This window comes from Oryctolagus cuniculus, chromosome 6 (assembly GCF_051225735.1).
Source record: "Oryctolagus cuniculus isolate XC-2025 breed Fujian yellow rabbit chromosome 6, ASM5122573v1, whole genome shotgun sequence".
NCBI classification, from domain to species: domain Eukaryota; kingdom Metazoa; phylum Chordata; class Mammalia; order Lagomorpha; family Leporidae; genus Oryctolagus; species Oryctolagus cuniculus.
This window is the reverse complement of record NC_142872.1, coordinates 40,048,130-40,624,845: the sequence shown is the minus strand read 5'-3', so window position 1 is coordinate 40,624,845 and position 576,716 is coordinate 40,048,130. Positions and strand designations below refer to the sequence as shown.

General features: G+C 43.5%; 2 protein-coding genes, 1 long non-coding RNA gene and 1 pseudogene across 32 annotated transcripts; 2 read left to right on the top strand and 2 right to left on the bottom strand.

The window, feature by feature from the left end:
- Positions 1 to 123,298: 123,298 nt before the first annotated feature.
- Positions 123,299 to 482,574, bottom strand: LOC138850198 (uncharacterized). 20 transcript variants are annotated; one of them, XR_016235376.1, is made up of 6 exons: positions 482,435 to 482,574; positions 392,645 to 392,743; positions 336,708 to 336,755; positions 304,795 to 305,037; positions 246,161 to 246,270; positions 199,220 to 199,446 (listed from the first exon to the last, which is right to left on the bottom strand). It is a non-coding gene; the product is annotated as an uncharacterized LOC138850198 (long non-coding RNA). The 20 variants fall into 20 exon arrangements; XR_016235385.1 differs by lacking the exon at positions 482,435 to 482,574 and adding an exon at positions 393,628 to 393,817; XR_016235392.1 differs by lacking the exons at positions 199,220 to 199,446; positions 304,795 to 305,037; positions 482,435 to 482,574 and adding exons at positions 123,299 to 127,356; positions 143,517 to 143,596 and having other exon boundaries at positions 392,645 to 393,106.
- On the top strand, positions 396,433 to 397,706 carry LOC100344808 (heterogeneous nuclear ribonucleoprotein A1-like; annotated as a pseudogene).
- Positions 410,737 to 510,169, top strand: GLRA1 (glycine receptor alpha 1). 3 transcript variants are annotated; one of them, XM_008255290.5, is made up of 9 exons: positions 410,737 to 411,700; positions 448,208 to 448,335; positions 453,910 to 453,977; positions 479,615 to 479,838; positions 483,191 to 483,273; positions 484,220 to 484,357; positions 487,158 to 487,372; positions 503,001 to 503,147; positions 509,668 to 510,169. In XM_008255290.5, exons 1-9 carry the CDS (start codon positions 411,645 to 411,647, stop codon positions 509,953 to 509,955), a joined length of 1,347 nt encoding a protein of 448 aa, XP_008253512.1. In that variant the 5' UTR covers positions 410,737 to 411,644; the 3' UTR covers positions 509,956 to 510,169. The 3 variants fall into 3 exon arrangements, with proteins under 3 accessions (XP_008253512.1, XP_089191103.1, XP_089191104.1); XM_089334977.1 differs by lacking the exons at positions 410,737 to 411,700; positions 448,208 to 448,335; positions 453,910 to 453,977; positions 479,615 to 479,838 and adding an exon at positions 482,716 to 482,810 and having other exon boundaries at positions 509,644 to 510,169; XM_089334978.1 differs by lacking the exons at positions 410,737 to 411,700; positions 448,208 to 448,335; positions 453,910 to 453,977; positions 479,615 to 479,838 and adding an exon at positions 482,821 to 482,940 and having other exon boundaries at positions 509,644 to 510,169.
- An 18,694-nt stretch (positions 510,170 to 528,863) lies between these two features.
- On the bottom strand, positions 528,864 to 566,029 carry G3BP1 (G3BP stress granule assembly factor 1). 9 transcript variants are annotated; one of them, XM_089334974.1, is made up of 14 exons: positions 565,947 to 566,029; positions 557,389 to 557,628; positions 551,825 to 551,929; positions 544,451 to 544,589; positions 541,527 to 541,608; positions 540,619 to 540,792; positions 538,254 to 538,344; positions 537,314 to 537,407; positions 535,115 to 535,316; positions 532,563 to 532,664; positions 532,243 to 532,354; positions 531,911 to 532,039; positions 531,217 to 531,326; positions 528,864 to 530,353 (listed from the first exon to the last, which is right to left on the bottom strand). In XM_089334974.1, the coding sequence occupies exons 4-14, from the start codon at positions 544,543 to 544,545 to the stop codon at positions 530,147 to 530,149; spliced, it is 1,398 nt and encodes a 465-aa protein (XP_089191100.1). In that variant the 5' UTR covers positions 544,546 to 544,589; positions 551,825 to 551,929; positions 557,389 to 557,628; positions 565,947 to 566,029; the 3' UTR covers positions 528,864 to 530,146. The 9 variants fall into 9 exon arrangements, with proteins under 9 accessions (XP_089191100.1, XP_089191099.1, XP_089191096.1 ...); XM_089334973.1 differs by having other exon boundaries at positions 557,389 to 557,528; XM_089334970.1 differs by lacking the exons at positions 551,825 to 551,929; positions 557,389 to 557,628 and adding an exon at positions 561,980 to 562,109.
- Between the last annotated feature and the right edge of the window lie 10,687 nt (positions 566,030 to 576,716).

Here is a 576,716-nt window from a genome sequence, read left to right as displayed (position 1 = left end):
CTGTAAAATGGAAATGTCAGAACAGACTTTTTTTTTTTTAAAAGACCTTTTATTATCTCTTATCTTTCTACCATTTTTCACTCTAAAAACTATGCACATATTTTATGACTTCAATAAGAGAGGTATGGTATCAGTTGGTGGCTGAGGACCTTACCTACCATTAGAAGAAAAAATGGGCTTCCTGGCTGGCACCACGGCTCACTAGGCTAATCCTCCGCCTGCAGCACCAGCACCCCTGGGTTCTAGTCCCGGTTGGGGCGCCAGATTCTGTCCAGGTTGCTCCTCTTCCAGTCTAGCTCTCTGCTGTGGCCCAGGAGTGCAGTGGAGGATGGCCCAAGTGCTTGGGCCCTGCACCCGCATGGGAGACCAGGAGAAGCACCTGGCTCCTGGCTTCAGATCAGCGCTGGGCGCCAGCCGCAGTGCGCCAGCCGCAGCAGCCATTTGGGGGTGAACCAACAGTAAAGGAAGACCTTTCTCTCTCGCTCTCTCACTGTCCACTCTGCCTGTCCAAAAAAAAGGGGGGGGGGTTCCTTTGTCTTTTTTTTTTCTGTTGCCATTGAAAAGGCAAATATAACTGAAGGAGATGGCTTCTTTGCCACTATCTGATATGAACTAGCTCCATCCTCAGCGATTCCTGCTGTTTGTTCTATCGGGCTCAATCCAATCAACACTCTGACCTTCTCTCACCTGCCTGGTTGGACCAGCTCCTGACATTTGTGCAGTGCCTTGTTCTTACAAAGGCTATCTCATCCATTATAAAGAAACCAAGGCTGAAAACCTTAATTGAATTCCTAAAGTTATCCATCAATTAAATGATAGTTCAGGCTCAGACTTGACTCTTGCAAACATTTTATTAATTACACTATACTTCAAGCATATTACAGCTCTCTACTTAGATAAAAACAAAGATATCCCCAAACTTATATTCTAACAGTGTAAGATGGTGAAATGGGGATATTAATTTTAAAATCACTATGAATGCAGGCTTAAAAGGCCAGGTAAGTAAGGAAAGGAAACTTTTTTTTCCCCCTCACAAAAGAAAATGACACCAGCTGTAATGGAGCTGGATCATTTTCTTGGCAATAGGAAAAAATATTGCAAACACAGCTTTGAGATTAAATTTTTTAGAAAGAGCAACGTAAGGATTTTTTTCCTCCTCTTTTAGCTTTTTATTTTCTCTTTTATTAATATTTTGTATTTCAGAGTTACAAAAAAAAACTTCTACTGCATGGTGAAAATAAATCAGTAATGTCAGCACTTTCTCTTCTCAGCTGGGTCCCAGGCTGATAATGTTTGTTTCCCATAAAACCATAATCCCATAAAATTTAAGGTTATTAAGTTGCAGGTGAATAATTCATGAAGCAATTATGAAACATTTATAATGGAATATTATGAACTTCCAAATAAAGGAGAATATTTAGGGCCCCCAAATTGACAAAGCTTGGTATCTGCACTTAGCTCTCTCTTGAGGGGTCTAGATGAGCCTTGTCTGCTCTTTGCTTCCTTGGACAAGCAGAGTTGGGTTGAAGTCCCTACAAGAGATGGCAAAATACAACTCAGCCTCTCAGCCAAATGGTATCAGCTGTCATCTGCAAGAAATGTAAGTACTGCCTGAGAACAACAGTTGGTTCTCGGTTACAAGTCAACTCTATTCTATTAGATTTTCAACATGATGTAACTGTGCTTCAGGGCCCATATCCGATGGCACTCTTCCTGTTGTTTTAGCAATCCACCTACTCATCAGGATTCAGAGGGATAGTAAACATAGCATATACAACATCTTCAAGTTATAGGAAAGAGGAAAAGCACTTATCCATTGAATGCTAAGGATAAGACACAAGCCCAGTTCCCATGGCTCCAGCTCCATCTCTACACATTGGAATCTCAGAGATCCTGTGATCTGATGCTTCATTTATAGTTGACCAAACTGGGGCACAAAGAGTAGGGGTCTCTTCAGAGTAAGGGCAAAATCCAGATTTTATTATCCATTATTATCTGAGAAAAAAAAGGAAATACTATCTTGGGCATTTCTGTGCTTGATGAGGGCATCCAGCCCATAACACTGATGGTAACACCCTTGCTGTTTGACTTAGTCTTTCAGCACCACAGACATTCTGCCATGAAAGTCGGACCTCATCTTCACCATGACCTGACCTCTACGTGTTCCCCAATTAAAACCAATACACTTTCTGCTCAATTGGTAAATTAAAAAACAGAGTTTAAAAAGCGATTATTGAATCTGTTATTCGTTATATGTATATACATAATGTATGTCTACATGGGAAAATTTATTAAGAACTCTTTTAATTGGCTTGTAGATTTCCCATAATTTTTTTTTTTTTTTTGACAGGCAGAGTTAGAGAGAGGGAGAGAGAGAGACAAGGGTCTTCCTTCTGTTGGTTCATCCCCCAAATGGCTGCTATGGCTGGCACGCTGCGCCGGTCTGAAGCCAGGAGCCAGGTGCTTCCTCTTGGTCTCCCATGCGGGTGCAGGGCCCAAGCACTTGGGCTGTCCTCCACAGCCTTCCCAGGCCACAGCAGAGAGCTGGACTGGAGGGGGAGCGGCTGGGACGGGGTCCGGCGCCCCGACTGGGACTAGAGCCCGGTGTGCTGGTGCCGCAGGCAGAGGGTTAGCCTAGTGATCCGCGGCGCCAGCCGATTCCCCATAAATTTAAAAGATTTAAAGATTCTCCATAAATTTAAACAGCTAAAATTAATCAAAGATACATTTTGTTTCATGTGACCTGAGTTTCTATCAGATGTTTTAAATTTTGTTGGTAGAAAGAAACTAGAAACATTTTATATGCTTGTGCTTGAATTTGCTGGTTAAACAAGCTACAACATGTTAGATATTTAAGAGATGTTTCCAAATACATGTATTATTAAAATTTATAGAAGGCAAAAAAAAAAAAAACAAAAACAATACACTCGCTTCTGTCACCATGGCCTCATTCAATGAGGACTCTAGAGGGCAGAATTTCAACTTAAGGTGAAAATGACAGGGAAATCTAAATGCCTAAGGCAGCAACTTCTGTCTGCCCATCAATGATGTTTACCAAAGCATTCGTTCAAGTAAAATTTCCACATTGAAAGCCTGAGGATGAGAAATCTCTAAACAACTGTATCACAAAAGCCACTCTACGATCACTTGACTGTCAATATTCCGTAAATAACACTCAGGTGCCAATATTTTTCAAGTAAAATTATATTGCCCATTCTCTGCAGATAACACTCTGTTACCCACCTTCTATCATAGATACTCCTATTTCTACCTATTTTATGCCTGAATGTGAGAACGATCAGTATCTACTCAGAGAATTGCATTCCCAAGCTGAAGAGGTAGCCTCAGGGTGCTGGTGAAAAGCAAAAGGGATGATCAGGTGTCAGTGGGGGAAAATCCACCAGGAGCAAATTTGTGTGGTAAACTGCACAGATCTGTGTGTCAGGCTAAACTCTTCTCATCTAGGTTGTGCACGACTAATGTTTTTAATAGCAAAGTTTTAAAAATAATGATTTTTCTTCACATCTTAAGGTTGATGCAATATCTTCATTTATATAAAAAAGTTGTACTATTTTAATTTGCCATGACATGATCAATTTTGATGGGATTACAAGGGATAGTAGCTCACCTGCACCTCCCTCATCATCATTGTCTCATTGTCAAGTGTAGACAATGAAGACAAGGAAAAACACCAAAATAAATAAATAACAGTTTTCAGTTCTGTTATTGAGCTAGCCTCCTGTACCATACAGAGATATTAAAATTCCCTCCACACAGCCAACAAGAGGTGATGTGTGGATTCCAAACAGGTGAGCTAGTCCCAGAGCACCTTGGCAGTTAAGCTGGGGTTAACCAAAGCCACCTGCAGCCCGCAGCCTGCAGCACGAGGTTTTCATTCCCCAGGAAAGACCTATGAAGAAGCATTAGGAGTGCTGTATCGTGGGGATAGCAGAATCTTAATTGAAATCCAAGGTGCGACATGGGTGTCTCTAGAGACAATCTGGGGCCTCCAAGTTTCCCAGATGGTGAGCTACTATCATGTTAATGCAGCTCTTCCCAATAGTTCTGAGCACAGGAGTGTGGTGCGCCCATCTTCCTCCCTGCATGCCCCTCCTCTTACGCCTAATAGGGGGGTCAAGAGAGTGGAATTTCCTATTAGTGTAGAAGTTACAGCACACTCCCCTCATTTGCTTCTGATTTTCAATTACATTGGTATAATGTACTTAAAATCTGTCTTTCATTTGGAGAGATAAACACAGCAGTTTGGTAATTTCATTGCTATGTCAATTTGCAAGGAAAATTCTATTTAAACTCAATGACTGGCCCACTGCCACCTTCTCAGGCAGCAGCAAGCTGCTGTCTAAAGGGACAAGAGGGGTGCCAGCTGAGTCTCTCGAGCAGATTAGACAGCTGGCAGGAAACCTCCCCTCACGCCTCCAACTGTCCCCTGAGATGCTCCAGGGGTCTGCTCAGTATCTACAGCCCAAACTTAGAAACAAACAACTTTCTTTCCTTATTTTTAAATGGTTTGCGTTCAGCTAGTATTAATTAGTTGTTGATGATGTGTCCAGCACTAACTCATTGGATCTTCACAAACATTCTTTGAAAAGGTGGTTTTACCCAAGTTGATTGCTGACAAAATGGAAACCTAGTGAAATTAAGTGATGGAATCCAATTCACATTTTGGAATCTGGATTCAATCCCAGGGCTGTCTGTCCACAGCTAACATGTTTAACTACAATTGAAATGGACTTTCACTCCAGTCTCCTGGTCCTCCCTACCCTACCTGGTACTTAGTAGGAATTTTACAAATATTTTATAAAGAAATTGATTGAGGGGCAGGTGCTGTGGCATAGTACGTAAAGCCACCGCTCGCCATGCAAGCATCCCATCCAGGTGCTTGTTCGAGTCCTGGCTGCTCCACTTTCCATTCAACTCCCAGCTGATGGCCTGGGAAAGCAGTAGAAGATTGCCTAAGTGCTTGCACCCCTGCACCTAAATGGGAGACCTGGAAGAAACTCCTGACTCCTCGCTTCAGACACGCTCAGCTCTAGCTGTTGCAGCCATTTGGGGAGTGAACCCACCGATGGAAGACCTTTCTATCACTTTGCTTCTCAAATAAGTAATTAATTACCACCAAAAGGAACTGATTGAATGGTTTCAAACTGCCTCTAATGCTGGCCAAGCTCTGAGCTTAGCAGAGCACTGATTAAATCCTAATCCATAGGACATACTTAGCCAAAATCCCAGCTTCAAACTGAGCCTCCTACTCATGTTCTTATATAGCGCCCAGTAAATTCCAGTCGAAGACTTATTCTCCACCACACTGCACACAATCTCTCTTGTGATCCTGCCCAGCTGAAAACCCTTCTCAGCTCCTTCAATTTTGGGGGCACATTCCTTCCACATGGCCTTTGCCAATACTATACATTCTGCCTCAAGCATGGAACCCCATCTCTGCTGCTCATCCCACAAGCAGCTTCCATTTCTCTTTCTCATGTCCGTTTAGTCATCAATCATGGGGATGCTACGCTTAGCCTCTGGCAAGAGCCACATTTCTCTCCTTAACACAGTCACAAGCCACAGTCTGTAACACACTCGCCTCCATCTATAGTTGTGTCAGCACTCAGGTGTTGGTTTGATTGACTCCTATGTGTCCTGCCATTCTGTACATTCCAGGGTACTCTTTCAGACAACACGAATCCCAGCACCCAGTATGTCACTTGACTTATCACAAATAACTTACTTTTTTTTTTTTTAAAGATTTATTTATTTATTTGAAAGTCAGAGTTAGAGGAGAGGCAGAGAGAGAGAGAGGTCTTCCATCTGCTGGTTCACTCCCCAGATGGCTGCAACGGCCAGAACTGCACCGATCTGAAGCCAAGAGCTTCTTCCTGGCCTCCCATGTGGGTGCAGGGGCCCAAGGACCTGGGCCATCCTCTACTGCCAGGCCAGGGCGTTAACCCACTGCGCCACAGCGCCGGCCCCACACATAACTTTCAGTGAATACCTGACCCTTACCTTCTGCACAGCCAATGACTTTTAACTATGGTCATCAACTGAAGTTGGTATGGTTCAGAAATTATCCATTAATCCTGTTGGTAGAGCAAGAGGTAAGCAAACCATGAAAGTCTATGCCAGATACAAAATTATATCTCCAAATCAAAGATAACACATCACTGTTAAACTATCTAGAACTTCAAATCATGTGTAGATAAAACACCAAGGAGATGCTTCCATTGGAATAACATATTTCCCATCCTTTACATTTCTTTCCCACTCTTCCTACAGAGTTGTAAGGATTTATTTAGAGTGGATAAATGCATAATTAACTGTCTAGAAGAAACTCCATTGGGGCCAGCGCTATAGCACACCGGGTAAAGCCGCCATCTGCAACACCAACAACCCATGTGGGCACTGGTTCAAGTCCTGGCTGCTCCACTTCAATCCAGCTCCTTGCTAACCTGCCTGAGACAGCAGCAAACAATGGCCCAAGTGCTTACATCCCTGCACCCAAGTGAGAGACCTGGCTGAAGCTCCTGGCTCTTGACTTCAGCCTGGCCCAGCCCAGGTCATTGCAGCCATTAGTAGAGTGAACCAGTGGATGGAAAATCTGTGTGTTTCCCTTTCTCATTGTAACTCTTTCAAATAAATAAATCAAAATCGTTTTTAAAAAAATAAGAAAAAATTCCCTAAATCAAATTCTAATGGATGGTTCAAGTTATTTTGTTCACTAAAATTTTATTGTGGAAGATAGGTGGTAGATATCATTAAGCCATTTACTAGACTGGAAAAACAAACATTATACAGAAATTTTCCCTGCAAGCAAATCTTTTCAAACAGATTTAAGGTGTAAATCATTTTGAGAGAAGATGAGTGAGGTCAATGTACTGCTCAATTATTTCATCAAGTATTTACCAGTTGTCTGCTGTATGCCTGGCAGTAGGCTATTGTATTGAAAAACAATGCCTTTCTCAGCAAAGCACTTCGGTTTCATCATGTGCACTCTTTGTCAGGGGAGGAAGTGGTAGGCCAGGGAGGTTTCGTTTCCTGTTCAGAAGCATGTGCTTGGCTAATGCCAGAGCTACAAGAATGCTTTCCCAGGAAGCTTTCTACACTTCCAAGAGGCCTCAGGAAATGTGGGGTAGAGTGAGGGTGAATTGATAGTATGGGCTGGGCTTCATGTTATAGCTTGAATCAGAGGTCGGTGGCTGGAGTCACTGTCCACCTTGGGAGAACAGGAACATTCTCTGGCTCAAAAGAAAATTGTCTGCAACTTCTTCCCTTAGAGGCAAAATAGAACACAAGGGAGCAGGCATTGTCACTGGTTCAACAAAAACAAACAAGCAAATGGCAGAAGCAACACCAATTTAGCAGTAAGAAATCCGAGTTCCTATCCTGCCTAGGCCACTGATTCTCCTGGGCTTTTACTATCTCTAGAAAAGGGTACATTGCCAGTCACAAACCCAACGGACTGGATTGCAGCAGTGAGTCCCAACTTTTCTGTTGGAATCAGTGGAGAGCTATATAAAATCAGGGTTGGCCTGGTCCCAACCCCAAATATTCCGATTACATTTGTGTGGCTCCCCAGATAATCTATTGTGCAGCCAAGGAGGACAGCTACTGGGCTAGGAGGTCTCCAGAGCGGATTTTGGCCCTGACAGTCCGTAATTTACAACGTAAAACAGTCATTTTCAAATTTCAATATGCATCAGCATCACTTGGAAGGCCTAATCTTTTAAAAGAAAGCATTTATGGGATCTGTTTCTAGAAATTCCATTCAGGGTGTTTAAGACAGGACTCAGGGATGTGCACTTTTAAAGTTGTTCAGGACTTAGGAGGGCTGTGAGATCGCTCATCTAAGGATTAGCTGACAGCCAGGACTCCATTTCTCATCATGATTATCATTACCAAATGGGCTTTCAGACTCAAAACTCGCAGCAAGGAGGGGTGGCGGCAAGGCAGAGCTACCCAACCACTAGAATCTGGCTCATTGCTTGGCCTATTGTGGGGCTGACAGATGGCAGAGCGAGGGCCCCTTGGTTTTCAGGAAAAAATACCATGGTGCTGCAGTATGCCACTGCAGAGGCAGAGACAAGCTCAGATTGATAGCCCACAAGGCTGCTGAAATCCCCCATCAGCCGAGCGTCTTGTGACATCAGCAGCGAGGCCGCTGGCCGTTATCAAATCACCCAGGGTATCCAAGATTGATTTCCAGCTGGACAAATGACGCCTAGCGTCTCTAGGTGCATAAGCAGCAAACGAGCTCCAAACCTGACTGTAATTTAGCATTCATTAGCATTTTTAAATTAGTTAGGCTGTGGACCGTTGCAAAGCAATGACAGAGAATTTTTATAATAATTAGCCTTGTGGGATAGGGGGAGGGGAAGCAGGGAATGGCTCTGCTTCACAATTTCGCTGGAAGGAAAACGGCAACTCAGCATCTCAGGTCACCAGACGTGATTAGGATTTCCTGGTCCCCGCTGGCCTTGTGGACCATGGCGGCTGCTCTAAAATCCTGGCTGAACACTCAGGTCTGTGCCCTCCTTTTCTAAGGCTAAGTCCACCCTCCCTCTTCTCTCCCCTGTGCAGCCCAACTAGCATTTCCTTGTGTTGGCTCAATGCCACTATATTCCCTTTTGTTCATGTTCTTATGGCTGCACTCAGCTCCACTCTGTACAAATACTCACTCCGTGTGTGTCAACACCAGGATGAGTCTCCTAAAAATAACTGACATTGATAGAGCTCTCCACAGTCTGCAAACAACAACCCCATCCATCACCTCCAATGAGTCTTCCACCATCCACTGGGGGCAGGGGTTGGGACCAGGGTAGGAGTCGTGATCCCATATTCTACTGATAAGAAAACTGACGTGGCAAGATCTAGTGACTTGTCCAAGGTCACACAGCTAGTCAATGGCTCTGCTGAGAGCAGAATGAACTCTTGACCTCCAAAATCTTTACCAAGCTGCTTCAATCTTCAATCTCCAGATGCTTAAAAAGGTGTAGGGATCACAATGAAGAAGGGCAAAGTTGCACTACACAGTTCCAACCATTCACAGAAAGCTTTTCAACACAATTGTGACTCTGAGTACTGTGCTAGGAGAGGAAATTTGAGCAGGAAACTGCTAACAGAAAGAGCAAATGATTTTTTTTTTCATTCATTTGAGAAAGCAAGCACTCCATCCCCAGGTTCACTTTTCTAATACCCTCAAGAGCTGGGACTAGGGCAGCCTGAAGCCAAGAGCTGGGAACACACTCCTAGTTTCATGGGTGGCAGTGACCCAACCACTCACCCCATTCATTACCTGCTGCCTCCCAGGGTGTACGTCGGCAGGAAGCTGGAATTAGGAGCACAGCTGGGACTCAATCCCAGGCATGCTGATCTGAGATGCAGTTGTCCCCAGTGGTGTCCTAACTGCTAGGCCAAATGCCTGCCCCAACCAATGAAGAAATTTTTATGCCTTGTTCCACAAGGAAAGACAGAAACTAGCAACACGTAGTCTGCAGGAAACTCAGAAGGCTGATAAAAGCTATCTTTAAACAAGTAAAAGGCTTTCATGGGAAAAGGAAAGCATATAGGGGTACTTCAAAGAGTTTTTAGAAAAATGGAATTAAAAGATAAATTTATTTTGGTGCAACAAAATTGAGATGCAATGCTTTTCATAATATGTATTTCCACAAACTTTCTGAAACTGCTTTGTGTAGACACAAAGGTATTAGAAGGCGAGTTCCTGCTTTGTAGGAATCAATACCGCCCAGTGGTTAAGGACTCTAGAGCCAAACTGCCTGGGTTCAAAACTCAGCTTTCTTACTTCCAACTGATTGATCTGGGGCAAGCCTGTAATTTAAAATCCCCATGCTACTTATTTGCACAAGTCATTAATGACATCTTCTATGATTACTGGTACCATTAAAGGAATGTAAGCGAAGTCAAAATTCAATAGATTACAATATCTATATTTTGTATACCAATGATAGGGTTTTACATTCACTTATCCCAGAAAATTTAAGTAGATTTTGATCCTTCATATTCAAGAGTACTTCAAAAACCTCAGAGAAAATGAATTAAAAATATGTTCATTTGGGTATAATCTTTTTCTTGAAATCCATGAGTAGTTATTTCATAATACATACTTGTCACAAACTTTTTGAAGTACCCTTGTACAGTTGGAGAATAATGCCAAGATTGAGAAAGGAGGAAGGGAGCAACAAATAATTCCTTTCTAAAATTTTTATTTATTCATTTTTATTTTATTGAAAGCCAAAAGAGAGAGAGACAAAGATCTTTTTTTTTTTTTTTTTTTGGACAGGCAGAGTTAGACAGTGAGAGAGAGAGGGAGAGAGAGAGAAAGGTCTTCCTTCCATTGGTTCACCCCCCAAATGGCTGCTATGCCGATCTGAAGCCTGGAGCCAGGTACTTCCTCCCGGTCTCCCACGCAGGTGCAGGGCCCAAGCACTTGGGCCATCCTCCACTGACTTCCCGGGCCACCGCAGAGAGCTGGACTGGAAGAGGAGCAACTGGGACAGAATCCGGTGCCTCAACTAGGAATAGAACCCGGAGTGCCGGCACCATAGGCAGAGGATTAGCCTAGTGAGCTGAGGCACCAGCCGAGACAAAGATCTTTCATCTACTGGTTCATTCTCCAAGTGCCATCAGTATCTAGGGCTGGGCCACACTGAAACAAGGAGCCTGTATCTCAACCTGGATCTCCCACATGGGTGGCAGGGAGCAGAGTACTTGAGCCATTGCCTGCTGCCTGCCAGGGTTCACATCAGCAGGAAACTGATCAGGTGAAGAGACAGGACCTGAACCCAGGCACTTTAAAAAGGGATGCAGGCATCCCAAGTGGTGTCCCAGCCACAGTGCTTGGTGCTCACTCCTGCAACAAGTCATTCTTCCAAACCTAAGGGATCGTTACAACAGTCACCTGTCCATTCATTCTTTTCATTCATGTGGTTTCTGGAGATCAAATCATGGAATAAATCGTGCTGCACTGACTTGGCGCCTGCCCCAGCTGGAGAACATCTGGCTACCGGTTATCGCCACGAACACTGCATTTCTCCTAGCCAGTGTAATAAAGCAAGGAAGGAAATAAAAGAATAAGAATATAAAAAGGTAGAGCTGTCATTTTAATAAATAACCTGAGGATATACTTAAAATCCAAGAGAATCCAAATACACTATTTTAATTAGTAAGTAAATTAAGGCACATTACTACATATGAGGTCAATCTACAAAAATTATTGTATTTCCATATTAGTGACAATTAGAAACAAAGACTCTACCACTTACAATGGCATGAAAACACACCAAATCCCTAGGAATAAATATTTCAAAAAATACGTAAACCTCTACTTTAAAAATATAAAATATCACTGATAAAAATAGAAGAACTAAACAAATGAATCATATGCTTTTGGACTAGAGATAAATGGCATATAACAAATATTAATTCTACCCAGACTCACAAATAAAATTCAACGTAACCCCATTTAAAATGTCACTAGATTTTTCTATACACACTCACTATCTAATCTTAAAATATATCTGAGAATGCAAAGTGTCAAGACTAGCCAAGAAAACCTTGAGGAATACAGGTTACCAAACTTTAAGACCTATTACACAGCTCTGGCAAGTTACACATACACACACAAATACATACACATATTCCCATACACACTGATGCACACACAAATCCATATATACACACTGATACAAATATACACATACACATAAATACAGACACACACAGAAAAAAATAAGGATATATACAAACACATACACACATATGCACGCAGACACACAAATACACACTGATGCACAAATACACACATGCATATATACACTGACACAAAGATGAACAATTACACACAAATGCACAAATACACATGCACACAGCTGGCCCTTTGTATCCATGGGTTCTGCATCCTTGAGTTCAACCAATTATGGATCAATATATTCAGAAAAATAATTGTGTCTGTAGTGAACATGTGCAATTTGCCATTATTCCCTAAGCAATACAGCAAAACAACTATTTATATAGCATTTATATCATATTAAGCATTATAAGTAATTGAAAGGTAGTGTAAACTACTTGGGAGGATACACACAGGTCAGATGCAAACAGCACAGCATGTTATAGAAGGCCCTTGAGTATGTACAGAGTTTGTTATCTGCAGCATGTGCTGGGGCCAATCCCCCAAGCATACCATGGGATCACTGTATATGTGCACACACAGACACTGCCACTCTGTTCATCTTTTCTTTCTCAATGATGTTTTATAGTTTTTTGTGTAGAGTGTTATACATCTCTTTTTTTACATTTATTCCTTTTAAAATGGTGTTTCCATGCTATGTTAAGTGAGAAATCATTTTAATATAAAGAGTGGCTTTCTCACAATATTTATGCAAGAAAATACATTGACAGATAAAAATGGCAATATGGCAGTTCAATAGGTAAGGGACTTCTGTATAACTGAAAATAAATGTGTGTCTATAGGATATTCATGTAGAAAAATTTGTGACCCTCCCCTACTTACCTTATATGTATGCATTATGCAAATAATTTCCCAAAAGATTAAAAATATAAAGCAAAAAGTTAAAACTTGAAAAAAAGCTGTGAAAATATCTTCCTCATTTTGAAGACAGCAAAATTTGTTAAATAAGATTCAAAAGTGCTAACTATGAAGAAAAAATAATAACTCCTATAAAGTTTGGAAACTTATGTTCATGAAACCTGAAGTGAAAAGCAACCCAGCAATTGAGAGATAATATTTATAATTTACACACTGGAGAAAGATACATAGCCAAATAGACAGAGATTTACACAAATAATCAAATACAGATAACCTGATGGGGAAAAAAGCAGACTGAAACATGCACATCACAAGACTACATCCAAATGACCACTAAATTTATGAAATGGTGCTCCACCTCTTAAGGAAATGCAAATTCAAACCAGAATGTGCTTGCACCATATGCCCACCAGAATTGCTAAAAGGAAAAAAAAAATCAGCTTCAACTGAAACCCAAGTGTTAGCAAGGATATTAAGCAGAAGCCCGAATTCCCAAGCACTCCTCATAGAAACATACATAGCATACATTAGTATAAATACATTGGAAAATGGTGTTGCAGCTCCTCTGCTGTGATTCAACATCTCGCCATTAATCCATTAGAAATGCACACAGATGTTAACCAAAACATGTCAGTAATGGTTAAGAAAGCATTGTGGCCAGTGCCGTGGCTCACTAGGCTAATCCTCCACCTAGCAGCGCCGGCACACGGGATTCTAGTCCCGGTCGGGGCGCCAGATTCTGTCCCAGTTGCCCCTCTTCCAGGCCAGCTCTCTGCTGTGGCCCGGAAAGGCAGTGGAGGATGGCCCAAGTGCTTGGGCCCTGCACCCCATGGGAGACCAGGAGAAGTACCTGGCTCCTGCCTTCGGATCAGCACAGTGCGCCGGCCGTGGCGGCCAATGGAGGGTGAACCAACAGCAAAAGGAAGACCTTTCTCTCTGTCTCTCTCTCTCACTATCCACTCTGCCTGTCAGAAAAAAAAAAAAGAAAGAAAGAAAGAAAGAAAGAAAGCATTGTTCACTACAAAATAGAGGCTTTCCAAATGGCTATTAACAGTGGCTTTCACACATTGTAATCTAAGCAAATAACCAAAATGGATAGTGAATAACAACTACATGTGATGGCATGGGTGAATTTCACAAACGTTGAACAGTAAAAGCCAAACAAAAGGCATACATGGGGCTGGCGCTGTGGAATAGCGGGAAAAGCCACCGCCTGCAGTGCCGGCAGCCCCTAAGGGCAATATTTCGAGTCCTGGCTGCTCCACTTCCAAACCAGCTCTCTGCTATGGCCTGGGAAATCAGTACAAGATGGTGTAAGTCCTTGGGCCCCTGCACATGAGACACCTGGAAAAAGCCCTGGATCCCAGCTTCAGATTGGCACGGCTCCAGCCTTTACAGCCAACTGGGGAGTGAACCAGCAGATTCAAGACCTCTCTCTCTTTCTCTCTCTCCCTTCTCTCCTTCCTTATCTAACTCTGACTTTCAAATAAATAAATGAATCTTAAAAAAAAAAAAAATAGCATATGGGACCAGCACTGTGGTGTAGTGTGTAAAGCCGCCGCCGGCAGTGCCAGCATCCCATATCGGCACCAGTTCAATTCCCGGCTGCTCCACTTCCAGTCCTGGCTGCCCCACTTCCAATCCAGCTCTCTGCTGTGGCCTGGGAAAGCAGCAGAAGATGGCCCAAGTTCTTGGGTCCCTGCCTCCATGTGGGAGATCCAGAAGAAGCTCCTGGCTTCAGATTGATGTAGCTCCAGCCATTGTGGCCTGCTGGGGATTAATCCAGCAGATGGAAAACCTCTCTCTACCTCTACCTCTACCTCTACCTCTCCTTCTCTCTGTGTGTAACTGACTTGCAGTAAATAAATAAATCTTTAAAAATAAAATAGTATTTAAAGTAATGCAGGTTCATTTGCAATTTAAAACAAAGGGATGTATACTTTTGTATTTATATTGAATTCAAGAAGAACTAAAATTAATAGTACTAGCTATCAGGACAGAAGAGAGCACAAACAGTTTCTGGGGTACTGATCATTAGTATTCTGTTTCTTGATTTGGTTATAAGTCATAAGGATATATGATATTAAAATTCATCAAGCTATACATTCACAATACTCATACTTTTTTTAAAAAAGTATTTATTTTATTATTTATTTGAAAGCAAAAGTAAAAATAGAGAAAGAAAGACAGAGAAAGGTTTTCTATCCACTGGTTCACTCCCAAAATGGCTGCAATGACCAGAGCTAGGCTGACCCAAAGCCAGGAGCCAGGAGCTTCCTAAGGTCTCCAACGTGGGTGCAGAGGCCCCAGCAGTTAAGCCTTCTTCCACTACTTTCTCAAGCACATTAGCAGTGAACTGGATTGGAAGTATAACAGCCAGGACTGGAACTGGTGCCCATATGAGATGCTGACGTTGCAGACAGAGGCTCAACCTGCTATGCTATAGTGCCAGAACAACTAAAAATACAAAGCATGGGGTTCCCTTTTGCCTGGGTAAGAGATATTTGAAGGGCAGCAGCAGCAGCGGATAAGACAAGAAAAATTAGCTGGTGCCGGATGGACAAAAACCTCAAATTTCAAAAGCAGACATTTAGACATCTTAAAAACAGGATTTATAATTATTTCAGGTTTGTGAGCCATGCATTCCCTGTCACTGTTTGTGGCATGAGAGCAACTAAAGCTACTTTATAAGTGAATGAGCATTACTGTGTTCCAATAAAACTTTATTTATAAAAACAGGAAATGGTTCAATTTCCTACCCCTGTTCTAGACAGTGTGAACCATGGATGGTTTGTGAGCATTTAGTGCTGTGATGAAAACTGGTCTTTAGGAAAATGACTCTGGTAGCAAATATAGAATAGAGCAATTAAAGAGAATATTACATTAATCCAGAAAGACAGAACTGGGGCAGAAGACTATGAAGACGCACAGAGGCGGGAGACAAAGATGACAGGGAATGTCGGTAGCTTGTTCCTTTCAGGCTCTTGGAACCAATGATCTCAACAACTCCGGACTCCTTCTCAAGGATGGAACTCATGAGCCACACTGCACCTGTTCTCCCTTACACAAACACACATACACACACACACACACACACACAGAGAGAGAGAGAGAGAGAGAGAGAGAGAGAGAGAGAGATGAGTAGTGCTCATTCAGTTGTTCAGAGTCCACAGCACTGGTGGGCACCTTTTCTAATTGGTGGCGTCTTCAGGAAGACACGGGCTGGACAGCACTTCCGTGGAGGGGAGGACCTGGCTCCAGCCATGTCTTCATGGTTACATACTTTCTCTTCCTGCAGTAGAGCAGCCAGGCCTGAGCTTTCTCTAGCCTGGAATAGCTCAAAGAGACAGTGAGAGCAGGATGCTATCTTTTCATGTGTCTCCTTCACTGTTCCTCTCTCTTTGGATCAGCAGGTGTAAGTTCCCAGAGTGTTGAGCTGGAAGGTACCTAAATTTGGAGGGAAAGTAGGCCATTTGGACTCCCTTCACATTCTCCCTCTACTGCCTCTGACCTCAGCAAAAAGAAACAAACCCTTGATTCAGTCCATCCTACTTCGGGGTTTAAAGTCAAAAATGAGCTAATAACAGTGTTGTTTCTATACAACTTTTTTTTTCAGGAAGCTCATGGAGAAAGGAAAAACTGGGTGAAGAGAGTTAGTATCTACCTGGGCCATCTGGTCATACATGTGCAGTTGCTGTAACTCCCCAACTCAGTGCCACCCAGTGTTCCCTAACCACTATCATTCCACCTGCTAGATCAGACAGCCCTACAGGTGGATACTAGGGACAAAAATTGGACCTCAACTTTTAGACAGTGGATAAAAAGGATTAAGCAAATGCATTTCTTGGGTTTTTTTTTTCTCCCTCTTCTTGTGTCCTAACTTCTCCCATGCCAACATGCAAATAAATGTCTATGTTGAACAGTTAGCATGAAAGCAAGAGAAGAGAGAAAAAAGCACTCTTTGCCTCTAAGTTCAGTTGAGATTTTTATAGCTCCTGAGAATGAAAGAGAGAAGGCACCTGGCCTCCCACTCAGCCATTTTCCCATGGGCAGTTCCCATCCACCCCTTTTCCCTCCAGGCAGATACATTCACCTTGTTAATCATTCTACCTGCATCAGAAAACATTACCTTCATGGCCAAAAAATAGCAGCCTCATTATTGGAACCACAGCCTGCAGTCAGACGGATTTCCCCAAAGGCCCCCAAACCTTTCCGTTTTATTACCATGTCACTCTTCATTTTAACACATATTAATCACAAAGATACATTTTTCTTGGGCTATGGATTTAAGTGGCCCTTTCTGAGCACTTGGAAAAGGTTGGTTCAGAGAAGGAAGAAAGAGAAAGGAATGATTAAATTTGTCAAGTCAGGTCTGTATCCCTATTTGTATATGCACCAAGAAGGAACTATTTGGCTTCAAAACTGTTTGGTTTCAAAAACATAATGGGGATGCACTCCTTTTGTGTTTAGGAAGCTGTAACGCATACTGGATAAGGATCTGGGCTTTAAATCACCCTGCATTGAAGTAGCTCCCCCACTACTTAGTAGATGTGCAACCTTGGACGAATGGACTCAACTCACTGACCCTTGCTTTCTGCATCTATAAAGTGGAAATATTTCCTGTGCCCCACTTGAAAAAACAAATCCTAGCTCATTTCTGTTGAACAAAGCCTAGGCTCTTTGCTTTCCTCCTTTCTGTTGCTTACAAGAAGGAATGTGCTTGCCCTTATGCACTGTTGTTTTGTGTTGCTTTATAATTTTCTAGCATCTATAAAGGCGAAAACAAATTGCTTTATCATTTGTAGTATTTAAGGGATTTCTTTCCCAATTTTCTGCTGTTTCAGAAGTGGAACCATTTGTACCTTTCTAGGGAAAGAGAACTTATTGGATACCATGAGAATATCCATGGGGAAGACAAAAAATAAAATGTGGTTCTCTTGTGCAATGACTGCTTTGATAGGCACTTGGGTCTGCCTCTCATGCAGCTACACAAATTCAACTCCACTTTCTCATTTCAGCCCCCATGCCCTCTCTCAACAAATGGCCTGAAATGCCAGAGACCTGATCAAGGGTACAGATACAGACTATTATGAAAGGGAGAGAAGGCTTATTAGTTCTCATAAGGAAAAATTATCATCATAGCCTTACAGGGACTGAGCTCAAAGCATTAAGTGCATAAGCATAAGTGAGGGATAGCAAGAGACAGGACAGCACTGGGCATAGTGCAGGGGATCCTAGTTCTAAACTCAGGTCTACCACTAAGTGACTGGGGGACAACCACCACATCACAACTGATTTCTAACCTCAGTTTTCTCGGGTAGTAAACAAAGACTTTAGACCATATGCCTGCAGTGGCAAATCTCGGTTCAAAGGTTTCTGTCTCTACCTTAGTAGATTCAACACTTTGGGGCTGGCGCTGTGGCACAGCAGGTTAACACCTTGGCCTAAAGCGCCGGTATCCCACATGGGCACCGGTTCAAGTCCTGGCTGCTCCACTTCCGATCCAGTTCTCTGCTGTGGCCTGGGAAAGCAGTGGAAGATGGCCCAAGTCCTTGGGCCCCTGCACCCATATGGGAAGACCCAGAGAAAGCTCCTGGCTCCTGACTTCAGATTGGCACAGCTCTGGCCGGCCATTGCGGTGAACTGGGGAGTAAACCAGTGGATGGAAGATCTCTCTCTTTCTTGCTCTTTTTCTGCCTCTCCTTTTCTCTCTGTGTAACTCTGACTTTAAATAAATAAATATTTTTTTAAAAAAACAAAGTTATTAACTTTTGCTCCTCAAGGTAAACTAATTAATAAGTGTAATCATGTTATATAATAAAATGGAGACCCCAGTCCATGGTGGGAAACTTCTATCACTCATCAGTTAGACTCTCTGCCAGCAACAGATAGTACTCTAAATCTCTCCTGGGAAATGAGAGCCACATGGGACACTGGGTAGTGATCACAATTAACACAGGAAGAATATGAACAATGTCATGGCTGCGTGAAGTCAGGAAGGAAAGATGATCTAGAATTCTCATGAGAACCTAGCTCCAGCTTCTTGCCTTGCCTACTTGTTCCTGTCAAAAGTCAAGTGCTAAGAGGCTGGTGTTATGGTGCAACTAGCTAAGCTTCTACCACCAGCAATAAGTCATCTCATATCATAGCACTGACTCAAGACCCAGCTTCAGGGCTGGCGCTGTGGTGCAATGGCTGTGGCTGCTGCCTTTGGTGCCAGCATCCCATGTGGGCACTAGTTCGAGTCTGTTCCTCTCCTGACCCAGCTCTCCACTATGGCCTGAGAAAGCAGAAGAAGATGGTCCAAGTGTTTGGGCCCCTGCACCCACGTGGGAGACAGAAGAAGCTCTTAGCTCGAGACTGGTCCAGCTCCAGCCATTGTGGCCATTTGGGGAGTGAACCAGAAGCTGCAGGACCTTTCTGAGAAGTCTTTCTGTGTAACTCTGCCTTTTAAATAATTGAATGAAGGAATTCATGAATGAATGAATAAATTTAAAAGACCTAGCTTCTCCAATTCCAATCTAGCTCCCTGCTAATGCACCAGGGAAAAGCAGCAAAGAATGACCTAAGTAGCTGGGCTCCTGCCACCCATGTGTGAGACCAGCAAAGAGTTCCTGGCTCCTTGCTTCAGCCTCAGCAATCGTGGTCATTTGAGAAGTGAACCGGTAGATGGTAGATCAATCTCTGTGTGTGTGTGTGTGTGTGTGTCTCCCTCTGTCTTTCAAATAAATCTTTTGAAAAAAAAAGAAAAAAGTCAAGTGCTAAGGAAAGGGAATCCTATTGGTCTGATTTGAGCCACCTGTCTTCTCCTGCATTATGATTGAAACGCCACCAAAGCCACATGAAGTGAGAGAGCAATTCTTCAGAGGCTGACAAAATTGAGTTTCTACATAGAATGTTGTCAGCTCTGGAAATTTTCCTTCTACCCAGAAGATTTAGCCACTGTGGACTTTGTCTTCCTTTTCCATTAGCTAGAGGGAAAAAATCAGCCTCTGCCCTATTAAGTCTCAAACAGGTTATCACTGTCAAGGAGGGAGAAGTTCACCTGTGTAGATTCTCCCAGAGAGCATCTATCCAAGGCCCTTGACTGTCGAAATTCCAAGAGACAGGAATTATTAGCTCTTTTTTGCCATATGGAAGCCAAGGCTCAGATAGGCTGAGCTGGATAAGGCTACACAACAAGGACAGCATAAGCAGAGCTGAGATTTGAACCCACATTTGTCCGACTCCAGGTCTACTGCTTCACTGCAATCTGTGCTGACAGGAAGAAGAGCCAAGGTGCTTTCTGGCCCCTAACGTGGCAAGGCCACATCCTGAGGAATGGGATATACATCTGTGCCTGGGTCTTTCCCAGGCAGCAACGTCTCCTCCAAAGAGCCTGGAAGCCAAGAAGGAATCTCCAAGAGGAACAGGGAGATTTTAGACAGCACTTTTTATTAAGTACACTTTATACCTCCTTGGTTGCTTTTAACAATGCTTTAAAAGTGCACAGCTTTGAAAAATAGAGAAGAATACAATTTTTAAGCTCCACACTGTAGGAAGAAAATGCAATCGTATTTCAATCTTCAGCAATGCTTCTAATCCTTGGGGTTAATTTTATGTTCCACAAAGAAACTAGGCTGAATAAGAAAAAAAAATCTAAAATGCAAATAAAAAATCCAGACATTCCATGTCCTTTTTTTTGAAAGTAAGCTTCTATTTCTGATTCATTTCTATGAGGTGATAATGAATGGCCTCAAGATGTTCTTTTCTTAAATATTGAGTCTTCTTCCCAGGGTGGCTTTTGACTGAACGTGGTTCGTGTCTCACAGATTTGAACTCCTTAAAACACAGCTATAGTAGGAGGGCTCTTGTGTTTTTCCAATTAGTAGCCTAAATAACCAAAATTTCCTATTGCTAATCAAAAAACTTAATACCAGAGTTCAGAGATAATTTTTTCCAAGTCAAAATACCACATAATGTAAAAACAAATTCACCCTTCCATACACAAAGATGTGTTTGTATACATGTATAAGCATACACACACACATACAGTTTCTTTAGAGTTATGATAAATAGATGGCTTCCTGCCAACTCAGATTCTTAATAGTACAGTGACTACCAGGGTCACTAAGTAATGAGAACTTCTGAGGCCAAAGAAAACAACACCTATGATGGATTGCTAATGTCTGCTGTGGTCATAGGAGAGGGAGTAATAGAATACCTTTTGAGTATTTGTTGACTAATACAGCAAGTTTCTGATTCATCTCCAACTAAATGGAGATGGGGAGCAAACGGTATAACAATAGACTTGCTACAAACTCATCACTGGACAAGGCTCCGCTTCCTATAATAATAGCTTCCTTACTCTATGACTCTACTGTTCCTGGCTTAGAATCTTTAGGGCTCCTAGGAACTTCTACAAATGCTGAGAAGTGAGGGATTGTTTAAGTTCTTTCTGTTAGGTTAATGTTTATCAGCACACATCTTAATTATCAGCTACTACTCAATTATCTGCTAACACAGTGGTTCTCAAACTTGGCAACATATTACAATCATCTGGAGAGCTGCTAGAAATTTTTATGCCAAGGTCATATTTCAATGAGATCAGAATGCCTGGGGATGAGGGCCAGATAGATGTGGGTGATTTTTAAAGATCCTCAGGTGATTCCAATGAACAGATAAGTTTAGGAAACCCTCAGCAAACATTGCAGCAAGTACGAGTAGAGATGTTGCCTAGAAACACAGAAGTAATAAGTAGGTGGAGCAGCAGAGGCCAAGATCTGGTTCATAACTCTGCAGAGCTTACTCAGCTCCAACAGGGTTAACTCTACGTGAAGACTTTCAAAGATTGCTTAGTCCATATTAAAGGAAGCAACACTTACATAGTAGGAAGTCACTGGCTGATAAGATTTGGAAATTATTTCAAATATAAACAGATTTGTTCAACTTTAGACAGGATCATGTATAATACACTATTAGATACAGGAAATACCAAAGCCAGACAAGTACAAGATACATCTAATCCAACTCATCCATATCACATTTGGAGAAAATGGGACTCAGAGAGAAAAACATTTGTGACCACTCTCTAAATTATTGGTCATTCCAGAACTTTGTACAAGGTCTTCAAAGCCTTGACTCAACTATTGATTTCACTGTCTCTCACTGTCACTCTGCCACGGTCACACTGTCACTCTTTCTTCAGGATCTAACATGTTCAAGATGGAAGCAGTTGCTCCCACACAATGTTCTCTTTTCCAACTCAGAAGGGCCTTGCCCAAAATTATAGCAGCTATCTTTGATTTCTCCATGCTCTTCCCTAGAGCTAACCCATCAGTAGGTCTTCCAGAATCTACGTCCAGAATACACCGTCAACCTGTCCCCACCTTGCCAACCCCACTGCTATCATCCCCAGTCTAAGCCATTCAACTCTTGTGTGACTCATTGCTACATTCTCTTGGCTTTCCTCTCTGGCCCGTTCTCAGCAAAGCAGCTTGTTTGTTTAGACAACATTCAAAAGGATTCCTATTCCTTAAAATTCAAACAAACTCTTTACTGCAGTCTACAGGCTCTAAATGTTCTGGGCTCCGTCCCTCTCCAACTGCAGCTCAGGCCTCTTTCCACTCCCTAAGATACAGTCATAGTTTTCTTGCCACCCCAAAATGCTCTGAATGCTCTCCAGGCCTAGCATGATCCCTGCACCTTTCACTTAGCTGGCTCTATCCCAATCTTGACAACTCAGCACTCGGGGCCCTTTTGTTCCTTCCCTGAATACCCTAAGTTAGATCTCTTCCTGTTGTGTCCCATCTTGACCACTTTGTACTTCCTTTCTAACATTTACTACCGCTGTATTTCAGTTATGTATTGGTTTTCTTTTTCAGTCTTTCCCTTCTGCTAAAATATGAACTCCATATGGTAAAAGCAAAACCCTCATCTGCCTCATTCATTATTGTGTACATTGTTAATATCCAGCAGAACACCCATTCTTTAAAAAACTTGTAGGGCCAGCGTTGTGGCATAGTGGGTTAGCTGCTACCAGCATCCTATAGGGATGCTGGTTTGAGTCCCAGCTGCTCCACTTCTATCCAGCTCCCTACTGATGTGCTTACAAAAGCACTGGAGGATGGCCCAAGCACTTGGGCCCCTGTGCCTAAGTTGAAGACCTGGAAGAAGCTCCAGGCTCCCAGCTTCGAACAGGCCCATATCTGGCCATTGCAGCCATCTGGGGAGTGAACCAGCAGATTGAGGATCAATTCTCTCTCTCTCTCTCTCTCTCTCACACACACACACACACACACACTCACACACACACACCCACACACACACCCTGAATTTCAAATAATAAATCTTTTAAAAAGATAATACAAACTAAAAACTTCTGAAATACAGAGAGAGAGGATGACATTACCATGACTTCTGCTCTCTTCTTGGAGGATTCAGGACAAGGCTAGATTAATAATCAAGGCAGCACTCAAACCCAGGCCTCCCGACAACAGTGCCAGTGACCTGCATTCATCACATGCCATCGCAATAGGGGATTAGAGCAGTATTTCACGCCCACAGAATCTCTCGGCATGTCCATGGAGAGAGACTACCAGCATGACAAAGCCCTTTTATTATATTATTATCATCATCCTCTTCATTATTTATTAAAAAGTTAGAGAGACATAGAGCTCAGGAGCTGTGAACTCAACACAGATCTCCTAGATGGGTAGCGGGGATCCAAGGACTTCAACCATCGCTGCTGCCTCCTGGGGTGAGCATTAGCAAGAAGCTAGAATCTGTAGAGCTGGGATTCAAAAGCAGCATTCCAATATGTCACGCGGGCATCCCAAGCTCCGTCTTAATTGCTGCCTCCAGTGTACACTCCAGCATACTCTTCTTTATGAAAGACATTATGAACAGTTTCAGCAGCTCCAACTGCAGCCTCAGCCAGTGAAGCAGCGCCCTCTAAATGGACAGAGGCTCTTCTTTCAGTGTTGGCACTGCCATTTCTTACGGGATTTCCTATGCCTGAGCCTCAAGGGTGTAGCGACCTCACCTTCCAGTCTGTAGACCTCAGAACAATACTGTTGCTATTACTATCAAGTCTGTGATTTACAAAACAGCCCTCTCTCTCGATTCTCTCTGTTCTAGCAATTTTTATAGAAAAAGGGGAGGAGAAGAGGGAGGAGGAGAGAGGAAAGGAGGGACATGAGGAGAGAGAGGAGGAAAGGAGAGAAAAGGACAGCCACCATTCACTGAAGCCCTTCTATATGCTGGTCTCTTTGTAGACAGAATTCTAATCATCACCAACTCCTTGTTAGGTATTATAATTCCCATTTATACGTGAGAAAAGCAAGGATCAAAAGCTCCTCAAACCCCTCAGCACAATCAGTGTATCACAAGACTCCAATGTCCCTACTTCATCGACCACACCACGCTATCTCCCTGGAATCGCAGGAAAAGAGACCAGGCAGGAACAGAAAGTCATTAAAGTACACCAACGTGCATTCTCAGCTCTGTTCACAGCTGACCTTTCTTTGCTGTATTTTTCTACAAAGTGACTGTAAGAAATCATCTTAGACGTAGAGAAATGTGGGAGGACTGCACTTGTCGCAAATGGTCCACAAATCTGGGCCACATGTTTATGCAAACTTTTTTTAATGTGGTAAAATACAAATAGAACAAAACTTACCATTTTAACCACTTTCAATTACACAATTCTTTGGCATTCGTATATTCACAATATTCTGCAATCATCACCACTATCTAGTTCTAGAACACTTTTATCACCCAAAAGGAGATCCCAAAGGCCCCATTAAATGGCCACTTAGCATCCCCACCCCACTCCCTGGCAACCTCTAATCTTCCTTCCATCATCACTGACTTATGCAAACTCTTAGCTCCTTCTTCCTTAATGTACTAGGACAAGACCATGAAAGATTACTGTTTCACAGAACAGCAGTTCATTCCTGCTCAAGGTCCAGCTACAGCATTTTCACCTGACTCCCAGGGAGTCACCTGCTAATTACTTCATTAAAGGGCACAAGAGCTGGTGAACAGGCAGCTCCTTCCCCCAGGGGAGCCATATCACCAGCAATTCCAAGTGCCTGAGAACATTAATACCCATTAGGCACCGTTCTGGAGACAAGCTGGACTTTTCATGAAGGGACTTTAGGGGTGGAGGACTTCAGGGTGGTACACCAGGACAAATAGAGTTTGAACAGAGCTTAAGGTGAATTCTGGCTCTTCCACCATCAGTTATTTGATCTTGATCAAGTCACTCTACTTTCTGAGCCTGCTTCCAATACTCAAATACTTCCAATACTGCTTCCAATACAATGCAAAACTGAGAAAGTAAAACCTAGCATGCTGGGGTTCGAGGAAAGGTGAAAGGTAGATCAAAGGAGGTACTGGCCATGTGTTTACCATTACCTTAATGACTTCTGGATACTTGTCAGCTCAGGAAGTTCTATCTATGTACATGATCTGAAAACTAAGAAACAAAAAGGACCTGTATTTACCATGTTGGAAAAAAAAATCATGTTGCCTCTGCTGAAATGAAAAGCAAATCTGGAAATTCTTAGGTCAGATCTCGGTTTCACACTTTTGTGTGGTCATCAATCCAGGGTCAGAAATGAGGGCCTCCTGGATCAATGCAATTTTTTTTAACTCCTAAAAGACTTCCATTTGCCTTTCCTTATACTGGTGAACACTAGAACTTCAACTGTTAGAGAATATGACCTATTTCAACATGCTTTTTTTAAGGTGGAGAAAATGAGTTGCTGGAAATAAAGCAGGAATGTATACATTCTGTCAGATTTAGTTCAAGTGGTTTTTTTCTTATATGCCATGCATTATTAAATTCAGATTTTAAGATCAATAACAAAAGAACCAAAGAAATGTATAACCAGACAGCATTCATTGTGAACCCCAACTATGTCAACTGCATGATGTAGAACAAGCCACTTCAAGGCTCCTCCCATTCCTCTATCAAACCGAGATGTTGATAGTACTCACGTCATCAGGTTACTTTTGAGGATTAAATGAGATAATCCATACAAAGTATTTAGCACTACTCAACAAAGAAGCACTCAACAAATATGAGCTATTAAAGATATAGCATGTGTTTTAATAACACGCAAATACAATAATACAAGGAGATGGGTTCTGCTGAACAGAATCTCTGGAGGCAAGCACAGGGTTGTATTCTGCAAGTGGCACTGTCTTACAGGATGAAGAGGAATTAGTGATACATTGAGTGCAAGGCCAGCCCAAGGAAACAAGCTACGTCAGCTCAGGGGGGCAAGGACCAGTGCTGCGGGACAGGAGCCCTAATTCACAGGTGAGGGCATGGGAGGCAGGAGAAGCCTGCCGATGAGAACAGCTGCTGGGGACCAATCTAGGATCTGGCCTGTGCCCTGAGGGCAGGGAGCCACTGAAAGGTTTGAGGCAGAAGAGTGACATGATCTGCTCCACACTGCAGCAAGATCCCTCTAGCAGTTGCATATGGAATGAATCTGAGCTAGAATTCAGGAAGCAGGGAGACCAATTAGGAAGCTGTGCAAAGATTCAGATGAGAGACGCGGGCAAACAACAAAGGCAATGGTAGCAGAGACAAAGAGGAAAATAGAGAAATAAAAGTATTTAAAGGTCAATCTCAAAGTCTGAGACTGAGGGGAAGTTCACTGCAGGTTCGCAGCTGGGGGACTAAGTGCAGGGCAGGGCCCTTCACTCTAACAGCAAACAGTAGATGTGCACGTGCTCTGGTGAGGACGAGGACTTCCCTTTGTTTGCGGCCTATGTATCTTCATCTTTGTGGGGAGCAACTCGGACTAGACTGTTACTGGAATTAAGACTTATTCTATACATCTGCTCTCCCACAATATGGCGCTGAGAAGGGAGAAACAGCTTCTACACAGCTGCCTCCAGTTCAACCAATAAACTGTAGGACCTGCTCCTGATTGGAGGAGAGCAGTGTACTCGGCATGTGGGCAGCCGAGTTGGGATTGGTGGAAGAGGACTATAAAGGAGGAGAGAGACAACATGCACCAGGAACATCTATCTGAAGGAACACCTGTGCAGCCCCCGAGAGAGCCGGCCGGCGGTGTGCCGCTCCCCCGCGGAAGTGGGGAAAGTGGCAGGGGGAACCGCCCTTCCACGGAGGTGGAAGGGACGGTAGCCAACCCGGGAAGAACCAGCAGCAAACCCGGGGAGGGCCGAGCAGACAAAAGAACAGCGCAGGGTCCTGTGTCGTTCCTCCGTGAAGAGGGGGAGCGACAATCTTCATTCCAGGTTCTTGCCCCACAGAAACAAGAACTCAGAGCACAGGACTAAACAGAGTGCACAAGAGCAGGATTTATTTGAAAGAGTGAACACACATTCGCATGTGAGATGGGCCACCCTGTATGGAGAGAAACCTGCCATGAGGGGGCCCGACAGCTGCTATGGGCAGAGAGAGGAAGGCCAGGGAAGGATCCATACATGTGGTCCCCAGAGCCAAGAGAAGAGGAAGGGCCCTCCCACGTTATCAGGGTCTTTCATGAACCAGGAGGGGTTCCCTAATCGAATATACAAAAGGCATAGAATTCAGCATGTGTGAGGCTTTCGGAGGGTTTCATGGTTCCTCCAGGTACAGTGTAACTTTCACATGGCTATCATGGCATCTCTTCCTTCCTGACCCTGGCTGAGACACAGGTGCACCATGGGAAAGTGGTCATACTAGACTAACAGGTGAGAGGTAGTTACAATGCCTAAGTGGCAGACATTCTAGCTCACATATTCCTACCTAAGCCCCTGCCTAGTCTCCCCATATCACCTTTGTTTATCCAAGAAAGGGTGGCGAATATTGGGGTGGGGGAGGGCAAGGACTTACCTGTGATGTTCCACTCAGATCCCCTGCCAAGGAGAATATGGCTCAGCCGTCTGTCCTCCACTAAAGAGATGTGCTGGCCTCCATCCAGTGGCTGCTGGGAACAAAGGCTGCCTGACTCAGGCCAGCTTCTATCCCTTCTGGAGGGACACCGCTAGGGCAGAGCTTACTGGAGGGCCTGCCTGTCCCCTTGGTGCCCTGCTTCCACTCCTTTCCTTTCCAAGGTGTGTTTCGTACAAGCATGCCCTCCTTAATGAACTTCCTGCCTGGAAAACTCCACCCCAGACTCTGCTGCAGGGGGGTGGGGACGACACAACCACACCTCTGTTTCTTTTGTGTCTGCACACAGTTGTGGGGACAGCGGAAGCTGAAGAGGGTGATCCATTTCACACAGCAACACTGAGGACGGATCAGTTGGGAAACAGAGCTCAAGAACACTGGGGCCGTCAAAGATAAAGTGGACCTGAGGCTCCTTCATGCTCTGCTCTATTGAGCTCCCTGTTTCCTCTTCATTATATGTTTAAGCATGGTCCTTGACCTACCAACTGCTGAAACTTGCTTAAGGAGCCTTTAAAGACCAATGTCTGAAAGCCAGCACCTGACATTCTGATTGAGCAGGTCTCAGGTGGGAACCCTGTAACTTACCAGAAGCCTCTTGGTTGCAAGTGATAGAACTGAGATCAATCTTAGCAACCATGAAAGTGATTACAGGACTAACTTGCAAGGACCATGTGAGGTCTCATTAGGGTAAAAATAAAATGCACCTGAGCCTCAGCAGTAAAGGAACCAAAGATCCAAGTGCCTCCAGAATGCGTATGCTGATTGTCCTGTGCACCTGCTTCCGCTGTCCACACTCCTTTATAGCATCAGAGCATGCACGGCTAATCACAGCAGCTTCCAAGCTCACACACATCCAAAGAGAGTCTGGCTTTTCTATTTCAAGGCTAGAATCAAACTCCCCAGAATGCACTCTGATTAGTCCAACATCAGCCACATGCCTGGCTGAGTCAACCAACAGTGTGCCAGAGATGAGGTCAAATCAATAATCCTTCTATAATGGTTTTGATCAGGACAAAGGATAACTTCTTGGAAAGAGTTGCTGACAGTTCCAAAGTAGCCCACTGCAACATCTCACCTCATCCTTGAGCCTCCCCCAAATCCGTATTTCCATGTTGCTAAGCCTGATGGACCTGACTTAACATTGTTCCTACTAGTGGTTTAAACTTTTGTGTGTTCTTAACCTTGGAGAAGGTAAAGAGGAGAAGAAGCCAATGAGAATCAAGAACCTAATAGCAGAGAAGCCTATGATATTCACCATAGAGGAAAAGGCTCTCTAAAACCATCTTGGTCAAACCTCTCCATTTTTCTTCTGATTTGGAAAAGCTAAGGAGAAAAGAGGCTCAAGATATTCCCAGAATCATCCTGTGAGTTGTTGGGATCAGTAATTGCCTTTTCAGATTCTCAGTCTACTGTTCCTTTCCTTGTGCTGGGGGAGGGGAGAGCTTGAAGCTATTAATAAATGTGAAAATATCAAAAATTAAGAGACAACACCTGTGAGATAAAGTAAATCAATCGTAAAGTGGAATTTGGCTTGTACAAATTTGATTTGCATCATTTTCCTCAACATCTAGCTATCTCATACATCAAGGACAATCTGCAACACTCACACCATGTCTAATAATCACATAATTTCAAGATCGCTACCATGGTAAGCAATCATGAGGCAAATACATTACTTTCATCCTTGAATGGAAGCAATGGGAGATTTAATATTTGTCAGACAGACCCCTAATTAGCAGATCAATTGCTTAGGACTTAAGGAGGATTATTAGAGGAGGATTAGGGAGGCAGCCTGGGCAGATGGAAAACTCATTGGCTGGGAAGTGGGAGACTTGTGTTCTAGCCCAGCTACACCCCTGGTTCTAATTCACTGAGCAAGTAATTTCTCTTCTCTGGATGCAAGTCACCTTCACTCGTTTGAACTAGAAATGCTTTTGCTCAAGTTGAGCTGTCCCATTTTGTCATTTCTTCAATAACTGCAGGCCAGCTGTGTGTCATCATTTCTCTAATACTCTTCCTTTACATCAACTCACTTTGTAGTGCATAAACTTTGAGAAGACATTCTCATTAAATGTTACAAATGTAAGGCCAGTATCACTTACATTAATGGAAAATAACGACCTAAGTGCAGATGCAATTATTTAAATTTAAACATGTTCACTTGGGTCCCACAACAAATATCCTTTTGCTGCCACCAGGGACATGTGTACCTCATGTTGGAGGACACCAGGCAAAATGATTTTGAGGGGCTTCCAGCTCCAACTCAGGACAACCTTAGGGACAGGCAGTGGCTGAGTAAGGCAGAAGTCGAGGGACCTCAGATGTGAGAGAATCTTCTGAAGCCCCCAAGTCCCTGCTGCAGGACCCTGTACTCTGCTGCAATCCCTTCCCCATCTTCCCACCTCTGCCACCCAGGCCCTTGACCTTGACCTGCTTGCTTGTCTTTTCAGTAAGCTCCTGCTGACTTCCATCCCCCTGGATTCAAACGCTGCTGTCAGGCTGAGTCTGAGAAGGACTGGCCTAATAGTAGCTTCCTATTATTTTGTACCTCCCCAGGAAGCTCTGGAGTTTGATCGATAACTGCCTTCACACATACACACACACACACACACATTCTAATTCCAGTGTGAAAATTCAGGCAGTGCTGGGAAAGGGCATGGAAGACACCAAAACGCCATCCTCAAATTTCATCTACATCTCCCGTTTTAACACCTCCCACATCCACCTTCTATTTGCCGTTCCCTCCCTTGACTCCCATTAACTTTCTGTCTACTCCCTTATTTTTGTTTCTCGCCAGCCTAACCCACCACAGCCTCCTCTTTCTCTTCCATCTAATTTTCTCTTTTCCAATTTCAGTGAACATTCGTGTGGCAAATATTCAGTGCCTTCTCAGTGCTGAATGCCCCACACTGTCCTCCACCACTCATCTATCTGTGTAGTGACACCACCTACCCCACCATCCACCTCCCCAGTATTTATTCAGCACCCTCTCTGGGCTCCTGCTTCTTTTCCATCTCCTTTTCTGGCCCATAGCAGTGGCTGACTGCAGACACTACACCCCTCAGAGGATCTCAGTCAAGGAAGCAGAGCAGTGAGTCTAGCAACACTTTTGGCAAATGTCCCAGATGGGGCTGAGGCTTGGGAGAGTACAGGGCACAACACCAGCCTCCTGGACCAACTTGGATGGGAGCTGGGCTTATATCTTTTGTTGAATAGAGCCATGAGCTCCTTGCCCTAGCAGGTGACAGACAGATCCAGCAGATCCTAGCCTGATGTCCGGCACAGGCCTGGTCAGACAGCTCAGCTCCACAGGTCTCCAGACTGCAGAGGCTGAAGAATGTATTCAGAGTAGATTCTAGTAGTGGAAGCCTGGGGAAGAAGAGCTGAGACTGCTTAGCCAAGCCTACTCCATACATTGATCAGTGAAAGAAAAGAGAGGGGCTGGCACTGGAGCGTAGCTGGTAAAGCCATCAACTGCCATGCCAGCATCCAATATGGGTGCTGGTTCGAGTCCTGACTGCTCCACTTCTGATCCAGCTCTCTGCTATAGCCTGGGAAAGCAGTGGAAGATGGCCCAAGTCCTTGGGCCCCTGCACCTGCGTAGGAGACCTGGAAGAAGCTCCTGGCTCCTGGCTTCGGATTGGCACAGCTCCGACCATTGTGGCCATTTGGGGAGTGAACCAGCAGATGGAAGACCTCTCTCTCTCACTCTTGCTCTCTCTCTGCCTCTGCCTCTCTGTAACTCTGCCTTTCAAATAAATAAATCTTTCAAAAATTTTTTTTAAAAATTAAAAAAATAAGGTGGACATGTTTGTCACATTTTGAGACTTTCTTCTCTCCTGGGGGGGCAGCTTATTTTCATGAAAATAGAACAGGGGCATAGTGAAAAGAGGATCAGGATGTCTTTCTCTTCACTTATCTGGAGCAAACTTGAATGTGTTTCTGCAAGAGGAAAACCCTCTGAAGCCTGACAAGGAGCACAGGTAGTACAGGCACTGAGCGGCTCAAGGGAGCTCATGAGATAATAAGAACCCTTTCCACTCATGCTGGGATTTAAAGTTCTCAAAACTTTTCATTTAGATCACCTCGTTTGATCCTCTTGCAGTCCTCCGAACAAGGCAGAACAGGAAGCTTTATTCTCGGCCAGGTAAATTGAGTCAGAGGGGAGCTATGTAGGTCAAATAACATCAAAGCCATTTCTGCATTTGCATATTCACTCAGCAGATGTTTACTGGGTGCCTACTGGGTGCTAAGCCAGCTTCAGGCATGGGGAGATGTACAAGACACTGCCCCTAGCCTCAGGGAACATGCACTGGATCGGGAGACCAGTCCAAGCACATACGTAAGAAATGAAAATATAGAACAGTTAGCACAAAGATTTACATATATAAAGGAATTGAAGAAGGGTGAAAGGAAACAGGCAAAAGAAAGCTTAGCCTTAACAGAAGTGGTAATCAGAGAAGGCTTTCTGTAGGAGGTGGCACCTATGCGTAGAAGGCTGAGGTCGAGTAATCCAGACAGAGATGAAGAGACGTCACATGCAGAGGGATGGCCTGGAGCAATAGCTGGAGAATGATAACAGCAATGAGAAGTGGAGAGCAGGATGGAATTTGGGTCTTGAAATCCCTGATGCCTGGCTAAGCTAGCCTGTGGTAAGTGGGCTTGGGCAGGGAGTCCTGAAGGTTTTAGGTGAGGGGATAAGACACCTACTTTCTTCATCTGGGTTGGAATCAGAACTTTGATGATATGGTGAAACACTCTGGTATTCAGACACGACTCTTCACGGCTGGGTTCATTTGTCATCATTAGACTAAGCCTAGCTCAGGCCCCCGAGACTAGCAGCTTCCACTCAAGGCCACCGAGGACTCGGTGTGTCCAGCACAGGTGACAAAGGCTGTGAGGCCATCGAGCCTTTCTCTGAGCAGGTGCCTTTGTCTCGTCTGTTGGGCTGTTATCAAGACCCAACCTCTGCTCGCTCTCAGCCCTTGGCAGAGCCCCCCTGCCTGTCAGCCCTCTCCCTCAAACTGGCTCCCAGCACCCTACCACGGGAGCAGCCTTGGTGCTGTGAACGCCTGCTTGGCACCGCCCTTTCCTTTAGTTTAGAAAGCTTGCATCCCACCAGTGTGGACTCTACTTCTCAGGTTCCCCCTTCACTGACCTTGTAGTCAATACAAAGCCTCCGCCTCCTCTGACAGGTGTCTCCAATGTCCTCACTCTGCTCCACGCCCCTTTGCTTTCGCTTGCACTGCTCCACACCCACACCCCCAGCTCCACCGTGGCCTGACAGTACCTTCCTTTTCCATTTCCACAAGAAGAGAAGACTCTGGGGAGACCCAAGCAGAGAGCAGGACCCAGAGCAATCATCTCTCCCCGTATTACTCAGGAAGCACTTTAGACAGCTGCTGGGATAGGGAGAAAGGGTGGTTTGGTTTCTGGGGAACAGAAATAAGGAAACTGAACCCTAAGGATAGTTACAAACTCTTACACTCAAACTGGGCTTGAGAAAGATTTGCCCAGGGATAAAGATTTTTAAGGACAATGACCTCATGACCACCACCTGCTCTCTGATGCCTGAAAGGCCGCCATTGCTTGTAATGACCATCTTCATGGTGACAAAGAACTTTTGCTTTCCAAACCTAACTCAGCTTCCTGAATCCTCTTCCAGGCCCATCTGTGTACTTCATATAGTATCCAGTTCTAAGAAAGAGCTGCTAAGGCACTTTAACAAGAATCCGATAGCCTGGATATCTGGTCACCCTTGAGATCCGCTAGGTGCCTCAGGCTCCACCTTCTCCCTGGAGATGTCTGGTCTCCTGGCCATCCTTTGGGGGAATCCTCTTAGGTAGGCTTAGCCAGAATCTCCAGAGCCCCTGATGTGTCCTCTTAGTAATTTTCCCAGCCACTGATCACCAGACTGCTCCTTAACTATAAGTCAGCTGTATTAACCCAGAAAACTGTGCTTTATCAGGGTTGAACCCAATCTGTCTTCCCCACCTCAATACCCCACTACAGTGGACCCTATACCTGATGCAGTAGTCCTGGATAAAGTTTTTCTTACTGTGTTTGCTCAATGAGTATCACTCACTAATTTTTTGATCCCATGATTCTTCCAGGAGGTAAAGAAATTGAGCTCCTCCCCAGCATCCAGCCTGTCTAGGTTTTCCCCCGAGAGCACAGCTGGGGAGAAGGGTGGCACGGTGCCAAAGGATAGCACCTGTCTCCTGGAGTTAGAGAACAGCACAGGTTGAGGCTGCAGAACACTTAGAACCTCAGAGGAGACGGATCAAGAGCGAAGCGGAATGGAAGAGCTAAGCACCGAGAGGAAATGGGTTAGAGGAATCCTGGTCAAGTTTCTGGGCTGCCACCCTGTGCTATTTCAGCTGGGTGTGTGACTGCTCATTCCGAGACTCCCTTTCCCCATCTGGCAACCAAGGGGCACAGGCATCACGAGTGCTCATCTGACTCCAGCACTCTCTGCAGGTCTGCGTCTCCCTCTCTGGATGTGTTGTCCTTGCTTCCCCAGAGAGAATGCATCAAGTCAGCAGGTAATATGCTGTGAGACCCGGTGCCCGGTGATTTACTGCGAGCCTGCTTGGATACCCAACGACACCTCTGGAACAAACTCGCCATCCACAATCTTGAGTGTCAGCATTATTGGCCTTGCGGGAGAAGTTTGCTTCTTGCCTGCCCTTCAAATCTCAGCCCAAGGTGAAAGTCTCCCGCTACTTCCCCTGGGCTCTGTGAGATCTCCATTTCAGCATGCAGGGACAAATTGCAGCAGAGGAGATATGGCCAGCCCCTGACACATTATCAGTGGGATATTGCTCATTCACCCCACAGATCTGTTTTGAGATCTCCTCTATGCCCTTTCTGGCCTGAGCCCCAGAATCCACTGTCCAGCTGGCCTCCCTTTACCCAGAATGCCTCTTCCCTTCGTAGTCTCTGAAATGTCTCTTAGCATTCAAGTTCAATACATAGCACCTTCTCTGGGAAGACTTCCCTGATGTGCCCGCCTAAGTGACTGCCCTTCCCCATCCTCTGCTCCAGGACCTGCTACTTGGCACTTCCGGCTTGTTTCAGTCCACCCTGTCCTGCCCTGAGACTTGCACATTTCTCCTTCATCTGACAACTGCAAGCCCATTGAGCTGCAGGAACATAGCATCTCTCCAGTTGACCCCAAACAGCTTCTTGAATCGGGGCCTGTGTATGTTTTCTCAATTGGAGGAAGACAAGAGGGAAAATCTGAATGGCACATTTGCCAAATCATTGCCTATGGTCAGCAATTATCTACAAAGAGACATTTTACTAAAGCACACTGTTGCCACTCTCTCCAGCTCTGTGGTTTTTAATACCAATCCCAGGCTGCTAACTCTCATCATCTGTATGTTTACCTCTGACTTGTACACAGAGCTACAGCACCTTCTATCCCCTTAGATGTCTAGCAGGCATATCTAATGCCATATATCCAGCAAGAGGAGAGAGAGACACAAAGAGAGTATCTTGCCTCCCCAACCCAAAATGACAGCTGGGGACAAAGGTCAGCTGAGAAATGAAAGCTGCTGGGACATTCTGCCTCCTTTCCCAGTCAACCAGCATCCACGTTCTGGCCTGAGAGCTTCATGCTCAGTTAAGGAAAAAACAAGGACCCAATCGATCCATAATCTTTATAAGAAATGGTAGAAAAAATCCCTTGCATAATTGCTATATAAATCATTTCAGATATGAGTCACGATGCCCACATGGGCAATTTATTTAAATACTGGAGACTTTGTAAGTCTAGTTTAGTTGTATTTAAAATTCTCTCTGAAACTGAAATGAGTTCTCGAGTACCAGCAGTATTGAACCTCAGCCCAGCTGGGCTGCCTGGCAGGGAGGGGGAGGAGTAAGTCAGCAGGCCGAGGTTAGGCTGGATACGCTCCAAGGACCATGCGGAGGTTTGATCTCCACTTGCCAACAGCAGCAAGAATGGTGATGAAGATGCTAATGATGATGGGGGTGAAGATTCCGTTGCAGCCTTGCCACTGTAACTATGATGACTGCAGTGATGGCTGGCACTTACTGGGCTCTATCCAAGCATGATGATGAGAAGTTTCAAATTCTTTGTTGCCTTACGACAATTATCTCTGCTAATTCTCAGAAGAAGCGTAACAAGTATTACTACCTTTATTTAGCAAATGAGAACACTGGGCATAGAGAATGCTAAAAATCATTCTGAAACTCACACAGCTATGAATGAAGCAGCAGGGCGGGTATTTCTATGCTGTCTATGACACACTTTAAACCATAACCCCATGCAACCAATGTCATGGGAAGAACCGTGGACCATACCAGGTTTTTCTTTGGCCACTGGGATATAGTAAAGAATATATTTCTAGCAGACATCTTGAATACAAGGTATGTGGGATGCATACAGAGGGACACCAATACTGGGGTGAACCAGAGCATCCAACCACAATTTGGAAGATCGGAATTCTAGCGGGACATGTGCCACTGCCTTGCTGTGTGACCCAGGTACACTGTTTTCTCTCTTCTGTACGACCTCAGCGTACAATGAACAAGAGAAATGAGAGAATCTCTAAAGCCAGTTTTCAAAGTGCATGGGCATTCATGGAATCTAAATCCTATCCGTCTACTCAAGTAGATTTAGAAGTGAATAGCAGATAGAGCATTTATCTGAATGAAAACACAATACAGACTCCAAAATCCTCACATATTGCTTCAACAATACGAGGAAGCATCAAGAAAGTACTACTGAGGCTCTGCCAGCTTCCGGCTACTGACTGTGGGAGAGTTCCTCCCATCCCCAGACCCAGCTTAGTCCTTCAGGGGAATTTCATTGCTGAAGAAAATGGACCAGTATGGCCCAGCGTGGCTCACTTGGTTAATCCTCTACTTGTGGCACCAGCATCCCATGTGGGCGCAGGGTTCTAGTCCCAGTTACTCCTCTTCCAGTCCAGCTCTCTGCTGTGGCCCAGGAGGGCAGTAGAGGATGGCCCAGGTGCTTGGATCCCTGCACCCGCACGGCCATTAGGGTAGTGAACCAATGGAAGGAAGATCTTTCTCTCTGTCTCTCTCACTGTTCATAACTCTACCTGTCAAATAAATAAATAAAAATCTAAAAAAAAAAAAATGGACCAGTGTGCAGAGCAACCACTTTAAGAGAAAACACTACAACTGTGCTAACCAGTAGAAGAAATGCACTTGAAACAAACTTAAAAATAAAACCAACATCTTTGAAAATAAGTGTACTGTTAACTCCATGGTAATTATACACAGCAACAAGGAGTAAATCAAGTCTGATTACCTTTTTTCGGCATCCTTTAAAAAAAAAACAGTAAAAAGCAGGATATCACCATCTTTTCTTCACGTTTGATTTTCACACGTGATAATTAACAAGGTAGTAGGGTTTTAGACATTTAAGAATAAGACTTTCCCAAAGGTCTCTCACAGTCCTTCAACTAAACATTTTCTTGGGAAGAGATTTTTGTCCTTAATCCTCACTGATTCTTTCTCCTTCAATTATTAACTGAAAACCCAACAGACCCTGATTTACTTAAAACCCAAGTACTTCTCCAATATAACTTTCAAAGGCTTCATTAAATCATCACCTTCCCTATAATCGGTATTCTCACTTTACAATTACTGTGAATTACTTTTCTTGTATCATTTCATGTCTACAGTACCTATTATCATCAGACTATCCAACAAAAATATTGATGTAATATTTTTAAGAGAGGAGAAATGCTTCCGTGGGGCTGTGTTACCAGTGGCCCATTCATCAGTGAGTATTTTCTCTTAAAGGCAATTTTTGCTCCACTGCGCAACCTCAGAATTATACAGCTTCAGGTGACCTGTCATTCTCACCTGATCTCTCAATCTAAGGTTTTCCCACACATGTCACCCCACAAAGCCCTCAGTGACAATCTTATTTAAAATGGCAGTCCGGGACTGGGCATTCAGCCTGGTAGTTAAGATGCCTGAATCCCCTATCAGAATGCCAGTTTTGATACCCAGCTTCTGACTCCGGCTTACTGCTAATGTGGGCCATAGGAAACAGCAGCGATGGCTCACGTAACTGAGTTGCTGGCCCCCAGTGGGAGACCAGCATTGTGACCCCAGATTTGACCCAACCCAGTCCCAGCCAGTGCAGGCATCGGAGAAGCGAGGTAGGAGACCGGATCTCTCTCCCTTCTCCCCCCTCCCCACTCTCTGCCTCTCACATACTTAAATGCATTTTGAGTTCCCCAGGTCAACACAAAGGAGCTCATCCCTAGCAAGGGGCCTCGGAGTCCAGTCCTCACTGGTCTGGTCTGGTCTGGTCTGGTTTCGTCAGAATAAGAGCAGGCGCAATGCTCACTAATCACAAATCCCTCTCATGTGTTCCTCAGATGGCTCAGATGTTTCAGGAACAGCTTCCCTTGAAACGGGGTTCCCTTCCTCTGGCCTCAGGCTTTAGCCCTTCTCTCAGACAATGGTCTTATTCCCTCTGGCTCCCCAAGAGAATTGTTCCTCCCCACTCAAGTGAAGACTTGCTCCTGACGAATCTCTATTCTCCAGAAACCCCTAGCTGAAAACGACAACAGAGCTTTCTCGTACAAATGCTACTGCTTACCGCGAACCCATACTCCGAGAAGCCGATGGCGCTTTCTCTCTGCCTTCCTTCCAAGGGAGCTGGGAGGCTGCCTTCTGGCCATCTGTGGAACTTGCAGTAGCACGTGGGGCGCCTGGGAGGGCAGCGAGGTGGTGAGTCACATCCAACACCACCATCAGCCCCACGGTCGCCTCCCTCCACGCTCGCTTTCAGGCCTTGCTCATGGAGAGCTTCCAGAGCTGAGCTAGGGGAGAGAGATCTTTATTAGAAGTCATCCCAGGGGCCGCAAGGCCCTCAGTACACAGCAAAGCTTGTTCGGCCAATGCGGGGTCACCGAGAGCCTGAAATAAACAGACGCATGCTGAGGTCTCAGTGACCCAGAAAGCTCAAAAGCCTATGATTTTACAGAGGAGAAAAACAGAGATATTTTCCACCTGAAATTGAAAATGCTGTTCTCTCCCCTGCCAAAGGAGCAAAACAATACCTTGAGGAAGACGGTAAATGGGGCTCTTTGCAATTCCCCAAGCAGTTCTTGGGGAATGAGGAGTCTGGGGGTGTAGGGGGGGTGGGTGGGGCGAGAATCGTGAGACCCACGCCAAGCAAGGAGGAAGCGCAGCCACGTGCATTGCCAGCTGCTCCCGGGCTCCTTGACAATTCTCTGATGGCCAGGCGGTCCTCCTTCAGCACAGCGACCCCAGCCCCTCCCAGATGACTCAGTCCGCCACACGTGACGTGGAACTCCCTGCTGAGCAAGCCCGTGAGCCTGCACCCCAGCACAGCTTACTTTTTAAAAGCACACGAAAAAGTGGCACTGTAAGTATTTTGTGGTCAAACACTTGAAAATCCACAAATAATGATTCCATAATATGTCTTTTTCATGAACTTTTAAAAAGACCTCTATCGAGAACGATCCATCATGGGAAGCTGGATACACAGTAGACTCATAGAATGGCAGATGTCCTAAATAGCACTCTGGCCTCAGAATCAGCCATTAAGGCATTCAGATCTGGCTGAAGAGCTCATGAGAGTATTTTAGGCATGGAAAGCCAAGACACCCTGGAAAAAGAAAAAAAAAAAAAAAGAAGACCTAAATGGAATATCTCTACGAGTGAGATCCCAGTGGAAAGAATTGGCATCAAAGAAGGAGGTACCTTTCTCTGAAGGGAGAAGAGAACTTCCACTTTTGACTATGACCCTGTCGGATTAAGATCAAAGTCGGTGAACTCAAAAGGCTTCCATAGCCTTGGCAACTCATGCCTAGAGCCTAGGGAGATTACTGATGCCATAAACAAGAGTGTCAAATTGTTAAGTCAACAACAGGAGTAACTGTGTACTTACTTCTCATGTGCGATCTGTCCTTAGTGTGTTGTCCAATGTGAAGCAATGTTGTAACTAGTACTCGAACAGTATTTTACACTTTGTGTTTCTGTGTGGGTGAAAACTGATTAAATCTTTACTTAATATGTACTGAATCGATCTTCTGTATATAAAGATAATTGAAAATGAATCTTGATGTGAATGGAATGGGAGAGGGAGCGGGAGATGGGAGGGGTGTGAGTGGGAGGGAAATTATAGGGGGGGATGCCATTGTAATCCATTAACTGTACTTCGGAAATTTATGTTTACTAAATAAAAAATAAATAAAATAAAATAAAATAATAAAATAAAAAGACCTCTATCTCTAATATGTGCAAATTTAAAAACTTTTTACACCAAAACAAACATGTCTTTGAATTGCATTTTCCACGTACTTCTTAGAATGCATTGCTGAATGCTACAGGCCTTGACAAGCAATACTTCTCTCTGTTCTGTTGCCTGATATAGTCATCTAACTTTTCAAAATTATTTATTGATTTGAAAGGCAGAGAGCAGAGAGGGACAGAGAGACAGACAGAGATCTCCCACCCACTGGTTCTCTCGCCAAAGGCCTACAACATCAGACCAGGCCAGGCCAAAGCCCAAATCCAGGAACTCATTCAGGGTCTCCTGTGTGGGTGGCAAGGACACAAGTACTCGAACCTCTCACTCCCCGGGTGTGCATGAACAGGAAGCTGTGAAAGCAAGTGCATCCACATGCAAACCCAGGCCCTCCAATGATGGATGCCGGCATCCCGAGCAACAGCAGAAATGCCCACCGGCAACTTGTACTGAGGGCTACATGGCAACACTGTGAAAGGGGCTGTTTCCAACGCCGCATCTGTTCACCTGCAGAGTCTACTCATGATCCGGGTACTAGCATTTTTACCTCTTATTTCTTTTCTTTTTTTGACAGGCAGAGTTAGACAGTGAGAGAGAGAGAGAGACAGAGAGAAAGGTCTTCCTTCCATTGGTTCACCCCCGAAATGGCCACTGTGCTGACCCGAAGCCAGGAGCCAGGTGCTTCTTCCTGGTTTCCCATGCGGGTGCAAGGCCCAAGCACCTGGGCCATCCTCTACTGCTTTCCTGGGCCACAGCAGAGAGCTGGCCTGGAAGAGGAGCAACCGGGACAGAACCAGTGCCCCAACTGGAACTAGAACCTGGAGTGCCAGCGCCACAGGCAGAGGATTAGCCTAGTGAGCCACGGTACCAGCTTTATCTCCTATTTCATAGAGGAGGAAACCGTTACTCAGAGATGCTAAAAAAAACTTTCCTAAGGTCACACCCCAACTGAGACTCAGACTAATCCTATGTACTTAAGCCCTGTTCCCATGGTTCGTTAATGATAGAGTCAGCGATTTCCACAGTCTCTAAGACAGTGCTTCCTGAACTGCTGTTCACACAAGTCATTGGAAGGTCTGGGCTACAGTCAGTGTCCTTGCATTTCCAACAAGTTCCAATGTGGTTTGCAGACTGCACTTTGGCTGTCGTGTTGTTTAAGGAAACTCTTATTCCCAACGGCCTCCATTTCCAATGTGCTTTGTGGTACTATGCAGCTTCCGGGAATGTTCTTGGGAGCTTGGAGGGAACACGCAGGTTTGGGGACAGAAATGTGAGATGATCCTACTGGCACTTTAGAAGCAGTGGGTGGTCTAGGGAGGAGCAAGATGGAAAGCGGGAGATCCAGTGAGGAGGCTACTGTCCAGGTGCGAGATGATGGTGGCTTGGAGAGGCTCACTCTGCCTCTGTCATAGCTCATCTTGTGCTGCTACAACAGAATCCCGCAGGCTGGGTCATTTATAATGTACAAAAGCCTATTAATTCACACTTCAGGAGTCGGCAAAGTCCAAGATTGTGGGACTACATTTTGTGAGCGTCCTCTTGCTGCATTTTCCTATGGCTAAAGGGCAAAGAGTGGGCCACAGCGCAAGAGCTCAGACTTAAGCCTCGAGTCCTGTTACAACCAGCGATACGCCATTCGTGAGTGTGGCAACATGGTGACCTTCAGGCCCTGGCTAGTTAAGCCTCACCTCCTTACACTGTGGCATGGGGAATTAAATTTCCAACACATGTTTCTTTGTAGGACACATCCAAACTCCCCATGGCAGCTTGTTTGGGTCTAATTTTAATTCTGCCACAACAATGCAATAATTAGAATCAAAGGAGCTACAGCAAATGCCAACAAGCATTAACATAATCATGTAATTTTAGAGAGAAATACTGAGTTCAGAGGGAAATTTCTAATTCCATACAGCTTATCTTTAGAGTATTGTTCAAAGTACTCTTTACAATGTGTTAACTGGCACTACACACAAAACAAAAAGTGAAAAGAATTCAGTACTCAGATGTGTTTAAGAGACATTCAACTAAACAGTGTTAAGCAGGCTTGTTTATCATAGAACTTGTCAGAGCGCTTAATAAGCTCAGCACTTATAATGTTCCTTGTGAATCTCCCAGAATGAGAGAGTAAATATACTTCCCCACCACGGCCAGAGAATTTACTTTAGGGCTGTGTTTCTTGAAGAATATTCTGAGAAACGCATGTCTGGCATCCGTCCCCAGGGGCAGCCAGCCTGCTAGGTGGTGCTTCTTCCTGGTGAAGACACAGCCCTCCATCCCCCAGGCCCAGAGCCCTCTGCACAGCCCTCACTGTGCCTATATGACTATTTTCCCTTTAATTTCTCCCCTGTCGATTTCCTGCAGTTCAAGAAGTGTGAGTGAACTTGGTGGGTCAGTACCATGTGAGCCCCTAGTGGGGAAAGTTATTTCCAAATCAAGAAAAGCAGAGTCAGAAGAGGGAGTGCAAACTCTGCTTTTGCCAATAGCTTTGTATATAATCAGACAAGATATAATCGCACTGGAGATTAATTGTTTTCCCCCTTTTCAGATGATACAGCATAACCAAATTCTCTCTCCTGCCATTCCTAAGACCATATAGGCAATGCCATGGTTAAAGTTTCTTTGCTCTCTCTTAGCAAGATTAGAAACTGTCTAATGGCCAGAGACATCAAACATCCCTACTGTATGGCCATGTCCTCCCCTTGTAGCCTCCACTACCGTCCCCTAGAAGAACACTAGCGCCATTCCCATCTCCCATTTCTCCATAAAGCTACACCTTTCTGAGCCACCTTCTATCCAGAGATGCAGGTAAGGGTTGGCCCTCCAAGGCTGGATCATTGTCACTTGTAAAGGAGGAAACAGACTGGCCTCATCCCTACTACACAGGCCTCCTGGTTCCTTGCCGAACACTCTTTCCTAGGCACCACCACCCTTGGAAAGTGCTGGGCAACTATTCAGTCGCAAGTGCCTCGGTAATCACCAAAGCCGCCACCCTTCAGAGGCAACATAAATTCCTATCAGGTACGTGCTCTGTCATTACGCGTCTCAGGGCTGACCGTCCAGGCTGCCACAGCCAATGCATACTACTTTGGTCACGATGCAACAGCCTCAAGGAAAATCCCTGGTTCATTCAGCTTTGCTGCCGCTGCAAGCGAAACCTGCCAGACCTCATTGTCCTCCTCGCTTTCTACCCTCTTCCTTCTCCTGGTCCACCGGCTTTCAGGCAGGCTTCCCGGGGGAGCGTGGTGTCTCTCGTGGTTGGACTCTGTGCATATAGAAATGCTATCTGCATAATTTATCATTCGCAATGCATTATTCTTCCCTTGACCAAAGGGGAATGGATCTATATCTGTATCAGGGGAGACAGACATTTTTACATATCGAATGTTCCTATGCATAAAAATATGCTACTTTCCAGTCACCACATAGCCCTATGTTTTAACACTTCCAGGTCATTGTCCAAGCTAGTCCCTTGGTTTCCAGATGACATCCTACCCACCCAGGGAGTTCTATTTACCTGCTCCACAACCCCTCCACCTTGGTAACAAAGACACAACTGCATTTTCCCCTTCAGAGCTACCCTTCTCACGTGATTCAGTTCATATGGTTTGTGTGGGGATGCTCTCATGCCCTGGTTTTGGGGTGGGTGCATGATCCACAATTGCAGCCAGAGACTATACTCCCCTAGCCACAGTGATAAGGTCAAGGACATCCAGGTGACCCAAGTGGGCCAGTGGCAGTGAGCTGAGGATTTTACTAACTCTCGTTCTACTGAGGAGGTCGGAGAGCAGAAAGTATGGCTGCAGTTACAGTAGCTTTCTCTGCCCCAACCTGAGAGCATGAATAAACAGAACAAGAGAAAACAGAGTCCAGAGTAGCAGACCTATTATTACTGACATTGAACTTCAGAATCCAGTCATTCTTGTTCCTGGCTCTATCTACTCACTTTTCAGTCCTGGGAGCTAATAAATGATGATGATGGTGGTGGTGGTGGTGGTGATGTTGTTGGTGGTGATATCACAATTGTCTAAGTCAACCAAAGCTAGTAGAATGGATGCCCTAGTGTGCTACCCTGATTCTCCTTTAGGACTGAAGCACTTACACCCCCAGTGGCCAGGACTGCTATCTGGTGACGGTCCAGCGATGCACTTCACCAAATGAAACTGTTTCACCCAAGGCGGTGTTCCTCCCCAGAAGCAGCTCATATCTGACGACTGATCAATGGTGGCAATCCAAAGGCCTGGAACTCTTAACTCCATTTCAAGCATTTTTGAAGAGCCATTCAAGCTCCAGACTTCTCTGTGGGATACGCTGAGGTCTCTGCTACAGATAAATTGCATTAAACACTTCTCTGTCTCACTCCGCCTCCCTTACTGCCACACAGCTGTTGTCCCCAAAAACATACCCAAGAAGCTACCGTATGCAAATCTTCACTGTGCAGTCTACTTCCTGGGGAACTAATCAAAGACTGTAGGGTTTCTACAGGGCCACCCTATAGGACTCAACCCAAATGCTACCTCTTCCACAAAATCTTCAATAAAATCATGTGCTAAATTCTCACAGCTTGTTACTTGAGCTCATTTAGACTTATCCATTCCTCCTGACATTACGCATGTGCACCTGTCTTTACACCCAAGCATGAAACTGCAAGCTCTCAAAGATGTTTCTGACCATTTTGCACATATGTTGTACTCATCAGAAACTGAGCACCTCCTGGGGGTCACCATGGGGAGGTTTGCAGGGTTGTATTCATTGTCTACTCCTATGTAATAGACTGTCCAAAAACCTAGAAACTTAAAGCAACAAAAATGTATCTTACTAGTGACTGGAGGTAAGAAACCCAGCAGCAGATGACTTACTTGGGTGTTAACAGGCGTCATCAATCACTCAACCCAAGGGCCTCTTCATAAAACTGCATGAGGGTCTTTACAATGTGGCAGCAGGTTTCTCCCCAAGTAAGTGATTCTAGAGAGAAAAAGAGAAAGAAGGAGGGGAGGGGGGGAAAGAAAGAGAGAGAGACAGAGAGAGAGAGAGAGAGACTAGAAGCCACAAGCCTTTTTTGCCCTAATGCCTAATGTTAGGCACCCTACACATAAGAGAAGAATTAGCATAACACCACCCCTACCTTTGAAGGGAGGAATCTCACAAAAATCTGTATATTTTAAAACCATCACAAGAATATTGTTTGTAACATGGCATAGCTGCCTCTCTGAGCTATAGTAAAATTCTCTCTAATCCCAGTACGAAGAATCCTAACATTCGTCCTAACCAGCTTGGCTGTTTTTACCTACTGCACACTATAAATTGAGTAAATGTGCTTATTCTGATGTTTGCTCTTAGAAACTTTAAGCCAGATTTGTAGCACACATCCATTAAAAGTGAAATATTTCGTGGCATGTATTTTTTATACTATCCTCATTTCTAAGTTTTGCTCTTCTCTGATTTTTCTTTTGCTGCCTATTTCCTATTTTAAAATTTACTTTATTTTGCTATATGCTGTGCTTAATAAGATGTCTTAAATCCTTTTTAGGACACAGCAAGGTATAAATAAGTAAGTATAAGCACACAACTGTATAATATACATACCTAAAATAGGTCTCTTGATTTACTAGTATATATCCCTCGAGTCAAAGCACCCAATCACTTATACAAATCCAGGTCATTTTGCCTGACAGATCCTGGGGCAAGAAGAATAACAGCACCACTTATAATAACCACTAACATCTATTTCTGCATTAACGATGTGTCAGGCGCTATGCTCAAACATTTCATCCTTTCATTTAACCTTCATGATGTCCCTTGAAGGTAGGTACTATCTATCAGGATCCCCATTTTACAGACAAGGTTTAGAGAAGTGCAGAGAATTTCTCAAGGTCACAGTTCTAGAATGTGGTAGTTCCAAGATTCAAATATCAAAATACTAGCTGAACCTGGAGCCAAACCATGTGCTACACCTGCATTTTTAGGGCAAATGGAAAATACATTTTAACATGACATCAATGAGAAACCTAAATAAAACCTGTAGAAGGGACCTAAAAATCATCAAGTAGTTATTCAGCATTTCCAGGTGCCCAATTAAATTTGCAGTATACAGGAGCACGTGTTTCACCCCACAGTTAAATGCCCACATCCCATTTCAGAGTGCCAGGTTCAATCCCCAGTTTCAGCTCCTGACTCTACCTTCCTACCAATGCACACCCTGGGAGGCAGCACTGATGGCTCAAGGAATTGGGTTCCCGCAACCCACTTGGGAGAGCTGGATTGTGTTCTTGGTCCTGGCTTTGGCCCTGGCCTAGCTGGAGCCATTGCAAGCATTTGGGATGTAAACCAATGGATGGGAGCTCCCTCCCCTTCCCCACCCTCACTTTCCATCTCTCCCTGAAAGTAAATAATTACTTTCTTAAAAAGAAATTTGGATCTAAATCTGTATATATGAAATATGTGAAACTTTTATAACTTAAATAAAGTTTAGAAAGGAAAATTTGGAATATACAAAGGAAGAAGAATTTATAATACTAAGAATTTATATTCAAAGCTGGCACATGAAACTGACACATGGAAAGCAGTGATAAAATAACAATAAAATTTTCATAGGTCAAATAAATAAGATACACAAATGCTACGGGTGATCAAAGACCACATGGCCTAAGAAGGTCACGGAAGGCTTCTAGGGAGCAGGGCAGTCTGGGCTGGATCTGGAAGGATGGACTCAAATCAGACAAGCAAGACATGGGAGTAACAGCACTGAAGGAAATACAAAGTTGAAAATCCCCACACATCATATAAAACTTTTCATACATTTGGCCTCTTAAGAACGACTTGTTAGGCTAACTAGTTAACGTATCTGGTACTTTCGGAGACAAAATACATTAAACATATGCCTGAAGACACACTTAAGGATTTCAGATGTGGAAAGGAAAAGTCAAACATCAGCAAGGCTCACATAAGCATTAGAATAGCAAACTTAGAAACATTGGAATAAAAAATCTGAAATGGAACAACATTGATTCTCTGAAACAAAAGGGAAAAAAACAAGTATATATAGGGCACAAATGATGTTTCACACACCATTGTGTCCTCTGTGTGTTTAAAGGATGATCAGCAAGCATGTTTAAACCTCACAGAAAGGGAGATGTTGCTGTGGTCATAAGCCAGACATCATGATTCCAGTTTGGACGGGGATGATGGGAACATTGCAGTCTGTTTGACAATCTGTAAAATGGGAATTGTGCTGATATTTCCTTTGTGAAAATCAAAATCGTATAATTTACATGGAAATACTTTCTAGACCATCAACCAGAGTTAATGATCACAAAAGTCATCATGAGATATAGAGGTAAGATTTGGAGATACTGGAGACAGCTGTTAGAAACGTCTTTCTTATGTTTGGATGGCCATGAAAACCTCTGTGACGTCTGCTTGACTTTTTCCAGCCGGGGGAATATTCCACCACCCAAGAACATCTATCCCATTTGGGTACAACTTAAACTGAACAAAGAGCTGCCTCTTGGAATTGTCACAAGTCCTTGTTTTATCATCTTGAATTCAGAAAAAAAAAAAAAAACATTCACTTTTGTGCTTATTGGCTCTTTAGTGTTTACAGCCAACAGTTAGATTAATTGCCTACCTCCCAATCCAATTTGTAGACTTTTCCACAAAACAATTCTATGTTCTTCAAAAGCTTTAGCCTCCATCAGACACTTGTAGTCTGCCAACGTGATATCCAGCAGGGGACACTATACAGAGTTTCATGTAAAAGTATGAGATCAACTCCTGGCTACATCAGTCTACACTCCATGCATCTGGAATGTGCTGGTAGGCTGCCTCCAGCGACCTGGTTAAAGAGATACATGCTGGATATTTTAACATTCATTAAACACACTTGAATAAATGAGCACACACCTCCAACAAGTGTACCACAAAGACACTAACCCAAGTAGATATTGAATAAAGCAGGTTAACTAATCTTTATGGAATACAAGCTATGCTCCCATAAGACAGGCTATATAAGGAAGACATTATTTATTTGTTACTTGTATCTTGTCTCTCTCCATAACCTCAAAACAAGCTCTATGAAAAGAGCAAATTTGTTAATTTGTGTATTTCCAATTCTAAAAACAGTGCGTGACAAACAGAAGGTGCTTGTTACATATTTAATGAATGAATTAATTAATTAATGGGAGGCTGCTCTACAGATAGACTGGAGGAAAAAAGATCATGAAAGTAACAATTAGAAATAAAAAAAGAGAGGCAGACAATGTGTGCTAAATGCAGGAGTCTAGGGGCCCACTTGGTGGATTAGCAGGTTAAGCCACCACCTGCATCCCATATGGTACAGATTCTGGTCCAGGCTGCTCCACTTCTGATCCAGCTCCCTGATAATGTGCCTGAGAAGGCACCTCACACAGACACCATGGCAGCCCATTTAGGGAATGAACCAGTGGAAGGAAGAGTCTGTCTCTGTCTCTCTCTCTCTCTCCCCCTCCCCCTCCCCCTCCCCTTCTCCCTCCCCCTCTCCCTCTCTGACAAATAAAAAATAAGTCTTAAGAAAAATGAAGAGCTGGTGCCATGGCTCACTTGGCTAATCCTCTGCCTTGTGGCGCCGGCACACCGGGTTCTAGTCCCGGTTGGGGCGCCAGATTCTGTCCCGGTTGCCCCTCTTCCAGGCCAGCTCTCTGCTGTGGCCAGGGAGTGCAGTGGAGGATGGCTCAGGTGCTTGGGCCCTGCACCCCATGGGAGACCAGGATAAGTACCTGGCTCCTGCCATCGGATCAGCACCGGTGCGCTGGCCGCAGCGCGCCGGCTGTGGTGGCCATTGGAGGGTGAACCAACGGCAAAGGAAGACCTTTCTCTCTCTCTGTCTCACTGTCCACTCTGCCTGTCCAAAAAAAAAAAAAAGAAAAGAAAGAAAAAGAAAAAGAAAAATGAAGGCCTCAAGGAGAAAAGGAACTTCTCTGAGCCCCTCCCTCACCGTTGCTTTTACTGTTTAAATTCACTTGTTTTTATTTCATTTGAAAGGCAGAGTGATGGGGCAGTAGAGAAGGATAGAGAGAGATAAATAGAAAGAGAGAAAGAGAGAGACAGAAAGAGAGAGAGCTTCTATCTGTTGGTTCTATCTGCAAATGTCTGCAACAGCCAGTGGTATGCCAGGCCAAAGCAAAGAGCCCAGGACTCCATCTGTGTCTCCCGTATGAGCATCAGAGACCTAAGTACTTGAGGAATTACCTGCTGCCTCTCAAGGTGTGCATTAGCAGAAAGATGAATGGGAAATGGAGTAGAGACTGGAACCCAGACATTCTGACATGAGATGCAGGCATCCCAAGCACTGCCTTAACCACTATGCCAAACACCCATCCCCCATTGTCCCTTTTTCTTCTACCTCGAGCTAATGGGACTTCACTATACTGGTCTCCAGACTCTGGGATATCAATTGGGCTGGTTTGCAAGGACAAAGTATCACATTCACATTAAGAGATTGGCTCCTAAATGTGCCTTGCTCTTTTCTAGTGGGCCAGGGCTGTTGACGTCTAGGGCAGTATTGACCAGAGGTTACTTTCCCATCATTAAAACATCTAAAGTTCTAATGAGTGAAAGCTTTGCACCATAAGTATTAGACTTCTTAGGGGGAAGAAGATGAACAGGATTGAAACATTCCAGTTTCAGAGAGGCTGAAAGTTTTGACCTAAGTTTTAGAGGAGAAATGTAGGTCAGTTGAATGGAGAAAGCTAAAGCAATTGCGTGGTAATGCAGTTTGATTTAAGCTGAGTTGAGGATGTGGACAACACAGAACAATTTGCTGAGATGTTTAGCTTTTATTTCACTGGGAGAGAGAAGCTAAAAGGATGCTGAGCATGGGAGTGGTGCGTTGACAAAATATTTTTTGGAAAGAAGAATCTTTACCCACCTTCATGATACTTCTCAGGGGTGGGGAGCATTCAGACAACCAGCCATATAAGGCCCACCGAAACATTTGATCTGTCCCTGCCAAGGTAACCACAGTTGCAAATTGAAATCCAATTACTCTATAGCAAATTTTAAGTTGATTATTTTGTATGGCCTTCAATAATGTTACAAATATCCAAATGGCCCTTGACAGAAAAAAGATTCCCCATGCCTGAGAAGAAATTCCTGGGGGCTGGCGCTGTAGCACAGCAGGATAAAGCCCTGGCCTGCAGTGCCAGCATCCCATATGAGTACCTGTTCAAGTCTTGACTGCTCCACTTGTGATCCAACTCCTTGCTAATGTGCCTGGGAAAGCAGTGGAGGATGGCCTAAGGCTTTGGACCCCTGTACCCATGTGGGAGACCCAGAAGAAGCTCTTAGCTCCTGGCTTTGGATCTGCTCAGCTCCAGCCATTGCAGCCATTTGAGGAGTGAACCAGTGGATGGAAGACTCCTCTCTGTTTTTGTCTCTACCTTTCTTTGTAACTCTTTCAAATAAATAAAATAAATCTTAAAAAAAAGAGAATTTCTGAAGAGACTTAAATCAAGAGCAAAAGATTCTAACCTAAGCTCTGCCATTAATATACAGGTTTTAAATTCCTTTATTTTCATGAGCCTAACTTTCCTTGTATATCAAAAAAGAAGAAATGAGGATAGTCAGTGTGTCTCATTATGACTCCACACACTCAGCACTGAATCCCTGGAGTGCTATGTTTAGAAGAATTTCGAGGTTCTAAGTGCAAAATAAGAGTGCTGCTATCACCTAGTAATGTCTGCAATGGGTACGTAAAGGAGTGGAAGCAGACACAACACACATTTGGCATATGGTGGTTGATTGAGAGGCAAATTTAACAGCTTTGAAGCCATTTTCTCAGGATCAACATCACTCAATATCATTCTCTTCTCACCAGCCCTAGCTGTTTCCTGTACCTTATCAATCTTAAGTCTAGTATAGGAATTTTCACTGTTTTCTGTGACACAGTAGAGCGCAGAAATGGCCCATAAATTGTCCCCAGCATGACATTCTGTGTTCCCATGAGCTGCCAGTTGGAAGCATGCCTCAGTGACCTCCTGCTCACCACCCCCTAACCTGCCCGAAGCCTGACAAATGGCCGGCCATGGGGAGATCTGCCTCAGGAACAAAGGTGAGCAAGCCTCTTAATTTCATGCAAATGTCCCCTTCATAGGCAATGAGGTAAACTGCAGCCAGATCTGCTGTGTAAAGCTAAAATGCCTTTAAATAGAATATGGTTCCAAGTTGTCCACGGGCACCTGCATCAGCAAGTCTGTAAGAAAGTCACCAAGGGAAAGCAGCTTTCTCTCGAAGCCTTTGCCTTTAGCAAATCACAGCTGTGCAAAGAGAAGGTGTCAAGGAAGGAGATCGGGCCACAGCCTGGGAGGTGCAAAAAGAAGAAAAAGGACGTAAGCATGACACTGGCCTCATCTCGCATGGCTTATTCCCCCAAATTTTCTTCTAGACATACTGCGTGCCTTGCATGCTATCTCTCTTGTCCATGGTTTGAGCATACTGTCCCCTCCCTCTGGAATGTTCTGTACTTGTTTAACATGGCTAACCCAAGCTCACCCTTCAGTTACTTACTGGGATGCCTCTTCCTTCAGGGGTAAAGGTCTCCTACATCTTCTCTATCATAGCATTGATAGCACTATATTCTAATTATCTTTTTATTTGTCCCTTACTTAGAGTAATACCCAACATTTGTTGAGCACTTATTATGGGTTAGGCACTGTACTAAGCAACTATTATTTCATGAACAGAACAATAATTCCATAAGGTAACATCCTCATTTTACAAAAGCAGAGAGAGCCTTCAGAGGTTAAGAATCTGGACAAAAGTAACACAGGTTATGCACCTGCGAAGTTGTGTTTAGAACCCAGATTGTCTCACATGCTCTTAACCATCTTGCTACACCACATCCATTTCTGTGTATGTACTGAACTCTATGGGGCAAAAACCTTGTCTTAACCATACCAATTATCATTTGATCAACATATATTAGGTCATTGGTTAAGGGTACAGATAAACACAGCAATCAATGAATAGACTTACTACATATAAGAAATAAAAGACCCCAGAGAGTCAGTTCCTTTCTGAAGAAACAGGGCTAATTGGAGGGAACTGCCCTCATGAAAGAGTGTGTTTCTCAGGGAAGCCAGGAAAAAAAATCACCCTAACTGGCAAGGGAAGCCAGGAGTCAGAACCAGAGACACCAGAGACCGTGCCCACACTCAAGCCGAAGAAGAGGCCATGAATGGGAGATGAGGCAAGGGTGAAGGGGCTGTGGCAGACAGGAACACACAAGGAGTCAAGTTCTAGGAGGGTCAAAAAAGGGCGGGGCAGAAAAGATGGCTACCCAAGGAAGAGGTGGCAAGCAGGGCTGTTATTATCCTATTGCTTGCCTTAAAGAAAGAGGCAGACACACAGAGATCTATAATCCACAGAGATCCAACCGCTGGGATCAGAAGCTCACACCCAACCTACACCCTCTGCACTACCAAATGCTACTCCCTAGCTAAGAGCTGATGCTCACTATTTCTCCCTTTATCTGCAAAAACAGATTCTCTGAACTATTCATTTTTTCACAACTGTTCTGACAGAAGAAGTTTTGAATTGCTCCAGTCCAAGACACAATAAGTAAAGAAACATGGGGAGGGCCGAAGCCGCGGCTCATTAGGCTAATCCTCCACCTGCAGCGCTGGCACCCCAGGTTCTAGTCCCGGTTAGGGCACCAGATTCTGTCCCGGTTGCCCCTCTTCCAGTCCAGCTCTCTGCTGTGGCCTGGGAAGGCAGTGGAGGATGGCCCAAGTGCTTGGGCTCTGCACCTGCATGGGAGACCAGGAGGAAGCACCTGGCTCCTGGCTTCAGATCGGCGCAGTGTGCCAGCTGCAACACGCTGGCTGTAGCGGCCACTTAGGGGGTGAACCAACGGAAAAAGGAAGACCTCTCACTCTCTCTCTCTCTCTCTCTCTCACTGTCTAACTCTGTAAAAAAAAATTTAAAAAATTACAAAAAAAGAAACATGGGCAGGAGTTGGTATTGTGTCTTAGTGGTTAAGGCCACTTCCTGCGATACCAGGATCCCATATGGGCCCTGGCTCACATCCTGGCTGTTCTACTTCTGATTCAGCTCTTTGCTAATTGCCTGAAAAAACCAGGCTGTAGTTTTCAAGCCCCTGCCACCTACATGGGAGATCCAGATGAAGCTCCTGGCTCTCAGCCCTGGCTGTTGCAGCCAACGGGGTAGTGAAACAGTGAATGGAAGTTTTCTTTCTCTGTCTGTCTTTTGAATAAAGAAATAAACCAAAAAGAGAGAGAGAAACATGGTCAAGAATAAGCTTTTAGAGAAATCTGGGATGAATGAATGGGGCTCATTTAAAAGTAGTCTTATTTTAGTACACTGGGACTATTAAGCTCCATTCCTGCAAAGTTCATTTATTATCTATAACTACTGAGAACTTACTTTAGAACCACAAATGCCTATTTGGTGCCTTTTCACGTGTGACACACTAACGTGAAAGATACAAGAATGAGTAACAAGAAGCTACCTTCTACAAGTGCAGCGAAGGACCCCAGGATAGGCAAAGAAGAGCTAGAGCAGAGTCTGAAATCAGACCAACTGTGCCCAGGGGCAGGTCCTGGGCCAGGTCTTTTGGTTCTTGATAATGATCCCTCAGTAATTCCGGGATCTCAGGCAACTTCAACAAGTTCCATGTATCCTGTATTCTTCATCTGCAAATTGTAAATTATTACCGCTTCACCTCATAGGGTTGTCAAAAAAAATTAAATAAACGAGGACAAAAGAAAGCATTCTGCAACAGTTGCAAAGCATCAGGCATATTCAACTGTCATTGCTAGAAATTCCTCTGTCTCTCTACAGTACCACCTCATTTACTAATCAGGCTTAGCCAGAAGTCTAGGACAGAGATTCAAATCCCTTGAACATGGACGTTGATAAATAAAAGAACTATCAGTTGAGTCCAACTGATCTAAACCAATGTGTCCTGAGGACCCGTGGCACATAAAGTGCATAATAATTAAGTCTCAGCACAGCTGTATCAGACAGGTTCCGTTTTCCTATTGTAGAGAAAGCTCAGAGAGACGAAGTAGCTTGCCCGAGGTTACAGGACAAGTAAATCGAGCTTGATTCGTGCACGGGTCAGCCGGTCTTCCCTATATCGTGCAGCCTTTGTGGGGGCATAGGGAGGGGAGAGAAGGGGGCGATTGCTTTGTCCGTAATGCTGCCACCTCCAGTCCTAAATAAGTAAGCCCCAGAGAGTCCATCACAACGGACGGACGTCTGAACCGCTAACCCAATGACCTAACTCTTCTCCTCACCTCACAATTACATTATTCTGCAAGAAACCCATGAGGGACAAGCGTATCAGCAGCAAAAGGAAAGGCATACAGAAGCCGGTTTCTCTATCAGCTTCGCCCATGCTTGTGATTTCAGGCTGCGCAGGGGGAAAGGGAGCTGTAAGCAATGCTAATCGCATCATCCAAGGAGCACCAGACCCTAGCTCCCACAGTCCCGGGGAGGAACCGCTTTTGTGCTGTCTGGGTTTTTGTGACTGTACCAGCTAAAGGAGGAGATTCAGAGAAATCATATGTGATGGGCTTACAAACCCCACTAACCCATGTCAGGCCTAAAACTCACCCTAAGAGGTACAGAGCAACATAAGGGTTCATCCTGGTATTATCTGAGCAGGCACTTTGTATTTCCTTGCAAAGAAAGGAAGATAAACCACCAGCAAAGAGAATCAGCAAGTACTGAGTGGGAAGGAGGGAAAGCAGGGAGGACAAACCCCACACTGCTTCCCTGGGGGACAGGAACTGGCCCCTTCTGAGAGAGGACTGAAGAGACTGAACTTGAGGGAGAAGCTCCAGGGAGGCAGACTGTATATCAGTTTGAGAGGAAATCTGTAGACCCGGATGGAGTCGGTTTACTCAAGGGGTCACTCTACCACTACAGTGTTTGAGAAGCTGGGAAAACTTGAGAAAGACTGTCACAGAGCCTAGCTATGATGGGAAGATGATCCGATGACAGTCAATTCTGTTCCAAAACCTCTAGGTACAGTACAAGGATCAGGGTCATAGATTCTACAGCCAGAATTCCTTGTTCTCAACTTCTCAGCCAGGTAAACCTGTACAAGTTACTTATACTCTCTGGGCCTCATTTTTCTATGAAACAGGAATCATAACAGCAGTGACCTTACAGAGTTGTTGTGAGAATTAAATGAGTGCCTGTGCAGTACTTAGAGGAATATTTTCCAGGTAGTAAATACTCAGTAGACATGTACTAAGCACCTACCACGGGCCAGGCTCACTTCTAGGCTACAACATTGGATAACCATAAACAAGAGAGACAGGTCCCTACCTTCATGAATAAATAAGTACATATAATTTCAGATGCTAGGAGCTATGAAGAAAATAATAGACTATAAAACAGTCGCACGTCCTTGAGGAAGGGGCAAGGGAAAGCAGGGAGGGGCTTTCTGGGCTGAGTCGGGGACATGAAGGCAGAGCGGACGGCGAACACAGAGACCTCGCTGTAGATCAAAGCTCAGTATGTTCAAAGCAGGAGGGGGAAAAAAGTCTGCCTGTGTGGCTTGGAGCAGAATGAGGGAGAAAGGAGAAAACAATGGGAAATGCGATCAAAAAGACAGGCGAGATTCAATCACACGGGGCTCTGTAGACCGTGGGGAGGAGTCTGCGGTTGTATTCTATGGCAAGTTGTATTCTATGGCAAGGTTTTAAGCAGTGTGAGACATGGCACAATTTACATTTTACAGTAATTTACAGCACTTGCCATAGAAAAGCCTGCCACGCAATCAGTCCCTTCCTGTTCTTTCTTCATTTGCAGAAGTCTCAGAGGCCCGGGAAGATCTCCGAGCTGTAAGATAAAAGGTGTCCTCCGAGTCCCTGGATGATCACATGGACAGCCTCCTGCTGGCCAGCAACACTGATGTTAGGTTGCTAGGGAGTGAAAAGCACTTTGTTGTGCTAAACCAAAGGAGGAGGAAAGAAGTGGAAGAGATGGCAAAAGAGGGAGAGGGGGAGAGGGAGGAATATTTTGGCTGCCATAGAAAGCATGCACATGTAAAGTCTGGAAGTAACAGAGGAAGCAGACTGAGACTCTGTTTCCCTTACAACACCTTGACTAGGGGATGTGCTTCAGTTAGGTACTCTAAAAAAATAAGTGCACTTGTCAGGAACCAATTAATCTGTAGCATAGAGCAGTAGCCAATTGCTTGCCTTGTACATGCTGCCTAGCAGAGAAAGTAGCAAAAAAACAAAGGTAGTAGACCGGGTTAACCTGAGACAGTCCCGTAGGTGTCCACTTCCTTCTCCAGAAGCCAGGTTTGAAGCAATTTCCCTCCATCAGACTACAGACTATGTTTTTCAGTGCTTGTCAAATATGCAATATTAGCTTTTACAGCTATAGACTACAAAAAGAACGAGGCATACATGGTTGAGTTTTGGGCTATAATCAAGCAATTGCTAAGCTTAGGTATTCTTTGCTGGATACTGCAACTCCCTAAGCACTTCTATGTGCACAGTTTGTGTAGCCATGTCCATGGTCACTCATCAAAGTGTTTATAGAGCTCACACTTGGAACCAAGCACAGTTCCATGGTACTGGCAACATCGTAGTGAACTGAACAGACAGAAGCTCTGCTCTTTTCTTGCTAAATTAGTCAGCAACCATGTACAAGACAGATCAGGTCCTCAGTGTCATAGACAAACAAATAAACATCATTTCAGAAGCTAAGAGCAATGAAGAAAATAATAGAGTGTAATAAAATAGAAAAGAACAGGAGGCCATAAACTGGGGCAGGCATGAAAGCCAACATTCCGCCTGCGAGGAAAGAAACAATAAATAAGCAAGTAAAATGTGTCAGATGCTGACAAGGCTATAGCAAAGAAATAAAGCAGGAAGGATGGGGAGGGTCTTAAAAAGTACAGTAACATAAAGGATATCTAGGAGGTTGTGTATTCAAACCGGTGAAGTTTTAGGTAAAGAGATGAGCAAAAGGAGAGTTGAGGCCAGCATTGTGGCAAAAGAGGTTAAACTGCCAACTGCAACACCAGCATCCCATATGGGTGCCTATAGCTCCACTTCCAATCCAGCTCCCTGCTAATGAGCCTGGAAAAGCAGAAGATAGCCCAAGTTCTTGGGCCCCTGCATCCACATGGCACACCCAGAAGAAGCTCCTGGCTCCTGGTTTTGGACCTGCCAAGCTCTGGCCATTAAGGCTATTTGGGGAATGAACCAGTGGATGGAAGATATCTCTCTCTCTCTCTCTCTCTCTTTCTCTTTCTCTCTTTCTCTCTTTCTCTAACTCTGCCTTTCAAATAAATAATTTTTCTTAAAAAGGAAAATTCTCTTTTTAAAAAAATTAATAAAAGGAAAAAAAAAAAGGAAGGAGTCAAGGATGCCTGCTCCACTCTGTTTGGGGCAAAGGAAGTGGTGTCATTTACTGAGAAAGACCAAAGAGTAAGGAACCACATTTGTGGATGGAAGACCCTGAGTTTGGTTCTGAATATTTCTCTGAGATGTTCAAACAGCACAACCAAGTAGATAAATGACAAATGTCCACGACTTGTATGGCTACTGAAGTTTCAGGTATGGCTGATAGTTCATAAAAATCTGAGGGTCTACCCTCCCCGGTGGTATAGCACCTCCATGAATTTGTTCATTACCCAGATGCCTTCCGTCTTTATGCTCCACCCCCTTTGTCATGTGGTCCAAGAGGGCTGCTAGAACACCAGCCAGTTAAGACTGCTCAGAGAGGAAGCACACTAATGTCAATGTCTATTCTTGGCTGTTATTTTCCTCCAAGACCTTGGGAAACCCATTTCCCTTCCTGTGATGTGTTTTCCCATCTGACGGTCAAGTTCCTTGTTGCTCCAGCACACCCTGATGCTGTCAGAGCGGGGGTTGTGTGGCTTCCATCCCAATAGGGAGCCTGCCTGCTTGTGACATCATTATACATAGTATTGATTTGACTGGGAAACTGACCATGAAATATTCCATTTTCTTATTGGTGCTTCAGATAGAAACTCCCCAGGGAACTCAGAGAGTAATTGCTTTTGCTTCTACTTTGGAAGGGGCTGACTTTGATGCAATGCTGTTATCGTCTGCAGGTTTAATTTAGCTCTTTTGTCTGCAAGAAACTCCCGGGGAAAGATCCTTTATGCAGTGCCAAACGCATCACATGGCTGGCTGTTTCTGGCTGAATTTAGACTTGCCCTTTCCGCTCACAATCCTGGGATGCTCTGCCTGCACAGGGTCAGACAAGCTCACTTCCATCTCCCTGGGGATTTTTCTTCCAGAGCAATGGGTAATCTGGACCAGCCACTGGGTGTCAGCATTGCTTTGTCCAATTAAAGGGAAAATAGCTATTTGTTGGTTTGAGAGTTGTTTATGAAGCTATGTTTGAGCTCTAAAGTGACCAAGGCCCCCTGGACATTCACATTTCACACAATTCACATTTTTATTGTGCTTGGAGCTCTCCTCTCTGTCCTTCCACACAGAGACTTCCCACTCATTCCAGCTCTTCCAGGTCCCTCTCCTGGATCACAGCAACAATCGCCATGTCCAGTTGTGTCCCTCAAGTCTAGCTTTTTGATTTACTTACAATCAGGACTGCAAGAGGCTCATCTGTAGATTAACGAGCCTCCTGTCACAAGCGGTTTGCAAACAGAAGTTACAAAATCACCTGGCTGGAATTATTATAGAGGAAATATATATAAAAACAGAGCTTACAAATAGAACACATTATATGCCTATGTGTGTGCCTGTGTGTGTCTGTGAGAGAGAGAAAGATTGTGTATTTACGCATGTATGGCTAAATATGAACAGATCTGATATGATGTGGCTTTGGAGGCAGCGGTGAGTGGGCAAGTTCACACATCTAGCCAGATCTTCTCTCTGCATGAGAACCTTGAGTGACTCCCTTTCATCTACAATCAGGTCAACTCTATTTACCTTGGCAAACAGAGCTGTCTATATCTGGCTGCTGCAGTCTCCTCTTCTGTCTCGTCAGGCTTTGAACGAACCTTGCTGAAGAGCACAGCACACTCCCCACGCCTTTGCAGAGTCTCCTCCCCTTTCTAACTAGGCAACGCCTCCTTCCAGAGCCTCCTCCTGTGAGCTTGCTGGAAGCCCTCTGCCAGTGCCTAGTGCTCAGCCTACATTCAGAGCCCTTTCTGTTGACACCCAGGGCACTCTGGCTGGTGCACCGTCAGCCTCATGTGTCAGTGACCTGTTACACAGCTCTTATCCACTGGATTACAACCTGCCTGAGAAGGGACTTGGAGCTTTTCATTTTTATATCTCTGCCTCCTGCTGCTGCGTCAGGCCCATGCTTGATGTGTAACAAATGTTTGTTTACGCATTTCACCTGAACCCTTGAGGCTTTCAAGTTTATTTTGCTGAGTCTGCAACATGCCTGCCCACAGTCCGAACTGTAGTCATCCTGATGCAGTTTCCCAACCTGTCACTTCCTTAGGCTGATGGCTCTTATCATACCTGTGTATACAGGGCTACTTAAAAAAAAAAAGATTTTCTCTGAATACCCAGTTATATTTGTCTCAAATATTTACTTTCAAAGGAAACTTGGTATCACTGCCATAATTAAAAACCTATGTCACTTGCCACAAGACGACAATAAAAAAAAATTACTGTGGGAGATAGGCTATTAAATTCTAGCTAGACAATTTCACCTGCTAAAGCAGATATACCAAAACCATTAATGAATCATTCAGTCCTTCTTGTATTATGCCTCTTTGCCACACGACTGTGCATTCTTGTCACTAAATAGGCAAAATCCATGACTCCTTCGCTTGATTCTGAATTCAGCCATTACATCTGCTCTGCCCAGTGTTGTGTGAGTGTTTTTTAGAAATATAGAGAGGCATGAAAATCTCCTGCGTGACTAAGGCCATTCTTCTGTATTGAGAACATGCTCAGGTAGCTTTTGGAAGAATGTGAGAAATACAGAGCAGATCCCAGGTACCCCAGATCAAGACCAAAGGAAGCACTGACCTCAAGGGCTGACACGCAGACCCTGGCTAATTCAACTTTTGCTACTGAAAGGCACTGAGATTTTGTTTCATTTTGTTTGCTTTGCTTTGTTTTTAAAACTGAGACCGTGAGACAGACAAATAGAGCTCCCACCCACTGGTTCACTTCCAATAGCCAGGACTGGCTGGTGCCTGAGCTAGGAGCCAAGACCTTAACCTCGGCTCCACATGGGTGTCAAGAGACCAAGCACTGGGGCCATCCCCACTGTTTCCCAGGGTCTGTGTTAGCCAAACACTGGAGTCATGAGCCACAGCCAGGAATCAAACCCAGGTACTGCAAAGTGGGAAAACGCACCTTCTCCTACACCGAGCTCTGTTTAAAATGTTTCTGTGACAATAGACAAGTAATAGACCAGTTAAGACCCTGATCTCCCTGAGCCTATTGTCTCTGGTAAAAAGGACATAGATCGGAAGTGTTAGGGAAGTGCTAAAACACTAGCACCCAGTTGAAAATGTCTCCCTGAGAAATGCGAAACAAACCGCAATGAGACATCACCTCAGCCCTGTGAGAATGGCTAAACTCTCAAACACAGAGAGTAATGAATGCTGGCAAGGATGTGGAAAAGAGAAACACTTCTGCCCTGCTGCTGGGAACGGAAGCCAGTACAGCCACTGTGGGAAACAGGGTGGCGATTTCTTAAAAAACCAAAAGTGGACCAGCCATGTGACCCAGCAGTCCCACTACTGGCTAAATACCCAAAGACTTGAATGCAGTGTACCAAAGAGAAGCCTGCACCACCATGGTTACAGCAGCACTGGTCACAACAGCCAAAATCTGCAACCAACCAAGCTGTCCATCATCAGAAGAATGTATCAAGAAAATGTGGTCTATTTCAACAATGGAATATTATTCACTATCAGAAAGAATGAAATTCTACCATTTGCAGCAAATCGGACACAATTAGAGAACATCTTCCATGCTCATGGATTGGAAGAATCAATATCATCAAAATGTCCATTCTCAGAATTTGGGAGGATTCCCTCTTTTTCAATTGTTCGGAATAGTTTGAGAAGAATTGGAGTTAGTTCTTTAAATGTCTGGTAGAATTCAGCAGCGAATCCATCTGGTCCTGGGCTTTTCTTTGTTGGGAGGGCCTTTATTACTGTTTCAATTTCTGTCTCAGTTATGGGTCTGTTTAGGTTTTCTATGTCTTCCTGGTTCAATTTAGGTAGATTGCATGTGTCCAGGAATCTATCCATTTCTGATAGATTTTCCTGTTTGCTGGCATACAAGTCCTTGTAGTAATTTCTGATGATTCTTTTTATTTCTGTGGTGTCTGTTGTTACGTTTCCTTTTTCATCTCTGATTTTATTGATTTGGGTCTTTTCTCTTCTTTTTTTAGTTAGTTGGGCCAATGGGGTGTCAATTTTGTTTATTTTTTCAAAAAACCAGCTCCTCGTTTGGCTGATTTTTTGGAATTTTTTTTATTCAATCCTGTTAATTTCTTCTCTGATTTTAATTATTTCTCTTCTCCTACTAGATTTGGATCTGGTTTGCTGCAGATTTTCTAAATCCTTGAGATGCAGTGAAAGCTCATCTATTTTGTGCCTTTCCAATTTCTTGATATAGGCACCTATTGATATAAACTTTCCTCTTAACACTGCTTTTGCTGTATCCCATATGTTTTGGTATGTTGTGCTGTTATCCTTATTTACTTCCAGAAAATTTTTGATTTCTCTTTTAATTTCTTCTATGACCCATTGTTCATTCAGGAGCATGTTGTTCAATCTCCATGTGTTTGCATATGCTCTAGGGATTCCTGAGTTGCTAATTTCCAGCTTCATTCTGCTGTGGTCTGAGAAGCTGCATGGTATGATTCCAATTCTTTTGAATTTGCTGAGACTTGCTTTATGGCCTAGTATGTGGTCAATCCTAGAGAAGGTTCCATGTACTGCTGAGAAGAATGTAAATGCTTTCTGTGTAGGATGAAAAGTTCTGTAGATATCTGTTAGATCCATTTGGGCTATAGTGTCATTTAAATCTACTGTCTCCTTGTTGATCTTCTGTCCTGTTGATCTGTCTATTTCTTAGAGTGGAGTATTGAAGTCCCCCATTACTATTGTATTTGGGTCTAAGTCTCCCTTTATGTCCCTTAGTGAATCTTTTAAATAAACTGGTGCCCTGTAATTAGGTGCATATACATTGATAATCGCTATATCTTCCTGTTGAATTGATCCCTTAATCATTATATAGTGCCCCTCTTTGTCTCTCTTAACAGTTTTTGTGTTAAAGTTTATGTTGTCCGATATTAAGATGGCTACGCCCGCTCTTTTTTCATTTCTGTTGGCATGGTATATCTTTTTCCAGCCTTTCACTTTCAGTCTGTATGGATCTTTATTGGAAAGATGTGTTTCTTGTAAGCAGCAAATAGATGGGTTTTGTTCTTTAACCCAATCAGCCAATCTGTGTCTTTTAACTGGACAGTTCAGGCCATTAACGTTCAATGTGACTATTGATAAGTGGTAACTTTGCCCTGCCATTTGCCAAAGATATTTTCTAATATATGCTTTGAATTCACTGTGATCTTTTGCTGTGAGGTTTCCTTCCTTTACCTTCTTTCATAATGATGACCGTGTTTCTGTGTTTCTGTGTGCAACACATCTTTAAGCATCTTTTGTAGGGCTGGACGAGTGGCGACAAATTCTTTCAATTTCTGTTTGTTATGAAAGGTCTTTATTTCACCTTCATTCACAAATGATAGCTTTGCAGGATATAATATTCTGGGCTGGCAGTTTTTCTCTCTTAGTACCTGGGCTATGTCTCACCATTCCCTTCTAGCTTGTAGGGTTTCTGATGAGAAGTCTGCTGTGAGTCTAATTGGAGATCCTCTGAGAGTAGTCTGACATTTCTCTGTTGCACATTTTAGAATCTTTTCTTTATGTTTCACTGTGGTGAGTTTGACTACAACCTGTCATGGTGCCTGACTCATAGAATGACAGATATGACTCATAGAATGACAGCAGACTCATAGAATGACAGATGTCCTAAACAGCACTCTGGCCTCAGAATCAGCCCTTAAGGCATTCGGATCTGGCTGAAGAACCCATGAAAGTATTTTAGGCATGGAAAACCAAGACACTCTGGGGAATAAAAAAGACCTAAATGAAAGATCTCTACGAGTGAGATCCCAGTGGAGAGAACGGGGCCATCAAAGAAGGAGGTACCTTTCTCTGAAGGGAGGAGAGAACTTCCACTTTGACTAAGACCCTGTCTGAATAAGATCGAAGTCAGCGAACTCAAAAGGCTTCCATAGCCTTGGCAACTCATGCCTAGAGCCTAGGGAGATTACTGACGACATAAACAAGAGTGTCAAATTGTTAAGTCAACAACAGGAGTAACTGTGTACTTACTCCTCATGTGGGATCTGTCCTTAATGTGTTGTCCAATGTGAAGTAATGCTATAACTAATACTGAAACAGTATTTTACACTTTGTGTTTCTGTATGGGTGCAAACTGATGAAATCTTTACTTAATATATACTGAATCGATCTTCTGTATAAAAAGAGAATTGAAAATGAATCTTGATGTGAATGGAATGGGAGAGGGAGCGGGAGATGGGAGGGGTGCAAGTGGGAGGGAAGTTCTGGGGGGGGGAGCCATTGTAATCCATAAACTGTACTTTGGAAATTTATATTTACTAAATCAAAGTTAATAAATAAATAAATAAATAAATACCTTCGTGTATCAATACTGCTGCAAATATCATTTTATAAAACTGTGTTCTATACCTTTCTCAAAACAGTGGTTAAGAATGTTACACTTGGGCCAGTGCCGTGGCATAGCAGGTAAAGCCGCAGCCTGCAATGCCAGCATCCCATATGGGTGCCAGTTCAAGTCCCAGCTGCTCCACTCCCAACCCAGCTCTCTGTAGTGGCCTGGGACAGCAGTGGAGGATGGCCCAAGTGCTTGGGCCCCTGCACCCACATGGGAAACCCAGAAAAAGCTCCTGGCTCCTGGCTCCAGATCAGTGCAGCTCCAGCCATTGTGGCCAACCAGGGAGTGAACCAGTGGAAGGAAGACCTGTCTCTCTCTGCCTCTCCTCTTTCTGTGTAACTCTGACTTTGAAATGAATAAATAGATCTAAAAAAAAAAGCAATGTTGTACTGCTATAGTTTTTTTTATTTATTTATTTTGACAGGCAGAGTGGACAGTGAGAGAGAGAGAGAGACAGAGAGAAAGGTCTTCCTCTGCCGTTAGTTCACCCTCCAATGGCTGCCACAGCTGGCGCGCTGCGGCTGGCGCACCGCGCTGATCTGATGGCGAGAGCCAGATACTTATCCTGGTCCCCCATGGGGTGCAGGGCCCAAGTACTTGGGCCATCCTCCACTGCACTCCCGGGCCACAGCAGAGAGCTGGCCTGGAAGAGGGGCAACCAGGACAGAATCCAGTGCCCCGACCGGGACTAGAACCCGGTGTGCCGGTGCCGCAAGGCGGAGGATTAGCCTAGTGAGCTGCGGCACCGGCCCTCTGCTATAGTTTTAATGATCTCTGATTACTTTAAAATTTACTATATGTGGCTGAAACTGTCATCTTTCCATTAAATTATTGTTTATAGATGCTGTTTATATTCTCACCAAACTAGGGTCCTCTTGCTTTGTACTTGTTAAACTTCTTATTTTGTGAAGTATTAATCCTTTTTACTGCATTGTAATTTTTTTTTGACATGCAGAGTTAGAGAGTGAGAGAGAGACAGAGAGAAAGGTCTTCCTTTGCCGTTGGTTCACCCCCCAAGTGGCCACCATGGTTGGCGCACTGCGGCCGGTGCACTGCACTGATCCGAAGCCAGGAGCCAGGTGCCTCCTCCTGGTCTCCCATGCTGGTGCAGGGCCCAAGGACCTAGGCCACCCTCCACTACCTTCCCGGACCACAGCAGAGAGCTGGACTGGAGGAGGAGCAACCGGGGCAGAACCGGCGCCCCAACTGGGACTAGAACCTGGGGAGCCGGCGCTGCAGGCGGATGATTAGCCTAGTGAGCCGCGGCGCCTGCCTCTTGTACTGTAATTTTAAAATATGTTATCTCAAAAACTAAAAAAGACAGGAAGAAAGAGGGAATGAAGGAGTGTGGGGAGGACAGAAGAGTGAGGAAGAGAGGGAGGGAGCATCATTTTGTTCTCAGAATTCTATCTGCAAACCACATTGAATTTGTTAAAAAATGATTAAGAATTAAAATTTAAAAATTAAATAAGAACACATCTCCTTGAAATAATCAGACAGAATAAAATGGGGCCGGCGCCGCGGCTCACTAGGCTAATCCTCCGCCTAGCGGCGCCGGCACACCGGGTTCTAGTCCCGGTCGGGGCACTGGATTCTGTCCCGGTTGCCCCCCTTCCAGGCCAGCCCTCTGCTGTGGCCAGGGAGTGCAGTGGAGGATGGCCCAGGTGCTTGGGCCCTGCACCCCATGGGAGACCAGGAAAAGCACCTGGCTCCTGGCTCCTGCCATCGGATCAGCGCGGCGCGCCGGCCGCAGCGCGCTGGCCGCGGCGACCATTGGAGGGTGAACCAATGGCAAAAGGAAGACCTTTCTCTCTGTCTCTCTCTCTCTCTCACTGTCCACTCTGCCTGTCAAAAAAAAAAAAAAGAATAAAATGGAAGTGAAAAAGGAATAACTGCATCACTTCATAATTCCATATGATTTGTCAGAGTTTGCACCTAAAATTTTCTCTATACCTTTCCCACATTGTGACAGACTGCCCTAATGGTCTTATGCTCACTGACTAAAATCTAAAACTCAAACTTGATTCAAATCTGAGGTGCCCCACCATCTGGTTCTAGTCCTGTCCACTTCGAGATGGCACCCTCTGCTCCCCTCTCTGCATAACTGACCCAACAACTCGCGTTACTCAGTGTTCACTGAGCACTTACTGTAGCTACTCGGAGCCAGCCGATCTTGGGGATCGAGGGAGATGATTAAGACGCAGACTTCAGGAGCTGGCACTGTGGCATAGTGGGTAAAGCCCCCACCTGCAGCACTGGCATCCCACATGGGCACAGGTTCAGGTCCCGGCTGCTCCACTTCCAATCCTGCTCTCTGCTATGGCCTGGGAAAACAGTAAAGGATGGCTCAAGTCCTTGGGCCCCTGCACCCACATAAGAGACCCAAAAGGAGCTCCTGAATCCTAGCTTCAGATCGGCCTAGCTCTGGCCATTGTGGCTGTTTGGGGAATGAACCAGCGGATGGAAGACTTTGCTCTCTCTCTCTTCTGCCTCTCTGTAACGATGCCTTTCAAATACATAAACAAATCTTTCAAAAAAAAAAAAAGATGCAGACTTCACTTCCAGCAAATTGCAATGAAAAAAAAAAAAAAAGCAACCATAAAATTCTAATGTAGTGTGAGAAAAGCAGGTCCAGAAAGCTTTGGAAACCCACAGGACTGGAAGGTGATATAAACAGCCAGGAACAGGAGAAGCCTGAAGGGAGATGGTGCTCTTGGATATAATGAAAACTCTCCTGTTCTTCCGTTACAATCTGGAATAATTGTGTACATTTCTGTACTTCTATACCACTTCATAACACATCATATATTATTTGTACTCAATTTATCCATTCTCTTAGAGCATTGGTCATTCATCTTTGTAACAGCCACAGCAATAGTAGGACATGAGCCAAACACTGGACACTAAAATATGTGTGGTTGATGGATCGGTGGACAAATGCATAAATGAATGGAAAAATGGAAGGGCACCAGAAAGGTAAATTAAATTATTAAAAAAAAAACCTTTTGGTATTAAGTCATCCCATTTAAGTGATTCCTTAATCCAGTGGTTTCCAAATCTAGTCACCCATAAGGTATACCTAGGGAGTTTTAAACATGTATCCCTGGCATCTGTTTCTCTGTTTCCTTAGGCTCTTATGTACCAACATACACAGATGGATCCTAGTAACCCACCTTTTTACATGCTCCCCAGAACATTCTGATTCAGCGAGTCCAGACTTACACTTGAATCATTAATTCTAACTCACCTGAGAGTCATGTTTGCTCCATATGCTCAGGTGAGAATTTTTGAGATGCTCAACCTCTTTTTCATTGATGCCTCATCCTATTTAGTAATCTGCCAGAAGAAAATGCCTTTATAACTTAGAACATTCCATAAGAAGCTATAGCAATAGAAATTATACACTGTCATAGATAAAATTATGGGTGTCAGGCCTATGCTAAGTGCTTTTATAAATACTTGCTCTTTTAATCCTATCAGCATAAGGTACATGCTATCTGTTAATGCCAGATTACAAATGAAGAAATGCAGGCACAGGGAAGCTAAGAAACCTTGATGTAGTAAAGTTGGAACTCAAATCCAGTCCTCTTGGACCTCAGAGCCCCGTGATCATACTGTGTGAAGATCATATCTCTAAGGATTGTATATGTATCCAGTCTGAGAAGAAAATAAGTAGCTATGGGTCAAGTTAGAACAGAGCAAACCTCAGATAGATTTAAAAAAACCATACCTTGATGGAAGAGAATGTCAGGAAATGAACAGAACACTAGATATAGAGTTAAGCTATCTGGACATTTGGACTCAGATACCAGTACTGTAAACATGGAGAAGATAAAGGGTAAATACTTACATACAGCTGACCACACACAGCCGCTTCTCCAAGGGTTTTACACATAGCAACTGACTTAATCTTCATTACAGCCCAGCAGGTAAATACCATTAGTGCCACCCTTTTACAGGGGAGGTAGCAAGAGGTTAAGAAACTTTGCCATTGTCATGGTCAGGACACAGCAGAGCTGGGATTGAAATCTAGGGGGCTGGAGCCCACACTCATGGCCACCACCCTACATAGTAGTTAATCAAGGTTGCCATGCAGACTTCAAGTACAAAATGAATGAGCTGGTTTAAATAACCCTCACAATCTCTTCCAACTTTGATATTTTTAGTGTAATTTTATTCAAAGGTCATAGAGAGTGTGGAGTCCCCTTTTCTCTAAGATGTTCTAAAAATACATGACTGAAATTAAGAGACCTCTTGAGACACGTGCAACCCACGTCAGAGCGGCTGGTTTGGGATTCAGATTCACCTCCAATTTCAGCTGCCTACTATTGCACATCTTATGAGGCAGTGAGTAATTACTTTAGAACTTGGGAACCTGCCACCCACAGAGGAGACCTAGACTGAGTTCTAGTTCCTGGTTCCAGCTTGCTCCAGCCCTGACTGCTGTAGGCACTGGGGTAATGAACCAGCAGATGGAAGTGATCTCTCTCTCTCGCTCTCTCTCTCTCTCAAATAAAATAACAATTAAATACAAAAAAGTAGATGCTTTCTTGAGGAAGGATTAGATAAAGTCTTACTTGATATCAGGAAGTGAGGAAGACACTCTCTCAAGGGCATTACTTGACAGTATCACAACCCATAGGTAATTCCTAGGGGCCAAAAAAATGAACCTTACTAAGACATGTTACAGTCAAGAACCTTATAGCTCACTGCCCATCACCCAACATTTGACAGGCCCAATTATCCCAATTGCTTTGAGAGACACAAGCTGTGAGATTTCAACTCAAGCAAACAAGAATTTCAAAAGAGCCAAGGTTGCTGTTTTAAATTTCAGCTTGATTATGCATACGCTACGTGACACTGGAGAAGTTACTTAACCTCTCTTAGTCTTGAATTCTGCGTTAGCAGTAGGAGAAAATAACAATGCCTTTTCACAGGATTGTCATGAAATTTAAGAAAGGTAATGTAAGTACAAACAGGTGCAGTATTTTTTTTCAATTTCCTCTCCCAATTTTTTTTAACTTTCATTTAATAAATATAAATTTCCAAAGTACAGCTTTTGGATTACAGTGGCTTTTTCTCCCCATAACTTCCCTCCTACCCACAACCCTCCCATCTCCCGCTCCCTCTCCCATTCCATTCACATCAAGATTCATTTTCAATTATTTTTACATACAGAAGACCAATTTAGTATATATTAAGTAAAAATTTCAACAGTTTGCACTCACACAGAAACACAAAGTGTAAAGTTCTTTCCACTGGGATCTCACTCGCAGAGATCTTTCATTCAGATTTTTTTTTTTTTTTTTTGCTACAGTGTCTTGGCTTTCTATGCTATGTATCCCGTAGAAGCAGTATTAATAAGAAAAACTGACAATAATGTTATAATTAAGCTATTACAAATTGAGTATGTGATATCAGTATTGTTCTAAGCAGTTTTCAAACTCCCAAAAACAAACTTAAGACATCTTTGAAAAATACATGACATCTTTGGTCTTGAACCTACAATGACAAGTAACTCAGTAATCCCCGGCATATCTCTCTGGAATGTGGTCTTTCTAAGAGCAGAAATCAATCCTTCACATGTGGTGCTTTATCTCCAGTTCCTAGACATCCTTTCCCCAATAGTTTCTCAAAAACCATGAGAATGAGCTATACAAAGGACTAACCATTCTGTAGGTTCCTTATTGTTATTAATGAAAATAGTTCCTATCGACTGAGTATAACATTAACAATTACTAGCCATAATAGCCAACACTAACTGAACACACAACAGAAATGATCTCACTTACACATCATAGTAACTCAATAAGGTATGTACTATTTATTAGCCCTTTTATTATATTATAGAAATATACACTGTGGCGAGAGAGACTAAATAACCTGTCCCAATGCCCCAGACCTGTACATGGTAGAGGAGCGACTCAGCCAGGCAGTCTGGCTCCAGCATACATGCTCTCACAATGCCATATTATCTCCAGGGGGCACAACCCAGGAAGGAACACAGCGGTGCCATCCTTCACTTTGTAGTATTCTGCTTCTCATCAAAAAATGTTTTGACCTCCACCACAGTAAAGTGCACACAGCCAGAACTTTAAAGACCTCAATGTCTTGTTGCCCGTCATATATTTTCATTGAGCTTCCCGGATCCTAACTTAAATAACGGATGATGCCCTCTGGTTCAGGTTCTGCACGAAGTTGCCGATGATGGGTTGCTGGTTAGCACGTCAGCTGAAGGACAATATATTTTAATGCAAATGCAATGAGCTGGAACGACAGTATTTTCTCCAAGAGCTTTAACTAGGTTAGCATGACCTCCAAAGGGGCCAGAATTCTAACAGCAAAATTGGAATAGAAAGGCTTATGGAGATTTCTATGCTAATCAGCCGTGTTTTACTGGAATGATTATGTTTAGCACAATGGCTATTTGCCAGCTTCAGCCAGGGCATCTTTTGATCAGGTGACCAACAAAAAGTGATGACTATGACTCAGAAAGTGCTAGGGAGACCACAGGAAGGCAATGGTGCCCTGAAAGTGACGGCAGAGGTGCAATAAAGAGATAGGGCCCCAAAGAAAGATGATTTCCAAAAGGAATTCTAGCATGCACCTTTCCGACTTTGCAGTTTGCTGCTGCAGTAAAAATCCTGCTGGAGCACGGATAAGAGCAATGCACCCCTGGGATCTGAAAATGGGGTTCAGGAAGGAAAAACAGAACAAACCAAAAAAAAGTCCTAACTAGACTGAGGGTTTCCACCTCACATCTAATCCATGCTCTTGGTTTGGAGACTGTAATCTACTGAAGTCAAGGAGAGGTGCCATTTTCTTTAAATTGAACCAACAAAAAGCTCATCATTCCTTGTGTTTGCTTTGTTTTTGAATTAGGGAATTGGCAGCAGTTGAGCCTGTTAGACACAGCACTTTGCATGCAGAAAAAACAAAGACCAACCAAGTCTGACTTCTCTGGTCTACCCGCAGGTGTGTCTGTGAGAGCCCACGACAGAAGGAAAGAAACAACTGAAGATGCTACACAGCGCCGACCCAACAGAAGTTTCTAATGGCTTCCAAAAGATGCCTTGGCACCTCCCCAGAAATAATGAATCATACTCACAAGGGGAAACAGAGGAGAAATAATCCATCTTCTTAAGCAAGCTGCCCAGATGATCTGGATGCAAGACCAGGTTTCAGAATCTCCGCACTGAATGAACCATCCTCATTTAATCACTCCGGAAAAGCAGAGATGCTATTCTGGGTACATCTTGCCCAATATTTAGATTTTAATTCTACTACCAAGAGTTGTGATCTAAGGCAATAGTTGTCATCTTTCCTGACATTGACCCCAAGCAACATTAAAATAATTAATATTCACCTATCACCTAATATGTGCCAGGAACTTTACATATATTATCTTGCTTCAGTCAAAGGTTAATGCTGCTTAAATATTGAAACCATCCAATATTTAGATGTCTTACCTTCAGTCAGAAGTGTTTACAGTATCATATGTAATTGAGTCACATAATTTTGTTCATACTTCTGCCTAAAGATGGAACATGAATTTATTTTGCCTCTAACTGAACTTTCTATAATCCTTATCTGATAGGTGGTAGAAAAATGAACTAAGTGACCAAACTAATATAAATTTGGTCTGTCCTATAATCTGAATGACCACTTTAGGTACTGTCAGTCTCCCTTAATCGAATATTTTTTGGACAGGTAGAGATAGATAGTGAGAGAGACAGAGAGACAGGGAGAAAGGTCTTCCTTCCATTGGTTCACCCCCCAGATGGCTGCTATGGATGGCGTGCTGTGCCGATCCGAAGCCAGGAGCCAGGTACTTCCTCCTGGTCTCCCATGTGGGTGCAGGGCCCAAGGACCTGGGCCATCCTCCACTGCCTTCCCAGGCCACAGCAGAGAGCTGGACTGGAAGAGGAGCAACCAGGACTAGACCCCGGCACCCATATGGGATGCCAGCACTGCAGGCGGAGGATTAATCAAGTGTGCCACGGCACAGGCCCTTGATAGAACATTTTTAATTGCAGATAACTTCTCCCTACTTCTCCACCAACACGAACCCTGAGTATAATAATGAAAACAGACAGGTGTGGTTGACAAGTGTTCATGCTCCAAGGACAACCTCCCTTGTCCACCTGGTTGCTGCTGGCCTCTCCAGCCTGACAGAAACTGAACTCCTTCTGGTATCTACTACCATTTGTTCCCTTGTCTTAAAAAGAGTGCACAACTTGGGTGACTCTGAGATAGCAGGGCTTCACCTTTCCTATTGCTTGCACTAGGATGTCTCTAAGGTTAGGCTGAAACTCCATTCACCCCATCTACGCCAGTGGGTCTTTCTTGTAGCTTTTAAGGCAGGCAGAGCAATTTGCCCCAGCTACTGTAACTCACTCTGGCAAGATCGCCAAAACGCTTTCAGGTTACTTTTTTTTTTTAAAGATTTGATTATTGATTTGAAAGGCAGAGTGACAGAGAGAGAGAAAGAGAGAAAGAGAGAAAGAGAGAGAGATCCTCCAACCACCATCCACAAGAGCCAGAGCTGGGCCAGGCTGAAGCTAGAGTAGAGGCAGGAACCCCATCCAGGTCTCCTACACCCATTGCAGGAACCCAAGAACTTGGGGCATCACCTGCTACTTCACAGGCACATTAGCAGGAAGCTGAACTGGAAGTGGTGCAACCATAATAACTCAAACAGCACTTCCATTGATACGGTGTGCAGGCTTCCCAAGTGGTGGTTTGACCTGCTGCACCATAACACCCACTCCTCAAGTTACTGCTGGGTCCATCTGCACCATGCAAGACCTGCAGATTCATCTTGTGCTCTAGCCCGATGAAGCTGCAAATCTCCTTGCAGAGTTGTCCCAATTTGTCTAATGAGCGCCCAGCTTCCTGTGCCAAAGCCAATAGAGGGATGAGAAAATTAAGACCATTTCTCCTTATTCTGTTTTCCTGCTCTCTTCTCTCCCCTGATTTCCAATACTAGTGAAGCCAGAAGGGGCAGGCCCTTCTACTTGGCCTTCCTGTGGAGACCTTGCTTAAAGCAAGCATGCCCTTGATATGCTACACAGGCAGATAAAGGAATTTAGGCAATCCCCTCACAAGACTGCAGCCAGGTTATTTCCAGCTGTTCCTTTGGATCCATACCCTTTGTCTGACATTCCTAATCTCTCCCTTTTCTCCAGTCAGCTAGGGCAGGTTACCCATGGGATTAGGAAGACAAATAAATACATAAATGATTTTTAAAACAATTTACTTCATTTTATGTCTATTATTTCTTTATGATTTCCAAAATGAGCTTTATTTTGTAAGGAAGGCAAAACAGAGATTATTATCTATATTTTCCAGATCAGTACATGGAGGCACAAATTGTCATGTGATCAGTAAATGGCCCAGGGTATCACCATTTGTTTATTCCTAGAGCTGTCTTCTTTGCATGGTACAGGCAGACAAATAGGATCAAATTGATTAGGTTTGTAAGCTGGAGATCACAACTCTTTGGTCCTGCCCCCTGTGTGATCTCATATCCCTACCTGACCCCACCTGTATGCCCACCTGCCAATCAGACCATATAACCACTACCCTTTGGAAGTGGATAAAAGGCCTACAGCATGGTGCCCTGCCCCCCAATTTTGTTGTACTGTGCCTACGGGCATGTGCCCTTCTGACCGTCCTCTCTCTACCTTTGTTTTGCTGCCCACGCTAAGCTACCTGTACCTGCTCCATAATCAGCTGCTTGCTCCATGTGGCTCCTGGCTTGTTCTCTGCCTGGTATGGATCAAACTTAGCTATTAGACTTCTTTCTCCCCTAATGAAAGCCCTCACTTTCCCGTGCATTTCTTTCACTGAATAAAACGCTTAAAAACCATCATGTCACCTGGTCTATTTGAGTTGGTATTCAGAATTCTTCTCTGAAATGACTGCAAAAACCCACAAAATTATTAAATATTAAAATTATTAATAAGGCTGGACAATATCAACACTTCTTTTCTTCATTAGTGAGCATTTTTAGCCAATGCTTCTTTCTCAAGTAATGAAGCCAAGCAGGTAGGGACAGGTACCGCATCAGTCCTATAATTTTTCTTACCTATTCAAACCCCCACTCCATAAAAGACCTGTAAGATGACAGCTCACCCACCTCATTTCCACTACCTTGCTCTACTTTGAAATTTGTTGGAATGTGTAGTCCAGACAGCATCATTTGACACACAGTTCAGTGTGGTGCTATCTTACATTGCTTCTCAGTTATCTATTGCCTGTGAATCTCCTTTTTCAACTAGTCTCTAAGTTGTGCTACAAGCCATTTGCATCTTTTATAACACTCTATTCTAGTGATTAAGACAAGAGATTCTCAATCTAGACTGGCTTAGGTTCAAATCCTGCTTCTGCTTCTTACGGCCTCTGAGATCCTGGTCATGTCACTGGATCGCCCTGAGCCCTGTCTTCTCACGCTCCTCCTACACATGGAGACAATACTATGTCTACTCACAGGTTGGTTGTTAAGATTTAATAAATTAATATACTTAAAGCACTTAGAATATTAACAGGCACTCAGTAAATTCTGTATCCATATTTGATACCTTTATTTTATTTTCTTTAGCACACAACACCAATACTTGTTAATGTTTTTGAGTTGAATTTTTTAATTAGCAACAGATTTTGATTTTAGTAACTTAATTTAAAATGTATACTTGCTGAGATGCAAAAAGTTAAAGTATCATCATTGAAATTTTTTTTTTTTTTGACAAGCAGAGTTAGACAGTGAGAGAGAGAGAGAAACAGAGAGAAAGGTCTTCCTTTTTCTGTTGGTTCACCCCCGCAAGTGACCGCTTCAGCTGGCACACTGCACTGATCTGAAGCCAGGAGCCAGGTGCTTCCTCCTGGTCTCCCATGTGGGTGTAGGGCCCAAGGACCTGGGCCATCCTCCACTGTACTCCTGGGCCACAGCAGAGAGCTGGACTGGAAGAGGAGCCACCGGGACAGAACCGGCACCACAACTGGGACTAGAACCTGGTATGCCGGCACTGCAGGTGGAGGATTAGCCTAGTGAGCCACAGCGCTGGCCCATCATTGAAATTTTTAATCCTTCAGATACACGAGTGTACAAAAACCTATGCAACAATTTTATCACCAAAAGCACAGTCCTAAATGCTGCACATATACATGTCTACATTTCTCAGAGAAATCAGTTTCTTAATCTTATCCCCTTTAAGCATCCCAATACCTCTGAGAGGTAAGTAAGTCCAGTGAGGGATTGAAAGTCAAATTGTTGGACCATGTTATTGAGGTTTTCCTGGAAGGCAGGAACAAAACCCAGAACCCTTATACTCCCAGATGCCTATCTCTGCTCTTGGCCAGTCAATTACAAAGCACTTCAATGCCTGTGGTCTCACTGGATCCTCACAGTGAGTGAACTTCTCAAGATAAGCATCACAAGCTCCGTTGGGCAGGTAAGGACTGCAGAGGCTAAGGAATGGCCAAGCCTAGACTAACGCCCAAGTCCTCTGACCCAGAACTCCATGTTCCGTAACGTTCTCACAGCAACCCAACAACAATGTGCAGTACACAGAGGAGGCTACAGCCAGGTGCCTATGAGGTAGTTTCCTGTCTCATCTATGCCTGGCCCTAGATCCGCTCTTACCATGCGTCACTTCAGGAAAGCTCTTGGTGTTCCTAGGTTTTTTCATCAGAAAGATAAAGATAATAGCAGTAATTTCCATACAATGCCGAAAACAGAGTTAAATTGCATAATCTATGTAGATGCTTGGCACAATACATTGTAAATAGTAAAGAGTTAACCCATATGATTGTGCGAAACACTAATCCGCACTCATGCTCTCCACTGGAGAGGAGACATTTATCAGTGTGTGCTTTTGGAAGTTTACATTGAAGTCCACTCTCAGTCTTACAGAAGGCTCAACGAAGAAGGTCTGTAAAACTTCTCTGGGTACAGGAAGTATTAAGGCATCCACTGTTCCCTCCTTCCTAAACCAACTCCTCCAGCTGAACATTGACCAATAAAGGATCTGACGTTTTGATATCATTTTTCAGATTCTTGTATCATCTACCTCTTAATTAGTTTTGGACTTAAGAAAAAACCTAAGAACCATCTACTGATCCCCCGAAACCCCAGCAAACATTAGCTGCTGGTATGATTATCACTATCATGTAAACACAGTTTCTGAGCAGAACTGGCGGCAGTCTCCAGCCTTGTTGCAGCCTACCAGATGGTGGGCAGGTCCGAAGGGTTTTTGTCGCCACATTTGGCAGCCATCAACCACCTACAGCATTGGAAGTCAGAGATTAAACAGAGTGGTGGTCCCTAGGGCTTCCCAAACCCAGATCTCAGGAATGTGTACAGGACAGAGCTGACCTGAAATGTTTTCTCGGGGTCTCCTTTTGGGAGTTGCACCCTGTGAGCAGGAACCAAAGCCAGCTAAATCTCTGTCACTTTCTCAATGTTCTGCTGGGTGAGTGTCACCTTGGACGTCCCCAGGACCTTGTCAGGACAGATGGGGAATTCTAGGAGGGTGACTAGACGTCCATTCTATTTTGGCTTGCTGCATCTCCAGCAGCCTCGTGTCGGAGCCAAGAGAAATGGGGCTGTTTCAGAGTACAAGACAGCGCCAGTGGCAAGGGCTTCCACATGTCTATTTTTGGCTGTCCCCTGATGCTGTGTCATTGGAAGAGCTGTGACATCACAGCCCCTGTCTCTCTCCATGTGTCACGTTAGGAGAGTTCTTGGTCTTCCTGAGACACAATTTTCTCATCAGTCCAATAAAGATAATACCAGCACTTTCCATACAGCACTGAAAACAGAGTTGAATTGGATAGTTTGTGTAGATGTATGGCACAGTACATGACAAATAGTAGGGAGGTACTAGTGAGGAGTCCCTGTAGATAGCTCACCAAGAACCTGGCTCAGTACATACAGACTTAGGTAGTCACAAAGACTGGGACTGGGTAGGGGCGTGAAGGCAATTAAAGACTATCAGGACTAGAAGTAATTGTAATTGTCCTCTAGTAAAAACCTCATCTGCGGCCCAAGCCCCTGCCGCCATTTTCCCGTGAGTGGACCATCAGGCTCTGCTTGCACACTTCTAAGGATGTTCGCCTCATTACTTCCCAGGGCAGCTATATCAGGGTGATTTAAGCCACAGTGATAGCGTATCTAAGAAAACAGCTTCCTAACATCTCACTTAGCAAGACAGCTGAAGGGAAGGGCACTGGGGTTGTCTAGTTGCTCAAGAGAGTCACCAAGAATGAAGGATTTTTCTGTCTTACTGGAAATTAGGGATGGTTTTCCTCATTAGCTCAAGTACCTTTTTCTCATGGGATACTACCAGAACACAAGATGACAAGTGATACATACAAGAGTCATTCTCAAATATCCCTCCCTTTAGTCAAGGATAAAACCTTCCCCAATTCCTAGAAGCCTTTCCACAGTACCTCACTGTTCAGAATGGGAGTGCCTGCCCGTCTGTCAATCAATCCTCCCCAGAGGGGTATAGGATACCACAACTAGCCTTTACCAATTGTGAGCCACGCCTTGGGTCGGACCTCCTGCTCCTGTTTCTACCACAAGCTTTTAGAGCTAAAGCGAGGGCAATACATAGGGCAGAGAGAGTGCCCCTCTGAAGCCTGCAGCTGTGGGACCATGAGGCACAAGTGTCAGAGCCACACTCACTGTTGTGATCATGGAAGTTCCTCTCTGTTTCTAGGGGCTTGGTGAAAGCAGCAGCCTATGTACAAGCCCAGAAGACCAGAGCTGAGCCTATCTCTGCTGTATGACTTAGCAAAGGGGGCTGAATGGCCAGAGGACAGGCCTTAGCACTACACTTTCATGCCCTGGGGGAATTGGGGTGAGTCCCTTCTGTGTCTTGCAGCTCTAGGACTGTGACTATTGGAGCTACAAAGCCTAGAGTAACTTGCACCCACCAGTGGGACCTGGAGGGACCATGCTGCATGCCTCTGCTTCAGGTTGGTGGCTGCCAATCTGCAACCCCCAGAATAACTGGCACTTGACCTTTGAGACTTGGGTTAGGATCCACTGCATCCTGCCCTTGGATGTGACTTGGTTCTGTAAGTCCCAGACACCTTCACGCTCCTGTGGGACCTGGGAAAGGCCTTAAATGCATTCCTAGGCTCCAGACATGCATGTGTTAGTATGCAATCCCCAGTGTAATATGTAATCTGCATGTGGTAACTTGGTAAATTACATCTGAGTCCTGCAGTACTGGAACTGTGACTGGTGAAGCTGTAGTACACAGTCTCCTATGATCACACAAGATCTGGGTAGGGAATAGACTGCATCCCGTAGCTCTGGGTATGTGACTGTTCTGTGAGTCTCATGGGTGCCTGTGCTCAACTATGGGTCCTGTGGAAGACCCTTTCTGCATCTCACTGATCTAGACTTGTGCCAGCTGGTGCAGAATCCCCAGCATAACCTGTGACCATATGAGATAGGGGTGAGTACCCTCCAAATCCTACAGCTCCGGAGTTGGGACTGTCAGGCCTATGTTTCAGAGTCACCTGAATTCTCTCCAAAGGTCTTGGAGAGGACCCTATCATCATTCCAGTGCTTCAGACACTAGCCTGCCTGTGCAAAATCCCTGCCATCACCTACACATGAAGCATGAGCCCTGGGCAAGGTCTTCACTGAACGCTGCAGCGCTGTGTCTGTGACAGTTTTATTTGTCCCAGGAACACCTGTGCTTACCCTGTAGTATTTGAGGAAGTCTCTGTTTCCATCCTATTGCTGCATGTCCATGGTTGCCAGTACCGAATCCACAATATAATCTAAGCTTTTCCTATGAGTATTGGACAAGACACCCTTCCTTGTCTGCAGGGATTGTGTCTATTGGTACAATATGCCTGACTGTCACTGGAGCCCACCCTGTTGGACCTAGGGTAGACCTCATCTACATTCCACTGCTCTAGGCCTACAGTTGCCAGTGCACAGTCCACAGCATAACCTATATTCACCACATTGGATGTACACAAGGTCCCTTTACCATTTCCCAGTGCTGGGACTAGGGCTTTGGTGTTATAAACCTATACACCCCAGCAGCACCCATGCCTATGCAGCAGGACTTGGGGAAGGTCTCATCCATATTTCAAAGTTCCAAGTCTACATCTTTTAGTGCCTCAAGTCAAAGCAACACTCAGGCTTGCCTGGCATTCAGGGGGACTGCCTCACTTGAGTCCTGCAGCACAAAAAAATGTGGCAATGTGATCACAAATCCTAGTGTGATTAACACCTAACTCCTTGGCGCCTCAAGACTCACATCTTTCTTTGTAAGCCCATGTTCACTTCAAAGTCATACCACCAGCTCCATGAATTGCTGCAGCTATCAGACAGGGTGGTATTGATTACAGCTGGAGAGATCACTGGAATTTACAGTTCAAGCTCACCAAAAGCCAAAGGCAAAGAAACTACCCAACTGACACCTTGCATTACATGTCACAAAAAATATCTTTCCAATGAAGGCAGCTTAATAAAAAACCAACCATTACAACAGATGATAGACCTTAATATAGGAACACAGGAAAAATGAAGGCACAATAAAGCATGACACCTCCAAAAGAACACAACCATTCTCCAGAAATAGAGCCTAATTTGAAAGAAATCTATGAAATGCCTGAAGAAGAATTTAAACTAATGATTCCTAAGGAAACTCAATGAAACACAAGAGAGTATAGAGTATTCAAAAACATTAGGGGAACAATAGTTGATATGAATGGGAATTTCAACAGAGATAAAAATCATCAAAATGATCAATCAGAAATTTCAGAACTGAAAAATTCAATCAATGAAATGAAAAATATAACTGAGACCTTCAACAACAGAATAGACCAAGCAAAACAATTAATTTCTAATCTGGAATACAAGACTTTTGAAATAACTCAGACTAAAATAAGAAAAAATAATTTAAAAGAATAAAGAAAACCTATGAGACAATTGGGACATGTTTAACAAATATTCATTTTTATTTTAATTTTTAATTAGTTTTTAACAGATTCAATGTGACTTATAGTTACAATTCTAACAACATAATGCTATTTCCTTCCTTCTTCCCTCCACCCTTCCTCCTCCTCTCTCCCTTCCACATTATTCTTCTCCCTTTCTTTTTTTCTTAGTTTTTGCGATAATACTTTAAGACTACATTATTCTAAAAAGGCTTCATACTTCATCAAATAAGGAGTAATTTTAAAGTAATCACAGATAATTAAAATTACAGTAGTATACCATTCTTAACCAGTGGTTTCACAAAGTTATAAATAATATTTTACAAAACTATATTTGCAGCAACACTGATACACACAGACTTTTTTCTTTTTTCTTCTACTTTTTTGTTTGTTTTTTAAATTTTAGCTTCCACATATAAGGAAGAATATAATTTGTCTTCCTGAGTTGGGCTTATTTCCCTCAACATGATGTCTTTCTGTTGCCTCCATTTTGCTGCAAATGGTAAAATTTCATTTTTTATAGCTGAATAATATTTCGTTGTTTATAGATACCACATTTTCTTTATCCATTCATCTGCTGATGGACACCTTGGTCAATTCCAAATTTTGACTGCTGTGAACAGTGCTGCTATAAACATGATTTAGGTAACCCTTTGATATATTGTATTCAAGTCATCTGGATATAAACCCAGTAGTGGGGTTCCTGGATCATTTGGCAAGTCTATTTCTAGTTTTTTAAGAAATCTCCACATTGTTTTACATAGTAGCTGTACTAATTTATATTCCCACCAATAATGCATAAGTGTTCCCCTTTGTCCACATCCTCACGAGCATTTGTTACTGTGTTTTGTAGTTTAGCCATTCTGACAGCGGTGAGGTGATATCTCATGGTGATTTTGACTTGCATTTCCCAGATTGCTAGTGATGTTGGGCATTTTTTCATATATTTGTCAACCATTTGTATTTCTTCTTTTGAGAAGTGTCTGTTGATGTCCTTTGCCCATTTCTCATCTTGATTGATTTTTTTCTTGAGTTTTTTAAGTTGCTGATATATTCAGGATATTAATGATTTGTCAGATAAGTAGTTTGCAAATATTTTCTCCCATTTTGTTGGATGTCTCTTCACTCTATTGGTCACTTCCTTTGCCATGCAAAATATTCTGAGTTTGATACAGTTCCATTTGTTTAGTTTTGCTTTTGTTGCCTGTGCTTTGGGGGTTTTATCCAAGAAGTCATCCTCTACACCAATGTCTTGGTCTGTTTCCCCTTCATTTTTTTCCAGACCATTCTCAGGTCTTAAATTTAGGTCTGTGATTCATGATGAGAGGTATGGACCTAAATTTATTTTTCCACATATATACATCCAGATTTGCCAATGCCATTTGTTGAAGCAATTATCTGTACTCAACTGTATGATATGAGTACTTTGTCAAAATCATTTGCTGTATGTACATGGATTAATTTCTGGACTCTCTATTATGTTCCATTGATCTATGTATTGGTTTTTACGGCAGTATCAAGCTGTTTTAATTATTATTGCTTTGTAGTATGTTTTGAAATCAAGTATTGTGATGCTTGAAGTTTGTTTTTTCTTGCTCAGGATCACTCTGGCTATTCTGGGTCTTTTGTGATACCATATGAACTTTAGGGTTGCTTTTTCTAACTCTATAAAGAATGGCATTGGTATTTTGATAGGGATTGCATTGAATCTGTAAATTGCCTTACATAATATAAACATTTTTATGATATCAATTCTTCCAGTCCATGAGCAATGAATATCTTCCTTTTTTTGTGTCTTTGATGATTTTTCATCAATATTTGATAATTTTGATTGTAGAGATCCTTCACTTCTTTGACTAAATGTATTCCTAAATAGTCTGGAAATTTTGTGGCTATTGTGAATGGAATTCCTTTATTGATTTCTCCTTCTGTGAGTTCATCTTTAACATGCAAAAACAGCTACTGTTTTTGTATGCTTATTTTGTAATCTGCAAAATTACTAAATTGGTTTATCAATTCTAATAGCTTTTTGGTGGAGTGTTTATGTTTTTCCAAGCAACACCATATCATCCATAAACATGGATAACTTTACCTCTTTTCCAATTCTGATGTCCTTGATTCTTTCTCTTACCTAATTGGTCTTCTTAAAACTCCCAGTATTCTAATGAATAAGAGTGGTGAAAGTGAACATCCTTGTTTTGCTCCATATCTGAGGGAAAATGCTTCCAGCTTTTCCCCATTCAGTGATATTGGTTATTGGTATGTGATAAATACTTTTATAATTCTGAGAAATATCCCTTCTATACCTAATTTTAGGTGTTTTTATCATGAAGTGGCATTGAATATTATCAAAATTTTTTTTCTGTAGAGAAAGCAAACATTCATATAACAGGAATATCTAAAGGAGAAGAGAAAAAAAAGCCTTTGATAACCTACTGAATGAAATAATAAAGTTGAAAACTTCCCAAATCTTGAAATAGATATGGACATTCAGATACAGGAAACTCAAAGACTCCAACCAGACTGAACCAAAAAAAAACTTTTCTAAGGCATATTATTATCAGATTGTCAGAAGTTAAGATGAAAGAGAGAATTTTAAAGACAGTGAGAGAAAAGCATCAAGTTACATATAAGGTAAAATCTATTAGACTAATAGCAAACTTCTCAACAGAAATCCCACAGGCCAGAAGAGAAAGGAATAAAATATTCAAGATCTTAAAATTAAAAAAAAAAGCCTTCCAGCCAAGAATGCTATGTCCAGTGAAGCTATGTTTTGAAAGTAAAGAAGAAATAAAGTATGTTCAAGACAAACATAGTCTAATGGAATTTATCACCACCAGATTTCTTACAAGAAATTCTGAAAAAAATTCCTACATTAGAAGTAAAATGGCCGGAGTCTTGGCTCACTAGGCTAATCCCCCTCCTTGCGGCGCCGGCACACTAGGTTCTAGTCCCATTTGGGCTCCGGATTCTGTCCCGGTTGCCCCTCTTCCAGGCCAGCTCTCTGCTGTGGCCTGGGAGTGCAGTGGAGGATGGCCCAAGTACTTGGTCCCTGCACCCACTGGGAGACCAGGAGAAGCACCTGGCTCCCGCCATTGGATCAGCATGGTGCGCCGGCTGCAGCGCGCAGGCCGCGGCGGCCATTGGAGGGTGAACCAATGGCAAAGGAAGACCTTTCTCTCTGTCTCTCTCTCTCTCACTGTCCACTCTGCCTGTCAAAAAAAGAAAAAAGAAATAAAAAAAAAAAGAAGTAAAACAATGGGGCCGACACCATGGCTCACTTGGTTAACCCTCCGTCTGGGTGCTGGGTTCTTATCCGGGCTGTTCCTCTTCCAGTCCAGCTCTCTGCTGTGGCCCAGGAAGGCAGTGGAGGATGGCCCAAGTGCTTGGGCCCTGCACTGCATGGGAGACCAGGATAAGTACCTGGCTCCTGCCATCGGATCAGTGCGGTGCACCGGCCACAGCGGCCATTGGAGGGTGAACCAACGGCAAAGGAAGACCTTTCTCTCTCTCTCTCTCACTGTCCAATCTGCCTGTCAAAAATAAAAAAAAGAAATTAAAAATAAAAAATTATAAAAAGAGACAAAGAAGAACATTATGTATTGATAACAGGGTTGATGTTGCAAGAAGATATAACATTCATAAATACATGTAAGTAACCAACAAACCCTGCTCAAATACATAAAGCAAATATTATTAGATCTGAAGGGAGAGAAAGACTGCAACACAATAATAGTTGGAGATTTCACCAGCCTCTATTATTATCAAGGGTCAGATCACTCAGACCGAAAAAATCAACAAAGATACATCAAAGTTGAACCATACTACAGAGTGAATGTACCTAACAGACATGTACAGAACTTTTCATCCAAAGCTACATAATATATAAATTTTCTCATCAGAACATGGAAGATTTTTCTAGAACAGAACATATATAAGGGCACAAATCAACTTTCAATAATTTTCTAAAATTAAAACCATACCATGTATCTTATAAAACTAGAAATCAACACAAGTAGAACCACAGAAAATTTACAAAGACATGGAAATTGAATAAAATATTTCTGAACAACCAATTTATAATTAATTAAATTAAAAGAAAATAAAAACTTCTTGAAAAAAATTAAAATGAAGTAAAATATATCTAAATAAGATACACAAAAACAGTATTAAAAGGTAAGTTTATAGCAATATGAACATACATTTAAACTAAATATTTCAAATAAACAAACTAACGATGTATCACAAGGAATGAAAAATAGTAATATATATGAAACTAGCCAGAGGCAAGAAATAACAAGTATCAGAACAGAAATAAGTGAAATTGAAACAAAAAATAGAAAAGATCAAAAAAATGAAAAGCTGATTTCTTGAAAAGACAAACAAAATATACCTTAAACCAAACTAACAGAGGGAAAAGACCAAATAAGTAAGATTAGAGATGAAAAAAGACATATTATATCTGATACCACAAAAATACAAGGATCATAAGAAACTACTATATGAAGAACTATATGCTAACAGATTAGGAAACTTTGAAGAAATGAATAAATTTCTGGATACATATAACCTACCAAGATTAAATCATGTGGGGAGCAACTCGGACTAGACTAAGTTACTCGAATTAAGACTTATTCTATGCATCTGCTCTCCCACAATATGGCGCTGGGAGAGGAGTAAACAGCTTTTACACAGCTGCCTCCAGTTCGACCTGTAACCTGCAGGAGCTGATCCTGCTCCTGATTGGAGGAGAGCAGCGTACTCGGCGTGTGGGTAGCAGAGCACGGATTGGTGGAGAGGACTATAAAGGAGGAGAGAGACAACATGCACCAGGAACATCTATCTGAAGGAACATCTAAGGGGAACACCTGAGCAGCCCCCGAGAGAGCCAGCCGGCGGTGTGCCGCTCCCCCACGGAAGTGGGGAAAGTGGCAGGGGGGCCCGCCCCTCCACGGAGGTGGAGGGACGGCAGCCAATCTGGGAAGAACCAGCAGCAAACCCGGGGAGGGCCGAGCAGACAAAAGAACAGCGCAGGGTCCTGTGTCGTTCCTCCGCAAAGAGGGGGAGCAACAAAATCAAGAAGTTATAGAATATTTAAACATACCAATAAGAATTAATGAAATTGAAGTGTTAACAGTCTCCCAACAAAGAAATATCCAGGACCTGGTGGTTTTACAAGTGAATTTACAAAAAACATTTAAAGAGGAACTAACTCTAACACTTCTCAAACTGTTTCAAAATATTGAAAATGAAACTCTCCCAAACTCTTAATGAGGCCAGAATAACTCTGATACCAAAAGCAAAGATACAACATGAAAAACAAAACTATAGGCCAATATCAACAAAATATTAGTAAATAGAATCCAATGCTACACCGAAAAACTAATACATTACCATTCAGTGGAATTTATCCCAGGAATTCAAGGATAGTTCAACATATGCAAATCAATAAATATCATAAATCATGTCAACAGAAAGAACAACAAAAACTATATGATAATCTCAACAGATGTAGAAAAAAGCATTTGATAACATTCAACCTTCCTTAGTGACAAAAACTGTCAACAAATTAGGTATGGAAGGAACATGTCTCAAAACAATAAAGGTCATCCACAGCTGACATCATACTGAATGAGGACAAGCTAAACACATTTCCGCTCAGATCTGGCACAAGACAAGGTTTTCACTTTCACCACTGTTATTCAATATATTATTTGAAATATTAGCAATAGCAAGTAGAGAAAGAAATAAAGGACATTGAAATTAGAATAAAAATCAAGAATGAAATCCAATTCACAATACTATAAAAAATTAAGTATTTAGGAATAAATTTAACCAAAGATGTGAAAGATCTCTACAATGAAAATGATAAAACATTGATGAAAGAGATCATCAAGGACAGAAAAATGGAAAGATTGTTACGTATTCATAGATTTGAAAAATTAATGTTATCAAAATGTCCACATTATATTAAAGCAATGTAAAAATTCAGTGCAACCTCTATCAAAATACCAATGACATTCTTTACAAAATTAAGAAAAAAAATGATAAAATTAAAATGGAACCACACTAGATACAGAATAGTAGAATAGTTAAAGTGATCCTGAAGGTGGGGGGAAGGGAGGAATCAACCTGGAGCCATCACATTATCTGATATCAAAATATGCTACAAAGCCACCGTAAGTAATACACCATAGTACTGGCATAAAAACTACAAAGCTATAGTAATTAAAACAGTACAATATACTCATAAGACCAAAAGAACAGCATGAAGAACTGAGAAATCAATCCATGTACATACTGCCAACCTATTTTTGACAAAGGTGTCAAGAGTATATCTTGGATAAAGGATGGTCTTTTCAACAAATAGTGTTGGCAAAAGTGGTTATACACATGCAGAAAAATGAAATTAGATCTTTATCTGTTACCATATGCAAAAATAAACTCAAGGCCGGCGCCGCGGCTCAATAGGCTAATCCTCCGCTTAGCGGCGCCGGCACACCGGGTTCTAGTCCCGGTCGGGGCGCCGGATTCTGTCCCGGTTGCCCCTCTTCCAGGCCAGCTCTCTGCTGTGGCCAGGGAGTGCAGTGGAGGATGGCCCAGGTGCTTGGGCCCTGCACCCCATGGGAGACCAGGAAAAGCACCTGGCTCCTGGCTCCTGCCATCGGATCAGCGCGGTGCGCCGGCCGCGGCGGCCATTGGAGGGTGAACCAACGGCAAAGGAAGACCTTTCTCTCTGTCTCTCTCTCTCACTGTCCACTCTGTCTGTCAAAAAAATAAATAAATAAATAAACTCAAGATGGATCAAAGACCTAAGTGTAAGATGTGAAATGCTAGAAAACATAGGGGAAACACTTCAAGACATATGTGTAGGCAATGATTGTTTTATAAGACCCCAAATGTACATGTAACAAAAACAAAACTTGACAGATGAGATTACATCAAACTGAGAAGTTTCTGCACTGCAAAGGAAACAATCAATAGAATGAGGGGCATCTGACAGAATGGGAGAAAATATTGCAAACCACTTACCCAACAAAGGATTCACATCCAGAACACACCAGGAAATCAAAATCTCAAAAATTAAAAACAAAAAATCCATTTAAGAAAAGGGCACAGGACGTGAACAGAAAACTCTTAGATTTAACTAGATTTCATTTCATGGAAATACAGCGGAGCTGAATGTATCACTTCCATTCCAGAAAGGAGAAATGAGTGGTATTTTACAAACTCAGTTTCCTCATCTGTAACACCACTTTCTTCATCTTCTCTACTTACACCTCTTGCATTTTCCCCATTATTAACTGTAGTCTATCAGCCCAGTACCAACTATATGAACCTAGGACAATATTATCTGATGAATTCTTGTCCCACAAAAGTTCCTAATGGAAGTCCTCACCCTTAGAACATCAGATTATGACTACATTTGGGAATAATGTCTTTAAACAGTGATTAAGTCAGAATGAGGTCATTGCTATGGCCCTAATCCAATCTGACTGATTTTCTTGTAAGAAGAGGAAATACTGGAGCAAACACAGATCGATAGATGAAGTGAGGACACAGCTAGAAGGCAGCTACCTGCAAGGCAAGCCAAGGGGCTTCCGAAAGAAAACAACTCTGCCAACACCTTGATCTTGACTTTCATCTCCAAAACAATGAAAAATAGATTTCTACTGTGTAAGCCATCCAGTGGATAGTATTGTGCTAGGGTAATGCCAGCAAATTAACACTTGAGCTGATTTCTGTTGCTTGCAATCCAGAACCCACTAATTCATTCTGCTGCACTTCCACCACCAACACCCTCACCTTATGAACACCTGTCTCACACACCAAGTCTAACTCTTCTTTAATCATGCAGAGTGAACTCACTAGTCATTGTCCTGCCTGGCCATGTCTTATTCATCAATCAAGCGCCCTCTTGGTCCACACCAGTGCTAGCTGGCCTCAGAAAATTTATAACCATATCATTAGGGGCAGAAGGCTGAAAGAGCTTAGTCCTGTTTCGTACCCCAGATAAAGTGAAAAGGATCAGATTGTAAACTTCTCATGGGATTCTGATCTACTTATAAAATGACTCTCTGTTACTAACAGCTTGATACTTTCATGACTGGCTTGAAATATCAAAAAAAAATCACAAAGTGGAATAATGAGAGAGAAACATGCTGCAGGGACTTAGAAAAGTCATTCTTTTTTTGACAGGCAGAATTAGACAGTGAGAGCGAGAGAGAGAGAAAGGTCTTCCTTCCGTTGGGTCACCACCCAAATGGCTGCTACAGTCGTCATGCTGTGCCGATCTGAAGCCAGGAGCCAGGAGCTTCCTCCTGGTCTCCCAGCAGGTGCAAGGGCCCAAGCACTTGGGCCATCCTCCACTGCACTCCTGGGCCACAGCAGAGAGCTGCCCTGGAAGAGGAGCAACCGGGACAGAACTGGTGCCCCAACTGGGACTAGAACCCAGAGTACCAGTGCCGCAGGTGGAGGATTAGCCTAGTGAGCCATGGCGCCAGCCTAGAAAAGTCATTTTTCTTTCCATATATGTTTTTTTCCTCCATCATAACAAAACTGATGCTTAGTATTCCCTCCTAGGTCTGCTACTTCTCTAACTGGAAGCAAATGTAGGTCAGAATTAAGGCATCCTGTATACCCTGATGGAATCTTTCCACACTGCATCCATGTATTGGCATACCACACTATACCCCATAAATATTTACAACTACTCTACATTCATTAAAAATACAAATATATTTTTAAAAATAAATAGGGAGCAAGGCCGGCACCGCGGCTCAATAGGCTAATCCTCCACCTAGCGGCACCGGCACACCGGGTTCTAGTCCCAGTCGGGGCACCAGATTCTGTCCCGGTTGCCCCTCTTCCAGGCCAGCTCTCTGCTGTGGCCAGGGAGTGCAGTGGAGGATGGCCCAAGTGCTTGGGCCCTGCACCCCATGGGAGACCAGGAGAAGTATCTGGCTCCTGCTTTCGGATCAGCGCGGTGCGCCGGCCGCAGCGCGCTGGCCGTGGTGGCCATTGGAGGGTGAACCAATGGCAAAAAAGGAAGACCTTTCTCTCTGTCTCTCTCTCTTACTGTCCACTCTGCCTGTCAAAAATAAATAAATAAATAAATAAATAGGGAGCTGATGTGATGCAGCAAGTTAAGCTGCTGCTCACAACATCAGCATCCCTTACTGGAATAAACATTCAAGTCCCACTTTCTCTACTTTCTATCCAGCTCCCTGCGAGTGCACCTGGCCCCCTGCCAACCACGTTGGAGACCTGAATGGAGTTCCTTGCTCTTGACTTCAACCTGGCCCAGCCCCAGCCATTGTGCCATTTGGGGAGTGAACCAGCAGGTGGAAGCTTTCTGCCTCTGCCTCTCTCTTTCTCTCTCTCTCTCTCTCTCTGCTACTCTGCCTTTCAGGTACATCTGTAAAAAAAAAAAAAAATAGAACATCAGGTCAGAATAATAATGACCAACTTCCAAATCTTCACATTTACATTAATACCCTTGCAGGAAGGATGAGTGCTGCCAAACAGTTTAAAGAAATAAGAGTCAACCCGAGGAAGGCAAGAAGGTGAAAAGAAAATTTGCTCAATGCCCCAACAGTCCATCACAGAGCTGCATGGCACCTCCAATGCCTGTATTCCAGGAAGCCCACCTACACTGAAGCCCACATGCAGCAAGGTCATTCTCCTGTTCCCACCCTGATGTCCTAGAAGCGACCAAAACAGGAAAGTTGTATCACCAGGTTATGGGCTGTTTTTATCACAAACATTAGGATGTGGGCAGAAGGAAGGGGAGACATTTGACTCTGTGTCCTAAAAGGAGTTCCACCAACTGGAGCAGCCAGACCAACATCAGGCATACTCCAGGGAAAAGAGTGCACCCGAGTTCTGCGTATCAGTCTTTCCTATGCTTTACCAAAGTCTTGCTCAAGTGTCTAAGTGGGTGGGAGAGGAGTGTGGTGGAGAGGGCAGCAAGGAATGGAAACTGGATAGGATGGAAATGGGGGTGGGAATTTAAAGGAATATAGGAGGAAAAAAACATTCTTGCGAACAACCAGCCTCCCAGGGTCAGTTACTGGGCTGTCGGAACGTAATCCCCTTTGGAGAAATCCTGAGTCTTGTTCCAGCCCTGAATATACCATGTATATACCTAAATCACTTTGTATCTGTCATCTTATAAGCAAAGGAACATTTTGCCTTTGCACACAAAATGAATGAAAAATGCATTCATGCCATCATTAAATATAAAATATGCTACAAAGTATAAAATATGGAGGGACAGCTTGTTCTAAGGGAGTGCTACCACACTGGAATGTTAAACTCCAGCTTCTATTCCTGGCTTGTTTGTTAATTTATCATTAAAGTATTCATTTATTTGCTCATTCACTCGATGGATATTGAGAACCCTTTATGTGCCAGGGATCAGGCTAAACACCAAGGTTCCTCTAGTGAACAGGACAGAACCACTCCCTCCCCCACAATGCAATGGAGGAGAAAGACTACAAGTGAAATAAGAATAAATAATATACACTTTCAATTCTTGTAAATACAGTAGAGCAGGCATGGTCTCTGATGCTATGAAAATGTTCAGTGATTGCACATCTTCCACGCAGAGTCAGGCAAAGTTATCCTGAGTATGCACAAAGCCCCACCACTGGATCACACGCGTGACAATTCTGAGCAAGTTCCTTCATTACTAGGCCTCAGTTTGCCTATTTGCAACATGCTAAAACTGTAGTTATGAACCCCAATGTGTCTTCATCACCCTAGGACTGCTGCATGTCTGTTATATTATGATTCATTCATCTGTGCATACACAGGATTCTGTGACATGTGTTCACATAGAGATCAATAGGAAACTGAATTTAGGGAAGCTGGCCGAGTAAAAGCAGAACGCCTCTCTCACCACAGAGACTGCTAGGAGACAACCTTCCCTAGAGAACAATTTCTCCCCTCAGAACATGGCTATATGCACCCCTCCAATGTCAGAACCATCTCTGGGTCGGCAGCTTGCAAATTTTGTTCCCCTCGCCAAAAGCATATTTCACCAGGACGCAGGCAGGAGTGACAGAATGGGGTTAGGACATGGATAAGAGTGACGTGGATTTTTTTTTTCATCTGAGGCACTGCAGAGGAGGAGGTGGCAAGGAGCCAATGCTGGTAATACTTGGGGACAAGACAAACAGAGATGCCAACGCATATGCACAGGCAGGGCCAACAGAAGCACAGGGGTTCAGAACTGAGAGAGGGGGACTCAATCCAGATGCTCAGGCTTGGGATCAAGCCATAAAGTGAAATTTTTATTCAGTCTTATTCAAGGTCAAAGGCTTTCTCTGGACCTCAAGTACAACCTAAGTAAAATGGAGATAAAATCATCTCCTCTATTAATGATATAAGCAGAGGCCAGCGCTGTGGCTCACTTGGTTAATCCTCCACCTGCAGTGCCGGCATCCCATATGGGCACCAGATTCTGTCCCGGTTGCTCCTCTTCCAGTCCAGCTCTCTGCTGTGGCCCAGGAGGGCAGTGGAGGATGGCCCAAGTACTTGGGCCCTGCACCCGCATGGGAGACCAGGAGGAAGCACCTGGCTCCTGGCTTCAGATTGGCGCAGCACTGGCTGTAGCGGCCATTTGGGGGTTGAACCAATGGAAGGAAGACCTTTCTCTCTGTCTCTCTCACTGTCCAACTCTGTCAAATAAAAAATATATATATAAACAGGAAGATACAAATTCTGTGATAAATGTGGTAAAGAGAAAAGGAAACCACTGGAACAGCCAGCTCTGAGTCTCACCAGCAAGGACATGGCTCCCACTGTGGCTCAGTGGGCTGACTTCAGTAGAGCCACACAGTAGGGGAAACCATTGTGTTGCAGGACTGTTGTGAGAATGCATGCCGAAGTATTTTGCAGACCAAGCAAATGTAAGATATTATTACAATTATCATAATTATTTAAAGTGTTATTATGATTTTGATCATGGTTGTTATCATAAGTTAATTATTCTTATGCAAGTTGTTGGAGGCACAGATCCAGAATTGGAGAAATAGATAGGTATTTCAAAAGGCATATAAAAGCATGTTTTCCATCATCAGCCAGAGTGTAAAACAATCTTCTCCATGACTCTTGCTATGGAGAAATATGAAAGAAATCAGCTCTCTATAAACCTATAAAATATATGAGTTATACTGTTTTAATGGTATATAAATGCCAATAAATGAATAGTTTAGAGAAGCTTAATGACCTTTAGTCATCTGATATTTGCAAGATAAGGAATTAGTTAAGATTGACATTATTATATCTTTGGGTAAATAAGAAGACTAAATAATTAGGACCTGAATGCTATCTACAAAGTTCTAGACAGAGAATCTAAACTTTTCTTGCATTAAAACCAGGACTCTCCGAAAGACAATATGTAGAATGGGAGAAATACTTGAAAATATGTATCTGATAAATGATCAGTCTTCTCCAAACTATATAAAGAACTACTGAAACTCAATAACAAAAAGCCAAACTTTTTCTTAAATGGGCAAAGGACTTCAATAGATATTTCTTCAAAGAAGACACAGAAACAGCCAGCAGGTACATGAAAAGGTGCTCACTCCCTAATCATCAGAGAAACGAAAACCAAAATCACAATGAGGTATCATCCCATACCTCTCTGGATGGCCATCATTTTAAAAAGACAAAAAGAAAATAACAAGTGTCAGTCAGGATAAGGAGAAATGGAAGATTCTGTACCTTGCTGGTGGGAATGTAAAACAGTGCAGGTAAAAAATTTAAAACAGAACTACCATGTGATCTAGTAATCCCACTTCTGAATATTTGGCCATTTAAAATGGGATCTTGAGGGGCCAGCACTGTGGCACAACAGGTTAAACCGCTTCCTGGTTAGAGTCCCGGCTGTTTCACTTCTGATCCAGCCCCCTGTTAATGTACCTGGGAAAGCAGTGGAAGATGTACCAAGTGCTTAGGCCCCTGCCACTCATGTAGGAGACCCAGAGGAAGCTCCTGGATCCTGACTTCAGTCTAGCCCAACCTAGTCATCGCAGCCATTTGGGGAGTGAACCAACACATGGAAAATCTCTTTCTCGGTCTTTCCTCTCTCTCTGCAACTCTGCCTTTCAAATAAATAAATAAATCTTTAAAGGAAAATGAGATCTCGAAAACGTATTTGCAGTCCCAGATTCATTATGGCATTATTCACAATAATTAACATGTGGAAACAACTTGAAAATATCCATCAATGAATGAAGAAAATGTGGCATATACATTCAATGGAATATTAACCAGTCATAGAAAAGTAGTAAATCCTGTCTTATGCTACAGTATGGATGAACTTTGGGAACACCATTCTAAGTTAAATAAGCCAACTGACAACAAAGAATACATGATTCTGATAACATGAAATATCTAAATGAGTCAAACTTCTTGACACAGAAAGTAATGTGGTAATTTCCAGGGGCTGGTAGAAGAGAGAGAAATGAGGTGCTGCTGCCCAATGAGTATAAAGTTTTAGTTATGTGTGTTGGGAAAATTCTAATGATCTGCTGTATGGCATCATACATAAGGTTAACAATAACTTACTGCTCACTTAGAATGTGGTAAGAGGGACTATCTCATGTTATGTGTTTTTCCACCATAATAACAATAAGACATAGAAACAAGTCTCTCTGCACTGCTTTTCTAATTGTTGGGATCAGTTATTTATAGCTTATACATCTTGTATTATAGCACAATGCCCATCTCGGCAAAATTTTAAAAACTATCCTTCTAAGCAGCAAGCTAGAACTATAGCTGCTAAGCTTTCAGAAATAAAATTATAAAACATCAGCACTAGAAAAAAGCTTTAGAAATAGGCTAACTAATTTCCCATTTTAGAAATAAAAATCCTAGGAACCAGAGCAGACAAAAGACTTTAATAAGGCTCTAGAACAAATCAGAAAGTTAAAATATCTGAGCTGCCTAGATCAGAATTTTGTTCAGAGAACTTGGTTGGAGCCTCAATGTCTACCACAATCATCTGGGAATATAAAATGTGAATGCCTGGGTCCCAGTAGAGCCACTGAAGCCAGAACTGTTATTGGGGGAAGTGGGGGCGGGGCTGAGACCTGCACTTTAGAGAGCTTCCCTGGTTCTAATGCAGGAAGTCCTCCAACTAGTATTTGTAAACAATCATTTGGGTTAACTCAAACCCTTGATTTATATCAATTGTGTTCTGTCTAATGGAAAACAAAAGTCAAACTAGTCTGGTAGATGCTCAATATGAATCAATCTCGATACAGCCTACCTAAAAGGCTACAGAAGGATTAGTTCACGTGAATATTACTGCTTTTGTGAAAATAAAGGGATAGTGTCTGAATGTCAGTTGCCTTTGAAATAGCTGTAAGCACTTTATCTGAGATTTTTTTTTACCTTTTACCTGAAAATGGTGTTTCTGGAGCCAACCTCAAAACGTCATGCTTTGTGAAATGGGAGACTCATCGTTTTTACTCTTAGGTTTGCTTCACCAAATCATAGTCACAAATGACTGCCTGGCAAGGAAACAAGGGGCTCTCTGCAGTGCCCACCCTTCCCACTACAGCAGAAAGTGAGGCACAAGAGCTGTTTATGCTAACATCAGGAGAACACCTGCTGGGTCAAATGCAAATCATCAAAATTCATTTGGAAGAAACAATGACATTTGTTTGATTTGTTTTATCTGTACCACATTTTATATCCATGACCTTTTACTCTCCTCGGTGTTGTCTCTACCATGTTGATGTTTAGTGAGATGGCCTAGAGACCCAGAGCCAGTAAACGGTTGGTGTGATTCAAACACTGGCCCTGGAGACCTCAAAGCTTAGGTTTTCTTGTCCTCTGTTCATGCTGAGCCCAGGTGAGAAATGTTTGTGTCTCCAATTCCTCTGCCCATAAACAGCCAAAAGGTCAATTCTTAGACAAAGCGTAGGCCCAGGAAATGGGTCCTATTTGAGAATTGGCTAAATATGGGAAAAAAAATGTTTGACCATCCATATGTTATGCTCCTTCCTGACTTTTGATTTTCTTACATTTTAAGAGGAAGTGCTAGAAAAGTCAACATAGTTGTTGGGAATTCAGGTTCTGGTATCTAATAGCCTGATTTGAACCATTAATTTTTTTATCACTAACCACAGATTTAAATGTTTTCTGAAAAAGCCTCTAGGATTAGTTATATTTACAAACACAGGATTTATAGTGGGGAAAGGTCAAAGTTAGGAAAGTAATATACACCATTATATATCATCTCTATCCCTAGTAAGATCAGGAGAAATGCTCATTAATCAAATACATAAATATTTCTGCAGTAAAGCCTATGAATAATAACACTGACAGGGACAAATAATTATAAATAGTCTGATATCAGGCCAGAACAGGCATTGCCACAAAATTGGTTCTGGTCAGATCAGGTTTTGTTGCCAAAAGTTTTTTTAAAAAAATACACAATCTTTCCATTTCAAAGCCTTGTGGATTTAATTGACTATAAAGTTATAGCTTTTGAACATGAGAAAATTAAGTAATTTTGCTGCATTTTCCTTCTTCATTTATAAATTGGGAATAGCATGTGTGTATAGCTCATAAAAGCCAGACAATGAAAGCAAATCTCTTAGAGTAATAGATAGCTCGTAGTAAATATTCAACAACTCAAATATTATCTTCATTTTTTATTATCTATTTTATCCCTTTCATTTCCAGCATTCCATGATTCTAGACCATCAAATGATATTTAAATAAATTTGTGTTTGCAGTAGGGTAGATTTCATTATGCATGACCTTAACGTAGTAGCTACCATTAATAATTTTACAGAATTAAGTGACTCTAATGGTTCAAACAGAAAGTTGAGCACCTCAGGTTATGGAGAATCAAAAAGATTTCATAGAAGAACTGGGATTCAAGGTATCTTGAAAAGAAAATTGGGTTTAGATAGCTGAAAAAGAAGGGAATGTCTTTGGCTAAGCAATGAAAAAGAATAGCTTATATAACCAAAGAGACATGGTTTTGCCCATAGCTCCAGTCTAAGCTGTTTGACCTCAGACAAATCATTCCACATCCTTGAGTGCTAGTTTGTCCCATTTAAACAAATGGCGGTAGTGATATAAACCCTTCAAAACTAGTGGTAGGCTTAGAAATTATATAAATGAAGCACAAAAAACAGTAATTAGTATCCCTTCAACGACCACTGTTAGAAGAATACAAATACATTTCAGGCTGACATAAGGTGTGCCTTTTTTATATCCTCTGCTTATTAACCCTGAGATGGTTGATATTGTGAGGTACTGAGTTTCCCATAATCAAAGTTGACACCTAGCTATCTCACTTATTTGAAAGAGGGTTCGGGCTTTAGGTGGCGACAACATTGGTTTCACCTGGTCCTGTACCTTCTAGTGCTGAGACTTTATCATCAGAGATTACAATGACTTATTCTGGAGTCTATTTTAGTTCAAGAGTTCAAGTTTTCCTGGTAAAATGACAAATTCTAGACGCTGGAGTTGATGGTCCAACTTGGGCAAGGTTGAGAAGAGGGAAACTTATACCGATTGGGTGAAGCCAGCCATAGAAATCTTTTAACGCCAGCAGAGAATTTGACATCCAAAGGAAATAAGAGCGACTTTTTTTTAAAGGAATCTTTGGCTCTTCAGGTTCCTTGTACCATTATTTCTACGTGTTTTCTGCTTCCCTACAATAAGGGAATCACAACTCTCTCACCATTTATCTTTTCCATGTCCTCTTCTCAGTTGTCTCTCTCCTCTCTCTTGCTCTGCTATTCCTCCTCTCAATGGCCACTGTCATTTATTTCCTCTCACATACATTTCAAAACTGACATCATCCTGCATTTGTTTGTACCACAACTTAGAACAATGTGGCCGATTCTCCTTCCCTTTCTATGACAATGTCCTCTCAATTCCTTGGAGGAAAGGCCCTAAATAAACTCATGCTATTATTATCACCAAGTGCCATGGAATATAGAGCATATTACTGGTACCACATAAATAATTCCCCTTGGCAAGTCAACAGAGCGAAGTGTGGCCAGCCTGCAGCCTGACTGGACACGGGTGACACTGAGATGGAGCTTCAGAAGGAGCCATATATCAAAATAATGGCCTAAACTGTCAATGTGGGGCTCTGTCCTTTCAAGTGGTTAGTTTTAAACAACTCAGAATTCATGGAGGAATTGTTGGGAAGAAGCATCCAGTCTCTCTCTTAAAAGTCCAGATTTTGTTCTGTTAAGTTCAACAAGTAGCACAACTACCAGAATTCACCATGATGACACTATTTACTTATTTGGCTTGTCTTTCCTTCTGTTAATACCAAATCTGTGACAGTAGGAAACCAATATTTAAAAGGCCTAATATTAATATTTATCAGTAATACTACCAGTATTAACAGAGCACTGTTTCACACCGAAGTGAGAGGTACTTCACTAAGCATTTAACACACACTGCTTGATTTAAATCTTAATCCTGGCCGGCGCCGAGGCTCACTAGGCTAATCCTCCACCTTGCGGCGCCGGCACCCCGGGCTCTAGTCCCGGTCGGGGTGCCGGATTCTGTCCCTGTTGCCCCTCTTCCAGGCCAGCTCTCTGCTGTGGCCAGGGAGTGCAGTGGAGGATGGCCCAGGTGCTTGGGCCCTGCACCCCATGAGAGACCAGGAAAAAGCACCTGGCTCCTGGCTCCTGCCATTGGATCAGCGCGGTGCGCGGTGGCCGCAGCACGCCGGCCGCGGCGGCCATTGGAGGGTGAACCAACGGCAAAGGAAGACCTTTCTCTCTGTCTCTCTCTCTCACTGTCCACTCTGCCTGTCAAAAAATAAAAAAATAAATTAAAAAATCTTAATCCTTCGAAGTCCATATTATCATGCCCATTCTACTATGAAAAAAAATTCAGTCTACACAATATTATTGAAATTTCCTGGGGGCATATAGCTTGTAATTGGTAGAACAGACCATTCTGACTTAAACTTAAGTCACAAACTTAAATACTACTTTAAAATGCTTCCTGTATAAAGGCAAAGTTTATTAAACAAATTAGTACTTTAATATATTCAGAGGAAATGTTTAAGAAACCTTAGAGAAAACTGTGTTCCAAACATTCCTATACAAATTAGAAACACACACTTATGTTTTAATTACATGCTAATTCAATATCATTTGCATCTGCTATTCAAATGAAATCAACCAAGGATACCTATGAAGCAGCACTTAGACTGATCTTAGTAGGTAAAAGAAAACCACAAGTGTATGTATTTCCTGAGTTGGGCTAGTCTTCTCACTGAGTAAGAAGGTGTGCTAAGAAGCTTTGGAGATGGGGAGTCCTGCAATTAGGTATGATGTTACTGGCTTAGCAAACTTACTCTCATAATTCCAGGGGATGTATGTCAATTTGTATTAGCCAGTTCCAGATGCATGAATCTCAACAACTTCTTTTACTGAAGTTTCTGAACTCACTGTATGTAAATGAAGGTGATTCATTTCCAGTTTTCCAAGCTCCTATGTAGACAATCACCAGGGACTAGAAAATGACTTCTTTTCCAGTGATAATAGTGTGGGCACTTCTTTGTTCTGTGATTAGGAAAATGGGTGCATCGCGATGAAACCTGAATCAAATAGGGGCTTTTTTGCATCATGTCTGGGTAGGAAATGGGTACTAAACTAAGGTATCCAGTTTCTGTTTCATTTTAGATCTGACACCAAAGAGCAGACTTCCATCTCTTTCCCTTCCCTGGGTTTCTGTCTTTCCATCTAAACAACTGAAGAGCTTTATGGAAGATCTATAAATGAATATTGGAATGAATGGACACATAAAGACTAAGTTTAGCTGACTTCCAACGGATTGCCAGCTGCAACATCTCAGGAAGCCTGGGCTTCTCGGATGCAGTTGCTGCAGGACCATGGACAGCAGCAGAACCATGCCTGAGCCTAAAAGAAACTGGAATGGATTTATTTATTAGCTTGTGCCCAGCTTTAACTTGCAGAAGAATCTACAATCCAATGGTCTCCTATTCAGAGATCAACAATGACAATATCGTAAAATATCAACACCGACAGGGGACTGGAGTTCATCTAGTCAAACTCCATAAACATTAGCATTTTTAAGCAGGTATTTGATGCTATTAATCAAGGGGGAGGAACATTCCAGGCTTCCTGGAAGCATCACTGGCAGCATGTCTCTGTAGTCCCAACAAGATGACACAACCTAAATCCACTTTATTTATATGTGGAAGGCCAGGCCTCCATTCCTCTCCTGGAGCGAATGCCTGAGAAAGTTGCTTCAGTTTTGCTTTTGATCTAGCCTAGTTTAGAAGATGAATTAGCAGCTTTCCAGAGGCTATGAAAAAGAGCAGCTCCAATTTAATTTCTCCTCCACCCTTACCAGTCCTTTTTCAGTGATCCTGATTCCATAGGCTTAGGGGGTCCTTGCAGAAAATCAGACCTGAAAGAAACTGCACCTTGAATTTCCAGTCTTTATTACTCAGCCCTCATTTCTTGATGAGAAATACATTTTAGTCTATTATAATTGACCGATAGCCAGAAACCAGGATTCCTGGAGAGAGACACTTTAACAGGGAAAAAGGCAAATGGGAGATCAAGTTCACAGACACTGCCTTGGTGAAATAAGATGACCACTCCTTGAGGATTTTATCCTCATGGGATATTTGGCTTTAATAGAAATAGCAGCTTGCTGCTCTAGTGTTATTAAAACTCAGCGATGAAGAGGAAAAATAAGCAAAAATCATATTAAATATAAATATGAGACTTTTTAACTTTTACATTGGAAAAGGGCCACTATCAAGATTTTATCACTACTTGCATTCTTGTGTGCATGCACACATTTATTCATTTTTTCAACATATAGCCATATATCAAACACTGCAGTAAGCACAAGGAATACTTAAAGAACCAGGTTCTGACCTAAAAATCTCACAGTCCACATGTAGAGATGGATAAGTACATGCATTAAAATACAACAATTCTTCTCTTTCTTTACCCCTCCACATCAAATTTGCCAGCAAATCTGACAGATTATACTGCAAGACACACCAAGCATTCTTCCTCTTTTCATATCCACGTCTAATACCCTGCTCTAAACTTCTACAATTTCATATCCAGAATTCTGAAAAATCTCCTAGAGTATCTCCATGAGTTTGAATCATCCCAATGCTACAATCCATTGTTCACAAGTAGCTGGAATGAGCTACTGATCTCTTACAAACATGAACAATTCTGTCACTTTACTCATTAAAATGAGCACAATATTGATGCATTTAGAATCAAGTGATCTATAATGTCCTAGAAAAATTTCACTCTATTACTCTCATCTCCTACCCTTCCAACTACAATAACCTTCTTTTGGTTCCTTACTGTCTTGGATCACTTGTTCCTTTTTTGTCATTTAGGATTGAGCTTAAATGTCACACTGTCAGAAGTGACCTCTCTTGTCCAGGCTATCTATAGTCACCCTGTAGGCATTCTACTACCACATCCTGTTTGATTTTCTGTTTCTTTTTTATTTTTATTTTTTTCAGTTACTGAGAGAAAGGGAGGGAGAGAGGAAGGTTATGGGTCAATTTGTGGTGGCTTTCTATGTTGCATGGGTCCCGCACCCAAGATGATGGGTCAATGAGATGGGCAACATATCTTGCTCAGATTATGTTCAAATAGAATAATGGCAGGCCAGCGCTGTGGCTCACTAGGCTAATCCTCCGCCTGCGGCGCCAGCACCCTGGGTTCTACTCCCGGTTGGGGTGCCAGGTACTAGTCGCAGTTGCTCCTCTTTCAGTCCAGCTCTCTGCTGTGGCCCGGGAAGGCAGTGGAGGATGGCCCAAGTGCTTGGGCCCTGCACCTGCATGGGAGACCAGGAGGAAGCACCTGGTTCCTGGCTTCGGATCAGCGCAGCGTGCCGGCCATAACGGCCATTAGGGGAGTGAACCAATGGAAGGAAGACCTTTCTCTCTGTCTCTCTCTCACTGTCTATAATTCTCTTTGTCTCTCTATCTCACTGTCTAACTCTGCCTATTAAAAAAAAAGTAACAAATAGAATAATGGCAGAGAAGAATCAAATACATCGGAATTTTCTTTTAATAAAAAATAGAAACACAATTGCCAGAAAAAAGGAACTCACTGAGAATCATATTTAGGTAAGGAAAAATCCAGGATTCTATCCTCAGCTTATTCTCTGTCATGGGTAAATTTACATTGCAGCTTCAGGAATATAAACTTAAGTGCATAACTGCATTGGTGTTCAATGAAGAGTGAATGTCTCCACATATAGTAAATCGACATCCAGTGAGAATTCTTTTAAAATGCCCACTATGTCATCCAAATACGGATCCCTCCTGACTTTTCCTGATACCTATAACACCCACATTATTCATGATTTCAGGTTTTCATGATGAAATCCTTCTTCTGAGATTAAAAATAAGTCTTGAAAGGATCCACAACAATGACTCTTACTCTTATGCAAACTCCTAAGTTCACCAAACACTGAAAACTTCATTAACTCCTTTTATCCTGATAGAGACAGTGGTTCCCATTTTGCAGCTGAGAGACTGATCTACAGAGATTAAATGCTTGTGCAAAGAGTAACAACTAATTTGTAGCAAATCCAAGATCAAAACCTGGGTTGATGACTCAAAGGAACAATAACAGAGTGGGCTCCTACGTAGGTAAGTTTTGACACTGAAATAGTTACAGGACTCCAGGAGTCGAAGTGCTATGGCAAGGTACAGCAGTGAGTGAGAAGGTTCTGTATATCCAGGTAGATCTAAGTGAGGAGAGGATTTACCTAGATCTGGGTGAAGAGCTTCCAGTAGTAACTTCCTCTCTAGGGCATCTGGCCTCCTGCTCTGGGATCAATCCATTGCCAGATCCAAATCCATTCCCCATGTTATTAATCATCTGAGAGCAGTGCTGCCTCAGCAAGCACCCAGCAAGGTGACTGCGGAAACCCAGAAGAGGACAAAGTGAAAACAGATATAGATACAGGGACAGCCAGCCTGGGAACCTCAAGACAGACAGAGCAGCAGAGTGACATCACAATGCAGATGACAGTTACTGACATGTCAGCCACAGCTGAGAGCAAGTGAGCACAGCCCAGCCATGAACAATAGAAATTCATCAACTCTGTTGCTGATCAGGAATCACTGCAAGAGAATCCCTAATTGAGGACTTGAAATTGAAGTCATTCATTTCCAAACTATGAAATGTAGCTTTCAACACAGGATGAAGTCAGAAATTTCATTACAGAAAACTCACTTGAAAATCCCTTTGAAGGCCGAGCATGGATAGCGTAAGCGGGGTAGAGTGAGACTGCAGCTCCAGGTTGAAGCAGAGAACGTGTCCTGGGAGATTTGCCCTGTGTTTAACTTCCCATTCTCTGTCGATAGCTAATTTGGGGGTCTAGGCCTGAAATCAATAAACTGACGCTATTTGAGCCAGTTTTCCTCTTGTGTTCTATCTTTTTTTCTTTTTTTTAAGATTTAGCCATTTATTTGAAAGGCAGTGTTACAGAGAGACAGAGGCAAAGACAGAGAGAGAAGCTTTCCATCCACTGGCTCACTCCCCAAATGGCTGCAATGGCCGGAGTTGTGCTGATCTGAAGCATGAGCCAGGTGCTTCTCCCTGGTCTCCCATGCAGGAGAAGGGGCCCAAGCACTTGGGCCATGTTCTACTGCTTTCCCAGGCCACAGCAGACAGCTGGATTGGAAGTGGAGCAGCCGGGACTCGAACCAGTGCCCAAATGGGATGCTGGCATTGAAGACAGTGGCCTTACATGCTATGCCACAGCACCATGTGTCCTCGATCAGTGAAGACTGATACCCAACCTCTGCCTCCCATTTGGCCCTGAGCATAAGCAAAAACTGTCCAGCTCCCACTCAAAGAACACCTGACCTCAGCTACAAATGACTAGGTTATTCTAGAACTAAGGCATGGACTGCCCTGTGATTCTGTCCACAGAATTAGCCTTACCCCCAGAGGTGGGCCTTAATTATTACCACAGGGGTACAGTAATTAGCAAAATATCCATGTGAGACAAAGAGTAAACTAATTACATTTTTGTATCTACTGTGATGATCTAACTCCAAATATCAATTGACTCCAGAACTCCACCACAAATTGACCCATAACCTTCAGGCACAAACTGAGTCTTTTTTTTTTATTTGACAGGTAGAGTTACAGACAGTGAGAGAGAGAGACAGAGAGGAAGGTCTTCCCTCCATTGGTTCACTCCCCAAATGGCCACTACAGCCAGCGCTGTGCCGATCCGAAGCCAGGAGCCAGGTGCTTCTTCCTGGTCTCCCATGCAGGTGCAGGAGCCCAAGCCCTTGGACCATCATCTACTGCCCCTCAGGTCACAGCAGAGAACTGGACTGGAAGAGGAGCAACTGGGAATAGAACCCGGCGCCCATATGGGATGCCAGCGCTATAGATGGAGGACTAACCAAGTGAGCCATGATGCCGGCCCACAAATTGAGTCTTAATCCCAGCTACAGACTAAACTAGACTTGAGAGTATCAGTGCACCTAAAAACTTGGAGGGATTATAGGAATAGCTTCTTAAAAACATTTCAGGCAATACTTGGATTAGGAGCCCAATAAAGACCTGACAAGCTGCAAAAACAATCATTCAGAGTGCGGTGATGTGGAAAAAAAGCCAATAAAGGTTCCCAATGAGACCGAAAAACAGACAGAGACAACACATTTAGAAAACGCGAGTGCAACAGCATTGCCCAGGAGTGGATGATAAAGACTATTTTGTGCACATGATTTATTGAAGGTGTACAGAGAAAAGACAGAGGCAGAGGACAGAGAGCACGACAGATAATGCAGCAATGCTTAGAACCCTCCGTAGCAAGGGAGTGGAATTGGAGGAGTCAAGACATAGGGATAGAGAAAAGGGATTCCAAATGCGATCAGCACGTCAAATAGAGAATGTGGAACATCCACTGGTTCTGAAATGAGACGAATGATTTTGGATTAGAAGATTCTTTGGGGATACATGAGAGATCAAAGCATGCGTGAGACCAATTTATGGCCAGAACTAACTACCAAGCTGAGGTTCCCAAGAGCAAGAAGACAAGAAGGCATGCTTATACATTCAGTTCACTTTGAAATCCTTTATTACGGGTCACCTGTGGGTAGCTGATCTACTTCTGTGTACCCAGAACTTAGCTTTACTATTTAGCAATACTCAATTAATATAGAAGGAACAAAAAGGAAGGAAAAGGCAAGCAAAGAAGATAGGATCATGCTAATCTTCATCAATGAAATCAATGATAGCACTTGTAAGAATTTGGAAAACTCCCTAGGAATAGATCTCACTGATTAAACCACCTTGCACTAGTCTAATAAAGAGCAATTCTGCCACCTCCACATCAGGACTATGCAGAGTTGCCATTATGGCCTCTAGTCGTCCTCCAAAGCTTCAAAGATAAAAAAGCAGTGGTTAAAGGGAAAGAGAGTTTGGTGATGCAAGGCTATGCTGCAAGATATGGCCTTTTTATCCTTGATTTAGCCCACAGGGTATGAAAGCCAGAAAGAGTCACTTCATACTCTTTCTCCAGATTTCTTTAATTCTAAGAAAATAAACCTGGCTATTGTACCCTTGGCCCACCTGGCATTTCCAAAGAGTCACGATACAGGGGGTAGAGAAAGAAAAGGATACAAAAGAAGAACTAATTCATTGCATTTGGGGTTAATCCCACGCAAAGCCTCAATCCATGTTAGGAGTTAATCCAGTTAGTACAGCTTTCATGGGGCGCTTTGATAAATCCTTTAGCCTCTTGCTAGAACCACAGGCCCCTTAACAACTCGGCATTCATGAAGCAACCTGTCAATAATGCAGCAGATCAGGCCTTTGTCAGGCTTTAGACAGCAGCAAGTTAGCCCAAACCAAGGGCCTGCCGAAGGTCAGAGCCTTCCCAGACATCACCAGCCCTAGATAAATCTAATCTACTATAGGACTTCATAGTTTCAAATCATGCGATCTAACATTTCGTGAGTCACTGTGATTGAACTGTTATTCCTAACCAGATTATAAAAATCTTGAGATTAAGAATTATGCATTAGATTTCCACAGATCATTCTTAACAGTACCTAGGGGAGGGCTTGGCACAGATTAGGCACTCCAAACTACTGGCTTTATCAGTTTACTGATAACGGCAACCTTTTAGACACCAACACTCAGTGTTATACCAAAGACCTAGAGTTTGGTCCTGTTATCTTTGGCCTCTAGTCTTTGACTAGTCCTGTACTACTACCAGGCAAAATTGTGCAAATCAAATTCATATCTAAAATTTCCAATCTATTCACAAAAATGTTTATGATAATATATATAACATAAAATTTACTGCTTGAACCATATGTATGCACAGTTCATGGGAATTACTAAATTTACAGTGTTGTGCCATTATCACCACTATCCATTTCCAGAACTTGCTCAACACCCCAAATAGAAACCCTATGCTCAGTAAGCAATAATTCTTCATTCTCCCATCCCCCATCACCTATTAACCTCCAATCTACTTTCTGTCTCTGTAATTTGCCTTTTCTAGGTACCCAATACAAGTGAAGTCTTACGATACTTATCCTTATATCTGGCTTATTTCACTTAATACAGTATTATAAGAGTCATTTATATTGTAGCACATATCACAATATCATTCCTTTTTATGGTTAAAGGACAGTCCATTGTATATAGTATATATATACACATAGACATTGGTACACATATACACATAGACATGTGCATATATACTATATACATACATACATACATACACATGCAAACACACACACACACACACACACACACCACATCTTCATTTCTGCACTCATCTACTGGTGGGCCTTCGAAATTGTTCATACCTTTTGGCTGCTTTGAATCATGCTGCTATGAACACAAATATACAAGTATCTGAATCTCTGCTTTCAATTCTTTGGGGTACATAGGAGGATGGCCCGAGTGCTTGGACCCCTGCACCCATCAGAGAGCCCTGGAGAAGGCTCCTGGCTCCTGGCTTCAGATGGGCTCAGCTCCAGCCATTGCAGAGCAAACCAGCAGATGGAGGATCTCTCTCTCTCTCTCTCTCTCCCTCCCTCCCTCCCTCTCTCCCTCTCTCTTTCTCTTCCTCCTTCCCTCCCTCCCTCCCTCTCTCCCTAACTCTGCCTCTCAATAAAAATAAATAAAGCTTTTTAAAAAAGAAGACTGGCACCACGGCTCACTTAGCTAATCCTCTGCCTGCAGCGCCAGCACCCCAGGTTCTAGTCCCAGCTGGGGAGCCGGATTCTGTCCTGGTTGCTCCTCTTCCAGTCCAGCTCTCTGCTGTGGCCTGGGAGTGCAGTGGAGGGTGGCCCAAGTGCTTGGGCCCTGCACCCACATGGGAGACCAGGAGGAAGCACCTGGCTCCTGGCTTCGGATCGGTGCAGCACCGGCTGTAGCGGCCATTTGCAGGGTGAGCCAACGGAAAATGAAGACCTTTCTCTCTGTCTCTCTCTCACTGTCTAACTCCGCCTGTCAAAAAAAAAAAAAAAAAAAAAGACCATAACATTCCACCTGCTGGTCGCCTAACATAACCATGTGTTCATATTAAAAAGCACTCCCTCTGATGAAAGGACAACTGGTTTAACAGAGCCCAGCAAGCAAAGTCAGGAAGGCAGCAAGTATACAAGCTGTACTCGTGTTCTATCAATACTGGAATGAGTAAAACACCTGGGTCACTGCAGTAGCTTCTCTCTTCAGCTCCTAGACAGACTAAAAAAACACAATATGCGTCTATCATCAACGGGGCCTTGCCCTGACATCATATGAGTTTTTCATTCTCTACCCTGAATTACTATAATGCCCAGTTCTGCAAATTTGTGGCCAAAATTACAAAATTTAAAGTCAGGCTCTGTAGCACTTAGAAGCTGGATAACTTTGAAAAACCATATTGATCTATCGTAACTTTGTTTTGCTCATCAGGGAAAAAGTGGTAAATGATTACTAATTAATATTCATTATGAGTAAATACAAAAATGTGTAGAGTAGAAAGAAATTCTGATTTCAGTAATAACAGAGTAGCTTGTATTAGACTAACCCAGCCAAAGATGATAATTATAAACTATGAATGAAATATTTTAAGAAACACACTGTTTATAAGGAAAGAACTGCAAAAACTGGAGTGCATTCTATTGATGAAAGAGGAAAAATTCCATGTTTATCCAGCTATTTTCATCAGGGTACCCTGGGGTCCACAGGTGACAGTGATTGGGTAAAATTGCAGTTGTATTGGTTATTCAGTCTTATTGGTTAAAGGGATCGGGATTTCCATCCTCCCAGGATGGGTGGGATGTGATGGAGAAATTTCAGGAAAGAAGGAAGCAATGAGAGGGGCACCAAACCTGAGTATGAACCCTCAGATTGTTGGCCAACTCCTGAATAGAGTGTGTCAGGCAGAATCTCAAGGAAACCAGCAGAAATCTACAGCGGGGGCTAAGGCCTGGGCTGGGATTTCAGTTGCTGCCCACTTCAGAAAAGACAGCATCTGGGGCTTTAATCACACCACGTTAGAAAAACTTCCTCAATGTCTTGGACTTTCCATTAAAGGACTTTGACATTGGGTAACGACTATTTCTTGGGATTTGGGAATTAAAGGTTTCTTAGCTCCTAGGAACAGCAAAACAGAAATATATGTACTCTGAAAATGTGTAAAGCCAAGCCTTTACAAGCTCAGCATGACTTCCTTGCAACTTAACCGTCCACTGGAATGAATCCTGAGAGAGGTGGATTACCAAAACACACAGAGTATCTACAATCTATCATCTAAAATATCCAACACAACTACATATGAGACAAAAGGAAAAATGGGAGTCACAGTTAAGGGGAAAGTGCTGGTAATAGAAACAGACCTCAGAATGTCCCCAATATGATTAGCAGACAAGAACTTTAATGCAACTGCTATAAATGTGTTCTAAAGCTTACAGTGGAAAATGTTCACCAGGAATAAGGAGAGGATTGTCAAAAGAGAAATTTAAACCATAAAAGAGAATCGAGAGATAATTCTAGCACTGACACATGCAATATTAGATATGAAATATTCATTGAAAAGGATGAACAGCAGAATGATAACTATAGGCAAAGGGATTAGTGGGCTTGAAAGGAGATAAATAGAAATTATCTAATCTGAAGAATAAAGATAAAAGTACTGGAGCAAATATAAACAGAGCTGCAATGACTTGTGGGAAAATAACAAGCACTCTGATGTGTGTGTGTTAGAGATCTACATGAAGATGAAAGAAAAACAGAGAAAACATAATTTTTAAAAATGGCTGAAAAATTCCAAAATATTTTGAAAGGAATCAAATCAGATACACAAAAATCAAAGCAAACCTTAAGGCTAAATGTAAAAGAAAAGCACCTACCAGAGTAATACTGCTAAGATACAGATACTGAGGAAAAAATCCTAAAAACAGCCAGAGACAAAAGGCACATTACATGCAAGGGATAGCAAACCCATGATGGCTGATTGCTCATCAAAGAGAATTAGATGAACTAGAAGCCAACACAATATTTTGAAGTTTAAAAGAAAATAAAATTGCCAATTTATAGTTCTATATCTGAAGAAAATATCCTTCAAACTTAATTTTTAGGCATTTGAGAGCGTGAACTGGCAGGTGGAATCAATCTCTCTCAGTATCTCTCCCTCTTTTCCTCCCTCCTCTCCTTTTAACATAGAAAGCAAATAAATAATATTTTTAAAGTTAAATGTAAAATAAACACATTATTGAGATAAATAAAAGTAGGGGGAAATATCTGCTAGTATCACAGCACATACAACCGGCAAAGCAAGATTTTTAGGTGAAAAAAAATGGCATTAAGTGAAATCTGAGATCTACAGAATCAAGTAAGAACAGAATAAATATGTTGAAAAAAATAAATGTGGATGCTTATTTAATAAAAATAATTGGCAGAATTGTATAATGGTAAATATATACTTATCATAAATGTACACCTGCCATATGCAATGCACTGAATGTATCCTCACAACACGTGTAAGTTGAAATCCTAATCTCCTAGGCAATTACATCAGGAGGTCAGGTCTTTTGGTAGGAACTGGATCATGAGAGTAGAGACCTCAAGAAGGGAATGGCACCCTGCATAAAAAGGACTCCAGGGATCTCTTGCACTTTTTCCACCATGTGAAGACGCAATGACAGTGAGCCATGCGCAACCTGGAAGAAGACCCTGCCCAGAACCCAACCATGCAGGTCTCCTGATCTCAGTCTCCCAGCCTCCAAGGCTGTGAGAAATAACTTCCTGTTGTTTATAAGCTACCCAGTTTATATGCTTTGCTATCACAGTCCATAATGATGAACCCAACAATCTTACTCTCAGATATTTATTCAAGAGAAGTCAAAATTTATGTAGACACAAAACCTCTACATAAACCATTATTAGCTATATTCATAATAAGACAAGCTCTTAACAGATGTAACAACATGACTCTCAAAGGTATTATGCCAAGTCAAAGAAGCTAGTCACAACTGTTAAATGATTCCGCTTACATTACAATTTGGGGAAAGGTAAAAATGTAAGGAAAGAGACCACATCAGTGATTGCAGGGCTGGACCAGGAGGAGGGTTTGACTGCAAAGGGTGGCATGAGAAAGTCTGTTCAGTGATGGCACAGTTCTCCATCCTGATCATGGAGGGAGTAGGTGGCTACACAAATCCACATATAACTAAAACTCACTGAATGATACATTACTAGAAAGCCAATTTTGCTATGCATGAATTTAAAACAATTTTTGAAGAAGAAAAAGCATACCCACCTGCATGACTAAAATTTAAAATCCCATGGGGCCTGTGTTGTGGTACAATAGATTAAGGCACCCCTTGCATCAACAATATCCTACATCTGAGGGCCACTTCAAATCCCAACTGCTCCACTTCCAAAACAGCTTCTTGATGAAGTGCCTGGGAAGGCAGCAGAAGATGGCCCAAGTCTTCAGTCCCCTGCCACCCATGTGGGAGACCAGGATAGAGTTCCTGGTGTCTGGCTTTGGCTGAGCCCAGCCTTGGCTGTTGCAGCCACTTGAGTAGCAAACCAGCAGATGGAAAATATATCTCTCTTCCTCCTTCTCTCCCACACCCTCTCTCTCCCTCTCCTCTCTCCCATTCCCTGTGTCACTCTACCTTCCAAATAAAATAAACCTTAAAAAAAAAACTTAAAAGCCATGTAGACCAACTTGAACTCTCATGTCTCAATGGTGGGTGAATGAAATGATCCAACTACTTTAGAAAACTATTTGGTAGCTTCTAATAAAGTTAAACATCATGACCCAATAGAAAACTCATATCAACAAAAAGACTTTTAGGAAAAAAAAATCAAAATTTATCTGTGATACTGCCGGCTAAAAACAACTATCTATCAACAGCTAAATGTATAAACAAATTGTGATATATCCATATAATAAAACATTGCCTGGCAATTAAAAACAAGCTTCTAATAGCTATAATAATATCTATGAATCTTAAAAGGATGATAAGTAAAAGAAATCAGACTCAAATGTTAATACATTATAAGATTTTACATATATTTGAACAAAGTTCACATTGCCTCTGGGAGTCCTCAAAATGGACCAAATACCAAAACTTGACAAATTTTCATATATTCTTTGGAGATTTGACTACATGCATATTTTATTTCTAAAATAAATACATAGTAATGCATGTACAGTACTTAGTAACAATGCCTTACACATAGCTACTTTATTGGAATTGATTAAATCTATTCTTGCTGTACTCACAAATAGGAAATGTGAATTTCTGGGGATAACCACATGGTCTCTTACATTTGTGTGCATATTCAGTGTCAGACGTTCAGTATGTAACATAGAGCTAATAACACTCAAAATAAGCAGGTTAAGCTAGCACTTGGGACATCTGCATCCCATACTGGAGTGCCTGGGATTGAGTCCTGCTGCCTCTTCTGATCCAGTTTCCTGCTAGTGCAGCCCAAAGGCAGTAAATGATGGTTCAAGGACTGAGGCCCTGCCACACCTGTGGCAGAATTAGTTGCAGTTCCTGGCTCCAGATTTCAGCCTGACCCAGCCCCAGCTGTTGTGGGGCATTTGGGGAGTAAACCAGGAGATGAAAGATCTCCCTGTCCCTCTGCTTTTCAAATAATTAAAGATGAATAAGTAAGCATTTACTTTTATGGGAAAAAAAGCTTGTTGAGTAAATGATAGACTGGCCCAGTAAAAGACTGGGTTCAATGTACGTAATGACAGAATCAGAAGGGAGCATCTTCCATCCTACTTCCAGGAAACACACAGCATGGCCCACATTCCCACTTCTCCGCCTCTCTATATGATGTTAATGAGCTCTGAGCTGTGCTCTCACAACGACTGGGCATTCATCACTTCACAGGGTGAACTACTTCACTGTCGTCTAGCTTATGTAAAACAAAACCCTCTGTCTCTGATGTTTACCTTCAATCCTACCAGGGAACCTACAACACAATTACAACCTCTCTTCCACAGGGCCAAGGTGCTGCTGCTCAAGTGGAACTGGGCTGGGACTAGGGGGAAGCATGTGAGGCACTTGCTTCAAATGTGAAACTGAACAGAGAGCCAGAAAACGGAAGGATCATGATAACTACTGTTTTAATGCAATGTATTAGGAAACCAAGTCAGCAAACTACAGCCCAGCAGGGTAAACCACAAAAAGCTAATGAAGATTTTCTCTTAGAGCTGTACTACAGGATTACATTTCAAGCTTCACCAAACAACAGCCTATTTTTTTAAGAGATATTTTTGTTTGTTCTGTAACAAGCCAGAAGCCAAAGCCTCCTACGCAGGAATAACAAATGAATCCACCTCCCAGACTACCCGGAAGGCTGCTTTTGCACCAAGCAAACATTCTAGTGATAAAGTAGCCTCCAGGGTTACAGTGTTCTTTTTCCCAAAGTGACACACACACACACCTCCTGGAGCAAAGATGCACTTCAACAGCTGTGATCCTACATGACCAGTTCATGCAAATGAAAAAAAGAAAGGAAACATGAAAATCAAGAACATATTTGATGTCTCATTGCCACCTGCTCTTCTGTTTTATTTTCTTTGGTCCATAATTCCCAGAGGCTCACCTCTCTTGACAGCTACCTTTTCTTTAGCACTTATTATGTGCCAGACTCAGTGCTTACAATACACACACACACACACACACACACACACACATGGGTGATATAGATGATACAGATATAGTAGACATAGATACAGATATTTGACAGATGGACAGGCAGAGCTTTCATCTGCTGTTTCACTACCTAACTGCCTGAAATGGCCATGATCTAGGATAGGCCAGCTCAGGTTGAAGCCAAGAGCTGTGAATCCAGTCCATGTCTTCCACTTGCGTGGCAGGGACTCAACTATTTGAGCCAAAACTGCTGCCTCTCAGAGTTTATAGCAGGAACCTAGAACTGGGAGCCAGAGTCTGGACTTGAACCCAAGCACTCTGATTTGAGACACTGCATCTTGGCACACATCTTAACCATCAGGCCAGAGGCCCAGCCCATCAGTCAGATTTCTTAAAGTTCACAACAGACTTGAAAAGGAAGTCCTGCCATTTATTTAATTTTTTTATTTTTTATTCTGTGAGACTGAGAGAGAATGACGTGTTAAACTCAGGGTTGCACAGCTAATTTTGGTGGTAGGAGTCAAATCTCTGAGAGTGTCCTCTCAACACTCTCCATGTAGAGGCCTTGGACATGGTGCCTGTGGCAGACTTTCCCACATTTCATTCGCTCATTATCATCTTGATGCTTGCCCTATGTGTAAACTTTCACCATAACCTGAGCTATTATGTTCATAGGATTTGTTTTAGAAATTAATTCATTTTTATGTAAATAAATGTTGAGTGAAAGTTAAAGTTCAAAAAAATTAGATCATTTCATGAATTGAAAATGGTTAACACTTTTTAGATGTGGAAAATATACACAATAAAAATGCTATAGCATTAACTTTGGTCAGGTATTGTTGCCTAAGTACTCTGAGCCCAAGACCTCTATGTTCTGCCAAAAGTTCTGTTAAAAGGGGAAATTAGAGAGGGCATTGGGCACAGGAGTTAAGATGCTGCTTAGGAAGGCCGTATCCCACATCAGCGTGTCTAGGCTTCGGTCCTGGCTTCACCCCATTCCAGCACACACTGCAGGAAGCAGCAAGGGATCCTCAACTAGCTGAGTCCCCACCTCCTACAATGGAGAACTTGACTGAGTTGCCAACATCCAGGCAATTGGGGAGTGAACCAGAAGATGGGAGCTTTTTTTCTGTTTGCCTCTCAAGTAGATAAAAATAAAATTTGGGTTTTTTTTTAAAAGGAAATTAGCAAGTGTTACACAGGTGTTAAGGTCATAGTAGAACTCACCAGAAACTTTCCTTTTGATGCAATCAGAGAATTGCAAGAAAATTAGGATTACTTTGGCAGAGTTTGCATATTACTTAATTCCATGTCTGAGCCATCACCTGCTGCTTCCTTCTAAGACTCAAATAACTCTTGAGAACCACCAATGGCTGGTGTTCATTCGACTCCCAGAAATACTATGAACCCTTTAACAGATCACCTAGTGTCTTACCTCATACAGCACTGCCTTTCAATCAGCATAGGGCACAGGGAACTGGGAGACTGGCATTCTTATCTGGCCTTTATCTTGTACCAGCTATAGGATCTGAGGCAAATTATAGCAAATTTCAGAACCTCCATTTCCTCACCTCCTGAGAATTAAAAAGGGAATTTTTTATTCATTCCATAAATAAAAGTCTCTAAATTTAACTTCATGTTACCTATTTTTATTATTTTCCCCAAATTCCATTATTTGAATGTTATGCACATGAATTAAAGCTCCATCATCCTTGCATTCATCTTTGTTATAAGACAGATACAATATGCAACTTACAATGGTAAAATTTTGAAAACTTTGACCAGGATTAGTCTCTCGACTCGCTTTCTATTTTAATTATGTAGAAGATCCCTGAGAACAAATTCACTTTTTAATTCCAGTATGATGCAACAAAAAGAGCCCAGAGCCATACAAATTTCTACAACTGTACTCCGTGTGGGACCTTGGGCAAGGATCTTGCCCTTGCTGACCCCATAGCATTACCTATAAACATGAACAAGTAAGTTTCTCCATTCCTACTTCCCAGAGTTGTTGTGGGGATAAAATGATCTCATGGATGAGAAAATGCGGAAAAAAACCACCCAATTTCAATGTATCATAGGATTACTCTTTCTGTCAAATGATATAAGAGAGGTGTGGGTACTTGAAGAGTCTTATGCAACCTGTCAGTTGACCTTGTATGAATCAGTTAGTCTCTCTTGGCCTGTTTTCTCATTTGAATGATAAGCCCACCTAGCTGCCTTTTATCACTGAAATTTTATGATTCTGGCATTGATTTATTGTCAGATATGATTGCTGTTACCTTATAACTTATCAGTCAGGATCACAGGAAGTAGACAATAAAGAAGGACCAGTGCCTAAAATGAAGAAGACGGTAGGATTAGAGGTGAAAGTTCTGGATTTATGACTCAGCTTAGCTGCTCCCTACATTTGTGGCCTCAAGTAAATTTTTTCACCATCATGGTCTCCACATCCTCATGAGTAAACAGAAAAGTTGGCCTAAGTCAATATGCAGCAGAAATTTGCTGTGTATGCCTGCCCAGAAGCTACGCCTCCTTCTGTAATGATTGCCAGTACCCTCTGGAAAGCAGCCTTACCTCCACTTAGTTCCAGGAATTTTGTCACCCCTGGCACATGTAATAGAGGCCTGGCCAATAACCAGGATCCTTGTTCTTGGCCATATCTTCATTGACTCAGCATTGAGTACTCAACCAAAAATGGTCCAATGAAATCATATGTCTGGGTTCTGCTGTAATTACTAAGGAGGAGGTTTTTTTGTTGTTGTTTTGTTTTGTTTTGGTAGTAGATTGATAGCTATAGAAATGATATAAGCCTAAAGTCTTGCTCGTGGCATCTTTCTCCCACTTGCTGAAAATGAAACCAAGTCAGAGGAAGACAAAGAGCAATGGAGATGCCTGACTATATCCCTGGGTTCTTGGACCCAGCCGTGTCGGGGAACACAGACCCAAAGTTACAGAACCTGTAAATTACCTCTGCCCGAGCTAGCTCCAGTTGGGCTTCTGTCATGTGCAACTGAAGGAGTTCTGATTCATTCTCTTTCATCCAGAAAAGTTTAAAAATATCAGTTGCACTATGTGAACCTTTTATCCCAGAAGTACAATTGTATGTGTGTAGATACGTCGTGTGTGTTTGTGTGGACTGTGACTGCGATGCTCTCCCTTCAATATTCTTCTCAGCTCTAAAAGGTCAATTCCCTCCTCTCCCGTGTCCCTCACTCTTCTCCCAATGAGAAAGAACATTACATTACCACCGATATTTACTGTGCTCAGCCAGCAGAGAAATAAAATGTTCATGGGCCGTTAATCCAGCTTTAACTCTCTGCAGAATTCACCTCTGCCTCCTCTGCAACACGGCAGTTCTCGGAGAAGCTCACTTCTTGGCGGGTGCAGGGCAGCTGCAGGACAGGAAACACCAGCCATCTCTGCTCCTCCTCCTCCCCCCAGCAACTGACATCAGACTGACTCATCGTAGGCTCACTGCTTGGCTCACTCATTCAGTCACCAAAACGCACACCAAAGACCTCCTGTAGACCAGGATCTCTGCTGAAGTCCAGGAATACAAAGACTTTGTAACCAGTCCTCCAGTTCACAGCCAAGATACAAATCATTCCTTATTTTAACAATCACCTTCAGTTTAATGTGCAAAGCCATTCTCCTGGTCTCATTTGAGAGTCACGATTGTGCTCGACACAGCAAAGCAGAGCAAATGATTCTCAGTTTACAGATGAGAAAACTGAAGCCACAGAAGGTGAAACTGTAACCAAAGTAATGGGTCAGGAAGATCTAATACTGCTTGGAGCCTAAATTCAAAAGCTGTAAACCTGGGGCCAGTACTGTGGTTCAATGTCTGCTACACCAGCATCCCATAGCATCCCTGGCTGCTCTACTTCTGATCCAGCTTCCTGATAATGCACCTGGGAAAGCAGAAGAGAATGGACCAAGTGCATGGGCCCCTGCACCCATGTAGGAGATTTGTATGGAATTCCAGGCTTCTGGCTTCAGCCTGGCCAGTCCCAGTCTTTCTGGCCATTTTGCAAGGAAAGCAGCAGAAATAAAGACTTACTCTCTGTCTCTCCCTCTCTGTCACTCTGCCTTTCAAATAAATAAAATAAACCTTTAGAAAGTAGATTACATAAAAAAAATCATAAACTCTGTGATAAGATATGTGATTTCTGCCCAATGAATCAGAATCATAAAGGTATTAGAATCATCAGCATTGGAAGGGGAACTTAAACAAGTAAGATGACACAGCCGAGTGCCAGAACCCTGGTCATCTATAAGAGATAAGGCAACAGAGAACAAGGGCCTCACAGATTACATCCCATGTAATGTGTAAATTATGAGGGAAATCATTACAACTGTTACCATTAATAGCTATAATTTACTAAATAAGTACTTGGCCTAGGACAACCCATGGTTCAAGATCGTTCACTACCAAGGAGTTCTCTGAGAAGCAGAATTCTTACTGCCAAAATCAGGACAATCTTTGGCAAACTGGAACGACTGTCACCCTCCCTGTGTCAGACTCAGTACCATAGCTCTATGTCTGTCCTCTATTCTCTCCTCCCAGACCTGAGGCAGAGGACAGAGGAGCCTCATTTAACAGAGGAAGAAATGAACTTTCTAGAAAAGTACCATGCCTGAGTAAAGAGGTAGAACTGGGTTCAGATCAAGTCAAGATTTCCTCCAAGTCTGGCTCTTTCCATCACTTATGATGACAAAAATGCTACCTCCTTTGAGGCAAAGATTTGGTTCCCACTATTCAAAAAAAATTTGGAGTTCAACCAAATATCAGATCATTTGATTGCATTTAAAGTAAAACAGAATGAACAGGTCATAAAATCCAGCCTAGAAGTTCAAAATCACACCCACCGCACTGGAGACAGACTAGAGTCTGTAGCATGGCAGGTGGGGTATGGAAGAAAAAACATTCTGTTTTGTTCTCCATTCTTTCCCACCATGCAGCGAGATCCGCATACTGTCCTTCCTTGCTGGGAAAAAGAAATCACCAGAAGTCTGTTGAAATCGTGAATGAATGTTCAGATGCTCTGGGCCGTGGAGAGATGTTTCAGCTGCCTTCATTTCACTGCATATGTGTTTCCCAATCCCAAATCACCTTGAATAAATATATGGATGTATTTTTCCCTATACATCTAAATTGTCCTGTGAACTAAATAATCTTCTAGTCCTTCCCTCACAAAAATCAACCTGCAGAGCATGAATCCCATTAATCTAAAACAGTGCCTCTCTTCTTCCTGCCCATTTACCATTTCCTGCTTTATTTTCATCATAGCAATTACGACGGACTATCCTTTCCCTGTTCATGTATTGTATTTTTTTTTTGCTTATTTATTTTCAGTCTTCCCCTCTAGAACAGTCAGACTTGGGTGTACACAGAAGAGTATTTGAGAGATAAGAGAAAAGAAACAGAGGGTTATTTAAATGGCTAAAATTATTGCTGCCATCCAGTCTGAAAATGAAATTATTCAGGGTAAAAACTGACCCTACGTTTGTGAGGAATTCATTGTAGAAGAGCATTTCAACATGATGTTGAATGGATGCAGCAGACAGCCATAACCAATGTCTCAGGATGCAGGAACTAAAACTCCATCTCAGGACCAGAAAGAAACTTCTATCCATTTAAAATGTCCATCCTTGAATATGGTCTCCTTGGGAGTTAATGAGTCCCCATCAGAAGAGGACTCCAATTACAGACAAAACGTCAGGATTACAGGAGGAGTAATATCATGGCAAGAGGAGCTGACTGTCTCAGGTCACTGCCACACCTGACTGTAACTAAATGAGCTCAGGGGGTCAGCAGTCCTTTCCCCTTACACTTAGAATTGCTCGCACTCCACGCTTCTCTCTCCTTCCTTGAGCTTGAGGGGGAAAAGTAGAGCTGGAAGAAAGCTTCAAGCTCACCAACCTTCTGCAATACTTGAGTTGATTGGACAGGGGCTTGTGCATACATCGACGTTGAGGCCTGGGGGCTCACAGACTAGGCAGAGTTACCTGGCTTTTCTCTGAGCCATGAAGACACTAGATCCTATCACCCCAAGTCCTATCCCTTCCTCTTCTTTCTGGAATAACCTTACAGAGGTATCTTAACTTAGAGAGTTATCTTTCTGAGCCTCAGTTTGTTCATCTGGAAAGGAAAATGATGACTAGGGCACCCATACCTCGCAGGATTTTACTGAGGATTAATGATGACTTACATAGAGAAAGTGTTGAATTATTAAAATATTATTATTATCACCATCATCACTATATCCATAAATTACAAGGGCCTAAAGAGGTTGTGATCATGGGGAAAACCAAGAGATCAAGAGATAGGAGTTTTAGTACCAGCTCTACCATTTGCTTACTGTGTGACCTTGTAAAGCTCAATTAATTTCTTGAAGTCTTTGTTTTGTCAGATGGATAGATGGAGGGATTAAAAAAAGAAGATGGATGAGTAAACGAATGGGTGGATGGACAGACGGCTGGATGGAACAGACAGGCAAAGAGACAAAACAGATATGCACTGTTTTGGGGAAGCTGTCAGATCCAAATAAAATCATGACTGAGATGTTTGATGCAAATAACAATAATACTAAGTTTTATGCATATGAAGCAAAGACTAATACAGGACTCCAACTAAAAAACAAAGCCTCTTACAGTTTGCAAAGTACTATATCCTCCATTAGCACAAGTAACAAGATGGCAAGAAAAAAGACTTCTATCCTACGGATGAACAAAACCAAACTCTATTTCAAACACTTCTTTTGATGAAAGGCTGAGTGCAATAATATTCTTATCTGATACCAAGAAGCCATTCTTCATAAATGCTTATTGTATTTCTTAATGGGACTGTCCTGCCTATCATACGAAAGATGGTACCCCTAACCTCCTACCCACTACAAACTGGCATAGCTCCTTCCCTCCAGCTGTGGCCAACCAAATGTCCCCAACAATTCCAAACGTTGTCTGGGGTTTCCCAGGCTAGGAATTCTTGTTAGGAAAAAGGTCCTAAGAATGGCCTTCAGTCATTTCAAGTCATTTATTACAGGACCTCTGTCCTCTGGAACAGTCTTATTTTTTTGTTGTTTTATTTGTTTCAAAGATGGAGTTACAGAGAGAGGGAGAGAAGGAGAGAGGGAGAGAGGGAGAGAGAGAGAGCTCTTCCACCCATAGATTACCTCCCCAAATGGCTGCAACTGCCGGAGCTGAGCTGAGCCAATCTGAAGCCAGCAGCCAGGAGCTTCTTACGGGTGGTACTGGGGCCAAAGGACTTGGGTCATCCTCTGCTGCTTTCCCAGGCATATTAGCAAGGGGCTGGTTCATAAGTGGAGAAGCCAGGACTTGAACCCATAGGAGATGCCGGCTCTGCAGGCCAGGGCTTTCACATGCTGCACCACAGCACCGGCCCCCACTGGAACAGCATTCTCTCATCACATTCCATCTCACAGCCTATCCTTACCCACTCTACAAGTACTCAGTGAGCAGTCATATGCCAGGCCTGACTGTAAATGCTGAAGACACACAGCATGGGACAAATGAGACAAGGTTCCTGCCCTTTTGGACATTATAGTCTAGTCAGGAAAGGTAAGAAAAAAATTAATCAAAAAATATACGATATAAATTCAGATAGCACATTGTGTTGGGAGAGAAGGTAGTGGAACTAAAGAGTGGATCCAGCTAAGGGAGGGGAGGCAATTACAACTGACAAGGTCATCGGGGAGACCTCTTGGAGAACACAACCCCTGAGTCAGAGAAGCAGCCATGCAAGGAGCTGGGGAAGAGAATCCCAGGAGAGGGCACAGCAAATATAACAGACCCAAAGCAAGAACAACCTGGCACAGACAGGGACCAGCAAAGAGGACAACGCAGCTAGAACAAAGCACACAGGGAGAAATGAAGGGTATGAGATCAGGAACATGGCCAGAACCCAGATCATGGTTTCCCAGACGGCTTCACACCTCCATGCCTTTGCCTTAGCTGTTCCATATGCTTGGAATGCCCTTCTCACTCTCACCACGGGAAAACTCCTATAAAGCCTCGGATATAAAACTTCTGTGCACAGTTGGTTTGCAATTTCCTCTGGAAACTTCCCTTTATTCCCCTAGGTTATACCTAACCATCCCCTTCTTGCTTGCATCTACTGTGCAAAATACATGTTATCATCAATGGTTAAGAGAACTGGCTCCGGAGCCATGTCACTAAGACTCATACGAACCCTGCACCCATGGGTAACTGACTTAACTTCTGAACTTCCTTTTCTGAGGAAAACCATAGTAACTCTGAAGTCAACTGGGTTAGTACAAAGCTGGAATGAGTTAATATAAGTGTTCAGAATAGTACTTTAAACACTCAAAGTTCTCAATGTTGCTATAAAATATTATGGTCATGTATTTTCATGTCTAGATCCTTAAATAAATTCTAATACCCTTTCAAGATATCACACAGGTCAAGTGTCTTACACACAAGAATTTGCCCTCCATCATTAACATTGCTCTTGAAACACAGCAAGTACTTGGTAAAAATGGTAGAAAGGGGTGAGGGGAGAAGAAGAGGAACAAGGGGAAAGGATTGGAAAGCAAGGCAAGTAAAGCTCTACATTTTGCAGAGTAATTTCACATCCCTTTTTCATGTTCACAGACACTCAGTGAGAAGAGTAGGATTTATTTGTCCTGTTTCACAGCAGGAAAGCTGAATCCCAGCAAGGTCTACAACTCACCCTTCACGGTGAACGCCTGAGCACTGGCTACGCTGAAAGCACGGGGTAGCCTCGACCCCATAGTGACAGACGCTTTACAACATCTTCTTGGGGGTCAAAGCTGAATCTCTCCATCGTCTAGAGAAGGAGAATGCGGTTGGAAAACTTGCAACTCCCATGCCATCAGCACTAACACTGTAGCTAGCACCCAGGCTCCTGCACTGAGTCCAGCACTCCCTCCACCCCAACACACTCCCCCAGCCCAGGGTACACAGATCCAGGCATATGTTCCTGGGGCATGGCCTTGCTTTGTTTGGGCTCTTCTTCCCCAGCATTGTGGGCTTCTTTTTCCAGGACCAATAGCCCATATCTATTAAAAAAAGAAGAAGGAGAAAAATATGCATTGTTTAACAAATATCTGGGTGATATTCAAAAACAGTCAGAACTGTACGCCTGAGCCAATTTCTATTCTAGGCACAGCCAGTGACTCACTGACGACCTTGGACAAAAAGAGGTAACATTCATTCCTCTGACAAGTTTTTATTTCTCAGAACCCAGAGTCACAAGCAACACAGCTCTGACAAGATATCCTCTGTGCCCAAAGTCTGTACGAGCCCTCCAGAGACCATGGATCCAGTCCCTCCAGCGCTTGACAGATTTTGACAAATCCATCTCAGACTGAAGCCATCAGCCAGAAACACAACCCGGGGCAGGCCAGTCCACCAAATTAAATCTTAAGTAGCTTTCCCACCCCTTCACTAATAATCAGAGGGGGTGTAGCCAGATTGCACCTGTTGATATCAGTGCCATGCTGATGTCAGACTCCTCTGACAGTTTCTCTGCTAGTTTTACTCAGAAGAAAGTACAAAGAAGCTCACAAAACTTCCAAATACTGGGGCTGGCACCATGGCATAACAGGTAAAGCCACCAACTGTAGCAGCAGCATCCCATGTGGGTGCTGGTTTGAGTCCCAGCTGCTCCGCTTCCAATCCAGCTCCCTGCCAATGGGCCTGAGAAAGCAGTGAAAGATGGCCCATGTGTTTGTGTCCCTGCATCCACGTGGGAGATGCGTAAGAAGCTCCTGCCTCCTTGCTTCAGTTCGGCACAGCTCTGGCCACTGTGGCCACTTTGGGAGTGAATCAGCAGACGAAAGATATCTCTCTCTCCCTCTCTCTCTCTCTCTCTCTCTCTCACTGCCCCTGCCTCTCATTCTCTGTAACTCTGACTTTCAAATAAATAAATACATTTAAAAAAAAAAGAAGTTCCAAATACCAAGGGATGGCATGCTATAGAGTCCCACCGGAGCCTCAGAATGGATTTGCATAAGAAATAAATAAGCCTGGTTAACTCCCTGACCTGAAGCACCGGTATCCCATATGGGCGCCCCTTCTAGTCCTGGCTGCTCCTCTTCTGATCCAGCTCTCTGCTATGGCCTAGGAAAGCAGTAGAAGATGGCCCAAGTCCTTGGGCCCCTGCACCCACATGGGAAACCGGGAAGAAGCTCCTGGCTTCGGATCCGCGCAGCTCTGGCTGTTGCGGCCAATTGGGGAGTGAACCATCAGATAGAAGACTCACTCTCTCTCTCTCTCTCTCTCTTCTTAACTCTGACTTTGAAATAAATAAATCTTGAAAAAAACAAAAAAAGGAAAAAATAAGCCAAAATGAAATGCCAGAGGCATTCAGAACACCTAATGCCATACTTGAACGCCAGTTGCAACAAGTATGATGTGAGGTGCAAAGCAAAGAGTTTGGAGTCAGTGTCTGTCCTCTTGGAGCTAAAAGTTTAGAAAACATCAACACTATCACACAGAAAATTACTGAGCTTTCACTGGGTCAGATGCTGCATATACAGGAACTAAGGAAGTTTACTGCAAGAACCTGACCACATCTAGAGGCTCAAGAAAGAGTTTCCAGGGAAAGGGACATTTGAGATGAGTCCAGCAAGATGAGCTGGAAGAAAGAAAGAGCTTTTCTAGACAAAGGGAACTGAATATGCCAAAAGACCTGGGGCATGAAAAAGCTTAGGACACTAGAGAAATCGAAGGTGGACGTTTATGGATAGCAAATAGGGTAGAAGCACAGAGAGATTAGGTGGGAGTCTCAGCAGAGCACAGGGACATTAAGAATGAGTGGGTAATAACAAGGAAAGGTGGGCTTGAATCTTGTCCATGCTTTCCAGGGAATATCAGACTGCCTACCCCACCGGAAATATTTGGAGAAACCAGGAACTGAGCCCATTCCAGTGCACACCCTACGGCCTGGATTTAACCTGCCCAAGGACAGACTATGGAGGAAGCAATTTCTCAGGATATCTGCACTTTCCTAAAGCCAGAGAAAACAAGATGCCCAATGCGAAGGCTTGGCCTTCTGAGAGCCACTGTACATGTCATGTGAAACTGAAATAGTCCACTACCCACAAAACCAATTGTTAGGAAACTGGCGCAGTTTTATCTATGGCGCGATCTACACCCTGATTTACATCCTAGGCCCTGGTTCCTGCCGCCATTGCTGAAAGCCAGGTGGCCACATGGCCCAACTACCTGTACCAAGCTCCACCCCCATCCTTATGGAATTCGCTGCTCCTGCTTCCCTGCCCACCCTCCGGCCAAGTTTTAAAAGGGCCTGTTCCTGAACACGTGGCACTCTTGGCTCCTCTCATCTACTTTCCTCTCCTCCTCTCGTCTCTCTTTTCTCTCTCTCTCTCTCCTCGCTAGCTCCTCTCCTCTCTGCCTGTCTCTTATACTCTCCTTCTCTCTCTCTTCCCTCTTCCTCCTTCCCTCCAGCCTGCTGGTTTTCCCCAATAAACCCTTTCCCTTACTCGGGTGTTCCGTGTGCTTTGTGACGGCAAACACCAATCAGTCAAGCACATTCTCAGGTCTTTCTTCACATTTTTGCTTTTATTTCTCAATCCCTAATGACACAAAAACATTTGACCTCTATTTGACATTCAATGACAATTATAGAAGATGAGAACAGGAAAGAATTCTAGTGAATGACGATATTTCATGGGTTGGCAAAATGTATACTAGTATGTAGATGGGTATACATATAAGAATATATTAAAATGTATATATGTATATAATATATTCATATGTAGAGACACACAAGTCTTTTCAAATAGAAAGGTTCTTTTTCTTAATTTGTATTTATTTTCATTGTATTTGAAAGGCAGAGAGGTGCACTTTAGCAGAAATGCTAGATCAGAAGCAAAATAGTAAAGACTCAAACCAGGCACTCTGATATGAGATACAGGCATCTCAGGAGCATTTTAACCTGCTAGGCCAAATACCCACTCCCACACATAAATTCCTAATGAGGAATTGTTCTAGTGTTCCCAGCTATTTATTTTGACAAATAAGAACATTTTTAAAAAGGAGAGAATGATCCAACATGGGCCACACAACAGACTCATAGAATGACAAATGCCCTAAAAAGCACCCTGGCCTCAGAATCAGCCCTTAAGCCATTCACATCTGGCTAAAAAGCCCGTGAAAGCATTTCAGGCATGGAAAGCCAAGACACTATGGCAAAAAATTACCTACATAAAAGATCTCTGTGAGATCCCAGTGGAAAGAAGGGGCATTCAAAGAAGCAGGTACCTTTCTCTGAAGGGAGGAGAGAACTTCCACTTTGCTTATGGCCTTGTCTAAATAATGTTGGAGTTTGTGGACTCAAAGGCTTCCATGGACTTGGTAGCTCATGACAAGAGCCTCACATAGGGGCTGGTGCTGTGGTGTAGTGAGTTAGGCCGCTACCTGCAGAGCCGGCATCCATATGGGCTCAGGTTCGAGACCCAGATGCTCCACTTCCGCTCCAGCTCTCTGCATGGCCTGGGAAAGCAGTAGAAGATGGCCCAAGCTCCTGGCTCCTGGCTTCAGATTGGTGCAGCTCCAGCTGTTGCAGCCAATTGGGGAGTAAACCAGTGGATGGAAAACTTCTCTCTCTCTCTCTCTCTCTCTCTCTCTCTGCCTCTCCTTCTCTCTGTGTGTAACACTGACTTTCAAATAAATAAATAAATCTTAAAAAATAAAAAGAGCCTCAGGTAATTACTGATGTTATAAATAAGAGTGTCAATTGTTAAATCAACAACCAGAGTCATTGTGCATTTACTCCCCATGTAGGACCTCTGTCCTTAATGAGTTGTACTATGAGAATTAACAGTAAAACTAGTCTTCAAACAGTACTTTATACTTTGTGTGCCTGTGTGGGTGCAAACTGTTGAGATCTTTACTTAGTATAGAGTTGATCTTCTGTATATAAAGATAATTAAAAATGAATCTTAATGAAGAATGGGATGGGAGAGGGAGTAGGAGGTGGGACGGGAGCAGGGGTGCGAGGGCAGGTATGGGGGGAAGAACTGCTAATATCCAAAAGTTGTACCTATGAAATTATGTTTATTAAATAAAAGCTTTCTAAAAAAATGCTTTAATCTGTGGCTGGCATTGTGGCTTAATGGGTAAAGCCACCAGCTACAGTACCGGCACCCCAATATGGGTGCCAGTTCGAGTCCCAGCTGTTCCACTTCTGATCCAGCTCTCTGCTTTGATCTGGGAAAGCAGTAGAAGATGACCCAAATCCTTGGGCCCCTGCACTCATGTGGGAGACCTGGAAGAAGCTCCTGGCTCCTGGCTCCTGACTTCGGATCAGGCCAGTTCCAAACATTGTGGCCACTTGGGGAGTGATGGAAGACCTTTTTGTCTGTCTGTCTGTCCCTCTCTCTGTCTGTAACTCTACCTCCCCCACCAAAAAAAATCAATAAATAAAACCTTCAAAAAAAGACTTCACCTATATATCACTCACTGTCATTTAATTTGAATAGATGAAAGACCTTTTGATCAAAAATAGCAGGAGGGAAAAGACATGATATTGAATACAGTCATTTTCCAGAAAGTAGAAAGGGAAACTTTACAGCAACATTTTCAGCACAGACAGGCCAACACTGGGAACTGCTGGCCGGCAGCTGTGCTACACAACAGAGCAGCCCTGGACACGCCTGGCTGTGGAACACCTGAGAGCTCTGACTTGAAATCAACAAAATACACACAAGATTTCAAAGATGCAATTAAAAAATGTAAAATATCTCATTAACATTCATAGATCATTGCAGATTGAAATAACATTTTGGTTAAATTGGGCTAAAAAATTATTAAAATTAATTTCACCTGTTTGTACTTTTTTAACGTAACCACTAGGAAACTTACAATTACCTATCAGATTCCCACTTGACAGTGCTAGCTTAGAGCGCCTCAGCCATTGTACAGGTGGAGATGTTCAAAGAGAACGTTTAAGAAGTGAAAAGGCTTGGGCCGGTGCTGTGGTGTAGCGGGTAAAGTTGCCGCTTGCAGTGCCAGAATCCCAAATGGGTGCCAGTTCGAGTCCCGACTGCTGCACTTTGATCCAGCTCTCTGCTATGGCCTGGGAAAGCAGTGGAAGATGGCCCAAGTCCTTAGGACCCTGCACCCATGTGGGAGACCAGGAAGAAGCTCCTGGCTTTGGATTGGCGCAACTCTGGCCATTGCAGCCAATTGGAGAGTGAACCAGCAGATGGAAGACCTCTCCCTCTGTCTCTCTGTCTCTCTGTCTCTCTCTCTCTCTCTCTCTCTCTGCTTCTCCTTCTCTCTGTGTGTAACTCTAACTTTCAAATAAATAAATGAATCTTGAAAAAAAGTGAAAAAGCAAAACATCAATAGCAGCAACGCTGGAAGTGGGCTATGGGCGGCTGACGGCATAGAAAGTGCAAATTAGAAAAAAGGTCCCTATCCTGGCTCTGAGCCCAGGTGAGCAATTGCCCCTTGCTGCGCCTCTCAGTTTCCTCTTTTCCTTTTTTTTTTTTTGTTTTTTGTTTTTTTTTTTTGTTTTTTTTTTGTTTTTTTTTTTTTGACAGGCATAGCTAAACAGTGAGAGAGAGAGAGACAGGGAGAAAGGTCTTCCTTCCGTTGGTTCATCCCCCAAATGGCTGCTATGGCCGGCATGCTGCGCTGATCCAAAGCCAGGAGCCAGGTGCTTCTCCTGGTCTCCCATGCAGGTGCAGGGCCCAAGGACTTGGGCCACCCTCCACTGTACTCCCGGGCCACAGCAGAAAGCTGGCCTGGAAGAGGGGCAACTGGGACAGAATCCGGCACCCCAACTGGGACTAGAACCTGGAGTGCCGGCGCCACAGGCGAGGATTAGCCTAGTGAGCCACAGCGCCAGCCTCCTCTTTTCTGAAATGGAGAACCTGTGCAAGGAGAACCTGAGGCTGCCACAGTTCCGGCCCTCTGACCCTCCTGCCCACCTGTGTCCGGGCAGAGCAGCACTCAGACTGCCCAGGCCTGGAGGCTAATTGCCATCTTCAGAAGAATCCCCGAGCAGCAGCCCTGGAGAACCCGTGGTGGACACGTGTCAGGGTGTCACAGGACTGACGATGTTCCCTGAGAGCAGCCTGTCTCCGGAGCTGCGTGTGCAGTTGTGGGCCATGAGTGCTTGCTGAGCCAAAGCTGTCCAGGCCGATCCTCAGCTCTGAGCTCCCCGATCAGAGACGGGAAATGCCTACTGAGCCCTGACTGTGACCGCTCCACCGGGGCAGTACTTTGATATGGGTTGAACTGTGTCCCCTCAGAAAGGTCTCTAGTGTCCTAGCCCCCACTGCTTCACAATGGGACCTTATTCGCAAACAGGGCCTTTACAGAGGGAATCGATCTAAAGTAACATAGACTCCGTCCTAATCCACTGTGACTGGTGTCCTCATAAAAAGGGGAATTTGGACACCCGAGACAGACACAGAGGAAAAATGAGCAATGGGAGAAGACAGTCACGCGGCTGGAGTGACACGCCAATAGGCCCAGGTCTGCTGGAAGGGGCCAAGTCGGACGTGGCAGGGAGACAGAGTCCCCTGGAGCGGTCTGATGGAGATTGTCTTGCCAGCACCTGGACTTTGGGCTTCTCATCTCTGATAAATTTATTCTTGTTTTAAGCCATCCGGTTTGCGGTACTCGGTTAGAACAGACCTGGGAAACAAACAGAAGGGTATTTCAAAACTTCTCACCCATTTAATCCTCACAGCAGCCCTATGAGGTAGGTCTCACTATTTACTGCCCACTTTACTCATAGGCAAAGAGGGTAAAAACAGAGCATCCTCTTGTTTCCATTCTGGATAAGCAGTGGATGCTGACCATCCACCACGAGGGGGACCCTACCACCCCCGCCACCACAACCACTCTGGATCATAGCAAAGCCATGAGCACACTCCCACCCGCCGCTCTGCTGCCAGCACCTCAGCCATCCTAGTCCCTGGCTTCCACCCCACCACACACTCGCCCTGATGGATGGTTTGTTACAGGTGAATAATCTTGGGCTTCAGAAAGCTCAAAACGAAAAGGTCACTTGGTTAATAAAAGAAGGAGTTCTAAAAGAAGAAATCCAAGGCTTTCTCATTACTTCGCCCTAGAGATGAGCTCAAGAATAAGACGGTCTGCCCCTAAAGAGAAGGTTGATCTGGACTGCAGGACAAGGTGTGGTGTCCCAGTGCAAGTGGCCGGAATTCTCCAAAGGATTTAACAGGCCGTGATATAAATAGGTGGACTGTTTCCTTTTCTATCTCATTCCACTCAGCCAGAGACTGGCTAGCCCTGTTTCTCCCAGGAGCCTAAAGAAAGGAAGTTTTTTCTCTTTTTCTTCCTGTCTGTAGAGCATCTAGAAATTAACCTGTAAAAGTCTGGAGTGAGTAACTACAAATTCTTGCACACACACATACACATACCCACACACTGCACCACCTTGTATAAGTCTTGTCATATCACAGTGGAGACTTTGGCAGTGGAGCCAGTCTTGTTTCAATACCACTCAAATCCTCCTCCATAAGCCCAACTTGATTCATTTTCAGTTTAATACTAATTGTAGGATCCCAAACCATGGAAAACAATATGATTATTCTTTGGCTTTGCATTCATCTTCTTTGAGGATCTTATAGAGACAAGTAGGCAGCTGAAAACACAATTCTGCTTTGCTCATACAACTAAACACCATGATATTATTATCTAAATTTCACCATAACTTCCCATACTAGTATTAATCATAGAGACAGAAATAATAAAACGAGTGATTCTGGTGAGGGATAACAACAGGCGTGAGGAGTGAGCTTTATTTTTGAGATGCCAGTGGGCATCCACTAGGCATTTGAATAAGCAGGAATTCAAGAATTCTAAGCCAAAAAAATATGGAGTTGGTCATGGGTATGCAGATAGTACCAAATGTCATATCAGAAAACCCAACTTCATAGGGAGAACATGCATACTAAGACAAAAACCTATGAGGACACACTCCCTGGGAACAGCTACTAACCTTTCTGCGCCCCATTTTTCTCAACTGCAAAATGATGATTCAAAATACTTCCCTTCAATCCTTGTACACTGTTGGTGGGGATATAAATTAGTATATCCCTTATGGAAAGCCATATGGATGATCCTCGAAAAATTAGAAGTAAAACGACCATACAATTTAGCAACTCCATTGCTAGGTATATATCTAAAGGAAATCAAATCAGTATTCAAATACATGTCTGCACTCCCACGTTCACTGAAGCAATATTTACAATAGCCAAGTAATGAAATAAATCTAAGTGTCTATCAATAGGTAAATGAATAAAGAAAATGTACTAAATAAGAGTATACACAGTGGAGTATTAGCCTTTAAAATGAAGGAAATACCCTTATTTGTGACTACATGGATGAATCTTGGGGACATTATGTTAAGCAAAATAATCAAGGCACAGAAAGATAGGATTGCATGACCTCATATATGTGTAATCTTAAAAAAGGAAAACTCATCAAAGCACAGAATAGAATGATGGTTCCCAGCAGCTGTGTGGGTTGACTTGGTGAGAAGTTGGTTGAGGGATATAAAATTTAAGAAATATAGGAGGAATAAGTTAAGGAGATCTACTGTATAACATGTTGACTATGTTATAAAAATGCACTTGATAAGTGCTAAGAGAATAAATATTAAGTGGTCCCACCAAAAAATATATGATATATATCATTATATAAGATTTAACCACTCTGCAATGTGTACATATTTCAAAATATCATGTTATATTCCATAAATATATATGTGCATTATACATTTTAAATAATAATAATAAATAATTCTCTTTTCATGGAGTGAATGAACAAATATATGAGGGCAATCAGTAGCATCTGGCTTAGAAAATTTTCTAAATAAGTTACATGGTTAATGTTATTATCTTACTGAGATTGCAGAGAATGAGCTGAGGTTAGAAGCATAAGAAGTGCAGGTAGCTGGAGGAGTCACCTCTGTTTTCCCTGTGAAGCAGATGGCAAATCCAGCTTCCAACAGTGAAGACAAAGGGATGAGATTGAATTCTTGGAGACAGTGTTGAAGACTGGTAAAAACTTCTCCTAGTAATGAAGGACTGAGAACAAATAGAACATTAGGCAGCGTGGGTAGGCAGCTGAGAAGGGTATGCATAAATTTGTACAACTAGAAAACCACAATGCTGTATGATTTTTCTTCAATGGCATCAGCAAGTCTGAAAGGGGTGAGCCAAGACAAAGGGCTAACACAGTGCAGCGGCTGATAGCAAAAGATGATGGGAGCTGAGAACACAGATGGGCAAATAGGTGTGACAGGCTGCTCTGTACTTCACATTTTTGAGATAGGATATAAAGCTGCAAAGACACTAAACCAACACTTTGTCTTGAAAATTGAGGGGTAACTTCTTCCATTTCTCAATTATATTCAAAATGTCCTTTTGTCTCAAGCCACTCTGATTAAATTTTTTTGCTTTATCCACACAAGCCGTGAGGTCCCTGGAAGAGGATAACCCTCTACCATACTCCATGACTACATAGTCCTTCTTCTAATGCACATTGAGTAAGAAGTTCCATCATCAGTACACAGCAGACTCATAGAATGGCAGATGCCATAAATAGCACTCTGGCCTCAGAATCAGCCCTTAAGGCACTTGGATATGGCTAAAAAGCCCATGAGAGTATCTCAAGCATGGAAAGCCAAGACTCTGTGGCAAAAAATGACCTACATGAAAGATCTCTGTGAGTGAGATCCCAGTGGAAAGAAGGGGCCATCAAAGAAGGAGGTACCTTTCTCTGAAGGGAGGAGAGAACTTCCACTTTGATTATGACCTTGTCTAAATAAGGTCAGAGTTTGTAAACTCAAGAGGCTTCCATAGCCTTGGCAGCTCATGACAAGAGCCTCAGGTGATCACTGATGTCATAAGTAGGAGTGTCAATTGTTAAATCAACAACCGGAGTCACTGTGCGCTTGCTCCTCATGTGGGATCTCTGTCCTTAATGTGTTGTACCATGAGAATTAATAGTAAAAATAGTCTTCAAACAGTATTTTATATTTTGTGTGTCTGTGTGGTGCAAACTGTTGAAATCTTTACTTAGTATAGAGTTGATCTTCTGTATATAATTAAAAATGAAACTTAATGAAGAATGGGATGGGAGAGGGAGTAGGAGCTGGGAGGATTTGCAGGTGGGAGGGCATGTATGGGGGGAAGAACCGCTATAATCCAAAAGTTGTACTTTTGAAATTTATATTTATTAAATAAAAGTTTTCTATTAAAAAAAAGTTCCATCATCAAGCTGCGTGTGTTCAAACCTTAGCTCCACTGTCCATAATCTGGGAGCTTTGGCTAAGTTATTGAGCATCCTACTTCATAGAAATGTTTTTAAAGTGTATATAAAATGACTCTCATAATACACTTAGCACAGCACCAGGCAATAATAAAGATTTCAACACATGTTGTTATAATATAAATAAAGATTTTAAAGTAGCACATAATGTGTTTGTTTGGGGTACTGAATCAGACTGGTTCTAACTCAAAAGTTGGGAATGCAAAGTTAGTGGTAGAATTTCAGAGAGAAGACATGAAGGACCCCTCCAAGCACTGCTCGAGGGAAGGCTGTTTGCCAGGGCCTCTGAGTTCAGAAATCTTCAACATAATTGAGAAATATGTTCCTCGTGCTTTCCTAATTGGAGTAGAGCAGATGGCAGAGGCATTTGTTTAATGAAATATGTCCATTCCATTAAGCAAAACCATTGGGGATTTAGGGCTGCAATACAATATCCATTGTTACCCCACCTCTTGGGAGACCAGGGCAGTTTCAGGGATTTAAACAAACTTGGATTAAAAGTTGGAAAGGAAACAACGCTGGTGGAGGAACTGATAAACCCAAAGCTAAGTTTGTGAGCTTCTGACTATAATGACATCTTGGACAAAGAGCCATTGCCTTGAGTGCCTCGTGTGGATTCTGGGCATGGGTAGAGCCAAGATCAATAAATCAATCAAACTGTGAGCCAACCAAACTGAACCTGTTGGGATCTTCCACACACAGCTGCAGGTTTCTTGCTCTGTGCCTTGCTTTTGCTAGTCTTTTTGGCTGGGATACCGTTCCTATCTATGCACATCATCTCCTTTGTAAAGACTTCTCTAACATCCCCATCAGGAAGCAATCAAAAAACCTTCAAGACATATCCACTGAAGCTCTCCCATGACTCATAACTCTCTACTATGATTTACTTATTGTCATATCTATACAGGACTTCTTAGGATTGAGTGATCTCCTTGCTCAACACGAAAGGCCACAGATGCGGCACACACATAATAGCCTGCCTATTAACTCAACAGAGTTCACAGAGAATGCAAAGAGGAAGGAAGTAGGAGGTTAAAAGGCCCAGTGCCCTTCCGCTGACTTTCTTCGCATCTCCATGTCCTGTGACCTTCCGCCTAACCAGGGAGGAGTGCCCATCTGATCAGTAGAACCTCAGAGTGCTCGCTTCCTCGGGCTCCACATGTTCCTCCATTTGTTCCAGACTCACCCACTGCTCCTTTTAAGTCTCTTCTGATGAACCATTCTTTCCTTTCAGGTTTTTAAATGCTCCTGGAGTCACTTCTCAAACCTCTTCTGTTTCTTCCTATTTTCACTTTCTGTGTTATCCCATCCAGAACCATAACTTTAAACACCATCTGATGTTCCCAGTCACCCAAAGCTATAGCTCTACTTCTGCCTGTTCACGCACTCAAGATTTAAATATTTGGCTGGGGCCAGTGCTGTGGCATAGCAGATAAAGCCACTGTCTGCGGTGCCGGCATCCCATAAGGATATTGGTTTTAGTCCCAGCTGCTCCACTTCCAATCCAGCTCTCTGCTGTAGCCTAGGATAGCAGTAGAGGATGGCCCAAGTCCTTGGGCCCCTGCACCCACATGGAAAGACCCAGAGGAAGCTCCTGGCTCCTGGCTTTGAATCGGCACAGCTCCAGCCATTGTGGCCATCTAGGGAGTAAACCAGCAGATGGAAGACCTCTCTCTTTCTTTCTGCCTCTCCTCTGTCTGTGTAACTCTGACTTTCAAATAAATAAATAAATATTTAAAAATAAATAAATATTTAGCTACTTTTACCACAATTCCAGGGAGAAGTAATAAGCATCTCAAATTTAATATGATAAAACATAATTAAATATTCATTTTGTCACCCACCCACCCACCCTGAATTATTGCCTACCCATTTCTCAAGTCAAAATGTAGGAGTGATCTTTCTGTTATCTTATTCTCATTCCCTAAGTCCTATCCATGAGCAATTTTATCTCAGGTATCCTCCAGAATACATCCTGAGCCCAGTCATTTCTCACTATCTCTCCTGTTAACAGCTTTGCCCACATCCTCATTAGTTCTCGCCTCGGAAATCGCAACCATTGTAAGTGCCCCCCTCTCTCTTCTCAGCCCCCTGCAGCCAACTCTTCACCTCGAAACATAGATCAGTACAAATATCCCCACTAGAACCTGCCTACAGTTTCTCAGCACACTTAAAACAAAATCTCAAATTCCTTGAGTGACCAGCTAAGGTTTTAAAAGATCCAGTCCACCTATCTCTGACATCAAATCCCAACACTTGCCCTTCCATCTGTTACACGTTCATTATAATGGTCTTCTTTTCCATGAACACTGAACTCATCCCTGGAGTGGGACTTCTGCCTTTGCTGCCCCTTAGCTTTGCCTATTTCCCCCCCAATTCTTTGTATGACTGCTACCTTCCCATCATCCAAACTTAACCTTCCTTTCCTTCAAAGAGCCTTCCCTGACCACCAAAGCCAAGGCACCTCCTCCATTATTTACTTATTTTAAGTGCTTACGTTTTCATTGCCTGGCAATGGACAGGCAATGAAGAAATGTGCACTCATACACTTCCATCCTTCAGATATGGCTGGAAAGGTCAAGAGCTTGAATTTCATGACAGTACCCTGGCCTTTGATTCTGTCTACCTCTTTAACTTCAATAACTTACATCTCTACTCCTTCAACCATGTATTCTGGATCATGCCACCATTATCCTTTATAACTGTTTCATCTATGACATCTTTTTCTTCCTCCATAATGATATATCTGGCTCCTCAAATCCCCTGTTAGTGTCTTCCTATATTGGCTTCCATCTATATCCAACTGAGATTCTGTGACTCAACACTGAAACCTTGATTTTTTCTTTTTTCAAAAAAGTTTTTTTTATTTATTTGAAAGGCAGTGTTACAGAGAGAGGAGGAGAGAAAAAGATTGATCTTTCTTCTGCTGGGTCACTCCCCAAATGGCTGCAGGGGGAGGAGGAGGGGCTCTAGGCCAGGCCAAAACCAGGTGCCTGTAGCTTCTACCACACCTCCCACATGGCTGCAGGGGCACAAGGACTTGGGCCATCTTTTGCTGCTTTCCCAGGTACAACAGCAGGGAGTTGCACAGGAAGTGGAGTAGCCAGGTCTCAAACAGTTGTTCATAGGGGATGTCATCAATGCAAGCAAAGGCTTAACCTACTACACCACAATGCTGGCCCATCCAACCTCAATCCTAAATTAATCCAATAGTTGGACAGCTTTGTCTACTGGAAAAAACATTTCAGTTTAGCATCACTACAAATCCATTGTTCCCAGTGCTGTCTGGCAATTCTCCTGCAATTCTCTGTTCAATGCTCTTTAAAATGTAAAACAGTGGCTGTTCCAAATTTCTTGACCTACCATACCACCCATCCTATCATTCACTTGACTGTCACTCAAACAGATAACTATGTCATCTACCAAGACACAATGGAAGCCTCTGGATTCCTTCTTCCTGTACTCTATTGATTAGCCCCTTCTCTCTTGTGTTAACAACCTCTCTCTCTCTCTCTCTCTCTCTCTCCCTCAACTATTCCTGCAGTATTTAGATATCAAATTCTCTCAAATTTTATTTTAAAAATAAAACCCATATGCAAGATAACATCTTACTCTCTCCTCCAGAGACAAGCTGCCTGAAGCATCTGTCTAACCTAGCTGTCTCTACTCTCTCACCTCCCACACTTCACCCATTCTTCATCCTATTGTAATATGGTTTTCTCCCCAATTACTCCATTAAAATCACTCTTGCTAGGGGTACTGGTAGTTTGTCACTAAACCCAGGGGAAAAGTTTCATTACGTTTCTAAAATCAATCCTTAATATCGCTGCAACATTGAACACTCAGTCATTCTTGAAATGGTTATTTTGTGTTTACTTTTAGCTTTGTGACACTATAATCCCTTGACTGCCTCATCTCCATTTAGCAATTTCTTCTAAATCTCTCTCTAACTCTCCTCTTCTTCTATGCGTCCAATGAATTTTGACATCCATTAAGGCTTTATCTTTGGCTTCTTATCTACTTGCTAGAAACTCTCTCGTGGTTCTGAGAAATCTCTTTCAATCACATGACTTCAGTCATCTCATATGTGTTGCTGAAAACAAAACTCTGTATTCCCCAACCTCCCTTACAAATATGTCTATCCAACTTCTTACTGTACATTTCAAATGCCAACAAATACTCATATTTTAGATGTTCAAAGCTCATTTCACAGCCTTCTCTTCTTTTTCAAGTATGATCTACATCTCAGTACATTTCACATTCATCCTGCAGTTGATCCAATTGGAACACTAAGAAACTTCCTCAACTTCCTTAACTTCGTCACTTCCCACATTTAATTTGCCAGGCTAATTTTACCTTCTTCTTAAAGTTATCTACACAGTTCAAATCCACTCACTGAGTTTCTAGAATCAGCTGCATGACTGGTCGTATTACTTCTAGACTTTGTCCTCCTAAACAGTAGCCAGAGCCATCTTTGAACGTACAAATTTATTCATGAGATTCCTCTATCTTCAGACTTTTGATGGCCCTATATTGCTATTACAATAATTTATAATTTTCTCTTTATGATATATAGGATCCAAACACTTCACTCCTGTATGTCTTCCCAGCCTTAATTCTTTCACTCACCCTTAACAACTGAGCTCTGGAGAAGCTAACGTATTCCAGCCCCTACAGTTCCTAGGCCATGCAGGTTCTAACTCACTCATGTTATTTCTTCACTTTCTTCTCATTGTCTAGTTCAATCTTTTCTACTCTGTCTTGGTACCCCTTATTTACTCTTTAGATTTCTGCTGGCATATCACTTCTTTTTTTTTTAAAAGATTAATTTATTTGAAAGTCAGAGTTACAAAGAGAGAGGAAAGGCAGAGAGAGAGAGACAGGTCTTCCATCTGATGGTTCATTCCCCCAGATGGCCACAACAACTGAAGCTGCGCAGATTTGAAGCCAGGAGCCAGGAGCTTCTCCCACACAGGTGCAGGGGCCCAAAGGCTTGGGCCATCTTCTACTGCTTTCCCAGACCACAGCAGAGAGCTGGATTGGAAGTGGAGCAGCCTGTCCCAAACCAGCACCCATATGTGACCCTGGCACTGAAGGCCAAAGTGTTAACCTGCTGCCCAACAGCACCGGCCCTGGCATATCACTTCTTATAGAGGTTCTTTCTATCTCTCAGAATTTGGATATGCTACCCAAACTCCATAGCACTCTGAATTTACCCCAGTTATGGCAGTAATCACTACATTTTTTTTTCTATTTGAAAGGCAAAGTTGCAGAAAGAAGGAGGAGGATGAGAAGGGAGAGCAAGTGAGAGAGAGAGAAAGAGAAAGAGAGAGAGAGAGAGATCAATTTTCCATCTGCTGGGTCACTCCCCAAATGGCCACAGTGGCCAGGGCTGGACCAGACTGAAGCCAGGAGCCCAGAGCTTCTTCCCAGTCTCCTATATGAGCGCAAGGGCCCAAGCACTTGGGTCATCTTTAACTGTTTTCCCAGGCACACTAACAGGGAGCTGGATTGAAAGTGGAGCAGCCAGGTCCCAAACTGGCCCCTTTATGGGAAGTCAGGTGTCACAGCTGGAGGCTTAACGTGCTATGCCACAATGCAGGCTCCAACTCTGGGATTTAACTGGCTCTTTTTAAAGATCTTTTGATACATGATATACATACCACAAAACCACCCATTTTATGCATCTAACAAAATGAATTTTAATATATTAACAGCTGTAGAACAATCCCCACATTCTAATTTAGGACATGTCCAATCTCCACCCTCCTAGCATGTAAGCAGCTCAAAGGAGTTGCCATGTTTTGTTGATCTTTAGAATTTCAGAGCATAGCAGAATATCTACCTCCAAATAGATATGTGTTGGACAAATTAAAAAATAAATAAAAGGAAAAACTAATGCCCAAACCAAGACATGCTGCATTTCTCTGTATTGGATATGGCAACCTAATTCTGAAACTCTCACTTTCATACACTTTCTCTACCCTCTTCCTAACATTTCACCAACTTCCCCACAGGGCAGTCACTGATGAATTTACTCTGACAGTGAAAATAAGACTTCAAAATATCCAAGGGACCAAGAAATCCAGCACTGTGCCTTTAAGGATGATTCAAGCCTATCTAGAAACTCAGATTTTCCCATAATGAAGTTAAGTCTTTATTCCTCGAACACTAGAGATTTCCTCCACTAATTCAATACAGGTGAATGTGAAGCATCTCCATCCTGAGTTTCAGTTTCTATGTTTCTTATCTTTCTAAAATCTTCAAGCTGATGTAAAAGAAACAAGTGTTCTAGCCAAAATTATGGCCACAGTTTGCCAAGCAACCTGAAGTAAATCACTTCACATCTTGAGACCTGGGTTTGCTCATCATATGCACCTTCTCTCTCCACACTCTGATTTACCAAAGATGAAGTTAGTTACAAGGCAAAAACAAAGCCCCTTAAAAAGTAAAAATCATTGTGTAAATATAACAGGTCTTACATGGCCCCCATTGTCTGTAGCTTATGTTAGTCATTTACTTAAAGACACTTGTGATGAACGTCACTATTAATACAACCCAACACTAGACATTCAAACATATAAAAGCCTTCATGCACAGAGCTGATGCACTGTGATAAAAGGGTGTCTGCTCTGTCTCAGAGCCTGTTCTGAATTCACAATCAATTCTAATGGTCATGATTTTATTTCTCAAATCATAGTAGATTGGAAATAGAAAAAAAGGGGGGTAGAGAAACTATTCCAGCAAATGCAGTAGAAGGTAAAAGCTGACAACAAGAGAAACATACGGGAAAAAAAAGAAAGATACACAAAAGAGACAAATGAACCCAGAATATTACAGCCAGGGGGCAATCAGAGTGGGGCAGAGTCCTTTCCCCAACTGCATCGTGAAGAGTGAAAGGTTACTGTTTACGATGACCATTCTGATCATCAAGAGACTCTACTGCTTGCAAATCAATTGCAAAGAGATAAATGTATAATTTTTAGCATAAATTGACTCTTGCTTTTTAAAATCATAATACAGAAATGAAAACAGAAATTATCTTTGATCTCTAAACTATTAAATTAATGTTTTGGGAACACACTCGAATCAGTGCCCATATGTGATGCGGGCAGTGCAAGCGGCAGATTTACCCACTACGCCACAGCGCCAGCCCTCTATTTTCCAAATCTTTTGAGACATAGAGAGAATATTCTTCATCCCTGGTTGTGAAACAACCCTTTCCTAGGACCACAGAGCTATTTAGAAAAGGGAAAATCCATGAAATGTATTGCATATATGTAAAATTATCCAGGAACTCAACCGAACATAATCAGTGTAACACAGGATTTTATGGTTTGCAATCGTGCATTAATGCTGGGATGATCGTCTCACTCTACTCCTCACCCAAAAGCTCAGTTTAAGTAAGAATTGTGTCTGCTTTGATCTCACCACTGTCTCTCTATATCCTAGTGCCTAGTGGAGTACCTAGCATACAGAGACCTCTCACAGCATGCAAATAAATACTATGGGGAGTACCACACACAGCATACTTAAAGCAGTATGATACTCTAGAAAAGGATCCATGTTCTCAATTTCTTCTCTATTCAGTGAAGATAACCCTGGAAGGTAAAAAAAACTATGATAGGCAAACCCAATCTTTTTTTAATTAAAAGGGAATTATAGAGAAAAAAAGAGAGAAGATCACATAACTATGCTTTTCCTACTTAGAAAGGTGGACCCTGGATTCATTCTCATGTGCTTTTCACTATTCCATAAATGGGAAGGAAATTGATGTGATATGAGCCTGGATATTTCAAATGAATCTTCCAAATTTTTCTTTGACAAGTTCTGCTTACAGATGTTCGAAAGACAAGATGTATTGTCCATAGGGTGAAAAACTGAGATAGGTAAACAATTTCTTCATAGTACTATATCTGCCTCTGGGTACCTGGTCCACTAGCAAAATAGTTTAGAAGACAATTTTGAAATCCCTGGAGATGGTTTTGCCTTGATTAAACCCTTATTATTTTGTCTCCAGGATTGAAATGAGCTATGAAATTAAGAGCATTGACTTGGTTCCATTTCATGTATCCTTCCTTCTCAGACCCAAGAAATTAACTCCTCTTCAGATTGACAAATAGACATTATACCAGCATTGTCATCATTATAAACTTGTGTTCTTCCATAATTGCCCTTCTTAATTAGCCTGGGTTCTTTGAGGACATACTCAATAGTGTTGGTAATCCATCACCTAAAGCAGTGATTGTTACATAGTTGATATTATATGTGGAGGAAAGACAATGGATAGTTAAACAGAAAGTCATAATTTTAATCACCATCATGGTAGTAGAAAAAAATCAGCGCTCCTGAGATGCTGATGAGGGATACATCAGTCACAGTAGCAGTATCCGTTGTAACTAGTGTTACATAGCTTATGTTGTAACAACAATCATGAAAACAGGAACTGGATATCTAGATGCAAAAAAGCCTTCAGCATATACTTCACATCACACACAAAAATTTACTTAAAATGTATGCATGATAGACCTAAATGGGAAACTTAAAACTATAAAATTTCTGGGGGAAAACCTGTGACTTCAAGTTAGGCAAAGATGTCTAAGAAACAACAAACACCTAATGCATGATCTCTAAAAAGAAATGGATAAATTGGATTTCATCAATATTCAAAATTATTTCACAAAAGATACTGATCAGAGAATGGAAAGATAAACCATAGACCTGGGTAAAACTTAAGTGAAAACTTATCTGAAAATGGACTTATATCTAGAATATGTAAAGAATTCTCAACCATGTGGGGAATGAACCAGCAGATGGCAGATTGATTTCTCTCTCTCTCTCCCTCCCTCCCTCCCTCCCTCCTGTCTCTGCCTTTTAAATAAAAATAAAGTGGCAGTGCAATGTCTTGGAGGTAATAGAACTGTTTTACATTTTGATTGTGGTGCTAATTATATAACTATAAATTTCCCAAAACTCTTTAAAATTGTCTTTAAAACAGTAGATTTTATTGCATGTAAAAATTTCAAATGATATATGTTGCACTCTAAGAAAAAAAAAACACAAAACATATAGCTAGAAATTTTCCTAAAAGTTTTTCTAAAATAATAATAACTGCTAATATTTGTTGAGTCAGTACTATGAGTCAGGCTACAGGCTTTCTGCACTTAATTTCCTTTACTCCCCAGAATCACCCTTTGAGGTAGGAACTCTTGTTATTCCCTTCTGCAGTGCAGGAAAAGGAGAATCATGAGGCACAGTGACTTTTCCCCTGACCTCACTTCCCAGTGTGATGCCAGCAGCTGCACTCCAATCCCTAACCTCCATGGCATCCCACTGGTACGAGGGCAGGACACAGATCCGAAGCCAGAGCACAGTCTCAGCCTCGCTCTGCTGTTGGCATTCTGTGCACGTAAACAAGTTCTACTCTTTCTGTGCTTTCCTTTTCTTTTACCAAAATCCAAGACCCTGGGAAAATATTTCTCCGTTTCTGTAAATCCAAGTGTAGAAGTATATGAATTACTTTTCATTAAATAAATATGGAAAGATCCATATAAAATAAAATAAAATAAATATGGAAAGATCCATATTTCTCACTGATTCAGATTCTTGACTTGCTCTCCTGCAGTCCAGGTGGGCCCTGGTATGTAAACTTCCACCTTAGTGTTTTAGTCTTTAAGATTAAGGCACAGTAGCTTGAGAACCACACAACACATGCTACGAAGCTCTTGACTTGAAATTGCTCAAGGATGAGCAGCTGAAAAAGAAAGGTAAACCCTCCATAGTAACTCAGAGGGTTGGGTCCTGTTAGATTCTTTGCTGAGAATGTGACATTTCAAGCGGTGGTTGAGAATCACAGACTCAAGGCAGGAAAAGGAAGGTTTAAAGTCTCTCTCTCCTTCAGCTCCCTCATACACTAAATGGGAAAACATTAGATGTATGGGGTTGCTACAAGCGTACATGAAGCACCACACATAGAGCGCAGTGGAGTTCTGTATAAATCAATGATGAGTCTCTCTCACAACTATTGTGCTATCAGTAAGGAGTTCAGTTTTCTGGAATCCAAGAAGAAAGAAGGAAACAAGTGCTCAGAGAAGAAAAAGGAGTTGTGCAAGGTCAAGTGGCTAACAGAATGAAGACTAGCACACTGATCAGCATAGCGCTTGAATAAGACTAAACGCCTTCTGTTCTCCACGAAGCCCTGTATGCCTCTGACCTTGTTGAAGAAGCCGTGTCCTTCACGTTTCTCTGAGATCTCCCTTTCATCACCATCTGTAATGTGAAACTGGCAAGAGCTGTAAACCCCTACTCTCCTGTGCCACAGCGGGAGGGGTCCTCAACAAGATTGATCTCTTCATCTTTCTTCAGAACACAGACAGTTCCCACAGGGCCTGTGACTGCCCAGAAATGATTCTCTATTTGGCACTGTCTTCTCTCGTGTATCATCTCCTGTTCCTCACTGGAGTCATCACCACTGGCACGCTCTGGAATTGCACTTAGAGGCCTTTTTTTCTTCTTTTTATTTGTTCCCTCTCAAAGTAGTCATATAATCAACAACGCTCTTGAAGTCTATATATCCGTGACTCCAGTAGTTTTCAAGCAGGGAATGAAAGGAACTACCTGGAGCCATTTTCCATTGTCACAGTTGGGGAGGGGGTGAAATACTGGCTTTTAGTAAGGAGAGGCTAGGGATGCTGCTAAACATCCTATAATACACAGGATGGCTCCCAAAAAAGACGTACCTGGCTCAAAATGACAGTAGTGCAAGGTTGAGTAAGTCTTCTCTATATTGATGCAAACACTTTCACCTCTTTGCCCATTTCATTCTTATCACACCCTTGAGATGAAAGTCATACTCATCCCCCAAATTCTCCTTATAATGAGGTGGGATATAAGCAGACACTGCCACTGCTATACCAAGAAAACTGAGACCCAAGCAGGTACCAAGAATGGCCCAAGATCACAAGATGAGGCCGTAGCAAAGTCAAGATTTGCAATTTCCTTACTCCCAATGCTACCTCACTGACAGTATGTCTTTAAGAAATGTGATTTTAAAATGTTTCCTTCTGCAGCCAGTAAAAGTGCTAGAAAGCCAGAAAACCTTGAAGCTATAAGTAAATATAACCTTGCGCACAACCACAGAATATTAGCCTAGGAAAGATCCTTAGAGAGGATTGAATTCTCTTCTCTCATTTTACAGGTTGGGAGCGAAGGGTGCATGCCACAAAGTAGATGTGTCGTAGTAGAATATTCACCCAGGAAGTAGCCTACTGGGCACAGCAATGGGAAAAATATCTGAAACCTCAGAGTCATCTGCAGGGTTGCATTTATATAAGAAAGATAGAGGGAGTTACAGAAAAACAAACTCAAAAATTACACAAGGGCAAATGTGTTGGTTGTTGGAAGGAACAACTAAGATTCAAAAAGTAGATTCTGAGAAGACTAAAGGAAATAGGGAAAGAGAAGAAATAAAAAGAAAAAGAAATTACACATAACCCTTTGTATTTTGGGATTCCTAAGAGCATTAATTCCCCACAGGACTGAGAAAAAGAGAATCTGCCACGCGAACTAAACTTAAACTATATTTTTAAAAATTCTTGGGCAAGTACTGTGGATTAAGCTTTGGATACCTGCATTCAACATCAGTGTGCTGGGGATCAAGTCCCGCCTCTGCATCCAACCCAACTCTCTGCTAATGTACCTAGGCAGCAGATGATGATGACCAAGTACTTGGGTTTCTGCCACCCACATGGGAGACCCAGATGGAGCTCCTGGCTCCTGGATTTGGACTAATCTAGCCCTGAATGTTGTAGACAACTGGGGAATGAACCAGCAGATGGAATCTCTCTCTCTCTCTTTATCTCTCTGTTTTTCAAGTAAATAAATAAAACTTTTAAAATATTATCATTATTTTCTAACCACAAAGGTTCTATGTACTTATTACATTTAGATAAATATTAGATATAATACAGGGCATGAAATTTTTCCCAGTGTCTCCTGACATGACCACTATTATTAGCTTAATCTAAGTTTATATTCCAGTCTATAATCTACTTTAAAAGCTATGGAGTATTTACCTTTTTTATAAAAGTGGTAGCTACACAAATAAATGTTGTCTTGATTTTTCCCTTGAATGTATAATGGACATAATTTCACTTTAATACATGCAGAGACATCTTATCCTTCTTCCTGTCTCTGTAATATTCTATTATGACAACATGCCATAATTCACTGTTGATAAATATGAGTCTTCACTCTAGTATGAGGATTTCCATATAGGTAACAGCTCCTACCTAGAAGTGAAGCTATAATGGAATTCTATGGAATCTTACATTAAGATATGCACATTTAAATTCTGATAGATTATCCTCTCATAACGATGATAAATTTGATCTCCTCCAAAGTTGGCATTTTAACTCCATGTCTACCTTCCCCTTGAAGACTCCCTGATCCTTCTAGTTGGGAATAAGTCTTCACCCTCCAAACCTTCCTACCTCTTGTCCACACGCTTCTCTCTCCCCAGCAGCAGCCGCACATTTCAGTTCACTAGCTTTTCCTCTCCTGATGACAGCATCTAGAACAGGAAATGTGGGTGAGAGAAAGATGAGGATGAAGCGCAAATTTAAGGGCTTCATTAGCCACTTGCAGCCCCTTGCTTTTTCTGCTGATCTCACCTGAACAGGTTCTGCCAAACAGGAAGCGTGGCTGGCTATGCCAACCAGTGAAAAATGAATTAAGACGGACAGCTCATTAGAAGATCAAACAATCCATACAACTGAGTCACCCAGACCTTCTGGAGATGTTTCCCAACTTCAAATGTCCTAAATAAATCATCAGCCTTCCAGGAAAAATCCTATGTGCTTTGTCCTGAAAATCAAAGCAGCGTGTCAATTTTCTCTCTTCAGAGGAAAGCTCTGAACTGAAACCATCGTCAAGAATCAGGACCAGAATAAGAGATCAGCCTTCCCCAAGTGCTTATCCTGGGCAAAAAGGCCCAAAAGCCTGTTCCCTGAAGCCCCGGGACCATGATATGCTTTAGAGAATAAAGGAGTGGTCCAAATAAATCAGCTAACACTCCACTTGGTTTTTCCTATTACATATTCACAAATCACATTCAGAACCTCGAGGCTCTGACGAGGCTTTAGGAAGACTTCTGTTGCTAAGAAACTTGTTTAATATGTTAATATTCTAAATGAGACACTTGGAAAACATGGCCATCTTCTTTATAGCCCGATCCCCTGGAGACCCTTCTCCTGGGATGGGTGCTATTTGGAAATCAAGCAAAATCACTTTATGGTTTGTAAAACATGATATTAATATTCAACACTGTTCTAAAAGCATGACTAGCAATAGCACAGACATTAAATTAACATGCAATTATTATCAATTTTATACCAGGGGCTGGCATTGTGGCATAGTGGGTTACAATGTTGCCTGCAACATGGGAATTCCATATGAATTCTGGTTTTGTCCCAGCTGCTCCAATTCCAATCCAGCTCCCTTATAATGCACCCGGAAAAAAACAGAGAAAGATGGCCTAAGTACTTGGCCCTCTGCTATTCATGTGGGAGACGCAGATAGAATTCCATACTCCTAGCTATAGTCTGGTCCAGGCTTGGCCACTGGGGCCATTTGAGGAGTCAACCCATGGATAGAAGACCTCTCTATCTCTTTCTCTTTCTCTGCAACTCTGCCTTTCAAATAAATAAATAGAATCTTTAAAATTAATATAATTAGACATTTATTATATAAATACTATTTACCTATAATATAAATGTTATTATATATAAACTCATTTATATACATATATATATATATATATATATACTCATTTATTTACTTAGCTCCTTACTATAGTTAGTTGTTATAAGGCTCCTGCCCTCTGGTCTAGTTCCTGGAGTAGTTTAATTTACACACATGACATCCCTACACCCAACCCTACTACAACTCCATAAGTGGTTCTGGGAGTTCAGGGGAAAGTTTTTGCCAAGCAAATAGACCTGCTAAAGAACAAAATGTCCCTGGGAAGAGGGCCTCCTATCTAATGGAAAGACAAGGTCAGCTGTATCGGCATTCCAGTGTAAACAGGACACAGACACACTGCGTGAGCACTTCAGCAGAATCTCCTTGTCTGTGAAATTGTATGAAGACCCAGACCTTGAAAGCTCACTTAAGTTGTTTTATTGTAAAAACAACCGGAACTATTTGGATTCTTTATGAAATTTGTCCTGGAGTCATAGTAAATGTGTGAGGGTTGAACACATCAAGTCTACTTTGGGGAGTCAGGATATAAAACTAACTCACTAGCTTCTGTGCCCAAAGGAATGAGTTCTCCTACATTATCAGAGGGAGTAAGACTCTCTCATATCATTAGTAGTTATAAGAGTAGTTTGCTGATATCTACCACCTTTTAAATGCACACAGCACTTGGTCCAGTAGTTCACCCACTAGCTTAACCAACAAATATTTATTGAACACTGTTGGAAGTGCTGGAGATACAGTAGGAAAGAAAGACCGAAGCCTATTTCCTCATGATGCTTATGTTCTTTTAAGGGAAGACATACAATAAACAAACAAGTGGATGAATAATACTTCAATATTGGTAAACAGCATACAGAAAAAAAAAAAACATGTTAAGGAAAAGGGAGAATTCCAAAGTAGAATGAGGGCATTCAGGGCAGGCCACCTGGATCAAAGAAAGACTGAGCAGATGCCTGAAGAGAGCGAGGGAGTGAGCTATGTGGGCAACTGAGCAGACTCTGGGTGTGAGTGAGAGAAACAAGTTAGCAAAGGTAGCTAGAGGGTTTTTGCTTAAGCTGCTATGAGGAAAAAGCTTCAAAGGAATATTTTAAGAAGCAAAGACAGGAATTTATCCTATCAATACATGTACAGGGGGCTGGCACTGTGGCGCAGTGGGTTAATGCCCTGGCCTGAAGTGCTGGTATCCTATATGGGCCCCAGTTTGAGACCCGACTGCTCCACTTTCTGTCCAGCTCTCTGCTATGGCCTGGTAAAGCAGTGGGGGATGGCCCGGGTCCTTGGGCCCCTGAGCCCATGTGGGAGATCGGGGGGAAAGCTCCTGGCTCCTGGCTTTGGATCAGCACAGCTCCGGCCATTGCAGCAATCTGGGGAGTGAACCATTGGATGAAGGACCTCTCTCTCTCTCTCTGTGCGTGTGTGTGTGTGTGTGTGTAATTCTGACTTTCAAATAAATAAATAAATCTTTAAAAAAATATATATGTACAAACTTAAGAAAATAACATGCATATGAGAGCATTATAACACAAAAGACTGGAAGTAAAAACCAACCAATAAAAAACTGGAGAACTCAATTATTTGTACAAACATACAATGGCATATTACCCAGCTGTTGTTTAAAAAATGAGGCCACCTGCCGGCGCCGTGGCTCAATAGGCTAATCCTCCACCTTGCGGCGCCGGCACACCGGGTTCTAGTCCCGGTTGGGGCGCCGGATTCTGTCCCGGTTGCCCCTCTTCCAGGCCAGCTCTCTGCTATGGCCAGGGAGTGCAGTGGAGGATGGCCCAGGTGCTTGGGCCCTGCACCCCATGGGAGACCAGGAAAAAGCACCTGGCTCCTGGCTCCTGCCAGGATCAGCGCGGTGCGCCGGCTGCAGCGGCGGCCATTGGAGGGTGAACCAGCGGCAAAGGAAGACCTTTCTCTCTCTGTCTCTCTCTCTCACTGTCCACTCTGCCTGTCCAAAAAAAAAAAAAAAAAAAAAAATGAGGCCACCTTTTTGCTAACACCACAAGGCAAAAACTGAATGTCTTCTAAGACAAGGAACAAGGAAAGGATATGTACTTCCTTTTTGTTTATTTTTTTTTTATTTGACAGGCCGAGTTAGGCAGTGAGAGAGGAGACAGAGAGAAAGGTCTTCCATCCACTGGCTGCTATGGCCAGCACCCTGCACCGATCTGAAGCCAGGAGCCAGGTGCCTCCTCCTGGTCTCCCATGCAGGTGCAGGGCCCAAGCACTTGGGCCATCCTCCACTGCCTTCCCGGGCCACAGCAGAGAGCTGGACTGGAAGAGGAGCAACTGGGATTAGAACTCAGTGCCCATATGGGATGTCGGCACTGAGGCGGAGGATTAACCAAGTGAGCCACGGCACTGGCCCAAGTATATGTTCTTTCAACACTTTTATTCAGTATAGTACAGGAATTTCTAGCTACTGTGATAAGGCAAGAAAAAAGAAACAAAGGGCATGCATATTAGAGAAGAAGAAATAAAATTACTCCCAACCCCATTTGTAGATGATGTGATGATAATGTGTCTATGTAGAAAATCCCAGTGGATCTGTTAAAAATAATGCCTATAACTTTCCAGCAACAAGTGAGTTCAATAAACTTGCAGGCAACAAAAACAAACCACTAACATTAATCACAAATCTATATTTTAACAGTGAGCCAGGAGAAATGGAGATTATAAACAGTACCATATACAACATCTCTGAAAACAAAATTCACTTCTATGTGAACTTAGCAAAACATGTATGGAGTACATATATTCTATAATTTACACAATGATAATGAAACAAATCAAAAAAAGGCCTAAATAAATGGAGATCAGACCCTGTCCATAGTAAATAGCCAACATAGTAAAAATAGAGATTTCCTAAAATTTGTCTACAAGTTTGATGCAATTACTATCAAAACCCCAGCAAAGATTTTAGAGACACGGACAAGTTTATTCAGAAATTAATGTGAAGAGGGACAGTTCCTAGAATACTTAAAACACTAACAACCTCAACAAATAAGAATAAAGTATACAGAATAAGTCTACCTGATTTCAAGACTTATTGTGTATTACAGTAATTAAGACAGTAAGGGGGCCAGGATTCTCAAGCCACTGCTAACAATGTGAGCATCCCGTAGCAGAGCACGATGGGTTTGAATCCCAGCTGATCCACTTCCAGTCCAGCTTCCTATTAGTGTGCCAGGAAAGGCAGCTCCAAAGATGCTCCAAGTACTTGGGCCTCTGCCACCATGTGGAAGACCAGGATGGAGCTCCTGGTTTGTTCTCTGCCCTGGTCCAGACCTGGCTGTTGTTTCATTTGAGGGATGAAGCACCAAATGAAAGATCTCTTGTGTGTGTGTGTGTGTGTGTGTGTGTTCCTTTCTCTCTGCTGTTCTGCCTCTCAAAAAATTAATTTTTTAAAATATTGGCAAAAGACACAAACATTTTAATTAAGAGGATATTTAGATGACAAATGCACATGAAAAGATGTTCAATATCATTAGCCATCAGGGAAATGCAAATTAAAATACAATGGCAATCATTGTACACCAATAAGAGTGACTAAAATGAAACATAGTGACACCACCAAATACTAGGATGGCAGCAAAGTAACTAGATCATTTATACATTTTTAATGGGAATTTAACATGGTATAGTCACTGTTTAAGAGTGTAGCAGTGTCTTATAAAACTAACCATGCAATTATCAGGCAAACTGGCAATCACACACTTGGGCATTTATCACAAAAAACTAGAAACTTGTTTACAAATACCCCATGTATGAAACCTCATAGCAGCTTTATTCATAATAATAAAAAACTGGAAACAGCAGATGTCCTTCAACGGATGAATAGTGAGACAACTGTGGCACATACATACACACACAGCAATAGAAAAGGAGCAAACTGCTGATACAAAGAACTGAACGACTCCCCAGGGAATTACAGTTGTTGAAAAAGAAGCCAATCCTAAAAGATAAAACTCTGTTTGACTCAATTCCTATAACATTTTCTAAATGACAAAAAAATTTAGAAATTGAGAAAGATTAGTGGTTGACAGGGAAGAGATGAATGGGATTGGGCTGTGAACATATGCGGGCAACTGCAAAGTCCTTATTCAGTGTCTTAACTGCAGTGCTGAATACATGAACCTACACATGATAAAGTCACACTGAATTAGCTATCCAGATATAAATACACTCAACTGAATATGATACACTCATATATGCATACCAAAGAATACAAATAAAATCGGGTAAATGTGAATGAGATCAGTGTACTGTACCAATGTCAATTTACTGGTTGTGAGGTTGTACTACAGCTTTGTAAAATGCTGCCACTGAGGAAAATTAGATAAAGGGTATTACATAAGACCTCTCTATATTATTCTTGCAATCCCACTTCAATCTACAATTATCACATTAACATTTTTAATTAAGATGTAATTGTTTAAATAAACCATGAAATACCAAAAAAGGCTATCCTTTAATATTGAAAAGGGAGTTATAAGATGTTTGCCCATAACACATAAGCAAAAACACAAGGACATATGAGAAACCAAACACTACAAGGAAAGAAGATAGAAATCTCCATGACTAGGAGTTCTGCATCCATGGATTCAATCAATTTCAGATTGAAAATATTTAAAAAAAAAAAACTGAATCTGAACTGAATATACACAGACTGTTTTCCTTATCATTACTGTTTCAACAACAGAGCATAGCAACTATGTATATAACATTTACATTTTATTATGGATTACATGTAATCTAGGGGTGATTAAAATACACCGGAGAATATAGATTATATGCAAATATTATACAATTTTGTTTATATGAAGGGCAGAGCATCAGAGAGACAGACAGACAGACAGACATAGAGAGGGAAAGAGAGAGGTTTCCCATCCTCTGGTTTACTCCTGAAATGCCCACAGCAGCAAGTCTGGTCCAGGCTAAATCCAGGAGCTAGGAACTCCACCCTGTTGCCCCACATGGGTGGCAGGACCCCACATACTTGGGCCATTTTCTGCTGTCTTTCCAGGTGCATTAGTAGGAAGCTAGATTGGAAGCCGAGCAGCCAGGACTCAAACCAGCCCTCTGAAGTGGGATGCCGGTATCAGAAACAGTGGCTGAAACAGCTGTGCCACAATGCCAGCCCACAACAACATTCTATACTAAATACTTGAGCAACTGCAGATTTTGGCATCTGCATATTATCATGGAACTACTCTCTCCACAGATAGCAAGGGACAACTGTATATAGACCAGTTCTGGCTGCAGCCATCAAAGAACAGAGAACAGTTTCCTGATTGTCTCCATGATTATCTCAATAGATGCCGAGAAAGCATTTGATAAAATACAATACCCGTTCATGATGAAAACTCTAAGCAAACTGGGTTTGGAAGGAACATTCCTCAATACAATCAAAGCAATCTATGAAAAACCCACAGCCAACATCCTATTGAATGGGGAAAAGTTGGAAGCATTTCCACTGAGATCTGGGACCAGACAGGGATGTCCACTCTCACCACTGCTATTCAATATAGTTCTGGAGGTTCTAGCCAGAGCTATTAGGCAAGAAAAGGAAATTAAAGGGATACAAATTGGGAAGGAAGAACTCAAACTATCCCTCTTTGCAGATGACATGATTCTTTATTTAGGGGACCCAAAGAACTCTACTAAGAGACTATTGGAACTCATAGAAGAGTTTGGCAAAGTAGCAGGGTATAAAATCAATGCACAAAAATCAACAGCCTTTGTATACACAGACAATGCCATGGCTGAGGAAGAACTTCTAAGATCAATCCCATTCACAATAGCTACAAAAACAATCAAATACCTTGGAATAAACTTAACCAAGGACGTTAAAGATCTCTACGATGAAAATTACAAAACCTTAAAGAAAGAAATAGAAGAGGATACCAAGAAATGGAAAAATCTTCCATGCTCATGGATTGGAAGAATCAATATCATCAAAATGTCCATTCTCCCAAAAGCAATTTATACATTCAATGCAATACCAATCAAGATACCGAAGACCTTCTTCTCAGATCTGGAAAAAATGGTGCTGAAATTCATATGGAGGCACAAGAGACCTCGAATAGCTAAAGCAATCTTGTACAACAAAAACAAAGCCGGAAGCATCACAATACCAGATTTCAGGACATACTACAGGGCAGTTGTAATCAAAACAGCATGGTACTGGTACAGAAACAGATGGATAGACCAATGGAACAGAATTGAAACACCAGAAATCAACCCAAACATCTACAGCCAACTTATATTTGATCAAGGATCTAAAACTAATTCCTGGAGCAAGGACAGTCTATTCAATAAATGGTGCTGGGAAAATTGGATTTCCACGTGCAGAATCATGAAGCAAGACCCCTACCTTACACCTTACACAAAAATCCACTCAACGTGGATTCAAGACCTAAATCTACGACCTGACACCATCAAGTTACTAGAGAACATTGGAGAAACCCTTCAAGATATTGGCACAGGCAAAGAGTTTCTGGAAAAGACCCGGGAGGCACAGGCAGTCAAAGCCAAAATCAACTATTGGGATTGCATCAAATTGAGAAGTTTCTGTACTGCAAAAGAAACAGTCAGGAGAGTGAAGAGACAACCGACAGAATGGGAAAAAATATTTGCAAACTATGCAACAGATAAAGGGTTAATAACCAGAATCTACAAAGAGATCAAGAAACTCCACAAAAACCAGGGAACAAAAATGGGAGGAAAGACATATTCGCCAAAAGTAACTCTATGAACCTGTTAAATATAGAAAATGAGTATGTATTTCTGTAACAAATAAGTAAATTGTAAATAAAAATATATTGCTCTTAAATGAAAAATCAATAATCCTGAATAATAAAAAAGTAACATAGATAACCAGTAGAACTAGCATATTTTTTTCAGCTATCAAGTATGAGAGTTACATGGATAAGGGCTCCGAAATAGAATAATATATAAGAAGCATTATCAATACCAACTCAGGGAGCTGTGGTGAGAACTAACTAACAGCATGTGGCAGGAATGCCAAGTGCCCCTGAGTGACCCCAAGTGGCTATGACTCTGAAAAGTTATGGATGAGGTAGATCCAAGAGTGTTGGGACAGAAGAATGTTTTCTTACAACAGGTAGGATGACTCTGACCTTGAAATTCAAAAATAACTTGGACAAATAAAGAAGGTGCCAATTTAAAGATAAATGATTTACAGAAGTGATAGCTTATATTTTCATCGTGTCCTAGAGAGTGCCAAGCATGTTTAAATTATTAGAATTAATAAAAAGCCCCTAAAATGAGTAGTAACATTTTTCAGATGTGTAAGCTAAGGACAATAGAAATTAAATCCCCAATATCTCAAACATCATAAGCCAAAGAGGACAGAATGGGAACACAGGGATCCTGACTACTCAAGACTCATGCTACCACCTCTGAAACAACAAAGCCCCTGATGGCCAGAAGAGTTGGGATGCAGCAGACTGTGTGTGTAGCCCGATCTAAAGTAGCTGTGCCCCAAGAGAGGAACATTTTCATACAGAAAACTGAAAGTTGCCAATTTTTTTTGTTTGGTTCTAGATGCAGCACCAAAGAGAAAGGATGAAAAATAACTTCTATTGAACCATTACCATGCGCCAGCCATTGTACGCAGTTCTTTTCATTTGAAATGTGCTTATTTTAACCTCCTCATAACCTTGTGATGTTGATTTACTTAATCCTGATGTTGCAAGAAGGAAACCTGAGGACTATGGAGAAAAATAACATGACCTCAGTCACAAAGCTATTGTGTGACTCAGCTAGCAAGTAAACCCAGACGGGTCTGCTTCTGCCTCCACCGCTCTTTCCACATCACTGGGTGTCACATTTTGCTAAAGTTACCAACGCATTGCTCTGCATTTCCTAAACACTAATGAGCTATTTTCAGGGGAATAAAATGTCTAGCCTGGAATTTTAAGAGTGTTTATAAAAACAGTAGCTATTATTTCACAAAGTTATTTATTATTTTCCATTTTCTCTTTTGATCTACATAACAATTTTCGAGATGAAGGAAATAAGGTTAATATGTTCTTCTCCCTAATCGGAATCTGTTTTGTTTTCCCATACTCCTCAGATATGTCAACAGCACAATGGGCAGGCTCCTAAGGTTCAGATCATCCCTTCCAGCCAGGTCTCTTCTTAAATGAGACTGAGACCCAGAGAAGCAGATGCACTTTCTGCGGGCCCCACCACTGATGAAAGCCATGGGATCAGCACTCATTTTCCATGGTTCCCAACTCTACAGGAGGAATCGCGGTAGCAAAATGCAATCAAATGCTCAATTGTAAAGACTCCCAAGCCTCAGCTATTAAGGAAGCCAAAAATAGGAGAGGATGAAGGAAGAAATATTTAAGCAGGAGCTTCGACAACAATTGCACTTTTCTGCCCACAACAGACAAAAATCAATCTCCATTCACCACCAAAAACTGAATCAGATATCTCAAAGGAACACACAGAAATGCACACACCACCATCTATGAAAACAAACAAAGAAAAATCAATTCTACTTTATGCATTCAGATCCTGGAAAATATATTACTTGGCTGAAATGGTGATTTTTATTTTGATTTGTTTTTGGCTTTTTTTTATCTTTTATTTAATGAATATAAATTTCCAAAGTACGACTCATGTGTTACAATGGCTTCCCCCCCCATACCGTCCCTCCCACCCACAACCCTCCCCTTTCCCACTCCCTCTCCCCTTCCATTCACATCAAGATTCATTTTCGATTATCTTAATATACAGAAGATCAGCTTAGTATACCTTAAGTAAGTATTTCAACAGTTTGCTCCCACACAGAAACATAAAGTGAAAAATAATAGATGATTTTTTTTAAATGATGATGAAATCAGATCAGACCTATTGTCATGTTTAATCCCAGTGAGAGTCAAGTTGGGAATTGATAATTTCTTTTTTTTGCACTTACTCCTCATGTAGGATCTCTGTCCTTAACGTGCTGTACACTGAGGCTTAATGCTATAACGAGTACTCAAACAGTATATTTCACTTTGTGTTTCTATGGGGGTGCAAACGATTGAAATCTTTACTTAATGTACACTAAACTGATCTTCTGTTTTTGGCTTTTAAAAGTGGTTTTCAGCCAGACTGAGACATGTGGTCATATGACCTTACTGCTAGCAGGGACTACAGATTTCATTTAACCTGTCCCATTCTACAGATTAAGAAGCTAGGTCTTGGTAGAGAACAAACATTCCCAAGTTGGTCAATTTCTAATAGATCAAGAGTAAAAGTCATGCCAGTAAATTTTGGTCTATAAATGCAAGGACTTTGGAGATAAATAAACCTGTGTTCCAACCCTGGTTCCACTGCTACTACCTGTTTGTCCACAGAAGATACATTTGTTGGCTAACATACACCTATTGTGAACCCCTCTTTCATTTTTGTCTCCTCGGTAGAGCTAGAGAAAGTCAAGTATCCATTTTTTTCTAGCCTCCCTTTCAGCTAGGGGTGGTCATGTGACACAGCTCAAGCCACTGAGACGTAAGTGGAAATCAGCCAGGGCCTTCTGGGATGAATTTCACTCTTCTGGATAAGAGACACAGGTGACTAGTACTTGCTGCTTAAAACAAGCACATCAGGTCATAGCCATGTTGGATGTGTAAGTATATTATCATAAATGAAGAAAGGTCAACAAACTGTGGCTGGAAGAGGCAGAGCTGACCACAGCAAGAACTTGGCTCCTTAGTAGAATCACTGAAGTGGAATCATTATCAACAGTACCACCAGAATTCCTGTGTGAGGGGGAAAAATTGCCCATTTATTTAAATCAAAGCTGGTTTTCCATCAACTGAAGCAAAAAATAACTGACACAGTTATTTTGGACAAATTAGTTTAAGCCTCAGTTGCCATATTCGTAAAGTAATGAACAAACATAGCCTACTGTCTACTTCATTTATCAGTATACATTAACTTAGTATCTTCTACATGGTTGACACTTTTCTGGGAGTTGAGGACATAGGAGTAAACCAAAAGTTCCCGTGACTGCAGAACAGACATTCCAATCTTGAGAGACAGATAATAAACAGATATAAAAGTGTCATGTACTGTGATGACTGAAAGAAAGAAATACATTTGAAGGAATTGGCACAGTGCTTGCCACTGAGGAAGGATTAATAAATATCAGTAGCTAGTTTATACCTTTTGTTGGTATTCAAAAAATGATGCTGAAATTCTTATGACTGGAACCAGTGCTGCGGCATAATGGGTAAAGCTCCCACCTGCAGTGCTGGCATCCATATGGGTGCCAGTTTGAGTCCTGGCTGCTCCACTTCTGATCCAGCTCCCTGATATTGCATTTTGGAAAGCAGCAGAAGATGGTCCAAGTGTGTGGGCCCCTGAACCCACATGTAACACACCAAAGAAGTTCCTGGCTCCTGGCTTCAGATTGGCCCAGCTCCAGCTATTGCAATAATTGGAAGAATGAACCAGTAGATTGAAGACTGAAGACTTCTTTCTCTCTCTCTCTGTCTTTCTCTCTCTCTCTCCCTCCCTCTCTGCCTGTAATTCTGCCTTTGAAATAAATAAATAATCTTAAAAAAATTCTTACGATCTCCCTAAACTCACTTACATATGACTTATTAGAAATATAGGAACCTCAAGCCACACCATAATGTCACAAGAAGCACTTACACTACAACCTACTGATTAACTTTTTTCTCTTCAAGCTGAGAGCATTCTGTTTCAGATCTTGAGGCTCCAGGGTTCACAAAAGCCTTTATTTACAGATGGGAATTACAAACCAAGGCTATAGAGACTTGGGCTTTGAAATATCATTTTTATTTTTTACTTATATAAGGAGAATACATTTCACATACTTCTTATACACAGTTTTAAAAATATATTGATACCTCCCACCCTACCTCCCCTACTTCCCTCCATCCTACCCTCTCCTTTCTTCCTTATTTTCCTTTTAATTTTTATAATGAAATACTTTCAGTTTACTTTTTAATCACAAGCTTAACCGCCACTAAATAGAGAATTCACAAGTAAGTAGAAAAATCCCTGTTCCTCAGGAATATAGACAAGGGCTATAAGCAATAACCAAATCTCAAAATGCTAATTCCTCTCAGACATATTTCATTTTTTAGACTCTGTATATTAGTTACCACAAATCAGAGAAAGATGATATTTGCCTTTTTAGGACAGGCTTATTTCACTAAGCAGAATGGTATCTAATTGCATTTTGTTGCAAAAGACAGGATTTCATTCTATTTTATGACTGAGTAGTATTCCATCATGTACATATATTCCATCATGTCTTTGTCCAGTCTTCAGCTGATGGACATATGGGTTGATTCCACATCTTAGCTATTGTGGTGGTAGAGATAACTCTTTCAAATGCTGCTTTCATTTCCTTTGGGTAAATTCCCAGGAGTGGGATGACTGGATCATATGGTAGGTTTATTTTCAAATTTTAAGGAATCTCCCTACTGTCTTCCATAATGGTTGTACTAGTTTATATTCCCACCAACAGTACATTATAATACCTTTTCCCCCACAACCTTGCCAACATTTGTTATTTTTTGATTTTTGAATGAGAGCCACTTCTAACTGAGGTAAAGTGAAACCTCATAGTGGCTTTTTATTTGCATTTCCCTGATGGCTAGTGATCGATCAGTACAGCTTATCATGTGTCTGTTGGCCGTTTGTATGCCATCCTTTGAAAAATGCCAGCTCACGTCCTTAGCCCATTTCTTCCCTGGATTATTTGCTGTGTTGCTGTTGGTTTTCTTGAGCTCCTTATATATTCCGATATTAATCCTCTATTAATTTGTATAGTTTGCTAATGTCTTCTCCCATTCTGTCAGTTGCCTCTATACTTTGTTTAGCACTTCCTTTGTAGTGCAGAAGCTTCTTAGCCTGAGGTAATCCCATCTGTCTATTTTCGCCTTTATTGCCTGTGTTGCTGTGGTCTTCTCCAAGAAGTCCTTGTCTATGTCAATCTCTTGCCATGTTTTCCTTTGGTAATTTAACAGTTTTGGGTCTTGGATTTACATTACTGGCTCACTGTGAGTTGATTTTGTATAGGGTGCAAATTAGGGGTCTTATTTCATAGTTCTGTGTGCAGAGATCCAATTTTCTCAACAGCATCTGTTGAAAAGACTGTCCTTTCTCTCTTTTTCTGTTGCCCTGGCCCTTAGCGATAAGTTCCCTTCTCTTGGCCTTAGTTTTTTCACTAATACAATGATAGACTAGATCTCACCATCCCCAATATTTCCAATATAAGGGTCCTTTCAGCTCTGACATCCTGTCATTCTATTTTTCTCAACTCACCATCTCTAGTGAGACTCCTTCCTCCCTTCAGAAGTGAAACGGGGTGCCTTTCTCAGCATATTTGCTAATGACCAGACGCTGGGGGAAAAAAAACTGCTGACGGATGCTCTGGCTGCCTTCATGTTATGTTGTTAAACACCTACTTACAGCTCTAATCGGCTGGTTTTCACGCCCAGGAGATGGGGATTGATTGCTGACACTGACCTGGCAAGGAGACGATTCTGCAGTCACCAGCCAAAGCAACTTAGGCACGCAGGCTGAGAACCCAGCAAATGGCATAATGCAGGGGAAAGGATCGGGCTGGGGATAAAGCATGGAAAAGAAGAATGGGGGTGAGGGTTATTTTTGCATAATGCTCAAGGGCATTGGTTGTGAAATCAAGTACATGTGGGTTTCATTCCTTTCTTTGTCTCTTTTTGGCTGTGGGAACTTAGGCTTGTTACTTCCCATCTCTGAATGTTTCTCTACAGCATCTGCTCTGCCACTCTGTGCCAGGCAGTGAATCTTGAAGGGGCTAAATGGCAAGGTAGTCTTTTCTGCTTACCAGTGGTTGGCCAAGCATGGGCATGCAGATGACTTAGTCCTGGCCATTGAGCCCCAAGAAGAACTTCTCTGGGTAACTTCTTCATGGAGATCTGTGAATGTGTGTGTGACTGACAGATACATACATAAGTGTTATATGTTTGGGCTTCATGATCATTAAAGCCATCATGTTCATTTGAAGCATGCTATAATCATAGAGGAAGACCCTGTAGCTAGTACAACAGAGCAAAAGGACAGAAGGAATGGACAACTGGGACAATGTCACTGAGCCACCAAATTCTTCAACCCTGAAACTGCCTTTTTCCCACATTGCTAACTTGGCTACATGACAAAATAAATCCCTATTACTTAAGCTACTTTTAGTGACCTTTCTGTTCATTATTGCTGAAAGCCTTCTAACTGACAGTGGCAATCATAAATGTTATCATTGCTAAAGTTCCACTGCCCAGAGTAGTATAAACACCACCAACTCAGTGTTAGAAGAACTACCCCAAATCCTAGTAACTTCCTTAATGCCATACATCTCCATTTCCTTATGATTACATCTGAAAATGCCTGGAAAAGTACTAAGAATGCATCTCAACTTGGAGGAATATCACTACCATCCACTCAACTACTGATAGCCTCAGATACTCATGGGAAAGCTCTGAGGCTGAGTGACCAGAACTGGTTCCTCATTGTGGCTCTGATTCAAATTTCCTTTGTGACATTGAACAAATTATTTCCCTTTAGTTTCTCTCAGCAAAACTAACATCACAGACTAGTTCAATCTAGGGTCATTCTTGTAGTTGATATTCTTTATTTTAAGATTTATTTTATGTCTAAGTGAACTTATCTTGTAACCACACAAGAAATATTTAGATGTTACATTGTAATTCATTCTATTTCATTGAAAGAATCTATAATGATTAATTAACAAAAAAATGTAGAAGGGTTATATGGTCATTTATACATTCAATTATTATTTATAGTCATTGTTTATATTCCCAAACAATGAAGATCTTTTTGCTTTTTATTTGTTAAACTTCTTATTTGGTAAGGTATTAAACCATTTTAATGTGATGTAAATTTAAAATATGTTATCCCAAAAACTAACAAAAAATAAAGATAGAAGGAAGAAGGGTAAAAGAGAGGAAGATAATATCATTATATTCTTAGACTTGTATTTACAAATCATATTGAATTTGTTAAAAACTAATTAAATTAAAATAAAGCCTAATTAAATTAAAATAAAAATTCAAAGAACATAAGAGAAGAAAATGTGGTGCATATATATACATATATATATATACACATATATATATGTGTATATACATACAGTGTGTATATATATGTATATATATGCACCACATTTTCTATTCAGCTATAAAAGAAAATTAAATTCTACCACTTGCATAAATATGGATGCAACTGGAACACATCATGTTGAGTAAAATAAACTGGTCATGGAAAAACAAATATTGCATGTTCTTCCTTATAGGTAGGAGCTAAAGTTAATAAAGAAAAATAAATTTTAAAAACAAACAAAAAGTAAAAAAATGCCTGTATGCATCAGTATTTCTGCAAATATAGTTTTGTCACACTTTGTTTTCTTTGTCAAACCAATGTTTTAGAATGTTATATTGCCATAGTTTTAATGATCTATGATTATTTTAAAGTTGGTTGTAGATGGGAGAAATAGTTATCTTTCCATTTGATTATTCTTTATAGCCATTGACTATATTACTGTGAAACTAAGATCTTTTTACTTGTTGATCTCATTATTTAGTGGAGGATTAATTCCTTTACTGTAATGTTAATTAAAACGATGTTATCTCAAAACCTAAAAAAGAGAGAGGAAAGAAAACGAGAGGGAGAGAGAGTAGAGGAAAGCCAGTGGTGGGAGGGAAGAAGGGAATATCATTATATTCTTTGAACTGCATCCATGAACTACATTGATTCTGTTCTCCTTGTGTTAATAAAAAATTTAAAATTAAAAAGATTAATTGTATTTATTTGAAAGAGAGAGTTATAGAGAAAAAGAGGTATAGACAGAGAGAGAAGTCTTCCATCTGCTGGTTCACTCCCCAAATGGCCACAACAGCCAGGGCTGGGACAGGCCAAAGTCAGGAGCTTCTTCTGTGTTTCCCATGAGTGTGCTGGGGCCCAAGTACTCAGGCCACCTTCTGCTGCTCTCCCAGGCCATTAGCAGAGAGCTAGATAGGAAGCAGAACAGCCAAGACTTGAACTGGTGCCCATATAGGATGCCGGCATTGCAGCTAGTGGCTTAATCCACTATGCCACAACGTTGGCCCCTTGCAGTTGATATTCTATGAATCAACTATTCTATGAATGTGTTTTTAATCCACACACAGTAAAAAAAAATGTTATTGGCAGGAGTCACAACTATTTAATGAAAAACCTCTGTAAACCATTTGAGTGCTATGTGTTCTTTACTTTTGGCTCACTGTAGTTGGCTGTCAGATCTAGGAGTCCACACCCTGGGAAGAGCCCACTTCATTCTCCCCTTAGTATGAGGCAGACTAACTGTACCCTATCTTCATGTCTAAAATCCTGGACAAAATCCCCAGCATATAAATAACAACAAAAAATACTGCGGCAAGATTCTAAATTTTCTTCTTCAAGAAATGCTTATTTAAAATACAAGGACAACAAAAGCCAGGACTCTGAAAATGAAATTACCTTGGCTTAATGGAGAAACCATTTAAGAAAACACACGGAAATTCTCTTCCAAGCCAACCAAACAAGGCTTCCAAAATACTCACTCCAGACATAACACCATATGGGATGGAAGCAGATGCTGTTTTACCCACTTTCAAAGGAAATGAGACACATTTGCCTTGTGCCACTGCGTGGAGACTGAGAGCTTTCCCGCTGTCTAGTGTATGGTCCCCTTAAATGCCTTCTACATGATCTTCCCAAAAGCATTATAAGGGAAGATGGCCAAAGTTGTCAGTTTGTGACAATATGCTACACACTGAGGGGGCAAGGAATCTAAATTCTGTAATAAATGACACCTAACCTGACGCTAAAATTTGACTCAGCCCAGTTAATATTCTTCCCCCACTTGCAAGGGGAGGGGATCCTAAAACACATCTTCTATGTGGCAGAGACTATGTGGGCTTTAACATTACTCTCCAATGCACATGCATAGTCCCCCTCCCAATCAGCCTCAGATCTCAAACCTGTGTTCAGATGGTGAAGTAGATCCTCCCCAGGCCAAAATGATGAATCGTGTTGGTCCAAGTTAGTCATTGTAACCCTTCCCAACTCTCTTTGGTTATTATGGGGCTAGCAGGAAACTTGCATTCTACAGAGTTGCTGAGATCAGGCAAACATTTGAACATGCTATAGAAGCTAAGGGTTATTGTAGCAAAATGATACACACTAGAATCAGCAAAGGGAAAAGAATCAAGGTGGTGGGCCAGCGCTGGGGCACAGCAGCTTAAGCTGCAGCCTGCAACAAGGGCATCCCAGACTAGAGCACTGGTTTGAATCCCAGCTGCTCTGCTTCTAATCCAACTCCCTACTAATGCACCTAGAAAAGCAACAGATGATGGCCCAAGTATTTGTACCCCTGCTACTCAAATGGAAAACCCAGATGGAGTTCCTGGTTCATAGCCCAGCCTAGCCACCAATGCAGCCATTTGGGTAATGAACCAGCAGGTGGAAGACTCCCTCTCCCCTTTCCCCTCTCCCCTCTCCCCTCCCCACTCCCTCCCTTTTAAATGAATAAGTCTTTTTAAAAAAAGAAACAAGATGAAATCTAGAAAAATTCATCCTGCACACATTTCTTTATATTTCCATCTGCTGATATCACAAGAGCCTATTCCCTTTTTAGCAACAAAAAATAAAAATGTGGTAACATGTGCCACCTAGGGAAGATGCAGAATCCAAGGGCTTCCCTGGGGGCTTGTCCTTCGCAGCACCCTGTACCTAACACCAACATCCCAGACTCTGGGAGGAAAGTAGGTGTTCGGCATATGTCACATTGTTTTTACAGTTTAGGAGCTATAAGCCACACTTCTTGGGGACTAAAGCAAATACTGGGTTCCCAAGTGCCAGCCCAGGGTCAAAGTTGCAAACACGCTCTTCCAGAGGTAGCAGCCTCCAGCCTATAATGCATCTCTTCTGCATAAGCATAATTTGGTTCTGATCAATGACCTATGAGGAAAGTCTGCTGGAGTCTTTCCTTCTGTAATAATAACAGGTATCCATGACGGTGGGGGAACCCCATTCCCTGTCCTTATACTTCCTGCATGTTGCAATGATGAGTAAACATGTAACATCTGAGCTGAGGTATCAACCTTGACCCCTGACATTGAAAATACAGTAAGCTGAGTATGGCCAAAAAGGAGAGGGGAAGACCCTCTCACTGGGCAGCTGGACTAATACCACTGGCACCTATCTGCACATTTTATGGCTTGTGTTGAAAAATAGACTATCATAAGCCTAAGTCATCCTAGTGAAATCATGTCACTTGCAGCCGAAATTGTTCCTAAATGATTACAGCAATCAAGTGAAAAACAGCTACGGCTCTTGTTTCACGAAGCTTCAAGTCTAGGGAGGAGACATATGATCAAATAATTACCCTAACAAATGTATATTTGCAAACTGAGACAAGTGCTCTGATGAAGCGAATTTGCTTCTATAGGAACATAATCTAGACTGGTTAAGGCAGGAGAGGGGTGCCCATGGAGAATTTTGATAATGTTTTATATTTTCACACAATAAATTGCCCCCAAGGTAAAGCTGCAATTCATTTCAGTCATGGTTTTGCAATTTAGAAATTCTGGAAAAGCTCAGCTGGGAATTCCCTCTTGGGGTCTCTGAGGCTGTAGTTGACTGAGCTGGGCATGTAGGAGGGCTCACTTGTGTAGCTAGCAGCTACTTGTGTGGCTGCTGACCACAGCACCTACACATGGCCTCTCCATGTCCCAGGAAGGCTAGTGTCCCTGTGGGGCAGCTTAGGGTCCCAAGCACAACTCTTCCATTGCATGGCGTCTTCTAGGCCAGCCTCAGAAGTTCTGTAGCATCACTTTCCCCACTTTCTAGGTCAAGGCCATCATAAACAAATGGAGATGCAAGAACAGGGCACAGACCCATCCTCTCGATAGGGAGGATGTCAAAGAAATGATGGGCTCTGTTAAAATCTCCATAGATGTTCTTCAGGAGCTGCCAGCTGAACTAGCATCTGGAGAGCGAGCAAGAACTATGAATCAGCGGAGGGGGAAATGGGACATTACGTACACAGAGAATAAGCAAGTCCAAGAAGACAGTACAAGGTGGAGTACATAAAGTGAGGGGTGGAGGATGAGGTGTTTTGGTGTGAAGGAAGTTCATGCTTGGCCTTCAAGGAATCGGTAAATACCTGAGTCTGTATCCTAAGAACCAACATGTAATCCATGTGTGACCTACAATAAGTCACTTAACCTGAGTGCTACTCTCTTTATCTCTTCAGTGTGTGTGGATACTGATGACACCTCCTTTAGAAATCTGTCATAAGGTTTAGTGAGATAATATCTATACAGTAAGTGCTCAATAAATGACAGTTGTGGCTACTGATGTTGCAATTGTTAATTTATTATATTATAGGAACAGCATCATTTTGCAAAGAGTAAATTGAAAGTATAAGTGTCTCAGGACAGTCAAAAACAACCAGTGGAAAAGGAATAGAAACACAAGTCTCTTAGCCCACTGTTAACTGCTCTTCTCCCCTCCACCTACCTTCTTCACAAAGTAACAGGGGCAGGCCTAGAACTGAGATCACAGCTCCTGAGGAGGAAGATCCCAAAGCTGGGCAGTGCCTCTGCAAGTTGACACTATCTATCATTCTAGTTGATATCTGCTAGAGGAACCTGTGGATTTTAAGAAATTCTGAGGCGCACTGAGACCCTGCTCCATGCAAAGCTGAGGGATCATGGAGTTTTGTCTACCATGTAAGTGACACAGAAGTGGTGGAATGAAGAACAAGTGCATTGGTTTTGCCACAAGAATCCCAGCTCAGTATGTAATGACTCTGTGACTTCAAATAAGGCACTAAAACCCATACATCTTCAGTTACATCATCTATAAATGAGAATAACAGGATTCACTGGCTTACTGTAAGAAGAAAAGGAAAAGGCATGAAGCATCTGGAGTTTTAATGGCACCTGACAAATGTCTTTTTTCCCTCTCTGAGGTCTGACCCTAAAAAATACTGAAATAGCACTGATTAATTCAATCATGTTCCATCATTGCTGGGAACGGTACAAAGATGAGTCAGACACTGACCGCTCTCTACGCTGGTCTACAAGTCCATCAAGCAGGTTTCATACTCAGAATCTTTCCACGTCCACTCTCTGTCCAGAACCTCTCCCTCAAATTCTCGTAGAAAGTCTTATTTACTTCATTCAGGCGTCTCCTCAAATAATGAGGGAGTGAGTAAAGTCTTCAGAAGCTAGGATCTCATAATTTGTGGAATCTGGAAATACAGAGGCCATACAGAGGCCACTCCAGGAGAAAAAAAAAAAACAGCCTGAATTAAAGCACAAAGGTAGGAAAATCAGGGAACCTATTTGGAGACATGATGGATTGTTCACAGAGTGTGGTAAGTGGAAGCAAGAAAAGGCACAATAAGAATGGAACACTCTCTCCAGTGAGACCTGGAGTGGCTTTGTAAACATCAGTGAGTACTAATGCGATTGAGCTGAAAGACTGGACCCATCCATCATGCAGTAACTTAGTTAACTGACAGGTCTACTTATCCATTTATATCCCACACCTCCTTCCCTCTCTATTTCCTCACTCCACACCACCTGGATGCCTGTTTGCTCTCTTTCACACACACACACACACACACACACACACACACACAAACACACACACACACACACACAGAACCACCTTCTCGAACGTTCTCACATAAGTTAGAGGCACACTTAGCCAAGAACTAAGAAAAATAGACTTAGAAATCCATCATTCATCCATGAGCTGAGCTGTCAGACAAGTGATAGTACCATACCTTGGACACCTGAGGGTTGAGCGGATGAGATTCCGATTGGTTGACTAAGAGACAAAGGGAGGGGAGAAGAAAGGGGAATGAAAGAAACACTAGAACTCCACTTTCCCTGGGTAACAGAATGGCTACCGAATCCATTCTTCCTGGGTTACCCTTGTGGGGATGTAGAAAAAAGAATGCATGTGAGCAAATACTCAGGGACCATCTCTTGCTGCCCAAGGCACCTAGAATCCCTCTGGTTAGGAACGCAGGCATGTTTAGGATTCCAGAAGTAAAATGCAAATTACTCTAGAAAGAATTCAATAGTAGGCCAATATCAACTATTAGTTCTTCTACAGGGATTAGAATCACAGGACCAGAAGCTGCCATGGCAGAAGGGGATTTTTTGAGATAATGTACTAATATCTATGTCATCAGAACATAGATCCTCAGGGCAGAAAAGCACAGCACATCCCAATGTGTTCTACCCATGTACCTGTCTCCTCCCCCTCACAAAAGCATTCATTCATTCAACAACACTTTGTTGAGCATAGCTCTAGGCATCGGTGACACAGAGTGACCAAAGTAGGCTAGGTCTTGACATTCTAGGGGGAAATTAGATATACTCCTGTGTTAAAGTCCCCATCCTACATGTGTGCGCACAAATTCCTGTGGTATATGCCCAACCCTAGCCTACACTACTACTTCCCTTTTCAGAGAGCCCAGTGAATTTTGCGGTCTCCTAGTTTAGTCACTAACTGTGCTCTAATATTTTATGTATTTGTCCTGTTTTCCAATTCAGACTGGAAGTTCCTGGAGGACAGAGATGTTGTCATATCTTTTAATAATCCTTACAAAACCAAGCCCAGGACAAAGCACACAACAGAAATTCAAGGATTCAAGGATTCAAGGATTTGATCATTCCTATGATACATAGTTATTTCTTTTACTGCTAAACTGCTAGCGCTGAGTAGGCAAACTGTAGTTTTTTTGAATATAAAATTCTAGTTTATTATGTACAGAGCAGATACTGCAGCTTGCATGGCCTGGGGAAATGGAAGAGCATACAGATGGACAGCATTTGGGCACCAGTCATTTGAGACTGGTGCCAGGACAAGGAAGAGTAGATACTGAAAAAAGAGTAAGAGGATGGAGACAAAGTCATACTTCATGTCTTGTAATGCTTAGACCTCATGTTTTAGGAGGGTTAAAATATCTTCTACACTGATTCAATGATTGCAGGATTTGTTCATTCCACTGATCTTATTAAGTGATTTCCTGCAACCCTTCAAAATATACTGAGAACCCTACTAAATGCCACACATTTTGCTAGACTCTGGAAAGAACAGAATCCAGAAGAATTCAACCCGTACTCCACATTTAAGCTGAATCTCTGAGACCACTTTGTGATGATTCTGAAAGTCTCTTCTCTCTTGCCAAAGGTCAGGCAACAGGAAAATATCTGCAGCTACAAATGGAAATGACTTTCAACACTTCTCTCATGGACTTGAAATATTTAATGTCATAGCATAAGACAGAGGGGCCCCTGGTGAAGTGGTCGGGGAGGATTTCCTGGTTGCCTTAGGACAGAAGGCCTACCTGGTCAATTCAATCACATCTTCATGTGCTCATTTATTCTGTAAGTTGGTCAGAAATACCTCTTATCTGCTAAGCTCTAGAAGCAAGAATCTTGGGTTCCAGCCATGACCCCTCCTCTACTTACTAGTGGGACTCAGAAAATCTATAGCCTAACAGTGTCTTGATTTCCCTACATAAAAATTGAAGAGAGTAGCAGTACCTACATCCTACAGTTGCTCTGGATATATATAAAAAATCTTTATAACACATTAAATATCTTTCTGTTTGTATCGTTTTTCCTGATAATGTATACCTGTCCTCCCAGAACTTACTGTCCAATGAAGAAGACAAGCAATTACAATGCAATGAGCTCAGTGCTATAGTGGATAAAGTAAGGAATAAAATGAGAGGGCAGAGGAGGAGGCATCCTAAATCCATAATCAGAAGGCCAGTGAGAGTTTCTGGGAAAATGTGAAGAGTGAAATGAGACATAAAGGATCGACCCATAAAAATTGTGAGAAAATAAGTTTCCAAGCAAAGTATATTAAGAAATCCCAGGCGTCAAAGATGGTAAAATCTGTGGGGAATCCGAAACTTCAGTATGGCAAAGCAACTAAAAGAAGGGACAGTAGCAGTAAAAACTATAAAGCAAAAAGAAAAGTGGTGACTTCATCAACAAAACAAAGAAAAAAGAAGAATCCTAGGGTAGTTATCAAGACAGGAGGTAGGGGGCAGATGCTACATAAAGATAGGTCGACAGATGACAGGTAGGTAGATAGATGACAGATGGATGGAAGGATGGATAGATAGATAGGTAGATAGAGAGACAGACAGAAAGACAGACAGAAACCCAGTTTTCACTGAAGAAACTCCAAAAGCCTCAAAACCAATGGTTCCAGCATGTCTAGAAGCAAGCAGAGCAAGTTTGAACACAAGAGAAAGGAATGCATTTAAAGAAATAGTAGGATCGCTTCTCTGCCTTTTGGCTAAAATCAAGTGTGTAAAGAGATAGTTGGGGCCAGCGCTGTGGTGCAGCGGGTTAGCACCCTGGCCTGAAGCACCGGTATCCCATATGGATGCTGGTTCTAGTCCCAGCTGCTCCGCTTCCAATCCAGCTCTCTGCAATGGCCTGGGAAAGCAGTAGAAGATGGCCCAAGTCCTTGGGCCCCTGCACCCACGTGGGAGATCCAGAAGAAGCTCCTGGCTCCTGGCTTTGAATCAGCCCAGCTCCAGCCGTTGTGGCCAATTGGAGAGTGAACCATCAGATGGAAGACCTCTCTCTCTACCTCTCCTCTCTCTCTATAACTCTTTTAAATAAATAAATAAACCTTTAAAAAACGTCATTATAAAGAAACAGTAATAACTGGCAAAATATTGATGGTGTATGAATTGAAGCTGATTTTTAGGAAGTGGGAATATATTGTATTCTTTGCTTTGATGTCTGTTTGAAAATTTTCATAATAAAGATTTTGAAAAATTGGCCCACACATATGTTCTTTTCCAAGCTACATAACTTGGAAAATGTTGCTAACCCACTCTGATAGAAAATTAATGGTTTGTACATGCTCCTCCACGTGGCTGGTTCCTGGTACTCAGTATGAATCCAGACTTCCCTCTCTCTTTTATAGGGCCTTCACTTTCCTATGCATTTCTCTCACTGAATAAAAAGCTTAAAACATTAAAAAAAAAAGAAAGAAAACTGATGGTTTGTTTGAGGAATGAATAAAACCAAGGCCTTATAACATAGAGGAATTGGGAGGAATTTAAGAGGAAAATACTGTACTCAAAACAAGGGTATTAAGTGAATTGTTACATTCCAAATGCTGAGACTCCCACTTTTTCCTTTCTAATTGGACTACCAAAATGACAGCCAAATCCTCTAGGCAAGATATTGAGAAAATATTATCTGAGGACTCTAACAAGCTCAAGGATAAAAGACATACAGAAGCAAATATTAGGATTTCTCCCATAAAACAGCCTGATAACCTTAAATTGCAAACACACACACACACACACACACACACACAGCCTTCTTTCAATTAGTTGTTTTGGCAGATATCCAGAGATAACTAGCTATCCAAGAACATCCTCTAAAATAAACAACAGACAAAAAGACAGCAAACAAATAGGGAAGAAAGCAAATTGGTGAAAAAATACTATGTGGGGAGACGAGAACCATGGGAAAAAACCTCCTATTAATATCCCCAGAGACAGGAGACAATATGCTTCATCCACAAAGTAAAATACGGTGCTATTTATCGAGTAAGTAGAAAGTATGAAAGAACTCTTGGAAATTAAAATTGTGGTAAGACAAATGAAAAGCTAAACACAGGATAGAAAGATGAAGACATTTTTCAAACATAACAACAAAAAGACAAAGAAATGAGAAATAGAGAGGAAAATAACAAAGAGAATTCATCTAAAAGATATAATATATGTATAATAGGGATTCCAACAAGAGAGAAAAGAGGAAATAGTGGCAAGAATATCATCAAATAAATAATTTGAAATAATTTTCCATAACCAAACATCTGAGTTCTCAGACCGAAAATCCCATAACAAGGGATGAAATGAGGAAAAGGAAAGGCACATCAAAGAAAATGTCACAATTCTGGGAATAAAAAAAAAGGTCTAAAAGAGTCCATAGAGAAATATCAGAGAGATAACATACTAAGGATCAATAATCAGATATGCACCAGGATTATCAGTAGTAACATTAGAAGCCTGAAGAAAATGAAATGATATCTTTAAAATCATAAGGGAAAATAATTTTACTGAGAATTACATACTCAACTGAAAAGTCAATTTAGTCATAAACTAGAAATATTTTCAGACATGCAAATTATTTAGAAGTTTTCATCCTGTACATGTTTTCTTTTTTAATGTTTATTCATTTATTTGAAAGTCAGAGATATATAGAGAGAGGAAGAGACAAAAAGAGATCTTCCATCTGCTGATTCACTGTCTAGTTGACCTCAATGGCCAGCTCTGGGCCAGGCCAAAGCCAGGAGCTTCTTTTGGGACTCCCATGTGGGTGCAGGGACCCAAGCACTTGAGCTATTTTCTGCTCCTTTTCCCAGGCCATTAGCACGGAGCTGGATCAGAAGTGGAGCAGGATCGGAAGTGGAGCAGCTGGGATACAAACTGGAGCCCGCATGCGATGCTGGCGTTGTAGGCAGTGGCTCTATCAGCTATACCGCAATGCCGGTCCCCATCATGCACATTTTTTTTTTTTTTTGACAGGCAGAGTGGACAGTGAGAGAGAGAGACAGAGAGAAAGGTCTTCCATTGCCGTTGGTTCACCCTCCAGTGGCCGCCGTGAACAGCACACTGCGGCCAGTGCGCTGCAGCCAGCGCATCGCGCCGACCCAAAGCCAGGAGCCAGGTGCTTCTCCTGGTCTCCCATGGGGTGCAGGGCCCAAGAACTTGGGCCATCCTCCACTGCACTCCCGGGCCACAGCAGAGAGCTGGCCTGGAAGAGGGGCAACCGGGAAAGAATCTGGTGGCCCGACCGGGACTAGAATTCGGTGTGCCGGCACCACAGGTGGAGGATTAGCCTATTGAGCCACAGTGCCGGCCATGCACATTTTTTCTAAAAAAATTACTGAAAGAAGAACTTCCCCAAGATGAGGAAGTAAAGTAAAAAAGAGGAAGAGTGGGGATTCAATTCAGGGAAGAGAAAAAGAGACTCCTTAGTGGTAAAACGAAAGGAGATCCTCCAATGAGAGCTGTTTGGCAAACTCAGAAAGTAACAAATGCAGGATAAAGCAAGTGAGAAATTTCTAGGAGTGCTGTCAGCAGGAATATGTACTTTATAGAATACTAATAGATACATTTATGTCTACATATAAAGAGACTGAGACAACTCAAGAGGGGGCATGGCAACTGATAACTTAGAAGAAAAATACATTTTAAAAACCTAAAAAAATGTAATAAAAGAAATCATCATTAACTCTGCAGAAAATAGAAAGAAAGGAAAAGTAACCTTGGCATTCTACATTCTACATGGCTCAGCAAAGAATAGCATTTACATAATATAATCATAATATCCATGCCACTAACTCTGCAGTAACCCCTTCAGGAGGACACACAAATGGAAAGATTCTTAGGAGTATCAAGGGAGGAGTTGTGGGGTCAAAGATAATTAACTATTCATCTTCCAGAGTGACACATGGAAAACATATATCGGTAGATAGAAGACATATATGGATAGACACATATCAGTAGACGTGTGTCTAAACTGAAAAAAAAAAATCAAAGTGCTCGCATGTGTATTACTTAGATGCAAATTTTTCAAGAACTTGGAGCAAGTATTTGGGGTAGGGTAGGACACTGCTGGCATGCTGCTATCTCAGAGTGAAGTATTTGGGTTCAAGTTGCTTATCCATTGCAGATCCCAGCTTCCCTGTTAACATCCTGGGAGGTAGCAGAAGATGACTCAAATACTTAGGTCTCTGCCCACAATGTGGTAGACCCAGATTCAGTATCCAGCTCCTGGTTTCAGCCCAGCCCAGCCCAGCCCCGGCCACTGAAGAATGGACCAGTATGTGGGAGCTCTCTCTCTCTTTCTGTCTCTCTTCCTTCCTCTCTCTCTCTCTCTCTCTCTCTTTCTGTCTCTCCTCTTCTCTCTCTCCCTCTGCCTTTTGAATAAATAAAACTAATGCTTTAAAAGTCCTCAAATTTAAAATTATTAGATATAATGGTATATTTTCATATTAATCTTGAAACAATTTTGTGACTTTTTAAACCTTGATTTAAAACTAGGAATTATATTATAAATCATGTTATGGTTCCTTAACAAGTAATATATCTTGGGTGAAAGATAACTAATTTTTTAAAGTTATTTGAGAGGTAGTTATTGTCAGAGAGAGGGAGAGACAGACAGAAATTTCTTTCATCCATTGGTTCGGTCTCCAAATGGCCACAATGGCTGGAGCTATACCGATCCAAAGCCAGGAGCCAGAGCTTCTTCTGGGTTTCCCATGTGGGTGCAGGGGCCCAAGCACTTGGGCCATCTTCTACTGCTTTCCCTGGCCACAGCAGAGAGCTGGATTGGAAGTGGAGCAGCCGGTACTTGAACCAGCGCCCATGTGGAATGCTGTGCCACGGGCAAAGGCTTAGCATACTGTGCCACAGTGCCAGCCCCAATGATTAATTTTTTATCTTCCATAGTGAGATGTCAAAAGATGTACCCAAACTGAAAAAAAAAAAAAAACACAGAGTCCCCATATGCATATTAGTTACATATAAATTTTTCTTTAAAAGGTCAGGAACTTGGGGCAAGCATTTGGCATGGTTGTCAAGACATCACTTGGGATGCTTGTATCCCATATTGGAGGGCCTGGGAGGGCCTTGGCTCCACTTCAGATTCCAGCTTCCTGCTAATGCACATCCGGAGAGGCAAAAGGTAATTGGGTCCCTGCCACTCACAAGGGAGACCCCATATATGAGTGATCTTCAAAATGTTCATGTAAAATGTGTCATGAAAAATAAACTAGTTGTGTGTTTCAATTTATTTTAAACAAAAGTAAAATTATCTTTTAATTCCATTTTCCAAAAACTTTTAGGTATCCTCATACAGTACTTCATTAACAAAAAACTGATCTAGTCCAATTTCTAACTCTGTTTTACAGATCATTTAACTACGACCAATGGGGTGAGCAGACACACTCACGATCGCCCAAAGAGTTAGCAGCACTGACGGGGCAATTATCAGGTGTTTTAATATTTTATAAACTCACAGAGTTTTTGCTTTTATCATTGTGCCAATATGCCAAGTCTGCCCAAACAGACCCTGTAGCATTAGGCCTTCTATCCATCAAGTTTGACTGCGTTCTAGGGACTAGCACAATGGAAGGAGACCTGGATACTGTTCCAGAAACTGGCAATCAGACGACTGGGGCCAGCACATGCCAAGTCCTTGTAGCATAATTAAAGGCCCTACGAACTTACCCTGAACAATTTTCCCTGATGCTCAAGTACTTCGCTGTTTAGTCTGTCTTCACAAGTCTTGGCTATTATAGCTTTGGCTAACAAAGACTCAGAAATGTGGATCTATCTTTGTACTATAATTTTAACTTTTTAAAAAGACTTGGGGTTGGTGCTATAGCGCAGCAGGTTAACACCCTGGCCTGAAGTGCCAGCATCCCATATAGGTGCCAGTTCGAGACCTGGCTGCTCCTCTTCTTTTTTTTTTTTTTTTTTTTTTTTTTTGACAGGCAGAGTGGACAGTGAGAGAGAGAGACAGAGAGAAAGGTCTTCCTTTGCCGTTGGTTCACCCTCCAATGGCCGCCGCGGCCGGCGCGCTGCGGCCGGCGCACCGCGCTGATCCGATGGCAGGAGCCAGGAGCCAGGTGCTTTTCCTGGTCTCCCATGGGGTGCAGGGCCCAAGCACCTGGGCCATCCTCCACTGCACTCCCTGGCCACAGCAGAGGGCTGGCCTGGAAGAGGGGCAACCGGGACAGAATCCGGCGCCCCGACCGGGACTAGAACCCGGTGTGCCGGCGCCGCTAGGCGGAGGATTAGCCTAGTGAGCCGCGGCGCCGGCCTGGCTGCTCCTCTTCTGATCCAGCTCTCTGCGATGGCCTGGGAAAGCAGTAGAAGATGGCGGAAGTCCTTGGGCCCCTGCACCCATGTGTGAGACCCGGAAGAAGCTCCTGGCTCCTGGCTTTGGATCGTCGCAGCTCCAGCCACTGCAGCCAACTGGGGAGTGAACCATCAGATGGAGGATCAATCTCTCTCTCTCTCTCTCTCTCTCTCTCTCTCTCTGCCTCTCCTCTCTCTGTATAACTCTGACTTGCAAATAAATAAATCTTTTTTTTAAAAAAAAGACTAGTTCTTTATTACTACATATATGAACAATATAATTTTCCTAGCCTCATCTATAATAGAGGAAAGAAAATAAACCAAATATCACAAATGGAACACACACAACATCTCAGAAGATAGCCAAATAATTCACGGTAAATGTAATATTTAGAGGCAATAGGGTTCTGCCTGCCTATTTTAAAGTATGCTTTGTAAGACTGGCAGAAAAAGAAAATGAAAAAAGCAGGACAAAGAAAGAAAAATTGTAAGGAAATGGGCACTCTCATCCACTATTGGTTACAATATTAATCAAGACAAATTCTGGAAGGCAATATGGCAATAGCTATAAAAAATTAAAATTCACTTTCCTTTTGACTCAGCAGTTTGTTTGCTAAGAAGTTACCGAAAAGTATGTCAAGACATATGAACAAGAAAATTCACTGCGGTATCATTTATGAAACAGTAAAGAGAAAAAATAGAACAACTTAAGTGTATCAGTAGCAAACTGATAGAACCATTAATTGTTGTATATCTCTGTAATGTAATCGTGAGTAACCTTTAAACAGAATGAATTAGATATATCTTGCTGACATGGAAAGATTTCTAAGATGTATTGTTTAGTTTAAAAAGCAACATTCAGCACAGTGTATTCTCATTTGTCTTACAGAGAGAGAGAGAGAGAGAGAGAGAGAGAGAGAGAGAGAGAGAATTTTCCAGAAAGACAGAGTTGTCATCTTTGGAGAAAGAAACTAGAACACAAGAGAGGAGGTGAGAAAGGTCTTGCTCAGTTTTATACCTTTTAGAGGTTTTAATTCCAACCACATGCAAATAGAGCTTCTATTTTTAAAATAATGACTTCTAAAGAGAGATTGTTCATGAAATGCAAAGGGTAACTCTGAATCAGAGAAAAGAAATGACTTTCCCAACTCCAAGTGACAAACACACCCTCAGACCTAAACTGTAAGGTTCTCACCTTCTACACGGGTGAGCTTTCTATGGTTTCCTCTCTCAGCTACCTTATCTGTAAAATGGGAACATTTCTTTTCTCTCATCTTTTATAAGGTGTCCAGAAATGATGCCTATGGCCTGATAGCTGTATCATAGCTCCTTACTCATTAAACGAATAAATAAATGGAAATTAGGTAAAACAATGCCTGTGGAAGCATGAGGAAAACCTAAAAGTTCTCTGCAGAGACAAAGGATTATTGCTTTGGATGAGTTAGTGCACGGTGCACACCTGGGACTTGACAGTCTCACCCCTGAATCCACATTTGGAAGGAAGGTGACTGTCCCCATGGCTCCTCCGTTCAGAATGATGGATGAGAGCACCATGAAGCAAGCAGCCTTCAGAAGCTCTGCAGTGGCCCCTGGTTGGCTTTCTGATCACATCGTGGCTGGCTGTCAAGTCCACGGCCCAGCAATTTATGGCGTCCCTGGGCAGGAGCAGCCCGTGCAAGGCTGCTGCTGCAGTAGCCCAGGGATTGGAGCCAAGTTCTCACTCTCCTTGAAGCTGTAAACATTCTTCCTGTGGTCTGGGAGCTCGCCCTGCATCAGGCAGCAGGAATGTACCCTAGTATACTCGCCTGCTGGGCTTTCTTACCCTGACTCCACAGCTGTCCGCACAATGACTCAAGGATAATCCAGACATCTTTGTCACACTAGGCTTGCTAAGCCACAGTCAGTGAGAACACAGCATTTACCGTCTCTATCTTCAGACATGTGCCTGCCTGCTGCAGCATCTCAGAAAGACTGGAGCAGAGAGCTCTGCAGAATTCACTGAACCACAGGGAAGGCAGAATGTCGTAGGGAGCAAGGGTACTAAGGATGGAAGACTGCGCAAGAGTGCAAGCTCTGGGCTCCAGAAGACCTGTGTGTACACCTGACTTTGCTGTTTGTCACCAGTGTGACCTTGGGCAAGACACTTCACTCTCTGGGCCTCGTTTTCCTCAACTGTAGAATGTCAGGCTTATTAATGATACCTAGCCCATAGGTTTGTTAGGGCAAATAAATAAGACAGTCCATTTGATTAGAACTTTGCAAGCCATATTTAGTAGGCTATTCAGTGAAGAGGAAACAGATATAGTCAGAGGAATCATAACAGGCTTCTCAAAAGAGTGAGTCTTGGTAAAAGATGGTCAAACGGTACTCAGGAGGATGTGGCTGGTCAGAGGGGAAGGAAGGGCATTCCAGAAACAGGAGAATGCACAGAGGAAGAGGGAGTTCCCTTGGCAAGATGTGTCGTTTAGAGAAGGTGGAGTATGAGACGGAACAGGGAAGTTATTAGAGCTAAAACTGAAAAGGAAACTGCTGTGGGGCTCTGGATGCCAGACTAAGGAAGCGGAACACACACTGGCAATCAGCAAGGAGCTTCGAGACTGCTGGAACTGGTACCACCAGTTTAGAAGGAGTCCTCAACAACATCTGCTTCAGGAGGAATGAGAGATGGTGCTACGGGACCTAGACTAACAAGGCAGGCAGCAGCATGGTCAGAACACTCCTCCTCCACCGAACTCTGCTCTGCTGGGCCTGACCACACAGCACTCGGAGAGCCTTCCATGGAAAGACAAGTGTATCCAGTAGAAGTGCTTCTAAACGACCCACCGGTCTTCTGTGCTATAAACAGGGAGCCTGAGATCACTGCTCTCATTCCTCCCCAGTAACACGCACCACAACAAGGACTCGTGCATACAGAGCACTATCAAAGCTCTGTTTCCCCACCTAGTCAAATGCAAGCTTGAATTACATGAATGTCAATCAACTGCCAGTCACTACATATGATTTTCTACCTAACCCATATACTATGATTCTTGCACCTTTTTCTTTAAGTGAAACCACATGCTTTTGTTTATGCTTAAACAAATGTATTTGCAAAGAAGGAATCAAAAGTGCAAAACATCTATTACCATCTATTAGAAGACAACCACTGTAAAAGGTAACAAAACCAAGACACATTAAAACAAAAGAATTAGGAAAATCTAGCTAGATCCTTTAATTCTCTTTTATAGAAGGAAGACTAACTGGCCAGTGTTAATGAGGGACATACAAAACCAAACTGGGACCCTCTCCTAAGGATCTTACAGTGATCAAAGGAGGACTGAAGAAGAAACACCTTTTCCAAAAGGGGTTCAATATTATTTAACAAGATACCACAGAAATTACAGCAGGAATGAACTCAGATAATTAAACAGACAGGTTGATCTAAAGAAGGCCTATGGTAGGTACTAAAGTTGGGTAACTAAAAAATCAGGAAACTTTAGTATAGCAGTTTAGAAAACAGTCTGGGCCGGCGCCGCAGCTCACTAGGCTAATCCTTCGCCTTGCGGCGCCGGCACACCGGGTTCTAGTCCCGGTAGGGGTACCGGATTCTGTCCCGGTTGCCCCTCTTCCAGGCCAGCTCTCTGCTGTGGCCAGGGAGTGCAGTGGAGGATGGCCCAAGTGCTTGGGCCCTGCACCCCATGGGAGACCAGGAGAAGTACCTGGCTCCTGCCATCGGATCAGCGAGGTGCGCCGGCCGTGGCGGCCATTGGAGGGTGAACCAACGGCAAAAGGAAGACCTTTCTCTCTCTCTCTCACTGTCCACTCTGCCTGTCAAAAATAAATAAATAAATAAAATAAAAAAATAAAAATAAATAGAAAACAGTCTGGCACTGTGTACTAAATCTAAGCAAACATACATATGATGATTCAACAACTGCATTTTTTAGGGGAAATGAGTACTTATATGCATCCAAAGCCATGTACGAAAATGTTCCCAGTAGCCTTTTTCATAATTTGCAAAGTTGGAAACAATCCAAATGATGTGCAGTAGGAAATGGATAAATAAAAATGGTAAATTGATACAATGGCATACTGTGCAGTAAAAAAAAAAAAAAATAGGAAAGAAAAACAAGAATGAACTGTTCCCACACTTAGCAACAGGGGTGGCCCTCACAGACAGTGAGTAAAAGATGCCAGATACAAAGGAATGAGAACTGTATGATTCCACTTATAGGATGCTCAAGAACTAACACAGTTAGCACAATAAGGATCATAATGGAGGTTATCTGTAGAGAACAGGTTTATATAATTTGGAAAGGCATAGAGACCCTTTTGGGCTTTATACATGTGCTATACTAGGTGGTGGCCAAGCATGTGTATAAAAATATAAAACTATATAAACCTCCACACTTTAGATTTATATATTTTATTATATTTAAGTTGTACCTCAAGGAAAAAAAAATAATTAAAAAAAGAAATCGAGGACACCAAAAACTGATGGTGATGTTGGATTTGCCCAAGGATATAAGCAAAAGGGAAGTTTTCCTTCCACTTTGACTATGACCTTGTCTAAATATGATCAGAGTTGGTGAACTCAAAAGGCTTCTATAGCCTTGGCAACTCATGACAAGAGCCTAGGGAGATTACTGATGCCATAAACAAGAGTGTCAATTTGTTAAGTCAGCAATAGGAGTCACTGTGCACTTACTCCTCAGGTAGGATCTCTGTCCTTAATGTGCTGTACATTGTGATTTAATGCTATAACGAGTACTCAAACAGTAGTTTTCACTTTGTGTTTCTATGTGGGTGCAAACTGTTGAAATCCTTACTTAATATATGCTAAAATGATCTTCTGTATATAAAGAGAATTGAAAATGAATCTTGATGTGAATGGAAGGGGGGAGGGAGAGGGAAAGGGGAGGGTTACGGGTGGGAGGGAAGTTACTGGGGGGGGGGCCATTGTAATCCATAAGCTGTACTTTGGAAATTTATATTCATTAAATAAAAGTTAAAAAAAGGGGGGGGGGGAGTTTTCATGGGAGAAAGCTTTGCTTTGACACACCCTACTGGCCAAGGCCACATTTTTTGCTGCTCTGCACCCACACAATCTTAGAATGATTGTGTCTTCAGAAGGAGAAAATGCTATAATGGAGGCCTTAACAAATATCCAGTACTGGAAAGTTAAAAAGAAATGGGCACCAGGAACCAGGTATTTGGCACAGCAATTAGGATGCTGCTTGCAATGATGCCCACATCCCATATTGGAGTGCTTGTTCTGAGTACCAGCTCCACTCCTGGTTCCAGCTTCCCACTGAAGCACACCCGGGGAGGCAGCAGTTGATGGCATAAGTATTTAGGGTTCCTCCCACACACATGGAAGATCCAGATCAAGTTCCAGGCTCCTGGCTTCTGCCAAGCCCAGCCCTGGCTGCTGCAGACATTTGGAGAGTGACACAGCAGATGGAAGATCTCTCTTTCTCTCTCTCCACCACTACCTCTTCTCTAACTCTCTGCTTTTCAAATAAATTCAATAAAAAGATTACAAACAATAATCTTAAAGAAATTGGTTCCAATGCATGATAGGATCTACAAAGAGATGGGTAAGGAGAGACATGTTTAGACAGCAAAGATTATTGATATAAAATATACTAAATCTTTGAAATATACTGCGTCCTCAAACCTCCACTTCATCTCAGTACAGCGAGGAAGCATGTTAGAGTAGAAAATGCACAGCATCTGCTGTGTGAACACACTGGTCTAAATTCTGACCTTCCACTAATGCACAGTGTGACCTAGGACAACTGACGCGACCATCCTCGGCATGAGCTCCCTCATCTAAAAAGAACAACCAACGGATGGGTCTTTTGGCCCTTACCTTGACAAGATCATGAAACACTTTGAGACAAATGACAACCGGATGTCTCATCCCCACAATGCTCATACACACATTTTGGCTTTTATACCAAGGGGCTTCTGGAATCCTGGGTGTCCGTCTACAAACTGTCAATTTAGGGCTCCCATTGAAGACGGGATGTTTAAGATTCATGCCAAGGAAGCCTTTTCTACATTCCCTGCTTGTTTCACTGCCGATTCTACCAATTTCCCTCCTTCTCTCCCTTCCCATTTTCAACTGCTCTAGCTGCCAAGACTGCTCAATCTGATCTGCCACTTGCAGCTGAGGTGAGGGACAAAAGAGGATTATGATGGACACACAGAGCTGGTGCTGGCCAAGGCTTCCCTCTGCCCGGCAGACTCATCCAAGTCTTCGGGGATGTGTGCTTACCGGACAGGCAGAAAATCCATGAATCTCTGGCTAGCTAGCACTCATTTTTTCCAGTCGTAACTTTTTAGTGATAATTAAAGCACACAGGGTCACAGAGAACAGAGTCCTCGTCTTCTTCTTCATCTTTCCGTCCACTCCTTTTCCAGGGGCCTGGCAATCAGATCTCCTCTTGGATGTGAACACACTGAGCTTTTGAGTGGCATTTTGTCCAGGAGCAGACCTCAGGTCTGAACTCTAAGCAGTATCCAACTCTGTAATACAAGGCTTTCCTTGTCAAAGTTGGGCTACCAGATTTCCCCAGAGGAAATTCAGGGGAAGTGAAGAAGGTGGGCCATGGAGCACAGTGAGCGAGCGGAGGGCCAATAGGGTGATGTGAGTTACTCAGTTCTGAGGATTAGCTGAACCACTGAGCCAAGTCTGTAAGACACGGGAAGAGAATGCCTGTCCCCATTTCTGTACAGGCTTCTCTCAAGACCTTCTCACCCCTGCACATCTGCTCTAAGACAGTTCCCATTGGAATCCTGCTCTGCTGATAAAATGCTGAGTTCTCAGTTTTATGTCCAAGAAATAGTAACTTAGAAAAAGAAGAAAGAACTTCTGAAAATCCAAACTGGCAGTTAAGGATGAGAGGGTCAGGTCATGAAGATGGTGGGGGTGGGGCCGAAGGAGGGGTGGTGGCTGCACTCGGTACTTTCCTTCACCTCCCTCTCACAACAGATAGTGAGGACAATTAGAGCAGCCTAAGTTCAAGGCCAAACTTTACTCTCCACCACCCATGAGATCTTAGACAAGGTAGTTTTCTTTTTTGAGCTTTCTGGTCCTTGTCTCTAAAATCTGGGCAACACCAACTACTACAAACAGCCATGGACAGGAGTAAAGGAGAGCTGAGCTTACAAGGCTCTGAGTATGCATACTTGTTCCATAGGTGCTCAGTGCATGCAAATTCACCTTCTGTCCTTCCCTAAAGAGCTCTCTTTCCTAACTGTATGGGCTGCAACAACAGTTCTGGTCCTTGGAGCCCCAGGAAACAATACAAAAGGCATCACAGAAAACACAGCTGGGCCGAGTGGTAGCAGGATATTGTCCCTGACAAGATCCCCAGGACAGGAGATGACAGGCTGAGCTCTGAGCCCTAAGGATGAGCAGGACCTTGCACGACATTGGGATAGTGTGCATTCTTGTCACAAATCCCAATCAGATCATGCATTTCCTTAAATTCAAAAAACGCCTTTGTTGAGGTATTATTGAATTTGAAAAGCTGTACATAACTAACATACAGAACTTGATGCATTTGGAGGTCAGCACATTCTCATGAGACCATTACCACAAACAAGGATATAAACAGAAATATCTCCATAAGTTTCCTGTACATTTCTTAGGGACAGAATTCATTCCTGTTTCATTCATGATGTCGACTGTAACGCCCATTCATTCAACACCTAACCACACTGCAGCTAGAATGTATTGCTGCCAGCCTGGCCTGATGGGAACCCCTGCTCTACCTCTTCCTTGCAAATTGACCCTGGACAAATAATACAATGTCTCTAAGCCTCTATTTCCTACCTGTAAAATGGAGTAAAAATAGCTCCTATTCACAGGGTTATTTGAGTCCTAGTTGAGGTCTGAGGTATTACACGCTTGGTCTAAAGCTAGCATAGAATATACGATCATTAAAACTCAGTTATAATGACTGTGAGGTTACGGATGGGAATACATAAGTGAGTGGTACGCTGCCTCCATTTTCAAAATCCACTTAGTATAATAGGGGAGAGAAAAGAACTGGTTATAAAAAGTTAAGAATGGTGCAGTGAGAAGTACATACAGGGTCCCCTGGAGGACCCAGAGAAGGGACCCCCTGTACAGGCTTGAGGGTAAGGGAAACCTTACAGAGCAACATAACTCCTAGCTCAGAAGGTGTGCAGAGAAAGAAACAAGAAACTGAGGAATCAATTTTATAATTAGAACAGAGAGAGTAGGAGTCTGAGAGACACAGGGTTGGAGAGACATCAGGGGCCAGATCACAGCTCCTAAGGACATGCCTTGAATTTGGTAATGACTCAGCAAGTATCTGTTGATGTTGCAAATGAATCTTCCCATTTTATGGATGAGATAAATGGTACCAGAAAGGGTCAAACGTTTAGGTGGCAGAGCCAAAGTAGACTCAAGACTTGATTCTCTCTGTAGTCCCTACCCCATTATACCACGAGCTCTCAAAAGTGAGCATTTTGGAAAGACTAAGGTTTAGGTCCTTGAGTTGTGTTAACCTACTCATGCTAGGCAACCAGAAGCCACAGGATGCAAACGCCTACCTCCCATCTTTATTGTTTTTCACACTCTCTCACCTTAGACAGCAGGACTGAAATGCTCAGGTAAACACTCTACCACTAGCAATGCCAAACTAGAAACTAAGATTTGACAGATAGGGGGAAAGGAGAGCAACACCAAGGCACCATCACTGGAATCCTTGTTCATTTTGCTTTGCAGGATTCTCTGGCTCCTGAGGAAGACAGTATTTCCAGAAGTCATCTGACAGGGAGTGATGACCCTCTGGAAGCTTAGAGGAGAAACAAATGAAAATGGCAATTGAAATACTGCAAATTTCGCTGAACCAAGGGAAAAGAGATGACTGGAAAGAAAAGAAATAAGAATTCTTATGGTTTCAAACACTTTGCAAGCAATGGCCCAAATCTGGAATAACACACTGAATCAAAGGCAAACCAAGAAGGCAGAAACGGAGGGCGATTTGACTTTGAAATGGAGGAAAGAGAAATTGTCTCTAATGAGACAATTTAATGAGAGGCAAAATGTGCCACCAGAAGCAACACCTTTTGTTTACTGACAGAGGTGCTCGTTTACCTTAAGGAGAGATGCATGCTCTTCAGTAAGATCTCAGACCTCAGCATGTAAACGTTCTTCTGTGGAACTGAAGGAGAGGCCATTTCAAAGCTATTGTGTGGATGGAACAGGTGCTGGAGAGTACCAAGGCTCTATGGGGGAGAGAGAGAGGCATGGGACGCTCAGAGACTAGGGTGTTTTCACAGAGAAGTGTTTCATGTAGTAGACCAAATAAGTTCATGTTTCAGGGACACCTGAGTGACAGGGCATTCACAACAGGAATGAATTTCAGGAAGATTCCAACTCTACCTTTTCACATATCAAAGGACAATCATAGTCTCATCTACATGCTTTGCCATTCACCATACACTGCCTCAGTCCTCTAACAATCTTACATAATCTTCACCAATAGACATTTGTTGAAGATTCTCATTATGTAAAAATTAATTCTATTTAATACTAGGGAGACCTGAATAAAGTATAGGACAGAAAAACAAGCCAAGAGAAGTTGATGCTCTAGTTTGGAGGAAAAAAACTACATGTAGGGGCAGTAAATGCTAAGACAAAGAGTACATATGAAGTTCCCTCTTCCAAAAAGAGTGAAGGTAGCAATGACTATGGAAGCTCCGAGTACAGACAGATCTGCTCTTTTTATCACCCCAGCAAACCTGTATGCTTCACCCAGGCCAAAGTCCTTTTCCTCTGCTTCTCTGCATTCACCCAGACCAGCAGGAGGGAAGAAGTTCATGATAGAACACTTGCTGACTTTAATGAGAGGTATCACAAATGAAACGCAGTCCAGACCTAGAGTTACGTATTTGCAGATTGGTTCTTGGGAGTAAAATAACAATAATTATAGCTAATGCTGATTCCTTACTTGAGAGTGGTTAAGAATGTGGGAACTGACACTGAACTGCCTAAATTCAAAACCTGTGTATTTTTTAACTTCCTAACATGCAATTCTGCATTAGTTGAATAAGTGCTCTGTGACTCAGCACTCTCATTTTGAGAGTATCTGCTGCACTGTCCACCTGTAGAAGCCAGCCTCCAGGATGGCTCCAGTGCCAGCCTCCTTGCAGTCACACCCTTGGACAGGGCCCATATACACTGTACAATGATGGGCTGTGAGACAAATAACAGACGCCTCCTGTACACAGCCAGGAATCCTTCCACAACCACACGAGCAACTCTGGAGGTAGAGTGGGCAGATCTACGTAAGCCGTCAGATGACTGCAGAGCCCTGGCCAATGGCTTTACTGAAACTTTGGGTAAGACCCTGAGCCAGAATCACTCAGTTACGCACTCCTCATTTCCAACCTCAGAAACAGTGAGAAATAAAAGAATTTTGTTGTTTCAGCCAATGCTGTGGGGCAGTAGATTAAGCATCTTCCTGCAGCACGGGCATCACACATGGCTGCCAGTTTGAGTCCCAGTGGCTCCACTTCCAATCCAGCTCCTTTCTCATGGCCTAGGAAAGCAGTGGAGGATGGTCTGAGTGCCTGGGATCCTGCATACATGTGGGAGACCTGGAGGAAGCGCCTGGCTCCTGGATTCAGATCAGCCCAGCTCAAGCCATTGTGGCCATTTGGGGAGTGAATCAGCAGATCAAAGACCCCTCTCTCTCTCTCTGCCTCTCAAGAAAATAAATAAATAAATCTTTAAAAAGTTTTTTATTTCATAATTGCAGCATAATTCATTACACAGAATTAAATATCTAATATACCCACCTCGTTAGGTTGTGGTGAAAAGTGAAGGAGATAATACCTGCAGAGTTCAGCAACTGGCATTTATTAAACAAAGGATAAGTTGTTGCTAGTATTATGGACAAGGTGCCATGCAAAGTATTTCATACAAGATCCATTCACAATCCTCTAAATTTAGTAGAAGATAGACACATTGCATACAAATTCAAAACATGGTGATAAATAGATCAATAGGCAAACCATAATACAAATATGTTGGTCCATACTCACCCTCATGTTAGCCAAATATCACAAGATTTTAAAGTTTAGGAACTGAGACATTTATAATTATGTTCTACACTATTTCTTAATTCTTTAAATACGGGTGATGCCATTTTATCTCAAAGACAAATGCCCCCTTTGCCTTGTTGGTTCTAGGGAAACTTGACTTTGAAAAATATGAGATCTGAAGTATGCCTGGTATTCAGGAATGCATCTCTCAGAGAAAATAATCTTGTGCTTGAGGAAACGGATGCCTAGAGCAACGCGGATAACCTACCCAGAATGACAGTAGAGAGTGGCAAGGCTGGCAGTTGACTCCAGAAAGTTTGGCTTCAGAATCCAGCTGCTTCTGGAGAACAGCAAGACCAGCATTACTGTGCCCTCTGAGCTGCCTTGGGTTGAGCCCAAGATTACTGCTTTTTGGCTATTGATTACAGAAAACCATCTTGCTTCCTCTTTTATGGGTATATTTTAATTAGTGTCAAGATTAATCCATAACCTCAACATTATCCTCTTTGGGACTTCAGCCACATTGCAAATGCTTATATGGATACAATGCATGCCAACAGTGCCCAGTTCAAATTTATAAAACCTTCTCTTTATTTCATAATTATACCACCCTTGCACTTAGAGTTTTCCAGTCTAATACAACCAATATTCATAAACACATGACCAGAGACATGAGTGGTGTTCATGTCACAAGGAGGCATTTAGCACAGCTTTCAAATGAATTCAATCTTGCAGGTTTGTTTCAGGCAGATTTTCCTGTTATGTCAAACAGAGTTTTTCCTTCAATGAATCTGACTCATAGAAAAGAGAAAGGCAAACATTTTAGGTGACAATGCACTAAAAGCTTTATATGGGTTATCTTATTTAATCCTCACAGCAAACAGGTGTCATTTGTGTTTTTATATGTATACACACTCAGACGTACCTATATAAAGTAGCTGAGTAGAATTTAAATCCTGGTTGATCTGACTCCAAATCCCAGCAGCAGAAACAAACACTGCTCAAATTTCCTTTCCTGGACTGTTTGACTTCTGGAAACATGATCTGACTTGTCTGGGCAGCAGCACCTGTAGGTGTGGTGACCTTAAAGGAAGCAATAAGTATCTTCCTGTCAGAGGTGGGAGATCTTTTCCATCCCCTCTGAGAGCAAAGATTTGGAATCTATTGATGTAACAGATCAGGGCTCTTCAAGTCTGAATGTGTACAATAATCCCATGGGACCCTATGGTTAATGAGCGGGTTCTGATTCAGCAGGTCTGCAGTGGGCTGCAGGATTCCACATTTCTAACAAACTCTCAGGTAACGTTCGTGCCGCTTGCCTGCAGCTCTCTCTTTGAGCACCAAAGTTTCAGGGAACAGCACCAAGGTTCTACACCAGTGCTATCCAGAATTATGTCCTGGCAAAGGAGAAGGTGCAAAAAATAACATCAAGAGGCAAAGGGGGAAATTATGCACTTAGACCACAATGTTTGTGTTTTGTAAAAGATGACTATCTTGATGGTGAAGGCAACATTTTTGGAAGGCTTACCAACCATCAAGCATTGATCTAACTCCTTCATGAATGCTTCATGATGCACTTGTTCATCATAACAACTTCTGAGATGAATACTATCTTCATCCCATTTTCCAGAGGAGAAAACTGATACACAGAAAAGGAAGTGACTTCTTCCCCGACATCATTCAAAACAGAGCAGTATTGAAGCCCAGGTAATCCTTCTCCAAACTTGAGTTTGACACCTGATTAAACAACAAACAACCCAACACTTTTCATTAACTACAAGTTCAGGGTGGGCCTACAATGTATGCCAGTATCCAAGACAGTGATCTTAGCAGTGACACTAAGCTGGATAACTTGAGAAATAAAAAAAAGCAATCACATATGAGAGAAGTTAATGACAAAGATGGTGCATCAGCTCAGGGTCACAACCAGAAATAGAATTCACCACAGTGGTGCAAATGAAGAGGCTTTAATGAAAGGACTACTAATAAAAGTACAAGAGGGGTTAAAGAACAAGGGATGCCGAGATACTTGGAGATTAGCAGCAGGAGAAAACTATTAATAAGCTAAGGCTCAAAGGGTATCAGTCTCAGGAAGTCATATCCTCAGGTTCAATCAGAGCCAGACCCACGCAAAGGGACAAGCAGCAGGAGCTACAGACATGGAAGGAAGCCGTCACACCCACCATGTCAAGTGGAAACACGAAAGGAGTCAGGGAAATACCTGGCCTTCCCTTTCCTCATGCCTTCCATTTGCCTTCCTCTATTTCCCACTGGCCTCATTCAAAACAGAGCCAACCACCAAGACAGCCCAGGTGAAAAAGCCCAGAGGAGCCAAACTCCCAGGATAGGGAACAGGGAAGAAGAGTAGAAACTGATATGGAGAGGAAGGGCCAATGGAGAATAACCATCAGAGATGGCAGGGAATCTGGAAACTTCTATGTGGGTATTTATGGCCAAGGAGTGACAACCTGGCAAGAATGAATTTACCACAATACAACTTCAAAGATTGACTTATAATGAAGAGAGGAGACATTATACATTGCTCCAGTGGACAACACAATGAACAGAGAATTAGCCATGCATGTATATTTGAACCTAACATAAAGAAATTTCTGGCAAATACAGAAAAGATTGTTTCACAGAGAGCTGAATTTGTCAACAACAGAAATCTTCAATGACAAAGCAGAAGCTGTTTACTGGGGATTTTACAGAAAAGATCCCCATAAAACAATGGGTCCAGATGACCTCTACAGTGTCTTCCAACTTAAGATCCTATAAATGTGCAATGTTACAGCAGAGCCAGCCCCTCCCCTCTTCCTGGAGACAGCTGAGTCAACAGCATCGGAGCACAGCCGCGGGACTCTGCAAGTGATGTGCAGCCAGGCTCTTCCTTCACCTCTCCTGCCATTGGCGGGGATGTTACTTGGTCACCATATCAAGCCTGACAGCTGGAGCCTCCTTTCTCATAACAATGATAACCCCTGACTTCTCTCGAGGTTCTCCTGCCTCCTCAGTGAATGTATTACCAACAGCACCACATCTAACGACTTCTATGCAAAGGGGCCTCACTTGCAGAACATGTGAAGTGATTATCTATTTCAAATGAAAAATTAATCCGTCTAAAGCTCATATATCAATGTTACCTAATGGGACCAGTGGCTTATCCCTGTCTCTGCAATTGTGCAACTCTAAGATTAAAGACAGGGGATTTGGTGTCAAACTTGAATTCAAATCTTGGCTTCACTACTTAGTAAATACTTAGCCATAAAGTCCTGGCTTCTTTGAACCTCTCTCTTGTCCTCTACAAAATGGGAGTGTTAACACCAATAGTTCTAAATGAGTGATATTACCTAAGACAAACTAAATACTCACTGAATGAAAGCTGTTACTCTCACCATCATCATCAAGAATCAACAGAACACTCTGGTCCAGTAGACAAGGTGAAACAGCAGATAAAGAAGAAAATCATGGACAAGGCATTGAGACCTGTTTTCAAGTCCTACCTCCGCCTTCTCTTTGTGTGTCCAACATCAATCTGTCCACTTCCTCTTCAGCTGGAAGGACATAGCAACCCTTGTCCTACTTAGTATGAGAAAACAAAAAGACTCTAAGGAGAGAATCTGCTCCAGGTGTCACACACTCAAATGCTTGTAGGACCCAGGCATCAAACTGGATGGAAATGCCAAGTACTGAGGAGGCAGGGCAGAGGAGGGGTACTTAACAACACACACCTCACCTTTTAAATGGTGTGAAGTCGTTACTCAGCCACCTATTAGCGGCTACCCTCATTTTCCAAAAGAACAGATATCTAGAGGGTTCTATGAAATCTCTGAAGTTTTAAATAATGACAGTTAATTAGAAAGTTTGAACTGCAGTATGGGTCCAACAACATACATCTGTGGGTACCAATTTCAAATCTCTAACATGTTACCACAGGAGGAAACAGAGGCACAGAGGAGGCAGCACTGTGGAGTGACAGGTAAAACCACTGCTTGTGATGCCGGCATCACATGAGGGCACCAATTCAAGTCCCAGCTGCTCCACTTCCAATCCAGCTCCTTACTAATGGCCTGAGAAAAGCAATAGATATCCCAAGTGCTTGGAACCCTACCAAACTCCTGGCTCCTGACTCCAGCCTGGCTCATCCTCGCCTGCAGAGTGAAGCAGCAGATGGTAGATCTCTTTTTCTCTCTCCCTCTCTCTCTCTCCTTTCCTCCTTCCCTTCCTCTCTCAAACTCTTTTAGATAAATAAATCTTTTTTAAAAAAATGAAAAAGAGACTTTTATGGGCAGATAGGAAAGTAGATCTATTACATGTTGTTAAGTAAAAATTGCAAGTATCAGAACAATAGGAGTAGCCTGGTTTTACTTATGTCAAAGTATAGGCTCAAGTTATTTTTGGTATGTAGGCAAATAGAATTTCTGGAAGGACACACAAGAAACTTAACCATCACTGCCTCTGGGGAAACAAGACTGAAAGAATGGCACAGAGTCCCCTAGCAAGTCAGAGATAAGAGCAGGACTAGAACTTTCTTCCCTACTTTTTCTTTTTGATAGGCAGAGTGGACAGTGAGAGAGAGACAGAGAGAAAGGTCTTCCTTTGCCGTTGGTTCACCCTCCAATGGCCACCACAGCCGACGCGCTGTGGCTGGCGCACCGTGCTGATCCGATGGCAGGAGCCAGGTACTTCTCCTGGTCTCCCATGGGGTGCAGGGCCCAAGCACTTGGGCCATCCTCCACTGCACTCCCTGGCCACAGCAGAGAGCTGGCCTGGAAGAGGGGCAACCGGGACAGAATCCGGCGCCCTGACTGGGACTAGAACCCGGTGTGCCAGCGCCGCAAGGTGGAGGATTAGCCTAGTGAGCCGCGGCGCCAGCCACTTCCCTACTTCTTAACTGGGGTTCTTTCCTCTGTCGTATAGACCCAGTCCCTGGTGATGCAGAGAGAGTCTTTTAATGATTTACTTTAATCTCTTTCTCTACTCTGAGACTGTTACCATGAGTACATTATGGTTTTAACCATAAAGATAAGTCAGTTGGACAATATACTCTCTTGGGACACCTTCAGTCTCAAATCTTTCTAGAATAATAACTTCTCTAACATTGAGTTACTATTATTGACTGTGTTACTTCTGCTATGATAAGCACATTCCACACTTTACTTCTTTGAATCATCACTATCATCTCTAAGGCTTTGGTCTTCTTTTGACAGATGAGGAGACTCGGACTCAACTTGTGAAGTTGAGCACAACTTGGAATTCTAGACTTCTGGACCCGTGGCCTCAGCTCTTAACGGCAATACCATTTGGCCTACCTGTGAGTCGGGGTAAGGTTGAATCAGAGTGAGGTTCACTTCATGAGTAAACCTTAGCATGTTGACAGAAAAATCAAACTTCACATTTATTTATGTAGTCAAGCTGAGATTAAAACCCAGAAACAACCAATCAGTTGCCTAAGCTGGCATTTAGCAAACCTGAAATTGGTTACAAATTTTATGCTTTTCTTATAGGATTACTGCATGCATTGAGTCAGGTATAAAATAATGTGGATCGGGGCTGGCGCTGTGACTTAGCGGGTAAGGCTGCCGTCTGCAGTACCAGCATCGGTTCAAGTCCCAGCTGCTCCACTTCTGATCCAGCTCTTTGCTGTGGCCTGGGAAAGCAGTAGAGGATGGCCCAAGTCCTTGGGCCCTTGTGCCCATGTGGGAAACCTGGAAGAAGCTCCTGGCTCATGGCTTTGAATAAGCTCAGCTCTGGCCGTTGCAGCCATTTGGGTAGTGAGCTGGTAGATGGATGGTCTCTCTCTCTTTCTCTCTTTTTCCCTCCCTCTCTGTAACTCTGCCTTTGAAATAATAAATACATAAATCTTTAAAAAAAATAGATTTTGGTGTGCTTGCCAATCATAGCGAAAATCAAATACCTCACAGAAAATCGAACACCTGGTAATATCTAAAGACCCGATTCTTGAATAAGGAGATGAATTGCATTCCCACACAGATGTGCAGATGACACACAGATGAGACAAACAATGGGGTCATTAACTGCTCTTCCTACAATGGTCCTAAGATATAAAGCTTACTCCTTCTTCAGATACAGCAGCCGTTTCCTTGCCCATGTCTGAGGTTTCCTTGGTCACAGTTGAAGTTCATTGAAACATTGGTTACCCGCTAATTAGATGCAGGTGTCTTCAGAGCAGGGATAGTGTCCTGGCTGACGTAGGCCTGTATGGTCACCATTCAAGCCCACAAGCAGCAAAGGACGGGGCTATGATTTGAAGGAGACCAGAAATGCCCTATGGTTACACATTTGTCTTTCTTGGGCCCACAGCAGATGGTAGGGGTGGGAGATGAACTTCTCACTAGGAAGTCGGGGGAGGGGGGAGGTAAACATTTTATACCACCCCTCAAATCATATTTTGCAAATGAAGCCTACCCTGTCCATGGAGGAAGCTGTGTGGCCTCGGGGAAGTCACAGACCTCCATGTGAACCTCAATGCTCTTATGTTCTCATTTCTAAAATGAAGAAGGGAGCCTGGACCAGTGGTCATCAACTGTTGGGTCACAAAGCTTTGAGACCCCAGGCTGGTCAAGGGTCAGGGTGAGTACTATGTAGAGCTAGAGGCCTCCTGATCTGTCCAGAGTCTATTACAGAATACTTCTGGTATCGTGAAATGGTCCAGTTTTCAAGAGAAGCCAGAAATTAACAATTTTAAGTGAAAAAAAAATCCAACTTGAAAATCTTGCTCTCTCATTATAATATAAAAAAGAACACTCTAGAGAAAAACCAAGTCCAAATCTACTCACAAGTAGACTGCAGGCCTGCCATATGCCTCTCTAACCACGGAGGTCATCAGGGAAGTTGGAGCTCCCTACCACTGCGTCTCTGTCAGAAGCTGCCAGGGCTGCACCACCCCACCCTTGGAGCTCCCATGTGCAGCATCCATCAGAATCCTGCATTTCCCCTTCCTCCACGTGACAGCTCCTGCTCAACTCAGCCAGTGACAGAATCTGGACAACAAAAGTGCCGAACCAAAGGAAAAGGCAGTCACGGACTTGCGTCTTCTGTTAGCAGCCGCAGCTGATGATGAGCGACGCGGGGCAGAATCAACGTGAGGGGAGGGGGCAGCACCCTTTCCTCAAACAGCTGACTGACCGCCCCTTTTCTGGCGACGAGACCCCTCAATCGGCTGCAGGAAGCGGTCTCTCTCTTCTGTGCCTGGATTCAGGCAGCCATGTGCCCCCTTGCATTCCCCTCTGCCAGTGCCCTCAGCTTCTTTGCACCCACACCAGCGACTTCCATGCATGGGAAGAGACACTCCATCTAGAAGCGACAAGCTCCCCTCCCTGCCACAGGCCAACCGTGACAGCCTGGCTCATTCTTCATTCTGACGTGGCTGCAAGCAACACCAGCATCCTTGGCGACAACCTTAAGGTGATTGGAATACTGAAAGCCTCAAGATGGGTGTGCTCATGTGCATACGCACACAGGCACTCATGAGAACAGCAATCACTCACGCTCCCAACAGCCCTCGTGCAGTAGGAGCAGGCAAAGCCTACAGGATGATGGAAACGGGAAACGGAAAACTGCCTTCACCCAAGAATCAATCAGAACCATCCTACATGCATGATGAAGCTCAGTACCTATCCTCAAGGCCATCTACCTTCGAGAAGCAACCTACTGCTCCCGTCTCATCTTCAACTGCATTGTTATTAGAGTCCTGTCAGTCACACAAATATTCTCCCACCTCCCAGTTTCCTTACTCTATCTGGAATGTTCCTACATTTGTGGGGAGGAAGGTTTTCCTGTTTAATTAAAAAAAATAATAATAATTCTGGGGCTGGCCTGTAATGCCAGCATCCCATGTGGGCACTGGTGTGAGTCCCGGCTGCTCCACTTCCAATCCAGCTCCCTGCTAATGCACATGAGAAAACAGCGGAAGACGGGCCAACTGCTTGGGTCCCTGCACCCCATGGGAGAAGTGGATGAAGCTCCTGCCTCTTGGCTTCAGCCTGACTCAGCCCCAGTTCTTGCAGCCATTTGGGGAGCAAACCATGAATAAGATATCTCTATCTATCTATCTATCTATCTCTCCCCCTGTGTGTGTAACACTGCCTTTCAAATAATTTTTTTTAAAAAGTATTAGGAAAGCAATTTAGGGGATTCCTTAATACCTGCTCTGGTATTAAAATATCTTTTAACTGATACTACTATTCTATCATAGAAGTAATACCAAATACCATTTACTGAACACCTACTATGTGCCAGACACTATACTAAATGCTTTATCTCCCTTAAATTATTTAACCTAGACAGGCACTCTACTAGTTGAGAACCTGAGGCACAAATACATCAAGTGCCCTGCCAGGTATTACAGTTCCATGGGGTAAAGCAAAGGCAAACCAAGGACATCTGTCTGCAAAGACTGCACCCTCCCCACCAGGATATATTGCATCCCTTTGGGGAGGTGGCTTGTGAGAGAAAAGGCAATGAAAGGCAACCTAGGTTTTGGTCCTGTCTGTATCTTTGTCCTTTAGACAGGTCATTTTTTACCTCTCCAAAGAGAGGGTCTAAAATTTATGACCAAGAAAAGACACAGTGTTTAATGTCATACACATGCAAGCACATGCAGATTTATTAGAAATGAGCTGAGGGATAAAATAAGAGCACAATTGAGTGTAAAATGATGGGAATATCTTAGAGAAAGTAATAGAAGTAGGATGGCAGAAGAAAACAGAGATGCGCATAACGCAGAGCACAGAACAGTCTGAAAGTCTATAGGGCAACCTGTAAGAGGTCTATCGTGACCAAGAAGGCCCAGTGAGTTCTGCTCAGAAAGTCTGACTTCGGTCTGAAATCCTTGGAGTTTCACTCAAAACACTCTGCTGAAAGGCTCCTGGCCTCTGGGTGAGGGGCCAGAAAAGCATCGCTGTAGATTCTGCAGCTTCCAGCAGAGGGCACCCGCGTCCACACACCTAGCTGCTTGGAGGAACTGTTAATCTGGCTTCAAACTGCTGAGTTCCTTGTCTTTCTGCTTTGTTTCCACCACTCCAGTTGCCCGTGGGAACTGGAATGAAGGAGGCATGGGAACAGGCAATTCAGAAACTACGTGTTTTTCTTCAAAGCGTCTGGATTGGTAAAAAGCCTATTTAAATGATGGAAAGGCCTTTCAGTGGCCCCATTCCTCCTTTCTTTCCTCTTCTTCATCCCTGGGTCTCTCTACGCAGGGACAGGAGATAAGAGGCTGTGACTGGACAGCACTCTTTCAGAGCCTTCTCTGGCTACTCTCAGGAAAACTGATTTCGTTGATTTCGTTCTCTTTATCAAATCGCAGGCCTCCTTAGAAATGGCCCTAGAGACCATCACCGCCTGCCGTGTGCTGAAATATGTTATCATTAGGCTCAACATGTTATTTAGTTAATTAAATGTCATGCTTTTGATGGCATTAATTAGACCCGCTGCTGACTCCTTGGAAAACAAAACCACACAAAAATGAAAACATCACTCCTAACCCAAGGAGACTTGATGGAGCCAAAGTGAGATCAGCTTAAATCCCTCTTTCCTCCCAGAATAAAATTAGTTCAAAAGGATCTCTGAACAAACCTGTGAACTCCATGATGTAATTTTTATTTTGAAGGATGATGCTGTCAGTGTTCCTGACATTTTAGATTATTAAATACTTTTATTAATAATAATATAATTGCTCCTTACATTAAAAATGCTTTAGGTAATAGTTTAGAGGTTACTTTGGAATGAATTGCATCCCTTCCCAAAAATAAAAATTCCTCATAGTGGCCACACATGAGCAGGGAGCCATAGATCAGAGATCTAGGGATTACAATGATGACCAAGGGCCAAGGTAAGCATACAGTCTGATGCTTTTCTCCAGGTTCTACCAAGAAAAGAAAAACAAAACATGAGGCAGGTCCATGATTAGACAGAATAAGTCATCAATGTCCAATATACAGCATGGGTTGTAGGATCCAGCAGAAACAATGGGTGATCAAAGGCCCATCCCTTACTAGTGATGACCTTGAACCACCCACTTAATATCAATGAGACTTGCTTTCTTCAATTATAATAAAAGGAATGGACATAATGATTTCTAAAAGTTCTACCTCCAAGTTCTTACACCAGGGGTTGAAAGCAAGACAGAGGCAAACCTCAGAAAGTATGGATTCCCAGTGTCAATACATGCAGTGTCATATTTTATCATGGGGTTACCATTTAATGAGAGACAGTTTTGAAAGCATAAGCAAGAACAAATACTTAATCCAGGGCTACATGCAAAAGGTACTTCCAAAAATTCATGGAAAATGAAATTCAAAGGTAAGTTTATTCTGGTGCAAAAAATATACTGAAATCAAAAGCATCTCAGGGCGAGGAGGTCTTCAAAAAATTCATGGAAGTGGCAATGTGGTGTAGTAGGAAAAGCCTCCACCTGCAGTGTAGGCATCCCATATGGGCACAGGTTCATGTCCCGGTGGATCCTCTTTCAATCCAGGTCTCTTCTATGGCTTGGGAAGGCAGTGGGAGACAGCCCAAGCACTTGGGCCTTGTATCCACGTGGGAGAACCAAAAGAAGCTCCTGGCTCCTGGCTTCATACCGGCCCAGCTCCAGCCATGGCAGCCATTTGGGGAGTGAACCAGCGAACAGAAGGCCTTTCTCTTTGTCTTTCCCTCTCTTTGTTTGTAACTCTACCTCTCAAATAAATAAAATCTAAAAAAAAAAAAAAAAAGAGAGAGAGAGAGAGAGAGAGAGAGAAAGAAAAAAATTATGCATGGATTTTAAATTTTTGCAGAAAAACAAAATTATCTTTAAATGCCACTTTTCCATTATCAGTTTGACCTACCCTAATATAAACCAAAACCAACTGAGCAAACCAGCTCGAACAGCCTCTAGCATGCAGGAAATAAAAATTTCAGGACCACGAACAGAGCTGTCTGCACCTAGCAGCTCTCTGTCTCCCTGGGTGTGTGCTGTCAGCATTGCCCTGCTGAGCTGACTCTTTCTGTCTTGTCTTGGCTTGTGTCTCAGGGCAAAGGTCCACCTGGGGCCAGGTTGGGGGTTTTCAGGACAGACTAAATCCTCAGCAGATGCACTTAGGTTAAATGAGAGGGACATGCAGATTCAGCAGCTGAACGCTGAACCGGCCAAAGGGTAGCAAAGTGAAGAGGAAAAAGTATATTCAACTAGAACCGAGGAAATCGGGTTATCACACTAGATATATCATTGAATTTCTGTGTGACTTTGGGAAAGTCACTTACCTTCCTTGATCCTCAAGTTTATCCCCTATTACATCAAGAAGGCAGCTTAGTTGTCTATGGCATTTTCAGCCATAATATCATGTAATGTTTTATGATTTTTTAATTTTTAATTTTATATTAAACATAATTTTAATAGACATAAAAAGTGAATATACTTATGGAGTACTGTATGATGTTTTGGTACAAGCATACACTGCATAAAATCCTATAATGATAAAATATCTCACAATATAATGTTTTTTACAGTGTACATATAACAAATATATGGAACTCAACTCAAAAGCACAAAAAGCAAATAATGCAATTTAAAGTGTTTATTATGGTGCTGAGGGTTTTTTTGAGATTTAAAAGCAAGATTTATTAGGATCAAAGGCCTCTAGCCAGAGCAGCATGAAGGGGGGCTCCAAGAGAAGGGAAAAAACCTAAAGGGCTGGTGGTGGTAGTGGGGTTTTTAAGCATAATTTTAGGGAACAAAAAAACTTGGCATTCAGGTAAAATGTGGGGACAAAACTCATTAAAAGGCCTGATTTGCAATCTTTTTTCCTGTCTGGTTTGCTCATGCTAAAACAAAGATGGGGCTGGTTTTTGACCTAGCATTTAAAATACTGGCTACTGCATGCCATATTGGAGGGCCTCGATTCGACACCTCACTCTGGCTCTGGACCATCTGCTAATGCAGACCCTAAGACGAAGCAGTGGTATCTCAAGTAACTGGATTTCTTTTTTTAATATGTTTTCATTTCTATAAGGTAAACAAATTACGTGTATTTCATATACACAGATTTAGGAGCATAGTGATACTCTCTACCCTTCTCTCCCTCTTGCCCATGTTCCCACACTCCCTCCTCCTTCCTTATTCTTTCAGTTTTTACAATGACGTCCTTTCAGTTTATTTTATAATCATAAGCTTAACCCTCCAGTAAGCAAAGCTTTCAATAAACAGTAAGACAAAAAAAATAAAATAAAAAACACTGTTTCTCAACAGTAGAGACCAGGGCTGTGAAAAGTAATCAAATCTCAAAATTTCAATTTCACTCATGTAAGTTATTTTTTTTTTTTGACAGGCAGAGTTAGACAGTGAGAGAGAAAGACAGAGAGAAAGGTCTTCCTTCCATTGGTTCACCCCACAAATGGCCGCTACAGCCAGCACGCTGTGCCGATCCAAAGCCAGGAGCTTCTTCCTGGTCTCCCATGTGGGTGCAGGGCCCTAGCACTTGGGCCACCCTCCACTGCCTTCCCAGGCCACAGCAGAGAGCTGGACTGGAAGAGGAGCAACCGGGACAGAACCAGCGCTCCATCTGGGACTAGAACCCAAGGTGCCAACGCCGCAGGAGGAGGATTAGCCTAGTGAGCCATGGCACCAGCCGTAAATTATTTTTTGTACTCTATTTGTTACCATACATTAGGGAAAACATATGATATTTGCCTTTTGGGGACTGGCATATTTCACTAAGTATAATGGCTTTCGATTGCATCCATTTTGTTGCAAAATACAGAATTTCATTCTTTTTTATGGCTGAGTAGTATAGATATAGCATGTTTCCTTTATCCAGTCATAGGTTGCTGGACATTCAGGTTGATTCCATATCTTGGCTATTGTGAATTGAGTTGCAATAAACATGAGGATACAGAAAACTCCTTCATATGCTGATTACATTTCATTTGAGTAAATTAATTAATCACATCTCTTTTAACTTCTTTAGGTTGAAAATCTTACTGTGTGGGATAATTTTGCTTTATTCTATTTCTATCACTTATAACTGAAAGAGAACAGAGAAGGTACAATCTATGTAGAAAATACCTTATCAACTGATATATAAATCTAGATTTAGATGTCTCCATAGGTTTTCTTTCCTAAAGATCAAGAGTCAAAGGGGTAAATTACAGAGCCAATATGTTCCCAGTGTCAAGAATCTGCCAGACTGGACTCCAGAACTATTTTGCCCTTTTGCTCAGTCATGCTGAACATTTTTAATAGCCTACAGTTTTCTCTTCAGAAATATAGCTGCCTAAAAAGCAGCTTCTGCCTCTTGTATATCACAGCACTGGTGACACAAACAAATACTCCAAGGAGACGTGCTGGTGGACCCTACACAATACGTTCTTGAGGAGAGATGACACTCATTCCTTGAAGATCTTCTGGGCAGGGATGTTCTAGTGCCCATTTTCACAATAATCTTCACAGTGGTATAATTATCCTCATATCATTCACACTGATAGTCAAGATCCAAAAGAATAAGTAACTTCTCCAAAATAGTAAGTACTAGGACTTGTTTGCTCTCCCAAGTTAAAAATCTAATGTTCCTTCCCCCTGTGCCACAGTAGCTATCTCTCCACAGGAGAGAGGGACCCCAAAAAAGTGTCCCCAGCACCAAAACAGGTGTGAATAAAAGCAGCCAGACCTGAAGGTCTGTCTGAAGGAGAGGCATCCTAGACCACCAGCTTGTGGTAAGGAGAGGCATGAAATGGTCCATGTTCATGGTGTTATAATCTTACAACCACCTGCTACAAGTCATTATTATTGTTCCTGTTCTCCTTTCCCCCATGGAACCTTGAAAATCAGAGGCAGGATTTGAACTCACCTGTGTCTTGCTATAGAGCCTAGGATCTCAACACATACCTTCAGGATTCCCCAAATGTCACCCTCACACCACCTGCACTGTAATTCACTTAGTCTGTTAATTTAAAATGACGCATGTCAATTTAAAGTAATTTAAAGAAGAAACTTCACAGCACTGCTAAGTGAGACAAGTATATAACATGACATAAATAGAAGGAAATCTCCAAATAAATCCAAGAGAAACAAGCCAAAGTTATTAAATCTGAGAGACATGGTTCCTCAATGACATTTCTGATCCTAAGTCTTACTCTTTCTTCAATTAAAAAAAAAAAAGGTAGGAGGGCATATTCTTTGTTCCTGGTATGATCAGATGGACTAAAGGAGACATGTAAGGGAAACAACTTTCTGACAACACAAGTCTAAATGATTTGGTACGGAGTCTACGTGCCACCTAGAATCTGGCAGAAGTACAAGTGGGGGACACGTGCTCTAGTGTGTGTCACACTGCCTTAGTGTCCCTCCTGGCTCCCACAACCTACCAGTTCCCAGGCTCTGCCTTTGATGATGCCACTCAGCCCCACTGTCCTTCCCTTTCTGGCAGAAAATCTGATTTCTCCTTCACAGAACCTTCCAGAAATGTTTAATTCTGCAATATCACACTTGTAGGAAATGTGCTCTTTGTTGTCCTGGGTGCTAATGTAACCATCTCATGCTCAGATTTCTCCTTGCTTTAATAAGCTTGATGCTCAGATAAAGTGATTATCCCCATCAATCAACCTTCTACCTGCAAAGTCAACCATAAAACTGACTGAACACCAAAAAGGAAACCTGTTGAAGTGAAATGGACACTATGAGAAACGGTGACTTGATCAGCATAGCCCTGACTGTTAATGAACAACTTAATACATTATCCCTCTTAGTAGTTTTTTTGTCTGTTCTACTTAATATGACTGGTTTAATTCTGTAATTATCACACAGTTATTCTAAAGTGTTGAAAATTAACTGAAATGTGATCCCTGTTAAACATAAGAGTGGGAATAAGAGAGGGAAGAGATGTATAATTTGGGACATGCTCAAGCTGACTTGCCCCAAATTGTAGAGTTAGAAACATACCAGGGGATTCCAATTCAATCCCATCAAGGTGGCATGTACCAATGCCATCTCACTATTCCAAGTGATCAATTTCAGTTCACAATTGATCATAATGAAAGGACTAAGAGTCAAAGGGAGCACATAAACAAGTCTAGTACCTGCTAATACTAACCGATAGAATAAATAAAGAGGAGAGTGATCCAACATGGGAAGCGAGATACTCAGCAGACTCATAGAATGACGGATGTCCTAAACAGCACTCTGGCCTCAGAAACAGCCCTAAAGGCATTCTGATCTGGCTGAAAAGCCCATGAGAGTATTTCAGGCATGGAAAGCCAAGACACTCTGGCAAAAAAAAAAAAAAAAAATGGAACATCCATCCCAGCCACAGTAGCTACCTATAGTTTACATTTTGAAAACTTTATTTCTTATTATTTATTTAAAGGGCAGAACAATAGAGAGAGAGGGAGACACATACAGAGAGAGCATGGAGGAAAGGAGGGAGAGAAAGAAGGAGAGAGAGAGAGATCTTCCATCCACTGGTCTACCCTCCAAATGGCCACAACATCCAGGTTTGGACCAGGTCGACGTCAAGAGCCAGAAATTCCATATGGGTCTCCCAGGGACTTGGGCCTTCCTCCGTTGCCTTCCTAGGAGCATTAGCGGCAAGCTGGATCAAAAACAGAGAAGCCAAGATCGGAATCAGTGCTCCATCATGAAAAGCCAATGCTGCTATGGCCGGCACCCCGGCTCACTAAGCTAATCCTCCGCCTGCGGCGCTGGCACACCAGGTTTTAGTCCTGGTCGGGGCGCCGGATTCTGTCCCGGTTGTCCCTCTTCCAGGCCAGCTCTCTGCTGTGGCCCAGGAGTGCAGTGGAGGATGGCCCAAGTGCTTGGGCCCTGCACCCGCATGGGAGACCAGGAGAAGCACCTGGCTCCTGGCTTCAGATCGGCGCGTTGCGCTGGCTGCAGCGGCCATTGGAGGGTGAACCAACGGAAAAGGAAGACCTTTCTCTCTGTCTCTCTCTCTCACTGTCCACTCTGCCTGTCAAAAAGAAAGAAAAGCCAATGCTGCAAGTGAAAGCTTAATCATCTGAGCAGCTACACCAGCCTGTATTTTAGAACTGGAAAACATCTTAATGATCATTTGATCAGTCTCCTTACTTTGTAGATAAAAACCTCAGTCATTAAAATGATGTGCTCAAGGCTAACCCCCCAGAAGACAAGGGCAGAGTTGGGTTCTGATCACAGGACCTCTTGGACTCTGTTCCTGTATTTTTCTTTACTAAAAGGATATCAAAGCACCCAATAAACATAACTTATAATTTAAATATTCAACAAATGAATATCCATATTCCTCATTCAGAGATGAAAAATTCCCCGGGATACAGAATCTTCCATAAAATAGATTCCAGGGAAGACCTTCATCTTGCAAAACAGGCTGTGCTGGTTTTGTCAGGATTCCAGGATTCGTAATGAGGACTGAAGGGATGTAAGGGGGAGGGCAAAGAGAAGAGGTTAGGAGAGATTCTGCTGGTGGTGACATTGGAGGAATAATAAATGTCTCCTTAGGGAAGGTTTTTTTCAACTGTTATTATTAAATCTCTCAAACATAACTGTGAAGAGCGCCTGCCAAATTGCACCTGCCTCTGCTGCTCAGATGATTGGGATAAGCCTAGATAAATACCCCAGGCTCTATGGCCATGATCCAACAGGCACCGGAACTCCAACCATTGGAGGTTTACACAGCATTCAGTAATTATCCCTGAAAATATTTACTGTTTATCTACCTTCAAATTTTAATGACACAGAGATTCCACTGCACCCATTGGAATTCTAGGCACGGATAAAAGCCCCGACTCACCCTAATAAACCTAACACTGCACAGGGCAGTGCTTAGATTTTCATAAGCTTTCCTTGTCACCCTTTTCCAGCTTTTTGTACGGAAAGCAAGAAGTGCTTCTTAATTTGTTCTTAAAATTAAAAGTACTTTCCTGTCTAGCTTACTGGTTTCTGTGAATTACCTGTGCTTTAATGTCTGTTTCTTTGTCTTAGCGCTTCCGGAGGTACCGGCCACCAGCTCCTGTTAGCAAGGTGCACATTCCCCTGTGCCACATCCTCCCTTAATCCTAGGAGCACCTCTGTAGTGTTCATCTATCTGTGACTGTCTGAGTCAATTACCCTCTCTTGACAAGGTCACCTTAAAAATCAAGCTCTCAAAGAGGGAGAGGAGGAGCTGAGAGAGCCAAGAGATTTTCTGGGTCTCAGTTTCCCTACCAGTGAAGAGTAGGGACTGGGCTAAATAAGCCCAAGGGTGTCTTGCTGCTTGAAGTCTGAGAGCAGCCTGTGATAGTCGAGTGACTGTTAGCATCAGAAAACCAGCTGATGTCTAATCAACCACAAAACATGCTGATGGTCAGAAAGGTTACACCATGAGAGAATTAGCTGTTCACCTCTTGGCCGGAGAGACCCAGCAGTGAAGGACCCACTTCCAGCCAGAAAATTTTCATCTTTCAGGAAAACCCCAGCCCAAGGAAGGGCCATACTTTCCTCCCCTCACAGAACAACATGAAAAAAAAAATCACCTCTCGGATCAGCGCGGTGCGCCGGCCGCAGCGCGCCAGCCGTGGTGGCCACTGGAGGGTGAACCAACGGCAAAAGGAAGACCTTTCTCTCTGTCTCTCTCTCTCTCACTGTCCACTCTGCCTGTCAAAAAAAAATCACCTCGCTTCCCCTGCTCCAAAATATCCAAGGAAGTCAGCCAGTCCATCACAAGGCAGTATTTCCATCCTAATATCCAACAGGCAAGTTGGGCAGAGTAAGGACTCACCCTTCCCAAGAGTTTGCCTACCAATCATGGGCCGGGCTCAAGCAGTCACTTCTGGAGTGGGTTTTCAGGGGCCTTGGAAACCAGTCCTCACCCAGCATTCTCTGTGTTAGAACGAATAATATTTTAATGAGAGCTTAGTAGCTTTACCTAAGAAACAAAACCTGATCAGATTTTAGAGCCTGATCTTCTAGCAAACAATTCCCCTCTAGCAAGCAGTCACCTATCCCTTGTAAATAATGCCCAAATCAGGCTTCCCCAAAAGCGAAACATTCTGCTCTTTGTTTAAAATCACAAGAGTGGACTTGGCTCCACGCATTTTCTCACTAACCTGCTGTACAGCTCTGGATAAACCTCTGCCTCTCTGAACTTCAGTAGTGTTATCTGTCAAATCAAGATGCCCACAATCAATTAATATTTACTAAGAGCTTGCATACAAGACATGATCAGTAAGAGAAGGTGATACAAAGACAAGCACAAGGTAATCTTTGCCCTCAACTGAATACCTGATAAATGTTGGTGATGATGTTGGCACAAAATCTAATGAGAAACGCGCCATGCGGAAATCAGAGCTTTCAACAGGAAACAAAATGAGAGGACATCCTGAAGTAGTTCGTACTGAAACATCTGAAAAATGATAAATATTTTTTTTGGCAGGCAGAGTGGACAGTAATAGAGAGAGACAGAGAGAAAGGTCTTCCTTTGCCGTTGGTTCACCCTCCAATGGCCATCGCAGCCGGCGTGCTGTGGCCGGCGCATCGCACTGATCTGATGGCAGGAGCCAGGTACTTCTCCTGGTCTCCCATGGGGTGCAGGGCCCAAGCACTTGGGCCATCCTCCACTGCACTCCCGGGCCACAGCAGAGAGCTGGCCTGGAAGAGGGGCAACTGGGACAGAATCCGGCGCCCCGACCGGGACTAGAACCCGGTGTGCCGGCACCGCAAGGTGGAGGATTAGCCTAGTGAGCCGCAGCGCTGGCCCAAAATTTAAAGAGTAAAGGAGTGAAAGGAGCACAAGGGTACTTCAAAAAGTACAAAGAATTAAAAGTTGAATTTGATGCAAGAAAATTACAATTCATTCATAGTTTTTTTTTATTTGCAAGCTTTTCATAAATACAACTTTAGGAACATAGTAATTCTTCCCTTTGCACCTACCCTCCTACCCCTCCTCCTCTTCCCTCTCCTGTTCTCAGTCTTATTTTTTACTAAAATCTATTTTCCTTTAACTTTATACACAGAAGATTAACCGTTCTAGGGAAAGAGTTCAACACTTTGTATGAGGAAGAAGAAGAAAAGAGAGAAACAAAACAAAACAAAACAAAAAAACCCTAATGACAAAAAACATTTTAAAAAAGAACAAAAACTGTTCCTCAACAGTCCAGACAAGGGTTGTCCAAAGTCATTGCATCTCAAGGTAATGTCACCTTTTTTTTCAGAAACTTAATTATCTTTAAAGAAGAACCCAAGAAGGATGATAATATTTTTCATGCACAGTTTTTACAGAAAATACATTTCCACTGACATTTTGAAGAAATTACATTTGTACAGATTTCAAATTTTTTGCACCAAAATCAACTTATGTGTTAGCTCCATTTCCCATCAACTATTTAAATGCACCCTCATATTCAAGAAACAACATGAGCAAAGATGCAGGAAACAGTAGGCTGTGTTTCAGGAATTTTGGTGGTTTGGCTCTGTTAGATGATGGAGTGCTAAAAGAGGAAGTATAAAAGTTGAGAACTAGAGATAGACATTGAGCCATAACAGGCATTTATTTCATCTATAGTTTATAATTCATTCTAGCAATGGGGAGCCGTTAGATACTTCCGACTGAGGCTGTGTTTTAGAAACTTGAGTTTGGCAGCCACATAGGATATGAATAAAGGGGAAAGAGGGACTGGAGGCAAGAAAGCAGTCAGGAGGCTACAGCATTACCTCTCCCAGGGCGCCAAACAAGGCACTGATTTAAGGCAGTGCACAGCTCCCACAGTTGGGAGGAAAAAAGAAAGACAGCAAATAGATGTAAGAGGATTTTAAAATCTTCATTAAGATAAGAAATAGGTAGAAAGTCAACATCAAGAACTAGGGAAGCCTGAGATCTTGCATGCTAATAAGTTAGCCTGCTACAGTTTTATAGATGTTGACAGACAATGTGAGACTCCTGCTTCAGAGACTCCTGGGTCAGCAGACAGCACGAGCTTCCTATTTGCCTGTTTCCCTTGCTCCAAGTTCTGTGGAACACTGCAGCCAATGGCCCAGATAGTTGCAGAAAACACAAGGAAGCTAAGGAATCCCACACATAGAAAACCTCTAATGTTATTAGGGGACCTTAGCATAAATGCTCAATATTTAACTCAGAATAAGGTATTATTTTTGCTACACTGGTCAGGAAAGAAAAAAGGCTTGCTTCCTTAGATGGGAAAACTGTTATACAAGTATCATTCAAAAAATAATTCTGAACAAAGTTGTCCATGTCGATTGTTTAAAAGATGGACAGAAATGTAAGAGCCACGTAGGACAGTCTCCTAACAGCGTTCTCTAATAGAAATCAATATTTCCTCTCTGTATATATAGTTGTAGAACTTTCATGGGAAAAACACCAGAGAGTTCAACTGTAGCATGGCCTCACAGGTGCCAAATAGAAAAGAAGGCTGTCTCCTTTGCTTCAGTTAGAACTAACAAAAAAAAAAAAAAAAACTGGTAATCCAGGCTGATCCATGATATTCCCAATCTGCAAGACCAAAAACTTTTCTCTTAAGAATGTTCTTTGGGGGCCAGCGCTGTGGCATAGTAGGTTAAGCCTTAGCCTATGGTGCCAGCATCCCATGTGGGTGCTGGTTCATGTCCTGGCTGCTCCTCTTCTGATCCAGGTCTCTGCTTATGGCCTGGGAAAGCAGTGGAAGATGGCCTGAGCACTTGGGCCCCTGCATCTGCGTGGGAGACCTGGCAGAAGATCTTGGCTCCTGGCTTTGGATCTGCCCAGCCGCAGCTGATATGGTCATTTGGGAAGCGAACCAGCAGATGGAAGACATCTCTCTCCCTCTCCCTCTCCCTCTCCCTCTCCCTCTCCCTCTCCCTCTTCCTCTCCCTCTCTCCCTCCCTCCCTCTCTTTGACTGTAACTCTGCCTCTCAAATACATCAGTCTTTTCTAAAATGAAGAAAAAAATAATGTTCTTCTAGAAGATCATTTCTTCTGTTGATGGAGAATAAACTACAGTTTACAAGTTATCAGCCACAAGGAACCAGCCAGGCAGCAGGCCCTCCATCTCAATGCTTCATACCCAGCTTAATCATTATCACTGTGCATATTTTTATCCTCCCACAAGGTTAGAGTGCTGAAGAAGATGGTTTTGCATGGCTGTGTAAACATCATTTCCACTTCCCAGGATGACAGAGAAGGGAGGAAGCTCATAACAGCACCAGGATTTTCACTTACTGAGCACCTTTACCTGAAGAATCTAATTAATGCTTTGCCCAGGATGTGTTCATTTATACTCCACGACACCCCTGAGAGGTGAGGTGGGTATCCATAAAATCATCCTGAAGTTCTACAATGGGGGTTATGAAACTGAGTGTCAGGTCAAATAGGAAGTGTTCAGAATGACACTGGCAGTAGTCAGAGAGTAAGAAGTGAGGTTCCTTCTCGGCTATTATCCACTCCCTTACTCCCCTAATGAGCAAAATTCCAACAACTGAGAACTGGAAGACCACATGTTCATTGAATCTATTTTATCTAAGGCTGAAGTTAAGAGGATCTGCTTACTGTTCCTATTTGTTCTTCACCTGCCTCTACCTGTACATGGGGAAATGCAATCTACCCTGAGATGCCACAGGTAGATGGATGCCACCCATCGAGTTTCTTCCCCATGCCCACCTGTATTTCCACATCATGCCCATCTTTTAAGGCCAATATCACTTCCTCCATGAAGCCTTCCCAGCAGCCATCCTTTAGCCTTTGACTTACAGCTCTTTTATGACTTATATGTCAACATCAACAATGCAAAATTCAAAGGGACATTATCAGTTCCTCTGAGACTATCCTGAAGGTAGAGTTCATGCCCTTTTATTCATAACCTGGCTGATGTTTAGTTCAGTATCTGAGCCCATATAGTTTTTCAAGAAAAGATGAAAAGAGTAAACAAACTCATTTATACACTATCACTGGATGTCACCTCTCCCTCTGTCCTGGCTGCCGGAGAACAACAGGATAACATCAGAGGCTGTTTCTCTCATGAGATATTTATCTTGATTATCCATTTAATTATAGAGCACAAAAGTCACAAATGTGACTTTTAACAGTACCAAGGTATGGAAAACTTGTACAGAGAGATAATATCTTTGTCCACAACTCTTCAGTTCCATGCAAAGGATGCAGATAACCTGCACACCTACAAAATATGGAAAAATAATAATACCTTCCATCTCCGTGGCTGTTTCACATTCATGATTTTTAGGTGATATCAAGTGCTCTTTCTATTCTGCCCTCTGGTATTCAAAAGGTACTTTGTGCTACCTGCACTTTAGATGTGAGAAAAGTGAGGCTATTATAGTACCTTGAAAACCTACTCCCCGATGTTGCCGCAGAGTCAAGAGGTGAGGATTTTGCATGTGGCAGGGCTGGGGGGACAGTGTGTGGAAGTTAGATCATGGTGGTCCTGCCCCCAGGCATAGATTATCACAGTTATAAAAGAGCGTGATGGAGTCTGATCCCTGTTTGTCCTTGTATCTTCTGCCACGTGAGGACATAGCATTCCTCTCGCCACGAGGATGTGGTATTCAAAGCATCATCTTGGAAGCAGAGACAGTACCTTCATCAGATAACTGCAGCTGCTGGCACCCAGATCGGGAACTTCCCAGTCTTTAAAGTGTGAGAAAACATCTCTTTTCTTTATAAACTACCAAGACTCAAGAACTCTGATACAGCAGCATAAAACAAAGACATAAATGGGTACCAGAGAAATTGTTGCTGTCACAATATCTAAACACTTGGAAGTAGCATCGAAACTGGGTAGTAGGTAGAGGCCAAGCCAGTTTTAAGGGGAACGCTGGAAAAAGTTTATACAGCTGTGAACAGAGGAGCATTAGGGGAAATTCTGGTGATGATACAGAAGAGACAAGCCGAGCCCTCTCAATCATCGTCTCAAAGATTACTGAAGCGATGTAACAGTAAAGACCGTTCCGATGAGGCTCAGGTGGAAATGAGAATGGGTATTGGAAACTGAAGAAAAGTCCATCCATCCATATTATGGAGTTGCAAAGACCTTGACCGAATGATATCCGCAGACGATGACTTGGTGGAAGGAAAGAGTGACAAGCTAGGACACGAAGTGCTCAGGATGCCATGTGGCTTCTCGTAATTGCCTGTAGTAAAATGCAGGAACAAAGACACCACTTGAAGTTGGAATACACAACCAAAATGAAGAACATAAAGATATGGAAATTTTTCAACCTAGTCATATAAGGGACAAAAAAGCATGGTTAGGAGAGAAAACTAAGAATGTACCAAAGTGACCATTTCACAGAGGAGATTTGCACGGCTCTAAAGAAGACAAGCTCATCAAAATGACAGGAGAATGGCTTTAAGGCATTTCCAAGACTTTTAGGCTGCCGAGCCTTTCATAGTTCCAAACTACTAGGGCCTCCAAGACAGAATTATCTTGGAGGAGAGCGTCCTGAGGCTCACTACTTAGGGCCACTTCTGGTCTCCAGTGCAGTATTACTATGCCACCCCCACTGTGTTTTAGTGGACCCAGGTACAGCATAGGCCCCCACTTCCAGTGGTGAGCCCTGGAGGCAAGCATACTGTGCTGACTTTGCAGGTGTACAGAGTACAGGAGCTGTGGGGCAAGGCCACCTCCACTGATATTTCAAAGGATGTCTTAGAGCCTGGAGGAATAGGGAGAGATCTGTCGCAGGGGCAGAGGTGCCAGAGAGGCCCCTCGAGAGCAATGTTAGTAAAACCATGGGGGCATGGCCACCACTGACACCCCAGGAAGCTGCAAAATGTGTGACTCTGAGATGTGAGCTGCACCCAGCAAAGCCCTAGGGGCAAGACTGGCCTGAGGCCTTGGGGACTCAGCTCCTAGCCCAGTGTGTCCAGGAGGTGAGATATGGAGGAGATTATCTCTAGCCTCAAGATTTAATGTTATTTGCCCTGTTAGGTTTTAGACCTACTTGGTGCCTATTGCTCCTTTATTCCCTCCTATTTCTTTCTTCCTGTTGGAACAGCAATGTCTGTCCTATACCTTCCCAGACTGGTATTTTGCAGGCACATAACTTGAGCAGTTCCATAGGCTCACAGCTGAAGGAAATTTGCCTCAGAATAGATTGTGCCTTGAGTCTCACCCATACTGGATCTAGATGAGATTTTAGGCTTCAGACTAAAGTTGATACTAGAATGACTTAAAACTCTGGGGAACAATTGGGATGGGGTAAATATATTCTGCAAGTGAAAAGGCCATGGTTTTGAGGAACAGGGGTGGAATGCTATGGCCCGAATATGTTCCCCAAAATTCATGTACTGGAAACTTCATTCCCCATGCAGTATTGGGAGGTAGAGCCTTTGGGGAGGTTGCTAGGACACAAGGCTTCTGCCTTCATAGATAGATTAATAGTTATTCAAGGGCTTGGCAGAGTGGGGACCTGTGTTTTTTTTTTTTTTAATTTTTTGACAGGCAGAGTGGATAGTGAGAGAGAGAGACAGAGAGAAAGGTCTTCCTTTGCTGTTGATTCACCCTCCGATGGCCGCTGGGGCCGGTGCACTATGGCCGGCGCACCGCGCTGATCCGAAGCCAGGAGCCAGGTACTTATCCTGGTCTCCCATGGGGTGCAGGGCCCAAGGACTTGGGCCATCCTCCACTGCACTCCCTGGCCACAGCAGAGAGCTGGCCTGGAAGAGGGGCAACCGGGACAGAATCCGGCGCCCCGACCGGGACTAGAACCCGGTGTGCCGGCGCCGCAAGGCAGAGGATTAGCCTATTGAGCCCCGGCGCCGGCCAGGACCTGTGTTCTTTTCTTAATGAAGAGAGGGCCTGAGACAGAATGTTAGCTCTACAACTTTATTGTCCAACATTGAAATTAATATTTTACATATATTTCATTTTTATAAAAAGCATTTCATTTGCAGATTTAAAATTTTTTAGGTTTCAGATTAAATGAAGGAGCATGATGGGGAGAGTTTGGGCCACTTTCACCCTTCTGCCTCCCTCCATGGAGAACATAGCACTTCTTCCCTTCGCAGGCACTGCATCCAACCTGCCACCCTGAAGTGGAGACCGAACCCTCACTAGATGAGCAAAACCTGTCAGCACCTTCATCTAGGACTTTGCAGCCCCCAGAACTGTGTGTGAATGTGCATTCCCATTCTTTATAAATTAGCCAGTCCTGGTTATTCTGTTATAGCAGCACAAACATGCTAAGACAGAGGCCTGAATAAGCTACAGGAGCAACCCAATGACAGACAAACGGTGTTAGGCCAGAATGGTATCCCTAGTATCTGATTCTAAATCTAGTTAAAGCAATCCATCCAACATTCTGCCTTTGAAATTATGCTTCAGATTGATTGCTTATTAATTCAGCACTTGAACACCCGATATGGAGGAAAAATCCAGTAAGCACTGCCTCCTCCCCTAATGAGTTCACAGTCTGGAGAGATAATAACTCAACAACTGGAGAGTGGTGTACGCTGTGACGAGTGTGTACCTGAGTGGGGTACAAACGTGGAGAAGGATTTCAGTTAGACAGCGGGAAGGAGCTTGAAACAGCCACTAAGGGTGGAAAGGCATTCCAGGCAAGTGTGCACACCGGCTATGCATATGAAACTGTTGTAATACATAGTGTGGACAAGTAAGGCGGCCAGAGACGAGCAGAGACTAATCACAGGGGACCTTGTCCACCAAATAAGGCGCTCAAAATGTATTCTGATAACTAGGGGGGAGGAGGCACCTTGAAGATACCTAAGTGGGGAAAGATGTAAGCATACTTCGGTATTAGAATGAATCATTCTGTAGTTGCCGGAGGGAGAGACAGATGAGCAGTACACTGTGAGAGATGTTCACCTGGGGCTGGTGCTGAGGCGTAGCGGGTAAAGCCACTGCCTGCAGGGCGCCAGTTCGAGACCCAGCTGCTCCACTTCCCATCTAGCTCTCTGCTATGGCCTAGGAAAGCAGTAGAAGATGGCCCAAGTCCTTGGGCCCCTGCACCCACATGGGAGACCTGGAAGAAGCTCCTGGCTCCTGGCTTTGGATCGGCACAGCCCCGGCCATTGCGGCCATCTGGGGAGTAAACCAGTGGATGGAAGACCTCTCTCTCTCTCTCTCTCTCTGCCTCTCTGCCTCTCTGCCTCTCCTCTCTCTGTGTAACTTTGACATTCAAGTAAAATAAATAAATCTTAAAAAAAAAAAAAAAAAGAAAGATTTTACCTGACTGAAACCTAGGCATAAAGGCCTGAGTTATATTTGGAACAAGAGGCTAAAACACAAGACATCAAGAAAGCAAATTAGTAAATAATTATACTAGGGGAGGACTTATGAGAGAAGAGTCTTAAATAGCTTCCAGATATGATTTGGATATATGGGTGAATAATGATATAACAAAGTCTAGGGGCTGGCCCTGTGATGTAGCCAGTAAAGCCGCAGCCTGCGGTGCCAGCATCCCATATGGACTCCAGTTGAGTCCCGCCTGCTCCACTTCTGATCCAGCTCTCTGCGTGGCCTGGGAAAGCAGTAGAAGATGGCCCAAGTCCTTGGGTCCCTGCACCCGCGTGGGAGACCTAGAAGAAGATCCTGGCCCCTGGTTTCAGATTAGCCCAGCTCTGGCCATTGTGGCCAATTGGGGAGTGAACCAGCAGATGGAAGACCTCTCATTCTAATTTTCTCTCTCTCTCTCTGCCTCTGCCTCTCTGTAACTCTGCCTTTCAAATAAATAAATAAATCTTAAAAAATAAAATGAAAGGAAGTCTAGGGGAAAGATGATGAGTTACGTTGGACCCATCGCATTTGAGTTGCCTGTAAACTACCTAAGGGCTCCCTCTGGCAGGCAAGGCACAAGGTCACGACATGCAGCACAGAGGTCTGACTTACAGAGTTTGTTTTCAGAGTTCACCTAGAATGTTGGACTCTATCTTCCTGTAGAGTAGTTATGACCATCCACTGAGTGGGAAAGAAACACGACAGAGCTGGCATTGGCAGGAAAGGGTAATTGTGTAAGAACTACAGAGGAAAATTGTAGAAGGAATGTGATTTGGTACCTGTGAAGAATAACCAAGTTACATGGAGTATCCAGTAAAGATTGGAAGCACCAAGAATTAGCTACTGCGTTATACCGCAATTGTCATCATTTGCATGATAGACTTGTGTTATCACTGATGCTATCTCAGCCCATCCCTTTGGGGTCAAAGACACATTTCCCAGAAAAATGGCCAGATTTAAGGTAATCATACATGAAATAACTTGTTCTTAAAAGACGTTTAATGAAGACTGACCCCTCTAACAGCCTCACCAGCACAGTCCTCTCCCTCCCTTAGCTAACTAGCCCAGGATAACCAGTTCCTCTCCAGGGAGCAGTCTCAGATGTGCATCCTGTAGGAATGCTAGCTCCTCACCTGCCAGTCACTTTCATCTACATTGCCACCTGGTAAAAGAGGGCCGTGGAATTAGGCAGATTCCGCAATTATTCAAGAACATGTCTACATCTCCCTTTAACTTGGCCCTCAGCCAGTCTTAGGATGAAGATGATGTGCTAGATCAAGAGCTAAAATGTGGGGACCAGAGCAGTGGTACAACAGGTTAAAGCCCTGGCCTGAGGCACCAGCATCCCATATGGGCGTCCATTCTAATCCCGGCTGCTCCTCTTCTGATCCAGCTCTCTGCTATGGCCTGGGAAAGCAGCAGAAGATGGCCCACATCCTTGGGCCCCTGTACCCACGTGGGAGACCCGGAAGCAACTCATGGCTCCTGGATTCAGATCGGCCCAGCTCCGGCCATTGCGGCCATCTGGGGAGTGAACCAGCAGATAGAAGACCTCTCACTCTGTCTCTACCGTTCTCTATAACTCTTTCAAATAAATAAAATAAATCTTAAAAAAAAAAAAAAAAAAAACGAAAACGGGGAAAATATTTTTCCTATTTCTCGGATGGTTTGTGAACTCCCATCCTTGAATTTATGCCATTCAGCACACTTGAATTAAATAAAGGAGTCTGTATTCAATCAACCAGTAAGTACTCATTATCTATCAAATGTCAGGTACTGTACCAAGTGCTCAGGACACATCCATGTGGCAAATTGGCATCGTCCCTTCTATTGTGAGCCTCACAGCTTAGCATGAAGAAAGCCTAGCTTAAAGATAAGGTCACGAGCAAAGGGGACCAGGAGGGAAAGTGGGGAAAGCTGACAAGAAAAAGCACACACGAGCAGGGACTGTTAGTGGAACAGAGAGGTCTGAACTCCTTAATCACATTCTGATAGTGTGCTTGGTGATAGCAGGTGGCCTGCTGGGCAATTTCTTCAACCTTCTCATCGCAGGACCAAGCAAAAGGAGGCAGTCTAATCTGTGAGTGGGATGTCTCCTTTTATAATCACAGTGAAAATCATGAATACCCCAAACTAAGAAACATCAATTCCTGTGTTCAAGAAGGATTTCAGGGAGAGTTTAACTCTGTTTTGGTGCTTGAGTCTCCCATGCAATATTCTCACCAAGTAGCCAACCAACCTCTGATTAAATGTTTCCAGAAATGAGTCACTACCCTCCAAGATCATTTATGTTGTCTAAAAATTTTCTTATTTATATTTGAATGGAATTATTCCTTCCTGTGGTTTCTGCCTATTTAATGCCCAAGCTTAAAAGACATGGAAGCCTTAGCTGTACAAGACAAGCAGAAAGGATTTGCGTGCAGGTGATGGTGTTTATTAAAATCATTAGCACAGCTCTTAATCTTGGGCTTATGTATATACTTTTCCAGAAGAAGCCAAAAGTATGTACTCCCGCTGTTATCATCAGAGTAGGAAAGAATAAACCATGAGAATTTATGCTGAAAAAATCAGTTGCTTACCAGAAAAGGTTTGGAATTAGAAAGAGACTCTCTAGCAGAGTTAAAGACCTATAGGCCCTCACCAATCTAACAACAGGACAGATGGGGCTTGGGTTGGACCCAGTTCTCTCCATCTCTGTCTCTCTCTTCCTCCTTTCCCACTCAGTCAACCAGCAGGGACTGAAAATATAGCTGCTACATCCCAAGTACTGGGTGCTTGGAGTGAGGTCCCCCATCTCACTCTCCTTACCTGTACAGGTGGTCAGACTTCAAGATGCAGATACGAAACAGGATAAAGAATATGTTCCCTCCAGCCCCGGGCTCCTGCAATACACTGTAAGTCACTTTGCCAGGGTTCTGCACTGCAGTGCAAAGATGATGGTTTTCCATTCAGCACCATCCCTTGTAACCACAGCTCCCTAAGGGAGCCGTGAGCGGTAAAGACATCGTTCAGAATACAATGTAGATATTTTTGTGTCCCCTCAGCAAACTGCATACAACAACCTTCCAAAGGCTATGTTTTCCTCCAACCAAATATTTTCTTACTGGAAGGCAGAATAATTTCTAGGCCAGCGCAGCTTCTCACAAGTTTCTGTCTAGAGGGTAAACCAACACAGAAAAGCTCTCACTGAAAACTCCACCAGCTGTCAGAAGGCAAAGCTGTGCACATCCTAACAGAGCTAAAGATAAATGGATGCATCCCCCACCCCGACTTCACCTCAGAGCACCACATAAAAGTGGGTGGCCCTTGGGATCCTAAAACATCCATAAGCATCAATGACTAATAGAGCAGTGGGAACTGATTTCCTGAAGTGACCCTGGGGTCTGGTGGGGCATGGTGGGAGCAGGAGCATCACAGAGTTTCGTCATCGGGGCCCGTGGAAGATGGGAGTGAATAGGGGGCGTAGCAGGTGTCCTGTGGACATGGGAGGAAATGGCGAAGCAATGTTCCCCAGCCAACAAACACAGCAGAACCTCAGCTCTGAGCAAAACAGAGGGCATCCAGAGGGGGCAGTGGCAGGTGCCAGGTAATAGCTGACCAGATTCATTTGTTAGCACACATGGGTCCTCTCTGGGGACCTCCTGAAATGGCTTTAAGAGTCTTGCCAGGCACTAGAGATAGTGCATTAGCAGGTGCACAGGAAAAGCACACAATATGAGCTTTTGCCAACAATGCTTCATTGTAAAGAGGGAGAATCAAGTGGACAAATTGAACAGAGTCACGGATGCTGGGAGCTGGATAAGAGCATGAAGAACAGCTATGATGAAATCTTTGATGTTTAAATGAGCAAACTAAAACCCAGAAAGGGGAGGCCAGTGAGCTGAGACAGTCACACAGCCGAGGACAGAGTAAGGACTGAGAGTCCCATCTAGCACATCTGCTTCCGCCACCATCTCGGTGTGGGATCCACACCTCCAGTTACACCACACACCTGGATGGCTCTGAGTGACAGGCATGCTGAGCCTTGTGGTTGTAGATGCAGACTAAAAAATACGTGTGGGATGAAGACTTGAACAGCAAAGCCAACTGTGAACTGCCACATCTGCACCTTTCGCAGGTCTTTGAAGAAAAGAGAGAGAGAGGCTGAGGGTGCAAGGTCTTCTTCATGCCCCACAGCATCTGCTCCCATCCCCTGTGTGTAGGGGTCTGGGGGCGCTGGAGGAGCAGGCCACAAGGGCTGTGTGGATGCACAGATGTGTGGGACGCAGGATGACGCTGCGGTCCTTTCTGTGTTTCTGATAGACCAGAAAGGAGAGAGGAAGACTTGGAGCAAAGGGACTAGCTTTGCAGAGGGAGTGCCTAGGATGCAGGTAATAAGAAGGCAAGAGACAATGCTTCCTACAAGCAGCCACCAGCAAGCCTGCACCACCATCACCATAAAACACCCACGCTTGCCATAACCCGAAACCAGCTCGGCACGGCTCACCCGCTTGGCGTGCCTCCTGCCTCCCTCTGCACCAAGCTGCTGCAGAGCACGCCAGAGGCTCCTCAAAGGGGACTGAGGTCCAGCACCAGAACCAGATACCTCCCTCCTCCCCCTCGGATCTGCCGAGGGTGGGTTCCACCTGCCGAGATGGAGGGAGGGAAGGCAGAACTCCAACAGGGATCTGCCACCTTTACAGGTTTCCAGGACAACACCACGGCAATGCAGGCCTTTGAATTCCATGCCACCCAACTCCAGCACTGTGTCCCTTCTCACTGCCCCCAATGCTGCCCTCCCCAGGCAGTCATGCTGTCCTGCAGTCTCTTTGATGACTCAGCCACAGCGGCAAGAACCATTCAGAATATGTGGTTTGACTGAGCACAGTAATGGGTCGCACATTTTTCTAAGGGCTCTGCCTACAGTGCCTTATTCAATTCTCAGGACAAATCTATGATGCAGGTGTTATGGCTAAGATACTTGCTTCACAAGTCAGAACACTAAGACCCAGAGGTCACATAGCTAGAAAGAGAGAGATCCAAAGTCAATGAGTGTGATCTAAACCAGTGGGCAGAGTCCACACTTTAAGTGCTGTGTGAAGGCTTGCATTTCAACCAGGACTATTGCCTTCCACAGAAACAGTGCCATCATGGGATCTGAAGCATGCACAAGTGAGCTGGCAAACATCTACTGCCCTGTGGGGTCTTCCCAGCACCTCGCAATCTTCTATTTGGATTATCTCAGCTCCTGGAATTATCAACCCCACTGTGAGTCTAGTTCATGCTCCCCACCATCCAACAAAGTGCCTGGCCAGGACTCACACTCTCCCAAGGAAAGAGCTCTCTCCCCTGCATGGGACTCGTGGCAGCATGCGTGCAGTACCAGGCACTTCTGTATAGTCTCCCCATCAGTCCGCATGGTGGCCTCAGGATGTGGACAGGGTGAGGGCTTGATCTCACTTTGCAGATGTGGAGAGGAAGGCCCGGCAGGGTGAAGATGAGCACAACCACGGGGCTCACCAGACCATGCAACCAGCGTGAGAACTGGGTTTGGGGAGTCCTCACCACACTTCTCCCTACTGCTTGTGACTTACACCTCAGGGCCTCATCCAGAAACTAGCAGACTTCCCATGAGCCAATCACCACACCATCGCCCCCAGCGGAGTGAAGGCCTCCAGGTCCAGGTGCCCCAGACTCCACCCCAGCATGTAGAGCAGAAAAGGAAGTAGGGCTGCACTTCTTACAACAAAAGAGCAATTTGCAAAACGAGATGTAAACAGCTGCTGGCCTTTTGAAAACCCGCCCCTGTGGGAGCAGAGATGGCAAAGAGAAAACACAGCACAAAGACAGGATATTTACTTGAACAGGAGGCAGCTCCCCCGAGACAGGGCAGAGAGATGGCGGCTAAAGAGTCTCAGGTCTCCCAGCAGCTTCCCTGGGCCTGCAAACCAAACTTCAAATGGCTTCCCCAGTTCTAGAACTCCCCTGTCTGGATCACAGAACGCCTTTCTGCTTTCTTCCCCTCCTGCCTGCATGTTCCCTGGGCTGTTACAATGGACAACTGCTCCCTGTGTTAGGTAGGAAGTCAGATAGGAGCGTATGCGTGTGTGACAAAGGCCTAAAGAGTTGACATCTAGATGCAGCATATGCATCTCAGAGTCATCCCAATTGCCTTCCAGGTGAACCCAGTATCTGCACTTCAAATGCCCTCCCTGCCCCTACTACCCGACAACCATCCTTCCTCTAAGGCCAGGCAGGTGGTGCCAGCCAGGCTTCCCCCTGCCTGATAACTTCAGGGGGAAAACTCAGATTTTTAGTATTTACATCCAAAAAGTCCTTTGTTCCAGGAGGAGAAGAGGTGGGGAGGCAAGGCCCATCCCCTTAAAAGCCCCCGGCTTCAACCGGACTGTGCGCTCAGCCCTCTGTCTCACTGCTGAGTTGCCCGCCTGGCCTGGCCAGGTGTACTCTCTCCACTCAACTGTGTAACCCGGTTCTCCCCAAGTCTGAGTAACTGGGCACTCTCTCTCAGGTTCTGTCTGGAGAGGTGCCCATCCATTCTTTTTTTTTTTTTTTTTTTTTTTTTTTTTGTGACAGGCAGAGTGGACAGTGAGAGAGAGAGACAGAGAGAAAGGTCTTCCTTTTTGCTGTTGGTTCACCCTCCAATGGCCACCGCAGCCGGCGTGCTGCGGCCGGCGCACCGTGCTGATCCGACGGCAGGAGTCAGGTGCTTCTCCTGGTCTCCCATGGGGTGTAGGGCCCAAGCACTTGGGCCATCCTCCACTGCACTCCCGGGCCACAGCAGAGAGCTGGCCTGGAAGAGGGGCAACCGGGACAGAATCCGGCGCCCCGGCCAGGACTAGAACCCAGTGAGCCTCGGCGCTGGCACCCATCCTTTCTTACAGACATCCCTGCCCTAATAAACCTTGCTATTTGCTTTCCACTTACTCTCTGTCTCACGCCTAAATTCTTTCTTGTGAGAAGACAAGGACCCTGTCATTCTCCGGTAACACCTGCACCTGCTCTAAGGCAAGGAGGTACACACTCAGGTGCCTAGAAGGCCAAGCTAGAGAAATGACAGAGTGAAGGCAGCTAGGCCTGAGTAAAACAATATACCAGGGACCAGCGCTATGGTATAGCGAGTAAAGTTCCCACCTGCCATGCCAGCATCCCATAGGGGCACTGGGTTGAGACCTGGCTGCTCTGATCCAGCTCTCTGCTATGGCCTGGGAAGCCAGTAGAAGATGTCCCACATCCTTGGGCCCCTGCACCTGCATGGGAGACCTGGAAGAAGCTCCTGGATCCTGGCTTCGAATCAGTGCAACTCTGGCCGTTGTGGCCAATTGGGGAGTGAACCAGTGGATGGAAGATCTCTCTCTCTCTCTCTCTCTCTCCCTCCCTCTCTGTTACTCTGCTTTTCACATAAAAAAATAAAAAAACTATATACCAGGCACATATTATTTTCAACTGACACTTATAATTGCGCATGTGTATGGGGTAAGTGGATGGTGTTTCTGTACATGTATACATTGCATAATATCCAACCAGGTCACACTTAATTATCTCTTCAAACATTTATCATTTCTTTATGGTGAAAATATTAAAAATGCTTTCTTCCAGCTAACCAGGCTTAATTTTAATGACTACTGAACCACAGAAAAACAACTGATTGTGATGAGGCCAGAAGCAAACTGGAATATTTCTGTTTCATCTAAAGGGGGTAGAGGAAGTTGGCTCCAGCCAACCATGGCTCAGTTTGAAGGCTGGCTCAGGGTTGCCAGAGATTCTGAATGAAGGGATCCCAGCAATGCAGACTTCTGTGTGAAACACCCTGACCATCAAATGAAGGTACAACTGGGCTGTAACCTTGTAAACTTCCTATGGGCTAAATAGCATGTTTCTATGACTGAAAACAAGCACCACAGTGCTGTTTGAGGCTTTATCCTACTTCCTGGCTCCACGGCTTCATGCCTATTGCTTCTAACACTGTCTCCAATTTTCCACTGCCTGCTCCAAGTCTATCCGTCCAGCTCCTGAGCAAAGAGTTCACTGCCAAGAACAGTGCCCCGAAGGTGTTCTTACCATGTTGCACTAAGGAAAAGTAGCAGAACTAGTGAGTATTGATGATGTCATCATCGCGATCACATTAGAATATCGTGAAATGATAACACGGTCACCGGTGTGCCGGAGTGGGAGGAGGGAAGGGAGCCAGGAAGCGTGGCAGAAAGTCAGTCCAGTCCTGCTTCTGTCACTATCTGCCTGTGCTACCCTGAACAGATTAATTCACTGGGCTTTTCTGTCCTCGCCTGAAAAATGGGGATTAATAACATCTACCTGGCTACCTCCAGAGCTGTGTTGAGAATCAGATTAATGATTGAAAAGCACTGAATATGCTTTTGAAATTCTAAGGTAATATATAAATCTCGAAAGGGCAAGGAATTGTGACTGACATAATATATTGAGACTGCTAGTAAAAATGGAATAAGTAAACAAGCCTGCCCACTCCAGGATAAACAAAAGGCCTTTTAAAATTGCATGTCCGTGGGGTGGGCATTTGGCACAGTAGTCAGTTCATGGCTGAGCATGGATGCATCTCATATGAGAGCCCTTGGGTTTAAGTCCTGGCTCCACTTCCTATCCAGCTTCCTGTTCACGCAGCACCCAGGCAGGTAGCAGGCAATGGCCCAAGTATGTGGCCACCCAAATGGGAGACCCTGATTGAGTTTCAAGCTCCTGGCTTTGGCCCAGCTCCAGCTATGGCAGGCATTTCAGGAGTGAGCCAGCAGATGGAAGCACTCTCACTCTTGCTCTCTCTCTTTCGCTACCTTTCAAGTAAAAGAACTAGTTAAACCAAAACAAATTATCCAAAACCTGGAAAAATATTTTTTAAAAGTATATGCCCTTTGGGCATAGAAATTCCACTACTAAGAAATTACCCTAAGGAAATAATCATGTGTGAAGGCATTATTTACCTATAACTATGTTTTGTGCAGTACTGTTTCTAACAGGTAAAAAATAAACAAAAATGAACTTGAACATATCTTAGATTTCAACTGCAAAAGCTTGAAAAGACCACAGTCCATTTAACCAGGAGATAAGCACCATGTAAATATTTTTATAATCTTAGACTACACCAGCACCGCGGCTCACTAGGCTAATCCTCCGCCTGTGGCGCCGGCACCCCGGGGTTCTAGTCCCGGTTGGGGCACTGGATTCTGTCCCGGTTGCTCCTCTTCCAGGCCAGCTCTCTGCTGTAGCCCAGGAAGGCAGTGGAGGATGGCCCAGGTCCTTGGGCCCTGTACCCACATGGGAGACCAGGAGGTAGCACCTGGCTCCTGGCTTCGGATCAGCGCAGTGCTCTGGCTGTAGTGGCCATTTTGGTGGTGAACCAATGGAAGGAAGACCTTTCTGTCTCTCTCTCTCTCACTGTCTAACTCTGCCTGTCAAAAAAAAAAAAAAAAAAACTTAGACTATTTAGAGGGTAGATACAAACATGTTTTGTATCTACATGTTTTTAGGGGCAGACACTGGCACAGCTGTTAAGATAATACTTGAGGCACTCACATGCTATACCCGAATGCTGTGTTCAAGCCCCAGCTCCACTACCAATTCCAGCTTCCTGTTAGTGCACACCCTGGGAGGCAGCTGGTGACAGAACAAGTACTTGGGTTCCTGTCACCCTGTGAAAGACTCGATTGTGATACAGGTGCTTGGGTTTTGCCTGGCTCAGTCTTGACTTTCAAAGGCATTTTGGGAGCAAATCTACAGGTGGAAGATCTCTCTGTGTCTGTCTGTGTCACTCTCTGCTTTTCAACTAAACATAGACAAGTCAATGTTTAAAAACATTTTGATGTGTTTTGAAGAAAAAAATTACAGAGTAGTATAATTCCCTTTATCTATTGATGTGTGATGGAACAATGACATAAGCCTCAGCCATTCTTTCTCATTGCCCAAAAGAGATAAACATTGGAATGTATTCCTTGCCCTTGAAACTCAGTTGGGTCTCACACCCTATGGCCTTCATACCCCACCCCCACAGCCACCTGACAGAGCAGTTGCTCTGAACACCTGGAAGACCAGTTCCAGGAATCCCCCTCTGCCTGCTGCCCCCCACCCCACCCCCACCCCTAGCCTTCCTAAAATATAACAAGGCCAGCCCCTGGGGATCAGGCCCTTCTGCCACAGGTTCCATCAAGGGCACGCAGGCAGTTGGTCCCCCACCTCTACGAATTTATTTCCTCTGAATAAATTTGGTCTGGCTGTAAATTTGTACACTGCCTCCTCTCTATTCTGTGCCTCTTTTCCTAGCATTTTGGTGCCCCCTCTGAGGAGGCACCAATCTGCAACTCTTTTCTTAATAATGTGTATTTGTATTTATACTTTCACAATACAATATGTTAAGCTATACATGCAACCCAATGGCAGCCAGATATCTCCCTCTCCCTGGCAGTATCTTATGAGATTTTGATTTTCTTCTACTTGCTTACTGCTGCTGTTTTCTAAACTCTGAAGAGAGACTGAGTGTAACTTTATCAGTATGCAGAAAATACCTAAAGTAGTACCTACTCCACTGCCAAAATAATAAAATCCTACTCATTCTCCAAACCACATTTATTTCCTTTTTTTTTTTTTTTGACAGGCAGAGTTAGACAGTGAGAGAGAGAGAAAGAGAGAAAGGTCTTCCTTTTCCGTTGGTTCACCCTCCAATGGCCCCTGCAGCCGGCACAGTGTACTGTACTGATCTGAAGCCATGAGCCAGGTGCTTCTCCTGGTCTCCCATGGGGTGCAGGGCCCAAGGACCTGGGCCATCCTCCACTGCACTCCCAGGCCACAGCAGAGAGCTAGACTGGAAGAGGAGCAACCAGGACAGAATCCAGCGCCCTCTATCCGGGACTAGTGTTAGGAAACTGGCATAGTTGTAGCCAGCTGGCCACATGGCCCAGCTACCTGAGCCAGGCTCCACCCCCATCCTAATGGGATTCTCTGCTCCTGCTTCCCTGCCTGCCCTCAGGCAAAGTTTTAAAAGGGCCTGTTCCTGAACATGTGCTCTCTTGGCTCTCTTGCCCCTTCTCTCCTGCTCTCTCTCTCGGTTCCTCTCTCTAGCCTCCTCCTCTGGTCTCTTGGCTCTAGCTCTCCTCTCTCCTCTTCTCTGCTCTATCTTCTCTCCTTGCTAGCTCTTCTCCTCTGTCTCTCTCTCTTACAGTCTCCTTCTCCCTTTTTCCTTCGCTGCCCCTTCACTCCGGTCTGTAGGGTGTTCCCCAATAAACCCTTTCCCTTACTCCAGTGTCCGGTGTGCTTTGCGACGACTAACATTAAGATATAACAACTAGAACCCAGGGTGCCAGCACCGCAGGCAGAGGATTAGCCTATTGAGCCGCGGTGCCAGCCCAAACCGCAATTCAATAGACACTTTCAGGGTTTCCCCAGCTGCATGATACACCTCTGTCACTGAAACCCCATTTCACTTGGCATCTCCCCTAAGAAACATGATTTCCACAGAATTACTCACAGACTTGTCTTATAACCCTTTCTAAACATCTTGTAAACATTAACCATGCCTAGGACAGATGCTTGTATAGAATAGACGCATTACATTTTATTGAACTTATTAACTAAAATAATAAATAATCATTTCCTGAAAGGAATCCTGCTCTGATTTTTCCTGTATGCTCAAGCACACACTTGTTGGCTAACACTTTCATCATCATTATCCCCATCTTGACAATCAACATTTACTGTGCACTATTTGCCAGAATGCATTTGCTTTTAACAAAACAGTATGATAGGGGCTGGTGCTGTGGTGTAGTGGGTAAAGCCACTGCCTGCAGTGCCAGCATCTCATATGGGTGCTGGTTCAAGTCCCAGCTGCTCCATTTCCAATGCAGCTCTCTGCTATGGCCTAGGAAAACAGTAGAAGATGGTCCAAGTCCTTGGGCCCCTGCACCCGCGTGGGAGACCTGGAAGAAGCTCCTGGCTCCTGGCTTGGGGTTGGCACAGCTCCAGCTATTGCGACCAATACAGAGTGAACCAGCAATGGAAGACTTTTCTCTCTCTCCGCCGCCCCCCCCCCCCCGGCCTCTCCTTCTCTTTTAACTCTTTCAAATAAATAAATCAATCTTTTTAAAAAAGTATAATATAAAGGACCATCATTATCCTATGTTTAGTGGAAGAAATTGAGACTCAGAAGTGGCAGAGCTTAATAAACAATGGATCTAGGATTTGAACCCATTTATTTCTGGTTTTGCAGCCTAAAGTTTTATAACCACCACATGATTCTGCCTTGAACACCACAGTGAACCCACCTGCAATGGCCATCCATGTAAGGCTGTAAGTTAATGGAAAAAGTTAGTTGTTCTATTTGCCTTTGTCACCCTATAAGAAATACTCATTAGACCATAAAATGCCTCAAATTCTCAGAGAAGGACAAAACATTAATTATTATCCTCCCTACCAAAAAAGAAAGCATGTAGTCATGTGTCACATAAAGACATTTTGGTCAACAACAGGGCACATGTAAAATAGTGGTGCCCTAGGATTATATCACCATATGATGTCATAATTATCTAGGTTTGTATAAATGCATTCTATGATGTTCACACACAACAGCAAAATTGCCTAATAACAAATTTATTGAAACATACCCCCATTGTTAAGTAATTCATCATTGTACTTAAATGTAGTGTGGAGCAGTGGCAAGTATATTGACTTAGCAATCATTAAACAGGAGTTCAAGCCCTGGCTCTTCCACAGACTCATGAGGGGTATGTGGGTCAGCAATTCAATTCCATCTGTATGGGGAAAGGTTGCCCCCAATGGTTGCTAGTTTCTTCTCTCTCAGAATAACCTTCTAATTATCTCATCTCCTACTCTGCTTCTCTCCAATCCATTCTTCATCCAGCAGCCAAAAATCAAATCTTGTCATTCTCCGTTTTAAAATCTCTGTGTGGGGCAAAGAGATCAACCACTTGGCTGAAGGGTTAAGAAATCATCTGGAGGCTGGCGCCGCAGCTCACTAGGCTAATCCTCCGCCTGCAGCGCCGGCACACCAGGTTCTAGTCCCGGTCGGGACGCTGGATTCTGTCCCAGTTGCTCCTCTTCCAGGCCAGCTCTCTGCTGTGGCCCGGGAGTGCAGTGGAGGATGGACCAAGTGCTTGGGCCCTGCACCCGCATGGGAGACCAGGAGAAGCACCTGGCTCCTGGCTTCAGATCAGCACAGCATGCCAGCCGTAGCAGCCATTTGGGGGGTGAACCAGAGACCTTTCTCTCTGTCTCTCTAACTCTGCCTGTCAAAAAAAAAAAAAAATCATCTGGGATAGCCACATCCCACATGGCATTGCCTGAGCTCAAGTCACAGCTGTGCTCCCAATTCCAGTTTCCTGCTAATGCAGACTATGGGAGGCATCAGGTGATGGATCAAGTACTTGGGCCCTGGCCGTCCATGTGGGAGACCTGGACTGAGTTCCCAGATCCTGCCCAGGCCTGGCACGGCCTTAGCTGCTGCACACATTTGTGTGAACCAATGAAATGAAGACCTCTCTCTTTCTTTCTCTCTCTCTCTTGCATCTGTTGTTCATTCTTCCTGGAATCAACCTTCAACCACCAAACCCAAATGGCACACCAGGAAAAATTATGCTAGTCCATCTGACTTCAAAAAAAACTCATCACCTTGGGTAGTCTTCCCAGTTCCTCTATTCCAAAAAAGGGTCCCTGCTAGTCTCTCTTAGCAGCCTGTATCTCTCTCCACTGTGTGTGCATAAAGACCGTCTGTCCCCTCACGAATATTCTCTGGGCAGATTGGGGTCATGTCTGTTTTGTTTACCATGTATCTCCAGAATGTTTGCCTGCCTGCCTGAGTGCAGATGCCCACTGCTCAGTAAGCATTTAGGTAGTTAATGAATTAATGGCTACAATGTTGGTGTGACAACTGCCAGTTACCAAAGAATATAGGTGGGGCCACGAAAGGTAGAGGGAATGGAAGGTACAATTGGCCTAAGAGTCAAGGAAGAGGTGCTGGCAAGTAGAGTGGTCTGGCTAAAGTATTTACAATGACAAGAGCAAGGAATGAGCCTGGAAATGTCCAGGAGGGTGTGTTTGAAATGCTGGGTCACTGTCCTTCTTCTAGTACCTTGCTTTGACTATGTGTGTTGGAGGGGAGGCAGCTCTGCTCTGGCCAGGCTGAGCCCTCCATCTGCTCCTGGCACCATCCCAGCCTCAGGTTGATGTCTGCACCTCTGGAATGCAGTTGGCCTTGGCAGGCAGCACCTCAGTGTTGCAATTCAGACCCGTCATGCTGCATTGCAGCTGCTGAGTTCTGCTGTGCTGAGCCCTGGCAGGGCAAAGACATCCCAGTCCAACTGTCTCTGTGCTGTGCCAGGAATTTTCACCCTGAGATGGGACCCACAGAACAATAGCTGCTTGTTCTCGCTGTCACTCCTCTCGGTAACATCACTATTTCAGCACAGCAAATGGTGCCTGGGAGGTTCCAGTCCATCCGCAAAAAGTCTGTCCCCTAACTCCAGGGGCAGAGCAGCTGCAAGGGAAAGACCATCAGCTTGGTCCTTTACATTGGCAACAGGGCATTAAGACCTGAACTGAGGCCAATGAGGATTATTTGCTCCAAACAGACTGACTTGAAAAATTACTTAATGTATTTTTCCATGCCATTTTTTATTCCTGCTTATCAAAGTTCTGTATAAATGTGCAATATGCGAATGATATACACATATTACTTGCCAACTATCCGCTTAAAATGAACCCTTACTATAAAGCACAGTTGCATTCTTTCTCCTTTGAGTTTCTCAACAACCCCAAGCCAGCAGACATCATATTAGTTTCCTGAGCACCACAGACTTGGAGCCCAAAACAACCCAGGTTTACTCTCTCATAGTTCTGGAAGCTAGAGCCTAATATCCAGCAACACTGCACTCCCTTTGGGAACTTCTAGGGAAGAATCTTCTCCTTGCCTCCCCCAGCATCTGAGGGTGGCTCCTGAAATTTCTGGGCTACCATCTACACATGGCAGAAGGGGGAGGAGCTGTGATGTGGCTACATTTTCCATTTGCTTTATAGTAAATCGTATCACTACTTCGTGTGTATATCCAGCTCTCCAATAGGAAGGAAAAATTACTGAGAGCAAGATCATCATCTTGTCTTGGAGAAGCATCTTCTTGTCTCATATCCATCCAAATCTCTCCATCTACACAGCCACACCCGCTCCGAACACCCAACCCTCTCCCACAGCACTGCTCTGACCACCTCTTCTTGGGTCTCCCTTCACTTAGCGCTAGAAGGATTTTTATCAACAGTCCTTGTCAACCTACTGCTTAAAGTCCTTTAATGACTTCCCAGTGATCATCGAATAAACTCTGATCTCCTTACCATGGTCTGGAAAGTTCTTCTGAACCTGGGCCCTTCCCAATTACACCCATTTCAGACCTGTCTCGCCCTCATCTGTGTTCATCATGCTTCCAACATCTTAACCTTCCTTCCGCTCCTGGAATTGCAAAGCTCTCTCCCACCTCCAGCCCTTTTGTGTTAGTCATTCCCTTGTCTGGAATGCTCTTCCCATTACTCATGGCCACTGGCCCATTCTGGTCCTTAGCTGTCAGCTCAACTGTGCATCAGAAGAGACCTCGCTGGCCACACCATCCAACACAGCTAGCTGGCACCCTCTTGCTCAGCACTGTTTCTCTCCTGTCACTTCTGATGACTGATGGTACTTATTTTTCAGTCCCATGTGCCTTCCTCATTAGAATATAATCGTGATGAGGCAGAACTCTTGCATTTTTTTTCATCATGTATTCCCAGCTCTGTAGATGGCACTCAGAATTTTGAGGTGTGCGAAATAGATGTTGAATACATGAATTACTGGTCCAATATTTGGCCAATAATATGAGACATGTTTCTAATTCCCAACATGCTTAGGTACCAGAAAAGGGGCACTGACCCCTAGCGACTTGAGACTAAGCTGAAGCGCACAGGTTAGACTGTGCTTGTGAAACTCATTCTCAGGGGATTCCACCTAGAATTTCTACAGTGCAACCCCAAGGATGCTTCTCCAGTGCACACCCGCTCCCCAGCCTCCGCCTCCTGCTCTGTCCACATGATTCCCTATCAGCAGCTCTCCTCCAGCCTCCCTGTGATTCTCTACGGGAAGCTATCATCAGCTCCTCCATCTAATTCCTTGTATCTTCTCCAGGTTTTCCTGTCAGGACAAAAAAAGAAAAGAAAAGAAAAGCCTTTCTTCTTTAAGGATTAACCTCCTGGTTGCTATGTGAATAGATGTAAGTGTTAACAAAATATATAAGAAGTCTGGAATCTCACTGGGTCATGACCCTTAGTTTGTAATTGTTGCATCTCTTGGAATGGTAACAGATCTTCATGAGGCTCCCGGCTGCTCCGAAGATTAGACTCAGCAACCTTCCGTTGTGTAACCTAAAACCCCCTCACGTCTCAGTCTGGCAATGCCACCTTTGTCTCCAATTAGCTACTAGTGTTTCTCCATTTATTTATTTTTATTTGAGAGGCAGAATGAGAAAGAGAGAGACTTCTCCAACTCACTGGTTCATTCCCCAGATGCCCGCAACAGCCTCCCACCAGGACTGAAGCTGGGAACCAGGAACTCAATCCAAGACTCCCAGCTGAGTGACAGGAGTCCAATGACTGCAGAAATGGCTGCTCCCTCCCAGGATCTGCATTATCAGGAAATGGGATTCAGGATCTGGAGCCTGCTGGCAAACCAGGCACTCTAAAACGGGACACAGGCATACTAATGGCATCTTAACCCCCGGGCCAAAAGTCTACCCCAACACCTGGTATTTCAAAGGCTTTCTGGATGGTGAACTCTTCAGTTTCTAGGATTTTCCATTCCACCCCTCCCTCCCGCTGTATGTAACTTATGGGAGGTAGACAAGAATGGCTTCTACCAGCAGTGGGAAGCTGACCACTGATTTATCAGCCAGCCAAAACACCAAAGTAATCATCCTCTGTGCTCCTGTTGGCCTGGATGCCAGCAAGTGCCCTCTATCAGGAACTCCCTGAATCCTTGTTCAGTGGATTGATCAAATTGTGGAGAGCTCTGCTCAGTTGCTCTTTATAACACTCTCAAAGCTTGTAAACACACTTGAGGTTACAGTATAGTAGATGATGCTATTCCCATGCAGACTGAAAGAAACAGCTTCTAGCCATTTAAATGTTTAGTGAATCCTAAAGAAATCCCATTCTACTTCCTCTTACCATACAAGTGCCAAGGATCTGGAAGGGAAGGGGGAATTACCTACCCGTGTCCACTGCCAGCATTCCATCCTCAACCTCTTTATAGTTGTTGTTTGGCTGCAAGTTATTTGGCAAGCTGTTTTGAAAGCCCCCAAATTGTTAAATTCAAGGAACTCATGTAAGAAGCCAAGAGGAAAACAACAGCAACAATAAAACACAGGCTCACCCTGGCACGTTACAGAAGTTTTTGCTCTCTTTCTTCATTGCTCTCCCAAGACATTACCCCTTCTTCAAGCAAGTGAGAGGCCTGGACGTTGCTGATAGAGTCTCATGTGCTATGAGAGCAGGACTCCTGTTAGCAATGCCCAAGGACTGTCTAAACCAAGGCAGGGGCAGCTACGCCAAAGGCTTAAGGAGAAGAGAGAGAGTGACCAGCTCACACATGGAAGCAGACACCACACAAAGCATTAGGTTTTCCTTCTATGTTCATTGCATTGGGTGATTCTAATAAGAGCCCCATTAGGCATCTCCCCTTAAAAGAGCAAGAGGTAGACGGAAAGCTGCAATTTGCCCAAGATCACACAGAAAAAAAGTTGCTAATTTTCAGTTCTAAGGATGTTGACTTCTGCTGCAATTCTTTTCATTAATAATAATCCCTGTTTGCAAAATATAATCAGGCAAAAGTTGATGTTCCTATGCTAAATACTTAGATGTCTGTGCAACATCCATTTCTTTTTTTAAATATTTAATTATTTATCTCAAAGGCAGAGTGACAGAGAGAGAGAGATAGAGAGACAAAGAGAGAGAGGTCTTCCATCTGCTGGTTCACTCCCCAATGGCTGCAACAGCTGGAGCTGAGCTGGGTGGAAGCTAGGAGCCAGGATCTTCTAAGTCTCCCACATGGGTGCAAGGGCCCAAGGATTTGGGCCATCTTCTGCTGTTTCCCCAGGTGCATCAGCAGGGAGCTGGAGCAGAAGTGGAGCAGCCAGGACACGAACTGGTGCCCATATAGGATGCCGGCTCTACAAATGCATCTTCGCCCACGTAGCCACAACCCGGACCCCCAACATCTATTTTTAACTTTTTAACAAATAGAATCTCAGCTCTGTTCAGGGTGAAAACAAGCCCAGCACTGGACAATAAGTTGGTCTGAGACAGCATTGAACACATCAAAATCACTCAGAGAACTTATTAAAAGATAAATTCTCCAAGCATTTCTGTTTCAGTAGGTATGGAGTAAGACCTGAGATGTGCATATGCAACAAGTTCCCGGGTCACAGTGATGATGCTTGTTGGGAGTCCTCACATGGAGAACCACTGGCCTAAGCTAATGATGACAGTTCCGATCCCCACCTTCCTTGCAAACTGGTTTGACCATGGAGATTAGCAGTTTCAACCAGTGACATATCAAAAGAAGCTGCTTAGGATTTCTAGGAACACGTTTCTTTAATAATAATAACAATAATGACAACAACAAAATAATAATCAAGTGCCACTGGCACCATCGTATCCTTTTTGCTCTCCTTTGGATAGAGAGGCACTGCATGGACTGTAGCACCCATCCTTTGTCCACAAGGAATGTTGTGATCTGAATGTGTTTCCCAAGGTTCTTGACTTGGAAACTTAAATCCCAATGCGATGGTGTTGAAAGCTGGGGCCTTGATGGAGTCAACATAGTGGCACAGTAGGTTAAGCCTCTGCCTACAGTGCTGGTAGTTCATATGGGTGCCAGTTCATGCCCCAGCTGCTCCTCTTCCAATCCAGCTCTCTGTTATGGCTTGGGAAAGCAGTAGAAGATGGCTCAAATGCTTGGGCCCCTGCATCCATGTGGGAGACCTGGAAGAAGCTTCTGGCTCCTGGCTTTGGATGGGCCCAGCTCCCGCCAATGAGGCTATGTGGGGAGCGAACCAGCAGATGGAAGACACCTCTCTCTCTCTCTGTCTTACCCTTTCTCTGCCTGTAACTCTACCTATCAAATAAATAAATAAATATTAAAAGAAAGAAAAAAATGCTGGCACCTTTAGGCCTTTAAGAGGTGATTAGGTCTTAAAGGTTCTGCCTTCATAAATGGAGTAATGGGCTCCTTTAAGAGGATTAATTCAGCCCCTTTTCTCATGCTCTCTCATCCACATGATGCCCCCTACCACGTCATGATGCAGTGAGAAGGCCCTTGACAACAGTGGTTCCCTCAATCTTAGACTCTGCAGTCTCCAGAATTGTGAGCCAAGTCGGTTTTTATTCCCTATAAATTACCCAATCCATGGTATTCTATGATAGCAGCACAAAGGAGACTAAGGCAAGGTATCGTGACAACAGTGTTGGGAGGACATAAGGAAGGGCAGAAAAGAGCAAAGTCTGAGTCACTCCTAACATATTTGAACCCCTAATTATCCCTGGATCACCTGTCTCTGAACTTCTTCCTATTTTGGGAACTGAGACAAACAAATGTCTGTATTGCTTAAGGATCATTAGTCAGGTCCTCTGTTACCTATAGAGAAAGCAATCAAATGTATACAAACAGTGTCTGCAAAACAGTTTTGAATCAAATGATGAAAACCAGTGCCTCCCAGGATGTAAAGCCCCTTCACATTCCCTAGTGCATTCCCTCCCCAGAGTAACAATAATGCTGGTTGCAAAAATAATTTTATTTTCTCATAGGGGTTTTGAATCTAACAAGTTTGGAGTCCATTGCTAGGAAATGTGCTTTAAGAAACAGTATTATAAGTATTACATACCTTTTTAAATTATTACTAAATGAAAGATGTAGAACAGAAGAAAAACTGTCTGAAAGTGTAGGCTTCATTTTAACTTCTCTTACAGATCCACTGTACCTAATACACAATAGTCCACCCCCCCAAAAAAAATTTAATTAAGCAAAATGGGACTTGACCTTCTGGACACCTTTGTTGCCATATTAGAGAAACGACTTATTACTGAGTGCTCCAAGCATGTTCCAGAAAATGCTACATCACCAAAGAAACCGTTTTTTAAGACTGGGAAATGAGGCATATTCTATCTCCTTCCTTGAAGGTACAAAATACATATTGACACTGAAGATTCTCAGAAGTCCTACAGTAGAGAAATCTATCACATGCTATCTAATAAAGTCTCTCCCAAACTTACTTATTCACAGAATATTTTCCCCCATGGTATCCTCTGTCCTCTCTCCAAACATTTTTAGCAATACTGACTCAATAAAATGGTAGTTAAGACAGATTACCTTGGGGCTGGTGCTGTGACATAGCAGATAAAGCCGCTGCCTGCAATGCCAGCAACCTATATGACACCAGTTCATGTCTCAGCTGCTCAACTTTTGATCAAACTCCCTACTAATGTGCCTGGGAAAAGCTCGTGTCTGTGCACCCAGCACCAACCAAGAGGAGACTCTTGAGTCTGGCTGGGAGAATTGACAAGGGGCTGGGATGTTCATGACTCTGGGAGACTTGTGCGCTGGGACTGTGAAAACACTGCAGCTGCATCTGAAGGCACAGGGTGTGGCTGGGTCTTTGGGCAATCACTGTTGGTGGCTACACAAGCTCGAAGCTCCCTGAATCCCTGGTGAGGGTCTCTGCTGAGGAATCTGTGCTCACACCAAAGACTGCACAGATCCTCTGTGTGGTTCTTGTGGCAGTGCAGATAAATATTGTACACACTGAGCCTAGCTCCCAGGTATTGGTCCCCTCTGAGGAGAGGATGTGAGCGTGATAATATGCCAACAAAGTTCAACAAACCTCTGCTCTGATTAAAATAGAGAGGGAGGTAGGGAGAGAGAGAGGGAGGGAGTGGAGGGAGAAGGGGGGAGAGGGAGGCGGGAGAAGAAGAGAGGAGGGGCGGGGAGGGAGAGGAGGTGAGGGAAGGGAAGGGGAAAACAGGGGAGGAGAGGGGACAGGAAGAGAGGGGAGGAGAGGAGATTTACCACACCCAACCTGGGTGTCACCTTGGACAGTCCCTTCATACTGGAACATTGAACAGAGCTCCCTGGCCATGCCCAGCACATGACTCTGGGTATTCACTGACAGAATGTACACTCCACCAAGCCACAGAAGCATAATCCAAAGATAAAAGCCATCACAGGAAGAAAAAACCTAACAAGTACCTCCATAAGTGCCTAAAAATAAACACAGCAATTCAAGAAACAAGAATAAGGAAAACAACAGGAGGTCCCTGAAAAACACAACAATTCAATACTGGAACATGAAGATGCAGAGATGAAAGAAATGCCAGAAACAGATTTCAAAAAATTGATAAGATTACTTAGAAGTAATCCGAAGCAAATCCATGAATTGAAGAAATCCATACATGACATGAATGAAAATTTTTACCATGAAATTGAGATTTAAAGAGAAATCAAAATGAAATATTGGAAATGAAGAATTCAATACATCAAACAAAAATGTGGTAGAAACCCTTAACAACAGACTCAGTGAGACAGAAGAAAGAATATCTGAGTTATAAAAAAATCTCGGAATTCTATGGTCACACCAAAAACAAAGAATAACAAATACAAAAATTAAAAAACAGTCTTAGAGATTTATGGGATACTATCAAACGACCTTAGGGTCTTAGGAGTTTCTGAAGGCATGGGAAGAGAACAGATTAGAAGTCCTTTTCAGTGAAATAATTACAGAAAATTTCCCTAATTTGGAGAAAAAAGGGATGTCCAAGTACAGGAAGTATTTAGACTTCCTAACAGACATGCCCAGAAAAGACCTTCACCACAACACACTGTAGTCAAGCTGTCTACAGTAAAACATAAAGAAAAGATTCTAAAATGTGCACAAGGAAAATGCCAGAATAGCTTCAGAGGATCTCCAATTAGAGAGATCCTACAGGCGAGGAGAGAATGGCAAGAAACATTCCAAGTCTTAAGAGAAAAAAATGGTCAATCCAAAATACTGTACACTGCAAAGCTCTCATTTATGAATTAAGGTTAAATAAAGACCTTCTGTGACAAACAGAAATAGAAAAATTTCTCACCACTCATCCAGTCTTACAAAATATGCTTAGGGATGCGCTACACACAAAAATACAGAAACATGGTTCACTATGAAAGAAGGTGAAGGAAGAAAATCTTTTAGTAAAAGTAAAAAAGAAATCCAAAGTAAACAATAGGAATATTTATGGGAAAATGGCAGGGCCAAATCCTTACTTGTCAATAGTCACCTTGAATGTACATGGCCTAAATTCTCCAGGTAAAAGATTCAGATTGGCTGAACAGATTACAAAACAAAACCCATTTATTTGCTGCCTACAAGAAACACAGATTACCCACAAAGATACATGTAGACTGAAAGTGAAAGACTGAAAAAGATATTCCATGCTAACAGAAAGCAAAAAAGAGCTGGTGTAGCCATCTTAATATCAGATAAAATAGACATTAACACAAAAGCTGCTAAAAGAGACAAAGAAGGGCACCATGTAATGATTAAGGGATCAATTCAACAGGAAAATGTGGCTATTATAAACATATATGCACAAACTAAAGAGTAACTGGCTATTTAAAAGAAATGTTAAGGGATCTAAAGGGAGGGAGACATAAACCCCAATACAATAGTAATGGGGGACTTCAATACTCCACTTTCAACAATGGACAGATAAGCCAGACAGAAAATCAGCAAGGAAACAACAGAGTTAATCAACAAGAAAATCGGCAAGGAAATAGAGTTAATCAACACTATAGACCAAATGACTTAATAGATATCCATAGAACTTTTCATCCTACACTTGCAGAAAGTGCATGGAACTTTCTTTAAGACAGATCACATGCTAGGCCATAAAATAAGTCTCAGCAAATTCAACAAAACCAAAATCATACCACGCAACTTCTCGGACCACAACTGAATGAAGCTGGAAATGAACAACTCAGGAATCTCTAGTACATACGAAAACACATGGAAACTGAACAACATGCTCCTAAATGAACAGTGGGTCAATGAAGAAATCAAAAGAGAAATCAAAAAATTTATGGAAACAGGGACTGTTGCTGTGACATGGCAGGTGGGGCTGCTGCCTGTGGTGCCAGCATCCCATATGGGCTCTGGGTCAAGACCAGGCTGCTCCACTTCTGATCCAGCTCTCTGCTACAGCCTGGGAAAACAGGGTAAGATGGCCTGAGTTCTTGGGCCCCTGCACCTACATGGGAGACCCAGAGAAGGTTTCTGGCTTCTGGCTTCAAATCAGCACAGCCCCAACCACTGTGGCCAACTGGGGAGTGGGCCAGCAGATGGAAGACCTCTCTCTCTCTCTCTCTCTCTCTCTGCATCTCCTTTTCTCTCTGTGTTAACTCTTTCAAATAAATAATTAAATCCTTAAAAAAAATTCTGGAAGCAACTGAAGATGACAGTACAATATATCAAAACTTATTGGTGGGGGGCGGAGCCAAGATGGCGGAATAGTGAGGGCGCGCACCGATAGTCCGGGAAAATTTAGTTTAATAAAAGGGGAGTTACGGTAGCCGCAGAAAATAGAACCAAAAAAATTGCAGGGGAAACCCTTCTGGATGGAGCAGGCATGAATCGGAGGACCTACTGGGAGAACAAGGTCGCCCACCGCGCGGAAGCCAAGTCGCGGGACCCAGCCGCAGAAGCCCCAGGATCTACGCGACAGTGCTCCAAGGGGAGTGCATGCCACACAGATAACAGCGGGGAGACTTGGGACGCTCAAGGCTCCGAGTCCACACATCGGCGCTGGAAGGGGAGGTGAGCTCAATAACCCGAGACATTGGTGGGGAAACGGGGGTCAGAATCTAGAGGGGGGCCGGAAAGTGCAGCAAACTCACTACCGGAAAGAAGGAAAAAAAAAGCTTCGGGGTTTCTCTTCCCCCTAACCTTGCAAAGGTTACAAGGCTGCAAGGCTTGAAGAATTCCCAAGAGAAAAAGAGCAGGCCTCCTCTTTGGATTTACATATCAATGGGGGAGAGTTAAGGAACTGAGTCACTACAATTCAGTAGACTAGGCAACCCAGTGGGAGTCCAGAGGAGCCAAAGACTGGAAGCTAAATACCATCAATTCTGCACAGCCCTGCCCTGCGGTGTTACTTACCCCCTGAATAAAAAAAATAAATAAATAAATAAAAAGAGAGGTTTACCACGCATAACCTGAGGGTGTCACCTTTGCACACCCTTAACCAGGAAGAACCAGGCAGAGCTCTCAGGCCGCACCCATCTCAAGCCTCCAAGGCTCCTCCAACAGCAGGCAGTCCACTTAACACGGACACAGTATAAAAAAAAAAAAAAAGAAAAAAAAAACGCACAGTGACGCAAGAAGAATTAACTATGCCGAGTAACAAACACAGAAATAGAGGGAGCAAGATCAACGACGACACTATGATGCCTCCAAATAAGCAAAACATCCCAAGCCAAGAGTATAAAGATGATGAGATAGAAGAAATGCAAGATACGGATTTCAAAAAATTTATGATAAGAACATTTAGAAGTTTTCAAAAGCAAATCCTTGAACTACAGAAATCCTTAATGGACAAGATTGAAAATCTCTCTCGTGAAAATGAAATTTTAAGGAAGAGTCAAAATGAAACTCAGAAACTAGTAGAACAGGAAAGTGTAATAGTCAAGAGAAATCAAAATGAAATGAAGAGCTCAATAGATCAAATGACAAACACATTAGAAAGCCTTAAAAACAGAATGGGTGAAGCAGAAGAGAGAATATCGGACTTAGAAGATAGAGCACAGGAAAACATACAGTCAAACCAAAGAAAAGAAGAGGAAATTAGAAACCTAAAAAATATTGTTGGGAATCTACAGGATACTATTAAAAAAACCAACATTCGAGTTCTAGGAGTTCCTTAAGGCATGGAGAGAGAGAAAGGATTGGAAGGCCTTTATAGTGAGATACTAGCAGAGAACTTTCCAGGTTTGGAGAAGGACAGAGATATCCTAGTACAGGAAGCTCATAGAACCCCAATAAACATGACCAAAAGAGATCCTCACCACGACACGTGGTAATTAAACTTACCACAGTGAAACATAAAGAAAAGATCCTAAAATGTGCAAGAGAGAAACGTCAGATTACTCTCAGAGGATCTCCAATCAGACTCACAGCAGACTTCTCATCAGAAACCCTACAAGCTAGGAGGGAATGGCGAGACATAGCACAGGTGCTAAGAGAGAAAAATTGCCAGTCCAGAATATTATATCCTGCCAAGCTCTCATTTGTGAATGAAGGTGAAATAAAGACCTTTCATAGCAAACAGAAATTGAAAGACTTTGTGGCCACTCGTCCGGCCCTGCAAAAGATACTTAAAGATGTGCTACACTCAGAAACACAGAAACACGGCCATCAATATGAAAGAAGGGAAAGGAAGAACACCTACCAGTAAAAGAGCATGGGAAGCTCAAAGCATATACTAGAAAATATTTCCGGGAAAATGGCAGGGCAAAGTCACTACGTATCAATTGTCACATTGAACATTAATGGTCTAAATTCTTCAGTTAAAAGACACCATTTGGCTGACTGGCTCACAGAACACAACCCAACTATTTGTTGCCTACAAGAAACACATCTCTCTAACAAAGAGGCATGCAGACTGAAAGTGAAAGGTTGGAAAAAGATATTCCATGCCAACAGAAACCAAAAAAAAGCAGGTGTAGCCATATTAATATCGGACAAAATAAACTTTAATACAAAAACTGTTAAGAGAGACAAAGAGGGACACTATATAATGATTAAGGGTTCAATTCAACAGGAAGATGTAACTATTATAAATGTATATGCACCTAATTACAGGGCACTGGTCTATTTAAAAGATATGTTAAGGGACTTAAAGGGAGATTTAGATTCCAATACAATAGTACTGGGGGACTTCAATACTCCACTCTCAGAAATAGACAGATCATCCGGACAGAAGATCAACAAGGAAACAGCAGATTTAATTTACACTATTGCCCAAATGGATCTAACAGATATCTACAGAACTTTCAACCCTACATCTACAGACTTCACATTCTTCTCAGCAGCGCATGGAACCTTCTCTAGGATTGATCACATACTAGGCCATAAAGCAAGTCTCAGCAAATTTAAAAGAATTAGAATCATACCATGCAGCTTCTCAGACCACAGCGGGATGAAGCTGGAAATTAGCAACTCAGGAAACCCCAGAAAGTATGCAAACACATGGAGACTGAACAACATGCTCCTGAATGAACACTGGGTCATTCAAGAAATCAAAAGAGAAATCAAAAACTTTCTGGAAGTAAATGAAGACAACAACACAACATATCAAAACTTATGGGATACAGCAAAAGCAGTATTGAGAGGCAAATTTATAGCAATAGGTGCCTATATCAAGAAATTGGAAAGGTACCAAATAAATGAGCTTTCAGCGCACCTCAAGGACCTAGAAAAACTGCAGCAAACCAAACCCAAATCTAGTAGGAGAAGAGAAATAATTAAAACCAGAGAAGAAATTAACAGGATTGAATCCAAAAAAACATTACAAAAAATCAGCCAAGCGAGAAGCTGGTTTTTTGAAAAAATAAACAAAATTGACACCCCATTGGCCCAACTAACTAAAAAAAGAAGAGAAAAGACCCAAATCAATAAAATCAGAGATGAAAAAGGAAACGTAACAACAGACACCACAGAAATAAAAAGAATCATCAGAAATTACTACAAGGACCTGTATGCCAGCAAACAGGAAAACCTATCAGAAATGGATAGATTCCTGGACACATGCAACCTACCTAAATTGAACCAGGAAGACATCGAAAACCTAAATAGACCCATAACTGAAACAGAAATTGAAACAGTAATAAAGGCCCTCCCAACAAAGAAAAGCCCAGGACCAGATGGATTCACTGCTGAATCCTACCAGACATTTAAAGAAGAACTAATCCCATTTCTTCTCAAACTATTCAGAACAATCGAAGAAGAGGGAATCCTCCCAAATTCTTTCTATGAAGCCAGCATCACCTTAATCCCTAAGCCAGAGAAAGATGCAGCACTGAAAGAAAATTACAGACCAATATCCCTGATGAACATAGATGCAAAAATCCTCAATAAAATTCTGGCCAATAGAATACAACAACACATCAGGAAAATCATCCACCCAGACCAAGTGGGATTCATCCCTGGTATGCAGGGATGGTTCAACATTCGCAAATCAATCAATGTGATTCACCACATTAACAGACTGCAGAAGAAAAACCATATGGTTATCTCAATTGATGCAGAGAAAGCATTTGATAAAATTCAACACCCTTTCATGATGAAAACTCTAAGCAAATTGGGTATAGAAGGAACATTCCTCAATATAATCAAAGCAATTTATAAAAAACCCACAGCCAGCATCCTATTGAATGGGGAAAAGTTGGAAGCATTTCCACTGAAATCTGGCACCAGGCAGGGATGCCCACTCTCACCACTGCTATTTAACATAGTTCTGGAAGTTTTAGCCAGAGCCATCAGACAAGAAAAAGAAATCAAAGGAATACAAATCAAGAAGGAAGAAGTCAAACTATCCCTCTTTGCAGACGATATGATTCTGTACTTAGAGGATCCAAAGAACTCTACTAAGAGACTATTGGAACTCATAGAGGAGTTTGGCAAAGTGGCAGGATATAAAATCAATGCACAAAAATCAACAGCCTTTGTATACACAAGTAATGCCATGACTGAGAAAGAACTGCTAAGATCAATCCCATTCACAATAGCTACAAAAACAATCAAATACCTTGGAATAAACTTAACCAAGGACGTTAAAGATCTCTACGATGAAAATTACAAAGCCTTAAAGAAAGAAATAGAAGAGGATACCAAAAAATGGAAAAATCTTCCATGCTCATTATTGGAAGAATCAACATCATCAAAATGTCCATTCTCCCAAAAGCAATTTATAGATTCAATGCAATCCCAATCAAGATACCAAAGACATTCTTCGCAGATCTAGAAAAAATGATGCTGAAATTCATATGGAGGCACAAGAGACCTCGAATAGCTAAAGCAATCTTGTACAACAAAAACAAAGCCGGAGGCATCACAATACCAGACTTCAGGACATACTACAGGGCAGTTGTAATCAAAACAGCATGGTACTGGTACAGAAACAGATGGATAGACCAATGGAACAGAATTGAAACACCAGAAATCAATCCAAACATCTACAGCCAACTTATATTTGATCAAGGATCTAAAACTAATTCCTGGAGCAAGGACAGTCTATTCAATAAATGGTGCTGGGAAAACTGGATTTCCACGTGCAGAAGCATGAAGCAAGACCCCTACCTTACACCTTACACAAAAATCCACTCAACGTGGATTAAAGACCTAAATCTATGTCCTGACACCATTAAGTTATTAGAGAACATTGGAGAAACCCTTCAAGATATTGGCACAGGCAAAGAATTTCTGGAAAAGACCCGGGAGGCACAGACAGTCAAAGCCAAAATCAACTATTGGGATTGCATCAAATTGAGAAGTTTCTGTACTGCAAAAGAAACAGTCAGGAGAGTGAAGAGACAACCTACAGAATGGGAAAAAATATTTGCAAACTATGCAACAGATAAAGGGTTAATAACCAGAATCTACAAAGAGATCAAGAAACTCCACAAAAACAAAACCAACAACCCACTTAAGAGATGGGCCAAGGACTTCAATAGACATTTTTCAAAAGAGGAAATCCAAATGGCCAACAGGCACATGAAAAAATGTTCAAGGTCACTAGCAATCAGGGAAATGCAAATCAAAAGCACAATGAGGTTTCACCTCACCCCGGTTAGAATGGCTCACATGCAGAAATCTACCAACAACAGATGCTGGCGAGGATGTGGGGAAAAAGGGACACTAACCCACTGTTGGTGGGAATGCAAACTGGTCAAGCTACTATGGAAATCAGTCTGGAGATTCCTCAGAAACCTGAATATAACCCTACCGTTCGACCCAGCCATCCCACTCCTTGGAATTTACCCAAAGGAGTTTAAATTGATAAACAAAAAAGCGGTCTGCACCCTAATGTTTATTGCAGCACAATTCACAATAGCCAAGACCTGGAACCAACCTAAATGCCCATCAACGGTAGACTGGATAAAGAAATTATGGGATATGTATTCTTTAGAGTACTATACCGCAGTAAGAAACAACGAAATCCAGTCATTTGCAACAAAATGGAGGAATCTGGAACACATCATGCTGAGTGAAGTAAGCCAGTCCCAAAGGGACAAATACCATATGTTCTCCCTGATCGGTGACAACTGACTGAACACCAAAAAGGAAACCTCCTGAAGTGAAATGGACATTATGAGAAATGGTGACTTGATCAGCATAGCCCTGACTGCTAATGGACAACTTAATACATTATCCCTCATAGTATTTTTTTTGTCTGTTCTACTTAATATGACTGGTTTAATTCTGTAATTATCACACAGTTATTCTTAAGTGTTGAAAATTAACTGAAATGTGATCCCTGTTAAACATAAAAGTGGGAATAAGAGAGGGAAGAGATGTATAATTTGGGGCATGCTCGGGCTGACTTGCCCCAATTGGTAGAGTTGGAAACATACCAGGGGACTCCAATTCAATCCCATCAAGGTGGCATGTGCCAATGCCATCTCACTATTCCAAGTGATCAATTTCAGTTCACAATTGATCATAATGAAAGGACTAAGAGTCAAAGGGAGCACATAAACAAGTCTAGTATCTGCTAACACTAACCGATAGAATAAATAAAGGGGAGAGTGATCCAACATGGGAAGTGAGACACTCAGCAGACTCATAGAATGGCGGATGTCCTAAATAGCACTCTGGCCTCAGAATCAGCCCTAAAGGCACTCGGATCTGGCTGAAAAGCCCATGAGAGTATTTCAGGCATGGAAAGCCAAGACACTCTGGCAAAAAGATCTCTGTGAGTGAGATCCCAGTGGAAAGAACAGGTCTTCAAAGAGGGAGGTGCCTTTCTCTGAAGGGAGGAGAGAACCTCCACTTTGACTATGACCTTGTCTAAACAAGATAAGAGTCGGAGAACTCAAGGGGCTTCCATAGCCTTGGAAACTCATGACTGGTGCATAGGGAGATTATTGATGCCATAAACAGGAATGTCAATTTGTAAAGTCAACAACAGGAGTCACTGTGCACTTCCTCCTCATGTAGGATCTCTGTCCTTAATGTGCTGTACACTGAGGCTTAATGCTATAACGAGTACTCAAACAGTATATTTCACTTTGTGTTTCTATGGGGGTGCAAACGATTGAAATCTTTACTTAATGTACACTAAACTGATCTTCTGTAAAAAAAAAAAGAAATTATCAATTCCCAACTTGACTCTCACTGGGATTAAACATGACAATAGGTCTGATCTGATTTCATCATCATTTAAAAAAAAATCATCTATTATTTTTCACTTTATGTTTCTGTGTGGGAACAAACTGTTGAAATCCTTACTTAAGGTATACTAAGCTGATCTTCTGTATATTAAGATAATCGAAAATGAATCTTGATGTGAATGGAAGGGGAGAGGGAGTGGGAAAGGGGAGGGTTGTGGGTGGGAGGGACGGTATGGGGGGGAAAGCCATTGTAACCCATGAGTCGTACTTTGGAAATTTATATTCATTAAATAAAAGATAAAAAAAAAATAAAATAAAATAAAATTTAAAAAAAAACTTATTGGATACAGCAAAAGCAATATTAAAAGGAAAATTAATAGTAATTGGTGCCTACATCAAGGAAATGGAAATGCACCAATTGAATGAGCTATCAATGCATCTCAAGGACCTAGAAAGGCAACAGCAAATCAAACCCAAAACTATTAGGAGAAAAGAAGTAATTCAAACTAGAGAATAAACAAAGTTGAGGAAAATGCCAGAATAGCTTCAGCAACAAACAACAAATGCTGGCAAGGATATGGGGGAAATTGTACCCTAATCCACTGTTGATGGGAATGTAAACTGTTAAAGCCACCATGGAAGACAGTATGGAGATACCTCAGAAATCTGAAAGTAGACCTACCATATGACCCAGCCATCCCATTCCTGCGAATTTACCAAGGGGAAATGAAATCAGTAAACAAAAGAGTTATCTGTACCCCCATGTTTATTGCAGCTGAATTCACAATAGCTATGATACAGAATCAACTCAAATGTCCATCAACTGAAGACTAGATGAAGAAATTATGGGATATGTACACTATGAAATACTATACAGTGGCAAAAAAAATGAAATTCCGTCATTTGCAACAAAATGGATGAAACTGGAAAACATCATACTTAGTGAAATAAGCCAGTCCCAATAGGACAAATACTGTATGTTCTCCCTGATCTGTGATACCTAATAGAGCACCTAGAAGGTAATCTATAGAAGTGAAATTGACACTTGAGACTGACTTTGAACAGCCCTTGTTCAACTGTTGAGGAAGAGCTTTTTTTCATACTATTTGTCAAACTCTTTACTTAGTATAGAATTAATCATATGTGTATAAGGTTAATAGAAAATAGATCTTAGTAAAAAATAAGAATGGGAATAGGAGAGGGAAGAGGAAGAAGGACGGAAGTGTGTGTGGCACAGTGGGTACAGTGGGAAGAATCATTGTGTTCCTAAAGTTGTATTTATGAAATGCATGAAGTTTGTATTCCTTAAATAAAAGATTTCTGGGGAAAAAAGAAATTAACATAATCTATACATTAATGCTAACAATTATGAAATTATAGGAAAAAATTCTTTAAAAAAACTAACAGAGACTAAAAGCAAAGATTACAAACCACAGATACTACGTGAAGATGAGGAAAGAACTCAGGCCATAGTCACAGAGGAAAGGTGCAGAAGTGAGGCTGGAGGCACATGCAGCTGCCTCACAATTGTTCTCAGCATTGAATGTGAATGTGTTTCCTCTATGGCCTTTTTATTACACTTTGCTTAGAAACTAAACATCACCAGGAGGTTTTAACTCTTAACATAAGCATAATTTCTTGAGTGTGAGGAGCTGGATTCCAGAAAGACCCTAGGAAGGGAAGGGCTCAAAGCAAAAGATGGAAGAGGTCACATTTTGTCTCCACACCCAACTGGATACTCCAGCAATGAGCAAGGATATAAAACTCCCACAATCCTTAAACCTTAAAAACAACTCCTAAAAACTCAGTTCCACACTGTGAGGAAACCTCTTCTCTTTGCCCTTTGACAGCTGCTTAACTCTATCAGTATCTCCAGCACTGTCATCATCTGTCACATGATAAGTGTGACCCGGGGTAGGCATGTGGCCTAGTAACTTAAGATACCAGTTGGGGGGCCTGCATTCCATGTCAGGATCCTTGGGTTCAAATCTCAGCTCCACTTCTAATACCAGCTTCCTCCTAATGCATACCCTAGAGACAGCAGGTGATGGCTTTGTAGCTGGGTCTCTGCCACCCACATTGGTGGATTGAGGTGATTCCCACCTTAGACCTGGCCCAGCCCTGCCTATTGCAGAATTTGGGGAAGTGAACTAGCAGTTGAAATCTCTCTCTCTTTCTCTCTCTCTCTCTTTCTTTCTTTCTCTCTTTCTCCCTCTGTCTCTCATAAATAAGCACATAAAATTTTTAAAATGAATGTGGCCATATTCTGATCCTTCCAGGTCATCTGCAAAACAATGTAACCAGAAAGAAGAGGAGAAATACTTAAGAGATAAAGAACAAATTTCAGAGGTACAAGAGCGCTAAAAACAAGTCACGTGATACAGATGGGTCACCTAATCTCACAAAGGCTCACCTGCAAAATGAAGGCAAAACTTCTTACCTTGACCACAAAAGAAGTTACAAAAATACCAAGTTACATAACGTGTGTAAAAGCACTCAAAAAAAATAATTAGAAGACAAAGGAACTATCAGAAATTAAAATCTGCTTTTCCTATTCCCCAGTAACCCCACATTTGAGAACTCTATTCAATAAAAATTCAAGCACCTGTATGGGAGAATTATGTATGAGAGCATTGATTACAGTTCAGTTGGCACAGAAAGGAAGGTAAGAAGGGAGATAGCAAACTTGAGAATTATTTGAATTTCCCTTAATAGGAAATGGTCAAACACTGATGGTGCATACATACTGTGCAGTATTATGGAAGTCTTACTATGTATGAATAAGATTTATATACCATGACCTAGAACATTTTCTTTGATACCTTCTGAAGTCAGACAGGTAGATAATACAAAAGGTTTGGGTCTTTTTTATTATTTTAAGAAATAAAATAGGAAGAAATTTTTATAGGAATATTTTTTAAAATGAGGGAAAACATAAGCCACATTGTTACTGTTAATCAACTGGGGAGGAGGGGACTGAAGAAGAACAGAGGAAAATTATGAATGTCTTCTTCATGCACCTCTGAATTGTTTGACATAGAAAGTAAACATGCATTACTTTCATAACTTAAAAACTGAATAAAGCTGGAAGTGGGGGGAGTGAATGGGTAAAAAGAGAAAGTGGAGGGGTAGGAAGAGGGAGATGGATGATCTTCAATCGAAGTAGAGCGAAGCACAAGGTTTCAAGGATCACGCTTGGTTCTTTACAGATATTGACAATTTCAGGAAATAGCATTGACGTAACAGACCATGCCTGTTTGAATCCCCTGTTGTCTCCTTTCTATCAGAATCCTTCAGGTTCCAGAAAATCCAAAGAGAATGTATTTGCTGCTACAGTTCAGTATGAGATTTTATTTTCAGGGTTGAACGTCAATGGTATTTCCCTCGAATCTCAAATGTAGAATTCCTCTATCACCTCTGCTTTTCTCGACCTGATGTATGAGTTCTTCTGAGTCTCTGGGCAGCGTGACACCCAAGAATGTGCGCTCTCATTGCTTCCTGGCTTCCTTTCCTTTCTTCTGCTTGGGTCCTGGACATTTTAACAACAGCCATAACCAGGTGTTGCGTTTAACCAGTTGGAAATTTATGACAGATCAGTACGATGCTTCCAGGGTCCTTTGTACATAATATAATGCGGTAGAAAGTACTGAGATATTTCTTATTTATTTATTTATTTATTTGACAGGCAGAGTGGAGAGAGAGAGAGAGAGAGAGGTCTTCCTTTTGCCGTTGGTTCACCCTCCAATGGCCGCTGCAGCCAGCGCGCTGCAGCTGGCACATCGCACCGATCCAAAGCCAGGAGCCAGGTGCTTATCCTGGTCTCCCATGGGGTGCAGGGCCCAAGCACTTGGGCCATCCTCCACTGCACTCCCGGGCCATAGCAGAGAGCTGGCCTGGAAGAGGGGCAACCAGGACAGAATCCAGCGCCCCAACCGGGACTAGAACCTGGTGTGCCAGCGCCGCAGGTGGAGGATTAGCCTATTGAGCTGCGGCACTGGCCTGAGATATTTCATAAAACACACTGCAAGTGAGAGAACAGAAAGAATAACACACTCAAAACCTGATTATATGGAGAGAAACAGCTACCACAACTCTGATAGCAATTTGGAAAAATGCATAAGAACTTTAGAAAACATTCATACAATTTAAACAAATTTTTCTCCCTAGGGAAATAAACAAGATATATCAAAAATACTCATATACATATTACACAAGATTATTGTGGGAATTAGTAAGGTAATTCACATAAACTGTTTATAACAGTGCCAGGAACCTAAAAAACCTTGTACCAGTGTTAGCTAATAATAACAATCATTATTATTTCCCTCTTTAAATTCCCTTTGCTTTTAAAAACTTATAAAATATCTTTATATTATGTTTAGATTTGTAACCAGAAAAATGTTAAATATAGATGTCAGTCTTAAAGAGGTGATCTAAAAATTTTTTTAAAGTTCATTCCCAAAGACGTTCCTACCATCATTTACAAAGTAGCAAACTGGAAGTAAGTAGTAATGCCTCCACAAGATTGAGCACTCTGCAGAAATGAAAATGATGACCCTGAGGAATTTTAATAACTTGTTCTAAGTTAGGAGGGGGTAAGAGGAACACCAGGTCGTATAGGAATACTTTTAAATGTGGCATGAAGAGGGAGTGGGGCAAAGGAATTCCTACTCTGAAATGTCTTCTCAAAGAGGCTCTAAAAATTCCAAGGCATGTAAAGGCTCAGAGAATAGACAGATGACGATTCCTAAAACACAGGGCTGAGAACAGTCTTTGGTCCACAGGACTCAGGTAACAGTAAAGCAGGAAGACTTGGAGGAGACGGCGGTGCACGGAGGAAGAGCAAGAGATGCAGGTAGAGTGGGCCAGGGTTCCGATCTCAGCTCCACCCACTCTCCGGGCAGCGGCAGGTGAGCGATTTAAGCTTCAAGCCTCAACTTCTCACTCAGTGCATGGTAGTAAGCAGAGCACCTACACCATACATGAATACAGAATAAGCAATGCATATGAAGGACTTGGCTTAACAGCTGCACCTAACAAAATTCTCAGCAACCATGATGGTGGAGTGGTGGTAGTGATAGCAACCATTCCATTTGCTCCATCTCACCATGAACATTGCAGCCTTAAGAGGTGAAGTGACTTGTACAAGTCACTACCAAGACAGACTCTAAGTCTCTACACTCCCCTTCTCTAGGCCAGAATCTCTTTTCCGCTGGCCTTGTCCCCTCCAATTCTATTTTCCCTTTGGGAAACGGCTGAAATAATCTCTTTGATATTTAAAAACCAAAGTTACTGCCATGTGCCCAAAGTAATAAATGTTTTAGAGTTTCAATTAAACTAAATATAGGAGAGCTGGATCCCTTTCCTGTATCTAATGAGTCACATAGACCCATTACCCCACTATCCATTAATTATAACAAGGTCAGCACATTACCCGGAGGCTCCTCATGCCTGAATAATGAACCTATACAGTGGTGTGCGGTGAGCAGACCCACAGAGAGACACACAGCTGGGGCTCTGGAGTTTCTGTGCCATTTCTCTTGCTCATAAACATGGGCCTTGGAGCGGGGGGAGGTTCACACACACTGAGGTCTGAGGTCCCAGGAGAAACATATCTGAGATTTGCATACCTGGTCTAGAAGTCAGAAAAGCTCCGCTCTCCTGTGCCTGATGTTTGGGCACAGCATCCTCTTCCACGGGGTGCCTCCACCTGTTGTTTCTGTGTCTTCACCTGGAACCTCTACAATATAAGGAAAGACACCATAATACTTACTGACCACCTACTATGTGTCAGGTCCAGTGCTACCCATCATTAGCACCACCACCTAGCAAAAGAAATTGAGTCTCAGCCTGAGAGTGGTTAAGTGGCTTGCCTAAGGGCACACAGTGAAGTAGCAGGCATGGAACTTGAGCCCTGACTTCAAATGCCATGGTTAACTACTAAGATCTTCCTCTGTCTTCTAATGAGACAGGAATCCACTCATCAGGTTCCCTGCAGATTTGAGGAACACATGAGATAACAGAAGAAAAGTCATTAACATAGTAGGGACCTCACTGGTCCTAAAACACAGGCTTACATGACCTTAGTGCTGGGCACTCAGTATTGATAAATGGTTAAAATGACAGAATGTATCTGGAGTAGAAATTTCAGAAAACATCTGCTTAAACCTTCTTATTTCTTAAGGAGGAAAAACAACCAGGCTCAGAGCACAGTGCTTGTTAAAAGCACTTTATATCTGGTTTTATATCTGACTTTATATCTGGTTCTCTCTTCTCTTTCCCACTGATTTTCAAACTCCGCCCCCTATAGTGTGAGCGTTTGGCAGAGTTTTGGGGAAAAGCCTAAAGAATAAGGGAGAACATAAGGACAGGCAAAACTCTTCCAAATCCCTTCCTCCCCTCCCCTGGAAACCAGGATATACCACTTTTCTGTGTTTTTCAACAGAGCTCATGTATAACATTTCCTGCGACAAAGGCTTCTTTATGGTATACCGTGAGCAGACCCACAGAGACCTACTCAAACATAGTTTGGAACCAGAACTGATATTTCATTGCTGGAACATGACAAATCTAATGGAGAAATACACAGATTTTACACATTGCTATCAGAAACTGATAGAACAAGTATGCAGACAAATAAAAAAGACAAAATATTTTTAATATAGTAATCATCTGGCTGGTACATATGAATCTTTAAACCCATTATCAATCATGATGTTAAGCACTCATGGGGAGGTTTTACAAAATAAAGTCTGCGAATATCCAAACTAATCAATATCTTACACACTATGTTCTCTGATCACAATCAAATTAATGATTTTTAAATACAACTGAAAAATTCTGTATATATGCAAACTAAAGCAATAATCTTTGAGCTAAAGAGAAATTCTGAGTAAAACTATGAAATACTTAATCTCAACAGTGAAATCAATACATATGTTAAAATTTGTAGGAAATGACTAAAGCTGTACTAAAAGGAAAAACATTGCTTTAAATAAAATAAACAATAAGAGAATTTAAAAGTAAGCAAGTTAAGCATTCAACTCAAGAAAATAGGAAATCAAATACATCAAAAGATAGTAGAATGTATTTTTTTAAGTAAAGAAACCTAACACTACCGGTGGGAATGTAAACTAGTACAGTCATTGTGGAAGACAGTCTGGAGATTCCTCAGAAATCTGAAAATAGATCTACCATATAATTCAGCCATCCCACTCCTGGGAATATATTCAAAGCAAATGAAATCCGCATATAAAATAATTATCTGTACCTCTATGTTTATACCAGCTCAACTCACAATAGCTAAGGTATGGAATCAATCCAGATGTCCATGAGCTGATGACCAGATAGAAAAAAATGAAGTACAGGGCTGGCATTGTAGTACAGCAGGTAAAGCCACTGCCTAAGAAGCCAGCATCCCTTATGGGTGCTGGTTTAAGTCCCAGCTGCTTCATTTCCAATCCAGCTCCCTGCTAATGGCCTGGGAAAAGCTGCAGAATATAGCCCAAGTACTTGTGCCCCTGCAGCCATGCAGGAGACCCAGGTGAAGCTCCTGGCTCCTGTTTTCAGCTTGGCCCAGCCCTGACCATTGTAGCCATCTTGGAGAGTGATGAAAATAGATGAAAGACCTCTTTCTCTCTTTCCCTCTCTCTCTCTCTCCCCCCTCACCCCTACCTCTCCTCTTCTCTCTCTAACTCTTTCAAATAAATAAATCTTTTTTAAAATGTGGTACACATACACAGTGGAATACTACTCAGTCATAAAAAATTAAATCCTATCTTTTGCAACAAAAGGTACGCAGATGGAAACCATTATGCTTTAGTGAAATACCAAACACAGAAAGACAAATATGTTTTCTCTGACTGGTCATAGCTAATATATAAAATATGTATATGTAAACAATGTATATTGGCTAAACTGGCATCTTGTGATTTGATTGTTGCCCATACTCCTGTGGAACAGTGTTTCCTCCAACTTCTACTTGTAGAGCTCTTTGTTTAGAGGAGCACTGAGCCTGTGATTGTAAAGTAAACTGAAAGTATGTTGTCACAAAAAACTAAAAGAAGAAAAGGAAAGAAAAGAAGGAGTAAGGAGCGAGGGAGGGAGGCAAAAAGTATCCCTGTATTCTTGGAATCATGTCTCTGAGATTCATGAAATCTGTTCTCTAATAATTATATTATTAAAGAAATATATTAGAGAATTATAATAATTATATTAATAAATTTAAAAATGTAACAATCAAGAAAAAAAGATAAAGGAAAAGTTGTCTCTTTCCACAAGTAGAATTTCAAGGCTAAGTCCCCCCACCATTGTACCCACCTTGTCACAGCTAGGCTTCCATTATGTAATCATTTGTCCTTGTATTATTAATTTTGTAATATCCAAAAGTATACTTTTTCTTTTTGAAAAAAAAATCTGAGTTCTTTAAGGACAATTGCTACCATATTCACCATTAAGAATTCTCTATAAGGGTCTGAGTTGTGGTACAGCAATGCCTGCATCCCATACAAGTCGCAGGTCAATTCCTGGTTGCTCCACTTTCAATACAGCTCCCTAGAAATGCTCCTGGGAAGGCAGGAGACGGTGAATCAAGTACTTGGGCGCTCGCCGTCCACATAGGAGACCTGACTTCTGGCTTTGATTTGGCACCAGCTCCAGCCTTTGTGGCCATTTTGGGAGTGAACCAGCTGGTGGAAAATCTCTCTCTCTTCTATGTGTAACTCTGCCTATCAAATAAATAAATAAACTTTTAAAAAATACAGAAACCAATCAAATAAATGAAAAAATCATAAAAATGGGAAAAGCTCAAAACATGGGTCTTTGAAAATAGTAATAATGTGGGTAGATCTTTGGGATGACAGATTTAAAAACCTAAATGAGGGGCCAGCGTTGTGACCTGGAAGGTTAAGCCTCGCCAACAGTACTGGCGTCCCATATGGGTGCCGATTTGAGTCCTGGCTGCTCCACTTCTGATCCAGCTCCCTGCTAATGGCCTGAGAAAATAGAATAAGATGGCCCAAGTACTTGGGCCCCTGCACCCATGTGGGAGACCTGGAAGAAGCTCCTGGCTCCTGGCTTCAGCCTGGCCCAGCCCTGGCTGTTGCAGACATTTGGAGAGTGAACCAGCAGATGGAAAATCAATCAATCAATCTCTCTCTCTCTCTCTCTCCTTCTTTCTCTGTATCTCTGCCCTTCAAATAAACAACAAGTTTTAAAAAATAAATAATAGAATGTGAATTTTTAAAGTACATTTGAGAATAGCTATAAAAGAATTTTTAACAAAAATTATAAGCCTTATGTTAAAAATAAGGAAATCTAGTTCAAACATGTAAATTTACTTTTTATGCTAGAAATACTTATGTTACATGTAGCATTTTTAATTTTAAAAAGGTTTTTTTTTGTGTTTTTTTTTTTTTTTTGTATTTGAAAAGCAGAGAGACAGAAAGAAAGAGATCTTCTATTTACTCATTCAAACCCCAAATGCCCCTAACAGCTAGGGCATCTCACACATGGGTTATCATTTGCTGCTTCCCAGGGTGTGCATTAGCAAGAAACTGTAATAAGAGGAGAGCTGGGACCCAAACCCAGCACTTCAACATGGGACGTGGGCGTCCTAAGCACAGCCTTAACTACTGTGCTAAATACCTGCAACTGTAAATCTCTTAAAACACCTATAAATAGAAAAATGAGTACAAAAAGGAAATCAAACTCCTTTGTTCCCTCAAAAAGAAGGTGGAGGGGCCAGTGCTGTGGTGTAGCAGGTAAAGCTGCTGCCTGCAGTGCCAGCTTCCCATATGGGCGCTGGTTCAAATCCTGGCTGCTCCACTTCCAATCCAGCTCTTTGCTATGGCCTAGGAAGGCAATGGAAGATGCTCCAAGTCCTTGGGTCCCTGCACCTGCATGGGAGACCTAGAGGAAGCTCCTGGCTCCTGGCTTCAGATTGGTGCAGATTCAGCCATTGCAGATAATTGAGAAGTAAACAAGCAGATGAAAGACCTTGCTCTCTCTCTGACTCTCCGTCTCTCTCTGTGTAACTCTGACTTTCAAGTAAATAAATAAATCTTTAAAAAAAAAAGAAGAAGGTGGAGGGGGCATTATCTGGGGGTCAGATGATGCTACAAAAGCATTCTAACAAACTTTCAAGGAATAAATAATCTGTGACTACACAAACTGTTTAAGAGGAAGGAAAGATTTCCGATAAATTATTATGAGGCTTATAGAAACTTTGCCAAAGAAATTCGTAACAATATGTTAAACAAAGGAGAATTGTATGCCTATTCATTGAAACACATACAGGAAGTCCTAAATAAAATGGTAGTTTTTAATATTTTTTCCAGTCTATCATAATTAAGTATGATTTATTCACTCAAGAAAAGAAAGTATAATGTAACAATGAAAACTGTCAATGTAATTGTCTATAATCATAGACAAAAGAGAGAAAATCACATTATTATCTCAATAGTTAAAGAAAAGGACATTTTATAAAATTCAGTACCTATTTTATTATGAAAAGCTCTCAGAAAACTGGAAGTTAAAAGAACTTCCCTTCACTGTGGTGAAGCCTGCATTCCATAAAACCTTCACCCAATATAATATTCCACTTAATGAAAACTTTAGAAACATGCCCTTTAGATCTGAAAATCAAAAACAAGCTCAGGTTGTATATCACCAATATCATTCAAAACAACACTGGAAATTTTGCCTTGTTTAATGAGACAAGAAAAATAAAAACATAATATTAGTAGAGAAGAGACAAAATTGTCATTGTTGGCAGATGAAATCATCAACTATATTGAAAAAACCAACAGAGTCAAGAAACAAACATAACAGAATAAGAGAATCCAGTAAGGTGGCCACATTTAAGAGAAACTTAGAAATTGTAGCAGCATGTGTCTTTTTGAGCATTAACCAATAGAAAACAGAGATTCATGCAAAATAGCAAAAAATGATAAAATAGATGGGTACTATAAAAGAATAGTGTACAACACCATTATTTCTAAATATAGTCCATGGTATAAAGTAAGGCCTGAAGGAGGAGAGTTATGTTCATAGATCAATGACTTCAGGCTGGCGCCGTGGCTCAATAGGCTAATCCTCCGCCTTGCAGCGCCGGCACACTGGGTTCTAGTCCCTGTCGGGGCGCCGGATTTTGTCCCGGTTGCCCCTCTTCCAGGCCAGCTCTCTGCTGTGGCCAGGGAGTGCAGTGGAGGATGGCCCAAGTACTTGGGCCCTGCACCTGCATGGGAGACCAGGAGAAGCACCTGGCTCCTGCCTTCGGATCAGCGTGGTGCGCCGGCCATGGTGCACCGGCCGCAGTGGCCATTGGAGGGTAAACCAATGGCAAACGGAAGACCTTTCTCTCTGTCTCTCTCTCTCACTGTCTACTCTGCCTGTCAAAAAATAAATAAATAAATAAAATAAAAAAATAGATCAATGACTTCATATTTTAAATGATGGTGGTTTTCCCCTTATTTTTCAGTGTCATTCTAACTAAAATGTCAGCATAATTTCCTGAGATATTTGACAAATCATACCTTTCAAGTGAGTCCTCTTCCAGTCGTAAAAATAAGCTAGTGGATTGCGGTTTCCCATAATGCAAGGAAAAATCTCACATCTTCAAGGCAGTACTGGCATCCAAGAAGGAGACCTAGAGGCCCACGTGACAGCTCTATGACTCTGGAGAGACTTCTGGCCATTTCCAGAGCATTCATGTCTGTCCTTGTCATGACCTCCCATCCTCTGTGGCCTTGATTTCTCAATCTGCAGATTGGCAGTGTTTCTCAAAGAGCTATCTGGGTTTCCCAACATCACGGAGTTCAGGAGGGTGTGCTGGAAGTAAGAATCCTTGCCTTAGCAAGGCTTCTGAGAGGAATATCAGCTAGCTTTGGTCTTCCGTTGTTTCTATTTTTTGTTCGTATCTTACATTTCTTGTTGGTGGAAAGCATCCTTTCCCACTCCAGGTGACTCTGGTGATGATGCCCTCCAGCTTATGCCCAGGCGGGCAACTTGGGTACCAAATCTCTCTGGCTATCTCCACTGTGGTTACGGGATCAAAGCAAAGCCCATCAGAGTTCATTTGAGGAACTGAGGGGGAAGAGAAAGGGTGAACATGGTTCTCCTTCCCATGGGATCACTACCCATGAGGATGCTGCCTGCTTGGAGTCCCAGCACCTATTTCTACCACCATATGAAGACAACACTGCTAAGGATAAAGCCAACATAAACAAGAACTTTAAAGAGGGAGGGGCCTTAAAATGTCATTTTAAGTGATGGCCTGAACTACTGCTAAAGTTAATTCACTCCTTTGATTACCATGCCGGGAAGTCCTTAACTTCTGCTTGGGTTTTGTTTAAGTCAGTTTTAATTGGATTTTTATTATAGATGCCCTTTGACTTATGATGGCGTTACATTCCAATAAGCCTACAGTAAATTGAAAAATCTCATAAGTCAAGAAACATACAACATAACTACTCTACTAAATGTTGTAGCTTAGCAACATGATACACCGGGCATCTTAGTTGTTTGCTAATTTGATCAAATGGCTGACTGGGAGCTGCGTCTCACTGCCTCTGTATAGTTAGGAGACTACAGGGGACAACATATCAAAAGTTGGACAAAATATCCAAATTCAGAATTGGAAATAGAGTTGCTGCTGAATGAGTATTACTTTTGCAACATCGTAAAGCTGAAATGTCATAAGTCAAACCTTTGTAAGTCTGGGACCACCTGTTCTTGTGAGAGAAATAGCCCTGGTATGCCTACCTTCTCAGAGGCTCTAATACGTATGTGTCTTAGAAGCTAAGAGAGTCTAATGCACACTGAAGTCTGAAAAATAGTCTTTGACTCCTTCAGGTTCTAAATGACAGAAAGAGGAATGGAGGATGACCCTGGATTCAAGCAGCTGAACTCGTGATTAAGATCTTTCCTATCCCCTCTAGCTTGGATCCATGCCATCATCTCCCTCTCTTATCCTGGACTTCTTTTAGTTCCTCCAACAGGACTTTGCTCACCTTAGGACAGTGGCAGGTGTTTGTTCTCACATTCTTCAACACAGCTAACTGATCCTCAGGTTTGAATCCTAGATTAACTTCCAGAGAGTCCTTCCCTATCCACCCAATGGAAAAGCGTTAGCCACTGTTTTAGCATCATCCACTCTTTTAGTCATCTTGGTTTGTTCTTTCTAGTTTGTAGCATGATTTGTAATTATGTGTTGGCTAACGTCCCTTTCTCTGCTTCCCTGTTAGAATACAGACTCCAAGAGACTAACAACCAGATCTGTCTTGACCACCATTCTTGCCACCCAGCCTATCACAGAGCCTGACACACAGCAGCGTTACAGTCAATATATTTGCATAAGTGAACGAATCATCTTAATGCAGCACTGGCCTGTCAGTCCTCCCTGGTAAAAGTACCAAAGCAAGAAAAAATAAGAACATTTCACAAGAATTTTCAGATGTCTGTGTTATGCCAACCCTATCCCTGATTCTGGAAAGACAACAGAACCATCAGGTCACCCACAGCAAGACGTGGTCCCTGTCTTTGAAGAGTTTCTTATCTGGCTGGAGGCACAGTGACAATCAAGAGCAGAGTGGGTAGAGGGAGAAACCCAAAGAACAGTTGCTCACAATTACTCAGCATCTTTGTAAACGCTATTAACAACAATTACTCGGCATCTTTGTAGACACTATTAGCATCTTACTGCAAAATAACCTGTGAACCTAACAGAGGACAGAGAGAGGGAAAGAACAGACATATCCACACCATACAGGGAAAAGCTGCAATTAAACTGACATCCCTTATTCCACAGCTTGCAGGCTCTACAGCCAGGACTGGGCTGGTGCTACAACTCTTTCCTCCTCAGTAACTTAGTCTCATTTTCCCCTTCTGGCGTCACCTTGCGGTAATAGGTTTGTTATTACGACTTTGAAGTCATAGTGACAGATGAGCAGGGGACATGAGAGGGAGAGAAAAGAACGCTGAATGGGAACAGAGGGGCCCTTGCCCGAGAGCTCGTGCTCCATTAAGATACGGAGGGAGGGACGCTCCTATCTGCCTGCCTCCCACTGTGGCGCTCTGCAACAAGCTGTACCCTAACAGAAGAGGCTTTCCTGGGGAACATGTCCCTCAGTTCCCTGAAAGATTTAAATTAAATTCAAGAGCCACATAGTTTCCTGTTAGGTGAGGGAAGGAGGAGGGAGCTTATATATATGATGTGCTCTTTCTTTGCCAGGGCCCTGTCTAGTAGGTGCTGAGAAACCCCCAGAAAAATGACAGACCTGCCTCTACTTTCATGGTATTTACCTCCTAGAGGGGAGAGCAACAAGTAAAATAAGATGGACCAGACAGATAAATAAAAACATAAGCCTTTAGCCATAGACCCAGGCAAGGCTGGAATTCCATCCTGCCTGCAAGATGTTTTGCCTGGAAAATCGACCTCCAAGGAAATATCCCCAGTGTGCAGATGAGTAGTCAGGAGCCTGGAGGGTATCAAGACCCTGAGAGGGAGTGGGTCAGAGCTGCTGAAAAGGCTTGGGGGATCCTCGCCCCAATCAGCTGACACCGCTCGTCAGAAGGACAGGAAGCACAGGCACCTGCCATGGAAAAAAAAAATACATGCTGCTCTGCTTGGTGCAGCTGTCTTTATGTGCTCCAACTCTTTTTCTTTTTGAGTACATTATAGAAATGTGCATCTTCTGCCTGGGTCTGTTAGTATCTCCTCATCAACTACAGCCACCCTTGAAACAACCCTACAAGGGTCATCTCAGAGCGGGGCAAAAGCTGAAGAAGGAAACAAGACCAAGCGGCTGGCATGGAATGCCCGGCAGGTGGAAAGCAACATTAACAAGGGTGCTTGGGTTGGGCCTCCATAAGGAAGTGATGACAAGAGGCGGCCAGGTCAAGATCACACAGAGGGCACAGCCTCCGCATGTGCCTCAGCAAAGATGCCTTGAGGCAGAAACCAGACTGGCCCTTGTGGACCAGAGAAAAAGCCGTGAGGCTAAAGAACTGTTGTGTCGAGTGAGGCTCCAGACAACAGCATGAGCACCCCCAGGGGAGCTTCTGTGAACTGAACATTCTCAAGTCTCATCTACAAATCAGAAACTACGGGAGTAGGGCACAGCAGTGTACGTTGAACAAGCCCTCCAAGTGACTCTGAGGACTACTGGACTTGAATATGATGATTGGAGGGAGGGCTTGGACTACAGGTGCAGCCCATGAGCCCTGAGTTCCAGCCCTACAATTGCCAGCCTGTGATAAGCAGTGTGGTAGTTTCCCATCATTATATCCTGGCACTTTCGCATGTTGCCTTCCACAGAGTAGATGCTCAAGGCTTGTTTATTGAACAAATAAATTAATACAGACATAAATATTGAGCCTCTGCTTTGAATGTCTGATGCCAGTGATTGGACAAATATATATGCAAGATCAATATTAGTTTCTAATCCGAAAATGGAGATAACAGATGGAAATCAAAAGAAAAAATAGAGAACACTAGAAGCCGACACATTGAGATCAGCAAGAAATGAGAGGCAAAAATATCTTGCAGCAAGGAGATTTAGAAAATCTAAAAAGCAGGCAAAAAAAGCTCAACAAAAACAATGGTCTCATTATTTAGTTTTGGGGCAAACTGAAGCGTATGACTCTCCTAGGGAATTTCTATATTAATGGGAAAGAACAATAACTATTATTCACTTTTTGTCTCCAAGCAAACAAGACACGCAATATCGATCCAATCTATCTAAAACACAAAAAAACGGAGCCTTGACTCAGATGGAAAAATCCTCAGCTTTATGGAAAATTCCACCATCCAAAATGCTTCCTTTCTTGAGGCATTTTAGATACTCAGGATTTTGACTGTATTGCTACAAATTTTATTATCAGAGCATTCTCACAACCCATAGCGGGTGATACTGGTGCTAACCAGGTCAGTCTTGAAGCCATCTGGAGACCTCCTCTGAGCACCATCCTGCAGCTGGGAAACTCAAGCCAAGCAAGCGTCTCCGGCTGTCAAGGAGTCAGACAGGGCTCTGAGTCACTCTGAGGAGCCAGCCTCTGTATTGAACATCTCCTTAACAGAGTGGATTTTAATAGACTCGTCCTCTCCTGCTCCTTCCTTCCCCTCCTGCAGTTAGTAAATTCCGGAGAGGAAAGCACTGCCCACATTTCTTTACTTCACCACTCTCTGCAGGCCAACAAGATGCTGGCACATCTCGAGAAGACGGAGGAATGATCCGAAGACTGAACTTCTAATCACTTCCCAGGCAGGGAGCTCTTGAATGTCTAATCCAAATCCTTTCTGCTACACGAAGCCCATTTCTTCTCATTGCATTAGGAAATCCCCTTAGCTAAGGGGGAAAAAAAGTTCATTATGGATGGAGTGGCTGCTTTCAATTGATTTTACGCCTTTGTCCACATTTCCAGATCTTGGGTATTTATCTTACTATTTTTTTCATCACTGTTCTCTCTCAGCAGTCCATGTTTTATTTTTTTTTTTTTTTTTATTTTTTTTTTTTTTAAACTTTTATTTAATGAATATAAATTTCCAAAGTACAGCTTATGGATTACAATGGCTTGCCCCCCATAACGTCCCTCCCACCCGCAACCCTCCCCTTTCCCACTCCCTTTCCCCTTCCATTCACATCAAGATTCATTTTCGATTCTCTTTATATACAGAAGATCAGTTTAGCATACATTAAGTAAAGATTTCAACAGTTTGCTCCCACACAGAAACATAAAGTGAAAAATACTATTTGAGTACTAGTTATAGCATTAAATCTCAATGTACAGCCCACTAAGGACAAAGATCCTACATGAGGAGTAAGTACACAGTGACTCCTGTTGTTGACTTAACAAATTGACACTCTTGTTTATGGCATCAGTAATCACCCTAGGCTCTTGTCATGAGTTTCCAAGGCTATGGAAGCCCCCTGAGTTCACTGACTCTGATAATATTTAGACAAGACCATGGTCAAAGTGGAAGTTCTCTCCTCCCTTCAGAGAAAGGTACCTCCTTCTTTGATGACCCGTTCTTTCCACTGGGATCTCACTCGTGGAGATCTTTCATTTTTTTTTTCCCCAGAGTGTCTTGGCTTTCCATGCCTGAAATACTCTCATGGGCTTTTCAGCTGGATCCACATGCCTTAAGGGCTGATTCTGAGGCCAGAGTGCTGTTTAGGACATCTGCCATTCTATGGGTCTGCTGTGTATCTCACTTCCCATGTTGGATCATTCTCTCCCTTTTTGATTCTATCAGCTAGTATTTGCAGACACTATTCTTGTTTATGTGATCCCTTTGGTTCTTAGTCCTATCATTATGATCAATTGTGCACAGAAATTGATCACTGGGACTAGTGAGATGGCATTGGTACATGCCACCTTGATGGGATTGAATTGGAATCCCCTGGTATGTTTCTAACTCTACCGTTTGAGGTAAGTCAGCTTGAGCATGTCCCGAATTGCACATCTCTTCTAATGAAGAACTGGATTAAGGATTCCTCTGGGTTGCCTTTAGAAATCTCTCTTTTTTTTAAATAATAGGTAACATCCAACAATTTTATGTAGTACAAGCAAGTGGTATTTATCCCACGTAAGCAAGGCTGTCAGCATTTTAAAAAATCAATAAATTGGACATACTACACAAACTGCAAAAATGTTAAATGGTTACATCAACTTTTGTAAAAGATATTTGGCATAAAAAAACTGAGCAAACAAGAAACAGAAGAGAAATTCCTCATCTAGATAAAGAATATCTACCAAAACCAACTTTAATAGTGAAATTGGACAGTTTTCCCTTAAGTTGGGGAAAGGGGGAAGTGTCTTTTTCTCACCACTACTTTTCAATATTATGGTGGAATTACTAGACAGTGCAGTAACACAAAGAAAGGATACAAAATGCATACATATTGGGAAGGAAGACATAAAACTGCTAGCAAATGTCATTATTGCATGTATAGAAAATTCAAAAGTACATCATAAGTACCCCTGGAACAATGTTAGTGTAGCAAAGTGGCGAATTACATGTACAATTTAATTGTTGTTCCATGTATGGGTAAGAGCTAGGATTTGAAATTTAAAAACAAAATTAAGCATCATTTAAAATTGCATCAGGTTAAAAAGCAAATCCCAATCGGTGTCTTTTAACTGGACAGTTCAGGCCATTAACGTTCAATGTGACTAATGAAAAGTGGTAACTTTGCCCTGCCATTTGCCAAAGATAAGTTCTAATATATGCTTTGAATTCCCTGTGATCTTTTGCTGTGAGGTTTCCTTCCTTTATCTTCTTTCATACTGATGACCGTGTTTCTGTGTTTCTGTGTGTAACACATCTTTAAGCATCTGTTGCAGGGCTGGACGAGTGGCGACAAATTCTTTCAATTTCTGTTTGTTATGAAACGTCTTTATTTCACCTTCATTCACAAATGATAGCTTTGCAGGATATAATATTCTGGGCTGGCAGTTTTTCTCTCTTAGTACCTGGGCTATATCTCGCCATTCCCTTCTAGCTTGTAGAGTTTCTGATGAGAAGTCAGCAGTGAGTCTGATTGGCGATCCTCTGAAAGTAATCTGACGTTTCTCTCTTGCACATTTTAGGATCTTTTCTTTCTGTTTCACTGTGGAGAGTTTAATTACAACGTGTCGTGGTGAGGATCTCTTTTGGTCGTGTTTATTAGGGGTTCTGTGAGCTTCCTGTACTAGGATTTCTCTGTCCTTCTCCAAACCTGGGAAATTTTCTGCTAATATCTCACTAAAAAGGCCTTCTAATCCTTTCTCCCTCTCCATGCCTTCAGGAACTCCTAGAACCCGAATGTTGGTTTTTTTAATAGTATCCTGAAGATTCCTGACAATATGTTTTAGATTTCTAATTTCCTCTTCTTTTCTTTGATCTGACTGTATCCTTTCCTGTTCTCTCTCTTCTAAGTCCGATATTCTCTCTTCTGCTTCACCCATTCTGTTTGTAAGGCTCTCTATTGTGTTTTTCATTTGATCTATTGAATTCTTCACTTCAGTCACTATCACAGTTTCCTGTTGTACTAATTGTTTCGTTTCATTTTGATTCCTCCTTAATATTTCATTTTCACGAGAGAGATTTTCTATCTTGTCCATTAAGGCTTTATGTAGTTCAAGAATTTGTTTTTGAGAACTTCTTAATGTTCTTATCAATTTTTTGAGATCTGCTTCTTGCATTTCTTCTATGTCATCATCTTCATAATCTTGAATTGGGGTGTCTTTTTCATTTGAGGGCGTCATGGTGACTTCCTTGTTTTTATTACCTCGGTTTTTGCGTTTGTTATTTGGCATATTGGAGATATTTGGTTTCTTCACTGTGGTGCTTTTTCTTGTTATACTATGACTCTAGATTAAGTGGACTATCTGTTTTTGATGGAGCCTTAGGGCTTGAGATGGGTGTGGCCTGAGAGCTCTGTTTGGTGTCCCAAAGGTGACACTCCCAGGTTAGGAGTGGTAAATCTCTCTTTCTCTCTCTTTCTTTTTTTGATTCAAAAGGGAAGTAATTCCGCACAGCTGAACGAAGTTGGAGGTAGTTAGCAGGCAAATGATATACCCACAGGAGCCAGAGATCGGAAGCTCTTTCCCAAGGACCACACAGGGAATCTGTTTGGCCCTCAGAGTGGGTTCAAATTCTCCTTCAGTCTCCCACTGGGTTGCCAAAGTTACGGAATTGTAGCGTCTCTGGAGAGTACTCAGGTGAATTCTGTGAGTTCTCTCCCCCACCGTCTCTTTTTTCACAGTCTCAGTTCAGTAGCACCACAAATTTACTAGGTCCTAATCTCCTGTTAATTCGCCCCACCCAGAGTCAGGTTTTTCTGCTAGGCTCAGGGCCGGTGCAGACCTGAGGTCGCTCTGCTTATGACGTATGTCCAAGATGGCGCCTGCTCTTTGTCTTGCTCGCCCTTGAGAGGTGAGCAGAGAGAGAGAAACCCGTGTCCGTACCAGTCACCTTTTTTTTTTTTCTCTCTCTCTCTCTCTCTCTTCCAGTTAGCCTGGTGAACTTTTCCCCCCCGGGGGTCGTTCCCTCTAGTCTCCTCTCTCTGCTTGCCTGCCGGTGTCTCGGGCTATTGAGGTTCGGCTCACCTTGCGTTCCAGCGCTGGTGTGTTGAGTCTGCCGCTGGTGTCCCGAACTGTGGGCTCCCACGCTCTCCACACAGGTCCGCTGTGAATCACGCGTTCTGGAAGAGTTTCTTCTGCTGTTTCCTCCCCTACTCTTCCTTGAACCTGCAGTATCTCCACTTTTATTAAACTATCTCTCCCCGGACTATCAGTGTGCTCCCTTCCTATTCCGCCATCTTGCCTCCACCTTCAGAAGGGTCAGCAGTCCATGTTTTATTAAGAATTCACTTCCTCTATGCCTGGGAATAAGCAAAAACCCTAGAAGTAATTTGGGGGAGCTGGGTATGTTTAACATACATGCATGCAAACAAATACAGAAAGGAAGATATCAGTAAACAGATACGGACTTTCATCAAGGAAACTGTCTGCACACGGACTAGGCTGTCTAGAGAGGTAGAACATCCCTGTAACCAAGAAGGAAGATGATTTCTTGCCAGTAACAGATGAGGTATTAGACTGGAGTTCCCCAAGGGCCCCTCTTTGCTGAACCATGGGGACACTCTGTGATGCAACCAGACTCCCATCTTGCACATGGATATGCACAGGAGCTTGGAGGAGGGAGAGGAGCAGCACAGTGTTGCTGAGCTTAGGTGGTGCCAATAGATACTCCAGGGGTATTAAGGAAGCCCACCACTGGCAGTGCAGCGGTAGCACCACTATTACCACTGGAAATATTTGTTCAGTATCTACAGATGTGCCAGTCACAGTGTGCATTATTTCAGTCCACCTCACAACACTCTCAACAGATAATGGCTATGATTATGCCCATATCCCTGGGGAGAAGACTGAGGCACAGACTAGTTGGGCTTGTGAGTAACAGAGGCAAGACAAGATCAGTTAGTCCTTTTAACTGGTTCCATCACGCTGCTTCCCAGAAAGATGGCAATAACTCCTTCCATTTTTGGCATCTTATGCTAATAAGAGAGTGTGATTTCTTTTCATCCTTGCGGAAGACTCCTGAGGCTGGGAAGTTATTACTGAATGACAAGTAGGAGAACAATGGCCAGGGAGAGGGTGGTTTGCCCATGCTCCCCTGGGTGTCAGAGTCCCTTGGTACTCCACCCACATGTCTTCCCTTGGCTCCCATGCTACCTGGCTCTCCCACAACTCCTACATCAGGGATCTAGGCAAGAAGATGGAACCTTGACAACTCCTTGCCTGCAAATTGGCCACCTAGCCATAGACCCTGAGCTCCAGATAGACTCTACTTGTTACAGCCACTGAGAGTAAAGGGGATTAAGAAAGAACGAGGCTCATGCTGTGATATATTTTTTCCTTCCATTGCCTCAGCCCGTAAGTACTCAAACACTAGGGACAATAACAGATTCCCGTCTTACGATGAGAAAATCGAGATTTGCCTTCTGTTTTAAATCTACTACCTTATTCTCTCCTACTACGGTAACTTCCTCACTAGCATCTTCTGCCCAACCTCCCTACCCCCACTTTTTGCTCCAGTCCCATCCGCACATAATGGATGGCTATGCTTCCTGGATTAGTTCTGATCAGGGCACTCTCTTCCTCTAAGACTTTCAGTAGCTCCCTGCTAATTACAGAATGAAATTCCAGCCCTCTAGCCTACTCCTTAGTGCCTCCATGATTTCACTCTATCTTGAACCTTATTTTTACAACAGCTTTTCTAAGCCACAGTCACAGCCATACCCAAGGAAAGACCTCAAGAAAGCACCACGCAAAACCTCCCCAGAATACTGCCTGTTTCGAAGTCCTTGCCAAATGCCACTGTACACCCATCATGAAAACTCCTCTCATCTGCCTAAATTCTGCCTCAATTTCCCTTGCTGTGCTCCCCAAACCCCCATGAACACAGTCTGCATTGGAATCATGTATGAAAACATCCGTCCCATGTGACCAACTCCTTCCAAGAATGGAGCGTGCCTTTTGCTTCTTGGTATCTGGTTCCCTCGCATTCTCACAGTGGGTGCTTTCTGAATTGAATTCACTTGAGAGGCCATCTGGGGGTAGGAGTTAGAACTTCAGCATCACTCAAGCTCCAAGACGAGGGGGAAGTTGAGGGAGCACTGACCCCACTCCTCAGAACTCAATTATCTGCATATGAACAAATGACTTGGAAATCTAAGTATTCATTTTCTCATAATCATCTCAGCATTTGAGGTTCATGAGTGTCCCTTTCAATTTCTCAGCCACATCGTCCATAGGAAATGAGATTCTTTGCATTCACAGAGTCACGGCGGCCCTTGTACCATTGCCCTTCCTCACCCTAACCCTCCCCACCAGTTCTCCCCATGCATTTGTATTCTTTCCAAGTGTGCTACAGTGAACCACCTGGCCATCAAAATGCCTGGCACCACAACTTTCCTGAGGTCTGTCCTGGGCCCCACGGTTCTCTGCTCAGCATCCCAAATCAATAGCTAAGGACCACACAGCTTACTGGCATTCTGAGTCAAAGGGATCTATTCTAATTAATCCTCTCTACAAAAAAAAGATGGCCTTCAGCCATTTCACAGGCAGGAGCCAACAGACCCAGGGCAATGGAACCACTGCAGGCTGGTTTTGCATGAAATCACTACGCCCTCTCTCTGAGCGCTGTTCTGGGTTGCACAGAAGAGGCAGCAGGTGTGGTTGACATCACCAGAGAAGCCCTGGCTACGAATCAGACAGCTGAGATGAGAGAAACTCAGGAGTCCTTTCTCTCCACAGGCTCCAGAGAAGCAAGACTCAGCCCTTTCGGAGCCCTTTACCCCTCTGATACACATCTATTCATTATTCATACAGATTTGCATAATTCACATGCTCCCATGTGCTTGGCACACTGGTATCTTGGTCAAGCAGAAAATGGAGATACCCAGACTGAGTGGAACAAAAGAAGGGAAAACACATCATTGTTGATGTTATTCTGCAATAGGGTGGTTGGACAACCCAGTGTTCAGAGACCAGCACATCGTGCAGCTTCAGGAATGGCTCAGCCACTCCCTCCCGGTGGGGCGGGAGAGGCCCACCTGGCAGGTGGTGTCCAAGGATGACCCAAGAGGTTAGTGCTGTTCCATTTGGCTCTGTGTGGGAGAGACTGCGGCACGTGGCTTTGGAGCCAGATACGTCTGTCTTTAAGACAACTTCTTTCTACCTGGGTAACTTTAAGCAAGTGACTCCACTTCTCAAGTTAGCTCCTTCATCTGGAAAATGGGGTAAACAGTAACGGTACTTAGTTAACAAGCTTATGGTGAAACTATCCAAGTTGGAAGGAGAATGAAATATTGCGATGTGCTTTTTCCCCATGGCTTCCCCAAATCTAAGACCCTCCCTTCTCCAGTTAACTAGGCCAGAACATTTGCAGCCATAGCTTTCCTAAGAATAAGAAGTATCACCCAAAACACTCCAGGAAAAAGAAAAATCTCTTCACTTTCAGCTTTGTTTCAAGTACAATGCAGGAAACACTAGGAAGAATGTAAATCAACACACACACACTCTACCCTCCCTAAGTTATAAAATTCTCCAAGTTCAGGAGGTAGGAAACAGTTGACAGAAAAGGAGAAGCCTTCAACACTAATAAGAAGTCCTGTGTCCCCTCCTGACTCTCATCTTCCCATTCCTAATTTCTCCCTGGGGCTCTGGGAGGACAGCAAGCCCCCTATATCAACTCCTGTGCCATTCTGAGGTCAGCAGAAGTAAGAGGGCCACATGGAGTGGAGGACAGCAAGGACCACATGACAGCCCAGCATGGGGCCACCAGCCAAGCAAGCCAAGTGCTAACGACCAAAGCCAAGGGCAAGGCAAACGCACCTGTCAGATGCTACCATCTTGCAACATCAACTGTAGGGGGAAGGGGAAAAAGGAAGAATCCCTGCTTTCCTGAGTTTAAACCCCTAAGAACCAAATAACTTAAAAGATTAAGTCTCTTGGAAGGAACTAGAATGTGTGTTCTGTCTTCTGGTGGAATTGAATTCAAGAAAGTTATAATCCTGTAACTTGAGTCCCTGGCACATACACCTAGACAGTTACAGATGCACCCATTTACTAAGGATAACAAGGGCCAGTGTTGCGATGCAGCAGGTGAAGCTGCTGCTTAAAACCCCGAGATGAGAGTTTCTGTCCAAGCACCAGCGACTCTGCACCTTCAACCTTGGAAGGCACTAGAGGATGGCCCAAGGATCTGGGGCCCTGCCGCCCATGTGGGAGACCACAGTAGAGGTGCTAGCTTGAGGCTTCAGCCTGGCCCAGAAAGCTTGTCCCAACCCTGGCTGTTGTGTCTATTTGGGGAGTGAACTAGGAGATGGAAGATATTCTCATTCCCCCCCTCTTTCTCCTCCCATCTCTCTCCCTCACTCCACCCCATCCTCCAAATAAATAATTGTTTCCCAAAAATGTTTTAATCCCTAAAATAACATACCTGGATTGAGCATGTCCTACGTGCCAGACACTATTCCACTGCCTTATGTAGGTGACGTCATTTCTTTCTCATAATAGTAAGTCTGTGAGTTAAGCAGCATTATCATCGCCCCATTTGGGTGTTGAGCCCAGGAAAGCACAGCGAGGTTAGAACATGCGTCCAGGGCTACAAAGACAAAGTAGAGTGTCCAGATCTGAACTCAGGCCATCCAGTCACAGAGACACCCCGCTTTATGACTTGCCATCTTGTGTCTGGCTTTGGCTTCCCAGATACTGCAGCGTGCCTACTTCTAAGTCATGGCATGATGATTCTGAGCCACACACGATGGTCACGTGTGTGCCCTCATTGTGACCCCAGGAGGAAAGCCGTATCATCGGCATCTTTTGAAAGGTGCGACAACTGGGACTCAAACCAAATCCAGCTGGCTCTAAAAAGCGTGCTCTCAACCCTGTCCCACACAACCTTGGTGCAAACACACACAGAGGGCTTGGTTCACCACCAGGCTTACAGCAACAGCTCCACCAAGAGACCTTCCAATATGCTCAGGACAGAAGGGAAGTGATACAGGCTCCTGGCTGCTGCAAATCCAAACACAGGGAGGTAGAAGGAAGAGTTATTGAAGAATCAGGGTGCAGCCCCACCAAAGCAAAGCCTGGCAAATACTAGCAGGATATCCAGTCATTTGCAGTGACCCAAGAAATACTCAGGTCCAGACAGGCAGCCAGAGTGCTTGGCAGAGGGGTGATGAAGAGGGAGCACCAGAATTCAGAGGTCCCCAGAGGCTCTGTAACCAGCAAAACCCGACACAGGAACTGCAGCATGGTGTGTCTGAGGTCTCTGGCTATAGCTCACCATAGACCATGCAGGACAGTGGTGACACTGAGTCTGAAGCAGAGAACATCACTGAGCTGTTCATTGCACAGACAAGGAAACAGGAGCAGGACATTTCCAGAACATAGGCACATAGCTGGGAAGTGGTGAAATCAGGCACAAACATGGCTCTCTGCCTCCACACTACACTTTCGTCACCACTGCATTTTATCCCAAGCAGGGTAAACACACTTTGTGGCATGACCCAAAGGAAAGAAAGGAAAGAACGGTACCCTTTGTGGATGTCCTGTCATTCATTCCAAAGGCCCACAGATCTCTATTATCAGCAAATATTTAAGTACTGTGGGTTTGCTACCTTGTTCATTCCAGATCATGCTAAAGTCAGACCTCAAATGTCCTCCTACCCCGCCCCCCACAAAACGGATTAGTTAAAGAAATAAAGTCCTATTTCACAAACCCCTAAATCCTGTTTGACCAGGCCTGCCAGGGATTTCCTGGGCTTAATCACCTGCCAGTCCCGGCCAGTGGGGAAGCTGCTGGGCTATGACGCTGCTCCTGCCTGCTCTTCTCTGATGTGATTTCACTCCTAGGCACACTCTCCAGGGTTTACACAAGAATGCTCACACTCTCGGGCTCACAGTGTCAGAACAGAAAAGAAAAATCCATCAATCAGACATAGGTAAACAAAACATTATGCAATGCTTAAAATGAATGTAGTAGAGCCACACACAACAACATGAATAAATCTCAAAAATAGTGTTCCGCGTAAAAAGTAAACTACAACAGAACAGGCATTATGTGACACTATTTCCATAAAGTTTGAAAATATGCAGAGCAATTGTCTACATTGAACAGAGGTTTAAACATGCAGAAAATTCATAAGGCATACATGAAAATAATAAAGATGATAAACTCATGGGAAGAAAATGAGGGAATAAGATTGATAAGAGGTCTCTGGAGTGGTGTGAATCTTGTGCAATCCTTCACTGCTTGAAACAAAAAAGGGGTAAACAAATATGGCAAAATGTTAAAGCCAGATTAGGGGTATATAAATAGTTACAGTAATGCTCTTTATATATGGAATACATCCTTAGGAAAAAAAGTGGTTAAGACACAGTTGTTGAATTTTTAGTGTTTATTAGAAGGAATCTGGGCTCTAGCTTGAAAGTAATGAATTTCTCAGTACAGGAAGAAACAGGATTAAACAGCTGAATGGAAGAAAGGAGATAATGCCAGCATGGAATTATGAGGGCATTATGGGTCAAGGGCACAGGGTAAAGAGATGCAGACTAGAACCCAAAGTCCCCAGGAGTGCCAGGAGGTCACAGAGGGTTGAGATGGATCCTTCCTGCTCCCATCCCCACTGCAGAGAGCTCCACCCTCCTCGTGTGCCACTCCAACAAGACTTCCTGTTGCTATGGATTCGTTCTGAGAGGAGAAGCGCTGTGGGGGCAAGAGGCGCAGTCACCACACAGATACCGGGAGTTGGGTGAAAGCGGGCTAGAGGTGAGCAGCTCGTAGACTCATTTATTTCAGTTGGTGCAGCAGCTCATATAGCCGAGGCAGCCAATCCAGTCAAGGGGTGGGGTGGTTTATGCTATAACCAATCACTGCCTGTTGCCAGACAGGCTCCTTTGCCAGGTGGGTTCTGAAGCCATTTCCTGAGTAACCGACGCTCGCTTGCCAGTAGCCATCTTGGCACAGCCTGCTCATTCCACCACAACTTCCTTGAGAGCTGCTAACCATAGCCCTTCCAACTTCTAGCAAACATGGGCAGAGAAGGCAAGTAGGACTAATCATGATACTCTGCCACTGAGGTCCATACTGACTGAGCCAAGACTGAGCAACACTGGACTGTCTAATAAATCCACTTCCTGCTTCATTGATCAAGTACTAGTCTCCATCATTTACAGCTAAGGGCCCTGTTGTTGACAGGTAATACCAGTCACTGTCCTCCACGGAGACCACAGACAAGCTTATCTCCAAACAGTGAGGGGTCAATCAGGACTGAAGCAAGCAGTGTTGAGAGCATCCAGGATCTCCCCACTTCCAAGCTGGACTGTTGTTCTTTAAGAAGTGATCTTCACAAAGATGTCCCTTCACAGAGCAAAGAGCTTCCTTCTGCATCCCTGCAGGCAGCTCCTTAACACGCCCAAGCTCCATGCAGTGCAGGCCCCGTAAATCCCTCCTTCCTCAGAGTAACCCTGACAGTGAGCCGAGCAGGCCAAGACAATTCATCTCCCTTAACTGAGGAGGCCAAATTTTACAGCAATGATATATCCAAGTCACACAGAAGCTTAGCTTTTGTACTTAGAACAGAGACTAGGCTGGCGCTGTGGCTCACTTGGCTAATCCTCCACCTGCAGCGCTGGCACCCCAGGGTTCTAGTCCCAGCTAGGGCACCAGATTCTGTCCCGGTTGCTCCTCTTCCAGTCCAGCTCTCTGTTGCGGCCCAGGAGTGCAATGGAGGATGGCCCAAGTCCTTGGGCCCTGCACCTGCATGGGAGACCAGGAGGAAGCACCTGGCTCCTGGCTTCAGATCAGCACAGCACTCCGGCCACGGCGGCCATTTGTGGGGGTGAACCAACAGAAGGAAGACCTTTCTCTCTGTCTCCCTCTCTCTGTCTAATGCTGCCTGTCAAAAAAAAGAGAGAGAGAGAGAGAGAGAGACTAAGACCCCTGGTGCTATCCCAACATGCTAAAAAGAAAATAAGGCTAAACAACCAAGAAACGCAACATTAACGAATACTTTCATGGTATGTGTGTGTGTGTGTGTGTGTTTTAAGATTTATTTATTTATTTGAAAGGCAGAGTTTCAGAAAGGCAGAGGCAGAGAGAGAGAGAGGTCATCCATCTGCTGGTTCACTCCCCAAATGGCCTCAACAGCTAGAGCCAGGCCAATCCACAGCCAGGAGCTTCCTCTGGGACACCCATGTGGGTGCAGGGGTCCAAGGACTTGAGCCATCTTCCACTGCTTTCCCAGGCCATAGCAGAGAGCTGGATCAGAAGTGGAGCAGCCAGGACTCAAATCACTGCCCATATGAGATGCCAGCACTGCAAGCAGGGGCCTTACCCACTATGCAACAGCACAGGCCCCACGATGTTTATTATGTATCAGACTTTGTTTGAAGTCCTTTACATACATTAAGTAACTTCATTTTGATCACAATTCTATGAGGTTGGCTTCCATTTTATAAATGGGGAAACTGAGGCATGAAGGGATTTAAGGTACCTGCTTGAGGTCACACAGCAATTAAGTGGCAGAGCTATGATTCAAATCAGTCCATAGTGTTAATCAATACAAGAAGCCTAAAAGGAGAAGCAGTCTTTCCAGGGTCCAGGTTCCTTAGCCCAGACCCTGCTGGGAGGAAGAGGAAGTTCTAGGAGATCTGGCTGCCAGGGTCCCCAACAACTTAGGCCAAGGTAAATGGAGATGCCTTGTACTGAAAACTTGGAAGGGAAGTGTGCTAACAGACCAGGTGCTGAATTGCAGAAAAGTTAAATATGGATTGGGAGCATCAAAGGCTGCAATAAGAGCAACAAGGGTAAAAACCAATTTCCAAACAGAGCCCCAGGCAATGATTTGGAGAGAAAAACCAATATATGTGGTATCACACAATAACTGTAGCAACGCCTTCCACTTACCTCTCCCTTTCCTTCCAGGAGGCCTAAGAAGTCCACAACTGTTATTTCAATTCTTCCTTCTCAACACCTGTAACCTATGGAGGGTGGCTCTGGGCTTTGTTGTGATCCTCAGGGAAAAGAGAAGCACCCAGAGGTCAACACAGAAATCCCAGAGCAGCAAAGTGTCTATCAAAGCCAACCATCTGATACACAAAAGCCAATGCAGTGGAAATCAATTCAGCTAAGAACTGAGTCACATAAAACTGTCAGACAAATTTCACAACTGGCTTTTGGACAAAAGGCCACTACCATTTTACCTCCAGGGCAGCAGATAAAGGAATAAACAAGGAGTTCCAAAAGGGTGGAGTAGTCTAGCAGAAGATAGCTTTAAAAAAGTGGAAAAAGTGCAGTCTCAGGGAAGAGTTAGGGAGAAAATGCCAGAGGAAACTATGCAAATTAGAGGGACCTGGTGAACCTATGTGGAAGGTGTAGATACCCACAACTCAGGACTCCAGCGGCCGAGAGCCTACGGACCAGCACTGGAAAGTAAGGTGAGACCAGACCACAGCAGCCCATGCCACTGGCACTAGAGCTGCCGAAGAGCCTACAGGGAAGCTAGGTTGGAGCCCCATTGTGAATAGTGTATCTGACAAACTAGAGGAGACAAAAAAAAAAGGAGGGATACATTTAGTCCTCTAACAAGCTGATAGAGTAGGCACCATTTTGGACATACATAACAGCTATGCCAAGATTTGTGTGCTGGGACTGTGAAAAAAAAATAGGCTGTGTGAGAGGACTCACAGTGTGGCTGGGACTTTGGGCACTCACAGTGGGAAACGCCATATGCTTAGGGCTTCCTGGTTACCTGGTGAGGGACATTTCTGGGGAATCTGATATTACACTGAGGACTGCACAGATCTTTTGTGTGGTCCTTGGAGCAGAACAGACAAATATCATACCCACTGGGGCTAGTGCCCAGGTACTGGTCTCCTTTGAGGAGAGGAGCTCAGCTGAGCCAAATAAACTTCCCTTCTGTTTCAAAAAAAAAAAAAAAAAAAAAAAAAGAGAGAAAGATTTACCACACCAAACGTGGGTATGTAACCTTAGACATGACCTTCACCCTGGAGAACTGAACAACATTACTGGCCACACCTACTATCCATCTCTATAAATTCACTGAAAACAGATACTCCAGTTATCTACAAAGCCATGGCATGAAGAAAAAATCCACTAAAACAAAAGAACAAAGAAGACACCAATGAGTATCCACACAAATGCCAAACAACAAACACACCAATTCAAGAAACAAGAATAAAGAAGACAACATGATGCCCCCAAAAGAACACAACACTTCAATACCAGACTCTGAAGATGATGAGATGGAAGAAATACAAGAAATGGAATTCAAACAATCATCATAATATTACATAGAAGTAATTAGAAACAAATGTACAAACTACTGAAATCCAGACAGGACATGAAAGAAAATTTCTCCAATGAAATTTAGGTCTTAAAGAGAAATCAAAATGAAATGAAAAATTCAATAGAACAAATAAAAAATGCAGCAGAACATCTTAACAGAATTGGTGAAGCAGAAGAAAATATCAGACTTAGAAGACAAAGCACAGGAAATTACACATCAAAACAATAAAAAAAAGAAGAGGAAATGAGAAAACTAAGAAACATTGTTGGGAATCTACAGGAAACTATCAAATGACCCAACATATGAGTTCTAGGAGTTCCTGAAGGCATGGAAAGAGAGAAAGGATTAGAAGGCTATTTAGTGAAATACTAACAGAAAAATTCCCTAATTTGGAAAAAAAGAAAGGGACATCCAAGTACAGGAAGCACATAGAACTCCTAATAGACTTCACCAGAGAGAAGATCTTTACCACAACATATTGTAATCAAACGCTCCACAGTAAAACATAAATAAAAGATTGTAAAATGTGCATTAGAGAAATGCTGGAATAGCTTCAGAAGATCTCCAATTAGATTCACAGAGGACTTCTAATCAGAAACCTTATATGCTAGGAGAGAATAGTGAGATATATTCCAAGTCTTAAGAGAAAAAAACTTTCAATGCAGAATACTATACTCTGCAAAGCTCTCATTTATGAATGAAGGTGAAACAAAGACCTTCCATGGGAAAAAGAAACTGAAAGAACTTGTCACCACCCACCCAGCCTTACAAAAGATGCTTAAGTATATGCTGCAAAAAAAAAAAAAAAAAAAAAAAAAAAAAAAAAAAAAAACACAGAAACATGGTCATCACTATAAATGGCAGGGCCAGATCCTTACTTATCACAGTCACCTTGAACGTAAATGGCCTCAACTGTCCAGATAAAAGATACAGATCAGCCTAACAGATTACAAAACCAAACCCATATATTTGGTGACTACAAGAAACACATCTCACCGACAAAGATGCATGCAGTCTGAAAGTAAAAGGATGGAAAAAGATATCCCATGCCAACATAAACCAAAAAAGAGCTGCTATAGCCATAGTAATATCAGACAAAAAAGACTTTACTACAAAAAATATTAAAAGAGACAAAGAAGGGTACTATTTAATGATTAAGGGATCTATTCAACAGGAAGATGTAACCATTATACACATATACGCATCTAATTACAGGTCACCTGGCTATTTAAAAGAAATGTTAAGGGATCCAAAGGGAGACATAGACTCCAAAACAATAGTAAAGAGGGACTTCAATAACCACTTTCAGCAATGGACAGATCAACGGACAGAAAATCAGCAAGGAAACAGCAGATTTAATCAACACTATGGTCCAATTGAACCTAACAGATATCTACAGAGCTTTTCATCCTACAGTTGCAGAGTACACATCCTTCTCAGAAGTACATGGAACTTTCTCTAGGACACACCACATGCCAAGCCATATAGCAAGTCTCAGCAAATTTTAAAAAATCAGAATCATACCAAGCATCTTCACGACCACATTGGAATGAAGCTGGAAGTCAACAACTCAGGAATCTCTAGAACATATGAAAAACATGGAGAATGAACAACATGCTCCTGAATGAACAGTGGGTCACAGAAGGAATCAAAAAAATTTCTGAAAACAAATGAAAATGACAACACAACATATCAAAACTTATGGGATGCAGCAAAAGCAGTGTTAAGAGCAAAGTTTATAACAACAGGTGCCTACATCAAGAAATTGGAAAAGCATCAAATAAATAAGCTATCAATTCATCTCAAGAATCTAGAAAAACAAAGGCAAACCAAACCCAAAACTAGTAGGAGAAAAGAAATAATTAAAATTAGAAAATAAATCAACAAAACTGAATCAAAACAAAACATTACAAAATATCAGCAAAACAAAGAGCTGGTTTTTTTGAAAAAAGAACCAAAATTGACATACCCATTGACCCAACTAACCAAAAAAGGGGAGAGAAAAACCAAATCAATAAAATTACAGATGAAAAAAGAAATGTAACAACAGACCACATAAATAAAAAAAAAATCATCAGAAATAACTACAAAGAGCTATATGTCAACAAATCGGGAAACCTAGAAGAAATGGATAGATTCCTGGACACATACAACCTACCTAAACTGAACCATGAAGACAGAAAACCTAAACAGACCCATAACTGAGAGAGAAATTGAATCACTAATAAAGACCCTCAAAGAGAAGCCCAGGGCCGGGTGGCTTCACTGCTGAATTCTACCAGACATTTAAAGAAGAACTAACTCCAATTCTTCTCAAGTTACTCGAAACAATTAAAAGAGATGGAATCCTCCCAAGTTCTTTCTATGAAGCCAGCATCACCTTAATTCCTAAACCTGAAAAAGATGCAACAAAGAAAGAGAATTACAAACCAATTTCCCTGATGAACACAAACGCAAAAATCCTCAATAAAATTCTAGCAAATCGAATCCAACAACACTTCAGAAAGATCATTCACCCAGGCCAAGTGGGATTTATCCCTGGTATGCAGGGATGGTTCAACATTCACAAATCAATCAATATGACACATCACATTAATAAACTGCAGAACAAAAATGATATAATTATCTCAATAGATGCAGAGAAAGCATTTGCTAAAATGCAACACCATTTCATGATGAAAACGCTAAGCAAATTGAGTATAGAAGGAACATTCTTCAACACAATCAAGGCAATTTATGACAAACCCATGGCCAGCATCACATTGAACAGGGAAAAGTTGGAAGCATTCATACTGAGATCCACTATAAGAAAAGGATGCCCACTATCACCACTGCTATTCAATATAGTCCTGGAAGTTTTAGCCAGAGACATTAGGAAAAAAAAAATCAAAAGGATACAAATTGGGAAAGAGAAAGTCAAACTATCCCTATTTGCAGATGATATGATTCTATACATAGAGGATCCAAAGGACTCCACCAAGAGCCTATTCTATTCTATAGAAGAGTTTGGTAAAATAGCAGGATATAAAGTCAATACACAAAAATCAACAGCCTTTGTACAGACAGACAATGCCAATGGTGAGACTGAGCTTCTAAGCTCAGTCCCATTCACAATAGCTACAAAAAAAATCAAATACCTTGGAATAAACTTAACCAAAAATCTCTATAATGAGAATTACAAAACATTAAAGAAAGAAATAGAAGAAGATACAAACTGGAAAAATCTTCCATGTTCATGGAATGGAAAAAGCACTATTATCAAAATGTCCATTCTTCTGAGCAATTTGCAGATTCAATGCAATACCAATAAAAATACCAAGAACATTCTTCTCAGATCTAGAAAAATGATGCTGAAATACATAAGGAGGCACAGGAGACCTTGAATAGCTAAAGCAATGTTACACAATAAAAATACAGCTGGAGCCAACACAATACCAGATTTCAAGACATACTACAAAGCAGTTTAAATCAAAACAGCCTGGTACTGGTACAAAAATAAATGAATAGACCAATGGAACAGAATATAAATCCCAGAAATCAAGCCAAACATCTACAACCAACTTATATTTGACCAAGGAGCTAAAACCAATTCCTGGAGCAAGGACAGTCTCTTCAACAAATGGTGCTGGGCAAACTGGATTTTCACATGCAGAAGTATGAAGAATCCTACCTTACCCCTTACTCAAAAATCCACTCAACATGGATTACAGATCTAAATCTATGACCCAACACCATCAAATTATTAGAGAAAATTCAGGAAACCCTTTAAGATTCTGGCACAGGCGAAGAGTTCTTGCAAAAGACCCCAGAGGCACAGGCAGTCAAAGCCAAAATTAACAACTGGGATTAAATTAAATTGAGAAGTTTCTGTACTGCAAAAGAAGCACTCAGCAAAGTGAAGAGGTAACCCACAGATTGGGAGAAATTATTTGCAAACTCTGCAACTAGTCAAGGATTAATAATCAGTGAGTGATATCCTAAAAAGGCACATAGAGAAGGAGGCCACATGAAGACGGAGGCAGAAACCATGTGATGCACCTACAAGGCAAAGAACACTGGAGACTGCAGGCAGTAGCTACAAGAGGCAAGATTCTTCCCATAGCGATCGCGGAGTATGGCCCTGCTGCCCCCTCATTTTTAGACTTGCAGTCTCCAGAACTTTGTAAGAAAATTGTCATTATGTAATAAGCCATTCAGTCTGGTTTTTGTGTTGTAGCAGCCTTAGGAAATGAACACAGCCTCTCAAACCACATGTGAACCACAATTTACTGGTAGTACCTTCCTGGAGAGTTGTGTTGAGAAGGGTTCTGAGGCTTCACAGAATATGGGGATTGATTCACATCAGCTCACTCACAGAGAGAAGAGAATAGCAGCAAGAGCACCTTGGTTTTGCTATCCCTAAGTGACATCATCTTAATATATCTTGATATAATGTCTTATATCCTATATAATATATATTATATTATCTGTAATATATCTTGATAATATCTTTAATATATCTTGATAATATATGGTTCAGAAATTTAAATCCACATGTTCTGCCAGGAGTAAAAGCACTGGGAACAGAGAAGTAGGGGTAGGGGGCTCATATCTTCCCCCACCGAAAGCTCCAGCTCCTCCCAGAGAGGATCAGTGTCCTCTCTCTGGACACAGCCTGTAACCCCGTCCTGCTCATAAGGTTGTTTGCAGCAGAACTGATCAGAAATCAAACTGACAAAGACCTGAAACAGTTTCCCAAGCACTACTATGTGAAAATTACGACCAGAACTGGACTTCATTACAGCAGTGTGGTTGATAAATAAAACATTCTGAGTGCTGTGGAAGCCACGGGACGGAGGCCTCACTGAGAAGGAAGCAGAGGAGCCAATTTCCTGGGGTTGTTTAGGGACCCAGATCAGACCAGTCTGCCTTACATAAGTACATCCCGCCATCTCTGCCTTTTCTCTGGCAAACTCTTCTGACACCTGATTTGACAGCACCTGAGAGCCCAAACAAGCATCTAAGTGATAAGGCTTTCTTCATACACAGAGTTGGAGTGGAGTGCTCCCTTCACCCAGAGAAACCTAGTCTTTCTTTTGAGGGGGGCAATAGGGAGGAGAAAGAGAGGGAGAAGGAGAGAGAAACAGAGAGAGAGAGAGAATGAGCTCCCATCTACTCCCCACATGTCCAGAGTGACCAGGACTAGGCCAGGTTAAAGCTGGTACCTAGGAACCCAATCCAAGTTTCACAAACTGTGGAGGAACTCACCTATCTGAGCCATCATCACTGCCTCCAAGGGTCTACATTAGCAGGAAGCTGGTTCCAGAGTCGGATATCAAACCTAGGTACTCTATATGGGCACAGGCATCCTACGCTGCATCCTAGCTACTGAGCTCAACATCACCCACTGAAGCCTAGATTTTGAAATTTTGAAACTTGGTCTTCCTTTACCCTGTGACTCAGTCAAATGAACGCTCCATTTACCCATGTGCCTTTAACCACATTACTAAAGAAGGTACAGGAAAAAATATGAGTTTATGTAGAGAAAAATCCAGAGTCAACTGAAAAAACTGTTAGAGCTGCTAAGTGGATTCTGTAAAGCTTTTAGATACAAAATCAATGTATACCCTGCTGCTGTTTCAATGTGATTGGCCCCTAAACTTACAGATGTTAAAACTCCAGAGTCATTATGTTAACGGTAATAAAAGGGGCAAAACTTAATCCAGCTGTGGTGTTTAGAAGGCGGGGCCTCCGTAGGAAGACCTCAGGTCACTGGGGCAGAGCGCTTAATGGATCCTCCTCAAAAGAGGTTTGCACAAAACCCTGAGCGTGGTCCCACTACTCTCTCTGCTTCCTGGCTCACCACACACTCCTGTCTCCACATGTACTCTGTCACTGCCACGGGCTGCCCTCAACAGGTGCCAAACAAAGGGTCTGCCGGTTCGTGGACTTCAACTTCCAAAATCGTACACTACATTAAAACTTTCCTCTTCAAAAAACTAGTTGCTGTGGGTATTTTATTATAGTAATGAGAAACTAACATATACCCCAAAAAACAAGTGTACTGAAAATCAGAAAATAATCCCATTCACATGAACTCTATCAATAAAACTGTTCACCCAGAGAATCCTAAACTTTTTTTTTTCATTTTCTTTCCTTTTTAAACTTTATCTTTGTATTGGGAACATTCAAAAATCTTCTCTACTAGCTATTTTTAAAAATACAATTAATTATTGATAACCACGGTTATCCTACTGTGCTACAGTACCTTGTGGCTTTTTTTTTTTTTTTTTTTTTTGAGAGACAGGCAAACAGAAAACAAAGTTCCCAATGGTCAGGGTTGGACTGGGATGAAATCAGGAGCCCAAAATACAATCCAAGTCTCTCATGTGGGTGGCAGGGACCCCGTCACGTGAACCATTAACTCTGCCTCCCAGGGTCCACATTGGTGGGAAGCTGGAATCAGGAATTGGAGCCAGGAATGGAACCCAGGCACCTTGATGTGAGATGCAAGTCTCCTAACTGCTAGGACCAAGGCCCCCTCCTGCCTCACCGCTTTTTAACACGCTCTTCCCTCTACCTGGGACTCTGCACCTTGTCCTCAGGCTTCGCCCATTTAGTCAGCCCCAATTCCTGCAGGTTTTAGTTCACAAATTATTTATCCAGCAAAGCCGGCTCTCCCCACCCTTCCCCTTCCCCTCCCCGTCCCCTACCATATAACCCCTCCCCCTCTCCCACTGCACACAGTCTGGAGAAGTTTCTCTTATTATCCGCCTTCACAGGCCTGCATCTCGTTCCTTCAGTGCAATTACTACAGCTTCTATTTTTTCAATGGCATGATTATGTGTGCAATATCTGTCTCTCCCTCCGCTCTACAAGCACTGCCAGAAGGGGACCACCACCTCTCTCTGTCTCCCCATGCCCCCAGCATTAGCACAAAGTTTGGGCACCTAGCAGCACTCAGCAACAACCTGGTGAGTGTAAAAATGGAATGACTGAATTGACTCTGATTCATCAAGGCCTTTCTCCCACTGCATGCAGCACAGAGCCTTCCACTGGATGCCACTCACACTGCTTGCAAAGGCTGCATTCTGCAAACCTTCTCCTTTGGTTCTCTGCATCTGTCGGGCAGCCCCGCTGCATCTACTGAGCCCACCGCCTTGGCCTTCCCCTCTCCCCATCCATTTTTGCTTCCCTGTGGCCCTCTCTATACAGGGTTAGCATTTTGCAAACAGCATACACACTCATCTTAATTCTGCAACCCGAATTCTGCAGCCGAATTGTGTCACATGAGGTTTTGGTCACCTCTCCCAAGCACGCGTGCCTTCTCCAGCAGTCACAGAGGGAGAAAGGAAGGCAATCCGATGTATCCCCCAGGGGAGCATTCCAGGCTCAACAGCAGGCCAGTGGAGAGGGAAGTCCATGGTGCTCCTTACTGGGATCAAGTCCTACTACTCAAGCAAAAGCCTGTATATTAAGAGACTCTGCTTCTAAGAGATTATCTCACTGACGACCAAACAGCATCCAGGGAAAAAGTTGCTAAACTAAGAGAACAACGACCTGCACTTGGCTGGCGATTCGCTGTGTGGCTTGGCCAAATTACTTTCTCTGGACCTTGCATTTCTTCTGTGCAAGATGAGGTTGATTTTTTTCAAGATTTATTTATTTTACTTGAAAGTCACAGTTACACAGAGAGAGGAGAGGCAGAGAGAGAGAGAGAGAGGCAGAGAGAGAGAGAGAGAGAGAGAGGTCTTCCATCTGCTGGTTCACTTCCCAGATGGCCACAACAGCCAGAGCTGTGCCGATCCAAAGCCAGGAAGCAGGAGCTTCCTCCAGGTCTCCCACATGGGTGCAGGGGCCCAAGGACCTGGGCCATCTTCTACTGCTTTTCCAGGACATAGCAGAGAGCTGGATTTTAAGTGGAGCAGCCGGGTCTCGAACTGGCACCCATATGGGATGCAAGCACTGCAGGTGGCAGCTTTACCCGATACACCACAGTGTTGGCCCCAAAATGGGGTTGATTTTAATGACATTTAAATCCCCAGATGACACACTACACAAATCTGCAGAATACTGCAGGTTTCTAAACTACATCCCATGTTGCCATTTCATCTCTGATCATTTTATGAGTCTTTCAGGAGATATTTTTTGAGCTTCTACTCAGACATATCCAGGGCTGGTGTTACAGAGATAACAAAGATAAACACAATATATTTCTGGCCTAGGAGAAGCAGATACTAAATAAACAAATAATTAATAACTGTAATTAATGATAGAAAAAGCATACAATCTCCTGAGAACCAGGTTCCATCAGATTGTGGGAGGTGAGGGATTGCTATCTTGAGAAAGTGACATTTAAGAAATAGTTTTTCAAGATAAGAGTTGGAGAACTCAGAGGGCTTCCATAGCCTTGGAAACTCATGACTGAAGCATAGGGAGATTACTGATGCCATAGACAGGAGTGTCAATTGGTAAAGTCAACAACAGGAGTCACTGTGCACTTACTCCTCATGTAGGATCTCTGTCCTTAATGTGCTGTGCATTGAGATTTAATGCTATAACGAGTACTCAAACAATATATTTCACTTTGTGTTTCTATGGGGGTGCAAACTGTTGAAATCTTTACTTAATGCATACTAAACTGATCTTCTGTAAAAAAAAAAAAAAGAAAGAAATTATCAATTCCCAACTTGACTCTCACTGGGATAAACATGACAATAGGTCTGATCTGATTTCATCATCATTTAAAAAAAATCATCTATTATTTTCCACTTTATGTTTCTGTGTGGGAGCAAACTGTTGAAATCCTTACTTAATGTATACTAAGCTGATCTTCTGTATATTAAGATAATCGAAAATGAATCTTGATGTGAATGGAAGGGAAGAGGGGGTGGGAAAGGGGAGGGTTGTGGGTAGGAGGGACGGTATTGGGGGGAAGCCATTGTAATCCATAAGTCGTACTTTGGAAATTTATATTCATTAAATAAAAGTTAAAAAAAAAAAGAAATAGTTTTTACTGTGTGTGAAGCCAAAGAGTCCCCAAGTTACCTTATTTAGCTGCACAATACCTGAGAGGTTAGAAGGGAAACTCATTGCTCCCAGTTCAATGTGCCAGGAAAACAACCCTGTTCCCCAGTACGTACGACCAACTCTGCCTCAAGCCCCAGCCCCAGCCCCTGCCACACCACCCTTCTCAGTACAGGGGCCCCTTTCACTGTGTGCATCTCATTTAACGTTCATGTATGGGTATCCCTCACCTGAGCACACCCTGAGAGCTAAGGTCATTTTGTGCATTACAGTATTGCCAGCACAGAGCATGGTATGCAAATATCAGATACTAGAATGTGATGTGCTATATGAACGAATCCCCACAGATGAGCAACTTGAGGTCAAGAAACCAGGGAATGTTGTCCCCAAGGCCTAAGTTAGCATATATCAAAGACAGGTCTCAAGGCCAGGTGTACCGAGGAGAGCAAGTGGACAAGGACAGGTAAACCAGTCGGGACTCAGGGCTCCCTAGCCACCCTCCAACCCCCTCAGAGCAGGGTCTCTTCATCCACTCTGTATTTTGACTCTCTGCATAAGAAGTCATTGAACAGCAAAGGTTATGTTGTTGACAAAAAAATAAATAAATAATTAAACCATTTCTGCACACCCCAAACTAGTTTCCCCACCGAATCCATCACCCTCCAACCTGTGGCTATCCAAGTCAGGTTGTACGAGTGTGGTCTCCACAAAGGGAGGCCCAGGCCCTTCTTTGCAAAGCTAGTTCTCATCAGTGGACACTCAGCAGGGCCACGGACTTGAACTGGGGGCCTGAGCTGCAAGCAGAAGAGATTGTGGTTGAACTGACCTTGTGGTTGAATTGAGCTTAACTGAAAAGCCAGGACTCTGGTGCCACCTCTCCTAGGCAGTGTAAGTTATAAACCCAACATGAGCTGCTTCGTTAAAAACACACACACACACACACACACACACACACACAAGCTGTATCAGTGGGCAACATTATCTGAGGACCAGTGGCAGTACTGGAACTCAGCACAAGCGAACCAGCCTTTCCCGAGGTGCCTCTGCACGCCCAGTCATATAAGGCTGCCATTGCACCTGGGGAAACCCAGGAAGAGGCAGGTAACCACGGAAGGGACCCAGGTACAAAGCACCTAACACAGTGTCAGTTTCAGAACCCAATATTTAAGGCAAGTGTGGAACTAGGTGGCAAGTCACAGCCTGGACTCTGGATGAGGGTGGAGCGGAGATCAACGAGAATTTCTGCCCCTGGCACAGTACCAGGCTAGTGATTACAGAATTAATAACACAAAGACAGAAGAAAGGAAGCGGATCCTGGCAGTCAACCCAGAAGTTAATTATTATCATAATCTTGGCCATTATTAACTGAGCATTTACTAAGAGCCAGGACTGTACACAGTACTTCACACCCAAAACAACTCTGAGAAAAATGTGTAACAATCCCTCTGTGACGGAGCAAAGTACGGCACAGCAAGGTGAATAATTTGCATGAAGATACCACGCCAGGGGGCAGCAGGGCTGAGATTTGACTTCAACGCTGCCTGAATCACTGGGTTTTTTCTGTCTTATTCTTCCGCCTACTCACCTAACAAGTTACGACTAAAGTAGGGGCGAATCCGTAGGGAGAGGGAAGAAAGCATGATTTTCCTAGGCAATAGAGAAGCACAGGACTAGATATGAAATGGAACAAATAGAGAGACTTATCTCAGTTTCAACAGGTTCATTCTCCCCAGAGAAGCGTCCCAGCTTCTCCTACTAAGCGTTCCCTTGGGACACTAGAAGCACATTCCCTTCCTGGTAGCACTAGATACCATTTGAATCAAAAAAGCAATGGTGAATGGATTTAATTTAAGTGTCTGTCTCTCGTTATGGCACTCAGGTCTGTGCAGGAAGTGCTGTGACTGTCCTACTGCTGTCCCTAGCAGTGTGTGACATGTGCCTTGCACACAGCACGCATCATATATTTTTTTGAATATGCAAGCTAAGCGATTGATTGATTGATAGATAGATAATGGGGGAAGAAAACTATCCTAATGTCATATATTAAGGAATGATACAAGATGAAGACAAATGGAAAAAGACTAAGACATTACTTGAAGACCAAGGAGAAGAACTTCATGGTGATATGGCAGGTAACAAGGAGCCACTGTAAGTTCCTGAACTTCTCTGCATAGCAAAGACTAAGGCAGAATCTAATGTTCTAACTCAGTTATTATCAACATTCAAATCAGGACCAGTGTTCAAGGTGACAAGGAGTTGGTGACGGTGGCAGTGAGAGTGCAGCACAGATAAATCCAGCAAGCATATGGATGCAGGTCCTACCCAGGACATTTCTCATAAGAAATGAGTAAGTGGTAGGGACATAAATCTATGTCAGTGGAAGAAACGGAGGAGATTGGACTATGCCAAGCTCTATAAAGTCGTACGAACTCCCTCAATAAAAGACTGCACTTCACTGACACTCACATGATGTCAAACAAGGCTGGAAAACATATTCCATCATCTTTCATTCCTAAGTCCTCCGCATGATCAGCCAGGAATAAAAAGGAAGATGTTCCCTGGGGTTTTCAGAAGCCTCTGAACCATTTCCCAGTGAATCATTCACTCATCCACATCTCCAAACCTATCATTCAAGATCACTGACTTCAGAACAGGACTTCCCAGGGCAAGGCCTTTATCTGCCCTACCCCTTTCTCTCTATCTATCTCTTTTTTTAAGATTTATTTATTTATTTGAAAGTCAGAGTTACAGAGAGAAGGAGAGGCAGAGAGAGACAGGTCTTCCATCTGCTGGTTCACTCTCTAGTTGGCCACAACGGCCAGAGCTGTGCCGATCTGGAGCTAGGATCAGGGAGCGTCCTCTGGGTCTCAAATGCGGGTGCAGGGGCCCAAGGACATGGGCTATCTTCTACTGCTTTCCAAGGCCATAGCAGAAAGCTGGATCAGAAGTGGAGCAGTCGGGTCTCGAACTGGCGCCCATATGGGATGCAAGCACTGCAGGTGGCAGCTTTACCTGCCATGCCACAGCGCCGGCCCCATCCCCTTCTTCTTTTGAACAGAATTTGTAAGTAGCCCTTTGATCAGCAAGACTTCAAATTAGACTCTTAGTTTATCTGTAGTTCAAATCCCATCTTTGAAACTTACTGCCAGTAAGTCACAGAACAAATTAGCTAATGATATACAAACTTCCATTTAGAGACTTGTGAACCAGAACAAAGATACAAAAACGTGGGTGCTGTTTGAGGAGTGGCAATCATTGGACAAATGTTCACTGACTACATCTATGTATTGGGCATTGTACTGGGTGCTGGAACATGGTGATGAGCAAAACCGAGGAAGACTCAGGTCTAGTCTGGGAAGACAAAAACCATCACACAAGCAAAGGCAAAATTTCAACCGAGAGAGGTTCAGGATAGCCTGAGAGCCAACAAAGGGGGACTGGAACTAGTTGTAAAGATCAGAAGGCTTAACCTGGGACCTGAAGGAGAAGTAGGTACAGTGTAGGTAGAAAATGGAAGGAGAAACACTCGGTGCAGGGAAACTACAAAGTGCCCATGCTGGAAATACAGCGGGTGAGATGTACAGCAAGATGATTAGCAAGTTGCAACAAACATACAAGAGGCAAATGGTAGACAACATTGGCAGAGGAATTAACTTGCTGCTTGGGACACCTGTATACCACACATATCAGAGTACATGTCCTTGGATCAAGTTCTAGCTACCCTGCTTCCAGTCCAGCTTCCTACTAATGTACATCCTGGGAGGTAACAGATAATGGCTCAAGTACTCAGGTGTCCTCCAACACAAACAGAATTCCTGGCTCCTGGCTTCTCTTGGCCCAGCCCTCTCTGTAGTGGGCATCTGGGGAGTGAACCTGTAGATGGGAGATCTCTCTCTCCCTCCCTCCCTCCCTCCCTCTCTCTCTCCCCCTCTCTCCCCTCTCTCCTGCTGTAGACATTGTGGCACAATGTGTTAAGCCACCTCTTGGGATGCTCACATCCCACGCTGGAGTGCCAGTTCAAGCCCCTACTACTCCACTCCCAATCCAGTTCCCTGCTGATGTGCCTGATTAACAGTGGATGATGGCTCAAATACTTGAGTTCCTGCCACCCATGTGGGAGACCAGGATAAAATTCCTGACTCCTGGCTTCAGCCTAGCCCAGCCCTGGCTATTGCAGTCATTTAGAGAGTGAACCAGCAGAAGGATCTCTGTGTCATACTGCCTTCTAAACAAAGGAATATTTTTTAAATATAAAATTAAATTAAAATAAATTTTAAAAAATTTTTCACAGGTGGCATGGAAGAAAATAAGCCTGAGATGCAGCCAGGGACCAGACCATGATGGGCTTTATAGGCCACGTGCACGAGCATGTTTAACCCTAAAATTAAACATAAATCACTGAAGAGCTTTACAGAGGTGGAACTAGAGTAGGCGACAGGATGTGGGAACAGACTAATTGCCTACTTCCCAAAAAAAAAAAAAAACATTCTGGCAGACTTGGCAGAAGCTGAGTAGATGCAGGGTAACCAACGTGGAGGCTGCTGTAGCAATCCAGGCAAGAGATGATGCGGGACTTGACCAGGGTGGTGCTGGGCATAGCAAGCAATGAACAGACTTGATGTTTATTGAACAGGCAGCACTGACCAGATTCCCTGTTGAATCAGAGCAGGGACGCATTTCAGAGATAGCCCCAGGATTTGGGTCTGCAAAACTTGCCAGACAGGGAGCGGGTGGCACTCATAGGGGAAAGAATGCTGAGGGTGATCAGGCTCAGGAGTCAATTACAAATAATGCTTTCGATATATTGAACTTGCAGTACACTGAAAGCATCTAAGAAGAAGCTCTAATTAGGCATTTCCACAGGCTCATCTAAGGCTCAAAATGCACGTTTGGATATTATTCGTGTGTAATGAGTAATTGATCTGAGGGCAAGAAAGAGACTACACAAGAAGTGACAAGTGAAGGCCTATGATTGGTTTTGTAAAACTCAATATTCCCTATTCAACTCTCACGCTTCAACAATGCTTCTCTTTATGGAATCAGCACTGTGGCACAGTAGGTTAATCCTCCATCTGCAGTACCAGCCTCCCATATGGGTGCCAGTTCACGTCTCAGCTCCTCCTCTTCCAATCCCACTTCTGCTTGTGGCCTAGGAAAGCAGTGGAAGATGGCCTAAGTGCTGGGGCCCCTGCATCCAAGTGGGAGACCAGGATGATGTTCCTGGCTCCTGGCTTCCTAATGGTCCAGTTCCAGCCATTGTGGACATTTGGGGAGTGAACCAACAGGTGGAAGACTGACTCTCTCTCTCTCTCTCTCTCTTCCCCCACCCCCCCACCATAACTCTGCTTCCCAAATAAATAAATAAAACCTTAAAAAAACAAGGAAGATTCTCTTTAGAACAGTAAAGGTAGCAATGATCATCAACTTCCCCTTGTTCCACCTTTTTTATATAAATAAGCTGATTTAACTTTTCTTTCTCATAATACAGATGACATGCCCAAACACTCTTATCTCCGCCTTACAGATTCAGAAACTGAGACTCAAAAAGTGTTTTATTTACCCTAGGTCACATGGGCTAGTGAATGGCTGGCTTCAAGACAAGAATATGAAATTTTGAAAACACTGGTCATGGTTTGCTCTCACTTCTTCCATCACAGTTGGACACAGATGAATGAATACTAAGCCTGACAAATGCAAAGGCAGTGAGTTTAACCGTGGAAGGATCCTTGAGGGTAAAGTAAAAGATGTCAGCTGAACTCCAACTAATGGTCCAGCCCACCTGCTCAGCTTCTGAGCTGTCTCTGACCTGTTTCCTCTCTAAATTAGTCTCTGGGTTACTACAGAGAATGGATTAATGGCTTCATCCTTTGCTGACCCATTAAAAGAGACAACTTATACCAAACCCTGTGAGGGCCCTTGTGATACAACCGAACAAACTTCCTTCCAAAGATGGAACACTGCCTTCTCCTTGACATTTTGCCTGTTCCTGAGCCTCTCCCTGGAACGTCGGAACAGTAACATGCTTACACCCTGGGCTCCTTTGAGGATTAAATGAAAGAATCTTTGAGAAATGCATCATAGTCAGCTATGATAATGATGATGAAACCAAACTTATATATGGGAAGTTTTGTCTCTAATGGGTGCCTTTTGATCTCTCAAATCTATGTCAAGCACCAATCCAGATAAGTGAGGAGGAAATAGTTGGGAATAACAGAGAGAAGTTAATGGAATCCATGAAATAAAAGGTTGTTTCTTTTTAAATTGATCTTCATTGACCATAGAAAGAAGGATGAGAAGTTGACCTAATAAGTTATTTCTCCTGCCATAAAAAAATAGAATGATAAATGTGAATAGGGCTTAGCCTTTTTTTAAAAACTAATAAGTGTATCTTGGTGGCCTCAGACATCCCTACTAGCACCATTCTCATTAACTTCTCTTCCACTGAGCCCCGTGCTTGATAATAATTCTAGAAGTGATCATGAAAGTAATGCTGGTAGTTAACATTCTATGGATTAGTCACTATGCATTGGCCACAGTGGGTTAAGTGCTTTGTGTGAATTATTCCACTGAGTACTTCTTGAGCAAAAGGTATTAATCAGAAGAGTCTCTCTCACGAAAGGAGAAGGTGGTGTTGGTGTTAGTGAATCAGAGGAGCAAATACAGTTCACAAGACCATGTGGTGAAAGAAGGGATGTTCTGGTAGAAACTGCAGAATGTCTACAACTTGAAGACTCCAAAGAGAGATGTACAGAGTAGGAGCTGAATCAATCAGTGTTAACCTTTCAATAAACCTACACTGCGCATACTCAAAATTACCACAATCTTGAGTCCCACTATATTTCAAATTCTCTTCCAGTGTTACAAAGAACAACACCCTGGTTAATACATCCACTGAGTGCTTAAAATCTCCCAGGCAGCATGCTTAGTGCATTTATGCAATCATTTCATTTCAACCTCCCAATAACCTGATGAGGTAGGCTTGTATGAGTATTGTGCATCTTAAAGAACCTGGGGCTCATTGACATTTAATAAGTTGGTCAAGGTCACACAATCATAAATGGTAAAGTACAGACTAACATACATGGCTATTTGTGTCTAGCATTCAAGATCTTCACCAGGACACTTTTCGGGTTTCTCATCCAACCTGGCAAGTTCTCTCTCAGGAGGCAATGCTTCCTCTGGAGCCCTGTGCATGGGATGCTTCTTAAGTACTTTCAGAGGTTCCAAGGCAAGTGAATTCTGGGGGTCTATGAGCAGGGACTGTGATTTTGCCTGGACCTTACAGCAATTCATAGCTTTCTTTGGGCACCAAGTGACTCACAGGTGACTTCCCAAGAAATTGAAGGTCTCTTAGGGATTTTTACCCTCGAGAATATAGGAGAAGGAGGAATAAATGGGTGGGAGTGCAGGATGGGAAGAACTACTATGTTCCTAAATTTGTTTATATGAAATGCATGAAGTTTGTATACCTTAAATAAAAGGTTTCTAGGTAAAAAAAAAAAAAATGAAATCTGGACCAAGATCATTTCCCACAGGAAACTAAACAGACTCTATTCACAGGGAAAAAGATGCAGTTTTTATGTGAAGCTATTCACCAAGGGAAACAGTAAGAAACCAGAGGAACTATTCTCAGGACTAGAACCACAGGCCTGGATTCAAGTCTTGTCTCTAGATTTCCCACTCCAGGCCTCAGATTTCTTCTCTGAATAGGAACCAGTTTGGACTGAAAAATTCCCAAGTTGCCTTCCAGTTCTGAGAGTCTGCAACACTGTGATAAAATGCTTCCTTAGGAAGCCTGCAAGCATTTGGAAGATGTAGGAAATGCCTGCTTGGGAAAAAAGCTGAGTTGTCCTCATGTCATTTACCACCACCTTCCCCCTTCACACACAAAAAACACTGACCCTCCCAATTCTTGATTTCAGAAGTTCCTGTATCTTCCTTGACTTCCCTTCCATCCAGGCTTGAGGCCAGCCTCATGGAAGCACACTGTATCTGCTCTCAGAGAGTCATCGGTCTACACAGCTCCCGCCTAACTACTTCCAAAGGGCCAGTGCATAAATTGAGGCACGAGGCCTTATCTGTTTGGCAGGTTGGACGTTATCCAACCTCCCTCCAGACAAGATGTCCGCCTACCCTACCCAGACTCCAATAACCACTAATCTAAATCCAAACTGACTATTTTAACTTGCACATATGAGAAAAACATACAGAATTTGTTTTCCTACATTCAACTTATTTCACTTCACATAGTGATCTCTAGTTAACAGTGATTTTGCCACCAATGTCAGGATTCCACTCTATGACTAAATGATGCCCTATTTCTCTGGCCTTTGGATTCCTAGTATCTTGCTTTTCCCTCCATTTTTCAAATCTATCAAGCCAGCTGCTGCATCATGAGCTGCACTGCTCTCACTATAGTCCCCACTTGCTTGGCCTTCTCTTTCCCACTGGAGCTCAAATCAAATACCATTGGCCCATAAAAGCTACGACCTTTGCTGCACCAAGTTAGTCTCATTCTCAGAACCTTGGTGTTTTATTTCATTGTCCTTATAATACTTTGAAATTATCTTGCTGATTATTTACTTGTTCACAACAGATAATTCCACTAGAATATACACTCTGTGAAAGCTGAGGCTTGGCCAGGTCTGCTCCCAAGGGTATTCTCAGACCCTAACAGATGCCGAGATTGTGGAACACGTGCAGTAGTAGATGAAAGGAGACATGAACGTGAACAGGGTGCAGTTCTAAGTCAAGTCTGTCTAGGTTTCAGAAGAAAGCATATCACCCGTGAGAAGAGTCTCAGTCTTGTGGCCAGCAATCCTCTTCTTGGTTGTGTGCCATGAGGAACATGACCTCACCTGTTTTGTTCCATCCTATGGGATGACTGTGATGAACTGTGAGGCTTAATGAGAAGTGGTGTACCATAGTGGAAACATCCAGAAATAAGAGCAAGCTCTATAACATAGCACAGGTACTACTACTTATTGCATACTCCAGAGGTCCTCCACAAACTGTGACTAAAATATAAATATGATGGACTTTCTAACCTTTAGTTTTTAATAAAAAAATAGTGAGGAAAGATGATGAATGTTAAGGCAATCACAGGAGAAGATATATTACCTTCCATTGTTTCCTGCTCAGATCTGTAGCTATTTCAGAAAGAGAGGCTTGGTTACAAGGTAAATTTCATTTGTTTTGGATAAAGAACAATGTGACATTTTTGACAATGTACTGTAAAATATGCCACATTTTTTAAACAAAGTGAGATATAATAAAAATGAAATATAAGATTTCAAGGAAAAGCTAAGATTAGAAAAGAGCTCATAGTTCTTTTTAGACAGTCTATAACATTTAGAAAAAATCCCTATACCTTGCATACAGGCACAAATTAAATAATGACAAGCATAATTAAATAATTATTCTGTGGTTTATTAACATCTGTCCCCCATGAGACTATAGGTTCCATAGGGACTGTGTCTGTCTTTGACTCCAATGCCTAGAAGAGATTAAGTAACTTTTCAAATGCTTGCTGAATGCATAGAATAATAATCAATTATAATAACATAATGTACAGCATAAGCCTTTCTGATTCTTTACAGAGAGAAACAATGCTTTGTAAAACAGAAAAATTTCCAAACCATTATGAAATTCACTTGAATGCTAGAACAACAGACAACAAACATACAAACACAAAAGTTTTCTGGGACATTGTATACCCTGTTGGTGAAAAGTAAATTAGTATGGCCACTGTGGAAAACAAGATGGAGAGTTCTTTAAAAACTACAACTGGGACTGCCTACAATACAGAGTCCCACTGCTGAGTGTATACCAAAGAAAATGAAAGCTGGGTCAGAGTTACCTGCACCGTCATATTTATTGCAGCACTGTTCACAACAGCCAAGATATGGAATCAACTTAAGTGTCCATCGATACATGAATACAGAAAAAATTATACATATGTGTGTGTGCATAACAGAATATTATTCAGCCATAAAAAAGAATGAAATTCTGTCATCAGCAGCAAAAAAGATGGAATTAGAGGACTTCGTAATAAATAAGCTGGATACCAAAAGACAAAGACCACATGTTCTCCCTTAATCCTGCAAACTAACCAGTCAATCTCATAGACGACGACGGTGGCCACAGAGACTGGGAAGAGACAGAAGGATGGAATAAGTCAGATAAGGGGCAAAAAAGCACAGCTGGATAAGGAATTATTCTCTGTGTTCTATTGCCTAGAAGGGTAACTAGTCTATAACAACCAATGATATTTTCAAAAATAAATAGAACAGGGGCCGGCACTGTTGCCTAGTGGGTAAAGTCATCGCATGCAATGCCCACTTCCAATCCAGCTCCCTGTTAATGGCCTGGGAAAAGCAGCAGAGGGTGGCCCAAGTGCTTGGGTCCCTGCTACCCATGTGAGAGACCTGGAAGAAGTCCAGGCTCCTGGCTTCCGCTTGGCCCAGCACTGGCCATGGAGGCCATCTTGGAAGTGAATCAGAGGATAGAAGATCTCTCTCTGTGTCTCTTCTGTCTCTCTAACTCTGACTTTTAAAAAAATAAATAAACCTTTAAAAAATAAATAGAACAGTACAAAGGCTCCCAGCTCATGAAAATGATTAGTGTTTGAGGAGACGGAAATAATTAGCCTGATGTGGTTATAGTCCCTGGGGTGACATGGGAAGTAGTTGACTGCATTATCTCTGTTTAACCCAGCACTTAACAGTGAAGGTAGCTAAATGCCATGTCAGGACACAGGCCTAAATAATTCTAGAAAGATGCAGCCTGGGAACCCCAAGGCCAAGAGTTGAGGCTGTGAGAAGGGACAAGCCAGACCTTTTGTCTGTCAAGTTAGTGAGATCCTGCTTCCGTCCCTGCCCATAAGTAAGTCACTTGTCCCTCGAGAATCAGTGGAATAGGACAGATCAGACATCCAACGTCCCCCACGCCCACCCTTGACAGGCACAAAGAGTGGTTTACAGCTACTGTCCGCAGTAGGGGGACCTGAAGCAAAGCCAAAGCCCACCTTCCACAGAGCTTCATGGGCTCTTCCTGGAATGCTGGGGCCCAGGAAGAGCGACACAGGGCCTGGGGGAAAACAGCGACTGCTGCCCCTAACCGCCCACCATAGGGAGTCTGCAGTCACACAGCCCGACTGAAATCCCCTATTGTCATTCACAAGTGCATGACCTTGAGCACAGCTTCCTCTCCTAGGAATAAACAGCCGTGTCTGCATCAGGATGACTTTTTGTAAGTGCTCAGGGAGCACTGGCTGGCACCCTCACCCCCACCCTCAGCGTGTCATGGCTTCCTCCTAGTCCTCACAGGCCCGGCCAACTCTGAAATCTCTCCTCCACTCCCAGACCCTTGAGAACTGTGGAAGCCAGAGCACATCCCGCCTCTGACATAAATCAAAGGCAGATGATCTCCCTTCACTGACTTCTTCCCATAAATCAGCAGAGCTCCCTGAGCGGAGACGGATTCTGATTCCAAATGTGTTCTCCAGGCTGCGTCGCCCGGTGAAAGATGACTTCTCAAACCGGAGTTTGGAGCAGGAAAGAAACTTCACACAAGTCCCAGTCCGACCCCCGTAATTTACAGTCAGGGAAGCTAAGGCCCTGAGAAGAAATGAGAATCCCCAGTGAGGAACTGAGAATTGCAGACGCTAGACCAGGACCCAGCTGTCCTGACACCCGATACAGCGTGCATTCGTGGACTGTCCTCAGTGGTGTAGAAAGAGCCTTGGGGGGTGGGGGGAAACTTGTCCCAGAAGAGCGATGGGGACATGCCTTGAGTGTAGATAATTTTAAAACAATGATTTTTAAAGTAACCAGAATTCAGTCTTCCTTTTTCCCCAAAACTCTTTAAATGCCATGTAATAATGGTATATAATTATGGGACAGAGTACCACCATGTCCCTGAAATTCTAAATAATACCAACAGCAAAATACACCTCCTCCACAACCCCACCCTCAAAAAAATCTTTCATCGGTCCTCATGCCAAACAACTGCTGAGGTTACTGACAAATTGAAATATTTTATAAATAAATTTAAAACAGGTGCACTCAGCTGCAAATATGAATTTCTGGTTTATTAGTCTTTATTTATTTTAAAGATAGTGAGACAGAGACAGAAAGACAAAGAGAGATCTTCTGCCCACTGGTTTGCTACCTAACTGTCTGCAATAGCCAGGGCTGGCACAGTCAAAAGCCAGGAGCTGGGAACTCGGTCCAGGCCCCCTGCATGGGTGACACAGGCTCAACTCTTTGAGCAATCCCATGCTGCTTTCCAGAGCCTGCAATGGCAGGAAGCTGCACTCAAACGTGGAGCCCTGACTTGAACCTAGACACTACAACATGGGATACAGCCATCACAAGCAGTGTCTTTAACTGCTGTGCCAAACACACGCTGCAAATGTTAATTTCCAGAGTAAACTGTGGGGCCAGCACTGTGGTGTAGTGGGTAAAAGCCGCCGCCTGCAGTGCCGGCATCCCATATGGGCATCAGTTCAAGTCCCAGCTGCTCCACTTCTGACCCAACTCTCTGCTATGGCCTGGGAAAGCAGTAGAAGATGGTCCAAGTCCTTGGGCCCCTGTACCCAAGTGGGAGACCCCTAAGAAGCTCCTGGCTCCTAGCTTCAGATTGGTCCATTCTGGCCAGTGTGGCCATTTGGGGAATGAACCAGTGGATGGAAGACCCGCCTCCTCTCTCTCTGCCTCTCTCAATTCTGCCTTTCAAATTAATAAATAAATCTTTTTTTTTTTAAGTCTCCCATCCGCTGGTTTACTCCCCAGATGGCCACAATGGCCGGAGCTGTACCCATCCGAAGCCAGGAGGTTCTTTCGGGTCTCCCACATGGGTGCAGGAGCCCAATGACTTGGGCCATCTTCTACTGCTTTCCCAGGCCATAGCAGAGAGTTGGATCGGAAAAGGAGCAGACGGACTAGAACCTACACCCATATGGGATACCGGCACTTCAGGCCAGGGTTTTATCCCGCTGCGCCACACCTCCAGCCCCTAAAAATAAAAATGTAAATTTCTGATAGTTTGAAACTATTTGAGCTCACTCTGGCACATTCTTGCTTCTAGCCCCTTTTGGCTTGCATAGCCTTGTGCTTAAATAATAGGATTGAAATAAACAATCATTGTGATACCTGTAAAGCAGGCAACAATAGAACTAGAGATAACTCAGTCCCGTCATTCTATGAGACCACTTGAAACCCCAAAGCAGTGACACAGAATGCAGAATGCCAAGTGTAATATCTTTGTTTGGTTAGTAAAAGGGTTAATTCAGATGTGAAATATTACTGAATTAAAATATCTTTGAAAGCATATTTTTGTCAGTTTTTCATTGTTTTAAGGTGAAAGATTGAATCAAGAAAATAATTACTGAAAGTATTTCTGTTCTCCAAGGGGAGAAGAGAGTGTTAAATGATCTTCAAATGTCAAATATGCTAAAGACACTACCATTTTTGCTACATGAGAGCGCATAACAGGTAACGGCTGAAAATTTAAAAAAAAAAAAAAAAAAGCAAACCTTCTCGCCCACTCCTGAGATTTCCTTCCACTTGTAGCAGTCTTGGTTTTTTGTGAAATCCCAGACATTTCCTTTCATCTCCTCCCCCTTCCAACCCTCTCTCCCACTAGAGCAGTGGCCTCTGTCTCGGGTTTTCAGGCTTGAAAACAAAGCACACAAAGCTCCAGATTTCTCTTTCTTGAGAGAGCCAGGGGACCAGCAGAAAAGTCACACCCATCCTCTGGGCTGCAGACTGCACAGAAGAGACAGATGGCCCCGGGGAAGCGGACCTACACTGCCCAGGACAGGGCAGTAGGGCTTTGTCACTCTGCCTGCTCCAGCTGTCTCCCCCACTGCTGGTTTTCCCTCTTCCCTCCCGTCTGACTGACTTCTTTGTCTCTCCCTTAGCAGGTGCAGAACTCAAGCCAGAGTTGATATTTATTAGACTCCCTCATACCCCAACATTCACGATGGTGAGAATACGAGTGCGAGTAACAATAGTTATAAAAGGGATCATGTTTTCTGAATATGCCTTGTGTCAGACATCTCACTAAACCTTCCTGGCACATGTGCAGGGCAGGGTCTATTGTCATCTCCACATCACAGATGAGAAAATGGAGACCTAGAAGTGAATAAACACACCCATCGTCACACAACTAGCAAATGGGGGCAGAGGCCTTGAAATGAGTGCATCAATCCAGGGCCCACACACAGCCTCCGTGCCATGCTGCTGAATGGTGGGAGAAAATCCCTTATGGACCCTACTTACTAGATTTAAACTCACAACGAAGGCACTGTTCCCAGGATGCCTTGGGCCTCCAGCTCTTGAGGACACGGAAATGGCTCCTGCTCTCTCACCTCTGTGTTCTGTTGATTCGCTCTCCCTCACCTCTCTCCAAGTGCGAAGTCCAGGAGATCTAATTAGGAGATGGGCTCCGTGCTGTAAACACGGAACTCAGCAGCCTGGCTGCCCCTGGCTCAATGTCCCTGCCTCTGCCTTCCAACTCAGCTTGGCACTTCCCTGCCCCGGGACTGCCAGCTACAGAATCTTCAGCCTGAGAGGGGTCAGGGCACCAAGCACTGCTACAAAGTGACAAATAGTTCAGGCCAAACCTTCCTGGCACAGCCAGCTACCATTTTTGTGGTGCAGTTTCAGGAGCTTTATAACATCCCAATCTACTTCCTACCCAAAATATACCTCTCCAGCCACCTCCAACTGACTTCTCATGGAGCCTGATTTCCACCATTACAAATGTACCTCTTGGATTTAAAGCAATAAAAAACAACACTGTAAATTTTAGTTTCTTCCCATAAAATGGGAGCACATTCAATTAAAATTGATGTGAGAACTAGAGATAACACATGTAGTAACTTACCAGACTTCCTGCTACAAAATATATACTCAATACATATTTGCAGGTACTACATCACTGTCACCACCACCACTAAACTGGGAGGTGCTCATTTATATGATTTCTTTGTTCCAGGGCATAGGAATGGAACCTAAGACTCATCTCAAGGGGAAGTCAATACATCTGGATATTGAGAAACTGACTCTGACTTGGCCATTAGCTAACTGTGTTGCAGGAATTCCATTGATATTCCATGGGCCTAATTGTACTCATTATCCTCATCTCTGTTAGAAAAATAACTTCAATTTCTATACCATATTTTGGTTCACAGAGCTCTTTCATATTTCCTCTCTCATTGAAGCTTCTCAGTAACCCTGAAGGTAGACAAGGGCAAATTTGGAATTTGAGGCGCTGAGTTTGTAAATGATTTTCCCAAAGGTCACAGAACCAGCTAATGGCAGAACCAATGCAACATCCAGCACGCTTCACCCACTCTCTGGCCCAAGTGTGGTATGCCAGCATCAGAGGGTAGAGCAGGAAGAGCTTTCTACGCCATCTGCTTCAGTGATGTCAATCATCTAGCCCACAAGAGCCATTCCCCATCCCACACCTGAGGCAGACATCACGAATTAGTCATGACCACGAACCTGTAAATACTTCTCAGTACCACGCTCCAAGTTCTTGGCTCTCAGTCAAAGTTGCATACAGGGCAAACTGATTGTTTTCTTCCATCTAGACCCAAGGCTGGCAAGCTATAGTTCAGACACAGAGGATATTTCAAAAATGTTACTGGAAAATGAATATTATGAAAAGAATGCATGGCTTTCAAACTTGTTGGCACCAAAATGAACTTATCTTTTAATTCCATTTTCCTTGAACTTTTTGAAGTCCCCTCACATATTACCAGCTCTTGTTCTCTCCCAGGCTGTGTTTTGCAAACTTTAATCCATCTACAGACCACCTTGATGTCTTGGTCAAATGCAAATTCTCATTCAGCAGGTCCAAGTTGGGACCAAAGCTCCCAGATTCTGTAGGGGCCACACTTGGAATTGCAAAATCCTAGGTGATGGGACAAAGATGCCCTGGATCTATGTGTAGGCCTCAAGTTTAGCTCACTCCTTAAGAACATGGATTCCAAGACCAATGCTGTGGCACAGAGAGTTAAGCAATGGACTGCAGCAGTGCCATCGCAGATAGGCACCGGTTGGACTCTCGGCTGCTCCACATCCAATCAAGCTCCCTGCTAACACACCTGGGAAAGCAATGGAAGATGGCCAAAGTGCTTGGGCCCCTGTACCCATGTGGGAGACCTGGAAGAAGCTCCTGGCTCCTGGCTTTGACCTGACTCAGCTCCAGTCATCGCAGACATTTGGGGATTGAACCACCAGATAGAAAATTCTCTCTCTTTCTCTCTCTCTCTCTCTCTGTCTCTCACTCTCACTCTCACTCTCTTTCTCTGTGTGTGTGTGTGTATGTGTCTGTCCTCTCCCTATGTAACACCATCTTTCAAATAAATCAATAACTCTTAAAAATAAAAAAACAAATAACATGGATGCCCAGTTCCAAGGCCACTGTGATGCCTACAACATATTGAGTTCCCTTGAACACACCTGCATCAAAGAGGAGGACAGAAGTCACACAGTGTGATATTCCTCTCCCAACCTTATACCCGCTCCTCTCTTACTCCCTCCCTCTTATTCCTTTTTAGGCTTTTAGGGGCATTTGTGAGGTGCAGCAAAAAGCACACTAACCTGGGCGTTACCAGCCCTGAGATCTAGCCCGGCCTCGGCAACTTCCTGTGTGATTCTGACCAATTACTCCTGCTTGTCTGCTTCTCCCTCAGGACCCCACCCTGAAGCACAGCACGGAGCATCTGAAAGCCTCTCGCATCCAGGAGGTGGGACAACACAAACGCAGCAGGCCCACTGGCGTAGCAGAGATGCTGAGCCAACTCTTCACCAGACTTGTGCAGGGAAGCGACAGATGAGCAGGAAGACTGTGGAGGCCAGTGCTTCCAGGACCTCGGCCAGCAGCCGGTCCAACCTCCTCTCTGAACACCGTGTTCCTCCTCATTGGATTATTCACCGTACTTAAAACAAAGAAGCTCAAACACCTTAGCCCTGGAGCCTCAAGCGATGCTTAGCCATTAAAAGACACTTACAAACTGCAACAAATCTTAAAAACCACAGGTGCACTTGAAGGGCCCTGAAGTGAGTCTTTGTGGAGGAAAAAAGGCTTCCTCCCAGCTGGAAAGCATCTTTGCCCTGCGGGCACTGCCCTGGGCTGCCAGGGGAGACGTCCTGAGGCGGACTCAGTGGGCTGCAGCTGGCAGAGATGCTTGAATCAAAGGACCCAGGCTCCAGTCCAGCTCTGACAGGGGCAGGGAAGTCACTTCCTGGAGCTCATTCTCAGTTTTCTCATCTATCAAATGGGTATAATAGGGAACCGCGTCCTGAGTACTTCACACATGCCAGGTACTATTATTTGTAGGACGTACTAAATCATCACAAAAGTCACCATCTTTCTATGCCATTGGATCAAAGTTACAGGTGAAAATCACTTTATATTTCCAAGTGTTGCACACATATTTCATGGTTGCTACAGTAAAGCGACGGATGGCAAGTGGACAAGTTCAAGCACCAGAGTGGATGAGGGGTATTGGAGGGGACAACTGGGGTTCCTCTCAGAGCCTTGGACATAATCATTTCTTGATTCCACTTCTCTGTAATCTAATTAGGCTGCCCATTTCTTTTCTTTCACCTATCATTCAGCTAGGACGCACTCCACGGGTCTGCTTAACCCAATACTTACCATATTCCCTGGAGACATTTAGGCTTGCCCCCACACCACATTTTTGCCTTTGGTTTTTGTTCCTCTGCTCACAGAGGTGGGTAGAAAGAGGTGGAAGGGAGGGGAGTTGGAGTTTCCCCCTTGCAGTACAAGCTGCCTTTTAATCCAATTCTCCCGTCTGCCATTCTTTCATTACAGTTATGGATTTGGGCAGCCTCTCGCCATGGTTATACAATCTCTGATTAAATGCTGCCAGCCAGCCAGCTCCAGTTTCAGAAAGCAAATGAATAAATAAACCACTGACTGAACCAAAGGAAAAGACACAAGTGTTGGGTACCAGCATATTTCCCTGAAAGCCAAGATAATTGGGACCATATCAAAAGAAATATAGAGGTCTCAGAAAAGGAGGAGACAGGGATGGCCTTATTCTAATAAGACTGTACAAGAAACAGAAGCGCAGGAAAGCAAATTGTACCTAGAACTTGAAAGTGGAGCGAATGACTAAGTATGGGGTGCTGGACAACCCCTCCAGTTCTGTGAGACTCGTCTTCCTTAGCTATCAAATGAAAGAATCGTGTCAACCAGCAATTGGCAGGCACCGACTGTGGGCCCAACCCTTGGAGAGTTAGTATGTCTCACACGGACAGATTGAAAATTTGATGATGCGGGAACCGGCGCTGTGGCGCAGTGGGTTAAACATCCTGGCCTGAAGCGCCGGCATCCTATATGGGTGCCAGTTCAAGACCTGGCTTCTCCACTTCGTATCCAGCTCTCTGCTGTGGCCTGGAATAGCAGAGAAGATGGCCCTGCACCTGTATGGGAGACCTGGAAGAAGCTGCTGGCTCCTGGCTTCGGATCGGCACAGCTCCGGCCATTGTACCCAATCAGGGAGTGAACCTTTGGATGGAAGATCTCTCTCTCTTTCTCTCTCTCTCTCTCTCTCTCTCTCTATCTGCCTCTCCTCTCTCTGTGTAACTCTGACTTTCAAATAAATAAATAATTTTTTTAAAAAAGAAAATGTGATGATGCCTAGTCTAAAGAAAGGCAGTTTGGGAAGAAAAAGTGAGTTTTTTAAATGTGCTGTAACATGAAAGAAATGCTAAGTTTATCCAGTGTGCCTGTAAGCTTTTGAGTTGAAAGAACATGACATTTTATATATTCTAACTCAGTTGTGGACACTAGACCTGCCAGCACCTCCTCTCTTGACATTGGACAACGTACTAGCCTCACAGCCTTGGGTTTTTTGCCTGTAAAATGGGGGATGGGCTTACATGACCTTTCTCTTACATTACAGAATGGGTTCATTTACACACACTGAAGACTCAATAAATGTTTGTTTTTCTTTATCCACAGAGCACCAGAAATAAGGAACAGTTACTCTATACGCTAGCCTTAAGCAGAGAAACCTGGATAGTGCAGGGATTTTTACCCTGTTGACTAGAAGCCCCATCCTCACTTCAGTCATGTGAATTCATATACATCTATGTCAAGATAAATTTTGGACACTCCAAACAATTATCAGAATTATCTAATGTAGGAATGTGAGAAAAAAATCCATTCATTCTATCAAGGTAAGTGACAGTGTTTTCTTGTCCCATAATCCTGATAGCTCTTGAAGTGGAAGTTGACTGACTATATAGCCCCTAAGATCCCTGAGAGTAGGGAATTTCAGCATCAGGCGCGGGGCAAGATGCATTGCAGGAATTCCCTAAACAGTCCTTTGACTGACAACACCACTTCCTGACACTTATTTCATTTGTGTGTAACTTCTCTTACACACCTCCAGAGCAGGAGGTGACATACGCATGACATTTCCCGTACCATCTGTAGCCCATATCTGCCCCATGAGTTCTACACTCACATATAGAACTATGCTCAATATCTGCATCTGCATACTTAATGCAAATTGAATAAGTCAAAGAGCACTAAATACACCTTCCAAAGAACTCTTAAGTACACCCTCAAACAAGTGAATAATGAAAAAAGGAACATTTCCCTCAATCTTCTTCATCTTCAATAACAGCACCATCATCTGTCCAATGCCTTATGTTAAAAACTTAGGAGTTACCTTGATTCCTCATTAATCCACATTCAATTCATCAACAACTGCTAAGAGCGCTTCCAAAACATATTCCAAGCCCATCCATTTCTAAGCAGCTTCCCCACAGTGTCTTAGAATAAGCTACCACCATCTTGCTCCTGAACGACTATGTTAGTCACAGAAGGATGCTGCTGCCTCCTCCCATTCTCCTCTGTGGTCCACTTGTAAAACAGCCAAACAATCTGTGCAAAATATCTCACATAGCTCCCTACTTAAAACCCTCACACTCACCCCATATTCAGCATTTATGGAGCCCCTGATCTATTTCAGGCACTGATCAGGCTGTCAGGAATAGAGTAGTGAACAAACTAAACACAGTCTCCTAGCCTTGGGGATCTTATTTCCTACTTAGGTTGGTTACAAACAAACAACACAGAAAAGGGCTTGGGTAATTCTGAGGTACAATTTTTATGTGGGCAAATAGGAGCAATAGCCTCAAGTAAAAGACACCATTTAAGCAAAGAATTGAGCAAATATGGGAACAAGCCATGTGACTACCTGAAGAGAGCTCTCTAGACTCAGGGAACAGTCAGGCAGAAATCTGGAAGCAGGAGCATATGGTGGCATGCTCAAGAAACAGCCGGCAGAAGCCACGTAGACCAACAAGCCCTTTGCTCTGGGCGAGATGGGCAGGTCTTCAATGGTACTGACTAAAAGAGTGACTAAGGGAGATTAAAGAGTGGTCTGATCTGAGTTGTATTTTTAAGGAACACTAGTTGGTGTGTTGAGAAGGATGAGACAAAATTTAAAGGAGGAAGAACAGGTGAAAGGTGAGTGCAATAATTCAGACAAGAGAGGATGGGGCCATCCTAAGGGTTAGCGTTGTGGATAATGATGACCAGTAAGACTCTAGATTCACCCTTCCCAGGCAGGGAGACCGTGGATGAGGCAGATTTGAGGGACAGAAGATCAGGAATTCAGTTTTACATGTTAAATTGATTTCTTTTAAGTCATGAAATGAAGCAGTTGAGGCACTGAGTGGGCACTTGTACACACAAGACAGGAAGAGCAGAGAGAAGTCACTCCACATGTTTACACTGGGGTAATGCAGAGATCACCTGCCGCACAATCCAGAAGAGAACAAGGAAGAGTGGGTCACAGACTCTATGAAACTCCACGGTGAAGACTCATGGGAGAAAAGGAGGATGCAATCAGAAAAACAGCAAAGATGACTTCCCACTTCACTAGAAAAAACACTCAAACACCAGGCCTTCTATGACATGTCTCCCCAGTTTCATCCCCTGCCCTCTCCTGTGTTCACTAAGCATCAGTCACACTGCGCTTCATCCTCTTTGACTAAGTGAGATTCACTCTTCCTTCACAGCTTTGGATGTGGAGGCTTCTTTCAAACATTACAGCTGACTTGCTAAGTCTCAGGACTTAGGTTTGCCCCTGTGAAGAGCTCTTCGTGGTTCTACTCCCTACTCAGTTCACTTATTTCTTTCCCTTGGCTAGACCATTTTGTATGTCATCTACCTACCTATGCATCATGTATCCCTCTATCCACCCATCCATCCTCTTATTCTCTTGTGCTTAGTTATATTTTATCTTGGTTTACTTTTTTTTTTTTTGACAGGCAGAGTTAGACAGTGAGAGAGAGAGAGAGAGACAGAGAGAAAGGTTTTCCTTCTGTTGGTTCACCCCCCAAATGGCCACCATGGCCAGCACGCTGTGCCAATCCGAAGCCAGGAGCTGGGTGCTTCCTCCTGGTCTCCCATGCGGGTGCAGGGGCCCAAGCACTTGGGCCATCCTCCACTGCCTTCCCAGGCCACAGCAGAGAGCTGGACTGGAAGAGGAGCAACTGAGACCAGAACCCGGCGCCCATATGGAATGCCAGTGCCGCAGGCAGAGGATTAACCCAGTGTACCACAGTGCTATCATGGGATAGACAATGCAACTCAACTTTCTTCACATTTATGTATTTATTTATTTGAAAGTCAGAGTTACACAGGTAGAGGCAGAGGCAGAGGCAGAGGTAGAATCTTCCACCCGAAGGTTCACTCCCCAATTGGGAGCAACAGCCAGAGTTGTGCCAATCCGAATCCAGGAGCCAGGAGCCAGGAGTTTCTTCCCCACTCTCCCACACGCGTGCAGGGGCCTAAGGACTTGGGCCATCTTGTAACGCATTCCAAGGCCATAGCAGAGAGCTGGATGGGAAGTGGAGCAGCCGGATCTCAAACCAGCACTCACATGGGATGCTGCCGCTCAGGCCAGGGCATTAACCCACTGCGCCACAGTGCAGCCCCTTGGTTTACATTTTTACTATCTATTTTACTTACTCCCCCAACTCTGTCCAGGTAACCCTGATAAAAGTAATGTCTCTGGGTTGTGTTTTTACTTCCCACATAATATCCCCATCACCAAGGTTAACAACCCTCATTAGTAAGTATTCAACATATGTTTAAGGGATGCATATAAACTAAACTCTAGAGAGGTGGAGCAACCTCCAGCATCAAGGTCATCTCAGAGTCCAGGCCCATATTTCTAACTCTAAACTCATCTTTGGTTGATTTGTGTTCCCATCTATTGCAAGTGGAAGAAAGGGTAAACTTAATAAAACCATTCATACTCATTTTTAAATTAAAAATTGATCAATATTAATCTTTACCCTGCCCTCTCTCTATAGATCCATAACACTCAAAACTTTAAGCATGTTAAAATTATTGAGTAGGACTAAAAGATTTTAGAAGACAAATGGTCAAGTATTCAAGCTTAGATCAGGGAGGGATCATAGTCATTTTTTTAAAGATTTACTTATTTATTTAAAATACAGAGTTATAGAGAAAGAGAGAGAGAGAAAGAGAGAGATCTTCCATCCTTTGGCTTACTCACCAAAAGGTCACAATGACTGCAGCTCAGCCAGTTCAAAGCCAGAAGCTTCTTTGTCCAGGTCTCCCATGTGGGTGCAGGGGCCCAAGAACTCGGGCCATCCTCTGCTACTCTCCCAGGTGCATTAGTAGGGAGCTGGGTAGGAAGTGGAACAGCTGGAACTTGAACAGGCACCCATTTGGGATGCCAACAATGTAAGCAGTGGCTTTACCTGCTATGCCATAACACCAGCCCCCCCCCCATTGTCATTTTTAATCTACTTTCCTTTCCCGCCATAATCTCTTGATCTTGACAGATGCTTAGTCAGTGCCCAGGGGGAAAAAAAAAAAAAAAAAAAAAAAAAAAAAAACTAATGTACATCTCTACCAGGTGCCTGGTGCCTTTCAGATGTCCCCTAGAGGAAGAATTGTTTTTCATTTGTTCATTCATTTGACAAATATATATTGAACCAACTGTTTAGAAGTTGATGATCCTACAGTGAACAAAACAGATAAGGTATAAACTTACATTCTGGTCACAGAGACAACCAATACATAAGCAAATGAATATATGGACAAAACAATGTCAGATGCTGTTAGGTGGAATGAAGACAACAAAACAGGACAATGCAACAGAGTATGCAGCTGCCTGAGCCAGCAACAGACTTTTGGATGAATTTTAGATATTTTGTCCCTACTCTTTTTTTTCTGCCTTAGCATCAAATCTAGACAAACTGTATTGTTCTCCCCTTGGACGAGTGCTCATGGGCAATCCCTTGGGTCCCTTTGCTCAACCTGGCCCTGTTGCACTCACCAGGACCCAAGCCTGAGGCCCAGCTCCCATTTGTAACCCAGCATGGCCACAATTCCATTTAATGCCAAATCCTATTGCTTGGGTGCATCTGTAATGAAGACTGAGCCCACATGTTGGACGTCATTACGTTGCCCCATTGAGGTATTGACGTACTCTTTACACACCTAATTGAACCCACAGTTAGTCTGCCAAATACTTCTGGATGTACACTTGGCTGTGGCCCAGACAGGTTGGGAGAACAGGAGGAGGCACTGACATCTCTGCTGTGGGGAACAGAACCACGCATGCTCCTGCCCCTCCATCTCCTTTATCCACAGAAGGATTAAAGTACATTGGGACAAAGCAGGATGGGCCAGGAGGAACAGACACAATTAACAGGGCTCCACCCTGAACAGTTCAGGCAGCTTAGATCCTGAACCTCTGCACAACTTCATTAGATAATTCTTTGGGTGAGGGACGCAGATTCTATCTATAAACATGGATCTGGGCATCAGACAATTTTGGTTTTGAAACACAGCCCTGCCACTTATAAAGAGTATGACTTCAAGCAAATCACTTAACTGCTATATACTTCATTTTTCCACCAATACAATGGGAATTATATATATATACATATAAATATATATGGATACATAAAATTTCTAATGAGGATGGAATAAAAATATCTGAAGCACTCAGAGTACCAACCAAGGCACATGAGCCACCCAAGGGCTTAGTCTTTTTCAAAGACAAAAAAGAAATTTAAAGATTGCACTTTTCCTGAATATATTAAAAACTGAGACACAGAGTGGGAAGGAATTCGTCCAGAACTTGCCAGTGAATGAGCCAGAAAGAGATCCTTAGTACTTGGCTGCTAAATGTCAGGCTGTGTTGCTGAGTTTTACCCAAAAACATGGAGAAGACTCAGCCTTATAGCACCTGACTAGCTGTACATATTGAACAAAGCAATCAGTTTACGAAGTCAAGTTCTAGCTCTTCCATCAACTTGCTAAGTGACTTCAGGCAGGCAGTTAAGTTCCTCTGCAACCGAGTTCTCTACATGACATAGAAATTATGGTGGGATTGTCTCAAGACTGTGCGATCAGGGCCCATGCTGTGGAATAGTAAGCTACGTCTCAGCTTGTGGCACCGCCATCCCCTGTGAATACCAATCCATGTCCTGGATGCTCCTCTTCCAATCCAGCTCTGTGTCTATGGCCTGGGAAAGCAGCAGAAGACGGCCCAAGTGCTTAAGCTCCTGAACCCACGTGGGAGACTCAGAAGCAGCTCCTGGCTCCTGGCTTCTGATCGACCAAACTTCAGTCACAGCAGTCATTTGGGGAATGAACCAGTGGATGAAGGACCAGTCTCTTCCTCTTTCTGTCTATAACTCTGTCTCTCAAATAAATAAATAAAATTTAAAAAACACCTTGAGATCTAATTGTACATATCTGTCAATTCAATTCAGATATACCAATTTGCTGCAAACTGTCAGGACTGTTGTCTGTTCTTTATCTAAGTGTTCACATACCTGCAGGCTGAGCGCCAATCGCATGATAAAATGAGGTCTCTCTAGAGCAGAAGCTTTATTGATAATCTAATATTACCAGAGTTTAGTTCCATCTTTCTGAGATATTTGGTACCAATGTCCTTTGGCTGCTGTATGCTCTTTTCAGTTTTCATAGTTTTACTTTGGCTCAATTTCTAACTTTGCATAGTTGTATATAGTCCTCCCCCATCCAGGTTTCCAGCCAGAACATTCTCCATGGAATTCCTAGAGAAAGATAAACAGAGTGAATTATGTGCTTATGATAGTGAAGAGGAAGAGGAGGAAGAGGAAGTAATTACAACAATGGTGGAAGTGGAAGCAACTAACAGCAAGTGATACTTCTGTAACAGGTATGGCACTCCCAGTAAACATTTCATTTAATCCTCACCACAACTCTAACAACATGGGTATTGTTAAAAACACCCATTTGGAGATGGGGAACTTGAAACACAGACTAGCTAAAGTAACTTATCCAGTCCCCTACAGTATTAAGACTTAGAGCTGGCATTCAGATCCATTGTGCCTGAATCCAGACCCCTGTCTCTTAGCTGCCACTCTACATTTTCATACCATGGGAGGCACTGGGTGATGGCTCAAATAACTGGGCTTCTGCAACGTATGTAGACAGAGACCCAGACTGAGCTCTTGGCTCCTGAACCAGTCATTTGGAGAATGAGTCACTGGATAGGAGATCTCTGTCTGTCTGTCTCTATTGCTCACCTGTCTGTTTTTCTGGCTATCAAATAAATAAAACAAATAAACAGAAACTAAAAAAAAAAAGTTAAGACGTTGGACAAGGAGTATTACTGGAGTCTTCAAAAAAGCACATTTGTGCGTTCTTGCAATGACTTGATGGCATTCTGTGGCATAAGCCTTTTCTATCTCCAGCTTTCTCCTCTTTAAGATTAATGAGTATAATTGGAAGATTAGGACCTTTCCAACTCCAAATAGCAGACATTCTACACTCTGTGAGACAGATAAAAAGAAGCACACGCTCTGCCAAGGGGCAGCAAACAAAGATAAATCTATCCAGAATCATTTGTGTCAAAGGCCTGCTTGTCTTCCTCAACCAAGGCAGCAGATACCTAGAAAGAACAATACTTCTCAGGGTTCAGTGTGTTTGTTGGATCACAAGTGCACAGAATTAAGTCAACAGTAAGTGCTAGTCTCCTCATGGGACCTAGTACACACTGCTCTATGCATTAATATACAAACTATACAAAAAGGAAAGCAAGAGAGTAGTGAAAAGTGTTTGGGATAATGCTTATCTCAGACAGGTAAGACAGCAGAATGAGACAGGTGCTCATGTGGTTAGATACGTTATTGTCAAAATACATCTTTTGTTCTGGGTTGTAGATTAGGTATACCAAGTATAATATTAAAATAATTACTTGGTTTCCAGCCCCTGGGTTTAGCCTGGCCTAGTTCTGGCTATTCCAGGCATTTTAATAATGTATTTAGCATTCCCAACCTACCACCTAAAACAAAAGATACATTTTGATAATTACTGACATTTAACCAATGAGCACCTGTCTCATTCTGCTGTCTTTCCCCATGTGAGATAAGCATTATCCTAACTACTTTTCTGTCTCTTACTGTCCTTCTTATATAGTTGCATATTAACTCCTTAAAATTATATTATAATATCTCATTTTATAAAATTGGAATCAAGTTAAATGAAAATGCCAGTACTTGCCTCCCCATTATATTCAGTCACTAAGTCTTTATTGTTGCATGTCTCTGTGCTTCATTCTTTGGCTATTGGATAAGATGCAATTGTTTGAATTTACCGCCGTTTCTTCAGACTCCTTCATATAGGCAATTGGGCCATTGCCAGGTTTTTGCCATTATTAACAGTACTGCTGTGGACATTATTTTACTTGTCAGCTGTTCTAGAGAAGTTCCCTGTCTATTGTTGGTTCTCTATTCTTTCACAGAAATTTTAGAATTACCTTAATAAAGTCTATGAGAAGAAAAAAAAAAAGCCCTCATGAAATTTTTACTAGAAATCTTTGAATTTATAGAACAAGCCTACAAGAGTGGACACTATGATATTAAGAATTTATATCCATGGACATGGTATCTCTCTCAATTTATTTAGGTCATTTTTAATATCTCATAAGTTTTATATTTTCTCTTTAGATTTCTTACACATATTTTGTCAGATCTGTTTCTAGGCTCTTAATATTCTCTAATAAAATAATAATTGGTATCTTTACTTTATCAGGTTTTATATCTTGCTAACTTTTTGGTTCTACATTTATGCCAGCCATAATGACACTTTTAATACAAAACCTTCCTGGTCTACAATTGGCAGAAGGAGGTTTTTAATTTGTACCAGTGGGTGAAGGAATTTGGGAATGAGGGTTTCTTAAGAGGTAGATTTCATTGTTTAGGTTTATGACCCTAATCCTGGCACTGCACTGCTGACTCTGTTGTTTGGGTTCACTCCTTGTCTTCTGGCTTAATATCACCTCTGGGGGGACTGTGCGGTGTCACAGCAGGTAAGGCCACTGTCTGCAGTGTTCCCATCCCATATGGGCACCGGTTCGAGTCCCAGCTGCCCCACTTCCAATCCAGCTCTCTGCTATGGCCTGGGAAAGCAGTAGAAGATGGCTCAGGTCCTCAGGCCCTTGCGCCCGCATGGGAAACATGGAAGAAGCTCCTGGCTCCTGGCTTTGGATCGGCACAGCTCCGGCCATTGCGGCCCAATGGGGAGTGAACCGGAAGATGGGGGACTTCTCTCTCTCTGCCTCTCCTTCTCTCTCTGTGTAACTCTGACTTTCAAATAAATAAAATAAATCTTTAAAAAAAATCACCTCTGCCAGCTTATCTATAACTGGCTGCCATCAGTACTTTTCCTCCCTGTACACAAGTCTTTTTCCTGTTAAGAGGCAGAATCTATTCCTCCATCCCCTTTAATTTGGACTACTGTATGACTCAAGTAAAAATTTGGGGATTAACAATGTATTATATCCAAGGACAGGTCCTTGGAATCCTGGCAGCTTCTTTCTGAGCCTCTTGGAATTTTCACCTGGGGACAGGGAAAGCCAGTCGCTGTGTAAAATGAGACCACCATGCTTTGAGGAAGCCCAAGTTAGTCATGTGGTGGGCGAGACCAGGTAAAAAGAGAGAAACAAACCAAAGCCCAGTTCTTCCACTCATCCTAGTTCAAGCAGGAGGGATAAGAATGAGGAAGCATCCAAGTGATACCAACCTCAGGTACCATCACAACACAACTTCTGAGAGACCTCAGTAAAGAATTGTTCAGCTGAATCCAGTCAACACACAAACACAAAAAATATTACAGTATTGTTTAAACCTACCACAACTGCAGTGTTTATATACCAATCAGAAACAATGTAAGCAACCGATAGCCAAAGCCAACCTTTTTTAGAATGTGCTTGGTAGAACCTTAGAATTCCCAGGAAAATTCCTGTTGTGGAATAGATAGATTTGTAAGGCTGTATGCTTTCCTGATCAACCCTCTTCAGCAATGAATGTTCTTTTATTATCTCTTAGAATTAGAGTCCTACAGAGAATTTCTGTTTAAAAAAAAAAAAAAGAGGAGAGATGACTGTTGAGGAACAGCTTTTTTGTTTTGGTTTTTGGTTTTTTGTTTTTGTTTTTGTTTTTTAATTTTTTTTTACCATGAAAATCATTGAACTCTTTACTTAGTATAGAGTTGGTCTTCTGTGTATAAAGTTAATCAAAAATGGATCTTAGTAGAGAATGGGACTGGGAGAGGGAGGATGTAGAGGGGTGGGAGAATCACTGTGTTCCTAAAGTTGTACTTATGAAATGCATGAAGTCTGTATTCCTTAAATAAAAGGTTTCTTGGGGGGTGGTGGTAAATAAACAAATAAAAAGAAAGAAAAAATAGGAGAGAGATGAATGAAAACGAACAGCAGTTTTATCAGTTTGGTAAACCTCAAACCATATGAGATATAAGTTGTCTCCTATCATTATCTTTCTGATTATATCACTAGACACCATGCAAAGAAAAGGCAATCAAGGCAACAGCAAAAGAAGACAGACAGTGAGAATTACAATGTTTGACCTAGAATGTAACAAGCATACAACTCTGATACTCCACCAAGGACTGGACTTGTCTAATCATGAACTGATTTATGCTGTAAAGAGCTACACTTTCGGGGCCAGCACTGTGGTGCAGCGGGTAAAGACGCCACATGCAGTACCAGTATCCCATATGGGTACCAGTTCGAGTCCCAGCTGCTCCATTTCTGATCCAGTTCTCTGCTATGGCCTGGGAAAGCAGTGGAAGATGGTCCAAGTCCTTGGGCCCCAGCACCCATGTGGGAGACCCAGAAGAAGCTCCTGGCTCTTGGCTTCAGATTAGCCCAGCTCCAGCCATCAAGGCCATTTAGGGAGTGAACCAGCAGATGGAAGACTTCTCTCTCTCTCACTGCCTCTGCCTCTCTGTAACTCTGCCTTTCAAATGAATAAATAAGTTTTTTTTAAAAAAAAGTTATACTTTTACTAATGCATGAGACCTCACTTCTGCCCACTGTCTCCCCCCTGGACATGATTTTCAGTTTCAGAATTCTTCCACTTAATTCCAGACTACCTTTCTATTTTTTCTGGTGCTACTGTTTCTTAAATATATTCCTTTCATTAGCTTTTTTCCATGTAAATGAATTTGAAGTTGATTATTTCCCCCAATACACTCCAAAATATATGCTCAGTTATTGGAATATAAACCACAGATTAAATAAAAATTACCCTGCTTGTCAAAATACTGGGCTAGATGACCCTTTCTACATTAAGTTGTGTGGTCAAACAGTCTGTAAAATACGTTAACTTCTTCAAACTGCATTCATTCTGGAGGCATGAGTCAGCTTTCACCTTTCATTTCAGGGTCTTGCCCATGTCCTTTTCTTCATCTCTAAAGATGTTTCTTCCTCTCTCTATGGACAAATTCCCATGGTTTTCCACCACTCAGATCCCAGGACAGGCAGCGTAGTGCTGTGGGTTAAGCCACCACGTGGGATGCCCACATCACATATCAGAGTGCCTGGGACCAGGTCTTGTCTCTGCTTCAGAACCAGCCCCCCTGGTCATGCATACTGGAAGGCAGTAGATGGTGGTTCAAGTGCTTGGGTTCCTGCCACCCATAGAGGAGACCCCAGTGTAGTTCTGTTCTCCTAGCTTCAGCCTGGTGAGCCTTAGGTGTTACAGGCATTTGGGGAGTGAATCTGTAGATGGAAGCTTCCTCTCTCTCTCTCTCTCTCTCTCTCTCTCTCTCTTTCTCTCTTTCTCTCTTTCTCTCTCTCTCTTTGCCTTTCAAAAAATAACTAAAAACAAATAAACATTAAAAACCAAATACTGAGGGTCCTTTTACAACAATTAACAATCACATTTATGGAACATTAGGTATGTGCTAGATCTCACACAAAGTGCTTTATATGAGGCCTGGATCTTACTTTTTATAAAACAAACTACACGGGAAAACTTACATCAGCCCAGCTCTAGTTCCTATTTCCCATGCCTACTTTCCTTTAGTTCTCGTTCACGTAATTACATAGAATGATATTTCATTACTTTATTGCTCTAAATGAGATGCCTGTGAAGATCCTTACCTTGGCAAAACATCAGCACCCTCTTGCCAAAAGCTAGCCATGTGGCAGCCTTATAATAAGAAAATTTTAAAAAAAAAAACACTTCCAGCTTCGCCTCTCCAGAATGAAATTAGTTATGGGAATTGAACTCTTTCTAAGTCTCTGGGTGTTCATGCCTTTCCCCTTGAGAGTTAACTATAAAGGATTTTCTACTTTTTGTGCTGGCTAACATAGGCAAAAATTCACAGCCTGAGGAGGGGTGAGAATGCTGGAATCTGACTTAACCTTCCTGTAGCAACTTCCAGGGACCCTTTCGGTACCGCCTGGTGTGGCTTCTCTTGCACGGATAGTCTCTGAGGCCCTCAATTCTGAGCGTTGACCACAAGCTGAGCTTAGCTTTGTTATAATCACCTATGCAAACATCCTCACAGCCAAATAGGTCTGAAATTTTACCCGGAAGCTCTAACTACTCCCTTCTTAGCAATGTCATTCCATAACCCAACTAACAAAGTACTTGTAGATTTGCTGATTCGTTAGGCATTTATTAACACCTCCTTTGTTGTACAGTATGGGGGGGGGTATATAAGTGAATGAAATACTCACTCTAACTTTGATAAGCTAAAATGTATAGAACCAAATCACTAAAATGATAGGTTAACTCACCTTACTTCCAATCACAAAATAGGAGTTTTAGGAATACACACATAATATCTCCTTCCCTCTTCCTCTATGTAACTGTGATTTTCAAATAAAATAATTTTTTTAATTCTTAAAAATAAAGCAAATTGGTAGCCTTAAAATGACCACTGGATGTGCCCCATGTGGCTGTCAAATATCCTGCGACCTGCTCCTTAGGAATATCTTGCTTTATTTTGCTATCAAACTTTTCTTTTCTGTGACACACATGGTGGTACAGCAGGTTAAGCCATTGCGTGGGTTACTGACATCCCCATCAGAGTGCCAGTCCAAGCCCATGCTTCCGCACTTCCAATCCAGCTTCCTGCCAATGCTTCTGGGAGGCAGTAGATGATGGCCCAAGTACTCCAGTTCCCGCCAACCACATGGGAGACCATAATGGAGTTCCTGGCTCATAGCTGGCCCAATCCCAGCTGTTATGGGCAATTGTGAAGTAAATCAGTGGATGAAAAGCTCTCTCTTCTCTGTCCCTCATTCTCTCTCTATGCCTTTCAAATAAATACATTTTTAAAAAATGATTTTATTTCTTACAAAATACAATTATCTGCATAAAGAATTGATCCTCAAGTAAGCACTATTTTTTTTTCCTACTACTCTGATATTACTTACCTGATTCACCTTTGCACCTAAGGCTCTTATCTATATTTCCAAATGGTTCTGATAAGATATCATCACTGACTATCCAGTAGTAAATGCCAAGAGCTTTAAATTTCCTCATAACTTTTAGCCAAATAAATTCTCTGCCAAAAATTTGTATTAAAATTAGTGGTATTGGCTGGCGCCGCGGCTCAATAGGCTAATCCTCCGCCTTGTGGTGCCAGCACACCGGGTTCTAGTCCCGGTCGGGGCACTGGATTCTGTCCCAGTTGCCCCTCTCCAGGCCAGCTCTCTGCTGTGGCCTGGGAGTACAGTGGAGGATGGCCCAAGTCCTTGGGCCCTGCACCCGCATGGGAGACCAGGAGAAGCACCTGGCTCCTGGCTTCAGATCAGCATGGTGTGCCGGCTGCAGCGCACCAGCCATAGCGGCCATTGGAGGGTGAACCAACGGCAAAGGAAGACCTTTCTCTCTGTCTCTCTCTCTCTCACTGTCCACTCTGCCTGTCAAAAATTAAAAAAATAAAATAAATAAATAAATAAAAATTTAAAATTAGTGGTATTGATAATTCTATAGGCTTGTTACAATGTACATAACAGCAAAATCTTACAAGCAGTATAAATGTCTTCAAATCAAGGAATTAGAGGGCTGGCGCTGTGGTATTGTAGGCTAAGCTTCTGCCTACGGTACTAGCATGCCTTACAGGTGCCCTATCCTGGCTGCTCCACTTCCAATCCAGCTCTCTGCTAATGGCCTGGGAAAGCACTGAAAGATGGCCCAAGTGCTTGGGCCCCTGCACCCACATGGGAGACACAGAAGCAGCTCCAGGCTCCTGGCTTTGGATGAGCCCAGCTCCAGCCACTGCAGCCATTTGGGAAGTGAATCAACAGAGGGAAAATCTCTCTGTCTCTCCCTCTCTCTGTCTGTAATTCTGCCTTTCAAATAAATAAATAAATCTTCATAAAATTTTTTAATGTAAATTTTTTTAAAAATTAAATACTGGTTAAATTATGGTATATAAAAGAATACAAAAATAATAGAATAATATATGGAAAATGAGTGTATAACACATGAGGCTGTACACTATTTGCAAAGATTAAAAATGTGTAACAAATAGTATATATATATAAAGGTAAAAATACTCCCTGATTGTGACTTAAAAAATAATCTTATTTTTCCCCTCAAAGAAACCTCTTATTGAAGGAATACAGACTTCATGCATTTCATAAGTACAACTTTAGAAACACAGTGATTCTTCCCACCATACCCACCCTCCCACCCACACTCCCAACCCTCCACCTCCTCCTTCTCCCATTCCAAGTCCCATTCTCCACTAAGATCCATTTTCAATTAACTTTATACACAGAAGACCAACTCTATACTAAGTAAAGAGTTCAACAATTTGTGAAAAATTCAAAGTACACCGTACCTACAAATGTGAACAACAAATGTCACCTAACATTTGACATGCCAATAAACTATCCTAGCATTACATGGAGGCTGGCATTTTGCCACAGAGGCTTAGGCTGCCACTTGTGATTCCGACATACCCATATCTCAGTGTCAGTTCAAGTTCCAGCCACTCTGCTTCTTATCCAGCCTCCTATTAAGGAGCCTGAGCAGGCAGTATAACATGGCCTAAGTGGTTGGGTCCCTGCCACCCACACTGGAAACCCAGATAGAGTTGTGGCTCCTGGGTTCAGTCTGGTCCAGACTTAGCTATTGCAGCCATTTGGGGAGTGAATAAGTGGATGGAAGATCTTTATCTTTCTCTGTCCCTCCTCTCTTTCTCCCTCTCTGACACTCCACCTTGCAAATAAATAAATCCTTTTAAAACTTAGATGAACATAATTCCAGACATTTCTTGCGCACATGACTGCATATATCTATAAATGTACATAAATAAATAAAAGTTATTATAACAGATATGTCTTTAAAATTAAATTTACTAAAAATTATACTGGAATTTAACAGAAAAAAAAACTAATAAATAGGAGGAACTATTGCATCGTAAAAACAGGGTTTTCTTTTCCCTCCAAGATATGTTATCTCTTAAAATGGAAAGTATGATAGATCATTAAGAAGGTAGTCTTGGCCGGCGCCATGGCTCAACAGGCTAATCCTCCACCTAGCTGCGCCGGCACACCGGGTTCTAGTCCCGGTCGGGGCACCGGATTCTGTCCCGGTTGCCCCTCTTCCAGACCAGCTCTCTGCTGTGGCCAGGGAGTACAGTGGAGGATGGCCCAAGTGCTTGAGCCCTGCACCCCATGGGAGACCGGGAGAAGCACCTGGCTCCTGCCTTCGGATCAGCGCAGTGCGCCGGCCGCAGTGCACCAGCCGGGGCGGCCATTGGAGGGTGAACCAATGGCAAACGGAAGACCTTTCTCTCTGTCTCTCTCTCTCTCACTATCCACTCTGCCTGTCAAAAAAAAAGAAGGCAGTCTTGGGGCCAGTGCTGTGCCATAGCAGGTAAAGCCACCACCTGTAGCGCTGGCATCCTTTAGAGGTACTGGTTTGCATCCCGGCTGCTCCACTTCCAATCCAGCTCTCTGCTATGGCATGGGAAAGCAGTACAAGATGGCCCAAGACCCTGGGCCTTGCACCCACGTGGGAGACCTGGAGGGAGCTCCTGGCTCCTGGCTCCTGGCTTTCGATTGGCGCAGCCCCGGCCATTGCAGCCAGTTGGGGAGCAAACCAGCAGATTGAAGATTGATTGATCTCTCTCTCTCTCTCTCTCTCTGCCTCTCCTTCTCTTTCTGTGTAACTCTGACTTTCAAATAAATAAATATTTTTTAAAAAGCTAGTCTTTTTTTAATACTTTATTTTTATGTTAGATAATGTCATTTGAGTCTTTATTATAAAAATGCAAGAACTCACATTGCTATACTTTATTCTCTCCCTCCACATTCAGAGTTTCTTTTGATAGTTTCATTATTTTCACACCATCACAGCGCATAACATTTCTACTCTCATTTGTAAGCACAATTTCCGCAGTTAGACTTTATTCCAGACCCACGCTCAGTGCCTGGTCCTTTAAGCAGAGTTGTTCTGGAGCTGTTTTCCTTGTGCTGACTCATCTCTTGGAGAGCTGGACTTTGTTCCCAACAGTGCTTGCAAATCCTGCTTCTTTTCATTCCTCTGAAGATAATGAGATAGTTTGTGTGTGCAATCAAAGGACAACCCAAAAGGCTATAAATGTGCTTTGAGTGGTACAACTGTAACCTGAAGTCTACATCTTGTTCTGCTCCTCTCCCACGTTTTCATTCACATCTGAATCTCCAGGAGCACTGAGCTTGCTGCTCAGTATTTCAAACGAAGCACAACTCTACATCACTGAGACTCCACCTGACAGGTATGCACCGACAAGGAACACCAGGACATCAGTTCCGGAGAAAGCACAGCTCCTATTCTGGTCGCTGTCACCAACTATTACACTACTCTGTGTTTCAGTTCCCCCTACGAGGTGGGGTGCCACTACTGCTAATGAATGTTGATCCTGCAAATATTGAAATAAGACATTCTATAAATATTAAACTTATCTAAATATTGTGAGAGTCTGTATCTGACCCGCAGTTCCAAGTCTTTGCAGACACTGAACCCCAGCTACTTTCTTTGTTGAAGTGACAAATCACTTCTCTCTCTCTCTCTCAATCTTTCCCTCTCTCTCTCTCAATCTTTCCCTCTCTCTCTCTCTCACCCTCCCTCTCTCTTTCAAATAAAAATGAAAATAAATAAAAATTTTAAAAGAAAAAAACGTGCCATGGGCAAAGCATCATGTCAAATACAAAAAGTCTTGGGGCCAGCACTGTTACATACTGGGCTGAGCCTCTGCCTGCAGTGCCGGCATCCCAAATGGGCACCAGTTCATGTCCTGGCTACTAATTTGATCCAGCTCTCTGCTATGGCCTGGGAAAGCAGTGGAAGATGGCCCAAGTGCTTGGGCCCCTGCACTTGTGTGGGAGACCTGGAAGAAGCTCCTGGCTCCTGGCTGCAGATGAGCCCAGCTCCGGCCACTGCGGCCATTTGGGGACTGACCCAGTAGATGGAGGAGGACTTCTTCTCTGTGTCTCCCTATCTCTGTCTGTAATTCTGCCTCTAAAATAAATAAATAAATATTTTTTAAAAAGTAAAAAAGGTCTTTAAAAACTTCATGGAAAAAATGTTTTATCTTTAAATTCCAATTTTCTATGATCTTTTTGAAGTGCAGGTATTAAAAGGTGAATCATGGCAGTTATACCCCGTCAGCACATTGTTCCTTTGGGCTTCATTATATACACAGAATACACTTAGCTTTCATGTTTTAATGACAGCCATAACCTAGGAGTTCATAGCAAACAAATCACTTCCATATTCCTGTCTCACAGATGCTCATAACAACTGTGAAATATAGAACCTGAGATTAATATTTCCATTGTACAAATAAACATTTCATCAATGACTAGAGACTTACCTAAGGTCAAAGAACTAGTAAATAGGAGAACTGGGACTCAAAATCAAGTCTTCCCACAAACCATTCTGCTCTTTTTCTAATGTTGCCATACTGATCCACCCTAATGCACTCAGCTGCTTGCCTTTATTTTATTTTATTTTACTTTATTTGAAAGGTAGAGTTACAGACAGTGATAGGGAGAGACAGAGAGAAAGGTCTTCTTCCTTCCATTGGTTCACTTCCCAGATGGCTGCTAAGGCCGAAGCTGTGCTGATCCGAAGCCAGGAGCCAAGTGCTTATTCCTGGTCTCCCATGTGGGTGCAGGGGCCCAAGGACTTGACTTGGGCCATCTTTCATTGCTATCCCAGGCCATAGCAGAGAATTGGATTGGAAGAGGGGCAGCCGGGACTAGAACCGGCACCCATACAGGATGCCGGCGCCACAGGCGGAGGATTAACCTACTGTGCCACGGTGTCAGCCCCAGCTGCTTGCCTTTATAAAACAACCAGCCAGCAAAAGCCAAGGCCACAGTCCACTTTCATAGAGAGGGAAAAGTAAATACACCATATAGGACTTTTTAATTCATAACTTCATTCACTTAGATCTCACGCCCAAACCACCAAGCATACGGGCCATTCATATTACACTTACAAATCTAGGAACTATGCTGCCTTTTTCAGCACTCAGGTGCCAGCAGTAGGTCTTCAATGCAGAATTACTGAAATCTTTTTGTTTTAAGAAATCATCTAAATTTGGTTCAGTGATAAGGTTTAGATCATGACAATCACAAAATATGATTATTCCTTTGAGAAAAGGAATTCAAGAAAGATTAACAGGGACTATAGTTACTCTCCTACCTGAACTAAAACATGCAAAATGCATGACGAAAAGGATTTCCAAGATACTGCACATTAGTCAGGGAAGGACAAGATCCTGGGAAGACGGGAAACAAGATGAGCCCTACAACTGCCCATTTTGCCTTGAGGCATTTCCAAGTCATGACAGCCAACCCAGACAGAACCTAACGGGCTCCCCGATGGAAGAGACTTGGTGGAGAGTCTGGCAGACCAAGGTGTCTTGAGACAGATCACAGGGCAGAGAATGATAAACAACAAAGCCAGGGAAAGGGACCATCAGAGGCCGGCAGTATTCAGCAGAAACTGGTCAGTACACGGGTGTTATGAAAACATTGAAGGGCAGTGATCACCTGAGATGATCAAAAGGAACAAATTTGAGAGTGCCCACAGTCAACGGAGAATGGACATTTTCCCCACCAGCCAGCCTAGAAAAGCTCATAATATATGAGATATTAGGTAGACAACACAGAAAGGACTGGCCTCTGGAGTGGAAAATAATAAGCCCTGAACAACAGTAAATCCAACCTTACCTTCCAAATCTTAAAAACAAGACCAGAAAGTATCAAACTGTTCCCAAGTTAATGGCTTCCCACAGCTCAAGAAGATTTGTAATAAAACACAATGTTGAGCTCCCAAAAAAGTAAAACCCACAGTATCTGTCATATTATCAAAGTTAACTAGGCGGGGCCAGCACTGTGGTGCATCGGGTGAAGATGTAGCCTGCTATGCCAGCGTCCCATATGGGCGTTAGGTCAAGTTCTGGCTGCCTCACTTCTGATCCAGCTCTCTGCTATGGTCTAGGAATGCAGTAGAAGATGGCCGAAGTCCCAGGGCCCCTGTACACTCATGGGAGACCTGGAAGAAGCTCCTGGATCCTGGCTTCTGATCAGCCCAGCTCCAGCCATCCAGCCATTGTGGCCATCTGGGGAGTGAACCAGTGGATGGCAGAACTTTCTCTCTCTGCTTCTGCCTCTCTGTAACTTTGCCTTTCAAATAAATAAATTTTTAAAAACAAAAATCCTTAATGCAGATGTTAGAATTAGCAGAATGAAACACTAAAACATATAACTATAACATATAACTATATTCCATATGTACACAGAGCTAGAGGAAAGATTTAAAATGTTAATTAGTGACCCAGAGTAAATTTTTACAAGATCAAAATCAAACTTCTAGAGATGAAACCTATAATATCCGAGATGAAAAATACATTGAATGTCACTCATGGCAAATTGGACATTGCAGGAGAAACTTCTATATCAATAGAAACTGCCCACAATTAAATAGAAAGTATATTCAAGAGTAAGAACAAAACCTGAAGTCACTCAACATCCATGTACTAGGGGTTCCCTGAAAGCAGGAGAGGGTAGAAATTTTTTTGAAAAAAAATGGCCAATATGTGTCTACATGTATAAAAACTGAAAACCTACCGTGTTAGTTTTCAAGGACTTTCATAACAAAACCCCGTATATTGGGTGGTTCAAACAATAGAAATACATTGTCTCACTCACTGTTCAGGAGGTTCAGAAGTCTGAAACCAAGATGCTAGCTGAGGGGCCAACGCTGTGGCATAGTGGGTAAAGCTGCCACCAGCATTACTGGCATCCTATAGGGTGCTGGTTCAAGTCCCGGATGCTCCAACTCTGATCTAGCTCTCTGCTATGGCCTGGGAAAGCAGTCGAAGATGGCTCTTGGGCCCCTGCATCTGCATGGGAGACCCAGAAGAAGTTTCGGGCCTCAGATCAGCACAGCTCTGACCACTGTGACCATCTGGGGACTGAACTAGCAGATAGAAGAACAAATTCATTCATTCTCTCTCTCTCTCTCTCTCTCTCTCTCTGCCTCTACTCCTCTGTAACTCTGCCTTCAAATAAATAAATGAATTTTGTTTAAAAAAAATAATGTGCTAGCACAATTGTTCCTCTTTAACAACTATAAGAAAGAATGTGTTCTACATTTCTCCTCTGGACCCTGATATTTGTTGGCAATCTTTAGTGTCCCTGGCTTACAGAACTACAACCCCAGTCACTGCCTTTATCTTCACATGGCATTTTCCCTGGGCATGCATCTGTGTCCAACGCTTTCCTTTTATAAGGATATCAGTCATATTGGATTAAGGTCCATCTTAGCAATTCATATTTTCTACAATTTTATTCTAAATAAGATCCCCTTAAGAGGTACTAGAGATTATGACTTCACTAAACTAATTTCAGGGGTACACAATTTAAGCTATATCACCCACAGACCCACGGAACTCAACAAACCATAAGCATAGGAAACATCAAGAAAACTGTACTGAAGTATATCATAACAAAATTAACCATAACAATGATAAAGAAAAATAAATCTTGGCTGGCGCCGCAGTTCACTAGGCTAATCCTCCACCTGTGGCACAGCACCCCAAGTTCTGGTCCCGGTCGGGGCGCTGGATTCTGTCTCGGTCACCCCTCTTCCAGTCCAGCTCTCTGCTGTGGCCCAGGAAGGAAGAGGAGGATGGCCCAAATGCTTGGGCCCTGCACCCACATGAGAGACCAGAAGGAAGTACCTGGCTCCTGGCTTCGGATCGGCGCAGCATGCCGGCCGTAGCGGCCATTTGGGGGGTGAACCAATGGAAGGAAGACTCTTCTCTCTGTCTCTCTCTCTCACTGTCTAACTCTGCTTGTCAAAAATAAATAAATAAATAAATCTTAAAAGCAGTCAAGAGGGCCAGTGCTATGGCGTAGCAAGTGAAGGCGCTGCCTGCTGTACCAGTATCTCATATGGACACTGGTTAAAGACCTGGCTGCTCCACTTCCAATCCACCTATCTGCTATGGCCTGGGAAAGCAGTAGATAATGGCCAACAGAAAAAAAACTCCTCTCTGATTGGAAAGAAAAAAAAAAAGATGAAATTTACCAAGCCCAACCTGGATGTCACCTTAACAATTCCTTCACCCTGGAGCACTGAACAGAGCTTTCTGGCCACACTTTCCACATGCTTCTAGGTATTCCCTGAAAGCAGACACTCCACTAATCCACAAAGACATAGTCCAAAGGAAAACACTACCATAGCAAAAAAAAAAAAAAAAAGGAAAAGAAACCAACAAGTATCTCCACAAATAACAATATTAAGGCATCAATTCAAGAAACAAGAATAAGGAATACAACATGACACCCCCAAAAGAATACAACTCTTCAATACTAGATTGTGTGGATGAAGAGTTTGAATAAATGCAATAAATGGAATTTTAAAAATTGATCATAGCATTACTTGGAAGTAATCAGAAGCAAATGCCCAAACTAATGAAATCCATAAAGTTTTTACAGGAAATTGAGATATTAAAGAGAAAGAAAAATGAAATTTCGGAAATGAAGAATTCAATAGAAAAAATAAAAAATTAGTAGAAAGCCTTAAAAACAGAATCAGTGAAGCAAAAGAAAGAATGTCTGGCTTAGACGATAAATCACAGGAAATTATACAGACAAAAAACAAAAAGAGGAAATTAGAAAACTAAAAAACATTGTTGGGAATCTACAGGATACTATAAAATGGCCCAACATATGGGTTCTAGGAGTTCCTGAAGGCATGGAAAGAGAGAAAGATTTAGAAGGCATTTTTAGTGAAATAGTAATTTCCTAATTCGGAGAAAGAAACAGACATCCAAATACAGGAAGCACATAGAACTCCTAAGAGACATGACCAGAAAAGATCTTCACCATGACACACTGTAATCAAATGCTACACAGTAAAATATAAAGAAAAGATTCTAAAATGTACACAAGAGAAACACCAGATTACTTTCAGAGAATGTCAAAGTAGACTCACAGAGGAGTTCTCATCAGAAACCATACAGAATAGGAGAGAACAGCAAGATATATTCTAAGTGTTAAAAGAAAAAAACTGTGAACCCAGAATACTATACAAAGCTCTCATTTGTGAATGAAGGTGAAATAAAGAGCTTCCATAACAAACAGAAATTAACAGAATGTGTCTCCACCTGTCCAGCTCTGCAGAAGATGCTTAAGGATGTGCTGCACACAGAAACACAGAAACATGGTCATCACTACAGAAGAAGGTAAAGGAAGGAAATCTCCCAGTAAAAGTACAAAGGAAATTCAAAGTAAAAATAGGAATATTTATGGAAAAATGGCAGGGTCAAGTCATTACTTATAAATAGTCACCTTGAATGTAAATGGTCTCAACTCTGCAGTTAAAAGATACAGACTGGCTGAATGGATTAAAAAACAAGACCTAACTATTTGCTGCCCACAAGAAACACATCTCATCAACAAAGATACATGCAAACTGAAAGTGAACGGATGGAAAAACATATTCTATGATAACAGAAACCAAAAAAGAGCTGGTGTAGCCATCCTAATATTAGACAAAATAGACTTTAACACAAAAACTGTTAAAAGAGACAAAGAAGGGTAATATGTAATGATTAAGTGATCAACTCAACAGGAAGATTATACTATTATAAACATATACACACCTAATTACAGGGCATCCGGCTATTTTAAAGAAATGTTAAAGGATCTAAATGGAGACACAGACTCAAATATAATAGTAATGGGACTTCAATCCCTACTTTCAGCAATGGACAGACAGAAAATCAGCAAAGAAACAGCAGAGTTAATCAAAAATATAGACGAAATACACCTAGTAGAACCTTTCATCCAACAGTTGCAGAATACACATCCTTCTCACCAGTGCTTGGAACTTCCTCCAGGATTGATCATGTGCTAGGCCATAAAGCAAGTCTCAGCAAATTCAAAAAATCAAAATCATACCATGCGTCTTCATGACCACACTGGAAAGAGGCTGGAAATCAGCAACTCAAGAATCTCTAGAACATATGCAAACACATGGAGACTGAACAACATGATCTTGAATGAACAGTGAGTCACAGAAGAAATCAAAAGAGAAATCAAAAAATTTCTGGATAAAAATGAAAATGACAATACTTACGGGATACATCAAAGGCAATGTTAAGAGGAAAGTTTATAGCAATTGGTGCTAGAAATTGAAAAGACACCATCAAATGAGCTATCAATGCATCTCAAGGATCTAGAAAAACTACAGCAAACCAAACACAAAACTAGTAGGAGAAAAGAAATGATCAGAGAAGAAATTAACAAAACTGAAACCAAAAAAAGACAGAACATCAGAAAAACAAAGACATAGGGTTTTGAAAAAATAAACAAAATTAACACACCATTGGCCCAACTAACCAAAGAAAGGAGAAAGAAACCCAAATCAATAAAATTAGAGATGAAAAAGAAAGGTAATAACAGACACCACAGAAGTAAAAGAATTTATCAGAATTTACCACAAAGAGCTGTATGCCAACAAACTGGGAAAAATCAAAGAAATACATAGATTTCTGAACACATACAACCTACATAAATTGAACCATGAACACATAGAACCTAAACAGACCCATTACCAACACAGAAATTAAATCAGTGATAAAGACCCTCCCAACAATGGTTACAAAAATAATCAAATACCTTGGAACAAATAGAAAAAAATACCAAAAAATGAAAAAAATATTCCATGTTCATGGATTGGAAGACACAATATTATCAAAATGTCCACACCAAAAGCAATTACAGATTCAATGTGATACCAACCAAAATACCAAAGACATTCTTCCCAGATACAGAAAAAAATTATGCTGAAATGCATATGGAAACACAGGAGATCCCAAATAGCTAAACCAATCATATAAAAGAGTCAAAGCCAGAGGCATCACAACACCAGGTTTCAAGACATACTATATGGTAGTTATATTCAAAACATCCTAGTACTGGCACAAAAATAGATGGATAGACCAGTGGAACAGGACAGAAATGCCAGAAATCTATCCATGCATCTACAACCAACTTACCTTTGACAAAGGAGCTAAAATCAATCCCTGGAACAAAGATAGTCTCTTCAACAGATGGTGCTGGGAAAACTGGATTTCCACATGCAGAAGTATGAAGCAGGACCTCATCTTACACCTTAAACAAAAATACACTCAAAATTGATGAAAGACCTAAATATATGACCTGATACCATCAAATTTTAGAGAATATTGGGGAAACCCTGCAAGACCTTGGCACAGGCAAAGACTTTTTGGAAAAAAGACCCCAGAAGCACAGTCAAAGCCATAATTGAGAAATGGGATTACATCCAATTGAGAAGCTTCTGTAATGCCAAAGAAACACTCAGCAAAATAAAGAGGAAACTGACAGAATGGGAGAAATTATTTGCAAACTATGCAACTGATAAAGGATTAATAACCAGAAACTATGAAGAGATCAAGAAACTCAACAATAAAAAATAAAAAACCCAGTTACAATGGGCAAAGGACTTAAACAGGTATCTTTCAAAAGAGGAAATCCAAATCATCAACAGACACATGAAAAAGATGTTCAGGATCACTAGTCATCAGAGAAATGCAAATCAAAACCACAATGAGTTTTTACTTCTCCCTAGTTAGAATGGCTTTCATACAGAAATCAACAAACAACAAATTCTGGTAAGGATGTGAGGGAAAAGGCACCCTAACCCATTGTTGGTGGCAATATAACTGGCACAGCCACTATGTAAGACAGTATGGAGTTAAATCAGAAACCTGAATATAGACCTACCATATGAACCAGCCATCACATAGCTAAGATATGGAATTAACACAAATTCCCATCAACTGAAGACAGGATAAAGAAATTATGGGATATATATACCATGGAAAATTACACAGCAGTAAAAATAAAAAAGAAATCCAGTCATTTGCAATAAAAATGGATGCATCTGGAAAATATCAAACTTACTGAAATAAGCCACTCCCAAAGGGACAAATACCGTATGTTCTCCCTGACCTGTGATAATTAATAGATCACCGAAAAGGCAATATATGGAAGTGAAATTGACACTTTGAGAAACAATGACTGAACAGCCCTTGTCTCAATTATTGAGGATCAGTTTTTTTCTCATACTATTTGTTGAAACATATGTATATAAAGTTAATTGAAAATAGATCTTGGTAAAAAATAAGGGTGGAAATAGGAACAGGAGGAGGAAGAGGAGTTGGAGAATGGGTAGGAGGGCAGGCACATCGGGAAGAATCACCATGTTCCTAAATTTTTAATTATAAAATGTATGAGGATTGTATTCTTTAAATAAAAGATTTCTGGGGCAAAAAAGAAATGAACAAAAACTAATGCTGGTGAGGATATCGAGAAAAAGGTACCCTAATCCATTGCTGATGGGAATGTAAACTGGTATAGCCATTGTGGAAGATGGTATGGTGATTCCTTACAAAGCTGAAAATAGGCCTACCATTTGACCCAGCCATCCCTCTCTTGGGAATTTACCTGAGGGAGATGACATCAGCATATGAAAGAGTTATCTGTATACCCCCATGTTTAGTTTAGTTAAATTCACAATATCTAAGATATGAATTCAGCCCAAATGTCCATCAACTGAAGACTGAATAAAGAAATCAGGGGATATGAACACCATGAAATACTACACATCAGTTAAAAATGAAATCCTATCATTTGCAATAAAATGCATGAAACTGGAAAACATCATACTTAGTAAAATATGCCAGTGCTGAAAGGACAAATACCATATGTTCTCCCCAATCTGGAAAAAATGAAGAGGAAAAAACAGTTCTCATCTTGTTTTGTAGGGCAAACTCTATTGTAATACCAAAAACAGGCCAAGACAAATGAATTTATTTCAAAAATTTTGTGAAAGGAGCTGCCAGTTAGCCTAACAATTAAGACACTCACTGTCTATATCAGAGCACCCAAGTTTGACTCCATGCTCCAGCTCCTGGCTCCAGCTTCCTGTGAATGCAGACCCCAGAAGGCAGTAGTAGTGGCTCAAGTAATTGGGTTTCTGCCATCCACATGGGTGACCTGGTTAACAGTCCCAGTCCCAAGATTCAGCCTCAGCCCCAGCTCTCTCTTTGTGTCTGTCTCTCAAATAAATACTTTTTAAGCTTGTGGAAAATTAAGTTAAAAATAAGTTCATTTTGGTGCAAAAAATCAACATCCGTGCAAAGCTTTTTCATGATATTTCATGTATTTTCCACGAACTTTCTGAAGACCCCTGATAACTAAAATGAAAACAATCAAAATCCTTCATAAATGGAAGTGTCAAAATACTTGATAAAATTTTAGCCAATCTAATCCAATAACATAAAAACATATACAATATATAAATATAATAACAGAAAGAATCACACATCATAACCAAGTGAGATTAGTCCTAGGAATTAAAGTATATGTCCATAGAAAGACGTGTACCCAAATAGCTATGGCAGTTTTATATGTAACAACCAAAAATGAAGACAATTCAGATGTTCAAAATTAGTAAACAAATTCCATGCAATGCAATTCTATCCAGCAATGAGAGTGAATGAATTATTCATACATTTACCAACATGGATGGATCGCAAAATAATTATGTTGAAAGAAGCCATCACCACCCCAAAAAAATAGGTGATACAAACAAAAAGCATTCTGTGATCAGGAAATGATGGAGAACTTTAAACCAAACTGTATTGTTTACTATAGGACTTTTCAAACCCTTTCACGTGAAATGTGGTTCCCAGAATTATTCAATCACAAGGTGCTTGTTTTCATAGATTTTTTTCTCAATCGAAATATTCTATCTAGAAGCCTTTGGAACATTCTTTGTGAGCATTCCCAGGCTCCCCTCTGTCCTCTGGCTGTGGGCGGGGTATGCTAAATGAGGCAAGATCAAGGGTAGAGGAAAAATAACAGGCAATCATGTGTATCTAGGTTGTTCCCAATAGTTCAGGCAAAGCATGAAAATTCTGAAGTCAAAAATAAACTGGTCTTGCCTTTTCTATTGTTTCATTTATCCAGGACACTAACATGAAAGATTTCTTCTCAGCGTGATGACACTCCCCTTCATGAACGTGGATAATCAATCAGCAGTTTCCTAAGCTTGAAACTGTGACAGATTGAGCAGAGGAACAAAGAGTGTCCATTAGGGGAAAGAGAGCCAGAGGTGGGGGCTTGGGAACTGTCTCTGCTGAGGGAAGAGTCCCACCTCCCACAGCCATCTTCAGGGGCTCTATTTATTATCATCACCTTCTACATCAAACACGAGTTCACAGTGTGGGCACCTCCATCCATCTTGCAGTTGATAAATGACATCATAAATCTTCCTTTCACCTCTCAAAAGAGCCAGTTGAGCTAGGGTAGCCTTCCCCAGTCCCTCTCCGCCTCCTGTCTCTTCAGATGGGCCACTATTCTTATCAAGGAGTCAAACAAAACCAAGCTGCCCCGTGGAACAGTAAAAGAGCCGACATTCCCCTGAAGGGGCTTGGGGCTCAAGCCAGGAGACAGGCCAGCTGGGAAGGCTGAACAATGCAGGGTCAAAAGAAAAGAGCATGTGCCGAGGCTGAGAGTCAGTTATCCCAAAGGAAAGCCTGACTAATCCCTACCATCCCATGAAGAGCTAAAGGGACCAGCTAGACGACACTGAGGCCTTCAGATTTCCAGTGCTAGCCAGACGGAATTCTCAGATTCAAGAATGGAGGGCTCAAGCCTCCACCTACAGATTCTCTTAGGCCCAGGTCTTTGTCCTAGGGCTTCCCTGAATATTGAAATGGAAATGCACTGTTAGGGCCAGCGCTGTAGCTTAGTGGATAAAACCACCACCTGTAATGCAGGCATCCCATATGGGCGCAGGTTCAAGTCCTGGCTGCTCCTTTTCTGATCCAGCTCTCTGCTGTGGCCTGGGAAAGCAGTAGATGACCCAAGTCCTTGGGCCCCTGGCTCTGTATCAGCACAGCTCCAGCTGTGGTTGTGATCATCTGAGAAGTGAACCATTGGATGGAAGACCTCTCTTTCGCTCTCTCCCTCTCTGTAACTCTGCCTTTCAAATAAATAAATAGATCTTTGAAAGAAGAAAGAGAGAGAGAGAGAGAGAGAGAGAGAGAGAGAGATGCACTGTCTGTATTATCTTGGATCAAAGCCCTGGTTCCATAAATGGAAAAATTCATGAGTAGAAACTTCCCCAAACACAACATAGCAAACTACTGGATAAAAAAAAAAACACTATTACTAGGACTCAGCCCTTCAAACATTGCATTCTTTATATATCCCATCAGACTGACAAGAGACTCTAACCTTGCAGTCAGGGGACATTCTGAATTTCTAGGTAAAACTTTGAGATATTTGCATTGTTCACAAAAGAAGTTCTATAGTTTTTATTACATTCCTAAGGGAGTAGATAATGAATATTAAAAATTGTTCCCTACAACAGCAAGTAATTCAGTTCTCCAAGCAGAAGAATGTAGAAAGTCGTGGGATCCAAGTCACAGGTGTTAATTTTAGGGAGAGAAGGAAAACCAAACCAACAAAAGTGTGTGGAGAAGGGGACATTGGTAGACCTGGCCTGAGGGAATTTATGAGATGAGAGAAATTGGCTTTGCATCCTCCCATCTTGCCTGCTATCCTCACATATTCCTCCTCCCTTTCTTCACTTAACCTCCATAATTAAAACATATGCTGACCATATCCACATTTGCCAGACTTCATAATTCATTAGGAAAACGAAATAACTGTCGCCTTTCGGTGGTTTCTTTCACATGAGTCTTCATTGTCTTGACTAAGCACATACTGCTGGAATATTAGACACCATGGCAATCCAGTCTATGAGCCATTTTTGCAACAGAGGAAGATTCTGGGGAGCTCACCCAATGGCACTAATTTCCTTAATCAAAGCAAAGCTTGAAAGCAATGCCTAGTGAAAATCATCTCCAAAAAAACTCCGAAAATCTCTTCTAAGTCAGGTATAGTCAATGTTATCTTTTGTATCAGTGGCATATTGGCAGTATGTAAACAGCCAACATGCGGCATTTAAAAATCCGGATCGGTAGGCAATGATGTATCACTTGGCAAGGAGAAATGTTCAACTAAGAGAAACCAAAGGAATCAGGACCAACTGACATCATTCCCATCTCATCTTCCCACTGTTTACCCCAGAGACTTCCACCCTGGATGGTAGGCAAAATCACCTCCACCACTCAAGTGATACCTCATGCGTGCGTCTTCTGCTGTTTTGTTCGAGACATGTTTCTAGATCTATAAAATGAGTCTCTGAGGTAATTCTACACTGATAGTGGCCATGGTCAGTTTCTGTCTACATAATAATTTTTATCTGCCCAAAGACCTGTTTTGAAAAGCCACCTCAAATGCTCTCTAATCAGAGTCCTCAGAAAAAACAAACTGTGATTTTTTTTTCCTCTTTAGTTTCTTAGAGAGGTGAATGTATAATGAAGTTACTGAATGCGGACTTACCTGGGCTTAGGAAGCCTAAGTTAAAGGCACGGCAATGGTGGACATCACAAGATCTAAGCTTACATCCCAGTTCTTCCAGTGACTGACGGGAGCCTTGGTGAAGGCCTTCAGTGTCTCCACACCCACTGTCTGTATTTATACCAAAGGGCATTAATGCTGAGGAACTCCATGTATTTTTTCCAGCTCTGAAATACTGAGTATGCAGCCCCAATTCTGCCACTCGCTGAATGACCTTGGCTGCTAGTTTTCCTCAACAGGGCTCAAATTCTGGCTCTTCCACTTCCAACTGCATGACCCTGGGCCTTACCTAACCTCTTTATGACTCAACGGCCTCAGCTGCAAAGGATGACGTGACGTTCCTGACCTCACAGAATTCCTTACAATGACCCACGTGACAGATCAAAACAGCACAGGCATAGGCTAAGTGATGAGTAACCGAAAGCCAGCATTGTAATGAAATACGGGGACTGGGCTAGCAGTTCCCTCAGTCCCCTTCAGCTGCACACCTCCCTGGGTCTACTGCCATTTTGTGGGCAAGCATGTTTGTCAACTGTGGATGAACATCAAATATCAATCAATATTTTTAATTAAGATGGATTGATTATTTGAAAGGTAGACTTACAGAAAGAGGAAAAGAGACAGAGATCTTCTCAAGTGCTCACATCAGTTGGGGCTGGGCCAGGCCAAGGCCAGGAGCCTGGAGCCTCTTCTAGGTCTCCCGTATGGGTGCAGGGGCCAAAGCACCCAGGCTATCCTCTGCTGCTTTTCCCAGGCCACCAGCAGGGAGCTAGATGGGACTTGGAGCAGCCAGGACTCAAACCGGCTACGTAGGCAGAGGCTTAATACACTACGCCACAGCCAGCCCCAGGAATCAATCCATTGTTCAAACTACAAATGTAAGCAATGTTCCAGCATCCAAGGGGGAAAACTGGTTGTACCAGGTCAGCAGGGACATTGCTGCCCCAGTGTAGAAAGTCTTGCAGTTGTTCAAGAGAACAAAGTCAGTAATCTCTCACAGACGCAACCCTGCCACCAGGACCTAGAAGCCTGCATTCCAGCCACTGTCCGTCACACTGTGTGACCTGGGCAGGCCCGTGTTTCAAGACCTCTCACACCACGCCTCAAGAGGGCAGAGTTCAGTTCCCAGTGGGAAGAGGTGCAATGCTTCTTTGACCCCAGAACTCATTATCGATTACTCTACAGGTCTCCATCCAGAGTAAGATGCAGGATTTTCCATGGTGATATTGTTAGGGGAAAATCTCTATTTGTGGTGCACTTTGTCTGATTCCTGTGTCCACCCTAGGAGGCAGGTACAGAAGCTAGCACCTCCTCCCTGTCACAGATGGCCCGGGAATGGGACACGATGCATACAGTCACAGAGCAAGTTTGGCGGCGCCAAGGCTACCCCCACTCTCAGATTCCCTTCTTAGGCATGTATTTCCCCAGCCACCAAATACAAGGATCGTGTTTCTCTCCCTAGACCCCTTGGTGTCTCTATGGTGACTGGAAAACACTCTAATAACCCGTGATGGAGGTCACCCACTCCTGACATCCCGCGTCTTGCCTGAACCTTGACCTCTGCCTCATTCTGAATCGGCCCAGATTTATGGGAACAGCAGCCCTGTCACCCGTTCCTCCCTCCCCCGTGTCTCCTACCCGATAAAAGAAACTGGGTTGAAAGATCGTCATTGCGCACTGGTTGTCCAGCTCGCGAAAGGTCACCCACCCACTCTGTTCTGCCTCCACCCCCGCCGCCGCTCCCCCAGCGTGAGAACCCAGAGGACCGCCTCGCCGCCTCTGCATTGCGTCTGTCTGCTCTCGCCTGCCCCTCCCAAGCCACGCGCATCCATAGGAGCATCAGTGCGGAGCAGTTCGCTGTCGGGATCAGGGCTACAGGGATGCCAGGCAAGGCTGGAGGAGGTGCGGGGGTGGCAGGCAGAGGCAGAGGGGGCTTAGCTCCTCACTCAGGCCCCAACTGCAGCCCAGCAACCTCCATCTGCTGCACTCCCACGGCCACCCAACCTGTAGTCTCCGCACACGAGTGCGGTGGTCCGAACATTGGGATGCGGTGCTCCACAGCCCCCAGGCAGACACCAGAGCCAACCCCCTCCCCCTTCTACTGGACTCTTGGCAGTGACGCCTGGTTGGAAATGTATCCGAGCTGCAGGAAGCCCAAATTTACAGAGAAAATTGATTCAATGCAGAAAAGGTGTGCATTAAACCGAGCCAGTTCCCAGTTAAAATTGTGCGTCTGGAGGTTTGACGTCAACAACACGGTGCGCAAACTCCCCGCAATCCATCAAGCCTTCTCCTCCTGCCCAGGGACGTGATGTCTTCATATTGTCCTGCTCTCCCCCTGCAAAGCTGCGTTCCAAAAAGCCATCGCAGCTCTGACCCTGCCCACCCCACCCCACCCCAGCTGCCTGACAGTGTCAGTCTGTGTTCCCTCAGCTACAAAAACCTCCATGGCCAGCCTCCTCGCTCAACGTGGAGGCCAAGGTGGTCGCTCTTTGGGGCCATGGGACTGAGGTATGGATGAATGACCAGGACTGAGAGAAGGCAGTGGGAAACCTTTAGCACCTGTGGCGTGATAAGATCTGACAGAGCTGTCTCTGGGGGCTGTTTCTTAAAGGAGAATTTGTTCACAAGATACAGGATGGGAAACCTGGGTTTAAAAATATCCACACCTGAGCTTAAATCCTAGCTCTAGTTGTGTGACACGAAGCCAGTTCCTGAACCCTCTCCAAGGTGCAGCTTGCTTATCTCTAATACCAGGATAATTAAATTTTAAATGCATCACAGAGTTGGAGAGCTGAAAAACACTGCGCAGACAGTATTATTTAGTGGTGGGAAGCACGGGCTCCGAGTCAGATTTGGGGGGTTAGGACCAGGCTCTACGATGTTCTAGCTGCGTGACCTTGGAAAAGTCATTTATGCTCTCTGTGCTTCTGGTTTGTCCTCTGTAAATATGCCACTAACAATGCTGTGATTGGTAGTTGTGCGGACTGAGTGACTTAGTATGTAAAAAATACTTCTAACAGTAGCCGGCCTGGGCACATACTGAGTGTTGGTAAGTACTAGCTATTATTGCGTTGTTATTTAAATAAAGCCCTCACTACTATTCCTGATACATAATAAGTCATCAATAAATGTCCAAACACATAAGAGTTTCATCCTTCTAGAATTATGTTTATTATTGTGGCTGCCCTTGACACCCTCCCCCCCACCATGTGAGGATGACTCTGGTGCTTAAGTCACAGCCACAGGTTGGGACTTGGGACTTTCAGTGACTAGCAACGCAGTGCTTAAGAGACATTGGGTGGGATCAGTCCTGTGCCCAAGATGCTAGTGATAGAAGAAAAGGATTGACAAGAGAGCAAGAGAGCAGCTTTGTCCTCCCATGTGGATTCAGCAGCTGGCGTGACCCTTCCTCCAATTAGTCACCCACACCGTTGTCGGACCTAAACTCATTTCTGTGTGAAGATAAGAAATGCTTCTCTATGTATCTACTAGGCTAAGTCCCTAGGAATGCAAACTGTGGCTCAAGAAAATGAGCCAGCACACCCTAAGCAAGTGCTCTTAGGAGGAAACCTGCTGGGAAATGGTGCTTGGGTGAGACAACTTTATGCACCTGCCTCTCACCCTCCCTGCTGCTGTCTCTCCTCAGCCTCTTTACAGACATGCCCTAAAGACTGTCTTGCCACTGCATTACATAACATCCCCACACCACGCATCCCTGCGGAGTTCCACATGTCCAGGCCACGGCTAGATATGCTGCAGGACGCACTCAGAAACACTGCCAGTCACAGACACAGCTAAGAGGTAAGGAGAAAGGTTACCCTGTGGCCATCAAAAGATGACCGAACCCCATATTTATGGCACCTGACTTGGCTGTGTCTTATTGGTCCGATGGTCCTGGAGTTAATATATTTCTATCCAGTAAAAGGCAACAAGGAAGCAGCTATCACCGTGGCTGTTCCTGGCCCTCATACTGGCTTTGCTGCAGATGATGCTGGGAAAGCAGCTTAAAATGTTCTGCAGAGACAACTTTCATTATGTCCACATTCAGTCTGTAGAAAACACTGCCTAGGATCTCTGCAAACCCCACCACTAGGGACAAACCACTAACCCTTATTCCAGCCACACTGTCAACTCCAAAGAGGTGTGACAAATTGTCTCTGGGCCTTATGCTGTGAATGCACATAAAAATCTAATAATTTACCAAGCTGTTGCTAAACATCCCTATGTTCAGGACTCCTTGAGGGATACAAGATGAATAAATACATCGCCTACTTTCAGGGAGCTAAGAGTTTGGTAGGAAGGACACAATAAGTACTTATTACAAACCAACTCCAAAGTGCACCTGCTTATTAGCTCTTGGTGCAGCCTGTGCCAACTTTCTGCTAAAATAATCAGAAGACAGAAGAAAATACACCAAGAAAGCAAAAAAAGAAAAAAGAAAAAAAAATCCAGTAGGAATATTTATTCATTGTGAAGCATTTGGTATGTCCAGAGAAAAACTTACCAAGGCCTTGCCTCGAGATGCCCAGTTTTCACCCATGAAACACTAAGGAGCGTCTCCCTATTGCACCCTGACTCCAAGACCCAAGCAGATCAGAAAAAGCCACCTGTTACCCACTGTTCCTTTGTGCAGTGGCTGGCACACAGAGTTTGGCATGGGTACACAGAAACCAACGCCTGATAATGGACAGAGGAACAAAACGCTCCTGGGTCTACCTGCTCTCACATTGATCTTCCTAGTGCCCTACACTGCAGAGAGAAAGCCATACTCTGGGCATGGAGTAGGGAGGGCTGGAAGTGGCCAACTGCCTCCTGGAACATTTCATTCTTATTCATAAAGCAATGCAATCTGGGACAGGAAAAAAAAAGATTTCTGGTAGTAAAATATGCTGAAAATTGGAATTTACATGTGTTACATTGATTCAGGGGATGATAAAGAAAGTAGAAGAACGAGGATAAAATGCTACCTTAGCAGAACACAGTGTTGCAGATCAGTTTCTCAACTTCAGCACTATTAATATTCCAGGCCACAGCATTCTCTTCTGCTGGGGAGTGTCCCACAGATGCAGGGGCGTTCCACAGCATAACCAGCCTCGATCCACTAGGAATGTCGCATATATACTTCTACCTGAATCCCAATCAAAACAACCAAGAGGTCTCCAGGCATTGTGAGGTATTTGTCCCTTTGGAAGCAAAAAAAAAAAAAAAAAAAAAAATGTCCCCCTACCCCACTGAGAACCACAGATGAAAGCCTGAGAAATTGAAATTAAGCAGCAAGGTGTTTGTATCACATTGCGCTCGGACTGTAAAGCTGACCCTTCCTCAAAGAGACAGACCGTGGGGAATGCCCAGGGAACGCCATATCCTTGAACGTTGGTGAACTGAAGTTTTGTTTTTGTATTTTTTTTTAAGATTTACTTATTTGAAAGGCAGATTGACAGAGATAGAGAGAGATCGGTCTTCCATCCACTGGTTCACTCCCCACGCATCCACAAAAGCCAGGCCTTGGACAGGCTGAACCAGGATCCAAGAACTCCATCCAGGTCTCCCACGTGGATGGAAGGGACTCAAGCAGCCGGGCTTCGAGCACTGCCTCCCAGGTGCATTACCAGGAAAGTGGATTGGAAGCATGAAGTAGCAGGCACTGGAGCCAGCAGTCTGACAGAGGACGTGGGCAACCCCAGCGGTAGCCTAACCCTCCATGCCACAACAAGTGCCCTGATAAACTGAAGATTTTTAACCAGTCAAGATTTTGAAGAAAAACAAATATGGGCTTTAGAGGGAAAATTGCAGAACAACAGAAAAGGAAAATTAGCCTGAAGACCCTGGTAATAAACTACTGCAAGGCACAGAATAAAATTTCAGGAATTTCTCTTTTCACAACAGAGAGCAAAAGGCTCTGACACCTATAAAATGAGCAGCCCATTGGACAGATGGCCAAGAACAAAAGCATAACAAATTCAACACGACCCAATGAGATACATGATGGAATAAAGTAAAAGTGAGTCTTTTTGATATTTAAAGAAAACTACAAATATAATCACAGAATCAAAATTTATGAGAAGCAGTAAAATAGGCAAAATTGAAATAGCAGAAAATTACAACAGGAACGTGGGACACTCTCCCAGGTTGCAGAGGAAAGGGAAGAGAGAAAACAGGGAGAAAATTTTTAAAAGTCAGGATGTAGAGAGTTCACCTTCCTGAACATGTCACTAGAACAAAAAGAAACGGAAGCAATATCCAAAGGTAAAATGCAAATACAGTGCACTCAGATGGAAAAGACTGATGCATACTCAGAGTCAGAGGGTACGCTGGTCTTCAAATTGATTCAATGAAAAGCAATCCTTGTTTTTAAAAAATCATTTTTCAAACTGTGTGATGGCTGGCACTGTGGTATAGTAGGGTAAGCCTCTGCCTTCAGCACAGGCGTCCCATATGGGCATCAGTTCATGTCCTGGCTGCTCTTCTTCCAATTCAGCTGTCTGTTGATGGTCTGGGAAAGCAGTGGAATATGGGCCAAGTGCTTGGAATCCTGCACCCATGTGGGAGACCCAGTGGAAGCTCCTGACTCCTGGCTTTGGATCAGCACAGCTCCAGCCATTGCAGCCATTTGGGGAGTGAACCGGAAGATGGAAGGTGTTTCTCTCTCTCTCTCTCTCTCTCTCTCTAACTCTCTAACTCTCTAACTCTCTAACTCTCTCACATAAATAAATATCTTTTTTAAAAACTGTATGAATAGGGGCCGGCCTTGTGGCATAGTAAGTTAAGCCTCCACCTGTGATGGTGGCATCCCATACAGGTGCTTGTTCAAGATGTGGCTGCTCCACTTCCAATCCAGCTCCTGCTAATGTGCCTGGGAAAGCAGTGAAAGATGGCCCTAGTGCTTGGGCCCTTGCACCCAAGTGGGAGACCAAGAATAAGCTCCTGGCTCCTGGCATCACCCTGGCCCAGTCCCGCCTGTTGTGGTCATTTGGGGAGTGAACCAATGGATGAAAGATCTCTCTCTGTGTCTCTCCTCCTCTCTCTGTAACTCTGCCTTTAAAGTAAACAAATAATAAATCTTTAAAAATAAATAAAATTTTAGAAGACTATATGTACAAAGAGATGAATGTTACAGGCATGCATGTAGAGATTTTAAAAAGAAAGAAAAAAATGGGATTTCTTTGAAGGCACAAAATCAGGAAGGATTCCAAGATGGGTAAATAGGGAAAAGATGTGCTGATTTTGACCAGGGGAAGAGAACAGGAGAAAAGAACAGGACGTGCACTCCCAGGAGAGAGTTGGAGATAAGATTGCAGTGGAAATTCTACAGAAAGGAGGGAGACTCCATGGAGCAGTGCGGAAGGTGTGGATATGCAGCAGCAAGAGGGGACATCACCAGGACTCCCACAGCCAGGGGCTGGAAGAGTCAGCAGCTTCTGAGAGTGAGGTGAGAGCAGCCGTGCCACTGGTGATACTGCTTGAGGGACAACCTCATGGACCACACTGACTCTGAGTCCGGCCGGGGGCTCTAGCAGGGGAGCAGGGTACCCACCTAATCCAGTGAAGGAAAAGCACATTGCTTTCTCCCCATGCCCCACAAGGGTGCCCATCAACCAGTAGGGAGAAGGCACCATCTTAATGCCAGTAGAGGCTAGAGTGGCTCTCTCACACATGAGACCAGAGGGGAAAATCGACACTCCCCACTGACTTTGAGTCTGGCCAAAAGGGTTGGCAGGGGGCTGGGAACCCACTTAGGACTGTGAGGTGCTAACATCCGCTCAACCTATCTCAGGCTCTCAGGGCTTAAACTGCCAAGGCAGAGCACCCACAGGAAGCTGGGTCTTGGAATGTCTCTGATCCCTCCATGGACAGGGCAGACTCACAAGGCTGAGAATGGATGCTCCTGTGGGAGCCTTACACACTGTGGCTGTGGGAATTCTATGCATGATGGCATGGTGCATGGGCTGTAGTTGAGTCTCTGGGCAAACAGTGTCTGGCATCAGAGGCTCAGAACTCCCTGACTGCCTGGGATGCGTCATAGCTGGGGGTTCCATGTTCACAATGAGGACCGCACAGATGTTTTGTGTGGTTTATATGCCTGCATTGCTGGAGGCTATACCCACCATGTTTAGTAAAGTGGCAGGATATAAAATTAACATGCAAAACTCAACAGCCTTTGTATATACAAACAATGCCACAGCTGAGAAAGAACTTTTAAGATCAGACCCATTCACAATAGCTACAAAAAATTTATATACCTTGGGAAAAATTTAACCAAGGATGTCAACGATTCCTAGGATGAAAATTATAACACATTAAAGAACAAAATAGAGAAAGACATTAAAAAGAAAAAATCTTCCATTTTCATGGAATGGAAGAATCAATATCATCAAAATGTCCATACTACCAAAAGCAACTTACAGAGTCAATGCAATCTCCAACAAAGTACCAATGACATTCTTCTCAGATCTAGAAAAAATGATGTAAAATTCATATGTAAATGCCAAAAAAAATGGAATAGTTAAGCAATCTCCAACAACAGTAACAAAGCCAGAGGTATCACAATACCAGATTTCAAGATATACTACAGGGCAGTTTTATTCAAAACAGCCTGGTAGGGGCCAGTGCTATGGTGTAGTAGGTAAAACCACCGCCTGCAATGCCATCATCCCATGTGGGCACCAGTTCTAGCCCCAGCTGCTCTACTTCCAATCCAGCTCTGCTATGGGCTGGGTAAGCAGTAGAAGATGGCCCAAGCCCTTGGGCCCTTGCCTTTTAAATAAATAAATAAATCTTTTAAAAAACAGCCTCATACTGACACAAAATAGACATATAGACCAATGTAACAGAACAGAAACTCCAGAAATCAATCCACACATCTACAACCAACTAGTCTTTGACAAAGGAGCTAAAATCAGTCTTTGAAAGGACAGTCTCTTCAAAAAATGGTGCTGGGAAAACTGGATCTCCACATGCAGAAGTATGAAACAAGACCCCAACCTTACACCTCACACAAAAATCAACTCAAAACGGATCAAGGATCTAAATCCATGACATGATACCATCAAATTACTAGAGGAGAACATTGGGGAAACAATGCAAGACATTGGCATAAGCAAAGACTCTTGAAAAAGACCCCAGAAGCACAGGCAGTCAAAGCCATAATTGACAAATGGGATTACATCAAGCTAAGAAGCTTCTATACTGCAAAGGAAATACTTAACAAAATTAAGAAGCAAGTGACAGAATGGGATAAATTATTTGCAAACTACGGAATTGATAAAGGATTAATATTCAGAATTTATCAAGAGCTCAAGAAACTCAGCTACAACAAAACAATCCAGTTAAAAATGTGCAAAGGACTTGAACAGGCATTTTTCAAAAGAGGGAATTCAAGCGGCCAACACACACATATGAAAAAATGCTCAGGATCACTAGCGATCAGGGAAATGCAAATCAAAACAAGGATGAGGTTTCATGTCAGCCCTTGTTAGAACAGATCTCAGGCTGGCACCGCGGCTCACTAGGCTAATCCTCCGCCTTGCGGCACCGGCACACCGGGTTCTAGTCCCGGTCGGGGCGCCGGATTCTGTCCCAGTTGCCCCTCTTCCAGGCCAGCTCTCTGCTGTGGCCAGGGAAGGCAGTGGAGGATGGCCCAAGTCGTTGGGCCCTGCACCCCATGGGAGACCAGGATAAGTACCTGGCTCCTGCCATCGGATCAGCGCGGTGCGCCGGCCTCAGCACACAGGCTGCAGTGGCCATTGGAGAGTGAACCAATGGCAAAGGAAGACCTTTCTCTCTGTCTGTCTCTCTCACTGTCCACTCTGCCTGTCAAAAAAAAAAAAAAAGAGCAGATCTCATATAGAAATCAACAAACAATAAATGCTGGTGAGGATGTGGCAGGGCGGGGGAGAGGGGGAGTTACCTAATCCACTGTTGGTGGAATGTAAACTAATACAGCCATTGTTGGAGACAGTATGGAGATTCCTCAGAAAGCTAAAAATAGATCTACCATATGACCCAGCCATCCCACTCCTAGGAATTTACCCAAACAAAATGAAATCAGCATATGAAAGAGTTATCTGTACCCCTATGTTTACTGTAGCTCAATTCACAATAGCTAAGATATGAAATGAACCCAGAGGCCCATCACCAATGAGAGCAGATAAAGAAAATGTGATTTATATACACTGTAGAATATTACTCAGCCATAAAAAAGAATGAAATCCTCTCTTCTGCAACAAAATGGATGCAACTGGAAACCATTAAACACAGTGAAATAAGCTAGTTCCAAAAAGATAAATACCATATGTTTTCCCTCATCTTTGGTAACTAATACAATATGAACAATGTAATGTATAATGATTTGCATTTCAATTTGCATAAAATTATTCCTGTGTATATACTGTTGAAAGGAAATGGCTTAAAGTCTAAAGGAAACATTTAGATGTTACATTGTCATTGGTTCTATTTCATTGAACATGTTATGAATGATTGACAAAAAAACTGTATATGGATAAAATGGTCATTTTTCCATTCAATTATAGTTTATAGCTATTGTCTGTATTCCCACTAACTAGTGTCTTTTTGCTTTTTACTGATTAAACTTATTTGGTGAAGTATTAAGCCTTTTTACTGTAACACAAATTTAAAATATGTTATTTCAAAAACTGAAAAAAAAAAAACAAAACAGAAAGAAAGGTAGAAGGAAAGAGGGTGGGAAGGAAGCATGAGAAAGGGAGGGAGGGAGGAGGGAATATCATTATATTCTAGGACTTGTATCTATAAACCATATTAAATCTGTTAAAAATTAATTAAATCAATTTAAGTTAATTAAATTAAAATAGATTAAAGCTAAACTTTGATTTTAGAAATTTTATGAATTGTACCTTTAGATATGTGGATTATTTCTTTAAGATTATTTTCTAAAGTGACTTGATTTAAGATACTGGGAATTTTTTTGGTATTCTTTTTAAATGTAATAGAATATTTTCCACCAAATTCTTATATCTTCATGTCAGTCCTTTATTGCTTACACCAAATTACTCAGTTTTGCTCAATCACATAGAATATTTGTAACATGAAAAATAGACAGTTTGGAGATTCCTCAGAAAGCTGAAAATAGATCTACCATATGAGCCAGACATCCCACTCCTAGGAATTTACCCAAGAGAAATAAAATCAGCAAATAAAAGAGCTATCTGCATCCTCATGCTTACTGTAGCTCAATTCATAATAGCTAAGACATCAACCAAAGACTGTGTAAAGAAATTATGGGATATGTACTCTATGGAATACTACACAGCAGTAAAAAAAAAAAATGAAATCTGGTCAGTTGCAACACAATGAATGAATCTGAAAAAATCATACTTAGTGAAATAAGCCAGTCCCAAAGGGACAAGTACCATATGTTCTCCCTGATCTGTGATAACTAATAGAGCACCTGATCTGCTCTCTGCCTGGTATGGAACTCCTGGTTCACCTTTCTGAATCCCCTCTTCCTTAAATAAAACTCTCACATTCCTGTGTATTTCTCTCACTTCCTCAGATAAATTCTGAACTTAAAAAAATTAGTGCAGGGCTGGCGCAGTGGTTCACTTGGTTAATCTTCTGCCTGCAGTGCCGGCATCCCATATGGGCTCCAGGTTCTAGTCCCAGTTGCTCCTCTTCCAGTCCAGCTCTCTGCTGCAGCTTGGGAGGGCAGTGGAGGATGGCCTAAGTGCTTGGGCCCTGCACCCGCATGGGAGACCAGGAGAAGCACCTGGCTCCTGGCTTCAGATCAGCGCAGCGCCAGCAGTGGTGGCCATTTGGGGAGTGAACCAACAGAAGGAAGACCTTTCTCTCTGTCTTTCTCCCTCACTAACTCTATCTGCCAAAAAAAAAGTGCAAGTTAATCAAAAAATTTCAATAAAATAAACATATTTCTAAGAAAATAATAAAATATAAAATAAAGAAGCATAAATGTAAAATTCTAAATCACAGACATTAAAAAATAAATATAAATGAGTTCAACAACTTTCTTACATAACCAAGAAAATTCTTAAAGTGAATAACTGCCTCCCCTTACCCACACAAATTCTATGCTACTGAAAAGAGATATCCCTAAAATCAAGTAAAGCACACTCAGAAAATGGTTTAAAAATTAAGAAAATGGAGAAAGACATGGTAGTTGATTTGAACAGCAAGAAATGAGGTTCACAGTAGTATTATGAAAAAAGTAGGACTCAAAGTTCAACAATAAAGGCTTAAAGAATATAAAACCAGTCACATTATAAAGGATAAAGTATATAATTAAAACTATTAGCTTTTTAATCAACCAAGAAATGTCTATGAATTATATAAATTACATTATGTAGATATTGAGGAGATAATGAAATACACCTAAATCTTTGGGGAAGTGAACAAAAATTAAGATAAGGATGCAGGTAATATAAATTCCTTATGCTGATTTAACAAACAGGGTACAATAGAATCAGGGAATTCAGCTTCCTTCCAGGACTCATGAAAGATTCATAAAAAATTGATCATTTATTAAACCACAATGAATACCTCAATCAGCTGAAAAAATTAATGGATAGATCATACTTCTGAGAACAATGCAAGTTCAAGTTTTCAAAATACCAACTTCTTAGAAATTATTAATATTTCCCAAATAGCTAGAGTAAAGCAGAAATCAAAAATATTATTATAAATTATTTCAAGAATAATAAAATTTGAGACTATTACATATCAAAATATATGGGAGATAGTCAAAGCTGTACAGATATTAAAATTAATAACTTCACATGTGTCATTAGTCAACAAAAAAAGTGGAAATAAATGGATTAAGCACTGAAGGCAAGATGTTAGAAAAATAATAAACTAAGCAACAGCAATAAATCCAAAAGCAAATATTAACAAATTTAATTAATAAATTACACAACAGGCCATTAAATTTTTTACATAATTGCATAAAGAGGGGGAAAAGCTAAAGCACATTTTTAAAAATTCAAATTCAGAAAGATTTTTTTTTTTGCTATAAAGGACACTATGCACAACTCCAAGCTAATAAATTTGAAAAATCTCATTGAAAGTGACGCTTCTCTAGGAAAAGATAAATTAACAAGATTCACTCATAATGATATAGAAAATTTTTCTGCTCAATACTCCTCCTGTTCTGCAGGACTCATGCAATGGACAAGGTGCCTCTGATCCAACTATGACCAGGTGGACGCAAGTCTCTACCACACAGAACAGGCGACCCTTGTCCTCAAGGGTGGGGGACACGGTGAAGGGGTCCGATGAGGGAAGCAACCAAAAAAAAAGTGTAAACAACTGGAAGGCAAAAGGATGTCTCTTAAAAATGCTGCATTCCAGGCAAAATATAAAAAGAAAAATAAGTGCTTCAGTGAAGGTGAGAAAGGATTCATGGAATACCCAAGACAACAGTCAGTCAGGAAGAAACTGCAGATGTTTTAAAGACACACAGTCAACAGGAAGGGAGATGATTCAAAGGGTAAACAGCATAGAAAAATGCAGCGATATATTTCCATCACACATCACCAGGTTGCCTTTGAAAACTCAGACAAGAGCACTAGAGTGTGTTGTCGGCGGAGGTCCATAGAGCAGGAAAGAACCAAGTGCAGAGCTACAGCAGACTCAGCTCTGGGTAAATTTCCTTTTGCAAAATGTTCTGTTTGTAGGGAAATGGGGCACCTGTCCAGTGTTGTCCTGATAATCCCAAAGGACTCTCTGCTGACAGTGGCTACTGTCTTGTGACTACGGATTATTTTAAGGAACAGCGCCCTGAAAGTTGGAACTCAGATCAAATGGTCATGGTTGATCTCTGGGCAAAGGAAGTCAGCACAGATTATGAAGAAATTGTGAATGAACCTCTATTTCAGAAACCCAAAATAAAGAAATAAACAGTTGTCAAATTTTTATAACAATTAGTATTCTTGTTTTTTTTTAATATTTTATTTAATGAATATAAATTTCCAAAGTACGACTCATGTGTTACAATGGCTTCCCCCCCATACCGTCCCTCCCACCCACAACCCTCCCCTTTCCCACTCCCTCTCCCCTTCCATTCACATCAAGATTCATTTTTGATTATCTTAATATACAGAAGATCAGCTTAGTATACCTTAAGTAAGGATTTCAACAGTTTGCTCCCACACAGAAACATAAAGTGAAAAATAATAGATGATTTTTTTTTAAATGATGATGAAATCAGATCAGACCTATTGTCATGTTTAATCCCAGTGAGAGTCAAGTTGGGAATTGATAATTTCTTTCTTTTTTTTTTTTTTTTTTTTACAGAAGATCAGTTTAGTGTACATTAAGTAAAGATTTCAGTCGTTTGCACCCCCATAGAAACACAAAGTGAAATATACTGTTTGAGTACTCGTTATAGCATTAAGCCTCAGTGTACAGCACGTTAAGGACAGAGATCCTACATGAGGAGTAAGTGCACAGTGACTCCTGTTGTTGACTTTACCAATTGACACTCCTGTTTATGGCATCAGTAATCTCCCTATGCACCAGTCATGAGTTTCCAAGGCTATGGAAGCCCCTTGAGTTCTCCGACTCTTATCTTGTTTAGACACGGTCATAGTCAAAGTGGAGGTTCTCTCCTCCCTTCAGAGAAAGGCACCTCCCTCTTTGAAGACCTGTTCTTTCCACTGGGATCTCACTCACAGAGATCTTTTTGCCAGAGTGTCTTGGCTTTCCATGCCTGAAATACTCTCATGGGCTTTTCAGCCAGATCCGAGTGCCTTTAGGGCTGATTCTGAGGCCAGAGTGCTATTTAGGACATCCGCCATTCTATGAGTCTGCTGAGTATCTCACTTCCCATGTTGGATCACTCTCCCCTTTATTTATTCTATCGGTTGGTGTTAGCAGATACTAGACTTGTTTATGTGCTCCCTTTGACTCTTAGTCCTTTCATTATGATCAATTGTGAACTGAAATTGATCACTTGCAGTAGTGAGATGGCATTGGCACATGCCACCTTGATGGGATTGAATTGGAATCCCCTGGTATGTTTCCAACTCTACCAATTGGGGCAAGTCAGCCCGAGCATGCCCCAAATTATACATCTCTTCCCTCTCTTATTCCCACTCTTATGTTTAACAGGGATCACATTTCAGTTAATTTTCAACACTTAAGAATAACTGTGTGATAATTACAGAATTAAACCAGTCATATTAAGTAGAACAGACAAAAAAAAAATACTATGAGGGATAATGTATTAAGTTGTCCATTAGCAGTCAGGGCTATGCTGATCAAGTCACCATTTCTCATAGTGTCCATTTCACTTCAGGAGGTTTCCTTTTTGGTGTTCAGTCAGTTGTCACCGATCAGGGAGAACATATGGTATTTGTCCCTTTGGGACTGGCTTACTTCACTCAGCATGATGTGTTCCAGATTCCTCCATTTTGTTGCAAATGACTGGATTTCGTTGTTTCTTACTGCGGTATAGTACTCTAAAGAATACATATCCCATAATTTCTTTATCCAGTCTACCGTTGATGGGCATTTAGGTTGGTTCCAGGTCTTGGCTATTGTGAATTGTGCTGCACCTCACCCCGGTTAGAATGGCTCACATACAGAAATCTACCAACAACAGATGCTGGCGAGGATGTGGGGAAAAAGGAACACTAACCCACTGTTGGTGGGAATGCAAACTGGTCAAGCCACTATGGAAATCAGTCTGGAGATTCCTCAGAAACCTGAATATAACCCTACCGTTCGACCCAGCCATCCCACTCCTTGGAATTTACCCAAAGGAGTTTAAATTGATAAACAAAAAAGCGGTCTGCACCCTAATGTTTATTGCAGCACAATTCACAATAGCCAAGAACAATTAGTATTCTTGTTAATCACTACCTCATTGTTTGGGTTTATTTGAAAGGCAGAGTGGGAGAGTGAGTGAGTGAGTGAGAGAGAGAGAGAGAGAGATGTCTTCCATCTGCTGGTTCACTCCCCAGATAACCGCAACAGTCAGAGCTGCATTGATCTGAAGTCAAGAGCCAGGAGCTTCTTCCAGGTCTCCCACGTGGATGCAGGGGTCCAAGGAATTGAGCTATCTTCTACTGCTTTCCCAGGCTATAGCAGAGAGCTGGATCAGAAGTGCAGCAGGCAGGGGTTTGAACCAGCGCCCATATGGGATGCAGGCACTGCAGGCAGCAGCTTTACCCACTACACCACAGTGCTGGGCCCCCATTGTTACTTTCTAAACTAAGCCTGTTTCACAAATTACAGCTATCCTATACTGTAAGTATCAATGTGACTGCAGTGTGGTCAAGGCAGGCTTTCTGGGGCCAGCCATTGTGGCCCAGTGGGTTAAGCCGCAGCTTTTGATACCAGAGCACAGTTTCTAGTCCAGCTACTTTACTTCCAATCCAGCCCCCTGCTAATTTGCTTGGGAAGGCAACGCACACATGGGAAACCCGGATGGAGTTTCAGGCTCCTGGTTCAGCCTAAACTAGCCTCAGCCATTGCAGCCATTTGGATAGTGAAACAGCAGATGGAAGATCTCTTTGTCTCTTTCTGCCATGCTGCATTTCAAATAAGTAAATCAATCTTTTCTAAAAATTGGTTTCCTGTATTCTGCTCTTCAAGGATTATTTCCAACCACTGCTTAGAGAAAAACCACTGAAGGAAAGTATAGCATGATTAAATCAGATTTTCTAAAACACATTTTGTTAACAGAATTTAAACAAAAGTGAATGATTATAAACTTAATTAACAATCTTCTTTTTTTAAAAGCAAAATTATACATTAATTTAAACCACTCCTAAACAACAGGTACTTCTTTACATTTGCAAATGAATTTTTGGTTGTATTACAGTTTTCTGGGTCCAAAGTTTTAATTTATTATGATAATAGAAATTTATTTATTAGTTGCCACAAATCTGCATTGCTTAAATATTGAATAAAATGCATTTGCCAAAAAAATAAATTGCCAAGGAAGGAACTGAAATAAAAACTGGACCTCCACATTGTTATTATATGTCAAAACTAGTTTGAAGTGGTATAAAGTATTAAATTTACAACATATTTCTTAACATATGTAGAAGAAAGTGTATGTGAATTTTTTTAAACTTTAAATTATACAAGTCAACGCAGAATCCACAAAGGTGGAAAAAACTACAGATTCAACTATACTGAATTAGAATTGCAGTATTAAAATCTTTAAAAGGTAGATTTATAAACTGAAAAAAAATGCTTCAAAAATGACTGAAGAAGATATGCTTATATATAAACAAGAACAAGAACTGAAAATCATTAACAAAATGGCAGAAAAAAATGCTAAGCTTCTCTTGCATGTAACAAGCAAATTCAAATAAAAAGAAGATATATTCCCTCTTAATTGATCTTTTGGATGAGGAGTACCAGTTTTAACAGAAGTATGGAGAAACTGGCGCTCTCAACAAAAGACAACAACAGTTTAATTTTTAAAAATCTTTTCTGGAAGGCAATTTGGCCAATTATATCAAAAGCCCAAAACTGTGTATACTCTTTGATCCAAGAGTTCTACTTATAGGAAGTTATCCTAATAAAATGAATACTGTATACAACCACTTACAGGGATATGCATTTCTTTTTTTTAAAAAAAAAAAAAAGGATTTATTTATTTATTTGAAAGTCAAAGTTAGAGAGAGAAGGTGAAGGGACCAGCACAGCGGCTCACTAGGCTAATCCTCCGCCTTGCGGCGCTGGCACACCGAGTTCTAGTCCCAGTCGGGGCGCCGGATTCTGTCCCGGTTGCCCCTCTTCCAGGCCAGCTCTCTGCTGTGGCCAGGGAGTGCAGTGGAGGATGGCCCAAGTGCTTGGGCCCTGCACCCCATGGGAGACCAGGAGAAGTACCTGGCTCCTGCCATTGGATCAGCACAGTGCCCCAGCTGCAGCGCACCGGCCGCGGCGGCCATTGGAGGGTGAACCAATGGCAAAGGAAGACCTCTCTTTTTTTTTTTTGACAGGCAGAATGGACAGTGAGAGAGAGAGAGAGAGAGAGAGAGAGAGAGAGAGAGAGAAGGTGAAGGAAGAGAGAGAGAGAGAGAGAGAGGGAGGGAGGGAGGGAGGGAGGGAGAGGGAGGTCTTCCATCTGCTGGTTCATTCCCCAATCGGCCGCAATGTTTGGAGCTGTGCCGATCCGAAGCCACGAGCCAGGAGCCTCCTCTGGGTCTCCCACGTGGGTGCAGGGGCCTAAGCACTAGGGCCATCTTCCTTTGTTTTCCCAGGGCATAGCAGAGAGCTGGATAGGAAGTGGAGCAGCCAGGACTCAAACCGGCACCCATTTGGGATGCCAGCACTGCAGGTGGCGGCTTTACCCACTATGCCACAGCACCGGCCCCAAAGATATGCATTTCAATATTATTAACTATATAAAATATTCCTTACACTGTAAATGTCCAACAAAAAAGAAAATATATTTGTGATATACCTGAATGTTGAAATATATAAGCATTAAATATATAGAACACTAAATGGCATAAGAGAATGATATTCTGATCCCTCCTGAACTCTGTAGGTTAAGATTTGTTATAGTCTGTAGGTATACATACCTGGAGACTGGGCTTACAGTTTTCAAAGCCAGCTTTTTAACAAAAGAGCATCTCAATTCCAATTGTATACCTTGGTCATCTCAAAACATGTTATACATTCAGATTCCCAGGCCTTAACTGAGACCTGCTAAATCTGCTGAGGAATCTGTTTTATTCTGTTCCTTATAGAAAAGCTCTATTCATGATAATAGAAGAAAAAAGACTAGGGGTTGGCACTGTGGCACAGTAGGTTAAAGCACCAGCTTGAAGTGCTGGCATCCCATATGGGTGCTGGTTTGAGTCCCAGCTGCTCCACTTCCAATCCACCTCTCAACTATGGGCTGAGAAAGCAGTAGAAGACGGCTCAAGTTCTTGGGCCCTGCACCCACACAGAGGACCTAAAAGCAGCTCCTGGCTCCTGACTTTGGGTTGGTTGAGCTCCAGCCATTACCACCATTTGGCCAGTGGATAGAAGACAGCTCTCTCTCTGTCTCTACCTCCCTCTGTAACTCTTTCAAATAAATAAAAATAAATCTTTTTAAAAAGAGACTAAAAGTATATACAACATGTTTATTTCTAGATAAAAAGGAGATAGATCAGTTTCATATTCTTTATGTGCCTTTTACATTTTCTATAATGAATACATGTGTTACACTTATCAACTTAAAGTTATCAGTTATTTAATGTAAATTGACCATACACAGCAGTTTGTAGTAAATCAGATAAACCCTAAGGGCTTAGGGTTCTCAGTAGTCTGCAGAGGAAATAATTAAGGCCAAGAACATGCACTGATGTCCAATGAGCATAGATGTCCATTGAGGTACATCTGAACCTTAAATAGCTTCAATCCAGACACTGCTTTATGATTTTCAAAGCAATTGTCCTCATTTAAACAGTAGGAAATTGCCTGCAATGATTATAGACTTCTATCTTCTCTTGAAAAACAAACACAAGACTTGGCCATTTGGCCTAGGGGCAACAACTGATCACTGTAGAAGGACTCCTCTTTACCTGGGACAGGGCTCCCAAGTTTAGTACTGTCTCCTGCTCTTCCCCCATACTGAGCTCAAAGCCAACTGCCTTTATTACACTTTCACTTGTGTTTAACTACTATTTGAGTCTAAGACCCTTGATTAAGCACAAACTCATTCAACTTTGAAAAATGTGGGAGTTGATATCCACTAGGACTTTAAAAGCCTGAGGCCCAACCCTGGCTGCACAGTGGAATTACTTAGGGAGCTTTTAAAAACCCCAAGGCCCAGGCCACACAACAAGGCTGCTATATCAGTTTCTTGAAAGTTCCTCTGGCAATGCCATCCCGTAGCCAAGGCTGAGCCCTACAGTTCTGGGGGGAAGGGAGCTAGAAGGGGAAACCCAGAAAGATGTGAGGGTGAGAAAAGAGACAATACGAGGGGAACCTGAGCCATTTTTAGCAAGAGGTGTGGAGATAGCCTATGCTTAATTAACTAGCTAGTTTATTTCCAGGAAGCTCCATGTTCTCATCCATAATATCACTTAGCAGGTTATTATGAAGCCTGAAGGTCTGTGAAGAGTTCAGTATACTGTTCAGCTTACAGTGAGCACTTGTAAAAAGTACTGTTGTTGGGAAGCCGGCCACATAGCAGACTCATAGAATGACAAATGCCCTAAACAGCACTCTGGCCTCAGAATCAGCCCTTAAGGCACTTGGATCCAGCTAAAAAGCCCATTAGGGCATTTCAGGTATGGAAAGCCAAGACACCGTGCAAAAAATTAGCTACATGAAAGATCTCTGTGAGTGAGATTCCAATGGAAAGAAGGGGCCATCAAAGAAGGAGGTACCTTTCTCTGAAGGGAGGAAAGAACTTCCACTTTGATTATGGCCTTGTCTAAATAAGGTCAGAGTTTGTGAACTCAACAGGTTTCCATAGCCTTGGCAGCTCATGACAAGAGCCTCGGGTGATTACTGACGTCACAAATAAGAGTGTCAATTGTTAAATCAACAACAGGAGTCACTATGCATTTGCTCCCCATGTAGGACCTCTGTCCTTAATGTGTTGTACTATGAGAATTAACGGTAAAACTAGTCTTCAAACAGTACTTTATATTTCGTGTGTCTGAGTGGGCGCAATCTGTTGAGATCTTTACTTAGCATAGAGTTAATCTTCTGTTTATAAAGGTAATTAAAAATGAATCTTAATGAAGAATGGGATGGGAGAAGCAGTAGAAGGTAGAACAGTCTGTGGGTGGGAGGGCAGATATGGGGAGAAGAACAGGTATAATCTTAAAGTTGTACTTACAAAATTTATATGTATTAAATAAAAGCTTTCTATTAAAAAATACTGTTCTGTGTTGTCACCAGCACGTACCCAGCACAAAGGTGTGAAGGAGTAAATGGAGGCCAAGAGTGAGAGCTGAGCACTTCTGCCACCTGCTTTATATCTCATTTTTATCCTCTCAACAAATCTACCCGAAAGTGCCAGAAAGGAGCTAAGTGAGATAATGGAGACAGAAGTATCCTGAGAGCCATAAAGAGTTTCCCTGACACGGAAGATTTTTAATGCCGTTATTACTGGTCTCATTTAACTAACGGAGCTCTTCAAGAGTCTGCTAATAGTGTCTGGGTGATGTTCACTGCATCCCCCTCTCCTGGTCTGACATCCCTCCCCTGATCCATTTTATTCCTCCCTCATCTAAAAAACAAATAAGGTAAATAAAAGCCTATAGCTAATGGTTCTTTTCTTTAAAGATTTGTTTATTTATTTGAAAGGCAGAGTTACAGGGAAGCAGATATATACATACACACACACACACATACACACACACATATATATATCTACCTCCCTGTAATTCTGCTTTTCAAATAAACAAATATATATATATAAATATATATATACATATATATATATATAGAGAGAGAGAGAGAGAGAGAGATTGATTGATTGATTGATTCTTCCATCTGTTGGTTCACTCCCCAGATGGCCACAATGGCCAGAGCTGTGCTGATCTGAAACCAGGAGCCAGGAGCCTCTTCCGGGTCTCCCATGCATGTGCATTGACCCAAGGACCAAGACCATCTTCCACTGCTTTCCCAGGCCATAGCAGAGAGCTAGAACCGAAATGGAGCAGCCAGGTCTTGAACCGGCGCCCATATGGAATGCCGGCACTGTAGGCAACAGCTTCACCTGCTATACCACAGCACCAGCCCCATGTTTTGTTTTGTTTTGTTCTTCATACTTTTTGTTGAACTCTTTTACTTAGTGCAGGGTTAACTACATGATCATTAAGTAAATTGATAATTGATCTTTGTAAAATTTAAGAGTGGGAATATGGGGGGGGGGATGGGAGCACTGGGGAGGGTGTCACTATGTTCCTAAATCTGCATACATGAAATACATGAAACTTGTGTAACTTAAATAAAATCTAAAAAAAAAAAAAAGAAATTGAGAGTCTGGATACAAAAAAAAAAATGTTAAAGAAGGAAGACTTACTCTTTAAAAAAAATCACTATCTGTACCTGAGAAATGTATTCATGAAAATTAAGGAAAGCAAAATGAAGATTCATAATGTACTCTGAGCAAGGATGCTTCTGAGAAATTTCCTGCAAACAGCTGACTCCTCACAGAGAAGCCTAGATCCCTGGCTGAGATATTAACAAGTCATCTCAGGGGCAAGGCACTACACCTGCTTGTGTGTCTCAGGGTAACTGACATGGATTCCCACCTGTGCATAGGGGTTCACATTGTGAGCAAGTGATGTCAGAATCCAAGCCTTAACAACTTGTGTCACAGGACTCAGTGCACTGCTTAGCACATAGTAGATGCTCAAGAAATGTTTTCTGGCTCCATGAATGAGAGCCTTTACTCATATTCCTCCTTGACAAGGTTCCTGTACTACTCGTTCTATGACTGTGTATTTGTTGTGTGCCTGTAAGTCTCATGGAGTTAGCAATCTCTTGAAGAAAGTGTGAATTTAGAGCCTGCAAGAGGCATACATTACAGCACAAAGCCCTGAAAGCTGGATAGGATTAGCCAGGCAAATTAGGGGATATGGCAAAGTTCTAGAAACAGGAAGAGTACAAGGCCATTGAGAAGGAAAAAATGTGGCCATGGAGAAAGCTCTGGGAGGTGACCAGATCCTCCTAGGCTGGGAGCCAGCACAATGGGGCACAGCAGTGTCCACGTACATCCTTTCTCCCAGTAAGATCCTAGGTGAAAACCACTAACACAAAATGTAAAAATAGAGCTGCTCTGGTTGGAGTCGCTGCTGCATTTCCCAAAGGAGACAAATATTTTAGCCGAGAGCATCTCAGAATTCAACATGCATATAAATCACCTGGCCAATTCTCAGGGAGCTTGGGCTAGGGCCTGAGACGCTGAATTTGCACCAGTCCCCAGACAATGCTGCTGCGAGCCCACTGACATCCCGTTCAGCAGCAAGATCTGCCTAGACACTCGGCCGGCAGGTAACCAGGACCAAGAGAAAACAGATGATGAAGGCCAGATGGTCTCTCCAGGTGTGATGATGATAAACCAGCAGGTGCAGGGTGTGTTTAGGATGGCTGCTATCAAAAAGAAAAGCGATAGAGCCGGCGCCATGGCTCACTGGGCTAACCCTCCGCCTTGCGGCGCTGGCACACCAGGTTCTAGTCCCGGTTGGGGCACCGGATTCTCTCCCGGTTGCCCCTCTTCCAGGCCAGCTCTCTGCTGTAGCCAGGGAGTGCAGTGGAGGATGGCCCAAGTGCTTGGGCCCTGCACCCCATGGAAGACCAGGAGAAGTACCTGGCTCCTGCCATCGGATCAGCGCGGTGCGCCGGCCACAGCGCACTGGCTGCAGCGGCCATTGGAGGGTGAACCAACGGCAAAGGAAGACCTTTCTCTCTGTCTGTCTCTCTCTCTCACTGTCCACTCTGCCTGTCAAAAAAAAAAAAAAAAAGAAAGAAAAGAAAAGCGATAGAAAGCATTAGTGAAGTTATAGAGAAAAGGGAGCCCCAGGACAATGCTGGTGGGAAAGTAAATTAGTACAATCACCATGGAAATCAGTATGGAAGTTTGTCAAGACACGTGCACTCCTATGTTCATGGCAGCATTACTGATAATAGCCAGGATAAGTAAACCTCTAGTCTGCCAATCGATGAACAGATAAAGATATTGTGGTGCACATATACATAGCACATATACAATGGAATGTCATTCGGCCCTGAAAGAGAAGGAAATCTTGCCAATGGTGACAACCTGGATGAACCTGGAGTACACAGAAAGACAAGTACTCAATGACCTCATCCACATATGCAATGTAAAATGTCGAACTCACAAGCAGAATAGAATGCTGGCTTCTAGGAGCTAGGGAGAGGGAAAATGGAGAGATGTTGACAAATGGTATAAAGTTTCAGTTATGCATGCTGATTTACTTCTGGAGCTCTAAGGTAAAGCATGACAGCTATGATTAAAAACACTCTCTTGCATACCTGAAATTGACTAACAATATAGAGCTAAAGTATCCTCACCACACACAGAAAACTATGTAAGGTGAAAACGTGGTAGCTTGATTGTGGCTATTATTTCACAACGTATATACCTATTAAAATATCACATTGTACATCTTAAAAAATATACAATTTTGGGGGGCTGGTGTTGTGGCACACTGGGTTAAGCTGCTACCTGTGACATGGGCATCCCATATCAGAGCACCCATTTGAGTCTCAGCTGCTCCACCTCCAATCCAGCTCCCTGCTAATGCACCTGGCAAAACAGAGGAAGACAGTTCAAGTACTTGGTCCCTGCCACCCACATGGGAGACCTGGGTGGAGTTACAGGCTCCTGACTTCAGCCTGGGTCATTTGGAGAGTAAAACCAATAGATGGAAGATCTCTTTTATCTCTCTCCCTCTCTCTCTCTCTCTCTCTGTCACTCTGCCTTTCAAATAAAGATAAATCTTTACACAACAATATGTATAACTTCTGTCAGCCAATTATACCTCAATAAAACTACAACAAGTGTATGTGTGGGTCTGTAGTTACCTTGAAATGTGTCAGCTGAGGGTCCGGTTGGTTATCACTAGAGGCTGTGTATATAAACTTGTTCCGATGTACTTCCATTTGTGCATGGGTGTGTGCACCCCTCGCTGAAAGCTCACAACTAGAAAAAGACTGATGGGCACTAAAATAGTTCCTGGGAGCTACAGCAGCATAATCCGGATTTAGAAGAAAATAAATTATTTGATCTGTCATTCTGTTGTCAGCAGGTCACTCCCAATCCACAAACTCTTGCCCTGTTATTTTAGTGCCAACGATGAAAAGAAGGGAACGATGCTCAGAGCAGGAGGCAGCTTCTTAGAAAGGAGATGGGCACAGCGTGCCTCAAAAAAGAATCCTCTCCCTACTGAGTCATGGTTCAGAGGTCTCCCTATATCCCATGGGTGCTCAAAATGGCACATAATGGTAGGTGTCTGTGCCTGGAGAGCAAAGGGTTAGCACTTCTTATGGATCTCAGGGCCATCTGAAGATCCCCATGCCCAAAACTGTCACCCCTACCACTGCTATAATGCCTGGAATGACACTATTGGAGTTTGTGCCCTTGTCATCTAAAGACTGCCAGCCTAAGGGATTTTCATGCTTCTGTTGGGATAATACTTTAAGCTTTTCTCATGTAATTCTTTAGGGAATCTGGAGGCCAATAAGGGAAAGCAAGACCTTATGGAATGAGACCCTGGGTATGAACCACTGGCTCTGTAGAGCCACCTATGAGAAAATGTGAACCTCGCTGTAAATGGTACGAGCTAAAGGAGAGGAGGTGGATGGGCCTCTGGTCTGATAAGACATCAGTGGGGACAGCACACCCCATATCAGAGTGCCAACTCCATTCCTGGTTCCAGCTTCCTGATAATACAGACCCTGGGGAGCAGCAGGTGACAGCGCAAGAAGATGGGTCCCTTCTACCCACATGGAGGACCTGCAATGAAGTACCAGATCCCACCTGGCTGCTGCAGGAACTTATATGGGAGTATGTTTCTCCCTCTCTCTCTCTCTCCCTCCCAAGTGAGATATCAAAAAGGAAAAACATAAAAAGCTTCATCCATAGTTCCAGTGAGTACACTAAAAAAAAAACATTTTAAAAGAACGTGACAACAATGCCAAAGAATTCCATCGCTCTCGGAAGACCTGCATCAGTCCTGCAGCCTTACTCCCCACTCCAGCCCCAAGCCTCCTGCTCATTACACCCTCACTGACTAAGCTCCACCCACACTGGCTTTCTTTCACTCCTGTCACAAGCCAAGCACCTGCCATGCTCCAGGACCTTCGAAGGTATTGCTTCCTCTGCTTGGACAGCTTCCTCTTTTCTCTCCTTCTCCCTCTCCGGTGGACAGCTCCCAACTACCCTCCTCATCTCAGCCTCAATGCTGCCTTAAAGAAACTTTCTATACGCCAGTCTCAAAAAGGCAAATGCTATATGTTTTTCCTAATCTGCGGAAACTAGTAGAGTACCTATTAGTATGAGTATAAAGTAAAAGTGAAAATAGATCTTTGTAAAAATTAACAGCGGGGGCCGGTGCCGCGGCTCACTAGGCTAATCCTCCGCCTTGCAGCGCCGGCACACCAGATTCTAGTCCCGGTCGGGGCGCCGGTTTCTGTCCCAGTCGCCCCTCTTCCAGGCCAGCTCTCTGCTGTGGCCAGGGAGTGCAGTGGAGGATGGCCCAAGTCCCTGGGCCCTGCACCCCATGGGAGACCAGGATAAGTACCTGGCTCCTGCCATTGGATCAGCGCGGTGCGCCGGCCGCAGCATGCCAGCCGCTGCGGCCATTGGAGGGTGAACCAATGGCAAAGGAAGACCTTTCTCTGTCTCTCTCTCTCACTGTCCACTCTGTCAAAAAAAAAAAAAAATTAACAGCGGGAATAGGAGAGAGAGGGGGAAGAAGTAGGAGGGAGGGAGGGAGGGTAGGAAAAAGTCATTATGTCCCTAAATCTGTATACATGTGATGCATGAAATTTGTATACCTTAAATAAAATTTTTAAAAATTATATAAAAAAGAAGCTTTCCATACTCCTTATTCCTTGTACCTGAGCTGCTTCTTACACCCAATTTAGTAGTTCTTGTAGTAACAGTATAGTAGCTAACATTCCCTCAGGGCTTAAAATGTGCTAAGCTTGGTTCTTCTTATTCATGAACTCCTAAAGCAGCCCTTTAAAAGTAGCTAATACTTCTCTCATTCAACAGATAGAAGGGGGGGGGGGGTGGTTTATGAACCAGAAAAGTCAACTTTCCCAGTGTCATTAACAGTGACAGAACTAGAATCCAATCCAGAAATTTTGTTCAACTATTTTCCCTATCATATTCCAGAGACCCAGGACCAGGAAATTTTTGTGCGTTTATTTTAGAGGCAAAAAGGCAGAGAGAGGTAACTCCCATCCACTGGTTTACTCTCCAAAGCCCAAAATGGCCAGGTCAAAGTCAAGAGCCAGAAACTCAATCCAGGTCTTCCACATGGATGACAGGAACCCAATTATTCGAACAATCATTGTTGCCTCCCAGGGTTTGCATTGGCAGAAATCTGAAATCAAGAGCAAGAGCTGGAAATGAAGCCCAAGTATTCAATAGGGGAGGTGACATGGGAGGCAAGTGTCTTATCTGCCAGGTCAAATGCCTACCCCAAAATCTGATTCACCACTTCATCGCCAGCATCCTGCCCAAGGCCTGGCATGCAGCAGGTGCTACCTAGTTGTTAAATGACTAAATTAGAGTGGGATCCAGTAGAATAACCTGGATAATAAATGGTCTAGAAATTATATCACAAAAGAAGTGGTTGAGGGTGAAGAGAATGTTTAGCCAAGAAAGAATACGAATATACAAGGAAGATTTGAAAATTGAGAAGCGAAGAGATATCTTCTGAATGGCTGTAGTGGGCAGAGCCAGAATCACTGGAGGAAGAAACAGAAAGATTTCAACTCAGAACAAAGGCCATCCATTTGATGGATCCCTTCTATGTGTTCCTGTGTGTTTCTTTTATTTATTTGAAAGGCAGAGATACAGAGAGATAGAGATAGAGATAGAGATAGAGATAGAGATAGAGATAGAGATAGAGATTGTCCAACCTCTGATTCACTCCCCAAATGGCCTCAACAGGCAGGGCTGGACCAGGCCAAAGTAAGGAGCCAGGTATTGCGTCTGTCTATCTCACATTGGTGCGGGGGCCCAAGGACTTGGGCCATCTTCTGTTGTTGTCCAAGGTACATGAGCAGGAAGCTAGATCAGAAGTAGAGCAGTCAGGACTCAAAGCAGCACCATATGAGAGGCCAGCATTGCAGGTGGCGGTTTAACTCATCATGCCACAACACCAGCCTCCAACTCCAACATTCTGAGAACCTGTGAGTCCCACCTTCCCTCCACACTACCCCTCATTCCCAGAAATTCTCAAAGGAAGCTTTCAGCAACGAAATAAACTCACAAAGGTTCTCATACTTTCCTTCTGGATAAAAAGGGGGGAAATGGACTCAAATCTTAATAAGTCTAAGAAAAAGAAGACCTTGCCCTTACTGAGAGGGTCTGGAAGCCCAGTGACGCTCAAAGTTATGTTCAGACAAAATGACAAGGCCACCTCCTAACCCCTCAAAGCCGCAGCAGGATTTTTTGACAATTCCACTGCCCTGCCTCTTCCAGGACAAAGTACTGCTGCTGTTTGGGACAGAGGAAGCAACCTACCATTCCTTTAGCTCAGACTGAGTAGTTTTTATCTGCATTTAATTGAATAGAGCAGGTAATAGAAGGGTGCTTCCGCTGGATGACCTACCAGGGCCTTGCCCAATTACATCTTGATTTTATGAATTGAATTAGGCTGAATCAGAGCATATCTGAACGAGGAGGGGACTTAAATATCATCTGACCTGATGTGATCCATTCGCCGTATAGAGAAGGAAACGGACACACAGAGAGGGCAGGTAATTTGTTCAAAGGTGCACAATAAATTGCTAGCAAACTTGGGACTCGGCCACTCATCTCCTGACCTCTGGTTTGCACTACATTTCTCCCAGATTCTCCAGGAGTGGTTTCAGCAGACAGTTGGTGCTGAGTCTATTTGGGCCCCACGTGCCCAGCTTCTTTTGTGTCATCCCCAGAAAGTTCTGACCATGGTTCTACTTATGCTGGTTCCACAGCCAGAAACTAACTCCCAACTCTTTTTTTATTTATTTTTTATTTATTTGAAAGAGTTACAGAGAGAGGTAGAGACTGAAAAAGAGAGACAGAGAGGTCTTCCATTTGCTGGTTCACTCTACAAATGGCCACAAAGGCTGGAGCTGAGCACCACTGAAGCCAGGAGCCAGGAGCTTCTTCCAGGTCTCCCACGTGGGCTTAGGGGCCATCCTCCACTGCTTTCCCAGGTGCATTACCAGGGAACTGGATCAGAAGTGGAGCAGCTGGGTCTCAAAACGTTGCTACAGGCTGGGGCTTTAACCGGCTGCATCCACCACTGTGCTGGCCCCAACTCCCAACTCTTGAGAACCATGAGAACCAGGTAATTTCTTTCCTCTCATCCAAGGCAGAGGCTCCAGAAACAGGAGCAGCGTGGAGGCCAGAAATGCATGCACCTGAATGACGTACATGACACTCCCTGACATTCTGATGTCTGTCTGGGGACTCTCTGAACTGGCTTTCACTGGAGCAATGGAAAGAAAGATCCAGGATGAGCAAGCCGGAAGTAACCTTAAAGATCTCCCAACTCTGTCATTCCCCAAATACTACTTCCTGGATCTTCCGTAGAGAAATTTTTAAAAAATTCAGAAATATTTGTTGATATTTGTGTGCATGCCTACAAATGTGTGCATACTTTTACTAAGAAATACCATCCTTTATTCTGGAATTATGTTCCTTTTTCTTTTACATTCTTAAGATACCCTTTATTTTATAAAATGATGATGATAGAGTTTTTTAGGTTTTGTTATTAATATTCTTGCTTGGTAAAAATAAAAATGGACAATAAATTTGGCAGTCACATATTTGAATCATTCAACTGTTTTGAAAGTTTAGGAATCTAAGTCTTGAAACTGCAGTCTGCATTTTACAATGGTGGGACCAGAGAACCTTGGGAGAAAGGAGAATGTTCCAAATTCTCACAATCTTTTACCAACTAAATCTAAAGCTTGAGGATCCAAACTTACTGCCACTCCAGCATGAAGCTGTGGTCCCGGGCACGTTGTTTAACTCTGAACCAGTATTTCCTCAGCTGGAAAGTGGGTACGATGGCCCCTGTCCCGACTCATTCATACTCACCAAAAGGCCAACACATGCACAGTGATTTGAATGAATGCACACCCGTCTCTGTGCAAGCAGCTCACTGCGAACTGCGGCGCTTGCAAGGCAGGCTGGCCATGGGAGGAAGTGAAGCAGCCCAGGCGAGAGTGAACAGACGGCAGCGCCACACAGTCTCAGTGCTGAGAAAGCCATGAGGCAGGGTGGGGAGTGGGACAAACTAGCAAGCTGGCATCAGAAAAGGGGTGGCTACCCCAGCCAAGTGTTCCCATGTAGTTACGTAGGTCCAGGAAAACCAGACACTCTCTCGTTCAAGGACACTTCATGTTTCTGGGTGTTATCTTTTGATGTTCAAATGTTGACTATAAATTCAAACTTAAAAACTTTTGAGTGACAAACATAAAACGGTGTATGTAAGCTGCCTATTTGTGAAACTCTGGCCTAAATGATCTTGTCTCTCTCATGAGCAGGTGGTTTCAGTAAGTGCCAAAGTGTGCTTTACTGCCTAACAACAAGAAGAGAGTCAAATGCTCAGTGAAAACGAGCATGAGGCTCTGTACACATATTTCAGGCTAGGCATAGGAGGGAGCTGCTTGACCAACATAGGACAACAACCTGTAAAAACTCCCTCGCTTGGGGCCAGCATTGTGGTATATCAAGTAAAGTTGCCAGGTATGATGCTAGCATCCCACTTGGGTGCCAGTTCATGTCCTAGCTGTTATACTTCTGATCCAGCTCCCTGATAATGGCCTGGGAAAAGTAGTAGAAGATGGCCCGATTCCTTGGGCCCTTGCCACCTACATGGGAGACCAGGAGGAAGCTCCTGGTTCCTGGTTTCAGCCTGGCCCAGCCATGGCTGTTGCAACCATCTGAGGAGTGAACAAGTGGATGAAAGATCTCTCTCTCTCTCTCTCTCTCTGCAACTCTGACTTTCAGAAAAATAAGTCTTTAAAAAAATTCATTCACTAGTTGAACAGTCTGGATTATTGCTCTGTCTTCTCTTACTGAATTAAAACATAAATTCCTCATTCTAAAAAATGGAGCTAGCCATATGTCTTGATGACTTAGATACTGTGCATAATTTGAATAACACATGATGGTAAACACACGGCAAGATTGTTACGTCCCTAATACTGAAGACAATGATGATGACCACTAACTATATGCCATACGCTTTTCTAGGCTCCTTAGGCATATTAATTACTTTGATCCTCACGGCAACCCAGTAAGGTAGATCCTAGTATGGCTAGCTTTTCATTGATATGACAACCAAGGCACAGAAAAGTTAACTAACTGCCCAAGACTGCACAGCTAAAAAGCAGCAACACTGGGGTCCAGTTGATTGCAAACTCCTTTCCTGCCAGGCTTCGGAATTCTTTTCACCAGAGTGACTCAGGAAACCGCTCCTGATTGATCAAGTTACCATGCATGTTGGACTTTGCTTTTTCAGCTCTAGCCCAACACAATGGCTGGCACAAAAGAGGTCCCATTGCTCTTGTTAAATATTAGCTCCCTTCCTCCTGCTTGGAACTCCGACAGGAAGAGCAAGTCAGAGGTATCACCAAGGCGATGTGTGTCACCCTCAGCAGTCCCGGAATTTCAGGTCAGAGATGTTTTTGTTGCAGGGTTATCCTGTGAACTTCACAGGGTCTAGCAGCATCACTGGTCTCAAATCATCCGATGCCTGAAGCACACTCACCCCTGCAGCTCTGACAACCCAAAATGTCCTCGGACGCTGTCAAATGTTCCCTGAGAAATGAAAGCATGCCTGATTGAGAACCACTGGTGCAAGGTATGGTTTGCCCAATTCTAGCTGTGCCCACAGTGATGCACCTGCTGGCCTCTGCACCTCACAGCTTCCAGCTGCACCCTGTATTGTGCGCCCTCTCCACCCCTCACTGCAGAGAAAGAAGCACCTCTCTCCTCAAGAATGGCCCCTCTGCTGTTCTGGAACGGGGCTCCAAGAACTTCCATGTTAGAGGTTTCATTGTTAACTCCTGCAAAAAAGAAATGATGAGGTAACAAACAAGACAGGCATAGGGAGCTAACAGGCGTCCCCGAGTTCCCACACTGGTGGAGAGAGATGACTGTTCCTGCCTCATAGGGCTGCCTGGAGTGCTCAGCACAGGGAAGCCCTCAGATAAACAGGAACTATTAACAGTACCAACAACAGTCTTTCCGGGGGGGGGGGGGGCCAGCAATGTTGTAATCACTCTTCAGTTATCCTACCCCTAATCCTTACAAGGCAAGAACCATCACTACATGGGAAATCTACAAATCAAAAAACCGAGCTTCAGTGATGTTAAAGAACTCGCTGTGCTCAGGTTAGACGGTGGGAAACAGGATTCAAGCCTCCTGCCACTACAGCACACAAAGACAGCTTGGTACAGTGATAAGAGACCCACATCCCAGGAGTTCTGCCACTTACTCATTAGTGACCTGGAGCCCATAATTCAACCTCCCTGAGACTCAGAATCCATCCAACTCTAAAATGCCATCACCTTCATCTATGATCCTCTCTTCTTTCAACCTCCCTCCAATACCAGTGATGTTAATTCATCATTAAGTGAGCATTTTTTTTAATGTTCTTTAAGAAGAAAACAAAAAGATTAACTCTTAAACTGAGTGCTTTCCATTATAAAACTCCATTTTCTCACTAAAGACCAAATTAATGTTGTTTAAATTGCATTGCTGGAACGAGTGGGGGAGGGGAGAATTAATGAACTTCCACTAACCAAAAATATTCATCAGTCAGGGAGCAAGATACAAATTAATGAGAAAGAAAGACTGAAAAACCATCGCATCCGGCCAGCGTTCTCTAGAACGATGCACCAACATGAAGCAGTGCAACGGCCACCAGTTCAAAGTCAAGAACCAAGGAGCGCAGCCCAGGAGCACAGCACTGCCCGGGTCACATGCTGCATCCCAGCAACAGCGTGGAAGGGGACCCCTGGCGAGTTCATCTTTGACAAGCCACAATAACAGCAACTGCTGAAGCTTTCACATCTATCATCTCATTCAGCCTCACAATCGAGTGCTGGGAGCTCTAGCTCTCTTTTGTTGCTAAGGAAACTACCTCTGATGAGGTTGACTTCCTTGCCCCAACAGCCAGTCCAGGGCGGAGGCAGGATCTGAACCCAGAGCCAACACCACATCCTGCTCTCACAACATCCACACCGTATGGCTTCACTGGGGCTGACCTCTGCTTGGAGATCTCTGTAGTCAGGGGCCTCCTTACCTCAATTTCAAGGTAGAGAATACTTTTCTAGAAGGTGTCTTCTTCAGTTGAGTAGCGTATGGTTTCCTGTGACTTTGACAGAAAGACACTGACTGCCTCCCCCAACCCGGGATCCTGGTGCCCTATGAGAGCAGACGTCTCTCTCCCTCATCCCCCTGAGCAGCACTGATGAGTTTCAGTGTCCTTGACTGGTCCAGTGTTTCTCGCCTCCAGGATAAAAGCTCCCCCATTCTTTGCCTTGTTTCCTGCACCGTGAGGTCTCAGCCTCTTTTGATCTGAATCTCGTTCTTCAGGACACACCCAAGTTTGCCGAGAATGACATGTAGATTTCCAAGTGTTTCCTAGCCCGGAGACAATGAGAAAAGCCCACCTCCTCCATAGTCTAGGCCTGCCGCTTCTGGTAATGAACAGGAGCTCATTCTCTTCACAGGCACCCAGGGCACATGTTGGCTCTTGATGGGCTTGCTGCTACAGCTAAGATCTCTCCAGATGTTTCTTGCACATGGCCTTCTTGGCCGGAGGGACTCAACTCCACCGTTTAATACTTAGTTGACTCTGGGGTGGGCTCAGCTGCCCACTGAGATACCCACGTCCCTAACAGAGTGCCTGGAGTCAAGTCTCAGCTCTGCTCTCCGTTCCAGGTTCCAGCTACTGCATACCCTGAGAGGCGACAGTGATGGCTCAGAGAGTTGGGGCTCTAACACCCAAATGGGCTATCTGCTTTGAGTTCCTCGCTCTTGGCTTCAGCCTGGCCTGGCCCAGCCTTGGCTGTTGATGGCACCTGAGGAGTGAAATAGCTAGTGGGAGGTGTGTGTGTGTGTGTGTGTGTGTGTGTGTGTGTTTTGAATAAAATAAAATTTTGAGGAATGGCATTGTGGAAACCATCACCCGCAATGCCAGCATCCCATACAGGTGCCTATTTGTGTCCTGGCTGCTCCACTTCTGCTCCAACTTCCTGCTAATGGACCTGGAAAAAGCAGCAGAAGAGGGCCCAAATGCTTTGGCCCCTGCATCCATGTGGGAAACCAGGATGAACCTTCCACCTCTCGGCTTCAGCCTGGCCCAGCCCTGGCCACTGTGTCCACCTGGGGAGTGAACAAGCAGACAGAAGAGCTCTCTGTCTCTCCTCACTCTCTCCCTTCCCTTCTACAATTATAACTTTCAAATAACTAAATGCATCTTTAAAAATAAACAAAAATAATGAAATTTTTAAAGTAATAATAATTACTTGATTATTAATAGAGTGCAATTGAACAGATCCCACCAACTAATCACGAGGGAAAACTCCAGTGTTCTGCCCCACTGAAATCCTTTCTAATTGTGACTATTTGTAATCCCATAGGAATAGAACAGGAATAGACCGCCGTGTTACTAAAATAATCACCACTGCCCCTTTATTCTACAAAACATTTTCACATCAATAGTAGAAGCCGGCATTGTGAGCACCAACCGTAATACAGACGCCGGGCAGCTGATTCCCTAACACTTGCAATAACCCCACAAGTTCGTCATCATCACTTCCTTTTTCATGATGAAGAAACTGAGGCATAAACGAGTTCGGTGAGCTGCCCACAGCTTCACGACTACCTTAACTCTTGTCTTCTAAAAGCGCAGGGCTGAGATTCAAACCCAGCTCTGCCAGACCCGAGGTGCACACTTTTCGCACCACAACACGATGGCTGCCAAATACAGAACCTCCAGTTTTGGTCTATCCTGGGCTGCTGAACTGCCATCTACTTATCTAGCTTTCTCATTTGATTGCCACAAACTTCCCAGGATCCTAGGGAGCCGGAAACACTATGAGACCTGCTGAGGGTCCCAAAGTCTGGCCTTGTTTCTGCATCCTCATTGATTACTCTCTCCTTGTCTTGCATCCAAGCACAAAGGACCTGTCCTGCTACCTTATTAACCTGTGCTGTTATTTCTGGTTGATTCTTTCAGGGCTCAGAGGGCTTCCTCAGGTCAGAAGATGGGAGAGAACCAAGTCACATGTCCTATAGAGAAAAACCATCAAGCTCACGTCGACCCAGCTGCTCACTAAAGGAGCACCTGATCAGTCACAGGCGATAAAGGGGGAGTCATTTAAAGGTCAAAGCCAGGCTGGATGTCTATCCACCCTATTTCATAACAAATGTGTCTGAGATGGGTACATAATGAGGCGGTAGTATTTTAAGGGTGGCTTATCGAAAACACTGAACCCTATGCCCAGCCTGTGGCAGCCCCACTTAAAAAACACAGTGTCTAGGAGTTGCAAAAGGCAGAGCAACAGAGTGAAATGGGCACTGGGTAAGAGGCAGGGGATCCCTAATGCACCCAGAGCCCTGGCAACCAGCCGCTGGCCACTGGACCCATTTCCTGAGTGGGACTTGGCTCACCTTTAAAGTGAGAAGAGGCAAGGCACCATCATATGCCATGAGAAGAATCGAGAATTACCCCTTGGATTCCTCATCTCATGCTGTACAGTGCTTGACTTGCAGGAAGCCTAACTAAGCACCTAGCGAAGCACCTTATGTAATTCCTGTAACCTTACTCTTCACCCACACACCAGTCACCAGCAACTTATGAAACCTGAGTGAACCAGGGAACAATCTAAGGACCAGCCAATGAAGAGCCCATTTTACAATTGGGGAAACTGAGGCCAAGAGCCATGAACTAACAGCAATGCCCAAAGTGAGTTGAGGGCAGCATCTGGACTGGAAGGCAGGAGTCTCAAGTTTCAGTCATGTGCACTTTTCTACCGTGAGATGCTGGACGCACATGCTTTTTGCCACGTGGAATTCTATGGGTGGTGATAAAATGCAATGTTCTAGAAAGTGACTTTCAAACTACGCTTGTTAGGGTGGCCAAGGCAGGCAGGAGAAGGGAAAGGCAGGACTCTTAGCTCTGCTTCACCCAAGGCCGGCCTGTGCTTATCCCTAACATCTGTCAACAGCATCACTTTCAGGTACTATGTAAGTATTCTTATGTGCATTATCCTACTTAAAACTCCCAGTGAGCCTGCAAGGCAGCAGAAAGAGGAAGTCCCTTGCTCAAGGCTGTACAGCCAGCAAGAAGTAGAGCAGGACTCCAACCCAGGGAGTGTGCCTCCCAGGGCCTCCCCCAACAACCCTGTGTTCTCCACCCGCCAAGTTCGATTTTCTGTGAAGGAAGGGACCCACCACCTGCCTGTCATTTTTTTTTCTTTTTCTTTTTTTTTTTTTTTTTTTCAGTATGAAAGGAGCCGCTCTGGGAGGGAGGAGTAGCACCCCGGCTTCTCTTCTGTCCAAGCTGCCCACTCTGAGTCTTGGCTGGGGCAGTCCACTAACAGCCCCGTCTTCTGTGCCAGTGCAGCAGGAGGCTCCCCCAAACCGTGCCACCCAGCAGCCGGGCAGTGCGCGCGAGGTCTTCCATGGAGCCGTGATGCCATCGGCAAGACCACCAGGAAGTCCAGTCAGGGCTGTTCAGCGTCGTTAACACCGTGCTGCCCACCCCTCAACACTGTCACTCACAGCTTTTTCATCTGTGACAATTATACAAGGTACGGGAGACATCTGTGCCCTTGACGTGCACACAGCTGCTCCGGAGTCACGTGCAGTAACCATCAAGCCCAAATCCGAAGCTCCGCTTTGAAACAACCCGCTTTCCACCGCCTAGTGCCTGCGGCTTTTACTTGTCCCTGACCCCAGAAATGCCAGCTATGCACAAGACTGCTGCGACAGTGGCTACATATAAATGCCGGGTCCTTGCGCTTCAGTTTCAGAAGCAGTCGATACACCCCTGCTTAGAGGGAACCTCTCAACTCCCCAAGTTCACCTGGGACGCAGTGGCCAGATTCCTCCGGAAAGGACCACAGAAGGGGACGCTGGGTCGTCATCCTCTGACCTAAAGCACAACCAGGGATGGCAGGGCCAGCAAATCCCCATGCCTGTTCTCCCAGGCATTTGCTGATTCATTCTACGACTCTACGACTTTAAGAAGTTTGGGAAAAATAGAATTAAAAGCTAATTTTAGTCCAAAAAAATTGAAACTCAGACAGAGCTTTTTCATAATATGCATTTCCATGACCTATGGAAAGACCCCTCAGATAATACAACACAGTCCTCCGAAGGGTGGTGTCGGATGTTAAGTAATGACATCAGAACATTCCTGGCTGGAGAGAGGGGAAACCCATATAAGAAATGGTATGTTTCATTACAAGATTTTAAATGTGCATGTATTTATATATATGCAAATAGGATGAACATACTTTTATAAAGATTTAAAATGAGATATTATCGTAAACTATTTTCTATCCATTTTTCACTTAAAATAGCATGCACATGTACACAAATATGGATGCGTGGTTAGGTATGTGTACCTTCTCAGTGTTACACACCAGTGACTTCGCTGTCTCTTATTTCCCACTGGGTGAGAAACTGGGGGTTTTACATGCCTGCATCCCACTTCTCCTCTGAGGTGCGAGCTGTCCCACCCAACAGTTGTGCAGGAATCATGACACTGCTCTCATGCCCACCAGTGCTGCCACATGACCGGCTGGCTGGGTGAGTCCCACCTCCCTGTGCACAGGGAACGGTTACAGCGGAGTTCACAGCCCAGTTCGAGCCCGAGTGTCCTCTACAACTTAATATCTGAGTGCTGCAAGAGAGAGGCTCTTACTCTTCCTTTGGGATTTCAAGCTGAAAGGACCATAATAATTCAAGAGTGACTAGGAAGTTTATCATGTTGCTTTTACAACATAGAGAAATTGTGCTTTAGAGTGATGGTGAGGTAGAGCAGAAAGTAGAGCGAGAAAGTAGAGAAAACTCTAAGGACAACGAGTTTCTGGATCCAGCCATGCCTGAGGCTGGCATAGATCCTCTCCTAATCTAATATGAATTAAATTGCTGTATACATATGTGCTTTCTAATAAACATCTATATGTCTATACATGTGTGTATACTTATATGTTCCTTTTTATGAATAACAATAAATGAATCCAATCCAATTGGGACCAGCACTGTAGAGTAACAAGTTAAGCGCTGGCCTGCAGCGCCAGCATCCCATATGGACACCAGTTCAAGTCCCAGCTGCTCCACTTCCAATCCAGCTCCCTGCTAATATGATTGAGAAAGTAGCAGAAGATGGACCAAGTGCTTGGGCCTCTGCACCCATGAGGAAGACCCAGAAGAAGCTCCTGGCTCCTGGTTGCAGCCTGGTCCAGCCCTGGCTGTTGTGGCCATTTTGGGAGTGAACCAGCAGATGGAAGATATCTTTCACTCTTGCTCTTTCTCTCTCTTTCTTTCTCTCCTCCTCTCTCTCTGTAACTCTGCCTTTCAAATAAGTAAATCTTTTTTTAAGGTCCAAAAGATTTATTAGAAAAAGAACTCTCTTCTCTCTGCTTATAGCATCAATTTTGTACTCCACACTGCCACAGAGAGTTTTTCCTTGGTTTTCGTGGGACAGTGATCTGAGGACCGGCCATGGATACCAAAGACTCGAGCTGCTGATCTCCCTTATATAAAATGGCTTCATATTTGCATATAATCTATACACATCCTTCCACATACTTTAGATCATCTCTGGATTGCTCCAAATAACTAATACAATGTAAATGTTACATCAATCATTGGTGCATTGTATTGTTTAGGGAATTATAAGAAGAAAATCTTACATGTTTAGTATGATGCTTTTTTTTCAAATATTTTCCATCTGTGGTTGGTTGAATCCAAGTATGTGTGGCCTATGGACACAGAGGCCAATGGTCTTAGTAAGTGGCTCAGTTTTCACATGTCAGAACCACCTCAAATAAACACTAAATTTCTTGAAGAAGTATTTGCACCTTCCCTATATCCTGATGCAATTACTTCTTTATTCTTTTTGCATTATTCAAAGAAGAAATGCAAAAAGCACCCCCCAACCCAGTCATCACCAACAAACATGCATTCTTTCTCTTTCTCCTTTTGGTGGGGGATGAGCTACTTCCCAGCATTCTCATTCTCTTACTAAGTTTATTAGAAGCTGCCTGGGATCTGGGTCTGCATTCATACACAGACGTTTCTAACTCAGAGTCACTGACTGTTAGAGCGTAGGAAGAAATTTAATCAAGTGGCTTTCAAACTGGTTTTCCAGAAGCCTAGGTCACGGTGGATGTCAGCAGCATTCACAATGCCCCGGGAGAGAAGCAAGCAAATACACACAGGCGGCTAACTCCACACCCAGTGCCACCAGAGCAGCCCCCATTTAAGCCACTTAAACACTGAGATCGCAAAAGCTATATAATGCTCTAAAAGCACCATAAATCCCAGATTCACACCAATCCCTTCATTTTACACAAGGAGAAAACAATCTTTGAGTGGAGAAGGACTCATTCAGAATGCCCCAGGGTGACTGACAGAGCTGGACTGGAGCCCAAGTCTCCTAACCTCCGGGTCAGTACCTTCTCCCCCTCCTGCCTGTCCAGCTGCCTTTGACATCCCAGAATCCAGAGTTTTTTGAGGGGCCTTCACAGGGACTCTATAACCATAGCTAATGGCCTCAGACACAAAAACACCTGGAAATTTGTGAGAAATGTTAATTTCAGAGCAGGTGTTTGGAGCAATGGTTAATATGCTACTTGGAATGCCCTGCATCTCCTATCAGAGTGCCTGCCTTCAAGTCCCAGCACTGCTTCTGTTCCCAGCTTCCTGCTAATTCACACCCTGGTGATGGTTCCTCTGTGTGGGTCCCTGCCCCCATGTGAAAGACTCACATTCATTGAGTTCCAATTTCCTGGCTTCAGCCCCAACTATTACAAGCATTTGCGGAGTGATTCGGGGGAGGGAAGATCTTTTTCTGTCTCTGTCTCTTGGCCTTTCAAATAAAATGAAAACTAAGAATATTATTTTTAAATGCTAGCTTATAGATGCTACCCTTGAGGTGCTAAACCCATCACCAGGTATAAGATTGCAGGACTTGCTTCGCCATAAGTTACAGCTAAGGTTTGAACGGCATAGCTCTAAATCCAGAAACGGAGCCTTTTGCCACCCTTATCTGGAAATCCTAGCCATCCCTACCAGCTCCCCGCCTGGCTAACCCCTGGCCTCCTGGGGGGTGGTAATTGAATGTCACATGTCGAGCATAATCCTAGAAAATCCTCTGTCATCATGCTCAAGTCCCAGCAGCTCATAGTAATTAGGCCTAGACTGGGGAGAGGCACAAAGGAATCACACATTATACTATTCGAAGCTTCTGAGGTTCATGCGAGGGGAGAGACCAGGATCAGCCCAGAACAGTACAGCTACAGACTCCCAGGGAGGGGCAGGATGGTGGCCACAACATCCACAGAACAAGCCTCGTTCCTTCCAGCTTCCCTCACCCCTGCTGTCCCCATCCAGAAAGAACATGCACACACGGCGACAAATCTCGCCCCTTGCCATGGCATGTGGTGATAGACTAAAAACTCCCCTCCTCACGTCCAGTGCATTTTAGCAACTTAATTGAAAACAAAGAACACTTCCTGATCACTCTCAAGACCTCTTGAGTCAAAGTCTGCAGGAGTTACTCCCCAGGATGTTGTATTTTATCAAGATTAACATTGGTTTTTAGGTAGCCAGCTCAGTTCCAGTCTATGAATTAAATGTAGGAACCCCTGTACATCTTCACATTGAAAGGTTCCTGGGTGTCATTAAAAAAAGATTGAGGTAGAAAAGAATTAAAAAGAGTGTCTGGGAGTGACTCTTTAGACTAGTAGTTAAGATACCCAAGACTTATCTCAGAGTACCTGAGTTCAATTCCTGAGTCCAGCTTCCTAATGCAAACCCTAGGATGCAGCAGTGATGGCCCAAGTAATTGAGTTCCTGCCACCCTCATGGATGCATTCATGGGCTGAGTGCTGAGACTGAGTCTCTAGCTCTCAGCTTTGGCCTCAGACCAGCCCCAGCTGTTGCAGACATTTGGGAGATGATTGAAGCACATTCTCTCTCTCCCTCTCTCTTTCTGGTCCCCTGCCCCTTTCTTTTCCTTCCACTCAAATGAATAAATAAATAGAGCCAGGGAGGAAAAATGGAGAAGGAAGCCAGAAGAAACAACAAAGTTAGCAAGTCCTCATTTTGCAAACAGTAATGAAAAGATGGATATAGATAAGATGATCAGCAGATCTAAATCTACTAGGTGAAAGGTTGGTGAGGAACTTTGTCATGGTAGGACCAGGCTAACAAACAGAAATTAAGACAACCTGGGGCTGGTGCTGTGGAGCAGCAGGGTAGGTCAGCACCTGCAATACCAGCATTTTATATGAGCACTCTTCAATTCCCAGCTGCTCCATTTCTGATCCAGTACCTGCTAATGTGAATGGGAGGTAGCAGAGGACAGCCCAAGTGCTTGGGCCTCTGCCACATATGTGGGAGACTTCGTTGCAGCTATTTGGGAGTGATTTGGGTAGTGAAGCAATAGAAATTTCTCTACATCTTTTCCTCCCTATATTTTTCAAATAAAAAAATGCATCGCAAAAAGAAGACAGTGGAGGAGCAAGTGCAGGAGGAGATATTAGAACAACCCAACTTGATATGCTTGGGATGTTATAGAAAAAGAAGTACAACACTGACAATATGTATGAAGTTATTTAGCCTAAAAAAAATTGAGCTGCCTCTAGTAAGGCAGGTACACTATCCCCCACAAGGCTCTGAGCTATCAATGCACCTCAAGGATCTAGAAAAACAACAGCAAAACAAACCCAAAACTGGTAGGAGAAAGGCAATAATTAAAATTTGAGAATAAATCAACAAAATTGAAACAAAAAAAACAATATGAAACATCAGGAAAACAAAGAGCTGGGTTTCAGAAAAAGTAAATCAAATTGACACACCATTGGCCCAACTAACCAAAAAAAGGAGAAAGGAGACCCAAATCAATAAAATTAGAGATGAAAAAGGAAATGTAACAGCAGAAACCACAGACAAAAAAAATCAGAAATTTCTACAAAAAGCTGTATGCCAACAAACAGGGAAACCTAGAAGAAATGGATAGATTCCTAGACACATATAACCCACCTAAATTGAGCCATGAAGACATAGAAAACCTAAAAAGACCCATAACCAAGATAGAAATTGAATCAATAATGAAGATCCTCAAAAAAAAAAAAAAAAAAAAAGCCTGAGACCAAATCGCTTCACTGCTGAATTCTACCAGACATTTAAGGAAGAAATAACTCAATTCTTCTCAAGCTATCAAAAAATAATTACAGGGGGAGAGGGGTGAAGAATCCTCCCAAATTCTTTCTATGAAGTTTAATTCTTAAACTTGAAAAAGATGCAACTGAGAAAGAGAACTACAGATCAATTTCTCTGATGAACATAGACACAAAAATCCTCAACAAAATTCTAGCCAATCAAATCCAGCAACACATCAGAAAGATCATTCAACCAGACCAAGTGGGATATATCCCTGGTATATCCCTGAAATGGTTCAACGTTCGCAAATCAATCAATCTGATTCATCGCATTAACAAACTGAAGAAAAAACCCAAGATTATCTCAATAGATACAGAGAAAGCATTTGATAAAATACAACACCCTTTCATGATGAAAACTCGGCAAATTGGGTATAGAAGCAGTATTCCTCAACACAATCAAGGCAATTTATGACAAACCCATGGCCAGTATCCTACTGAATGGTGAAAAGTTGGAAGTATTCCCACTAAGATCCATAAACACACAAGGTTTCCCATTGTCACCACTGCTATTCAATATAGTCCTCGAAGTTTTAGCCAGAGCCATTAGGCAAAAAAAAAGAAATCAAAGAGATACAAATTGAGAAGAAGGAAGTCAAACTATCCCTATTTGCAGATGATATGATTCTACATATAGGGGATCTAAAAGACTCCACTAAGAGACTATTGGAACTCATAGAAGAGTTTGGTAAAGTAGCAGGATATAAAATTAATACACAAAAATCAACAGGCTTTGTATACAGAGAAAATGCCAAGGCTGAGAAAGAACTTTTAAGATCAACCCCATTCACAATAGCTACAAAAAAAAAATCAAATACCTTGGAATAAATTTATCCAAGAAGGTCAAAGATCTCTACAATGAGAATTACAAAACATTAAAGAAAGAAATAAAAGAAGATACAAAAAATGGAAAAATCTTCCATGTTCATAGATTGCAAGAATCAGTATCATCAAAATGTCCATACTTCCAAAAGCAATTTATGGATTCAAAGCAATACAATGAAAGTATCAAGAAAATTCTTCTCTGATATAGAAACAATGATGTAAAATTAATATGGAAACAGAGGAGACCCTAAATAGCTAAAGCAATCTTACATAACAAAAACAAAGCTGTAGGCATCACAATACCATACTTCAAGACATACTACAGGGCAGTTATAATCAAAACCACCTGGTACTGGTACAAACACATGGGTAGACCAATAGAAGAGAACAGAATGCCAGAAATCAATCCAAGTATCTGCAACCAACTTATACTTGACAAACCAATCCCTGGGGCAAGAACAGTCTCTTCACCAAATGGTGCTGGGAAAATTGGATTTCCACATGCAGAAGTATGAAGCAACACCCCTATCTTACACCTTACACAAAAATCAACTCATATGGATTAAAAACCTAAATCTATGACCCAACATCATCAAATTATTATAGAACATTGGGGAAAGTCTGCAAGATATTGGCATAGGCAAAGACTTCTTGAAAAAGACCCCAAGGCACAAGCAATCAAAGACAAAATTCTCAAATGGGATTACATCAAATTGACAAGCTTCTGTACTGCAAAAGAAACAATCAGCAAAGTGAAGAAGCAACTGACAGAATGAGAATATTATTTGCAAACTATGCAACTGATAAGGATTAATAACCAAAATATATAAAGTAATCAAGAAACTCAAGAACAACAAAACAGGCCGTGGCTCACTAGGCTAATCCTCCGCCTTGCGGCACCGGCACACCGGGTTCTAGTCCCAGTCGGGGCACCGGATTCTCTCCCGGTTGCCCCTCTTCCAGGCCAGCTCTCTGCTGTGGCCAGGGAGTGCAGTGGAGGATGGCCTAAGTGCTTGGGCCCTGCACCCCATGGGAGACCAGGAGAAGCACCTGGCTCCTACCATTGGATCAGTGCGGTGCGCCGGCCACAGCGCGCCAGCCACGGTGGCCATTGGAGGGTGAACCAATGGCAAAGGAAGACCTTTCTCTCTGTCTCTCTCTCTCTCTCTCACTGTCCACTCTGCCTCTCAAAAAATAAAAAATAAAAAAAAAGAACAAAACAAACAACCCAGTGAACAAATGGGCAAAGGACGTAAACAGACATTTTTCAAAAGAAGAAATCCAAATGGCCAACAGACACATGAAAAAATGCTCAAAATTACTAGCCATCAGGGAAATGCAAATTGAAACCACATGAGGTTTCACCTCACCCCAGTTAGAATGGCTTTCATACAGAAATCAACAAACAACAAATGCTGACGAGGATGTGGGGAAAAGGGTACCCTAATCCACTGTTGGTGGGAATGTAAACTGGTAAAGTCACAATGGAAGACAGTATGGAGATATCTCAGAAATCTGAATATAGACCTAGCCATCCCTCTCTTGGGAATTTACCCAAGGGAAATGAAATCAGCATTTGAAAAAGCTGTCTGTATCCCTGTGTTTATTGCAGCTCAATTCACAATAGCTAATTCAACCCAAACTCCCATCAGCTGAAGACTGAATAAAGAAATTATGGGATATGCACAATATGGAATACTACACAATCATAAAAAAAATGAAATCCGGGGGTCAGCGCTGTGGCATAGCAGGTAAAGCTGATGCCTGTAGTGCCAGCATTCCATATGGGCACCTGTTCCAGCAGTCCTGGGTGTTCCAATTCCAATCCAGCTCTTTGTTTTGGCCTGGGAAAGCATTACAAGATGGCCCAAGTCACTGGGCCCCTGCACCATGTAGGAGACCTGGAAAAATCTCCTGGATCCTGGCTTTGGATCAGCACAGCTCCAGCAGTTGTGGCCACCTGGGGAGTGAACCAGCAGATGGAAGACCTCTCTCTCTCTCTCTGCCTCTCCTTCTCTCTGTGTGTAACTCTGCCTTTCAAATAAATAAATAAATCTTTTTAAAAAAATGAAATCCAGTATTTACGACAAAATTGATGAATCTGGAATATATCATACTTAGTTAAATAAGCCAGTCTCAAAGGGACAAATACCATTTGTTCTCCCTGACCTGTGATAATAGAACACCTAAAAGAAAACCTGTAGAAGTGAAATTGACACTTTGAGAAGCAATAACTTGAACATCCCTTGCCTTAACTGTTGAAGGACAGTTTGGTTTTTTGGGTTTTTTTTTTACTATTTTTTGAACTATTTAATTAACATAGAATTAAACATATGTTTATAAAGTCAATTGAAAATAGATCTCAGTAAAAGTAAGAGTGGGAATAATAGAGGGAGGAGGACAAAGGAGTGGAATGGTGAGCATGGTGGGAACAATCACCATGTTCTAAAGTTGTAATTATGAAGTGTATAAAGTTTGTGACTGTAAAGCTATACCGTTTTGCATACATTTCTATGGACTTTTCCTAAGCGTACAGTTTAAAAAACTTGCCATGAAACCCAAAATCCCCTTAAGCTGGATGGTAAAAATACCATCTTAGTGCTAAAGTGATCATATGGATAGGATTAAGGGTCTGGTAATAATAATAGGTAGAATTAAAACAGAGGGAATGCTCCAACATGGGAAGCAGTCCACATAGCAGACTCATACAGTGACAATCAGTTTAAATAGCACTCTAACCTCAGAATCAGCCTTTACAGTATTCTGGTCTGGCTGAAAAGCCCACAAGAGCATTTCAGGCATAGAAAGCCAAGACACTGTGACAAAAAATGTCCTTCATAAAGGATCTTACCCGGTGAGACCCCAGTAGAAAGAAGTGGTCATCAAAGAAGGATGTACTTTTCTCTGAAGGGAGGAGAGAACGTCCACTTTGCTCATGACCTTTTCTAAATACTGATGGAATTTCTGAACTCAAAAGGCTTCCATAGCCTAGGTAGCTCACATCAAAAGCCTGGGGTGACACTGACATCATACAAAAGAGTGCTAATTGTTAAATTAACAACAAGAGTCACTGTGCACTAATTTCCCATGCAGGACCTCTGTCCTCAAAGTGTTATATTATAACTATGTCTAAGTACTCCCAAAAGATGTATCATTCTTGGGTGCTTCATGAAAGTTAATTTTCTAAAAAAAAAAAAAAAAGCAAAGTAACTTCAAGAATGACTTCTTTTTTTTTTAAGATTTATTTATTTATTTGAAAGGCAGAGTTAAAGGGAGGCAGATGCTTATGGGAGGAGGTTCTTCCATCCACTGGTTCACCCCCCAGATGGCCATAATGGCTGGAGCTATGCTGATCCAAAGCCAGGAATCAGGAACTTCCTCTAGTCTCCCACGTGATTGCAGGGGCCAAGTATTTGGGCCATCTTCTCACTGCTTTCCCAGGCCATAGCAGAGAGCTGGATATGAATTGGAGCAGCTGGGACTTGAACCAGCACCCATATGGGATGCTGACACCACAGGTGTGGCTTTACCCACTCTTCCACAGCACCAGCCCCAAGATGCAATGACTTTGAACAGTCCTTGTCTCGACTGTTGAGGAACAGATTTTTTTGTTTTTTGTTTTTTGTTGTTTTTTTTTTTTTGGCTGTTCAAATTGTTGAATTCTTTACTTAGTATATAGTTGGTCTTCTGTGCATAAAGTTAATCAAAAATGCATCTTAGTGGAGAATGGAACTGGGAATAGGAGAGGGAGAGGAGGTGGTGTAGCAGAGAGGGTGGGAGGGTGGGTATGATGGGAATAATCACTATATTCCTATAGTTGTACTTATGAAATCTGTATTCATTAAATAACAGGCTTCTTTGGGGAAGAAAAATTTAAAATGGAAAAAAGAAATGCATGAAGTCTGTATTCTTTAAATAAAAGGTTTCTTTGGGGAAGAAAATAAACTTAAAAAATAAAATTAAATAACAAAATGAACCAAAAAATAAAAAAGAAGTATCCAAAATAAAACAAAGAAAGACAAAAAGTAGATAAAATACTAAAATTCAAATTGCATAATCACAGTGTTTAGGTGTTTCTCACAAATGATGATCCCACTTTCAGTAATTAACTTCCTGGGGCTGTCTTAATGAGCTGTTACAAGGGATAATTGGAGCTCTGAAAAGAATAAAGCAGGATAAATGAATGAAGCTAAAAAATAAAAAGGAAAGTATCATCACAGGATCTATGCTGTCACAGTAGGTTAAACCTCTGCTTGCAGTGTCAGTATCCCATATGGGCACCAGTTCCAGTCCTGGCTGCTCCACTTATAATCCATTTCCCTGCTAATGCACCTAAGAAAGCAGCAAAAGGTGGCCCAAGCGCCTGGGCTCCGACATCCATGTGGGAGACTTGGAAGATCTTGGCTCCAGATTTCAGCCTGGTCTAGTTCCAGCCAATGCAGCCATTTGGGGAATGAACTAGCAGATGGAAGCGCTCGTTCACGCTCTCTCTCTACTTCTTCCTCTCTATATATAACTCTATCTTTCAGTAATTCTATCTTTCAGATAAACAAATAAATTTTTTTTTTGACAGGCAGAGTTAGACAGTGAGAGAGAGAGAGAGACAGAGAGAAAGTTCTTCCTTTTCTGTTGGTTCACCCCCGCAATGGCCGCTATGACTGGCGCACTGCGCCAATCCAAAGCCAGGAGCCAGGTGCTTCCTCCTAGTCTCCCATGAGGGTGCAGGGCCCAAGGACTTGGGCCATCCTCCACTGCCCTCCCGGGCCACAGCAGAGAGCCGGCCTGGAAGAGGAGCAACCGGGACAGAATCTGGCGCCACAACCGGGACTAGAACCCGGGGTGCCAGCGCCGCAGGCGGAGGATTAGCCCAGTGAGCTGTGGTGCCGGCCCAAGGAAGTTCATTGTTGCAAAATATCAAAAGAAAACTGCACTTACAGAATGCACAAAATCTGTTCTCTTTATATTAATAATAAAGTAAAAAGTTTGAAAACCAAAAAAATCAAAAGGAAAGAAAGGGAGGGGGAGGGAGGAAAGTATTATATTATTGGAATCATATCTATGAAATTCATGAAATCTGTTCTCTCTATATTAATAAATTTTTAAAATGTAATAAAAAGTGGGGGGAAACACATTACATTGGTGCCAGCTTTCTTTTCTTGGGAGAACGGGAAAGCCGCTTGAGACATTATGAGAGTTCAGACCTCTGAAGACGTCCAATTCATGAAATCTTTCCTCCTTGGCCCCGCCTGTTCTTCAAGTTACAGCTCAGTTCCAGAAGAGACTGAGGCCTTGAAGTCAGGCAGCTGTGGGCCTGGATCCCAGCCCTGCCGCTTCCCAACAAGTGGTCTTGGGGTAATTCCTAGACTTTTCTTCCCCAGATCCATCTGTAAAGTGGGGGGATGATCATCTCACCTCCACAGGCTGGTACTGCCTTCTACATAAGTGTTTAACACCATGCAGTTGATGAATAATTATTAGGTTCTGCTAGGATGATGAATCTTTGCCCCTTGCTCAGATTTTTTCCTTCTTTCAGATGCCTTGAACTCACTGATCAGTGAACTCCAACCATGACATACCAGTGCTCAGCCTGCATGCAAGCAGTCAATAAACATTCACTATATGAATTAATATGCTGCCTGGTATGCCTCTCCCATAAGCCTGTGACATCGAGCTTGTATGTATACCCCTCAATTTGTCTTCTAACCCTGTATCTCCCGTGGCATGCAGTATGAGGTTACAAGTTCAACAAATGCTTGCTGCAATACCTCAATGAATAGCAAAAGGTTGGCTGTATCTTTGGGCCAGAGTGAACAGGGCTGCAGGCGTACCTACAGCACAGCATCCAACCGAGTTCAAGCAGAAGAAACACTGCAAAATCAGTGTTTTGTTCAGTACAGGTAATTCAAGCCCCTGGGTGATCAGGAGCCATTTTCCCCCTCTCTGCAACACCCACCTTTGTCCTCCGCTCTACCAGGCCAAGGAGTGGACACGTCCCTCTCCGTGATTTCTGACACCTCTGTCAGGAAAGAGGGAAAGCAGCAGCAGTGGCAAAAGTGTCTACGCAGAGATCCATGTAGCAGGCTGGGCTGCCGGGGAGAGGCAGGCTTGCCAAGGAGCTGAGGGCTTGGCTCCCCTGGGCACAGCCCGCTGCTGAGGCTGACCACGGTAATTCATCATGTTTAAAAACTCGCCCGCGGGAGGGGCCCTGAAGGAAGCACTGAAGTGGAAATCACAGGGAAATTTAGGGCTTGTGATGTTCTTTAAATATCTTTTTCATCAAGCCTGGGAGGATGGTGAGAAGCATGCAGTCCACAGAATGCCGCAAACATGATCCAAAAAGGAAACCTCACTCTGGACAGAACAGTCTAAACAATCAGAAAAATCAACCTTGGCTATAAGATAAGTTTCCTCTTCCTGGAAGGTGTCTCTTCCCATCCCGACACTTACCCCACTGCTTTAGGCTCCTCTCTCTGCAATGAAGAGCTCGGGTTTGAGACCAAGCAGTCCAGCCCAGCTACTGCGTGACCTGGGACAAGTCCCTTCTGCTCACTTGCCCTCACCTCCTTGCCTCTGAGGAGGGTGAATGAGACCAGGGTGCACAAATGTCAATGACTGGAGGAGGAAGAGTCAGGTCACACACACATGTAGAATTTGCAGGCTGGTACCTCGGCTCAATAGGCTAATCCTCCGCCTTGCGGCACCGGCACACCGGGTTCTAGTCCCGGTTGGGGCGCCAGATTCTGTCCCAGTTGCCCCTCTTCCAGGCCAGCTCTCTGCTGTGGCCCGGGAGAGCGGTGGAGGATGGCCCAAGTGCTTGGGCCCTGCACCCCATGGGAGACCAGGAGAAGCACCTGGCTCCTGCCTTCAGATCAGCGCGGTGCGCCAGCCGCAGCACGCCGGCCGTAGCGGCCACTTGGGGGGTGAACCAATGGAAAAAGGAAGACCTTTCTCTCTCTCTGTCCACTCTGCCTGTCAAAAAAAAAAAAAAAAAAAGAAGAAGAATTTGGATGGATAACATTGATACGAAGCTACTCAAACTGTCACCTGTCTCAAACTCCAGGAGGGTCAGCAAAAAACATGGCACAACATTGAGTTTACCTGCTTGGACCCACAGTAAAGTGCTGCTAAGGACCTTTGCAAGTCTATGGAATACTCCTGCCCGCAACGGCCTCTTCCACAGCACCTTCTCCTTGGCACCAGGCAGAGTATGCACCCAGCTCTGCTTGCCAATAGCAGCGTGGGAGCAGCCCCATAGATTTCCTTCTCTCAGAGAGTGAATGGGGAGAGGTGAGAATGAGAGAGAAGCGAAGAGGAAGGGAGAGGGGAATGGGAGAAAAAGAAAGACAGGTCTTCATTGGAACAATTTTTTCAACACTCCTACAAGTAAAAAAAAACTGAGACCTGAGGAGTTAAATAATTAGTTCAAGGTGCTCCTGCCAGTCAGAGCAGAGCCAGTGATCAAACCCAAGCTTGTCTGAACACACAGCCCTCGTCCTCTTTCTTCTTCATGTCTCCTTCCACATGCAGTCTAGGAGAACTTGACCCCAAGTGACAAGAACAAAAAGGCACCTGTCTCAGTCCATGCATGCTGCTACAACAAAATACCACAGACTGGGTGACTTGTAAACAAAGGAAACTGCTCACAGTTCTGGGGCTCAGAAGTGCAAAGTCAAGGAACCAGCAGGTCTGACGAGGGACTGACCATGCTCCACTTCGTCCTCTGGCTATGTCCTTACACAGTGGAAGAGGCAAACACACTCCCTTCAGCCTGGTAAGGCACTAATCGCATCTATGAAGCCAACACCATCATATAATATATCACATGGGAGATCAAGTTTCCCCAGGAATTTTGGGAGGTCCCATTCAGACTGCAGCTGCACCCCCACAGATGTGTGGGCTCCATGCATGAAGAAAAGAGATACCAGGAACATGCAATACATTGGTATTTGGGGGCTAGATTTCTCTCTCCAGTACCACCACCATTCCTTTATTTTTTATTCCATATTTTGGCATTTGACATTTGTTTACATCCTTCCCTTTACCTAGAATTTCCCTCTAATCAGACGCCAAGAACCAGCTAATGCCGCATTCCTTAGGAAGTCTTGCCTGATTCCTCTCTCCTTGCACCTGCTTGAAATTCCTTCTCCACACAGTTTGCAGGCCATAAGCCAACAGTAACAGCAGTGACAGTTTTGTTATGTTCTAGTTCTGTATCAACTTCTCAGTGCTTATTCTATGTACATGCTAACCTTCATGGCAATCATGGAGGGTGGATACTATCTCCCTCTTACCCATCAAGAGACTCAAGTAACTTGTCCCCAGTCGCAGACTCAGAAGCAACAGGGGCAGCATCCAGACCCGGCAATCTATCCCAGTCAGCCCCTTCATTCTCAGCTTTCCCACTGGACTGCCCCATACTCCTGTGGTCCCTTACAAACTGCCTCTTCCTCTGTCATCACAGGCTCAGGCTCCTAACCACCCTCATATATAAATACAAAAGAGCATTAAAAGAGAACAGCAAACCTATACGTTAGGAAAGCGGCCCAAGCAGTGGGCCCAGTGAGTGATCACTCCAGGACCTCAAGTCGCCTAGAGCCCCAGGCCATGCTTGCAAAAGTATCCTTACCTCTTAACAGCCAACACCAGAGCATCTCCCAGAGGTGGTACACACTGAACCCGGGAACTAAAGGTGAAAGCCACCACCAGGGACTAGGGCAGAGGCCAGGGAGTGGCCCTGAAATTGAAGCCAACAATCAGCATCCGGGAAAAAAGGGACTGGCAAGCCCCAGGTGAGCAAGCGCGGTGACTCTCTTCCCTCCAGGGGAAGGCGCCCCATACTGTGCTCAGCCCAGGGCTGTAGGTAAGAAGTGCCCGATGAAGGATGCAGACTTGGTGTGTGTGATCCTCTTCTCCAGGCACTCCAGGCTCTGGAGGGGATGGTACTATCACCCACTTCCTAGGAGAAAGGGAGCCGGAGCGGGGAGAGAGAGCAAAGTCTTACGCAAGACCTATGCCTCCGCCCTTTAGGCTCTCTTCACCAGAAGCTCCCTGGTAGCTAGCACACAGCAGCCCCTGGAGGAGGACCATTACTTACTGGCCAGGCAGCCTGGGAAATCCCAGCCATCTGGCTTCTGCCCAGTGTGTGCCCAGCCTCTGCAGACAGGCAGCATACACAGAGGGTGGGCACCACCATCTGCACCCAGCCTTGAGGAGAGGGCTTTGGGTTCCTGGTGGTGTGGCCAAGCTGTTTGCTTCTCTCAGGGGGTGAGCTCCTTTGGCCTAACCTAACATAGGCCTTTGGCCCCTGCATGGCCTACATAAATTACCTCCAAGGCCTCTCATCTGTTCTGTGAAGAACAGCTTCCTTGGCCCAGGGTAACAGTTTCCAAATAATCTGACAACACGAAAATAATGGAGTAAATCCCCTAAGTTTTAGAGGCTTAAACCTGTCTTTGTACAAAATAAGATTCCTACTATACCCCTCAAATATGTATAGTTAATTATGGGTCAATTAAAAATAAAAAGATTTTTGGAAACAATTAAGATTCCCAAGGGCTCAGTCCCCTACGGTTTTTTCCTATGGAAACATAGAAGGACCTCACGCAAGGTCTTTGGTGAGATGCCCATGGGGAGTGAAGGGGCCCTTGGGGAAAGGAGAGGAGAGGCGATTCTTACTGCAGTCAAAGCCCGTGAACAATTAACGTGCTTCACCCATGGAATGGTTTGGTTCCACAGGATGGGGAGTCGAGTGGAGGTGGCGACTCTTGGGTCCCTGCAGCTGATCCTCTGTAGACAGAACATTCAAAAGAGGCTTCAAAGTGCCTTCCCAACCCCTCCCTCTATTTCCCTCAATTCTTGGAGGGCAGCAGTGTCAATAACTTAGGTTTTAGAATCAGGATAGCACGATCCAGTACCGGCTTTTTCATCCCGAGGCTGTGTGACCTTGGACGAGATGTGGCTGATCTCTAAAATGTGCCAGACCTTTCTCTACCTCTGTGGGTTGTTGTGAGGATGAGACAGCAACTGGGGCATCACTTCCCTTCCTGTAAGGGAGGAGTCAGAAATCCAAGATCCCTTGATCCTACCACTAGTAAAAGAAAAATAAATGTCTGTGATTCCAGCAGAAAGAGAGTGAAGAAAACAATTCCTGCCCCTTAGAACATTGAGGCCATCTCCCCAGCCACTGAGATCACTCCCCTGTTGGGTTTTATTTCCAAACTCGCAATTTGGCAACCTGCTGTAGGCATTTTTTCCCCCATTTTCTTCAAATGATTCAGGTTGAGTTGTTGGAGCCAAAAAAAAAAAAAAAAAAAAAAAAAAAAAAAAAAAAAAAAAAGCCAAGCTGAAGTCTGCACCCTTCCCTCCAGAAGATAAATTATGTTGGTTTTTGCAGTGAGTGAATTGGGGCAGGAGACAGATTCCACCAGCATAAAATGTTCTAGGCTGAAGAGGTGACTTCAAGTAGAATCTCTGCTTTCAGGGGTTCTAGACTCCCTCAACCAGCCTGCCCTGCCTTGGAATGATTGCTCACCTCCAGCATCCGCAGCTTGGCCTGGGGTAAGCCTCGCGGGCCTTGGAGCAGAGGTGGCTCAGGAGCAAATGCACTGGGCACTGGCAGCCTGCCTGTGTCCTCCTCCCTCCCTCGGGAGCAGAGCTGTGTGTGGGGACAGGAGGAAACAGCCACCCTATTTCTTTTCAGGGGGAAGGTAGCTCTTAGTAGAATTGTCTGAGTCTCATGGCCAATCAGACAGAAGGCCTACATGCACTGATTCAGCATTTTCCATTCAACAAACCCTGACTTTCCGTAGTAGAGAAAGGATGTTGGGCAAGACACAGACACCTTTAGGCAGGAAGTTATTTCCATCCCAGTTCTTTTAACATTCTTCTCATTGTGTAGAAGAAAGCCTCTGTTTAGCATTAGTGTGTCTTTACCACTTCTTAATCGTCCTTTTTTAACCCAAAAAAAAAAGCAAAAGCAAGGCCCAGCTCAAGTCCCTCAGCAGACAGAAGCTGCTAGAAGGTAATTACTTTTTCTGTTTCATGCTGATTTTACATCACTTACATTGTAAAGCAAGTAATAATAGCTTCCCGTTTGATGTAGTATTATAAAGACATTTAAAAAATAAGTATGTGTGTATGCCTTGTTATATCTTAATGTTAGTCATTGCAAAGCACACCGGACACTGGAGTAAGGGAAAGGGTTTATTGGGGAACACCCTACAGACCGGAGTGAAGGGGCATCGAAGGAAAGAGAGAGAAAGAGACTGTAAGAGAGACAGAGGGAGGGAGAAGAGAGAGGGGAGAAGCCAAGAGAGGCCAAGAGAGCGCAGGAGAGAAGGGCCAAGAGAGAGCAGGAGAGAAGGGCCAAGAGCCAAGAGAGCTCCTGTGCAGGAACAGGCCCTTTTAAAACTTTGCCTGAGGGCAGGCAGGGAAGCAGGAGCAGCGAATCCCATTAAGATGGGGGTGGAGCCTGGCTCAGGTAGCTGGGCCATGCGGCCACCTGGCTACAACTGTGCCAGTTTCCTAACATGCGTGTGTGTGTGTGTGTGTGTGTGTGTGTTTTGAAAAGGGAACTGATCTTAAGGAAATTTTAAAGTTAATCATATTATTGCTGGCTTACAGATACAGCAACATCCTAAAGCCAGCTATTGGAGAAACACTGGATTAATATGGGAGAAATATATGGCATGCAACTCTCCCTCCTCTCTCAAATTAAATAATATATCTTGTTACCTCTTTCTTCCAATTGAAATGAATACTCAGCACTTTCTTCTTCATTTATTTATTTTTATTTTATTTGAAAGGCATACAGAGAGAGAGCCATCTTTCATCCTCTTACTCTTTACTTAAATGCCTACACCAGCCAGAGCCATGCCAGGCCAAAGCTAGGACCCTGGAACTTCATCCAGGTCCCCCACGTGGGTTACAGGGACCCAAGTACTTGAGCCATCATCTGCTGCCTCCCAGGATGTGCACTAACAGGAAGCTGGATCAGAAGTGGAGCCAGAACACAAACCCAGGCACTCCGGTACGTGATGTGGACGTCCCAGGAGGGGAAAACTTCTGTGCCACAACACAGATGAACACTGAGATGAACACTCAGGATTTCCCACGTCCTTTTTCCTTTCTTTTCCCAAGGCTTCCTTAGCAGCAGAGGAATTTGCAACTGTCAAAAAAAGTACATCATTTTCCTTCCCTTCAGAGGCTGGGTGAACACTTGGAGTTACATAGTGCTCACTGCACTCACTTATTCAATCTCTCATTTAATAAACATTTGCAGGTGCCTCCCCGACCAGTATCAGTCCTGTGCTAGGTGCCCACAATGCAGCAATACAGCAGTGAACAGGAACAAGGTTCCTGTCTTCCTTAGGCCTGGCGACTAGCTGGAGACAGAGTATTGTACTGCAATGTAGCGCTACAAGTGCCGGAATGAGGAATCACATGATGACACTGCGAGCACAATAAGAGATCAAAGAAAGTTGCCCAGGTGAAGACAGCAACGTGGCACTGCAGTCACGCACACCAGCTCCAGTAGAGGCATACATGACGTCAATGTCTAAACCAACAATTTCTTGCTACAACATCTTGGCCAAGTGACTTCAACCCTCATCCTCAGACTCTCAGTCAATGCAATGGGGATAGTTTGATCTCTGCTCTTAATGTTATTGAGGGAATTAAATGGGACAACAAGTACAGAGCCCAGCATGTAGTAAATGTCCAGTAAATACCAAGTAATTTCCTTTAGCACCTTCCATCCAAGGACTATCTCTTGCATATTTGAAACATCATGAAAACATCCCGGTATGACTGAAGTCAATTCTACTTAAAAACAGTGAAGGGAAGTTAAGGATGCTCTTAGAATGCACAGCAGATCTAGGATGCTCCTGACTGGAAATACTTTTATTTCTTCTGCTCTGATAATATTTCCTGAAGTACAACCGGATCTTGAAGAAGAATCCTAGGACTGCAGTGGAGTTGATTACAGTGGCCAAGATCAAAAAAGTTTGAAAGAAAAAGGCAGTGAAGGAGAGGGAAGGGAGAATGGCTCTTAATCATCAGTGATTAAAAAAAAAGAAGAAGAAGAAGAAGAAAAAAGAACTTAAAGAGCCAGAAATAGTGAGATAAATGTTAGAAAAAAATCATCTCTCCTTCGCTTAAAAACACAAGGCCCTTCAGATTCCATCAGAGAATATGAAGAGCTGGGGCAGGTATTTTTGAGGACACAGTGTCTTTCACAAACAAAAAAATCAGCACTATCAAGGGAAATAGAAATCTCACACTTTATAATGCTTTCATGTTTACGAAGTGTGCTGTGCAACAAATTCTCCGAAAGACCCTAAGAGGCATGTACTATTACTAGTTCCACTTTACAGATAAAAAACTGAGGCCTGCAGAGAGGATTTATTTGCCCATGTTCACCCAGTAATTAAGAAGCTTAAGAGATCAACCTTAGGCTGGCAAACATTCCCCACGAAGGGCAGACCATAAATACCTCCGGCTCTGCGGTCTCTCATTCACCATCACCACTACTCAATACTTACAGCAGGAAAGCAGTCGCAGACGACAGGCACACAAACAGGCATGCTGTCTTCCAATAGAGCTGCACTTTAGAAACATGGAGACTGGAATTTCATATCATTTTCATGTGCTGTGAAATATCATCTTGGGACCAGCGCTGCAGCTCACTAGGCTAATCCTCCGCCTGTGGCGCCGGCACCCCGGGGTTCTAGTCGTGGTTGGGGTTCCGGATTCTGTCCCGGTTGCTCCTCTTCCAGTCCAGCTCTCTGCTGTGGCCTGGGAGGCAGTGGAGGATGGCCCAAGTGCTTGGGCCCTGCACCCACAGGGGAGACCAGGAGCGGGCACCTGGCTCCTGGCTTTGGATCAGCGCAGCGCACCAGCCGTAGTGGCCACTTTGGGGGTGAACAAACGGAAGGAAGACCTTTCTCTCTGTCTCTCTCTCTCACTGTCTAACTCTGCCTGTCAAAAAAAAGAAAGAAAGAAAAAGAAAAAGAAAAAGAAAAAGAAAAGAAAAGAAAAGAAAAGAAAAGATCAGATCATCTTGGCTTTTTGCAACCATTTAAAAATCTAAGAGCCATTCTTAGCTGGTGGGCCATGCCAAGGCAGGCACAGGCCAGATCTGACCTGGGATGAGTCAATACTTCCTCTTCTAAAATTTCTCAGAGATGAAGGAGGCAAAGCCCTCACCTCACAGACCTGAGAGAAAAAGAGGCATAACCAACTCTATTCCTAGAGAACTGGTTCCACTCAGAGTCCAATCTGCACTACAACTTCCACAATACTTGCCCTATCTGTAGGACCCTTCCATTAGTAAGCCTTTCTTTCCCGCTGACTCAATTTTTATTTAAATGTTTTATTTTGTACTTTATAAATGGGAAACCCATTTTGCCTGCCAAAAATAGAAGATCATCAAAAGTAAATATAACTGAACAAGTGCTACTAAATTCTAACTGCCTACCATCACCTGCCAAATTCTCCCAGCCTGGGGCCTGCCCTGCCCTCTGCCTTTATTCAAAAAAACTAACTGGCATGTACACTAAGTACACCTATCATCAACATGAGACCATCTCTTGACACAGTCAGAAATACCGAAGGTGGAAAAACTTTCTCACCGTGTATTTCAAGGCTATTTATTATCAGGTTTTTGTCTATGAAAAAACATCTCCCAGGCTGCTGGGCCCATGATGCTCATACTATGGGAACAGCTATAACACAATCAAAGTGTCATGGCTTTGTACAAACAAGAAACATCTAGAGAGAGTGCAAGAAAAACTTTCAAAGGAAGCAGCCCTTCAGGTTTTGAATCATATCTAAGATTTCATTAGACATGAAATTTAGGAAGAATATTCCAGACTGATTGAATACAGGAGTGACAGATGAAACTAAATGGAAATATGACTTCTACATGATAAATATGCAGGAATACTGTGCCCTGGCTTTGAATCAACCTTTTCTGTTTCCTCAAATGTTTTCCAGGTTAGGGGATGTTTGAGATTACATTTTTGGGTTTCTCTACAAGACAAATAAGGACATGCGGTCCAGGGTCTCTTAAGAAGGCCCAAGGGGTGCTGGGTTCTGTCCCGGTTGCCCCTCTTCCAGGCCAGCTCTCTGCTGTGGCCCGGGAGTGCGGTGGAGGATGGCCCAAGTGCTTGGGCCCTGCACCCCATGGGAGACCAGAAGAAGCACCTGGCTCCTGCCTTCAGATCAGCGCGGTGCGCCAGCCGCAGCACGCCGGCCATAGCGGCCACTTGGGGGGTGAACCAATGGAAAAAGGAAGACCTTTCTCTCTCTCTCTCTGTCCACTCTGCCTGTCAAAAAAAAAAAAAAAAAAAAAAAAAGTAGAAGAAGGCCCATGGGAACAGAGGGAATAATTGGGAGTGGTTTTTGACTTCTGTACCCTTGGAGACTCATGTGACATTTACCCTCATACATTCTTGGCTTTGAAGTATTTTAATCCACTCAACTGCTTAATTTAAATCTTGATGGTTGTTCTCTCATTTTCTTAACTATCGATATGCAAGATGCCCTCAAACTGTTCATGGAAATGTGTATTGTGACTAAACCATGCATGCATGCATTTTATTATAAAATAAACATAGATTTTAATTTCATTTTTCTACAATCTGCTTTGGAGCACCCCGTACATTTTCCTCAGTGATCAGGAGAGACCAGTATTGACCACACTGAGTTGCTCCAGTCCCAGCCAAAATGTTAAGAAAAGCATTAATTTCAGTGATCTCATTAGGACAACTGTAGAACAAGCAACTCTGACTCTACACCAAGTGCTCTCAAGGCTGGAGGCCACCGCCATGCTCTGGCACACACGCAGAGTATGAGTTCAGGGCCATCCGTCCACCCAGGACCACAGAACTGCGGCAGGCATGGGAACACACAGCCTTGCTGGTGATTTTTAAAAAGAAAGAAGAGGCCATCCTACCCTTAGCTGCTCACTCCTCCTTTATCTGGAAGTCCCTCCGTAACTACCAGGACTGTTCTTTCTTTAAAGACTGCAATGTAATCACAGAGAAGCAAATGCAGTTTGCAGGCGCTCTCTCCCCCTGCAGTGTTCCCAGAGTGTTCGATAACTCGATAACCTCACTGTTGGTTGAGAGTTGTTGGGGTGAGAGTGTAAAGCAATGTGGCTGCAAGAAATGTCCAGCAGGACATGGCTTCTCCCAGGAGCTCCCACGGAAGCCACAGGACTGACCCCTGGCAGAATCCCCCAACAAACGAAACGCTTTATTGTTACTTCCTTAGTCAGAGTCATTGCCAACATATACAGGGCTGCAAGGCTTGCAAATGGCTCGATTCACCAAATTCCCTGCTCCCAATCTCCTGTGAGAGAGGTGGGGTCACACATGAGGGTCCCAGCATGCAATGTGAGACACCCCAAAACTCCTGTTTTAAATGACGTCCTCTGCCTCTATAATTCACAGCTTCCTACTCTGGCACCAAAGGCTGTTTCATTTGAGAAAAAAAAAAAAGCTACCACCTCATTGTGAACTGCTCATACCACAGAAAACACTTTCTGAGCATGTAAGTTCCACATATCCAACCTGTGTTATTTTCTAGCTATGTTGCAAACCTTGCTTTCATCCTCCTTACACTACTCTTCGCTTTTCTCTCTGGCTTTCTTTCTACTCCGTTCTATAGCCCCTGCTGAAACCTAAAAGCTCTCTCTCCAGGAGTTTCAGCCCAACCCCATTCTCTTGACTTTGCTGTCTGTCTAGCATGCCCGCCTCTCTTTCACCCACCATCTGTCCATCTCCAGAGTTGAATTCTACTTCCTCCAGGAAGTCTTCCCCAACACCCAGGTCATGGCAACCATCTCCTTCTCTCTAATTCAGCCCTCGAAGAAACAGTGAGGAGAAAGCAAAACCTCTGGAGCATGACCCTGGTCCCTTGCTGCTTCTTTGCGTTTGTTCCTGCTACTCCTCCCATGTCACAGAACCATTTCACAGGCAACAAATTCCTTATGGATAGGGATTATGCTGTCTTCCCAACTGCACACCCAGCATGTGATTCACTAACTCCCCCAATGGAGATACTCAAAGAATGTTGCCTGAATGAAAAAAAAAAATCAGTAATTGAAGCAGCAAACAAATCGAGACTTTGGAGTCAAAGATGACCGATTTCAAATCCTGACTCTACCACTGTAGCCTGTGACCTTGGCAAAGTCAGTTACATTCTCTAAGCTTCAGCTCCATCATGTGGAATCCACCAGGGAATCAGAATACCCTCCCCAGAGGCGGTGGTTAGAATTCACTGATACAATGCACGTCACACTCTATAGCAAAGGCATTCAACAGACGGCAGCCACAGCTGTAGACCTAGAGCCTCAACTGTGTACCAGGTTCTGAAATAGGCACTGGGAATTTTGCCATCATGAAAACATAGGACCCGCTTTCTATTTAAATCATGTGTTTGTATGAATCTTAGCTCTCCATTTCAGTGTAAAAGAGTGCATGTATTCTGCTAAGCAATTAATATTAATGATCTCCTGTGGTCTTCACAGGAACCCTATAAATTAGGTACATTTAACAGATTAGGAAAGTAAGGCCTAAAACATCTAATTAATTGACCTAAACTCTCACAGCTGACAAAGAACCATAGAGACACTGGAATACACACAATATGACTCCAAAGACCTCCAATCTCAATACGAGATCTCTTCCTGTCTCTAAGAATCGGCCATTTACTTTGTTCCGTCGAGCATAACACTTCAGGTTACCATCAGCATCCAAACATCCATGACACACAACTGGCCCATGAGCCGTGAGGTTCATGAGAGCCAGAGAGGCACCTGTGGGCACAGTGGTAAGGGGCACAGCAGTGAGAGGTCCAGCAGGGAACCGGTTTGCAGGTAAATTCTCCCCTACGTGACTACAGTGAGTACGTGGCACACAGTGTGGCACCTGCATTAATACCTGGGAAGAGCAGAAGCAAGGAAGCAGCGCATTGGTCTGGTAAACTCAAGGAAATGGGGAGATGAGGCGGGACAAAAGGAGAAATGGACGCGCACCACAGCCAGGATTCCCCTGAGTGAGCAGAGCTGGTTGAACCTGCCTTGTCCACTTGCCACACTGTTTGACATTCAACAAGACTGCATCCTTAGGCTCTTGTTTGTAAAGCAGGCTAGCAAAATCCTGCCCTTCCAGGTTTGCTGGACTCTGAGAGACTCGATGACAGTGACTGAGAGTACCGTGACTACTGAAAGAAGGCATATTCTGAACACAACTTGTTAAGTTGACTTCTTGCAGGGCCCCAGTTCTGATATGGTAGAAAGTGCATCACCTAACCATGTGAAAAAGCAGATTTGCTTTGTAGGTTCGCTACCTTGGGCAAACTCCTTAACCTGCTCAACTCTGCTTCTCTGTCCATAAATCAGGATATGGACCAGCTGCTCAGGACTAGCCTGACTGCTACACGTGAAGTGAACGCATTCATTCATTGTAAAACAGGAGACCTCAAAAAGCCCACAGAAAATGGAACTCGAAGATGAGTTTATTTCAGCGCCAAAGCATTCATTTATTTATTTATTTATTTGACAGGTAGAGTTTACACACAGTGAGAGAGAGAAAGATCTTCCTTCCATTGGTTCACCCCCCAAATGGCCGCTATGGCCGGCGCTGTGCTGATCCAAAGCCACGAGCCAGGTGCCTCTTCCTGGTCTCCCATGCGGGTGCAGGGGCCCAAGCATTTGGGCCATCCTCCACTGCCCTCCAGGGCCACAGCAGAGAGCTGGACTGGAAGAGGAACAACCGGGGCCAGAACCCGGCACCCAAATGGGATGCCAGCGCCACAGACGGAGGACTAACCTGGTGTGCCACGACGCTGGCCCCATTCAATGCCAAAGCATTTTGAAATCCACACATACCTTTTCAAAATAAGCCTCTTCTATGAACTTTTTGAAGACCTCTCATGTATTATCATTTCTGAAATTGTCTACAACTATTTTTTTGTGAAATTTGTTGTTAAAATAATAAATTCTTTCCCATAGCCTTTCTAGCAGAAGACAAAGTAGTGTACCATAAATGATCCAAACTTGAGAGTCAGAAACATCTGCCTTGGAATTTCAACTCAATCCCTTACTAGTTGTGTGGGGCAAACTACTGCACCTCTCCATTTCCTTATCTTTAAAGCAAAAGATGGGGCCGGCACCGTGGTGCAGTAGGTTAATCCTCTGCCTGGGCTGTTGGCATCCCATATGAGTGCTGGTTCTAGTCCTGGCTGCTCCTCTTCTAATCCAGCTCTCTGCTGTGGCCTGAGAAAGCAGTGGAAGATAACCTGGGTTCTTGGGCCTCTGCACCCGCATGGGAGACCAGGAGGAAGCTCCTGGCTGCTGGCTTCAGATCAGCGCAGCTCCGGCCACTGCGGCCATTTGGGGACTGAACCAACAGGGGGAAGGCCTTTCTCTCTATCTCTTCTGCTCACTGTCTGTAACCCTACCTCTCAAATAAATAAATAAAATCTAAAAAAAAAGTTACTACCAGCTCTTTGGGTTTAAAAATAAATAAATAAAGCAAAAGATGATCACACTACTTCCTTCCTCCTCTTCAGAATGGAGGTGGTATGAACTAGACAAGGCATGCTTCCTAAGTACCTACCGCATGTAAAAGAATCTATCTGATAGTACTTTATACTTTGTGTGTCTGTGTGAGTGCAAACTGTTGAAATCTTAGTACAGAGTTGGTCTTCTGTATATAATCAAAAATGAATCTTGATGTAAATGGGATGGGAGAGGGAGTAGGAGGTGGGATGGGAGTGGGGGTGGGAGGGTGGGTATGGGGAGAACTACTGCTATATTCTTAAAGCTGTATCTATTAAATTTGTGTTTATTAAATAAAAGCTCTCTAAAAAAGAATATATATGATACAGTTTTTGAGTAAACTTTGTTCCTCCCTTATTAAATCTCAAACCTTTTAAGACAGAATTACTCTGGGACCAACTTAGTTCTCAACCAGGGGGTGGGCTGGGGATTCGAGATCTTTCCTTGCCAGTCTCTAAATGGACAAGAATGTCTCTAAAGGACAAGAATGGATTTTCCATTCCCAGGGCACATGTTTTGTGGATGCATTAATAACCCAGCCACAGGAAACTCAGGTCAGGGATTTGGGGGGAAGCTGAAGAAACTGCCGTGAGCCTTTTGGGAACCCGATGTTAGACTCTAAGCTTTTAAAACAGTTTCTGAAATCCAGGAGAAAACCGCCTTTAATGAGTGCCAGCAGCCAGGATCCCAGAAGAGATTGTAGAATGATATTGTGTTTTTATCTTGCATTGTTGGCTTTGGAAAGTGGCCGGAGGCCTCAAAGTCTCAGCTCTCCAGCCTCACGGTCAGCTGTCAACTATCTGCTCAGAGGCACATGGTGCTGGGTCTCTGGGGCACCTTCCCTGACCTCCTCTGCCTGAACACGCTCCCGGGAAGAAAGGACTGAGACAGCCTGAGGAGGCGCAGGACACAGACACAGCCCAGGGATCACTGTGGAAAAGGGGTAGTGGTGGTAGCAACAACAACAACAATAATAATAATTGGGTGCTTTCTCTGTGCTAAGTGTCCTTTTTGTGCTGCAATTACGCACAGGTATTGTCACTACCATTTCAAAAATAAGGAAAATTGAAGTTCAGAGATGTTAAGTAACTGCCAGCATCACACTTCAGTAAGCAGGGGAGGCAGCATTGGAACCCCAGAGCCCACATTCTTAATCCCTCTGCACCAATGCCTGTGTGTATACCAAATGAGTGAGGATTTACCTCTTGAATACAAGCTTTGTTTCCAAGAGCATTGAAAAGGCAAGGACTCTGAAGTCTCTTAAATACTACCCTGGGAGTAGAAAGGGAGCTTGGAAGCCCAATCCCTTTTAGTAGGCTCGAATCCCAACTGCAGTATCCTTGCCAAGTGTTCACTCACTATCTGCCTTCGTACCTGAGCGACACAGATCTCAATTACCTTAGACGATATCCCCTTCACCTTTCAATAGCTGTGACAACCAAAAATCCTACACTGAAACATGGCTCCCTGAAATGGTGACCCTTGGGTCTTCTTTCTGTGCTTTGGGATGGAATAGAACAAATTTTACCTTCTTCCATATGGTAGCCCTTTAGATACTTTGCAAACATCAATTCCGGTCCCATTGAAATACAACTCCCCCACCACCACCCCTGCCCTAAAAAAGAAAAATGTATATTAAAGGAGTTATTCACCTGTTCATACTCTCAGTTAACACCACCAGAATACCTACCACTGGTGAAAACTCGGCTATCTATATGCTGATGGGAGTATGAGTCTAAAATGCTAACATAGAAGATAAACCTACATAGATATGATTACATTTTACAGGTAGAAAATTATGAAACCTCAAGGATACCTCAAAGAGCGCTGTGCTTGTCCAGAGGAGAGTTCTTTTCCAGTTGGCTGATACAGAGGAGATGCTGTCTGGTCTCGAAGGAAGAGTATTACTGACCACCTGTGGGGAGAAAGCCAGATGACCAGTGGGTTACAAGGCAGCATAAGAATGACAGTGCTAGGCCGGCGCCGCGGCTCACTAGGCTAATCCTCCGCCTTGCGGCGCCAGCACACCGGGTTCTAGTCCCGGTCGGGGTGCCGGATTCTGTCCCAGTCACCCCTCTTCCAGGCCAGCTCTCTGCTGTGGCCAGGGAGTACAGTGGAAGATGGCCCAAGTGCTTGGGCCCTGTACCCCATGGGAGACCAGGAGAAGCACCTGGCTCCTGCCATCGGATCAGCGCAGTGCGCCGGCCGTGGTGGCCATTGGAGGGTGAACCAACGGAAAAGGAAGACTTTTCTCTCTGTCTCTCTCTCACTGTCCACTCTGCCTGTCAAAAAAAAAAAAAAAAAGAAGAAGAAGAAGAAGAAGAAGAAAGAAAAGAAAAGAATGACAGTGCTGGCCTTGGAACAGATCTGCTGTAATTCAACTTCATTTTCTTCATCTGTTAGATGGAATTCACAACACCAGCCCCAAGTTGCCAGAAGGATCAGGTGCTAGGGATTTAAAACAAGATGATAATAAGAGGGAATTATGCTGTGGTGTGCTAACGATTCTCCAACCCTGTTTTCCCAAATGTGAAGACGACCCTGTTACTTGCACAACTTGATGAGAGCTGGGGATTCAGGAGACACATGACTTGGCCAGAGTCCCACTGAGAGGCTTCCAGGCCAGCACAAGCAGGGGAAGAAGGGAAATAAATGCCAGAGCCAAGCAACATGGCCTAACTACGAGCCAAGACCACCAAATATCGGCCCCAGTTCCTCTGCTCCATCTCATTACAGAATAATCCCATAAGGTGCGAGCAAAGAAGGATCAACAGCTGAAACACATTATCAGCCACCTACGCCTTGAGAGGGGAAGGCCCACTGAGAGATTAAGACACTCAGGACTTGTCAGAGAGCTTTTCCTGCAGCCAGGGTGTCACTAATTGACACGTGAGCCTTGGCAACCACGCCATCTGGCTCATTACCACCACCACCTGAGAAAACAGAATCTGCCCTCACGCAGCGTCGAGGGCCTAGGCGGAGAGCTGCAGGAGGTGCCCAGGGAGATTTTCTTCGGGATCTTGCAAGACATCTTCCTGCTCCTATTCAGACTGCCCTCTTGGGTTAGGTAAAAGCTGTGTATCTGCAGTCAGCCCGCCATCAACAGGCCTCTATGAAACACTGTATGAATCAGGCTTCTTTAGGGGTAAGGGAGAGAGAAATTCAGCCAAAACTGGCGTGAGCACAGAACAAATTGATCGGCTCATTTAACTAAAAAGGCAGTAAGAGATCATGGTTTGAGGCTGGAGAGCAACAGGTGCTCAAACTCATCAGGAACCTGCCTCCCGCCAACTCGGTTCCAATTTTCTCACTACTGGCTTCATTCTGTTTTGTTTTGTGGGAGTAGTGAGTGCTCCTATTGATATGCTCTAAACCTTAGGAAAAGAGGAGACTAAAGAGGCGGCAGTGTATGAATTTACAGCCAGACTGAATTTATTCAGAGAAATCAAACTCATAGAGGTGGGTGACCAACTGCCAGGACACTGATGGAATACGTGGCTGAAGACCCCAGCCCTGAGGGGCCGGGCCTTTTTATAGTTTAGGAGGGCTAAGGATGGTGGTAGGAGGCAGCAGGTGGAGAGGAATGCCTGGAACTGGTCTTTCAGGTGGTCTTGAGGGGTGGGGTATGAAGGCAATAGGATTGAGACCCAATTGAGATTCAAATGCAAGGAATACATTCCAATGTTCTGGTTTTGTTGTTGTTGTTGTTTTGTCAGGCAGAGTTGACAGAGAAAGAGAAAAGTCTTCCTTCCATTGGCTCACCCCCCTAATAGCTGCTAAAGCCTACAGCACGCTGCACCAATCCGAAGCCAGGAGCCAGGTGCTTCTTCCTGGTCTCCCATGCGGGTGCAGGGCTCGAGCACTTGGGCCATCCTCCACTGCCTTCCCAGGCCAGAGCAGAGAGCTGGACTGGAAGAGGAGCTACTGGGACTAGAACCTGCAGTGCCGGCACTGCAGGCAGAGGATTAGCCTAGTGAGCCGCAGCGCTGGCCTCCAATGTTTATCTTTTGGGCAATGATGGAGAATGTCTGAGACTTATGTCTTTGGTCTATCACTAATCATTAACACTGAAAGAAAAGGGAAAATAAGATAAATTGAGCTTCTTTCCAGAATAAAATAAAAACTAAGAATTAGCTATGAATGGATCAACTTGGATTATATGTTAATTCCTCAGCAAGCCCCCTTTCAGGGGCTGCAATACATTGATTAAGCAGTCCTGTGTGAAGCACTTCCATCACTGGGTCTTTGGCTAACCCCACTCACACCACCCGGATTGACAATGGGTGAGAGCTGAGTGTTCTTCAAGAAAAATCCAGGTGCTGTTCACAGAAGACTAGCAAATAGATACTAAGTGAGCACAAGCAACACATGTCAATTCTCAAAATTCTTTTGGTATAAACCCAAAAAGGAAGCCCACAGTGAATCCACACTTTTGTTATCAAGGAAACTATCGCTCAAGGGAGAAGAGTTTCCCCTTCATAAAATTAAAAGATAAGCAAAGTGGGGCCGGTGCTGTGGCTTAGCCGGTAAAGCCACCGCCTGCAGTGCCAGCATCCCATATGGGTGCCAGTTCAAGACCCGGCTGCTTCACTTCCAATCCAGCTCTCTGATATATGCCTGGGAAAGCAGTGAAAGATGGCCCTGGTCCTTGAGCCCTTGTACCCGCATGGGAGACCCAGAGGAAGCTCCTGGCTCCTGACTTCAGATAGGCGCAGCTCCAGCTGTTGCAGCCAATTGGGGAGTGGATGGAAGACCTCTCTCTCTCTCCCTCTCCCTTTCTCTGCCTCTCCTTCCCTCTCTGTGTAACTCTGACTTTCAAATAAATAATTTTTTTAAAAAAAGCAATTAATCTGAAATATACAGTATGGGTCATTAATCTAAAAGATAACCTTAGGAGTTAAAAATTTTAGCTTACAGATAAATCCCTGTACCACCAGTTGCCTGCTATAACTGAAAAAGAAACTTGATCTCTCTGGGCCTTAAACTTTTTTTTTTTTTTTTTTGATAGGCAGAGTTAGACAGTGAGAGAGAGAGAGACAGAGAAAGGTCTTCCTTTGCCCCCAGATGGCTGCCACGGCCAGCACGCTGCGCCAATCTGAAGCCAGGAGCCAGGTGCCCCCTCCTGGTCTCCCATGCAGGTGCAGGGCCCAAGCACTTGGGCCATCCTCCACTGCCCTCCTGGGCCACAGCAGAGAGCTAGACCGGAAGAGGAGCAACCTGGACAGAATCCAGTGCCCCAGCCGGGACTAGAACCTGGGGTGCCGGCGCCAAAGATGGAGGATTAGCCAAGTGAGCTGTGGCACCAGCCAAACTTTCTCTATAAACTAGGGACACTAAGACTCTACTCCAAAAGGTTACTGTGGTAATTTAATAAGCAAATGTATGGAGGCATGAAATACTGCATATCATTCATCCAATACTTACTATGTCCTGAGAACTACAATAGACACTGGAAATTCACTGGTGAATAAGGAAGTTCCTATCACTGTGCTACTTGAATTCTAAAGCTCAAAAAGTAAACACATAAATGAACAAAAAAATGAGGTAGTACATATGAAAAAATAAAATAGAATAAATGCTAGTGACAGAGGAGAGGACGGGAGGATGATGAGGGAGGACATTATCAAGGAGGTAACATCTCATTTTTGTCAATATTATTCTCACTGGCTGAAGAGATTTCCAGTTGAACGAACGGTTGTATTTTTTAGCAGGTAACATTTTACCTGTAATCTTCATGACAAAAACAACCAACCATGGGACTATCTGGACTCAAAGCAAGAGTAGAGAAAGACCTGTCGTTTGAAAGACAAATACTGCATTTTTGCACTTGTATGTGAAAGCTAAATGATTTCAGTGGAGTAGACAGTAGGATACATTCGTTGGCTTAGTCCTTTCTACCCACGGATGCCACCGAGGAAGCATCATCAAATTCTCTCTTCCCACTGCCTTGTTGTCTAATTCAGTCTCCTAAAGAACCCCAACAGCTGCAGAGGCTCCTCATGGGAGGGCTGAGCTTTGTAACAACCAATGAGAGTCTACAGAGCCATGGCGAGCAATGGGGAACACTCACAGACTGTGTGCTAATGAGAGACCCGAGCAGCAAGCTCTCCGGGGGGGGGGCTTTGGGGCTGTCAGCTATGCTACCACGGCCGTGGATGCACACGACATGGATGGAAGGGTTGTAGAACCAAACAGGGCTGTCTCGAGAGAAGATGCTCAAAGACCAGGTGCCCAGCTACCTGTGGAAAAGCTCTTCGTTGGTGGCATTAAAGACAACACTGAAGAGCATCACCTCAGACGTGAGGCTGAACAGTGTGGGAAAATCGAAGTGACTGAGAAAGTGACTGTGGCAGTGGAAGGACAGAGGTTTTGCTTTTGTGACCTTTGATGACCATGACTCTGTGGGTGAGTCTGTCATTCAGAAATACCACACTCTGAATGATTCCAGTGGTGGAGTCAGGAAGGCCCTGTTGAAGCAGGAGGTGGCCAGTGCTGCATCCACCCCAAGAGGCTGAAGTGGCTCTGGGAACTTCGGTGGTGGCCGTGCAGGTGGTCTTGGTGGCAATGACAACTTCGATTGTCACTGAGGACACTTCAGCGGTCAGGCTGGCTTTGGCAGCAGCCAAGGTGGTGGTGGTTATGGGGATGTTTGCAATGCATTTGGTAATGACGGAAGCAACTTTTGTAGAGGTGGAAGCTACAATGACTTTGGCAATTATAACAATCTTCAATTTCTGAACCCATGAAGGGAGGAAACTTTGGAGGTAGAAACCCTGGCCCTACGGTAGTGGTGGCCAATACTTTGCCAAACCACAAAATCAAGTGGCTATGGCAGTTCTAGCAGCAGTCATAGCTATGGCAGTGGCAGACGGTTTTAATATCTACCAGGAAACAAAGCCTAGCAGGAGAGGAGAACCAGAGACATGACAGGGCAGCTCTGGGTTACAACAGGTTTGTGAACTCTGCCAAGCACAGAGGTGGCAGGGCCTAGCTGCTACAAAGACCTGTTTTAGACAACACCTGTGTGAATGGGTAAAACACCTCCAGGACTGTATTTGTGACTAATTAGATAACAGGTTATTTTAACTTCTGTTCTGTGGAAAGTATAAAGCATTCCAACAACAGGTTTTAATGTAGTGGTTTTTTGTTTGTTTGTTTTTTTTTTTTTTTTTTTTTTGCACTCATGCTCTTGATTGCTAAATGTAACAGTCAGATCCAGACACTGAATAAAAGTGTCTCTTTCAAGAACAAGAAGAAGGGTGGGGGGGGTAAATATTATCAGTAATAGTAGTAGTAGTAGTAGTAGTAGAGAGTAGAATAGTGGTTACCATGCCTGGAAAGAGTGCTGAGCAGGAAGGGATGGAGAGAAGATGGTTAAGGGGTGCAGCTAGATGAGAAGAATAACTTCTTTTTAAAAAAAATTTACTTGAAAGACAGAAAGAGAGAGGGGAGAGACAAAGAGAGAGAGAGACCTTCCATGTGCTGATTTATTCTCCAAATGGCTGCAAGGGCTGGGGCTGGCCCAAGCCTAAGCCAGGATCCAAGAGCTTCTTCTGGGTCTCCCATGTGGGTGGCAGGGTCCCAAGGACTTGGGTTCATCCTCCACTGCTTCCCTTGGAGCATTAGCAAGGAGCAGGATCAGAAGAGGAGCAGCCAGGACTTGAACCAGTGCCCCTATGGGATGCCAGCGCTGCAGGCAGTGGCCTAACTTTCTATACCACAGCACCAGCCTGAAGAGGAATAACTTCTAATGTTCTATAACACAGCGTATAGCTGTGGTTAACAATGACTAATTGAGCATTTCAAAATAGCTAATAAAAAGAATTTTTAATACCTCCAACACAAATATGTCTGAGATTACACTTTCTCACCCCTCCCCCTCCTTTCCCAAAATTGATTATTTTTTAAATGTTGAATCATCAACCTTACTTATTTATTTTTATTTGAAAGACAGAGAGGTGGGGCTGGCACTCTGGCACAGAAGGTTAACTCCTTAGCCTGAAGCGCTGGCATCCCATGTGGGTGACGGCTCGAGTCCTAGCTGCTCCACTTCTGAACCAGCTCTCTGCTATGGCCTGAGAAAGCAGTAGAAGATGGTCCAAGTCCTTGGGCCCCTGCACCCACGTGGGAGACCCGGAAGAAGCTCCTGGCTCCTGGCTTCAGATCTGCGCAACTCTGGCCATTGCAGCTAATTGGGGAGTGAACCATCGGATAGAAGACCCCCTCCCTCCCTCCCTCTCTCCCTCCCTCCCTCTCTCTCTCTCTCTCTGCCTCTCCTTCTCTCTGTGTGTGTAACTCTGACTTTCAAATAAATAAATAAATAAATCTTTTTTTAAAAATGAAGCAAAATGGCCAGCGCCTTGGCTCACTTGGCTGATGCTCTGCCTGTGGCACCGGCACCCCGGGTTCTAGTCCCGGTCTGGGCACCAGATTCTGTCCCAGTTGCTCCTCTTCCAGCCCAGCTCTCTGCTGTGGGCCGGGAAGGCAGTGGAGGATGGCCTAAGTGCTTGGGCCCTGCACCCGCATGGGAGACCAGGAGGAGGCACCTGGCTCCTGGCTTTGGATCAGCGCAGCGCACCGACTGCAGTGCACCGGCTACAGCGGCCATTTTGGGGGTGAACCAATGGAAGGGAAGACCTTTCTGTCTGTCTCTCTCTCTCTAACTCTGCCTGTCAAAAAAAAATTAAAAATAAAGCAACATAAAATCAGAGGATAACCATTTTGGCATAGCAGTTAAGACATCCCTTAGGATGCCCTCATCCCAAATCAAAGTACCTGGAATCAAGTCCTATTTTGCCTCTGCTTCCAATTCATCTTCCTGCTAATGTGCATCGAAGGCAGCAAATCACAGCTTGAGTACTAAGTCCCTGCCACCCACATGGGAAACTCAGATTGAGTTCCTGGCTCCTGGCTTCAGATTTTTTAAATGAAATAAAAATCACATCAGGTATTTAAAGGCAACAGGGAACAAACAAGCTGGCCAGGACTTGAAGGGTCAGAGCATAAAGAAAATGCACTGAGATGACCCCAGAATCGCTGCTTCCTCCAGTCGGAGCATTTTCTGATATCAAGGCAGAACAAAAGAGCAAAACAGAAAGAAGTGACCTGGAGCTTACAGCAGTTACACTGGATGAAAAAGACAGAAATTCAAGTGCCAATATCCCAAGGACAAAGAACGTCCAGAGCAGAGAGCCCAGTATTCTGCATGCTCTTCTCATAAATGCATTTGCTAAACTCCCACTGCACATATATGTTGTCAGAGACTGAGAGGGAAGCCAAGCAAATGTAGCTGATAGCATCCTTGAGAAGGTCGAGCTCATGTCCCTCTCCTTAAATGGGCACTGGACTTAATGACTCACCTCCATATAACAGAGTGTGAACAGTAAGTTTACACTGAAGAAATCTGACAGACATTACATAAACCAAATGATCAAAGTTGATATCAACTGTGGTAAGTTATGCTGATATCATATACCCCTCAATATCATGTACAAAAGCACTTCACCTCAGTGATATTCTTCCAAAAACTAGTAACTTCAGTCTAATTGTGAGAAAACCATCAGACAAAATCAGAGATGTTCTACAAAATACCTGACCAGTGCTCTTCGAAACTGTTGAGGTCAAGAAAACCAAAGAGAGATTGAAAATCTGTCACAGTTCATAAGGAATAAGAAGATATGATGACTAAATTTAATGTGGTACTCTAGAGTATATCCTGGAACTGCCAAAAGACAATAAAGAAAAAAAAACTGGAAAAATACAAATTCAGTGTACTGTTGAATTAATACTAAGGTACCAACATTTATTTCTTAGTTTTTTAGTTTGTTTATTTATTTATTTTAGAAAGGCAGCATGAAAGACAAAGAATTAGAGAAAGAGAAATCATCCATCCACTGGTTCACTCCCTCAATTCCCACAACAGTGAAGGATAGGCCAGGACAAAGCACAGATCTCGAATTCTATCCAGGTCTCTTACATTGGTGGCAGGGATTTAACTACTTGACTCATCATTGGCTGCCTCCCAGGATCACACTAGCAAGAAGCAGTACTGGAAGCAAAGCAGCCAGGATTTGAAGCAAGCTTGCTTATATAGGATGTGGCCATCCCAAGCAATGATTTAAACTACTCTGCCGCAAGACTCACCCAGATTTCTTAGTTTTGACAAACGTGTCATTACATAAGATATTATTAGAAGAAACTGGGTGAAAGGTATATAGGAATTTTTCTGTAAGTCTAAAAATAAAATGAAAATGAATGATAATTATTGTGGGGTTCTTCATGAAGAATGGTCAGGGAAGGCTTCATTAAAAAATAAAGCAAAATAATATTTTTGCAAAACAGCTGTTGATTATTGAAAGGCTTCACAATGATTTGTCAGTCTCATAGGCTTACAGAAGCAAAAATTGGGATTAAGATACCACCAAAGAAAAAGTAGTTACTTTCAATTGAACCCTGATGGATTTTGCCCAATGAGTAAGATAAATCATAGATAGACTCTACTTAGAAAGCCTAAAACACAGCTCCAAATTACCTGAATAGATCACTAGATCAAGGTGACCTGTCTACAATCTACCAACAAAAAAGAAATGTAATGCTTCCCTGAAGATAATATGGTTCAGGGCCACTATAATTTTCACATATAGTTTAAGATATTCACTGAAAAAATATCAAACTTGCCAACAAACAGATATAAAGAACCAAAACCTATGGAAGAAAATCAGGTAAGAGAAACATACTAATAGATGGCCTGGATTTTAGGATCATCAGAGAGGAACTGCCAATCAGGATAAACATGTTCCAGAAGATTGACAAAAAGATGAAGAATTTTATGAAGGAGCTGGAATCTGTTTTAGAAATAATTAAGAAGTGGCAGTTCTAGATCCAAAAATCAGTTCAATAGGCATGTACAAAACCAAACATAGCACCACAGAAGGTTAATGAAAAGAACAGAAATGATTCAGGCTGGTACAGAGGGATAAAGAGAAAATAGATAATGTTGAAAAGGCCATCAGTGACATTTAAGACAGAATGAAGAAGTCTAACATATGTTTAAATTGGCCATTACATGGAGAGGTGAGAGTGAAGGAAAAAGCAATACAGAATATTAGTACTGATGAAATACATCAGGACACAAATCCAAAAACATTCAATGAGGCTCAAGCAAGATATAAAGGAAACCAAACCCATAAAACTGATTTAAAAATATGAAGGACGGAAAAATCTTCCAGAACACCAGAAAAAATGTGAAAAGAATAATTACCTTTACAGGAACAAAAAATAAGACTTACTGCTGACTTTTCAAAGATACTATGTAAGCCAGAAAATAATGGAATTGTTTTAATATATTTATTTTAATTAAACAGTGCACTTCTAAGGAGCAAAGAATAAAGCAAAATGAATACTGGAAAATGTTTTGAACTCAATACTGAAATACAAATTATCACAATCCATTGGATGCAGCTTGGGGGGAAATAGGTCTTAAACATTTGAGATCTAATTAGTAAATAAGAATGGTTGAAAATCAATTTTCAAGTATTTATCTCAAGAAATTGGAAAAAAGACAAGCACATTAGACTCAAAAAATTACATACATCAAGACCAAAAAGAAAACAAGTTTATATATTATAGGTGAAAATGTTTAAAGTTAGTTATTTGAAGTGAAAAATAAAATGGCTAATCCTTTAGCAAGAATAGCCAAGAAACAAGTGAGAAAGCACACATTACCAATATGACAAATAGAAGAGAATGTATGATTACAGATTCTAAAGACTAACAAGATAAGTGGATTCAAAGCATTATGCAAATACATGTGAAAATGTAAATAAAATGGGCAAGTGTCTAGAAAAATATAACTAAAATCAACAGATGGACAAATAGTCAAATATCTATTAAATAAATTGAATCTGTAAATACAAACTTTCCTTTAAGCAACCTCCAAGCTTAGTTGGCTTCACTAAGGAACACTCCAGACACTTACAGAAGAAATAATGCCAGCTTGCCTATACATTTCTAAAGAATGAAAAAGAGAAAACATCCACTTCTTGATGACACCACCACATTCTGCATACCAAAACCTGAAAAGGGCATTTTTTTAAAAAGAAAAGTTATAGGTCAGTACCTCTTACAAAGATGTTTCTTTTTAGTCAAAATCAAGCAAAATGAAAGTAATAAAAATTAGAATAGATCATTTTTGGCAAATAATGACTTGAAGGGGTATCTGAGGCAAGTCTCTAGGGTAACATTTCATATATGAGATATTCATGTACGTACATGCATGTGTTCCAGTTTTAGATACTTTTTAAATACGTAGAACATGAATTTATTTCCATCATGCCCTGCCTTCGAGCAACACTGGTATTATGCTCTTCTTGTGCTACCATTTTCCATAGTTCAAAGTGTATACAAAGTACTTAATGGACATAAGTGGTCTTCACCAAGTTCATGGCAAATTGTTATTATGAAAAAATGATGCATTCAATTTTTTAAAATTTGCACTAAAATGAATTCAACATTTAACTTTTTCCAAAAACTGTTGAAGTATCCTAGTTTTGTTAAAAATTGAATGGCTAAATCTGTGAAACATCAACACAAGGTCATACAGTGGGTTTTGAACCATCTAAGTATTTTTTAAATAAATGAATAAACCCCTGAGTGAATGAAAACCCCAGGAAAACCATATCTGCTACCAAGCCTTCTTAAATGTCCTTGTGGACATTTAATAAGAGATTAGAGACCCAATAAAATGAACTGAACAAACAGATGTGAAACAAGAGTTAAGGACAGGGGTGAGTGCTGTAGCGTAGCAGGCTAAGCCATACAGGCGCTGATTCATATCCTGGCTGCTCCTCTTCCAATTAAGCTCTCTGTGACCTGGGAAAGCAGAAGATGACCCAAGTGCTTGGACTCCTGCACCCATGTGAGAGACCCAGAAGAAGCTCCTGGTTCCTGGCTTCGGATTGGCCCAGCTCCAGCCATTGCAGCCCTTTGGGGAGTAAACCAAGCAGATAGAAGACCTTTCTCTCTGTCTCTTCCTTTCTGTGTCTTTAACTCTGCCTCTCAAATGAATAAATAAAATCTTTAAAAAAAAAATTTTAGGGGCCAGCGCTCTGGCACAGTAGGTTAAAGCCACAGTCTGAAGCGCCAACATCCCATATGGGCGCCAGTTTGAGTCCCAGCTGTTCCACTTCTGATCCAGCTCTCTGCCATGGCCTGAGAAAGCAACAGACGATGACCCAAGTCTTTGGGCCCCTACACCCACACGAGAGACCCAGAATAAGCTCCTGGCTCCTGGCTTCGGATTGGATCAGCTCTGGCCGTTGCAGTCATCTGGGGAGTGAACCAGCGGAAGGAAGACCTCTCTCTCTCTCTGTCTGGCTCTACCTCTCTATGTAACTCCATCTTTCAAATAAAAAAAATATAAATCTTTCAAAAAAAATTTTAAAAATTTTTTTAAAAGAGTTAGGACATCCTGGGGAAAAAAATAGAAAACAGTGACAGAGATGGTTTGGAGATGATGGAAATGACGTATGAAAAGATAATAAAAATGCTCATATGAATGTCAGAACACAAGTGTATACCTGGCTACAAAAGAAAATTGGGGGTCTCATGAGAAAGTCAGGGTCTGCTTAGCACTGATATGAGGCACTTCTTCCTCAATGGTCCTACCTGTCTTCTTTTATTCTAGGTCTCAGAGGAAAGAAGTCAGAACCTGCAAAACAGAGTCATAAGGTCTAGATTCAATTTGTTGGTGTTAGCCACTCATTCAACAGTTCTGAGCCTGGAGTCACAGGATAAATGGTCTCAATAATTTACGCATCTACTGCTTGGGGGACTAAAAGTTCTCCTGGTGACACTGAGATTTCCCAAGTGTTTCTGAGGTCCTTTATTTAAAACCCAAAGAACAGACTATTGCATTGCAATAAAAAAGGCAGTGAGTGTCTCCTTTAAGTCTGAGTTAGAAAGCACTAAGAGTAAAGCATCAGTGGCTTGGAGGAAAGGCTCTGCCTCAATCCTGTTTTTAAACCCAGTTTCATCATAATATTTCAGCACCGTTAGGAAAACTGCTTAGTTGCTCCAAATATCCATCTCTCTTTACACAATATCACTGAAGCCTGTCAAAGCAATGTTGAAATATCCAGCACTCTCCTCTGTGAATGTCATTATGAGCATGGGCTGGCATTATGTTAATTACATCAGCTGGCACAGGACCACATCATCTCACCCAATTAACACCCTTCCTCTCCTGTCTTCTCTTTAGGCCCTCTGCCTGAATCTTTTTGCTCTTTTCATTGATTCATTCATTCATTCATCCTCATAAGGAACATTTATTGAGCACATTCTACGTGCCAGACACTGTGTGTATAAAGACGGACCCTGACTCACCACGGTTCTGTTTAGGTCTTGTCTACTTTGTGATGGTGTGAAAGCCATAAGCCTTCAGTAGAAATCATATCGAATTTTAAATTTTGATCTTTTCCCAGGCTAGCAATGTGCAGTATGATATTCTCTCATGATGTTTGGTGGTGGCAGCAAGTCACAATTCATAGTCAGCTATACAATCACGAAGGTAAACAAGCAATATTCTACAGTGCACCATATTCAATTACATGAGGCAGTCAGCATTTTCTTACAAAATAGGCTTTTTTAGAGGTTTTGATAAAATGTAAAGTAATGTAAATGTTCTGAGCACATTTACGTAGGCAAGTTAAGCTATGATACTCAGTAATATTGAATGTATTTTCAACCTAAAATATTTTCAATTTACTATGGGCTTATCAGGACTTAACTCCATTATAAGTTCAGGAATATAGATACCAACATACATTTATATGAGGGTACTTCAAAAAGTTCATGGAAATTGAATTAAAATGTTTATTTAGGCCCAAAAAGTTTGAAATGCATGCAAAAGAAGAGTCCTCAGGAAGTGCATAAAAAGCATATTACAAAAAAAACCAGGTGTGGATTTCAAAAACTTTTGCACCAAAACAAACTTATCTTTTAATTCCATATATACATATCAGTAATGAACCAGGCACAGTTCCCCTTGTAAATTTCCTTGGCTTTCTTTCTGTATGCCTCTCACCTTAAATGATGCACAAAATAGGGGGGAAATCCTTCAGCTACACAAGCTATACTTGTGTTCTTGTCCCAGCTGTAAGTCAATTACCCTCTCTAGATATAATTTCCTTGCTCTTCTCAAATAAAAGTGCTGGGGCTGGCACTGTGGCAGAGCGGGTAAAGTTATTGCCTGTTGTGCTGGCATCCCATATGGGTGCCAGTTCGAGTCCCGGCTGCTCCACTACCGATCCGGCTCTCTGCCATGGCCTGGGAAGGCAGTGGAAGATGGTCCAAGTCCTTAAGCCCCTGCACCCACATGGGAAACCTGGACAAACTCCTGGCTCTGGCTTGCATAAGCTCAGCTCCAGCCATTGTGGCTAATTGAGGAGTGAACCAGCAGATGGAATACCTCTCTCTCTGTCTCTCTCTCTCTACCTCTCCTCCTCTCTCTGTGTAACTCTTTAAAAAAAAGATTTATTTACTTATTAGAAAGAGTGCTAAGACCAGTCTCTAAGAATTTCTCACATGGACTTTTGCAGTAGATCCTACCTGGCCTTGTATTTTATCACCACACACACACACTTCATTCTGGACACAACAGCCAGGCTAATCATATTAAACTGTTCAGTCCTACCTTGTTATTTATTACTCCTCTGCTTAACACTCCCCAGTGGTCCCTAGCAGAAATGGCCTAACTAACCCTCATAGACTCTTCAACGTCTCCTCCTATCACTATCCCCTTCCATCAGTGACCTCCATGCTGGTTCTTACACACTCCTAGCACTACTTCCCTTTCAGAGCCTTCGTATTTGCTCTTCCCACTACTTGGAAAACTCTCCTCCCCTTCCCAAGCTTCACACGGCTCAGTCCCTCTTTCCTTCCATGAATGACCCAAATGTCTTCTTTTCAGAAAGCCCTCTCTGGGAGAAAACTTCCACTTTGGCTATGACCTTGTCTAAACAAGATCAGAGTGCACGAACTCAAAAGGCTTCCATAGCCTTGGCAATTCATAACAAGAGCCTAGGGAGATTACTGAGGCCATAAACAAGAGTGTCAATTTGTTAAGTCAACAACAGGAGTCACTGTGCACTTACTCCTCATGTAGGATCTCTGTCCTTAATGTGTTGTTCAATGTGAATTAATGCTATAACTAGTACTCAAACAGTATTTTACACTTTATGTTCTGTGTGGGTGCAAACTGTTGAAATCTTTACTTAATATATACTAAATCGATCTGTATATAAAGATAATTGAAAATGAATCTTGATGTGAATGGAATGGGAGAGGGAGCGGGAAATGGGAGGGTTGTGGGTAGGAGGAAAGTTATGGGGGTGGGGGAAGCCATTGTAATCCACAAGCTGTACTTTGGAAATTTATATTTATTAAATAAAAGTTTTTTTTAAAAAAGCCCTCTCTGGTCTGACCACCCAACATAAACTAGCACCTCCATGTCACTCCCTGCTCCTTGCCCTGGTTTTCTTTTCTTTAAGATTTACTTATTTATTTGAAAGTCAGAATTACACAGAGAGAAAAGGAGAGGCAGAGAGAGAGAGAGAGAGAGGTATCTGCCATCCACTGGTTCACTCCCCAACTGGCCACAGGTCTGCCACGCGGGTGTTCAGGGGCCCAAGGACTTGGACCATCTTTCATTGCTTTCCCAGGCCATAGCTGAGAGCTGGATCAGAAGCAGAGCAGCCGGGACTCAAACCAGTGCCCACGTGGGATGCTGGCACTGCAAGCGGCAGCTTTACCTGCTACGCCACAGTTTTCTTTTTTAACCCTCATGATTTCCTAACATATCATATATTGCCTTGTTTTTTCTTCTCTTTCTGCTACCCTCCATTAGAACAGGAATCTCTGCCTGCTTTGTTCCCTGCTATATCCCCAGAATCTATAGTAGCGCTTAACACATGGTAAATGTTTGTGGAATAAGAAAGACTCTTTTCTGGAAATAAAGTAACTCTGTACGTCAAAATTCAGTCATGGTTACTAAGATTCAAGTCTGAGACCTACAAGGGACAAATCAAGTACTGGAATTACGTTGGAATTGGGTTGTACACTATACTTACCAATAGCTATGGACTGTTAGCCGAAGCCAATCCTTGCCATTCCATTAAGATTTTTGTTTCATACCATGTTGAGTTACAATGAGATTATATCTAAATGCCATTTCTACCATTCAGTTTATTATGGTGATAAAAACGGGCCTTACTGCCTTCATTTGACTTTGGCCCAGAGAGGTTTAGGGATTTACCCCATGAATCCAGTCTTTCCGAGGAAGAGTTAAGAAAAGGACATAATCCCTGACCAAGTCTTCATGTTGCTTTTTTTTTAATTTTCAATAATGATCTACACAAGAACAGAAGGACCTGGGCACACTATCAATGTAAGTGGTGAAAACTGTTGATTATCAACCATAAGGGACATTTCCCACAGAATTTCTAAAGTAATTCCACGTTCCAGAGGTTCAGATTAACTGTTCAGCTCTAACTGCCATATCCCCAATGTCTGGCACACGCTCCACTCATGTGTGCTGATCAAATGAAATTATCAGCTACACAGTGAAGAAACCTACTAGAAAAACAAGTGCCTCTTCCCCCAGTAATAGTTGCCCTCATCTCCTGCATGGGTCACAGCCTTGGGGTCATTTATCTCCACAAATAGCAACACACACACATACACAACATTCCTTGAAGGAGAATAAAAAGAAACTTCTACACATTGCATCCATAGCTGAGTAGACAGGTGCTTCCTAGCCAGGTGAAGAGCAAGGGAAAAGTTGCCAGCTCATAGTTTGCTTTAGTACTTCCAGAAGCATCATAATCACAGACACACACACACCTGTGTGGACAGAGCTCCATTTACAGAAGCAAGTAAACAAATACATGCACTTTAAATTCACTTCAGAAACAGGCAGGATGAAAATCATAAATAAATTTTTATTCTTAAAAATATACATGTTGGGTTCACCAAGCCTACTCTCAAATATACACACATATTGTATACACACATTCAAAAAGATATTTGCTTCAATGTGTGACTATGATGTGTAAATGAGATTATGTGAAGTGCACAATAGTGACTGGTACACAGAAGGCATGCGAATAAAGGTTAACTCTTGATTATATATACAGCATATATGTACCTGTGCTTGTTTCTGTAGTACATATATGCATGAATAAACTTGTGTGTATATATACATACATATACATATATATACACACCAGAATCATGTAAATATCCATCATCAAAGCAAAATTTATTTTCAGTCATTGCTCAAAACATCATGGAAATGCCGATGTGTGGAGCCAACAAAAGAAGTACTATGGGGTGTCCTGTTACAGTGCAGGGGCAGAGGAGGTGGAACCCTGCTGGTAGAATGCCAGTAAACAATATTTTGTAGACTTCCTCACTGGATAGAAGACCTGGAGAGAACTGGGTGTTGAGAACTAATCTATGAAAACCTGTCCTCCTAACCCTCAAAGAAGGAATTCCTGGGGCTGTGGCTCAGCAGGTTAACACCCTGGCCTGAAGCGCCAGCATCCCATACAGGCACCAGTTCTAGTCCCTGCTACTCCTCTTCCCATCCAGCTCTCTGCTGTGTCCTGGGAAAGCAGTAGAAGATGGCCCAAGTCCTTGGGCCCCTGCACCCATGTGGGAGACCTGGAAGAAGCTCCTGGCTTCAGATCAGCACAGCTCCAGCCATTGCGACCATCTGGGGAGTGAACCATCGATGGAAGACCTCTCTCTCTCTCTCTCTCTGCCTCCCCTCTCTCTGTGTAACTCTGACTTTCAAATAAATAAATCTTTATAAAAAAAAAAAAAGGAAGGAATTCCTAAAGTTACTGGTTAAGGGGAAAGCTTTGTCCTCTCTCAGTAGCCTTGGAAGGGAGAGCCAGCAGAGTTCCAGAGAGTTCAAATCAGCCAGAAAATCCTGCAGAGGTTATTAATCCACTAAAGTCCTGTAGCCTGGAGAAAATCTGATTAACTCTACCTCCACAGATGGGCTCTAACATGAAATGTATAGCTGGATTCTGAGACTCAAATAAAGTGGGGGAAAAGAGAGGGAGGCAGGATAAAGGGAAAGCAGGGGATGCATGTAGGAAGCACCAAATACCTGTGTGTAGGATTTAACTCTGTTGGTAGAGCCAGCTACAGGCTCTGAAGCTCAGTTTCCACAGCTTATCAATTCTGAATAAAACTGTCTCTTGTCCATTTGGGAAACAACACATCTTCCTTCTCTCCCAAAAGGGTGCCAGCCAGGGCAGCTCCTCTTGACCCTGGAAACTGATCAAGAAACCTCTCCCTGTATTTTCCTGCAGCAAGGACCTGGAGAGAGAGACTGCCTCTCTCCACCCGATTTTTTTAGAAAACCTCTTCTTTCTTTCCAGGGCTAAATATTGTAACTTCAGAGCCCTCAAGAAATTCAGAGGTCTGGTTCAACTCTGCACTTTTTAAATGATCAACAGCCCAGAAGCACTCTGCACAGGCTGTCTTCCTCAAATGCAACTACACTCTTTAAAATCCAAGGCAATACTTTGAAAGGCCTCAAGGGATTAACTCCTTACCCCCGCCCACCCCACAGCCTGCTCGCCGCCAAGAAGCTGGGACTAAAGGGGAGGAAGGCCGGTGGTGCCCAGCACTCTAAGCGTTAAAACCAACCCCAGAGCCTAACACGCCATTGGCCCAATGCAGGGAGAAGATCTAGTTTTCGCAGCCGCGGGCCAATGAACACCTCGAGTGGGAGGGTTTGAAGATACTAAGGAGTTTTCCCCCCTTTTTTCCCTCTCCACCCCCTCCCGTCGGCCATCGCCCCCCCCCCATCCCTACGCCACCAGTTTGTTAAATTAATGCAGTAAGAAAGTCTAGAGATCTGGAGGAGTCCTGGCCAAACGAAGATGGGCACACTCAGAAAACCGAGACGTCTCTGAAACCTTGAGGAGGCTCCTAAGCCCCACGGGGTAGCCATGGACCCCAGCAGCCCCTGAAACTTGCCCTGGGCTCTCGCAGGGCTGCAGCCCCGAGCAATGGGACACCTTTCCTGCATCGATCATAACTTATTCGGCGGGGACCAGAGAACAGGGATCGGCGCAAGGCAACAACAGACCGGAACGGAGGCAGGGGCACGAGCTTCTGGGACTCGGTCGCGATGCGACAGCCTGGCACCCTCTGCGAGATTTAACTGAAGGCAGCGCCGTCCACCGCGTTCCCCTCGCCCCAAAGCCCCGCAGGCAGCCCCAGAGCCAGCAAGCCCTGCTCTCTCCACCCAAGATGCTCGCCCACTCCAGCGGTCCGAGGCCAGCGCTCTGATCGCCTCTGAAGATTTTTTTTTTTTTTGCCCTTGCATGAAGCTGGCCGTTTAAACAGAAAAAACAGGGGTAAAAAAAAAAAAAAGAAAAAGAAAATATACCCACCCCCAAACGTGCCTCCCCAGCGCCGCAGGGAGCCGACAGACACGCCGGAGTTTAGCAAACAGCTGTACTCTTCGCGCTCCTGAAAAGCAGGGCTGGACGCTCTCCGTGGTGCTGAATCGCGTCGCGGCCGCCTCTATCCGTGGTACCCGCGGCCGCCTCTATCCGTGGTACCCTCAGCCGCCTCAAGCCGCGGCCCCCGGGGCTCTCGCTCCGCACCCCTGTTCCCCATCGCCCCTGAACATCTGGATTATTTTTTTCAATAGCGCTGGTTTTGTAAGTGCCAATTTGAAACATTTTTGCCCCCTCCCCATAAGTCGTGGACTACAAAGCACAAGGACCTGAAAAATGTACAGCTTCAATACTCTTCGACTCTACCTTTGGGAGACCATTGTATTCTTCAGGTATGCAATTTTCTACTGACCACATCGCTCTCATGGAAATGGGGGGAAGGAGTGCGGATGCTGCCCGTGCCCGTGGTCCCATCACTGGGGGCGAAGGGGTGCTGTGTACCGCTGCAGTCGGGTCCTCCCTCCCCCGCCCCCTCTTCGCCCATCCGCCCCCCCAACCCCCGCCCGCAGGGTGTCTGGCTTGTGCGTGGAGGTCTGAGACAGGCGCTGCTCCGGCAGCTGTTTGCCTGTTCCTTGTGGTTTGCTTGTCCTTCCACCGGCTACTACCCCTCAATACAACCCCCCGGGGGGCCCCTGCATATCAGCTCTCGCTTGGCTGAGGACTTTAAGGGGAAGCTTTAGGAGTTACTCAGTTTAATTAGGACTGCATTCTCTCTAACCGCAGTGCCGAAAACCTCAGCTCTCCCGTCTGAGAGCCAAGTGACAACTAGCGGTGACGGGGAAGGTTGCACTCGAACTTGCTGGACACAGAACATTTCATTTTCTCTCCTTTTTTGTTGTTTTCTTTTTTTCTGCGGGGGAGGGAGAGGGGTTTCTGAGGCCTGGTGCTTGGAGACAATAGTGTTACGACCCCGGTTTGCAAAAGCCTGAACTTGGATGCAGGAGAGATCTATTTAAGAACAGATACTGGGAAAACATTTCCCTTTTGAAACTTTGGCTCTCTCTTTTGCTTCACCCACCTTTCAAAACTCTACTTTGTGTGCAGCAGATGCTGAACCAATGGAAAATTCTTTTTGTTTTGTTTCTTAATCTATGTCTATTTCTGGTTCAATAGCTGAGTTGCCCCTAACCACTGTCAGATTAAAATTTTCAGCCTATAGGCTTGGCATTCTTATGTTAGTACAAGTGAAAAGTGAAAAATTGTATCTTCAGGTAGCACTGAAATAGATGGTTCTTTTTTAAGTGGGTGAATCATGCTGTCTTCAGATATGCTTATGATAAATTCCATTAACATGAGTTGAAAAAAATCACTCTTTTTCCATGACCTGCAGGGATAATTAATCTTCCTTATTTTAGATGCCTGCCTCTTGTGTATTGTATTAGCTTGGCATTGGATTAATAGTCATTCAAAAAATATACTCCAGTTGTTCTCGAAAATAAGTGACCACCAAATATTATCACCTCCCATCATAAAACAGAACATAATTCTGCTTTCATTTGACTACATATAAACTATGGGTTTGATGAGTCCATCAGTCCCTGTATTAAATGAATGACACCTCCTCCAAATTGTAAATGTCTGTAAGCCTCTCTTCATGTACTTCTCTTGAGATGAAGAAGATCCCCCTTCTCTGAGATACCTCGGGCTAAAGCTTCTAATCTCCAGTATAAATAATTCTGTGATAGGCCACAGTCCTGAGCACAGGTCAGAATGTAAATAGTCAAGGAGTCAGACAGAATGAAAAAAGTACAACAATCCAGGGTCTAGTGAAATGTAACTACTTTATGGGGGAATTATCCTATTAATATCAGATTCTTTCTTCTCTGTGTACCTGGTAAAACTGTAAAATGCTGTGGAGGTAGGGTATGTGGTAACATTTGTATGCAAATTGATTCTCTATTTGTCTTACCAGAGACAGAACTGAACCAGAGAGATTAAAGAGCAAATTAATAGGACCAAGCACATCATCCCCCCCACTACCCTACACACTCAAGTCCTTTTTTTCTTGATGAACAGTATGCAATGCTGGATCTCCTGTCAGACACTGTCATTCAGGAAAGGGAGACTTGGTCTAAAACGTCTGCATTGTAATCATTTGGATAAGGTTAGGAATCTCCTCTGTTAATTCTGCAAGTAAACTGGTGGTAGCCTGTCAGAAAACGCCACTCTACATCTCTTTTTCTTATGTGTGTGACGGCACACATGAGCAACAATGGATGTGCGATAGAATCCCATGTGTTTAAAAGAAGAGTGATGACTATGGAGATTTGGAAAGGCAGTTGTATCATTTGTGCTTTCAAAATATAGGAATAGCTACTTCATTTGAGAAGTGAATGCTCACTTTTGAAACACAAAGTAAGAAAAAGATATATTCAACTAGCAAAATACCCTCAGCAATTTTTCAGACAGATTTTTTTAAAAGGTCACAAATGGGTTAAAGTGAGTAGGTTATCTTTGTTCAATTGATATTTTCATTTCTAACTCTGATTTTTTTTCTGTTCTATGTGAAAACACAGAAGCAGTAAAATCTGGGGGCTCAGTACACTGTATGTAAGGGTAAATGAAGGCTGGCAGCTCCCTGCTAGGTTCCATGTGAATAACCCCTACTCCCCCAAGGGACAGCACTGAGTTGGAATAAGCAAATCCAATCATCTCAGGCACCCAGGTCCCCCTTAGATTAGATGATGCCAGCTGCTCACCTTGCTGGGGAAAAAATTGGGGGCTAGGAAATGTTCTCAACAACAGAAGTGCTGCTGCATTACCACATAACCAGTGAGTGACAATAACCACTGCAGAACAAACAACAATTGAAATGAATAGGGCAGAAATCTCATATGGTGCCAACACAGGGAACAAATTGAGGCCTTAGAAAGGGGTCCTGGTTGACAAGCAGCATTGCAGTTTCTCATCAGCTGTGTCACCAAAAGTAAAACAAGGTGATATGGCTGAAGTTCCTGCTGTGGTGTTTAAAAACCTGAAGCCCTAAAATCCTTTAAGACACATTCTGGATTTCAATAAGCTGAATTTTGTCTCCGTGTCTTCAGTTAAGGATGGGGTCTTACACCTAGACTAGAAAAATAATAGGCAAAGGTCTTTTATTTAATGGTAGGAGCACATTCTCTCAAACCTCCTGTCAAACCAAAGGGAACTTGACTTTGATCTCCAGAGCCCATACAGAGGCCATGGGCTGGAGCAGGCCCAATAGGATCCCAAAATTCTTCCGTCTTCTGCGTAACTCGGGCAGACTCATGGTGTATAACCGTGCTTCTCAAGCTCTGCATTACCGGCATTTTGAACTGGTAATTCTTTGTTATGAATGCTGCCCTATATGCTGTAAGATGTTTAGCAGCGTTCCTATTGCTAGTAACACCCTTTCCCTAGTCACAACAAGTCCAAAAAAAAAAATCTTCAGACATTGCCAAACATCTGTAGAGGGATGTGAGAGGGGGGAAGATAAAACTTCCCAGTTTCAAACTACAGCATAGAATGACCAAATTTTTAATCAGTCGCTTTGATGTACCAATTATAATGAGTAGGAGGAAAGTCTCACTTCCTTGAGAAAATGCACTTGTGAAACATACAAAGCACTACAGTGAAACAACAAGGAGCCTTGCTAATGCTTGAGAAGGGGACAAAGGCAAGGAAAGAAACCAGGTCTTGTCCATGGGTGGTTTTCCCAGAAGATCAGCTTTTCCTTATGCAACACCTCCATCTCCCATCCCATTAGATGCTTCCTTTGCACAGGGTCTTGTCCTGAGTATGACACTCAATAAGAAAGAAGTTTCTATCCACACTCACATAAAAATGAACATGGTAAATACATCATTTCATATCTTGGCCCTAAAAGCCTACCCAGGTAGAAGGCAAATGACCTTTTCACTCTTGTGGTCCCCCTCTTCCCTGGACTCCAAGTTTGGCAATGATGACCTTGATCTTTTCCACCTGGTAGTAAAGCTGTCCTCTGCCTGAAATCTGCTGCATTTGGGGCATCACAGAAAGCATCTAGGAGTGTCTGAAATGGACTTCCCTAAGGAAGGAAGTCTCTTGAGTAAGTTTGCATTGGGTCCCATCAGTTCACCCTCTTTGGGGGTTGAAGAACATTAAGACAAAGAAAAGTTCATGATTTTGTTCCCAAGGGACAGTCTGGAAAGGGCCCCTAGGCTGGTAAGAGGAGTTATGAATCAGCATACTTCTACATACTTGCAAAATCGGTAATGACTATCAGGGGATATTCAGGGAATTAATTTTTGAGGCTGCCTTATGAAAGAGGTGATGCACCATGTGGTGCAGTCGAAAGAGCTGTTGGGCCACAATTTGAGAGCCCCTGCTTCTACAGCCAGCTCTGCTCCCATCCTACAGCATAGCCATAATAAAACAAGTCTCTTAGACTTGTGGGGATTCAGTTTTCTTACCAATCAACACAAATGTCTGGAACTTGACACTTCTAGGTTCCCTGCAGTCTCTAGTAAGGGCTTTATCAATGCAGGGCCCATGACCACAAGGCTCAGGGTGAGTTGGCTTAGGTAGTGATGCTGCCTTCCTTTCTTTATCAGACACTTATCTATCATGGATATGTGTGTCCTGGCCTAAATGAGGCACTCTGCAGGGACAGAGGCCCCAGCAGCCGTCCTTGCACAAAGAGGAGGCAGTATTTTTTTTTTTTTGACAGGCAGAGTGGATAGTGAGAGAGAGAGACAAAGGTCTTCCTTTGCCATTGGTTCACCCTCCAATGGCCGCCACGCTGCAGCCGGCGCACTGCGCTGATCCGAAGCCAGGAGCCAGGTACTTCTCCTGGTCTCCCATGCGGGTGCAGGGCCCAAGGACTTGGGCCATCCTCCACTTCACTCCCCGGCCACAGCAGAGAGCTGGCCTGGAAGAGGGGCAACCGGGACAGAATCCAGCACCCCGACCGGGACTAGAACCCAGTGTGCCGGCACCGCAAGGCGGAGGATTAGCCTAGTGAGCCACGGCGCTGGCCTGGCAGTACTGTTTTTAAACACATATTGCACACCTTTCTTCCCTTCTCTGAGGGCCTATGGCGCTCCTGTCCAGGTTGCCTGTGTGCACATCTCATGACAGCATCACATTTATGTGGGTGTCATTATCTTGACTTCCTTCATCAGTTGGCAGAAAGCAGAATGATTTTCAAGATGGATGGCACTGTCTCCCTGCCTGGCAATCTTGACATTGTTCAGCAAGCTTTAAGGTATGCTTTAAGCAAAGCAGCCTTGGCCCAAGTGGCTGGAGACCTGGGATCTAGAATTTAGCAAGCTACATGACCTTGAAAGGTGCCATGACCCTTGGGGCCCTCACCTTCCTCAACTACAAAAAGAAAGGATTCAACCAATCATTCTATCTAAAGCCATTTTTAGCTGTGCCAGTTTAAGGTTATCTTCTCCCAATCTCCCCATGACAGCACAGTTTTTGGTTACAGCTATTGCAGCATATGTCAATTATTTTAAGAAATGGCCACATTGAGGTATATTCAGTCTCACAAGCCAGAGAGGATGAGGACCTCCCTAAATAACCTCACCCTCTGGACACCAGTATTGACAGCTCCTATAACTATGTCCATTTCATCAGGGCCATGAGAAAACATGGTGTCTGATCAGTGTTCTCATAGATCCAGAGAAGGGAGTGAGAAAGGTGGGCCCAGGTTTCTACATGTTTTATCAATCATGCTGTTGGTTGATTACCACAACGCCTATGAATTAAAAATCTGTTTACCAAACCCATTCGTCATTGCCGTATTTCTTGTTTTCCCCATCTTTATTAATCGAAAGCATATATTACTGCCAGAAATACTGAACATCATGGAGCAGGCAATGTTACCACCCTGAGCAGCTGACCTAAGAAAAAAACGAAAGTATGGACACATGGTTCTTTTTAATCATCCTATAGAGCCTTGTCAGAAGTAAATATGCAATTTGTTAGAGTCTTTGAAATTTTAAAAATGAATTGAGTCCTCATTACTATTTCATGAACTTCCTATATATGACCCCAAATTGAGAAACATTAGATTTCATGTATTCTATATAGCGCCAAGAGAAGAACTGGAGTAAATTGGTAGGTTTTTTTGTTTTTAATGCACACACACAAGCAAACACACAAATTCAAGCTCAGTATAATTCAGAACATTCTGGAAGCTCTGTGAAATTGTGCATTGGGCTGCCTCAGTGGTAGCAAGGGTCACTGTACATGAAGATATGCAACCAGAGACTGGAAATCTACCTCTCAGGAAAGACATAGAAGAAACTCAAGCCTCTTTCATGAATCCAGGCATGTGATTTGCTGCAGAGTAAATGCACTGCAGGTCAGAGCCAAATCTTCCCAATTCTTACGTTGCTTTCTTTCTTGATTCCCAAATCACCACCTGGTCATTATAAGCTCTCTAAATCATGCTGTGAATACACACTTGCTGGAACCTTTTCTTTATTTAAAGTGGACCAGGTAATAAGTAAATTGGACCATTAACACAACACAAAAGAATTACTAGAAGGAAATCACTTGGTTATGTAAGGGCCTAATTTTAAGAAGTTAGAAGGACCTCAGAATACACCATAAGAACCCATCAGAAAATGTGCCAGTCCATGGACAAGACCACGGTTTCAGCCCTGAACTCTAGCTGTCTCCCTAAACCAATTCCCTGTGGAGCCTAAAACACAAGTGAAAACACCATAGGCCAGCCAGCAAACGCACTCAGAATGCACATTAGAAAGGAACAATGTCCCGAGATGCAGGGGAGAGGGGCTTAGCCACACAGTGCCCGCGCTTTGTAATTCAAGCCCTTATGAGGGGTGCTGAGGCTCCAAAGCTTTTGAAATTCTTAATAAAGGATCCCTTTGTGGTTTGCTGAAGTTGATATTGTCCGAGTCTCCCGAGGCTAATTCAGTGCAATTAGATTACCACTCTCCGCCTTTGAATTCCGCTGTTTTTCAGTGTCCATTGCTAAACGAGTTTACCGTCTTAACAGGGAGCTGCCGACAAGCATTAATCCCAGCCGTGAAATGGGCAGCAGCTCCTGGGCAGCGTCCTCTCTTTTCTTGCGTACTGGGAAGTCCATAGGCACCTAGAAGTCCAGCCTGTGCTCCCTTTCTTGCAAAGTGCATCCTCAACATTCCTGTTCACCTCCAGAGAAGCACACTTTCCTCTCGAGTGTCTCGGGGATCAATAGAATCAGAGAGTCTTGGGGCAGGAAGGGCTCTTAGTGCTAGAATTCAATGGCCCCCACCAGCGCCGCGGCTCACTAGGCTAATCCTCCGCCTTGCGGCACCGGCACACTGGGTTCTAGTCCCAGTCGGAGTGCCAGATTCTGTCCCGGTTGCCCCTCTTCCAGTCCAGCTCTCTGCTGTGGCCCGGGAAGGCAGTGGAGGATGGCCCAAGTGCTTGGGCCCTGCACCCCATGGGAGACCAGGAGAAGCACCTGGCTCCTGCCTTTGGATCAGCGCGGTGCGCCAGCCATTGGAGGGTGAACCAACGGTAAAAGGAAGACCTTTCTCTCTCTCTCTCTCTCTCTCTCTGTCTACTGCCTGTAAAAACAAAAAAGAATTCAATGGCCCTCAAACCTGGCTGTGAAGAGCTCATCAAAAAGATTCCCACAAACTTGCTAAAAGGCTGGTCTTATATTAAATACTTTATTACAAAACGACACCAATAATAGTAATAAATACAAGGGGCCACAGGAAATTTGTAGAGATGATAGGTATATTTATTTTTTTTAACTTTTATTTAATGAATATAAATTTCCAAAGTACAGCTTATGGATTACAATGGCTCCCCCCCCATAACTTCCCTCCCACCCGCAACCCTCCCCTTTCCCTCTCCCTCCCCCCTTCCATTCACAGATAGGTATATTTATAGCATAGATTGTAGCAATCGCTTCATAGGTGCAAAGTTATCACCCAACTCATATCAAGCTCTGTATATTAAATATGTACCTTCTTTTTGTATATCCATCATTCCTCAATAAAGTTGTATTAAAAATTTTAAAAACTAGAGATTCCTAGCATCATCGCAGTCAACTGAAACAGAACTTTCCAGAGTAGGGGCTCACACACCTGTAATGTTAATAAGAGTCTAAGTCAGTGCTATGTGTCAAGATGCACATTCTGACTCAAGGGGTCTCGGTGGGGCCTGGGAATCTGCATTCCTAACAGCCCCCAAGTAATGCTGCTGTCAATACTTCTGTGAACCCAGGGGCTGAGCATAAAGGCTCTAAATCATGGGGATTGAGAACCCCTGACAGAGGTTGACCCTTTTGCTTTGAAGATGAAGAGGGAATGACTTTTTCATGCAGCCATGGACGTTCCCCAAACCCATTCCTCCAGTGTCAGCTATACAGCCTATATGCCTGAGCCTGGCACTTCACTTTGCTTCCTTCAATCCTCTCATACAGCATCCTGCCACATAGACATCAACACACTCACCACTCACGGGGGTCCAACAGGAGACAGCCCTATCCCAAACTGGTGACCAGGTCCCTGAAGTCTCAGTGCACACAAACCTCTCATTCACATAGCTGCAACCTGTGACTGTGATGCTGGATAAAGACAGGAGGCATGCAAGGAACGGGCTTTGAGCCTTGTTACCTGGGGCCTCTGGGACACAGCAATCAGGCTCTGTCGGGAATAAGAAGGGAGTGAACTAAGATAGTCAGAAGGAGGCAATCTGCCATTTCTTTCCCCAAAGATGATCTCAGTAATCGTGGTCCTGTTAACACCACGCTGCCAGAGGTTTGCTTAGGACTCCTCTGTGTCCTGAGACTGCTGTTCAGTCTGCCGTCTGTCCGACTTTAGCATCATGCCCTTCCTTCTTCCCCATCACTTTAACTGGACAACCTTCCTACAAAGCATAGTAGTATCTCATTCACCAAACGGAGTAACTGCTATGGTCTTCAAGCCTTGGGAGAGCTGCAAGTTTATTGCCTTGTGCTCAGTCCTGCAATACTCCCCAGCTCCAGCGGAATGCGGCAGGGCTGCTGCAACCCTGGCTGCTATAGCAGATTCACAACGCTCCCTTACAGAAGCACTTCACAGTTTATGGAGTGTTCCACACCCACGGTCCTATAGGAGCTGCCCACTACCTCACAGAATAGACACAGGATAACAGTTACTATTCCCATTCTAGAGCTGAGAAAACTGAGGCTTTGAGAGGAAAAGTGATTTGCTTTTTTGGGAACTGGAAGTAACCATTCTGTTCATCTTGGGAAAAAGCTGGGAATCAAATACAGATCTTACTCTTATCTCACCACTGGGGGGGGGGGGTGGAGAGAGACTCTGACTTCTTAAAGGTACAGCTCCTGTGAGCTGGTATTGCCATCAGACTAACAGCCTCTCCATCTGCCAGCGGGCCACAGGAGAAAACAGCAGCATAGGAGAGAACAGATTAAAATTTCCTATCAGGTCTTTAGTTTGACAAAGCCATCGTCTGCCTTTTCTTAGCCAGATTGTCATTTCTTGCTCTATTCTTGAACACCTTTAATTGTGCGATACGTGGATACTTTCTCTTTCTGAGAAATGCTAGTAAAAACCTGCAGTACCTTTTGATGAAAGGCCTCTAGTTCCCTTCCGGCTGTTATCCCTTCTGCTCATTCTCAGTCCAATATGCAATCAACGTGCATACACACCCATGGGTGTGTGCATAATCACCGATACACATACTGTACTGTCATTGCACTGATCATGTTGCCCACGTAATCCTGCAGTTTGTTTTGTTCACATAGCAACATGTCTTGGGATGCCATACCTGTCGCGGCATACTGCTCCATTCCATTGTCTTCAACCCTGCCGAGCATTTTATGTGGTGGGTTTCTCATTGTTTTCTAGCCATCTCCCCTTTTTTCTAATTTTTCCACTGTGTACCTACATCTTTGTGACCATATGTGGCATTTCTCTAGGCAGATAACAAGAATAAGAAATGGAATTGCTGGAGCACACAACTTGTGCATCTTTTATGTTAACAGACACTGCAGGCAGAGATTCCTTTCTTTCCAAGGCTTCTCTTCTGCTCTTCCTCAGGGTACCCCATCATAGCCCAGAGTGCAGCAACCTATTAATAAAAATTGTTAGTATTTATTGAATGTTTGTCAAAAGCTAAGTTCTATCCTAGCATCACATGCCTCATTTCATAATTCTCTTAAAAATCCTAAAATGTCAGTACTGCTATATCCCTGCTTTACGGTTGACAAATCTGAGGCACAAATAGCTTGTGTAACTTACTCAAGGTAAAACGAATGGTAAGATGCAGACCTAGGAAATGAAAATGGGCCCAACTCCAGAAAATACTCTTTTAACCATTTCACTGTCATCATTACTTCAAGAATGAACCTGGAATAAGAGAGGGGAGATTGAATTGGATTAGGAGGATGGGAGAAACAAATGTGCTTCTTCAGATGACCAGGAGCAAATCTCTCACAGGTGATTCTACAAAATAACAAAGTCAACATGCCTCGTAAATCCACGTGAGTGTGCAATCTCCATCCAACATAGGAAGGAAGTTGCACTCACTTCTGCCCCCAACATAAACATGCATGGTTAGAGCCCTGCGTGTAGAGATGGTTTACCATAGATCGTCCCTCCTTCCTTGTCCCACACGCCTTGTGGGACTCAAAGAGCTATCCAGGATTATGGGAGAGGATTTCTAAGTGTGTTGGGAGATCAGGAAGAAGGGCAGCGTAGCGTCTGGTGTCGGAATAAAAGCCTTTAAATTGTTGGTCCCTGTGCTCAGACCAGAGGGGTTTCGGCTTCATACTCTAGGCCCAAATACACAGAAGTGAGTACCACCAGCCTCCCTTTCTCTTCTGTAGGGCAATTTGTTGAAGCAGCACCTGAGGTCTTAGCACGTGCCCCAGATCTGCTGCTCCCAAAGCAGACCCAAGAGGCTTCCCAGAACATCTCCAGGCCAGGAAACTACGTCCAATCCAGATGATACCCAGGGCTTAGGATGGGAAGAGGCAGCAAGGACTAGGCCAGCCAGCCCTTTTTTTTTTTTTTTTTTTTTGGCTTTGAGCATCACTCCAGATGTGGCCTATGGGAAGCCCAAACAATGGTCTCATCTCACAGACCTGCTTTCCAGAGCTCACTGATCACACCTAGACAGCTTCCAATGTGTCCCTATAACAGGCCTGTTGCGAGTGGAAGCAACAACTCAATGGAAATAAGTCTCCTAACATATTTTTTAAATCTGCTGTTTTGTTGTTTTCCTTTGTTTTTCACATTATAAAAATTATACTTGTTTGTTATCAAGTATTAAACATAAAAAGAGATGTTTAAAATACACAGAAATCTTACTCCCTAGGACAAGTTACTTAATTATTTGATATTTGTCCTTACAAATTTTTCATAAGATAATTATAAGAAAAACATGAGTGAGTACTATGTGCCTGACACTTTGCTGAAGCTGAATGTGGCCCAGGAGTGCAGTGGAGGATGGCCCAGGTACTTGGGCCCTGCACCAGCATGGGAGACCAGGAGGAAGCACCTGGCTTCTGGCTTCGGATCGGCACAGCGCACCGGCTGTAGCAGCCATTTGGGGGGTGAGCCAACGGAAGGAAGACCTTTCTTTCTGTCTCTTTCTCTCTCTCAGTCTAACTCTGCCTGTCCAAAAAAAAAAAGTATTAACCCAGATAATCCTCAAAACAATCCCATAAAGCATACACTATTATTTGTTCCATTGTACTGGAGAGGTTGAAGACTTTCCCCAGGGTCCCCCACAATCTTCCCAGAGTCACTGCCACCTAAGTAGCAGTGTCAGCTTGAGATTCAGACAATCTCACTTCAGAAGGCCTTCCATGTTGTGCTTCAATAAGAAGCCACTTGTTTTACAAAAATGGAATAACTCTAAACACCACGTTCTGCAACTTTCATTTTACCACTCAGAAATACTTCGTCAATGCACACGCAGCTCCGTCTCCTTCCCTTTTCCAGTTGCTCTGCCCTTCTCTTGAGAATACAAGGTTTCCATGCAACCTGAAACTCAGCCTACCACAGCCACTCCTATCCTCTATTTCCAGCTCCCTGCCTTCACACAAACCAAATGCCAACCCCAAGTTGCTTTCTCACTGTTCACAAGTCTCACCTGTGGACTTTATCTTGTGCTATTCCCTATTCTTTCCATAAACCCTCCTCTGCTCTCTGCCAAGAAAGGCACACCAACCGGCTCTGGGTTCAAACTAACTTCACTTTCAACCCTGCCTCTGTCACTTCCCTGCTGTCTGATCTTGACAGTTTGTTCAACCTGAGTTTCAAGTTCCTTACATTAAAAACTAGGGAAGACGTCGTCACTAATGAACACAAGTCCAATAGCAACACCTTTCCCTAGCACAGAACAAGCCTTTAACAAATGGTAATTCCCTACCCCACTTCTCTGAGCCCCTATCCATGCTTCAAGACCCATCTCTAGCATCACTTCCTCCATGAAGAACCTCCTGGATTTCCACTGTCTACTCCCAGTGGGGAAAGAACTCCTCTCCCTAAATCCCCTTGGAAATATGTGCAATTCTCTTGGCACTCAATTTGCTTAAAATTTCCTGCTGCATTATAATCACTTCCTGGTTCAGGTGAAAGGTGAACAAGTATACAAGCAACTCACCCCCAGGACTTCCCCAAGTCTCCACTTACCTCTCATACACAATAACATCCTTATGGCTCACGTATATTAGATACTCAGTGTTTGTTGAATCAGTTGACTTTGTCCCCACATGCCTGGGCCCTTCCTCTACAGAATTCCGAGACCTGAAGGATACCATCCACCCAACTCCAAGGCATTGCTGTTCATCCCCATGACCCTTTTTTGCAGCAAGAGATGAGTGTTGGGGAGAGTGTGGGCTGGTACAGCAGTTCAGCTCTGACTGTGTGGCTGTGGCAGTGAGCGGTTCAGCCTGATCCCTGTGGTCTGGCAGAGCATTCCAAACTCTGGGCCTCCCAAAACATCTGAGCAACAATAGATAAGGTGGCTTCTTACCATGACCCAGGCCTCCCAACAAGGCAAACTTTCTAAAATGGTTTTATTTGTGCAGAACGCACGGACTGCATTGTAGGTAGTTTTCTCAAAGTGACCTAAAATATCGCATAGCAAAGAAAAATTCTTCACAGGAACCAAGAAAAAAAAGATTGCATCGTGCCCAGAGACAGGAGACTAGGGAATTCATTGCATATGCCTCAGAACATAAAAAAGCTATAGCACCACAAAAAGAGAGTGATAAGACTCGGTCAAAGACGTAACGCTGCATGCTGCATCCTAGAGATTAGCAGAAGATTTCCCTCCCTGCGTAAATTCTGCTCTCTTTGTAACCAAGCCTCAGCTTTTCTGTGCCTAAAATCACACTAGACTGTGTTAAGACCATGGATTCCCAACCCCCCAACTCACACACACAAGCTGTCCTTGTATAAGCGTAAATCAGGTAGGAGCCTAGAGGGCTAGTAAGTCTAGTTTAGGAATTAGAATTAATCTGGAATCCTGATTATATCATGTGCAAGGTATGTATCTCTGAACAAGACTGCTTTCAAGAGGCCTAAACCTCAGTTTTCCTCATCTTTGAAATGGGAATGAAAACCATCCCTCTGACAGATGCCCACAAGGGTGCAATGACAGGAGACATGTAGAGGATCAGTACCGCACATGGCACACAGCAGCTATAGAAAGCAGAAGAACTGGATGACTGCAAGCCAAGCAGAATAGGTGCAAAGTGTTGCAGCAGCACTCAGGGCGTCTGACTACCTCTGTCTGGAGGAGGAGCTGCTATCTCACAGGACTCAGGACAATTACACTGGGCCATAAAAATGACTAATTCACCAGGTGGCAAAGACTGCCAAGAGAGTGACGCAGGCAAAGGAAAAAGGCTCGCAGAGCGGGCCAGCTGGATGACCCTGGGCCCAAGGACACTGGGCAGGCCAGCTATCCCCCCTGTACCCCAGGTCAGCCCAGTCCTGCCCCACACTCATCTCTCCCAGTGGGCCTTCTTGCCACTGGAAGCCACATTTGGAGAGCATAATATGGGCACCATCCAAAGAATATTTACTATTTCACGCTATAAGCCAGCCATTTTTTGAAGTCCTGTAGCTAGACACACTAAGGAAGAGAAGAGATATATCCCTGTTCTCGTGTAGCTCAACTGCAGACATGGGGTTCCACCTAATGAAAATTAGGAAACTAATTGTGCTAAAAATGCAATAAAGCAGAATAGGGGCAGGCACTTTGTCTAGTAGGTAAGACATCCGTGCTGCATCTAAGGTACTCACCTCCAGCTGCTGGCTCCAGTTTCCTGCTAATGCAGACCCTGGGAGGCAGAGATGATGGCTCAGTATTGGGTTTCTGCCACCACGTGGGAGACCGGAATTGAGTTCCCACCTTTAGCCCAGTTTAGTTGTGGCCACTGCAGGCATCTGGGAAGTCAATCAGCAACTATTATGTGCCAGTTTTCTCATATGTGTGCTGTCTGTCTGTCTCTCTCTCTCTCTCTCTCGTTCTCACTCTGTGTCTGTCTGTCTGAAGCAAATACATAAAAGTTTTAAGTGGAAAAAAACCCAAGATAATGGGAAAGAGAATGATCCATAGTATTCATCCTCTTTCTCCCCGTGCCCGGTCTTCAATCCACATCCGTTATCACAGGGAGACGGGCAGCCTGGAGAGAACTGTGCCCTTTTACAGATGAGGAAGCAGAAACCTTGAGAGAGCAACGGCTCACCCAAAGTCACCGTCAGTAGGGGCTCTGGGAAGGTGACTTCATTCTGCACAGAAAAGTTCAGGATCAACGATTAAAAGGGGGAAAGAGAGAAGCAAACAGAACGGCAGCATGCAGAGTGGGATTCTTCTTATATATGCATTAGTGCTCTCATACAGGGGAAAGCCTAGAGCAACGGACCTAAAATTGTTCATAGTTGTTATTATCTCTGAGAATGAGACTATGGGGGACTTTCATTTCAAATAGTAAAGATTTTTGTAATGCGTGAATGTCCTACAACAACATATAATACTTTTAAAAGGTAATAAATCAGTTTGTTTATAAAAGAGGATTGCAGTGTGAGCAAACAACCGTGGAGTACCCCAAATAAAAGACACCTGCACCCCATGGGGGCCAGACATCCCAGTCATCCAGAGTAGTGACGGGCTGATTAGGTTTTCTCCAAGTAAGAACGGGCCTGGAAGCCGAGACCATTTGCTGTAGTTGTTGGAATTTCCTGTGCAAATGGAAGTTGCTTTTCCCACTGAAGTCACTGTGCTAGAAGGAAAATGTCCTTGGAAAATGGAAGGAAAAGTTATAGTATAAATTTGGGTTTCTAGAACATAGTGATGGATGGAACACATTCTCATCAGAATGACTGCAGCACTATCCAATTCTCTGTGCAATGTCATAAAATCCTCTAAATGTTTAGAAAAAAAAAAAAGTAATTAGAGATGGAAACAATCATCTGGTTAAATTCCTTCCATTCCCAAGATGGAACTGAGGCCAGAGGAAAAGGAACTCGTCCAAAGTCACAGTGGATTAAGGCCCAGACCAGACAAGAATGCAAGAATGGAGGATCCCATGTCTCTCACCACGATGACAGTTTTCTCTATAATCTAATAAGAATTCCACTGACAATAGACAAGATAAATTTCAATGGTACAGAATTACCAGTTCCATTACAATGTTGATAATGTTTAATGTTTTTAAAATCAGATTAAACTACATAACACTATATGAATTGGGAAAAACTCAAGACATGAAATGCAAGTTGAGACAACTACTGTCTACCATTCTATCTTAGACATTGTCATCGAAGAAAATGGAAAGTATCACAAGGAATCATAAAGTTGGGTTAGCTCTGAACAAGGTCTACCTTTACCTCTAAGTCCCTAACAGCTTCTTGGGGTAAGTCATGGAAATGGGCTGCAATATAAATTCAACTAAGTTGTAGAAAATATGGCACATGTGGGCAAAAAGTGGGCATATTCAGTAGGCAGAGCACAATTGGGACCAGGTCATCCTTTGTCTAATTTTCCAGGCAGTACCTGTCTGAGCTGTCTAGTTTTCTAGTCCCTTCTTACATTAAAATGACATCTGTGATTGCTAACCTTCTACCTTTTGGTCAGCAGTTCTTCTAAATAATAAAATTTATAATGAATCATATTAGCAAATACCATGTGTTTAGAGAATACTATATCCCAGCAACATTTTTAAAAGCCCTATTGCATTCACTATTTCACATTTATAGCAACTCCATGAAGTAAGCACTATTGTTATACCTGTTTGGGTATGAAGAGACTAAGGTAGAAATCTTACCTACCTGGGACCCTTTCAGGTCACCTTGCCAATCCACATTCAAAGACATCCTTCATCAGCAGTAGAGAAAGTTTCACATGGGAAAGGCACACGAGCAGAGAAGCGGAGTAGTAAAGAGGGAGGGGCATGGCCCACTGTGGACCACAGCATTGTCATCTGTGCAATGGATGAGTGGACTGGTTTAGGTGGCTCTTAAGAGCTCTCTCAATTGCATCATCCTAGGATTCAGAAACAGAGAAAAAGGGAGAAGGTGGAGGAACCAGAAAGAGAAGGAAATGTAGGAGGGAAGAAACGAAGACTAAAGAGAGATGATGGAAAGAGGAGGAAGTGAGGAGAAAGGAGCAAAGGCATTTTCCAAGGCAGAGGGGATCTGCTCATCTTGTTGAAAGAGAGAAAGGATCCTCACATCAGAAATTCCTACAAGAAAAGCCAACTGCATGTCTCCCTCTGGTGGGATCTGTGGCTGATGCCCACAGAAGGGGGCCCTGGGAAGAGGAAGGATGGGGCTGTGTTTTTGAAGCCTGGAAAGGAAGGCTGCTTGGAGGGCCCTCAGAGGCCCAGCCCCTCCTCCTTAAGGCCCGACAACAGACAACAATGACGGCCATATTCCCAGGCTGGGGAGGGGCTGGTCCTTGGGAATGTGCTGAGAGAAACAACATGACTGCACTGTGCCTGCTACAACAAATCCTGAGAACCCTCAACAGGAGAAAATCCCAGCCGGGAAAACATCTTCCATGTTCATCTTCTCCATCCCCCCCCACCAACCTTAACACTGAAAACCCTTCCCCAACCCCAAGAGCTAACATCCAAGACAAAAGATCCAGCACCGAATGACATTCAGCCCTAGTAGCCAATCTTTTCAGTTTTCTTAGCAGTTCCAGGCCTTGATACCCTGGAAGACAAAGACAATGCCTCCACCTGGTGGGTATCTCTTAACCCTCACAGCACAGTGTTAGGCACATAGCAGGCTCTTCAAATCCATCTGATATCTGGTCAACATGGTGATCCCAACAGCATCTGCTCTGTTGCTCAACATTTTAGTCTAAATGTCCTTCCTTCTGTTTATTCCACTGCCCTTGGTTTAAAGTCCTAACCTGTTGCTTGCCCCAAGAGATGGAAACTAGCAGGTACTTGCCTCTGCAGAAGTGAGGCAACAAACCATTTACTTTGTGAAATAAGCCAGTCCCAAGAAGATGCCATATGTTTTCCCTGATCTGGAGTAACTAATAGAGTAGCTAAACTGTAACATATTGGAGTGAAAGGGACATCTTGAGATTCAAAGACTGTTTACAGCCCTTGTCTCTACTGTTGAGGAACAGCGGGTTTTTTTTCTTCATGCTATCTGTTGAATTCTTTACTTAGTGTGGGGTTAACCTTATGAGTCTGAAGTAAACTGAAAATACATCTTTGTAAAAATTAAGAGTGGGAATAGGAAAGGGAGGAGGAAGAAGGGTTGGAGTGTGGGCAACAGGGCGGAAATGGTAGGAAGTATCACTATGCTCCTAAATTTGTATGTATGAGATACATGAAACTCCTATAGCTTAAATAAAATCTTTAAAAATAAATAAATAAATAGTGAGGCAACATACCCACTCCAGAGATGACCTCTCCAAATCTGACCTCTACAAAGAAATGAGTAGACAGCGTCACCTTATCAATGAGAGCCACAGATGAAAACAGAAAGATCATAGATAATTATTGACTTCATACATGATGAGCGATTTCTATACATCAAGTTCTTGGTCAAGCAACTAATCTGTATGTTTTAATCCTTCCCAACAATTCTAAAATTAAAAACTTCAAGTGATCAGTTAAGAAACTGAAGTTCACAAAGGTTAGGCAACTTTGAAGAACACACAAATTAGCTAAGTCAGAATGTCAGCTCACCCTTCAGCTGTCATCCATACAGCAACCTACACTTAGACATTCAGCCTCTATTTGAACGCTGAGGGTGACAATAAAACCACTGTCTACTCAGGCAGCCTTTTCCACTGCCGGATGGTAGCTCTCATGGTCTGAATATTCTTTCCTTACTTGTGCCAGGCAGGCACTTCCGTCTCTGAAACTCCCACCCACCTTCATCTGGACACGTCCACGGGCTGTGGAAGGTATTCAACCTGTGGAATTACAAAGATACGGTTCCATTCTGACCGTGTCCCCTACTGGCCATGCAACTCTCAATGAAATCACTTCTACCATTGTGCCTCACTCAGTAACTTCATCTGTAAAAAGGAATACATATATGTAGCATTTCCCTAGAGTGCTTTGGAGAAGGAAAAAGAAATGATATTTGCAAAGAGCTTAGCTCAGTGCCTGGAAAATAAAAAAATACTTGACAATATTGCTTTATCAAGTTGAGTCCCTCTTGCTCACAACAGCCCAACAGACTGATACCTTCTGCCTGAGTTTTCTCTGAGCCAAATATCCACAGAGTCTTTAATTATTCCTTATAGGTCAATTTCAAGTTTGTTTACCAGCCCAGTTGTTCTTCTCTGGACCCATTCCAGCCTATTAATGTCCCTCTTAAAATGCAGGACCTACAACTGAATACAATAAATTAGCCAAGATGTGAAGTACAGCCAGTATTTTTTGCTATTCCTGTCTCTTTTAGTCTCTGGATTTTTCTGAGGTTCTTCAGAATTATTGTTCGACCTAGGATGGCATAAAATTGTAAGAAGACAATTTGAACCTTTGGAACAGAAACTTGAATTTTGGTTTCATCTGTAATAATGGCTCTCACGGTAAATGATTATGTGGCACGGCAGTCAGCACTTGACATAAATTATCTCCTCTAACCCCACCAATCCTGGGAAGTAGCTCTATTACCGCCTTTATTTTCCCAATAAGGAACTGTATTTGAAGGAGTCAGTGACTTGCCCAAGATCTCACATCTAATAAAACAACATAATCAAATTTGAGTTCACCATGACCATTTCAAACGTTTGTGGCATGCTTACTAAGTATAGGTATTTTCAGGGATAAAAAAAAAAAAATTGAATGTGATGCAGGCAGGGTAATTTAACAGAGGAGGAAATACCGAGCACCGAGCAAGGCCGGGCTCATGAACAACCCGTCCCAAAGACCCCACCACCCTCCTCTGCAGCACATGCCCACCTCTATGATGTTATAGACAAGATGGGTCAATGGAGAAAAGTAACTAGAAGCAGTTCCCTCTCTTCCAAACTTTCTCTTTACTCACCATTATCTTCAGCCCTACCTCACAGACTCTGCCTTATGAAGAATTAATTTTCAATTTTCAGCTAAGTTGCCAGTCCTGGGGGAAGAGGAGGGGCTCCCTCACACTGGCACAGCCCTTCTGCCTCAGAGATATTTCCGCTCCTTTGACTCAGCAATTTTGTTTCTAGACCCTGTCCAGAGTGGATGTTGAGGGGATTTTTTACAGCATAATTTATAATAGTTAAAAGTTGAAAGTAATATAAATGTCCATCAATAGGGGAGTAGCTAAATGAATACCAATACAATTTTATACTGGTAGTCATTTAAAATTATGTTTCTAAAGCTTTAATGACAAGAGAAAATGTGCATTTTGAATTTAAAAAAAAACAAAATTGATTATAATCTACAGAGGGGGAAATTTACTAATATGTCCATATAGGTATTATAGACCATGAGGCCTTCAGGTGGGTTTTATTTCTTAATTTTGTTTATGAACTAACATGTGTTTTACTGCTATACATTTATTATTTTTTAAAGGGTTGAAATGATCAGTTCTGAAGGCAGCGAGCCAGCTTATGAAGCTCAGGTTTCTGTCACTGGATAGGTTCCATCTGTGCAACCTCAGTTAATATTTTGCTACCATCAGATCATCTTAATCTTATTGATTTATGCCAAAGTAATGCTATTAATTTACTACCTAACAGACAAATTGCTAAGAGCACAACAGAAGAATTACCTGGGAGTGCTATGGCATCCTCCCAGGTATGAGAGCAGGTGGCCCTTACACCTTCACATTCCAATATCAAGCACAAAGAAGCCTCTAGAAGTTCTTGCCCCATCACACAGCCTAGATCAACCGACTCTGAATCAGTACAAAATGTATTCAATGTTTACAATGTGCAAGGACCAAAGTCAGTACTTCCCAAGGTCTCTGCTCTTCACAATGATCTGATGAATAGCAACTACTATGTTTTTAACTTTGTTATTTATATAAAGGAAACGAATTTCATGTATTTCATATACACAGTTTTGACAGTGTAATAATACTTCCCACCCCACCTTCCCTCTCTTGCTCCCCCCTCCCTCCTCCTTCCTTTATTTTCCTTCTAATTCTTACAATGACATCCTTCCAATTTACTTTATAATCACAAGCTTAACCTTAATTAAATAAAGAATTCAACAAGTAGTAAGTAGAAAAACCACTGTTCCTCCAGAGTATAGACAAGGACTATAAACAATAATCAAAACTCAAAATGTCAATTTCACTCATACACATTACATTTTGTATACACTGTATACTAGTTACCACAATTGGGGAAACCACAAATCAGGAAAAACACAGTATTTGTCTTTGGGGGACTGGTTTAATTCACCAAACAAAATGGTCTCCAACTGCATCCATTTTGTTGTGAAAGACAGGATTTCATTCTCTTTATGACTGAGTAGCATTTCATCATACAGATACACCACAATTTCTTTATCCAGTCATCAGAACAGCAATTACTATTATCCACATTTGACAGATGCAGAATCAAAGACAGGGTGAGTAACTTGTCCATCGTCACATAACTAGCAAATGTCAGAGCCTGGATTTGATGCCAGAGTCCTTGTGGCTAACCCTGGAGCATGTCCGACTTCAACCAAAACATGAGTTGTTATTTGTGTAGTATCTTATTTGTATTTCTTATTATTGTAGTTTCTTTCCTCAACATGATTTCAAACAGTAATTTATAAGTCATAACAGTAGGTTTCTATACTTTATGAATGATGAAGATGATGCTTACATATATATATGGGTACTTCAAAAACCTCATAAATAGTGAAACTAAAAGCTAAGTTTATTTTGGTGCAAAAAAATTTTCAAAATCCACATATACAATGGCTCTCCAACAAGTTCATGGAAAATGCCTATTATAAAAACATGATGCATGGATTTCAAAATTTTCTAACAAAATAAACATCTCTTCTTTATATTAGAAAGACTAAATAGACAGAGACAGAGATCACCTGTCTATGTGTTCATTCCCCAAATGCCCACAATAGGATTGGGCCAGGTCAAAGCAGGAGCCAAGAACTCAGTGCAGATAACACACATGAGTGACAGGGACCACACTCCTTAAGCCATCACCTGCTGCTTCCCAGAGTCTGTGTTGGTAGAAAACTGCAATCAGGAGAGGAGTGGAGACTCAAACCCAGGCAGTCCAATCTGAGAGGTGGGTGTCCCATGTATCACCTAAACTGATGTCCCAAATACCCTCTCATAAACATATCTTTTGAATCTGTTTTCCATGAGCTTTATATTTAAAGATTTATTTATTTGAAAGTCCGAGTTACACAGAGAGAAAAGGAGAGGCAGAGAGAGAGAGAGAGGTCTCCCATCTGCTGACTCACTCCCCAACTGTTTGCAACTGCCGGAGCTGCGCCAATCTGAAGCCAGGAGCCAGGAGACTCTTCCAGGTCTCCCACGAGGGTGCAGGGGCCCAAGGATGTGGACCATCTTCTATTGCTTTCCCAGGCCATAGCAGAGCTGGATCAGAATTGGAACAGCCGGATCTTGAACCAGTGCCCAAATGGGATGCCAGCACTGCAGGTGGAGGCTTAACCCACTAGGCCACAGTGTTGGCCCCTCCATGAGGTTTTTTTTAAGTGCACTCATATAGTGAAGGACTTGTCCAAGACCATGTGAGAGAGAAATCACAACAGGTAGAAATCAAACCCAGGATTTCTGACTCCACAGCCATAATTTGTCCCATTCCTTGAGTTGCCTCCCTCTGTCTCTGAGACATGCAACAAGACGCAGGAGGCAGTGTCAGCTACAAGCCCCCACTCGATACTTCAGTGAGCTACAAGACGTGACCCTGAGGAAGCATCATGAAGGTATGAGACAGAAAGGAAAGTAACTGCAAGAGGGAAAAAGGGGCAGGCATTGTAGCATAGTGAGTTAAGCCACTGGCCGTGGCGCCAGCATCCCATATGAGGGGCCAATTTGAGTCCTGGTTGTTCCACTTCCAATCCAGCTCCCTGCCAATGTGCCTGGGAAAGCAGTGGAGGATGGCCCAAGTGTTTTGGCCTCTGTACCCCCATGGGAGACTCAGGAGAAGCTTGGGGTTATTGGCTCCAGCACGGCACAGTTCTGGCTGTTGCAGTCATTTGGAGAATGAACTAGCAGATGGAAGTTCTTTCTCTTTCTCTTCGCCCTTCTGTAATTCTGCCTTTCAAATAAGTAAAAGAAATTCTGAAAAACATAAAAAGAGGAAAAGAAAGACTTAAGATCCTCTACCCTGAAAGCAGATTGGCACTGTGCACAGCACTCTATCCCTCTCTCATCCGTCAGTCTTTCTTCTGTCTCAATAATTCTCACCAGGCTGTCACTACCACTTCCAAATTCTCCTAGGAAAATATTGTGGATAGAAATTAGGCTGTAGGAACTTAAAACAATGCAGGCAAGCATTTGGGTTGAGAGAACGGTTTTAGCAGATTTGAACAGTTGCTCTACGACTGACGCTGAAATTACACCTCAATTAGATTTGTGTATCAGCTTGGCCATTTTGATTAAGTCAGTCAACCTCTCCAAGCTTCGGTTTTCTCATCTGAAAAATGGAAAAGAAAATGGCTGTTGCTTCTTTGAGTGGTCCAAAGAACTAGAAAGCATAGACAAAACTTCTTAGCTCTGTGCATTGCACTCAGAAAGTGTTTGATCTTTAGTAACCACTGCTATTATTCATTAATCTCCAAGTTGGTTTCCTCATCTATAAAATGCAGATGACAGTCCCTACTGTTCTTGCAAGGTTGCAATATGCAGTTTTTAATTCAAAGCAGATGGTCTTAGAAATCTTTGCTATTTTCATGCACAAGATGACCAGTTCCCATAATTCTATGATTCTTCTGCTCACTTCTTCCCTAAGACTTTGGAACCTGCAGAGCAACACAAAGAAATTCCACCCCCTTGAGCATAGCTGCTGCTCTGACTCCGACCTGGAGATTCCTGGCAATCTCCAAGGGCTTATTTAGAGAGCATTGTCAGAGCTATGAAGCTCTCTACAAGTGTGTTTACATACAAATACCCACTTCAGCTAAACCCTCCCACAGTAGGTGAACTGAGAGATTATACTATCTGAAATCCATCTTTTAGCTCATTAAAGGCACCTACAGATTTTAATTCATGTTGCTCCTTACAAAATTTAATATCATCTCTTCATTTCCTAGTAAGGACTACTTATTATTTGAACATCATTTGAGTCATTGTCTTTTCTATTTTTTTATTTTGTTATTATTTTACTATTATTATTTGAGAGAGAGAGAGAGAAAGTTCTCATCCTCTGGTTCACTCCAAAATGCCTACAATGGTGGAGGAGAAATCAGGAACTGACTTATGGGTGGCAGGGACCCACTTTCTTCAACCATCACCTACTGTGTCTCAGCATTACCAGAAAGTTGTAACTGACAGCCAAACCAGGACTTGAACCCAGGCACTCTGATATGGGATGTAGGTGCCTTAACCACTAAGTGAAACATCTACCACAGAGTCATAGTTTTATTTGAATGTTTGAAGACCATATATATCCAAGTTCTGCTCCATTGAACATTTGTTTTTTCTTGGATAGCTAGTAAGATTTTGCTAATGCATATCCTATGGGTTTATTTCAACTTGGATTTTTGTGTGTGTGTGTTGCAACTATAGGTTTGAAGTAATAGATTTGGGAGAGAAAAGTGATTTTTTTTCTAGTAAACTCAGATATTCAAGCATATATTTGTTTTCACATAGGTTTCTCTGTAGTTTGAGAGCTCCCAGAAAGCAATGGCTTCTGTATTTTCATCACTGGTGTAGGTACAAAAGATGTCTGTGAGATCAGGTAAACCTTGATAAGAGCCTCAGCTTACCCAGCAGTAAAGTAGAGGTAATGATACCCAACTGATAGAGTTATTTTGAAGATTAAATATTGCAAATCAAACTCTTCGTATAATGCCTTGTACTTTATAAACACCCAACAATGTTTGGTTGTTATTATCTCTTAATCATAATCTGTTCTAGCACCTAGTACTCCGACACATAGCTAGCACTCCATAATTCTAAGTAAACACACAAAATAATAAACTAATGCTGTGTCAAATGAAATGATCCTTACTTCAAAGTAACTAATGCCTAAAAAACTGGCTGACTTAACAAATCAAAGTTTATTTCCACAGCATCTATAAAAACACAATGATCTTTCATCATTCAAACAACTCCTGGAGTTGGTAAACGCAGGTAGTATTTTAAAGACGAGTGAACTGAGACTGCGAAGGGTAAAGTGAAGGCAAGTGGACCACAGGGAAATTCTGACCAAGATGATTTACTCAGTGCTCCGCGTTACTTCAGTCATCCCTTCACTGGCTGTTGGGAACAGCCAAAGAATCAAGCAGAAGAGACCCTAGGCCAGATCTGAAGACTCCCTGTCGTGTGACCACTCCGCCAGCCAAGGTCTTTTCAGTGGACCCCAGGGTCATCGCCTGGAGGAGCTCTCCCTGGGACGGTGGGAAGATCAACCGCAGCGATGGCCTTGGAAGTGCCATATACACTCCAGGTGTTAGATGCATGCAAGGCATCAAATTACTCTCACCCCACTCTTTCTAATTCTCAGCAGTCTAGATTTTTTACCTGTAATGCCAAAGAGTCGCGGAAACACTTACTTCATGAGCCAGAGCAACTCCTCACAGGGATTTTGCAAATCATTAGCCCTTGGAAGACTCAATAGAGTCTAGTGGTTAATGGTGTGGGCCATACATACCAGATGACCCGGGGGCTTTTTACTAACGAACTGCAAGACCTTGGCTACATTTCTGAAAGTGAAAAAGCCAGTTTCCCTGTCTGTAAAATGGGAGTAATGATGTTGTCTTCAAAAATCGTTCAGAAGATTAAACACAGCACCACATGGAAAGTATGCAGCCCAGAGTAAATACCAAGGCCTTTGCAACCTCCAGTGACCAATCCCTACTGATCAATGCAATCTTTTTTTTCTCAGAACTTCTTGCCCAGAAGCCCTGAGCTCCCTTCTCTGCAAAAACGCATTTCTCTAGTGAGATTTATCTGATTAAAAGGAAAGCTGCATGGAAAGTAATGAGAGCCATTTGCTCTCCTGTCCACTCGTGGGCTGCATGCTGATGACACAGGCTGCATGGCCTGCAGACAGCTTTTACTCCAGCAGCATAGACCCCGTAGGCCTGTTCTCCAGCACCCAAGCCTCTGAAGACTGCCCGGGCTCCTCACATTACAACTCATCCAGGCGGCTACTTGATGCCCACAGGCCTAAGCCAAGAGTCCCTTCACCGCGGGACCAGACTACAGAATGGCACTGAAGGTCCGAGGCACAGGGACATTTTCACAAGCCAAACATGCAGGTCCAACCGGGTCACAATGAGATGGTTCGGTTGCTGAATCCTAATTAGCGACAGAGGGGGCAGCAATGACTGATCACATCATTCTGTGGAAGCGCCGTGAACGCTCCTAAAAGCATGGACAGATGATCTCTCCCCTATTTTCCTGCCTTGGATTTTTCCCAGAGAGCATGAAAAAGGGCCAAAGTTAAGAGTTCTGGTTTGTTTCATTTTCGACTCCAGCCAAATCATATCACTGATTCCAAGTGGCTACACAGCTACATGAAGCTGCCTCTGGATTTCCAGGTGTGTATTATCTGCTCAACAAATATTTGTTGAGCCCTGATCATGTACCAGGCTCTTGGCATCATGAAAACCATGTCTGTTAAGACCTTGGAAAGGAGCTTATGAAAATCATGTTCTCAGGGTCCTGGCTATGTAACACTTTGATTTCCCAACTCCTGAGAGAAACAAAGGTTACAGCGCTGAAGGTGAAGCTTCAACTACAGAAGGTCAAGAACCACCGCACTTCAACCCTGACACACACATGCACACAGAGGAAGAAGTATGAGATTAAATATACACTGTATATTTCAATATGCATATTAGAGACCCACTCATATTAGTAGGTACTGAATGTTGTTTCTTGCCATGAAACAACAACAACAACAACAAAAACCAGCAAAGCTTTTGGAAATAAAAAGAGACAGAGACTTCCTGTTCAGGTGAATACTTGATTATCTACAAGAAATCCTACCTTAGATGGACTGGGGACCAGGATGCTATAGACAAGGTCCAGGATAGGGTAAGGCAAATGAGTCAGGAAATTTAAGGAGGCACCCACTCTCAGGTCCCTGTAGGAACAGAATTGGTACTTACACAGCCCTGAGAGTGAGCACATCCTTAAACTGTATTAGGCAGCTCATTCATCTCATTCTACTGCTGGACCAGCTCTGTTGGGGTACATAAAATGGAGCAGGGGAGTTAGTGGATGCAAGGTGATCCTGAGGAACAGATTCAAATTGAGGAGAGAGAAGGAGGGAGGGAGGAAGGAAAAGGGGGGGGGGGGCAGAGAGCACGCGCGCACATAAGAGCCAGGATCCGTTGGGAATCAGACTTCCATGGGGGCAGGTGTGGGAGCAGAGACAGAAGAAATATCTAGGTTCTTTCCAACTCCAAGAACCCAGGATTTTATCTTGCTAACAGAAAAGAATCAGGTTCGGCTATGTGTGCCTTTTACCCACAAAAGGCCTCCTGACAGGAAGCAGCTATGCTGCGGATGTTGTCAGGCAGGGGAGAGGGTGCCTTGTTCCAGAAAACCACGGGACACTTGGTCTCAGGGCATGCCAACTGTGACATTCTGCTCCCAGGGGTGCTTAGCAGATCATGAAGTGAGAGTAATAAAAATGTAAGGCACTCCCCAGGCAGCTTAAGCCCCTTATTGCAATCAAATAAAAACCAGAACTGCACAGCTGGCCAGGGGAAGCCAGATGTTGCATTGATGATGCGACCCAGGCAAAGCTCAAGACGACCAGCAGGGTCCATACTGCACAAGAACCTAAAGTCCCCTGGTGGCACAGCAGAGATAAGAAACCGGTTCAGGCCTGCGCCCCGGCTCAATAGGCTAATCCTCCACCTAGCAGCGCCGGCACACCGGGTTCTAGTCCTGGTCGGAACGCCGGATTCTGTCCCGGTTGCCCCTCTTCCAGGCCAGCTCTCTGCTGTGGCCAGGGAGTGCAGTGGAGGATGGCCCAAGTGCTTGGGCCCTGCACCCCATGGGAGACCAGGAGAAGCACCTGGCTCCTGGCTCCCACCTTCAGATAGGTGTGGTGCGCCGACCGCAGCGCGCAGGCCGCGGCAGCCATTGGAGGGTGAACCAACGGCAAAAGGAAGACCTCTCTCTCTCTCTCTCTCCCTCTCTCCCTCTCTCCCTCTCTCACTGTCCACTCTGCCTGTTAAAAAAAAAAAAAAAAAAGAAAGAAAGAAAAAAGAAAAAAAAAGAAACCGGTTCAGCCCAGAAGGTCAAGACTGGCTCAACCTCACCTCCTCCTGCCTCACCTTTCTCCATTATTTCCCCAAGGAGAGCCCACAGGCACACGGACAGAAGAAAGCTTTTCCCCCCAATGTACAATGTGGACACTGTCAAACATTGGGTCTCTCTCAAAGTACATAGAAGCTAAAATCAATAAAACCCAGAACATTTCTCTGATTAATCCCTCCCCAGCCCTATCTCCAAATACTGCCTTCCTCCTCTAAACCACCACAGCAGTACAATTCTGCCACAAAAGCCAGGTGGCAACTTCGTACTATAGTTCCTAAAGTACCTAATCTGTCCTATACATTGAACAATAAAAAACTGGAGAACAAATGCCTTTTATCAGCAAAGGATTATGCATTACTGCTACACATCAGGCACTGACCACCAGGAACACAAAGCCTATGCATTGGGTGCTTTTTCTGGCAGAAGTGATGTACCTGCACCTCTCCTACATGCTTTACGTATGCAGTGGTTGCCTAATGAATCATGGGGATTATAGGATTTTAGATCAAGGTTTATAGAAATCAGAAAGGCCACATCAAGAGAGGATTCAAAGGCTCCCAACATGAAGAAAGGATCGGGCCCAATTCCAATCCAGCTCTCTGCTATGGCCTGGGGAAGCAGTATAAGATGGCCCAAGTCCTTGGGCCCCTGGACCCATGAGAGACTGGGAAGAAGCTCCTGGCTCTTGGCTTTGGATCAGCACATCTCCAGCTGTTGTGGCCATCTGGGGAGTGAACCAGTGGATGGAAGACCTCTCTCTCTCTGCAGCTCTGCCTTTCAAATAAATAAATAAATCTTTTTTTGAAAAATTATCAATATTTAAGGAGATGGAAATGCCAACTACTCTGATTTGATCTTATCAGTGTTTACATACACCAAATTTTCACAGTTTACTAAAAATATGTGCAATTATTATACCCCCATTAAAATAAAAAACCCACTACCCACAGTACAGCACCTTGGCACTCTCATCTGCTGGTTCAGCCCCAGTACCCTTCCCTGAACAGTAATCACCAGTTGAATTGCATCGACACTCAAGTTAGGGAATGAGTTGCCTGGAAACCAAAGACACCCACTATTTGAAGATTTCCAATCAGATGGATGATTTATACTGTGTATGAATTGGGGAAGGATAATCTACCCCTAAATTTCAGACTCACCATAAGGACACAGATGGAGTCTAGTTTCTCCAACTCTCAATCCCGTAGATTCAAATGGTATATCCTCATCTCTTATTTTCCGTACTCTCTCCTCTCTGTAGATCTAATCTTTTTTCTGATTCCTGCTTCCCTTCCTCTGTTCTTCCCTCCCTGCTATAGGCACTAAACTTACACCACTTCTCCAAGTACTCCCTCCCCTCTAGACTTTACCTATGTGGGGAGCAACTCGGACTAGACTAAGTTACTGGAATTAAGACTTATTCTATGCATCTGCTTTCCCACAATATGGCACTGGGAGAGGAGAAAACAGCTTCTACGCAGCTGCCTTTGCCAACTTGAGTGATGACCTCCAGGAGCTGATCCTGCTCCTGATTGGAGGAGAGCAGCGTACTCGGCGTGTGGGCAGCCGAGTTGGGATTGGCAGAGGAGGACTATAAAGGAGGAGAGAGACGGCATGCACCAGGAACATCTAAGGGGAACATCTAAGGGGAACACCTGTGCAGCCCCCGAGAGAGCCGGCCGGCGGAGTGCCGCTCCCCTGTGGAAGTGGGGAAAGTGGCCAGGGGGAACCGCCCTTCCACGGAGGTGGAAGGGACAGTAGCCAACCCGGGAAGAACCAGCAGCAAACCCGGGGAGGGCCGAGCAGACAAAAGAACAGCGCAGGGTCCTGTGTCGTTCCTCCACGAAGACGGGGAGCGACATAATGGTGCCGTGACTCGGATAGGAAGCCTAGGCAGGGTTTAGTGTCGTTCCTCCACGAAGACGGGGAGCGACATAATGGTGCCGTGACTCGGATAGGAAGCCTAGGCAGGGTTTAGTGTCGTTCCTCCACGAAGACGGGGAGCGACATAATGGTGCCGTGACTCGGATAGGAAGCCTAGGCAGGGTTTAGTGTCGTTCCTCCACGAAGACGGGGAGCGACAACCTACACCATCTCCTCTACATAAAGCTCTTCCTCCATCACTTCCTCAAGCCAACGCCATACCCAACCTTGGAGTTTTACTGTAAAAGTCATTTTCACTACAAAGCCTTTTGAAACTCCCACCACCCTCCCACCAAATGCAATTGGGTGGCTTTCCCTCTGCACTCACTGAACTTCTCATTACAGTGCTGGCCATGCCCAAGCACATCCACTGTGCTCCTTCCTCTTTCTCTCCCTCCTCCTACTCCCTTTCACCATCTGCACCTGTAATGTCCTTCTCCAGCCCTGCAAGTCTTCCCCTTGCTTATCCTCAGCCTCTGAGACACCCATCTGCTCTTCTCTCTCCCCCTTACCTCCTTTTCCCAGTCTGACCCACTGGACTTCCCATCCATGGCAAACTGTCTAGGGAGAGGAAACATTTGGATAGATCCCTACTCTGTGAACTCAGAGTGACTCTGGGGAATGTGGTGCCATGCAAAGTGTAGCAGAAATTGTTTCTCCCCAGTTCCGTTGACAACTTGAATTCATTTGAAATTCAGATTGGCAACTCCATATTGATTCCCTATATCCAAGTGTTGTTGCAACTGGAGAATGACAGTCTGTGCATTGATTTGGCCTCTCTTCCAATAAGTTCTTTAGAGACAGTTTAGGCCATTGGAGAGAAATCTTCAGACTGGATGAGGAAGAACCAAGATGTAAACACAGTCACATTTCCCCAAAGGAGCCCAGACAAATTTGGATCCCAAGACCACATGGACGAAATGTAAAAAAAAAAAAAAAAAAAAAAAAGAAAGAAAAAAAAAAAGAAAAAGAAAAAACAAGAGAGAGAAAAAATACATTACAGCCCATAAAATAATGGCTGAGGGCTGGAGGGCTCTTAGATATTATCTTAATCCCCTCATTTTATATTTGGGGAAACTAAAAATCAAGAAGAGAAGTGACTTAGCAAAGGTCACAGCCCCTACTCCATTATATCCCTCTCTCCATCCCCTCTGCTGAACTCGACCTTAAATCTTTCCATTGGCTCCACCATCAAGAGATACAACTAAGGTCTTCTAGGTACCAATGGCTCTTAGAGTGGCAAATGCTCTGACTGCAAGGTAATGGACAGTCTAATACTCTGTCCAGGTGGCACATCTAACACAATACATCTCAACGAGAGACAGAAAAACCCAGGTCCCAGCAGACCTCGCCCTCTTTCTGAAAATGGCTAAGAATCAAACCTGTCCAAACTGAATCTGATATTTCAGTAATCCCTGAACCAATTTGCATCATTTCCAAATACTTCTATAAGGCCAGAAAATCCTAACAATTTCATGTTTCATTTCTCAGGTTCACCCCCAGCTTCTCTGCCCAGTAGCTCACAGTTCACACCAAAAGCTTAAGTGCACCGAAGGCAGAGGTCATGGTTTCAAATAGGCGTCAAGAGATCCTGGATGCATATTTACTCTACACAGATGCACAGAGCAGATTCACTATGTGGGGAGGGGCCGAGGAGGACTTGGAATAATCCTGTGCAAATTGTACTGTCTAAATATAGACAGAAATGCCCAAGGATTATCAAGTGGAGGGGCATGGCTATTTTGGCATTAAAGTGGAGCCTTTGTATTTGGAAAAGAATTAGGGGACTTTCAGGCTTGGACAGGAAGGGATGAAAGTCTTTGTTAGGTCTAAGTACGTCGCTAACACTTGCTGATCTTTCTTTGCAACTTAGGGCAATTCTCAAGCTTGGCAGGCGGCAGCAGAGAACTAAAATTTTAAATTCCTCTCTTTTTGTTTTCACTGTAGTTCTCCATTCATAAATGGTGAAATACACAGTTACCTTTTTAAAGAGTTTAGAAGAAGTAAGGCAATTTGATGAAAAAAATTAATAATAACAGAAGTGGTATACAAACAGGGTCAAATTATAAAAATGATGCCCAGAAAAGCACTGAAAAATAATATACGGGAGAGGCTACAGAATCTCAGAATATCAAGAATTCTACTGTGAATTGACAAAACAACATTATGCAACCATTCACGACTATTTCTTCTCCATTTTAACTTGTGATAAACCCAAAGATGTATTGATAGTATCATTGGAAGTCAGACACAAGTTGAAATTTTCTTGACTTATACTCCTCACAATTCCTATGATTTGTATCCTGTGGGTGTGTCAATACTGAAAAGGTGGAGTTCTAATCCCTTCTCTCATGAAGGTGCTATGCGACCTAAGGCCTGAGTCATTACTACTTCCATTCAGTCCAGCGCTAGGGTTTTAAGTGATCCAGTGTCCAGGTTACCAGACTGCAGATACCCTGCAGCAGAGGCACCAACTAGAATAGCCAGAGAACTGCTCAGCTTTGGGGAGGATTCCAGGATTATCTCACATGCTATGCTAATGGCAAATGGTTTGGGATAATTTGGGGTGAATTCATCCTCCCACCCTATTGCCTAATAGATTCAGGCTTCAGAAAGAGGCCTAAGGGCCAACAGAGGCCCTGTGCTCTACTAACTGCTGGCCAGGAGTACTACGCTGCAAAAGCTTATTATCAGAGAGGAGGATTTGAAGACAGAACAGGAGCTCATGAAAGTTCATAACCACCACTCCTAGAAAGTATACAAGAGTGAATTAGAGCAGCAGAAAAATTGTGAATCACCAGTTGCATGCCTGTGGTCCCCTTGGCTCTCACCAAAGTAGTGCAGCAGCCGCAAGTCTGGTGCTGAGGGAGACAAGGCTGGCACTGTGGTACCCACTGTGGACCTTGGAAGGCATCTGGGGAGGCTTCCCAGCCATGCTGGCCCACGGTGCACCTGAAAGCAGTGTGAGACAAGAAGCCCCAGACTGGCTCTGAACTGCTTCACACACACACACACAGAGACAGACAGACAGACAGACAGAAAGCACACAAAGGGAAGATAATGGATCAAGTGCCAGCTGTTTCTCAAAGGTAATTTTCTTTTTCACCTCTATAACCTCCATGCTTACTCCTCATATAATACTCATTTGATGGATGAGGAAACTGAAGTGTAGACAGATTAAGGAACTTTCCCAAGCTGACACAGTTAAATAATGACTAAGACATAATCAATTCCAAATCATCTGCTCTTTTCCATCTTTTGCAGTATCATATCTCAGTGCAAATCACATCCTAGACATACATCTGTGATGGCATTTGATACATTCACATCCTATACCCCATGTGCACCTACACATACATGTACAAAAATGCCCATTACATGGCATGCATGCTTATCAACACACTTCCATATGAACAGGAGTATTCACATACTGCACATAAAAATCTATACAGCACAACACACTGTACATGCACAAACACTCCCATGGACAGCCTAATCCTGGCACACATCCATTTGTAGACACAGACACCTCCTACCCAGACACCTCCCCCATCACACAGATTGACAGCATCCATAATCACACATACACATAGAAAGAAGTAGATGGGTTCCTAATCCTGTCCATGAAAAGTAGCTCTTCAGGATATGAATGAGGGATCCTGCGATTACTGACCAAGACTATGTAATCCCAGAACATCTCCTAAATCCCCAGAGGCTTCTGGATTGCTTTCACCATTTTTCATTACTGTGACTAATAGTCTAATTATTTTAAAATTGCTAATCCATATATAAATATTTATGAAAACTTCCTACTAGCCAGGATACTTGATTAATTAAAACAGTATATTATTCATTCATTCATTCACTGTGTGATTACTGAGCACCAATTAAGTTGGAGACACCATGGGAGACACAGTGGGAGATTAAAAAGAACCAACCAACCAACAATAAATAAAACGACCATGACTCCTACACTTGAAACACAAATTAACTATATTAACAGGTGGCACGGCCCATGACTTGATGGGATCTGCAGAGGGAAGGCGAGTGAGAGGTAGACACAGGAACTAGAAAGTCCCTAGAGGGCCCGCGCTGCGGCTCACTAGGCTAATCCTCCGCCTTGCGACGCCAGCACACTGGGTTCTAGTCCCGGTCAGAGCATCGGATTCTGTCCCGGTTGCCCCTCTTCCAGGCCAGCTCTCTGCTGTGGCCAGGGAGTGCAGTGGAGGATGGCCCACATGCTTGGGTCCTGCACGAGACCAGGAGAAGCTCCTGCCTTCGGAGCAGCGCAGTGCGCTGGCCGCAGCACACCAGCCGCAGCGGCCATTGGAGGGTGAACCAATGGAAAAGGGAGGACCTTTCTCTCTCTCACTGTCCACTCTGCCTGTCCAAAAAAAAAAAAAAAAGAAAGAAAGAAAGAAAGAAAGTCCCTAGAGTACTAAGCCCAGAGAGTAGGAATAAATCGGTGTCATCCAGGAAAACTGTGACATGGAAAACAAGTGTGGGAAAGGAGCTGTGGAGTGTGGTTTGGGATATGAATTGGTACAGGCGTTAGGAAAGACATGGCCTGCAGGTGTTTCCAAAGGTTTTAAAGAGAGGTCAGAGTGGAAACACAGATTAGAGAGTCAACCATTAAAGGAGGTAACTGAAACAGTTACAACTGAGGAAACCAGAGGCAGTAAGGAACAGGAAAGGGCGAGTGCAAACCTTTGGGGAATACCATGTTCTCCCTGCCTAGTGTACAGGAGTCCGCATCTCATACACACATGCACACATCTATCCATGTACTTCCTCCACCATTCTAGCCCCACAAGCCAGACAAGGCCAAACATAGCTCCCAGCTATTTTCTGGGTATAATCTCAGGTCTAGGCAAGCTCAGTTGCCCAAAGCAACTCAAATGAACATTGTTCATCAACCCTTAAGCCTCTGATCTTGACTCGTGAAAACCTGCACACTGAGGGTTGGCAGGTAGAAGGTCACTGTTCTTGAACATTACTGATTCGTGCTATGGTGCGAATGAGGACATGAAACCAATCTAGTGAATGGGGTGGCAGAGGGAGGGCAGGAGGCAGGGATGGAAACGGGGTGAAGCACCCCCAGAAGCTTGATTTCAAATCACCGAATGCTTGATACAAAAAGGCAGGCTACCACTAATTTATTCTGTAATCAATACTGGCCCCTAACCGTAGCTAGGCCCCAATTTTTCCAAATGCATGTTTTCTAAAGTGTGTGTTTCATCGTAAAATAGAGGTCCCATAAACATAAGCATATTAGCTTGTAAAAAGTTGTAAGACGACCTGAGGTAAAGATGCTTAGTTAAATTTGTGTGCCCTCAAAAAGTTAAAAATAGAACTATCCTATGACCCACTAACCCACTAGTAGGTAAATATCCAAAGAAATAAGTCAGTCCATCTAAGATGCATCTGCACTCCCAGGTTTATTGCAAAACCATTCATAATAGCCAAGCAATGAAAACGACCCAAGTATCCAACTACTGATGAATGGACAAAGAAAATGTGATACACATACCCACACACACACACCATTCAGTCATGAATGGGATGAAATTCTGTCATTTGCAACAACATGGATGGAACTGGAAGTCATTACTTTCAGCAAAATAAGTCAGGCAAGGAAAGACAAATACAGAATGAGCTCATGCATATGTGGAATCTGAAAAAAAAAAAAAAAGATGATTTCATAGAAGTTAAGAGTAGAGTGGTGGTTACCAGAGGCTGGGGAAAATAGGGGCAAAGGAGAACTGAGAAAAGGTTGACAAATGGATAAAGTATAGGTAGGAGTAAGAAATAATGGTGTTCTATTGTACAGTATCTATTGATGACAGGTAATAATATACGCAAGTTTTTTGATAAAATAAAGCCAGAACAGGCATCATGGCACAAAGAGTGAAGCTGCCCTTTGGGACAGCCCCATCCTGTATTAGAGTGCCATCCACGTGGGAAACCCTGGATGGAGTTTCAGCCTCCTGGTGTTGGCCTGGTCCAGCCCCGGCTGCTGCAGGCACCAGGGGATGGAACAAGCAGGATAGAAAAATCAATCAATCAATCAATCTCTCCCCCTCCCCTTCTCAATCTCACTTTCTTTACTCTGCCTTTTGAAAATAAACACTTTAGCCGACGCCGTGACTCAATAGGCTAATCCTCCACCTTGTGGCGCCGGCACCCCAGGTTCTAGTCCTGGTCGGGGCGCCAGATTCTGTCCCGGTTGCCCCTCTTCCAGGCCAGCTCTCTGCTGTGGCCTGGGAAGGCAGTGGAGGATGGCCCAAGTGCTTGGGTCCTGAACCCCATGGGAGACCAGGAGAAGCACCTGGCTCCTGCCTTCGGATCAGCACAGTGCGCTGGCCACAGCGGCCATTGGAGGGTGAACCAACGGCAAAAAGGAAGACCTTTCTCTCTGTCTCTCTCTAGACACTGTCCACTCTGCCTGTCAAAAATTAAAAAAAAAAAGAAACACTTTAAAACGAAGCTGAAAGATAGGATTTTGAATGTTTTCACCATAAAGAGATAAGTGTTTGAAGAGATATTTACCCTGATTTGAATATTACACAATGTATACACATATTAATTCATCACACGTACATTATAAATATGCACAATTTTATGTATCAGTTAAATTTTTTTAATGTAAAAAATGTACTTGACTTTGGAGATTTTAAAAATTAGTGACTCCTGTTCTGAAGATAAACCTGGGGGAAGAGCTGGAGTACTTGATCTCTAAGTCCTCTTCTGGCCATGTCATTCCCTGGACCTAGGGGAGTGCAGGGACCTGAAACTCAGGTCTAGGCCTACCAGGTTAACCCATCACTCCCCCTCCCAGGGAAACCCAGCAGTCAGTGGGACTGCTCCAGGTCCCAGCGAGGTTGCCCTCAAGAGCTCGCGGTTTGTCAGCATCAATCAGACATGTGGCTGCTGCTGCCAGGACCTCAGCTGGCTGAAATCTGGGCTTGGGAACAACTCAGAAGAGGCCCTGGGACCTCATCATTACCCACTTCCAGAACTAAGAACACCCTGTTCCACGCGGGCTGATCATTAATTAACCCTTTGCTTTCCTCTCTCCCTTAGTCTCGCTGCTTCTAAGGAGGCTGAAGCTGCCCGCTCTGCGCCCAAGCCGATGTCACCCTCGGATTTCCTGGATAAGCTAATGGGGAGAACATCTGGATACGATGCCAGAATCAGGCCCAATTTTAAAGGTAGGGGAAACGTTCCCTCCAGACCCACAGGGAAACGCTTTGCCAGCTTAGAGAGGCAAGAAGCTTAACATTGTAGGCAAGTGGCAAATATGTGGTTCGAATCCCCTAACTCTCAGCAGCTCAGTCTTCTCTCCCACTAACCCCCGACAAAGCCTCAGAGAAGCCACCGAACAGTACATCTGGCTGCCAGGAGTCAGTGAGTGGATTCAAATCTGTCTGCCACCACTATGTGATAGGGGATAAACACAGAACACAGAGAAACGGATTGAAGTTCAAGTTCAGGTTATCTGAGCTTGGATAAGCCTCTCCCCTTTCCCTGGCCTTTGGTTTCCTCATTTCTGTGGGCATGGAGCTGGCTCCACCTAAAGTTGTAAACACACACTTCCTGGAGCTTTAGGCCTTCCACTAGGTGCCCTGAGAGAGAGCAACAGAAGGCAAAACACAACTAAGCTCACCACTGCTTCTCCCCAAGCAGTTCCACTTTTGTTTGTCTTAGATAAGGGGCTTCCAGCTAAAATTCCTCTGCTGCAAACTTACCGTGGATTACCAAATAGATTTGGAAGTTTCTCGCATGAATCAGAGTCACACATTCAAATGCCTACCAGGACTAGGTAGGTAACTTAGAAGAGTGAGGTGAGCCATGAATAAGACAATAGGGAGGAGCAACAACTGGGGAGAAACCGAGGTGCGGGCTGCCCTGAAGGCGGCAGACTCTCTTAAGTCCTAACCTGGAGTCACCAACAGGAATGTGTCCCATGATGCCAGACCATCCAATGCTGCACAGCAGCCACAAACCAAAATCTCCACGCAACTCCTAATTCCTAACACATGCTGCGTCCACACCAAGCAGGCTTTTGACCCAGACCTGCCCTGCAGATTGCCAATTTACAAACCCTAGGCCAGGTGATCTGAAAAGGTTCCCTTTGCTTTCATAGTCCTAGGGGACCTTAATGTCTATAGCAAGAAGAAACAATTCCCTTTGTTTACCAGTGCCTTAGAAGGGTACAACCAGCTCAGGCTGCTGAGCAGAATTTTGCAGGTGCCATCTTAAGGATCTGCACACTCCGACCTTCCTCCTAGTACCCCTGCAGAAACATCTTATTCCTAGGACCTGCAGCTAGCTTCCTGATCAACTCTTGATTCCAGACGCCCTTAACTGTTCCTTTGGCTCCAGTCCAAGACCAAGAAAAGGATGTGACAGCTGGTAACAGCTCCCTAATATTTGCTCACTTTGCTCCCAATTCTCCAGATCCTCTCTCCAGAGTGTTCTTTCCACATAGCTCTGCAAATAGAAAATGACCTGGGAGACACACTAAGGGAGGTGTCTGAGCTCCCCTCCCACCTGTGTTTACCCCAAGGCTCCTTCACTTGCCCTGCACCTTGCTGATGAAGCACTGTTAGCATAACCTTGGTTTCCCCAAGGACAGCGAAGTCAGGACCAAGACTGTTGTCACAAAAAACTGAGCCCAAGCCTTCTCCAGAGTTGCAAGCTCAAATATCCAGAGGGTTCAGACAGGGGCGGCACATAAAGGAAGCAGGATAGGGCCTAGAAAACTCAGGTCCTACCTTGGTTGCCGGGAAGAACGCAGACCTGCCCTTTCAAGACAAGACTTCAGTCTGGAAGTTTGTATGCTATCTTCCAAACTGGCAACTAAACCACGTCTTTTAAAAGCACTATCGGGCAGATGAAAGACACACAAGAACTGGTAATGGCCCCTGGCCATCAGGTTGCATCCTCTGTCCCCACCTCCCTCCACCCCCGTCCCAGATTGTAGGCACTTCAGTACTCTACGCCCCCTGGTGGCTGCACTCAGAACTCCATCCTAGAGAAAGGTATCCTTTCAGATACAGGAAGGATTCCCATCTGCTGCATACCAGGTGCATCCAGAGCTCCTGTTTGAGCAGCTATCCTTTGTGCATACCACCATCCTTGGTACGTGGGAAACAAATAAATGAATCAACCAATGAGCCAGCAAGTGTTCTCAGTTAAGTGACTCCCCAGTCATACATGGTCAAGACCAGCAATTTAATCTAGCAAATCTGACTGCATTTTTTTATGTAAGGTTAGTGATTTATTTGCTCACTTATTCACCATTTATTTACTTACTTAAGTAGCGGGAGACTTTTTTTTTGACAGGCAGAGTGGACAGTGAGAGACAGAGAGAAAGGTCTTCCTTTGCCGTTGGTTCACCCTCCAATGGCCGCTGTGGCCGGTGCACTGCAGCCGGGGCACTGTGCTGATCCAATGGCAGGAGCCAGGTACTTCTCCTGGTCTCCCATGGGATGCAGGGCCCAAGGACTTGGGCCATCCTCCACTGCCTTCCCTGGCCACAGCAGAGAGATGGCCTGGAAGAGGGGCAACCGGGACAGAATCCGGCGCCCCAACCGGGACTAGAACCGGGGGTGCCGGCGCCGCAGGCAGAGGATTAGCCTAGTGAGCCACAGCGCTGGCCCGGGAGACATGTTTTTTAAAACATTTTTCCCTGACCACTGAGTGGGGGCCCTCTGCATTCCTATTCTGGGAACATTACTCAGACCACTTGAACCCAAATCCAGAACCTCTCTCAGGCCCTTCTCAACCCTGCTTATGGAAGTCTCTTGACTTGGAGAGAGGTGCAGCTTCCTAGAACCCCACCCCAGGAGCTTGGAAGAAGGTTTCTCTACCCTCTCCTCCAGCGAGACCCGAAATCCTGGCAGGGCAGGCTGTCTGCTCCTTAGCCTTGCGATCCCTTCCACGTGTCCCTCCTGGCACAAATAAGACCCCCCAAAGCCCTGCAGAAACCAGAGAGCTCCTGAAAAGGCCACGCAGACCAGGGCCCCTGTGTCCCAGCACAAGGATCTCCGCGGCGTGAAACCTCCACCCAGTGACTGGCCTCTTAGCGGCCTTCGGAAGCCCAGGAACTTCCTGTGTCTGACCCTCCTGAGGGCTGGCCAGAAACAGCAGGCATGGTCTGCAGGGCCACCGGCAATACAAACTGTAGTAAACATAAAGTTAAAATTGGATTCTAGTCCTCCCCCTCGTCACCTGATTGGTGTTACCAAGAACACATCACTCACTCTATCGGGGCCTCTGTTTCCATACCTGAAAATGATCCACAGAGACAAGGCCTTTACAGTTCTCATATTCTGTGTCTCCTTTAAGGCTTTGCCTATTTCCATGGCTCCCAGGGTCAGGAGCACAACCCAATGCAAACACATACACAAAGGCAAAATTAAACTTTAATATTTAATGAAATACATACATTATCCTGCTGCCAAAGGCAGCCAGATTGTAATTTTCTTGAGGATAATTTTTAGATTTATTTCAATGAACCGCACCTCCCCACGGGGTTGTCTGGGCTGGGGCCCTCACAAACAAATAAGGCAGGATCTGATTCCTATGAGAGACACGGTGCCAGATACGTGCAGGGCCTGGGTGGGCACTCCGGGTGTGTCCTTTCAAGGCACAGCTAGTGACTTCAGGGCATCTTAATGGCATGAGGCTAAAAAAGAAAAAGAAAAACCTAGCTACAAGGTGAAGAGAGTGGATAAACTGCACGGGATTTTGCTTAGGTGGACTGACAAGGAAGCAGATTTCTGCTCAGCATAAGGAAAAATGCTCTTAACAGACAGAGCTATGTAACTACAGAAAGGGCTGCTCAGGATGAAATAGTTGAGCGCTCAGGTCCCTCCACCTTGAACGGCGAGCTGTCCTGCAGCAGCGGTCCCCAGCCCTGGATATACGTGAGAATCACCCATGCAGCTCCTTCAACAGCAGGTGCTGGGCTCATCTCCAGAGATCTGGGCTCACCGAGCGCAGGGCTGGACCAAGCCAATTGCAACTTAACAAGGACACCAGGAGACTTATGGCACACGGCTCTGTTGGCACATCCGTTGGGGGCATACTTAATCAAGTGACCTTCCAGCCCCGAAATCCTCTGACCCTGAAGTCCAAAGGCGTGGCTTCCAGAAGGAAATCTCAAGCCGCTGGAGCTGAGAGTGACTGCCTAGGTCACGAGCTCCTCTCCCACAGGCTGATGAGGACACGGAGACCCAGAAAAGAGAAGGGCCTGGCCTGAGGCCAGACAGCCAGCGAGCGCTGGAGTTCTAAAACCCAAGGCCCTGGCACTTCCTTGGAAGAAAAATCTAGATGGCCACCCCAAGACTGAGTCCCTCCCTATACACCAAGATTTCTGTAAAGAAGGAAGTCTTGGCTGAGTTGGAGTGAAATGCTTGGGGTGCTTTTCTTAAAGGGACAAAGTGGAGTAGAACCCAGAGGACACAAAGATACCCACCTGCTTCTTTGCAAACTCAGAGAACATTAGCTCAACCCCTGGCCCACCGTCCTTCCCCACCCCTCGCTTCTTGGCTCAAGAGTCCCAAGGGAGTTATTGAATTCCTCTGCGCTCCTCTGTGGAGTAGAGCAGAGATTCTGCCCTACCTACTTCATACCGCATGGGGATCAACAAGAACCTGAAAAAAGTTAGACTCTGCAAATCACAATGTTTAGGTGATGGATTACAACCTATTATCCTTGTCTTACCCACCTTCAAAGTCATGTTGAGGTCACCGCCTTTATGAGGTCTTCGATGTCTCCTCCCAGAACCTTTCTCTCCTGAACTCCTCCTGCTTTGATCACTCTCTTGCTCTCACATCCCTTTCTATCTGTATGATGCTGGTCCTCTCGTCAGCTCATGTAGAGCCCAGTGCCAGAAATTCTAAGTTCTGCCTCGCCTGCGTGAGCTTGAGCGTACGTCTCAGCCTTGGGATCTCTCCTGCAGCTTAGCCATGAAGATGGCCAAATCTGAACCCGAACTCTGGTTCAACCACTTCCCATTTGTCTGGCCATGGATGAATAATTTCTCTGAGGGAGTTATTGAGAGGAGAGAATAAGGTGATGGTCGTGGTTCTCTGAGCCCAGCAGCAAACCCCGTAATGCTTAGTGAGTGGTGGCTGCTGCATCAAATGAAGAGACTGGGAGGGATGCAGGCCAACAGAGTTCCCTGCACCACTGAGATACCAAAGCAGGGACTACTCCTCTGTGTCTTCCCTATCCTTCACAATATGATTCAGACACCTGCCCGGGAAGCAGCTGTAACAAAGACGGGTGGACTTCCCTTGAGGTCCCCTCTGCATTCCTCTGCTGGGAATTCCCGTCAATGCCCTGTCAGGCAATCATTCTTGGTTCATAAGTTCAAGGCAAGGAACTTGCTGTTCCTGGTGAATCCCAAGATGTCCTCCAAATGTTTCAGCCATAAATACATTTCAGATGCAACACAGACAGCAGCTGATGGGGCTTGGGGAAAGGATTTCAACCATATGGCAGGATGATGAATCACCCTGTGTTAATGAAAGAACATCTCGACTCAGCCTCTGGTGTTCTGTACCTGATGCTCACTTGGGGACCAGAGAGTCTGGCACAGAGATGTTGAGTGGTGGCTGGGAACCCCAAGTGCTCAATGCTGGGGTGCAAGACAAGTGAGGAGTTCCTTCACCAAGGGGGATCCATCCCTAGTCAATATTCCAAGAATAGATCCCCTCCTGTGTGTTCTTCCACGGCCGTGGGGCTAAGCAGGAATCTTTGTTGATTGACAGGTCCCCCGGTGAACGTGAGCTGCAACATTTTCATCAACAGCTTCGGTTCCATTGCTGAGACAACCATGGTGAGTCAAAGCACAAGCTACTGCTTCCTGCTGGGGACATCTCTCTCCCTCAAGTACTTCTCCTCTGCTTCGGTCTTCCCCAGGGAGGTGGGGCATCAAGTATTGTCACCAGGTCTCAGTAATATCCCATGAGACTCTGACGTTTGTACTGTGCTATTTGATGTTTTGTGTAAAGATGCAACATCTGAAAATGGTCAAAGAGATGAGAGCGCTGACACATGACAAATGCCCAGGATTACAAAACAAAATAATGTAACAGGCTAAAGTTTTATATTAAAAGAAAAATATAAAGACCTGCTTGTAAGTCTAAAATTTAACTACAAAAAGGGCAGAATTGTGGTGTAGCAGGTTAAGTCTCCACCCATGACCCCAGCATCCCATATCAGCATTGCTTTAAGTCCTGGCTGCTACTCTTTCAAATTAGTTCCCTGCTAGTGCACCTGGAAGTGCAGTGAAAGATGGCCCAAGTGATTGGGCCCCTGAAAACTATGTGGAGACCCAGATGAAGCTCCTTGTTTCAACCTGGCCCAATCGTGGCCATTGTGGCCATTTGGATGGAAGATCCCTCTCTCCTTCTCTCTAACTCTGCCTTTCAAATAAATGAATAAATAAATAAATAAATCTTAAAAGAACAAACAGGACCGGCATTGTGGCATAGTAGGTAAAGCCACTTTCTGCAACACTGGCATCCCATAGGGGCAGCAGTTCAAGTCTCAGCTGCTCCACTTTTGATCCCGCTACCTGCTAATGTGCCTGGGAAAGCAGTGGACAACAGTCCAAGTCCTTAGGCCTCTGAGAAAGTTTCTGGCTCGTAGCTCCTGGCTCCTGGTTTTAGACCAGCCCGGCTCCAGCCAGTGCTGCCATTATGAAGTGGACCAGCAGACGAAAGAACTTTGTCTCTCTGCCTCTCCTCTGTTACTCTGTCTTTCAAATAATCTTTAAAAAAAAAGGAAGGAAGGAAAGAAAGGAGAAAAGAAAGAAAGAGCAGACCTGTTATAAAAGCTGAAATGGATATAGAGATAATTGTACTATTTATTCTATTTAGTATTTAAGTATATTTAAAATTCTTATAGTGAAGAGTTTAAAATAATTTATACTAGAAAAAAATACAAGGAAAAATATCAAATTGTTAAGAGATTTTCTCTGAATCATAGAATAATTTTTTTTTTTTTTTGACAGGCAGAGTGGACAGTGAGAGAGAGAGAGACAGAGAGAAAGGTCTTCCTGTTTGCCGTTGGTTCACCCTCCAATGGCCGCCGCGGCCAGCGCGCTGCGGCCAGCGCACCGCACTGATCCGATGGCAGGAGCCAGGTGCTTCTCCTGGTCTCCCATGGGGTGCAGGGCCCAAGGACTTGGGCCATCCTCCACTGCACTCCCTGGCCACAGTAGAGAGCTGGCCTGGAAGAGGGGCAACCGGGACAGAATCCGGCACCCCGACTGGGACTAGAACCCGGTGTGCCGGCACCGCAAGGCAGAGGATTAGCCTATTGAGCCACGGCGCGGGCCCATAGAATAATTTTTATTTTCTTTCAGTAATTCTTATTTTCAGATGTCTGCAACAAGTAAATATTACATCAGTAATTATAAACAAACACAGTGATACTTAACATTTTCTCCCAACCCTTGAAGACAAAGAATCAATTGTAGTTGTGTAAAGGGAGGGATCTAGGGGCTGGCGCCGTGACTCACTTGGTTAATCCTCCGCCTGCGGCACCGGCACCCCCGGTTCTAGTCCCAGTCGGGGCGCCGGATTCTTTCCCAGTTGCCCCTCTTCCAGGCCAGCTCTCCGCTGTCGCCCTGAAAGGCAGTGGAGGATAGCCCAAGTGCTTGGGCCCTGCACCCACATGGGAGACCAGGAAGAAGCACCTGGCTTCTCTCTCTGTCTCTCACTGTCTATAACTCTACCTGTCAAAAAAAAATTTAAACAAAAGGAACGGATCTAGCTTATGAAAAAATAACCAGGGCAGCCTCAAGTCAACCCTGTATGAGCAGTGAGAAGCAGCCAGTTAATCACCAGCTCTGTATCCATTACTTCCTCTAAGGCCTCTGAACAATTTTTTCAGGACACACACTGCCTCCTAGCTCAGTGCAACCTTCTATTGTGGCTTGCTTACATTACCACAAAGGTTCCTGGTGATTTCTATCTTGGTCTCCTTCAATTCACTCTTTGTCATACAATCTCTTTCCTTAAAAAAAAAAAAATAGAGAGAGAGAGAGAGATGGGGTTGTCATTGTGGGTGCATTGGATTAAGCTGCTGCCTCTAATGCCAGTACACCATATGAGCTCCAACTTGAGTCCCAGCTGCTACACTTCTGATCCAGCTCCCTACTAATGCATCTGGGAAGGCAGTGGAGGATGGCCCAAGTCCTTGGGTCCCTGCACCCATGTGAGAGACCTGGATGGAGTTCCAAGCTGCTGGCTTCAGCTTGACCATCACAGCCATTGCAGCCATTTGGGGAGTGAACCAGAGGGTGGAAAATCTCTGTGTTTATCTTTCCCTCTCTCTGTAACTCTGCCTTGAAAATAAATAAATAAATCCTTAAAGAGGATTATAAGGCAGATCAGAGTGACAGACAGATCTACCATCCGCAGGTTCACTTCCCAAATAACTGAAATAGCCAGAGCTGGGTCAGACGGAAGTCAGGTGCCAGGAACTCCATTCAGGCCTCCCCCATGGGTGGCAGGGGCCCCGACACTTGAGCTATTTTTTGCTGCTTTCTCAGGCACATTAGCAAAGAGCTGGATTGGAATCAGACTAGTTGGGACTCAAACCAGATATAGGATATAGGATGTTGGCATCTCAAGCGGTAGGTTAACACAAGGTATTGCAAGGCTAGCCCCATCACACAATATCTTTTTATTTATTTATTTTTTTTTTTTTTTTTGGACAGGCAGAGTTAGAGAGAGACAGACAGAGAGAAAGGTCTTCTTTCCCCAAATGGTCACTATGGCCAAGAGCCAGAAGCTTCCTCCTGGTCTCCCATGAGGGTGCAGAGCCCAAGCACTTGGGCCATCCTCCACTGCCCTCCCAGGCCACAGCAGAGAGCTGGACTGGAAGAGGAGCAACCGGGACAGAATCCGGCACCCCAACCAGGACTAGAACCCTGGGGTGCCAGTGCCGCAGGCGGAGGATTAGCCAAGTGAGCCACGACGCCAGCCAATATCTTTCTAAAATACAAATCTGATCACACCATTTTCCTGCTTAAACTCTCTCCATGGCTCCCTGTCACTTTAAACACTAAACTCAAATTCCTGTGCAGAGCCTGGAAGGTCCTTTGCAGTTCTGCCCTGTTCCATCTTCTCTCTTACCCACTACACACTCTGGTTACACAACTGCTTAGAGTTCTGTACACAGGTGCTCCCTCTGTTCTCCCTATACCTCTTTTTCACGGACTTCCGTTGGTCCTGCAGGGCCTTTGTCTAATGCACAAACTCCAGCCCCTTTTCCCTCGCCTACTCTTACTCTCTTTTAAGGCTCTGCATAGAGTTACCTCCATAGGAAGCCTTCCGGCTAAATCACACAAGTCTGAGTCTATGTGTATGCTTAACTCAAGACTGGAACAACTCCTTCCCTGTGTTCTCATGACACAGGTCTACAAGCCCCACAATGCCACTTACCATTGTAGCAATCCACTTCTCCAGCCGCTTCTGATGAGGATCTAAGTTCTCTGGGGGCTATAATCTTGTCTCTTCTCCATGGTAACCCCAGCATCTGGCTCAGTTTTTCTTTTCTTTTAAGATTTTATTTATTTACTTGAGAGGTAGAGTTAGAGACAGTGAAAAAGAGAGACAAAGAGAGAGGTCTTCCATCCACTGCTTCACTCCTCAAGATGGCTGCAACAGCCATAGCCAGGAGTTCTTCCGGGTCTCCCAGGTGAGTGCAGGGGCCCAAGGACTTGGGCCATCTTCTAATGCTTTCCCAGGCCACAGCAGAGAGCTGGATTGGAAGAGGAGCAGCCAGGACTTGAACCGGTGCCCAGATGGGATGCTGGCATGGCAGGCAGAGGATTAACCTACTGCACCACAGCACCAGCCCCTAGCATAGTTTTTCAAAAGCAGGTACTCAATAATTCTTTGAAATAAATAAGCCAATTAGGATACAAAGCCTGTCCGTTCAAACCATTATTTTGCTCTACAAATTTATTGGAGGTTCTTTCCGACAGTTCAGTCTCAGAGCAGAAAATACTGCTGAGCTCTGTAGGTCAGGAGGCAAATGGCTCAAAGTCTGTCCATTTGCAAAGAGGCCTGTCTTGAAATGGTTAGGAAGACCTTGCCTATAACCGCAAGACAGCTGACAAAACTTCCTAAAGCTAACAGGTCTCTGATCTCCAAACAGAGACGACCCCATCAGTTGGCTAGGAACAAATATGGCTGCTTTTCAGTGGGCATGCAGGTCAAAAGCCAAGCTTCTCACACTTTGAGAACCAGAATCTTACACAATGTCTTAATGAGCCCCTCTGTGTTACTGCTCCTCCTCCCAAATCAGAATTATTCATAATTTCCATACATGGAGTGTTGAAAACTCCACGCTTCTTCCCACATGGTAAGTGGTTATCAAACACAGCCAGAGACTGGACCACCTTACCTGGGGACAGGTGCACATCTCTTCGCTTCCACAGGCCCCTCCCCCTACACACACAAACTTGTTTCCCTGTTACGGCCAAAGATCTATTTCCTTGATACACATTTGTCCAAGAACAGCAGACCCTTAATTCTGACTGGTGGCCAAAAGCCCCGCTTTGGAGTCACACAGCCCGAGTTCTCTCCCTGTCTGTGAGGAGCTGCCTGGCTTCACCTCCTCAGGCCTCAGTTTTCCTCATCTGCAAAATTCCAGTGGTGATGAACTCCTCAGGTTACTGTGCGTGGTGCGTGCAGAAGAGTGCTTACCACGGTCAAGGCTTTGTATGGGTTCACTGTTCTTGGTGATGGTGATGGCAGTGGTGATGAAGGAGGAGGCGGAGATTCCCAGCACTATCAATCACTGATTGATTAGCTGTGTGATCTTGACCAATCCGGAGGCTTCTCTGAGCCATGTTTTCTCCTTCCTCCGCCCAGATCTTCTACCTTCCCATATTGCTGCTGCATGTTGCTTTTTATGGAGACAGTGTAGCCAGGTAATCAGGATCCAGGCTTCAATGCCCAGACAAAATCTGAGGCTCAACTCTGTGACCTTGGCCCAGGTAACATGCATATGTTTCCTCATCTGTAACATGGGACACCAAGAGCGTCCCCTTGCTGTGAGGACTAAGAACAAGCCTGGGAAGTGCTAGGCCCAGTGCCTGACACAAAGGGACACAGGCAGTGAACACTGGCTCTCACTAGGAGCTTTCACTTACATTTTTCTTCTCTTTTCAAGATTTATTTATGTGAAAGTCAGAGTCAGAGAAGGAAAGACATGGAGGGAGGGAGAGAGAGAGAGAGAGAGATCTTCCATTCACTGGTTCACTTCCCAAATGGCCACCACAGCCAGGGCTGGGCCAGGCCAAACTCAGGGGCCAGGAATTCCGTCTGGCTCTCCCACATGAGTGGCCCCAAAACTTGGGCCACATTCTGATGCTTTCTCATACATATCAGCAGGGAGCTGGACTGAAAGTAGTGCAGGGGGCCAGCACCATGGCGCAGTAGGTTAATCCTCCGCCTGCGGCACCAGCATCCCATATGGGTGCCGGTTCTATTCCCGGTTACTCCTCTTCCAATCCAGCTCTCTGTTGTGGCCTGAGAAAGCAGTAGAAGATGGCCCAGGTGCCTGGGCCCCTGCACAGCGTGGGAGACCAGGAAGAAGTACATGGATCCTGGCTCCAGCCATTGCGGCCATTTGGGGAGTGAACCAATGGAAGGAAGACCTGTCTCTCTGTAACTCTACCTCTCAAATAAATAAATAATAAAATCTTAAAAAAAAAAAAAAGAAAGAAAGTAGTGCAGCTGGGACTCAAACTAACACCTAAGTGGGATGCCAGCAATGCAGACAGTGACTTAATCTGCTGCACCACACCACCAGCCCAACACTTAAGATTCTCAGCACAGGATCACAATCAAACAGGAACCTGGTAATCACTCTATAGAGTAGGCTTGGGTCACACCACGCTCCCATTTCACAGCTGAGAGAAACCGAGATTTGGAGAGGTCACAGTTACCTAGCAACGAAGCAGGAACAAACATCCAATCTTCCTAACCCATAGATAAGCTTTTGTTCTAAACCTCACTGCCATAACATTGAAGAACACAGACTTACAAAGCACATTAAACAACCACCTAAGCACTATCAAAAGTGGAAGCACAACCCATATCGTGCCAGGATCAGCACACCTCTGAGGAAAACAGCAAATAATGATAATGGAGACTGCCAAAAAAAAAAAAAAAGGAGCCCAGAGGAGCTGGCCGCTGGGGTGGAGATAAACAATCTTCGGACAGGAAATGAAGGCTCAGCAGCAATGCCTCTCCCCAGGGGTGGTCCACAGGTGACACAGTTTTCCTCTATTTATTAAAATTAATCCAAACTAGGCCAGGGGTTGCTATTTTTCTGCCTACACATTCTACAGAACTGTGATTTTTTTTTTGCCACTGGCTTCTTAATTATCTACACGCATTTGATTTATTTTGCAGATTATTTAGAAGGGGGGAAAAACTAAAATCCCATAGGTAAAAGAAACCTGAAGAAATTGCCTAATAGAGGCCTTTATTTCACAGAGAGGGAACCTGATGATTTAAAGTCATATGGTATGAAGTGGGTGGGACATCAACCCAGGTACAGTTCTTTCTGCAGGGGACAAGTGTTCCCCTCCCTCCCACTGCTTTCCTCTCCTGGAGCCCATGCACCCAACTTCTGGACCACTTTCCCATCCAAGCCTCCTTCCCCGTCACACAGCATGTGCTTTGGTAGCACAGCACACTCTTGTCAATATACTAACAAGAGTGGGTCTGGCACCATGGCTCACTTGGTTAATCCTCCGCCTGCGGCGCTGGCATCCCATATGGGCGCTGGGTTCTAGTCCCGATTGCTCCTCTTCCAGTTCAGCTCTCTGCTGTGGCCCGGAAGGGCAGTGGAGGAAGGCCCAACTGCTTGCACCACATGGGAGACCAGTAAGAACCACCTGGCTCCTGGTTTCAGATCGGTGTAGCTCCGGCCATAGCAGCCATTTGGGGAGTGAACCATTGGAAGGAAGACTTTTTCTTTGTCTCTCTCTCACTATCTAACTCTGTCAAATAAAAAAAAATTTTTTTAATTTAAAAAAATGTAAAGAGTTAAAATATAGACTTATATAGATAGATAGATAGATACACACACACACACACACACATACATACACACACATACTAACAAGAGCAGCTTGCCCTTGTGGGACAGGTTAGATGCTACCATTTGCCAGGCAATGCACAGAGCACTGCTTGTGTGTCAGCTCACTGAGGCCTCATAACACCACCTGTCAGGTAGAAAAGGCTATCTCTAGTTTATGGATTAGAAACTAAGGGTCAGGCCGGCACTGTGGCTCACTAGACTAATCCTCCACCTTGCGGCGCCGGCACACCAGGTTCTAGTCCCGGTCGGGGTGCCAGATTCTGTCCCGGTTGCCCCTCTTCCAGGCCAGCTCTCTGCTATGGCCCGGGAGTGCAGTGGAGGATGGCCCAAGTGCTTGGGCCCTGCACCCCATGGGAGACCAGGAGAAGCACCTGGCTCCTGCCTTCGGATCAGCGCGGTGTGCTGGTCACATCGCGCCGGCCACGGCAGCCATTGGAGGGTGAACCAATGGCAAAGGAAGACCTTTCTCTCTGCCTGTCAAAAATAAAAAAATTTAAAAAAAAAAAAAAAAGAAACTTAGGGTGAGAAAGTTATGTCGTTGGGGCTGGTGTTATGGCATGGAGGGGTGGGGGGGTGGGGGTGTTAAGCTGGCATCTGTGGTGCCAGCATCCCATAAGGATGCAAATTTGAGTCGCAGCTGCTCCACTTCCAATCCAGCTCCCTGCTAATGTGCCTGGGAAAGCAACAGAGGATGGCTCAGGTCCTTGGGGCCCTGTATCCATGTGGGAGACCTGGAGGAAGCTCCTGGCCATGGGCTTCCACCTGACCCAACCCCAGCCATTGCAGTCATTTGGGCAGTGAACCAGCAGATCAAAGATCTCTCTCTCTTCTCTCTCTCCATGACTCTTTCAAATAAATAAATCCTATTTTTAAAAAAAAGTTATGTTGTCTACCTAAGGACACACAACTAATAAATGGCAGAGGTAGACTCTGACCTCAGATTTATCTCAGCCCAAAGTGCATGTTCTCTTGAGCCAAATAAAAATGTTTAATTACTAGATGTTTGGGCTTTCCCAGCCCTTGTCTGATTCTTTTCATCACAGGGAATTAGAGCTAAAAGGGAACTTCACTGAGCAGAGCCGGAAACCAGAGGCCAGGGAGGGGACTGCATTTGTCCATCTTTGCACAGTTAATTAGTGGCACAGTCAGCGCAGGGTCCCTGACTTCCAGCCCAGGGTTCTGCCTCTTCAGTCACACACAGAGCTGGTTGTACCCTGTGGGCCCAGGGCAAAGCAGACACAGTCCCACTGTCAGAACCTTCCAGGCTGTGTTTGTTCTCCAGGAACAGCAGGAGAGCATAGCAGCTCCATCAGCAGCGGGAGTCCCCGGGCCTGCCTGTCTGCCTCCCGGGGCCTGGCTTCATTCACCAAAGCTAACAGATCTCAGAACAGAGAGAGGCAGCCAGGGAAGCAACAGGGGAGAGCTCAGACGGCCAGGCCTTCCCCTGACCTTTCCAGGGACTCTCCCTGAGCCTAGGCGGAAGAAAAAAGTAGAAGTGAGGAGAGGAATGCGCAAGGGAGAGCAGGAAAGGGTCCTGACCTAGAGCAGCTGCTCTGGCGGACCACCCGGGGAAGAGCTGGAACTGGACCAGCTTTTCTGGACAAGCATGCTTACAGGGTGCACAGGCGTGAGCACGCGGCATCCCGTGTCTGCAGGGTGTGTATGTGCACGCGCAGGTCGTGGGGCTGTGCAGGTGCACACGTAGGTGTGACTGGGCTGGTTTGAATGTATGCAGACATGCAGTCTCACAGAGAAATGTGTGTGACCGTGGGCAGATACAGATGCAAGCATGTGTGTGCTTATGTAGATGCATGTGTCAATGTGCATGTTTCAGTGGGTATGTAGAGTTGTGGAATATGGAAAAGCATTTAAGAAGGCATGTATATGATATATATTGTTTCATTTCTGTGTTATACGTGTATATTTGTGAATATTCAAGGATATTTTTAAGTATGAGTGTCAGACTGAATCAGTGTATGGGCATGAGAGTAGAAACAAGTGCATACGAATAGGAGTACATGTGATACACATGAATAAGTGAGATGTGTGTATTAGTATACAAGCTTGAGAATCTATATACAGAAAGGGGAAGTGAGAGAAAGGTGGGGAGCGTATTTACATCCTTTGAGCATGAACCCAGATATTTCCATTATTAAGACACATGTTCCAAACCCCTCTTGCCCAGGCACAAAGGCAAACACAGGACCCCTAGTGACTGATGACAACCCAGGCAACTGCTGTCCACAAGCCTGATCTTACTCACAGACAGTAAGAAGCAATGGGCAGAGCCCTTGAGCAGGAGTCAAGAGACCAGGGCCTGAGTCCCAGCTCTGCCAACATGTACCATCTCAGACTCAGTTCCCCCTAATTGCATGAGATCACACAGAACCATGGTGTGCAAGCCTTTTGTGTATGCTACAGACATAAAAGAATATTAACTACTCAACAAATCAAAGACTTTAACACAAACTCAACAAAATGCCTTTCTGGTTTTGTTTGCTTTTGCTGTTCTCTCTCCATTCATTTATTCCTTTCACCCATTTCTTACAGTCCTAACTGTGCTGGATATGGTATTAGGCTCTAAAGGCAGAGTAGTGTTTTAGTCATTCTAGACAAGACTTTCTCACAGTAACAAACCACCCCAAAAATCAGTCTTAAAACAACAAAAGTGCACGTGTCTCTCACCCAAGGTCTGCTGCAGATCTGGTAGACTCTCCAGGGCGCCTGTCCCCCAGGGATAGCTCAGAACTGCATGTCCATATCCACACTGATTTCACATTTGCCACGCTTGAGGAGACTGTGCAGAAGGGTTGAACACTGGCTGAGCAGTCAGTTCAGACTGCCATAGCTAAACGCCACAGACTGCGTGGCTGCAACAGCAGAAATTCGTTGTCTCCCTTTTCTAGATGCTCCAAGTCCAAGAACAAGGAGCAATCAAGGTTGGTTTCTGGTGAGTCCTGTTCCTGGCTTGCAGACAGCTGCTCTCTCACTATGTCTTTGCAGGATTTCTTCTCAATATGCACCCAGACAGGAAGAGAGCGAGAGGTCTCTGATACCTCTTCCTCTCCTTCTTAAGGACAGCAGTCCTGTTGGATTAGGGCCTTGCCCGTATGTCCTCACTTAACCTTCATCACTGCCTCAAAGACTACCTCCAAATACAGTCACACCAGCAGTGAAGGCTTCACTGTCGGAATTTTTGGGGGGACACATTCAGTCCACAACATCTGGCAAGTAAATGCATTCCACCCAGAAATGACAAACCACTTCCAATGACAATGCATCGGCCACAGGAAGTCGTAAGGTATATGGCCCTACCCAAAGAAAAGCATAATCCTCCCATGTTTTCAGAAGTAAATAGGAACCAGACATCAGGGAATAATAAGACTCTATTTTCAAAGAGCCTACTAGGCAAGGAAAACCAAAGATAAAGCAACAGTAGAACGAGTGAGATTACAGAGGCATGTATAGACTGCTATGCAACGAGAAAAACAATGATTAATAGTAATGTTGGCTAATGCCTACTAGATAAGTACTGTGTGCCAGGTACTGTGAAAGGGATATTGGGAAATTTCAAGTAATTTCTCTCTAAAGTAGAAATCTGATCATGGTACCCTCCAAGAGAGAACAGGGTGACCCAAAGGACAAAGGACTTTCAAAGAACAGGTAGTGCCAAAGGTGGAGAAATTGTCAGTAAAACAGGAGAATGGTATCTAGCAGGTTTGACAACAGGGGACGTGGAAAAGAAAATATGTTTGGAATCAGTGAATGCAATTAGAGGCTCATGAAGAAAGCAGAGGACAGACCAAAATTAATACAACGTGAAGGTAAAGCTTCATAAAGCTTTGCTCCAGAGAGAATGCGAGCTGCTGCTATTGGTTTCTGTCATTAATTGGACTCTTTTCTGACAGTCAAGTAATTGTGGTGAGTTATGAGAATTATCTCATGTGATGCAACATGAAGAAACTGAGGCTCTGAGAGATGTGATTCACGCGAGCTTTTCCAGGCAATCAATGGCATAGCAAGTTAGTATCCCCTGGCTGCTCGACTCCTGGAGCCCTATTTCTGGTCTCTCTGTTAAGCAGGAGGCAAGAGGAAAGACGGCATAGCCACAGGGATCATGGACCAGGCGAGGACATGACCTCTTCCTGGCCTTCTGCACCAGCCTGTAACAAGAGGCTCTGTCGGATTTGTGCAATTCTATCACATCTTGTATCACAAGAACACCTGGGCCATCCGTTCCTTTGGGTATTGCAAACAAGACTTCAAGATATAAGAAAACAGCTCCTGTACAAGGAGATTAAAATCACCTTATTTCCAACCATCAATATATTTTTAAAATTTTAATTATTTATTTCAAAGGCAGAGAGAGAGTCTGTCTAGTAGTTCACTCCCCCAATGACCTCAATGGCTGGGGCAGGGCCAGGCTAAAGCCTGGAGCCAGGAGCTTCTTTCAAGTCTCCCAGGTGAGTGTAGGGGCCCAAGGATTTGGGCCACCTTCTGCTGCTTTCTCAGGAGCATTAGCAGGGAGCTGGATGGGAAATGGAGCAGCCAGGTCTCCAACTCGCACCCATATGGGATGCCAGCACTGCAGGCAATGGCTTCACCTTCTACTCCATAGTGCCAGCCCCAATCATAAATATATTAAATGTTGGCTAGGAAGGAGTCACTTTGCAATGCCATTTTACTCCATTTTAATGCCATTTTAAATCGACTGATTGATTTAAGTATTTTAAATTATAGAAATAAAACTTAAATCTATCTAGCTTTTTTCCAACCTGACTGCTGTCAATCCTAGCTGAAATTAGGATCATCTTTTTCCTGCTTGACAAAAACAACCTCCATATAGCTACACATAAGTCTACCATTTTTTTTAACTTACTACATATCCCCAAATTTGGAAACATAGGAAAATAATAAGAGGTTTATTAATACATTAAATAGATGGCAAAATGATACTGTCTCTAGACTTCATAGCTTCCCTATAAAATCTCAGGTGTAAATACATTGTTACTTCCTGGTGTTGAATCCTCTTCTCCTGGTGCACCTTCAGTTTATTTAGCTTTTTCACTACTACAAACACCACAATGAACTTTCCTGTGCTTAACGCTTGGTGCATTTTCTTAGGATCTATTCTAGAAGTAGAAATGCTATGCCAAAGAACATGAACTTTTTTTTAACTTTTGAAATTTATATTTAATAAACGTTTTTTAAACAAAAGAAAGATGCCGTCTAAATCACAAGCAAGTTATCTCATTGAGAGGCAGATAGAAACTAACAGAAGGGGCTTGATAATAATCAGGTGGGCTTTAAGGCTTTCTCAGGAGGTGCAACCCTATCTATGTCTTTACATGGGGTACATCATAAGGGAGGAGTGAGTCTTGTTAGGGAAGCCACCTTGTTGACTTCCATTACCTAGCTGAGCTGGGAGGAGAGCTGGCTTGAAGAGAAGGCAGGTGGCATCTCTAATAGGAAACTCACAGTTTCTGCCTGCAGTGTTGCTGTCCCTACTTGGCCTCCCTTGACAGCAGTAGTTACTTTGGAAGCTGGGGCTAGCGAAGGCTTTTTAGCTTAGCGCCAACTAGAGCTGTGGCTCTGACCTGGAGTCCTTCGACTCCAGGGTGGTTCTGTTTCCACTTGCAGAATTCTTGGCTGGCAGAGCTGCCAGAGTTCTTCATAAGCTGACTTCTGCTGAAGCCCTGGCTGTCCATATGAAAAACCGTTGCAGTGGAATGGCTTGTTGGGTCTCCTTGACAGCAGATCACTGTGTAAAGCAACCCATTAATTGGTCTGCCACCTCATCTTTACATTTCTTCTGCTGCCTAGCTTCCTGTTCTTCCTGGTTTTTGTTAAAGCAGACCAGAGGAAACCTTTAACAGGATGCAAATCATGGGAGAAGAACATGAACTTTTAAAATAGATATTTTTGTCCAATTCCCTTGTAAAGAAGCTTCAATAATTTACATTCCCTCCAAGTTTTCTCTTCATCCTGCCAACCCAAGATATTATCCATTTTTTTTTACTATATAGAATTTTCAATATTGTACCTCATTGTCACTTTCAGTTTGCATCCCAGATTCTTAGTGAATTTGAGCATCTTCACACATGTTAATTGGGCATTTTGAATAATATCATAGGTTTTCATACATACTTCCTTAATCCGTGTGGAGTCTTTTTTTCTTTTATAAAGATTGATTTATTTATTTGAAAGTCAGAGCTACAGGGAGATGGGGGGACAGGAAGATAGGAAGGTAAGCAAAGAGAGAAAGAGAGGATGAATGAATGAATGAATCTTCCATCACTGGTTCACTCCCTAGATGGCAACTACAGCCAGGGCTGCGTCAAAGCCAGAAGCCTCACCTGGGTCTCCCATGTGAGTGGCAGGGGCACAGGTACTTGTGGTATCCTACACTGCCTCCCCAGGTGCATTAGCAGGGACCTGTACTAGAAATGGAGCAGCAAGGACACCAATCATTGCCCATAAAGAGGTGCTGGTGGTGCAGGCAGTGGCTTAACCCACTACTCCACAACGCTGGCCCCTGGAGTCTAATTTTCTGTGAACTATTTGGTGCTGGTTTAACTGTTTTTCTGATTACATAGCAATTATTCCAACACGATTTTTTTTTAACCAGGCCCTATTTCTCCACTGATGTGAAATGCCCTTTTCTCAGACTTACTTCCCATACGTACCTTCCTAGTTACAGCTCCGTTGAACTGCTGTTTCTGCATGAACACTACACTGCTTTAATTACAATAATCTCACATTGTATTCCACCGCCAGTTGAGAAAACTCTCTGCTGTTCTTATTTTTCAAGGTTTTCTTGATCTTTCCAGCCCATTCTTACTTCCATAAGAACTTTGGAATCAGCTTGTTGAGATCTACAAAAATCCTGATTTTTTAAGTGATGTGTTTTAATAGATGTTTGTTTATTGATTGATTAATTTGAAAGGCAGAGAGATAGATAAACAAGAGGGCTCTTCCATCTGCTGATTCACCACCCTATTTGGCTGCAATAGCCAGGATCAGGCCAGGCTGAAGACAGGAGTCATCTTGGCTCCCATTGGGTGGTAGGAGCTCATGTACTCGGATTATCACACACCACCTCCCAGAGGCATTTGCAAGAAGCTGGATCAGAACTCAAGGCAGAGCTCAAACCCAGGCCCTCCAAAAAAAAAGGATACCAGTATCCCAACCAGTAAAATTAACCCACTGCACCACACTGTTCCTCACACCCTCAGATTTTGATGAGGTTGCACTGGTTCTATAATTAACCTGGGAAGAAATGACATTCTTATAATATTTTAGAAATAAAGTATGTTTTGCCATTTATATAGGTAATTCCTTTATAAATTTCAGGAAGTTTGAGTTGTTTTATTTAGTTTCTTTTTTTATTCATACAACTCAATTTTTTTTTCAACTTTTATTTAATAAATATAAATTTCCGAAGTACAGCTTTTGGATTACAGTGGCTTCCCCCTGGCATAACTTCCCACCCACCCAAAACCCTCCCTTCTCCCTCTCCCATTACATTTGCATCAAGATTCATTTTCAATTATCTTTATATACAGAAGATCAACTTAGTGTATACTAAATAAAGATTTCAACAGTTTGCACCCACACAGAAACACAAAGTGTAAAGTACTGTTTGAGTACTAGTTATACCATTAATTCACATTGAACAACACACTAAGGACAGAGATCCTACATGAGGAGTAAGTGCACAGTGACTCCTGTTGTTGATGTAACAATTGACACTCTTGTTTATGGCATCAGTAATCACCTGAGGCTCTTGTCATGAGCTGCCAAGGCTATGGAAGCCTCTTGAGTTCACCAACTCCAATCTTATTTAGACAAGGTCATAGTCAAAGTGGAAGTTCTCTCCTCCCTTCAGAGAAAGGTACATCCTTCTTTGATGGCCCATTCTTTCCACTGGGATCTCACTCACAGAGATCTTTCATTTAGGTTTTGTTTTTGTTTTGTTTTGTTTTGTTGTTCATTTGTTTTGTTTTTTTTTTTTTTTTTTTTTTTGCCAGAGTGTCTTGGCTTTCCATGCCTAAAATACCCTCATGGGCTCTTCAGCCAGATTCGAATGCTTTAAGGGCTGACTCTGAGGCCAGAATGCTGTTTAGGTCATCTGCCATTATATGAGTCTGCTGTGTATCCTGCTTCCCATGATGGATCGTTCTGTCCCTTTTTAATTCTATCAGTTAGCATTAGCAGACACTAGTCTTGTTTATGTGATCCCTTTGACTCTTAAACCTATCATTATGATCAATTGTGAACTGCAACTGATCACTTGGACTAGTGAAATGGCATTGGAACATGCCACCTTGGTGGGATTGAATTGGAATCCCCTGGCACGTTTCTAACTCTTACCATTTGGGGCAAGTCCGATTGAGCATGTCCCAAATTGTGCATCTCCTCCCTCTCTTATTCTCACTCTTATATTTAACATGGATCACTTTTCAGTTAAATTTAAACACCTAAGAATAATTGTGTGTTAATTACAGAGTTCAACCAATAGTATTAAGTAGATAAAAAATTACTAAAAGGGATAAAGTATTAAGTTGTTCATCTATAGTCAGGACAAGGGCTGATCAAGTCACTGTTTCTCATAATGTCCATTTCACTTCAACAGGTTTCCTTTTAATTATTTTTTATTAGATTTTTTTTTCCTTGATACTTTGTGGAGTTGTCACCACAGATGAGATCTTTTGATGTTGCTGTTTTTTCCATTTCACTGTCTATCTTTCTACATGTAGTATGCTTCGGGGTACAGAGGAAAGTCTATAAAACGTCATAGCATTATAGGGCTCAACATTCCATAAAAACCTTGCCAAACTGAAAACTAAGAGGGCCAGAGCAAGCTTTCAGAAACGCAACCAGAGTCTGTTGCAGGCGGAAACTAAGCAGCGTTGGCATCATCCGCTGGATGATTCTCTCCTAGTACATCTGAAGGAAGCCATCCTGGTTGTGAATTTATGACAGCCCGAGTATGGTCCTCCAACAGCTCAAACTCAGTAAGGTTGACTCAGGCCACACAAACCCACAAAAGATGGAGGTGCAGAAGGCAGGCTGCCAAGCTGCCTCAGTCTGCAGTGGCCTTCGCCTTCTCATAGCAGGAATGCTCACATGCTCTGTGAGTGTGCTTCCTTGCCACCATCCAGGTAGAGGGAAACCGAGTGAAAGCTGCTTTTGGCCGCCCTGGAGTCGGAGGAAAGGGAGTGGACGGCCTCGAGGGACTTGCATGCAGGCCTTGGAGATGTCTAAGAAACCATGCCTGTCTCATCACAAGGAAACTCCCCAGCGATAAGGAAGTCATTTCTCCCAAAACAGAGACACCATCACCAACTGTCAAATTCCCGCTTCCCTAACTGCTCTTTCTTGTACTACAGAATGATGTCCATGTATGTTTATAAAACAGTTCTCCAACAAGGTAAAATTCAATAGACTAGCACTCCGCTTATTAGATTACAGACGTGTACCTCACCGAAATATCTGGGCCTTGCCAAATTCCTGCATTGCCATGTTCATCTCTGTTGCTAGTTTCAGAGGGTGACCTAATTTTTCCTATTTTCAAGTTTATTAGTAGCTTTTCTCGCTATTGTACTCCTTGCTGCCAACCCTGACCTCTTCCCAGATGAACACCCACCCCTCAATCTGCATCCTTTGGTAACCAGTTATGAATGTACATCACTGTTCAATGTTCAATCCGAAGTCCTATACACAATACTGACTGTTAGGCTATTTACCAGTCGGCCCATCACACGGACTCGGCCGGGGAGGGGGGGGCGGGGGGCTGCAGTGCCAGCATCCCATAAGGGCACCAGTTCAAGTCCCAACCACTCCACTTCCGATCCAGCTCTCAGCTATGGCCTGGGAAAGCAGTAGAAGATGGCCCAAGTCCTTGGGTCCCTGCACCCATGTGGAAGGCCTGGAGGAAGCTCCTGGCTTCAGATCAGGATGGCTCCGGCTGTTGTAGCAAACTGGGGGAGTGAACCAGAGGATCAAAGACCTCTCTGCCTCTCTGTAACTCTGCCTTTCAAATAAATAAATCAATCTTTAAAAAAAAAATACCCAATATGCTAATTTAATGAAAGGTTTAGAGATACTATACATATAAAGTTCTAACAAATGTCAGACACCCTATAAAAGTAGCTGTTATTAACACTTTTATCGAATTATTAAATTCATGTTAGTCTTTAGCAATCCCCTGAAGACAGACAAAGATGCTCAGCTCCATTGGCGAAACACTCTATGGTTCTCTGCAGTAAGTGCAGGTCTGGTGATATCCAAATAAGACTGCACAAGTAGCATGGTGACTTAGAAAAGGGTCAAGAGACAAAGCAGGGGCTGGCATTGGGGTTCAGTGGGTTAACTCACTGCTTGCAAAACCAGTATCCCATGTTGGAGTTCTGGTCCAAGTCCCAGCTGCTCTGCTTCCAATCCAGTGAACCAGCAGATGGAAGATATCTGTGTGTGTATGAGTCATTCTGTCTTATGAATAATTGACTAAATAAATATTTTTTCTTAAAAAAAAAAAAGAAAGGCACAAAGCAAGTGCCTGGAGCCTAAAGAGGTGATAGGTAGGCATGTGAGGGGCCTACCAGCACAGGAGTTGTAGGCAGACCACAGCTGAAATCCACAAGTAAAATCAGATACGAGGCACAGTGGGATGTTAGACCTGGGTCAGAAGCTGTCTGTTCTTTGCTTTAATACTTCCTGTTAGCTATGAACACCTACAAATGACAGGTATGTTACAGCACCCAGAGGCAGTGTCTGTTAGCCTTGAGGTATCACAAAACTGTCAGTCAATGCAGTTCTGAAACATCCTGGTTAAATGCGTGGGTTCTGGCATTACCATCTGGGTTCAAATCCCGACCTTGCCACTGACTGTGTCCTTTGTATGCCCTGAATTCCCCAACTATAAAATTGGAAATGCAGAACCTACATCACAGGGTTACTGTGAAGATAAAACAATACACATAAAGCTCTTAGCACAGCATCTTACGTGATACGAATTGTAAAGTCTCAAGGTATTAGTATTATTTGCATGGTTATTATCAGTTCTGGATCTCCCAGTAACTAGTGCTGGGAACTTGAACTTCTAGGCCAAAGGGCTTTAATTTTCAAATACGTCCAATGGGAATAGGAACCATATTTTCCAACCCAAACCTCATAAAACAGAATCTAATGTGAAAGTACTCCAGGGGCCAGCACTGTGGCATACCGGGTAAACCCACTGCTGCTGGTGCCAGCATCCCATGTGGGCACTGGTTCAGGTCCCAGCTGCTCCCCTTCCGATCCAACTCTCTGCTATGGCCTGGAAAAGCAGAAGATGGCCCAAGTCCTTGGGCACCTGTGCTCACATGGGATACCAAAAAGAATCTCCTAGCTTCTGGCTTCTGATTGGCCCAGCAAATGGTTGTTGGGCCATTTGGGGAGTGAACCAGCAGATGAAGAACCTCTCTCACTCTCTCTGCCTCTGCCTCTCTGTAGCTCTTTCAAATAAATAAATAGATCATTTAAAAAAGAGTCCTCCAGAAAGCAAAAAGCAGCAAAGTAGAAAACATTATTAATAAAAGGAGCTAATACAGTAGACTTCTTAAGAGTGTAGGACTTTGGAATCGAATAGTCCCGGGGCTGAGTCTCAGCTCTGTCATGAAGTTTAAAGAAAGTGCCTAATAGTCCCCAGGCTTCAGTTTCTCTGTAAAATAGTGTCACTGTGCGAATTCAAAGAGATTCTTCAGGCAAAGCACTTAGCCAGGGTTTATTGAGCCCCACATGTGCCAGCTGAGCCAGGCCCACACTCTCCAAGGACTGTGAGCTGGCTGAGGCAGACTCTTCTCCCAGTCGCCGGCAGCGTCCCTGACTCCTTCATTCCACCTTCTTCTCAGAGGTCTGCAAAGCGCTTGGGAAGAAATGAAGCAAGTAGGAAAGGCAGCACTAACCCCTTCACTGTCGGATCCACACTGAATGAGCTCTGAGTCTTGGGTACACTGACCCAACTCTTGTTCATCTTAATCCCCAACTCTGACTGAGCCAAGCCCCACATTAGATTCAGAGAAGTTGAAACTGCCCAGTGGTGAATCCAACTCGATACCTCTCCTGGCCCTGGAGCCATCCTTCAAGGTATACAATACGAATAGGAGAACAAGTGGGTGGGACAGGGATCAAGACTCCTCCAAGTCTCACCTCGGTCACTGAATTTCTGTGTGCCCTGGGAAAGTTTTTTTCCCTCTCTGGGCCATCTGTAAAATGAAGTTGAGACAACAATCATGAAGGTTTCTTCCAGCTATAATATCTTGTGATAAACATAATGATAAAGAATTAGGATTCTCCTGGGGCCATCCTTGTGGCATGGTGGGCTAAGCCACCATCTGAAACACTCCTTTTTGAATCCTGGCTGCTCTGCTTCCAATCCAGCTCCCTATCCAGCTCCCTGGTAGTGTTCCCGGGGAGGCAGCAGAGGATGGCCCAGGTATTTAGGTCCCTGCACCCACATGGGAGACCCATAAGAAGCTATTGGCTTATGGCTTCAAGGTGACCACAACCCTAGCCGTTGTGGCCATCTAGGGAAATGAACCAGCTGATAGAAGATCTCTCTCTCCCTCTCCCTCTGTCTCTGTCTACATTTCAAATAAAATCCATTAATCTTTTTCAAACAATCTATGTCACAGAATTATTGAAGATAAAACAAACTGAAGAATGGGGCATGCTTAGGCACAATGCCTGGTAGAGGAAGGAGGAACTGTCACTACTTATGCTACTAACGTTTGAGGTAAACTCAACTGTTTGAATGCCCATGCCTGCGTTGTTTTTCATGTTGTCTTAATTCAGAGGCAGGGAGAGGGAGAAGGCGCTCCCATCCACTAGTTCATTCCTCAAATGCCTACAATGGCCAGGGCTAGACTGGGGTTGAAGTCAGGAGCTAAAACCTAAATCCATGTCTTCCATGGGTGGGGAGGTGAAGGAACCCAATCACCTAAGCCATCACCACTGCCTCCCAAGATCTGCATTAGCTGGATGCTGGAGTCATTGACTAGAGCAGGGAATTGATATAGGAGGTGAGCATCTTCACACTAAATGCTTATTCCCATGGCTACCCTCTTTGCTCGTGCTATCGTTTCTCTTCTAGGTAAGATTGCTTTTATCCCCAACTCTCTTTATCTAATCCTAAATACCCCAGACTGTGACCCTAGTCCTCAGGTCCCATCCTGACCTAAGTCTCCACTCCTTGCCCCTATACTTTCTCCTCACCCATCACTACTGGCCTCCTTTCCTGTAAAAACTGTTATAGTTCACATCTGAAAACAACACTGGAACTGAAGACCCTAACTTCAATAATTTCAGCTCTGTGAGGACAGAAACAAAGACCTTGGGTCTCCATTCGCCATGACTCCCCTGGGCTAATAAATGTTTTTAGAGCTGGACTGCATCTAGAAGAGACATCCCTTGAAGGCCAGAATGCTGAGACTTAAAAAGGTATAAGATTGCACAGGTGTTTGGCTAGCACTCAAGACATCTCTTGGGACACCTGCATCCCATATCAGAGTGCCGGGCTACATATCCTGCCTCTTCTCTTGATTCTAGCTTCCTGCTAATGTGCACCTTAAGAGGCAGCAAGTGATGGCTCAAGTACATGTGTCCCTGCAACCCATGGGGCAGACTCAGATTGAGTTCTAGGCTCCCGTCTTCGGCCCAACCCTACCTATTACAGGCATTTACAGAGTTAACCAGAGAATGCAAGATCTCCCTATCTCTGTTTTGTTTCTCTCTGCCTTTCACAATAATGAAATGGTTTTTTTTTTAATGTTTAAGAATCTGCTTCTTTTGGCCACCTTTTGATGTCTTTTGGTTCTGAATGCAATCAGCGTATCTCTTGCCCTCCACATCCCCTACCCAGCAACACCCTCAACATCTCATGTTTCTTAGTTCAGAGTTTCTTAGGAGAAATTAGAATCTGAAATTAGACCAAGTCTGTGGGGGAAGGAAGGCAATTCAAACTCCAAGTGGTATACGGAAAGCCTCAAGAAAATGTTTGAGGAATGAACGAGTTTGTGTTCTATCTTGGTCTTAGAAACAAGGCAACTAGCTAGCCAGTTACCAGACATAAGACCTTCAGGGAATCTCAGAGGCAATATGGATGGGTTGATACTGAAAATCAGATAGCTAGAACCTCAGAAATCCCTCCTGCTTCAGGTTCATAGGCTACCCTTGCAAGTTTGGGACCTGCAAACCAACTACTGGAGGTCGAACCTGAGTTATAGGATGGAGAATTCAAATGTTTCTCCTCCAGTCCCTGAACTGGAACATGGGCCCCCTCGTGTCAAGCACCGACCAGTCTAAGTGTAGAGCTAAGTAAGCAAAACAACACTTAGCTTTCAGCCTATTACACCAATTACATTGATTTCTTCCCAACTGCATTTCCCTCTGCTGTTTACTAACTTGAGAGGGGAAAATCAATGGCTGTAACTTGTTTGGGTAGCAGCTGCTGGGGGGAGGGGCTGGCACTGCAAGGAGTCGAGCAGCCCCAGGACACCGAGGTCTCCCTTACTCCAATGTTTCATTCATCATTTAATAATGAGACCCCAAGGGTTTTATTTCTTCTTCTTTTAAGTGCTGTACATTTATATTTTTATAGTCAATAGGCATTGCTTCTGCAGTAAGAAAAAACAAAGTACTTTTTATTACATTTGCATTTTATTACTGATATTTAATGTCTATTCCTATTTAAAATTCTTCAAAGGCTCTGCATTGCTCCCAGGATGAAGTCCAAGTTCCCCAGCACGGCCTGTCAGACCCTGGGAGCCTTCTCCCACTCCTGTCCTTGCTTGTTCACTTGCCCTTCTATTCAAAGTTCCACGCTTGTGCTTTGCCTCAAGGCCTTCACATGCACACTCCCACCTGCCCAAAGTGCTTCTCCACAGGTTCAACCACAATCTGATTTAATCAGTTAATTCATTTGCCCACCTGCCTCTTCCTGGCTACTTCCATGGTCACCACTGCCCACGTCAAGACGGGGAACCTGTACTCCACACTTCCCCCGCACATGTACCTAACCCCTCACAGAGCCTTGACCTCTCAGTGGTGTAGACACTGCTCTGCGAGTTCTGTGATTCAGTCAACGTGTCTCCCATTCTCAGTAGACTCCTCAGCACCAGCAATACTGCCTGGCCCGTTAATAGGTGCTCAGTTAAATATTGTTGGAAAAGACAGTAAGCTAATTACAATTAGCTATTAGATTTTCAAGGGTTCTTAGAGACCATTTAGCTTAACTTTGCTTAACAGCGAGATCCACAGAAGCGGAGCTAGGTTCCAACACCAGGTCCTTTACCAAACTATTGTGTGACCTGAGAAAATGCTTTGCCCACTGGGTCTCAGTCTCTCCATCTATAAAATGAGGAGATCTCGTTCTGTTCCAACTTTTTCTAGCATTACTCCTTCTTCCTTCTCCTGAGAGTACTGGGTAGCTCATAGTTGCATTGACTGGTAGGTAGGTAACCTGGTGCACAAGAAATACAAGGTGAGTTCATCCCCTCAAATTGCTGCTCATGGGGTAAGAAGATGAGACACACACCATGAGGGAGACACACACCATGAGGAAGAGCTCAATGAAACTTTTCTGTTGACTTGATCTTGCTAGGACATCAGAAAGGACGAGGCCAGGAAAGCAGGGGTGGGGGCCATCAAGCTCCTGCAGGATGTAATCTGCCTGGACAATGAGGATGCAAGAGTGTCCCTGCCTACAAGTGGCCATCCACACCCGCGTGAAGTCACACATCAGTGCTCATGGAATGGTCAGGCTCCTGCAAATCCCCGTCCCAGCTCTTCCACAAACCAGTTCCGAGCCTCAGTTTCCCAAACTTCAAAAACCAATTTCCTTATCCTCACTGTGGGCACCTCATTGTCTAGTTGCAGGGGGGTTGTGAGCAGTAAGCATATGTGACAGTATCTAGGAGAGCCTGGTGCCTAACAGAGCATTTTAAGAAATGCCACTTTCTTTTCGTCCTTCCAGCCACATAAATGAGCTTGGCATGTCATTGCAAGAACATCAAAAGGACAGCTGGGGTTTGGGGAATGAAGGTGTTTTTTTTGTTTTTTGGGTTTTTTTTGTTTTGTTTTTTGCCCATTCATAGTCTGTTGTCTCTAATGTGACTTACCCAGTGCCTCACCAGAACACATACACTCACTTCCCATGTGGAATCCAAGAGACAGAACGAGGCTGTTTGCAACACCCTCCTGGCATGGAGCCAGACTGGGAGCTGTCCATTACCAGCAGCAGGAAAAACAAAGAACCAACATCCAGGCTTGGCCTAAAGCTCTCCCTCCACGACAGTTCGTACAAGACATGAGATTATGAGTCTAAATGTCATTATCTATGGTGCTAGAGGGAAAGACTTCAACTAAATTACAGAACAATCCTATAAAATACCTTGGAAGTCTTTTTGAAGTTATTGATATTTCTGCATGCAAACAAAGTGATGTAACCATGAGCCAGACAGGGGTGAAGTGGGAGGGGCAGGAAGGTGGCTTGAGTTCACTTGTGCTGATGGTAGATCAGCACTCATGAGCAGCACCTCCAAAAGAAAATATAGCCACCCTCATGGAGACAGCACACTATGGGGAAAGGCAGTCACTGGTCTTCATGTCTAAGACCACGCCTTGAAGGAGGGCATTTGATATGGGACTAGAACTGAGGCTATTAATTTTTTTTTTTTGGGGGGGGGACTATAGACACTATAGACACTTTTAGAAATTCAATATGTTCTTCTTTGGGAAACACAAGTATTCACCAAATTCTACTTTATAGTGTCATGATATTCACGGTTTACAATGACTAATGCAATTTTTAAAAACTTCTTAATGGAAATTTTTTTAATATTTATTTTTAAGAAGTTATTTGAGCAACCTAGAGAGAGAGACAAACAGAGATTTCCATGCACTGGTTTGCTCCTCAAATAACCACAATAGCCAGGCCAAGGCCAGGCTGAAGCCAAAAGCCAGGAACTCCATCTGGGTCTCCGACCTGGGCGGTTGGAGCACAAGAATGGGCCATCTTCTATTGCATTCCCACACACATTAACAGAGAGTTGGATCAGAAGTAGAAAAGTGAGGACCTGAACTGGTGCTCCAACATGGGGTGCCGGCATTGCAAGCAGGAACTCAACCCACTGCGCCACAATGTCAGCCCCAGGGGGAATATTTCTTAAGTGCTCTAGCCAGTTTTCAGGCATGGAGTCCTGTGCACACACTAAGTGCTTCTCACATTGTAATGGACCGTTCAGATCCTCTGGGATCAGCAGGGGGCAGTGAAGAAACCCGCAGTTACCCATCAGGATCCTTGGACTCCAGAACCAGCTCTGCCCCTGCACTTTCTGAGAGACACTGTGTCAGTCTCGTCAGTGGAAGGAAGGAAAAAAAAAAACGGAAGTTGAGAGCCGAGTTTTGCCTAGGATGGCAATTCCTAGCCCACGCTCTGCAGAAGACACATCATGCATAAGAGCTCCTTGGGCAAAATAACCCAGAGAAACGTGCCACATTGTGTCTCCTTGGAAACGCACGGGATTCATCAGAATCTGACCAACTCCAGGAAGTCCTGCAATCCTCTTGTACTTTAGTCCAACATTTCACTGACTTAATTTGTGAATGTTTTTCCATTGATATAACTACAATACAAATCCCATCAGAGAAGCAGTAACTTGGGGATGAGTTTAGAAACCAGTAAGATGTGAGACTCTGACACTGATTAAATCTTTCCAAACAAATCAGCCTGGGAAGCTGATGTTAAAATAGAGTGAGGTGAACCCTAGGACCACCCACCCTTCCCGTATTGTCTGGGAATTACTTATTTCTTTAGGCACAGTAGTTTGAATGCTCTCAGACATCAGCTTCTGGTCTTTAATTCCTTCCATCTCTCCAGCCTGAGTGTATGTGAGAATTACACTACTCTTGGGTCTGACAGTCAAAGAACTTTAGCTTTATCTGTAATGTATCATTTCTCTTTTATAAAAAAAAAATGAAGCATGTATGATAAAACACTAGCAGGATGATAAAAAAAAAAAAAAACAGGGGTTTACTGCATTCTTTAAACTTCTAAACTTTTTTCAAAAGAATAACATTGAAATTGTATCAGTTCAGAGTTGAGTATGCTTAACAGGGCGTTTAGAGGATTTTCAGGGATATTTATGAGTCCTGTGGCTTTTGCCTGATGACAGCCTTTATGCCTCATTCCCACACAAGATGCAACCTCAGTCCAATGCCATCCCCCAGAAAGAGGCTTGGGGGACCCTGGCATCCCAGGAACTGATCCAGCCTCGACCTCTTGTCTCCCGCCTATAGGACTACAGAGTCAACATCTTCCTACGGCAGCAGTGGAACGACCCCCGTCTGGCCTACAACGAATACCCCGATGACTCTCTGGACCTGGACCCATCCATGTTGGATTCCATCTGGAAGCCTGACCTGTTCTTTGCCAACGAGAAGGGGGCCCACTTCCACGAGATCACCACAGACAACAAACTGCTGAGGATCTCACGCAACGGCAACGTCCTCTACAGCATCCGGTGAGTTCTGTGCAGGCTCCTCCACTCCCCCACCACCACCCCGAACGTGACTTGCCCCATGACCTTCTGGGAGCAGACACTATGAGAGGGAGCCAAACAGAAGTGAACAGGCTCCAACAGGCCAACATCTTTGCTGACTTGGCAGAAACGGCTCTAGAACGTTCACTCAGCAAGAACAGAATAGAATACCAGGGGAAGTCCTCGCAGGGAGGAAGGCATTTTAGAGAAGGTGGAGTTTTAGTTAGCCAGCAGTTCTACAGAATAGCTAGGAAAGAGATATAGTTACAAAATCAGTTTCTATTGTTCTAGATACTGTTATCTTTCCCTAGAGTTATCTTCTTTACTGTTGCTAGTAACTCCAATCAACATGGATGTAGTTATTTAATATATCTACAACTATTATTTTTGCACTATTAATATTTGGCATTCAATGACTACATGTTGCTAAAGAGGGTCCAGCAATGGAATTTCCTCTAAGTTAATTGCTCTGAAGTGTGTAGCTACCACTTTGCATTTTTATTTTGAAAGCTTTACAAATGATTATATCCATGCATTTTATTGTCACTTGAACTCCAGTTTCCCTGGAGTTTCTTGTGTAGATTTTAAAATAGTATGCCAATGTGTTTTTTATAGACTCCAAGATAAACTGCATTTTGTTTAGAAAAAAACTGGACATGAAATATACATTATAAAGAAGGATATCAAGATAACACCTTGAAAATAAACAGCTTCTCTCATCAAAAAAAAAAAAAAATACTCCGATATGATCATCAGTAACACAAGCAGAGACACAATGCCTGGGAAACCACAGCCACTGTGGACAATGCTACTCACAGGTGTAAGAACCATCCCTTCATATGAGACAGCACCATCCTTTACGTAAATCCTTTCTAGCTCACTCACCTTGCATTCAGCCTAAGAGGTCAGACCCCTTTCCCCAGCTGCAGGATATCCTGCAGATATTGGCCAGCAACAAAGTTTTCAGAGTCTCCCGCCACTCTTCCCACCGCATCCCTCATCTCCCCATGTAGGGAAAAAAGACTGGTGTCCAAGAGGTGAGGAAATGACCTTACACATGCAATGGTAACAGCCGTCTTTCATTGAAAATTTGCTCTGATGCTGGCAACTCTTTGTCTATCTTATCTAATGCTCCTTCACATCCCTATTAAGAGGGTTTAATTCAGCCCATTTTAGAGATTAGACAAGTGAGGAACTGAAAATTTACTAACATGTCAAAGTTCCCAGAGGTAATGGCCAAGCCTAGATTCCAGGCTGTATTAGTGTGGATTGGATGCCTTCTCAAAGCCTAAACAGTGCACCAACTCAATAGGTACTCAATATTTGATGAATAAGTATAGTTTCATTTCAAATATCTTAAAAGGGCAATGATGCTTGATGACTCCCCCCTCCAATTTCTTGAGGCAAGAAATCTTACAATAGGGGACCAGCCTGAAATGTCCAGGCCCCTGGGAGAGGCAGTACAGGTTCTAGGCCTCAGGTGTGACGGACCTCACACACCTGAACCCTCTGGTGTAGCTAAGTCAGGGAGGGAGCCTAGGAGCCTCTCCACTGAAGGGCAGCCAAGCAGGAACCACAGGCTGCTGTGGCTTTCCTCACTCTGGAGCCTGCTCCACTCAATCCATACACAGATTGGAAGTTTTAGAAAAGGGCCACCTGGGCCATGGGGATGGGGGGAGGCTACCCTGCCTGGATTTTGTTGCTGCTAGGCTGTTTCCAAATCTCAGGAAGCCGAGTCCCAGTGCAGCATGACAGAGGAACAAATCAGCAGAAAGTGATGTTCCCAAGGTCATTCAACTTCAGGAAATTAACCCAGTGTGACAGCTGCCCCACTTTGGAGCTTTTATCTCCAGAAATTCAGCTGCAGTCACTCTCCACTCACTTTCCCCTTCCTTGGCCCCTCCCTCTCCCTTCTCTTTCCCTCCCTTCTCCCCCACTGCCCCCCACCCCTTGCTTCAACCCTGTGCTTAAAGAAGCCCATGTTCATGGCCGTCACCTCGGCTCACTAGGCTAATCCTCCGCCTTGCAGCGCTGGCACACCAGGTTCTAGTCCCTGTCGGGGCGCCAGATTCTGTCCCGGTTGCCCCTCTTCCAGGCCAGCTCTCTGCTGTGGCCCGGGAAGGCAGTGGAGGATGGCCCAAGTACTTGGGCCCTGCACCCCATGGGAGACCAGGAGAAGTACCTAGCTCCTGCCATTGGATCAGCGCGGCGCTGCGGCCATTGGAGGGTGAACCAACGGCAAAAAGGAAGACCTTTCTCTCTCTCTCTCACTGTCCACTCTGCCTGTCAAAAAAAAAAAAAAAAAAAAAAAAAGCCCACGTTCAGAAGTCTGGGGAGGAAGTTCTCAGAGGTCTGTGTCTCACTATGTGCCTGCTGCTGGGTTCCACTACAGCACCCCGAATTAGGTAACGTGGCATACTGGGGCTGACTTTCCAGGATAGCAAATGGGAGCCAACCCCACCAGGCCCCAGAACCTAAAGGCCAGGAGACACGGTTTTGAATGCCAGCTGAGCCATCAGCTCACGGTGTGATCTTAGGCAAGTGTCCCCCTCTCCCTCTCTGTAGGCAGTTTCCTTACCTGTCAGATGAAGGAGTCATCCTGAGAATCTAAGGCTCTCTGGCCTCCCAGAGCCTTTTTCCTCCATAACCTGCAGCAGGTGCTGTAACGTTGGCAGAGTCTTTCAAGTTGAAGCCTGTAACCCAGCCTGAGCTGCAGGCCTCGGATTCTGTTGAAGGGACTTCCCTTTGGTTCTGGGGCTGTGGCCTCTGCAAGCATTGAACAGCCCAACATAAATGACCATCCAGGATCCCAGGGAGCCCAGTACTTTCTGACCGACTCCAGCTCGAGCCCACTAATGTGACTCAGCTGTGTTTGCATACCCAGAAGGCATGGGGCCTCTTTGAAGTTATCTTTTGATGAGTCCCGGGTGTGAAGGGAGGCAGCCAAGCTGCAGGTGCACCTGGGGAAGCCTGAGGCCTGATCCTGCTCACTTTAACATTTGGGTTCTGTCCCCACCTGAGGGCTCTGCAGAAGAGTCGGGAAGGGGGGCAGGCGCCAGCCTCCAGGCAACTTGCTAAAGACAGGTTTTTGGGGACCAGGGAATCTGTGAAGGAACCCAGAAGTCCACTAGATCTGTGTGGCTTGAGACGCTCTGCTTTACCTCTCTGAGCTTCCACTTCCCTATCAGTGACTTGGAAACTTTCATCTGTGCATTCAGTAAACACTTCACCTTTCCTCTATCCTGGACAACTGCTTTTCTGAGAGTAACCACAACGGAGGCACAGCCTTTCTCACTTGTAGATCCAGAATCATGTAACTCCCTTCTCTTCCCAGAATCACCCTGACATTGGCCTGCCCGATGGACCTGAAGAATTTCCCCATGGATGTCCAGACCTGTATCATGCAACTGGAAAGCTGTGAGTCCCTTGCTTGAACCCTCTAGAGAGAACCGAGCTCCCATTTACCCACAGGACTGGCAGAGATTCCCGAATTGCTGAGAGCGATCCAGGAGATTACTGTAATCACCCCAAATACTAAATGCAAGGCTTTGCTTTTAGAAAATGCATTAGCAATATAGCTCCCCTTACATTGCCTGGCTGAGGCTCAAGCGTTGGAGCCAGCAGCATTCTCCAAAGAGGCATTGTTCCATGGTCCTTATGACTGTGATCACCAGGAATGGAGGAGAAATAGCCTGAACTCACAGGGAGGCTCGCTCAGCAGTGGATAGACAACTGACTGCAGCAATAATTCTAACAAAGGGCGATAAGTCGTAAGTCTGTTGTCAGAAGTAAAAATGCTGCAGCCTCAAGTAGGAGGTGTCCTTCTGATGGGGGAAGGAGGAGGGTACTGGAGTAGGCTCTACAGAGAGCCAAGGCTGGAACAGATGGAATAGCTGCCTGCTTTCATTGCAAACACAGGTGCCAATCTGATTAACTTCAAAGTACAGGAGCCAGGACATTTAGGTGGCAGCAGCTAATGGACCGCTTTCTTGAACCCTTTGCTACTTGGCTCTGGAGTCAAAGTCCCAGGGCAGCGAGTCTGAATGGCCTAGCTGAGGTCATCCTTTCACACCTCGCCCACCTACCAGTGGCGATTCACACGTGATCTCATGCAATAGTGTGTTTACCAGAGGGAAACCTGCTGTAAGCAAAAGATGATACTGGAAGGCAGGATGTGCAGACAAAAACAGCAGATGTCTACTGCATTTCACCTTGGCATTGAGGACTGGAGCAACAGGAGAGGCTAAGGCGGGGCGGGGAGGGGGAGGGAAGTGACATGGTCTCATGAGTCCCATCAAGTGTCTGATCACTATCTCAGTCCTTAACCTTAACAATCCTGCTCCTTCTTCTGATCCCATCGCAGTTGGATATACCATGAATGACCTCATCTTTGAGTGGCAGGAGCAGGGAGCAGTGCAGGTGGCGGATGGGCTAACTCTACCACAGTTTATCCTGAAGGAGGAGAAGGACTTGAGATACTGCACCAAGCATTACAACACAGGTAGGTTGAAGGAGCCACCCTTTCAGCCCCCACCCAATCCAGGAGCAGAAGTCATTGTACTCACTCGTTCAGTCACTAGTTCAACAGCTCTTGTGAGGTTTCCACGATGAGTCCAGCTCTGTATTTATTACCTAGTGGTTAAGAGAATAGATTGGAAACCAAAAAGTGACTCTGACATTTTCTTCCTGAGTCCTGGGATGAGTGATACAAGCTTAAGCTATTCCTAATGAGACGACGAGCTGGTGAATAATAGAGTCTTTACTTGAAGTACCAGAATGGATCCTATTCCCAAGGCAGATGGGGGAAAGCTGATAGTGGGATGATACCCACCAGTCACTGTCACAAAGGAACTGGCAGAGCAAACAGAGAAGGCTTACATTAGTCTACAGCAAGAGGCAGAGCGCAGGGAGGGGGCACTGAAGATTAGAAAACAGACAGGGCCAACTGTCTTGTGAGCTACAAAAGGGCAGAGGAACCAATGCTAAGCTCAGCTCTATCTTCCATGCCTCGCACAGCCTTTGTTAGAAGACTGGATACACAAAGACTGGCTGATCTTTCAGCTTTGTTAAAGTAGAACTAACAAAAATAATCACCACAATCAAACAATTACCATACCCATCACTTCACACACTTGCCATTGTGTGTGTGAGAACACTTAGGATCTACCCTCTAAGGAAATCACAGGTAAAATGCAGTGGCGTAGCACTTTTAACCACAGGCACCGTGCTTTGCCATAGGTCTCCAGAACTTACACATCTTGCATAATCCAGCTTTGTCCCCTTGACTAACATCCCCCCATTTTCTCCATGTCCCCCAACACAAGCCCCTGGCAACCACCATTCTCTTTTCTTTCTCATTTTTCTTATGAGTTTAACTCTTAGATTCTACAAAGAAGTGAGATTATGCAGTATTTGTCTTTCTGGGTTTGGCTTATTCCACTTAGTATAACAGTATCCTCCAGGTTTGCCCATGTTTGTCACCAATGGCAGAGTTTCCTTCTTTTATAAGGTTAAATAATATTTTCTTTGTCCATTCATCCATTTAAAACTACCTTATGATCTAGCAATTCTGGGTGTATACAAAGACAGTGAAATTGATATCTCAAAGAGAGATCTGCACTCTCACATTCATTGCAACATTTTTCATAACAGCCAAGATGATGGAGACAGCCTAAATGGACACAGATTTTTCCCAATCATTGTCCCATCTTGCTTCTAATCATTTATACTTAAGTGAGAGCCAGGCTCTGTGCCAGGCCCTGTGGATACAAGAAGAAAAGACTGATAAGGCCCTGCCTACAGAGAGTTTACAATCCAAGGAACTCCAAAAAATTCACTATCTACTGTACTTCTGTGAACAGAAACTGAAACCCCACTATGGCTCTGCTCTGTTCTGGTCCCAAGGCTCCAGATATGGGGTGGGGACAACCAAGCTGCTCAGACTAATGCACAAGACAGTGAGAAAGAAAGAGATGCCTGCCCATTCACTCACTGTGTCATGCCTTAAAGGCTCAGATGATCATGCGAAGAGAACAGAGACAATGCAGGGAAAAAAAGAAGCATTATACCCGAGACAGACCTTGCACAGAAAATGCCATGGAGGAGGAGGACTTCCTTGCCTGGTTGTGGCAGGAATGAGGATATTCCAGGCAAAGCATTGGCAAGTTCAAACACTCAGAAGTGTGGAAGTGCAGACCACACTCAGAGGCAGGGGATGGAGTACAGGGGGCAAAATTCAGGAAGAAGAGAGATGGAGGCAGGATAGAAAGACAAGTTAGCCCTCAGCTATGAAGGGCAGATGAAAGACTTTAATGGTGATGATGATGATGACAGCAATGGTAACAGAAATATCCTGAGCATTTATTATGTGCAAGGACTGTGCTAAATTCTTCATAAGCAACACCTTATTCTAGCCTCATGATAACCATATGAGTAATGTTACCATTATTAATGAGGTATTATTATTACTATCACAGTCATTTCTAGGTATATTCAGGGTATCAGTTCCATACAGGCTATGGATAGCAAAATCTGAGGATGCTTAAGTCCCTTATATAAAGTAGTAAAATATTTGCATATGACCTACACACACCTTCCTGTATGTTTGAAGTCAACTGTGCATTGCTTATAGTATTTAAATACAACATAAGTGCTATGCAAATAACTGTCATACTGTATTGTTTAGGGAATAATAACAAGGAAAAAGTCTGCACATATTCAGTTCAGACAGCTTTTTTTTTTCCTTTTTAAAATGTATTTATTTACTTATGTATTTGAGAAGGAGAGAGACAAATAGACACATAGACAGCTCCCACCCGTTGGCTCACTTCCCTAATGCCTGCAATAGCCAGGGTTGCAAGGGAAAAGCTAGGAGCCATGGATTCAATCCAGGTCTCCCACATGGGTGGCAGAGACCCCACTGTGTGAGTCATCACCTACTGCCTCCCAAGGTCCACATTAGCAGGAAGCTAGAGAGCTGAGGACTGAAACCAGGCACAGCAAAAGTGGATACAGGCACCTCAGTCAGGTAATCCTGACACTGGCCTCCAATTTTTTTTTAATAATTTCAATCAATGGTTGGTTGATTCCATGATGCAGAACTCATGATCTGCAGGGTCAACTGTATTAGCCCCAGTTTACTACCATAGATGAGGAAACTGAGATACAGAGCGGCCAGATGCTTGCCTAAGGACGCAGTTAGTGTGAAGCTGAACCGGAAAGCCAGCCTACACTGCCCTGACCCTAAAGCCTCTCCTCCTATCCGCCAAGCACCATGGTCTTCACACTGTTATCTCTTCCAGGTAAATTCACCTGCATTGAAGCCCGGTTCCACTTGGAGCGGCAGATGGGCTACTACTTGATCCAGATGTACATCCCCAGCCTGCTCATCGTCATCCTCTCATGGATTTCCTTCTGGATCAACATGGATGCTGCGCCAGCCCGGGTTGGCCTGGGCATCACCACTGTGCTCACCATGACCACCCAGAGCTCTGGCTCCCGAGCTTCCCTGCCTAAGGTAAGTCCCACTGGCCCAAGCACAAAACCCCTGAGCAGATGAGAGCACTCTTCTCCCCCACCCTGCCTGAAACCCGGTAGAAGGGAGGGCATAAAGGATCAGTAACAATGTATTTATCTACTACACTGGGCAGGATCCAGTGTTCTGATCAGCCAGCCTTCCACTAGCCACAACATTCCACTTTATGCAAGTTACCAGGCACCACACTGTATCCATTCACTCCCAATCGATATTGGTCACATAGTGTGCTTAATTTACCCTTTTTCATAAAAAAATTATTTATTTGTATGTATCTCATAAATACAACATTAGAAACAGTAATTCTTCCCACCATCCCCGCCCCATCCACCCTCCACTCATTTGGTCCAAGAAAGAAAAGGAAACAGAAAGAAGAAAAAAATGGAGTAAAAAAACTAAGAGAACTGTTCTCCTCAACATTCCAAACAAGGGCTGTTCTTTGTTATTGCTTCTCAAAAGTGTTTTTGCTTTTTCTCCCCATTCTTCTTTTCCCTTCCTTACTTTTTTAAACTTAATTGTCTTTAAAGAAGAACCCAAGGATGATACATCTTTTGTGAGCTCTTAGACACGACTGTAACTTACAAGACATAATATCCTCCTTAGAATACACTAAAAGGAAGTGATTCTTGAAAACAAGGTTTACTATTAGGTCTCATGGTAACACTCAACTTCACACTCACCTCCATTCGCTTTCAGAGCTAAGTGCTCTGAAAACACTTAGCTGTGTCCATTCCACTGTTCATGTTAGGGATCTACAAGAACACCACCACATTCAGAGACTTGATGGATGAAACCAACTCAGCATACAGTTGTTCTCACAGCTAAGATTTACTACAGTGACATACTCAGGATATGAAACTGTGATAACAGGCAGAGACGGGAAGAATCTCTTCCTCCCATGAGCAGTGTCACAGAACCCACTCCTATCCCAGCAAAAAAACCACTGAAACGTGTGTGATATTCCTGCCCAGAGAGGCTCATGGCAGACTCAGAACCCAAAGTTTTAACTGGGAGCTGATCACATAGGCACCCTCTGCCTAGTAGGTACCAAACTCCCAGATTCCCAAGAGGAAAGCAGGTGTGGATCATAAGGCAAATTGTTTGCACCAGCCGTCTAGGCACAGTGAGCCTCCCTTCTCAGTGAGGAAAACTGGGAACACTGCCAAAATGCAAGTTCCCAGACGCCAGCCAAGGGCCCTGCTTGCAAGAAGGCCCTTCTTATGATGGCAGCCTCGTGTCCCTTGTGCGGACACACTTCAGTCTGGTCCTTACATTTCTAATGTCAAACACTGCATTCACTGTCAACCCTTGAGCCATATTTTGCCTCCTTCACTGCTAACAGTAGACACAGCATTCTGCTCCACTCACTGTTAATGTCAGATACACAATACTCTGGTCCATGCACATCTGACACCAGACAAGGATTCTACCTGATTCATTACCAACACCAGACACTGTTCCTCCTCCAATCACCCTTACAATAAATGTAACGTTCTGTTCTTTTCACTGTTAACACTAGATCTCACATTCTGCTTAACTCACTTTAAACACTAGGCACGATGTTCTGCTTTTCATTTACTATGAATTCCAAACACTAAAGGCTTCTCCATTCACCCTAAGTAGAAGTACAACATTCTGTTCTTTTCACCACTAATGCTCACATCATTCTGTTTTTTTTGTTTTTTTGTTTTTTTTTTTTTTGACAGGCAGAGTAGACAGTGAGAAAGATCTTCCTTTGCCATTGGTTCACCCTCCAATGGCCGCCACGGCTGGCACGCTGCGGCCAGCGCACCGCACTGATCCGAAGGCAGGAGCCAGGTGCTTCTCCTGGTCTCCCATTGGGTGCAGGGCCCAAGGACTTGGGCCATCCTCCACTGCACTCCCTGGCCACAGCAGAGAGCTGGCCTGGAAGAGGGGCAACCGGGACAGAATCTGGCGCCCCGACCGGGACCAGAACCTGGTGTGCCGGCGCCGCAAGGCAGAGGATTAGCCTACTGAGCCATGGCGCCAGCCTCAACAATATATTCTTGACATCATAACACTAGATCTAAAAATCTACTGCATACACTATATAAGTGCTTGAAACCAAGTTCACTATTAACACTTGACAGTACATTCTGCTTCCTTCGACTTTAATAGCAAACATAATACTCTTCTTTCTTTTCCTTATGCTAGACTCAACATTCTGCTCACTCACTATTAATAGCTGATGGCTCCATCTCCTGCACTTCTTATACTAGACTCAACACTACTCTATTTACACTAGACTCAATATGTGGCTGCATTTGTTACTAACACTCCACATTCTCTTGTCATCACTTTTTTTATTCATCCATTTTTAAAACATAAAATTCAATGGCATTTAGTGTATTCACAAAATTGTACAGCCCTATCTGTACAACTATCTATTGATAGTGTCTAATTCCGAAACATTTTCACTGCCCCCAAAGAAACTCTATCCTCATCAACAGTCACCCTTTATTCCCTTGTCCTACCAGCCTCTGACAGTCATGAACAAGATACTCACTATCTCTGTGGATTTGCCTATTCTGAATTTCTCATGTAAATGGAATCATATAACATGTCACCTTTTATGGTTGGCTTTTATCACTTAGCATAATGTTTTCAAGGTTCATCCACTGGTACCTCACTCCTTTTATGGTTGAGTATTATTCCATTGTAGAAAACATCACATAGTGTTTATCCATTCAGTAGTTGATAGACATTTGGGCTGTTGAACTGTTTTTTCAATTATAAATAATGCTACTGTGAACATCTATGCACAAGCTTTGGTGTGGAAATGTTTTCAGTTTTCATAGGTTATTTATGTTGGAGTGGAATTTGGGGTGGGGTCATATTTTAACTATATGCTTAACTTTTTGAGGAACTGCCAAACTATTCCAAAGGGGCTGAGCTGCACCATTTTAGGATGCCACCAAGGTTCCAATTTCTCTGCATCCTCACAAATACTTGTTATTATCTTTTTTATTATTGCCACTTTAAGGATGTAAAGTGGTATATTGTGGGCTATATTTGCAATTTTCTAATGAATAATAGTGTTTATCATCTTCTCATGTGTTTATTGGTCATTTCTACATATTCTTTTTTTCCAAAGAAACCTTTTATTTAATGAGTACAAGTTTCATAAGTACAACTTTAGGAATATAGTGATTCCTTCCACAATACCCACCCTCCCACCTGCACTCCCACCCACCTCCTCCTTCTCTTTATCCCAGTCCCATTCTCCATTAAGATTCATTTTAAATTAACTTTACACACAGAAGACCAACTCTATACTAAGATTTCAACAATTTTCACATATACACACACAAACAAAATATAAAAAACCATTTGAGAACAAGTTTTACAGTTAATTCTCATAGTACAACTCATTGAGGACAGAGGTTTGGCACAGGGAGTAAGTACAGTGACTCTTGCTGTTAATTCAACAATTAACATTCTTATGTTTGATGTCAGTGATCTTCTAAGACTCTTGACATGAGCTGCCAAGGCTATAGAAGCCTTTTGAGTCCACAAACTCTGTCAGTATTTAGACAAGGCCATAAGCAAAGTGGAAGTTCTTTCCTCCCTTCAGAGAAAAGTACATCCTTTGATGGCCTCTTCTTTCTACTGGGGTCTGACTCACAGAGATCCTTCATGTAGAACATTTATTTTTGCCACAGTGTCTTAAATTTCCATGCCTGAAATGCTCTCATGGCCTTTTCAGCCAGACTAGAATGCCTCAAGGGCTGAGTCTGAGGTCAGAGTGCTATTTAGAGTAATTGTCATTCTGAGTCTGCTGTGTGGACTGTTTCCTGTGTTGGAACATTCTCTCCTTTTTAATTCTATCTATTGTTATTACCAGACACTTGATCTAATTTATATGATCCCTTTTTTACTTAATCCTATCTATATGAGCAATTTAATACTTAATATGATCACTTTTTTAAGGTAGCATTTTTACCACCCAGCTTAATGGGATTTGGAGTCTCATGGCAAGTTTTTAGCTGTATTCTTAGAATTAAGTCCATAGGAATGTATGCAGAACTATACAGCTTTACAGTTATAAATTTCCTCCTCCCTCTCTTATTCACACCATCATTTTTGACTAGGATCTATTTTCAATTGACTTTACACACATATGATTAATTCTATGTTAAGAGTTCAACCAATGGTATTAAGAAGAAAAAAAAAAACCTGTTCCTCAATAGTCGAGACAAGGGCTGTTCAAGTCGTTGCTTCTCAAAGTGTCAATTTCATTTCTTTTACAGGTTTCCTTTTAGATGCTGTGCTAGTTACCATAGATCATGGAGAACATACGGTTTTTGTCCCTTTGGAACTGGTTTATTTCACTAAGTATGATGTTTTCCAGATCATCCATTTTGTTGCAAATGACAAATTTCATTTTCTTTACTGCCATGTCTTACAGAGTACATATCTCATAATTTCTTTATCCAGTCTTCAGTTGATGAGCATTTAGGTTGATTCCATGTTTTAGATATTGTGAATTGAGCTGTAATGAACATGGGAGTGCAAATAACTTTTTTTTTTTTTTTTGACAGGCAGAGTGGACAGTGAAAGAGGGAGACAGAGAGAAAGGTCTTCCTTTGCCGTTGGTTCACCCTCCAATGACCGCCGCAGCCGGCACGCTGCGGCCGGCGCACCGCACTGATCTGATGGCAGGAGCCAGGTACTTATCCTGGTCTCCCATGGGGTGCAGGGCCCAAGCACTTGGACCATCCTCCACTGCACTCCCTGGCCACAGCAGAGAGCTGGTCTGGCCTCTTCTTTCTACTGGGGTCTGACTCACAGAGATCCTTCATGTAGAACATTTATTTTTGCCACAGTGTCTTAAATTTCCATGCCTGAAATGCTCTCATGGCCTTTTCAGCCAGACTAGAATGCCTCAAGGGCTGAGTCTGAGGTCAGAGTGCTAGACAGAATCCAGCACCCCGACCAGGACTAGAACCCGGTGTGCCGGCACGGCAAGGCAGAGGATTAGCCTAGTGAGCTGTGGCGCCGGCTCGCAGATAACTCTTTTATATATTGATTTCATCCCCTTTCGGTAAATTCCCAGGCATGGGAAGGCTGGGTCGTATGATAGAACAATATTCAGATTTCTAAGGTATCTCCAAACTGTCTTCCATAGTAGCTTTACCTGTTTACAGTTCCATCAACAGTGGATTAGGGCACTTTTTTCCCCACATCCTCACCAGCATTTGTTGTTTGCTGATTTCTGTATGAAAGCCATTTTAACTGGGGTGAGGTGAAACCTCATTCTGATTTTTGTGGGGAGCAATTCGGACTAGACTAAGTTACTGGAATTAAGACTTATTCTATGCATCTGCTCTCCCACTGTGGGGAGCAACTCGGACTATATTGTTACTGGAATTAAGACTTATTCTATGCATCTGCTCTCCCACAATATGGCGCTGGGAGAGAAGAAAGAGGCTTCTACACAGCTGCCTCCAGTTCAACCAAGGAACTGTAGGACCTGCTCCTGGTTGGAGGAGAGCAGCGTACTCGGCGTGTGGGCAGCCGAGTTGGGATTGGCGGAGGAGGACTATAAAGGAGGAGAGAGACGGCATGCACCAGGAACATCTATGGGGAACATCTAAGGGAACCCGTGCAGCCCCCGAAAGAGCCGGCCGGCGGTGTGCCGCTCCCCTGCGGAAGTGGGGAATGCGGCCAGGGGGAACTGCCCTTCCACGGAGGTGGAAGGGATAATAGCCAACCCGGGAAGAACCAGCAGCAAACCCGGGGAGGGCCGAGCAGATGAAAGAACAGCGCAGGGTTCAGTGTTGCTCCTCCATGAAGACGGGGAGCGACAATTTTGATTTGCATTTCCCTGATAGCTAGTGATCCTGAGCATTTTTTCATGTGTCTGATGGCTATTTGGATTTCCTCTTTTGAAAAATGTCTGTTTAAGTCCTTTGCCCATTTCTTAACTGGGTTGTTTGGGAATTTCTTAATCTCTTTATATATTCTGGTTATTAAACATTTATCAGTTGCATAGTTTGCAAATAATTTCTCCCAATCTGTCGTTTGCCTCTTCACTTTCCTTCTTTTCAGTACAGAAGCTTCTCAATTTGATGTAACCCCATCTGTTAATTTTGGCTTTTATTGTTTGTGCCTCTGGGGTCTTTTCCAGGAACTCTTTGCCTATGCCACAGTCTTGCGGGGTTTCCCCAATGCTCTCTAATAATTTGATGGTATCTGGTCATAGATTTAGGTCTTTATTTAATTTTGAATGGATTTTCATGTAAGGTGCAAGGTAGGGGTCCTGCTTCATACTTCCACATGTGGAAATCCAGCTTTCTCAGCACCATTTGTTGAAGAAACTGTCCTTGCTCCAGGTATGGGTTTTGGCTTTTGGTTGAATACAAGATGGTTGTAGATGCTTGGATTGATTTCTGGTGTTTCTGTTCTGTTCCATTGATCTGTCCATCTGTTTTTGTACCAGTACCAGGTTGTTTTGATTATAACTGCCTTGTGGTATGTCTTGAAATCTGGTATTGTGATACCTCCAGCTTTGTTTTTGTTATGTAAGATTGCTTTAGCTATTCGAGGTCTCCTGTGCTTCCATATGAATTTCAGCATCATCTTTTTCTAGATCTGAGAAGAACGTCTTTGGTATTTTGATTGGTATTGCATTGAATCTATAAATTGCTTTTGGAAGAATGGACATTTTGATACTGATTCTTCCAATCCATGATCATGGAAGATTTTTCCATTTTTTTGTATCTTCTGCTATTTCTTTCTTTAATGTTTCGTAATTCTCATCTTAGAGATCTTTGACATCCTTGATTAAATTTATTCCAAGGTATTTGATTTTTTTTTTTTTTTGTAGCTACTGAGAATGGGATTGATCTTAGAAGTTCCTTCTCAGCCATGGTATTATCTGTGTATACAGAGGCTGTTGATTTTATGTATTAATTTAATATCCTGCTACTTTACCAAACTCTTCTATGAGTTCCAATAGTCTTTTGGTGGAGTCTTTTGGATCCCCTATATATAGAATCATATCATCTACAAGTAGGGATAGTTTGACTTCCTCTTTCCCAACTTGAATCCCTTTTATTCCTTTTACTTGCCTAATGGCTTTGGCTAAAACTTCCAGGACTATATTGAATAGCAATATTGAGAGTGGACATCCTTTTCTGGTTCCAGATTTCAGTGGGGATGCTTCAGTTTTTTTCCATTCAATAAAACAACGGCCATGGGCTGTCATAAATTGCCTTGATTGTGTTGAGGAATGTTCCTTCTATGCCCAATTTGCTTCAAGTTTTTATTATGAAATGGTGTTGTACTTTATCAAATGCTTTCTCTGCATCTATTGAGATAATCATGTTTTTTGTTCTTCAGTTTCTAAATGTGATGTATCACATTGATTGATTAGTGAATGTTGAACCATACTTTCATACCAGAGATAAATCCCACTTGGCCCAGGTGAATGATTTTTCTGATGTGTTCTTGGATTTGATTGGCCAAAATTTTGTTGTTTCACATCTACATTCATCAGGGAAATTGGTCTGTAGTACTCTTTCCCTGTTGATCTTTTCCGAGTTTGGGAATGAAGGTGATGCTGGCTTCATAGAAAGAATTTGGGAGGATTCTTTCCCTTTCAATTGTTTTGAATAACTTATATAAATTCTTTATTAAATTTTTTTTTTTTTTTTTGACAGGCAGAGTGGACAGTGAGAGAGAGAGACAGAGAGAAAGGTCTTCCTTTGCCGTTGGTTCACCCTCCAATGGCCGCCGCGGCCGGCGCACCGCGCTGATCTGATGGCAGGAGCCAGGAGCCAGGTGCTTTTCCTGGTCTCCCATGGGGTGCAGGGCCCAAGCACCTGGGCCATCCTCCACTGCACTCCCTGGCCACAGCAGAGGGCTGGCCTGGAAGAGGGGCAACCGGGACAGAATCCGGCGCCCCGACCGGGACTAGAACCCGGTGTGCCGGCGCCACTAGGCGGAGGATTAGCCTAGTGAGCCGCAGCGCCGGCCCTTTATTAAATTTTTTAAAAATTTATTTGACAGGTAGAGTTATAGACAGTGAGAGAGAGAGACAAAGAGAAAGGTCTTCCTTCCATTGGTTCACTCCCCAAATGGCCGTTACGGCCAGGTGCTTCCTCCTGGTCTCCCATGCGGGTGCAGGGGCCCAAGCACCTGGGCCATCCTCCACTGCCTTCCTGGACCACAGCAGAGAGCTGGACTGGAAGAGGAGCAACCAGGACTAGAACCCGGTGCCCATATGGGATGCTGGCGCTGCAGGCAGAGGATTAACCAAGTGAGCCATGGCACCAGCCCGAATAACTTACATAAATTCTTTAAAGAAATGTCTGCTCAAACCATTTGCACGTTTTTGACTATTTCTAATATTATTGTTGAGATTTTCTTATTATTGCTCTCTTATATGGTTGAGATTTTTCACCTTTCCCTCTTAGTAACTTTTTAAAAACTATATTTTCTGATATTGGTATAGTTACCTGTAGATCTGTTCTGGCTACTCTTTGCATGATATATCTTTTTCCACTTTTTAATTTTTACCCTATCTGTACCTTTTAATTAAATTTGTATATCAGAGAGAGCATATAGTTGGATCTTATTTTTTAATTCAATCTGATGATTTCTGGCTTTCATTGGATTGTTTAGTCTATTACCATGTCACTTAATCTGAAAAAAAATTGATTTGGTATAATTTACATCTACCTCTTTGTTTTCCATATGTCTTGTCTTTTTTGTACCTCTGTTCCATTACTACTTTCTTTTGTGTTAAATATATTTATCCTGTGTGTTATTTTCATTCCCTAGTCTTTCTTATACTAGGAATTTTTTAGTTGCTTTCTCAATGTTTGCCCTGGAGATTCCATTTTAACACCCTACTTTAGAACAATGTAATTTGGAGTAACACCGGCTTAATTACAGTAACATCTATTCTACCTAGGCTTCAATAACACCACCACAGACTTGTGATTTAAACAGAGCCATTTATTCCTACAGCTCTGGCAGCTGGAAGATCAAGGTACCAGCTTTTTCAGTTTGTGAGGGCTCTCTTCCTGGCTTGCAAATGACTCCTTCACACTGTGTCTTCACATGGTGGAGAGTGGCCTCTGCTATCTCTTCTTTCCTAGCTCCTCTCAGATGAAAAGATTCACCCCTGTCACCTCAAGTAAGTTTTATCACCTCCTTATATGCCTGTCTCCAAATTCAGTCATGTCTGAATTTAGGGCTTCAGCATGTGAGTTTTGGAAAAACACAATCATTCCATAGTAAATAGTACACAAAAAAACTTTGTTCCTACATAGTTCCATTCCCTCTTGCCTTCTTTGCACTGTTACTGTTATACAAACTAATCATTAGTCATTATACATCCATAAACACATATCTGTAATTACTGCTTTATGCAGTTTTTTTTGTTTTTTGTTTTTTGTTTTTTTTTTGTTTTGTTTTGTTTTGTTTTTTTTGACAGGTAGAGTGGACAGTGAGAGACAGAGACAGAGAGAAAGGTCTTCCCTTGCCATTGGTTCACCCTCCAATGGCTGCCGCGGCCGGCGCACCGTGCTGATCTGATGGCAGGAGCCAGGTACTTCTCCTGGTCTCCCATGGGGTGCAGGGCCCAAGCACTTGGGCCATCCTCCACTGCACTCCCTGGCCACAGCAGAGAGCTGGCCTGGAAGAGAGGCAACTGGGACAGAATCCGGCGCCCCGACCAGGACTAGAACCTGGTGTGCCGGTGCCACAAGGCGGAGGATTAGCCTAGTGAGCCGCGGCGCCGGCCTTGCTGTTGTCTTTTAAATAAGAGAAAAAATGAGTTGTAAACAAAAAAGATAAGTTTATATTGTCTTATATTTTGACCTATGCAATTACCTTTATGGATACTTTGTTTCTTCAGGCAGACTTGATTTATTGCCTAGCATCCTCGCATTTCAACCAGAAGACTCCTTTTAGTATTTTTTATAAGGCTTATCTACTAGTGGAAGAATGTTTCAGTTTTTGTTTATCTGGGAATCTCATAACAGGATGGTTTTACTTGATATAAAATTCTTGACAAAAGTTAGCAATCTTTTTTTCACTACTTTGAAATGTCATCCCACTGCCTCATGAACTCCATGGTTTATAATGAGAATTCAGTTGTTAATCTTACCCATGATCCCTTGAACAAAATGAGTCACTTCACTCTTAACAGCTTTTCAGATGCTATCTTGGTCTTGTTTTCTGAGAATTTGATTATGATCTATCTAGGTGTGGATCCACTTTGGGTTTATCTTACTTGGATTTCAATGAGCCTCTTAGATTTGTAGGTTAATATTTTTCATCAAATTTGAGTGGTTTTTCAGTTGTTATTTCTTCGGTCTCTTCTTTCCATCTCCTTTAGGGACTCCTATTAAACATATGTTGGTGTAGTTGATAATTTCCCACGGGTTTCTGAAGCTGTATTTCTTTTTCTTCATTCTGGTCCTAAAACCATGTAAGATCAAATTTGCTGATTCTTCTTCAAATTCCCTGATTGTCTCTGCCCACTTAAATCTGCTGTTGATCTCTTCTAGGAAAATTTTCATTTGAGTTATCTTACTTTCAACTTCAAAATTTCTACTTAGTCCTTTTCTATAATTTATGTTTCTTTATAAATATGCTCTGTTTGATAAAACATTGTTCTCAGATTTTCCTTTCATTGTTTAAACATGTTTCCTCTAGTTCTTTGAACATGTTTTTAAAAATGAATTTGAAGTGTTGGTCTATTAGTTCCAACATCTGATCTTCCTCAGGGGTAACTTCTTTTTAAAAAAAAAAAAAAGATTTATTTATTTATTTGAAAGTCAGAGTTACACAGAGAAAGGAGAGGCAGAGAGAGAGAGAGAAAGAGAGAGAGAGAGAGAGAGAGAGGTCTTCTATCCACTGGTTCACTCCCAATTGGCTGCAATGGCTGCAGCTGTGCTGATCTGAAGCCAGGAGCCAGGAGCTTCTTCCGGGTCTCCCATGCAGGTGCAGGGGCCCAAGGACTTGGGCCATCTTCTACTGCTTTCCCAGGCTGTAGCAGAGAGTGGATCAGAAGTGGAGCACCTGGGACTCGAACTAGTGCCCATATGGGATGCTGGCACTGCAGGTGACAGCTTTACCTGCTTTGCCACAGCATGGGCCCCCAGGGGTAACTTCTTTTGACTCCTCTCCCCCATGTATGAGAGGTGTTTTTCTTGTTTCTTTACATGTTTTAAAGCTTGTTGCTGAAATTGGACATTTTATACAACATTGTTGGGCAACCTTGGAAATCAGATTCTTTCTTCCTAAGGATTGATTATCCCTGTAATTGTTCAGTAACTTTGCTGAACTAGTTCTGTGAATTCTGTATCCTTTGTTGTGTAGGACCACCAAAGTCTCCACACAGTTAATTTGATTTTCAGGTAAAAATCAGGCAGAATTCCTGTCTCTGGAAACAGCTGGAACCTATAAATCTCCTAGCCTTCGCTGAGGGAATCTGTGTGTGTGTGTGTTTGAATAGACTTTCAACACACAGCCAAGAAGTTTACAACTTCACCTTAGTCTTCACATCCTGCTTGCCCAAAGCCTCAGGTTTAGCCAAAGGGGACCCTAAGCATGGGCATAAATTCCTAAGACTCTCAGAGTTCTTCAGAGCCCACTATGGGCATCTCATTATCCTACCCAGATTTTCCTTTTTTTGCCCCAACTGCCTTAGGCAGCAATTGCTGCTGATGGTTTCTACAAATTCCACCAAATTCCTAGATCACACTAGGCCAGCTCCAAGTCAGGTCAAGTAAGGATAGCCTTATGAGTGGTCTTCCAGTGAATCACAAGGTAAGTCAAATGATGACTGTTCGCTCAGCTCTGTTCTGTCCCTCCTAGTGGCTGCCGGGCAGCTGGTTTTCTTTTCTTTTCTTTTTTTAATCATCATTTCTTTTATTTATTTGAGAGGTATAATTACAGACACTCAGAGGCAGAGGCAGAGAGGATGGTCTTCCATCCACTGGTTCACTCCCCAAATTGCTGCAAGGGCCAGAACTGTGCCAATCTGAAGCCAGGAACCTCTTCAAGGTTTCCCATGTGGGTGCAGGGGCCAAGGACTTGGGCCATCCTCCACTGCTTTCCCAGGCCATTAGCAGGGAGCTGGATTGGAAGAGGAGCAGCCAAGACTAGAACCAGCGCCCACATGGGATGCCGGCGCCTCAGGCAAAGGATTAACCTACTACACCACCATCTGCCCCTGGGCTGTTGATCTTTAAGGCTTCCATGGAGCTGGGAAGGTTAGGATGGGATTAAGGCAAGTTAAAATGCCACAAGGCCCCAAGGAAAGTGAAAATATATGTGTACATAGAAACTTCACACAAATGTTCATAGCAGCATTATCATAATAATCAAAAGGTAGAAACCGGAGGTGGCATTGTGGTGTAACAGGTTAAGCTGTCTCCATCTCTCCCCCTCCACAACTTTGCCTTTCAAGGCAGAGAGAGAGAGACAGAGAGAGACCGTCCACATGCTCTTTCACTCTTCAAATCGCCAGAGTTGGGCCAAGCCAAAGCCAGGAGCCAGAAGCTCCTTCCAAGTCTCTCAGACAGGTGCAGGCTGCTTTCCCAGGCACACTAGCAGGGAGCTGGATTGGAATTGGAGCAGCCAGGATTCAAACAGGCACCCATATGGGACGCTGGCACCACAGAAAGTGGCTTTACCTGCTACACCACAGCACTGGCCCCAATTAAATAAATCTTAAAAAAAAAAAATAGTTAGAAATGACATAAAATTCCATTGACTGATAAATGCCTAAGCAAAATGTTTCATACCCATACAATGAAATATTATTCAGCCATAAAAAGGAATGACATACTCCCATTTTCCTAAAATGAACATATATTCCTGTTGCTAAAATAAAAGTTTGATGACAATAAAAGAAAAAAGGGGATAAAATATTAATACATGCTACCATATTGGTGAACCTTGAAAACATGTTAAGTAAAAGAAGCCAATCATAAAAGGCTACATATTGTCTTATTCTACTCACATAAAATGTTAAGAAATCAGGAAAACTGTAGAAATATAAAGTGTGTTAATTGTCCCTTAGGATTGAGGTAATAAGGAAATGATAGCTAAAAAGTAGCAAGTTTCTTTGTGAAGTAATAAAAATGTTTGAAAATTTTCTTTGTTGATAGTTGCACATATCTGTAAATATTCTAAAATTCATTTAATTGTGTACTTTAGATGTATAAAGTGAGTAATATATACATTACCTTCCAGCAAAACTGTTGAAACAGTACCACAAAGCTGTTCTCACTGAGTCAGCTGTTATTTTTTAATAAATGCTCCTGAGATTCCTATAAGCCTTCAGTAATTAGCATATTTCTCAAAAAGTGGACCCTGACCATTTTTTACAGTGTTCTCACTGATTGTGTGGAGAAGAGAATTTTTGGACATTCTTAGGCTGTCATTTTCACTGACATCCTCCATTCAACTTCTTTTAATTTTTTTTAAAAAATTATTTGAAAAGAAGAAAGATAAAGACAAGATTTTCCCTCCCACTAGTTCATTCCCCAAATGGCCATAATAGCTCAGACTGGGTCAGGCCAAAGCCAGGAGCCCAGAACTCAAGCCAGGTCTCCCAGGTGAGTACAGGGACGCAAGCACTTGAGCCACTATCTGCTGCCTCCCAGAGTGCTCGTTGGCAGGAAGCAGAAGCAGAGATGGGACTCAACACAGACCCTCCAGTATGAGATGTGGGTGTCCCAAGGCATGTCTTAACCCAAATACTCCACCTCCATTCACTTTCAGCTCTTCCTGCCACTCTCCCCCAGCCAAAGAAACCATTTATTTAAGGAATACAGACTTCATGCATTTCATAAGTAGGTGCTTTAGGAATATAGTGATTCTTCCCACCACACCTGCCCTCCACCCACCCTCCCACCCCTCCTCCTCTCTCTCCCATTCCCAGTCCCATTCTCCACTAAGATCCATTTTTGATTAACTTTATACGCATAAGACCAACTCTATACTAAGAGTTCAACGATTTACATTAAAAAAGAAAAGACAAAAAAAAAAAAAAACACAAAAACTGTTCCTCAATAGTCAAAACAAGAGCTATTCAAAGTGAATGCATCTTTAATTTCACCTTTTTTTTAAACTTAATTAACTTTAAAGACGCACTCAAGAATGATACATCTTTCGTGAAAACTTAGACATAATTATAATACAACTCTGAGGACAAAGGTCCTTCATGGGAAGCTAGTACACAATGACTATTGTTAATTTAACAATTAACACTCCTATGTATGATGTAAGTGATCACCTGAGGCTCTTGACATGAGCTGCCTAGGCTATGGAAGCCTTTTGAATCCACAAACTTGGTCAGTGTTTAGACAGGGCCATAAGCAAAGTAGAAATTCTCTCCTCCCTTCAGAGAAAAATACTTCCTTCTTTGATGACCACTTCTTTCCACTGGAGTCTCACCCACTGAGGTCCTTCATGTAGGATATTTTTTGCCACAGTGTCTTGGCTTTCCATGCCTGAAATGCTCTCGTGGGCTTTTCAGCCAGACCAGAATGCTTTAGATTCTAAAGTCAGAGTGCTACTTAAAACAATGGTCATTCTATGATTCTGCTGTGTGAACTGCATACCATATTGGAGTATTCCTGCCTTTTTAATTCTATCTATTTTTATTACCATACCCTTAATCCTATTCATATGATTACTTTTACACTTAAGATGGTATTTTTAACACCTAGCTTAAGGGGATTTGAGGTCCCATGTTCCTGCCATCCCTAAACACAACATACTGTTCCAATAAATGATAATGCTAGGTCCACTGTCCTCCTGTCTTTTATATTCTGATAGGTCCTGTATTCTCTTTTCTTCAATATTCTGTCCAGTCTTTTTGATGTCTTTCTTTGCTGCTCTCTGTACTCTCCTTCCTAATATCCCAGCTGAGGAGCAGACAGCAATGGGTGGTGGGGGAACTACTTGAGAGCAGAAAACATGGCCATGCTTAATATATCCCTCATCCATGGGAGACACATCCAAGACCTGCAGTGGAAACTAAAACCATGCATAGCACTATATACTGCATATACTAAGGTTTTGTTCCCCTGTACCTACCATTTCACAGCTTTCTCATTCTTATTATTGATCATAGCAACCTCAGTATATGATTCTTTTTCCTTTCTATATGAAGTCTAGAAGTTCCAATTTTTCACATAAGGAAAGTGGCTTCTGTTTGGCATATCCAAATTGCCCCGTATCAGTACTTCTGTGCTTTCGGTCCAAGATTCAGTAAAATAAGAGTTACTTGAACACAAGCACTGTGACACCACAGTCAGCTTGTTAATCCAGGCAAGAGGCCTATTAAGTGATTAGTGGGTGGATAGTATATATGACATAAAGGCTCAGCAACGATGATTCATGTCCCAGGCAGGATGGAGCAAGATGGCACAGAATTTCCTTGCACTATCAGACAGCATGTAATCAGAAACTTACGCACTATTTATCTCTGTGCTTTTCCAGTTAATACTTCACTGTAATTAACTGCAGATCACTGAAATGGTGGAAGAATGGAACTACTGTATTCACTCTCCTCTGCTCCTGCTTCCCTGGGTTTCCCCCCCAACCCCCGCTCCAGGTGTCCTATGTGAAAGCCATTGACATTTGGATGGCAGTCTGCCTGCTCTTCGTGTTCTCAGCCCTGCTAGAATATGCTGCTGTCAACTTTGTGTCTCGGCAACACAAAGAGCTGCTCCGATTCAGGAGGAAGCGGAGACATCACAAGGTAGGCTTTTAGGTCGCTGTCTGTGGTGGGACAGTAGTGGTATATGGATGAGTTCCAAGTAGTCTTGTGACACTGGTTTCGCAGACCATCCTTCTCAGTGGGTAAAGAAGGTGAGGAATTGGAATTAGATTCTTAGAAGTCTTAGCTTTCCATCCAACAAATAGTTGGATGTCATCTTCTAACCGTAACTCTACCAGTTGCATCTCCCAGCAACTAATGGAGCAAATGCTAATGGGGTCAAGGTATTAACTAGCTTCAAACCCCAAAGACAACAAGCTGGGAGATGTGTATTGATTGTTACTTCCAGGTTGCATTATTGCAATGGACTTGGTTCCTCAGGGAACTACACCACAAAATGTGGGAAGTTAAAGTTGAATGGCCATGTTCCAGGCCTTTGCATTCTGCCTCCAAGAAAGAGGCAACAAGCCAGTTCACCACCATCTCCCATCTACTGCAGCCTGGGTTCTCTCACCTTTTAGGGGATTGAACACAGAAACACCTGGCAGGCCAGGAGTGAAAAGTTGTCAACATCTGTTAACTCGGAAGTTGTGCTCCAACCAAAAAGAAAAAACTGCCGCTGGGAGTGTGCAGCCAGTTGGAGCAAACTGCTCCATACTTAGTCCATAGCTGCTTCCCTAGGGAACCTTTCTCCCAGGGATCAGGAACCTGCTTTCCTCTCGAGCCTCATCTTCACATCCCCTTCTCCCCTGCTCTCCACACCTACCACGCCAGCTGCTTCCTCAGTTTCTGAAACATACATGCAGGGGGCGCTCTTTCCTGGCCTGAGACTATGTCATCCCAGAGGAAAGGACCACAGTTGATATCTCTAAAGAGCATGGCTTCTTTCCAATTTATACAAACAGGCTGTGTGTTCTAGCAAAGGCTACATTCCAATGGAAGTGGGTTAATCTCCTTCTAAATATTTACCTTGATTTTTAATTATATACCCAAGAATGTGATTGTTTAATGCTCATCTCTTCTACTGTATTATAAGATCATTTTGGGCAAAGAGCATGTGTATTTTTGCTCATTGCTATATCCCTGATGCCTAACACAATGCCTGATATACAGTGAACATACAATAGACATTTGATCAACAAATGAACAAATGTATTAACAAACTAATGATTTAAGAGGAGGATTTTCAGTCCAAGCCTTCCCTTAATTGTTTCTAGTGAAAGGCTAGGGCAACCAAGGACTATGTACTATGACCTGTCAGGCCACACCGCAGACTTGTGACATACCAAGTTCCTACTAGCTCCAGAGTGGCCTACTTAAATAACTGTCTATACAGCTGTGACAAAGGACTCTGCCTCCTGAGCTTCCTTCGGTGTGTGACTTCAAGCTAACTTTCCTCTGGGCTCAGCTTCTCCATCTGTAATGGGACTAAGTGAGCATTCAGAGGGACCATGGTGAGAACTCAACCAAGAGGCACCAAAGTAGCTTTACCTTTTCTTCCTGCCACACAAGTGCCAAGGACTAAAGTGATTACATGTACACAGATTTCCATCACTATGTTCCCTAAATGTCCAGGGGTCTGATTCACTTAGCTTCTGGCGTTAGGGAGGTGGTAAACATTTCAAGATGTTATGGGAGTTACCACATCACCATTGTGCTCCATCTGCATCAGCGAGTCAGGTGGGATCTCTTAAAAGACCCCCCTCTGAGTCCTTCTGCACTGTCCATGGGCCTCGGCTTCTTAAAAAAAGAAAATCTGAGACTGATCAAATACAGTAATCTCTGAAATCCCATTGACTATCTGCTTTTTATAGCTCCCACTGCTAAAGGCATTTGTTGGAAACACTTATTTGGGAAGACTATGTCCAAAATATTCATTTAAGCATCAGGTTTTGCACTCTGTGCTACACAAATCCAGAAGGTGTTATTTGCATAGACTAAAATTTGAATGCAGCCCTGTGCAGATGTGTAGTGTGGTGAACCTATGCTGCTTCCAAAGGCTGCCACCAGCCCTCCCAGGTGCCAGTTTTATATCCTAGAGAACAAAAACTCTCTCTTGCCAGGTAACATCTGCATAAGGCCATTAAGCATATTTGATCAGATTCTTTCAGTTCCTTCCTTGATGAGATCTGAGATCATCCTGTCCCCTTCTCTCATGCAATTAATGATAGGAAGGCAAAGCAAGTCACCGGGATCCCAAGGTACTGATGGCGCACAGAGGAGGTACTCAGGGACTTGAGGCTTCTTCCAAAACGTGACTGATACACCATGCCCTTATCTGTTAAGCAGGGGTCCACCCTGAACCAGATAAAAACAGTCCTACATCTATTAGATAGTAAGAAGTCAGCTTCAGGGGCTGGCTATGTGGCTAAGTGGGTTAAGCTGAGGCCTGCAACACTGGCATCTCATATAGGAATACTGGTTCCAGTCATGTCTGCTCTACTTCTGATCCAGCTACCTAATAATGCACCTGGAGAAGCAGAAGATGGCCCAAGTGCTTGGGCCCCTGCCACCACCCACATAGGAGACCTGGATGGAGTTTCAGACTCTTAGCTTCGGCCTGGCTCTGCTCTAGCCATTGTAGCCTTTTAGGGAGTGAATCTGGATGGAAGACCTTTCTCTTGTGCTTTCTCTATGCTTTTCAAATAAAATTAATCTAAAAAAAAAAAAAAGGAACTAATGTGTAGTCCAAGGCAGAGATCAAAAACTAGTAGCCAGAAAGCCAAATTTGGAATGCCAGTATCTTTAAGGTGGCCTCTGGCCACATGGGATACACATTCCCAAATGGCTCTGGTGCACTGGTGCTGCCTTTAGGTAGGCTGAACACACTCCCCAGTGTACCAGCCTCCTCCAACCAGATATTATTCATCCCTAGCTCACCTCATCACTCCCATTTCTCCTTGTGTGAATGTGAGTTAACGGGAGTGCACTCATCAAGGCTATGGGCTTCGTCCAACTGTCAGAAACCACAAGTGTGTGGAGTCAGTTCACCATGAAGAGTGCCCTTTGGAGTCAGCCACTGCGGCTGTGGCAACACATAACAGCACAGGCTGCAGAAACTTATTTTTCTAAGATTTATTTATTTATTTGAAAGGCAGAGGGAGAGAGAGAGGTCTTCCATCTGCTGGTTCATTCCCCAGATGGCCACAACAGCCTGAGCTGAGACAATCCAAAGCCAGGAGCCAGGAGCTTCTTCTAGGTCTCCCATGTGGGTGCAGGGGCCCAAGCATTTGGGCCCTAGTCCACTGCTTTTCCAGGCCCATTAGCAGAGAGCTGGATTGGAGCAGCCGGGACTTCAGCCGGCACCCTTGGGATGTTGGCACTGCAGGCAGTGGCATTACCAGCTACACCACAGCTCCAGCCACAGAAACCTCTCTTTAGCAGGCCGCTTGCAGAGGGGAACTGAAACCCTAAATGAGGAGTGGAAAGGAACTAGCCAAAATGCCTGTGATCTTGGCCCAGCTTCCCAAATCCCACGATCTTCCCATGTTACCTCATTTGTTGGGCAGAAGGCATCCGGTCCTTGAGTTCTCTGTGAGTCCCAGAAACCTCCCGGGGTTCCAGAAGACACATCAGATTTCTCCCATGCCATCCCCAGGCAGCTCCAGATGCAATTGGGCATGTGGTTTCTGCCACCTGCTGGTTGTCATAGGAATAGCAAGTCTTTTTCCAGTCTGCTTGGAATTTTTTTTTCCCCAAGTACAATATAAGATTGATGGGTCCTGCCGTTCATGCCTCTAAAACTTCCACTGCCATGTTTAACAGATGAGGAAGACAGTAATTCACTCAAATCTGCATAGACTAAATTTTCTGCTTCTCCCTGTAACTTGGGCCAACTAAAATAAATAAATAAATAAGTTTTCAAGCACCACAATCCCCTTAAAAGCCAGATTTATATGAAAATGTAAACAGCCTTCCAGGTACTAGGTCCAGGAATTTGTCTGGCTTCCCCCACCCCTCCTCTTGGCCTTGGCATAAACACTACTATTTTTGTTGAGAGAGAGAGAGAGAGAGAGAGAGAGAGAGAGAGAGAGATTTTACTGTTTGAAAGGCAGAGTTAGAGAGAAGGAAAGAGAACAAGTGAGCTTCCATCTTCTAGTTCACCACCCACATACCACCCACATGGCCACATCAGCTAGGGCTAGGCCAGGCCAAAGCCAGGAGCCAGAGCTTCTTCCAGTTCTTCCACATGGGTACAGGGGCCCAAGCACCTGGGCCATTCTCCACTCTCCCCAGTGCATTAGCAGGGAGCTAGATCAGAGGTGGAGCACCTGGGACTTGAATCAGCTCCCATATGGACTGTGGCTTAACTGTCTAGGCCACAATGCTGGCCCCTAAACACTATTCTCGCCTCATTGATAGACAAATAGTTATTAAGCATCTATCTTCCATGCTTTGCCTGCAATGAGGATGTTGGTCATATTGATTGACTTGCCAAAGATTTCTTGAGCATTTATAGCATTTATCATATGTCTCAAACCTTCCTTGTGTTAGGAATGCAACCCATTTAAACAAACCAAAAAAGGGAGGGAGAGGAGGCTGCTGAAAATATACAAGTAAATATTTACCGATTCAACAAATATTTACTGAGTTTTGAGCATATGTACCAGGAACTACTTTCATATGCTCAGTGTTAAGGGGGCAGCGAACATGATAGATTTTCCCTCTACTTTCTGGGAGCTTGTAGTCTAATGGGAGACACATTAATCAAAGAATCATAACAGTGTGATAACAGCCTTTAAAAATCATCTTACAGCACACACAGCAGGGGCAGCCAGTCTACTCTTGGGAGCACACTGAAGGCTTCTGAGTTAAGAATAAAAGAGAGGGGCCAGTGCCATGGCTCACTTGGTTAATCCTCCACCTGCGGCGCCAGCATCCCATATGGGCACCAGGTTCTAGTCCCAGTTGCTCCTCTTCTAGTCCAGCTCTCTGTTGTGGCCTGGGAGGGCAGTGGAGGATGGCCTGGGTGCTTGGGCCCCTGTACCCTGTGGGAGACCAGGAGGAGACACCTGGCTCCTGGCTTCAGATCGGCGCAGCGCCAGCCATGGTGGCCATTGGAGGAGTGAACCAACGGAAGGAAGACCTTTCTCTCTCTCTCTCTCACTGTCTATATCTGTCTATAACTCTACCTGTCAAAAAAAAAAAAAAAAGAATTAGGTAGAATAGAAGCAGCTGGAGTTTGGAGTGTGTACCCAACAGAGAGAACAACTTGAACAGAAGCTCAAAAAGAAGGGCAAGACACTTGCAAAGATATAGGAAAATCACAGAGTGACTGAAACACAGAAGGACAGAGAGAATGGCATAAGGCTGGAGAGGTGGACAGGGTCATCAAAGGCCTTTTTTACCATGCTAAGGATTGTAATGATCCTAGAGTCAACCGCAGCCGACTGACAGGTTCTCAGCAGAAGATAAGCAGTGACTTCCGTGTCAGCACAAGGCAGATGGGCTCTGAGGCAGTAGGAGGTCAGACTGGAGGTTATCACAAGTGCATATGGCGGCCATCCTGGGGCAGACCAGTAGAGATGGAGAGGCGTGGGTGAGTCCCATCCTGAGTGCCTTGTTCTGCACAGCAAGAAGCAGAAGATAGGGACCCTATCCTGAAGGCTTTTATGATCTAGGAGGGCGACATGAGTTGATAAAATGCCCCCAGAGCCACAGACTGAATCCAACACTGGACCCATACTGAATGAAATGCTTGACACAGTACCACCTCAGAGCTCTAAAGGAGAGACAGTGAAGCTGGGCATGATGGGAGCATCCAACTGTGCCTCTGTGGTTTAGACCATGCCCTGGGAAACACATAAGCCAAAAAGACAAGTGAGTGTGAGGCAGGGATGTGAGGACACACAAAAGAAATATGGAAAGATGCAGGCAGGGGTGCAGAGCCCATGGTGGCGAGAGAGGAGGAACCAGGAAAGGTAAGTTGGATGCAAGCAGGGAAGGTCACTGAACAATGGCTCGTCGTCAAAATCAAAGGCATGTGGGGACCTGGCAAAGATCTGGCTTCCCTGGCTTGGGAAACGGAGGGGAGGCCTGAGCTCCTGCTCCTGCCTGGGTCATCACAGGGTGGGTAAGTGGGTAAGGAAGCAACAGAGGCAAAGCAGGGGATCTCTCCAAATTGCCCTCAGAATTCCTAATCAAAATCCAGGACACAACAGAGTATCTGCTCAATTACCTCTGATGGTTCAAAGAACCTTCTAAGGTAATGGGATGACTCTAACCCCCACTCATAGGACAAAAAGACATTTAAAAAAAAAAAAAAAAAAAACCTGAGGCTTACGGAAGAAAGTGACTCACCTAAGGCCATACAGCCAGCAAGTAACGTCAGAGATGGCACAGGTCGCCAGCCTCTAGACCCACGGTTCTGTCCCCTGGTTTGCATCTGTTCCAGCATGCAAGGGGCGCCCCTCTATAAGGCAGAACTCCCACGCCAGCCAAAGAGCAGTCTGAGAGGCAGGGAGAACCAGGAGCACGGCCTGGCCCCCTGGGGAGTGCCTTGCAGGGAGGGTGCCCAGCCCTGTCTTATTTTAAGTAGAGCCCCATGCTGAATCTATTCCAGGAGGATGAGGCCGGAGAGGTCCGTTTCAACTTTGCCTATGGGATGGGCCCAGCCTGTCTGCAAGCCAAGGATGGCATCTCGGTCAAGGGTGCCAACAACAACACCACCACCAACCCCCCTCCGGCACCATCTAAGTCGCCCGAGGAGATGCGGAAACTCTTCATCCAGAGGGCCAAGAAGATCGACAAAATATCCCGCATCGGCTTCCCCATGGCCTTCCTCATCTTCAACATGTTCTACTGGATCATCTACAAGATCGTCCGCAGAGAGGACGTCCACAACCAGTGAAGGGTCTGCTGGCAGTGAAGGGGAGGCTGGGAGAGGGCCGAGCGGGAGATGGCACAGGAATCTGAGAGCCTAAGGAAGGGAAGAGGAAGGGCAGCAGGGGGCACACATGCACAACTCTCTCCTCCTCCCTCCCTCTCTCTGCAATATGTGCAATAGCAAAAATGCAGCAATGCATGAATTTTAGAACGTGGCACTATCTATTTAACCTCGGGTGGGCTGGTGGGGGGGGGGTGGGATTTTCTAATATAGGAACTGAGAGCTGGGAAGAAAGGGTGGGGGGAGGGTTATAGGGCAATAACAGCTTTCAAAACATTCAATTCACAGGCTGTGCAGTTTTCCTGTTTAGAAGGAGAGTGCAGTCTTCCCCAGAGCAGAAGGAAAGCAATGTAATATATGATATATATTCATGCTTAATATTAATGCAAAGCCACAAGAACAAAAGATCTATTTCTTAACCTATCAGCCTAGTAACTGCTTAAATTTTTAACGACATAGAAGTCATGGACAATTTTTCCGAGTGGGAACAGTCACAAATAAGCTTGCTTGGGTGTGTGTCCCACATCACACCCCTCCAAATGCCATCCCTGTCTTCAGACTGGCCCAGGCAGATACATGCCACAGAGCCACGTGGCCTCTGCTTCAAGAGGGTTGTGAGGCATGGGCAGGGGTAGGAGGTGGAGGAAGGTGGACAGAAGAGAGGGAATGACTACAGAGATGGGGCACTGCAGAGACCTAAGGCCTGAGAACCCAGTTAACCCTCTCAGTCCTCATGTGCCAAGGCCGAAGACACGCCTGCCCCTCTCAGAGTCCTCCTGCTTCTGTGCTTCCACACCCAGCCCACTGACCCACCAACAACCAGAAATGGCCACCATGGTTTCTCATTATATTGCCAATATGCAATCTTTTTTATGGTTAAAAAAAAGTAATAATCTTGAGAAATAATATGCACATAGACAGTGTAAACAGATATACTTTTTGCAAATGTCTATTTTTTTGGAGAGTTACTTTGAAATTCAAGTGGGTGCATGTTGGGGAAGGTGGGGTGAGTGGGATGAAATAGATTTATTATCTAGTGGTTCTACAGAGTAAAGCTTTAAGAGGTGAATGGGCAGTATGGGGGCTGCTACAGATAAAGTATATATGGGTAGGGAGAGATGGTACTATTTGGAAAGTTATTCATTATATTTTGACATTTCATATACATAGAAAATGTAAGAAGTTTGGGGGGTGACCCCATTATATTTTTATAAGTCGTCTTTTTCTTTTAGGTGCTTTGTTTAGCTTTAACATTTAGGAAATTTAGACAAACGTTTCTCTTACCTTCTGACTCTGAGGTGCCACTGTCCTAGGGTACTAGGGCACTCCAGAACAAAAGGAGAAAGACTAGGAGATGGACTTGGGAGGAGAAGGAGTCCAGCTAAAGGATGTGGATATCCACAGAGGGGGGGCCTGCACAAGGGGACAGCACCACTGGCGCACCGCTGTCCACAGCTTGCTCCCTGTTTTGGCCCATGGCCAGAACCCTGGGGTTCCATTTCTTTCTTTGCACTTTAGCGTCTTGGCTTTGGCTCAAAGTTACAGGCAGAATGAGGAGAAACAGCTGACAATCAGTTTGTTCTGAGGCTTAGGGTTTCACCTGTATCTTCAGAGCAACCCCAATGTGAGGCAAGAAGGTAGGGAAGCCATACAAAGAGATGAGACCATGGAGGCCTAGATCCTCCCTAAAGCACTTCCCCCTGAGGAATCTTCTCCCACTCTGCAAAACAGCCTATGCCTACACAAGACCCAAAAAACAGGCCAAGACAAAGACCAAGAGATTAGGTAAAGCAAAGTTCACTGTGCAGCCAAAAATAGGATTTGGCCTTAAGGCTTGAATAATAAAAGGTGTTTACTCACAGGTCCAAGGTCAGTCAGCCCTTGCCTTTCCTTCTCTTGGCCTGCATAGACCAAAATATTCAGTTATATTTCAGTTTATCTCATGATGTGAGGTAGAACCTACAATTTTTTTTTCTAAGAAATCTTGAAGGATGGGAGTCAAGTTGGTAGAACTCTCTCATCAAAGACCATTCTTTTCCCCACCACAAATATGCGTCCCAAGGAAGAAAAGCTAAAAAAAAAAAAAAGAAAAAAAGAAAGAAAGAACAAACTTGAACAACTACTACCAGTTCATATTAGAACATTAGTCTTGGCACTGCTACTAGCACCTTTCATTAGCACTATAATCACTTTATTTAAAGGAGGAAAACACAACTCGTTCTCAAGTGGTCTTTGGAGAGACTTCCAGTCCCTTTCACTTAGCACTTTCTTCACTTTATTTAGCTAACCATTATTTTTAAGCCCTTCTCCCTACTACTCATTATTAGACAGGGCAACAGAGGCACTAGGCCTCTATCAGAGACGAAAGCCAAGACCAGTTCTTCTAAGACATTTTGCCTCTGCTCAAACAGAAAAATCTTAGATTCCTAACTGGTCTTCTTATGGGAAGTGCTTGGAATCCTTCAGGCCAAGAAATCACATGGCCACTGCCCAACCTCTACTGGGTCCTTGAAATTCTACCTGTGAGTTCCCTAGGGGCTGCCAGAGCTAGCTGGCAGTATCCAACAAACAGCAGAATCACCTGAGACACTCACAGAGGGAACTGTCATGAAATCAAACTCTTACAAGTAGCAAAATCAATGTGGGGTGAAGGCATGATAGCAGTGAAAAGAACCTAAGTTTTATTCCTGCTCTTAATATGCTTAGGGACCTTAGGCAAATGACTAAGTCTTAGATTCTCTGAATACACAACGGGAGAGTGAGATAGTAATAAATTCCCTCCTAATTCTAACTGCTCCATGAGTAATTTCCATAGGAAGGCCACACAACCAAAAACCTAATGTCCCTTTTATTTCCCAACCCCGAGGTGGGTGTATAGATACATATGCACAAATACATGGACCCATCCAATTCTTGTTGCCTTTCTTGTTTAGAAAATATGCAAATTAATTTTTCCTTCAGCACATAACCAAAAGTGAACAGTGGTAGGGAAAGGACAGTGATTAGGAAGTTAAAGATACCATCATCAATTAGGAAGCAAGCATGCCCACGAAGACATTATTACCAGTGTATAATGCAGTAAGGAACTACTGGTAAGTTAATGGATTTTATTATTATAGAAAATGAAGATAATTTAGGACAAATATTTTTAAGTGACCCAATGAACAGGACAATATTTTCTTAATTTCCTCTTCAGTGTGAGCACAGGAGACACCATGCCTTGGGATTACAGATGCCAAGCGGGATGGTGGGTGACAAGCTGAGTTAGCTGCAATGGATGGTTTGCTAGTACTCTGGCCCTTTACGTGTACAGGCCACTATTTGTGCAAGGTGGGAGAACTGAGTTCTGGCATCGAGGAGCTGCTGTTCTCTAGAGCAAGCTACTTCCAGAACCACAGCTAATCCCAGAAGCCAAGTTCAGCAGTTGTCAATTAAGTAGAAAGATGGTAAAGCCAGTAACTTCCCTCCTATTAGTTTACAATGTGTCTCCTTTGTTTAAAGAACAGTCAGAATCGATGGCTCAGCTCTGCCACCCTCTGGTTCTTGCGCACATCCAGAAGTCCATTCTAGGCTAAGGCTACAGGGAGTAAAGGACAGGTATGAACAAAAAGGAAAACGTATGTATGTGTGAATGCGCATTCATGTGAGTGAAGTATCTTGGATTTAACTATATTTTTACTTTGAATCTAAGAAGACAAAAGAAGGTTCATCTCCAACCCAAATCCATTTCTTCTTCTTCCAAGCTATTGATAAATAAGAAATCAATCCCTCTCAGATGCTCACCAATATATTTCATAGGCTATTTTTTTCATACTGGGGAGAAAAAATAAGTATGATGAGAGGTAGTTCCTTTCATTCAAGGTACACGTCTTTATGAACATCATAAAAAAGAGATGGTGTCTTGTAAGACTCTGTATTAGGCTGCAGAGGTTAGAGCCCCAGCTAAGCTGGTTCCATCACTGATAACAGTCCTGGAATTGAAGGGGTTGTCACTATCTCTGTAGTTAACTGCCTCCTTAGTAGAAGCAGCTGGTGGGCAGAAGGCTTGGTGGTGGTATAATCTGTCAGCTTGAGGACTGGGGTCAAGATCTGTGATTTGCAGCTATTTCCTAGTCTGGCTGGAAGCCCACACCACGAACAATGATTCCCCCTCTGGAAGCTATTGTATTCATGAAATAAGCACTTTCTGCATACTCACAGCTCTGAAGACAAAGACAAGATCAGGTCTTCTCTGTAGGCTGTCTCCCAGGCTGGCTGGCTAGGTGGCTTGTACTGAGGGACCGCTTGGGTCTGCCAAGAAGGGGTGACTATACCTAAGCCCCTGATACATGGCAAAAATTCTCCAAACAGGCAAGCAGGATGCATATTCTTCAAAATATAATTTTGCTTATTTTCCCTTACTAAGCTACGATTCTGATAAACCAACTCCAGAAACTTCAGAACAAGAGCTGATGACCAGAGGGAGGAGTGAATGAAATAGGCCTCAATGAACTGAGCTGGCTTGCTCTAGAGAACTACTCATCAGTGTGAGGAAGATCATGTAGGGGGCAAGGCTTTGGTTTCAGTGTCCTGAGACCCCAGTGGGTAGCGAGGACACCCATGGATAGGTTGAAATCTTCTAGAAATAGAACTTTGCAAAATCCTGAAATGATGCCCTCCTCACCCAAGCCCAAAGAGAAGGAGAGTGGTGATGTCTTCCTGCCTCAGCTGAGGATCCCAGAATGTCACAGAGGACAAGGACAACCTGCAGCCATCTCCCCTGAGGCCACAGCAATTGAGCATCTTGGAGGCCCATACTAAAAGATGCCTCTATCCAGACCTTGTCCTGTTGGCTCCTAAGGGTATCTCGGGCTACAGTGCCAGCAACAGCAGGAGACGGGCTTGCTCCTAGGCAAGTGCTATCTCATGCTGTTCTGATGGAGCCACGTGGTTATTTAAAGCAATAATTACGGTGCTTTATCACTCTTTGGAACAGTAAAGGAAGTTCCAAAGTAGAAATTATTGCCCATTAATTTTTAGGATCATTAAGGTTTCTGCTCCCTCTCTTGTTCTCCCTCACCCCCACCATCCCTCTCACTTCCTCCTCTGTGGGCATTTCCTGTTCAACAAGTTTGTACATCTTAGTTGGTGAAACCAAACTGCCAGAAGATGGTGATTTATTTTAGAGGGAGGTTGGGGGTGGGGGAGGGACCAGAATGGACACAGTGGCTCCTGTCTCATTTCTCATTCATGTCTAGGCGGTTATTTCTGTTCCTTCCCTTGCCTATGCATTTTGAAATCCCATTGCTCTGGAAAATTTCCATTGGAACACTGGGTCAGGAAGTCAGAGCACAGAGAATGGCAAGCCAAAAATAGCCCCTTCAGAGAGCTCAGTGATGACAATGATATTCCACACGAGGCCATTAACCAGCTACAGGACAGTGCCAGCTCACTAATCTGGAGATGAAACACATCTGCGGGTTGCACACAGATTGCTGGACCAGTGGGTCTTCCATTCCCACCTCCATCCACGCACAGTTCCCTGCACTGCCTTGTTTTTGTCCTGCTGTTTCTTACACAACTTCCTACTTAAACACACCTGAAATAGACTGAGGTCAGAAAGAGGTAGGTCCTTGTTTCGGCACTACCTCAGGCTCACCAAGGAAATATAGGTAAACTGCTTGCTTTTCTTGGCTTTCCTACTCTCCTGTAAAAAGAGGAAGTTGAAGGGGATTTTCCAAAGCCAAATTTGGGATATGGTGATAGACTGAAGAAAAGAGGGAAGGTTTTGTCATTTCTTGGAGACCCACCCCAGGCCTCAGTGGTGAGCAGGCAAGGAGAGATTAGAAGAGAGAGATCACAGTGTTAATCCATCTGTGAAAGTCAAGGTGTTTCACTATTCTCATAAGACTAGCTGCTCGCCTGAGAACTCTGCCACACAGGAGGACAGCACTCTGCTCTGGTATTTCAGCCTGTGGAGGCTGTAGGTATTTTAGCACCTATGTCCCGGGGAGGCTGTCACCCATTCCCCATGGCAGGTGTTGGAATTCTCTCTGCCAAAGCCTCTGGAACAATCAGAGAAACACATCAGAGAATAATTTGTAAAATGCCCCTAGGGAAATCATAGCAATGACTACAAGTCCCCTCCCCACCAACTCACAATTTGATCATTTAAGAAACTGCCAGCAAGATTTAAGAATATTTTCCCCTGTGGCTCCTGTTACTTTAATTGCACAAACAGCAGAAAAATGGGACCAGCCTAGACCACTTAGATGGAGGTAGGAGAGTGTCTACATCCATACCATTAGCAAAACCACCCTAATAATAAGATGTATTACAGCAAATGTGGTTGGAGTTGGACCAGCTCTCTCCACTCCTACCCCAGCAAAATTTCATCCTGGGAATGACGTTTCTGAAACTCCCACCACAATCCCATATTTCCCAACACCCCTTAATATTAGACACCATTGCTCCTGCCTGTCCCAGTGGGGTGTATGTACTGCCTGATATCAATGCATCTTCTCAAATGTTTATGGGGGACTTTACAACAAATAATCTCACTCTCCCTTCATCCAGCCCTGGGAGTGAGGAAAACATGGCAGATTCAAAATTTTTCTCATCTCCATGTTCAAAATTAATGAATTTTTAAAAAATTTTATGCTTCTCCTAAGGTGATAAATTGGAGATTATATTGTAAACCAGCCATTTCCCATACATGTCCCTCATTCCCACACAGCTACTGCTTTTTCTGCCCCCTGAAAGATTCAAGTAGCTGACACTAAAGTCCTCTAGGATGAATAGGTGTGTGGGAGAACAGGGAAACCTAACTGTATACCCTGTTGGTAGATACAAAGGCAGTCAAGGTAAAATGCCTTCATTGGCATTTTACAGAGCCCTCTTTCCTTATCTGAAATGGAGATGGATTAGTTCATCTTGAAAGGTTTTCTTGGTCCACTTCTCCAGTTGTTCTTTAGCTGCAGAGACTGTCCCCGTACTCTTAAGTCAGTCCCACTCTGTGTCCTAAACTTTCAACTATCCTCTCTCTAAACCCCTTTATGTCTTCCCTAACGCAGTGGACACAGCATTCGTTTTCTACCCAAAGGCTGAGATGCAACTACAGTAAGGCAGGTGACCTTGCGCTTCTTTGGGCATAACTGTATCCACATGACAGATAAAGTGACAAAATGGACATTAACCTCACCCTCTCAATGTAAACTGTAAAGCATTCTCATTATTACCACAATCGTTCGGAAATCTTATCATCTCTTCCTGTTTGCCAGAAGAGATCACCCAGGAACTTTCAGAATCAGGCCTGCTCCCAAATCCAGCAGTCAGTTCAGTGACATTTCATGACCTGCCCCAAGGATTTTCTGTTGACTACCGTGATAGCCTCAGAGCTTATACACACAGAGACCTCCATTCTAATCCTGATTCCACTGTTCAAGCACCTGCAACGCTTTTCCCCACAGATACCATTTGAGTATCCACTAAGTAGAGGTGTCTTCTGAAATGCTGCAGCTGGAGCGCCTGTTATCGCATGGAGCTAACAGACTGAATAAACCCCGAATGTCACAGTAATATTCCCTAGTGTCTATCATGTCTGTCATTATAAACTGCAAAATTTAATTCCCACAGTGAATGCGACCTTATTTCCCATTTTACAGATAAGGAAACAGGCACACACAGTTTGCTAACTAACCCAGGGCAGTGCCTTGAAAAAACAGGCTTGATCCTACAATGGGAAGCAAGTTTTGAAAACTGGTATGGCATGAGTTTACTCCTTCCATATATCTGCTCTTGACCGTTAATGAATTAATGCCCCTGTGACTATAGACTCCACCCATTTAAGCCCTTTTTATGAGAATAAAACTAATGAACTGGTAGTTTGTCATTAAAAAGTAGTATATAGGTGAAAAGTTTATTAATTTAACTTAAATGAATCTTATAGCCACCGATAAAAGATCTATACCCTTCTGCCCAAGTACATTCCAATACCAAAATTTTGATCTCCTAGCAAACTGTCAAATGCCAGTGAATACCATCTCATGCTAGACCAGAAATCTAACATTGTTTCCACACCAAGAACCAAAAAGAGAGTCCTCAGCCCTTTTTTTCTGATTGTGGTTATAAACAATATGTATCAGTCTGCCTACAAGGGCTAGGAACCTACTAACTAAATCAGTCTTAGATGGATGCACTATGGAGAATTGACATGGGGCCATTTTTAAGCTACAAAATTGTGGAATAAAGTACGTAGGCAACAGGGTGGGGTGTAAATACTCACAGGAGGTATCTGGAGATCACTGACAACACTGCTTGTTTGTGGTCCCACATGAGATAGCCATCTGTCTGGAATGGCTGCAATCAAGGGTAAGAACCTTTTCTGCAAGTTTTTCCTTATTTGAGAATACCTTTAAACATTGACTCAACAGAGATAAATTAAGAACCCACCACAACCAATGCAGAGCACAGGAACCAAAGAGCAACACCATCCCTAACCACACTTCTAGTTTAGTGATGGCAGATAAGGCACCAGTAACTAACTCAGGGAGAGGTAGAAGTTGAGTGCAAAGAGATCCTGTTTCAGAGACAGGCCAAGGTTTCCTGGATGGTGGTACCCAGGAGCTCAGCTTCTAAACAAAAGATCATTTTCCAGGGTGGTAGTTACTATCTGGGTTGATAAAATTAACTCACCATCTTTAAAAGGATTAAACAGTATTAACTCCAAAACACTAGTTACCTAACCACTTCCTCCAAGCAGGGGTGCAGGTGAAAAGCAATCTTTTCTTCATGATACCATTGACACAGGAGTATGACAAGTGGCAGTCTCACCAACATTCCAATGAAGGAGGGATTTCTGAGGCTCCTTACTCATATCCAGGCTTGGGAAATGAGTGGGTAAAGAGAATTTTTAAAAAGCAATGGATCTGTACGCAGACGCTCTGGCCTGTGTCCAAGACCTTCTGTTCCTGACTTGACTATCCCCTAGGTAACTTGATATGCAAGTGGCCAAACCAGTTCATGGGACAAGGCCTCGCCTATATCCTCAGCTGTATTCAGAAGCTTGGTCTTTGGCCAGACAGGAATGAGCTACTGCGGTCATGTTAGGAATCCTTGCTGTTGTTACTACTCTGAAAGCCAGCAGAGTTCCCTGCTGTGTAGCCCTGGATGTTGGTAAGGAAAGGGGCACTTGGAATGGACCCTACTTAGTGACTCCAAATATGGCAAAGTGGGCCTCCAGGCAACTGCTATGTGCTGCCTTTGGATGATTGTATCAATTGCCCAGAGGAAGCATTTAGCCTTTCAAGATATGAGAATAGGCTCAAAAGTTAGTGTCATAGCCAAGAATACAATATAAATTTTATTATAAAATAGTATATGCTTATGGGGCCAGCGCCACGGCTTACTTGGTTAATCCTCCACCTGTGGCACCGACATCCTATAAAGGCACAGGGTTCCAGTCCCTTCTTCTAGTCCAGCTCTCTGCTGTGGCCCAGGAAGGCAGTGGAGGATGACCCAAGTGCTTGGGCGCCTGCACCCACGTTGGATACCAGGAGGAAGCACCTGGCTCCTGGCTTCGGATCCATGTAGCTCCGGCCGTAGCGGCCATTTAGGGGTGAACCAACAGAAGGAAGACCTTTTTCTCTGTCTCTCTGTCTCTCACTATCTAACTCTGTCAAATAAATAAATAAATAAATAGTGTATGCTTATATAATACTTCTAGTTATTCTATCAGTTTCTTTAAACCCCCCTGTATGTATCCTCCTTCTACTTGCTATTTATTAAATCTACAAGTCAGTGGCACCACCAAAACAGGACATCAGAATGAAAAACACGTGCATTTCCCATAATACAGGAGCAGAAAAGTACCTAGTTATTAACACAAAATGAAGGAAGTGTGTAACAGAGGAAGGGTTGTTCCGGCCCCTGTGGAGGGGCAGGAAATAAATTATGGAATGTTTCATTCAAGGCGATCTGAGCAGTAACATAAAGGAACAGAAGAGATTCTGACAGATGGGGACAGGGAGTTCCAGCAGAGAGAATAGCACGAGCAACAATATGGAGGTAAAAAATAAGGGCACAGATGAGCGAGCAATTATCTGTTTGGCTGAAGGGCAGGACAGAGGCAGAATACATCTGAACAACCTTCAATGCAGAAACCAGGGTCCGGACTCCCAATGGCAGTTGCCAAAGGCAAATCCGGAAGGCATTCCTTCAGGAGTGCACCAGCTCATTCTCCTTACCACCAACCCCAACTTCCAGCTCAATACAGATCTTTCTGCATTTTGGAGAAAGGTAACCTTTTCCTTCATGGCACCCACTAGGAATTCATGTCTTAAAGAATATCAATGTAACTCAAGTAATAAGCATTTAGTTTGTGCTAGGCAGGCACTAGAAAGGGGATGGAGAGATGGTGAAGTCATGGTTCTCAATGGGTTTGCTATTCTACAATGACTCTGAAAAAATTATTTGTGGAGTTATCAAGCCAATACTTAGTATAATGGAAGTATTTCTAAGGCAAGTTTGTGCTCCAACTATTACCTTTTGTTGATCAACTGAAATATTAAATATCGCATACCTGTAGGGAAAGTATAGTCTAGCATGTCTTCTTATTCTCGGTTGCATCTGAAATCACTTCTCCCACTCTAGACAACATCTCTATTCAAAGCCTGAAACCACATCGACAAAGAAAAACAGGGAAAAAGCCAAACATGAACAGAAAGAGAGAGAAGTGTAACTGATTTGTATCAAGTCATTGCTAGAGGAAGTTATTACATATAATAGTTTTTTGCACAGTAAGTTACCTCAAGTAAATTCTTTAGAAAGAGTGTTTTGGGGAAAGGCATTACCAATCCTAGTCAAAGATGCCCCCAGATTTATTTAAAAAGTGGTGCTTACATACTAGTTTGCTAAGATCATTTTTCCACATTAGATGTACTTCTACCTCATTTAAAAGTGCACCATGTTCAACATGCCAATTTAGCTTGAGTTGGGTCAAAGAGGCTTAAGAATTGGATATTCCCAAAAGGCATTATCTCAGAGCATTTTAAATTTATACATCATAATTTAATGGTCCAACCTTGCACTACTTAAGCCATGATATTTTCAGCACTAAACAGTTAATTAAATCCCAAAGAGGTCCATCTTGCTACTTTGCATATGGGACACAGATAAAATACCCACTTCATGTGATTTTTGTACATATCAGACAAACAAAAGGATGGTGTAACATTCTCAAAACTTAAAAAAAAAGCTAAGAAGTCCGAATCTTACCTTCAAAATAAACAGCAAGGACCTCAGTGACTTGCACATAAGGTTTTAAAATGGCAAAATACATGCCTTTGCTGCTATGGACCTGAAATGCACAAAGTGACCCACAAAGGGACTAAGACACTGTCAAAGGGTATTCTAGTCTGGTTGTGTAGATCAGCATCCCAAAAGACCCACTGGTTAAAATCTCTCCATCCAGAGCTAATGCACATAACTGTCACATAATTAAGTAGGGTCATTTTGGGTAAAGAGTGGTTGCTGCGTGGCTGGAATGTGCAGGGACAGCTCATTCTGTGCATGTTCATCATCTTCCAAATCATCATTTCCAGAAATTGCATCCTCAAACCGGACTGGTCTGGGGAAAATTATGGTAGGAGATGAAATTACCTTGCAGGCACGGTTATGAATAGGCCAGAGCCACACTTGGAAATTGGCCCATGGCAGAACTAGAAATGAGCAGATCTACTAGAGAGATACCAATTTGTTGCTAAGACAACACAAACAGAACTTAAGATTGATCTCAAACATTCCAAAACAAGTCACAACATGGTTCAGTCACTTGAGGGAAAGGTATCTTTTTTTTGAAAACATAGTTTCTCTTAGTTGGTTCAGGATCTATTCACCATTTAAGATAGGCCAGTTTTTGACAACAGTATCAGACCACGTAATCTCAAGCTCACCTGACCCCAGCCAAAGCAGATTTTGGGGTAATTCGTCACCTCCAAAGACCCCGCCCTTTGTGTTTTCCCCATTTGGACATTGGTCCTAAAGACATACCCTTTGTCTTCAAAGCTGGTTTAAGCAAAAGAGTAAATCCCAGGTTATTCTTCAACTAATTTTACAGTTTCCCCAAAAAGGTAGCAGCCAACTTATGTGTGTCGTGTATCAGGAAGGGTAAAAGTTAAATATTAACTCTCCACAGCTAGAGGGTATTTTCTGAAACCAAACACTTGGCTTCATTAATACACTATTCAAGATGTTATTTTAACCCCAAAGAACAGGAAGGCATTGTATAATTCTTCAGGTCACAATGCCAGCACTACTGTGCAGTCTCTTACAGGTAAGATGACAAGTTAAAGTTCTGACTGTAATTCCAAATACTTTAGGGGGATGTAAGAAATGAGTGTACGCCTGGCTGTGCAGTTGAGTGCCTCATCACCCATGATCAAAGAGGTTCAAGGTGATCCATGCTTTCACACTGAGACAAGGCACACAAGCCCAGGTTAACTGACAGCTAGCCACAGTAGAAGAGATTTCTAAGTAGCCTGGGGAACATATTAACGAATTGGCCTAGAAAACTGGGTCAGAATTACAAAGTTCCTCATCTTTCCCAGAAGCAAATGTTGACAGTTATGTCTTTTATATGGAAACTTCTTTGTACATATGTATAAACTTGGTATGGCCTTAATGCTGCAGTTAAGGATTTGTTTGGCTACCACCTTAAGCAGCGTGTTAAGCAAATGCTTCCTTAATGTAACATTTTTACTTCTCACTGGACACTCAATTCCCTTGAACAAGCCAATTCCCTTTAGCCCCTAAACTCTTTTCTTTGCATGCAATCATAACGTCATTGGCAGTTATTTTTGGCTTGTAAAACAAATCTATTTCTGCAGTTTGAAGATGGAATGTAAAATTTCTGTGATACATGTATATAAAAATGTATTTATTGAACCATCCATATGCCCATATCCATGCTGATTCCAATGGAAAAAAATTAAAAGTTTTCTGAAATTTTCTCTGTGGTTACCTCATAATTGTTACTATTTCACCAACTTTATATGGGAGAGAACTTTCATATTCTCCAGATTATCCTGAAGAGAAACCTATGTATGATCTGGAAGACACTTCACTTTAGACAATGCTTTATGTTGAGAAATCAGAATTCGTTTGTTCATTCAAGAAATATTTATTGGTTAAGATGCTATGGGAGATACAAAGATGACTCAGACATAGATCCTGCCCATAAGGAGCTTACAGTCTAGTAGGGGAGATAGAACACACGTGGGATACATGGTCAGAGCTTTTGTTTCCATAAGATGAATCTAGTATTATATATAAAGTAGTCTGGACTAAGAAGAGGTTAAGTGAAGCTGAGAGCCTACAGAAACTGCCTAAGTGAGGAGGAGGGATGGAAGACTTGAGGTAGAACGGACAGGACTCAGCTGGGAGACTGGACACAGGAGTTAAAAAAGGAAGCAGCTGACTTGGACTTGTAGCATGGGTGATGTTATGAACTCTAAGAGCAATGAAGAGACAAGGTTGCAAAAAGAAAAATTCCACAGAAAATTCTTCTGCCAAGTGCCTGGGACATGCCAGGCACAATCAGTAAGAAATGGCTGAGTAACCAGCTCAGAGTTGGAGGTGCCTTAAACAGCCAGTGAGTTCCTCCCACCTCTGCCCCTGCTCTCAAATCCCTCCCCCAAAATATCCTCCACTGAAGTTCACAGTCCTTAATATTCACTGAATTAAGACCTATCTCCAGGCATGCCTCCCTTGTCAAAATAAAAACAGAAAAATATATTGTTCTTTGACTCACTTAATTTATCATTTTGATACTCCAGTATAGTCATTGTACTTTCTGATAGAATACAGGAAATAATCCCCCAGCCCTGTCCTCTAGGAGCTTGAAGTCCAATAAAGCAGTAAAACAAGTAACATAATTCTAACTCTAAGGTGGTAGGGGTACACGATCAACTGTGAGAAAGTAATAAAGTGCTCTAGGAACACAGTTCAAAAAAATGATGGGACAATGCAGAGGGGAAGTGTGGGAGAATGAACTTGTTCCTCTCTTCCAACTCCAGACAGATCAGCCCCAAAAGAGGACTCCCCATACGTGCTACACATCTTTTGTTAGGAAACAACAACAACAGTTCATGAACTGGGTCTTGAAACAATTCAGAAGGCAAGAGACTGGAAAGTTAGGGTGCAGATTCAAGTCTGTCTTCAGGGAAGAGAGAAGGCACTTGCAGCGAGGGAATCAGCAATGCCTGGCTACATACACAGCACTGCCAGACACGAACAGGGTACACGCCTAAGACCACACTGCTGCCCCCTAGGAGCTTACAGTGGTAACAATACAAGGTAGAAAAAGCACCACAATGTACAGAATGCAAAATGCTGAAGGATGTGCCAGACAATTACAGCTGAGTTTCAGCTATTAATACATTAGGATACCCAATAGCTTTCTGACAGCTAGTAGTAAACCCATCCCTGAGGGGAGCAAAAGTTATCGTCCTTAGACAAAGCCCTGGTAGAGCTGGGCATTAATAGAGAAAATCTAGGTTATGAAAACTCAACTATGGAACCAATGGGGCAAGCATATAAAATGTGGTGCCTTCCCGTTTCTCCTTAGAGCTTGACCTTTAACAGCTCTGGCCTCCCTTCCTAGCCCAAACACAGAGTGCTGGTCCCAGAAGGCAAGCAGATGTGGACTCCCTGTTACATCTCTGAGCCATCTTTATCTTCTGTAAAATGAAGGGACTGGACAACCTCAGTCCTTTCCTGCACTAACACTCTAGGAGGATCTTCTGTTCCTAGTGGCAACAATCACAATGGGAAGAAAACCTTTCTCACAAAGAAATGTTTCTCCATATAAACAATCCCTATTCCTTTAAACTCTACCCCAACTCTTTCAAAAGCTAGTATCTGCTATACAAAATTCATTTTTAAAATGTGTTCTATTACTTAAATGTGCATTAAATGTTAAAAAGGGAAGTTGTTCTCCCACCCCCACCCCCATACACACTTCGTTATCTCAGCGTCTTGGTGTAAGGTCTTCATTTAGAGAGCCCAAATCACAGTGTATATACAACATGTATATGTAACAAAATGTTAAAATGTAAACAAATCCAAAGTCAAACATGTGACATCAAAGGGGAGGGAAGGGGAGAAGGGGAATCAGTAACAAAAGCAGTTTTAATTACAACAGTGAAAACTGTCTTATCCAGATTAAAGAGGCTATGATCTTCCTTCTAACTGCTACCAAAAATATAATCAGCCTTCCCCTAAGTAGGCTCCTGAAAAATAAAGACTCGTTAAATCCAACAGTAACTTTCTCATACAAATCCCTAATTTTTGTTTTTAAACACATACTGCATGCTGGCCCTTACAAATCTGGGACACTGACCACATTTCTAGGTGTAATTCACTAAGTCACATAGTTTATGGCATTACCAATGGAACAGATTTTCTATATCACCTCCTTCTTATAGGGAATTAAAGAGAAGCTACTGGGTTCAAGTGGATACTTGTGGAAGAGAGGAGACTGTCCAGGGTTTTCAAAACAAGTCCTACAAAACTGAAAAACCTTGTTTCTAAGTTATCATACAACTATACTCAAAACTCAAACTGGATAAGGGTTTTAGATGCTATCAACTTGTTACTCATCCAGGCCATGTTCTGAGACTGTTACAGTCTAACTTCAACATCATCTTGAGCTAGTTACACATCCACTGAGAACAATGTAAACAGAAATAAGTTTTATCTCATGAGCCACCATTTCTTTACTATAGCCTAGCTAAAAGTTCAAAAGCCTATGCTTATGGTCCCCAGAACCTCAGTATCACAATAACAAACATAAGCCCCCAGAGACCCTACTATCTTAAAACTAGAAATCCTAATCATTTAGCACCATGGAGCTATTACTTGATCAGCAATTTTAACCCACCCCACAGCCATGTGTGACACTGCTAAGTTTATGAAACATTTGTTGAGGGTTCTCTAGTTGTCCACTGCCCTCTTTTGGTAAACTGGGAAGCTCGCTAAAACCCTATTTCAACTAAATGTTGATGATGATGCTTCTTTCACAAGGTATGGAGTTCTGCAGAAATTCTTTTAAGTAGCACCAAAAGTAAACTGAAATGCAAGACATCTTTAGATCAGTAGATCTTAATAATGATACCATTTACTTAAAAGAATTATCACTCAGCATAAACAGTGATCTGTCTACAAAACTAATTTCATAGGAATATTATTTCTTATAGTCTCACAAGTTGCCTTCTATAAAGTGCCATTTTCCACTAAATCATTTAAGTCTACAAGTTTTCAAAAACAGGGAGGAAGAAAAGTATCAGGAATGGCAGTTATGCACATAAAATATAACTTCTATCAACTCACCTTAGTTATGCTATAAAATAAAAATATTGTTACCATGCACATCCAGATTCTAAATGCTCTAAATTTTTATTAAACTACATAAGAAAATAACAAGACTAAATCCCTATCATCATGGTACAACACAAAATCTGCAAACTAAAAGGAGACCTACAAAAATCCAAGTCTAATAATCTCATTTGCACTACAAGTAATGAATCGCAATGCCAACCTTGTTCCGAATGTCTTCTAGACTCACTTCTCCATGCAGTACTTTCATTACAGTAATATTCACTGCATCTCACTGAAACTCAAATGGGTATGCATCATGGTTCTAGAGGAAAAAGCATCAATTTTTGAGGTCAACATGGTCCTTGCCACATGGATGACTGAAGGGTCTAGTTATTAAAAAGCTCTGACACAGTTTCTTACTCCTTTGCTACTCTGGGGATAACATCTAACAAACTCATCTAATTTAAAATACTCATGGCTCAAGAGTTTTAAGCTCAGGGCCCGCATTGTGGCGCAGTGGGTTAACGGCCTGGTCTGAAGCGCCGGCATCCCATATGAGCGCCAGTTCTAGTCCCAGCTGCTCCACTTCCCATCCAGCTCTCTGCTATGGCCTGGGAAAGCAGTAGAAGATGGCCCAACTCCTTCGGTCCCTGCACCCGTGTGGGAGACCCAGAAGCTCCTGGCTTTGGATCAGCGCAGCTCCAGCTGTTGTGGTCAACTGGGGAGTGAACCATCGGATGGAAGACCTCTCTCTCTGTGTAACTCTGACTTTCAAATAAAAATAAATAAAGCTTTTAAAAAAAAGTTTTAAGCTCAGCAGGAAGGAACTATATATTGGGCTATTTTCTACGATGGAAAATTACATCTTGAAATACGAAAAATGTTGACAATGATGAGCTGCTGTTTTGCTTTCACTGTATAGCTGCATGATTATATGCATACTTTAGCTCCTATGTTTATGTAATATGCAACAATGTAAAGTATGGTATCGGGATTCTTAACAGTGTTGAGTATGATGCTAAATCTCACTATTCAAAACTCTACAATCATCCCAATTTTGATGACTTATAATTACTGGGAAAATTATTTGTTTTCTGAGATTATGCAGTGATTCCCTGCATTAATTCACAAGCAGCATTTAGCATACACTGCTACTAACTCTTCATATTTAAACACACACACACACACACACACACACACGGTACATATAATGGCAAAAAATCAGAATATTAATTACATAAGAGTAGATAAATGGTACTGTAATTCCATAAAAGATTCCCATTTCCTAATTATTTGTCTGAGGCTAAATTTCAAAAGAATCAAACTATTCCTACTTCCCCACCTGCACCAGTCTACCCATCCACAGCCATAGGTAACATTAGGGCTCTTAAAAGATGGCTGGCGCCGCGGCTCACTAGGCTAATCCTCCACCTTGCGGCGCCGGCACACCCGGTTCTAGTCCCGGTCGGGGTGCTGGATTCTGTCCCGGTTGCCCCTCTTCCAGGCCAGCTCTCTGCTGTGGCCAGGGAGTGCAGTGGAGGATGGCCCAAGTGCTTGAGCCCTGCACCCCATGGGAGACCAGGAGAAGTACCTGGCTCCTGCCATCGGATCAGCACGGTGCACCGGCCGCAGCGCGCCGGCCACAGCGGCCATTGGAGGGTGAACCAATGGCAAGGGAAGACCTTTCTCTCTGTCTCTCTCTCACTGTCCACTCTACCTGTCAAAAAAAAAAAAAAGAAAAAGAAAAAAAAAGAAAAGAAAAAAGGCTTGCTTCACTGTTAGAAAATATTTGGTGTCCTTGGCCCCAATCCAATGACACCAGATAGTCTCTCTCACTCTCCCCACATCTCACTTATTTTGAAACACCCTCTATGACATAACTAGAATTTGAGAATCACTGTATCTACTCAGCACTTTAAACCTCTGAGTAAGAAGAACCCTTGATTTCACATGTATGATTGCGCACTCATCAGTAAAACCTTTTGACTTCAAAGTTACTGCCATTTGTTTTTCTCAAAAGGATCTCAGGCTAGCTTTCTTTTCAAAACAAGCTTAACATAAGCTACAAAAGTGCAAGCTTTTTCCAATTATGACAGGCGTGGGTCAAATGAAGTGGTTACCAAAGAGTTATTTAAGAGCCAAATGACTCAGTCGCCTAAGTTTCTTTATATGAAGAAGATGCTACCATTTTTTCAAGTATTTGAAACAGCGGGACCAAATTGGTAATATCAAAATTCATTTAACACTTATCCAACCCCTTCACAGCCAACAGTTTCTGCAAAATGAAACATTCTTATTCCTATACTATTGCTCCAATGACAGTCCTGCAGAGGAACGCTGTTAAGAAAATAAATTAAACTGACAACTTAGTTGTCCTTCCATTAGTGATCAGTTATCACACAAAGGCTTGTTTCACATTTGTGTAAACAAAACCTTCACCCACCTCACACCCTCACACACAACACTCAACAAATAACATAGTATGCGAAACGAGTATTAGTCTATATTACCAGATTAAATTTTCTTCCAGAAATATTTTAATAAAAATTTGGCCATTTCCAAGAAATACCCACTGCATGCCCATCAATAAAAGAGAACCTTAACAAAATAGAAAATTTACCATATGGCTATGATTTAAAGGAAAAAAAAATTGCAGACACTCGAGTATATCAGTGAAGTAGTGAAGTCCAATATTAAAGTCACATTCCTTCTTATGGGCTATGATTAGGAATCCGGTTAGATATCAAAATAAAACTTAATACAAATGCAGAACTATTTAGGTCAAAGGACCTCTATAGAAATATCTGTCCTCAAAGGCATTCCAGTTTGAGACTCAATTTTAGAATAAGGCATAACAAATGTTAACAGATGACAAACAAACAAGGTGTTGATAAAGGGATTCTACAATTTCCCACATACTCTTAACCTGGTAAAAACAAATCTAGAATTTTTTTTAATTTATTTTTGTTTAAACAATTGTCAAGACTGGAATCAAAGAGAAGGCACAACAGTTTTGCTCTGGTTTTTTGTTATTTGGATTTCGGGACTTTTTTTGTTTTTGTTTTCTATTTTTTTTTACAAATACAAATTAAACATGAAAAAAATTCTACTTCAAAAAAATTCTAACAGTTCAAGAAAAGCTCATCAGTTGCATACTACACATTTAAAACCTATCTCACAATTTAAGTTTTAGTGGTAGAAACAGTGTTTCAGAATTGTTTTGTGATCACATACCAAAACAAATTAACTCTATTAACACCTTTTATTCAGTTTTTAGCCATACTAGAGAAAATGAAACTTGTTAAATTTTTCAGTGGCAACTTTTCTACACCAGAAGGTCATGACTCTCATAGAACAATTGGATTTTTCTTGCCTTCAAAATGTTTATCAAATCCTGTATCTCACAGGTTTCTGGAACATGTAGAAAATAAGAATATTCCAATGAATGAAACATACCAAATGTCAGTAATAAGCAAGACACATTCCTTTGGGGAAATGGCTATTTTAAAAAAATCCAGTCTGTATATGCAAAGTGTAAGCAAGGAAATTCAGTCTTTTGTCTTTATCTTCTTTATAAATCCAATACTCCTAAAATATCATTCCACAAAATTGGAAGTGAAGGACTAAAGGGAAGAAGGAGGGAAAAGGAGCACACACCATTAACACAAGAGAAGTGAAGTTGTACAAACGTAAGCAGTTTATAACAGACTAGGTCATACTCCAAGAAAGGCTGGTTGAAGAAATTCACCACTCTGCAGGAGCTGGGGTTTGTACGGCTGTGTGATGATCAGCGATGGGTAATTCATTGCCGTGGAGCAATCCCCCTTCCCACTCCGAATCCGGGTTTCTGCACCATGCCTCCACGGGGAGGGCCTCGCATTCCACCACCCAGCCCACCTCGAGGGCCTCCAGGTCCCCGCAGGCGGTTATCGCGACGATCTCCCTCCCTAGCAGCTCGAGTCTTCTTCTCTTCCACATTCAGACGGACTTCACCTCTGAACATGATGGGCTGTAAGAAGCAAAGTGATCTGACTTCACTCAGTGTGCTTACGGGCTATCAAAACAACAAAAAAAACACAACAAAACAAAGCAAAACAAAAAAACCAGCGGAGCCAGCACTGCGGCAGAAAGTGCTAAACTGCCGGCATCCCGTATCAGAACACAGGCTCAAGTGCCAGCAGCTCCACTTCTGATCCCTGCCAATGTACCTGGGAAGTAGCTGTGGCTGGGACCCTACAACTATGTGAGAAACCCAGATGAAGTTCTGGACTCCTGGTTTTGGCCTGGCCTGGCTTCAGCCACTGCAGCCATTTGGGGAGTAAACCAGCAGCCAGAGTATTTTCCAGTCACTCTACTTTCAAATGCACAATTCTTTGTTTTAAAAAAAGAAAAAAAGAGGGGCCGGCACTGTGGCACAGCGGTTAATGCCACCACCTGCAGTGCTGGCTTCCCATATAGGTGCCCGTTCAAGTCCCAGCTGCTCCACTTCTAATCCAGCTCTCTGCTAAGGCCTGGGAAAGCAGTAAAAGATGGCCCAACTCCTTGAGCTCCTGGCTCCTGGCTTCGGATCAGTGCAGCTCCAGCCATTGCTGCCATTTGGGGAGTGAACCTGCGGATGGAAGACCTCTCTCTGCCTCTGCCCAACTCTGCCTTTAAAATAAATAAATCTTTAAAAAATAAATAAATAAACATACTGCTTAGTCTTGGGACAAGTAACTGGGAAGTAATTTATCAGGATCTTGTCTGGTCCACTGGGTTTATTACATTCTCTAAGATTTGAATTCAAGGCCAACCTAAACATATTGGCCATAAAATGGGATACAACAAAAAGTTTACAGGAAAATGGAATTAGAAAGGTAAGAATCAGCTTACCCTGTTGCTAAGGACCTTCTGAACAGGCTCAGAATCATCAAATACAACAAAACCAAAATTGGGCAGCTTTCCACCACTGTTGATGCGCAACTCCACCACATTCCCATAATCTGCCAAATGACAAAGATTCTTAGTAGAGTGTTTCCTTTAAACAAAGAGTACCATTCAGAACAGCAGCCACTACACATATGGAAACAGTATGCACTGAAAGGTGCCAGAAATATAAAACACAGGTTGAGTGTCCCTTATCTAAAATGCTTGCAAACCAACGTGCTTCAGATTTTTTCAGATTTCAAAATATCTGCATTTGTATATGTAAGATATACTTTAGGATGAATTCTAAGTCTCAACAGAAACTGAAGGTACGTTTATGTACTATTGTTCCTATGCCTGTGTTTTGAGGACAACCTGTCACAGAAGTATGGAATTTTCCACATGTGGCACCATGCTTAGCACTCAGAAAGCTTGGGTAATTTTCTATTTCCACCTTAGGGAGGCTCAACCTTTATCTCTTGTACTTTCACATACTGAATGGTTATGTTTTACACATAACTGAATAAACATTAAAACTGAATTATCCAGTTTTTTTTTAAAAAACATAATTGTTAAAAAACTCAAAACTACGTATTTATTGCTTATCTTCTATTTCTATTTGACAGTGATGCACTTATATGTTCAACACTTAATAACTTACTTTGAAAGAAATCTTTCAGTTCCGATTTGTCCACCTCATGAGGCAGATTGCCAATGAAGAGCTGGTGACTGTCAGGGTGTCTCACAATTCTTCGGGGTTCAACATCACCTTGCTCTCCAGGCTCACGAACTTAAAGAAACAAACATACCAATCAAAGTCAAGATAAACAGGGACTGTTAACACAACTGTCTTCCCTGCACTCCAGATACAAGCAATCCAATTAACCTGAAGTATTTTTAGAGTGCACAAATAACAATTGCCCCCCCCCCCCCCAAATAAGCCCTAACCTCAAATTACCCCAGACAATAGAAATCACCCTTCCAAGCTCTTACTTGGCCTGGGGCCCCTCTGGGGAGGAATGTTTATTCGTTGCTCTCTCACTCTTTGATCCCTCTGAGGCCTCTGCGGTGGAATCTGAGATTCAGGCTTAGACTCTGGACGGGGCTGAAAAACATTATTGTAAAGAACAAAGCAAGTGTAGCATTTTTCTTGTAAATTTCACAGCTAACAATATAAAGACAAGCTAGGAAATGAAAACTCTCTACCCTGCTCTGCCCTATATACCAATTCCCACCTTCTCAAAACCTCTGTATAATTAAATTATGAATGTAACTGTAAATTTGCCTGAGTGCAAGTGTTTATAAACTCTTACTTGTGAAGCTGGAACTTTAACAACATGAGGTGGTATCCCAGTAACTGGAACAGCTCCACTGGGTGGAAGGTTCTTACTGGTCACAGATGCCCAAGAAAATGTCTAAGGGAACATCAACATAACATGGTTACAATATATTCCAAAACAGAAGAGCTACCATTCTTGATTTCCTATAGATAAATACAAAGGCGCTTCAAAAATTTAGCAGAAAATATAATTAAAATAAGTTAATCAGTTTATCAGCTGATGACTAGATAAACTATGGAATACTACTCACCAGTAGAAAAAGGAAATCCTGTCTTTTGCAACAAAATGAATGTTAACTGGAAACCATTACTTAGTGAAATAAGTCAATCCCAAAAAGACAGATAGATACCCTGTTATCCCTGATCTGCGGTAACTGAGTACCTAAACTGCAATGTATTGGCGTGAAAATTGACATTCTGAGATTTCATGATCATTTACAGCCCTTGTCGCTAATGCTGAGGAACAGTTCTTCCTTCATACTATCTGTTGAACTTTTTATTTAGTGTAGGGTTGATCTTATGAGTATAAAGTAAACTGAAAATAGATATATGTAAAAATTAAGAGTGGGAACAGGAGAGGGAAGAGAAAGGGTGAGAGCATGGGTAAGATAGGAAGTATCACTATGTCCCTGAATCTATATATGTGAAATACATGAATCTGTACACCTTAATATTTTAAAAAATTAACAGAAAATGGATTTTAAGAAAGTTTTCTAGTATTAATTTATCTGAGACAGAGAGCTCTCAGCCACTGGTTCATGCTAAGTGCCTACAACAGCTGGGACTGTGTCAGGCTAAAGGTGGAAGCCAAGAACACAATCATGTCCCCCACATACGTGGTAAGAACCCAACTATTTGAGACATCACCGCTGTCTTACAGGGTATACACTAGCAGGAAATTGTAGACAGACACCATAACCAGGAATCAAACTCAGGTACTCTGAGGTGGGCATCTTAACCACATAGGTTAAATGTCCATTCCCAAGATCAAAAGAAAAAAAATGGTAAAATCCATTTATAGTTTTTTCATAATATGCATTTTTCATGAACTTTTAGAATACCTTTTGTATACACATAATAATTCTTATAGGCAGGATGGAGTTCCTTGAGGTTTCTTTATTTCACCTCTTCAATATTTAGTTATTATAATTCCTTGGGGGAAGAAGGAGCAGCTGCTGCCTGTGTCAGAGCACCAGGCAGACCAACTTGGCAGCACACCACAGGCACTCTCCTGGTGGCAGCCGAGAAAATAACACTGCTTCAGGCTGGGTGAGAAGGAGGGGGATTCTTTGGCATCAGCCAAATTAGAAAAAAGGAAGCTACTTTTAGTCAATTTCAAGTTTATGAATCAAAGAAAATTCTCTCCCCAAAACTAGCTCAGCTCTTCATGACTGAACTGATCCACTCTACAAACATGGATCCAATTATACAGAGTGTACAATCATCTTGAACACTTTAAAACTGCCCACTTAAAAAATCATCAGAACCTGTTATTTGACCCAATTATTTCATTTCCATCTCCACTGCCAAGTCATAACCCAAGCTATCATCTCTCTAACTGCACTACTATACTATCATCCACTCTCGACCCAATCAACCTATTTGAAATGTGCAAGCAAAAGTCAGTATTTCCACACACACTGATGGGACTCAGGAGAGGTAACAGAAAAGCTTCAAACTTCTGAAATCAGACATTTTAATTAGAAGTTACCTTCCTACTACTACTGTTACCAAGATTTCACCATGTTATCTTAAAAAAAATGATATCCATTTGCTTAACAAATATTTACCAGTTTAAAGATGAAATATTTTACAATGACATAGTGGTAAAATGGCACCTGAAATTTATAGTGCAATAGGTATGCAAGTTAAGGGGGGCAGGGCAGTTACTTATGTTGTTAAAAAGCAATAGGCATCTTCCTTCTTAACTGAGGGATGGCTCAATATTTAATAAGGTACCCTAGGCTGGTGCCACGGCTCACTAGGCTAATCCTCCACCTGTGGCACCGGCACCCTGGGGTTCTAGTCCCAGTTGGGGTGCCGGTTCTGTCCCGGTTGCTCCTCTTCCAGTCTAGCTCTCTGTTGTGGCCCAGGAGTGCAGTGGAGGATGGCTCAGGTCCTTGGGCCGTGCAACCTCATGGGAGACCAGGAGGAAGCATCTGGCTCTTGGTTTCGAATCGGTGCAGTGCGCTGGCCGTAGCGGCCACTTACAGGGTGAACCAACAGAGAGGAAGGCCTTTCTCTCTGTCTCTCTCTCACTGTCTAACTCTGCCTGTCGAAAAAAAAAAAAAAAAGGTATCCTAAACCACAAATGAAAACGTTAAGTATTAAGGTTAACCAAGCAGGGCCAGTGGTGTGGCATAGGGGGTTAAAGCCCCAGCCTGCAGCACTGGCATCCTACTTCTGACCCAATTCCTGGCTAGTGCACCTGGGTAAGCAGTGGAGGAAGTTACCCAAGCAGCAGTAGAGGAGAAAAGAAATTCTGAAAAATAAAGTAGAAATAGACAAGTGAAGCCTTCTCCATACCCTCAAGTCTTCCTGTGCTGTCTGAGCTATGTCTGCAGGTGCTGGAGAAGAACTCTTCTGAGCATCTTCAGGAGTAGCTTCTTCTAATACTGGCTCGGGCTTTTCCTCTTGGATTTCAGAGACAGGTTCTGGTTCTGGTTCTGGTTCAGGATCAGGCTCTGGTTCAGTAACGGGTTCCTCTAGGTGTTCTTCCAAGTCATTGCTTTCACAAGAAAATACAAAAAATAATCATTCAGCCTTCCCCTGTCTTACAAGAAAATTCTCAATTACGGACAAAAATAGCTCCCTCTTGCCAAATAAGAATTGTACACCTGAGTTAAAATAAAAAGCACTCAATGAACAAATCTTAACTAGAATCAGTTTACTGGCAAAATCTGAACATGAGTCAAAACCTTTACTTATCATTCAGCTGCAATCCCGAAACTATTACAATTTACTCCTCACACAACAGAACAAAAACGTCAAATGTAATAGGCAGGGAGGTGGGAGAAGACAAAGTTCTGTTCTCAACAGGTATAGTTTATTCTGCCAGATGAAAACATTCTCTCAAGATCTACTGTACAATGTGTATGGAGTTAACACCACTATGCTGCAGACTTAAAATGGTTACAATGGTTCAGTTTTATATGTGAATTTCACCACCCACAGAATTCTTATAATAAAATTCAAAAAATTTCAGAAGAAAGAAAAATCATTAATATTGCTTCAAAACCGTAAATATTTTTCAAGATTTACTTATTTCTTTGAAATGCTGAGTTACAGAGAGGGGAGACAGAGAGACCTTCCAACTGCTGGTTCACTCCCCAAATGTCCACAAACAGTCAGTGCTAAGCCAGACAGAAGCCAGGAGCCCGGAGCTTCATCCAGATCTCCCACATGAGTGCAAGGGCCCCAGGCACTTAAGCCATTTTCCATTGCTTTCCTAGGCGCATTAGCAGAGAGCTGAATCGGAAGTGAAGCAACTAGGGCTGGTGCCCATATGGGATGCCAGCATCAGAGGCAACAGCTTAACTCACTGTGTCACAGTACCAGGCCCCAGAACAGGAAATTCTTCAAGTTCCAACTAAATCACCAGGAACTCTTCTTCTTCCCAAAATTCTAATTCAACAGGTTTGGGATAGGACCATGCATCTTCATTTTCACCCAACCACCCAAGTGAGTAATACAGTTAGTCCATCACTACACCTTGAGAAACACCTAAAAATATTCTTTAAGCACTGAATTATAAACATTCGGGACATTACATGTTAACAAGTATAAACATGCAGTCTATTCCTATAAAACACATTTCTTTTCCAATTCAAGAGAAAAAGAACCTATGACACAATGATACACTCACTGTGGTAATGAAATTACTGATACTAAAATTACTCTCACATGTGAATGTCAATTTATGCTTAATCTCCAATACCTGTACATTTTGTACCCCCCCCCAAAGTATTTAATGCAATACCTCAATGAATTAAATTCTTGATAAGAAATTCCATTCATGTTTGATGTGGTCAACAAGGGGGGAAAAAAAGGCAATAAGAGTCAGCACTTGGTACAACAGTGAAGACACCACCTGGGATGCCCATATCCCTGTTGGAGAGCCTGGGTCTGTGTCCTGGCTCCACTTCTGATACCAACTTGTTGCTAATGCACATCCTGAGAGCCAGCAGGTGATGCTGCAAGTACTTGGATCCCTCCCAGCCATACTGGAGTCCTGGAATAAGTTCCTGGTTCCTGGCTTTAACCCCAGCTAATACAGGCATTTGGGGAAACAAGAGCAGACCAGAGATCTTTGGCTCTGTTCTCTCTCTTCCTTTCAAACAAATAAAATTTCATAAAAAGAAAAAAAACTGGAGCTGGCACCATGGCACAGAAGGCTAAGCTTCTGCCTACAGTGCCAGCATCCCATATGGGTGCCATTTGTGTACCAGTTGCTGCTCTTCCGACCCAACTCTGTGCTATGACCTGGGAAAGCAGAAGATGGCCCAAGTGTGTGGGCACCTGGACCCACATGGGAGACACGAAGGAAGCTCCTGGCTTCCGCTTGGCCCAGCCCTGGCTGTTATGGCCATTTGGGGAGTGAACCAGCGGAAAGAAGCCCTTTCTCTCTGTCTCTTCCTATTAACTCTATCTGTCAAATAAATAAATAAAACCACATATCCAAAAGCAAAACCCTTCTTTTGGGAAATCATTAAAAATCTTCCTTACCTGACAGTCTGGTCATAGAAAGTTCCTGAATCATCAGGTACCACTTCAGGTGTCTGCTGCCTTTCCTCAGGTTCCTCTACTTCTTCCTCAGATTCTAAGGAAGAAGGAAAAGATACTTAAAAAAATGTTCTGTTTCAGTGTATTTATTGTGAGCAATCAAAAAGACAATGAAATACCATACACATACACACACACACACTTTTTTTTTTTTTAAAGGCAATTTGGTAAAATCATATCACAAATTAATAGAGAAAATGAAGACTGCGGTACTAATTCAATTAAGAACATGGAGTCAAGTCCTATTTGAAGTCATCGAATAGAGGCTACACTGTCTTACTAGTTTTATCACATTACTGCCCCATGGTGCCCAAATTTATTAAATGAGGACAATGGTACCCAAAGTACCTATTTATAAAGCTGTGTATTACAGAATATATACAGCTCTGGAACAATCTCAGTCATAGAAAACACTCAAATATTACCATTTTGGAGGTTATTCTCTACAGGTTTTTTGGTTTCTGTCCATTTCCTACAGTTACCCTTTATTCCAGGCTATTTTTCAACAACATTTGATTCCAGACATTTTCAATATTACAGCTTTGGAAAAGAAGAGTACTTCCCTCTGTTGCAAAACACAATCATGTTTACTAACCTTATAAAAGACTTAGGTTCCTTAAAGTCAGGGCTGCATTCCTTTAACCCAAGTACACTGTAGTACAAGTGTCAACAGGCCTTCTGCAGGGTAGGGCTATTGTATAATAGACCTGTCCACTTTTAAGTGTCTTATGCTTTCGCCCAATCTCAACATGAAAAAGCTAACCTGTTCACTAGTAACTGATAAAGAACAGAGTATAATGACAACACTTAAGAAACCCAGTCTCTTAAGGTCTGATACAATTAAAAAATTTAACCAAGTAACTTACAGTATTTGAGTACTTACCCTCCTGAGGCTCAGTGACAAAGCCACCAAAGACCTCATCTTGGTATCTGAAGATATCATTGTGAACATAGAATTTATTTGCAACAGAACCCTGCAATGCCAACAAAAAATTTTCACTTATTCAACAGACTTCTAAAAAGCCAGGTCCCTGTACAACAGCGGTTCCTAAAACTGCGGGCAATTCTTCCCCTGGAAGACATGTGCCAACATCTGGAGACATCTGAGTCTTCACCACAGCAGAGTGGTACCAGCAACTGCTGAGTACAGGACAGGGATGCTATCAATAGCGTACCATGCACATGACACAGCCCTAAACAAAAAAACTAACCCAAAAAGTCAACACTGCCTCAACTGAAAACCCCTATTTTAACTATGACTGAAGAAAGACTACACTAAAATACACTGTTTGCTCAAAAAGTCTGAGTATGGTCAGATGCCACAGTCTACATCCCAAATCATTAACAAGCACTCACATTATCCTTTTAACAGATACTTAAAATTCCCTAAATATGCATCCTGGGACATCTGATACACACATTCTAGATAGCGCAGCTGAAAAAAAACCTTGCTCACATTACTTAACACATACCTGAGTGGAAATTCCACTATGTCATTTGCTAGTTATTCAATTTCTAAGGCTATTTCCTCATGTACAAAAGAGGGATATTAACGTACATCAATGCCTTGCATATTAAATAAGACAGCTTAAATAATTTATACTAAAGTGAGACCATTTACACTTAGTACACTAGTTTGAAATAAGGTATTTCCCTTAAGAAAAAAGAATTACTAAACTTGTTCACTGACAATCACACTTCATGTAATTTTTCACATATCTATAACTCCCTCAAGTCTACACTTTTTATAAACCTTTGTGTAAAAATCATGACCATGACTTCAAGTAAATCAGAGAAAAAGTCACTTTATTTACACAAGAATTTTTTTTTTTTAATTTATTTGACAGGTAAAGTTATAGATAGTGAAAGAGAGATAGAGAGAAAGGTCTTCCTTCCATTGGTTCACTCCCCAAATGGCCACCACAGCCAGCGCTGTGCCAGGAGCCAGGTGCTTCTTCCTGGTCTCCCATGGGGTGCAGGGCCCAAGCACCTGGGCCATCCTCCACTGCCTTCCCGGGCCACAGCAGAGAGCTGGACTGGAAGAGGAGCAACCGGGACTAGAACCTGGCGCCCATCTGGGATGCCAGCGCCGCAGATGGAGGATTAACCAAGTGAGTCACAGCACTGGCCCCAAGCCTATGGGTTTTAGGCTCACCTCCCTAAACAGAAAATAACTATGATTAATGCTACAGAATATAATCATTTATTCAGCAATTCCTTATTAAGCCACTTTTAGCTGGTGAAGCAAACAGGCCTCCTGTCCTTGTGAAGTCTAGAAATGGGTACAAATGCAATTATTCAACATAAACCTAGGATCCTTTTGTGATGAGCTTAATTAAAAAGAACTAGGGCTCCTTAAAAAAAAAATTGAATTCAAAAATGATCCTGGAGTAAAAAAAAAAAATTTACTAAAGAGCAGCTTGTAGGGGTTAACACTGACCAGATCTGGGATATTTTATAAACAATATAATTATAATGGATTATAATCCAGTAATTATACGACAAATCCATGACTGGTGATAAATTATTTTAAAAATAAAAAAAGATTTATTTATTTATTTGAAAGGCAGAGCTACAGAAAGGCAGAGGCAGAGAGAGAGGTCTTCCATCTGATGGTTAACTTCCCAGATGGCCTCAAAGGCCAGAGCTGCGCAGATCTGAAGCCAGGAGCCAGGAGCTTTCTCTGGATCTCCCATGTGGGTGCAGGCACCCAAGCACTTGGGCCATCTTCTACTGCTTTCCCAGGCCATACCAAAGAGCTGGATCAAACATCGAACAGCTAGGACTTGAACCGGCACCCATATGGGATGCCAGCACTGCAGGCAGCAGCTTTACCCACTATGCCACAGCACCAGCTCCTATATAAATTCTTAACAGAATGCCAAGACTGCATGGGATTAGATCTAATTCTGCCTTTCAAATAATTAGATCAATCTTTAAAAAAAAGCAGCCGCTTAAGTATTTGAAGATGATAGAACACTAAGTTTCCAACTTACTTTCAAGTGTTTTATGAGAAAAAACTAAAGGTAAATAGAAAAAGATTACACACATGTGAGCAAGCAAGCATTGACAGTGGCACTAGGTGAAGTGTACGCAGCAGTTTTACTATTACCACTTTTCTGTAAGGTTGAAATTTCATAAACATTTTACAAATGTATACAATCTTTCAATTTTTTTTACATATCAAATATGTGAAATTAAACTACTATAGCATCACTATAATCCTATATATATTCCTATACACATACCTCAGGAGCAAGGACAAATGTCTGCATGAATCTCCTCAAAGCCTGGTTATTATTGGAGAGCAGTCCCATCACCTGGACCACCACACCATCATTCAGAGTAGCATGAGCATCAACATGGCGAATCTTGGTGTGGCAATTGGTGAAGTTCTGTGACATCACCTTCCTATGGATTTCCTAAGGAATCAAGGCAAGTGTTAATGACTGATAATTTATATAGCTTCTAGCAACAATAAAATAAAGCCAAAAAACTTTCAAAACAACACTCCTATTTTAAATGCTTTTTATACTTTATTCTCAGTGATCACACTTAACACCTTTAAAACTATTCAAAATGAATGCTTTTCAAAAGAAATGATCCTCATCAAGTATCTTTTAAAAAAATATTTTATTCATTAGAGTTTCAGAAAGAGGTGGAGAGAGGTCTTCCATCTACTGTTCACTCTGCAGATGGCCACAATGGCTAGAGCTGAGCTCATCTGAAGCCAGAAGGGAGGAGCTTCCTCTGGGTCTCCCACATTGATGCGGGGGCCCAAGGACCTGGGCCATCTTCCCTGCTCTCCCAGGTGCATTAGCAGGGAGCTGGACTGGAATTGGAGCGACCAACTGGGACTTGAACTGGCAACCAAATGGGATGTCAGCACTGCATGCCATGGCTTTAACCTGCTGCACCACAGCGCTGACCCTTCAACTATCTTCTAACTTCAGAATATTACCATTCAAAATGAACAAATATGACATCACATAAGCACTTCAACAATATTTTATGAATCAAATCACAATTAGCTAAATCTCTAAGAAATTGAGAAATGTGATCTTTAAGTATTATCAATCTATTGGGCATGTATACGCCTGCTTTGCTAGTTATTTTTCAGCTGCTTAAAGACCTGAATACAACTAGGCATACTTACTTTCTGTCCATAAACTGCATCCGCTGGCTTGCCATTTGAATCCAATCCCCCATGGACGTAAGAAGAGTTCTTTCCATAAAATCTGCGTAAAAAGGAAGGTAATTTACTGGTCATCCTCATGTATCTTTAAGACCAGGTATCTATTATTCAAGTTCAGTAGCCATCTATCTCATTAGCATATGATTGAAGGTAGAAATGTGTTTTCTTTTTCATCTTCTAAATCTACACAATCATCTCCCCATGCCCTACACTCAGTCAACATCTGCTGAATGGGCATGGATTTTGCCAGTGAGGCAGAACATTTATTTTACAAGTCCTAAGTCCAGGCTTCAGGGTAGAATAATCATGTTGGAGAGGATCTTGTAATTCATGTCAGGAAGGCCACTTAAAGACAGAAGTTCCTGTTTTCATTCAGAAAGCAAACAGGGAGGAAGCCTAGGAACAGCTCTACTCTTAAGATCTTTACAGCTCTTTTCTATCTGGGGATGTGTATACATAAAACAGTAACTCACGCAGGTTGCTTTAGTTTGTAACTATTTGTGCTGATGCAGAACCACCTCAGATTTTAACTCTCCATGACTTTCACATTCATCCATACGCTCCAAATACTCCATTTTCATTGAAACAATATACTAGCTGCTGCCTGTGTAACTGCATCCTATATAAGCACCAGTTCCTGTCCCGGCTGCTCCACTTCCAATCCAACTCTCTGCTAAGGAGCCTAGGAGCACAGTGCAAGATGGCCTAAGTCCTTGGGCCCCTCTCACCCACATGGGAGAGCCAGATGAAGCTGCTGGCTTCAGGATGGCCCAGCCCTGGCCACTGTGGCCATTTGGGGAGTGAATCAGCAGATGCAGAATCTCTGTCTCTAACTCTGGCTTTCAAATAAATAAATTAGAGGGAAAAAGTTTATTAGGAAAATATACACAACCCCACATTGCCCCAACCCAGGAATAAGTACTACTAGGATTTTGTAGTATCTGTCTTCAAATAAATATTTTTCACAAATGAGCCCCATCATGTTTTCTGTATCTAGATTCTTACTCCAAAAAAATGAGGACATAGCTAGAACCCAGGAGAACTACTTTTTTTTTTTTTTTTTAAAGATTTATTTGAAAGGTAGAGTTACAGAAAGGCAGAGACAGAGAGAGGTCTTCGTCCTCTAGTTCACTCCCCAGATCGCCACAACAGCTGGAGCCGTGCCAGTCTGAAACCAGGAGCTTCTTCCAGGTCTACCATGTGAGTGCAGGGGCCCAATTACTTGGGCTATCTTCCATTGCTTTCCCAGGCCACAGCAGAGAGCTGGATTGGAAACGGAGCAGCCAGGACTCGAACCAACGCCCAAATGGAATGCTGGCACCCCAGGCAGTGGCTTTACCCACTACACCACAGCACAGGCCCCTTCCTTTCTACTTTTAAAGCTAATAAAGGAAAACTATCTGTCAAGAACTCAAGTCACTGCTAGCTAAGCCATTTTCAATGTATTTAAGATGGAATCCAGGCACCTTAGAGAAACACAAACGCAATGAATTTGACTAGTTCTTCCCAATCCCTCCTTTTTAAACTCCAAATTTGTTTAACTGCTAAGGACAGAGAATACAACTCTGACAAAACACAACAAAATGTGGAGGGGGTAAAGATAAAAACATTCAGAAACCAGTGTTACAATTTAACACCAAAACTCAAGTGAATCTCAGCAAAATTTTAACATTCCACCTCCACAAAGAGCTTCTTTATCTATAAAATAAACTCAACTCTCCAATAATATCTTCAAAGATTTTTGTAAGGATTAAGAGGAAATAGATAAAGTTTTTTAGAAAGAGAAAAGCTGCCAGCGCCGCGGCTCACTAGGCTAATCCTCCGCCTTGCAGCGCCAGCACACCGGGTTCTAGTCCCAGTCGAGGCGCCGGATTCTGTCCCGGTTGCCCCTCTTCCAGGCCAACTCTCTGCTGTGGCCAGGGAGTGCAGTGGAGGATGGCCCAAGTGCTTGGGCCCTGTACCCCATGGGAGACCAGGAGAAGTACCTGGCTCCTGCCATCGGATCAGCACGGCGCGCCGGCCGCAGCACGCCAGCCGCGCAGGCCATTGGAGGGTGAACCAACGGTAAAGGAAGACCTTTCTCTCTGTCTGTCTCTCTCACTGTCCACTCTGCCTGTCAAAAAACAAACAAACAAAAAAAAACACTAGGGCCAGGCATTGTAACTGTTGCCTGCAATGCCAGCAGCCCATCTAGGTACTGGTTTGTGTCCTGGCTGCTCCACTTTTCCAGTTCCGTAATGGCTTGGGAAAGGCAGTGGAAGATGACTTAAGTGCTTAGACCCACACCATCCACATAGAATGAAGCTCCAGACTCAGCCTTGGCTGTTGTAGCCACATGGAGAGTGGACCAGCAGATAGAAGACAGCTACTTCTATCTCTCCTCCTCACTGCCAAATAAATAAGTCTTTGAAAAAAAGTATTTTTCCATTTTCAGAAAAAAGCCAATCTCTAAAATCAATTTGTAAAATTTCTTTTGCACCTAATAACTATGCAGTATCTAACATGCAAGCTAGTAAAATATAATGGAAAAAAGTCCAGGTCAAGGAAATACACATTTTGGGACATCTATGACAGAATTCTGTACATCAACAGCTTTCTATTATGCAACACTGCATGATACACAGTTTATCATCAGGGGATTATAGTACGCTGTATATACAAAAAGCAAAAAAAAAACTGGTCGTGGACAAAGTTATGGATTTTCTTCATTTGAACTAAATAATGTGCAAGTTTATCATAGTCTAATTTTTCTTAATAATGGCTGTATATTTTTATATAATTTTAACAGCCATTATCTACTGATACTTATGTGTAAAGCGCTATTATGCCACCACCCTGCAGGATGACAAACTCAGTACCAGCGAATGAGGAGAAAAAGTACTTACCTGTGTAGCATGTCTGGGGCTTGGTTCAACAGTGTGTAATACTGTCTCACAAATTCCCGCCCGACCAGCAGGGGACTAGGCTTCTCCATAACCATTGCTTTGGTCAATTCAACCTTGGGGAGGAAAAAAAATGTCGAACCTGAAAGATCAACCAGAGAAAAAAAGACTCCATCATTTACCTGAATCAACTCAGAACAAGATCACTTCAGTAAACCATGGTTTTAAAAATGAATAAACATTCTACATACAAACAAAACCCACACAGACCAGGTGAGATTCTATGCATTCAAATTTAATATATAGGAGGGAAACTTATTAAAAATCTAACATTATTCTAATAGGCCAATTTCTCAAAGATATTTTTCACTAAAGAGCCGCCTTATTTAAGCATTATTCAGTTTTAAAATTACAAACACATTCTTATTTGTGGCAATCAGATTTAAGGGCAAAAAAATCTTAAACAATACAGCTTTCACTTCCAGATAAAATCTACCACCCCCACCTATTACAGTCCATCAAAATTAAATTTTTAGTATCTTTAAGAAAACACCTATGGAGCCTGGCATGGTGGCCTAGTGGGTTAAGCCATCACCTGTTTAACACCAACATGCCACACCTGAGTACAGCTTCAAGTCTTGGCTGCCATGCTTCTGGATCTAGCTCCCTGCTATTGTGCCTGGGAAAGCAGCACAGGATGCTCAAAGAGTGGTTCGCTGCCACACACATGGGAAACCCAGATGGAGTTCCAGGCTACTGGCTTCAGCCTGGCCCAGCCCTAGCTGTTGCAGCCATTTGGGAAGCAAATTAGCAGAGGCAAGATTCTCTCCATATGTAAATCTCCTTTTCCAAATAAATCTTTAAAAATCATAAAACCAAGAATTCTATAATAGTTCATTCCATAATGTAACCAAAAATATTATTGGGGGGGGGCGGAGTTAGAGTACAGCAGGTAAAGCCACCACCTGCGGTGCCTGCATCCCATATGGGCACTAGTTCAAGTCCTGGCTGCTCCACTTCAAATTCAGCTCTCTGTTGTGGTCTGGGAAAGCAGTGGAAGTTGGCCCAAGTCCTTGTGCCCCTACACCCGTGTGGGAGACCAAGAAGAAGCTCCTGGCTCCTGGCTTCGGATTGGCGCAGCTCTGGCTGTTGTGGACAATTGGGGAGTGCCTCTCCTCTCCTCTGTGTAACCCTTTCATATAAATAAATAAATCTTTAAAAAAGTATATTATGGGGAAGGTTAACAAGATTGTTTCGCCTAGCAAAATAATTTCCACTAGCTTAAAATCATGTGCTTTGCACAGTAAGTCAATTATTACCATCTATCATCTTAAAAAAAGGAAAAAGACTGGGGTGGGCTTTGGAATAGTGGTTAAGACACTGGTGTGGGCCGGAGCCGCAGCTCACTAGGCTAATTCTCTGCCTTGCGGCGCTGGCACACAGGGATCTAGTCCCAGTTGGGGCGCCAGATTCTGTCCTGGTTGCCCCTCTTCCAGGCCAGCTCTCTGCTGTGGCCAGGGAGTGCAGTGGAGGATGGCCCAAGTGCTTGGGCCCTGCACCCCATGGGAGACCAGGAGAAGTACCTGGCTCCTGCCATCGGATCAGCACGGCGCGCCAGCCGCAGCGCGCCGGCCACGCTGGCCATTGGAGAGTGAATCAACGGCAAAAAGGAAGACCTTTCTCTCTGTCTCTCTCTCTCACTGTCCACTCTGCCTGTAAAAAAAAAAAAAAAAAAAAAAGACACTGGTGTGAATACCAGTGTACCTCCCTAGATTCAAGTCCTCAAGTCCTTGCTCTACTTCCTATTCCAGTTTCGTGCTACTAATGTGTATGTGGGGAAATAAAAAATGATGGCTTAAGTAGCTGGATCCCTGCCAACAATGTGGGAGCCCCAGTCTAGGTTCTGGACTCCTGGCTTTCACCTGACCCAGCCCTGACTATGGCAGGAATTTAGGGAATTAACCAGTGGATGGAAAATATTTCTCCACCTGCCTCTATCTGCCTTTCAAATAAAATAAGAACTTAAAAATTCAACTTTTCATTGGAGCAGAGAAAAAAATCATCCTAAGCTCAAACATGAAAGCCAACAGCAAGCAAACGGAAGTATAAACACAGATCTGATTACAATATAGAAAGAGTAAGAAACTGAATTTTAGGGTTTTGTTTTTTTTTTTTTTTTTTGCAGGTTAGGCAAAATGGATTGGTTTTGGCTGATAAAATTCTGAGCAAGCAATTTGTGGATGTTTATTTTCATGTAATTCAGTTCTGCATTTTAAAAATTTTTTACTTATTTTTATTTGGAAGAGAGACAGAGACCTTCCATTCACTGATTCCGCAATGCCTGAGAAAGCTGGCTAGGGAGGACCGGGCTAAAGCTAAATAGCCCAGAACTCAATCCAAGTCTCCCAACATGGGACAGTCTCAGAGTGCCCATTAGCAAGAAGCTAGAATCAGAAATAGAGCCAGGACTCAAACCCAGGCACTTTTGATAGAGGTAAGTGACATATATAGCCTCTTAACCAGTACAAACAGCTACCCCTGTATTTATTTTTTTTCCTCATCCATTGTTTCATTTAAAAGGCAACAGTTCCACACAGAGATCTGCTCGTACACTCCCTAAATGCCTGCAACAGCAGGAGCCTAGTCAGGCCAATGCCAGGAGCCCCATCCAGCTCTCTAACAAATGGCAGGAACCCAAGTACTTGGGCCATCATCTGAGTCTTCAAGGTACAATGGCAGAAAGCTGGATCAGAAATGGAGGCTAAGGTCGATTCCAGGCCCTCCAATATAGGATGTAGGCAAACCAAGCAGTAGTTTATCTCACTGAGTCACCATGACCACCTGCCTACCTTTTTTTTTTAAATTTCTACCCCATTCATTCATCTCTCTAAAATCTTTAATAGTCCAAGCCCTATTCATGTTCTCTAAATTACAGCAACCCAATCAGTTTCAAACAACTTCACCGACATAACAGGAAAGTAATGTATCTTCTGGCATGGTTATGAAGATATCACTTGTACGAGTCTAAATATTTAGTTTTAAACCTGAAGCAGAACGAGAAATTACTCCATTTTTCTCTGACACAAAAGAAGGCAATTTCAGAATTTCTTGCTAAACCTAGTTTCACAAATTTCAAATGGGTCTCTCAGATACAAGAAGAAATTACTATATTCATCCTACTATATTGCACTAATATATTTCCTTATGCTTCCCTGTCTTTTCCAAAATACACAATATGAGGGGCCAGCCTTAGGTGGAAGCAGGTGACACCTGCAACCCATATCATGACAGTTCCAATTCAGGCCACTTTGCTTCCAATCCAACTCCTTAATGTTCCTGGGAAAGCAGCAGAGGATGGGTCAAAAACCTGGGACCCAGCCGGCGCCGTGGCTCACTAGGCTAATCCTCCGCTTAGTGGTGCCGGCACACGGAGTTCTAGTCCCGGTCTGGGCGCCGGATTCTGTCCCGGTTGCCCCTCTTCCAGGCCAGCTCTCTACTGTGGCCAGGGAGTGCAGTGGAGGATGGCCCAAATCCTTGGGCCCTGCACCCCATGGGAGACCAGGATAAGCACCTGGCTCCTGCCATCGGATCAGCGCAGTGTGCCCGCCACAGCACGCCGGCCGCGGCAGCCATTGGAGGGTGAACCAACGGCAAAAGGAAGACTTTCTCTCTCTCTCTCTCACTGTCCACTCTGCCTGTCAAAAAAAAAAAAAAAAAATCTGGGACCCTGTCACCCATGTGAGAGACCTGGATGGAGCCCTTACTCCTGCCTTCAGTCTGGCCCATTCCACGCCATTGTTGCCATCTGGATGGCGACACAGCGGGTGGAAGACCTCTCTCACTGCCTCTCCCTGTCACTCTTTCAAATATATAAAACAAACCCTTTTTAAAAGTACACAAGGGCTGGTGCTGCAGCGCAGTAGGATTAAAGCCCTGGCATCACATATAGGCATTGGTTCAAGTCCATGCTGCTTCACTTTCAAACCAGCTCCCTGCCAATGCGCCTAGAAAAGCAGCAGAGGATGGCCCAAGTCCTTGTGCCCCCGCACCGATGTGGGAGGCTGGGAAAAAAGCTCCTAGCTCCTCACTTCAGATCGGCTCAGCACTGGTCACTGCCGCCATTTGCAGAGTGAACAAGCGGATGGAAGACATCAATCTCTCTAACTCTTTCAAGTAATATAAAAATCTTAAAAAAGTACACAATATATTCACAATATAAAAGCAACTCAGGAGCAGGTGTTTGTGGTTCAGACACCTGTTAAGAGTAACTTCATCCCACACTGGAACACCTAGACTCAATTCCAGGCACCAGATTTTAGCTTCCTACCAGTGCAGACCCTGTGATGATGCAGCACGGATGGCTGAAGCAGTTGGAGCCCTGGTATCCACACGGGAAATGTGGACTGGATTCCTAGCTCCTGGCTTCATCCAGCCCCAGCTGCTGACATCTGGAGTGTACCAGTGGATGCAAGCTTTGTCTCTCAAATGCTGGCTTGCACGTTTAAGCTCACAATGGTTTTCCCTCTCCCCTCCTCAGGACAGATAAATCAGGTAAAGATTAAGTAAATTCCCATCTTTTTACTCTCAACTGCACTTACTTCTCTTAACTGCTATTTGCTTTCTTTCCCCAAAATGGCATGATTACTAGGCTAATGACATAAACCTAACTGCATCCTCTAGAATTGTCAGTCTCTTAAAATCTTCAAGTTACCATTTTATGAAATACACTGCTTAACATCCAATCTTCCTATGCAAAAAAGATAGAAATCCTCTACATCAAAGGCAAGAAAATTTTCATCTATATAATTTTTTCTCCTTCTTTCAGATTATTTAGATAATTCAAGTGAAAAATAGAAAACATAATACGGGTATCAAAATTATCAAGAATGTTTTATTTCAGGTCATTTCAATAAAGCCAAAAACGTGGAGTTAAACAAGTTTATACGGCAAATCATCTTCCTCATGGACTCCTGTTAACCAGCCATAACAACTCTATCATTCACATTTACAAATTATAAACTTTCTTCATTAATTTAACACTTTAATAGCTTCCATTAAATGGATATTTTCAAAGCTAGGATTTCAATTAGCACCTCTGAATTTCCTAAACACATTATACTGTTTTGGATTCAGTCAAATTCGGGGCCAGCCCTGTGGTACAACCTGCAGCACCAGGCCTGCATATATATGGGTGCTAGTTCAAGTCCCAGCTTCCCCACTTACATCCACACTCGCTGCTAATGCACCAGGGAAAGCAGTGGAAGATGACTCAAGTGCCTGGGCCCCTGCCTCCCAAGTGGTAGACCCAGAAGAAGCTTCTGGCTTTGGCCTGGTGCAGCCACTTGGGGAATGAATGAGGGGGTGGAAGATTTCTCCCTCTGAAACTCTGCCTTCCAAGTAAATATTAATAAGTAACTTTTTTAAACATGTGGGTTTATTTTATTTTATTTTTGATAGGCAGAGTTAGACAGTGAGAGAGAGACAGAGAGAAAGGTCTTCCTTCCGTTGGTTCATCCCCCAAATGGCCGCTATGGCCGGCGCAGTGTGCCAATCCAAAGCCAGGAGCCAGGTGTTTCCTCCTGGTCTCCCACGCGGGTGCAGGGGCCCAAGCATTTAGGCCATCTTCTACGGCTTTCCCAGGCCATAGCAGAGCGCTGGATCCGAAGAGGAGCAACCAGGACAGAACTGGCACTCCAACTGGGACTAGAACCTGGGTTGCCGGCGCCGCAGGCGGAGGATTAGCCTAGTGAGCCACGGCACCGGCCAATAAGTAACTCTTAAAAAAATAAATAAAAGAAAGAAGGGGCCAACGCTGTGGCATAGCAAGTAAAGCCACCGCCTGCAGTGCCAGCACCCCATATGGGCACCAGTTCATGTCCCAGCTGCTCTACTTCCAATCCAGCTGTCTTCTATGGCCTGGGAAAGCAACAGAAGATGGCCCAAGTCTTTGGGCCCCTGAACCCACATGGAAGACCCCGAAGAAGCTCCTGGCCCCTGGCTTCAGATCGGTACAGCTGTGGTCGTTGTAGCCAATGGGGAGGGAACCACAGATACAAGCTATCTCTCTCTTGCTCTCTCTCTGCCTCTCCTTCTCTCTGTAACTCTGACTTTCAAATAAATAAATCTTAAAAAAATAATAATAATAAAATAAAATAAAGAAACTATCAAATTCAGGGACAGGCATTTGGCTAAGCAGTTAAAGAGACTCACGTCCCATTATCAGGCAGCTTTCTACCAATGCAGCCTCAGAGCCAACAGGTGATATCACAAGTAGTTGAGTTCCTGCCATCCATGTGGGAGACCTGGACTGAGTTCATAGCTACCAGTTTGGGCCTGGCCCAGCCTCAGTCAGCTGAGGGCATCTAGGAAGTCAATCATCGGATCTCCCTCTGCACTTCCGGCTCTCATACATATAATTTTAAAAATCCCAACAAGAAAGCTGGCCTAAGGTGACAGAAATCAGAGGGTGGTTGCCTGAAAGGAAATCAACGGGAATGCACCACAGGAGGCCTGACTTGGTTAAGAAATGTTTGTATTTGTGTAAATGTTACACGAACGAACACACATTTAAAAACTTCCAAACTAAACCTTCAAATTGTTTATTTTATTTAAAATACTCATATGCAAAAACTCTAAATAAAAACGCTGCCACGTTCAAAAAAAATTACAAATCTTAGCAAAAAGGAGATCAGATAGTACCAGTGACTACAAAAATGTCTGGGGAGGCTCTCCAGTGACTTAAGACCATAAACTGAATGTGTTATGAATAACTTGATCACTCTCCATTAAAAAATTAATCTACCTAACCAGTCTATTTGATCATTCTCAGAAAAATTGTAGAAACTGGTATTTTGGACCCAAAGGAATGGAGTCTATATAAAGAGTCAATCAGGGGCCAGTGCTGTGGTGCAGCAGGTAAAGCCGCCACCTGCAGTGCCAGCATCCCATATGGGCACAGGCTGCTCCTCTTCCAATCCAGCTGCCTGCTATGGCCTGGGAAAGCAACAGAAGATGGCCCAAGCCCTTGGGCCCTTGCACCCACGTGGGAGATCAGGAGAAAGCTCCTGGCTCCTAGTTGGATTAGCCCAGCTCTGGCTAACACTGCCATTTGGGGAGTGAACCAGCAGATGGAAGACTTCTCTCTCTCTCTTTGCATCTGCCTCTCTGTAACTCTGCCTTTCAGACAATTAAAAAAAAAAAAGTTAATCAATCAGGGGGCCAGTGCTGTGGCATAGTGGGCAACCTGAGGCACTGACATCCCATATGGGTGCCGGTTGGAGTTCCAGCTACTCCACTTCTGATCGAGTTCTCTGCTATGGGCTGGGAAAGCAGTAGAAGATGGCTGAAGTCCTTAAGTCCTTAAGCCCCTGCACCCACCTGGGAGACCCAGAAGAAGCTCCTGGCCCAGCTCCAGCAGTTGTGGCCATTTAGGGAGTAAATCAAGTGGATTGAAGACCTCTCTCTGCCTCTCTGCAAATTTGCCTTTTCAAATAAATAAGTAAATCTTTAACAACAACAACAACAACAACAAGTCCCAAAACAAAGTGTGTTTGGTCCCCGAAGATTTCTTTTCTGTTCCAAACATGAAATATAGGCTATGAGAAACATATAATTAATACCTCCTAAGAGTCAAGTCTATCTGTGATCATCAACTCCCAATTCTATCAAATCTAAGATAATGAAAAGTGAATTCAAGTGATTTCATCACAGAAAAGACAGTGGTTTGACAGTTACTGACCCACTGGGACAGATGTTCTTACAAAAAGTATGTATATCAATAAAAAAATACAACAATCAAACTATGAAACTATTGGAGGGGCTGGCACTGTGGTGTAGTAATAAGTTAAGCCTCTCTGCTTGTGGCAAGGCATCCCACTTGGGCGCTGGTTGAAGACTCTGCTGCTCTACTTCCAATTCAGCTCCCTGCTGATGGCCTGGCCTGGGAAAGCAGTGGAAGAAGGCCCAAGTGCTTGTGCCCCTGTACCCACATGGGAGACCTGGAAGAAGCTCTTGGCTCCTGGCTTCAGATTGGCCGCAGTCACTTGGGGAGTAAACTGGCAGATGGAAGATCTTTCTATGTGTCCTCCTCTCTCTGTAACTCTGCCTTTCAAATAAATTAATCTAAAAAAATTATTACAAGAAAATGGAAAGCTCCAATGAGATACATGCAGGATGGCATTGTGGCAAAGCCTGGATTTGCCACACGCTCCTATATGGTAGCATCTGGGTTCAAGTCCCACCTCCACTTCCAATCCAGCTTCCTGCTAATGTGCATCCTGCAAGGCAGAAGATGGCTCAAATTCTTGGGTCCCCACCACCCATATGGAAGAGTTCTGGGCCTCCTTTGGTTGTTTCAATCATTCTAGAGTGAACTAGTAGATGGGAAGACTGACAGAACTATGCCCCCGCCCTCAACTTTCCATTAAATATAAAAGTTAAAAAATCAAATTCATACAATTGAAACTATGAAAACTACTAGGAGAAAATGGGAAAATCTCCAAGGAAAACATGTTAAAAAGTTCCAAAATTATCCCTCATTTTATCGAACATTCTCACAACACTGTGTCCTTTCTAAAGAGGTTTCAGAAATTTTTACAATCCCATCTTCTGGCTGTTCCTAATAAGATAGAGTATGCCAATTATTGGTTGGAATATGAAGCATATAACATAATCAGGAAAAAGAAACAAACTGCTTTTATTATTTCAAGTCAAGAGCCAGCTTCCCTTCTCCAAGCCGATATGATGGCTGAAGGACTTTCAAAAAGATAGGTGTCTCTCTCCTAGGTAAACACTTAGAACAATTTACACTGCTTTAAGGTCAAAGAATTAAACTTTTTGAGTAGTGTATTACAAATCACTCAAAAATAATATTCCTAAGAATGTTATAACCTGAAATCATTATGATCTAGAAAGACCAGAGGTTAAAGAAATGACCTAGAAAGAAAAGGAGAGAGAAAAATCACTCATTTTCAACAAAGCAAATTTATTTTCTTATAATTTTCTGTCCAAGTTAACAATATTCTCAATATTTATGAATACCATCATATCTCAAAACTATATGAAAGAGATAGGAAAAATATTTTTTTAAATTATACTTCCCCCTAAACTCTTAAAGAATCAGCAAAAAAAAGCAGACATTTGGCCAGAAGGTTACGCTACAAGGTGGGATACCTGCCACAGTGTCTGCAAGTCCTGGCTCCAACTCCCCAAATGCCCACAAAGCCAGGGCTGAGCCAGACCTGAAGCCTGAAACCTGGGAAGTCAACTCGGGTTTGCTGCGTGGGAGCACTGGAGCCATCACCTGCTGCCTCTCAGCACCAACATTAGGAAGAAGCCGCAATCAGAAGCACAGCCAGGGGGCTGGCGTGTGGCATAGCAGGTAAAGCTGCCACCTGTGACAGCAGCATCCCATATGGGTACAGTTCTAAACCCAGCTGCCCCACTTCTGCTAATGCACCTAGGAAAGCAGACAAAGATGGCCCAAATACTTGGGCCCCCTCAACCATATGGGAGACTCAAATGGAGTTCCCGGCTCCTGGCTTCAGCCTGGCCCAGACCTGGCTGTTGCAGCCACCTGGGGATCTCTTCTCTTCCCGCCTCCCCAACCCCCCCTCCCCCGCCTTCCCCTGTTACTCTGTCCTTGAAATAAATTAAAAAAACAGGACAGGAACCACGGCACTGATATGGGACACGAGCATCCCAACAGGTATCTTTGGCACTGCAACAAACACCATCCCTCAATTTTTCACAAACGATAATCATTAGGAATATTTCCCTCGGAAAAAAACTACTAGAAAACATCAATATCCAACTCTCTTCATTTCAAATAATAACAACCTGGGGGCCAGTGCTGTGGGGCAGCAGGTTAATGCCCTGGCCTGAAGCACCAGCTCTAGTCCCGGCTGCTCCTCTTCCGATCCAGCTCTCTGCTACGGCCTGGGAAAGCAGTGGAAGATGGCCCAAGTCCTTGGGCCCCTGCACCCACATCAGAGACCAGGAAGAAGCTCCTGGCTCCTGGCTTCGGATGGGCGCATCTCCAGCCGTTGCAGCCAACTGGGGGGTGAACCATCAGATAGAATACCTCTCTCACTCTGCCTCTTCTCTCTCTGTGTAACTCTGACTTTCAAATAAATAAATAAAATCTTAAAAAAAAATAGTAACAATCTGAAACTGGAGTGCTGACTACTGTTTTTTGTTTTATGGTGCAATATTCCATATAAAAATTGTATTAAAAACACAAGGAATAAGAGAACACATCAACATAAGGAACAATAACATAAACCTAAGGTGTATTCACTGTAGCAATAGTAATACTAAGAAACACTGTATAATTTAATACCATGTAGCTGCTGAAACAGATTAAGAGATCTGGGGCTCAGGGTTGGTTTTTTTCGAAAATCAGACAGAGAGAGACAGAAACAGCCATCCTCCATCTGCTGGTTCACTCTTCAAATGCCTGCAATAGCCAGGGCTGGGCCAAGCCAAAACCAAGAGCCAGGAACTGAATCCCAGTCTCCCAAGCAGGTGGCAGGAATCTAACCTGCTGCTTCCCAGTATGTGCCTTACCAGGAAGCTGGAATCAGGAGCAGAGCTTAGAACTCAAACCCAGGTACTCCAATATGAGATGCAGTAGCATTTTAATGGCTGTGCCAAAAGCCCACCCCTAGAGCTTAGTTTTTATAAGAAAAAGTCCTATAAATTTGATTAACTACTGCAAGGAAAGTATTTAGAAGATCCTGTACCAAACTTCCAAATTCTCCAACTACTGCACAGAACTATTATGAGAATGTCCTGGAGTAAGCATACATTGTGCTCAGAACAATTAAAAAAAAAAGGAACAAGAGTATACTGACAACCAATTACTGATGTGTTATCTTACCCATTTTAGCTCATTTGTGTTAGCTTACTCATTTTAGATCATTTGAAATGATCTTTAAGAACCCCTATCTCTGGGTCTGGTGCTGTGTCATAGCAAGTAAAGCCGCCGCCTTCAGCACTATGTTCCACTTTGAATCCTGCTCCCTGCTAATGTGCCTGGGAAAGCAGCAAAAGAGGCCCCTGCACCCATGTGGAAGACCCAGATGAAGCTCCTGACTGGCCGAGCTCTGGCCACTGCAGCCACTTAGGGAGTGCACCAGCACATGCAAGATCTCTCTCCATGCCTCCTTCTAACTCCGCCTTTCAAATAAATAAATCTTAAAAAAAGAAAAACTTCATCTCTAACTCTTTAAAGTTAGATATGTAACTTCACAAACTAACCCTGCTTTATGTATGATTTTAATTAGTACAAGGAGGGTACTTAATTCTCTCATGTACCAGCAGCAGCTTTGGCTGGTCCAATTTCAACTCTCATGGTTAATTTTCTCCCAACTTTCAGTGATTTAAGGCCCAAGAACTAAGCATCCTCCAAAAAAAGTTATTTGATTACCTTTAAACAAGGTATTCATTTATTCTTTTCAAAGAACAGTATCAGAATATTTTCGGAAGGGAAGGAATTGGCTTTCAATCTGCAATTTTTCTGACAATGTCACTTTTGTTGACCTTAGAATCTCTTTAACCAAACAATGAAAGCATGCATTGTGGCACAGCGGGTAAAGCCTGCAACACTGGCATCCCAGATGGACACAGATTGAGACAAACCTCACCCATATGCACATAACAAAAACAGAAATTACTGCCACGCTATTTCTAAAATACAAGATTTGTAGTAATGTACATGTCCACCCAATAGGGAATGCGTGAATTGTGGTTTATTCACATAACAAAAACATCTGCATCTAAGATAACCACACTGGTAATTATGCCACATTAACTGAAATGATACAGGTAAATGAAGACATTATCACTGTTTATAGCAGTCAGAAAGTTGCATGGAATAATCTCAAAATAGTGTCAAAAACTCAGTTACCAAATAAGTACCACAGGATAGTCTAAAGTAGGTCTAAAGTAAAAATTTTACTTTAAAGTAAAATTAATGTATATAAACTCATACCAAATATTATTCAGATACATACACAAATGTTTTGTAAAGAGGCTGGACAAAGGGACTCAAAGAACAATTTAAAAACACACCTAAGCCGGCGCCGTAGCTCAATAGGCTAATCCTCCACCTGTGGCACCAGCACACCGGGTTCTAGTCCTGATCGGGGCGCCGGATTCTGTCCCGGTTGCCCCTCTTCCAGGCCAGCTCTCTGCTGTGGCCCGGGAAGGCAGTGGAGGATGGCCCAAGTGCTTGGGCCCTGCACCCCATGGGAGACCAGGAGAAGCACCTGGCTCCTGATCAGCACGGTGCGCCGGCTGCAGTGGCCATTGGAGGGTGAACCAACGGTAAAGGAAGACCTTTCTCTCTGTCTCTCACTATCCACTCTGTTAAAAAATAAATACATGCCCAAACATCCATATACAAATAATTTCCAACAGAATTACAGCCAACTCAGTAGAAAAAGGATATTTAAAGATATTCTCATCAATAAAAGGTGCAAGAGCAATTACATATCCTCATAAAATTATCCCACCTCAATTCATGTTGCACAACATATATAAAATCTAATTCAAAGTGTCTGATATCAAAATGTTAAACCCAAAACAAAACCTCCAGAAAAAATGTGCACGACATTAAGTTATATAATTTTATAAATTTTCACTTATCTTTTTTTATGAGAGAGATTTTCCATCTGCTGATTCATTCCCCTAATGCCTGCAACATCCTTGGCTGGACCAAGCCAAAGCCAGAAGTCCAGAACACAATTCAGTACAGGTCTCCTATGTGAGGGGTAGAGACCCAAGTACTGGAGTCCCTGTGCCTGCCAGGGTATGTATTAGCAGGCAGAGGGAATGAGAAGCAAAGCCAGGACCAGAACCAGGCACTCCAATATGTAAAGCAGGTGTCCCAAGTGGCCTCTCAATCACTGTCTACCCCCCAACAAAGATTTCAGACATACCAAAAGCGTTATCATAACAGCTGATAATAAAATGCTCAAATTCAATCTCATTGTGGCACAGCAGGTTAAGCTGCTGCCTGCAGAATCCCACATCAGAGTCCCAGCTGCTCCATTTCTGATCCTGCTTCCTGCTAGTGCTCCTGGAAAAGCAGTGGAAGTCAGTCCAAGTCCTTGGGTTCCTGTACCAATCTGGAACATCCAGGTGACACTTCTGGCTTCAGCCTGGCGCAGCCCTGGCAGCTGTGGTCATTTGGGAAATGAACCTGTAGATAAGAGCTCTGTCCTCTCTGTAATACACTCTTTCAGGTAAATTAAAAAAAAAAAAAAAAAAAAAAAAAAAAAGCTTTCTCTCCTGTGCTAAAGATACTTTTAAAATGAAGACATGGGGCCGGCACTGTGGCACAGCGGGTTAATCATCTGGCCTGAGGCACAGCCATCCCTTGTGGCCACTGGTTCAAGACTTGGCTGCTCCACTTCCAATCAGGCTCTCTGCTATGGCCTGGGAAAGCAGTGGAGGACGGCCCAAGTCCCTGGGCCCCTGCACCCGCGTGGGAGACCCCAAGGAGGCTCCTGGCTCCGGATCGGCACAGCTCCAGTTGTTGCAGCCAACTGGGGAGTGAACCAGCAGACGGAGGACCTCTCTCTCTCTGTCTCTCCTCTCTCCGTAACTCACTTTCAAATAAATAAATAAATACATCTTTTAAAAAAAGAAAAGACAAACTTGGAGCAAATATTTACATATATGTAAGATTTATTTTATTTATTTGAAAGAGTTACAGAGAGGTCAAGACAGAGAGAGGTCTTCCATCCATTGGTTCACTCCCCCAAAATGGCTGTAACGACTGGAGCTGAGCCAATCCAAAGCCCAGGAGCTTCTTCCAGATCTCCCACATGGATGCAGGGGCCCAAATACTCCACGGCTTTCCCAAGCACTTTCCCGTAAATGGAGTGGCTGGGACTCGGCGCCCATATGGGATGCTGGCACTGTAGGGCAGGGCTTTAACCTGCTGTGCCACAGTGCTGGCCCCAAAGTATGTATTTTTTAAGAAAGAAACTCGTATCTAGAAAATATAAAGAACTTGCAAAATTGAGTAACAACCCCATAAGCAAAAGATTTAAAGACACTTCACCAACGTATAGAAATTACAAAGGAAAAATGCTGATCATTACTAATTATAGAAAAGCAAATTGAAACCGGTGAATTACCACAACACACCTGTCAGAAGGACTCAAACTAAAACGACTAACCACACAGTGCTGACCAGGCACATGGTGGGAACTGGAACTCTCACTGTTGAGTATGTGAAATGCCTCACTTCTGGAGAACAGCAACCAGTAGTTTCTTTAAAAAGTAAGCAAACATCTAACATGATCCAGGCATTCCACTGTTAGGTATTGACCCAAGAGAAATGAAACCATATATCCACATAACAACTGCACACAGTTTATATGTAGTAAGTAGAAAAAGCTGGATGGAAACAGACCAAATATCCACTAACAGGTGACTCGATCAACCGTTATGTTGACATAACGGGCCTACACTCAGCAACTGGGAGGGGTGGGGGCAAAAGGCACAGGTAGCAAAGAGGGAATACAGATGGGTAAGTTCACTAGTGTGACTGTGCATAGGCAGTTGGTATGGCAGTTAAGACACTGCTTGGGACATCCCACACCAGAGTACTTGGGTGCAAATCGCAGTTCCATTCCTGATTCAAACTTCCTGTTCTCTGGATGCAGCAGGTGGTGACTCAAGTCCTTGAGACTCCTGCCACCCACTCAGGAGACCTGGAAGAAGTTCCAGGCTCCAGGCTTCAGCCTGGCCCAGCCCTGACCATTTCAGACATCTTGGGGGAAGTGAACCAGCGAATCAGATGTCTCCCTCTCCCTCTGTAACTGTCAAATAAACAAATCTTAATAAATAAATTAATTAAGTATCAAAATGACATAAGCTGGTGCTGTGGCTGGCACAGGTTAATCCTCTGCCTGTGGGGCTGGCATCCCATATGGGCTCTGGTTCTAGTCCTGGCTGCTCCTCTTCAGATCCAGCTCTCTGCTACAGCCTGGGAAAGCAGTAGAAGACAGCCCAAGTGTTTGGGCCCCTGCACCCACGTGGGAGACCCAGAAGAAGCTCCTGGCTTCTGATCAGCCCAGCTCTGGTCGTTGAGGCCATTTAGGGAGTAAACCAGAGGATAGAGGACCTTTCTCTCTGTCTGTAACTCTGCCTCTCAAACAAATACTAAAAAACACAGGAGCCAAAGCTGCAAGCATTTGTGTGGCGCAGCAGTTTAAGCCACAACCTGCAACACCAGCATCCTGTATGAGTGCCAGAAAGAACTCCAGCTATTCCACTTCCCACCCAGCTCCCTGCTAATGCATCTGGGGAAAGCAGCAGATGATCCCAGGATTTGGGCCCTGACTACCCACCTGGGAGACAAGAACGGAGTTCCAGGATCCTGATTTCGACCTGGACCAGCCCTGGCTGTTGCAACCATTTGGGGAGTGAACCAGTGGATGGAAGGAAGAACTGTCACCCCCCCCCCTTTTTTTTAAAGATTTACTTGAAAGTCACAGTTACACAGAGTGCACAGAGTGCACAGAGAGCGCAGAGGCAGAGAGAGAGAGAGGGAGAGAGAGAGAGAGGTCTTCCATCCTATGGTTCACTCCCCAATTGGCCACAATGGCTGGAGCCGCGCCATTCCGGAGCCAGGAGCTTCTTCCAGGTCTCCCATGTGGGTGCAGGGGCCCGAGGACCTTGGCCATCTTCTACTGCTATCCCAAACCACAGCAGAGAGCTGGATCGGAAGTGGAGCAGCCAGGACTAGAACTGGCAACCATATGGGATGCCGGCGCTTCAGGCCAGGGCGTTAACCCACTACATTGCAGTGCTGGCCCCCACTCTGCCTTTCAAATAAATAAATCTTTGAAAAATGAGAGAAAAAGGCAGCACTACGGTGTAGCTGGTTAAGTGGAAGATGACCCAGGTGTTTGGGCCTCTGTATCTACTACCTACCTGAGATCGGGATAAAGCTCCCGGCTTCAAACTGGCCCAGCCCTGGCTATTGCAGTCACTCAGGGAGTAACCCAGCAGATGAAGCTCTGTTCTCTGTCTCTACCTCTCCATAATTCTTTCAATTAAAATAAATCTTTTAAAAAGAAATGAGAATTTTCTGTCCAATCTTCCTTAGAGCACTGTAAAATAACACAACCAGAATGAGGGGGAAAACCAGCAAGAGACCACCACAGTAATAGTAACCGCAGGCAAGACCCACTAACAAAAGCTAAAAGTTGAGGGGTAAAACATTAAGCTTCAAAGTATCTCCGCCAAAATACTGTTTAGCAATAGCTTTAATAGAAAGCCAAGCTTAATTCCTACATCTCCTTGAGTGCAGCAGGACTTTTTGACTAGCCTCTAATAAACAGTATGGAAAGAGAAATAAGTGATCTCATGTATTCTTCCCCAAAACGTGTTAAGTTCAGTCTAATCCTAACGAGAGCAAAAGCATTAAGGGCAGGAGCAGGTGTTTTGGCCTAACAGTTAAGATGCCCAAATCCAAGGCCAACACTGTGTCGTAGTAGGCTAAGCCAACATCTGCAGCACTGGTATCCCATAAGCTTCTCTTCCAATCCAGCTCCCTGATAATGCACCTGGAAAAGCAGGAGATGGCCCAAATGCTTGGGCCCCTGCACCCGCATGGGAGACCCAGAACAAGTTCCTGGCTCCTGGCTTCAGATCAGCCCAGCTGTGGCTATTGTGGCCGTTTGGGGAGTGAACCCACAGATGGAAGACCTTTCTTTCTGTCTCTCCTTCTCTCTGTAACTCTCTCAAGTAAATAAATAGAATATTTAAAAAAAAAAAAAAAAAAAAAGGCCGGCGCCTTGGCTCACGGTGGCGCCAGCATCCCATATGGGTTTTTAGTCCCAGTTGCTCCTCTTCCAGTCCAGCTCTCTTCTGTGGCCCGGGAAGGCAGTGGAGGATGGCCCAAGTGCTTGGGCCCCTGCACCCGCATGGGAGACCAGGCGGAAGCACCTGGCTCCTGGCTTCGGATTGGCGCAACGCCGGCCATAGCAGCCATTTGGGGTGTGAACCAACAGAAGGAAGACCTTTCTCTGCCTTTCTCTCACTGTCTAACTCTATCTGTCAAAAAAAAAAAAAAAAAAAAAAATGCCTATATCCCAGACTGCATCCCATGCTGGAGTGCCTAGGTCTGAATCCTGGCTCAGCTTCCTGACTCCAGCTCCCTGCTAATACACATCCTGGGTAGCAAGGATGGCCCAAGTCGTTGAGCTCCTGCTACCCACATGGAAAATCTGGATTGCATTCACCAGCTCTTGGCTCCAGCCACTGCAGCAATCTGAGGAGTAAACCAGCAGATGGGAAGACTCTCTGCCTCTCAAATTTTTTTAAAATGTTGTTTCAGGCTAATCCTCCACCTTGCGGCACCGGCACACCGGGTTCTAGTCCTGGTCGGGGCGCCGGATTCCGTCCCGGTTGCCCCTCTTCCAGGCCAGCTCTCTGCTGTGGCCAGGGAGGGCAGTGGAGGATGGCCCAATTCCTTGGGCCCTGCACCCCATGGGAGACCAGGAGCAGTACCTGGCTCCTGCCATCGGATCAGCATGGTGCACCAGCCGCAGTGCGCTGGCCGCGGCGGCCATTGGAGGGTGAACCAACAGCAAAGGAAGACCTTTCTCTCTGTCTCTCTCTCTCTCACTGTCCACTCTGCCTGTCAAAAAGAAATAAAAATAAAAAATAAAATTTAAAAAAAAAATGTTGTTTCAAATGCTACAGTCAAGAAAGACAAAGGAAGACAGAAGTTGTGGCAGATCAAGACACTAAGGAGACAGGAGGACCAAAGGCCAATATGGCATCTTGGATTGGACCCTGAAACAGAAAAACAACATTAGAAGAAAAACTAAGGAAATTCAAATAAAGTCTATCACTGAATAGGATTTTATCAATATCAATTTCTTAGTTTTCATAAATATGTATATATGTTCACGTATAACGTTAACATTAGGGAAGCTGGGTAATGAGTACACAATAAGACCTGTCTGTACTGTTACTCTTCTATAAACTTAAAAGTTAGTCAGGTTCCTAATTAAGAAATTCCTAAAAACATCAACATCCTACCCTTTAAACCCTGAAGACACAGATGCACAAACCCAACTAAAGGCAAACTCCAAAGAGTCCACAAACACGGGAATACTTAACAGCCTCCAGGACTGCAAAAACAGTGTGGGAGATACCTGGAAGGGCAGGTAGGTACCTCATTCATATCTCCAGATTCTGATTCTGTACGTTTTCTGAATAAGAAAGAGCTGGCTATAGCACCCTATTACTACCACACACTTTATGTTACAATTTAGCTAACTATATAGGATGCATAGCTCTAGTCTTTTTAGTAAAAATACAATACTCAAATTGTGTGAAAGCACTTTTAAAATTTGAAGGCCTATATAAATACCTGATGTTGCCATTACACAGCCATATTATAAGTTAACAACCACCAAAGACCACATCCCTACAAAGCCGATGGGGTCTCACCCAGGAAGTCAGATTTTTCTCTGAAACATTTTTAATCTTTACTTTTCACAGAATGCTGAAGTACAGCAAACATACTAAAAAGCTATGCAATATTATAAAAAACAACCTTATTTACTAGATCACAGCCTGTGATGAAAAAAATGTTAACTGATTTCTGCTCTGTCAGGCAGACTCTTCATTCTTCGTATGTGGACTACTCCTAGCTCACCACACGACCACCTGGCTTGCAATTTAGCCTTCCCAGTGAGGCCCCAGTGGTGTGTAAGAACGCTTCACAAAAGAAGGGTCAACGAGAAAGCTGACTTTTCAAAAAGATATAAAGCTGGTTAACAGCCACAATGTGATCCCTAACTGTGAGTGAGATTACAGTTGCTGAATCTAAATTTAACTCCAGGACTTGGAAGGACAGTACAGGTTTCCCTCAGCTGACTAGTGGTGGGGGGTGGAAGGACTTTTTTTTTTTTGACAAATGTACTTTGATAATTGTCCTCCTTTGTAAAGTCAATACAATTCTGTCCAAGGAAGTCAAAAAGCACAATGTAATTACATATATACAGATACAGTACCTATTTGAATTCTGTAATTAAAAAAAAAACTATTGTGCAAAAATGTTAAAAGATCAAGTATGCAGTTTTATTATGACAAAAATACTTATTTTAGTAATTGGTCTTATATGAAATTTCAACACCATCACAAATCTATGAAAATTTAAAACTAATCTGTGTTCTTTACTTCCTAAATAAAGTACTGAAATAAATTTTGAAAACCCAAAAGATAAATTAACACGGGTCACAAACAAAATCAAAATCTCCCAATGTCGCCCCCACCCCACCTACCAGCTAAGAGTTAAACAATGACCCACATACTTTTCTACCTGTGAGAAGAGGTACAAAGCTTAGACTGAAAGGACTCAACTCCAAGAAAAGTAACCTATACCTTGATCCAGAAGTGGGGAGACACAGGTATTGTGTTATCACAATTTCTTCAGTTTACCAGTACTAGATAAAAGGCACAAATCAGCAGCTGGGGTACTGATTTGCAAAATAATCACATAGTATTCCAGACCAACAAGACCACTTCTTGCCTGAGGTCAAGAACAACTTTTTTAGTATTTGAAGGTAAAATTTACAAAATTTTCCTCAATACGTAAGATCATTTCATTCTGATATATTTATTTTACCTCAAGCAATAATGTTCACTGAACTCTGTTTAAATGTACGTCATTATCATGTTTGAACATCAGGCGATTTAAATGGTTCACCTTAAATCTTAACATGCTACAAATGCAGGTAACTGGAATTGCTACACAAAGCACGCTGCAAATAAAACAATGTTACATTTTAAAGCAACGTGTTATTTATAGCAACACCAACAAAGGAAGAACTTGTCCCTACAATTATTTTGATCCTTTATTGCTACCTTCTGTTAAGAAACAGGGAAAGCGCCTGTCGTAGAGAAACACAAATATTAAACTTCGTAATTGTTAATCCCTGCACAAGGATGCACGTTGTGTCTGCTTTGACAGCAAAAAAATCCCTTAAAGATCTGAAAAAGGATCTGTAGAAACAAGCTTTACTGAAAAACAAAACAGTGAAAAGCCTTTCAAGAAAAAAAATTAGTCCAAAGAGCTAATCTTCAAACTTTTTTTAGTTCTGCCTGAAGTTCAGGTATTTGCGATGCAAAATGAATGATACGGGCCTGCAACATTAAAAACATTTCACGAGACCAAGGCATTACTAGCTTTCAATAGTCCACAATATGAGAACACTGCTGTAAAAATAAACTCCAGTCCTTGATGGTAAGGAAGGTTTCTTCCACGACCTTGCACACACCCTGGAGCCTTGCGGACTGAACCCTGCAGACACACTTCCAATACCGACAGTGCGCCTCTCAGCCACAGAACCCCCGCAGGATCACGGTTACATTGTAACCGGTGCTATGTCCTCCACTCCAATTTCTAATTTCAACCCACAGGTGCTGGGGACATTCGAATCTCACTGCTCTGGACCTCATTTTCGGCAACTGATTTTCTTAGACGTCCCTTTTTTTCCCCGAAAATCGGCTGATTTAAACAAAAAAGGGAAAAGTCGAATCACAGCCTCACTTCCCGCTGGCGGGACTTTCCCATCACAATGCTGAGAGCTTAAAGCCCGATGAGGAACACACGCACTTATCTGCATTTTACTCGGTCCCCCCGCCCCTCTAATTTTCTCTGAAGCTGCAACGGTACGAATACGTGCAGGCACGAAGCCCAAACACCCCTTCCCTTTGTCGCAGCCCCACTCCCAACCCGAGCCCCTGCAAGCCCATGCGCACTCAGGCCCGGCCGCGCTCCGCGCAGGGGCCTTGCGAAGGGACAAGTGCTCCCGGGGCAAAGGTGCCCTGGACTCGCACCGGCTCAGGGGCCCGGAGCCAGCGAGCCACCCTACCCGCCCTTCCGCCCGTGGGCCTGTGCCTTCGTGCCTCTCCTATTCGAAAGGCGGCCGCGACGGCACCCAGCTCTCCGGGCAGACACCCCGCTCGGCACCGTGCGGGCGGGGAGGACCGCGCATCTCCCCCGTCCCCGCAGGCGCCACCAAGGCGCGGCACTTCTGCTTTGCCAGCTCCGAGACTCTCTCTCATGGCACTTTCGTGCTGTCCCCTCCAAGAAAGCCCCCGATGGCGCGTGGCGGGGGCCGGCGCGCAAAGCCAGCCGCACACGCTCCCGGGCAACGCGGGGACCCCGGGCCCGGGAGGTCACGCCGGGACTCGGAGGGCCGCCGCCACCGGCTGCTCTTGCCCCGCGTGGCCGTTGGACGCGCGCGCGGCGGACGCGGCCACGCGCTCCAGCCGGTGGGGGGGGGGGGGGGAGGCGGCGCCGCGCGCCCGAACGCCCGCCGCGCGCGCCTGCGGCCGTTGGGGTGGGGGTGGGGGGACGCGCCCCGCGCGGCAGCTCCTCGGGTTTCTCCTCTCTCCCGCCGTCGCCCCGACTCGTCCCCGTCCTCCAGTACCCTGCCCCGCCCACACCCCGGCGTACCTGCGCGGCTGAGTGGGAGAGGAACAAGCCTTGCTCCACCGCACGGAGAGAAGCAGAAATCGCTCACGCAACTGCGTCCGCACACACGCGTGCTCCGCCGCCGGTCTATATAATCGCGACTCAGCCTAACTTGTTGCAGCCAGGCCAGGCGAGTGGATGACCAATCCCGACTGCATCCTCTGGGCTCTTCGAACAGCAATTGGATACTGCCTCATGATGGGGGCGTGGCTCTTGATTGGCTTTGACACATACCTATGAGACTGTGAAGATCTCGTTTCCCTAGTAACGGATTGGCACTCAAAGGGCCCAGTAACTGGAAGGCATAGTAGAGAGGAGGGTGGGAAATTCTTTGACTGATACCCATAGTAGCCAATAAATGCTTGGAGATGCTCTCATTGGCTAGCACTCCATCCCCTGGGTGGAGACCCGTTTTCCGTGCAGGAGCGGTTGCTCCACAAGGTGGGGCCCGTGTACTTTGGGGAAGTAAACCCCAAGCAACTAGGAGGTGGGCAACTTGGAGGCCATGGAAGCACCTGGCCAATGGCAACACCGGAATGAGCTGATTGACATGGGGGTTGAACCGCTCTCCAAAGAGACCGAGGCTCAGGGCGGCCTTGCCCTCCGGGGCGATTAAGAGGCGGGCCGGGCTCCGGCTTCTGTCCTCTTTCTTTCGGTTGTTGGGTCCGGCCCCTGGGGTCTCCCTCTCCCGCCTTTTCCGCACAGTCTGGCACCCAGGAAGCCAAGTGGCAAAGTTTCCCTGAATTTAATTCTTCTCCTTATCAAACTCTTTCATGTCCGCGCGCTGCCTGAGGGCACTTGCTGGCCCTTCCCGTGAGTCAGCACTGCCGGCGAGGCGCGCCCGTTGGGAACGCCGGAGCCCGTGGCTAGGCGGCAGGTGGCGACGGCCGCTGGGCGGGAGGACGCGCGCCCCACGCGGGCTCCGGTCCGACTTGGCCCGCGGCACTGCCGCCGAGGAGCGATCGTTGGGCGGGCTGTGGTCAGCCCGCCGGCCTCGCCACCATTGTCACCCCTTGCTCTGGTGGCTGTGGTGCGGGGAGCTTCTGCCTTCACGCCGCCGCGCCGGGTGAAGGTAACTCCTCCTCAGACCCCTCGGGGGCCTGCCCGCCCAGCCCTGCCCTGCCCACGGCGCTCGACCTCGGACCCGGCCCTCTGTTGGCCGCCACGGGCATCGGACACGATAAGAGCCGCGGTTGCAGCGCGCTGGGCGCAGACCCGCCCGGGTCCGTTCTTGCAGCCATGTGACCGGGGGCTGGGGCTCCGTTAGGCTGCGCTGAGACACTGGGAGATGAAGCACGTGGAGCGGCCGTGCTGCGGGAGAGCGACGCCGAGCCGGCCGGCCCAGCGCAGGCGGCGGGGAGAGACGCCATGCCCGCCGCCTGGCCGCCTCCGGCCGGTGGGAGCCGCGCACCTTGGGCACCGGCTGCGCCCCGCGGATGCTGCCCCGCCGCGACGGAGCTCGGCCCGGAGCAGGCGCTAAGGAAGCTGCGAGACGTTAGCCAGGCTAAGGAATTTGGACTTTAATCTGAGGGCAGTGGAGAGCCCCAGGAAGCCTTCTGAAAGAGTCTGGGACCAAGAGATTGGCTTTTTTTTTTTTTCTTTTGCAGGAAACTCTAAAACTTTATTGAGAGAATTTTAACAATTTTAACAGATTTCCTACATAAAGGGTGCAAGCATGGTTTCAGCGTCTCCTCATTTACAAACTCCATTGCCCTCACCTGCTTCCGGCATAGTAACCGGTTCTAGGTCTTTTAACTGCCCCGGTGACATCAAGACTAACCCCACGTTCACCACAGTTCGCCCCTAAGCCAGTTGCCCAAGCCGGTTCCAGGAGGTCACTTCCAGATCAGGCCTTTGCACTTCAGGTGTAATCTCCTGACTTTCAGGAGTTGGTTCCTCTTGTTGAAACTGGTCCTCACTGGGCTCCTGCACAGGTGCAGAGGGACGGAGAGACTCTGGATCATCTTCTCTTCCTGTAGATTTGGATGTTGGTCTTACCTTTGCACTCACACTTCACACTGCCGAGCCTCAGTCAGCGGTAAAGGAGGAAAACAAGGGCTGATACTTGGCACAGCCTTTAAGATGCCTCTTGGGATGCCCACATCCCATATCAGAGGGCCTGGGTTCCAGTCCCGGGTCCACTTCCAATTACAGCTTCCTGCCGTGCTCACCTGGGAGGCAGGAGATGATGGCTCCAGTACTTAAGTCCCTGCCGCCCATGTGGGAGACCTGGACTGAACTGAGTCACGGGCTCCTGGCTTCAGCCCGACCAGCCCCGTCTGTTGGCAGACATTCAAAGAGTAAATCAGTGAATGGAACATCTATGTACCTGCTGTTCAAATAAAATGAAGGAAAAAGGAGTAAGTAATTGCTATATTTTTTTAGGAACACTAGCCCTCACACACACATACCAGGCGCCATCGAGATTTGTGTTTTACAAGATGACTCCAAACTGAGAACAGATGGGCAAAATTTCAAACTTACAGATTAATAATTTAACCTAGGTAGACAATGCTAGGACACATGGCTATTCTTAAATCACATGTGCGTGGACTTTTCAGCTCCTGGCTCTTTTTGCAGTACAATTTGGCAATTGTCTTTCCCCCAAAATAATACCTCTCCTTGACTGTTAGCCAGTTTTGTTTACAAATGTATGTACCGGCCGGCGCCGCGGCTCACTAGGCTAATCCTCCACCTTGCGGCGCCAGCACACCGGGTTCTAGTCCCGGTCAGGGCGCCGGATTCTGTCCCGGTTGCCCCTCTTCCAGGCCAGCTCTCTGCTGTGGCCAGGGAGGGAAGGCAGTGGAGGATGGCCCAAGTGCTTGGGCCCTGCACCCTATGGGAGACCAGGAGAAGTACCTGGCTCCTGCCATCGGATCAGCGCGGCACGCCGGCCACAGTGCGGCGGGCGCAGCGGCCATTGGAAGGTGAACCAACGGCAAAGGAAGACCTTTCTCTCTGTCTCTCTCACTGTCCACTCTGCCTGTCAAAAAAAAAAAAATGTATGTACCAAAGTGTTCACTGCCGCATTGTTAGAATAATTAAACACTGACATCTTAATGCTCATCCACTGGAAAACTAATGATGATATGCACCCAGAATACCATGCAGCAGGTTTTTTGTTTGTTTGTTTGTTTGTTTGAAGGATATAGAACTGTACAGCTATGGATCAGTCTCCAGTTGTCAATTGGATTGTTAACTGAAAAGTTCAGCAAAACATATAGTGAGCAAACAAAACTCCTAATTTCCATAAACTGGGCATATAAATGCACAAGGAGAGCAGTACATTTAAAATAATAGAACCAAAGAGGATCCAGTGGGCTGGGTGTGATGTGAGACTGTACTCAAATCCTGTGTTGTGTGTTGGGAGGTAGAAGAACAAAAAGGGAGCATGCATTGCCAGAGGCAGAACGTCTGCAAGACCTCCGAGGGTGGTGTCTCCCAGAGGAAAGCGAAGGTTGGCAGCCTCCTGTGAGAGTTTCCCCATCCCCGTTGTAAACCCTCGGGCTCCACGTGCTGGATATGTACTCAATGACCAGCCATTAACTTACTACCAGTGAATGGTCTGAAGCGGTGGTACTGGGACAGAAGGGCCGTTGAGATCTAGTGGGGAGAGGCCAGGGCTGCCCAGGAGAGCCCCCATAACACAGATTTATCCATCCAAAAAGCATATAGTGGGGCCCATGCTGTGGCTTAGCTGATTAAGCTGCCACCTGCAGTGCCAGCATCCCATATGGACGCTGGTTCTAGTCCCAGCTGCTCCACTTTCTGATCTAGCTCTCTGCTATGGCCTGAGAAAGCAGTAGAAGATGGCCCAGGTCCTTATGCCCCTGCACCGGCATGGGAGACCCAGAAGAAGCTCCTGGCTTCTGGCTTCAGATCGGCACAGCTCCAGTCGTTCCGGCCATTTGGGGAGTGAACCACCGGAAGGAAGATTTCTTTCTCCTCGCCTCTGCCTCTCTGTAACTCTGCCTTTCAAATAAATAATAAATCTTAAACAAAAAAGCCCATTGTGCCATGGCTGAGAAACCCTGGTCTAATGCTTTTAGGAAGAGTCCCCAGTTTCCTCCACTGCCAACCAAGATCTACAAACCCCTCCTATACACTACCTCATCTTTCTTAGCCAATTTCCCCCGAAAGGTCTGAGAATCAGGGTGGGGAGAATTATGGGCAAGACCCGGCCCACCAGCAAATGCAGTTTGATTGGGGATGGGAAATAGTAGGTAAGGAGTAATCCTAAAACTATCACTGCCCCCCTCCTGGCTGCTGTGCAGGTTTCTGACTTAAATAAATTTTGCTTTGCTCACTGCAAATATATATAGTATATATTTTTTTCAATAAGATCAGTTTTTTCCCAAATATAGCTTATTATGCATGAAGTATGACATACTAAAAATGTGTGTATGTCTCTTTAACTCTCCGTGAACAAAGTATACTATTCATTGCAGCACTGTTTGCAGTAGACAAGAAATAAGGAAATGTCTGGCTACATAGGACTGGTTGGATACAATACAGTGATACAGTACATTCACAGTAGACTGTCAAGCAACCATACAGTAAATGAGAGCAGGCCTACATGAACAGTTACAGGGTGATCTCCATGAGGTAGCAATAAATCAAGAAAGTCAAGTGCAGGACAGTGGGCAAAGGTGCCCATTTGTTTAAAAACAGGCAGGATACCATAGTGATTATTCTTAATAAGATGTATTATTGCTGTTATGCATACACATTCGTTGTATGTTTTTGCTGAACACGCAGAAGTTATGTTTGGAAAGAGTCACATGAAATTGTTAATTATTACTAACAGGGAAGTGAACTTTGGCCAGGATAGTTTTTGTTCAGTACCCTTTGATACTGTGTTAGTTTTTTTTTCCTAAGTGCCCATATTATTTTTCAAAAAACTAATGTTATATATAAATTTTAATAGTAGTATAGGGAACTCTAATACAGAAATTTTGATTTTTTAATACAAACAGGATGGACTATTACATTATACCTTATAGGAAGGCATATGATTTTTGAAAATTGGACTTTGAAGTTTTAATCCACCTCCTGCAGATGGTTAACTTCTTTTCCCTTTGTAGCTTACAATGAAAAGATCATACAAAGATCCAAAAAGCTCCTTTTTCTAGCTTAGAAATGCATGCTGAAATGGATTCACACCGCCTTCAGCATTGATCACTTGCAAACGCATCACCCTGCCCCGACCTCTGTGGAGCCCCAGTGAGCCAGGCACCTTGCTGATGCTTTTTGCAAGGATGATCTCACTTAATGCTCACGACAACCCTATTTCCCATTTCTCCAGTACAGAAACAGGCTCAGAGGCTAAGCCACTTGCCCAAGGTGACATCGATAGGGCTAGAATCAGGACTCTGACTTTAAGTCCATGAACCTCTACTCAGCTGTCGATATTGCCCAGAGAAGAAACATAGCTCTGAGTATAGAAAGGGGACATGGCCGGCGCCGTGGCTCAATAGGCTAATCCTCCACCTTGCGGCGCTGGCACACCGGGTTCTAGTCCCGGTTGGGGCGCCGGATTCTGTCCCGGTTGCCCCTCTTCCAGGCCAGCCCTCTGCTGTGGCCAGGGAGTGCAGTGGAGGATGGCCCAGGTGCTTGGGCCCTGCACCCCATGGGAGACCAGGAAAAGCACCTGGATCCTGGCTCCTGCCATCGGATCAGCGCGGTGCGCCGGCTGCAGCGGCGGCCATTGGAGGGTGAACCAACGGCAAAGGAAGACCTTTCTCTCTCTGTCTCTCTCTCACTGTCCACTCTGCCTGCCAAAAAAAAAAAAAAAAGGGGACATGGACTCCTCAGAAGCCCCTGAAAGACTGGGGTTGTTTTTCCCTTTATTCTCTCAGGTGTAGCACCACTGTAACAGAGCTCTTTAATGAAACCTCTTTGCTGCACACGCTGGTACTATGTACACGGCCAGAAATCCTCACTGCCTGTGGGTTACAGGAGAGGCAAACACCATGGCACCCATCAAGTACCTCCGATGTGACAGGCACAGCACTAGGAACAGTTTTTCAAGTCACCCTCACAAGAACTCTACGAAGTATGAACTCTGTTTTGAGTTGTAGAAACTGAAGATCAGAAAGCTTAAATGTCTGGCCCAAGATCACATAGCTTTAACGTGGCAAACTAGCATCCAGAATTAGGTTTGTATTAGTATTAATCCAAAGTCCAACCAGGAAGAAGGAAGCATGAAGAAAGCTCATTTAATTCTCAAACAGCTAATTTCAACAGATGGAAAAACCAAGGCAAAAAGTAATTGTTCACTCATCAAATTGTGCAACATGATTATTAATATCAAATGTTGGCAAATGTACGGGAAAATGATTTTTTTCATTCTGCTAGTATGAGATATAAATCAGCATAGCCTTTTCCTGGGCAATTTGAAGATTTATTTATTTGAAAGTCAGAGTTACACAGAGAGAAGGAGAAACAGAGAGAGAGAGGTCTTCCATCTACTGGTTCACTCCCCAATTGGCTGCAAGGGTCAGAGCTGTGCTGATCTGAAGCCAGAAGCCAGGAGCTTCTTCTGGGTCTCCCATGTGTGTGCAGGGCCCAAGGACTTGGGCCATCTTCTACTGCTTTCCCAGGCCATAGCAGAGAGTTGACTTGGAAGTGGAGCAGCCAGGACTCAAACCGGTGCCCATATGGGATGCCGGCACTGCAGGCGGCAGCTTTACCTGCTACGCCACAGTGCTGGCCCCGAAAACTAGCTTCTTAATGATCTATCATACTTCCCATATTAAGAGATAACACCTCTTGGAGAAAAAAAAATCCTGGGCAATTTGAAAACACCCATGAGGGTGGGGAGGGGCAGCACTGTGGGGTAGTGGGTTAAGCCTCCCCGCCAGCAGTGCCAGCATCCCATAGGGCTTCGGTTCCATTCCCAGCTGCTCCACTAGAGTCATCTCCCTGCTGTGGCCTGGGAAAGCAGCAGAAGATGGCCCAAGTGCTTGGGCCCCTGCACCCATGTGGGAGACCCAGAAGAAACTCCTGGCTCCTGACTTCACCCTGGCCCAGCCCTGGCCATTGTGGCCATGTGGGGAATGAACCAGCAGATGGAAGACCTCTCTCTCTGTCTCCTCTCTCTGTCCATAACTCTGCCTCTCAAACAAATAAATAAGTAAACATAAAGAAAGAAAAAGAAAACATCCACGGGGAGCTGGCACTGTGGCACAGCAGGTTAAGCCACAGGTTAAGTCTGCAGTGCTGGCATCCCATATGAGCCCAATTTGAGTCCCAGCTGCTCAATTTCTGATCCAGCTCCCTGTTAATGTGCCTGGGAAATGCAGTGGAAGATGGCCCAAATGCTTGGGGTCCTGCACCTACATGGGAGACCTGGAAGAAGCTCCTGGTCCCTGGATTCAGCCTGGCCCAGCCCTGGCTGTTGCGACCATTTGGTGAGTGAACCAGCAGAGTAAGGGAAAGAGTTTATTAGGGAAAACCCAACAGATTGGAGGGAAGGGCCAATGAAGGAAAAGAGAGAGAGAAGAGCCTAAGAGACCAAGAGATAGATAGACAGGGGCCAGCCCATGGCCTGTAGCGCCGGCATCCCATATAGGTGCCGGTTCGAGTCCCAGCTGTTTCTCTTCTGATCCACTTCTCTGCTATGGCCTGGGAAAGTAGTAGAAGATGGCCCAAGTCCTTTGGGCCCCTGCACCCACGTGGGACACCCAGAAGAAGCTCCTGGCTTCGGATAGGTGCATCTCTGGCCATTGCGGCCAATTGGGGAGTGAACCATCAATGGAAGACCTCTCTCTCTCTCTGTCTCTACCTTTCACTGTAACTCTGACTTTCGAATAAATAAAATAAATCTTAAAAAAAAAAAGAGAGAGAGACAGACAGACAGAGATCAGGAGATGAAGAGAAAGAGAGAGCCACATGTTCAGGCACCACATGTTCAGGCACAGGTCCTTTTAAAACTTTGCTGAGGAAGGGCAGGGAAGTAAGGACAGTGAATCACATTAGGATGGGGGTGGGGCTGACACTGATGGTTGGGCCATGTGGCCACCTGGCTTCCAGCAATGGCAGCGGGGGCTAGAACCTAGGTTGGTGTCAGGACTGCGCCATTTTAGTAATAGAATATCTCTCTTTCTATCTCTTTTTCTCTCTCTGTAACTCAGAAATAAAGCAGCCAAGACTTCAACAGGTGCTCATGTGGGATGCCAGTGATACAGGTGGCAGCTTAACCCGCTGCACTGTGACTGGCCCCACGGAATAGCTTTAAATATAGCCATACTAAGTGGGCGCCGCGGCTCACTAGGCTAATCCAACACTTGCGGCGCCGGCACCCTAGGTTCTAGTCCCGGTCGGGGCGCCAGATTCTGTTCTGGTTGCTCCTCTTCCAGGCCAGCTCTCTGCTGTGGCCAGGGAGTGCAGTGGAGGATGGCCCAGATCCTTGGGCCCTGCACCCGCATGGGAGACCAGGAGGAAGACCTGGCTCCTGGCTTCGGATCAGCGCAGTGCGCCGGCCGCAACACACCTGCCATAGCGGCCACTTTGGGGGTGAACCAACGGAAAAAGGAAGACCTTTCTCTCTCTCTCTTTCTCATTCACTATCTAACTCTGCCTGTCAAAAATATATATATATAGCCATAATAGAGAATTTCTTTGCAACAATTTAAGATAATGCTAGTTCACTAATGTACTTATGTATGTGTTTATATATTTATGTAGGTTTTAAAATATATGTAACATTACAAATAAACCATAAATCTCCAGAGCATATTGCTAATTGAAAGGAACACCTTGCAAATTATGAAAAATGTGCTACCTACACTTTAAAAAAATTCCAACTATACAGGCCAGTGCTGTGGCATAGTAGGCTAAGTAGGTATCACATATAGGTACCAGTTTGTGTCCTGGCTGTTCCTCTTCTGATCCAGCTCTCTGCTAATGGCCTGGGAAAGCAGGGTAAGATGGCCCAAGTGCTTGGACCCCTGCACTCATGTGGGAGACCCAGAGGAAGCTCCTGGTTCCTAGCTTTGGAAAAGCCCAGTTCCAGCCATTTTGACCATGTGGGGAGCGAACCAGTGGATGGAAGAACTTTCTGTGTCTCCCTCTCTCTCTGTAACTCTACCTCTCAAATATATAAATAAATAAATAAATACCAACTATGTATTTATATGTATTTATTAATGTTTTTTAAAAGCAAGGTGTCAAATAAAAACTATAGGGCCCGCGCTGTGGCACAGTGAGTTAAAGCCCTGGCCTGAAGTGCCGGCATTCCATATGGGTGCCGGTTTGAGACCTGGCTGCTCCACTTCCTGTCCAGCTCTCTGCTATGGTCCAGGAAAGCAGTAGAAGATGGCCCAAGTCCTTGGGCCCCTGCACCCAAGTGGGAGACCCAGAAGAAGCTCCTGGCTCCTGGCTTTGGATCAGCGCAGCTCCGGCCATTGGGGCCATTTGGGGAGTGAACCATTAGTTGGAAGACCTCTCTCTCTGCCTCTCCTCTCTCTCTGTAACTCTGACTTTCAAATAAAATAAATAAATCTTTAAAAAAAAAAAAGACAGAAAAAAACCATTTAAAAAAATAAAAACTATAGCGGATCACTGTTTTGGACTAAATTCTTGCACTAGGCTCCAATGGACCAGACTCAAAATCAAAATGGAGTCACTCAAGCTAAATGTCCACATTCTCAAACCAAAACCAAGCTGTTTATCTGAACTTCCAAGAAATCAGGATTAGGGTGATAATAGCCAAGTTTGCCAAACAGGTCAGTGTCCATTGGCATGATAATGAAGTTCCCTCTGCTTTCATCCTTACACAAAATGGTAACCTGACAACCTGCTGTTCACCAAGCAGCCCTTTCTCTATTGTTCTTTTTCCCTGTCCCACCTTATGAGGGAAGTTACTCTGAAATGACCTTCTGCCATTTTCTATCTATAAAACCAACCTCTGGAACAAAATGTGGTCTGATTCTAGAATAGGAAGTCAATTCAATGAATATGTTTTGGTGCAGAATTAAGTCACCACTTGGGACCCCCATATCAAAGCAACTGGTTGAGTCCCTGTTATGTCATCACAAAACACACCAAACACTGGAGTAAGGGAAAACCCAGCAGACCGAAGGGAAGGGGTGAAGAGGGAAAAGGAGAGTAAGAGAGAAAGAGGAGAGAGGGGAGTGAGAGAGAAGAGGAGGCTAGAGAGAAGAGAGAGATGAGAGAAGAGAGAGCGAGCAGGAGAGAAGAGAGCAGTAGAGAAGAGCCAAGAGACATGTGTTTAGGAACAGGCCCTTTTAAAACTTTGCCGGAGGGCAGGCAGGAAAGCAGGAGCAGCGAATCCCAGTAGGATGGGGGTGGAGCTTGACACCAGTGATTGGGCCATGTGTCCACCTGGCTTCCAGCAATGGCGGCGGGGGCTACAGCCTAGGATGGTGTCAGGGTGTAGATAGCGCCATAGATAAAATTGCCCCATTTTCCTAACTGTCCCAAGCTACTCTGTGATTTTTTTTAAGGATTTATTTATTTATTTATTTGAAAGACAGAGCTATAGGGAGGCAGAGGCAGAGAGAGAGAGGTCTTCCACCCTCTGGTACAGTCCCTGACCATCTTATGAGTGGACTGGACCAGGCCAAAACTAGGAGCCAGCATTCTATCTGGGTCTCCCAGGTAAGTGGCAGGGGCACAAGTACTTGGATCATCTTCCACTGCTTCCCTTGCTTTTCCCAGGCCATTAGCAGGCAGCAGGATTGGAAGTGGAATAACCAGGACAGGAACTGGTGCCCACATGGGATGCTG

Excerpts from the sequence above, each read along its gene's own strand:
- GLRA1 (XM_008255290.5), top strand. The coding sequence starts at position 411,645 with ATGTACAGCTTCAATACTCTTCGACTCTACCTTTGGGAGACCATTGTA. Across the intron at positions 479,839-483,190 it reads AACGTCCTCTACAGCATCCG|AATCACCCTGACATTGGCCT; the intron begins GTGAGTTCTGTG and ends TTCTCTTCCCAG. Across the intron at positions 483,274-484,219 it reads TATCATGCAACTGGAAAGCT|TTGGATATACCATGAATGAC; the intron begins GTGAGTCCCTTG and ends ATCCCATCGCAG.
- G3BP1 (XM_089334970.1), bottom strand. The coding sequence starts at position 562,004 with ATGCTGATCCGATGGCAGGAGCCAG. Across the intron at positions 540,793-541,526 it reads ATGCAGTTTATGGACAGAAA|GAAATCCATAGGAAGGTGAT; the intron begins GTAAGTATGCCT and ends TTGATTCCTTAG. Across the intron at positions 535,317-537,313 it reads TTCTATGACCAGACTGTCAG|CAATGACTTGGAAGAACACC; the intron begins GTAAGGAAGATT and ends TTCTTGTGAAAG.